This window comes from Amia ocellicauda, chromosome 5, assembly GCF_036373705.1.
Source record: "Amia ocellicauda isolate fAmiCal2 chromosome 5, fAmiCal2.hap1, whole genome shotgun sequence".
In the NCBI taxonomy this organism is placed as follows: domain Eukaryota; kingdom Metazoa; phylum Chordata; class Actinopteri; order Amiiformes; family Amiidae; genus Amia; species Amia ocellicauda.
In genome coordinates this window covers 47938647-48413526 of record NC_089854.1, presented here as the reverse complement: position 1 = coordinate 48413526, position 474880 = coordinate 47938647, and the positions used below count along the sequence as shown (strand labels likewise).

Here is a 474880-nt window from a genome sequence, read left to right as displayed (position 1 = left end):
CTTTTCGAGGATAGGAATAAACACGAAGACCATTGTGTATATAGATGTGTGTGCATCTATATATGCGGTGGGGGGTATAATTATATATATATATATATATATATATATATATTACTGTGCAAAAGTTTTAGGCAGGTGTGAAAAAATGTTGTAAAGTAAGAATGCTTTCAAAAATAGACATGTTAATAGATTTTATCTAATATATATATATATATATATATATATATATATATATAGACTCACCTAAAGGATTATTAGGAACACCATACTAATACTGTGTTTGACCCCCTTTCGCCTTCAGAACTGCCTTAATTCTACGTGGCATTGATTCAACAAGGTGCTGAAAGCATTCTTTAGAAATGTTGGCCCATATCGATAGGATAGCATCTTGCAGTTGATGGAGATTTGTGGGATGCACATCCAGGGCACGAAGCTCCCATTCCACCACATCCCAAAGATGCTCTATTGGGTTGAGATCTGGTGACTGTGGGGGCCAGTTTAGTACAGTGAACTCATTGTCATGTTCAAGAAACCAATTTGAAATGATTCGACCTTTGTGACATGGTGCATTATCCTGCTGGAAGTAGCCATCAGAGGATGGGTACATGGTGGTCATAAAGGGATGGACATGGTCAGAAACAATGCTCAGGTAGGCTGTGGCATTTAAACGATGCCCAATTGGCACTAAGGGGCCTAAAGTGTGCCAAGAAAACATCCCCCACACCATTACACCACCACCACCAGCCTGCACAGTGGTAACAAGGCATGATGGATCCATGTTCTCATTCTGTTTACGCCAAATTCTGACTCTACCATCTGAATGTCTCGACAGAAATCGAGACTCATCAGACCAGGCAACATTTTTCCAGTCTTCAACTGTCCAATTTTGGTGAGCTTGTGCAAATTGTAGCCTCTTTTTCCTATTTGTAGTGGAGATGAGTGGTACCCGGTGGGGTCTTCTGCTGTTGTAGCCCATCCGCCTCAAGGTTGTACGTGTTGTGGCTCCACAAATGCTTTGCTGCATACCTCGATTGTAACGAGTGGTTATTTCAGTCAAAGTTGCTCTTCTATCAGCTTGAATCAGTCGGCCCATTCTCCTCTGACCTCTAGCATCAACAAGGCATTTTCGCCCACAGGACTGCCGCATACTGGATGTTTTTCCCTTTTCACACCATTCTTTGTAAACCCTAGAAATGGTTGTGTGTGAAAATCCCAGTAACTGAGCAGATTGTGAAATACTCAGACCAGCCCGTCTGGCACCAACAACCATGCCACGCTCAAAATTGCTTAAATCACCTTTCTTTCCCATTCAGACATTCAGTTTGGAGTTCAGGAGATTGTCTTGACCAGGACCACACCCCTAAATGCATTGAAGCAACTGCCATGTGATTGGTTGGTTAGATAATTGCATTAATGAGAAATTGAACAGGTGTTCCTAATAATCCTTTAGGTGAGTGTATATATATATATATATATATATATATATATATATATATATATATATATATATATATATATATAATCAATTAACTAAATGCAAAGTGAGTGAACAGAAGAAAAATCTAAATCAATTCCATATTTGGTGTGACCACCCTTCAAAACAGCATCAATTCTTCTAGGTACACTTGCACAAAGTCAGGGATTTTGTAGGCATATGATTAAACAATTATACCAAACGGGTGCTAATGATCATCAATTCAATATGTAGGTTGAAACACAATCATGAACCGAAACAGAAACAGCTGTGTAGGAGGAATAAAACTGGGTGAGGAACAGCCAAACTCTGCTAACAAGGTGAGGTTGCTGAGGACAGTTTATTGTCAAAAGTCATACATAATGGCAAGACTGAGCACAGCAACAAGATGCAAGGTAGATATTCTGCATCAGCAAGGTCTCTCCCAGGCAGAAATTTTAAGGGAGAATGGGGTTTCTAGATGTGTTGTCCAAGCTCTATTGAAAAAGCACAAAGAAATGGGCAACGTTGAGGACCGTAGACACCGTGGTCGGCCAAGGAAACTTAATGCAGCAGATGAAAGGCACATCGTGCTTAATTCCCTTTGCAATCGGAAGATGTCCAGCAGTGCCATCAGCTCAGAATTGTCAGAAAACAGTGGGACCCTGGTACACCCATCTACTGTCCGGAGAAGTCTGGTCAAAAGTGGCCTTTGTGGAAGACTTGCAGCCAAAAAGCCATACCTCCAACGTGGCAACAAGGCCAAGTGACTCAACTATCCACAAAAACACAGGAACTGGGGTCCAGAAAAATGGCAGCAGGTGCTCTGGACTGATGAGTCAAAAATTGAAATAATTGGCTGTAGCAGAAGGCAGTTTCTTTGCCAAAGGGCTGGAGAGCGGTACACGAATGAGTGTCTGCAGGCAACAGTGAAGCATGGTGGAGGTTCCTTGCAAGTTTGGGGCTGCATTTCTGCAAATTGAGTTGGGGGGATTTGGTCAGAATTAATGGTCTCCTCAATGCTGAGAAGTACAGGCAGATACTTATTCATCATGCAATACCATCAGGGAGGCATCTGATTGGCCCCACAGTTATTCTGCAGCATGACAACGACCCCAAACATACAGAGAAAGTCATTAAGAACTATCTTTAGTGTGAAGAAGAACAAGGAGTCCTGGAAGTGATGGTATGGCCCCCACAGAGCCCTGATCTCAACATCGAGTCTGTCTGGGATTACATGAAGAGAGAAGCAACTGAGGCTGCCTAAATTCACAGAAGAACTGTGGTTAGTTCTCCAAGATGTTTGGGTCAACCTGCCTGCTGAGTTCCTTCAAAAACTGTGTGTAAGTGTACCTAGAATAATTGATGCTGTTTTGAAGGCAAAGGGTGGTCACACCAAATACTGATTTGATGTAGATTTTCTTCTGTTCACTCACTTTGCATTTTGTCAATTGATAAATATAATCTATTAACATCTAGTGTGTGTGTGTGTGTGTGTGTGTGTGTGTGTGTGTGTGTGTGTGTGTGTGTGTGTGTGTGTGTGTGTGTGTGTGTGTGTGTGTGTGTGTGTGTGTGTGTGTGTGTGTGTGTGTGTGTGTGTGTGTGTGTGTGTGTGTGTGTGTGTGTGTGTGTGTGTGTGTGTGAGAAAGGAATATGGCTGCTTTATTAATCCATTTTCTCTGCCCCATGTCCCCCATGCACCTTCTTTCACCTTGGTACCAAGTACCAAACTGAGTTACAGCCTCCGGAGCAATACCCCCAATCCTTCTAGCTGACCAGAGCACATCCCCCAACAGATGTGAGGCAATGGATCCTGGACATCAGTTCTCTACATTAGCTGGATTAGGACATGAACCACAAGTCCTCACTCCTACATACAGTTTGACTCACCCAACCTCCCCTAAGGCTTCACATCTGCTTTAACCCCAGGAAAAACTCACTCATGACTTCTTTCACCATTAACTAACTGCCTCAAGGAGAGGCAAAGCATCAGTATTTGGACCCCAGAGGTGTATTCTTCTCCCAGGGAGTTTTTGTTTTCTATCCTTTGTCTTCTGTGGTTATAGTGACTTTTATGGTCATAGTGAGTTTAGAGAAACTGTCTCTGTTTTATCTTAAATTAGTGAAAGCCCTCTGTGGCAACTTGTTAGGGGTATTATACCAAATACATTATTTATTGATTGTAACAGCTGTTTTTATTCAATGTTATATATGGTAATATTGAGTATTTTTTTTCATTCTGCCTGGGTATGTGTACCTCTTTGGATTTTAAAATGGAAATCAGTGGCACACAGTCACTGCATAAACACCTTAATTCTTGAATTACCACTATTCTGTGAAACCGAAACATTTTCTTTTACTATAATATTTACTTCTCTGTGTCCAAGCACAGTATTTCTACAAAAGTCAAGGTTTCCTTAATGGTAAAACTTAAATGGAAACCAGTTGATTTATCAAACTGACCACTGGAATTCCTCTGAGGGGGTCCTCGAAGTGAGGCTCAGACTGATCCCAATATTTTGTATTTAGGATAGTTATGATGAACTATGATTAACCATATAATATAAGATTTCAGGTGTTTTTAGTTTCTGAGATCTGGGAGCCCCCCTACTGGCCATCCACAATATGCATTTCCAGGTCTTAAAATGGACTGATTACATACTACTATTGTGACAGTTCTAAAAAAAAAAAGGTATGATTTCAACCCCTGTAAAAAGCCCTTACTGTATTAATATCCCATTTATTTTAAGGCTTCTATTCAAAGAGGCAATATGCCTATATTCAAAATGTCCAAGTATTTTTCTTGGAGTTGCTCTGCTGCCGAGATTGTATCTGCTGAGCCACCTATTTTAGTATCATCTGCAAATTTGACAAGTTTGCTAACTATCCCAGAGTCCAGATCATTAATATAGATTAGAAAAAGCAAAGGCCCTAGTACTGATCCCTGTGGAACTCCATTAGCAACCTCACTCCAGTTAGAAGAGACTCCTCTAATCGACACCCTCTGTTTCCTAGACATCAACCAGTTCATAATCCATCTACTTACATTACCCTGAATGCCTACAGCTTCCAATTTGAGTCCAATTTCAGTCTTTGGTGTGGAACCTTTTCAAAAGCTTTCTGAAAATCTAAGTATATCATATCATATGCTTTCTCATGATCTACTGCTGCAGTTGCATGTTCAAAAAAGACATGATTTGCCTTGTCTAAACCCATGCTCCTATATTTTCTGTCTAATAATTTTTTCCAACATTTTACAAGTAATGCAGGTGAGACTGATTGGTCTGTAATTTCCTGGCTCAGTTTTGTCCCCTTTCTTGTGGATTGGTCTGACATTTGCCATCTTCCAGTCAGCTGGCACATCCCCTGTTCTAAGTGTCATTTGGAATATTTGCGTTAGCGGCCTATAAATAATTTCTGTACTGCTGGAAATATACCATCTGGCCCAGGTGATTTGTGTGTTTTTAATTCTGCTAGTCCCTTTAGATAATGCTGCTCCTTTAAACTCAGAACCAAGTGAGCAATGCAACACCCCCCCCCCCCCCCATTTAAAACTCTCACAGACACAAATCAGTATAATGAAAAACAGGCTAATCGTAATCTATTGTAAACTATTAACTACTGATCTTACATTTAAACATAAGGAGTGAAGATGTGAAGTGAGCAGGTGGAGAGGATGGAGGGAGAGTTGTGTGCTGGTGTGGAAGATAATGCCTGCCTGCAGTGAAAATCTCTGAAGATTGTATCACATAAATAATGTGATATATGTAACAATTGTAAGTACCGCTAATAATAATAATCTACAGTTCTCCTTTAAGAAATAAAAAAGTGTGACAAGATCTATTATTTTTTCCCTCTCAGACAAAGTAGGTCAGGTCAGAGCAGCTTCTTACAGTAAGATAACAAAAGGAAGAACAGATAGATATACACTAAAATGTTCAAAGAAAATCAATGAATAAAAAAAGGGGAAAATGGACAAAATGATCAAAGCAAGACAAGCACAGGAAAAGCATAGCCACCACAGGCCAGAGTCCCTGCCTTGAGTGATACTAGAGCCCTGCTAACACACAATGTTGCCACAATATTGTCGCAACGTAATTTATATTGTCGCAATGTTGTGTGTTAGCTGTGAGTAGAGAGAGTGATCAACAGCTCTTCCAACTAGTGCATATACACCAATCAGCCATAACATTGACCACTGACAGGTGAAGTGAATAACACTGATAATCTCATTATCATGGCACCTGTCAGTGGGTGGGATATATTAGGCAGCAAGTGAACATTTTGTCCTTAAAGTTGATGTGTTAGAAGCAGGAAAAATGGGCAAGCGTAAGGATCTGAGTGACTTTGACAAGGGCCAAATTGTGATGGCTAGACGACTGGGTCAGAGCATCTACAAAACTGCAGCTCTTGTGAGGTGTTCCCAGTCTGCAGTGGTCAGTACCAATCGAGCATCTGTGGGATGTGCTGGACAAACAAGTCCGATCCATGGAGGCCCCACCTCGCAACTTACAGGACTTAAAGGATCTGCTGCTAACGTCTTGGTGCCAGATACCACAGCACACCTTCAGAGGTCTAGTGGAGTCCATGCCTCAACGGGTCAGGGCTGTTTTGGCGGCAAAAGGGGGACCTACACAATATTAGGCAGGTGGTCATAATGTTATGGTTGATCGGTGTATGTAAAACTTTTGGTTGTCTTCACTGTCTCAATATGAGACAACAGAAAACCATTTAAACAGCTCCCTGCTGCCTTTTGTATTTTAAAATAAGTAAATATAGACTGCAACTAGGACATCAAAAAACAAATCAACCTGATTAAAAGTGAACCCTACGAAAAACGAATCTGAAATATATACTTTCATTTGAACAAGGAGGTTTATCTCTCCTCTGTTATTCCATTATTTAGTTTCAAGAACATCTTTCCTTTTTCTTTCTTTTATTTTGGGGGGGACTGTGCAAATGGCAATTTTGTAATTCTGACCTCTACATAAGGGTATCTGATAATCATAATATCTAGAAGTTGCATGCAACTTTTAAGGCTTCCATGTTGTATCAGTAGGTTTCAGATTTGAGCAGGCAATTGTAGTTTAAATGCATGTGTTATTAAATGTGTTATTTTCAATTTCAATCCACTGTAGTATAGAATTGCAGTTTTAATTTTTTTTTCATTTGAAGTATATATTCTAAGTCAGTGGACTTGAATTTCAATGTCCTCATTGCTTGCTTCAATGATGTAAGGTACCATTGTATTTTTCACTTATATGTGAAGTTTTCATTGTGTCATTCAAGATGCAGAATGCAATTCCCAAATTTGACCACATGATGGAGGTAGAGGTCTACATAAGGAATGTCATGATGTGGCTGACGTGAAGCTGTCATTTTGGTTGGTGTACAGCAGCCAGGTTTTGTGTCCTATCAACTTGGCTTCATCAACTTTGACAGATCTTTGTACAAGTCTAATCACTAACAATTTAAGTACATTAGGCTATAGTTCCGAAGATATTTGCTGTAATAAGTGACTTAATGTAACACAATTTGGTGAGTTTTGAATTTTGCTGATAGGTTTTTCTGGGGTCAATTTCATGCTTTTACGAATACGCGTATTTTGCATATGTGCACAGTAATTTTCTTGTGGCTGCCATGTTGTTGCACACAGTCACTTGTCTCTTGCAGACATGATAGATAGCAGTGTCTATGTAATACATGAAATGTTTCAGGGCACTGGGCTTTAGAGTTCCGGACTACTAGCTGTTTTCATTTTCGCACGCGGACACATGTTAAATCCAACATTGCGGCTTAACCGTGTACCTCAAAAACGTAATTATCAGGTTTTATGTTCAATGCACAGACATAGACTTAGGTGCTGAGTTTCATGTGTGTACTGCATTCCAGTGTAGAGGTAATGTGATACATGTCTGAAGCGACGCATACGTTTTTTTTCATTGGCCCACAGCACCCATGTTTTTCACTGGGGCAACTCGCCTTTAACACCCTTGGTAGGATTCTGTACTAGTGTCATGCATGCCAATTTGTGGCACAGTGGGTATAAGTGGCATGGAGTAGAAGGCACCAAAGCTGGAATCAGAGAATGCTACATGGCGGACAAAGCGTGCGCCCGGGGAACTTCTGATGAACGAGCCTAATAGTGGGGCATAAGGTATGTGTCCGTTGGTTTTGGAGAAGAAGATTTCTGTAACATTTCACAATTTAGACTCCTATCACAATATTTAGCAACACCATGACACCAGCATGTGAAGTTTTCACTGCGTTTGTAGGTATAAGTGGTTTCTACAACACTTGTAAGTTTCGTGAGTTTTCATGCATGTATAAGCGTTTTATGGACCTTTTAAAGTTTCAAGTTTTCTGCATTGAAGATACAGAATGCAATTTCCAAGTTTGTCCATATGATGGAGGTAGAGGTCTACATAACGAATGTCAGTATATGGTTGAGGCTGTCTTTTTCATTGGTGTATAGCAGCCATGTTTTTTGTCCAATCAACTTGGCTTTTTCAACTTTGACAGATGTTTGTACTAGTGTTAATCACTGAAAATGTAAGCACCTTAGGATTCACTGTTCTGTAGATATTCACTGCTGCATGTGACATGGCCTTCAGTATCGGTACCAGCGCGCCGTGTCACCTTTGGGGACAGAACTCACCACAATCAAGCATAACATTGTAATTTATTATTGTGCCAAGTTTGGTGAGTTTTTGAATATGGCTAGTGTTTTTTTTAGGTCAAAGTTCATGCTTTTATAAATACGCGTGTTTTGCATACATGCTCAGTCATTTGCTTGTGGCTTCCATGTTCTTGCACGCAGTCACTTGCCTTTTGATAGATTGCAGTATCTATGTAATACATGCACAGTTTCAGGGCACTGGGCTTTATCGTTCTGGAGTAGTAGCCGTTTTCATATTCGCACACGGATTCATGTTAAATCCAACATCACGGCTAAACCGTGTACCCCACAAACGTTTTCAGGTTTTCTCTTCAAGGCAGAGGCATACACACATGTGCAGAGTTTCATGTGTGTACTGCATTCCAGTGTGCAGGAAATGTGTAACTTGTCTAAAGCGGCGCATACGTTTTTTTTCATTGGCTCACAGCACCCATGTTTTTCACTGGGGCAACTTCGCCTTTAACAACCTTGGTAGTACTCTGTACTAGTGTCATGCATACCAATTTGTGGCACAGTGGGTATAAGTGATATGGAGTAGAAGGCACCAAAGCTTGAATCAGAAAACGCAGCCTGGCAGACAAAACGTGAGACCGAGCAACTTCTGAAGAACAGGCATAACAGTAGGGCATAAGGTATGCATGTGTATGAAGTGGCATATGGATGTGTCCGTTGGTTTTGGAGAAGAAGATTTTTGTAGCATTTCACAATTTCGACACTCATCGCAACATGGCGGCAGAACCATTTGACCGACACATGTAGTTTTCACTGCATTTGTAGGTATAAGTTGTGTCTACAACACTTGCGAGTTTCGTGAGTTTTCATGCATGTATGAGGGTTTTAGGGGCATTAGAAGTTTTGGCGGAAGGAAAAAAATTAAAATAAAATAATAATAATATTATTATTATTATTATTAATAATAATAATAAATAAAAATCCGTGCATGGAACTTCGTGCATAAAAGCCTAATAATAATAAAAATCCTAACAAAAACAATAGGCTTCCAGCACTTCATGCATGGAAGCCTAATAAATGAAAATCCTAACAGAAACAATAGGCTTTGTGCATGGAAGCCTAATAACTAGAAGTTGCAGGCAACTTTTGAGGCTTCCAGGTGCTTGCAGTCGAGAAATGTATGGTTTCAGACTCATACAAATATTAATCAGATTAAGACACATGTTGACAACATTTGTTGCTTAAACGTTTTGGTAAGCAGAGTATTCATGGTCAAGCTTCCCCTCTTGAGATCAAATATTTTAAAGAACAGTTACAATCTCAACAAACCAACTACACTTATTTGATTTAAATATATCAATTTTATTACATTAGTAATACCACCATTACCTCCAATATCATACTATAGTAGTAAACATTTTATGTACTTTAAAACACAATCTAAGTAGCTTTAGATTGCTGCTGCTCTTCATTTTGCAGTTTCATTCTCAAGCTTATTTAGTTGCATAACTGGTGTTTCATATAGTTATCACGTTGATTTCTGATGTGTGCGCTATATATATTTACAGCTGGAAAAGCAAAGTATATCACTAAAGAGCAAATAGCTCCAATTCGTTTCTACTATTGCTCCTGACCGAGTATGTCCTTTTTTTGGGGTTTAGCTCACACAGTACACATCCTATGTTCATCCTTTCAATTCTACTTTATAGAGCCAGCGATTCTGCACAGTTGAGTATATAACATGTTACCATAAGTTACGATTTCACTGAGAGAGAAGAGGACAAAGTCGTGCCCCCGTGTTGAATCGTTAACATGATATAAACAGGAAGTCACGCACTCGTTGTAGCAACGATAGCAACGCTATTGCTCTTGTACCACTGTCCATTTTCATGCATTTATTTTATAAAATGTGTATTCATGTTTCTTATGAATCACATTTAATCCTGTTTTAGTTTCACTTTCGTTTTCTCTTGCTTTTCTTCATGGTTTCTCTACATCTGAAATAATCCCTCACTAGTTTGTGTACTTGTTATAAAAAACAAACAAACAGCTGCAGCTTTTAAATTCGTAGTTACATTCTAAACCTTATTCAGTTGCTTACTTGACGTTTAATTTGGTTGTCACATTAATTACTGATGTGTATGTTATTTATAATTCAAGTTTGTAAAAGCTATGTTTTTCATTAAGGGGGAAATAGCTCCAATTATTAATATTAAGCCCCTGACCGAGTATGTACGTATTTTCGGGTGTAGCTCACACAGTACATGTCTTATGTTCACCCTTTAAACTCTACTTTATAGAGCTAGCGATTAAATTATCCATACACACATTATGCATTAGGAGAAGGCACATCAGGAGGTCTTATTCCTGATCAAGAAAAAAAACAGCAGGGTAGGTGCAATAGGAACAGTCTGGGCACTGTTTTAAGTTCCGAACGGAGCAGCAAAATAACAGTCCAGGACAAAACATGTCCAAGTCTCATTATAAAACAGCCAAAGAAATAAGCAACAACAACCCATAACATCAAATTTTCAGGCATGAGAAAACATCCTTGCTAATGCCCTATCACACCCTTTAATGTGCCCCACAACCAGAGGAAAATTCTGTAAGAAGAGACTCCACCGCAGCAGTCTTTGGTTGGTATGGCCAAGTCTTTGGAAAAACGTTAAAGGATTATGATCAGTATAAATCAAGATAGAACTACACCCACTCAAATAGATTTCAAAATGCTTAATAGCAAAAACCAGAGCGAGAGCTTCTTTTTCTATAACCTAGTAATTTCTCTGATGCTTATCAAACTTCTTAGAAAAGAAGCAGACAAGATGCTCAACCCCACACAGGTCATCTTGAAGCCAAACAGCTCCAGCACCAGCATCACTTGTGTCACTGTCAGTTTAAAAGGATTGGCCCCCTCAAAAGCCTGCCAACACCTTTGTGTCCAAACAAAACGGACCTTAGCACTTAAAAGATCAGTAAGAGGTGTTACAACAAAATCGGTGAAATTGTTACAAAAGGCCCTATAGTACCCTACCATCCCTAAAAATCTCCTTAAATCTTTACGACTGGTAGGGATGGGAAAATTGTCAATTGCCTCCACCTTAGCCCTTACTGGCCTCACTTGTCCTTGTCCCACCACTTTTCCAAGATAGATAACAGTAGCTTTCCCAACCTCACATTTTGCCAAATTCACAGTAAGATTTGCATTGATCAAGCGTTCTAAAAGTTCAGTTAGTTGAACAACATGCTCACTTGAAAACACCTTTTTCTCAACCAATGCAGAGACAATTGCAGCTTTAACATCAGCCTTTCGGGTGCCCTTAATAACTTCAGTTTCATAGTAAGTAGCAAGTTCCAAAAGATCCGCCTTGGTGCAGCGATCTAACTGCTCCACCGTCGGTGCTTCAGAAAACTGCCCTACATTAACCTCAATAACGGCAATATATACACAATACACAAATTATATATCTAAATATATATACACATACACACACACCAAATAAACAACAACAACAACAACAAGAAAAACGCAAATAAAGCAGAAAGAAAACTCCAAAACAAACAAAACAAAACAAAAACAAACAAACCAAGCGTTTTAGAGGGAGATTCTCTTGAAATTTTATAGGTCCGGTGACATCTCTTCCATCAAACGTAGTGCACCAGAACCTCCACCCACACCAATCATCTTAAAGCAATAATGAGCGGGGCATAACATATGTTACTGTAAATTACGATTTCTCAGAGAGAAGAGCTCAAAGTCGTGCCCACCCTGTTGCGTTGTTATTATAACATTATATAAACAGCATGCACTCGTTATGATATCAGTTTGAAATTACGTTCAAATGAAAGCAATAACCCACCACTACAGATCCAGCAACGCCATTGCTCTTGTACCACTGTCCATTTTCATGTATTTATTTTATAAGATGTGTATTCATGTTCTTGAGAATCACATTTAATCCTATATTTTAGTTTCACTTTCGTTTTCTCTTGCTTTTCTTCACGGATTCTCTACAGCTGAAATAATCCCTCACTAGTTTGTGTACTTGTTATAAAAACAATCAAACGAAAAAGGAAACAAAAACAAGCTTTAAGCAGCTTAAAACTGCTGCAGCTTTTAAAATCGTAGTTACCATCTCAACCTTATTTAGTTGCTTACTTGATGTTTCATTTGGTTGTCACATTAACTACCGATGTGTTGTGTTATTTATAATCCCAGTTTGTAAAAGTTATGTTTTTCATTAAGGCTCCAAATAGCTCCAATTATTAATCTGAAGCCCCTGAGCGAGTATGTCCGTTTTTTCGGGTCTAGCTCACACAGTACACGTATTATGTTCACCCTTTCAACTCTATTGAATAGACCAAGCGATTCTGCACAGTTTGGTATATAACACGTCACCATAAATTACGATTTCACTGAGAGAGAAGAGGACAAAGTCGTGCCCCCGTGTTGCATCGGTAACATTAAACACGAAGTCATGCACTCGCGGTGGCACTCGGTCTGTTTGAAATGACTTTGAAATTAAAGCAATAACCCACCGCTACAGATTCAGCAATGTCATTGCTGTTGTACCACTGTTCACAGTCATGTATTTATTTTAATAACTTGTATAATCGTGTTTTGTGAATCACATTTAATTGTATGTTTTAGTTTCACTTTCGGTTTGTCTCGCTTTTCTCCACGGCTTCTCTATTGGTGGAACAATCCCTTACTATAACAAATCTCAGTTTACACTATTTGTATTTGCTTGCAGAAGTGTCTCTGTCTTTAAACAGATACTTTCCATTGTAATACTGTTGCAAGTGACTGATAGTTGTTAGTTTCCACGACGTACATGCCAAAGATGGCGCCTGAATCTTGTTTTCTCAGTGAAAAATATGATATATGCTGCCACAAGTGGTGACAGTGCGTCATTACAGTCAGAAAATTTGACAAAATTGACTTTTTGTCTAAAACATTTGTTCATTGCTCCCATATTTCTTCATGTAGGAACTTTTGTTATAGTATATTTGTAGAGAACAGTCCACAGATGCTGTATACCAAAGCACACATCAGCCAGTCAAATGGTCTATGAGGAGTTGAGGCTGAAGTGTTTTCAGCATAATCGAACATTGTGGGCACACCATGTGACTTATCAATTTTCTGTTATATCCAAACCAAGTATTAACATAAGCGCACTTTGTAAAAAAGTTTAATAACTCAACTCTTTACCATTCCTGAGAAAACGATGTTTGAAAACAGTCCATTTTTTGGACTACAGTCAAGATGGCTGCCAAACCATGTGACTTTAGGCCACCATATTGTATTCGAGTGACCATACCATAGACCCCTACACTCATACCAAGTTTGGTGAGTTTTCACCAAGCGGTTCAACAATTATAGGCATTTGAAAATATTCTGTCAGAAGAAAAGAATAATAATAATAAAAATCCTTACAACAACAATAGGCTTCCAGGCATCCTGGACCTGGAAGACTAATAAAAATCCTAACAGAAACAATAGGCAATCCTAACAGAAACAATAGGCTTCCAGCACTTTGTGCATGGAAGCCTAATAATAACTAGAAGTTGCATGCAAATTTTAAGGCTTCCATGTTATATCAGTAGGTTTCAGATTTTAGCAGGCATTTGTAGCTTAAATGTGTTATGTGTTATTAAATGTGTAATTTTCAATTTCAATCCATTGTAGTATACATTTGAGGTTTTCAATCTTGTCATTTGTAGTGCATATTTCACTGTCACTGGACTGCAATATTAATTTCTTTCATGCATCAATTATGTAAGGTACTATTGTATTTTTCGCTTAATTCCAGCTTATATGTGAAGTTTTCATTCTTGTATTCAAGATGCAGAATGCAATTTCTACATTTGTCCACATGATGGAGGCAGAGGTGTACATAAGGAATGTCATGATGTGGGTAAAATGTGAAGCTGTCATTTTGATTGGTGTACAGCAGCCGTGTTTTATTTCCTATCAACCTGGCTTCATCAACGTTGATAGATCTTTGTACTAGTGTTACCCACTGAAAACTTAAGAACATTAGGCTCTATAGTTATAAGTGACATCTTGTAACGCAATTTGCCACTATGCTGTATAACCACTGGTGACGATACTGATCACAATCAAGCATAACAATGTAATGTATTATTGTACAATGTTTTGTGAGTTTGTGAATTTGGCATACATATTGTTTCTGGGGTCAAATGTCATATGTTTGAAAATACACATATTTAATGTTAAGGTACAAAGCTTCAGTTGAAGCAACCCTTCGGGTCCCTGTGAATCAGGCACCCCAGTGAGTGCTTCCAGTAACAGTGTAGACTTTCAGCAGGAGACAGGCCCGGGAAGTAAAGTCACTGACATAAAGTCTGTTAGTTTATCTTAATTTATTGAACGTTTCACACAGCCTTTTATACATCTACAAGCAATATTTCAAAGGAGGTCCGGGGCCGTCCCGAACCTGGATGATATTTTCTTGGCATATGTCCCGGGGCAGTTAAGAGACACAGGAAGCAATAATTCATGAGGTATTCTTTATAATTGGCGAAACAATATTTCATCCAGACATGGAAGCACTGGTACCAAGGACAGAGCACACAATAACCTCCGTGAAGTTGGCACCCCATATAATTAAATAATCACCAAAACTATTCCATTAATTTGCACTGTGTTTGTGCTGATTTGTGCCGCAAAAATGAACATTTGTGCTGGTTTGGTCTTTGTGATATTAAGCATTCTTTTTTGGGCTGTGTGATGTCACTCTCCACCCCATGTTGTCCAAATCGCTCCGAACCGGTGTCATTCATTTGTGCTCGATTTGTGCCGGTTTGTGCCGTTAAAATGAACACTTTATCTATTTCCATTCCTTAGAAATAACAAATAGAGTAGGACTCTGTACTAGTGTCATGCATGCCAATTTGTGTCACAGTGGGTATAAGTGGCATGGATTAGAAGGCACCAAAGCTTGAATCAGAGAATGCTACATGGCGCACAGAGTGTGACTTCTGATGAACAAGCGTAATAGTGGGGCATAAGGTATGCATGTGTGTGAAGTGGCATATGCATGTACCATTTGGTTTTGGAGAAGAAGATTTCTGTAACATTTCACAATTTCACCTCCTATCGCAATATTTGGAAGCACCATGACACCTGCAAGTGCAGTTTTCAATGCATTTGTAGGTATAAGTGGTGTCTACAACACTTGTGAGTTTCGTGAGTTTTCATGCATATATGAGCATTTTAGGGACATTTGAAAGTTTCAAGTCTAGCGCATTGAAGATCCAGAATGCAATTTCCAAGTTTGTCCACATGATGGAGGTAGAGGTCTACATAACAAATGTCAGTATAATACTGAAGCATTATGTGCAGACTTTCATGCGTGTACTGCATTCCAGTATGCAGGAAATGTGTAATGAGTACGTTTTTTTTCATTGGCCCACAGCACCCATGTTTTTCACTGGGGCATCTCGCCTGTAACAACCTTGGTAGTAGTAGCATACAGTGAGGGAAAAAATTATTTGATCCCCTGCTGATTTTGTATGTTTGCCCACTGACAAAGAAATGATCAGTCTATCATTTTAATGGTAGGTGTATTTTAACCGTGAGAGACAAAAAAATCCAGAAAAACACATTTCAAAAAAGTTATAAATTGATTTGCATGTTAATGAGGGAAATAAGTATTTGACCCCTTCGACTTAGTACTTGGTGGCAAAACCCTAGGCCACTCCAGGACCTTGGCTGTGTGTTTTGGGTCATTGTCATGCTGGAATACCCATCCACGACCCATTTTCAATGCCCTGGCTGAGAGAAGGAGGTTCTCACCCAAGATTTGACGGTACATGGCCCCGTCCATCGTCCCTTTGATGCTGTGCAGTTGTCCTGTCCCCTTAGCAGAAAAACACCCCCAAAGCATAATGTTTCCACCTCCATGTTTGACAGTGGGGATGGTGTTCTTGGGGTCATTCCTCCTCCTCCAAACACGGGGAGTTGAGTTGATGCCAAAGAGCTCGATTTTGGTCTCATCTGACCACAACACTTTCACCCAGTTCTCCTCTGAATCATTCAGATGTTCACTGGCAAACTTCAGATGGGCCTGTACATTTGCTTTCTTGAGCAGGGGGACCTTGCGGGCGCTGCAGGATTTCAGTCCTTCACGGCGTAGTGTGTTACTAATTGTTTTCTTGGTGACTATGGTCCCAGCTGCCTTGAGATCATTAACAAGATCCTCCCGTGTAGTTCTGGGCTGATTCCTCACCGTTCTCATGATCATTGAAACTCCACGAGGTGAGATCTTGCATGGAGCCCCAGAGCGAGGGAGACTGACAGTTATTTTGTGTTTCTTCCATCTGCGAATAATCGCACCAACTGTTGTCACCTTCTCACCAAGCTGTTTGGCGATGGTCTTGTAACCCATTCCAGCCTTGTGTAGGTCTACAATCTTGTCCCTGACATCCTTGGACAACTGTTTGGTCTTGGCCATGGTGGAGAGTTTGGAATCTGATTGATTGATTGCTTCTGTGGACAGGTGTCTTTTATGCAGGTAATGAGCTGAGATTAGGAGCACTCCCTTTAAGAGAGTGCTCCTAATCTCAGCTCGTTACCTGTATAAAAGACACCTGGGAACCAGAAATCTTGCTGATTGATAGGGGATCAAATACTTATTTCCCTCATTAATATGCAAATCAATTTATAACTTTTTGAAATGCGTTTTTCTGGATTTTTTGGTTGTTATTCTGTCTCTCACTGTTAAAATACACCTACCATTAAAATTATAGACTGATCATTTCTTTGTCAGTGGGCAAACATACAAAATCAGCAGGGGATCAAATACTTTTTTCGCTCACTGTATATATTTATCTTCCAGTTGGTCAAATTAATCTGTAAAGATTGACTGATGGGATGTTTTGAAAGTAGAAAAACAATACAATAGCATGCTTTTATTGATAGATAGATAGATAGATAGATAGATAGATAGATAGATAGATATTCAAGATATCTGAGATGACAAAGAGCATGAGCTGATGCCTGACCCACAGTCTGTAAAGCTGCGTATTTTCTGTGATCAGATTGAATTGCTGCCAGTGTTCAGCCATCTGCTGTGTTCTATTTATAATATATCTCCCTCAGCGAGGCTGTGCAGTACAGTGACATAGCGCTTAAATAGCGTCTTTCACACCAACCCTCTGCTCACATCCCACAGACTCTTCAGTGGTGTGCAAAGACAGTCAGTGTGACATGAATACTATTATTTAATCTGCAAGTTGCTGTTGCTGTTAATACTAGAATAAATATTATCTTAATATTTGGGCGAATAGAAAGCACTTTCAAATGCTCAATAATAAATATATAATAATAGAAAATATATTTTAATGTTACAAAAGACAAGGTAGTTTTTTGTTCATAATTTCACATTTTATTATTTTTTATAGTGCAATAAAATAATAATAATAATAATAATAATATTAATAATAATAATAATAATAATACATTATATATATAACTCCGCTGTTTGTATGCTCTTTATACTTTTTATAGAGGATCATTATTACTGTTGCTTCAGACTGAATAAATAATTCAATTTCATATCATTAGGCTGTTTTAGTCTGGTTACGTTTCCTACTTGACAGTCAAAATACGAAATGATACACCTCTTTATCAGTTCCAGAGACAAATTATTTCAAATACGAATATGATACCTGATAGAAGAAATAATTACTGATGACTAATTAATTTTGTTTTTAGAAATTTCAATATATACACCAGTGGTATAAACAGCCCGCATATGCTTTCAGAATGGCCCGCCAGTTGACATAACATAATATGTATTAATAATTTAAAGAAGCGATGATAATTACTCAATTCGTCAAGGAAACACAAATTACTATTTCTAACCTGTCACAAGCTCTCTGACATCTGATTGGTTGCCTTATTGAGTCTGATTGGGTACTTTACTTATTGAAGGCGGGACTAAGCACAGTCATGCTGCTATTAGTGATGGGCAGTTCGATTCTTTTTAGAGACTCAATTCATTTGATTCAGTTCAGTTTGGTGAATCGATTCATTTCGTTCATGTCGTTCACTGATTCAGTGACTCGCACCAATGCAGCCCGAATCAGGACGGGTTAGATAGACTTGAACCAGAAAGAACGAGTCGTTCACTGCACACCACAAAAGCTAGGAAAAGTCTATATTTGACTGGGTTAAATTAAATACAGTTGTGACAAATATATATTTAAAATCCCGGAGATAACAACAGTTTGAAGCATTAACACTATATATTCAACACGATTAATCTAATTAAATGTAATACATTGTTTGGACAAGGGCGTCTGCTAAGAAATAATAATAATATCGTTACATAAATATCTTACGCATAGGTATATCTCAATTATTTTTAACATTAAACATTAATCATTTTTATTATTTATCGTTTTGTTGATTTTACCTCAAGATGACTTGCAAGTATTAATAATAATTTGTGCAAAATGTTTTATGTGTATAAAACATTACAAAAACAGACCTCATAGCGATTTATTATATGTTTGTTTTGTTTGGCAGACGTACTCAATGAATACGGACTGTAATACACACACACACACATTATGTACAGTATATAATTTTGCATAAACGTCTAATCTCATTTTCTGACAGTAGTCTATACTCGGTCTGGATTATGTAACTGACGCCATTTTGGCTCATACATATTTATTTTTTGTGCACTAAACAAGAGGGAATTTGGAACCAGCATGGCACATACGGTCTTCAGTTTCATAGCACTCAAGGACTCGTCAGGACGAACGAATCCGCCAGACTGAGAGTCAGTGAGTCATTGAACGAGAGTCGATAGGCGGGTCTCCGGCTCCAGAGAGACGCTGCTGTTCTCAGTGAATCAAAAGAGCCGATTCAATGCGTCATTGATCCGATTCCCATCGGTCACCAAAATGATTCGTTTGAAAAGAATTACGGACTCTTCTTTTAATTGCTATATGATTGAGATGTATGGACACGTAAAATAGTCTATCTAAATATGTGAAAACAATTAGGATAATTCAATTATAGCCTACACATGGGCTACATCTCTGAAATTGACCCGTTACTCACTATTAATGAATTAAGATCTACTCCCTAAAGCACTTAGGCTGTAGGGCTACCTGTATGAATTTAATGCTATTGTGTTAAGAATAACTTCATTCTAACAATCATTTCAGCTGCAACCCCAGTGGAAAGCACACCTGGCAAAAAGTCAGGATGAAATATAAAAAGTGGTGTGTATTAATAGTTCTCATCATTAATACACAATACACATGTGGTGTGTAGCCTACACTTACAATAGCCTATTCATGTGTTCACAGCAAACAGAAAAAAGGCAGAGATAGTGAAAACTGGAGGAGGGCCACCTTTCACAGGCAGAGGATTTGGCACAGTCGAACAATAGAGGAAGGCCCATAATAGAGGGGGTCGAGGGGGCAGTCAGTTCTGACCCTGGTGGCAGCTCGATGTCCACCCTTTATGTACAGGGTAACAAAAAGGTTTTGCTATACATTGACCATCCTTTGATCAATATTTTCTTTTAATTTTTAGGAAAGGGAGAAGGCCAATAAATAAATACACAAATAAAAAAATAATAATTTAATGTGTCTTTTCTTATTGGTGGAAAAAATGATTTGTGATGGCCCCTATGACGTCTCTTTATTTTGGGTGATCCAACGTTACTGGATCCACTAGCCACCTAGCCTCCAGACTGGTCACCATTAAATGGTGATCACATGTCATCTGACAAAGGATTTCAGGCCATTTTAACATACTACCATTGTAAGAAAATCACCACCTAATGTGTCTTTAATTGTCTTGAATATAAGTAGAAGTTTTAAGGACAAAATAATGTAGGCTAGCCTACATGTCAGATCAAATACGATATGATCAAATACCTGAACATTGATGCTGTGAAACGACTTCCTATTCACAGATTTGAACCCCTCGGCGGCGTGCCTGCTGAGAAGGTGCTCATTATTGCAGACTCCATAGTTAGAAATTTAAAGATTGTGTCACCAGCAGTAGAAGTAAAATGCGGCCCGGGAGCCAGAGTCTCTGACATCAAAGGTAAATTGGACGAATTGCCAGGCGGCAAAGTTTCTACTCTGGTTATTCACGCTGGCACTAATGGTATTAGACATTTACAATCAGAGATTTTAAAAATAAATTTTACATTGCTATGCAAAACAGCGAAAAAACGATTTCAGAATATAATTGTCTCTGGCCCGCTACCAACATTGGGGGGGATGAGGCCTTCAGCAGGCTGTCCTCTAAATAGCTGGTTGACAAGCTGGTGTGCATCAAATAATTTAGTTTTTGTGAACAATTGGGATTGTTTTTGGGAAAGGCCTGGCTTAAACAGAAGAGATGGGCTCCATCCGAGCTGGAGAGGAGCGCTAATGTTATCTGATAATATTGGTAGTTGTTTAAAAACGTGACTCCTCAGAGCACCGGTCAGGCTGCAGGCTCGCAGTCCTACACTGCAGTCTGCCTGTAACTCCCAGCATAGCCTGACCCCAATCCTAGATCCCTGCCTGGGGGTATCCAATTAAGTACATAGTCCTGAGATTAAATCTTATACAAACAAAATGAATAGTTATCCTATTAAAACAGTAATTTGTCATAGGCTTGGATGTATTCTTTCCTCTCGGGGCTCTCATTTCAACAATCTAAGACAGAAATTACCTGCTCACATTACTTCTCCCATGTATCAGCTTGCTTTCTTAAACATCCGCTCACTACCTAGCAAAGCAGCCTTAATAAATTACACCATAACTGACACACACATAGATGTGCTCACCTTGACTTAGACCTGGTTAAGACCAGACGACACTATTCCATTAGTAGAAGCCTCCCCTAATGACTACTCTTACTGCCAGAAGGCCCGTGCAACAGGCCGCGGCGGGGGGGGGGCTGGCCACCATCTACCGCACAGACCTGCGCCTGTCTACTAAGCCATTAGACAGCTTCACATCTTTTGAAATTCACCAGGTAGAACTTAGGCTTAATCCACCTCTTCAGCTTATAGCTATTTATAGGCCACCAGGCCCCTATTCCTTTTTTATGACCGAATTTAGCAATCTCTTATCTGACTTAGCCATACATTATGATAAACTCATTATTTTGGGGGACTTTAACATAAATATTGACATTAAAGACGACCCCCCACTGTTAGTTTCTTGTCCCTATTGGAGTCTGTAGGCTTCACTCAGCATGTGTATGGACCCACACATCGTCACAATCACACACTAGATCTAGTTATTACCCGTGGGGTACAGATTCACAACCTAATAATATCACCCCAAAACCAAACGATTTCCGACCACTGCCTTATTACATTTGAGCTGCCTGGAGTAGAATTATACACACAGGAGAGGAATATAGAAACTCGCTGCCCAAATCCCACTGCTATTCATAAATTCACTACCCTGTTGCCAAATGCTAGCTTTATCAAAACAGGATCTGCAGATTAATTATTAAATAATTTCAACAATACACTAAGCACTGCTTTAGATACAGTAGCCCCATTAAGGACACGACAAATTAAACCAACAAAACACTCACCATGGTTTGACAAACACACTCACTCACTTAAAACAGATTGCCGTAGATGTGAGCGTAAATGGAGAGAAACAAATGCCATATGGCATGGAATGACAGTATAATAAGATACAAGCAGGCCCTGTCCTCTGCTAGGTCTGCCTACTACTCCAATTTAATAGAGACACATAAGAATAACCCGTGTTTTCTTTTTAATACAATAGCAACACTTACTAACCAGCAGGTAAAGCCTTCAGAGGTTATCCCCCCAATTTCACCTGTAGTGACTTCATGGATCATTTCAATAGCAAAGTTAATGGCATTAGAAAACAGATAGAACAGGAAACATACACAGATACTATAGCCAACACATGCAGTCCTTCACAGCCCCGGCCTACCTTGGACTCGTTTAACGTAGTAAATCACCAGGAATTGGTCTCCTTAATTACTAAAATGAAAACAACAACCTGCGCACTAGACCCTATACCCACTAAACAGCTAAAACAATCTCTGCCATTAATTATTCACAGAATACACAATATTATTAATGTCTCTTTATCCTCAGGATCTGTTCCTGAATCATTTAAAATAGCTGTAACTAAACCACTTCTTAAGAAATCCAGTGCTGACCCTAACCGACTTAAACACTATCGACCTATCTCAAACCTTCCCTTCCTTTCTAAGGTTCTAGAGAAAGTATTTGCAAACCAACTGCAAGCTTTTTTAACTGATAATCATCTTTATGGAAAATTCCCATCAGGCTTCTGTTCCGGCCATAGTACAGAAACGGCCCTGTTAAAAGTATTGAATGACGTGTTTCAGTCCTCCGACGTAGGGCACGCCAGTGTTATTATTTTATTAGACTTAAGTGCGGCTTTTGACACAATCGACCACAAAATCTTGATACACTGCTTAGAAAACCGTATTGGCCTAACTCGCATTTGGCCTGATACACGCATTTGTTACATCTAGATTGGATTACTGTAATGCCATTCTGTCAGGCAGCACAAACAGAGCTATTTCTGCACTTCAGTTAGTCCAAAATGCTGCTGCAAGAATCCTAACAAAAACAAAAAAACATGAACACATCACTCCAGTATTGGCTTCTCTTCGCTGGCTGCCCGTGCACTACAGGATAGACTTTAAAGTTCTCTTATTAACAATTAAAGCACTAAAGGGACTGGCACCTCCCTACCTAAAAGATCTCCTTATCGAATACACTCCAGGTTGACCATAGAGATCACAGGAAGCCGGTTACTTAGCGCTCCCTAAAATACACAAGAAAACCGCAGGTGGTAGAGCATTCAGTTATAGGGCCCTGAAGCTGTGGAACGATCTTCCAGCCAGTGTAAGAGATGCCCCCTCTGTCTTAGCCTTTAAATCACGGCTGAAGACTCATCTGTTTAGTCTCTGTTTTTCTAGCCCATAGTGCCGCTGGTGTGCCATGGACATGCAATTGCACAACTGTCTTTGGAAATGTCCTGCACTACATGACCAGTATCTGAGCACGAATGCCTTCTTGTCTTCCAGCAACAGCCCCCTCCGAGGGTCCAACGAGGCACCTCATCCCCCACCATGGAAGTCTGATGAGGCACAACCCACCCCAGAGGCACCTCACCACGGAGGGTCAACGGGGCATCCACACCCAAGGTCTGACGAGCCATCGCAACCCAAAGTCTGTTGATGGTCCAACCCCCCCCACCCCCGATGGCCAGCGAGAGGCCCCCTCCAGAGGGAAGACCACAGCCAGCAGCACCGATAAAGAGCTTTCTGATCTCCTTGCTGCTGTAATAACTATACTGAGCTGGATAGAAATAACTATTTCTAAGCTGGAGGAAGGAAGATGTCCCCCACGATGCCAGCACACACAGTATGGATAACTCCAGTGCTGCTTATCCGGTTAACCCTTTCACCACCAGCCTACCTGATCCTACTGTTGCTGTGATCTGGAATCGTGGACACCCCGACTGTCAGCACCGTGACAACATCCCAAACATTGGGCCCAGCCGTCAATACAGACAGCCAGCCTTCAGTACATGTGCGTCTTCCAAGGGAGTGACAAATTCCACGCCACCTTTCTGATTTCCATTTGGAGTACCCCCTCTCACGAGATCTGCAACTCCCCATCGCTCAGCCAGCAGTGCCCCAGAGTGAAGCACACCCCCATGCCAGATCATGCAGGAGCAGAAGCCATGCTCATACATCTCAGCCAAGCAGCCGTAGCTCACAGCACAGCTCACAGCGCAGCTCACACAGCTCACACACAGCACGCAGCTATTCATCGAACGCATCGCTCAGCGAATCACAAGCAGCCATTCTAAGGGCAGAGCAGAAGCGTGCAGAGCTACAAGAACTCAAACACCAGATGGCAGAAGAGAGCAGAGCTGATGATCACTGCCGACAGCTGGACTTCCAAGCCCGCAAAGCCCTCAGGCAGAGAGAGATGATTACACAGCAACTTTCAAGGCAGCGGCACCTCCGGCAGGCAGAAAGAGAACTCCAAGAAGCTGAGATGATTTCATCATTTATTAGAGCAAATGAACAACGTGATGGCATGATGACTCCTACTGGTAACCCAGTTGTAATGCTCTCTACAGGTAACATACACAATGTGCTCAACACCAAGGCCGCACCGTACACACAAGCTGTTCAACAGCATGCTGCAGGCTCAACACTGCCATTGGGACAGTGCTGCGGATGTAACTGCAGCCACACAAGCCTTCCCGCCTCTTCCAGTGATTTCAACACCCACCATAGAGACTGACTTGTGTCACAATGCACACCCTGTAGGACCTGCCCCACCAGTTCAAGCAGGAATCTCTACTGTAGCGTATGGTACACTTATAAATTTCAATTAAAGAAGTGAATTTATAGTATCACCTTATCACGAATCCTGGAATCTTGTAGAACTCAATTTCTGTAATAATTGGACGCAGACACCAATTCCAAAGATATAAATTGTCAAATTTATTCAAAACAAAGACTAAATGTAGGACTACACTAATTATACAAAAGGGAAAAACTAATTAAAATTCAACTCTAGATCAACAAATCAAAGACAAATCACTTCCGTGACCAAATCAAAGACCATGGGATCGCATATGATAACACAAATCGTTAAACAAAAAAGGTTATAAACACATTGACTACAATACCGGTTAGTAAGACGAAGGTGAGTCTCTCGTTAGTATTATTAGTCAGACATTAAATAACTACGCAGGTTAGTATTTATGTCAGGTAACTTCTCATTATATATATATCAGTCTCATTTACGTTTAGGTGCCAAGAAAGATCCTATCATTACTTGTTACCACAATTTCCCTTAACTGATTATTATTCAATGATTAAGGATAGGCAGGGCCACCAATAATCTAATGTCTATTAACTTGTGTCAATTTCAGACTAAACAGTTAAACAGGAATGAGAAGATATTTCTCGTCGTTGACAGATTTTATTTCTAAAATTATCAACAAAACAGTTTAATGCAACACACATTTATATTTAAGAAAACTAAATGATATTACACATTCTAGAGTTATGAATCACAGATTAACATTTCTAATTGATTTCTCAAATGTCATGAATCATGAACTCCAAACTGTTAAACTTATCTGAACTTCGTCCCAGAGAGGCCTCTCTGGCTTCGGGCTCAGATAACAGCACACGGCACGAGGTCTGTGTGGTTTGGAACAAAGGCAGTCCGGTTCGGCTTTGTCCAAGAACTTCCACTCAGTCGATGCACCTGGAAGTTGGGGTTTCGCGAAAGTAGAGTCGTTTCCAAACAGATTTTCCACTGGTTTGAAGGCTCCAAGGTTGTGCACAAAATCTTCTTGGCAAGCAGGGTCTCTCACCGTAGTTACTTGAAGACAAAGTCTTTGATGAAAGCAGGGCCCTGTTTGTTCCAAGGGTCAAGTTTCTTAAGACTCAAATAGCTATTTAAATGACTGACACCTTCGTATTCAGTTGATCAATTGTCCAGCTGTAAAACTCCACTGATCAGGTGGGCACAGGCGGGCATGCGCAGTCTGTAAAGTTCTTTATTTAATAAAGTCCTTTAAAAGAATTCTTCGTACGGCTCAATCTCCTTCTCCCAGTTTAACTCTTCTGTTGCCGGCAAAGACTTGGTTGGTTTCTGGTTCCGGTTCTGGCAACAGAGCTACAGGTTGAGCTGTGGCAGCGAGTTACTGGTTCAGGTGAGAGAGAGAGAGAGAGAGAAAGGCTGTCCGCTGTTCCTTATAGTCTGTCAGATCAATAGGTGATTGGTCCCTGAGTTCTTGAGATTGGATTTCGGTTTCAGCCCCCAGTGTCCTATTGGAGGGGGGCTTGATTTATGACTGATGTCAATCCATGCCATCTTTTGGAAATGCCAGTTGGCCTGGGTTCGTAGCTCTATGTCGGGATTTCGGCTCTCATCCACTTCAAAGAGTTTTTATCACCTAAAGGCACCTTTCTCCAGACATCTCATAGCAGAATTCCAAACTATTTGGCCTCTTCTCGGTGCCATCCTCCCCAAAACTGTCACTTTGATGCAAACCAGTTCCAAGCTGATGAGCTAAGGAAATCTGATAACTTTGGGGGGGGGGGAGGTCTTCTTTAGATCAGTGCTTCAGCTCAGAGCCCAAATGCTCTTATCCAAATACACCCAACATTATGCTACACTACTAACACTACGGGTATGAGCACTGCCTCCCATGGGGTGGCTGGGTCTATTCCTGCTTACCAGAGCATGCAGGCTCATGTTGGCAACTCAACACCTGCTGCCTCCCACACAGCCACACAGCCTTTGCTTGGAGCAGCCAGCCTCCAACCCCTCTTACCCAAGTAACGCACTCTTTCACCCTCCAGTAGGTGCAGCACCCTATCCACCAGCAGCCTTTCAGGCATCCCCAGCAGCAACACCTTTCATGCAACCTGGGATACTTCCAACACCCAATATGATGGACCTGCTGATTGCCTCCACCCATGGCATACTGAAGCCTGCACTGCCCTACTTTGAGAATGGCAAAGAGAGTGACTTTGCCCTCCTCAAGATGGCACAAGACAGCCTTATGAATAATCAGTCACCTCACTGAACAGTACAAGTATCAAGTTCTATTAGGCCGTCTTAAACTGCCCAGCGCACACAAATTAGCCAAGGCTTATATGCATGACCCTAGGCCATACACTGCTGCACTCCAGGCTTTGAAGGATAAGTATGGACAGCCACGGCAACTTGTTCAGTGTGAGATAGGCACCATTATGAATGCTCCTCCCATCAAGTTTGGGGACCCTGAAGCCTTTGATGACTTTGCTCTGTCTGTGCACTCCCTGGTCGGTATGCTGCAATCTCTCGAAGGAGAAAACGGTTACGAACTTAAGTGCGGCTCACATGTTGATCGGCTTATCAGTAAGCTACCGCCAAGCTATTGTGATGGATTTGTGGAGTACTGCAACAACCGCGGCATTCTGAAAGCTGATGCAGACCAGACCTATACACTCCATGACCTGTCAACCTGGCTGCAAACCAAGTCACGTGCCAAACGGATCTCTAACCGCGCAGCAGTCCTGTACAAGGGAGAAACCCTGAAGTCAGATAGAATGGAGCAACGTTTTACATCTAGGAGGAAGGAGCCACCAACCTCTGTCTACTATAATGCAGAGTCATCTTCAACCAACACAGGGTCACGTCCCACCAGTCGACTAACACCTACAAAGGCGAAAGACAAACTGAAGCCATACTGTCCTCACTGCAATAATAGCGAGCACTATCTTAATGTGTGCACTGAATTCAAGAAGCTTTCTACAGAACAGATTACCAAGTGGCTCAAAGAGACAGAGCACTGTTGGAGATGTGGATGATCACATGCACCAGAATCTTGCACACTTAAGAAGCCTTGCAACACATGTAAGGAGCAGCATCTCACCATCCTACACAATGCTGTACAAACAGAATGCAAGAGTGTTCTCATGACCACTGTTGAGCTTGAAACCATCTACTTGGACAGACCAAACCGCCCTCACAAGGTAATGCTGAAGGTGGTGAAAGGACTTCTACATAGTGCAGGTCACACTGTTGAAACCTATGAAGTTCAGGATGATGGATCGGACAGGATGGTCATCTTGACTCCAACAGTTCAGCAACTGAAGTTGCAGAAACAACCTAAAATGATGACGCTTCGGACAGTGAGACAAGACATTGTACAAGTTCATGGTGCTTCTGTCAGGTTTGAAGTATCCCCTGCTGACAATCCCAATGTGAGGTACCAAATTGAACATGCTTTCACTACCGATACTCTCGCCCTCTCAGAGTATTCTTATCTCATTAAGGCCTTGCAGAAGCGCTATCCTCATCTATGTGGGCTCACACTCCCTCAAGTGGAGAAGGCTCACCCATTGATTCTGATCGGTTCAGACATCCCACACCTGGTGATTCCTATAAAACCTGTGAATATAGGCCCATTGGGAGCTCCAGTTGCAGTCTGCACAAACTTAGGCTGGGTGTTGCAGGGTTCATCCAGCTTCCTCATGCCGCAAACCAACCAGCAGCAATGCTTGCTGACCACCATTGTGCCTCTAACATCTGACTTATTGAAGAATGTTGAGAGACTGTGGCAGGTGGACACCTTGCCATACCTTAATGAGAAATATGTGACCCGGTCAAAGCAAGTTCAGAGAGCTGTAGAGCTGCTAGAAGCAAAGACCATCAGAGTGGATATAGGCGGGATACAGTGCTATGCTACACCACTGCTTCGAACCCAGGGCAGCCCTCACTTCCAAGCGACCAAGGAGGCAGTACCTAACCTGAGAAGCACAGAACGATGTATTTCTAAGAACCCTGAACTTACTGAAGTTCACAACCAGCAGATTCAGAAGTTAGTGGATGTAGGTAATGTCAAAATACTAAATCCAGGAGAAGCTGAATCTACTGAACAATCCTGGTATTTCCCACATCACGTTGTGAAGCACAATGGTAAGACTCGACTGCTCATTCCAACATGACGGCTTAGTTCTGAATAACCATCTACTCCCAGGGCCTACCCTTGGTCCATCCCTGTTTGGAGTACTGCTCAGATTCAGACAACACACTGTTGCTATCTGTGGTGACATAAAGGCTATGTTTCACCAAGTGCATTTACTGCCTGAAGACAAGCAGCTCCTCTGTTTCATCTGGAGAAATATGGAACGGGACTGACACCCAGATGTTTACGAATGGCAAGTCTTGCCCTTTGGCACCACATGCAGCCCCTGCTGTGCTACTTTTGCCTTACGCAAGCATGTGCAGGACAACAGAGAAGGAAACGAAGAAGTCCTGAACTCCATAGACAAGGCCTTCTATGTGGACAACTGCCTACAGAGCTTGGCTACAGCAGCGGATGCTAAACAGCTTATTCACAAGATGTGTGAGCAGCTGTCATCTGGTGGCTTTGAAATCAGACAATGGGCCAGCAATCTACCTTCAGTAATTGAACACTTACCTCCTGAAGCAAGATCTGAAAACTCAGAACTGTGGCTCTCTCAGAGTAGTGGGGACACTCAAGAACCTACCCTTGGATTACGCTGGAATTGCAGTACAGATGAAATAGGATATAAGCACTGATCAACCAGAACCAACTACAGTGAGGGGAAAAAGTATTTTATCCCCTGCTGATTTTGTACGTTTGCCCACTGACAAAGAAATGATCAGTCTATAATTTTAATGGTAGGTGTACAGTGAGAGACAGAATAACACCTGTGATTGACAACAAGGGTTTTGCCACCAAGTACTAAGTTGAAGGGGTCAAATACTTATTTCCCTCATTAACATGTAAATCAATTTATAACTTTTTTGAAATGCGTTTTTCTGGATTTTTTTGTTGTTATTCTGTCTCTCACTGTTAAAATACACCTACCATTAAAATTATAGACTGATCATTTCTTTGTCAGTGGGCAAACAGGCTTAGATGATCCTATCAAACCTGGGAGCCTGCTAGAGCGTTGGCTTGCTTGGGAGAGTGAGCTCTGTGACCTACCTAGAGTTATGATACCGAGGTGTTACACCCCACCCTGTGCTGATGTGTCAACCTCCAAGAGAGACCTCCACATCTTCTGCAACGCTTCTGAATGCATATACGGCTCAGTCTTAGCACAGAGGACGAGCATGACCATATCCACACCAGCTTTGTCATGGCTAGATCCCATGTAGCTCCCAAACATCAGCTCTCCATGCCACGCCTGGAACTCTGTGCAGCCCTCACTGGAGCCCAGCTCGTCCAAGTGCTATGCACAGAACTTACGCTGCCTATCAGAAAGGTAATTCTATGGAGCGACTCCACCACAGTACTCACCTGGCTGAAATCTGACTCCTGCAGATACAAGGTCTTTGTAGGCACAAGAGTTTCTGAGATTCAGAACCTCACAGATATCCAGAATTGGCCAGAACAACCCTGCAGATGACATTACGCGAGGCAAGTCCCTGCAAGAATTAAGCCAGCACAACCGCTGGAGACATGGTCCTCCCTTCCTGTCTCAGTCAAAGGAGACATGGCCATCAATGCCATCAGCTGAGCAGGGAGAGGACTCTGCTGAATTGAAGAAAACTGTGTTCTGTGGGAACATCTCCATAGAACAGTCCATCTGCATTCCAGACCCTGGTCAGTTCAACACATGGCACAACATCATCGTAGCCACCCATCAGTCCCTTGATGGGGCGGCCAACAGTGATGCCAGCTCCAGATGGACAGCTGAACACCAGACAGAGCTGGAGAACCTCCTTCTACAGAGAGCCCAATTGGATAGCTTTACAGAAGAAGTAAAGGCACTTGGAGCAGGTAAAGACATACCAGCAAACAGCCACCTGCTAGTTCTTAGTTCAGAGTATGACCCAAGTCTCAAACTCATTAGAGTGGGAGGGAGGTTGTGCCGAGCTGAAGATTTGGACCTAGGTAACATCCACCCCATTGTGTTGGACCCGAATCATCCCATAACCAAGCTCTTCATCCAAGATTTTGATGAGAGGCTACTCCACCTTGGACCAGAGTGAGTCCTTGCAGAACTCAAACGTAAGTACTGGATACTGCGTGGCCGAGAGGCCATCCATCGACACCAATACACCTGCCCACAGTGCCGTAAATGGCGTGCCAACCCTGAAGTACCAAAGATGGCCGATTTACCTCCTTCATGTTTATGCCTGTACAAGCCTCCTTTCTGGTCTACAGGAGTAGACTGCTTTGGCCCGTTTACTATCAAGATTGGCCAGCGGTCAGAGAAACGCTGGGGCATTATATTCAAATGTTTAACAACCCGTTGTGTGCACCTTGACCTGCTAGGGAGTCTGGACACAGATGCCTTCCTGATGGCATTCCGACGTTTCACCTTCCGTTGGGGCAAGCCCTCTGAGATCCTCTCCGATAGGGGCACCAACTTCTGTGGTGGAGATGCTGAATTACAAGCTAGTATTGCTGCTATGGAGCCTTCACTGATGCAGCAACTTGCCGACCAGAAAGTAACCTTCCAGTTCAACCCACCAAATGCTCCACACTTCTGTGGAACTTGGGAGCAGGAGATAAAGTCTGTGAAGAATGCTCTGCGTGTGGTGCTGGGCGATCGCACTGTGACCGAGCCTGTGCTGCGCACTGTTCTCATTGAAGTGGAGGGGATGCTGAACTCTAAACCCCTTGGCTACGTTTCATCAGATGTAGCTGATCCTGATCCAGTCACACCCAACGTGCTTCTAATGGGACATAGGGATGCTTCTCTTCCTCAAGTAGTATATCCTTCTCGCTGATCACTTCTGGACCAACTTCATCAGACGCTATCTTCCTGAACTGCAGCTTCGTCAGAAATGGCACAAGGACTGCAAAGACCTGACGATCGACCAAGTCGTTATGATTGTTGATCCCCAACTACCCCGTGCTTTGTGGCCAACCGGAAGTGTTACAGAGACTTACCAAGGACCAGATGGTCGCATCCGAATGGCCAAAGTCCAGTTGTGCGACTGATCCGGCTTCCAGCCCTCAAAGACGAGGATGAGGGTACTCAGAAAGACTGAATGACCAGAGACTTTCTTCCTGTGTTACAAATTTGCTTCACGAATTTGGGGGCGGCTGTGTCAGAAAGTCTTTAATTTGTGGCTAAATGCTGCCACCTTGTGTACAGAATTCGTTAGTGTTCGGTTTGTACATGTCATCTCGGTGAGACGCTTTCCTTATGACTCATCATAGTTAGACGTTCCTTTGTATTAGCCCAGTCAGCAGAGAACAAGGTCGCTGTGTTTATGTTGAATATTGTAAACATAGCAAAGTAACCTTATTCAGTCCAATCGTCATATTCTGTTTGTTTACTGAAGTTCTTGTGATCAGCACAGTAAGCTTAAAATTATTGTTATTTCTTTGTTTATTTACAGACCACAGATAAACACAGATAAATCAACCTTTCATTAATAAGGATATAAATACTATTATTTAAACACTTTCGAGCTGCTTTCGATACATTACTATTATTATTTGGATTATCTGCTGGCTGAACCTGAATAAATTCACCCCTTCTGGAATTCTTCTGTCTCTCGCCTCCAGTCATCTGATCGTGACTCCTATCCTTGGTCATCTGTTTAACTTCAAACAAATGAGCTAGCTTAGCCTAACAAGGTCCCTGCCCTCTCTTACACTGTTTCAAATTTTAATTATCATTAAAACCATGTTTGATTACCACGGTTTGAAAAACTCACAGTAAATACTGTCCAGCATCAACCAAAGTTATTAATTAAATAAGCTTGGCTGTTCACTACGTTTCTCAATGCATGTCAATGTCAGTGTGCTTATCGTTGCCACTGGATCCGACGCGATCATTTGTAGTCTGTCATCCGAAAGTTGTCTGAGGATAGGGCACATTGTATCCGGTTAAACCTCACAAAGTACACAACCTTTCTTGCTCTGGTGTGTGTTTCTTTAACTCCTGAAATACAAAAATAATATATTAATAATAATGATCCAATAATACATTGTATTTATTACACGCTTTTCTCATACCCAATAACGCTAACAATCAGTCAAAACAGACAAGTAGCAACTCAAGAGTATTTAAAAAAAAGTGCAACTAAAAAGAGATCCTAAAAGCTTAAAAAAGGTGAGTTTCAAGAAATCTCTTAAGGGCGCTTCTCAAAGCATTGCACAGCTGTGGAGCTGCTACAGTCGGCTCTGTTACCCGTCATCCTGAGATTGCAATCTGGGTGCTTGAGAACTAAGAGCTTTTACATGATTATTTACAATAATGAAAATAAATAAAAACACAACAATATTGCACACAAACTACACCTCACCATAAAGACACAAAAGCAGAATGCATTGGTTCATCATTATCTGATCGACCTGAGCTTGTCCCATCCTCTTCCAGATCTGCTCTACCACCTGAGGATTCAGTCTCCACTCTGAGCTGTATGGACCTCCCCTGGAAAGAACGTCTGCCACTGTATTACCTGTATGGAGCGGAGACTGTCTTGTGCCCACAGCAGAAGTCTGCACGCGACACGATGTAGTCTGGGGAAGTGTAGGCCTCCCTGGTGGTAGATGTAGGCCACCACTGACGTGTTCGAACCGGGACATGTCTGTCTGTCAGACCATGGTGAAAGTGGTGCAGCGCCAGTCGCCTGTGGTGATGACTTCCCGTTGTGTGGGCACTCGAGGGGGGAGCCTAGGCACAGATTGTTTCAATTTCTCCACCAGGACAGTGCCTGCCAGCACATTGAGGTTACTGTCAGTGTGTGGTGTTTGTGTCTCACTGGGTGTAGCCTGTGGGTGTTTACAATTGCAATGGGTGCATGTGCAGCAGGCCCAAGGGAAGGCCGCCATCAGCCCCAACAGAGTGATGCCCTTCTGAATGATGCCAGGCATTTCTCCAATGACTTGATTCTGTCTCTGGACAGGTAGGCAAGCATTTTTTGAGAGTCCAGCTTCATTCCCAAGAAGCTCACTGTCTGAGCGGGTTCAAGGGAGGTTTTCTCTATGTGAACTACGAGACCCAGTGCAGTCACGTGATGTATGATCTCCACTGTATGTTCCTCTGCCTGAAGCCTGGAGTCTGCGTACACCAGCCAGTCATCCAGGTAGTTCAGGATCCTTACCCCCTTTGTCCTGAGGGGGGCCAAGGCTGCGTCCATGCACTTCGAGAATGTGTCGAAAGCTAGTGAAAGGCCGAATGGCAGCACATTAAACTCATACGCCTGGTCCTGGAAGGCGAAGCGTAAATATTTCCTGTGCGCCGGGAGGATGAGGACGCGGAAGTAAGCGTCCCTGAGGTCTATTGATGTGAACCAGTCGCCTGGTCTAACGGACTGAAGGTCTATTCTTCAGAAACATGTTGAGGCCCTTCAGGTCGAGAATGGGCCTGAAGCCTCCGTCCTTCTTTGACACCAGGAAGTACCCTGAGTAGCCTGCTCGAGAGTCTTCGTTGGCCACTAGTCGTATCGCTAATTTCTCCCGCATCACAGCAATCTCCTGAGAGAGAGCTTGAGCCCTTTTGGGATATCCGATAGTAGTAGTCAGCACCCCTCTGAAGGGGAGGGGCAGAATGGAATTGGAGGGTATATCCGTGGGTCATCGTCATTCACACCCAGGAGTCCTGGGTGCAGGCTTGCCATTGATCAAGTCCGGTCGGTCTGTTGTGGGGGGAGGGGTTGGTGATGGCGGCCACGTCCCTTCAGGGATGATCCTGTGGCTTCACAGGGGCTGTTGGGCTGTTGCCCTTAGGCTTCCAGCTGGAGAGTCTGTTTTTCCCCCTCGCGTGCAGCTGGCTTCTGCGGCGTTGTTCAGGCTGCGAGCCACTAGGCTGTTGTGGCCTGGGTTGAGGCCTTCCCTGCCTCGGCCTGTTGGGTTGCTGGGATTCCTATAGGCGCTGCTGTGGCTGCCGTCTAGGATGTTGGAGATCAGCATATTTGGACACTGTCTCCTTTGCCTTCACCGATTGTTTGATAGAGAGTTACACCATCTCTCCAAACGTCTGAGTCGGGGTGATGGGAGCATCGAGGAGGACGGACTTCTCCTTGTCCTGGAGCTTCGCCTGCATCAGCCACAGATGACATGTGGCTGCAACCTTAGCTGCGAGAGATCTCCCCATGGCCTTCGCCCCTTCTCACAGCAAGTCAGTCATTTAGGTGTTGACTAGCTCCATCTCCTCCACATCTGCCATAGACTGGGACTCCCTCAGGCATCCTATCAGGTAACCCATGTACAGGATTAGGATGGCCTGTGCATTATTGGCCCAGACCACTGAGGTTTCTGCGGAATACACTTTCTTTAGCATGGTGTCCATTGTTCGGAATTGTTTATTAGGGCAAAGCGGTTCTTTGCCTAATATGGCGTTCGCCTGAACCAGCCTGGACACCAAGTCTCCTATCAGTGGGAAAGATCCCAGTCCCTTCTTTTTCACCCCCACCATTGCGTACATGGCCTCTGCCTGCCTACAAGTTGTAGGAGCAGACGCCGGCTGGTTTCACGTGGATTGTACTATGTCCACATAGTCATCAAGGAGGGGAAGGATCTCTGCAGGCTTAGCGGTCTTCTCCCTCACAAGCAGATTTTTCTGAACCTCTTCCTGGGTGCACCAGGGAATGTCCACTGTCATAGCGGCACGTCTCATCAGGGCTTTAAACTCCATACTCGGCCCTTGAAAGTACTCTGACACGGATCTTGCCACCTCGGTCTCCTCTGTAAAAGATGGAGGATCCGATATGTATGTGCACAACGCCACGTGGGACAGCGCTTCTTCTGCTGGGGGTGGCAGCAGTGGTGGCAGCTGAGGGAGACGGTGAACATCTTCTTCCACCGGAATTCACACCGCCATAGAGTGCAGCATCTGTTGCTGGGAGTCCAGCCTGTGCAACAGTTCCCCAACTGTTTTAATGAGAGATGCGATCCCGTCCGCTTTCCCATCTGGCAGACCTGGAGCGGGAGCGCCTCGCTCTCGGGGACCTTCGCCTGTGAGGAGGCAGAGGGGGAGACAGACTGCACCCTCGCCAGTGAGGATCGAGAGGAAGACTAGCACGGTCTTCTTGGAGAGACACTTGCCGGGGTCCACGGGGAGCCAAGCCCACAGAAGAGTGGCGGGCAGAGCTTCCGCTGCAGCGGCTGGCTAATCAGGAGTTCCTGGCCCTCTTACGGCACATAGCCTCCGTAAGTGAATGCAAAGTGCCGCAAAGTGAATGCAACCTCCTTGTCCCATCAGTGCATTCTGGGCATGCTCCTCACCCAGACAGCGCATGCATAAGTCATGTCTATTGTCTGAGGGCAGCTTGCCCTGGCACCCGCAACAACAATGGAAAGCCCCCTTTGGCTTCATCCCGGTTAAGAGATCCGTGTCTAGGTCTCTGGTCACACTCTCTAAATAGGTCGACAGCTCTTGTGGCAGATGGACTTCGCCAAACTCCTCAGCTCTGATGCAGTCCCCCTCGATGTTTAAGTTGAGGTTGTCGATGTCGAGGTCCGAGAGGTCGACTTGAGCGTCCAGAGGAGGAATTCCACAGTCGATATCGACAGAAAGGTCGAGGGATCGACAGGGTAGGTCGATATCGACAGAAGAGTTGAGGGATCGACAGTTGGTCGAGGTCAATGAGATTGAGGTTGACAGGATTTGTAGTGTTGCTCTGGACGTATCGAGTGGTTTAAAATCCGCTGAAAGAGGTCGAGAGAATCCGGAGGATAGAGTGGGGCGGTCACCGACCAGCCACGGGGAGGCTACTCCATTGGAGTAGTCTCCCTCTCTGTCCTCTCCTACACCACTTGAATCTGTAAGAAAGAAATAATGGTACAAGAAAGTAAAATCCATGCAATAGATCTCCGTGGAAGGACCAAGGCTGGCTCTGATCGAGAGTCCTACTACACACTTACCTCAGAAGAGAAGCAAATAATAATAATAATAAAGGAAGACCATAGTCCAAACTCGGAAGAGACAAGAAACCACACTACAAAGAGCAGGAGAGCACACTTCTCAAAGCTTTAATGCAATCGCAAGTGAATATCAGTAAAGCACATTCACAGACAGGTGAAAGAAGAAATAACAGGGAGCTGCATTCAGGAGGAGAATTTTCACAGATGCTGGGGACAGGTCTTCCTCCTACCAGCAGGGCCCCTATTGGGCAGCTTTGGTACATGCTTTCAATGATTGACAGGTCAGAAGGCTCTTCCCATTAGGTAATGGCTGTCTTTCGATTTGAAAGGGAACCTCAAACACAATACCAAATTCCAAACAATTCACCTTAAAAACAAACAAAACAAAATAGTAAGAACAGTAAGAAAAAACAAAATGCACACATCTAATAAATACAATATCCAAGTACACCAGATATTAGTTATAGTTTCTCCTCCCAATGTACCAAATATGAAATAGGTTCCCTTTCCTAAGAAATATAAATATTTCAGATCTAAAATACATTCATAGAAAGATAAAAACAATATAAAAGATCGAGTAAAGTTAGTGTCAATGTCTTGATATACGTTTGGCAATGTTCTTTTCCATGTCCTGACAAAGCATGTCAAGGAATAAAGGTGCAGCAGCTCACCACTTGTAATCAAATGTTGATTTGTTTTTTATTGTGTTGTTTTTCCATTATTTTTTTGTTAATTTAATCAACACCTTGTGGTGTCAGGTCCACATGATAATTCATCAAATCACCACCAGCCACCCCGGGCCCCCCCTTGGCGGCACCCTTGCAGTCAGTCCTGTTTTCACTCATGGAAGTTTGACATATTCATTCTATACATCATTGGAAAGTCCCGGATGATGGAGATATAATATTCTAACCCAGTAACATGTCCATTATAATATCCATTGAGTGGGCCGGCCCTGGGGCAAATTTGTCTCTTTTCGTTCACATAAAGTCAGAAAAAAACCCCACATATGAATCCAAATTAACATATATTTATACTAAAGTAATACAAAAATGACTTTAAAAGATTTAAAAGTGAGTAGTTTTTCAAGATTTACGATTGTACTATATTTACAAAAGACACAAATTCGCCCGTTTTGTCATTGGAAATAGGTAAATTTCAAAATATCACTGTCCTGGTCACAAAAGCAAAGTTTGTGGGGAATAATAGCCATTTTCTATGCTTTTGAGGCATAAGCAATTAGGAAATAACACTTACTACCCAGTAACAAAAAAAAGTGTTACACGGTGTAATAGTTATTAAGCAAAAGCTGAGATTATAGGTATGGATATCAGAAAGTGGTTTCGCCAGGGCACAACAGCAGCATCAGACCAAAGTGACGGGACAGACTCTCCTGTAATCTGTCCACTGCCTGCTCTCTCCTTGATCGCGGTGCTCTCTCAGCTTGAGGTATCGGGCACAAAGGGCAGAGACATGCACCTCGAAGGGGACCCCTCCCTGCCATTCCTAGACTCCCGAGCCGGTGGGATTCCCGAGCCTGGGCTGCCTGTCTTCCGCTCACCATGCTGCCACAGGCAATGGCACAGCCAGTCAGGGCAAACACCCACCCCTGCTCTCCCTACCTTCCACCCGCTCAGCCCAGGACAGAGAGCCACGCCAAACATCCCTCCTCCAGCTACATCCTTTCTGCCAAACCCTCACTCTGTCCACCGCCTGACCCCTCTCCTGCCCAAAGAGATCCACCGCCTGCTTTCACTTCTCAGTCAACGCCTGTCTCCTTTCCAACCGGAATAATTCGTTCTTAACCCCTCACATGAGTTGGGTGCAGCTGTAGAATATCAGACAAAAGCATGCGGTGGTTCCAGGGAACACGGGATTGGCTCATTGTGAAAGTAAATTAAACACACGTGAGAATAATAAATCAAACCATAAAATAATGCAATAGTGAATACAACAACCCAACAAAGTAATTAAGATATCAATAGTGCAAATGAATAAACACATTCAAAAGATAAATAAGTGACGTTATTAAGTTAATAATGAGTTGACATACTGTCTGTGGCACAAGCACTAGCAGCAGCACCGCCAAGGTACAAACACTTACTCCGTTACCCCTGCAAGTACCTGCCAACCTCGTGATGATGAGCCAGTGCAGGCTTGTCTGGGGAAATACCCAACATGCCTGTACTGTGTGGGAAAACGGGCATTTTGTAGTACGTGGTTCAAAGGCAGAGAACGGCCAGAATATTCCTGCAAGGCAGATGCAGATTTCTGCTATCCTAGTTGAAAATTTAACATATAATATTGTAAACAAAAAAAATAGTTGAGAAAAAATGTATGTTGAGATAAAACAATCAAAAGCAAAATGTATAGAATTGTAAACAAAAATAATTACATCAAAAGCAAAAAAAAAAAAAAAATAAAGGAAATAATGTTAAAGCGACAGCACTGGAGTCCCTACCTGTGGTTGTGTTGCTGCAATCTTTGCTTTCGCTGCCAGTTTCTTTGCTTTCGTTTTTTTGTTTTTGTTTTTGAGTTTTGGCACTGTTTTGTCATGAGGGCGGAACATAGAGGGATGCGTAGGTCATGGTTCTCCATTGGTCCACTACGTTTGAGTGACAGTTCTTTCTAACCCAATCAGTGATCAGGGTGGGCTGGACAGGGTGGACAGTCAGCACTATGCAACAAATTTTGGAATTTACCACTGATTCTACCCATAGACTGAGTGTGTGCAACTACATGGCTTCGGAATTTAATTATAAACAAAGCATGTTTTTAATGAAAGTTATAGACAATCGCTTTCTATATATTACATGTGTTTATTTTATACAGCCTTTATTCTCATCTTTATCAATGGTGCCAGTGATTTTGTAGGTGACTGCATATGTGTATATACACCGATCAGCCATAACATGACCACTGACAGGTGAAATGAATAACACTGATAATCTCGTTATCATGGCACCTGTCAGTGGGTGGGATATATTAGGCAGCAAGTGAACATTTTGTCCTCAAAGTTGATGTGTTAAAAGCAGGAAAAATGGGCAAGCGTAAGGATCTGAGCGACTTTGACAAGGGCCAAATTGTGATGGCTAAACTGCAACTCTTGTGGAGTGTTCCCAAGGAAGGAAAAGCAGTGAACCTGCGACAGGGTCATGGGCAGCCAAGGCTCATTGATGCATGTGGGGAGCGAAGGCTGGCCCGTGTGGTCTGATCCAACAGACGAGCTACTGTAGCTCAAATTGCTGAAAAAATGAATGCTGGTTCTGATAGAAAGATGTCAGAACACACAGTGCATAGCAGTTTGTTGTGTATGGGGCTGCGTAGCCGCAGACCAGTCACGGTGCCCATGCTGACCCCTGTCCACTGCCGAAAGCACCTACAATGGGCACGTGAGCATCGGAACTGGACCACAGAGCAATAGAAGAAGGTGGCCTGGTCTGATGAATCACGAGTTTAAGGTGTTGACTTGGCCTCCAAATTCCCCAGATCTCAATCCAATCGAGCATCTGTGGGATGTGCTGGACAAACAAGTCCGATCCATGGAGGCCCCACCTCGCAACTTTCAAGACTTAAAGGATCTGCTGCTAACGTCTTGGTGCCAGATACCACAGCACACCTTCAGAGGTCTAGTGGAGTCCATGCCTTGACGGGTCAGGGCTGTTTTGGCGGCAAAAGGGGGACCTACACAATATTAGGCAGGTGGTCATAATGTTATGGCTGATCAGTGTATATACAGTGAGGGAAAAAAGTATTTGATCCCCTGCTGATTTTGTACGGTTGCCCATTGACAACGAAATGATCAGTCTATAATTTTAATGGTAGGTGTATTTTAACAGTGAGAGACAGAATAACAACAAAATCCAGAAAAATGCATTTCAAAAAAGTTATAAATTGATTTGCATGTTAATGAGGGAAATAAGTATTTGATGCCCTATCAATCAGCAAGATTTCTGGCTCCCAGGTGTCTTTTATACAGGTAACAAGCTCCTAATCTCAGCTCGTTACCTGTATAAAAGACACGTGTCCACAGAAGCAATCAATCAATCAATCAGATTCCAAACTCTCCACCATGGCCAAGACCAAAGAGCTGTCCAAGGATGTCAGGGACAAGATTGTAGACCTACACAAGGCTGGAATGGGCTACAAGACCATCGCCAAGCAGCTTGGTGAGAAGGTGACAACAGTTGGTGTGATTATTCGCAAATGGAAGATACACAAAATAACTGTCAGTCTCCCTCAGTCTGGGGTTCCATGCAAGATCTCACCTCGTGGAGTTTCAATGATCATGAGAACGGTGAGGAATCAGCCCAGAACTACACGGGAGGATCTTGTTAATGATCTCAAGGCAGCTGGGACCATAGTCACCAAGATAACAATTGGTAACACACTACGCCGTGAAGGACTGAAATCCTGCAGTGTCCGCAAGGTCCCCCTGCGCAAGAAAGCACATGTACAGGCCTGTCTGAAGTTTGCCAATGAACATCTGAATGATTCAGAGGAGAACTGGGTGAAAGTGTTGTGGTCAGATAAGACCATAATTGAGCTCTTTGTATCAACTCAACTTGCCGTGTTTGGAGGAGGAGGAATGCTGCCTATGACCCCAAGAACACCATCCCCACCGTCAAAAATGGAGGTGGAAACATTATGCTTTGGGGGTGTTTTTCTGCTAAGGGGACAGGACAACTGCACCGCATCAAAGGGACCATGGACGGGGCCATGTACCGTCAAATCTTGGGTGAGAACCTCCTTCTCTCAGCCAGGGCATTGAAAATGGGTCATGGATGGGTATTCCAGCATGACAATGACTCAAAACACACAGCCAAGGCAACAAAGGAGTGGCTCAAGAAGAAGCACATTAAGGTCCTGGAGTGGCCTAGCCAGTCTCCAGACCTTAATCCCATAGAAAATGTGTGGAGGGAGCTGAAGGTTTGAGTTGCCAAACGTCAGCCTCGAAACCTTAATGACTTGGAGAGGATCTGCAAAGAGGAGTGGGACAAAATCCCTCCTGAGATGTGTGCAAACCTGGTGGCCAACTACAGGAAACGTCTGACCTCTGTGATTGACAACAAGGGTTTTGCCAGTCGAAGGGGTCAAATACTTATTTCCCTATGCAAATCAATGTATAACTTTTTTGAAATGCGTTTTTTTGCATTTTTTGTTATTCTGTCTCTAACTGTTAAAATACACCTACCATTAAAATTATAGACTGATAATTTCTTTGTTAGTGGGCAAAAGTACAAAATCAGCAGGGGATCAAATACTTTTTTCCCTCACTGTATTATATATATATTGTGACAAAGCAGTTCTTTAAGACTGTGCAGGAGACCAGTCTTTAAAGAAAATACTTTTAATAATTATCCAAACAAACAAAGAAACACGGCTAAAGGGCCACAAAACTCCCAAACTCAAGTAAACCTCATGGAAATAACTCTACAGCTCAACTCAGCTATTCACTCGCTGCTGGCTTTTTCAATTCTGCCCTCTTCCCCCAGATTCTTCCCTTTTTATACCTGGTGGTAGATTATCACCAGGTGGACTCATTAAGGGGGGAAATGGCTGGCTGAGGGTTCTGGGACATGTAGTCTTTCTGTGGGTTTCCATTTTGTTTTCTGTAGTTCCCTTGTTTTTAAGCAGCCACCTTTCCACAGGACACATTCCCATTAACACCTCTGCCCTCACATATCTCCCATTGAGCACCCTGCCCCTTGCATTATCACTATATATATATATATATATATATATATTGTGATAATCCAATATATATATATATATATGTTCTTGTTTTTTTAATTTCCATATTACAAGATTTCCAAATCTCTCTATCTCTAACATGATAATGAGAAGGGCAGTATCTAAAATGCCTGAGCAGTATCTGGCATGTCATTGGCTAATCATTGTGTAAATTGAGTGTTCGACTACAACAGTCTGGGAATATTGCTTTACCATATAAAACCATGTTTGGCTTAGACTATGAACTTTAATGCAATTACAGGCTATTTTAATTCAGACAGTACGTTGTACCTCAAAAATTTAACAAATAGTTGCTGTATTAGATTGATAGTGCAAACTGTGGCCACCAGGTAGATTAGTCATAAAGGCATTTTCATATTATTTACACTATGTAATACAATATTTTCAATTAAAACACAAGTTTCTAATAGCCCAGAATAAGTATTTTTCTGATTTGGATGTCTTTGTAAATATTTCCACTGTTCCGGCATTTACCCAGTCCACAGAGATGCAGTGGAAAAGGTAAGACAAAACTTCACAAATAAGTGTAAAAATTGAGGTTTATACTAAAGGAAAGGGAGAGGTAATTAGGGACAGATGGGAGTGAACTGATAAGGACTTGGTCAATAATTCAATAATGAGGTACGGGTAAAGCATAGATCCTGAAAGGATTAGAGATAGAAACTGGATTGTAGGCAACCTCTGGTGGTGAATTGAGGAACAGTCACAGTGTGGGTCAATACTGTGTCAGTGTGTTTGTGTGTGGTGATACTTATGGTTTTGGATATTCTGAAAGAATGTAATTTTTACAATAATCCTATAATATAGTCTTCAGAATTCACCATTCCCACAAAATACCACAGTATTTTCATACATTCTCTAACATAAATAAATGAACACAAAAAATAAATAAACAATACTTACACAAAACAAAATACTGATTCAAAACTATATTGTCTTTATTGTTACTGGTTCTGTTAGAAAATAAAGTTAACACAAGTAAGAGACTGAAGCTAGTGAAAACAATATCTCAAACCATTAATTTAGATACCAAAATAAAGAAAATTTCAATACAATTTAAGCATTGTTTACCTGCTTTCACAAACATTTCAGATTAATTGCTAAACCCAACACACAGTTCTCTTAACAAAGCACAATCTTTATCAGTGACACCTCATGTGTTCATGGAGAAAGCATTGCAATTCAATATACCAAACTCCAATTACTAAAACTCAATAGTATTAACACATTGTTCTCAAGGTGCAACCACCATTAATCTTATTTGTTCAACGAGCAATCAGACAGGCCACAGGTGAGCTCACCTGTCTTTTGCAAACATCACTCTGTGCAGCCATTGGGCACCATGGTGTCCTCGACCACCATGCCACCCATATAACACAGGCCATGTGCTCGCATTCCTTGATGGTCCACGGGATGCTCTGGTCCGACAGGGGCAAAGGGAGCCAGGGCGGCCAGAGTAGCCCCAATACATTGTCATTTGGGACAATGTGTTTCTATGCTGCTCTGGTCTGTAACTGGTTCAATGACAACTCATTGTCTCTAATCTGTTTCTTCCATCCTACAAACCATTCCTCGACCGCATAGAGGAGTTTTTCTCAGCATGGCAGTGGAAGGTCTATCATGGGAAAACCTTCTCCAGGCTTTGGAGGAGGCCTGTGGGGACACATTTATGGAGTCCTGCCAGAAGTGGATAAGGCATATCAGGGGGTATTTCCCACGCTGCCTGCTCAAGGAAAACATTGCCTGTGATGTAGACAAAAACCTCTAGCCTGACCCAGCCAGAGACAGTTTGGCCAGTATGGTGTCGGTTTTTTGTTTTGTGTTATAGTTTTGAGAAAACGGCAGTATAATTTCAGTAAACCTGTGTACATTGTTTTGAAAAACTAAAATTTGAAGTGTAAGTGCTGACCCAGTTATGCAACATAGCCCATACTGCCTGCCCACTCCCTGGATTGACTTCCAGTTGGGCTCTCAATTAATCCATCAATTATTTAATTTATAAAGCACCTTTCTTGTCAACTCCCTTAATTTGCTTAATTTGGCCTATTTATTCTCAACTGTTGAAAGAGTTGGATATACTTTGGTTAAAAACTATACTAAAAGACACTGGAGACTCCAGGACAGGGTTGCGAAACAATAGTGTAAATGTCTGCAGGCACTGAGGGTGTTCAGTCCTCTATTAACCCTCCACAGGGAAGTGCCTGAAAACATTTGGAAATACAAAAATATTTAAATTTGTGGGGTTTTTTTAAGGCACAGAAACAAGTACACAGGAATCAGTGATCGAGCGATGGTTCCTCTTTGTCATTTTACACTTTCCCCTGAAACAGAGAGCCAGGTCATCACAAGAGAGTGACAAACAGAGTGAGTCTGGGAATAGTAAATAAATGAGCAGAGATGTGAGACAGAAAGAAAAAGAGACAGGAAAGGTATCGATCTGTGTTTTTAACTGTTTGTGTTATCAGTCATTTAATGTTTTAATGACAAATTTTGTCGTCAGTAATAAGTACTTTTTGAATCTGCATACAAAAAGGAATTTTAAAAGCAAGCAAAGGGGGGAGTGAAAGAGACTGAAACACTGCAACACATTGGAGACAGAGTGAGAGAGAGACAGCACCCATCACTGTATGAGCTCCACGTAGGAGGCGGGGAAGAGGCCATGCCGGCCCCTGCAGTGACCGCGCCACCACGACTCGTCCACCATGTCGATCCCCGTGATGATGTCATCTGGCTCGAATGAGATCTCATCGTCACCTTCTGCATTGATTGGGGGGGGAGGTGAAGGGGAGAATAAAGAGTGAAAGGATGAGGGATGGGGAGATATAGGGTAAGAACAAGTGGGAGAGGGACAGAGAGAAAATGGATTGAATGTGTATGTAAGAAGGTGAAGGAGAGATGAGAGGAAATGAGAGAGAGATGAAGAGTAACAGTGAAATAAGAAGGCAGGTGAGAGGGAGTGATGTGGGGGGAGAGGGTGCGATGTTAGGACAGAGGGACAGCGAAGGAGAAAGCAGAAGTGAAGAGAGCAGGAATAGAATGGATGGATGTACACTGAAAGACAGTAAAGAAGTGAAGAAAGAAAGATGAAAGTGAGAAAGAAAAAGAGGAAGAGGAGGAGAAAAAAAAGAGATCGATATACAGAGAGTAGACAGGTGCAGTGCAGCTGCATGTGATTCTTACCTCCCTGGTAGTCATACAGTGCCTTTGCTGACAACCCCCCTGGCATCTCCTCGTAATCGCCGTCAGCTGGAGAGGGATAAGGGAAGAGGACAGTCACACCTGCACTGATCAGAACCACCCCCACCCAATCAGACTCAGACACACAACTAGTGTTTCCAGCCCGGGGACCAAAAACCTGGGCAACTGGGACGATTTCTCAACCCCGCAAGCCCGGGGTTGATGGGGGGGAAAAAAAAAAAAACATACTTATGTGCACAGCGCAACAGTGCACTCTTGTATACTTTGGTATATTTTTTCATTTGGTGAGAAGACTGATGTTCATTCAGTAACCTGTCGGCGAAACCTACAATATAATTGAGCACTGTTGCAAAATACAAGGAGTTCAAAAGAAATGCTCCGATCCAAGCTCGGTAAGGTTCTACTTCCTACAAGAGGTACTCGGCCAATCAGCCGAATGCAAAAAGTATGCAAACAAGGTATTGCAAATAGCTGGGGGCTCTAAAAGGTCACTTCAGTTTATACAAATGATCAATACATAATAACTATGTGAATTAATAAATAATAATAATAATAATAAAATAATAATAATAATAATAATAATAATAATAATAATAATAATAATAATGCAGAATAACTGAGATTGTGTTTAATTTCAACTCCACATAAAATACAGACACAAAAATTGTGTTTATTCTTTTATTTAGTATTACCTTGTTGATATGGCAAGGGGTTCTAGTTTAATTAATAAAATAAGGGGGAAAAATAAGATTTGAGGAGTTCAGACATACGTTTGACATGTATAACAGTATGTGACAAGGTGAGGCGTTCGCCTGCAAGGTGCCGTTTTGCACACGCTGTGCTGAAATAGTTGTATAATGACATTTGACAGAGAGAGAGGCACAACTGGAAAAGTTTTCATATTGCTTATTTTTTCCAAAAGTATTTGATCCCCTGCTGATTTTGTACGTTTGCCCACTGACAAAGAAATGATAATCTATAATAGTGATAGTCTATAATTTTAATGGTAGGTGAATTTTAACAGTGAGAGACAGATTAACAACAAACAAATCCAGAAAAACGCATTTCAAAAAAATTATAAATTGATTTGCATGTTAATGAGGGAAATAAATATTTGACCCCTTCGACTTAGTACTTGGTGGCAAAACCCTTGTTGGCAATCACAGAGGTCAGACGTTTCTTGTAGTTGGCCACCAGGTTTGCACACATCTCAGGAGGGTCCCTCTCCTCTTTGCAGATCCTCTCCAAGTCATTAAGGTTTCGAGGCTGACGTTTGGCAACTCGAACCTTCAGCTCCCTCCACACATTTTCTATGGGATTAAGGTCTGGAGACTGGCTAGGCCACTCCAGGACCTTAATGTGCTTCTTCTTGAGCCACTCCTTTGTTGCCTTGGCTGTGTGTTTTGGGTCATTGTCATGCTGGAATACCCATCCACGAACCATTTTCAATGCCCTGGCTGAGGGAAGGAGGTTCTCACCCAAGATTTGACGGTACATGGCCCCGTCCATCGTCCCTTTGATGCGGTGCAGTTGTCCTGTCCCCTTAGCAGAAAAACACCCCCAAAGCATAATGTTTCCACCTCCATGTTTGACGGTGGGGATGGTGTTCTTGGGGTCATTCCTCCTCCTCCAAACACGGCGAGTTGAGTTGATGCAAAAGAGCTTGATTTTGGCCTCATCTGACCACAACACTTTCACCCAGTTCTCCTCTGAATCATTCAGATGTTCATTGGCAAACTTCAGACGGGCCTGTACATGTGCTTTCTTGAGCAGGGTGGCCTTTCGGGCGCTGCAGGATTTCAGTCCTTCACGGCGTAGTGTGTTACCAATTGTTTTCTTGGTGACTATGGTCCCAGCTGCCTTGAGATCATTAACAAGATCCTCCCGTGTAGTTCTGGGCTGATTCCTCACCGTTCTCATGATCATTGAAACTCCACGAGGTGAGATCTTGCATGGAGCCCCAGACCGAGGGAGACTGACAGTTATTTTGTGTTTCTTCCATTTGCGAATAATCGCACCAACTGTTGTCACCTTCTCACCAAGCTGCTTGGCGATGGTCTTGTAGCCCATTCCAGCCTTGTGTAGGTCTACAATCTTGTCCCTGACATCCTTGGACAGCTCTTTGGTCTTGGCCATGGTGGAGAGTTTGGAATCTGATTGATTGATTGCTTCTGTGGACAGGTGTCTTTTATACAGGTAACGAGCTGAGATTAGGAGCACTCCCTTTAAGAGACTGCTCCTAATCTCAGCTCGTGACCTGTATAAAAGACACCTGGGAGCCAGAAATCTTGCAGATTGATAGGGGATCAAATACTTATTTCCCTCATTAACATGCAAATCAATTTATAACTTTTTTGAAATGCGTTTTTCTGGATTCTGTCTCTCACTGTTAAAATACACCTACCATTAAAATTATAGACTGATCATTTCTTTGTCAGTGGGCAAACGTACAAAATCAGCAGGGGATCAAATACTTTTTTCCCCCACTGTATATGCCTATGAAATAATTTGGCTTCAAGCCCGGGTACCCCGGGTTTATGAATTTTAAACTCCAAAAACCCAGGCATGGAATTTTCACCCAGTTTTGGAAAGCCTACACACTACCCCACTTAAACCCCGACACACAACCATAACCCATCAGCCACCCAATTAAACCCAATATCACCCATGATGCCTGATCCAATCAAACCCTCACTGGACCTGACCAAGACAACCCCAACAAAGGCCACAGCTACAGGTCTAATATGTCCTTCTGCAATCTGCTTCTCCAGGCTTCCTCTCTTTTTTGGCTTCTTGGTACCCCAGTGAGGGTTCCACTCCAGTGGGTCACTGACCTGTCAGTGGGGTGGTCTGTGGGAAGAGGTGTGGAGGAGTCTCAGGCTCCCCTAGGTTTTCATAATCTGCATCTCCCTCTTCCTCCTCCAGCAGGTCATCTGAACGCGGGGGGAGACTGGGGGGCTCATCGTACTCTGGCTCATCCTCTGCCTCCCCATGCTCCTTCAGGGATAGCACATACTCAGTACACCACCCTCCCCTTTTGTGTGTATTTGCCTTTGTCAATCTGTGTGTGATGTTTGTGTGGAACTCTGTGTGTAGCCTGTGTTTGAGTGTGGTGTTTGGTGTGTAGTGCTGTCAGGTTATGACAATCCTGACATGTTCAGTACCTGCTCCTCCCGCTGCCTGTTCCCACTAGGCTCACACTCCTCTCTGGGGATCTTGGGCAGCTCTCTGTGCACTTGTGTGGTCCTCAGCTCAGGAATGGGAGGGTCTTGATGAACAGGTGGCTCCTCCTCTCTGCTTCTCTCCTTCACCTCCTGAAGGAAAGAGAATAAGAATTAAGAGATCAATTTGTTTTATGTCTTATGTTTTATGTTTTATGTCCAGACCTACCAAGTGACATGGCGAGGTTCCTCATCCACCTCCCAAACTCTCCTCACAAGTGTACCCCAAGGCTCTGTCCTGGGCCCCCTCCTTTTCTCTCCCTACACTCACTCTCTGGGCCCCCTCATTGCATCCCATGGTTTCTCCTACCACTTCTATGCTGATGATGCCCAGATCTTCCTGTCTTTTCCCTCTTCTGAGCCTCTCATCCCCTCTCGCATCTCTTCCTGCTTGTCTGCTATCTTCGCCTGGATGCACTCGCACCACCTCAAGCTCTGCCTTCCAAATCGTATCTCCTCTTTTTCCCCCACTCTTCCTCACCTTCTGCTGACCTCTCCATCTCGATTCCCTTGGAATCCACCACACTCTCTCCTTCTTCCGCTAAGAACCTAGGAGTCAACCTCGATCCTGCGCTCTCCTACACCCAGCACATCACCACGCTGACACGCACCTGCAGATTCTTCTTGAGCAACATACGCCGAATCCATCCCTTCCTCACCAACTACTCGACTCAGCTAATCGTCCAGTCACAGGTCCTCTCCCGCCTGGACTACTGCAACTCCCTCCTGGCCTGCCTGCCTGCAACTACTACCCACCCGCTCCACCTCATCCAGAACTCTGCGGCTCGTCTGGTATTCTCTCTGCCCTGATTCGCAAACGCTACTTCACTGCTCTGCTCCCTCCATTGGCTCCCGATACCGTCACACATTCAGTTCAAGACACTGACCCTCATCTACCTCTGTCTCGACCACACCAAGCTACCTTCAGTCCCTCGTCTCCCCATACATCCCCTCCAGACCACTGCGGTCTTCCGGTGCCAGAATCACTCCGTTATTAATAGACACCAAACGAGCATGATGAGTCAAATGGCCTCCACCCGTTTGTAAACTTTCTTATGTTCTTATGTTCAGAAGTCTAACTCTGCCTCCTCTCCACTCCCCTTTCTCCAGAACCCGCTCCTTCTCATCCCTGGCCCCTAAATGGTGGAACGAACTTCCCACCAAAGTCAAAACAGAAGAGTCCTTGACCTCCTTCCGGCGCTTACTCAAGACACATCTTTTCAGACAGTACTTGTAATATTAGTCCTTTCATTCCCTGGAAGATAGCACTTCACAGCATTTTATCATGCTTCTTGTGTTATTAATACTTGTATTATTGATTGATTTCCCCCTTGCTCCCTTTCCCGTAGCCCTTGACTGTGACCTTACATCTTTACAGCTGTCACAGTTCCCTAGCCCTGACCCTCTTCCCCCACTAGAGGCCGCCAATGTTCCCTTGCCTTTTCCTGCTCCCTTCACTGCTTTCCTTTTTTTTCATTCTATCAATTAACATTCCTCCTCACCCTTGTGCACTTCTGCTCCTGTCCTTTGTTCTCATTGGTCCTGCTCTTGTCTTCCTAGTTTCTGCTCTCCTTTATAAACCCCTCACTGCCCTCACTCTTGGCAAAGTGTTGTCAGCTCTACCTGCTTCAACTATCCTTGTTCGCCTGGTTCCTTGTTCGCCTGGTTCCTTGTTCGCCTGGTTCCTTGTTCGCCTGGTTCCTTGTTCGCCTGGTTCCTTGTTCGCCTGGTTCCTTGTTCGCCTGGTTCCTTGTTCGCCTGGTTCCTTGTTCGCCTGGTTCCTTGTTCGCCTGGTTCCTTGTTCGCCTGGTTCCTTGTTCGCCTGGTTCCTTGTTCGCCTGGTTCCTTGTTCGCCTTAGCTCCTTGTCCTGTAACCTTGTGTCTCTCTCTCGCTTTGTGTTCTGTACCTGTTTCTCTTGACCTCCTGGATTTCGACCTTTTCAACGGCTTCGCCCATCAAGACTCCCCTGGCTTCCACGGCACTGCCTTCTGTGGCTTTCACAGTTCCTGCAATTATACTGTCCACGGTTCCTGCAACTCTGCCTCCTGAGGTCCCTTTGGTTCCACCTTCCCAGGCTCCGCCCCCAGAGACATTTACAGCCCCACATTCTATGGCTCCGCCTACTGAGGATTTCATGCCTCCCGAGGTATCTTCCGTATCGCCTCATGAGACTGTACCTCCCTCGGCTCTGCCTTATGAAATTTCTATGGTTCTGCCTCCCTTAGCGCCGCCGCCTCCCGAGACTTCTAAGGCTTCAACAGTTTAGCCTCCTACGGTGCCATCTTCCGAGACCTTCACAGCGCTGCCTTCCACTGTTTCACCATCTCCATCTTCCAAGACTCCACCTCTGACGGCTCCGCTTCCCACTACGCAGTCGGCTTCGCCTCCCAAGGCACCTCTTTCAGAGTCTCCTAAAGCTTACGTGGCTTCGCCTTCCCAGGTCCCGGCTTCTGAGGCCTCATCGGTTCCGTCCACCGAACCTCCAGCACCTCCTCTGCCCGACCCGGACCCTACCTCTTTCTGGAGATCGCCTTCAGGTTCTCCAGACTCTGCATCTGTCCGGAAACTACCTTCCGGCTCATTGGATCTCACCTCTGTCCTGCAAATGTCTTTCAGACCTCCAGACCCTGTCTTTGTCTTGTGGCCGTCTCCTAGACCTCCTGAACGTGTTTCTGTCCTGAGGCCATCTCCTAGACCTCCTGAACCCGTTTCTGTCCTGTGGCTGTTCCTCAGACCTCCTGAACCTGTTCCTGTCCTGAGATCGCCTCCCAGACCTCCTGATCCCGTTCCTTACCTGTGGCCACCTCCAAGACCTCCAGAACCCGATCCTATCCCATGGCCGTCTTTCAGATCTTTTGACCCTGACTTGTGGCCACCTCCCAGGCCTCCCGATCTTGCCTTATGGCCACTCTCTAGAACTCTTGCCCTTTCCCTCCTTCTTGTCTTCTGTTTCCCCACTACCTTTTGGTCCTGATTTTCTGTCCCATGGCTTTCCCCGCTGTGTCCAGTCCCATTCGGCTGCACCGAGCGTGGAGGGGGGGTACTGTCACAGTTCCCGAGCCCTGACCCTCTTCCCCCACTAGAGGCCGCCAATGTTCCCTTGCCTTTTCCTGCTCCCTTCACTGCTTTCCTTTTTTTTCATTCTATCAATTAACATTCCTCCTCACCCTTGTGCACTTCTGCTCCTGTCCTTTGTTCTCATTTGGTCCTGCTCTTGTCTTCCTAGTTTCTGCTCTCCTTTATAAACCCCTCACTGCCCTCACTCTTGGCAAAGTGTTGTCAGCTCTACCTGCTTCACCTAGCCTTGTTCTCCTGGTTCCTTGGTCTCCTGGTTCCCTGTTCTCCTTAGCTCCTTGTCCTGTAACCTTGTGTCTCTCGCTTTGTGTTCTGTATCTGTTTCTCTTGACCTCCTGGATTTCGACCTTTTGTCTGTGACCTCGACCTCGCCTTTGGATTCTCCTTGGTTTCTGTCTGCTCATTGCAGTAGCTCTGCACTTGGGTCCTTTCTCTATCAGCTTAACGGTCCTCTCGCGAGGTAACCGTGACAACAGCACTGAGTGACCTCACTTACTGTACTTACCTGTGTAAGTAATGTATTATATTTTGAATTGCTTTGTATAATGTAAATTTGAATTTGTAATATTTGATGCCTTGTACTTAACTGTATTCTTGCACTTTGTATTGCATTTATATTGTAAGTTGCCCTGAATAAGGGCGTCTGCAAAGAAATAAAAATAATAATAATGTCTTTCTCTTTGTGTACCATTGTCTGCCTTTATAACCTTCTGTCACTGTGAGTCTATCTGTCTACCAGAAATTTAGTCAGCCCTATCTCTACCTGTCTCAGGAGAGTCAGAGAGGCGAGGTCAGTGCTATAGCTCCATGTGACAGGCCATTGTCGGTCACGGCACAGCTGCTGCTGACGTCCGCTGATTAGGTGCCCATGTGCCGCAGCTGTGTTGTCCGCTCCCTCGCTAACAGGCTGCGGACTCACGGCTGCGGGCAATGAGCACCGAGGTGATTGTGACGTCAGCAGCAGCTGTGCCTTGTCTATTTAATTCCTCTCCCTCCCCGACGCGACAGCTAACCGGCAAAAAGGAGGACTGAGACTTATAGCCATAACTGCCCCGGAGCCCCTGTTTTGTGTGGATGTTTTGTTTTGCTTTGCTTGTCTTATCCCCTTTTGTTTTGTCCCCTGTGAACCCCAATAATACCCGGACACCACCGGAACCCGAGACTCTCTCCCTTGTTGTGTCCGGCTTTTACACTCCAGTCTCAGGTTAGGGGGGTGGTGTACCTTTCTCAGGTAAAAGCTGTTCTGTACCTGCTGTCTACGACGTGCCTCCTCCTGCTCCCTCTGCTCCCGGGCCTGCCTCCTGGCCCGCTCCTCTTCTGTGCGGCGCTGGTTCTCCTCATCCGACGCTTTGGCCAGGTTCTCGAAGCGTGCCTTCAGACTGCCCGCACCCACGCTTGCTGGGGGGACAATATCAATCACACAGTCCCACGTATTGAATGAATCACTGACTGACTCACTCATTGACTGTCTGTAGCGTCACTCACTGACTGACTGACTGGTTGACAAGCACATGGTGCTCCACATGATTTTCAGCAACGGGTCAGTCAGACTGAAAATCAGGTGAAGTAATTTGGTATAATGAGCCCATTACAAGTTACTTAACCCCTCAGAAAAATCAGTACAGTGTTAAGCCTCTTGCGTCGGGAGACTCTGTCTTTTGGTGTACCAGGCTGCGGTGTGGAGCACACAGAGGGGCACCTGTGGTGTGCAGTTTCGGGGAGCTCCGACCGCACTGGCTTCACTTAGAAAGACAGAGAAAGTATGGAGAGAATATGGGAGAAATGTGCAGGGTGTGACTGAAGACAAGGCAAATGAGAGAGACAGAGACAGGGGGAGAGGGAAAGAGAGAGGGAGTGGATAGGGGACAAGTGTGTAGGGTGCAAGCTGCAGATTGTAGCTGCTAAGACCTGCCCAGATCCCCCTGCTGACCCTAGTTCAGCTGATAAATGGAGTCCCCGTACTCACAGGCCTCCACCGGCCGGGTCTTCTGGTAAGACGAAGTGGGTGCTTGCATATCGGTAAAGGATGCAGCACTCTGTAATGACAGAGAGAGAGAGAGAGTTAGAGAGAGATATAGTCTTAATACCACACTATCCCTGATGGGTACATGACACCTTCTCCACCTGTTAGACACATTTAAACACATACTGGACTGAGCTGAGAAGGCAGCAGAAACGCAACAGCTAACAGAATGTTATGGACAGGAAATACAAAGATAGTACACATGTAGAAGATGTGTGATTAACATTTAATAGACATGTAACGGGGTTAGAGACAGTGTAACTGTCAGTCAACAAGGAAAAGACAAACGTCTATCAAGCTGGACTAAACAATGAGCTGAGGACGTGGTTACCCTGACAGTAGATGGCACTGCTTCCCAGTTCAATTCTGAAATTCTCTCAGCCCACTATATGTCACTACATACCACACACAAATGTAAACACACATAAAGACAGGAGAACACTCACCTTGTCCACTCGATCGGTCTGGACTCCATAGCGCCCCCCAAAGCCTGTGGCATAATCTGCAATACAGAACAACAGTGAAGAGAGAGAGAGCAAAAGAAAGACAAAATTTGATTTAAGAATGGAAATTGATTTGAAAGGGGGGGCAGTATTTAATCAAGAGCAATAAGAATAATTTTTGGGTTGAGTTGGGTTGAAGTTGATTCTCTTCACATCTGTGTAGGGGGTAAAAGAGCATGGTAAGTTTGTTGCAGCAAGCAGGGGGGACGACTACCTTTCTGAGACTGGTGCTTCTCTGTCTCTCCCTTGTAGTCGTAGCCCAGGGCTGCTTTGTCCACCTTCTCCTTCTCCACTCCGTATTTCCCACCAAAACCATGAGAATAATCTGACAGAAACAGAAAGGGGGGCGGGGGAACAGCAGTATAAGAAGATAGAGAGATGGAAGAAAACGTATTGTTGGAAAACTGCATTTATTTTAATTAATTTTAGGAACACTTTTCCCTTTAATTCTTACAAAGTCCATAAACACTACTCCACCACACAGAGATTAATTGCATTCTTCCACAGAAACACACAATACAGCACACTTTTCCAGCCTCATTAAACCTGTGACACCACTTTATATAAAATATTGTATGGCACACCAATCCCTCCTGTCTGCCCACCCATTATAAACTTTAAAAAAAACATACTTTCAGTGAGAAACCTGAGCTTGTTCTGGTGTTCAAAGTTGTGTAATTTTGTTATGAATTATGAATTAAATATTTTATTTTTTTAATGTGTCTTTTCAAAATTACATGGCACACCAGGTATTACAAAACTGACAAAGGTAAGTTTTAAAACTGTATAGGTAACCTATTGATGTAGTGCAATGTTTAGGGGCTCTCCTTTTGACACTGTTGTGCAGCATTACAGTTTTAAATAATGAGTGAGTATTATTTCGGTGGTGGGCAACTTAATTGCCATATGTTATTAATTTATATTTTACAAAATGCTCAAAACAAATATTTAGTGATCAAATTAGGGTCCCCAGTAAAGCTAGTCATTTATTAAAGTTAGGGTTGCTTTTCTTGATTTAACTGAATTGGGTGAAGATTTGTATGCGTTCAGGCTGTTCAGGTCTTGATATGTGGCAGGAAAACTAATATGTACAGTGCACACTACAGGATACAGTACAGTACACAATACAGTACATTATAAATCACATAGGAGAAACCAGCCAATAACAGATAAGGAGATGACAACTTTTATACAATAAGAGACACCCTTCACATGGCTTTTTAACTTACACAGAGTATGTAGCACAGAACACACTACAGTATCATAGTTCACACTAGTCAGTCACATAGTCAGAGCCCAGCCATCAGGTGGCACTCCCACCTTTCTGAGACTGGTGCTTCTCCGTCTCTCCCTTGTAGTCATAGCCCAGGGCAGTCTTGTCAACCTTCTCCTTCTCTACTCCGTACTTACCACCGAAACCACGAGAGTAATCTGACAGAGCAAATGGGGGGAGGGGGAGGGAGATGTGTAGAGAAAATTAGGAATAAAATGGTAGAGACAGAGGAGAGAGGAAAACATGGTGATTTGAATTCCCAAGCTTGCCAGTATTTGTGCTCTTTCGGTTGAGCATCAGAGGACAGAATACTGTACAACTATAAAAGTTAAATATTCCCTCTCGCCGGCACCGCACACAGACACACTCACACTTTCCACCCTTACATCAACACCCCACTTGACAGGGAGCTACCTTTCTGAGAGGCGTGCTGTTCCACTGCACCCTTGTACTCGAATCCAACCGCAGACTGTCGAGTAAGAGAGAGAGAGAGAGAGAGAGAGAGAGAGAGAGAGAGAGAGATGTATGTTTAATACCAGGTTGAGCCTTACTGGTGGGGTCGAGACACAGGTAAGAGACAGGTAAGCAACAGCTCAGAGATTGGTAAGCTGACCTTGTCAACACGCTCCTTCTGCACTCCATACTTCCCCCCGAAGCCCCGCGCAGCATCAGTCTGGGATGAGTGCTTCTCCACCTCTGCAACATAACTGTGCCCCAAAGCCACCTGAAGGCAACACACACACATAAACAAACAATGATTTACTACACCCTGTGAAATGAGAGATATATTTAGATTTGTAATGTGCTATATATTTGGAACTCCAGTTGAGGTTAAAGACCATGTTTTCAGCTGTATGCTGCAACACTGATAAAACACCAAACACAATGGTTACCCCACAGTACAATCAATACAAATTGATTATGTGTATATATAACATATTTTATATGTTTTGTCTATGGGTATTGTTGACTTGAAAAACAAGCTGAATATCCATATCCAAGTCAGGCTGGACCACAGGGCTTCAACCTTGTCCCTCACCTTGTCCATGCGGTCCTTCTCCACCCCAAACTTGCCCCCATATCCATATGCAGCACGTGGTCCTTCTTCCAACTCCTTCTGTTTGACAACCTCATGCTCCTGAGATACACGAGAGCGCAGCTCTGCCACACTGCAGAAACATAGACAGATAAAGAGAGAGAGACTTATATACTGATGCACTGATACACTACAAAAAGAGAGAGAGAATGGCAGAGTTAACCTTACTTGAGACAATATGCTTGAGTCACAATTTAAATGACCCTCTCCCTCTTGGGGTTTAAATAGTTTGAGTTTATTGCACTAGGGACAAGCAGATGTTCACTCGATGTTAGGGATGCACCGATCTGATACTGGCATTGGACATTTAGCTGATACTGCCCACAAATACGGGATCGGGTATTGGCATTTGTAATAAATCAATACCATGATTAGCATCCTTTTTTTTTCCTAACACTGTTATGCCAAAACTATGAACATTTTCTGCTAGGGGTTCTAGAGTAATACTTCCGTGTCATTGGTCAACAGCTTCAGAGCACTGATTGGATAGATTCGGAGAGCCTCACTTGAAAACAAAGGTTAGAGCCAGCCTGAGACTCACAGTTACAGGTTCTAGTGTTTTACACGTTTGCAACATTAGTGTTCCAGTTTCTCTATACCTTACTGCGCTCTGTGCTTGTCATGTGATGAACGGACTTCAGCCAGCCAGCCTTGTTTAAAAACGCTGTTAATATGTGTGTGTTTAGAGGTCCTTTATATAAATCTTACATCTTGTTACACCAATCTAATGAGATTCTCGTACAGTTATTGCTGATGGATCTTTAGTATTTGAACTTCACATAACCTTTCCTTTCCTTATAAGCTCAATACAGACGTGTAAACGTTAGACATTCTCCAATTAAAATGCAGGTATTTACCTTATGTTTTGGTATGAAATGAAACAATCTTTGTGGGTTAAACTTTTGAATAAAAGATCCTGAGGATTAGTGGTAGGACTGTGTTACAGGCCACCCAACTCAGATATTCAGAAAGATGTTGCATTGTACAGTGTAATCAGGACTGCATGTAGCAAGGATGTGGCTGTTATAATGGGGGATTTCAATTTCCCAAACATATACTGGGAAAGCCCAGTTGGGACTACAGCAGAAATTGAAATGGCTGAGATGGTAAATGACTGCTTTCTAACTCAATTTGTAAGGGAACCAACCAGGGAGAGTGCATACATTGACTTTATATTTTAAAATGACCAAGATAGAGTCAGAGGGACACTAGTTAGTGAACCAATGCCAAACTGTGATCACAATATAGTTAGTTTTGAGGCATTCTTTCAAAAAACAAGGACCAAGTCTAAATGAATGGTCTACAATTTTAGAAAAGCAAACCTTGAAGGTATGAAATGGCACTTAGAAGAGGTAGACTGGAACAATGAAGACTGTATAGGAAGTTGAAGAAAGTGTTTTGTGATAATTATATTATGTTTTATATTAATACTAGCATTAGAAGTAGCTTGTATACAGGCTAAGCAAAAGGTCAACAAGGTTGATTTGTTAGAAACTCCTGTCAGTAATAAAAGATCACACAGTGCCAAAATAGCCTACAGCTGTTTGTTGAAAATTTGTTTATGACTTAATCGTTTCTCCAGATAGGCAGGAATTGTTTCTGTTAATGAGCGATTGACACTAGGTAAATGACGACCGTGGGATCGCATCTTCCTAGTGCACATCAAAGACGGACATCTGCTTTTTGTATCCATCACCTCTTCACGGGAGGACAGATCGTAAAACGGACCCGGACCTGTATCTTCTGATTGGATGAACGGCCATAAGATGTTACGTCATTTTCCTATAAAGTTGTACTCATGTTTGTAAACATAAAGTCCTCACTGAAGAAAGTATTCCTGACATGGAGCTTCCGAGCCGGCTTGATTAAAGTTCTATTTGCTTTATCTCCACGACTTCTCCACTTATTTCAGTGACGGTTCTACAACACTGGATACAGATTCAGTTGAAAATGGATGGTTATATTTTAAGAATATACTACTTGAGGCTCAGGAGAAATTTGTACCAAATCTTAGCAAATTGAGGACCAAAATACATTGGCCAAAATGGTTTAATAGAGGTATGCAAAAAAATATCAAAAGGAAGAAAATGCTGTATAGCGCATACAAAAGGGATAGAGATTAAACTAAATACAAAGAATATGCTGAACTGCAAAGAGATCTTAAGAAAGGGATCAGGAAAGCAAAGAGGGAAATAGAAAGAAACATAGCTCTTGGAGCTAAAACTAATGCAGAGAGCTTTTTTCAATACTATAACAGCAATAGGTCAATAAAGGAGGAAGTGAAACAGCTAAAGGACAAAAACTTAAGTATCTTGGAAAATGAAGATTTGGCAAATGTTCTAAATGAGTATTTCACAAAAGAAAAAATGGAAACATGCCACAGGTTAACAACCAGTCCAGTCAAATCCTGAGATAAGGATAAATAAGGAGGAGGTACTAAAGGGACTAGCAGAATTAAAAACAAACAAATCACCTGGGCCAGATGGGATCTTTCCAACAGTACTTAAAGAAATTAGGGAAATTATGTATAGGCCGCTAACTCAAATATTCCAAATGACAGAACAGGGGATATGCCAACTGACTGGAAGACAGCAAATGTCATACCAATCCACAAGAAAGGGGACAAAACTGAGCCAGGAAATTACAGACCAATCAGACTCACCTGCATTACTTGTAAAATGTTGGAAAAAGTGATTAGACAGAAAATAGAGGAGCATCTTAATGAAAACCATATTCTTGGTAATAGTCAACAGGGGTTTAGACGAAGCAGATCATGTCTTACTAATTTATTAGAATTTTTTGAACATGCAACTGCAGCTGTGGATCATGTGAAAACATATGATATGATATACTTAGATTTTTAAAAAGCTTTTGGTAGTTGTTAGTGGAGTTCCACAGGGATCAGTACTAGGGCCCATGCCCATTTATAATGTATATTAATGATTTTGACTCTGGGATAGTTAGCAAACTTGTCAAATTTGCAGATGATAGTAAAATAGGTGGCTCAGCAGATACAAAGATACAATTGGCAGCACAGGCTATTCAAAGGGACTTAGATAATATTCAGATGTGGCCTGACACCTGGCAGATGAAATTCAATGTGGATAAGTGCAAGGTATTACATGCAGGTAACAAAAATGTCCACTATAATTAAACTATGAATATAACTAGATGACGTAACGCATGAGAAAGACCATCCAAACAATGTGGGGAAGCAAAAAAAAAGGCAAACAGAATGATAGGGTATATTGTCAAAAGTGTAGACTTTAAAACAAGGGAAGTAATGTTAAGACATGCAATGCACTAGTTAGACCTCATCTGGAATACTGTAGCGTTATGTTGGGTGTATTTTGATAAGAGCATTTTAGCTCTGAGCTGAAGCACTGATCTAAAGAAGACCTCTCCCCCCCAAAGTTATCAGATTTCCTTAACTCATCAGCTTGGAACTGGTTTACATCAAAGTGACAGTTTTGGGGAGGATGGCACCGAGAAGAGGCCAAAAAGGTTGGAATCCTGCTATGAAATGTCTGGAGAAAGGGGCCTGTAGGTGATAAAAACTCCTTGAAGTGGACGAGAGCCGAAATCCCGACATAGAGCTACAAACCCGGGCCAACCGGCATTTCCAAAAGATGGCATGGATTGACATCAGTCATAAATCAAGCCCCCCTCCAATAGGACACTGGGGGCTGAAACCGAAATCCAATCTCAAAAATTCAAGAACCAATCACCTATTGATCTGACAGACTATAAAGAACAGTGCACGGTGTCTCTCTCTCTCTCTCTCTCTCTCACCTGAACCAGAAACTCGCTGCCACAGCTCAACCTGTAGCTCTGTTGCCCGAACCGGAACCAGAAACCAACCAAGTCTTTGCCGGCAACAGAAGAGTTAAACTGGGAGAAGGAGATTGAGCCGTACGAAGAATTCTTTAAAGGACTTTATTAAATAAATGAAGCGTTATGTTGGGTGTATTTTGATAAGAGCATTTGGGCTCTGAGCTGAAGCACTGATCTAAAGAAGACCTCTCCCCCCCCAAAGTTATCAGATTCCCTTAGCTCATCAGCTTGGAACTGGTTTGCATCAAAGTGACAGTTTTGGGGAGGATGGCACCGAGAAGAGGCCAAAAAGGTTGGAATCCTGCTATGAAATGTCTGGAGAAAGGGGCCTGTAGGTGATAAAAACTCCTTGAAGTGGACGAGAGCCGAAATCCCGACATAGAGCTACAAACCCGGGCCAACCGGCATTTCCAAAAGATGGCATGGATTGACATCAGTCATAAATCAAGCCCCCCTCCAATAGGACACTGGGGGCTGAAACCGAAATCCAATCTCACAAATTCAAGAACCAATCACCTATTGATCTGACAGACTATAAAGAACAGCGCACAGTCAGTCTCTCTCTCTCACCTGAACCAGTAACTCGCTGCCACAGCTCAACCTGTAGCTCTGTTGCCAGAACCGGAACCAGAAACCAACTAAGTCTTTGCCGGCAACAAAAGAGTTAAACTGGGAGGAGATTGAGCCGTACGAAGAATTCTTTTAAAGGACTTTATTAAATAAAGAACTTTACAGACTGCGGTGCCCGCCTGTGCCCACCTGATCAGTGGAGTTTTACAGCTGGACAATTGACTAAGTCGACTGAATACGAAAGTGTCAGTCATTTAAATAACTATTTGAGTCTTAAGAAACTTGACCCTTGGAACCAAACAGGGCCCTGCTTTCCTCAAAGACTTTGTCTTCAAGTAACTACGGTGGAAACCCTGCTTTGCCAAGAAGATTTTGTGCACAACCTTGGAGCCTTCAAACCAGTGGAAAATCTGTTTGGAAAAGACTCTACTTTTGCAAAACCCCAACTTCCAGGTGCATCGACTGAGTGGAAGTTCTTGGACAAAGCCGAACCGGACTGCCTTTGTTCCTCGTGCCGTGTGCTGTTATCTGAGCCCGAAGCCAGAGAGGCCTCTCTGCGACGAAGTTCAGATGAGTTTAACAGTTTGGAATTTGTGATTCATGAAATTTGAGAAATCAATTAGAAATGTTAATCTGTGATTCATAACTCTAGAATGTGTAATATCATTTAGTTTTCTTAAATATAAATGAGTGTTGCATTAAACTGTTTTGTTGATAATTTTAGAAATAAAATCTGTCAACGCCGAGAAATATCTTCTCATTCCTGTTTAACTGTTTAGTCTGAAATTGACACAAGTTAATAGACACCAGATTATAGGTGGCCCTGCCTATCCTTAATCATTGAATAATAATCAGTTAAGGGAAATTGTGGTAACAAGCAATGATAGGATCTTTCTCAGCACCTAAACGTAAATGAGATTGATATATATATAATGAGAAGTTACCTGACATAAATACTAACCTGCGTAGTTATTTAATGTCCGACTAACAATACTAATGAGAGACTCACCTTCGTCTTACTAACCGGTATTGTAGTCAATGTGTTTATAACCTTTTTTGTTTAACGATTTGTGTGTTATCATATGCGATCCCATGGTCTTTGATTTAGTCACGGAAGTGATTTGTCTTCGATTTGTTGATCTAGAGTTGAATTTTAATTAGTTTTTCCCTTTTGTATAATTAGTGTAGTGCTACATTTAGTCTTTGTTTTTGAATACATTTTGACAATGTATATCTTTGGAATTGGTGTCTGCGTCCAATTATTACAGAAATTGAGTTCTACAAGATTCCAGGATTCATTCATGATAAATTCACTTCTTTAATTGAAATGTATAAGTGTACCTTACGCTACATTACTGTGTACAGTTCTGGGCTCCACACTTCAAGAAAGATATTGCTGCTCTAGAGGCAGTTCAGAGAACAGCAACCAGACTTATTCCAGGTCTGAAGGGAATGTCCTACTCAGAGAGACCGAGAGAACTGAAACTTTTCACCCTGGAACAGACGAAACTACGTGGGGACTTGATTCAAGTCTTCAAAACCATGAAGGGCATCGACCACATCAAACCAGAGGAGCTTTTCCAGATCAGCAGGGACACACGCACCCAGGGACACACATGAAAATTGGGCTTCAAGGCATTCAAAACGGAAAACAGGAGACACTTCTTCAAACAGATTGTCACAATCTGGCACAAACTCCCCAGCGATGTGGTTGAATCTGAAAATTTGGGAAGGTGTTTTATTAAGGATCGAGCCGTACATGTTGCAGGTGTGACAGCTGTATTTAGCCAGAAATCTCGGGGGTTCTAGTGGAACATGATTACATTTTATTATTATTATATATTACTATTTTTTATTTATTAGCAGACGCCCTTATCCAAGGCAACTTACAACACATAAGAGCATACAGTACAGTATACACTCACCTAAAGGATTATTAGGAACACCATACTAATACTGTGTTTGACCCCCTTTCGCCTTCAGAACTGCCTTAACTCTACGTGGCATTGATTCAACAAGGTGCTGAAAGCATTCTTTAGAAATATTGGTCCATATTGATAGGATAGCATCTTGCAGTTGATGGAGATTTGTGGGATGCACATCCAGGGCATGAAGCTCCCGTTCCACCACATCCCAAAGATGCTCTATTGGGTTGAGATCTGGTGACTGTGGGGGCCAGTTTAGTACAGTGAACTCATTGTCATGTTCAAGAAACCAATTTGAAATGATTCGACCTTTGTGACATGGTGCATTATCCTGCTGGAAGTAGCCATCAGAGGATGGGTACATGGTGGTCATAAAGGAATGGACATGGTCAGAAACAATGCTCAGGTAGGCCGTGGCATTTAAACGATGCCCAATTGGCACTAAGGGGCCTAAAGTGTGCCAAGAAAACATCCCCCACACCATTACACCACCACCACCACCAGCCTGCACAGTGGTAACAAGGCATGATGGATCCATGTTCTCATTCTGTTTACGCCAAATTCTGACTCTACCATCTGAATGTCTCAACAGAAATCGAGACTCATCAGACCAGGCAACATTTTTCCAGTCTTCAACTGTCCAATTTTGGTGAGCTTGTGCAAATTGTAGCCTCTTTTTCCTATTTTTAGTGGAGATGAGTGGTACCCGGTGGGGTCTTCTGCTGTTGTAGCCCATCCGTCTCAAGGTTGTACGTGTTGTGGCTTCACAAATGCTTTGCTGCATACCTCGGTTGTAACGAGTGGTTATTTCAGTCAAAGTTGCTCTTCTATCAGCTTGAATCAGTCGGCCCATTCTCCTCTGACCTCTAGCATCAACAAGGCATTTTCGCCCACAGGACTGCCGCATACTGGATGTTTTTTCCTTTTCACACCATTCTTTGTAAACCCTAGAAATGGTTGTGCGTGAAAATCCCAGTAACTGAGCAGATTGTGAAATACTCAGACCGGCCCGTCTGGCACCAACAACCATGCCGCGCTCAAAATTGCTTAAATCACCTTTCTTTCCCATTCAGACATTCAGTTTGGAGTTCAGGAGATTGTCTTGACCAGGACCACACCCCTAAATGCATTGAAGCAACTGCCATGTGATTGGTTGGTTAGATAATTGCATTAATGAGAAACTGAACAGGTGTTCCTAATAATCCTTTAGGTGAGTGTATAGTTACAGATCAAAACATAGTACAAATTACAAGTAAAAAAAATACAGTTACAGGTCCCACATCCTTATGAGCTAATCATTGCAGACAAGATGTGAAGTCATAGAGCTCAGGGGAAGGGGACATAGGGGCGATCAAGATATATATGACCGATCTCACTGTATGCGGAAGTCAAATCTCAGCGTAAACTAGTGATGTGCAGTTCGCGAACGATTCGTTCTTTTCAAACGAATCATTTTGGTGACCGATGGGAATCGGATCAATGACGCATTGAATCGGCTCTTTTGATTCACTAAGAACAGCAGCGTCTCTCTGGAGCCGGAGACCCGCCTATCGACTCTCGTTCAATGACTCATTGACTCTCAGTCTGGCGGATTCGTTCGTCCTGACGAGTCCTTGAGTGCTATGAAACTGAAGACCGTATGTGCCATGCTGGTTCCAAATTCCCTCTTGTTTAGTGCACAAAAAATAAATATGTATGAGCCAAAATGGCGTCAGTTACATAATCCAGACCGAGTATAGACTACTGTCAGAAAATGAGATTAAACGTTTATGCAATATTATATATTGTACATAATGTGTGTGTGTGTGTGTATTACAGTCCGTATTCATTGAGTACGTCTGCCAAACAAAAGAAACATATAATAAATCGCTATGAGGTCTGTTTTTGTAATGTTTTATACACATAAAACATTTTGCACAAATTATTATTAATACTTGCAAGTCATCTTGAGGTAAAATCAACAAAACGATGTATAATAAAAATGATTAATGTTAAAAAATAACTGAGATACACCTATGCGTAAGACATTTATGTAACGATATTATTATTCTTTCTTAGCAGACGCCCTTGTCCAAACAATATATTAAATTTAATTAGATTAATCGAGTTGAATATATAGTGTTAATGCTTCAAACTGTTATCTCCGGGATTTTAAATATATATTTGTCACAACTGTATTTAATTTAACCCAGTCAAATATAGACTTTTCCTAGCTTTTGTGGTGTGCAGTGAACGACTCGTTCTTTCTGGTTCAAGTCTATCTAACCCGTCCTGATTCGGGCTGCATTGGTGCGAGTCACTGAATCAGTGAACGACATGAACGAAATGAATCGATTCACCAAACTGAACTGAATCAAATTAATTGAGTCTCTAAAAAGAATCGAACTGCCAATCACTAGTGTAAACGGATGTGAACTCTCACTGTATTTCAGTATGTAGTGTATGCGTCTCAGTATTTAGTGTATGCATTTCAGTATTGTATGGTGGGTGATCAGTGCCAAAATTAAGATGAACGTGATTATGAACATGAAGATGAAGATGAACATGAAGATGAACATGAACATGAAGATGATTATTAACATTAACATGAAGATGATTATGACGATGAACATGAAGATGATTATGTGCATTGGATTAGCCAATAAGCGCACTGGCTACCGCCCACTAGCTCTGATTGACAGAGTTCAATGTTTTGTCACATTGAAACAAAAAAAAGAAATACAAGAGACACTACGAAATGTAGAAGCGCACTGAGAAATGTAAATAGCAAAGAGACAAACAGGAAATAAATATATGCATGTTGAAACTAATGAATGAATACATCTATTTTGACATATGTAAACAAATAAATAGATGAATAAATAAATAGATAGGGCTAAATGTCCATGAAATTAAATACAATTGTAAAAATATATATATACCTAAAAAACATCATCCATACATCATAATGATTATTCCCCATTTCCATGTCACACCTACTAAGGAAATACTTCGCTTTCAGATGTGTCCTTGACTTGTAAACAGACAGGGAAGAGATCAGCTACATTATGTCAGAAGATATAATCTCAAATGAGATCACGAATAAATTACAGTTTTAATATTAGCAGCATCCACATACAGAAACAGAAACAATGAAATGTTTTACTGCGTACAGTTAATATCTGAGTGTATTAAAAACTTGGATTTCACAGGACCCTGGTGCAGTGCTGTGACTAGTAAAAAACAAACTGAAGGATAATAATTGGATTGGTAGCAGCTGATTTTATTAATATTTTATGAACAACTGGACGGTGTTTCAGGCTGTCGTTCTGTGAATGGTGTGCAGGGACAATCCACAGAGACAGTCAATAGGAAGGTGAACACGATTTAGTTAACGTGTGCCCATTTACAAGTTTAATTAATTAATAAATAAATACAGCAGATCTAGGTTTCCCTCTAAAACATGAATGATTGGTTTAATAAATGCGTCCATAAGTCCATAAACGCCATGACTGAAGTGTGCACACTTTAGTTAAATTACACTGCATCCGGAAAGTATTCACAGTGCTTCACTTTTTCCACATTTTGTTATGTTACAGCCTTATTCCAAAATTGATTAAATTAATTATTTTCCTCAAAATTCTACTAACAATACCCCATAATGACAATGTGAAAGAAGTTTGTTTGAAATCTTTGCAAATGTATTAAAAAATAAAAAACAAAAAAAGCACATGTACATAAGTATTCACAGCCTTTGCTCAATACTTTGTTGAAGCACCTTTGGCACCAATTACAGCCTCAAGTCTTTTTGAGTATGATGCTACAAGCTTGGCACACCTATTTTTGGGCAGTTTCTCCCATTCTTCTTTGCAGGACCTCTCAAGCTCCATCAGGTTGAATGGGGAGTGTCGGTGCACTGCCATTTTCAGATCTCTCCGGAGATGTTCAATTGGGTTCAAGGCTGGGCTCTGGCTGGGCCACTCAAGGACATTCACAGAGTTGTCCTGTAGCCACTCCATTGTTATCTTGGCTGTGTGCTTAGGGTCATTGTCCTGTTGGAAGATGAACCTTTGCCTCAGTCTGAGGTCTAGAGCGCTCTGGAGCAGGTTTTCATCAAGGATGTCTCTGTACATTGCTGCATTCATCTTTCCCTCAATCCTGACTAGTCTCCCAGTTCCTGCCGCTGAAAAACATGCCCACAGCATGATGCTGCCACCACCATGCTTCACTGTAGGGATGGTATTGGCCAGGTGATGAGCGGTGCCTGGTTTACTCCAGACATGACGCTTGCCATTCAGGCCAAAGAGTTCAATCTTTGTTTCATCAGACCAGAGAATTTTGTTTCTCATGGTCTGAGAGTCTTTCAGGTGCCTTTTGGCAAACTGCAGGCGGGCGGTCATGTGCCTTTTACTGAGGAGTGGCTTCCGTCTGGCCACTCTACCATACAGGCCTGATTGGTGGAGTGCTGCAGAGATGGTTGTTCTTCTGGAAGGTTCTCCTCTCTCCACAGAGACACGCTGGAGCTCTGTCAGAGCGACCATCAGGTTCTTGGTCACCTCCCTGTCTAAGGCCCTTCTCCCCCGATCGCTCAGTTTGGTCGGGCGGCCAGCTCTAGGAAGAGTCCTGGTGGTTCCAAACTTCTTCCATTTACAGATGACGGAGGCCACTGTGCTCATTGGGACCTTCAATGCTGCAGAAATGTTTCAGTGTCATGGCAAAGGCTGTGAATACTTATGTACATGTGCTTTTCTTGTTTGTTTATTTTTAATAAATTTGTAAAGATTTCAAACAAACTTCTTTCACATTGTCATTATGGGGTATTGTTTGTAGAATTTTGAGGAAAATAATGAATTTAATTCATTTTGGAATAAGGCTGTAACATAACAAAATGTGGAAAAAGTGAAGAGCTGTGAATACTTTCCAGATGCACTGTATAACCTGCTATTTAAACTGTGTTTATTGTTTCAACTGTAACTTGCCTGGTTAAGGGCGTCTGCTAAGTAAATTAAAAATAATACGACACAAAGTGTCGTTTGCAGTTACAAATCTGTTGTAAGAGTAATAAGTACGGGAGTCAAGTTTTGACAGTAATAATAAATAGCAAATTTATTTTATTGTTGCACATGGAAACGTTTTCTTATGGTAATGTAATGCTTGTCTGAATATAATGTTGTCTATACAGGTTTGGCTCTTCTTAATATCTCTTAACAGAAACGTGTATTTATTACGCTGTCTCCAAATCATGTAAAGCATAAAGAATAAAATAGACATAGTTTAACCTACTCAGATTTAACTCGGGGTTATCAAGGAAAGTCAGGGTTGACAAACTCTGATTGCCTAAACTGGTGTTAAATAGTACTACGATGGTGGTTAAGATGTTGGTTAGTTGACTCAGTGTTAACTTACCTGGAGTTTGTGCACGTTCACGTAAAAGGGGCGCATCTGGCAGCACAGGCTGAGTTTTTGCCAGTGGCTGTGTGCCGTATTGTCCCCGGAGCAATGCAGCTGCTAATGTCAGGATATGAGGGGTTTAAAGAAAGGTTAGCGACTAAATGTAACACCGTGGCGGCCAACAAAGCCAGGGAGGCTTGTTGGCAGCTCATTGCCGATAGAGTAAATTCGTAAGAACAGTATTCTTGTCATATGTTCTCTATTTTGTCTTACGGATTCTTTTTTTATTTGTAATATGATTGAGATGTAAGGACATGTTAAATGGTCTATCTAAATATGTGAAAACAATTAGGGTAATTCAATTATAGCCTACACATGGGCTACATCTCTGAAATTATCCAGTTACTCACTGTTAATTAATTAAGCTCTACTCCCTAAAGCACCTAGGATGTATGGCTACCTGTATGAATTTAATGCTGTTGTGTTCAGAATAACTTCATTCTAACAATCATTTCAGCTGCAACCCCAGTGGAAAGCGCACCTGCAATATGAAATATAAAAATATTCTATCAAGTGGTGTGTATTAATAATACTCATCATTAATACACAGTACAGATGTGGTGTGTATCCTACTCTTATAATAGCCTATTCATGTGTTCACAGCAAACAGAAAAAAGGCAGAGATAGTGAAAACTGGAGGAGGGCATGATTCACGCATATTTCAGGAATCCACTCTTGGTCGTGGCTCACCACCTCATGTGTCTTTAATTGTTTGACTATAAGTAGAAGTTTTAAGGACAAAATAATGTAGGCTAGCCTACATGTCAGATCAAATACGATATGATCAAATACCTGAACACTGATGCTGTGAAATGACTTCCTATTCACAAAATCCCCCTCATGTTCTCCCAGGGGTGCTCTAATGGTGATATGCGTACAGCTAATCGCACCAATCAACCTCGGGATTCCTATGAAAAAAGGTGTTCTGTATATAGGCCTTGCCTATGCATATTAAAAAATAGACCAAGTATTTTTATAAGGCGAATTACCTGCGATCGCATAAAAAGCCTCTTTGATCTTTAGAAGGCTTAAACGGCCAGGGGACACAACAAATGCATCCAGCAGTTCAGTTAGAGTAAGTGCCACCTTACGAGCTGCACGGCAGACAGTATTCCTGCTCAGATGTGCAGCATCACCGATGGGATACATGAAGTGTCCGCTGGCAAAATACCGCACAGCAAGATACACTGTCTGTTCAACAGTGAGGGCATCACTCCGGCGAGTGGCATTGAGACGTCTGGCCCTAGAAGCCGGCAAAGACACTGAATTCCTTCAGATGAGAATCGATATCTTTCATAGAGAGCATCATCAGGGATTTGCACGGTCTCTAAACACCCTCGCCCTGCGGAGTGAGCCTCTCACAACCCGTGCCCAATGTCGATTGGGTCCCGTCAAGATTGTGGGCGGAGAGGCGGTGCTTACATAGGGTAACATCGAGTTAAGCATGCAGATACCCTCCTCGGAGCAGTGTAGAGATGCCGCGTATATTGCCATGACAGCATACCTCGGGTAAAACTTATCCACCTTTCGTAGGACAGGTTAACCGGGAAATTACTCCTGAACTTACCTGGATAAGCCAGTTACCAGTTAAGATGTGTAGCGTGTAGTGTTGTTTTCGGTCTTTTTTTTTTAAACGAAACACAAACCAAACCCACAATCACTCTGCTCCTCCCACAACAGGGGATGGACAGTCCCGCGTCAGTTTTGCAATCGAGCAGCTCCCGCCCCACGCGCCTTTGCCAGCCCTCCTTTCGCTGACGTCACTGAAATTTGAACGTCCCAGCAAGCGGGAAACTCCAGAGACAGCAGCAGCAGAATTCCCCACGCAGAAGGCATGAAAACGAAACAAATCTAAAATGAATTATAATAATCAGAAAATATAGACAAACGAGGCAGTGACTGAATATAACAAAAAAGAAGAAATAATAATAATGATAATTATCAGAAAATATTGGAACCGAAGCATTACATCACAGAATACATGGATGTCATGTGACAACCTGTTAAAATTACAGTGCAACTGTGGCTTGTGCCTCGCGTGTAGTTATTTAATACTTTGTTTTACTGATGTTGTTTTACACGTTACTAATAGAGCTAGCAAGCCGTGAAGTTCAACTAATTTATCTCCCATTCAATTAAATTTAATACACAGGTACACAATTAACTCGGAGGTAAGCTATGTAACAAAACAGCCCAACACAGGCAAGGGGTAATATCAAATTAGGATTACACCACGATGCAAAATACTGAACAGTAAATAAGAAAATCCAAATTACACTGTACTGGTGTAAAACCAAATAATTTACCATACCCACAATGCATTGTGGTAGTTTCCTGAATAACTTGTTTTATGGTTTTATTTTTTTCTTAATAATTGTATAAATGTTAATTATTGTACAATCATTATTGTTTGAGGGTAAAATGTATCTTTACCCACCAATGTATTTATATTTGTGTTGTCAGATTTTTCTACCCTAACTTCGAACTCACGTCTTTGAGTCAACCCCAAACCAGAATGATTGGCTATTTATCAGTTTGTGGTGGTGCTTGTAAGCATTACCTGTATGTCTGACCAGTTGTTTGGTTTTAATTTTAAATGAATTGGACTGTTTTTTCTTGTTTTATTTTATTTTTTTGATTTGTCCGATTCATTTTCAGTTATTTTCAATGTATTTGACATTTTTTGTTGGTTAGCAGGTTTGCTTTTAGCACATTTGTTTTTCTTTTTATGCACATGTTCAGTTATTTTGAATTTAATCACTTTGAGATTTTAATTTTTTTAAGTGATTTTAGTAATTGATTTTAAAAAATGTTTAATCACAAGTATTAAAATTTTGAATGTTTTTATTTGTAAAATGTAAAATACTTTCACTTAATAAACAGTCTGTGTGTTTGATTGGGTCTAGGTATTTATTTACTGAAAAGTAAACTGTAAACCAATATATATATAACTCTGAGGCAGTGTGAAAATGCTAACTCTGTTGAAAGTGTTAATTTTACTCTGGTAACTCGTTTGTTACATTGGATTGATTTTTTGATTAATTTACATCTATTTAATTAAATGTTAATAATTTCGAGTAGGTGGTTTAATAATGTATTTGAGAGAACGAAACACAGGCTCAAAGATGAGTGAACAGGGCTGTGAACAGGCATGTCTCAGTTCTGACTGAGTGAGGCTGACTGCTGTCTTTCTCTCAGCTCCTTATTTGGAATAAATAGAGCACCAGTGCTCAGGCAAGCTCTTCCTGTTTAACAGCCAGCGTCTGCATGGTGCATGTTTGCAGTAGCAGTTACCTGTGAGAGGCCCCCGTACCAAAGACCACAGAGCAGAGTTGACAGGTGACGTAGCAGAAGAATGCTCTCATCCTCCTTCCCTATTTTACCTGAAGTGCTCCCCTCGTCCTGACCCCTCAATGGTCTTTGCCCCCCATCGCTGCTCCTGCTCCGAGACATCATTCTGCAAACAGAGAAACAGAGGAACTCTGACACAGAGACCCACACACTAACATCTTTCCCCTTACTCCCCTCCCCTCCTTACCATCCACTTGCCCCTCTAGTTCCCACCTTCTCCCCCTCCCACTCACCACAAAATCAGGGTCTGTGTCCCAGTCATCTCCATCGCTGCTCACTTTCACATTGACATTATGTCCCACCACTGACTTCCACATCTGTGTCAGGGGAGCAAGGAGAGGAAGCACAGACAGTCTTACAGTATTGCTTCAAGACATGTCTCCAACTCTGTTGGAGGTCCAGGCTAATGTGACAGTTATGAGCTAGGCCCTGAAGTGTGTGTGAAGTGACCAGCTAATAAATCATGCATGCAATCTTGCTTATTCAACACCACTCTAACTAAGCATAAGAGTATTTATACGTTTTTTATCTTTATAACTATAAAGTTAGTGGATGAAAATGCAGGCAGCTCTACCCCTCACTTCCTATATCAAAGTTGTATCTTCCATTTCAAACATCATGTTTTGTGTTTAGTCTAGTGTGCGGTCTCGGTTGTGGTTGTGTAAAAAAGCGCACACACAATGTAACAAAACTGTGTCCAGCTTCGGGGCAGTCGCAGTCAAGTCTGTAGCGGGCGGTTCTAAAACTTAGCTACAAGCAGCTGTCATGAGGTGCAGAATCTCCAGCTCATTCGCACCATATTGTCACTTCCTTAAATGCACTAGGCTGCAGCATCCGCACTTTAAATTATACTTCCTCAGCTGAATGAACAGACCTGTGTGCAGCACCGAGACTCAGGCAGAAACGATCATTGATTGAACATGGGCTGGGAGAAAGGGTTTTTTTTTTATTTAATTAATCGGTTTCGCACATTTTACTTATTTTTGTATTATAATATGTATGTTAAAAGTCGTCAAATTAAATATGCAAGTAATGCAATACAATAACTGATTCTTAGGTTTGTAATATGGAAATAAAATGCAAATTAAACTAAACGTGCACTTAACCAGCCAGGCAAATCTGTAAGTAATATTCTTACATAGCAGGAATACATCTTAAATTGTGTAAATATATTACATTTCTTCTAAAGTTCTAAAGTTTCTGTAACTTCCTGATTTGTGTTAATTTAATTTTTACAGCAGGCTTTTATAACGAAGTTTTACAGATACCACATACACCAAGATTAGGTGAAAGTCAAACAAAGTTTCCTTACCTTTGTCGTCCGTCGGAATAATGTTTATCAAAGTTTAAATTGTTCTAGCGCTCCAGAAACCGCTGCAACTGTTTGCTGTCGGAAGCGCGCAGGATAAGGGCATAGGAAATACTGTTTTGCGCGTCCCCTTGTCTGACCTGGGTGAGGAACGAGCACGTTCAGTTGAGAATGCATTTCTGCATTTCCTAATTCGAGCGCAGTGCGTCACCGTGCGGTCTGACATACAGCCGATACAAATGTGGAAATGCGCAAATGTAAAATGATATGAAATGAAGGACTTTACTAATCAAACTGCTTTGTAAGATAAACAAATTAAAAAGTCAAATTAAGCAAAATATATTAATTCATATAAAGTTTCAAATACGTTTTAGCTCCGGACAGTGTGTCCCCAAGACCTGGGTTGAAAACCGCTGTGTACTGGTCTTGTTTGAAATGGACTAGAACAAAATATACATATTTAAATATAAGATTGCCGACTTTCTTAAAACAAAACAAAAAACTACAAAGATTTTAATGTTAAAATATTAAGGTTTCAATATTAGTCTGGAAGTTAAATTCATGTAAGACATTCCATTATTCAAAATCTGATCTCACACATTGGTTTAAATTAGTACTAATTACTAATGGTTCTTCGGGGGTTCAATTTAGAACCTTAAGGTTCTTCGTGAGTTTTCATTTAACTCAAGGGTTCTTTTTTGAACCTCAAGGTTCGTCAGACACACACAGGTTCATGTAAGAACCTTTTATATTATGCTTATTACCAGGGCGTCGCCAGCCTCTTGCCAGTGGGGGCCTTATGTGGGCTTGACATTATATTGAGGGGCTGCTCTTTACACCTTGCTGCCGCACATTTATTTATTTAACAATACGCACTAAAACGTGTGTGTTTGTCTGTTTTATCCTCAAAAGGAGAAAAAAACATACAGACGGATTTTGGTTTTAAACCTTACCAATTGCAATTTATTGATGCAACACAACTAAACTAATAATTCTGTTACAAATGGTGACTCCATGTTACCATTCAAAAATATTGGTCAACACAACACTTTGCACTGTCCACAATAATACAACTACTAATAAAATACCAAATTTGTATATATATAGCCTCCGCGAAAAGCCCCCCCCCCGCCATCAACGCCACCACTTCTTCAATTACAAATATTTAGCTTACACCTTTAAACAAGGGGACTTGTAGATTATGAAACTAGAAGGTTATGTTTAGCATTAGGGTAGGGCAGGTTGGTATTTGACAGGTAACAGTGATGAACACATGGCCAGGAATCATATGATGTGGATGTCCCTGCATGTTGCATAGCAACAGACGCTGACCCTTCACCTGCCACGTAGAGCTGCAGCAGCTCCTGCAAAAAGCGGCCAAGACGCGGTAAGGCTGGTGTATGTCTGTATGTACAGTGAGGGAAAAAAATATTTGATCCCCTGCTGATTTTGTACATTTGCCCACTGACAAAGAAATGATCAGTCTATAATTTTAATGGTAGGTGTATTTTAACAGTGAGAGACAGAATAACAACAACAAAATCTAGAAAAATGCATTTCAAAAAAGTTATAAATTGATTTGCATGTTAATGAGGGAAATAAGTATTTGATCCCCTATCAATCAGCAAGATTTCTGGCTCTCAGGTGTCTTTTATACAGGTAACGAGCTGAGATTTGGAGCACTCTCTTAAAGGGAGTGCTCCTAATCTCAGCTCGTTACCTGTATAAAAGACACCTGTCCACAGAAGCAATCAATCAATCAGATTCCAAACTCTCCACCATGGCCAAGACCAAAGAGCTGTCCAAGGATATCAGGGACAAGATTGTAGACCTACACAAGGCTAGAATGGGCTACAAGACCATCGCCAAGCAGCTTGGTGAGAAGGTGACAACAGTTGGTGCGATTATTCGCAAATGGAAGAAACACAAAATAACTGTCAGTCTCCCTTGGTCTGGGTTTCCATGCAAGATCTCACCTCGTGGAGTTTCAATGATCATGAGAACGGTGAGGAATCAGCCCAGAACTACACGGGAGGATCTTGTTAATGATCTCAAGGCAGCTGGGACCATAGTCACCAAGAAAACAATTGGTAACACACTACGCCGCGAAGGACTGAAATCCTGCAGCGCCCGCAAGGTCCCCCTGCTCAAGAAAGCACATGTACAGGCCCATCTGAAGTTTGCCAATGAACATCTGAATGATTCAGAGGAGAACTGGGTGAAAGTGTTGTGGTCAGATGAAACCAAAATCGAGCTTTTTGGCATCAACTCAACTCGCCGTGTTTGGAGGAGGAGGAATGACCCCAAGAACACCATCCCCACCGTCAAACATGGAGGTGGAAACATTATGCTTTGGGGGTGTTTTTCTGCTAAGGGGACAGGACAACTGCACCGCATCAAAGGGACGATGGACGGGGCCATGTACCGTCAAATCTTGGGTGAGAACCTCCTTCCCTCAGCCAGGGCATTGAAAATGGGTCGTGGATGGGTATTCCAGCATGACAATGACCCAAAACACACAGCCAAGGCAACAAAGGAGTGGCTCAAGAAGAAGCACATTATGGTCCTGGAGTGGCCTAGCCAGTCTCCAGACCTTAATCCCATAGAAAATGTGTGGAGGGAGCAGAAGGTTCGAGTTGCCAAACGTCAGCTTTGAAACCTTAATAACTTGGAGAGGATGTGCAAAGAGGAGTGGGACAAAATCCCTCCTGAGACGTGTGCAAACCTGGTGGCCAACTACAAGAAACGTCTGACCTCTGTGATTGCCAACAAGGGTTTTGCCACCAAGTACTAAGTCGAAGGGGTCAAATACTTATTTCCCTCATTAACATGCAAATCAATTTATAACTTTTTTGAAATGCGTTTTTCTGGATTTTTTTGTTGTTATTCTGTCTCTCACTGTTAAAATACACCTACCATTAAAATTATAGACTGATAATTTCTTTGTCAGTGGGCAAACGTACAAAATCAGAGAGAGAGAGAGAGAGAGAGAGAGAGAGAGAGAGAGAGAGAGAGAGAGAGAGGTTCTAGGGCACATTTGGATTTGATCTGGATCACCACACAATGGCCCAAGGACCACTGCAAACTTGAATTTCAATGTATTTCTGTAATCCATGTTGCAATAGCACCTACCATGTTCCTTTGTGGTGAGCTGGTTAATTCTGTTCTGGGAAAACCAAAATCCTGCAGGTTTAATAAGTCTCTCTACACATCAGTCCCTGAGTACCTTCAACCAATGGTAATTTTGACCAATTAAGCCCAAGAATTGAGTCAATTAAGTTGTCAAGGACTACCCAGTGAAGACGTGAACTCACGACTAGGTCACACTGTGAGCTCACCAGAGTAGACATTACACTGAGCTCACTGTGAGCTCACTTAGTGCTTTTTTATTATAATTATTATTTTTGTCATTTCGCTGACGCTCTTATCCAGGGCGACTTACATTTGTTCCCATTTATACAGCTGGGTATTTTACTGAAGCAATCTAAGTGAAGCACCTTGCCGGGATTTGAACCGCCCGCCTTTCCACCGGTTTTGGAACCGTGACGTCACTGAATATGGGCGTTCCCAAGCGTAGAGTAGAAGTGGAGAAACACAGCAATAATAATCAGCACCGAGGCGACTGTATTTTTAAACCCTATTTAACATCACAATCAAGCTCATTCCATGTCTACACACAGCACAGGTAATAAACCAATAAACCAGTAAAAACCAAACAAAAAACACAAAATCACATGTAGACAAGCAACTATACAACTATACGAATATGCTAAGATCAGCCTTTTATTTGTATTTATTTATATTGATGCATTAAGGGATTTACACCGATTTGCTATGTCAGACACTTTTACTGTATTGAATAAAGTACAAGATGAGTTAACATGCATTCGTCACCATGCACACAGTTCACATTTTCATTCATTTTGTGGCGTATTTTTACTTTTATTCTTGTTTAAAAAACAATAGCTAGCCTATTGATTATGTATGCGGCTGTTTTGGGGGTATTTGCGGCGCAGTCGTGGGCAGATCAATAAACTGTTGGACGATCTCATGTGATGTTAATGGTTTGATGGGAAATTGTGCTTATTGATGAAGTCTGTGATGATGCTCCAAAATCACTGTTGCATTGTCCCTGTTGCCAGACACGCAGCAATGCTCTTATGTTTTGAAAGTCGCCCTTGATAAGAGCGTCTGCTAACAAATACATAATAATAATAATAATAATAATAATAATAATAATAATAAATATAGCTGCAAGCAGCAATGCAGGGGGGCAAGTACAGATCTACACAGTACGGTCTAACAGATTCGAATGTACTTCAAATCTGCTCTTTATGACACTTTATGCAATTTAATCATTGCTGAAATTTGATTGGCTCACAGCAACCATCTCGTTTCATCAATCATATTGCCTTTAACAAATCTGATGGAGGATCTAGCCAAGGGCACGTGTACAAAATTCCACATCAATCGTAGCTGTGTTTTCAGAGAAGACGACGTTTGAAAATCGTCCAAAATGTGTCACTTAAACCAATCTGGCCACCAGCCCATGTGACATATGGCTTCCATATTACATATCGCATCGCTCCTCACAGCGGTGTATCACTGTATTTTATTATAAATTTTTTTTTTATTTCTTTGCAGACGCCCTTATCCAGGGCGACTTACAACATAAGTGTAACACACAGTGCAAAAATACAGTTGAGTAACAGCATCAATCATTACAAATTCAATTAAACTAAACATAGCAATTGAAAATACATTTTACAAATACCAATTTACAATTTAAACAAGCAAGTACAGTAAGTGAGGTTCTACATCCTGGACGGTAGAAGCTAAGTGTTGTCAAGATGTAGGGTCTCAGTCAAGGGCTACGGGAAAGGGAGCAAGGAGGAAAACAAAATATAAAACACAAGAATCATAATAAAAATGAGAAATGCTATCTAGCAGGGATAGAGGACTAATATTACAAGTATTGTTGGAAAAGATGTGTCTTGAGTAAGCGCCGGAATGAGGTCAAGGACTCTACTGTTTTGACTTCGGTGGGCAGGTCGTTCCACCATTTAGGGGCCAGGGATGAGAAGGAGCGGGCTCTGGAGGAAGGAGAGTGGAGAGGAGGCAGAGTTAGCCTTCTGGCACTGGAGGAACGCAGTGGTCTGGAGGGGATGTATGGAGAGACGAGTGTCTGAAGGTAGCTTGGTGCAGTGTGGTCGAGACAGCAGTAGGTGAGGGTCAGTGTCTTGAACTGAATGCCTGCTGGTATCGGGAGCCAGTGGAGGGTAGCTCAGCAGTGGAGTAGCGTGTGCGAATCGGGGCAGAGAGACACCAGAGAGCCGCATGTGCTGGGTGTAGGAGAGCGCAGGATCGAGGGTGAATAATGGCAGAACAATTATCATAATAATACTAATGAAATCTATTTGTTGCAGGCAATTATTGAGGCTTCCAGGTGATTCCAGTCAATAAATGTATGGTTTCAGACTCCTAATAATATAAATCAGATGAAGGCAAATTGTGACAAAATCGGCAGAGTTTTCATGGTCAAGTTCCCCCTCTTGTGGTCAAATATGTTAAAGTACAAGCCAGTATTAATCTAAAAAAAACTACCCTGATTTGATTTCAATGTATCATTTTTAATTAAATTAGTAATAATATAAATTTCTCTGGTATCATAATAAATGTGTAAACACTTTATTCTACAAGTCTATACATCAATCTAAAAACTTGTATAGTTTAGAACTGCTGCAGCTTTTCAATTCGCAGTTACCTTCCAAACCTCATTTAGTTGCTTACTTTGTTTAATTGTATTGTCGCATTGATTACCGATGAGCACATTATATATAATTTCAGCTTGTAAATGCATTTTTTTTCATAAAGGGGCAAATATCTCAAATTATTAATATTAACCGCCTCAATTAGTAGGTCCGTTTTGTCGGGTATAGTTCGCACAGTAAACGTCGTATGTTCGCCCTTTCAACTCTTGTTGTGACGTCACCTTCGATGGCTCTCGGCTGTCTTCGCAAGCAGTGAGGCATAATGGGAAATGTTCGCCAGAAAAGTCCGTATAGTCTCTCCCATCTGTGCACAATCGCCGCAACCCAGCGCAGCTCTGAGCTGTGGCTGTGAGACAAAGAGATCATGCAGAGATCAAGAGCGACATTTAAAGCTGATTGAAAACTAATGCTGCCCCCTTGTTAGAGTAGGTGAACATCAACTTATCATTAAACAATGAAGCTGTGAACAGCTTTGAGAAATATAGATATATAATTGTAGATCGACGTTTTAGCATTATCAGTGCTTTATGAAATAATTAAATACATTATTTTAACAAATATAATGTAAAGCTATGATGCACAATACAGCTGTAACTTAAAGAAAAACGTTAAAATAATATAAAAAAATCGAAAAATCTAGTTTTCCAATCACATCGATTTCTGCAGGGTCTTTGATTAAATGCGTGTGACGTCAGACAGTGCGCATGCAAGTGCAGCCGATGCAGCAGGCTGCAGGAGGCACGCGACCATACTCTACCCCGGCTATGCGTAAAGGATGCTGGTATATAGACAGACCTGGAGCGAGGTTTGCACACAGTAAGTGAATGAGACAATGGTGAAGTTAGCACGTTGTAGTAGTAGTAATAATGATATCAGCCAGAGTACAAACATTTGTAATTTAATACTTCGTCTTTTATTATTTTTAGGAGCTGCTATTACTACTAAAGCAGTTGCCACTACTGCTGCTACTATTACACACAAAAAAAGACACAGCAAGACGTCAGAATTCCCAATAAATATTAAACTTTATTTATAAAAGGGTGGGAACGAGAGACTAGCGCTTTTCCACCGACATGGTGCCCGTGCTGGTTCGGAGCTGGTGCCTAACCTGAAACCGTTCCGCGCTTTTCCACTGCAAGAAAAATGGTTCTCGGCCGGCATGGAGCCACTTTTGAGGGCACCAAAAACCTGCTGGTCTGGAACCAAGGAATACGGGACTTCAGGGGCCGGGGGGCGTGGTAAAGTTGTCTCCCCAAAAAGTTATTTGCTGGAGTTCAATCGCCATTTTTAAAATGCCAGCAGAGACGCGAGCAATGAGAAGAGTTTTGATTAAAAATGAACGAAATCAGCAGCAAACAGCAGTCTGTCGAGGAGAGACACTTTAGTAACAATATGGTCTCACCAGGTCAACTAACTAGTTAGGAGTTGTCAAATGGCAGCAATGAGAGATGACTGAGCGCAGCTTCCGTGAAAGGAAAGACGTGTTACAGCGATATTATTATGATGGAGAATAACTGCGACGATATAGATTGGATAGAAATATAGTTTGTTAATAAACTGGTCATTAACTGCTCCTGTTACGCCGAATTCAGTGCCCCCTACGACCCATGTGTCATGGTTGGTTTGCGCATGATTAATAATTTATCAATAAATTCATTTTTGTTAGCACAGGGCGAATTACACAAAACATACATATTTTACAGTAAGAGAAGATCAAATACACAATAAGCGCTGTTCACAGCGAAGTGCTTTGCGCAGCGAGCGAGCGATCACAGCCAGCAGAGTGGTGACAATTTATTATTAATATTATGTATTTCTTAGCAGACGCACTTCTCCAGTATGACTTAAAACATAAGAGCATTGTTGCGCTGTCTGGCAACAAGGACAGTGCAACCATGATTGGGGACCGTCATCACAGACTTCATCAATAAGCAGAATTTCCCATCAAACCATGATGACAGTTTATTGATTTGCCCGCAAATACCACCAAAACAAGCCGCATTCATAACCAATAGGCTAGCCTATAGTCTTTGTTTTTTTTTTAAACAAGAATAAAAGTAAAAATACGCCACAAAATGAATGAAAATGTATCCACTCATACAATGTATATTCATAATAAACTGTATGCGCGGTGACTAATGCATGTTAACTATCTTGTATTTTATTCAATACAGTAAAAGTACAGCGAATCGGTGTAAATCCCTTAATGCATAAACCTCAGTGTTTCCACCTGTGGACAATTTACTATGCACAAGGGAAGGATAAATAGTGTTCAATTTAATGTTTTAGGCTGTATTTTATGATTGTGATTATGAATGTGAAATTAATCTAGCATTTGAATTCCATGTAGCATCTTAACATCCTCGTAATGAAGGAATGAGGGGGGAAAACATTATTTTGTGTCAACTTTCAAACAAATAAAAGGCTGTTATCTTAGCATATTCGTAAAGTTGTCTTCGTTTCTGCTTGTCTAGATGTGATCTCGCGTTTTTTTGTTTTGTTTTTTACAATGTATTTGTGCTGTGTGTAGATGCTGAATGAGTTTAATTTTGATGGTTAAATAGTGTTTCAAAGACAGTAGTAAAGCTTACAAATTAAGGACTTAGTCCACCATGGTGGTGATTATTACTGCCGTGTGTTTCTCGACTTCTACCTCGTGCTTGGGAACGCCCACATCCAGTGACGTAAGTGTTCGGTTCCCAAACCAATGGAAATGCAGGCCGGTTCGCAAAAAGTTTAGCTGGTTCCCAGGCCAAGCACCAGCACCGGCACCATGTAGGTGGAAAAGCGCTAGGTTGGTGTGTGGGGGGGTGCTGGCTTTGGGGACTCTACTGTTCATGTGCATGGCTTGGGTTCAAGCCAGTACTTCTCACAGCACCTTACTGGGGCAGCCCACCTTATAAATCTGAGCTTTATCAGCTCTGAAGCGGTCCATGGAAGATGAAGAGCAAAAACAAACTCAATTGCATGGTCTTCCCTGCTTTTTAATTCAGAATAGAGTCTTGTCAAAGAATATGATATGCACATATGAGGCTCCAGCTCAGGTCAGAGTCACAGTTGTACCCCACACACTGCATACATCCCTTCTCCCCCAAACAGCCCATCTTCCACAAAGAACAAACAGCTTCCCTTCCAAAACACAAAACTGATATATAACCATTACAATAATAACAACAAATAAGAACAAACTTTTTTTTAAATAATAATAATCATAATAATAATCATTATTATGATTACTATTATACTAAAACAGCAGCTAAATCTCCTGGAATGTAGCTGAATAAACATTGTGTCCATACCAACCCCACTACCCCAACCATGCCCACACCCAAAATTCACAGAATTCTACACCTGTATTCCCAAATTACTTCTGGAATAGATTAAACATGATCCAATACCACCAATGATGCCCCCTTCTACTCTACCACACAGACAAAAAGAGAGAGAAAGACCCAGAGAAAACAAAAGAGATATACATATACATTTGGAGTATAAGTTGTCTCAGCCCTATATACAGATTTCCAACCCCAGTCTTAAGGCACCAAACAGCACTGTGTATGGCTTACTTTAAAGCTCACAAATGGAACCCTTCACTAACTGTTATTTGCATGGGGGTAATCTGGGATCTGACAGATTCTCTGGGGGAGGGGATCAGGCAGGTCTGTGCGTCTGTCCATCCATCCATTCATCTCTCTCATGCCATATACCACTGTCAATCAGTCCGTCCGCTGCGTCTGTCCATGCATCTCATTTAATCACAGTGTGTGTGTGTCTGTCAGTGTGCGTGTAAGTTATTGTGTCAGTATTGTCTGTCAGTACTGGTGTGTCGGTCCGTCATTACGTCAATGTCAGTGTCATTGTGTCTATTTCAGTGTCCATATGTCAGTCAGTGTGTCAGTCAGGGTTTCCTTTAGCATGTCTATGCATCAGTCAGTGTATTAGAGGTAGCCCCCCATACAGAGCAGCAGCAGCAGGTGCACAGTGAGCAGGTACAGGGAGGCCACCAGAGGGGTGCGCTGTCGAGAGCAGAACAGAGCACGCAGCTTCCGACACAGTCCAGGATTGACACTGCGAGTCTGAAACAGAGAAGGACAGAGAGAGAGAGAGAGAGAGAGAGAGAGAGAGAGAGGGGAAGAGAGAGGAAAGAGGGAGAGGGTAATGGGAGAGAGGGAATGGTGGAGTGGAGAGAAGAGAAGAGGGGGAAAGAGAAGAATCAAATCAACCAATTAGTCAAATGCTGCTGGTACTACTATTATGCACAGGAATCGATGATTAAATGGCCTGAAAAATGGCTAGCACTGCTTTTGAAGGTTGTGAGTTTTACAAGCAGTGTCCAGCAAAATAGATTTGATTTTGTTTGCTTTTCAAATCAGTGATGAATACATATGCATCTGCACACTCACCCTGGTGACAGCACCCTCTGGTGGCTCAATGAGGACCACATGCTCCTGGGACTCTCCATCCTGCAATGACATCCACTCACCCAGCGTGTACCTGCAAGAGGGGGGTGTTTAGGGATCCAAGTTAGTAAGGTCGCAAAGACAAGGACAGAGGCAAAGATGGACACAGCAGAACAGAGGAAAAGCAGGAATGCCACACATAGACCAAGTGAGACAGACTGATGTAGAGAGGTACCGTCTGAGCTGCTCCTCCACTGCACACAGCTGCTCCTCCACTGCCTGTCGCTGCTCCTGCTCCTCCACCAGCCTACAGGGAGGGAGAGAGGCAGAAGAAAGAGGGAGAGGGATGGAGAAAGAGAAATAGAGAGAGGAACAATCACTGGTTATACAACATAGATCCCAGTTGTGAACTGGGGAGTATGTATAAAATACTGTTGTAACTTAATCTATTAATCAGAGATATGGCTGTTTAAAGCTGTCTAGTCTGGCATTGTTTGATTGCAGTGCTATCACTGGCTGACTATACATCTTTACTGAGTTTTGTAAATAGAAAGGGAATTCCATACTTTCTGTTGACACTAGGTATATGTCTCTGTATCTGTTTCTGTGCATCTCTGTGGAACTGTGTTGTGTCATTATGTGACACAACATATATGTATATATATATATACATATATGTATGTATGTGTTAAAGGACAGCTATCACAGTATCCAAATGTATTTATTTGCCTGTGTTGTTATGGGTGTTAGTAAAGTATGTGAGATTTTTCTGTCTTATTAGAAACTTCTAACACTTAAAAGTGTGAAAAATTGGAAGAGCACACACCCAAACATGGTAGAAGTGCAAGCTAACAGAATGTAGTCCCAAACAAAGATATCAATTAATTTAATTAGGCAAAAACACACCAACGTTTCAGCCAAAAGGTCTTAATAAATTAATCTTGAGACCATGCAACATGCAACAGATACATCTTATGGCAGGTGAATTGAAGTGATCACAATGTTATTAAATAAGCTTACAATACTTAATGCATAGAATCAATTTTAAGGAAACAAGTGGAGAGTACTGTTACAGTATACAATGCAGTACATAGTATTTAATTCAACCAAAATTAAATAAAATATTCTAGTTCTTAAACATTATTATTAATTTCAATGTTATTGATCATTAATTAATGAAAATGTGGAATGTTAAATGAAGTTAAAGAAATTAGACTAATGCTAATTTAATTGTATAATAACAACCTCAATAACAAATTGATTCAATGGGAAAAAGCGCACCACACAGTCAACCCCACAGTCAACTACAATCAGTTCAGAGACAGTGCAGACCAATGCCACCAACCACCAATAATTATTGGGAATCAAAGCACCACTATACACAGTCCCCAAACCGATGACTTCCTGCTTTTATGCAGGAAGCCAGCCAATCAGGGGCATCCTGTGCGTCAGGTGCTTCTTTAGCATGATTCATCCTCCCAGGGCTTCTTGGAGGTGTAGTGTTGGCATGCCAGCCAATTTCAGTTCTTAAATTTAACAATTAGGTTCTGTAACATATAGGCCTGGGCTTTGTGTTCAAAAGTAATTGTCAGGCATAGTTAATCATTGTCACCATGTTTTGGGAGAGGGTTACACTAATATTAAAAGTTAATATGATGGAACTGAACAGAGAACTTACAGATACTTTACTGTAGAATGGTGGTTTGAAAAAAACTTGGAAAATAAGTGTGCTAATGTTGCATAATGTTTTGATGATGTCACATTAGCTACTAGTGTATAGATGAAAATCCTACTTTTTTTTTTTACAGGTAATCCATATAAACAAGATAAAACATCCCCTTGTAGTTTAAAATAAGTTATTTCGAACAGTAATCATGTTTTTATTGTTCAGTTGCAGCTTACATTAATCTTTTTGGGGGTTTTGTGTGCATTCAGCAAAACATTCCAAACAGAACATGTTTTTTTAAACATCTGTTTAATGTCTCCATTATATTGCACAATTTGCTGTAAAGACGGCAGATAAAGAAACAATAAAGCAGAATAACACAGGCATGCTGGCAAATGGGGGATACTGCTCTTTCAGAAGAAAAAATAAATACATTATCAGTGTAAATGTAGATTTTCAAAATATATTGTTTAAATGTAATCTTGACTTGAAAATAATTGTGGGGATTTTATGATGGTTTTGAGCTTTGTTATAGCCCACAACTTGTATTTAAGTAATGGGCAGTAGGCTATACAAATAAAATGTTTTAATTTAGATAGGCTATGTGGGGCAACTGAAGTGTGGCTTAGAATTGTAATGCTTGTGGTGGTTTCCAAGGAGTAGACCCAACTCATTATTGCGGGTGTAACAACAAATCGATATATTTATTATTACTGCAGCACACACAGGTATCAGGGACTGAACACACTGACTCATTTTTATGCCTCCCTTCAATTTTATCCCCTCTCCCTACACTCCTCCCCACAGAACTGCCTTTACCCCATTAACCATTTATTGAGTGCAATGGCATGCTACGGTATTCAAACACTGTCAATTTGTACTAAAAAAAAATTTATATGTGATTGTCACGTGATATTTCATAAAAAAAAAAAAAAAAAAGAAATACAGTGGATCCGCGGAAAATTCTCATCCGTGACTCAACATAGGAGGACATATAAACTGATAATTTTGTGTATCTCGATTACTCTGTGTGTGATGTGTACCTGTGCTCCAGCTCTTTGATGCAGGCCCTGTCTCCCTCTCCTGGGGTGGGGCTATGCTCCTGTGGTGCTCCGGGGGCGCTGTCAATCTCTGGGCAGCCCTGCGGCATCAAAGCAAGGGTCAGGGGTATACAGGAGGGGGAAACATGTAATTTAAATTCAACTGCATGTGGGCCAGAAAGAAGTGCTCATAGTACACCATGATGTGTACTTTGCTACACTTTACTACGTAAGTGTACTATGACAAGCTGTACTATACTAGTCTTTACTATACTAAGCTGTACTCAGGTGCTGACCTTATTCTTGTCATCCTGCAGTTCTTGGAGTTGCCTCTGGAGAGCGCCGCAGCGGCTCTGTGCCTCATTCAGTCTCTGAGCACTGCCCCTGAGCTGGGCTGACACAGACCGCTTTTCTTCAAACACCTGGGACAGCTGGATTAGGAGGGAGATGGAGAGGATGTGTTAAATATCAACACACGGTTTAAAGAGACATGGAAGCAGGAGAGATGGTGAAAGAGGGAGACTGTACCATGCTGTTCAGCTGCTGAATCTTCAGCTCTTTCATGTGAAGCTCCTTCAGGGAGTTATCCAGCTGGTCCTTAAGCTGCCCACTCTCTGCCTGCAGAATACAGAGCTCTGAGGCAAGGGCCTCACCACACAGGTCTGCCCCAGGAGATGCCTGTGCAGAAACAGATGAAGAGAGGACATATAGCAGGAAACGCCACTTTTAACAGCTATTTTTCAGAGATGAGGTGATGTAATCACAACTGGTAACCATCAGTTGGTGCTATGAATGTTATCTACTGGTCACCCCTGTCAATCAGTTGTGCTTAAGTAATGTATTACTGAAATCTGTCAATTAGGTGTGAGTAAATGCATGCATAAGTCCTGTCAATCAGTTGTAATGATGGAATGTTACATACTACACTCATCAGTCCGTAATGATGAAATAATGATTGCTGACACCTGCCAATCAGCCATGGTGTAGACACCTATGAGTGCAAGGTCCAGTTCTGTGCTGGTCATTGTCAGAGTAAGGATGGTATAAAGCAGTTGGTTAAGGTGAATCACCTCTCGCTGGTAATGCTCCTGTGAGACTTTGGCAGGGCGACGGGCCTCCTGCAGAAGGGTGGCAAGGTCGTGAAGCTGCTGCTCTTTGTCAGTCAGCGCGGACAGGAACTGCTGCTGCCGTAGTTCTGCCTGTGACTGCCAGTGGACGCTCTCCTCCCTGCCACAGGCACATCAACACTGAACACTGTCCACTGCACACACATCAACACTGACTACTGCACACACAAACAATGAGTGCTGATCAAAACACACATCAACACAGTCCACTCATTGACCCCTGTACCACACATGCATTAAACTGACTACTGCATATACATGAACACTGACCACTTCACAGCTCACTGTGTTACCTGAGTTTCTTCAGCTCCTGTTGCTCTGCCTGTCTGTCCCTCTCCAGGTGTTCTTCCTTCTCCATCCTCCCTCTCTCAGTTCTCTTCTCCAGCTCCTGCCGCTCTCTCTCAGGCCTCTCCTCCAGCTCCTGCCTCTCTCTCTCAGGCCTCTCCTCCAGCTCCTGCCTCTCTCTCTCAGGCCTCTCCTCCAGCTCCTGCCTCTCTCTCTCCATTCTGTCTTCCCTCTCACGGCTCTCCTCTGCCCTCCGCCTCTCCTCCTCCTGCAGCTCTTGGTTAACCCTAGCCAGCTCCCCTGCCTCCTCAGCAAAGCGGGCACATTCTGCACGCCACTGCTGCAGCTCCTCCAGCTGAGAAAGAGATAGAGGTGGAAAGGGAGATTAAAAGAGAGAGAGGAGGGAGGTAAGGGGCAGAAGGAGAGAGGGGACAGAGGGAGTGATAGAGGGAGAGAGGATGGAGTGAGTACGAAAGGGAGGAAAGACAAAGGGAGTGAGGAGAGGAAGAAGAAAGAAAAGAGAGGCAGGTAATGAATTAGAAAATGAGAGGGAGAGAGAGAATGGGAATAAAAAGAGAGAAGAGGGAAAATAAAGTTAGTTTTTTGATATGCCAGAAACCTACACAAGCTTACAAAAGAATATCTATCTGCTGTCCCTATTAAGTTCTCAATTTCACAGCCTGTCAGTCTCACTGATAAATAAGCACTAGAAATCTTCTTAGATGAGCCTGGGTTTATGAAGCAAATAGCAATATGACACAAATATAGACAGACATAACTAATATTTGCATTAACCTGGTTGGGTCTTCTATCAAGTAATTTATGCTTATATTCATTTGAAAATGTTAAGCATTACATCAAAAGTACCACAACAACACACTTTCTCAAGTAACCAAAACAATGCATGTAACTTGCATTTTGCCATGTGTATGTTTGTTTCTTACTAGTTCAATACAGGGGGGGGAATTAAATACCCAGAGAAAACTAAACCCAACACCTCTAAGACAATGTCCTCACCATCCTTTCCCGGTCACTCTGTAGGGCAGCCAGTGCATTCCTCAGGCTCTGCACTTCCCCCGAGGCTCTACCAGGGGGCGATGATGGCAAGGTGGGGCTATGGTGCTGCTCCAGTTCCTTCAGTCGTCTCTGCAGTGCCTGCGTCTCCTCCAGCGCCTGGTCTCGGGTGGTCTGCAGTGATGCCATGGCACCAGCAAAGCTGTGGTTCTGCTCACGTAGCTTAGCAGCCTCCTCACGTGCCACCAGTAGGCTCTGCTCCAGCTGCACCAGGTCACGTGACAGCTCCGCAACGCGCTCCTGTGCAGTCTCTGCTTCAGTCCGCAACACACCTGCACCCAACCCTAACTCCCGTTCCAGGTACTCCGCCCTCCCCTGGGCCTGGCACAGCTCCTCACGCAGTCGCCAGATCTCTCCCTCCCTCTCACTCTCTCCACTACCCAGCCTTGTGCTCCCTGTCTGACTCAGGGTCTTTCTCTTAATCCAGTTATCTGTCTCAGTCTCTTTCCTCTCCAACCCATCACTCTTCCCCCTTGCTTGCTCAAGCTCTTGAACACTGCCTTCCGCCTCCTGCTTCCCCTGCTCTAGGGTTGTGATCGTGCCCTCCATCTCCTCCTTCTCTCTCTCTAGTTCTTCTATCCTGCTCTCCAGGTCCCTCAATTGACATTCCATCTCCTCCCTCTCCCTCACCCTCTCCTCCATCTCCTGCCTCCCCCTCTCCCTCCCCTCCATTTCCTCCCTCTCCCTCTCTAGCTCCTTCACCCTCACCACCATCTCCTCCCTCTCCTCATTCAGCCTTTTCACCTTCCCCTCCATTTCCTCCCTCTCCCTCTCCAGCTCCTTCACCCTCACAATCATCTCCTCTAAGTCCCTCTCCATTGCTCGAATACGTTCAAGCTGGGCGCTGAGCAGCTGTTTGCTCTGGGAGTCCTTCATGCTGAGGACCTGTGTGAGCTCATCTCTGTAGCCATGCAGCTCTGCACTCAGCTTGGCCTTCTCTGCGTTCAAGTCATCACGCTGGGACAGTAGGCTCCGCAGCTCCCCCTTCAGGCTGTTATTTTCAGTTGCAGCCTCCTGGATCACCGAATCCTTTTCCACCATAACCTGGGATGGCGGAAAGACCAAGGGCAGAGGGGAAAGTGAGACAAGACGAGAGACGGAGGGAGGGGTGGGGCAAGGCAAAGGTGGTAGAGAGACAGAGGGTAGGCAGGGGAGTAGAGGGGGGGAAGAGAAAGATGAGAAGGGAGAGGGGACAGAGAGATGTGAGGGATTATTAAGGTACTTGCATTCACCTCATTGAAGTTCTATGACACAGTTATTGACAGTGTATGTGGAACGTCTGAGACCTTGTGCAGAACTCCAGTAACATTCCACACAAGGTGGAATCCAAGATATGAATTGCGAGGAACCCTGGCAAAATGTATAGTGGCAACCAAAGGGGAAAGCCATGCAAAAAGATTGTGTAAATTCATTGTTGTACGGAAACTTTTAGAATTGTGATCCGTACCTGTATGCATAAAACACCTCAGAATTACTCCTAAGAATCACACTAAAAGTTAGTTTAGGAGTAAAATTGTACTACTTTTGTAATGATTTTGGCTGCTGTTAACACTATTATGGTTTGATGGGAAATTCTGCTAATTGAAGGCTGTGATGATGGTCCCAAATCATCACTGCTACATTGTTGCATTTTCCCAGAGGCCAGACACCGCAATATTGTCACCACCTGTATCTCTGCTGTCTCTGGCGAAAGAAACTACATTTCTGACTTGTACAGTAACCAAGAATATTCAATTTCTGTCCAATCTAACTTCATCATCACACCACTGCAACACCTTTCCTTTCATGGAAGGTGCTCTTGACACCTTCTTCTTATTGCTACCATATCCCAACTCCGAACTAGTTAGGGGACCTCATGAGGTCTCGTAAAAACTTTGATCAAATTAGGAGTACTTTAATTCTAAAGAATCTTTATGAATAGTTTAAAAGACCAAATTGACATCACTCTCAGATATTTCTGGCACTTAGGACCACTCAGACGCTTTATGAATATGGGTACAGAACGTTTCTTTTGCTTCCAAAGTGCTGCACCCCCTTACCTGAAGATGACGCTCCTCCAGCTGCTTGTACTCGCCGAGTACACGGTCCCGGTCATCCTGCAGCGAGCCCATGGCCTTGGTGAAGGCCTCCAGTTGGGCCTTACTGAGGCTGCAGTCCTCCTCTGCTTTCCTTGCTTTCTCCTCCAATCTGCGAGCCTCATCCCTCCACACTGCCACTTCCCTCTCTGCCTCATGGGCCCTGGCCTCAGCCTCCTGCCTGGCCTCCTCGGTGGCCTGGCTCACAGCTTGCTCCTTTTCCTCCAGCAGCTCCACCTCCCGTTTCTCCTTCTCAGCCAGTTCTACCTGCAGTTGTTCTGTCAGCGCCTTGGACACTCGCAGATCAGCCTCCAGCTGCTCTATATTAAGCCCCAGGCTGCGCTCACCTGCCTCATGCTCCCTCAGCTCAACCCGCAAGGCATCAGCCTCGTGCTGCAAATCACTCACTGCATCCTCCAGTGCCTGGGTCCGCTGCCTCAGCCCCTCCTCCTCTACTCTGACAGAGGCCAGCTCCTCACGTGCCTCAACTAGGGCACCCTCCATTTGGACCAATGACTTCTTCAGCTCTGCTATCTCTCCCTCCAGCCTCGCTGCTGCCTCCATGTGTCTTGCCTCTGTCTCCTCCAGGTGATGCTGCAGCTCTGCCTCACTCTGCTGCAGCCTGTCACAGACACAAGACAGACATATGCAGTAACAGAAACACACAGACTGACCAACAAATTATAATAAGCATTTGGTGCCCCGTTGCCACTGGTGGTTATATGAATTAATGAAACTATTGGACATGGTCGGACACGTATCTTATCACTAACATGATTTTATGGATATGTAGGCCTATTTATTTAAGTCCGCAGTGCAACATTAGCTTGAGCTTAAAAAGCAACCAAGATGGGGTTGTTTGTTAAATAAAAACTAAAGGCGTAAATTACTTGCCATTTACTGATGTGATAAATAAATAAATAAATAACACATAATTGGAGAAAAGCATTCAAAATTCAGGACCTCTGAATGGGAAGTGTATTCTTTGGATAGAAACAGGGTTACCTGTAACTACTGTCAAGCAGAATTCCAGTATGATCAAATTATATCAAATTGCAGTAACAACCTAAGTGCTACAGTGAGGGAAAAAAGTATTTGATCCCCTGCTGATTTTGTACGTTTGCCCACTGACAAAGAAATTATCAGTCTATAATTTTAATGGTAGGTGTATTTTAACAGTGAGAGGCAGAATAACAACAAAAAAATCCAGAAAAACGCATTTCAAAAAAGTTATAAATTGATTTGCATATTAATGAGGGAAATAAGTATTTGACCCCTTCGACTTAGTACTTGGTGGCAAAACCCTTGTTGACAATCACAGAGGTCAGACGTTTCTTGTAGTTGGCCACCAGGTTTGCACACATCTCAGGAGGGATTTTGTCCCACTCCTCTTTGCAGATGCTCTCCAAGTCATTAATGTTTCGAGGCTTACGTTTGGCAACTCGAACCTTCAGCTCCCTCCACAGATTTTCTATGGGATTAAGGTCACCGTTCTCATGATCATTGAAACTCCATGAGGTGAGATCTTGCATGGAGCCCCAGACTGAGGGAGACTGACAGTTATTTTGTGTTTCTTCCATTTGCGAATAATTGCACCAACTGTTGTCACCTTCTCACCAAGCTGCTAGGCGATGGTCTTGTAGCCCATTCCAGCCTTGTGTAGGTCTACAATCTTGTCCCTGACATCCTTGTACAGCTCTTTGGTCTAGGCCATGGTGGAGAGTTTGGAATCTGATTGATTGATTGCTTCTGTGGACAGGAGTCTTTTATACAGTTAACGAGTGGAGATTAGGAGCACTCCTAATCTCAGCTCATTACCTGTATAAAAGACACCTGGGAACCAGAAATCTTGCTGATTGATAGGGGATCAAATACTTATTTCCCTGATTAACATGCAAATCAATTTATAACTTTTTTGAAATGCGTTTTTCTGGATTTTTTGTTGTTATTCTGTCTCTCACTGTTAAAATACACCTACCATTAAAATTATAGACTGATCATTTCTCTGTCAGTGGGCAAACGTACAAAATCAGCAGGGGACCAAATACTTTTTTCCCTCACTGTAAGCATGCTTTTACTGCTGAAAATAATTGTGCCAGCAGTTGTTCTATAATAAATAAAAGTGCATCAGTTTCATACTGTTTTAGAATGTCAGGATCTCTGCAAACCCAATCCAATAAAAGTAATTGGGTGGAAAAAACTAAACACTTTAGTAATATAAAGTATACTGCCTTTGTATTCGAGATCATTACTGAAACCAATATATTGGAAGAGGTGAAAATATGCAAATTAAGTTAAAGTATTTTTGGAAGATGGAAGATAACATGATTTTGAATATTGTGTCTCATTTTGTCTGAGACCTCTGAGCCACTATGGAGTGAGTTTTTTGTTTTAGTTTTGATAAAATAGAGTATAATTTCTGGAAACGTATGTTGTGGAAAAACTAATATATTGAAATATAAGAAATACATTGATAAACATTAACAACACATTGCAAGTTACACATGGGTAATATATTAGGGCTGTCAAATTATTAATTTCAAAATCATGATTAATGAAACGTTTTCACTAATTAATGGCATGTTAAAACTAGTGAATAAAGTTCAGAGAAATTCAGAAAAAATTCTGCACTGCATCTTATAGAATTATAAAGGCATAGGCTCAATATCTTCTCACTGAGCCAGTTGCTCAGACAAAGTAGTCTGTTAACATTTTCAGAAGATAATGCTGCTCTCTTTTTGGAGAGGAATTCCCGACCTTTGATGATAAAAGATGATGGTAATGTTAAGCAATGTTAATTATATCTGTTATCTATGCATGTTGTCCTTTAAAGTGTAAACATTTCATTGTTAAGACACGAAAACATACTTCCGTATGGAAGTATTACTATTTTATTTATTTTTTTAATCGAGTAAATATTGAGGCTTAGCTTCTCCACATAGAAGTATTTTGTCTTGGAGCTAATTTAACTTGAATAAAAATGTCTTAATGTTGAGCTCATGCATTATATGAACACAAATTAATACATAGGCCTAGATACAAAAATAAAATAAAATTGATATCACATAGAATTTAGAGCCGTTTCCATTCAATGCTTTTAAAATAGAATCCTTCTGGGACCTTCTACAGCAGGTGAGGTACTTCTGACAGTAGCCTCAGCGTCTCTCCACAGTGAGTCCTGGAATAGAGAGTATCACAGCCTCACCTGTCAACAGAGCCCTGCAGCTCCTGTTTCTGTGCCATCTCACTCTGCAGTTGCTCCACTAGCTCCTTCACCCTCGCTTCTGCCCCCTGCACTTCTGCCTCTTTCCCTTGGAGGGTGCTGTGAAAGCGGCTCTCCCACAGCTTGGCCTCATCTAACACACGATCACGGTCGTCCTGCAGGGAGGACATAGAGTGCGAGAAGGCGGCTAGCCCGGACAGGGCCTCGTCCAGCCTGCCCTGCAGCTGCCGGACCTGACCCTCCTTGCCCTCCACCTCTGTCCTGGCCTTCTTCACTGCCACCTTCTCCCTCTCCAGCTCTCTCAGCACCTCCTCCAGCCCTTGTTGCGTCTTCCTCAACTCCATCTGAAGCTGCTGCCTCTCTGTCTCTAGCCTCTTCTCCGCCTCAGCCTTGGCCTCATCCTCTTGATGCCTAACCCGCTCCTCGAATGCCCGCTTCTCTGCCAGTGCACGCCCCGCCTCACTCTGGGCATCATCCAGCCGCACCTTGTAAGTGGACAATTCTGCCTCCACTCGTGTTCTCTCTTCGCTTGCCTTCTTCACCTCCCTGTGGGCTGCCTCTAGCTGCTGTCTTGCCTCATCTCCGCTGAGCTGCAGTGCCTTGGTCTCCTTCTCTAGGCTACTGATCCTCTCCTGGTACTGGATGCTGTCCCTCTGTAGCTGCCTGACCTCCATCTGCTTCTCACGCAGCAGCTCCTGCAGCTGTTTGGCATGGCTCTGGCTGCCCTCCCTGCCTCGTTGAGCTGATCTCAGCTTCTCCTGCAGCTCCCGCTTGCTCCCTATCTCCGCTTCGGCCTCCGCCCTCTCTCTCTGGGCCTGCCTCCTGTCCTCTTCCAGACGAATGGCCCTCTCAGTCTCCCTCTCAGCTTGAGCCTGCCACTCCTTACTCTCCCTTCCTAGCCTCTCAGTCTCCCTTTCCAGCTCTGCCAAGCGCTCCGCACTCTCCGCTGCCTCCTGCTGGTAGGCTGCAATGCTGCCATTGAGCTGAGCCAGCTGATCCATCAGCTGCTCCTCCAGGTCATCCTTTTCAGCCTCTAGGGCCTGAAGCTGGGCTTTGGCCTTGCGTAGCTCTGACTCCCACTGCTCAGCCTCCATCTGTTGCCTCTCCACCTGCTTCTGGCTCTCATGCAGTTGCTGCTCCAAGAACACCAGCTGATCAGCTAGTGCTACCCCCTGCTTCAGCCTCACTGCTTCCTCAGACTCTTCCTTCAGACCATCTCTGGTATCTTTCTGCCTCTCTGATGTTTCTCCCTCTTTGTCATCCATCTTTGGTTGCTGCCCCGTGCTGTCTGGCAGAGGACGTTCCATACTGTCTGTTTGGTCTGTGTGCTCCCTGCTATCTGGTGGTCCCTGCCTATCTGGGCTTGGGGTTAGGGTTGAAACAGTACGGTTTTGCTGGGCTGCAGTGATGAAGGTCCCATCCTGAGAGGGCAGCTCACCTTGTTCATGCTCCTCTGCAAGCTTCTGTCGCAGCTCTGCTGCCTCCTGCTCTTGCAAGTCTCGTTGGGTTTTGACATGCTCTAATTCTGCAGCCAGAGACTCCAGTTCCTCCCTGGCCCTCTCCAATGCTCTACTCTCCTCTTCCATGTCTTCCTGCCTCTCTCCTTTCTGTACTTTCACAGCTCTCTCCTTGGCTCTCTCCTCCCTCTCCCTCAGCTGGTGATTTTCCTCCTCCAGCTCCAGGATCTTCTGCTGTTTGGACTTGGCAAACTTCCTCATCTTGTCCTTCACAGTCTCCACCTCCTGTCTTGCCTCCTCAGTTCGCTCCTCTGCCTCCCGCCTCGCCACTTCCTGGCTCCGAACCCTAGCCACCAGCTCTTGCCTCTCCTGCCTGGCCGCCTCCAGCACACGCCGCACTCTCTCAGCCTCGTCGCTTACATTCTCATAGGAGCGTAGTAAGGTCTCATACTCCTCTTGCAGTCCGCGCAGCTTCTCAACAGAGTCTGCAATCTCCTGGTTGGCTCTTTCCCTCACAGAGGTGGCTTCCTTCTCTAATGAATTCTTCTCTGCCAGGACTCCATCCATGGCCAGCTTCAGGCTCTCACAGGAATCTCCTAGGCTCTGGTTCTCCAGCAGGGTACGATCCACCTCCTGGATCAGTTTCTCCCTCTCCTCCCTTAGCTTTCGCAGTTCAGTCTCACATGCCTCCAGCCTCCCTCTCTGATCCAACCTGTCCCTCTCAGCAGCAGCCACTTGCTCCTTCAGTGCCTTGTTCTCCTTCAGGGCTTCCTTCCGGGAGAAAAGGGCAGCCTGCAGTTTGCGCTGCAGCTGCTGCAACCGCTCTGCGCTCTCAGCTGCCTCCTCCTCCTGCTGCTTAAGTGGGATCTCAGCCTCCAGTTTCTGCCTGTTCTCCTCCTCAGCCATCAGGCTCTGTTGCAGGGAGGCAATCAGCTGATCCTTCTCAGACACAGTCTCTTGCATCAACTGGAGGACAGTGTTCTGCTCACACAGATGCCTGCCAAGATCCGAGATCTCTTCATTTTTCCGGTTCAGAAACAGTTTGAACTCCTCTACCTCAGCCTGCAGGCCAACAATGGAGGGCTCGAATCCAGGGCCACTGCCGCCCCCGCTACCACCCCTGGCTTCCATCTCCACTCTCAGTGCCTCAGCATGTGCCTCTGCCTGCTGACACTGCTTCCTCAGCACCTCAATCTCCCCAGACAATGCATCTATCTGCCGCTCGTTGTCCCGCAGACTCTGCATCTCCTTGTGCAGCTCCTGCAGCTCTGCCTCCCTGAGAGTCAGGCACTTCTCCAGCTCCATCCTGGCCTCCTGCTCTGCCCTCACTTCCCCTTTTAGCACCTGACGGGCTTCCTCTGTCTCCTCCTCCACAGTTACTGCTGCTGTTGCAGTCTCAGGTTTGAGGAATGGCTTGTCCGTGCTGGACATCTGCTGCTTTGCCTGCTGCTCCATCTCTGGTCCAGCAAAGTCCACCCAGCTCTCCTGGCCCCAGTCTCCCCCAGCTCTTTCTGGCTCCTCCCTCATGTGGTCACCCCGCCTCCCCTGCTGCCCTGCCTGCATCTCCTCTAGCTCCCGTAGCTGGAGCAGAAGCCCCTGCTTCTCGCGGCCCTGCTCCTTGCAGCGCTCCAGCAGTTCACTGTACTCTTCCTTCTGCTGCTTCAGCTGCTCACGATGGTGCCGGTCCTTCTCCTGGGCCTTGCGGATGGTGTCCTTTCGAGATGTCAGCGCCTCCTGCAGTTTCTTCTGTAAGGTCTCGCGCTCAGACTCCAGGGAGGCTAGCCGGATGTCCAACTCTGTCTTCTCCATCTCCTCCTCAGGGTTCCCAGGGGGTTTAGGATCTTCTGTCTGGATGCCTGCATCTTGGTTCTGGTTTGCTGAAGTTGTGTGGGCCAGGACCCGGTCCTGTTCATTGACCCGCACCTGCAGAGAGTCTAGCAGGGCATCCCTCACTCTCAGCGCTTGCCTGGCCTCTTCCAGTGCAGCCTCTAGTATCAACATCTTCTCCTCCCTCTCCTTTTCATGCTCTCTCTTTCTCTCTCTGGCCAGGCTCTGCAGCTCATCCTCTTTCTCCTTCTTCTCTTTCTCTGTCTTACCACCTCCTCCTCCTTCCTTACTCCTCTCCCTCTCTCCCTCCATCCCCTCAATCTTCTTCAGGAGCTCCTTGCGGTGCACCAGTGCTGCCTGGAGCTTCCTCTTCAACTGCTCCCCCTCCTTCCTCATTGCCTCCACCTGGGTGCCCAGGACTTCCCTATCCTTACGCAGTTCCTGTAGCTCCTGCTGTCTCTCTTCTTTCTTGCCCTCTTTCTCTGTCTCCCTCTCAACACAAGCCTTCTCCATCTCTTCCAGCTGCTTCTTCAACCTTTTCACTTCAGCTAGTGCAAACCTCTCCTCCCCAGCCTCCACAAGCTTGCAAGACATTCCCTCTCCTAGCTCCTGGATCTCCTGCTCCTTCTGCTGTAGTTGCTGCCGCAGCTCCTCCACCTCATCACTACTCTTGGTCAGGGAGGCATCATTTGAGCTGATCTCCAGTGACAGCTCCTGCACTCTGGCCTCTGCCTCACTCAGCCTCCGCTCTACCTCCAAGATGGCCCTCTTCTTCTCCTCCAGCTGGGCCAATAGAACATGGCCCTGGCCCTCCTGCTCAGCCAGACAATGCTGAGCATGGTCCAGATCAGTCTGCAGTGCCTGGATCTTCAGGTCCTTGGAGCGAGACTCTGTGTGGAGGCTGTGTAGCTGCTCCTCCAACACCCCGCTCTCCAGCTGCTGACTCTCTAGCGCCGAGTTCCTGCACTGGGCTGTGTGGCTCAGTTCAGCTCTGGCTGTGTCCAGTTGCAACTCCACCTCATGCGCCCGCCGCTGGGACTCCATGGCCACCTCCCTCAGGCTCTGCAGCTCCTCTTCCCGCTGCTGCAGCACCACACGCAGCTCCTCGCACCTGACCTTCAGCTCCCCCATAAGCTCCTGTGAGTCTGATGCCTGCAGAAGCGCCCCCTGGTGGTCCCAAGCCTTCGTGCTCCTCTCCTGCAAAACCGTGACAACAGAGGAGGAAGAGAAGGAGGAGGAGGAGACAGTTCGGCTCTCCGTCAAGCAAGTCTTGGAGTCACCTCCTTCCCAGGACTTGGAACGTTCAAGGAGGACCATACTGACAGCCATCTCCCCCTTCGCTTGGGCCACAGACTCTTCCATGGAACAAATTTTATCCAGCCCACTGCTCGATCTTTGTACTGTCACTTCCAGCTGCAAATCAGTGGTCTGCAGAACCTCTGTGTTGGCAGACAAAACCTCACTGCCGCTGACAGTGTCCTCCTCCTCCTTCACTCTCTTGGACTGCAGATTAGCAGACACTATGCTGCTCTCCTTATTCTGTGCTGCAGAGTCTTGTCTTTCTGTGCTGGCATCCCTCTGATCTGTACTGCCCTCTGCTGTGTTCTCTGTGCCCCCTGTGCCTTCCACCTCTCCCTTCTTATACTCCTTCTTCCATCCAGTGTTTAACCCCTTGGCCACTGCCAGCTGGGAGCGAAGCGAGACCAACTCCTCTTCCTGCTCCACCAGTCGCCGTTCCAGCACAGATACTATAGAGATATCAGCCAAGTCCTAAAGCAGAGTGAGAAAGAGAGATTAGGACAGAGATTGAATTATTAAGTCATTCACTTCTGCTCCCATTGTTTATCTGTTTAACATTCCATTTAATTTGCCAATAACTTTTAACAAAGTTCCCTTGACCTGTTTTTTCTTGTCACAAAACACAGCTAATAAAGACTCCCCACACATGCACTGTCCTTCATTTTCTTAAATTTTATTTGTGAATTGTATTGTCCCCCTTTTATTCTATTGTGAAGTGCCTTTATTCAATAAATAATAATAAATAATAATAATTATTATTTCTTTTTTAAGTAATAACAAGATTAAAAATATGTACTGCCTCACTCATTAGTAAATCCATTATCAACTCAGGAAAATCAGGCCCACACTATACATATACCGCTCATTTTCCTGTTTACTGCGTTGATCTGTACCTGCACAGTGTGGGAAGGTGCGTCTGTCTGCAGGGCCATCTGTCCATCTGACACATCCTCACTCGGCTCTCCATCTTCCTTAATTTCTAAAGAGGGAAAAAAGTCAAAGTCATAAGTCAAAGACAAGAACTGGAGACTCAATGATAGTAACTGTGTAAAAGAGACAGGCTGGAACAGACTCAAACTAGTTTGTGGAAAGGTTAGTCTACATCATTATAGCAAACCACATATTTAAGGTCGAACAACAAAAACAGTAATATGTACAAAATCTGTAGACTTAAATATGTATTTACAAAATTCTGGTGTCAGCAGAAATAATAATACAAAATAATCATAATAATAATCTGTTCCCTGATGATATCTATGGAGCTAAGCATTGTTTGGGCTTAAGGGTTGGACAGGAACATGGATAAGTTAGAATTGATTTAGGAATACAGGTGAAGAAAGGAATGTTCTTACAGTTACAGATTGTAGAGATAGCATTATTCTGATAAAATGTAGCTAAATTATGTACAGGAAACTATATTTTGGTTCAGACTAGGACTTGGTTTGTAGTCCCCACTAAATCTAGAACATTCTGTTTAGGTTAGGATTAGGTTTCTGCTGACCTATCTAAAACACATTTGGTGTTGATTCAAATGTTGGTGTTGGCTAGATTTGTGTATTGTTAGGTTATTGTAAGGTATATTACTGGTGTTATTCAGTGGTGTACAGTGCTGCTAATAATAATAATAATAATAATAATAATAATACTACAGTGTTAATCTTTCTATTTGGCACTATAGTGCGGTATCACAGATCACAATAAAGGCTGGGACAATTATTTAATTGTCTGATATGGGTTGAGGTTCCTGCTAATGCATGCTAATGCATGCTAATGCATTATGGTGATGCATAATGAATGCTAATGGTGTCTCTGCACTTGGCACTGCAAATGCAGCATTGCAGAACAGAATAAAAATAGATAACAATTTAGATACAAGTTCATTTTTATCTCTGCATTAATTTCAGACTTCAATGTGTAAAACATACCAAGGAAAAAAATGAAGATGGAGAGAGACTGCTGTATAAATAGAACAGCTAATCTCCAATCTCAATTGGTTTACACAGGGATGGATCAGGTCACTGTGTACCAAACAATTAGTAGGTATTCTAGGCAACAACAGAGATGGAGGAGGAGGTGCCACCATTACTGCTGTACTGACCCACTTTGTAGAAGCGGCTTTCTTAGGTTTAGCTTGGGCTGATGGTTGACATGCATCACCCTGTCGTTATCCACACAGACTCCATATTAAATCATGCAAATAAACATTTATTCCACTGGTTCCACAGGTCAAATATTTACGGCTATTTACACGATTTCATTGTAATCATTATACATATTTACAAGTTGATTTCATGAATTAACACAGGTGTTATGACACGGTCAGAAAACCGTGACGCTCCATAGCTAAACTAACTGAATCTATGACAGTTGATTTCAAATATATTTATATATATATAAGCGCACGAGCCATGGAACATACATAAAGCTCGGTTTCTTAAAGAAACAAAGTACAATTAATCCAAATGCATAAACTGACAAATACAGAATAAATATATATATTCTAAATAATAACGCGTTAAATAATCTAATTGGCTCCTACACACTTCCATTACAATACTAGAGCAGTTACCAAATACCTCTGTTCACACTGATACAGATGGAGACAGTGCGGGCTAGTATTTAGAGACAATGCTCCAATTGAAGGCGAACGAGGGTGGGGAAAACAGGGTTGCCATCTGTCCAGGTATTGCCAGGATTGTTCTCCTTTTTAGGCAGCTGTCCCGGCATATCCAAAATATTTTCTGGCATATTACATTTCCAGTTTTTTGTCTGCTCCCTAATATTAAGTTCAGCATCCCTCTTAACATTAAGTTGATACATGTTCTTCCCTCCTCGTAAATTGTGAGCTATTCTGCATGAGGTGATGCATGCCCAATTAACAAAAACACAGGTGATTTACCATACAAGTCAGTTCTTGCATTTTATTGGTTAGAGCTACACAGCAGAAACAATACATTTTTCAAGACATTGTTGTTATACGTAAGGCATCTCCTGACTAATATCATGGTACTTTGCAGAGCTGCTGACGTTGAGGATTTGTAAAATTTTGTTGTTGTTGTTAATATAGCAGAGGAAAATAGGTGCATTTACACTGCCATCCAGATCAAAAGCATCGGTAGCACCTCAAATGCACCTCTCAGGGAGATGGTACAGATCCAGATCAAATGCATCGGTAGCATTTGAACCTGGCAGTGTAAACGCTCGATTGGCTCAATTTCCAGCATGCACTGCAGCGATGTTTGTTTTAGAGACAGGGGGGCAGACAAACAGCCTTCACATCAGTGGAGCAAATAGGAGAACACTTCCATACTTCCCATATTAAAAATAAAATAGTTAAAACTAACACTAAATGGCTCATTATTTTATGTTAGCAAAAATATATAATTGTATTTTTATTTTCATTGCTTTGGTTGTGAAAAAATAAGTGTGTTGGTTTTACTTGTTAGAATAATTCACAGAGATAAAACAACAGTTTTTGATATAGCTGTGTTATAAAGGACTCATTTAATATATGCATATAATGAAGTTTGGACACAGTTGATACTGATTAAATGGCAGTGTAAATGTGCCTAATGTGTCAGGAGAGTGTGTTTCACTTATAGTTAAACCTGTCTATCAGGTTCTACACAGACAGAGTGGAAAAAATTCAGTAGAGCAAGCCATAAGAATTGATTCACTGACTTGGCTTTATCTATGTAACTGTACAGATCCTTGTATGTTTAAAATGCAGTTGTGATATTTAATGTGGGTTGCCCTGCAATACATGTGTCAGGAAAATAAATAATTTGCTAAAATAAAAATTATATTTATCTGCTACTACTACTACTAATAATATATATACAGCTCTGTAAAAAATGAAGAGACCACTTAATTTCTTAATTTTTTCCAGAACTGTAGACACATACTGTAGACAGGTGACAAATAAAAAGACAAACCTGAATAAATGAGTGAAAACAATTAACTATAATGCTCTGCGGCATGTATGAAAATTCTGAGGAGGCCCAGTTGACCTCGATTTTCTATCAAGATGGCAAGAGGAAAGCATCTAAGTCACTTATAGTCAAGAGGGGTCATTATTGGGGCATGAATGGCAGGCGCTTCAGTCACAAAGACTACTCAATTGGCTAGTGTTTCAATAGGAACAGTGACTAAAGTTACACCTGCATTTAGATCTATGGGAAAGACATCAGTAAATAGGGTTGGAAATTGTGGTCGAAAGCGCACATTTGATGACTGTGATGCTTGTGCATTATTGTGATATGTAAGGAAAAAACAGAAGACCAACTCTTTCCCAGGTGACTGAGAATGTCAATGCAGGAAGTGATCAGACTGTCAGCAAGAACAGTCCATCGAGAACTACACAGAGAGGGATATTATAGTAGGGTTGCAGTGCATAAACCACTCATTACAAAAACAAATGAACATTTGAGAGTTCAGTGGTGCAAATACCATAGGCACTGGTCTACAGAGATGTGGAAAAAAGTTATATGGTCTTGACAATTGGGCGAGTGCATGTGTGGCATACACCAAGAGAACGGTACAGGTCTGACTGCTTGACCCCTACACTGAGGGGGCTCGGAGGCTCGGTTATGCTGTGGTGGCCATTTTCCTGGGATGGTTTGAGTCCACTTGTCCCCTTAGAGGGAAGGCTACAAATCATTACAAAGTTATTCTGAGTGATCACCTTTATCCTATGGTGAAACATTTCTATCCTGATGGGAGTGGTCTCTTCCAGGATGACAATGCCCCCATCCACAGGGCATGAGGGGTCACTGAATGGTTTGAGGAGTATGAAAATTATGTGAATCACATGCTATGTCCTTCGCAGTCTCAACCCAATTGAACATCTATGGGAGATTTTGGACCAACGTGTTAGACAGCGCTCTCCACCACCACCATCAAAACACCAAATGAGGAAATATATTTTTGAAGAATGGTTTTCCATCCCTCCAGTAGAGTTCCAGAGACTCACAGAATCTATGCCATGGTGCATTGAAGCTGTTCTGGTGGCTTGTGTTGGCCCAACACTTATGTTGGTTTGTCCTTTAATTTGTCACCCGTCTGTATGTATGTATGTATGTATGTATGTATGTATGTATGTATGTATGTATGTATATATATATATATATATATATATATATATATATATATATATAATAAAGCAGTGCACTGTGCCTTTAAGAGCACAGAATGCTGAGGAAATATCACAGAGCTCTTACAATCAGAGGTGTGTCTTTATTGCACACTGTGGTCAAAGTTCCCCCTGTCTGTTTGCAGTGAAGGCTGTGACTGTCATTCTTTACACACCGACTTACAACATCCTGTCCCTCAGCTGTCACTGCCCTATTCCAAGTGAAAGGCGCACACTGCTGCACATAGGCAGTATATTGAGTGTATTGAGGGCATTGAAGTGCCTATTCCATCTTTTGGTGCACTGTGATATTCGACAGGGGAAAGGCACCACACTCTTCACTGCACCTTTGAGTCAAAAGAATCTTTGATTTATCAGTTATTTAATTGATTCTGCATACCTCCATCTGCCATCTGCCTTTCCTGGGGTGTGTCAGGCTCACCCAATGTCATGTTGGGAACCTGAAAAAGGCAAGATTCTCATTGGCTGGGACACAGGCAACACAGTTACTGCCAATACCTTCTATTACTATTATATTTCTTTGAATTACAATTGTTACATTATTTTTACATACAATTACCCATTTATACAGCTGAGTTTGTACTGGAGCAATCTAGGTAAAGTAACTTGCTCAAGAATACAACAGCAGTGTCCCACCTGGAACCCACGTCGCTCTGCTCAAGAGTCCAGCGTTCTAACCACTAATCCACACTGCTGCCCATATTACCATCACTTCTATTCTGTGTACATATCCTAGGAGAAAGGCATGTGCAAAATAATAACAAATATTGCTTTACAACATAATAATGATGATTATGTTATGGCTGAGCATCATTAAACAGTGCACTGTGTCAAATGTGACTGGGACATGTGATAGGTGAGAGGATTTGTAGTGCTGATTCAAGACAGGCTGGAAGACTGTCTGTGTGTGTGTGTGTCACTGTGTATGTGGTCACTATAATCTGCCCTTGGTCTGGAAGCCTAAACTGAGCTAGACTGTCTGACACTTGGGCTGCTGTGTCTGCAATCTGTAACTAAGCACATTATAGTGGAGCACTACACAGTACAGTGCAGCACCGTTTAGCACAGTACAGCACAGCATAGTGTAGAACTGGTATAGGAAACAACAAAAATGTAGGTAAACAATGTATTACTGAGCAGGAGGATTCCAACTGAATGCTGATTCATGCATTTTGTTAGAGACTATAGAAATGTGTGTGCTGTGTATTCTGTAAGAAACAGCAAGGTGAATGGCAAAACAATGCGTAAATAAATAAGCTTGACAGTCAGATCACATGACAATAAAGATTGCCTTGTCTATGCACTGCATATTTACTGTTTGTGAAGCAATATAAACCTCAGAGAAGGTATTGGTATTGATCTGATCCTTCTCTCCCAGAAGAAAACCTTTTTTTGAAGTCTGGCTTTTTAAATCTTCTTTTACAATAGCAGACCTCTGCATATTACAGTATATAACAGAAAATTAGAGCACTACACAGTGTTGTGCAGTGCAGTACAGTATAGCACAGTACAGCTCAGTACACAGGGGTGGACAAATCACTTCTGACACAGATTTTGGTAGCCCACATTTTTCATTTCCATTTAACGCTCCAATAGATAAATTGTAGACAGATCTAATTTCAAGGTGGTAAAAGGTTCATAACAGAAAACCACAAACACTATCAAGTACATAAACTATAAATATGTTTCTGTTTTGTTGAAACATTCCACATTTAAATTGTCATATAAACTTGACAACAACATACCCCATAAATTAATGAAAGTGAAGTGAAAGTAATATGTTATGCCTAGATAGAAAGGCCTGTGTATCGCTTGGTCTGTCCTACATACATTTTATAAAAAAAAATAAAAAAAATATATATTATATTGTTTTGTAAGTTTAATTGTAAAATAAAATAAGTGTGTTCATTCTTTATTTTCAATTAGACAGAGGTCCATGCAGGGTTCACCATAAAACTGCATAGGCTTGGCATAGGCATAGTCTGCGTCAATGTCAAATTTGTTGCGAAGGAGAGCCAGGGGGAGTGGCAAGACCAAGGGTCTTTTAATTTCTTTCAATGTTGACCAATTTCTTTTGCTAATCAATTGAATATAGAAACTCTGGGTCCATGTTCCATGTTGCTCTGTTCCCAGTAATGGAACAGAATATTTGTGGGAGAAACTATTGAACAAGAGATCTGGAGGATTAGTGGTAGGAGTATGTTACAGACCACCCAACTCAGATATTCAGAAAGAAGTTGCATTGTACAGTGTAATCAGGACTGCAAGTAGCAAGGAAGTGAAACTCAATTTGAAACTCAATTTGTCAGGGAACCAACCAGGGAGAGTGTATGTATTGACTTGATCTTTTCAAATGACCAAGATAGAGTCAGAGGGACACTAGTCAGAGAACCAAAGACAAACTGTGCTCACAATATGGTTAGATTTTAGGCATACTTTCAAAAAACAAGAACCAAGTCTAAAACAATGGTCTACAATTTTAGAAAAGCAACCCTTGAAGGCAGCACTTAGAAGAGTTAAACTGGAGCACACTGGATACAGATTCAGTTGCATACAGTACATACAAAAAGGATAGAGATTAAACAAAATACAAAGAATTTGTCTCACCTGCATCACTTGTAAAATGTTGTATTAGACAGAAAATAGAGGAGCATCTTAATAAAAAACATATTTTTGGAGATAGTCAACATGGGTTTAGACAAGGCAGATCATGTCTTACTAATTTATTAGAATTTTTTGAACATGCAACTGCAGCTGTAGAGCACGTGAAAGCATATATGATATGATATACTTAGATTTCCAAAAAGCTTTTGATAAGGTTCCACACCAAAGACTGATCCTCAAATTGGAAGCTGTAGTCATTCAGGGTAATGTAAGTAGATGGATTATGAACTGGTTGATGTATAGGAAACAGAGGGTGTCGATTAGAGGAGTTGCTTCTAACTGGAGTGAGGTTGTTAGTGGAGTTCCACAGGGATCAATACTAGGGCCTTTGCTTATTCTAATCTATATTAATGATCTGGACTCGGGGATAGTTAGCAAACTTGTCAAATTTGCAGATGATACTAAAATAGGTGGCTCAGCAGATACAATCTTCGCAGCACAGGTTATTCAAAGGGACTTAGATAATATTCAGTTGTGGGCCAACACCTGGCAGATGAAATTCAATGTGGACAAGTGCAAGGTATTACATGCAGGTAACACAAATGTCCACGATAATTACACTATGGGAGGAATTTGAATTAGATGAAGTATCGCATGAGAGAGATCAAGGAGTCTAAGTGGACTCCTCACTTTCTCCATCCAAACAATGTGGGGAAGCAATAAAAAAGGCAAACCGAATGTTAGGGTATATTGTCAAAAGTGTGTAATTTTAAACAAGTAATGTGAAGACTGTACAATGCACTAGTTAGACCTCATCTGGAATACTGTGTACAGTTCTGGTTACCACACTTCAAGAAGGATATTGCTGCTCTAGAGGAAGATCAGAGGAGAGCAACCAGACTTATTCCAGGTCTGAAGGGAATGTCCTACTCGGAGAGACTGAGGGAACTGAACCTTTTCACCCTGGAACAGAGGAGACTACGTGGGGACTTGATCCAAGTCTTCAAAATCATGAAGGGCATCGACCACATCAAACCAGAGGAGCTTTATCAGATCAGCAGGGATACATGCACCCGGGGACACAAATGGAAATTGGTCTTCAAGGCATTCAAATTGGAAAACAGGAGACACTACTTCACACAGAGAGTAGTCACAATTTCGAACAAACTCCCCAACAATGTGGTAGATGCTGAAAGATTGGGAACATTTAAAAACATACTGGATAGGATCCTCGGATCACTCAGTTATTAATGGACACCAAAACGAGCACGATGGGTCGAATGGGCTCCTCTCGTTTGTAAAGTTTTTTTTTAGTAGCTGCACCCCAGGTAGACCCAACCAATTGACGATGAATTACATTTTAAGATTTTAATAATCAACGTTGTCGATTAGTTGATGCAGCCCTACTGTCACTGAGTATTATTAGATCTGTAAGTGTAATGACGGCTAACGCCAGCTAGTAGGTGATTGGATATCAAGCCAAATGAACCGCTGCAACACTGTATCATTAACGTAATTCATGGGACTTGTAGTTTTAATTGCCTTCTCGGTTAATTGGGATAATCCACAACCGAACTACATTTCCTACATTTAATACCGTAATAATAATTTGTATATAATGTCATTATTATCATAATTATTTAAATGTAGTATTTCCTTATAGAGTTCAAACATTGTATTCGCACTGTGCGCCAAAAATGTATTTCACACACTCACATCGCAAATGCGAGTAAAATCCTCGCACTGCACTGTTTGCCGTTTCAAAATTTAAAAACTAAATTAAATAATATATATATATATATATATATATATATATATATATATATATATATATATATATATATATATATATATATATTTAAAATACTTGCACAGAGTTTTGCTCAGATTCACAGAAACTGCAGGGGCCAGTTCAGGTCAGGTTAAAGGTTTATCTCCCCACTTTATCTCTACCAAGCGGATTTTATTTTCAGTAACCTTAAAGTCACTGTGAGATAATGGCTTAACTAGCTCTGTTCTCTGTCAGGGTGTGTGTGTGGCCTATTATTGTCTTTTCCAGGATTGGGGCGGGGGTTTGCGGATTACAATGCCATACAATGTGCCGTGACGAAATATTCCTTTTTTTTTTTTTGTTATAAATATACGCAAAAATGAAATATTCGTCCTGGATTTAAATTAAATATCCGATGTCTTGTAAATTCTGTCAAAATTAATGGTACTTTTTTTTTTTAGCTTCCCCCTGTTTACACTAACTTAAAACTATTAAAATGTTTAAAACAGGCTAATTTTTATGTGATCAATCGCATGAATAATCGTATATTTTAATTATATTTGTAACCCCTCATTATCGCTATAACTATATGTTAATGGTAATCCAAGTATTTATAATCCAAGACGCTTTACCGACTGCAGAAATACAAACCTTACAACCTTACAAAACACCGATTAATACAAAAAAGGTATTTTTTAAAGGAATCTCATTCAAAATAAAAGCGGATGCCACGCGCGATGTTATTGATATGTCATTCCTTTATTTTGCGACATTGATATAGCTGCAGGTATACAGAGAAAACATGCTAACACTGAATTTGTGGAAAAACTGTTCCGAGTAAATTATGGATCCCTGAGTGTTGTAGCCGTATTTATATATACATGTATGAGTTTTGCTTACGAAACTGGCTGTGACTGTCATATTGTATATTTCATGATATAGATATGTAGTGGCTACAGGACAGATTTAAACCCAGGCGCACTGTATTTAATAATGCAACGCAGTTCATTCTCCCACATATAAATAATAAGGGAGAATATTTAGGACACTTAAATTAAGCTATATTGTCAATGTTAATCGGATCATGATACAGGGAGTAGTAACAAGGTTATTTACGATGCGCTGGTAAACAAAATAAACTAGATCAAATTTTAAAAGTGATGTTGTTTGTTTTATATATTGTTTCAATGTGTGCCGGTTTGTACTTTTGAATATCTGGTATAACTTATACTACAAGACTGTGTTAGATAAAAACATTTCAGCCCAAAGTTTATTGCACTTTAATGTTAGAGGTAGTTCAGACTCCAATTTAAAACACTAAATCCCAGAATGCCGAGTGTACCGGGATAAGTTTTGACCTTTCGTGTCTCACAGTCACTTCCTAGGGTAGCTGTACCTCATGGCTATGAATGGAAACGCTGCTGGGCATAGTTTAGCTGTACAGTTACAGCACGGCGATGCGGAAGTGCACCTGAACGTGGGTAGTCGAAACGGGGTATTAAACCTTACATCTCTAAAGCCCTTAAAGTCCCCAGCCAGATTATAAAGTGTACGTTGGCCTGCTTCCCCCCCCCAAAGAAAACCTCAGAGCCCTGCTGCCTGAGTGTCCGATTCAGGCCCTGCACTACTCACAGGTCAAGGCCATTAGGCACAGGCCATTACTAATCCCAGCTGGGCTGGAGCCAAAGGTGGGGTCTGTTTAATATTTTTTTCACACTGTGGTTGTGGGAGGGGGGAGCAGGGACTGAGCAGGGTGAGACAGGGTGAGAAGTGAGGGGATATAGAGCTGGTGCAGAGAGAGAGAGAGAGAGAGAGAGAGAGAGAGATTCCCTCTAACAGGACATCCTCGCCGTGTTGCTGGGGGATTAGTTGGAGGGGGTTGGCAATGACCTCGTTTAGCTTAAAAGAACTGAACTGTTATATACAGTGGATCTCAGAAGTATTCACCCCCTTGGCCTTTTCCACATTTCATTGTGTTACAACATGAAATCAGAATGGATTTAAATCGGGAGTTTTTGCCACTGATCAACACTCAAAAATGTTAAAGTGATAAATATAATCTGCAAATTGTTCTAAATTAAATTACAAATACAAAACAGGAAATCATTGAATGCATAAGTAATCACCCCCTTCAGTCAATATTTGCCAAATTATTATAATTTTTTTAATTATTATTTTTTAGCAGACGCCCTTGTCCAGCTACATACTGGACATGTAAACCACAACAGTGGAATAGCAAAACATGCACAATACAGCACAATGCAGTACAAGATCCAGGAAATAGAGAATAATAAGGATTAGGACTATAAAATAGAGTAGAACAGTGTGCATGTCAAGGTAAGAATTAAACAGCGGGTGGTTGTTTCTTTTGCAGTTGGCAATGTGATGCAGTACTGTACTGAGATGTTGAGGGGAGTATGTAGTATAATTGAGAGATCATTGGGGTCTGTGTGAGAAGGGGAGGGTGAGGAGGTACAGAGGGGAAAGGGGATGTGACAGGGCTATTTTGAGGACTGGGTCATCGTAACATGTGCTCAGAATTCTCCAAATCTAATTTCCCCAGCTCAGAGGGGTGGGGCGGGTTTCCAGAACAGTAAATATAGAAAGCAGAGGGCACACAACTGGCCTATTACACTTCCTCGTATATTAGTCCGAGGCTAGCCCCTAGGTTTTCCACACAGAGCTCCCACCTCTCCATGTCTCCATCTCTGTTTGCTAGGCATCTGTGACTCTAATCCAAAATCTGAGGATTAAGATCTAATTAAGATGTTAAAGCACTGAAAACAAACTGAAGCCAGGAGGGATCTGACTGACTTGAGATTATTGTTGCTAAAACAGAATAGCAGTTCCCTGGTTACTGAAAAATTTAGAACAATTTATTCCCTGCTGCACAGCTTTGGGGTGTCCTCAGGACAGTTTGTGAAAGATCTGGACCTCCTGTCAAGGAGTGTTGAGTAACTGTGCCTCACCACACTAGATATTTTCAGATTTTGTTAAAAATCAAGCCGGGCACATGTTTACAATTTTTGGTGGGAGAGTAGAAAGGGGTTGTTTATACATTCTATAAGGGGTTGTATACTTTATATATATATTACAATTATTATTATGTGAATTGACCTTTAAAAGGAGAGAACTTACAGCTAAGAGTGGTTTGATCATCTCACTTTGATCCACTTCCTGTTCAACCTGCTCCTACCACTCAGGGAGTCCTAGGCTGGAATTGACTTAGAGCATTTAACAAATGTGTAGGTGGAGCCATGATTTAGTCTATTGACTAACCAACCAACTGTCCAATCATTAATACCACCCCCACAAACAATGTCCCAACCCTCTTTTACCTGCTGTGTTGCAATTTGCTGTTCAAGTTGTCGAATCCTAGTGACCGCTTCTTCTACTTCTGCAGTACTCTTGCATAACTCCCCTGAAAGAAAAAACTGCCATTTGTCAGAACAGGACCTTAAAGATCTTGTGTGTTTTACATAGTAGAAGACAAGTGCAATTACTCACCCTGCACAGCCTCCAGTGTGAATGAGAGCTGGAAGCAGCGTGCTTCACTCTCCTGCCTTTCTTCTCTCATCATTGCCAGTCTTGACTCCAGGGCTCGGAGTGCCCCTTGCAGTGCAGACACACACAGAGCAGGGTCAGTGGGCAGGGATGCCTCCTCTCCTTCCTCTCCTTCATCCCTCTCTCTCTGAGGCAGGCCCATCAGAGTGCTCAATCCCCTCCACACATCAGCCAGTGCTTCTGCCCTCTGTTCCGCCTTTTCTCTCTCCCCCTCTGCCTCCTCCAGTCTTTCTCGTAATGTGGACAGCTCCTCCTCTCTCTCCCTCTCTGGCATTAAAAAGGAGAGTGACGTAGCATTCTCATCTCTCTCTCTTTCCATCTCCTCCATCCTCTCTCTCAGGCCTCTTAGCTCTTCTTCTCGTCTGGTAGCCTCTTCCCTCTCCCTGGTCTTGGCCTCATCTCGCTCCCTCTCTGCCATCTCCAGGTGTTCTTTCAGGGCTGCTATCTCTGCCTCCCATCCACTGTCCTCCTCCTTTCTCTCTCTCTCCTCTGCTTCACCCTCAGCTCCCAATCTCTCCGCTGCCTCCAGTCTCTCTTTCGGGGCGTTCAGTTCTCCATCCATCCTTGCAATTTCTTCTCTCTCCCTCATCACAGCCTCATCTCTTTCTCTCTCCGCTGTCTCCAGTCTCTCCTTCAGAGAGGAGAGCTCTTCCTCTTTATTTGGCTCTCTCACAACTGACTTGTTGCTCTCTCTCTCTGTCGCCTCAAGCTTGTCCCTGAGGGACAACAGCTCTGCCTGCATTCTGGCAGCCTCCTCTCCCTCTCTTGATACAGTCTCGTCTCTCTCTCTTTCTGCTGACTCCAGCCTCTCCTTTAGAAAACACAGCTCTGCCACGTGCTTAGCTGCCACCTCTCTCTCTCTCGTCACCTCCTCGTCTCTCTCTCTCTCTGCTGCCTCCAGCCTATCTCTCATAGCAGTGAGCTCTGCCTTGGTCCTCTCTGCCTCCATGGCCCAATGCTGCCTTTCCTCCTCCTGCTGCCTGCCAGCCTCTGCCAGCTGTGCCTCCATCTGTCTGAACTGAGCTGTAAGGATCTGGAGGGGGGGTAGCAGGAGAAAATTGTAAGAAAGCTTCCTGCCTGTATGTCACCCTGACCGTCTCTTTGTCTGTCATGGTCTTTGTGACTTTCATGGTTTCAGCCAGTCAGCTAGTACTTTTCAATAGTTATTCAATAGGTCCTCCTAATTAGTATTTTTAAGCTAGGGTCAATCCATCTCTGAGTCCTTCAGTCCCTTTCTCTCTCAATGTCAGTCAGTCAAATCTCTTTCAATCAGTCTCCCCTCTCACTCTTGTGTTGTTGAAGGATAATTTGACAGACTCAGCAACATTCTTAGATCATCAACTTCCTTTTGCTGCACAATCACAGCCCAATTGTCTCCATAATCTCTCAGCATACCTGTTTTTGCTGGTCTGCACTGAGAATCTCCTCCTGCAGCAGCTGCAGCTCCTGTGTGCGTGCGCGGAGGGCATCCTGGTGTTCCTTGGCCGCCTGCAGTGCTCTCTGCAGCTCTGGTTCTGGGGGAGGGCCTCGAGCTGCACCCAGCAGCTCCTCCTCATGCTTGCGCACCTGTTCCTCAAAACACACATCCTTCTCACACACCACGGACTGCAGAACACGCAGCTGGAGGGAGGGGTGCACAGGTGTTATATGCTTGGGACATGCTGCATAAAGGTTTTTTATGTGTTCATCTACATACAGTAATAGTGCATAACTGATCCTCAGTATACTGAGCACTGACAACACTAAGTAACAATTTTTGTTCCTGGGTAGTAAGTGTTATTCCTAATTGCTTAATTGCTTATGTATCAAAAGTATAGACAATGGCTATTATTCCCCACAAACTTTGCTTTTGTGACCAGGACAGTGATATTTTGAAATATACCTATTTCCAATGAGAAAATGGGTGAAAACAACATATGAATCCAAATTAACATGTATTCATACTACAGTAATACAAAAAATACTACAAAAGATTTAGAAGTGAGTAGTTTTTCCAGATTTACGATTATGTAAATCTTGAAAAACTACTCACTTCTAAATCTTTTGTAGTATGAAGGCGGGTACGTTCTTGCCCCAGCCTGGTTTCTTACAGCAGCTTAAACAGGTGTACCCACCGGGTACAATTATACTTCCCATCCTGTCCCACACAGTGTCACAACAACCATTACACAACTGATACACATACTCAACTTGCACAAAATGCTTAATTTTTCAAGGTTGTTCAGACCTGTGCCTGCCCCTACGCTCCTATACCTGCTCTGCGTGAGTCTCCTCCTTTTCTCGCAAGTGCTGCTCAGATTCCTTGAGCTGCTCCCGCAAAGCCCTCGTTGCTGACTCCTCCTCCTGCAGACGGAGCCTGAGCTGCTCCAGCTCCTCCTCCAACCCAGGGGCCACAGAGAGAGAGACATTAGTACTCTGTGAGAGCCAGTGACAATAGAAGGACAAAAAAAGTGATGGAGAGGAAGGACAGAGGAGAGAGAGACAGAGATTGCCAATCAATGTAAAGTTCCTAAAACTAGGTAAAAAGTGTTAATCATCCAGAACCTTTATATGGGTAATACACAACAATCTGCCTCTCTCAGTATGAGGAGAGGCTATAGCCATTGCACTGTGGGATCCTGCCCTCACTCTCTATACAGTAACCTCCCTGCCTCTCCCTAGCAACAAAACAGGTGACCTCATTCAACAGCAATTGTTAACTTTAAAGTGCAACAGTGTCTCTCTCAAAGGCATCTGTCAGTTGAAAACAATGCCTCAGCTCTCACTACCGCCACCCACAGAATGACATATTACAATAGCAGATTGTCAAGCTACGATTAATATTTAGAGGAGGATGCACACTCAAAAATAGCAGAGGTGCCAGCCAAGGAATAAATCCCAAAAGACAAGAAAATCTGCACATTAATTTAGCACTCCAAGATTAAAAAAAAATTTATTTGGCAAAAAATCAATCCGCCACCAATCAGGATGGATTGCTTTTTCTGCCAAATAAAATGTATTTATTTTCATTTTGTAGTGCTAAAGGAGTGTGCGGCTTTTATTTTATTTTGCGATTGTCAAGTTACAACATGTAGCTTTTAAGGATAACTGATCAAAAACAAGATTTTAACCAGCAAAAAATAAAAATTAAGCAACACAGCTGCTGCTAAATGCAAACAATACTATTACTGCTACAACACAGGAGACTACTACTACTGTTGTAAATACTATTAATACTACTAGCAATTAATATCATACAATTAACATTACTACAGTTACTGCAATTAATAAACAGTGTTTTGTTGCCCAGGTATCTGCAGCCTGTCAGTGGGGAATCCTGTGTTCCTCAATCCCATCGATGGGGACACTAAGTCAGGGGTAGTCAATTATTTTTTGTCAGGGTCCAAATTTCTTGGTCAAGGTACAGTCAAGGTCCAGACTCCAGAGGGAGGTGGGAAATCACAGCTCCAAATGCCCCTTTCCAACACACACACACAATTATGTGAATTAGTAATATACCCTGTTGCTTATATTTAGTACATTCATTTGACAAAGTAAACAAATAAAACATTTAAATAAATGTAAAAATAAGTATTAAAGCACTTTAAGACCACTTTTAGCATTTCGTATCTTATTAGATTCATGTCTTTATCACTTGCCTTTATCACTGTCCACCGTTCAAAATTAATTTAGCAAAATGAGGGCAAAGAGGATTGAGGAATTCAGGGTGGGGGTCTGGGGGTCCTCCCCCAGAAGATTTTGAAAATTGAATACCTGAAATGCACGATTTATTTCGAAATCGAAAAATTTAGCTCAAAATCTCCATGAAATCAGGCAGATTTGGAATCAAACATATCTTTGCTTCACAACCACATATCAACCGAGGTTATACATGCAAACTAGATGCAGTTTCTGGTGCTTCTCAATCACAGATCTATTTCGGTGGAGCTAGGTTCTGCTCTATTTGTGCACCTGCTAGAAATCTGCGTCTTCATTGGAAATCAGCTGTTTCCACCACTGATGTAGGAGTTTCTAGGTGAATACAAGCTATGGCATTGTGAGCCCCTCCCCAGTCATGTGTATGGACTCTTTATATTTTGGAGACGAGGTTGAAATATGTCCGTACGTCAAGCGATCCGCAGTTTAGCTGTTTATTTATAACTAATGGGAACACGAGCTCTATATAGGACATCCCATATTAATATGTATCGTCCTACTTGCTAATAACCAGGAAGAGCTGCTACTAGGTTCCACACAATAACAAGCACTGATTATAACAAACCTCCATAACCAATACATAAAAAAAGAAAATCATGATAATAAGTTAATTAAAATGATTCTCGCAGTCCATTCAAAAGCGTCTGGCGGTCCAGATTTGGCCTGCGGTGCGCCTATTGACTACCCCTGCTGTAAGTAGTGTCCCTCCCTGGCTCACCTGGCTGCTGTCCTGACCCCTCATCTGCTCCAGCTGCTTGGTTAGAGCTGCCACCTTGGCCTTGGCCTGCAGTTTCAGCTTGGACAGTCGGGCATCTGCTGCTGCACGCTCCTCCTGCAGTATACAGGGGAAATTATAGCCACTGCATTGTCACACAGTATAAACATTTGCCTCCCGGATCCACCTCCCTCACCCCTCCTCCCCTTCTCTCTCCCCTCTCCCCTACTTCCCTCCTCCACTCCTCACCTTCAGCAGTGTCTCAGTACTCTGCAGTTTGGTGTCTCTCTCTCTGATGATTTCCTTCAGCTGCACCACCAACTGCTCAGTGTGTGCCAGACGCTCCAGCACCTCCTCCTCCGCCCCCCAGCTCTCTGGTGGGAGGGTGACATCCTCAGTGGGGACTGAGGGGATCACCCCATCCTGAGAGTGACCAAAAAGGTATGGGGGGGGTACATTAATAAGGACAAATACATTGCAACACATTCATACACACAGCATTGTAGTGTGCAGAGCTAGTAGGGCACTGCTGTGTGTAACTTTAATCTCCACTGTAAGTACAAAATCAATGTAGGTATGCAGGTAGATACATAAGAGATGTGTTGACTGACAGACAGAAGAGTAATACTAGACAGAGAATAGATAGACGTATAATATATTACAGTACAGTTTTAATGGGGACCTAGCGCAGTTACTAACATTATGGGTTTATGCATCTTTACATGTTGGAATTAGTGTAACTAAGATGTATGGAATTTTTCAGTGTGATTTTATAATATAACTTACAGTTAAAATACTAACTTTGATCGTACTGCATTCCAGAATGTGCATAACTTGAATCATCCCAGTTGTTTGTGATGATTTTGTGTGATGAATAATGTACAGTAACATATGTTTTCAGAATCGAATGTGCTCGCATTAAAATTGAAATTGTAAATTTCTTATTCCAGTACCATCTGCATGAAGTAATTGTTTTGCCGTTTGTATTAACAGGGTTCATTTAAAAATAAATTCCATCCCAACATTGAGGTGACAAAGATACATTTTGTATGACTATAATTGTATTGCTTGTCAAAGAGATCTACACAGATCAGCCATTACATTATGACCAGTCAGTGGGTGGGATATATTAGGCAGCAAGTGAACATTTTGTCCTCAAAGTCGATGTGTTAGAAGCAGGAAAAATGGGCAAGAGTAAAGATCTGAGCGACTTTGACAAGGGCCAAATTGTGATGGCTAGACGACTGGGTCAGAGCATCTCCAGAACTGCAGTGGTCAGTACCTATCAAAAGTGGTCCAAGGAAGGAAAAGTGGTGAACCGGCAACAGGGTCATGGGCGGCCAAGGCTCATTGATGCACGTGGGGAGCAAAGGCTGGTCCGTGTGGTCCGATCCAACAGACGAGCTACTGTAGCTCAAATTGCTGAAAAAGTTAATGCTGGTTCTGATAGAAAGGTGTCAGAACACACAGTGCATCAGTTTGTTGCGTATGGGGCTGCGTAGCCACAGACCATTCAGGGTGCCCATGCTGACCTCTGTCCACTGCCGAAAGCGCCTACAATGGGCACGTGAGCATCAGGACTGGACCACGGAGCAATGGAAGAAGGTGGCCTGATCTGATGAATCACGAGTTCAAGGTGTTGACTTGGCCTCCAAATTCCCCAGATCTCAATACAATCGAGCATCTGTGGGATGTGCTGGACAAACAAGTCCGATCAATGGAGGCCCCACCTCGCAACTTACAGGAATTAAAGGATCTGCTGCTAACGTTTTGGTGCCAGATGGCACAGCACACCTTCAGAGGTCTAGTGGAGTCCATGCCTCAACGGGTCAGGGCTGTTTTGGCAGCAAAAGGCGGACCTACACAATATTAGGCAAGTGGTAATAATTTTATGGCTGATCAGTGCATATAGATATAGATAAGATATAGGCATGGCGTGGGGTGGTGGTCGTGCCAGTCTCAGGTTGTGGCTTTGGCTTGCTGTGGGGCATAATCTTTTTTGTGGATTATTTGGGGTCGTTGTTCGGTCCATAGTAATTTTCAGTGGGAGTTCGTCATCCAGAAGTGTCTTATACCGGGTGGTGAGTTATGTTCTCTTTTCTCTATTCTCATTTTTACCTATGTGCCCTCCTCACGTTTTCCCCTCCACTGCTGGCAGTGAGCTTCTATACATTAAAAAGAAGAGTCACACAACTCCACAGAACACGGAAAGGCATGGATGCACAAAAACAGTTTGTACTGACAGATGGTAAAAAGGTTAAAATAAATCTGTCCTTGTAAACAACAGGCTTCAGCAAATTAAAATATGTATATGTAAATTTGATGTTTGGTACATAGCATATAGCATGTTAATGGATTTGTAAATACTTTTTAATACTTAACTTGGAATATGTTTTTTTTTATCATATGTGGAATCTGAAAAGATTTGGGCAAACCTTTCAGATCAGTGTGACAGCAAATGAAACTGTGGAAAACAATCATTCATCACATATAGGCCTACTGAGCGACTCATACTTCTAATGGGCATGGAAATAATAGATAAATACCACGGTTTAATTAAATCACATGCAGAACGTGCATAGTGGCTACAGTATCTACTACAAAAATTTTGAGCATTCACTTGAGGAAACACCAAGTGAGAAACTGTCCCCAGCTGATGAAAGATATACAGAAGCTCGTGGCATGTCTGGAAATTTTCCATGTATTAATTGCTTTGCCCCCACAATATATCATTTATCTTTTTCTGGGAATGCAAACATGGTAAATCAACTACAATGTATGTAATTAATACAAATATATTGTTATTCCTAATGACATGCACTTTCACAAAGCAGCCTTTTTTTCTTGAAAATCTGAATTTTTAGTTTTTAAAGAATATGAATACATGGACACACACCAATATTATAATTGTTTAATTCTTAGTAAAAAGCTGGCAGTCATGCACTACAATGGAAATAGTGCCAACTCCATGTACAAACAGCCAAGGGAGAGCTGAAATATTCCAAAATATAAAAGGGTGACTATACTCTACGCAAAATCTCAGAAGCATCAACTTTCTCTAAGTATACAGACTCAGTGTTCCAGGAACTGTATGTGAATGGAGGCCGAATCTTTCATCCATGCCAACACACCATTCCTTCACTTTTGACAGACCAATTAAATAGGAGGCAGTAAGAAAGATGCACATTTCAGTGTGTAAAATTGCAAGAAAGATCACATTTCATTATGTAAAATGGTCAAGGACAGTGATGAATCTCATTCATATGATGTCTTGGGAAAACAATAACTATGAATTATAAGACAAATCTGATCAATGACAATCATATCAGTTATGGATTATGCAAACATATTACTGTACAATAAATAATTGTAAAGCTAAATTGATTAGTTCCCTTTCAAATTGATTAAATCCCTTTCAAAAAGACAGCCATTACCTAATGGGAAGAGCCTTCTGACCTGCCAGTCATTGAAAACATGTACCAAAGCTGTCCAATAGGGGCCCTGCTGTCAGGAGAGACCCGCCCCCAGTCTCCTCCTGACTGCAGCTCCCTGCCATTTCTTCTTTCACCTGCCAGTGAATGTGCTGATGGTTTCGCTTGTGACCCTGAAGCTTGAGAAGTGTGCTCCCCTACTCTTCGGAGTTAGTCTTTCTCCATCTCTATCTCTTGGAGCTCAGACTACGGTCTTTTCTCTATTATTATTTGCATTTCAGCCTCTCTTGGAGGTAAGTGTGCATTAGGAGTCTCGCTTGGAGCCGGCTTCGGTCCCTCCTCAGAGATCTACTGCACGATTTTACTTTCTGTACCATTTTTATTCCTTTTACATATTCGAGTGGCGATAGGAGAGGGTAGACTTGGGATCTTGACCTCTGTCGGCAGATTTTAACCATGCCGAAAACAGCTCTCGACACCGAGCTCGTCGATCCCTCGCCCCTGCTGCTCGACATCGATCAACCCCACCGATCCCTCGACCCTGCTGTCGACATCAATTGACCTCGGCGATCCCTTGACCCTGCTGCTCGACATCGACCTACCTCATCAATTCCTCGCCCATCGACCTCTCGACGAGCTCACGTCGACCCACTCTCGACCTCTGGACGCCCGTGTCGACTTCTTGGACCTTGAAGTTGACAACCTCGACTTCGAGGGGGACAGTCTCAGAGCGGAGGAGTTTGGTGAAGTGCTTCTACCACGAGAGCTGTCGATATACTTGGAGGGTCTGGACGTAGACGATCTAGAGAAGGACCTTCTCACAGGCATGAAGCCAAAAGGGGCTTTCCATCGCTGTTCCGGATGCCAGGGCAAACTGCCGGTGACGATGGACGATGGACACGACCTGTGCGTGTGTTGCCTAGGAAAGAAGAACGCCAGGAATGCGCTGACGGGAGAAGGCGGCTGTCTGCATTGTGCGGCTTTTACTGAGGCAACGCGCCGTAAGACGGCAGTGGCCGCCATAACCAACCCCACCTCCCGCAACAGACTGACCGGACTCGAGCAATGGCAAGCCTGCACCCAGGACTCCTGGGTGCGAACGACAATGACCCAGGGATACGCCCTCCAATTCCACTCTGCACTCTACTCTTTCAGGGGGGTGCTGCCCACTACTATCGGATGTCCCCAAAAGGGCTCAAGCTCTCTCTCAGGAGATTGCGGTGATGCGGGAGAAGCGAACGATACGGCTAGTGACCGACGAAGACAGGCTTCTACTCGGGGTACTTCCTGGTGGCAAAGAAGGATGGAGGCTTTAGGCCCATTCTCGATCTGAGGGGCCTCAACATGTTTCTGAAGAAAAGAAACTTCCGCATGTTGACTGTGCAGCGTATCCTCCAGTACGTCCGTCCGGGCGACTGGTTCACGTGAGTAGACCTCAGGGACGCCTACTTCCACGTCCCCATCCTCCCGGCGCACAGGAAATACCTGTGCTTCGCCTTCCAGGGCCAGGCGCACGAATGTGCTGCCGTTCGGCCTCTCTCTGGCTCCCCGCCCCTTTTCAAAGTGTATGGACGCAGCCTTGCCCCCCCTCAGGACAAAGGGGATAAGGATCCTGAACTACCTGGACGACTGGCTGGTGTGCACAGACTCCAGGCTTCAGGCGAAGGAACATACAGCGGAGGTTATACAACACGTGACTACACTGGGTCTCACAGTTCACACAGAGAAAAGCTCCCTCGAGCATACACAGAGGGCGACTTTCCTGGGAATAAGACTGGACTCTCAAAATATGCTTGCCTACCTGTCCAGAGACAGACTCGAGTCTTTGGAGAAGTGCCTGGCATCGACTCTCCAGCTGGTGAAATTTCAAAGACTGTTGGGGCTGATGGCGGCCGCCTCGAATATTCTCCCTCTAGGCCTGATGCACGTGCGCCCATTGCAACGCTGGGTAAACGCCCACAAGCTACACCCAGCGAGACACAAACACCGCTCACTGACAGTGACCACAGCGTGCTGGCAGGCACTGTCCTGGTGGAGAAACCGCAACAACCTGCGCCTCGGCTCCCCCCTCGGATGCCCGCACAGACGGGAAGTCATCACCATGGATGCCTCCGGAACAGGCTGGGGCGCTGTCTGGAATGGGAGGGGAGTCCAAGGAGTGTGGAGTGGCCACTGGTCAGCCACACACATCAATGTACAGGAGCTACAAGTGGTGTGGCTGGCGCTGCGCCACTTTCGCCACGGTCTGACAGACAAACACATCCTGGTCCGGATGGACAACACGTCAGTGGTGGCCTACATCAACCACCAGAGGGGTTTACGCTCCCCCAGATTACAGCGTGGCGTGCAGATTTCTCCTGTGGGCACAAGAAAATCTCTGCTCCATTCGGGCAATACACCTGCCGGGTGTGTCCAATACAGTGGCAGACATTCTCTCCAGGGGAGGTCTGGACAGCTCAGAGTCAAGAATGAATCCTCAGGTGGTGGAACAGATCTGGCAGAGGCTGGGACGAGCTCAGGTCGACCTTTTTGCTACACAGGCAACGACTCACTGTCCTCTGTGGTTTTCCCTGGAGACGGGAGGTGGCCCCCTGGGTGTGGACGCCTTTGCTCACCCATGGCCGCAGGAACTGCTGTATGCCTTCCCCCCACTGCCACTTCTTCCACTGACACTGGAGAGGATTCGCCAGGACGGAGCTCGAGTTCTCCTGATCGCCCCCTGGTGGCCGAGACAGTTGTGGTTCGCAACGCTGGCACAGATGATCAGCGTGGACCCATGGCAGCTCCTGCTTTGACAGGACTTACTGACTCAAGCAGAATGACTGTTGTGGCACTCCAACCCAGCACAGCTGCAGTTGTGGGTTTGGCCCCTGAAAGGCACCGTCTGATGTCTCTAGGGCTGCCTGCGATTGTCGTGGAAACGCTGCAATCGGGGCCCAATATACTTACAAGCGGTCAGTTTTTCAGAACTGGTGTCTAGAGAGACGTGTGGATCCCATGTCGTGCCCCATATCGACAATCCTGTGCTTCCTGCAACAGCTTATCTGGCTGCCATATCGGCATGTCACGATAAAATTGACAATGTCTCCCCAGGAATGCATGTCCTGGTGATCCAATTTCTGAAAGGTGCGAGATGCTTGAGACCACTGATAAAGGACAGAATTCCAGCCTGGGACTTGGAATTAGTGCTGAAAGGACTGAGCGGTGCTCCCTTTGAGCCTGTCTCCACAACGCTTCCGCTTCCTCTTGCTTAAGGTAGCTTTTCTTGTAGCGATAATGTCGGCAAGGAGAATTAGTGAAATTCATGCCTTGTCTGTGGATAAAGCCGGTCTAATCTTCTCGGGAAGCAATGACAGAGTCACTCTCAGGATGAACCCAGCCTTCCTGCCCAAGGTCGTGTCGTGTCGTTTCATATAAATCAACCTATTGTCCTGGAGTCTTTCCATCCCCCTCCACACGGATGAGACTACACACACTCTGCCCTGTCCAGGCTTTGAGGTGCTATATGCGGAGGAATGCGGAGTGCCAGAAATCCGACCAGCTGTTTGTCTGCTACGGTTCCACCACTAGAGGGAGGGCGGTTTCAAAACAGCTGGTGCACTGGGTGGCGGACGCGATCCGGCTCACCTATGAGACTGCTAATGTTCCCATGCCTGAACACATCTCAGTGCACTCAACGAGGTGACAAGCCACGTCGTGGGCTCTCTTTCACAATGCCACACTGTGCAATGCTGCAACCTGGTCCGGTCAACAGACCTTCACAAGGTTCTACCGCCTCAACGTGGCGGACCGGCTGCGCCCAGGCTTGGGCACCCAGGTACTTCAAACTGCTAGCCCTCAGGCCTCCTTGTCATTGTGGGTTAGACTTAGTCAGGTGTCAGGACTCACGACAGCTCTGGTATAGTCTTCCCATTAGGTAATGGCTGTCTTTCGATATGAAAGGGAACGATAGGTTATTATCATAACCCCGGTTCCCTGAAAAAGACGACCTTCCTGATGAAGAAATGGCAGGGAGCTACAGTCAGGGAGAGACTTTTCAGACACCGGGGGCAGGTCTCTCCTGACAGCAGGGCCCCTATTGGGCAGCTTTGGTACATGTTTTCAATGACTGACAGGTCAGAAGGCTCTTCCCATTCGGTAATGGCTGTCTTTCTTTTTCAGGGAACCGGGGTTATGATAATAACCTATCGTTTTTGTGACCTTATTGTTTTTATTTACATTCTTTTTTCACAGTGCTGAGTTTACTTAATTGTATGTTTCGAAGAAAGATTAAACACTATTATGAATATGTATATTAATATTAATAATAATCATAATAATGGTTAAGACATTAAAACTAATGCACCACTGAACGTAATTAATTGAGTTGTAAGACAAATCCCGTACTTCTGTAGTTTATTCGCTGTGTTTCCACTATCCAGGAATCCACTATTCAGAACTCCTAATAATGACGTCTGCCATTATTTGGACAGTTTTAAAGTATTAAAAGTAAATATGATACAATAATAATTGAAAAAATCCATACTTACCTTACTTATTCATTATTAAAGGACGCATAAACTTAAAATTTAAAGATGCATAAAAACATAATTTTAAGAACCACACTAGTTCCCCTTTAATGCTGTAAGTAGATAAGTTTAGGAAAATCATAGTAGAGTGCTAATAGGGTGAATGAATAATGAGATGTTAACAGGTTTTGTGTGCTTACTTGGGGCTCTCCCTCTGCAGCCTCCTCCCCCGACAGCTCCTGCAGGACAGAGTTCACCCCTTGTGCCAGCCGGCTCAGCATGGCCACCCTGCAAGGACACACAGGAAATGCATCACTGAGAAATGCACACTAACAGTTCTAATACAGTAACACTGCACCAAATGCAATTCAGCCACAGTTACACTAAATACCGATTAGTGGCCTTGGTTAAAACTTTTCAGCCAAGCCTTAATGTTGACAATAGGACTGTTGATTATTTCTAACTGGGCCCCATAGGTAGGTCTTTGTGAGTCACCAAAAAAACACTTAAAATTATGGTAGTATAACTTGTTGTATGTATGCTCATTGCAGTACAGCTGCTGTATTGTTCGACAGTTTGTTGTATAACCTGATTGCTTGGTGGCATATTCTGCCCTGCCTGTTACATGTTTACCTTGCCCTGCAATACATATCAGTTTTCAAAGCTCTCTGAGCTTCTGCTCACCAGGAAATATCCATGAAATTAGGAAATGACTGGCAGAAGCTCTGGGAATTATTTGATTATTTAAATGTATTCAAACAGCGACAGACTTTTTAAGGTTGAAGTTCCTGACAGAGAGGGAAAGTGTAGGAGAAACAGCAATAAAAAGATGAGATGGGGAAGGTGAGGAAGAGTGAGAGTCAGAGTCAGAGAAGGAAGGAATAAGTAAAGGATAACTTTTGTGCTGGGAAAGATGGAGAGAGATAAAATGAGTGAAATAAACTGATAGGCAGGCAGGCTGAATACCCCAAATCTCACAGTCAAATGAGTCCACGGAAAAAAGTTCAGGGCACCTGGCATTGCATTGTAAATTTGAATTTGTAATGTTTGATGCCTTGTACTGAACTGTATTCTTGCACTTTGTATTGTGCTAATATTTTGTAAGTCTGGAGGCTAATTATTATTATTATTATTATTATTATTATTGTTAAGGAGCCTGGTAACATCTTAACCCTGAAAAATGCCTGATAGTGTGCACATCCCAGACCAAAAGCCTATGCTAGAATTTAAAACAGGGGACAAGAGGAGCTCCATTCCAACCACCCTGCTTGCTAATGCTGCCTGGAACATAAAGACACAAGAATCCGAGCCAGTTCTCAGAAAGTCATCTAGATGTGACAAGTGATGTGCATGGGCAGGTCGAGCAGATCCCATGTGTGCTCAGTCATGTGACTGCATCAGCTAGGCCACATCAGAGCTGTGATTATTATAAGGTCACAGATACATACTACTATATGTGTAAATCTGTATGTGTAAATCATACTATTCTGTCTGTGCAAACATATGCCGTATCTGACACCCGTGGGAGAACATCAGCTTGACCGAGACCGTCCGACTGCGGCTGCGCCAGCCACCCACCCCCTTCACACACACGCGCAGAACTGGAGGTAAATTGCTGGAGCGACCATCACTCAGACGATCATCGGACGATGGACCGTCGGGCAGCAACACAGCGATCATCACAGTAATCACAATAGTATTAATAATATTAATAACACACCAAGTTGCAGGAGTCAATCAATAGCGAGCACTACGGATTGCAGAGCAAAGCTTCCAGACAAAACATGGAGATTTAAGGTCTGTGCACGTGGAAACATTATGTCATAGTTTCCTATAAATGAAACAGGCGATCTATAATAGAAAGGAAGAGAGAAGGAGAAAGCCTTTGTGACTGAAACGATATGTCCTCTCTGACGTTTTGTTTTTGTTTTGATCGACTCAAATCGGCTGATCTACTGATAACATCATTAAGGTGATATCTGCGAGTGACACATTTACAGTTGCCCACGGTCCGGAATTCCACGCGTGTGGCGGCGTGTCCGTGACTGACCTGTGTTCTGCTTAGACGGTTCCTCCTTGGGTTTGTGTTTGTTCGTTAGTTCAGTGCTCTGGTGTCGGCGACTGTGTAGCCACATCAGCAAAGATCCCGGAACCAAAACGCCACAAACACCGATTGGCTAATTCCAGTCTGTCAGCAGGAGGAAGGGGGAGTCGCTAAACTCCTAACTTTTCCTTTCTCTTTTTTTCTTCTCTAACGCACCGCTCTTAGGGATCGTCTACAAATCCATCCATTCGTGATATCCATGGAAACTGAATACATGAAGGGAAACGAGACACTTGTTTCTGAACTGCCAACAATATTGGTATATTTTATTAAGAGTGCAATGTCAATATAGCGCAAAGTTAAAGTGCAACAAAGTACAGACGTGTTAAATAGTCACTATACAGTATCGCCAGCATCATCTTTTATCGTTAGTGCTGCTCTAAAGAGACCAGTGTCACACAACTGCAACAACTTTAAAAGACTCCACTCTTAAAATTTAAATTCTACATTGTTCCTCTATCCCCTCTGACCCTTCATCTTTATGATAAGGACATATCTATAACAAAAACCCTTCAGCATCAAACCAAATCTCAACAACAACTATACAACTACAACAACACCTCCTGCCACTAGTGTGTGATGCATTATTAATTGTGGATTGCAATGCCTATGTTCGAGCCTGTGCTGACCATTAGTATTAGTATTATCATCCTTCCTTGTGTCCTGACCTATTCCTCAATATAATTCTGCTCCTATTACTTCTTCCCGTATGTTTAATAGTATTGTTATCCTTATTATAATAATTGTTGCGGTGCTAATGCGGCGGGCAAGTGTGGAGATGGAGCCAGGAACTGAGCAGTGCCGCATGAAGCTGGCTGTGCTCGTGGGCAGTGTGAAACTGCTGGGCAGGAACGTGCTCCTGCTCGCGCACTACGCGGGCGTCTTCGTGTCTTTCGTCCTGCGCCGTATCGCTCTGATCGCCGTGTTCCTGGTCTGGACGGAGCTGCTCGCCCCCTACACTGTGTCATTCTTTGGCGCTGTCTACAGATACCTGCGCTGGGGTGTAGGGCGGAGAGGAAGGCGGGGAATCGAAGCCTGCGCAGGCAAAGATCCTCACCCGCGCCGCGGATAAAAAAAACAACAGGAAGGGAAGGCCATGAATGTGAGGAACGGAGAGTTCCAGTTTATTAGAAGAACTCCTTGTAGGATCTCCCTCAACCGGTCATTTCTGGGATCTTCTCAACCTGTTTCCAGACCTAGGTGAATGTGTATGGAGCATTATAAGGGTCAAAATTAAATCGTCAATTCGTAAATTAATTAATCAATTCATTCATTTATTGCGCTGTTTACCAAGTGATCTTTCAACTTCATTTGCCAATTGATCGTTCAGTTTCACTTGGCAAATAATATTTTTCAATTTCCTATGGCAAACGAACTTCTTTTAAATGCTTGTCAATCACCCGAGGGGGCGGGTTTTGACCTTTACGAGGCACCAATCGCACGCAGGAGGCGGGTCCGATCGATGGTGATGTAATAGTGTAGCGGGGCTGTTGTGCTGCTGGGGAGAGACGACTAGTTTTGAGAATATTTCACCGAGTCCGTTTTGACCCGTGATAAGTCCAAAATGTCCAAATGTCCAAAAAAGCATATGTAATAGAGTGCTGTAACACCATACACACATATTTTTCTCAATTTAAACATTTATTTTAAATGAATTCCAATAATTAAGTCATATAGACTACACATAATTAGGACAGTTGACTGCGTTAGTAGGGTACTTTACGGTGTATTGGTTTAGAAACACTGCTATGAACTTGAGGTTGTGGGTTCGATACTACGTAGTGGAGGTATTATTACGTATGATTTTTTTAAATACAAATATTTTTAAAAAACAATACCTACATATGACATAATTTAATAAGCCTTGAACACATCATAATAATACTGATAATAATGTATTGTTATTGACTTCTAACATTTCAAATGATCCATTCTAACTGGTGATATGCAAGTTATATTACATTTCTTACCAATGGCGAAGGCAGGAATTCACGGGGGGACATGGCTCAGAACTTAGCTCAAAAATGTTATGAAATACATGAAATCAGGCAGATTTTGACTCAAATAGATCTTTGCTTCACAACCACATATCACTATGGGACACATCTGGCGAATAAACCTCACATCAACTTACATTATGCAGGCAAACTAGACGCGGTTTCGGTTGCTTGTCAATCACAAGATGTATTTCGATTTATCGCCGCTGATGTAGGAGTTTCTAGGTGAATGCAAGTCTCCTGTTGTGACGCCCGAATTCATCAATAACATCAACACACATTAGTTTGAGGTCCTTATGTACAGGTGAACGAGTCCATAAAGTTTTTCTTCTGTCATAGTGCAGTGAACATTTCTTAGTTTTAGCCACTGAATGATCGCTCCCGTGTTGCGCTCGTGACTGGTATAGTTTATGGCATCGTGGCACCCCCCTAAATGAGACACTGTTTGCTATTATCTGCGTTGCCTGAAGCGTTGTTCTTATTGAAACGCAATTCTAATTAAGAGGAGCTATGTAAAAGCCTTATCAATCGCCTTATAATTGTTCGTTCTATTTAACCCCAGGAAGAAAAACTATATATATATATCCAACACCTACATAATAAAGAAGTTCCCCACTATGTGGAATCGAACCCACAACCTCATAGCAGTGTTTCTAAAACACTAGAGCAGCACATACACTGTAAAGTACCCGACTAATGCAGTCAACTGTCCTAATTATGTGTAGTCTATATGACTGAATTATTGGAATTAATTTTAAATAAGTGTTTAAATTGAGAAAAAGGTGTGTATGGGGTTACATCACTATTACATATGCTTTTTGGACATTCATAATACAGCACTTACGAGACTTTTAAAATACTTACCACAGGTCAAAACGGACTGGTCCGCCCTCCCCAGCAGCACAGCAGCCCCGCTACACTATTACAGCACCATCGATCGGACCCGCCTCCTGCGTGCGATTGGTGCCTCGTAAAGGTCAAAATCCGCCCCCTCGAGTGATTGACAAGCATTTAAATTGATTTATTAATTATTTATGAATTAATTGACGATTTAATTTTGACCCTGATAATGCTCCGTAATAGTGACTCATACGATTAACTCAAGTAGCCACCCCACGCTCTCCAGGGAGGCCTGGGCTCAGGAAACATTCTGTAGCAGCATGTTTTGGACAGAACTACCTGCTGAATCACACTTTGGAAACTGACTGTGAGATGATCTGAGACAAAGCTGAGAAACCTCTGGGTTCCATGAGACATTTTGTTGCTATATTATATATGCATATTAAAGATAGGATATTTTATAGAAATCATACATTTGCACTGACAACAATTATTGACAATTATTGCATTTAGAGATAAAATGCATGTTCCAACTGCAGCTCTGTAGCAGGTAACACTTACTAAAAACCCCAATTGTCATGGTAACTCATAAAACAAAGATCATGGATAGTGTGAAAGTAAAAAAAAACGATTATGCAAATGAGTCCTGCCTATTTGGTATACATCAGCCTTCTCATAGCAGTGGTGGCATGGTATTGGAGTAAACTATAATCTTGAGTAAGGTTTTCGTGCATTTACTGGTTCATCCAGTTGTCTGTCTTTTCATGATGCGGTCAATTGATACAATTACCCACAATCCCACCAGCTCATTGGAAATTAAAAAACAACTCCATATAATCCTGGTCATCACTAGTCCACCGAACCAGTGGACTGGGTTGGTTGCACGGTTCATGCTTGTAATCAGATGTATTGCGGGATAGCAGAATTACGAATGGTCGTGCGATTAAGGCATAGTTTCATTTAAAATGCAACAAAATAAAACATGGACTTGTGAAGTTTCAACATGTTTTTAAATTTTTTCCAAAGTTAATTTAATAATAGAAAAATAAAAATATTGGACTCGCTTTAACTACACTTAGTTCACCACTAATTAGAGATCACCCGCAATATTTATTTAACAAACCCCAGAACACTTAGATTTACATTTAGCATTTAGATTTAGACTTAACATGTAGATTTAGCATCTACATTTAGATTTAAGGTAAACATTTATTTTGTGAGTAGGAGATTTCAGATTTATGTGAAACATTTATTTTCATTCCAGGAACTGTATTTAATATATTATTCCAGTAACAAAGCACATAGTGACAGCATTGAGCAAAGTCACTATTTGGCACAATACATAATCCAATAATAAATATATATATATATATATATATATATATTATTGGATTATATTATTATATATATATGTGTGTGAGCTAAAGATTTGCATTTCATGTTATTTTTATTAAAATATTAATAATACACTGCCTACTGGCTGAATAGGTCAATATGTAACTATGTGCATATGTATTGTGCTTATATTGATGACTGATAACTCATTGCCCTCCCATATGTCAATCTATTTGGCACCTTTGTTTACAAGCATGTACAGTGAGGGAAAAAAGTATTTGATCCCCTGCTGATTTTGTACGTTTGCCCACTGACAAAGAAATGATCAGTCTATAATTTTAATGGTAGGTGTATTTTAACAGTGAGAGACAGAATAACAACAAAAAAATCCAGAAAAACGCATTTCAAAAAAGTTATAAATTGATTTGCATGTTAATGAGGGAAATAAGTATTTGACCCCTTCGACTTAGTACTTGGTGGCAAAACCCTTGCTGGCAATCACAGAGGTCAGACATTTCTTGTAGTTGGCCACCAGGTTTGCACACATCTCAGGAGGGATTTTGTCCCACTCCTCTTTGCAGATCTCTCCAAGTCATTAAGATTTCGAGGCTGACGTTTGGCAACTCGAACCTTCAACTCCCTCCACAGATTTTCTATGGGATTAAGGTGTGGAGACTGGCTAGGCCACTCCTGGACCTTAATGTGCTTCTTCTTGAGCCACTCCTTTGTTGCCTTGGCTGTGTGTTTTGGGTCATTGTCATGCTGGAATACCCATCCACGATCCATTTTCAATGCCCTGGCTGAGGGAAGGAGGTTCTCACCCAAGATTTGACGGTACATGGCCCCGTCCATCATCCCTTTGATGCGGTGCAGTTGTCCTGTCCCCTTAGCAGAAAAACACCCCCAAAGCATAATGTTTCCACCTCCATGTTTGAAGGTGGGGATGGTGTTCTTGGGGTCATAGGCAGCATTCCTCCTCCTCCAAACACGGCGAGTTGAGTTGATGCCAAAAAGCTCGATTTTGGTCTCATCTGACCACAACGCTTTCACCCAATTCTCCTCTGAATCATTCAGATGTTCATTGGCAAACTTCAGACGGGCCTGTACATGTGCTTTCTTGAGCAGGGGGACCTTGCGGGCACTGCAGGATTTCAGTCCTTCACAGCGTAGTGTGTTACCAATTGTTTTCTTGGTGACTATGCTCCCAGCTGCCTTGAGATCATTAACAAGATCCTCCCGTGATTCCTCACCGTTCTCATGATCATTGAAACTCCACGAGGTGAGATCTTGCATGGAGCCCCAGACCGAGGGAGACTGACAGTTATTTTGTGTTTCTTCCCTTTAAGAGAGTGCTCCTAATCTCAGCTCGTTACCTGTATAAAAGACACCTGGGAGCCAGAAATCTTGCTGATTGATAGGGGATCACATACGTATTTCCCTCATTAACATGCAAATCAATTTATAACTTTTTTGAAATGCGTTTTTCTGGATTTTTTGTTATTATTCTGTCTCTCACTGTTAAAATACATCTAACATTCAAATTATAGACTGATCATTTCTTTGTCAGTGGGCAAACATACAAAATCAGCAGGGGATCAAATACTTTTTTCCCTCACTGTAGATTGTAGTATACTATGCATGTTTATAATTGTTATTGTTAGAGTGTTATGGTTATTTTATACATTCTGCTGATTTCATAGAGGGGGTTCAGCAAACTCGTACATAGTGAGCCCCATTACATGTGCAGTTAGTCCAAGGTTCTGTTGATTGTTCAATCACTAATTATTTTACAGAAACAAATCACAGGACTACATTACAGACTACATTAAGTCGATTAGTGGCAATTATACATTCTTGCTTTAAGTAGTTCAAATATTTCTTAATTATGATTTTATTTCCTCAACACATGCCTGTTTTCTTAAGAAAATATCCATTTTTGTTTCTTGTTTCCTGTTGTGGTCGAATCAGTGTCTGGCAGGCGTACAGTTGTAGAGGATATTTATTTATTTTCCAAATATTTTTAATATGCTAAAATCTAACTGAAATACAAATTATAAACTGAAAATAAAAATCTTTAAACCTTGAATCATGGAGGCCTGATTACTGTATACAGTACATTGTTACAACATTTTTTTTATTCTTTGCATGTACTGTAAAATAAAATTATTTAAAATTAGATTTTGTATTATTTTCATGTACAAGGTGTGTGGTACACTGACAACAAAGCTAGGATGAAGCATAGAAACTTCTTAGAGTCCAATTATTCTCTGCCCCCCCAAAGGAAGAACCTGTCTCTCACTTGCCCCCCATGAAACAAAGACTGGCACCGCCACAGCTTGCAAAGTGTTTTAGATAAAGTGAGGGATGGAGGAGAGATTCCCAGCCCTTCACAACATAGATACAATCCAACACAGGCTTTGGTGTTATCATTGTTATTATGATCATTAAAGTAACTACACTGGGTGTAGAAAACATTAGGAACACCATCCTAATATTGAGTTGCACCTCCTTCAGACCTCAGAACAGCCTCAGTTTGTCTCTCAAACAAATCCTCTTTCTTGGTGTTTAAATGTTTACACAGACTTTAAAATAAAACTGATCAATTTGTGCTGTCTGTGACTACAAATCAGGGTGTGTGTATGTGTACCTGTGAGCAGGTGTGTGTTTCTTTGCATTTCCCTTTATGGATGCACACGTTTGTGCATCTGTGCATCTTGGACTGTGCAAAGACATCTCAGACAGAATCAGATCCCTGACTGATCTTTTTTTAAACTTTCCCTGACATTCATTAGCAAAGCTCTTATTTATAAGTCACAATGGACACCTGCAGATTAGATTGGGATCTAACATGTTGAGAGGGGGTGGTGTAGTGTGGTGTATGTGTGTAGAGGGCGGTCCAGGAGTTGATTTATAAGATGGGGGTTGTCCCTCCTCCTGCATTAAACCCTAGTCTGCCAGTAGCACCTGAGTTGTGTGACTGTGAGGAGAGAAGCTTGAGCTACCGATCAGGATCCTTCACACAGTAGACCAATCAGGCTTTCACTCAAGCTCACCGTACCATTGCATAGGCTGAACTGTGCTGGACAGCATCTTACAATTGCAAACCACACCGCAGGACATCTCCACACCTGCTTTTTAGCTGATTTCTCTCCACCACCCATCTCTTTATCTTTGTCTTTTAATCCCTCTCTCCATCTGGGAAATGGGTAATGCAAATGGACCGACGTTGGATGACATGCAGGCTGTGGAGATCCACCACTGGTACAAGAAGTTCATGACAGAGTGTCCCTCGGGCCAGCTCACTCTGCACGAGTTCAAGCAGTTCTTTGGACTCCGTGGGCTTGACCCTGAAGCCAACGCCTACATCGAGCAGATGTTCCGGACCTTCGACATGAACAAGGTAGGAAGTATGGGGGAGGCAGTTTGAGGTTACAGTTTGGGGTTGGGGTTACATTGGCTGCACATTGAGATACACTGAGATATTGACATACAGTGAGTTTGTGGTTGCATTAGATTCAGGGCTAGGGCTAATGTCAGGGTTAAGAGTACTGTTCAGTGCAGTTCATTGTAGTATAGTGCATCACTCATTTAGGGGGCTATGAGGTTCAGGCTTTGGTGACACCTGCTGCAGTTGAACTAGCAGGAACTCCGGACAGGATAGAACGGTGTCCAACTCCTACAGTGATACTGCTATCACCTCCTAATGGGTCACTTTTGTTTTTAAGTGGGCATTTGAGTACACACAGTTACAGGGTATCTGGTGAGCTAGACAAACTCAGCTGGTGTTAGACGGAGAGACGGAGAAAGAGAGATTGGGGACAAGCCACAATAGAAACATTATGGTTCTGTAAGCTTCTATTAGTGTTCCATGACAATCAAATATACAAAAATAGCACACAGTTCCATGTTTCTGGTATTTACACTTGATGCTATCCATGGCAGGGCTTTTAATTTCCAGGTACGAGATCTCCTGCCACTAATTGACTTAAACTGCAGATATTAAGGATTAACTAGGCCTGTGGCCAGAGCACACCGACCCAACATCCCCCAGTCCCCCCACACTAGCAAGACTGCAGTCACTGTGCATCGCCTGATCTATTCTGAATATGTATTTATTTAATATTCAATTCATAACTAACAGTACACATCTAAAATCATTACAATCTACTTCCAATTCCAAGTTCCACATTAAAGATCTTAGATTTCACAATCTACATTTCAATGACAATTTCCTGTCAAATAATTATAATTATTTCTGCAATTTCAGTGAAGGGCACTTGCTTTGTTGAGAAAAACGTAAAAATTAAAGAAGTTAAATTGGGGAAAATGCATAGAATTTCTCTCTCTCTCTTTCTCTCTTTTGAGCACTGGGTGGAAAATGAGACTTCCAGCAGTATCTACACAGTTCAGGGAAGATCAGATCAGTGCAGCTGGCAGCATTGGGGCTATTAGCTTGCTGTACAGTGTCAAAGTTCAACTTACTTGTCAGATCCTTCAATTATTTCCCCCAACTGCCCCCAAGAACGCTGCACAACACAGGGTCTAAAAGTACCACAGAAATGTCTGTCAGCACCGCAGATAGAACTTAAAATGCCAGGTGGTAGACAGATGCTAGCCGGGGCAAACGTGGTACCACCACCCAAACAGTTGTGGATATATTGAATATACTATTGTACATAGGCAGAAGAGATAGGTACACAGAGACACAGGAAGGTAGCTACCAGTATAAATGTTTACCCTGGGAAATTTACCACAGGATATTTACATTTTTAACACTATTACTGTGGTTGTACCATACTGTTTCATGCCTTCACTCAATCAATTTGTATTTGGTTGCCAAAGTGCCTTTACAAATATAATAATTCACAAATTGAAGACTAGAACTTGTCTACACTATCCTGATTAAACCATGCTACCTAAAAATGCCTTTATCATTGCATATTGTGGTGGTCCTGTGTAGTAAAACACAATGAAGGCTTATTGAATCCATAGGGCACCACTGTTAAGTGATTGTAAAACCATCATGGAAGAAGAATCATATGGTAAATTTATCAGGGTAAACTTTCATCAGTGAAATGGGAGGGGGCTGTGCCGGTACTGGAAGCTCCTCTCAGAAAGGTACATGGATGTTTGGGTGAAATAGGAGGGGGGTGGGATTTGAGCTTATGGGCACCAGACAATTGCAGCCCACCTTCACAGAAATACTGGGGCAGACAGATTGGAAGAGATCTGGGAGGGTAGAAGGCAAAGGGGAGGCAATGGAACAGATAGAGGACAGACATAGGATAGATTGGAGGGGTGGGGGGGGGTGTTGTACACAGAGCAAGGAGATGGGTGGCAGCAGACAGGCATCATCCAATTTGCTGGAAGTAGAGAGAAAAAGAGATGAGGGTCAGGTAAGAGCGAGACAGACCGAGAAAAAGGGAGAAATGGAGGAGAAATAGGGTTAGGGATGGTCAGTGTCAGAGAAAGATGGACATACATGATGGTATTAGTATTGGAGGGAGTATGTGCTGTACTTTGTTTTATTAATGGCTTAATAGGCACAAACTTGAATAACCATGAGATAACCCAACACTCCACCATGTCAGTGTACAGTGCAGGTGAACAATGATATTCGATATGCAATAGGTTGTGGAGAGCGGTTTCATATAATGTCAATCCACTTCACTCATCAGTACAGTTTGACAGCCTGGGCAAGTTCTGAGCATGTTGCCCATTGCATCCCTGGGCTGTGCAGGGGGCAGTCTGACCAGAGGCAGAGATATGGACGTTCAGGTTGCAGTCCCTGTAATACGAGTCCTGCTCCTTGGACAACCAGACAATATTTTTTCATTTGTAACCTTTGTCATGTTCTTACTACCATTATGAATAATCATCATTATAACCAGAATCTTTACTGCCTGTAGCACCTTTAACAAACCAGTATCCCACAGTGCCACACACTGAACATTGTTGAAGATGTTCCCAGTAGGTGAATTATGTATATAGAATAGTGCCAATCAACAAGAAAAATATCAGATTCAAAGAGTAAATACAAAGTGTGTCTAACCCTGTGTGTGTGTGTGTGTGTGTGTGTGTGTGTGTGTGTGTGTCTGCTTGCAGGACGGATACATCGACTTCATGGAGTACGTAGCAGCGCTCAGCCTGGTGCTGCGGGGCAAGATGGAGCAGAAGCTGCGCTGGTACTTCAAACTGTACGATGTTGATGGCAATGGCTGCATTGACCGGCACGAGCTTCTCAATATTATCCGAGTAAGCACAATATACAAGCTGTACTACAGTTTACATACTGCTCAATATACAACTGTGCTGTACACTGAAAATACAGGGGCTTCATTCTGCACAAACATATATTGCAGATCAGGGGGAGAGGGAAGGATTTGTTGTAGTTTTCTGTACTGTACTGCACAGTACCGGGCCAATAATTAAACAAGAGGAGAAAAATTAGGTAGGCTAATCTGAGACGGCCTGGTTAGGATATTCAGGACAGCAGCCAACTCTCCTGCTGCTGTGAATAGAAGCACAGGATCTTTACTGAGCTCCTGAAGTCAGGACCTGGGATTATAACCTGGTTGAGAGATGGAGCCTCCTGGCCTGCTCTGTGCTGGACTGGGGGATGGGGCATAGGGTACAGGAGGACTAGGTTAGCAGACAGAGGGATAGGGGGACAGAGGCCATGTCCGTCTCTCACCTGAGTGAGGGGTGAAGTATATCTGTATATAGCTCTCTGGTGTGCGAAGTCCTAATCGGCTGTGTTGAGGCCTGGGGAGATTACCTCTCTAATGCCTGTGCATATTTATAGCTGTTCCCGATCCCCCTAAATACTATATTGACCTGCAGATATTTTTTTATATAAAGCTTAACTCCATTACAGGTAGCCTCTGTGTCTTTCAGTGGACACAGCAGCTAATGGGCTTAAGGGACTGCAGCTGAAATGGGCTGCCCCCCCGATTCTAGATACTTTAAGAGTCATGCTATAAGATTCCATTTAAGGATTCCAGTGCAGAATTTTATTTAAGACATAACCATGAGCAAAATTCATCATACATATCTAATACCGGGACTTTTAGAATCAGTAAGAAAACTACTCAATGGAAACACACAGAAACATCATCTCCCAAAAGCTTACAGTGAGAGGTTTTGAACTATATTCTGGCAAGTTGCATTATGGTTCCAATTTTCTGATAAGGTTATGAGGGAACAGATTCCACCAAGACCTTTGAAAAGTCTCTCTCCTTCCTCTTTCGCTCAGGCTATCAGGGCTATTAATGGCTGTAATCAGGATATCTCAGTGGAGGACTTCACTAACAGGGTGTTTGACAAGATCGACGTCAATGGAGATGGTGAGTGTTCATGTGTCCCTCCTTCTTTCAGTATTAAAAGTTTATACAGTATGTGTCAGTGCGTGGGGTGTTGTACATATGACAATCTACCATGGAATGTCATTATACATTTACATGTGCTGGTATTTTTACAGGTGTGCACTGTATATGAAGCGTGTGCTGTGCATTGGCAGGTGTATTGTGTATAATGTATTATGAGTCAGCAATGTACTGTGCTGTGCATATTGATCCTGACCTCCCTCCAGGTGAGCTGTCACTGGAGGAGTTCGTAGAGGGTGCGCGCAAGGATGAGGAGTTCATGGAGGTGATGATGAAGAGTCTGGACCTCACACATATCGTGGCTATGATCCACAGCCGAAGACACAGCGTCTAGATACACACCCAGGCCATTCCTCTGTTCCTATCCCGAGATCTCTCTGGGGATACTAAATTAGCTCCCCTCTCCTTGCATCTTCCCGTATATCTCTTGCTCTCTCTCGCTTGGTTTCTTCAAGGCTCCAATTCACATTCCTGCATTCACAGTAAACAGTAAATCACACAAGGGAGTGACCCTGCTCAGGTGCACGTAAAGAAAAGTTCACCCCACGAACACAGTCACTTTCAATGGGGAACTATACTGTGATGCAGTGAAAGTATCTACAGGGAGAGGAAGTGTACGTAGCCCTGCAGCCTTGGCCCTGCTCAGGGCTGACCAGACATATCCTGCTTTGTTCCCTGCACTGGTATTGCCTAATTGTGCACAGGTTAAGAGGGCTATTTACACAGCAAGCCGCTAAAGACATTGAGCCAATTGGGATCTAATGTAAATCCCCAGTGTCACTGTTAGCTGCAGGGATTCAGGAGAGCTGGAAATAGGGAGCAGAGCTGACAGCATGGGAGGGAGGAGAGAGAGAAGCAAGAGGGAATGGAGAGGAGGGAGGAATCCCCTCCCCAGCTTCCTAAGCTATACACACATTTGTCTGTGTGGTATAGTAAACTTATTCTGGATGCTCTAGGATGTTTTGTGTTAGAGATGTATTCATAGTTTACTTTCTCAATGTAAATCTGCTACATCCTCTCTCAAACACACAAACTCACTGCGGCATATTTAGCAATCTTTACCCACAGCCACTGTGACCAAATGTGAATCTCACTTTGCACTTTTATTTCCTCCTGCAAATCGCTGTGCGGTTTGTTTCCAGAGCCCTGTCGACATGCCCTCCCAAACTCCCTCTCTACTCTACCTCCCCACATTTCAATGACCCCTGTGTAAAAGTCTGTACATAGTGTAAATAAGCCTGCATGTGTATCTGAGCAGTGCTGAGCGCAGGGTAGACCACCGCACAGTCCTGCCTGTAGAGTGTAGCAAGTGTAACCGCAGTATGTGCCTTCTGTAGGAAGACTGAAGAAATATTTTTTTTAACATTTGCTCCTGCTTCTGTTTGTACAATAAATATATCAATACTAGAGCTGGAGTTCTGTGTTTTTTGTTTTTGATTGTTTCATGAAATTATGATTTGTATGTAGTAACTATCAGTGAAAACTGTAATACTCAGAATGCAGCCCAGATACTTCCCGATTGCCAGGAAGTATATAGAACCCTTTTTAACAACAACACCAATAATATTATTATTATTGTTAATAATAATAATAATAATAATAATAATAATAATAATAATATTATTAATACATTGTTAAAGAGCCCAGTTGTGTATCAAACCCACATATTGACCCACCTGTACAGGGGGGATGCCAGCCTTTCTTCTCAGTCCCTCTCCCTCTGTACCCACCCCTATAGAGGACACTGCGATCTGCCAGGCTAGGGGTGGTGCCTTTGATTGAAGGTTTACTCAGTTTAGGCCCTTGTTCAGAGGCAGGGCAGGTCAGATCAGATCATTTTGAGAGATCAAAACCAAATGTAGATCTCCATTACTTGAAGTGATATATTTATGAAAGAAAAAGAAAAAGTTAACCCCCCCTCCCCTTTCATCACTTAATCAGTATAAATAAGTGTCAGGGAGGTGGACCAATCAGAAGTGTACATTTCACGGCATGCTCATGCCCACCAGAAAAGCAGAAAGTCAATTATCCAATCAGCTGGCTGAACTGAGATGGATGCTGGTGGCTTGAAGCAACATGCAGAACACAAATGACACTTTCTCTGCAGGAAATTGAGCTTAATGCTGGACAGTTAGAGAAAGCTACTGGAATGGACAATACACAGCTGAGCTACCTGACCTAAAACAGTATGTACTATTTATTCTCACCATCTCCTAATATTATGCCCTTGATCACAACAGTTTTTTGGAACCTCTAAACTAGTCTTGTCCACTCTTTGAGGGCTGCAATGCAACTGACTCCTGATTACATACATGGTTACATTGTAAGTGTATTTGTCTTTTTAACTTAATTACTTACTAAATTGATCATGGTCTCACCCTTTTCTGGGTGTTCAGTAAGTTTATTAATTAAACCCTGTTCCTAGGATTTATTTTTAATTTGGTGAAAGAAACCATTTGACTATCTCTTCAGGTCCAGCAGTGCAGACCCTTGGGTTATAGAGACTTATTATCCCTGCAGGACTAGACTTTGTGCTCCTCTGTTGTAATTCTAACCCCCCCGCAGCGGCTGTGTGTTTCTTAGGATGTCTCCAGTACTGGCTATGTGTCCAGGGGCTGCCCGGCAGTATGCAATGTTGTTAATGCTGGGATGGCTGCCTGTGCTGCCCTGCACTATCCTGCTCTGTTACTTCTGCCCAGTACAGCGGCTGGAGGAGCCATGCAAGGCAGGAGACACGGAGTGCACATCACAGGAGTTCTGCTATAACAGCACAGGGAGCTACGCTGGCCTGCCACAACTCTCCTCCCACGGTTGCCTGAGCAAGGAGCTCTGTGCTTCAAAGCAACCATTTTCCTTCAGGGGAGTCAACTACACAATGAACTACACCTGCTGCTCCTATGATTTCTGTAACTGGACCACACTCAAGAAATCCACACTGAAGAGACTGCTGAGGATTCCCAGTGTCTGGAAATGAGAGATGCTCCCTCACATTGCACCAAACCCCCAGGATGCCATTTAACAGACTGAATTTACAGCCTATGAACTGTAAATACTATTTATGAAATGGTTAGGTCTTTGACACCCCCCTGCACCCATTCAGCATCCAATACCAAATTGGAGGGGTTTTTGAATAACTGCTGAACATCTGATGTATATTTACTGACATTTGCAACTTCTGAATTGTAAATTCTAAATAGTTTAATCTAGTCTGCAGTGCTCATTACCTGACAAGTAAAGCAATGGTTCTGTGCCCCCCTCCCCTGCATCTGTTCCAACTGAGATCTTGGATATTGAGGCTAATTGCATAAAATTACTTAAATGAAGGTTCCCCTTTGTGTCCCCCTTAAGTGCTTACTGAGTTTAAGGGTATCGTGCAAAGTACCACAACACATTGAAGTCAAAATACAACATAAGGGAAAGGCTGCTGTCTTTAATACTTAAAATATATAATCTAATACTTTTGAGTACTTTATGCAATTAGCCTGTAATCATTAATTGGTAATGACCAGCTGACTGTAATCTGAAAAGGTCCAATTAAGTAAGTTTAGTTGAATGAAGTACTTTAGAACTGAGCTGAAAGTAATTTAGACCATCCATCCAGTCCCACATGAGCTATTGATGCCTCACCTTCAAGCACTGTCCTGCTTTTACACTCCAATTTCTCATCTAGCTGTGGTCAAGTCCTTCATTGAGCTAGACTAGACCAGAATTACTTCTGAGCCTTTCTGAAAGGGTTCCTGAGCAGAGATTCCAGATTTGATGAGGGTGCTTTTGTTGGGCAGGCAGTAGCACCTTCTCCTCTCCACTCAAATCTTATTTCTGTCTAATCTGAACTGTGTACATTATTTTCAGCATTTGGGGTCAATTTAAGCCATTTTTAATTGAGAATTTGTTACATCAATGTAATACCACAAGAAGTACCAATATAATTTATTTTCCTGGATTTATGCACACAATCATGCCAGCACAGGAAGACAGGGAGAGAAAGTACCTGATCAGTGCTTCGAGCATTCACTCATTCACCTACTTCAGAGGTGGCAAACCCTGTTCCTGGAGAGCTGCAATCCTGCAGATTTTCCAGGTCTTTCTAAGTTACCAATCAATGGATATTTTGAACACAGGGACATTTTGCCTAATCAAGACCCACAATTGGTTCAATTAAGCAGTTAATGATCTGGATAGAACAAAAACCTGTAGACCCTGCAGCTCTCCAGGACCAGAGTTAGCCACCCCTGACCCATTACCTTGAGGGGACAGACCTCAGCTGTCTCTCTTTACAGAAAACACAGAGCACCTGCAGCCCCTAATTAGAGTGCTGTGAAGTAACTGGGTTCAACTCCTCTCATCCCAGCAGAGAGAGACTTCCAGGCCAAGGGCTTAATTGCAGTGTAGTAATCTTGCTCTCTCCTGTCTTTTCTGTGCTCATCTCAAGATGTTTCCAGTTCTAGCCATCTGTTCAGGGGTTGTTTGGCAGTATGCAGTGTTGTATGTGCTGGTGTTGCTGCCTGCACTGCCCTGCACAATGCTGCGCTGTCAGTTCTGCCCGGTGCAGCGGCTGGAGGAGCCATGTGAGGCAGATGAGACTGAGTGCACCTTGCAGGAGCTCTGCTATACCGGCACAGGGAGCTATGCTGGCCTGCCACAGCTCTCTGCCCAGGGCTGCTTGAACAAGGAACTCTGTGGCTCTGAGCAGCCCCTCCTCTTCAGGGGGACAAACTTCACAATGAGCTACACCTGCTGCTCCTTCGACATCTGCAACCAGGCTTCCTCCCCACTTGCTCTTCCCCTCCTCCCCCTTTTCCTGGGCTCAGTGGTCAGCCTGCTATGGGACATAGGGGTACGGTAGGGTCCCTGTTGGGTCCAGTTAACACCCTACTGGATTTGCACCTCATTGGGGACACTCTGTTACTCAATGCGAAAAAGAATACAGGCTCGGCAAAGCACTTTTCAGCAGAGCAGGGAAATTCTGCTCCTTATTTTAATTGTATTCTTGTGCTACATGTTAATGAATCATTAATTAATTGATTTGCTAAACTGGCCCAGCACAGCATTCACTTTCAGGTTGTGAGCAAATGGGGTTTCAAGAGACTTGCATACCTTACAGCACTGCAGCAATCCAGGATGAGGAGACGTCAAGAGCACCCCCTTTGCTTGCATTTACAGCAGACACTGTAAGTGTTTTGGTGCCTCTGGAAGTTAGGCCTGTATGAAGTGAGCAAATGCCATGCTGGACCCGTTTGGAGCTGCAACACAAGCCCTGCACAGCACACTGACCTGACCTGTTCCAGGGATTGACTGAACTGCTGGGAGGATCTATGCAAACCATTCTCTGTGCCCATCCTTGCTGTCCTGTTTCAGTCTGTAGAGTGACTCCCCTGGGTTCCTGCAGGTCAGAAGGCCACCCCCGGGAAACACAGGATCTCAATGCCTTGGTTCTGCCACTGGTCCAGGTCAGAACGGGCACCTTCAACCTCTCTCTCTGCCCTGAGAGACCTGCAGCTCCAAGACTAAGACCTGCTTTTTGGTGATTTATATAAGTGTAATACAAAATATTAAATGGGTCACTTTTTACAACAGTGTGTACATCTTTATTTAGTATCTTTCTCTCCTCTCAGATGAGGATCAGGGTATGTAGTGGAGGAGCAAATGTACTTAAAACAATACAGGAAATATCAAGCCTGTATTGTTACAGGAAATTACTTTGCCTGTTTAAACAACGTGGTGAAAACTGTGCAATGTGGAGCTATGAATAGATAAGAAAGGAATCTTCAACAGGAAGAGTTGCAATGACACACTGAGACAAGAAAGCTGAGGTTTGGACAGTACTTTATTTCCCTTTATAAGGCTGCTGGGTATCCCCATAGTGGATATACATTTATATACAGGAGACTGCTATACTGGGTGTACACTGAAAGGGTGGGAGGAAGGAGAGGTTCCATAATACACAGACTGCAAAAAACAACATTGACAGGGTACACCTCACCTCCAGAAGCAGAAAAAACTGAGATCGAGAGGGGAAGAAGGAAAAAGGAATAGAGCAAGTTGCAGCCAGAGATCACAACTCTACTGCCTAATAGCAACACCAGAAAAGAACACGCATATTTCACACACAGTGCATTTTAAATAGGTCACATGGAGAACATTACCATAAATATCTGTTTTCTGGGAACCAACATATATATATAAAATTATAATTATAAACAAAAACAAAAAATACAAATGCAAAATTATTACTTAGTCTCTGTTTTTTCTTTTTGTATGATTTCAGTTTTTATGATTTTTCTTCTATATATTTTTTTGTCTTTTTCTGTCTGCTGTGCAGGCCTCTCTATGCTCAAACCACCATACAGAATGAACAAAAAAAGAAGGACAAACAGAGCGAGAGGGAGAGATAAGAGAAACCGAACAAAAGTATAAACATACGACTGGACAAACTAAACACCACAGCAACGCTTCACAAAAACAACCCCACACACACAACAGCAAGATACAGTTGTCCAACCACAGCGTCTTCGTCATCTACATCGTCTTCATCTTCATCCTCATGCACATAGGATCTGTCATAATCTTCCGCTGACTCTCCCTCACATATTGATCCATTTATATGTTATTTATATTTCACAGTGCAGTAAAGGAAGGTGTGAAGTGCAAGGGGGTAGGGTGGGGGCTGGCAGTGGGCGGTAATACTTTTAATAACTATAATTTTAATAACAAGAACACTAATTATTAAAATACAAAACAATTATAAACAGAAAATGCATGAAAAAAAAACATTTAAAAATCTAAAATTATTGGCATATTTTGAGAAATCCCTTTAATTGTTTTTCTTCACTCATACCCAGAAATGCAGATTGGCAGCAGCTCACTTTTTCCAGGTGGTGTCTGATTGGCTGGCCAGTGCATCAGTCAAAAATGAATGGGATGTTCAAAGGCTGATTGGGACTTGCTGGTTGGGGCTTGTGTCATCATGTTGTGGAGGTGGGAGAGTGAGAGGGGTTTTATGTGTGATTAGCAGGACTTTGGATGAACCCTGACTCTTGCCTCTAGGTGTGCTGTCTCAGCGCCCGCCTCTTCCTGCTGTAGTAGTGACGCAGGCCGGTCTGCCGAGAAAAGTTCATCATGTAGTTTTGTTTGCGGGTGCTGCAGAGGAGAGAGAGAGGTAGAGAGAGGGAGAAGTGGAGACAGGATTAAAACACTGTTTAAACCCTCAGTCTTTTCTAGCATAACGATAGAAGGATGTGGACAGCTGTCAGGTGAGTCCTTGTAACCTCAAACACTCACGCACTCTCTGCCTCTGTCTTGCTGTACCTTGATTGCTCTAATTATACCAGAAGCTGAAATGATATATATATATATATATATATATATATATATATACACACACACACACAGTTAGGTCCATAAATATTTGGACAGTGACACAATTGTCATCATTTTGGCTCTGTATGCCACCACAATGGATTTGAAAGGAAACAATCAATATGTTATTGTCTTCAAGTGTAGACTTTCATCTGCTTCACAGATGAGGTGGTATGCTTCGGATAATGAGCAGTTGCTTCTCTTCTCCATACTCTTCTCTTCCCATCATGCTGGTAAAAGTTGATCTTTGTCTCATCTGTCCATAGGGTTTTGTTCCAGAACTGTACAGGGTTCTTTAGATGGTTTTTGGCAAACTCTAATCTGGTCTTCCTGTTTCCTGTTTACATGTTGTGGTAAACCCTCTGTATTTACTCTGGTGAAATCTTCTCTTGATTGTTGACTTTTGCCTCATTTCCACTGGCTTAAGCGTCCGTGCCGTGTTGTGTTTCGTTTAACTGAGAACAACACTACGAGCGATACAGCCTGACGTGGAAAGGACTTTTGTGTCTATTTTATTCTTACTGCTTTACATGATAAATACACATTTCTGTTAAGAGATATTAGGAAGAGCTAAACGTGTATAGACAACATTATATTCAGACAAGCACGTTCCCATAAGAATACGTTTCCATGTGCAACAATAACAATACATATTTGTTTTTTAATATTATTATCATCATTTGTGCTAATATTTTAAATGGTATGACGTGACTCCCTTAACTTATTACTCTTTCTGCCGATTTGTAACTGCAAATGACACTTTTTGCTGTATTATTTATGATTTACTTGGCAGACGTCCCTAACCAGGGTAAGTTTCAGTTCAACAAAATACACACGTTTCATGATTAATCATTCAGCTACAATATAGCAGCTTATTTAACTAAAGTGTGCAGGTTTCAGTCATGGCGTTTATGGACGCATTTATTAAACCAGTCCTGAGGGAAACACAGATCTGCTGTATTTATTTATTCATTAATTTAACTTGTAAATGGGCACACATTAACTAAATCGTGTTCACCTTCCTACTGATCGTCTCTGTGGATTGTCCCTGCACACCATTCATAAAAAAGACTGAAACACTGTCCAGTTATTCATAAAATATTAATAAAATCCGATTATTATCCTTCAGTTTATTTTTAACTAGTCAGGGCACTGTACCAGGTCCTGTGAAATACAAGTTTTTAATACACTCGGATATTAACTGTAAGCAGTCATTGTGTCTGTACATGGATTTCACTACATGCAGCTAATAAAACTGTAATTTCTTCGTGATCCCACACAACACTTGAGATTATATCTTCCGACATAATGTAGCTGATCTCTTCCCTCTCTGTCTGCAAGTCAAGCACACATCTCCGCTTCTGAAAGCGAAGTATTTCCTTGGTGGGCGTAATGGACAATTAAGCCAGTGGAAACACCTGTTGAAGCATCCGGGGCCGGAGGTGTCCGGACGCGTCCGCCAGTGGAAACGGGGCATTTGACACAGATATGCCCACCTCCTGGAGGGTGTTCTTTATCTGGCCAACTGCTGTGAAGGGGGTCATCCACCACAGTTGTTTTCCATGGTCTTCTGGGCCTTTTGGTCTTCCTGAGCTCACCAGTGCATTCTTCCTTTTTAAGAATGTACCAAATAGTTGATTTGGCCTCACCTAATGTTTTTGCTATTTCTCTGATTGGTTTGTTATCTTTCAAGTTGGAAGCACTGCCCAAGGGGGAGGGGTTTCTGCGCACTTCTGTAGGAACCCGATCTAAATGTCACTCTACCAAAGCTGCCATTGGCCCCTGCACCCATAACTCAGAACAGGTCCCTTCCCACTTCCTGTTCTATAAAATGTGACATCAGCGCAGGTTTGTCCTCTTTTGCCATGTTGCCTGGACTTGAGAACATGAGCTCTCTGTGTCTTGTCTGTGCATTAGACCCTTATTGTTATTTAACAATTATTATTTGGTTGGTTGGCTTCACGGCTGTGTTGTTCACCATTTATTATTGTCTGTATCTATTTGTATTGTATTAGTTATTATTGATAGCTAATCCAACTCTGTTCCATCCGTGCTTCGGGGCTCCGGTTGCGCTTTTAGTTTCAGTTTTGGTTACAAATAGTTAAATAATTTAAAAATAATAGTCGTGTTTATATAGTGCCTTATACACCGATCAGCCATAACATTATGCCCACTGACAGGTGAAGTGAATAACACTGATAAACTCGTTATCATGGCACCTGTCAGTGGGTGGGATATATTAGGCAGCAAGTGAACATTTTGTCCTCAAATTTGATGTGTTAGAAGCAGGAAAAATGGGCAAGCATAAGGATCTGAGCGACTTTGACACGGGTCAAATTGTGATGGTTAGATGACTGGGTCAGAGCATCTCCAAAACTGCAGCTCTTGTTGGGTGTTCACAGTCTGCAGTGGTCAGTACCTATCAAAAGTGGTCCAACGAAGGAAAAGCTGTGAACTGGCAACAGGGTCATGGGCGGCCAAGGCTCATTGATGCACGTGGGGAGCGAAAGCTGGCCCGTGTGGTCCGATCCAACAGACGAGGTACTCAAATGCTGAAAAAGTTCATGCTGGTTCTGATAGAAAGGTGTCAGAACACACAGTGCATTGCAGTTTGTTGCGTATGGGGTTGCGTAGCCGCAGACCAGGCAGGGTGCCCATGCTGACCCCTGTCCACTGCCGAAAGCGCCTACAATGGGCACGTGAGCATCAGAACTGGACCACGGAGCAATGGAAGAAGGTGGCTTGGTCTGATGAATCATGGGTTCAAGGTGTTGACTTGGCCTCCAAATTCCCCAGATCTCAATCCAATCGAGCATCTGTGGGATGTGCTGGACAAACAAGTCCGATCCATGGAGGCCCCACCTTGCAACTTATAGGACTTAAAGGATCTGCTGCTAACGTCTTGGTGCCAGATACCACAGCACACCTTCTAGTGGAGTCCATGCCTCGACGGGTCAGGGCTGTTTTGGCGGCAAAAGGGGGACCTACACAATATTAGGCAGGTGGTCATAATGTTATGGCTGATCGGTGTATATTCCAACTGCTTGCTGTGTTGGTTTTTTGTCCACAGGTCTTTTTCCTCCACAGCAGGAGCGCTAGCAGCGGCTGCCCGGCCTGAGCCGCGGTGTGTCGTAAGAGATCTTGCCTGCGTGAGGTGCTCCTCCACCAGCCTGTGCCCACAATACAGCCTGTGGCTACGGCTGTAGGAGATCTTGCTCTCTCAGTTCACTAAGAACGAGCTCTGCTTAGTCTCCTTGTCCGTGTGTGCAGGCCTCGGTTTGAGATCCTGCTTCGGCTGGTGGTCTACTACCCTCGGACCCCGGACTCCGCGTCACCCGGTGTCCCCAGAAACCCCAGCACAAAAATGTATGGTTAAGCCTACAGGCCTACACAGTGCTTGCATCCAGTACCTGGTGCTTGGCATACACAGTGTTCAGTCTAGGAACAGCAAGGTTGCGTTTGGTTGGTGTTGCAGTGCCCTCATGTACATAAACGTTGCCGGGTGGAGACGCACTTGCTAGACGCTCCACTTGTCCGCTGCACCTTTCCCTGTCAACGCGCGTGTGCGGTTGGTGAAGAGCTCCTCTCGCCCCCGCCACTGTGCCGCCAACACACTGTGCTTGCCCGCATGTGGACTCAGAGCTTGAGGCGGAGTTCATGGAGGAGGAGTTGGTCTCACCCACTCCTCCTCCTCCTTTGAGCATGGACATCCTTCCTGCTCCTACGGGACAGTACTGGGAGTTCTGGGCGGTGATCCAGAGGGCTGTGGAGTCTCTTCAGCTCCCCTGGCCCTCTGATCCTGCCCCGCCGTGCTCCAGGTTCGAGAGGGGTCAGCATTTGCAGCGGCGCACATGGACCCTCCCGATGCTGCCTGACATCCTCGAGGAACTTAGGGCCACCTGGGACCATCCGGCAACAGCCCCCACCCTAGCCAGGAGAGGGGAGGCTTATGCTGGGACCCAGGGCGTTGCAGAAGCGGGCTTGCTGAATTTTCCTCAGGTAAATTCCATCATAGCCTTGCAGGTCTCCCTACCTCTGCTGTCCGCGGAGCCACGCGACCTGGCAGTGTCGCATGATGGAGCGGCCCGCCTCAGAAACACAGAGAGCCTGCTGGCCCTGTATTTGGAGCACAATGGCACATCATCAACTCCGCCTCCTATCTCTGAGATAGTAAAAGCGGCTGACCAGCTCCTCCCAGGTGATGGGTGACTGGGTGACTGGGAGATGCCTGGGACAGCCATTGTGGTGGCGTGCCGACAGTTCTGGCTCTCCCAGGCATGACGGGTTCCTGAGGCGGACAACACCCGCCTCATGGACGCCCCTATCTTGCCGGGCTTCACCTTTGACCCCTCTGTGGAGGAGATGCTGTCATGCACCCTCCAAAAGAGGGAGCAGTCCCTGCAGCTGGCCCGGGTTTACCCCTTTACACCTCCAGTAGCGCAGGCAGCCTGCAGCAGCTTGGTGGCGGGGAGGCCCCCTGACCGCGGCTCCCAGGCCACAGCCCAGGCCACAGCCCCGCCCACCTGCTGATCTCCGCCAGCATCTCACTGGCAGGCAGGCACCCTCCCAGGCTCGCCGCCCTGGCCCCCAGCAGCCCACGGCAGCTCATGGTAGGAGGGCCTGGCCTGACCCCACCACCCGAGCCCCATCCCTGAAGTGTTCCAGCAGCCTCTGGCCCACCCTTACACCCCCAGCAACAGATTGGCAACTCCACACCCAAGACTCTTGGGTGCTCCAAATATCAGTTGGTCACTCCCTGCAGTTTCAAACACATCTACCTCCCTTCTGAGGTGTGGTGTGGACGCAAGTGAGGGACCCGTTGCAGTGTGCGGTACTCCTCCACTTCATATCCCCATTGTGCAGGCACACAGCAAGTTTCTCTGCTTCGCCTTCGAGGGCCAAGTGTTCAAGTTTGCTGTTCTCCCCTTCGGCCTGTCGCTAGCCCCATGCACTTTTTCCAAGTGCATGAACGTTGTTTCAGGGGGTCCGCATCCTCAGTTATCTAGACGACTGGCTGGTTGTTCTCACTCAAAGGAGCAGGTTCAGAGCTACACGAACCTGATTTTAGGCTGCCTCTCCGAATTGGGCCTCTGGGTCAATCGAGAGAAGAGCCGCCCAATGCCAACTCAGCAGGCAAAGTTCCTCGGACTGCGCCTCGATTCTGTTGCCATGCTCACCACACTGGTGCCAGAGAGAGTTGCCTCAATAAACACATGTCTCTCCCTCTTCCGACTGAGAGCTTGTGTCAGGTTGTCCCTTTGCCAGAGGCTGCTGGGGCCTCCTAGCAGCTGCATCACAGACCCTCCCCCTCGGCCTCCTCCAATTGAGGCCGCTGCAGTGGTGGTTCAGGTCTCTCAGGATCCACCCTCGCTGCGATCGAGCGGGCCCTCAGGTGCTATTTGCAACGAACTAAGGACATTCGGTGCTCAGACCAATTGTATGTGTCTTGTGGAGCACGGACACCGGGCCAGGCACTTTCAAAGCAACGCCTCTCGCATTGGATTGTAGATACCATTACCATGGCCTTTTTCAAGACGCCCCCTTGGCAGACATTTGTGCGGCTGCAGCTTGGGCCTTGTTGCTTACATTTGCCCGGTTCTACAGGTTGGACGTGACGGGACCGGTCCCTTCCATTGGGAACCCGGTGTTGGCTGCAGTCGAGCCCCAGTAACCTATGGGCTCTGGCTCCTACCTTTCCTCTCTCAGTCTGCCCCTGTTAAGTGCATCCTGATGGAACTATTTGAACCATGTCTTCCCTTCCACCTGACTATGCCTTCCAGTCGAGCACCCTTGCGAGCTGCTCCTGGACTTGCTCACAGCCCTGTCGATATGTTCCCAGGGTCTGTCATGCAGCCTCCAGGTACGTTGCCTTACGAGGCCACCCTGTATATAGTTCGTTCATTATGCATTGTGTTGCGGTGTTGCATGTGTCTGGCCTGTACCCCGCTCTGTATATATATAATATGTGTTGGACAGCAGGTCTGTGTCCCACTCTGGTTGTGTGCCATAGAGCAAGAGTCTGCTGTCACTGCCCTCAGCGGTAAGCACTTGAGCAGGTACTCGTGTTCCGCTTTGTATATAGTTAATTTGTCAACACAGTAGAGCTCATGTTGCTCTGCGTTAGCTGGTCTAACCAGCAGGCATCAACTGCTCCTGTGTTCCATGGGTGGCGCATGAGTTCATTCATGCACCCCATGGTGTATATAGTTAGTTTGTACAAAAACTAAATTGTCAGCACAGTGGAGTTCTTCCACTCTGTACTATTCAGTTGAGTTGGATGCTGCGCGCTGCGCTTGCTGTCGCGCGATATGTATATATTGTATATTGTTGTTCAGCTCAGCTACTCTGTTGACTAGCCGGCTATGAATTATGTTGTTTTTCATTGGGTCTGTGGCCCTGTTCCTATGGGATCAGGGGTCCACTGCCTTGATAATGCGTGGAAGCCGCACAAGTTGATTGATTGCCCACGCCAGATATAGTGCAAGTAGATACGGCCTTGCTCCTAGCTGCACTAGTAGAGCAGCCGGCCTTGCTATTGTTCGCAGAGGGCAGAAGAGTTGACACTCTGTAGCCCACTTTGTATATGACTACGGTCCTCGCTCCTGGGTGGCTCAGGTGCCCTATGGGGCCCGAGGTTACTGTATGGAGTTGTGTTGCCGAGACCCTAGCGGTACACCTCGGGGCAGGCTCCCTTATCAGCTTGCTGCCTCCTCCCTGGCGACGGTTTTGTCATACAGTAACCCCTTCCCCTTGGGCAGTGCTTCCAACTTGAAAGATAACAATTGGTTGCGAATGCAACCCCGGTTATCTGAAAAAGAAAGCACTGCCCATGGGTTGCGAGGCCGAGTGGGAGTCCTGCTCCCGGAAAAAGAGGATGAACCTGCGCTGATGTCACATTTTATAGAACAGGAAGTGGGAATGGACCTGTTCTGAGTGACGGGCGCAGGGGCCAATGGCAGCTTTAATAGAGTGATGTTTCGATTGTGTTCCTACAGAAGTGCACAGAAACCCCTCCCCTTTGGGCAGTGCTTCCTTTTTCAGATAACCGGGGTTGCATTCACAACCTATCATTTTCATTTCTAAAGCAAAACTGAAGCCAATACAATTCAAAAGTTCCTTCCAGGATTCAAGACTAGGAAGCTCAGTGGAGAGGAGAGACAGCTTCTGAGACTAACTACTGACTGTTGTTGCTGCTCAGGATTGACTGTGGCTGTGTGTTTGAAGTTACAGTTGAACAAAGTCTGTGATAGGGGCAAGAAGGGAGAGAGAGACAGATAGACAGACAAGACAGACAGAAAGAGAGAAATGGAGAGACAGAGAAATTGAAACAAAAAGAAAAACAACTCCCAGAAAGACATCTCTCATTGCTGCTCAGCCTGTCAATGCTTCCTCCATTCAGGAGGGTGGTGCCAGTGAGCCAGGTGCATAGCCAGAGCAGCCAGTGCACAGGGATGGGGGGCCCCTGTGCAAAGTGGGGTGATGGGACCGGGGGGGGGGGGGGATTGGGAGGAAGGGAGGAATGTGTATCTACAGTGCAGGATCAGGGGAAAGGAAGAGGATGAGGGGGGGGGTCAGTGGTCTTCCACTGGTCTTGCTGGAGTCTCCTCAGTCTCTCTACACAGACAGCTAAAGTGTGTGCCTGACAGTCACTGACAGTCACACAGACCTACACAACACAGGGGAAACAACACTCCCCACAACAAACACACTGCCACTAAACACTGTCACTACCAATGGACCTGGCTAGGAGCACATAAGCACAAGCAAAACATACTTAAATTCCATAACACAGAAAGCTACTAACACAGGGCCAACTGAGCAAATATATCTGAGATATATATATATATATATATATCTCATAATATATATTTACAGTGTTTCATACTGTGTATAAACATTTTTGGTCTTTTAAGTGAAGCCTCATTTGCATTGATTTAAAATGCACAACAAAAAAAATGTATGTATATGTCAGATATATTTATTATCATAATCTATACAGATTATTCCTTTTATAAAGAGATGTCCAGACTGACACCCACTGTCTTCTGGGAATCTCTTTGACAAGATCAATCCTCACAGAAACCCAGACATCAAACGGGGGAGGGAAGAAGGCGGGAAATGAGAAGAGGAGGGGTGTCAAGTTGGTATGGATACAAGCATGCACAGGGTTACTTAATCTCCTCACAGACAGCACAGGAAGCAAGTGACATCAGAAGCTAGACACTTTTGGTCTCAGAAGGTTAACTTTTTCACTGCCAGTTTAGCCTAGAAGACACTGATCTCTCTGTGTCCTCTTCTCTTCCCCTCCCTTCTGCCCCTGTCTCCCATTCCTTTCCTTTTCTTTCCTTAATTTTCTTCTGAACCCTTTTTAATTAAAAACATATGAAATCCAGTCAGATGTTTGTATTTTGCTTTATCATTATGGATATTGTTCAGCACTTTGTGGCTTTTCAAGAACAGTAACTTATGGTAACAGGTGACACAATTTGAGTGGTAATGGGTCTATGTTCTGTACTTTCACTCCATATATTTTTATTAAAATAAATACATACAACAATCAATACATACTGTACATACATAAAAAAAAAAAAAAACATATTATTTAACTTCACTGTATGTTGTCAGAAAGCCTCAGAGTTAAACTGGCCTTGTCAGGCAATGCATAGACAGCATCCAAGAAAAGCACAGAGGGCTGGTAGACAGAAGCCCAAGCCTGGCCCGGAGCCCATCCTTTCCAATTTCTTAATTGCTTAATGGGCCATTAATTAATTCGTTAATTGACCCTCCTGCTGTGGATCAGTTACAGGTTTAAAGATAAGGAACAAGCTAGAACAAAGACTTGAAGCTGAAGTTGCCTACCCCTGAGTAATGCTGGTGTTCACAAAGGTCTATACTGAGACTGAATTGCTGGATTTTAAAACACATTTGCAGGGGAGAGAGGCAGGTGATTGTACCAAGCACCATGTACCTGGCCCGTGCCTGATCTCCATGTTGCTGATGCAGAAAGAATTCTGTGCTGGATGTGCTTGTGTGCTACTGACTGACAGGGGTCTAATCCAGTTAAAGATTGCCAGTGCAGGCACAGTTCTCCCTATATAAGAGGATGTACACTGCTGGTGTGGGGAATTAATAGGAGCCAGGCTTTAGAGAGCTCTGAGTCACCTCTTTTACCTAACAGTTACTCAGTGCCTAAACAGACAGAGCACGAGGCTCTCCCTGCAGAAATAAGTTAGCACCAAGAAATGGCAAATACACACTAGGAGGCACATTTACTGCAGAAACATATGTTATAGGGGTCATAGTGTATTAAATGATGTCATCCCTTCTGACCTTGGTGATCTCATGTTGGGAGACTGTTCTGTTGGAATAGCATTTCATAGTGCTTGAAACAGTGATGCGAATCTGAGCAAGGTATCTGACTGCACATGCTAAACATGCATTACAGTAAAATAACAGTCATTGAACCACCATAGCAGGTTTTGTCCAGCCTGTCAGCTCTATGTTCAGCTGAACAGGTATAATTTAATAAAAAAAAAGAGCTGGAAAAGCCCTCACCCTGATTCGAACTGTCCTAGACCTACTATCCCCAGTAAACCCACCCATCCCCATGACAGGAAGCAGCAGCCCCCTCTGTCCCTAGCTTCTGACGGTGACCTCACTGTGGCTCTGAGGGAGAAAGCTTTGGGTGGGGGTGTTCAGCCATTAGTGTCTCTCAGACTTCAGAGCAATGATTGGCTAAGCTTGAGTTGATTAGTAATGACTGGATGATATGATGTCTGTTTAGAGTTGTAAGTATAATAATATTTCTGTTGGTCCTCTATGGCCCTGTGAGTGACACCTTGAGTGACATCCAGGTTAATCAATACCTGCTTTGGGACACCAAGATCAAGCAATCATGGATTGAGTAACATCAAGATTAACCAATTATTGCATGGGGGACATCCAAATCAAGCAATAATTTATTGGATGATGTTTAGGTACTAATGGCGTCCAGGTTAGGGTAGGGGGGTGGATGGGGGCAGGGAGGGGAGGAGAGGTTGAAGGGAAGTGGTGGAAAGAAGGAGGAGGACTTACCTGACTCTATTGCCATGCCAGAGGGAGCAGATAACAGAACAGAGCACAGGTTAGTGTGCGAGAGGGGGAAAGCACGGGGCCGCCACCACGCAGAAAGGTCTGGGGGGGCAGGAAGCCCGGCCTGGGGGGGTGGGCAGGGGTGTTCAGAGTGACAGGGAAAGATAGAGAGGGGGTAGAGGGAGACACAGTCCAGGGCAGCAAAGCAACAGAATGAGGGGAGGAGAGAGAGTGCAAGGGACAGGGATGAAGGTTAAGATACATGCACAGGGATAGGGAGAGGGGAGAAAGAGAGAGAAAAACAGAAAGAGAGAGAATGAGATAAAACATGGGGGTAGAAAGTGATGCAGAGAAGAGAGGATTGGAAAATAGAAAGTGTGGGAGAAGGGGCAAAGGAGAGAAGGAGAGAGGTGAAGAACAAGTAAAGAGAGTAGGAAAGAGACAGAGAGAGAGAGCAGATAAATGCAAAACCAACACATAGGATAGAAGTCCAGAGTGGAGAATAAAACAGGAAGAAACAGAGAGAGGGAGGTAGAGAGAGTTGTATGAGGCTCATTGGTCCATTCTTGTTCACAGACACACTGTGATAGGGGAGGAGAAAGGGAGGGCATGCAGACACCAGGACAGCCCAGTAATGACAGACATCATAACTCTCACTGTATATCTGCCTCTCTGTCTTTAACTTCTTTCTTGAAGCTTTCCAACTCGCAATCTTCAGCTTAACTTGTGGGCAACATTGTAATGCAACACTCCCCAAGAAGGCGATTTTTAAAATTTTGTATTGATTTATTCACAACCTTTGGGTAAAACGACTGATTTCTGCTCTATACACATATACACCGATCAGCCATAACATTATGACCACCTGCCTAATATTGTGTAGGTCCCCCTTTTGCCGCCAAAACAGCCCTGACCCGTCACGGCATGGACTCCACTAGACCTCTGAAGGTGAGCTGTGGTATCTGGCACCAAGACGTTAGCAGCAGATCCTTTAAGTCCTGTAAGTTGCGAGGTGGGGCCTCCATGGATCGGACTTGTTTGTCCAGCACATCCCACAGATGCTCGATTGGATTGAGATCTGGGGAATTTCAACACCTTGAGCTTGTGATTCATCAGACCAGGCCACCTTCTTCCATTGCTCCGTGGTCCAGTTCTGATGCTCACGTGCCCATTGTAGGCGCTTTCGGCAGTGGACAGGGGTCAGCATGGGCACCCTGACTGGTCTGTGGCTACACAGCCCCATAAGCAACAAACTGTGATGCACTGTGTGTTCTGACGCCTTTGTATCGGAACCAGCATTCACTGTTGGATCGGACCACAGGGGCCAGCCTTCGCTCCCCACGTGCATCAATGAGCCTTGACCGCCCATGATCCTGTCGCCAGTTCACCGCTTTTCCTTCCTTGGACCACTTTTGATAGGTACTGACCACTGCAGACCGGGAACACCCCACAAGAGCTGCAGTTCTGGAGATGCTCTGTCCCAGTCATCTAGCCATCATAATTTGGCCCTTGTCAAAGTCGCTCAGATCCTTACTCTTGCCCATTTTTCCTGCTTCTAATACATCAACTTTGAGGACAAAATGTTCACTTGCTGCCTGATATATCCCACCCACTGACAGGTGCCATGATAATGAGATTATCAGTGTTATTCACTTCACCTGTCAGTGGTCATAATGTTATGGCTGATCGGTGTATATAAGGCCTCTCGGAGAGATGGACACTGTGAGTCTGTAGAAAGATCTCCCATGCTGCTACTATGTTCGTCATCTTTTGCATGAGTCTATATTTCTATTTGTCTGTGTCTTTGTCTTTCTGTCCATCTGTCTCATGTAAGGCTGCATTGCTGGTATACACAGCAGCAAGGTTCAGAGTTCACAATTCATGAACATTATTCATCTTCCCACTGCCTACACTCACACACACCCTCACACAGATTCACACTTTAAATTTAAAGAGAGAGAGAGAGAGAGAGAGGAAAAGAGAGACAGACAGGGAGAAACACTATTGTGTACCATTGAACAGCATCTAACCAACCACTGCTGAGACAGATAGACATAGACACAGACAAAATGTATAACTAATACCATCCATCAACATGAAGACACAGACAGACAGACAGACAAACAGACATAGATAGTGCCTGCCCCTGATTGGTGTTTATATGCAGGCAGACAGACAAGGGAAGTGGAGGTGATATTCTCGCCCTGGACAAGGGCGTCTGCTAAGAAATTAATAATAATAATAATAATATCAGTCCACATTGCTGGGGAGTAGGACAGTGTACAGATGTGTTAATGGACAGTGAGCCATGTAGGAGGTGTGTTAATGGACAGTGGGCAGTTTAAATGAATACTGGAGGCAGGGGACACCAGAAATACTCACAGGACAACCTCCACGTGGTCCAGAGCCCACTGGTCATGCCCTGCACCATCATGCCGCGGCTGCCACCATCTCAGTTCCACCCCCTTCACCCGTGCCTCACTGGAAAGAGAATGAGAGAAACAGAAAGCGGAGGCAAGTCAATCAAGTACTGCTTTAAACACACTGAGTGCTCGGAGTCTCAGTGCTGTAGAGTGTGGGATGGAGTGGATTAAAGGGTACCTGTTGTCAAAATGAACAAAGGTATACAATTATAAAATAAACCCTGCAAGTCGTACAGATGTCAACGGTCATGCTAATGTACAGTAATTTTAGGATTCTATGAAATGGGGCTGAAAAGGGGGCATCATATTTATATAGAGCATTTTCTATATTGTTGATTGTTCAGTAGCCAATTCAATCTACTAGACTATATTAATTGGCATTTAATAAATATTTATTGATTCTTTAATCCCATATATGTTTTTTTTCTTTGTTCCATTTCAAGGTTTTAACCCATAAATGACCACACCTATTTTTCTCAGGGTTCTGAGTCCTTTGCTGAGTCCAGGGATCCTTTGTAACCGTCACCTGTTTATCTTTATTATTTCATTGCCAAATAAACATCTCATTGATTCATTGTCATCCTGTGGATTCCTTACACTGACAGTGTAAGTACATAGTGCTATACAATGCTGTACAGTTTGTTACAGTGTCTTAACGAGTGAGTCTCTTTGTTGTACAGTATGATAGTGTCTCGGTTCCATACAGTGTGTCACTGTATTTATGTGTTGTACAGTGTGTCTCAATCTCAAGACCTGCCAGGAGACTGTAGGAAAAATACCAGACCCCTTGTTCTTTGCCATGCAAGCCACAGGCCTTGAGTCCATGCCTGCAGCCTTATCAGTTCTTTATAGGGTGGCCAATCTTCTAGGAATCCCTGATAAGCATCTGCACATTCAATATCTGTTGCCTATGAACTTGAAATTTGAAATTGCAGTACGGTTATACGGTTATATTTAGTTTTAGAATTTACCTATATATTGCTGTATTATTTACAGTAAAATACCTGATATTTTTGCGATATGTTACTGAAATATGCCTAGATGTCTAGAACACCCATTGGTAAGAAAGCGATCATTTAGCAGCATTGAAAATAAATAAATAATGGAAAGCGAGTTGTTTTCCTTGTAGAAACAGCTGGTGGGTAGTGTCAAAATGTTGTACTGATATAATTACTGGACTTGCTGACCTGCATTTTAATAATTTTAGTATCATAAGAGTATATTTTCCCAAGTCAAGTTTGAAAACAATGAAGTCAGGTCTATCATTGAAAGCTTGGTGACCATTGTGGCAATTGTTTAGACTTGTGTACTGGTTTTAAGTTTTTTCATTTTTAGCTTGAGTTCTGGGACTGAACTTGTTTTGTAAGCACTACAGCCAATATAAGCATGCAAATGGTTTGTTCTGTTTGTTTTGAAATATCAAGTCATATTTCCTAACATGGTGGAATTGAGCTCTTCGACTTCAAATTGGAAGTTAAATAAAAATCATGAATGTAGCACACATTAGACGGAAATATACAAAAATACCAAATGCGGAAACTTGTCAACCTTAAATCATTGAAATAGGATACAATATAAAAAAAATATCTGAACTCTGGCACAGGTCAAGGGGAGAAGGAGTCAGAAATATGTGTATGATTTGAAAACAGAGAACTGGAGAGTCTGTTTATACAGCACTAAGATTCTTACCATACCATAACTCTTACCAGACTTTAAAGTGTAACTATAAACTGAGTTTTTCCACAGGTTGAATGATCTGTACATGTGTGTGACAGGCCGCTGTCTGTCACGGCACGGCTGCTGCTGACGCCCGCTGATTAGGTGCTCATGTGCCGCAGCTGTCTTGTCTGCTCCCTCGCAAACAGGCTGCGGACTCACGGCTGTGGGCAATGAGCACCGTGGCGATTGTAACATCAACTGCAGCTGTGCCTTGTCGATTTAATCCCTCTCCCTCCCCGACGGGAGCAGCTAACTGACAAGAAGGAGGACTGAGACTTCCAACCCTAACTGCCCGGAGCCCCCTATTTCATGTGGATGTTTTTGTTTTTGCTTTGCTTGTTTTACCCCCTTTGTTTTTTGTCCCCCGTGAACCCCAATAAAGCCCGGACACCACTGGAACCCGAGACTCTCTCCCTTCTTGTGTCTGGCTTCTACAATGTGATTTGTGCTTTTCAAGTTTCATGAGAAATATAAACATTTCTGCCATCAGTGATTTAATGAAACCTAATCAATATCAGCTATTAATAAATTGTATAAGATGTTGTCTATACTGTCAATTTCTAATTCATAGGCTCCCTATCAGCATACTTGTGGATGGCATCATGAGCATCTCAAACTGAAAAAAACTGAAATTAGCATATAGCTAACCACTGTAAATAGTACAACTAGAACAACTAGAGTATCTTTCCTCTAAATAACAAGTGTTGTGACCATTCTGGTCATTATTAGTATGACCTCATGCCACACGGTCAGGGCACATCTCAATCTATACATTTCCTTCACCATCCTATCTCTTGTACTACAAGAATTGTGGAATTATTGTACTAAAACAGTGTTTATAATGAAGAACTTGTGTGTGTGAGTCTGATTTATTCAAATCAACCGAGCTCTACAAGTCAACAAACCTAACAGAGTTTGTCAATTATAATAAATGGAACAACAGAGTTCTACTTACCCTACACCATGGGCACCCAACATGCAGCCCATGGGCCAAATGCAGCCCCTCTGATTCAGGGTGCAACCCACCTGAGATATTTAGCAACCATCGTGTAGCTGACTGCTACCAGGTGTCATGCTAGCAGGCTTGGATCAATTAGTAATTGTAGAATCCCAGAACTATCCTGAAAGTTCTAGCTTTGTGGTCAAACTCTGGGAAATGTTTGGGTCCACCTGGCTCTGTGATACATTCTCTTTCATGAAACTGTTGAAATCAAAGCTGAGAGCCACCATCATTAGGTTATACTGGAGTCAGAATTGAGATGTGCCCTGACTAAATACACCCCACAGAATATTGAGAATATTTCAGTCTGTTAAATACCAGTATTCTCACTGACTGGATGTATCAATGACTAGCACTAGGCAAATATTATACGAATAAAGTTGTTTTTTTGACTGCTTTTGTAAATATATTGTTAATAGTTAACGGGCTAATCTTCACCATTGCTATCAATAAAAACATAATATGGCCCACAAATATGGATTTCTGATCGCAGGGCCCAATATTGAAAAAAACTGAATGCCCCTGCCCTACACACTACAAATGTAATTCTGGATGCTGTACAGACTGTTACAGTGTGTCTCAATGCTATACACTGCATGTCAGTGGGTCTTGGTGCAGTACAGTGTGTGCAGACTCACAGAGGAATGTTGTAAGAGACTCTCTGAGCCTGGGTGAAGTCCTTGGGCTGATGCTGGGCAATGACGTGCCAGGTGATGCCGCTGTTGACGCTGTACTGCAGCAGCACTGCCCGGTCCACCGTATCAGGCTGGGCCAGGTCTGTGTTGCAGCTCTCCGTCTGAGACACACTGCCTATCTGCAGCACGAACATGATCTTACTGCAGAGAGAAGGAGGGAGGGAAGATAGAGGTGGAGAATTTTTTTTACACTTCTTCAAGAGAAAAAGAAAGATGGCAAGCACAGAGAAAGACAGAGAAAGGGAGCTCCAAAGACAGTGAAATAGTCAATCAGACAAATGGCCAAACAGACATAGAGACAGACAGAGAGTGTCCACTGCCAGAGTGCCCACCTGGCTCTGGTGAGGTCCAGTGTCTTGGTGACAGCCTGCCTCATCTTGCAGCCGTTGAAGTATAGCGAGTCCCCATGGGCATGGGGAGCCAGTTGGCCGCAGCCACTGCCAATACCGCCTCCCTGGATGCGCTGCCAGTTCTCTGATGTCACACCCTCTGACTCAAAATTGTCCTTGATGAAGCTGGGCAGGTCCCTGCTGGACAGGGAGCAGTCATCCCCTGGAGAGAGAGAAAGACAGTCCATTTTTTTTCCATTCATTATGGTGCATCACACTACCCAGGTACTAATGTGTTGAAGCCTTGAAGGAGTAGCATGTAGTAAGTTACCAGAGATGTAGAAAGCTCTAGGCAGTAAGTTTAGAGATAGACAATAAGGAGGCAACATTTTAAAACACTGAATTCTGGCAGACAACACATGACTCAGTGTTTTTCACAGTTGAAAGAAATCAGGTAAGGATCCTCTCAGTGCCCACCATGGTGCCCCTCGTCGCAGATGCACACCGCCCCGCTGGCGCAGTATCCATGTCCACTGCATAGCCGAGGGCATGCCTCCCCGATGTACACATGATCCACCCCCCAGCCCTGCTGCTCCCCACCGCCCTTTTCCTGCACCCAACGGAACTGCGTAGCACTGCGGGGGGGAATCGGAGAGAGATACTATGAGATACACTAAAATGCACACAGACACAGACAGACAGATGATTGGTTCATTGGTCAGTCAGTAGTGAAGGACATAGACAGACAATCAAATAGTCAGTCAGACATAGAGATGGATGTCAGTCAATCAATGTATCCCTCAGTGAGTCATTGCCTCAATCAGTTACTAAGGTGGTCAACTGTCAGTCAGACAGCAAGACAAATGGTCAGATGGTCAGCAATCCAGTGGGCCTGCGCACCCTGAGGAGACATAGTCGGGCAGCTGCACAGTGACACGGGTCCAGGAAGAGGAGTTGATCGGGCTGTAGATTGTTGCCTCATGAAACTGGAAGGGTGAACAGCCCACATTGGTTACTGATGAGGGCAGGCACTCAGACTGCACCAGCTGCCACGATTCAGACCTGGACAGGGGGAGAGTGGGGAGGGAGAGGGAGAGGAAGGGATAGATAGTAAGGTGGGGAGAGAAGGCCGAAGTAGGGGAGGGAAGGAGAAGGGAGCAGTAGGGGGTTTAGGGGAAGAGTGGGAGGATAGGAAGGAGAAGGAGAGAGAAGGGGAAAGAGAAGAAAGGGAGAATGAAGGGAGGACAGAGGATAGGAGAAATGGAGAGACAAGGGGAAAGGCAGAGGTTAAGGGGGGGGAGAGAGTGACAGAGTGGACAAGTAGGGGTGTTAAGGGTATGGAGAAGGTGGGGATATGGAGAAGTAGAGGCATTAGAATTAAGTTTAAGGTTTAGAAGTGTAAGGATTTATGTTGGAATATGGTTATGGTAAGATTACCTTGTTAACAGATGTCCATTGGTGTTAACGTTGCCATTCTATTGTAAACTAAACTAGTGTGGGACTAGACAAAGCATCACATTTTGGTGTCTGGGGCTGGTGTTCTGGCTATTATAGGATTAATAACCCTATCCCTAAGCCTTGAAAAGGCAGGAGGTGGGGCTTCACTCTCTCACCTGGCATCCTTCCTGTACTCCAACATCACAGAATGACGATCCTCACAGCAGTCTGCCTCACACCCCACCACAATCTGGAGAGAGGGAGGGAGTGGGAGGGGGGAAGAGGAAGAGGGAGGAGATGGGACGAGGGACAGGGAATGAGAAGGGTTGGGAGGTGAGGTGAGGGGAGGTAAGGAGAGAGAGAGAGAGAGAGAGAGAGAGAGAGAGAGATAGAAAGAGTGGAAGATAAGGGAGAGAGAGGGAAGGGGAGGGCAGTGATTAGCGCTGCTGCCTCAGATATTAGGTGCCAGGGTTGATTCCAGTCTTGGGTGTCTGCCTCTGTGGTGTCTGCATTTTCTTCACATACCCATTTTCAGTGGTTATTGAAAATGGATGGATGGAGGACTTATAATAGAGTGAAATTGTAGACAAAAATCTTTCACAATGGAGGCTGGAGAAGCATGTTTCTAAAGAGCCAGAGAACCCTTGATGGATCTGGAGGTGTGACTATGTGTAGACTCTGTAGGGCACTGACCTTGAACTGCACGATGTAGCCAGGCTGAACAATAAGCTCGCGTGTGGCCAAGATGTTGTGCGTTCCGTCCTGTTTTTTGTTGGGCCAATACAGGTGGAAGGAGGGATTGCCACAGAAACCAGCTGTACGCACAGCATTGGGATAGAAACTCCAGCTCTCCTCGTGGGACACACCCTCTGAGAAAGAGAGAGAGAGCGAGAGAGCAAGGGTATGGAAAGGAAGGACAAGGAGGAAGGAGATCTAGTGAGATTTTACTGTAAAAAGTCGAAGTACTCCATACTGCCGAGAAACATCTTAAATACCCTCTCCCTTCATACTGTGTACGTATCAGTGCAGTAAATCTGGGAAAGATGGAGAGAGTAACAGAAAGCAGGGCAGTGCAGGGCATCAATGTAGCAGTGTATCAGTATATTAAGAGTAACAATCAGCAGTGTACAAGTGTACCAGTGTATCAGTGTATAGACAGCAGCCCCTCACCATCATCAAAAGTGTCAAGCAGGCTGCTGGGGTTGATGTCAGAGCCACCAATTAGGATGTTGTCGAGCGCCCACTGAGCGCGCTCCAGGCTGGGCATGGCCAAGCCGGTCAACATTGTGAATGGCTGCCACCAGCGCAGGCGTGTGACATTAGAGAGAGCTCCCGGTGGAAGCTCGATGTAGTCACGCCGCACCGCTACGTACTTCAGGTAGTCCATCTCATGCAGCAGTGTCCAGGACACACCTGAAATATGCAGTCAACAGGTTTACTCACATACACAGGGTGAATATCTGAGAGTTCCAGTGTATTCCTCAGTGTTTCTGAGTATCTATATATGTCTCCGAGAGTTCAGGTGTGTTCCTGGGAAATGTTTAGTGTTCCAGTGAGTTTGGGAATAGCCGGGAGTGTTGCAGTGTGGTCTAGAGTGTCAGTGAGTGCCCTTTGTGTCCCCGTGTCCACTTTTGTAATGTTTGGCTGTGTGTGGTACTGTGTGGCATTTTTTTTTTCAATGCATTGTGCATCATACCCCCATCAGTGGAGTAGTCCAGCAGCACACCCTCCTTGCGGCAGGCTGGCCGGTGGCAGGTGGTCATGTTGTCCTCACTGCCGATCCGAGCCCAGTACTCCACAAACCTGACACACAGATACACATATAGGCAGATAAACACACACACACACACACACACACACACACACACAGATCCAGACAAACCAAAGAGCGGAACTATTTGTCATAAGAAAGATGAAAAGTTAACAGTAATATACACCCTCCCTGATTTTCACCCAAAGATCTGAGAGAGAGAGAGAGAGAGAGAGAGAGAGAGAGAGAGAGGAGTAAGAAATTAAAAATATAGCACTGACTTGGCTCCACGCAGGTCAAGGTCTTTGGTGACAGCCTGTCGGGCAGTGGCTCCCCCAAAATACAATGCTGTCCCCTCAGCCAGCACCCCACAGTCCACACAGGGGTGCCCTCCCTCCACACGCTGCCACTGTGGCCCCTCTGTGCCCTCCCAGTCAAAACGCTCCTTCAGGGAGGTCTGCAGGGATTGGGGGAGAGAGAGATAAAGAGAGGTAAAATATAAATTAATTTAGCAGATTCAATAATTACCATAAAATTGCTCTGATACAGTGAGGGAAAAAAGTATTTGATCCCCTGCTGATTTTGTACGTTTGCCCACTGACAAAGAAATGATCAGTCTATAATTTTAATGGTAGGTGTATTTTAACAGTGAGAGACAGAATAACAACAAAAAAATCCAGAAAAACACATTTCAAAGAAGTTATACATTGATTTGCATGTTAATGAGGGAAATAAGTATTTGACCCCTTCGACTTAATACTTGGTGGCAAAACCCTTGTTGGCAATCACAGAGGTCAGACATTTCTTGTAGTTGGCTACCAGGTTTGCACACATCTCAGGAGGGATTTTGTCCCACTCCTTTTTGCAGATCTCTCCAAGTCATTAAGGTTTCGAGGCTGACGTTTGGCAACTGGAACCTTCAGCTCCCTCCACAGATTTTCTATGGGATTAAGGTCTGGAGACTGGCTAGGCCACTCCAGGACCTTAATGTGCTTCTTCTTGAGCCACTCCTTTGTTGCCTTGGCTGTGTGTTTTGGGTTATTGTCATGCTGGAATACCCATCCACGACCCATTTTCAATGCCCTGGCTGAGGGAAGGAGGTTCTCACCCAAGATTTGACGGTACATGGCCTCATCCATCGTCCCTTTGATGCTGTGCGGTTGTCCTGTCCCCTTAGCAGAAAAACACCCCCAAAGCATAATGTTTCCACCTCCATGTTTGACGGTGGGGACGGTGTTCTTGGGGTCATTCCTCCTCCTCCAAACGCGGCGAGTTGAGTTGATGCCAAAGAGCTCGATTTTGGTCTCATCTGACCACAACACTTTCACCCAGTTCTCCTCTGAATTATTCAGATGTTCATTGGCAAACTTCAGGCATGTACATGTGCTTCCTTGAGCAGGGGGACCTTGTGGGCGCTGCAGGATTTCAGTCCTTCATGGCGTAGTGTGTTACCAATTGTTTTCTTGGTGACTATGGTCCCAGCTGCCTTGAGATCATTAACAAGATCCTCCTGTGTAGTTCTGGGCTGATTCCTCACCGTTCTCATGATCATTGAAACTCCACGAGGTGAGATCTTGCATGGAGCCCCAGACTGAGGGAGACTGACAGTTGTTTTGTGTTTCTTCCATTTGCGAATAATCGCACCAACTGTAGTCACCTTCTCACCAAGCTGCTTGGCAATGGTCTTTTAGCCCATTCCAGCCTTGTATAGGTCTACAATCTTGTCCCTGACATCCTTGGACAGCTCTTTGGTCTTGGCCATGGTGGAGAGTTTGGAATCTGATTGATTGATTGCTTCTGTGGACAGCTGTCTTTTATACAGGTAACGAGCTGAGATTAGGAGCACTCCCTTTAAGATCCCAGCTCGTTACCTGTATAAAAGATACCTGGGAGCCAGAAATCTTGCTGATTGATAGGGGATCAAATACTTATTTCCCTCATTAACATGCAAATCAATTTATAACTTTTTTGAAATGGGTTTTTCTGGATTTTTTTGTTGTTATTCTGTCTCTCACTGTTAAAATACACCTACCATTAAAATTATAGACTGATCATTTCTTTGTCAGTGGGTAAACGTACAAAATCAACAGGGGATCAAATACTTTTTTCCCCCACTGTATGTCCTTCAAACGTTTTAAAATTCTACATTATTATTATTATTATTATTATTATTATTATTATTATTATTATTATTATTATTATTAGTAGTAGTAGTAGTATTTTTATTTACAGTCCTTATTAAAGTCTTGGAAGACAGTAAGGCACTGAGACAGAGTAAGAATAAGTTAGTTATACATAGAGTGTAATAGTGAGTGAATGAATGAATCACTAAATAAGTGAACCAGTCAGGGTGGAGTGTGTGTGTGGGCTGTACCCGCAGTGCAGAGCTGAGGTAGCACTGAGGGCCGGAGTATCCAGGGTCGCAAAGGCAGCGCTGGTCCAGACAGTCCCCGTGGCCACTGCAGTGCGTAGGGCAGGCCGGCCCGATGTAGAAATTGTCGATGGCCCACTGGGTGTCAGAGTGCTGCTGGTAGAAGCGGAACCGCACCGGGCTGCAGGTAGAACACATACAAACACACAAGCATGCAAACATACACAAGCCAAAAAAACAAAGAGTAACACACACAAGTGTACACAAATAAAGACAAACATGTTAAAAACGTGAGATATGGGCTTTTAATCATACAGAATATTTTGACTGTGCATATAGTGTCTCAGAGCATCTCAGTGTACAATGGGTTTCAGTGCACATTGTGTGTAATGTGTGTATAGAGTGTTGCAGTGCATCTCAGCGTTTCAGTGTATATAGTGTGTGTGTCTCAGTATACAGCCTCTCTGTGTGTCTTAGTATCTCTAACTGCACAGTACATAATGTTCAATTCCCATAGTCTCAGTGTGGGTTAAATACATCTCTCTCTGTTTATAACATCTCAGTGTGTGTATAATGTGTCTCTCTGCCTGTACAGTGCATCTCAGTGTCCTGCACACATTGCCTCAGTGTGTGTGTGGTCAGTGGTTCAGAGGAAATGCAGTGACTTACGTGTCGGTCAGGGCGTCAGGCAGAGGGTAGACAGCACGCTTCCAGCCAGAGGAAGGGAAGAACACAGAGGGCTGGGACACCTGGCCAGCACACTGTGGGTCAGCAGGGAGACACTGCGGCACCAGGTAGCGCCATGACACCCCAAAATCCACAGAGTACTGAATATGCACCTGTCGAGCTGTCTGCCGCTCTGGGGTCCCACAACCAACTGCCACCTGGGCACAGGGTTAAAAATACACATACACAAATTACTCACTAAGTCAATCTGTCCAGACCATTACACTATGTCTGTGTGAGAGTCACACTGTCATTACATCAGTGTGAGTGGAGGGGGCATGGTCACGGCTCGGGCTCACCTTGAACTGCATGATCCAGTCATCACTGGGGATGATGTCCTGAGTGACAGCATACACCTCCCGCCCATCCACACTGCCACACACCATCACTCCATCCTCAGAGTCACAGAAGCGCTGCACTGCACACTCTTCATAGAACAGCCAGTGTTCACTCACTGAGGGGAAGAGAGGGAGACAGAGAACAGGGAGAGATTGAAAAAAGGAAGAGAGAAAGCAAGAGGTGGGAGAAAAGTACAGAAGTATAAAGATGGTGAGTATCAATGAATCTTCATACCCTCATTCATACCCATCTCCCTCTCTCCATGATCTCCATCTCCTGCATTCCATAAATTCAAATTTAAAGGTGCTTTACAGCCCCCATTAAATGTAAGTGATCAGTGATTTGTAGTAGATTATAAATATTTAAAAGCGATTCTAATTGTGCTACATCATTAACATTGTGAAATTAAGGGTAAATATTTTATGCTTCATTAACGGTCTTAATTTATTTGGTATATTTCACATTGACATTTATTGCTCTAAGTAATTAACTGCTTTGTAACACACTCTAAAATATAGTTTATGGGAGAACATAATTATAGACAGAAACCCATTAGTGGAACAACATTATAGTACAGGGATGGCGAACCTGTGGCACGCGTGCCCAAAATGGCACGCAGAGCCGTATAGCTTGGCACGCCAAGTGAGCGACTATCTGCATTTTTTTTTTTTGTCACCTCCACCTCAAATGTCTAAACTGATTGGCACTTTAGAAAACCAGTCAGTATATTTTGCAGTGACGGCACCGCCCCCAAGTAATTGAGCAGCGCTCACGTTATTTTCTGAATATTCATGGTTTAGTTCGGGTTCTTGTGCGCATATTTTCGCAGTTATGCGTAGAACTGCAGAATCCTCCGCTCACATTGGTGTAGCTGCGCAGATCCACGCCGAACTGGGAATATCTGCACTTCATGAACAAGATGTTAATGTTTATGGTGCTGTGCTGCACTCTGAGAGCAAGAGGAAAATGACAAATACTAAGTCTGTCCTGTTGTGATTAATTGTGGTCAGCAATGGACGTGTTTGTTGAACACGCGGGGGGAAAGCATTTTGTTTACCGTTATCTCCTGTATCAAATGGAATAAATCATATTTAAATCTCCGACAATTTAAAAACTTAAAGTTGGCAAAAGATTATGCCTTTGATTTGTAGAGTACATTTGTGCACACTCACGGTAGATTGATACCACTGCATTATATTTGTCTAAAAAAGTGCCGCACAATGTATATTAATCTAGCAGCTTTAGTTATTTTACAAAATGTAAAAGCAGTAGATATTAAGTAAATATACGTTGAAAAAATTTGCATTTGTAATGACCTAGTGCAAGTGCAAACAAAACACAAAACAATATGGAAGTGTTATAAATACAGCCAAATTAACAAACTTCTACTTCTTGTATGCAACGACAGGGCAGTGGGAGAATCTGTGGGACTTTTTAAATGTACTTTAGCATTATAATCCTTGAAGAGACAATATTAATGTTTTATATAAGAGCTTCCCTCCAGGCCTGGCATGTTAAATAAATACATGTTATCATCTGTGCATCAAGACTGGGTTCTTCAATCCTCAAACTTAATGCATGATGAAATGGGATTCATGCTTTTTACAGCACTGTAGCAATACCTGCAACATTTAAATGATGTATTCATTGTATGATGCACTTATTTATTCTTTATTGGTGTGATATGTTTTGGCATGGTGTTCCACTATATACAATTAAGATTGTTTGATTTAATTTAATTTGAATGAGGAGTAAAGATTCTCATTGTCCAAAATAAAAAGGGACATATTCCAAAAATGATCGAGCTAGTGAAGTGCTATTACTATTGCTTTTTATATTTGTAAATTGACAATCTGTGAGCAAAAATGGAACCTACATATTTATATATTTTTTTGGGAAGAATATGTGCCTCACTTCATTCTGCTTCATATTCTGCAGTATACGTCCCATTAGCAGACTGGAGCTGCACGTGCTCTCCAGACTACAGAGAGATAAAGGGGTGGCTTCAAGGTGGGGGGAGGTTGGCAGTAGATGCAGGTGGGTGGGTGGGATGTTCTATCTGTCCATAGTTTTAAGATTTTTCTGTATTGCGGTTTGTTTTGTTGGCATGTTTGCTTAATAACTTCATTACAACAAGAAATGTACATAAATATTGGTAAAAAAAAAATGCCGTTTAGCCCCTGTATAAAAACTTTTATATCCCTAATTTATCATTGGCACCCTTTGGCATTTGGCAAAGTATACAAACCAGACTTTGGGCACTTGGGCATTCAAAAAAGGTTTGCCATCCCTGTTATAGTGTATAGGCAGATAATTATTGTCAATACACTAAAGTTATAATGAATAACCTTCAAGTGTAGGGACAAACAACTCCAGTACTGTCTATACATTATAAAAATATTGTGTAGAAGCAGGTACACACAGCTAACACTGTGCTTGACTCAAAGGTTTCCTTGGTAACCATTTGTTTGTTGGGGGCAAGCAAAGTATAGGGGCCATCAATAAATCATAAAGATACTTACAGTAAAACACATTCCAAGCAATTGCACTGCACTTCATGAACATGTTTCCAATAGAAGCCTCTCTTTTCAAGAACAGTGTTGCTGCTCCTATGCAGTCTCCTACACACTGCATTAATTAATTTCTACATTAATTAATTCTACATTCATGGGGTCAATACAGCTCAGTGATAGATATACACAGTGCAATTCTGTCGTCCCCCACCACTAACTATCCTCTCCATTCCATCCTCCTCACACCATCCCACACAATCCCACCTGTGCCCATCTCTTCCTCCTCTTCCTGCTCCTCCTCCATGTGTGTCTGTAGGACGATGCGGCCCAGGGGCGTACCATCAGCCACCGCTCTCTCATGATTAGGTAGTACCACACCACTGAAGGTGTCCAGGATTGCTGAGTGGGGGTCTGAGCCACCAATCAGCACATTGTCCAGCGCCCAGTCGCTCTGCTCTGCCCCCTCATGCTGTGGCTGCCACCAGCGCACCCGCACTCCCTCTGTCCGCACAGCAGGGGGTAGCAGAACATTCACAAAGCTGAAGAGGAAGAGAGAGCGACAGAGACATTTTAATATAGTTTGTCACTGTGTATTACAGAATATGTATTTTACAGCATACAGCCTTTATTACATAGTATTACAATACTATTATGTCAGTACTTAGTAACAGATTTTTACAGCACGTCATCATATTACAGCATATTGTGGTGTGACAGTAATAAAACTATACAGTGTGCCTCAGTACACTACTGTGTATTACATTGTAACAGTAAGCAGCAATGTATAGGAATATGTGCATTTACACAGTATCGTATCGGCAAGTGGCTGTGTTACCCCGGCTTGCTGTACTGGTCGTAGAAGATCTCGGTCAGCAGGGTCCAGCTGATGCCCCCATTGAGGCTGTAGTCCAGCAACACACCCTGGTTACGGTTGCTGGGTGCAATCAGGCAGCCATACATAAAGTAGAACTGGATGAAGTCGGCCCGGGTCAGGTTCAGGTCCACTGTCACCAGTTGGCGACTGCAACCCTGAATCACAGAGACACCAGATACAGCAGAAGGGAGCATGAGGAAGAGGAGCAGGAGAAAGAGGTAGGGGAGGAGAAAGAGGAGGAGGAGGATATAAATAAGTATAAGAAGATAAGAGATACACACAAATGGAGACATGGAGACACACAGACAGGCAGAGTGCATTGCAGAGGTAGAGACAGAAGAGGGATGAGAGAGACAAAGAGATGGAGTGAGGAACAGGAACAGAGAGACAGAGGTCAAAAAAGAGTATGTCAGACAGAGAAACAGAAATGTGGAGGGAACTAGCAGTGTTTGACAAAAGGAGACAGACAGAGAGGGGATGAAGAGACAGATAGAGCTAGTGAGAGACAAGGAGAAGTGTTTGGCAGACAGGCAGTAACACACAGATAGACAGACAGCTAAACACACAACACAGACTGGCAGAAAGGCAAACATACTGGCATAGGCAGGCAGGCAGGCAAGCAAGCAAGCAGACAGACAAACAAGAAATGTTGTTCTTGCTCTCACCCCACTGAAGTGCAGTGCGGCCCCCGAAGCCACAGCCCCGCACACCGAGCTCACCCGCCCACCTGTCAACACCACCCAGCTCTGCGGGGAGGGGGGGCGGCTGAAGCTGTCCTTCAGCTGGGAGGGTAGGGCAACCTGGGGCTCATCACAGTACACCCCCCCCCACTCTGCATCACAGCTGTGGTGGGGGGCATGAGGGGGAGAGGGACATTGTCAGTATTGTGACTCTCTCTCTCTTATACACTCACACAGCTGTAGAAACACACACTAGCTTAGTTACTTCCCTGTGCACCTGATATTGCATTTATTTCCTCATTTTATTTCTATTGTTTTCTGGCTCCATTTTTCTAGTGTCTTTATGGCCCTAATTTGTCCCTCTGTCCCTCTATCCCAGGTCTCAATATCTCTATCCACCTGTGTTCCACTCCTCTTGTGTCTGTATACCCAGATATCAGTGATTAACTGAATGACAACCACTGCAGTCAAACCATAAGAGAGATCAGGATAAATGAGGAGGAGGTACTTAAGGGACTAGCAGAATTAAAAACAAACAAATCACCTGGGCCAGATGGTATATTTCCAACGGTACTTAAAGAAATGAGGGAAATTATGTATAGGCCGCTAACTCAAATATTCCAAAAGACACTTAGAACAGGGGATGTACTAACTGACTGGAAGACAGCAAATGTCATACCAATCCACAAGAAAGGGGACAAAACTGAGCCGGGAAATTACAGACCAAGCAGTCTCACCTGCATTATATACTTTAATAGAAAATAGAGGAGCATCTTAATGAAAACCATATTATTGGAGATAGTCAACATGGGCTTAGACGATGCAGATCAAGTCTTACTAATTTACTGGAGTTTTTTTAACATGCAACTGCAGCTGTAGATCATGTGAACGCATATTATATGATATATACGATTTTCAAAAAGCTTTTGACAAGGTTCCACACCAAAGACTGATCCTCAAATTGGAAGTTGTAGGTATTCAGGGTAATGTAGGTTGATGGATTATGAACTGGTTGATGTATATGAAACAGAGGGTGTATAAGAGGAGTTGCTTCTAACTGGAGTGAGGTTGTTAGTGGAGTTCCACAAGGATCAGTACTAGGGCCTTTGCTGTTTCTAATCTATATTAATGATCTGAACTCTGGGATAGTTAGCAAACTTGTCAAATTTGCAGATGATAATAAAATAGGTGGTTCACCAGATACAATCTCAGCAGCACAGGTTTCTTCAAAGGGGCTTAGATATTATTCAGTTGTGGGCCAACACCTGGCAGATGAAATTCAATGTGGACAAGTGCAAGGTATTACATGCAGGTAACAAAAATGTCCACTATAATTACACTATGGGAGGAATAGAACTAGATGAAGTATCGCATGAGAAAGACCAAACAATGTGGGGAAGCAATAAAAAAGACAAACCGAATGTTAGGGTATATTGTCAAAAGTGTCTAATTTTAAACAAGGGAAGTAATGTGAAGACTGTACAATGCACTAGTTAGACCTCATCTGGAATACTGTGTACAGTTCTGGGCTCCACACTTCAAGAAAGATATCACTGCTCTAGAGGCAGTTCAGAGGAGAGCAACCAGACTTATTCCAGGTTTGAAGGGAATGTCCTACTCGGAGAGACTGAGGGAACTGAACCTTTTCACCCTGGAACAGAGGAGACTATGTGGGGACTTGATTCAAGTCTTCAAAATCATGAAAGGCATCGACCACATCATACCAGAGGAACTTTTCCAGATCAGCAGGGACACACGCAACCGGGGACACAAATGGAAATTGGGCTTCAAGGCATTCAAGATGGAAAACAAGAGACACTTCACACAAAGAATTCTTATAATCTGGAACAAACTCCTGGTTGAAGCTGAAAATTTGGGAACATTTAAAAATAGACTGGATAGAATCCTTGGATCACTTAGTTATTAATGGACACCAAACGAGCACGATGGGTCGAATGGCCTCCCCTCGTTTGTAAGCTTTCTTATGTTCTGCCACAATAGTTTTTTTCCTTTGTCTGTCCAAGTTTGACATTGATTGATAGTTAAATTAATTAGTTTCACAGAATTCTGCCTGAACGACTTCAGTCAGTCAGATTTACTATGGTGACTGTGGGGTTTGTGTGTCTGTATGTCTTTGTGCTCCTGTGTCCTAATGTCCATATTTTATTCCCTGTGCTGCCATCTCTGTGTCTTTATGTCCAAGTTCTATTGTCCGAATTTCTTCATGTGAATGTGTCACCATGTCTATATCACTTTGCCCATATCCCCTCCATGTACCCACACTCCAGCACCACTACCCTGCTGTACCCATGCCCTTCTGTCCTCTTATTTCCATACCCCCATATCCCAGACACTCACAGACAGGTGCCCTGCTGGCAGCGCCCATGTCCGCTACACATGTCCGGGCAGCCATCCCCGATGTAGAGGTTGTCCAGAGCCCATGTCTGCTGCTTGTCGAAAGGGGCAGGCTGGTACCAGCGGAACCGTGTGGCAGGAGACCTGTGGGCACAACCACCATTTTAACACACAGTGACAGAGACATTAAGAGACACCTTGATGGATAGGAAGACACATAAACAGTGCAACACAAAGACACACGGAGAAACACATAGACAGACAACAGAAACACACAGAGACACAAAGATGCACACAGAGACAGACAGACACACAAAGAAATGTTTGCACACACAAAGATACAGAGATACAAAGACACACAAAGAAACACATGGTCACCTACACAGGTAGACACAGATATACAGACACAAAAACAGACCAATAAAAAATTGTAACACATATACAAAAATCTGAATATATCTGTAGCCTCTGTAATTGATTTGGGTTCCTGTGGTAAAGTATAACTAAAGTATTTAATTGAGTAGCAGAGATCCAGAGCTGCACTGTGAAGAGGGGCAGGGGGTGCAGGGATCACTGACCTGGCATAAGGGGGGATAGGCAGGGTGACACGCCCCCATTTGTTGTAGATGTCAGACACCAGTGCCCTTTGCAGACTGTAGGAGATGCAGTCCAGGCTGGTAGGCAAACAATCTCTCAGTAGGGGCTGCCAGGAAAGGCCTAGGTCCAAGGAGAACTCCAGCTCTATAGCTGCAGGTACACATGGATTATACTCGGGTTTAAACATGGAGGGATTAGAAATACACACAGGAACATACACATAGAGATATAAACATTAAAGTTCACACACACACACACACACACATATATATACACATAAAATCACACAGGTATGCACACATACACATAGATACATTCTTCTTATTCATGCCCCTCTCCCTTCCCTTCTCTCACCATAGCAGGAGTTGGTGACTGAGCAGGAGGCGGAGAAGTCAAATTGTACAAAGGCATCGGAGCCCAGGCTGACGTCAGTGCTGATGGCGTAGCGTGCACTGGCCTTCTCGATGAACGCAAACGCGTCGCCCTCTGAGCCACACACGGGCATGCGCGTGCCACCGGGGTGCAGCAGCCAGGAGCGCCCATCCAGGGTTGAGAAATCATCCTCCAAGGGCCCCCACCCACTGGCACTGCCACCCACCACCACCTGCAGGCGCAGAGACATGCAGACAAAGAGGCACACAAGTGCACACAGACACACACATACATAGAAACAGAAATGGGAACCGACAACAGATGTACATAGTGTTAGTTTACCAAGAAAACTAGTTTGAGGGCTGACTTTGTCCTGGCTGAACAAAGGATGAGTGAGATTGAGTGTCACTTCACACAAGGAAGATTTGAAATCAAGGACCAGATTCTGCTGAAGCAAGGAGGAATGTATTGATTTGGGTGCCAATTACGGCATAATAATGGCAGTGGTTCCCAACCCTGGGCCTGGTGGAACTCTTGTCTGTAAGTATTCATTCCAGCTGAGCTCTTATTTGAACAAATAATCAATGGTCCTTGTCAGTTGTTAAACAAGTGGAAACTTCAGGTTCAGGTTTAGCCACTAACAACAACAACTGGAGCTAGAATCCAGGGTTGGGATGATTGTGGAGTGGAGATTCATGCTGGCAAAGTCAAACTCAATAGACTTTTGCCCCAGCTCACCTGGTCAATGACCCAAGGGCTGTAGAAATGCCCATTTTCTGAGGGCTGCCACCATCTGAGGCGCGTGGCAGGGGAGTGGGCTCTTAGGGGCAGCTCCAGGGCCACCAGGCGGCCCTGATTACTGCTGTTGCTGAACAGGAACTCTTGCAGCAGGACCCAGGACAGACCACCATCCAGAGAGAACTGAAGCAGTACAGGTTGGGAGCGTGGGTCTGGGGGGGACTTGCCACAGCCTAACCGCAGGAAAAACTGAACAAACCTGCAGAGAGAGAGAGAGAGAGAGAGAGAGAGAGAGAGAGACAGAGAGAGAGAGATTGAGAGAGAGAAAGAGAGAGAGAGGGGGATATATTGTAAAGGAGAGGATCTGTGTTCATATGTGACAGTGTCCGGGTACGAGTGTGTCCAGGTGAGCATCTAAATATGCAGGTTTTCAATTTGTCCCTGTGTCCCTAACGTGGGAGTGAACCTGGGTCCAGCTATATAAGTGACCCTGTATGGAGATGCGAGAGTGTGTCTATGTCTCTGCACAGGTATCACAATGTCTCAGTGCCCAGGTCAGTGTACCCGTGTCCAGGTGTGTGAGTGAACCTGTCTGTAGGTGTGAGGCTGTACCTGGCATTGGACAAGTCGAGGTCGGCAGTGACCAGCATGCGGATTCCTTCCTCACTAAAGAACAGGTTGTTCCCACTGGACAAGATTCCGCACTTCCGTGATGGCTTTCCTCCGCTCACCAGCACGAAGTGCTCCGTCTCCACCGAGCTGCCTGCACAGACAGGGGGCGCTGTCACTGCACAGGCACACAGCACACTGCTCTATACACACTGCACTACACACTGCATTATAAACACACTGCACTACAGACTGTACATTACACAAAATGCATGCTGCAGATACAGTACAATGTACACTTCATATTTTAAACCTACCTTTACACTGTACAATATATAACACACTATTAACCTAACTGTACATTGTGCATTGCAGAGTATTGTACTCCTAACCTATACAGTATGCATTATCACAGCGAGCAGAGATTATCACACACTTTGCCTTACTATGCACCTGCACTTAAACACAGGAGGTGGTGCATACTTATATGTAGGTATAAGTACATATGTGAGGGCGTCGGTGTGTGAGTGTGCTTGTGTGTGTGTGTGTGTGTGTGTGTGTGAACTCCACTCAGCACCTTCAAAATCCTCTTTCAAGAAGTCTAGGTTGGGTTGTGTCCGCGTCCTACAGGTAGGTCCAGAGTAGCCTGGGTCACAGGCGCAGTGCGTCCCGCCCATACAGGCCCCGTGGCCACTACAGCTGTCCTGGCACTGCGGGCCAATATACACTTTGTCCAGTGCCCATTGCGGGGGGGACAACCCACTAGGAAAGAAGCCCTGGTACCACCGGAATCGCACAGACCTGGGGCAGAGAAGGAGAGAGAGGAAGGAAGAGGGTAAGGAAAAAGAGAGAGGGAGAGGGATGTAGAAGGAGGTAGAGAAAAGCAGACAGGTGAGACAGTGGTAGTAAAAGAGAGAGGGAGAGAGAGGGCATGACTCTTACTGGAGAAAACACCGTCATCCCCCCCCCCTGCTCTTACTGGAGAAAACACCGTAATATTATATGCTAATTATGTTCTGGCCCACAAACTATTAGCTCAGAAACAAATTGGCCCAAGGCCAAACCTACTTGCCGAACCCTGATCTATACAATCTTCCTTTTCCACTTTCCAAAAGTAATACAATTAAATAAATTAAGCATTAGAAAATGATTGAGTGCTCTATTGTAATAAAGATTTCTATTTTGGGGCTTGGAGAACTCCTTCACAAAGTCCTCCATGTTTAGGCTCCTAGTAATGGCTTTTTCATGAGCCAAAATAATAAATTTTCTCTTTCTTTCAACAAAAAGGAGTAAGTACTGTTGGAGAAGGAATTCTCATATGAAGCTGCAACCCCAGTGGAAAGCACACCTGGCAACAAGTCCGAATGAAATATAAAAATATTCTATCAAGTGGTGTGTAAATATTAATACTTCTCATCATTAAGACACAGTACATATGTGGTGTGTAGCCTACACTTATAATAGCCTATTCATGTGTTCACAGCAAACAGAAAAAGGCAGAGATAGTGAAAACTGGAGGAGGGCATGATTCACGCAATATTTCAGGAATCCACTCTTGGTCGTGGCTCACCACCTAATGTGTCTTTAATTGTCTTGAATATAAGGCGATCGCATAAAAAGCCTATTTGATCTTTAGAAGGCTTAAATGGCCAGGGGACACAACAAATGCATCCAGCAGTTTACTGAGAGCAAGTGCCACCTTACGAGCTGCACAGCAGACAGTATTCCTGCTCAGATGTGCAGCATCACCGATGGGATACATGAAGTGTCCGCTGGCAAAATACCGCACAGCAAGACACACTGTCTGTTCAACAGTGAGGGCATCACTCCGGCAAGTGGCATTGAGACGTCTGGCCCTAGAAGCCGGCAAATATACTGAATTCCTTCAGATAAGAATCTATATATTTCATGTAGAACATCATCAGGGTAAGAGGAGTTGCACGGTCTCTAAACACCCTCGCCCTGTGGAGTGAGCCTCTCACAACCCATGCGACAATGTCGATTGGGTCCTGAAAAGATTGTGGGTGGAGGTGCGGTGCTTATATACACTCACCTAAAGGATTATTAGGAACACCTGTTCAATTTCTCATTCATGCAATTATCTAACTAACCAATCACATGGCAGTTGCTTCAATGCATTTAGGGGTGTGGTCCTGGTCAAGACAATCTCCTGAACTCCAAACTGAATGTCTGAATGGGAAAGAAAGGTGATTTAAGCAATTTTGAGCGTGGCATGGTTGTTGGTGCCAGACGGGCCGGTCTGAGTATTTCACAATCTGCTCAGTTACTGGGATTTTCACGCACAACCAGGAGAATGGGCCGACTGATTCAAGCTGATAGAAGAGCAACTTTGACTGAAATAACCACTCGTTACAACCGAGGTATGCAGCAAAGCATTTGTGAAGCCACAACACGTACAACCTTAAGGCGGATGGGCTACAACAGCAGAAGACCCCACCGGGTACCACTCATCTCCACTACAAATAGGAAAAAGAGGCTACAATTTGCACAAGCTCACCAAAATTGGACAGTTGAAGACTGGAAAAATGTTGCCTGGTCTGATGAGTCTCGATTTCTGTTGAGACATTCAGATGGTAGAGTCAGAATTTGGCGTAAACAGAATGAGAACATGGATCCATCGTGCCTTGTTACCACTGTGCAGGCTTGTGGTGGTGGTGTAATGGTGTGGGGGATGTTTTCTTGGCACACTTTAGGCCCCTTAGTGCCAATTGGGCATCGTTTAAATGCCATGGCCTACCTGAGCATTGTTTCTGACCATGTCCATCCCTTTATGACCACCATGTACCCATCCTCTGATGACTACTTCCAGCAGGATAATGCACCATGTCACAAAGGTTGAATCATTTCAAATTGGTTTTTTGAACATGACAATGTTCACTGTACTAAACTGGCCCCCACAGTCACCAGATCTCAACCCAATAGAGCATCTTTGGGATGTGGTGGAACGGGAGCTTCGTGCCCTGGATGTGCATCCCACAAATCTCCATCAACTGCAAGATGCTATCCTATCAATATGGGCCAACATTTCTAAAGAATGCTTTCAGCACCTTGTTGAATCAATGCCACGTAGAATTAAGGCAGTTCTGAAGGCGAAAGGGGGTCAAACACAGTATTAGTATGGTGTTCCTAATGATCCTTTAGGTGAGTGTATAACACCGAGTTAACACGAAGATACCCGATGGGGGCTGTACTACGAAGCGAGGTAACTGGCTTATCCAGGTAAGTTCAGGAGTAACTTCCCGGTTAACCTGTACTACGAAAGGTGGATACGTTTTACCCGAGGTATGCTGTCATGGCTATATACGCGGCATCTCTACACTGCTCCGAGCAGGGTATCTCGATGTTACCCTATGTAAGCACCGCCTCTCCGCCCACAATCTTGACGGGACCCAATCGACATTGGGCACGGGTTGTGAGAAGCTCACTCCGCAGGGCGAGGGTGTTTAGAGACCGTGCAACTCCTCTATCTTACCCTGATGATGCTCTCTATGAAAGTTTTCGATTCTCATCTGTGTCCACTGGCCGTTTAAGCCTTCTAAAGATCAAAGAGGCTTTTTATGCGATCGCAGGTAATTCGCAATATAAAAATACTTGGTCTAATTTAATATGCATAGGCTGGGCCTATATACAGAACACCTTTTTTCATAGGAATCCTGAGGTTGATTGGTGCGATTGGCTGTACGCATATACCCATTAGAGCACCCCTGTGAGAACATGAGGGGGATTATGTGAATATGAAGTCATTTCACAGCATCAGTGTTAAGGTATTTGATCATATCTTATTTGATCTGACATGTAGGCTAGTCTACATTATTTTGTCCTTAAAACTTCTACTTATATTCAAGACAATTAAAGACACATTAGGTGGTGAGCCACGACCAAGAGTGGATTCCCGAAATATGCGTGAATCATGCCCTCATCCAGTTTTCACTATCTCTGCCTTTTTTCTGTTTGCTGTGAACACATAAATAGGCTAGTATAAGTGTAGGATACACACCACATCTGTACTGTGTATTAATGATGAGAAGTATGAAGTATTAATATACACCACTTGATAGAATATTTTTATATTTCATTCGGACTTGTTGCAGGTGCACTTTCCACTGGGGTTGCAGCTGAAATGATTGTAAGAATAAAATTATTTTTAACACAATAGCATTAAATTCATACAGGCAGCCATACATCCTAGTTGCTTTAGTGAGTAGATATTAATTAATTAACAGTGAGTAACGGGTCAATTTCAGAGATGTAGCCCATGTGTAGGCTATAATTGAAGTATCCTACTTGTTTTCACATACTTAGATTACGTGTCCTTACATCTCAATGATATTACAAATAAAAGAAGAATCCGCAAGACAAAATAGAGAATATATGACAAGAACACTGTTCTTACGAATTTACTCCCTGGCTTTGTTGGCCGCCACGGTGTTACATTTAGTCGCTAACCTTTCTTTAAACCCCTCATATCCTGACATTATGAGCTGCATTGCTCCGGGGACAGTCCGGCGAAAAGACACTGCGCACAAACTCCAGTTAAGTTACACCTAGTCACTATGCTAGGGTCACACTACACGATTTCTACAATCCGACCCGATTTTGTGAACAGTGGGCAGCTCACACTACACAACTATTTTGCACCGAATTTGTGTCTTTTGCGTTGTGAAGGAGCACACACTACCCCTTCGCTTAAGTACAGGGGAACACACACTACACCACTCATCTGACTGAAATCCTTGTCGTGGAACTGCATCACAGCCTCTGAATCTCGCAGAAACACGCGTGATGCACACAGCGAAAAGGTCAACAAACACGGACATGCACATGTACAGGTCACTTTTGTGTAGCGCAGATCTGCGCTGCTCCACCAATGGGATCAGTGGATTTCTGCAAATCTGTGCAAAACTGCGGAAACAACGCGACCACAAGCCGCTGCTGCTGTTTGTGTTCGTCTGTGCGGACAAACACAAAAAGCGTATAGTATTTTAAAATAACGTTCCCCGAAACAACAATTTGTATTTGAAGTATTTTAATAAATACGTATGCAAATCTTATTTTCCTGTTATGTTTATTCTTGCTGTTTCTTTTCTCTTCTTCAGCAGCTTAGCTCTCATTGGCTGCTGATCACGTCACTCTACAGGATCGGCGCCGATCGCGTCGAAAATATTAAACATGTTTAATAAAATCGTAGGGGCTACGACAAGCATACGATCAGATCGGAGGGCAAGCGATCGCATAGCAGCCCGTCTATCACTGCACGACCATCGGTGGCGGGGACGCGCCCCGACCAGGCTGCTTGTCGTTACGATCAGTGCCGATCTGTCATGAGGGCCAAATCGGGCTCAAATCGGGCTTAAAATCGTGTATTGTGACCCCGGCCGACATCTTAACCACCGTCGTAGTACCGGTTAACACCAGTTTAGGCAATCAGAGTTTGTCAACCCTGAATTTCCTTGATAACCCCGAGTTATGTAAATTACCATACCTGTCAGCCACAATTCACCTGTTCACCACTAGAGGTCATCTTCCCCGGAATACTAACCCTGCAATCATTCAATTAACATTCCTTCATTCCATGTGCACTTGACATTATAACCCTCTACTCTCATTGGTTCTACCTCTCCCCACCAGATTCACTGTCTCCACTCTGCTCTGTACTTAAACCCCTGTTTGGCATTTAGTCACTGCTAAATCTTCTCTCATTCATTGTAGCATTTCTAAGCACTACCTCTGGCTATTGACGTCGTACTAACTCTCATTAATTAAAGCTTTGATTGTGTTGACCAAACACCCCACGACACAGATAAGTTTTAAAAACAGGCTGGTGTAGGAGTATCTCTATTAAGATCATCAATGGTTTCACTACTAGAATTAGCAGCAATTTGCAGATTGCATCTTACTATCCCCGACTTTGATTAGTGTTAGTAATAGTGATACTACTGCTAGTAGTATGAGGCATGGGTTGCATTCCTTTATTTTTTCAAATACAACACATTTTTAAGGTAATCTATAAATGCAGCAGAACTAAGGGGGGCTAGCAGTAAATAAAACTAACAAAATGAACACAAATGAAAATTAAAAAAATGAATGGATAACAAAAACTATTTCATTAAACTAAATTCACTACCTAGTAATCTTTTCTTTACTGTCTCTGCACTGTACTTCCCTATCACTCTCACACACTCTTTATTGTCTAAAATGGATGTCAGTTTAACCCAAGTGGCCGTGTCTATGTTAAACAGTGTGACATTCTCTGCAAGTGCTGTATCTCTTCTATACTGAAACGTGCCAGTCAAATAGAAAACGTAAAACTGATATGGATGCAAAATTAAATGGAAGACATAATTTGATTCATCCCAGTCTCACTCAGCTGTGTTCTTATGATATATATATATATATATATATATATATATATATATATATATATATATATACATACATAATTTTTTTTAACCGCCAATTATGAAAGTGACAGAAAGCACCCCTAAGCCCCCCACCCCAAGAGCCGGCCCTGTATCGAAGTCTTTTTTGCTTTACACTGCAATGCAAACAAACACACTCACTTCTTAAGCTGAGTCAGCTATGTGGATAATTAGTAGAATACAAAAATAGTGATTGGAAGAAAAAGAAGAGATGATGATCGGTCAACATCTCTCTCTCACTCACCCACAAAGCCGCAGCTTCCCAAGCTGCACAGCCTCTCTGCGCCAGCCCTGTGTGGTACCAGGGTAGTAGACGCTGGCAGGGTGCAGCTCTGTGGAGCACAGTGAGCTCAGTGGGGGGCCGCCTTGGCACAGGGGTACCAAGAGGTGCCAGGTCACACCAAAGTCCCGAGAGAACTCCAGACGGACTGGGTTCAATGCCGAACTGTCAGACGTGCAACCAACGTTAATCTGAGAATGGAGAATTGAGAAAGAAAGGTGTGGGGGGAAAGTGGAGAAAGGAGGAAAGGAGAAAGTGGCCAAGGAGTGTAGGGATGTGAGGGGAGTGGGGAAAAGAGTGAAAGGGGTGGGGAGGGGAAGAGGGAGGAAAAGAATGAGGAGGCAGAGGCAGAGGGGAATTGAGAGAGGGATAAAGAGGAAGGGATAGGGGATGGAGAACAGATGACAGGAAGAAGGAATTTGAAGGAAGCAATAGAGCGGGAAAGAACAAAACGCATGCAAGAGGGAGAGAGAGTTTAACACACAGCTTCCACTCTTCTTCCCCTCTGTCTCTCTTACTTTTAAGATACAATTAGAAATATGACCATTCTTCCCTTTCTCTCATTCTCCGTGCTGTTCCTTTCTCCCTTGCATTCCCCCTCTCCCTCCCTCCCTCTCTGTCCATACCTCGAACTGGATGACAGTGTTCTCATTGATGTCAATGTCTCTGGTGGTGATGGAGTGCTCCCCCACCTCACTGGAAATAAACACCATGGCTGAGTTGTCCTGCCTGAAAAAACACCAACAACAAAATGACAACTTGCTTAGTTTTGTGATTTTCCTCCCAGTTGTAAGGAACTTTGGGATCCCTTGGGACAAAAGGTCCTATATAAATATATAAATAAGATGATGATGTTTAATTATCATTATCATTATTATAAATTAAATAAGACAATGTTAGTTCAATTATGGGTCAAGTTCACAGACTGGGGTTTCTCTGAGACCAGGGTTGGGAACCACTGCCATATAGCATAACTGTGCTTGAGTTATGTAAACATATAAAGTGATGCTTTATGATTCTTATCAAACATGAAAGTCTTGTACATTTTATCAAAAATATTAAAGCAGATACAGGGCACGCAAATAAGGAAAGATCATGTATGTCTGCACTGAGCCTTCTGACTGACACCAGTATGTGTTTGTGGCTGTGTTAATGTGTGTGTGTGTCTGTATGAGGGCAGACACTCACAGCGTCTCCTTCTGGTTAGAACAATAGATGCCAATGTTGCCCCCTGGGTAGAAGAGCCAGCTGTCCTCAAGGGGTCCACCCTCAAAGCTCTCAGACAGTATCGGGGAGGTGAGCAGTGCAACCCCGTCGATTATGAGGTCGTCAATAACCCACACCTCCTCCTTCTTACCTGCAAATAATCATGCAAATGATCAGTCAATCATTCACTCACTTAATCAATTAGTCAACAGGTTATACTTCAGAGCAAAACATTCTACAAACGCTGTATGAATATGAGCATGGGAGTATGTTCTCACCACTGTTGTAGGGCTGCCACAGGCAGAAGCGAGTGGCGTTGGTCTGAGCACTGGGCGGCAGGGGCAGGTGCAGGAACAGTGTTTCAGTGGATTGTGGAAAGTAGAACTCTTCTAGCAACAGCCAGCTGATACCCCCGTTCACAGAAAACTGCAGCAGCACAGAGTGAGAGCGCTCTGGTACCCCTGCAGGGACACATAGGAACTGTAGCTCAGACACACACACACACACACACACACACACATGCACACACACAATGAAACAGACTGTAGCTAGATACAGAACACTCACTCCCCTGCATACACACACTTTTTTGTGCACTTTCACATTCTCACACAATCATACCCTGAAAACTCACACACACAGAGGGAAATGCTGTAACTCACATAGTACACATAAAGTAAATAAGACTGGGAAAACACAGAACAACAGGCATACCCTTGGTGATGAACTTGAAGGAAAATTGGATGTACAGGGTGTTGGTGCAATCCAGGTCCTGGGACACCAGCATTCGCAGGCCCTCCTGAAGGTTCAGGTCAAACAGGGCCAAAGAGGTCCAAACATGATGACCCCCACATAGCAGGAAAATACAGAAGAGAGATATAGAAAAGGTGGGGAATACAGAGAAAACAAATTAGAAAGACATGAACAAGAAAGATAAAATTAGCTGAGGTAAATTCTAAACTGAAATCATTACCCTCCTAACCCTAACCCTACAACTACCTCCTGCCACTCAGCCAGAGAACCTCACCCTTGCTACATGTCCAAACACTAGACACTCCACTCAGCAACGCCCCCCCACCCCCACCCCAGCCTGGGACGTACCCCCTTAAAGATGAGTGCTGTGCCGGATTTGAGAGTCTCCCCATTCAGTGTCCCCAGCTCAGCACCGTACAGCTCCGGCCACTGTTCTGCCCGTGGGCTCTCATTAAAGTCATCACGCAGAGTGGAGGGCAAGGGGGTCAGCGGCACACAGTGAGGACCCCCAAATCCACTGTCACATCTGGGGCAGAGAGGGAGTGGGGAGAGAGGGGGGAAAGACAGAGAGGGTGAAGGCGGGGCACAGCGAGAAGGAAAGGGGCAGTAGCGGAAGAGGATATAATGCTCTGTGTCTCAGTGTACCGTGAGAGTGTCAGTCTCTCAATATCTCAGTGTGCAGTGTGGTGTGAAATGGCACTCACAGGCAATGTCCATTGTCACAGGTCCCATGGCCAGAACACAGCCAGGGGCAGCCAGGAGATAGGAGCACGTTGTCCAGTGCCCAGCCATCTCCCCCGGGGGTGAAATGTGGCTGCATCCAGCGGAAACGTGTGCGGGGGGAGCTGTGGAAGGAGGACAGTCAGAGTTGTGTTGTATTCTACATCATTCACTAAACAATCACAGTGTATTATTTTTGTAACTTGTAAGTTTATAGAGCTGGAGATTATTCAAGTTTTCTAATGCAAGTCACCTTGGATAAGAGCATGAATAATTAATAATAACAGAAATCATTCAAATAATATTAACAACACTAATACTACTAATGCTAGACATACAGCCAAACACATACACACACAGATACACTCGGCGTACTTGGCAGCACTGGGCAGGTAGACAGTCACCCGTTTCCACCGTGTGAAGCGTTGGGCAGTGTACACAGAGCTCTGGGTGTATCCTGCACAACTGATGGCGGGGGGCACACACTCTGGGGTGACCAGCTGCCAGCGTCGCCCACTATCCACTGAGAATTCCAGCTGCACCCGAGCTGCCCCCAGCCCGCCTGGTTTGCTGCAGCCCATACTGAGCTCAAATTGCAGAAAGGAGGATCCGGTCACTTCGAAGTCCCAGGTCTCAGCATAGCGAAACTTTCCTGTGGAGATGGGCAGGGCAGCACTTAGGAATGCTGCCCTACACAGCAGACACACACCATGCAGATACATTACCTGCACACCTCCCTCTCTCTCTCTCCCCAGTTAAGTCCCCCCTTTCTCAATCTCTCTCCCCCCTCCTTTTCCTATATCACTGTCTTTATCTCATTCCCTCTTCCCTCTCTGCCTCTCAGTCCCACTATTTAGCGATTACTCCCCCTGCACCTCTCCTTCATTCCCTCACCATCTCTCAGCATGCACTCCCTCTCCATCTCTCCTTCACTCCCTTCTCAATTTCTCTCTGCCCCAGGTTCCTCTCCCCTCTCTCTCACCAGATTCAGAGTTGAAGATGAGTGCAGTGTCCATTGACTGGCAGTCAACGGTGACCCCCCCGCCCTGCACCCGGTACCAATTGCTCTTGCTCGGCGCTGACCCATCAAAACCGTCCTGGAAGCCGGTCCTGGAGCTGTCGTTCATCCCCACCAGAACATCATCTAAGGCCCAATGTGCTGAATGCTTCCCTGCAAAGAACCAGACACAGAGAGAGATTGAGAGAGAAAGAGGGAGAGGGAAAGAAGGTGACAGAAACCAGGGATAAGGGTGGAGAAGGGGATAGAGAAAGCGAGAGTGGGTGGGATGTGGAATTTTAATAGGAGAGAAATGGAGATGGGAAGAGAGGGGAAGGGATAGGATGAAAGGGAAAGGAAGTAAAAAAGACAGAAGGACTTACACAATATATAGTGATACAGACCCATGTGGAACATATAATATGGGTAGATTATTTATGATCCTTTAATATTTCATATATTATATGCATGCGATATATTTTAAATGTATTTTAGTCCATGATATATATTTTCTACCATATATTTTCAAAATAAAATATAAAAGATGGATTACAAACTAAAATATATTATAAATATATACCATGTATTTAAAATGTACGAGAAGGGGGTAATATTTGTATATGAAAAATATAAGAATCATAAATCAACAAAAATGTATATAAAACATTTTAAAAAGTAAATAAAAAATTGCTCCATAAGGTGAGTGATACCATACATGGTGGTAGAGGGTAACAGCTTGATACAAAGTGCGGTGAAGAGCTGAGGGTGAAATGGACTGTATAATATGACTTAGGGAAAGTCATTGTTTGTATAATATTGAGTCATACAGAGTGATAGGGAGTTTGTCAGGGTGATATGGAGTGATACATGGAGCATTTTGAAGCGTGTGCAGTACCATGTTGTGGCTGCCACCAGCGGAAAGCTGTCTGAGGTGTCTTGGCTTGGGGAGGCAGCTCGATGGTCACAACCTGTGGCTCCAGGAACGAACTGAAGTCAAGCTCTCTCAGGAATTGCCACTGCACACCACTATCAAGGGAGAACTGCACCACAACGCCTAGAGAGAAAGAATGTATCCTCACTTGAGAAGTGCTACAATTCTGCATCAGGTCCTGCAGTTATTACTCACTGCCAGTAGATGGCATCAGAGCACCTCTAAACAGGGGAACATCAGTGTGTATGAGTGAGTGAGAGGTTTTCCCTCTAGATTTTGAGTTTTTTAATCCTCTATCAGGTATTTCCAGAGTTAAGTTCATCATCAAGTTTTTAAAGGTATACATTTTATAAGGGTTTTTTCCCTGCCCAGACTGGACTGCCCCAACCCAGACTGGTATGAATAGAATTCCATTAATATTTATTTTGAATAATTTTAGATTAAGGCAGAACAGTTGTCACCAATTCATTCAATGCTTGAAATTACAAATCTAAAAAACTATTTTGTTGAAGAGATATGTATGTGTTCCTGATAACTTATAATATACTGCATCATCATGGTTGGGTGATCAAGTTAATGTTAAGAAACAACTTGAAGAAACTTTAAATATGTAAAAACATATCTTAGAAAATAGTAATTATATCTAATGTGTTACATTGTGCTTCAATCATTGGCTCTATAGTGTGTGTGTGTTGTGAGTTTATATGTATTTGTGTCAATAAGTGTGTTGATAAGTGTATGTGCACATGTGTGAGTGTGTGTGTGTGCAAGTGTGAATCAGTGTGAGTTGGTGAGTGTGTCAGTGTGTTCACCTTCATTGCGTGAGTGAGGTCTGCTACAAGAGGAGCCCAGAGTCTTACTGCCAATCCTGATATAGAACTGAAGCAGTCTGGAGAGAAACAGGGTGGAAGAGAGAGGTTAATAATGAATGGACACCTCCATTGTCAGCTAAACTGTCTGTGTGTGTACTATACATCAAATGCATACATGTGTGAGATACTCCCCATGTCAATGTCAATATCTTCGTCTGTTAAGTGTCTCAGCATATTAGGGTCTCAATGAGTCTCTCACTGTATGGTTAGATTACTGACCGTGTGTGGGTGGTGTCCAATGGGACAGTCCTGGCCTCCCTCCTCCCGGCACTGCTGAAATAAAGCGCCTTGCCCTCGCTGATTGTTCCGCAGCCTGCGCCCACCTGCCCCCCAACCACGCTCCGCCACAGCGGGCTCAGCTTCCCCTCGAACCCCTCCCACATTTCTGTGTGGCTGGGTGTGGTGGGCACGCAGCTCCCCTCCTCCACTGCAACACAGACACACAGCACAAGCAGCCCATGTGACAAAAAGTACTACTCCCAGATATGGACTAGCTATTATATCTTCCCTTCTTTCAATCTCAATATCCCACTTCATTTTCCATCCTTCCTCCATGTCTGTGTCCCTCTGTTTCCCCCTTTCTCTTGTTCCACTCCATCTTTCCTCTCTCTATTTCGCATTGCTGCTCTCCTAATTCAGTTCAATTCAATGTACTTAATTGGCATGACAAAAGTGTATTGGAATTGCCAAAGCTTTACATAAATGATACAAGAAATAATATTTAAGTAAATAAACAATATCTATGATACAGAAAATACATACATACAGTTAGGTCCATAAATATTTGGACAGTGACACAATTGTCATAATTTTGGTTCTGTACGCCACCACAATGGATTTGAAAGGAAACTATCAAGATGTGCTTTAATCTTAAATTTGAGGGTAGTTACATCCAAATTGGGTGAATGGTGTAGGAATTACACTCATTTTTATATGTGGTGCCCCCAATTTTAGTGGCTCAAAAGTAATTGGACAAACTAACATAATTATGAATTAAATTGTTTCAATACTTGGTTGCAAATCCTTTGCAGTCAATGACTGCCTGAAGTCTGGAACCCATAAACATCACCAGATGTTGGGTTTCTTCCCTGGTGATGCTCTGCCAGGCCTGTACTGCAGCTGTCTTTAGTTCCTGCTTGTTCCTGGGGCATTTTGCAAATGAAATGCATGCTCAATTGGAATCAGGTCAGGTGATTGACTTGGCCATTGCAGAACATTCCACTTCTTCACCTTAAAAAAGTATTGGGTTGCTTTCATAGTATGCTTTGGGTCATTGACCAGCTGCACTGTGAACTGCTATGCAATGAGTTTTGAAGCATTTGGCTGAATCTAAGCAGAAAATATAGTCCTAAATACTTCAGAATTCATCCTGCTGCTTTTGTCAGTAGTCACATCATCAATAAATACAAGGGAACCAGTTCCCATTGCAGCCATACATGCCCATCCCATAACATTACCTCCACCAAGCTTCACAGATGAGGTGGTAGGCTTTGGATCATGAGTTCTTTCCTTTCTCCATACTCTTCTTTTCCCATCATTCTCAGTTAATATTTTTCTCATCTGTCCATAGGATGTTGTTCCAGAACTGTACAGGGTTCTTTAACCCAGACTCTAATCTGGTCTTCCTGTTTTTGTGTCTTACTAATGGTTTACATCTTGTGGTAAACCCTCTGTATTTACTCTGGTGAAGTCTTCTCTTGATTGTTGACTTTGACACAGATACACCTACCTCCTGGAAGGTGTTCTTGATCTGGCCAGCTGTTGTAAAGGGGTTTTTCTTCACCTCACAATTTAATTAATGATTATGTTAGTCTGTCCAATTACTTTTGAGCCCCTAAAATTGGGGGGAACACATGGTTGTAAAAATGGGTGTAATTCCTACACTGTTCAGCCAATTTGTAACTACCCTCAAATTAAAGATGAATGTCTACACATAAAGCACATCTTGATTGTTTCCTTCCAAATCCAGTCCGGTGGCGTACAGACCCAAAAAGATGACAGTTGTGTCACTGTCCAAATACTTATGGATATAACTCTATGTCTTCCACCCCTAACATTCTACAAGTGAAATATAAACAGAACAGGTCCCCTCCCTCCCTATCTCCCTCTATCAAGCATGCATGGTGTCTACACACTGTCCCTCAGGCTGTGACAGGTGGACACATATTGGGCAGCCAGTGGGGCTGTATCCCCCTCTCCCATCACGACTGACTCTGCCCCTGTCAATTCTGGGAATTGTAGGATGTAGATAAATAAAATTATCCCTTGTTTGGGAATATTTATCACAGTTTAGAAGTAAACCTCTCCTGTCTCACAGTGATCACAGAGCCTGTTTTCACTCTCTGTCTCTCCCTAAGCCCATCTCTCGCTCTCCCTCTAGTCTCTTCCTGCCTATTCTTATTCCCCACACCCTCTGCTTCTCTCTCCCTCCCTCTTATGTTTCCCCTCTTGTACCTGTGTAGTCGATGTCACAAAAGCAGACGCCGGAGATGCAGTCCCCATTGCCGCCGCAGTGCTTGGGGCAGGGCTCCGAGATGTATACGCCATCCAGGGCAAAGGGCACGGCCTCCCGGTGCACACTGCTCTCCTGGAACCAGCGGAACCGTGTCTTACTGGCAGATGGAGGAAGGAGAGGGGCAGGGGAAGGAAGAGATGGCAGAGGAGAAGACAGAGGAGATAAGTAAGTATGACTGGAGTGAGGGTGATTTACAAAGCTTTTGAACAGTGTACCTGACCTGTTGTGCCAGGAGTGGAGTGTTTGCTTACCTGGCGGATAGACTTCGTGGCAGGACAACGGTGACACGTGTCCAGTGATCATAGTCTCCAGTGTTGTAGCTGGTGGGCTCACGTAGCTCGCGCCCACTTCCCTGGCACCCCCCTATGCCGGGTGAGGCTGGGTAGCAGCCCTCATGCACCAGAGCCCAGCTCCGCCCTGCATCCTGGGAGAACTGCAGCAGCACTGGGGATGCAGGGCTGAACTGGGACTCACAGCCAATATTCAACTGTGTGGAAGGAGAGGGAGGGAGGGAGGGAAGGAGGGAGAGCAGAAGAGGATGGAAAGATGGAGGGATAAAGGGAGGATGGAAGAGAAAGAAATGGGAGGGGGAACAAAAGGAGAAAAGGGTGAAATAGAAGAAGAAAGGGAGGTAGGAAGTGAGGAGACAGGTGATGGAGGAGAGATGGGGGAAGGGTGGAAAGAATGGGAGAAGGGGAAGTAGAAATTAAGGGGCAGAGAGGAGTGTATATAGTGAGGTAGAAGAGTTAAATCAGAGAGGGAAGGGAGCGCATTTATTAGAGCGAACATTAGCAAGTCTGTTTATATCTTTGTACACACCTGTGCTAAAGTATTAACATTTGTCCTCATTGGCCTGTACAACACCCTGAGTATAAGGTCAGACGTCCTGTGCATGAGGAATATTGCATCCCTACTTGTGAGACTGAATCAAACACAGACATTAGATGGTTGGCTGGCTGTCTGCTACCTGACCTAATGAACTGTGTTGGTGTGGGTTTGTGTGCTTGTGTTGATTCTTTGTGGTGAGTACCTTAAACTGTAGCATGTAACCAGGCCGCAGAGCGAGGTCACGGGTCATGGCTACACGGTCCCCCTCAGAACGGCCAAACACCATGGCGGAGGGTGTGGAGGCACAGAAGCTCTCATTCTTCTCCATACCCTCGTTCCCTAGCATCAACCATACGCTCAGCTGGTTGAGAGGGTAGTCAAATGCAGGCTTCTCATAGAAATTCTAACATGGAGGGAGAGGAGAGAAAGAGAGGGGAGGGGTGCAGACAGGACAGAAAGAGTTAGAACAACATTACCCTGCCAAATGCCCTTGTAAAACTGTTTAATTGTATTTTAATCACCGACTACTTCCCTGAAACATGAAACACAGGACTAATAACTCCAATCTATGTGAGTAGCTGCCTGGGGAAGCTGTACTGTAATATCCTTCAAAGTTGACTACATACGGGAACAGAGAGTTCAGCAGAAGCCAAATCAGATTCCTCCCCAATCACTGAACCTCTGACATAGACTCTTTGCACTCCCTGATCTAACCAATACAGTAACCACAAATAAAGGAAAACATATTGACTGCTTTAAAGATATTAAAAAAGCCTCTCTCTAAGGGGCATTTCATACCTATGGTTTGATGCGGATTAAAGTGTCTTGTCACCTCATTGAAGCCTTACAAACTAATCATAATCACATGATTAATTGTCTGATGTTGAAATACAAGCTTAAGGTATGGTAAAGGGCATGCCTCTGTTGTAGCTGCCTGCCTGTTTCATAGTTTGAAACTCTCAGATTCTTTAGAGATCACTGACGAATCTCCTCCAAAAGGAATGTTTTCAGCCGAAATACGCAATAATCTTTCTCCCGCCTGTTCAAGAAGCATGCAAAAGAGCCTAATTCTGTGCACTTCCAATCACTAAAAGCTATCATTGATAGTTTTCCCAGTTAAAATTCTCTGAATCAATTGTGAAATGTGTCGATTATATGAGCTTTAATTTGCAGAGTTCAACTTTTCAATGATTGACATTGACATTCAGATTTTTTCAAGCAACTTCACAGTCAATACTGATCAAACACCTGACAACTTGCAATTGGAACTCATTGAACTGCTGTGCAATGCCATCAAGAGCTCCCTTTGACAGAATTGTACAAATATCTGGACAAGACTCGCTTCCTTCAACAACAACAAAAAATATTTGTGTGGCTCAAAATGTATACAGTTTGTTCCATAAATATTTGGACAGTGACACAATTGTCATAATTTTGGCTCTGTATGCCACCACATTGGATTTTAAAGGATACAAGTGTAGACTTTCATCTTAAATTTGAGGGTAGTTACATCCAAATTGCATGAACAGTGTAGGAATTACACCCATTTTTATATGTGGTCCCCCCAATTTTAGGGGCTCAAAAGTATTTGGACAAACTAACATAATCCTGAATTAAATTGTGAGTTTCAATAGTTGGTTGCAAATCCTTTGCAGTCAATGACTGCCTGAAGTCTGGAACCCATAAACATCACCAGATGCTGGGTTTCTTCCCTGGTGATGCTCTGCCAGGCCTGTACTGCAGCTGTCTTTAGTTCCTGCTTGTTCTTGAGGCATTTTGCCTTCAGTTTTGCCTTAGAAATCAAAACAAACCAGTCAGAGAGATAGCAAAAACATTAGGTGTGGCCAAATCAAGTATTTGGTATATTCTTAAAATAAGGAAAGCACTGGTGAGCTCAGGAACACCAAAACGCCTGGAAGACCATGGAAACAACTGAGCAACAGAGCCACAATGATGACAATTAATCAGCTCTGACTTTCACTTAGCTCACTTAGCTCACTTAAGTGGGATGGATGTAGCCTGAACACAGCATCCTTGGAATGTGTACTTTTATGCCACCCGGATCTCTCCACACTGCCAGTCCCACTGCACAAACAGCAGAGTTGGAGCAGAGGGGACTGATGCAGCTCTCTTTAAAAATGCAGCAGAACTCAAAGGCACCTGGGCAGAAACAGGAGGGGACTGATGTGAAACAAGCTGATCAAAACCCCTGTGGACTCAACAAAAACCCTGGCAATGCTTGGACATTTGTTTTGTTGGAATTGGTTATGACAGAGAACAGACTGGAGCCAGTGATGTTGCTACTTGCTCTTTAACCTTCAATCCACCACCCAACTCCAAACCTCCACACCTGACTGTCAGTATTGGGAAAAAGTTGGAGAGTCTTGCCTGATAATGTAGCTTTTAGAGTCACCTTTCAATTGGAAAACTAATCAGATCTGGGACAGACAGACAGCTGATGTGATGTCATATTCACATAATTATAAATTGAATTAAGAGCGGAGATCAAATGAAAACCAAAAACAAATGGGGATGTCCAAGACCAAGCTACTGCACACCTCTGGGGTCCAGCCTGGTTTCAAATCATTTTCATTTGTTTAAAAAAAAAAATCCAACTAAAATTGGGGGGACCACATATAAAAATGGGTGTAATTCCTACACTGTTCACCCAATTTGGATGTAACTACAAACCTCAAATTAAAGATAAAAGTCTACACTTAAAGCGCATTGTTTCCTTTCAAATCCATTGTGGTGGTGTACAGAGCCAAAATTATGACAATTGTGTCACTGTCCAAATATTTATGGACCTAACTGTATGTGAGCAGACGTTTTCTACAATTATTTTAAACAAGGATCTTCTGAGATCAAGTCTAACCGATACTCATCTCCGTGACATTCTGTGACTTGCAGGTACAAATCTCACACTAGAAATCAAGCAGATCTCCAAATCTTAGCCATATAGCTCACATTAAATCATTACATCCAGACACTTCATAGTGAGTAAAATGTGCAGTTTCAATAACTAAGCTTGTTAACAATATTTATGTATATTTATGAGTCAGACTATATTATACAAGGATTTATTTATTTATTTATTAATTAATGTTGGCAAGTATTGTGTGTACATTGTGTAATATACTATGTTGTGTTTATATCTGCATCCCCTCATTTATTGCCTGATCTGGTCCAAGGCAAAAAGTATAGACATCCTTGGTATATATGATCTATCCATCCATTCACACAGGCAACAAAATCAGCATCAGAACACACAGTAAAAATTGAATCCTTCCCATAAGTTCAGGGAGTGGGACAGGGCTGAATCCCATCCTTTTCAACATATACATCAACCAACTGGCCACAGAACTGTAGCAGACACCCAGGCCTTGGTTAACCCTCAAAGACACACAAATCAAGTGCTTCCTTTATGCTGAAGACCTGGCATTCCTATCAGTCACAGAATAGATGTTTCTACACCAAGGGCCACACTGACATCACAGTGTTGCAGAACAGCAGCACTGCATTCCAGCTACATTGAGCACTGGACTGAACAAAATCACACCACAAAACAAGCTGGAGTGCTACAGGACTCAATAGAGAATATGCCCTGCCGAATTGTCTGACACAGGTTAAAGACCACAAGCTGAGACAAACTTTGACCAGGTTCATACCCAACTAACACACAACGTTGTCACAACGTTGTAGCAATGTAATTTACAACATTGTGGCAACATTGTGTGTCAGATGAGTACTCAACAAGCACAGCCTAGAAACCGAGACATAGGCAGACCTGGACCCCAAGAGACAGATTTCCATGCAGGCAGTATCGCACTGGGGAGGTAGAGACAGAGGTGCACTTTGCTCTGACCTGTGCCAATAACATGCAGGCCAGAGATGCCTTCTTCCCCAGATTCTTCCCCCAGCTCAGCACAGAGGCAAGGCTCAGAGAGGTGCTGGGGGAAGACAGAGACACCGCTATGCTCTCAGCACAATACCTCATGTCTCCAGATGAGAAAAAACAAACAACAACAACAAAATGTACATTAGGCAGCCATGACGATCTCTCCAATTCCAGTCCTGCTTTCTCCTTCCACTCGACGTGCACCTGCACGCTATTGCTTCCCTGATCCCTCTAACCTCATCTCCCTGCCACTCCCCTCATCCTCCTTCCCCTCTACTCCACTCTCCGGAGGCCTGTGGAACTGCCACTCAGCTTCTGACAAGGCCGACTTCATCTTCGCTTTTGCCTCCCTCCTCTCTCTGGATTTCCTCGTTCTCACCGAGAGACATGGATCTCCCCTGAAAATTCAACCACCCCTGCTTGAGGCCCTATCCTCTCTGTTTGTCCTGTCCCACTCCCCCCGTCTTACCAGGCGGGAAGGAGGAACAGGTCTCCTGCTCTCCCCTTCTCTCCTCTTCTCTGTCCCCCCCTTTCTCTGCTCTATCACGACTAACAGCTTTGAATTCCATGTAGTGGAACTCACCTCTCCCTCTCACCTCTTCCTTCTAGTTCTCTACCATCCTCCCGGTCCACTCACCTCCTTCCTGGATGAACTCAACTTTCTTCTCTCCTCCCTCCCCTTGCTGTCCTCACCTGCCATCCTCCTGGGAGACTTCAACATCCACCTCTTCAACCCCTCCCACTATGCCAGATTTCTTCCTCTCCTTCACTCCTTCAACTTCTCTCTCTCCCCATCTCCCCCAACTCACAGAGCAGGCCACCAGCTAGACCTCATCTTCTCTAGAGGCTGCTCCCCTTCAACACTCTCCATGACACCCATGGATATCTCAGACTACCTGCTTCCACTACTCTCACTCTCTTACCTTCCATTCACTGTTTTTCCCATCTATCTGTCAACTGCGCTACCACCTCTTTGTTCTCCTCCCTTACCTCTCCTCCTTTGAATTCTCTCTGTCCTCTCATGTCCCCCGCAAACTCTACTCCACCTTCTCCTCCCTCTTCGCCCCCCCTCTTTCTCCTTCCTCTCTCACTGCAGATTTTGCCTCCTTCTTCTACTCCAAGATCACAGACATCCGCAAGCTCTTCAACAGTCCCCCCTCCTCTCCCATCACACCCAAGCCTCTAACCGACCAAGCTTCCTTTTCTTCATTCTCACCTCTCTGGGACTCTGAACTTTCCTCTCTCCTCATACGTCACAAACCTACAACATGTGCCCTGGACCCTCTCCTACTCGCCTCCTCCAAGCAACTGCTCCTGATGTCCTCCCCTTCATCTCCTCCCTCCTCAATTCCTCAGTCCTCTCTGGCCGCTTCCCCTCTACTTTTAAACAAGCTGCTATGATCCCACTCCTCAAGAAACCTACCCTTGACCCTACCTCTCCTCAGAACTACCGCCCTGTCTCCCTACTCCCCTTCCTCTCAAAGACTCTTGAGCGGGCGGTCCACCGTCAGCTCTCTGACTTTCTGTCCCAACATTCACTCCTTGACCCTCTGCAATCCGGCTTCTGCACAGCTCACTCCACTGAGACTGCTCTCCTGGCAGTCACTGACTCCCTCAGCTGTGCTCGAGCGGCCTCCCTCTCCTCAGTCCTCATCCTCCTTGATCTTTCTGCAGCATTTGACACCGTCGATCACTCCATCCTCCTCTCCTGCCTCACTGACCTTGGAATCTCTGGACCTGCTCTCACCTGGTTCTCCTCCTACCTCAATGACCAGACTTATTAAGTGACATGGCAAGGTTCCTCATCCACCCCCAACCTCTCCTCACAGGCGTACCCCAAGGCTCCGTCCTGGGCCCCCTCCTGTTCTCTCTCTACACTCCCCCTCATTGCATCCCATGGTTTCTCCTACTACATATGATGCCCAGATCTTCCTGTCTTTTCCCTCTTCTGACCCTCTCATCCCCTCTTGCATCTCTTCCTGCTTGTCTGCTATCTCCACCTGGATGCACTCGTACCACCTCAAGCTCAACCTCTCCAAATCGTATCTCCTCTTTTTTCCCCACTCTTCCTCACCTTCTGCTGATCTCTCCATCTCAATCCCCTTGGAATTCAAGACACTCTCTCCCTCTTCTCCTCTAAAAACCTAGGAGTCACCCTCAATCCTGTGCTCTCCTACACTTAGCACATCACCACTATGAAACACACCTGCATATTCTTCCTGAGCATCATACGCTGAATCCAACCCCTCCTTACCAACTACTCGACTCAGCTGCTCGTCCAGTCACTGGTCCTCTCCTGCCTGGACTACTGCAACTCCCTCCTGGACAACCTGCCTGCAACTACTACCCGCACACTCCAGCTCATCCAGAACTCTGCGGCTCGTCTGGTATTCTTTCTCCCCCGATTCGCACATGCTACTCCACTGTTCTGCTCCCTCCACTGGCTCCCGATACCAGCAGGCATTCAATTCAAGACACTGACCCTCACCTACTGCTGTCTCGACCACTCTGCACCAAGCTACCTTCAGTCCCTCGTCTCCCAATTCATTCCCTCCAGACCACTGTGGTCTTCCGGTGCCAGAAAACTAACTCTGCCTCCCCTCCACTCCCCTTCCTCCAGAGGGGCTCCTTCTCATCCCTGGCCCCTAAATGGTGGAACGACCTTGCCACCGAAGTCAAAACAGCAGAGTCCTTAACCTACTTCCTTAATCAAAACACATCTTTTCAGACAGTACTTGTAATATTAGTCCTTTACTCTCCTGTAGGATAGCACTTTATGTTTTAACATTCTTCTTGCATTACTTGTACTCATATTATTTTGTTTTTCCCTTTGCTCCCTTCCCCGTAGCCCTTGACTGGGACCTTTTATCTTGTCCGCACTTAGCTTTTACTACCCAGGATGTAAGACCTAATTTATTGTATTTACTTGTGTAATGTATTTATGCTTTGAATTGCTTTGTATTATGAAAATCTGAATTTGTAATGTTTGATGCCTTGTACTGAACTGTATTTTTGCACTTTGTACTGCACTTTTGTACGTCGCCCTGGATAAGGGTGTCTGCCAATAAATAAATAATAATAATAATAATAGTTCTGTAAATGTCTGTACATTTATACACTACCGGTCAAAAGTTTTAGAACACCTACATTTTTCCAGTTTTTATTGAAATGTATGCAGTTTAATGTCTCAATGTATTCTTACTACAATGGAAATCAAATATTGTTCGGAAAGTTCTTCCCAACACTGTTGCAGAAGTTCCCACAAATGTGTTGCACTTTTTCTGGTTGCTTTTTCTTTCACCCTTCTGTCCAGTTCATTCCCTTTTTTGTGGGCATTATCTTACTGTAGGATGAACCCAGACCTCTTCCTGTGAGAGTTTCCTCCAGTTTCCAAGTGCCTTTGGTTGTTTAGGAAACTGTACTTAAAAATTGTGCTTAAATTTAAATAAAAACTGGAAAAATGGGGGTGTTCTAAAACTTTTAACTGGTAGTGTATAAAATATCTGTATAATTGTAAGGTCTGTATATTTTATGTAACAATAATGCATATTTTATTTGTGTCTTTTTAATTTTATGTTCAATACTTTTATAAACTCATGCCAATAAATATATTTTTGAATTAGAATTTTAGAGGAGACAAATGGACAGGTATGTCAGTGTTAGATTTACCTAGAGCAGGTGAGGGGCAGTGTTACCTGGTGCAGGTTTAAAAGTGTTACCTGGGGCAGGGTGGGGTTAGCCACAGGGATTATGTGTTTCTCCCTCTCGGACAGGATGATTATGTCATCGATGGCCCACTGGTCATACCCCTCGCCTGAGTGTAGCGGCTGCCACCAGCGGAAGCGGGTGCAGGGTGTCTTCGCTTGACTGGGCAGCTCGTAATGAACAAACCTGGGTGATGTGGGGTTCACAGCATTATAACAGTGGCACTGAATACTGATTCAGCAGATGTCAAAACAACTCATAGGCAGTACTGTACTACTGTTGCAAAGCCACAGAACACAGGGGTTTCTATGTACATTGTCCTATCTCTCCATCCCTCCCCCTAACTCCTACCCCCCTATCTTCTCTACCTCTCTCCTAACCCTCCTCCTCTGCATCCCTCCCTCTCCACTTCACTCTTTCTCTTTCCCCTAATCCCCCTCTCCCTGTCTCTTCTCCTTGCTCCTCACTCCCTCTCTCACTGTGGCTAGGTGAGGTCGGTGAAATACATCACAGAATTGATCTCCCTCTCTTCCTCTGCCACCCTCCCTCTAATCTACTTGTCTCTCATCCCTAATCCTCTATACCCTTCCAACTCCCTCTCTCCCCACCAGTCTCTCACCTGGGTTTGGTGAAGTCAGTGAAGTACATCTCAGCAATGAGCCCCCAGCTGATCCCACCATCATTGCTGTACTGCAGCAGAACGCCCTCCTCTCGACTGTCAGCATGGTTACACTCTGCCCAGTCCCCGCCCACTCGTAGGTAAAACTGCACAAACTCTACCCACTCCGTGTCCAGGTCCCAGCTCACAAGCTGCCTGCGCCCAGCCTGAAAAAAACAGGAGAGGGAGAGATAGGCAGTAGCAGAGGGGGAAAAGGGAGAAGAAGAGGGGGGTGGAAAGGTAGGGCAAAAATTACACTCAGCAACAACAGACTTAGAGGTGATCTGACAGAGAAAGGGGGGAAGGGAGGTGAAAAGGAGTGTCTGTGACTCAGAGATGTTGTACAGAGCTTTGAGATGGTGTTGACATATAAAATTAGCTAAATAATACACCTACAGAAGTACAAACAGACAGATATTCTATTACTGTAATGTTACTGTTTGCCATTTAGGGCAACTTTTAGTGCTTTACTAAAACATTAAACAATTTCTTCAATTACATTTTATCACTAATAAAGTCCATTTAATATCTGAATTTGAATTAAACACACAGACACAGTAAGAGCCTTTCAGGAAGTGATGAGGACACCTTGCTGAAGTAGAGCGAGGACCCGGCAGAGACAACCCCACAGCCCTGCTCTGGAGTCACCACCTCTCCACCAATCACTTCCTGCCATGCGCTAAGAGATGCACTCTGGGACTCAAAGTCTGACATGACACTGGAGGAGAGGGGGATGGAGGGCTGGCAATCTGGTCCTGAGAAACCCTCATCACACCTGAGAGAGAGGATGTGGAGAGAGGGAGGGTGAGACAAAGAGGGAGTGAGATAAAGGGAGAGAGAGTTGGGGGTGGGGGAGGAGAGAGAGATCATTGTTATACCTGAGACAGACTGAGATTTGAAATTTGACTAAATAAATGGAGAAGAAGAAGAATAACAGGTAGCAGTAAAAGAAGCAGAAACAGAAATCTGAGGATCTTATATTTCAGTTGCAGTTATGCCACTGACCTGCAGGTGCCATGGTTGCACCAGCCATGGCCATGACACATGGCCGGACATTGCTGCCCGATGTAGATGTCGTCAAGTGCCCACTCGTCCACTAAGGCATAGTAACTTTGGATCCAACGGAACCGGGTTGCACTAGACCTGAGAGGGTGGTAGAAATATCAATTAATATAGAAATCTTCTCAAAGTATTTGTAAATGTCCTTGAGTTTTATAACTCATATTTATTTTGTGATACTGGTTTTACACAATGTACATTGTTCCCACTACTAGAGTGGGTTTACCAATAAAATTGCAAAACTTTTCCATTTTCTTACTTCTTACCAAATTTCCATTACTATATATGTGCAATTAAATGAGTCACAACCACTATAATGTAAACTTCAGATGTTTGTGGGCTAGGTGGAATAGTGTGCACTACAACTTGAAAAATTAAAAATATATCTGATCAATAGTAAAATCAATCATGAACACACTCAAAACAATTACAGTTCTTTAAAAATGATGTTTGATTTGATTACAAAGGCGATTGTCGGCATTAAATATTTTCAATATATCATAATGCAGATACTGCTGGTCCGGCAGTTAAAGAAGAAAGTATTTATAACATATTAAACTTGATGAGTTTACAGCTGAAACTAAACATTCACATACACAGAGATATTTACATTTGAATTGCATAAGCGCCTCAAAATGCGACTATAGTGCTAGTGTTGTTGAAGACAAGATTTATTTTCAACAAGTGAAGCGCATCTGGCAATGTACGAGAGATGTACAAAGTAGTCCCCTTAATATTAGCAAAGGAAGTTGATCCCCATGGACTATATTAATATATCTGTTTACAGGAACCATCTATCGGTCAGAACCAATCTTCCAACCCTTTGGAGTTTATACCTTATATAGCCTAAAAATAAACTGTATAATCCCTGATCGGCTGGGAGACTTGTTTTAACAGGGAGATGGGCCCAGTCCTAAACAGGACATAAAGCACATGCATACAAAAATATACACAAGCATGCACACACAAACCAAAAATGCACGTATCTATGTTTCAGCACACACATTACAAATTATTATTAAAGGTAAATATTCATTATTTTTAAAACACTAAGTATTTTATTATTATTATTATTATTATTATTATTATTATTATTATTATTATTATTATTATTATTTTCAAATCCAAGAAAGACGCTTTCTTATTTTTTCACACGGTATGCAGTGAAGTGCATTTGTTCAGTACAAATAATAATAATAAAAAAATTGAATGAGCACTGGTACGCTAGTATATTCGGTATTTAATTCAACAATGCCTTTTATCACTGTGCTACTCTACCATGGAAAAGATCCTACAGGGCTGAAGCATGTTTTATCGTAAACCAACTGCAAATGCATTTCCTCTATGATTAGACAAGAGATCCCCCGACTTCATTAACAAAATCTCTTCTTCCTGCACCCCTCCTCTTCTGTTGATTCAGTGGAGTTTTCCCAAAACATTGACATTTATTTTTATTTTTATTTTGAAATAAATATATTAACCGTAATATATAGTTCTGTAATTGGATAGTTTTTTTTGGGGGGGAAATGGGATCCCTGTAATTTTTCTCGGGAAAGGGACATATTGCTTTCTACAGCGCGCCAAATTAGAAGTGAAGCGACGTGGCACGCTAGTGTGTCACTTAAGCTTGTACACAGAAGCAGAAAAAACATTTGTGGGCACATCCGGCTGTTTTAGGGTTAATTTAGATTTTAAAATGTACATGAATGATAAGCTTACACACAAAATTAATACGATCATGATCATTTCAGGTCAATTTAAAATTTCCATTACTTTTCCAAATCTGTATGGATGATATTTGTTGATATTTCAAAACATTTCCAGGCCTGGAAAATTAAATTTCAAATTCATGGCTACCGTGAATGTAAATAGTTTGTGAAAACTGGAGTAAACATATGTCTCTAGCTAGCAAAGTTATTATTGACTTTTATTAAAAATTTTAGAGAGAGAAAAAGACAGTCCAGTCCAGTACAGCAGTGTGTATTACAGGTCTCTCTGAATCACCAGAACCTTAAGAATTGGGGAGTATTTTTACACTGGGCTAATGGATATGATAATGAGCTGAATTATGCAGCTCAGAGCTTAGAGCTCAAGGGGAATGAAAAATGAAGCCCTCCAGGTTCACAGTTGCCCCACTGCCTGCAAATAATTGCTGGTGGCGTGTCAGGGAAAGTTTGATGGATGAAGGGAAAGGGGATGGACGAAAGGAGGATGGGGGATCCTAAGTGGGGGTTGGGGAGGCCAGGAATACTTTCACGCTTCAGTGACCCACAGCAATATTTCACCCTGACCTTTCACCTGTGTCAGTTGGCAAGCATTCACTGAGGGGCCAAGGGCTTTAATCTCCATTTTAACTCCCCTGACCCCTCACCTTTTGACTCCTCCCCCCTTTCAATACTGTGGAAATGGGTTTAGGATGCTTTCATTTACTGGAGAGGAAGGGTGGTGGGTGGAGGTGGAATGGAGGAGAGGACTTGAAAATTACAGATTATGGGGAGAGTGTGTATCTGTGTGTCGGTTTGAGTGTATCAGTGTGAAAATGTCTCAGTGTCTGTGTATCAGTTTGTGTGTGAGTATCTCAGTGTGTTACCCACCAGGTCTTGTGTGGCAGAGGCAGGGTGACTCTGCGCCAGCGTGTAAACTCTGAGGGGTGGTAAATGCTGGGTGCCATGAGCTCTGGGCAACTGGGCATCCCAGGCAGACAGGCCTGCAAAAGAAATGACAGGTCTTCAACAGCTCACCTCAGTACAGAGCAGCAAAATTCAGAAGGACAGAAGATAGCACAGGAAATCATAGTATAAGACAGCACTGAACAGCACAGCACAGCGCAATACAGTATAGAACAACACTGCATTGTTGGGGGAATGGGGGAAGTCACTACACATTTCAACTAGTCAGCAGGGCAGAACAGCAATAGTGCAGTTTACAGTGTCTTCAGCAGGGCAGCGCTTTCTCTCACCTCCTGTACCAGGTGCCAGGTGAGTCCATGGTTGGTGGAGAACTCCAGGCTGACCTGGGTGTCGACGTGGGGTGAGGGGGCACGGCCGCAACCCAGAACCAGGGTAACCTGTAGCATGTAGGATGCCCCAATCTGCATGGACTGAGTCTCCACGTAGCGGATACTGGAGCCAGGACTGGGCTCCCCTGTGAAACTGAGAGAGAGGCAGAGAGGGGAGAGGAGGAGGGGTGAGTAAAGAGTTACAGAGAGGGGAGGGTGAAGAAATAAACCCAGCATGTCTCTGCATTGGTTGGAAAGTGCACCAGTTAGTGTTAATGCATCAGCTAGTTTGTTGGATTTTAGGTCGGTCAGTACTGACTGACTATAACTGTAGGGCTGGAGTTGCCCAAGGTAGAAGCCCAATCTTAGAGTGTGCTGAACAGTTTGTTTGTCATTGCATCAGTCAGTGTGTTGGTGCTTCATTCACTGTGACAATGTGTCGATCGGTCAGTACCTGAGTGTCCAGTCATGCTGGCAGTAGGGCTGCACATGGCCCAGATAGAAGCCCAGGCTTTGTGTGACATCCAGTACATTGCTGAAGTCTAGGCTGATGCTGTTGAAGAGCACTGACGTCATGGTAATCTCATCCAGAGCCCACACATCACGCCCACGGCCAGAGTGGTATGGCTGCCACCAGCGGAACTGCACCCCGAATCGCCGGGCACCCTGTGGAAGCTCCACTGACACAATCCTGATACACAGAGAGGGATACATGAGGGGATGGGGGAGGGCAGGTGTAGGGAGATGTTGCGAAGAGAAGGGGGAGGGGAAAGAACACGGATTGGTAGCAGAGAGGGATAAGGGAAGATGGAAAAAAGAGGGAAGAAGAGGGACACAGGGAGGAGAGGGAAGAGGGAGAGAAGATGGGGACAGTGGAGTTGGGGGTGTAGAGATGGAGTAAGGGGTGTTGGGGAGGAATGGAATGGAGAATAGGGAAAAGAAAGTTTGAGAAACAGAAACCGATAATTAATATGGTAAAACTGATTGTGTACATTACTCTGACTTACTGTTACAGCTGCAGCAATCTCAATGTGAAGTCAGTGTTTGGTTTTGTGCATATGTTATTGAATTTGTCAATGTGTATGTGAGTTTGTGTGTCTGGGTGTATATATATATATGTGTGTGTGTGAGCGCTATTGTGTTTTCATTGTGTGCCAGTATGTACGAGTGTGTGTGTGTGTGTGTGTGTGTGTGTGTGTGTGTGTGTACATCTGTGTCTTGGTATGAAAGAGAGTGTGTGTGTCCATATATGTCTGGGACTGAGAACATTTTTGTGTCTGTGTGGCTGTGGCTCAGTGCCAGTTCTCAGTACCCACACATCAGTCAGGACAGCTGGTATTAATCACAGCCAGACAGTGTGCTGAGCCATTATTGGGGCAGGTCTGAACCACAGAGCGGCAGACTGCTCTACAATAACACCATCCCCACCACCACAATACAGCACAGCACAGAAAGCAACCCCTCCATCAGTCCCCCGGCACTGTGGTTCAGGGCTGTTTGTCTTCATTAGACAACAAGATGGCAGCAGCTGAGTAAATGAATCCCAGCAGATTACAGCTCCATCATTGAGGAAAAACTAGTGAAGAGCACCCCGAGTACAGCCAAGAGACATTGCTTGCCAACACAGCACAGCTTTCACACTGAGATACATACTCACATATTGAGACACAACTTCACCCCCTGGGCCACAAGCTCACACACTGAGCCACATACCCATACACTCACTTGTACTTAAATCAACACCCTCAGTCACACATCAAACCACTCTCCATCACACTGAACCACACACTCACATTTTCATTCACACACACCACTCACAGTAACACACATTCATTCTCACACACACACACAACAACCGTCTCTCCCCAATCTAAACTTTAAAAGAACAATTACTTTTTAGTAAAGAGTAATTTAATTCTGTCAGGAACTTCTATAATTTAAATAAATTAGACATGTTTTCTTTTTTATGTACTATTTTTTAATTCTCATGTGTGAGTAATTAATGAGGTATTAAAAATGGGTTTAGTGAGCAAATTATGGTTACATTTTGGTCTGGGATAGGGTTAGGGTTAAGAGTTCCCAAGTAAACCTAGACTTTCATTAAGGTTAAGGTTGAGTTTACTCAGCTATGTGTACATTTCTATGGGCCTAGCTTCAAATCTTGGTGTTGGTTCTTGGGGCGTATGTTGGCATACAATGTGGTGCATATAGGACCAAAGTGGGGGCATATATTTGGGTGTATATTGGGGTACAGAGTGATGTATATAATAGTAACATCAAGCTGTGTATAGCATTCAATATAGGGGTACAACAGGCTTACCTGGGCTCGTGGAAGCCCTGATATGGGTAGTGCTGCAGCAGGGTCCAGGTGATGCCATTATCGGAGGAGTAGTGCAGCAGGACACCCTCACCTGGCTGGTCAGGGGCACTACAGGAGCTCAGAGTACTGCGACTGCCCAGCCGGAGAGTGAACTGCAGGTACCTGAAAGAGAGAGACAGAGAATAAGATGGGAGAAGATAAGAGAGTGCAAAAGATGGAGGGAGATGAAAGGGAAAAATTAGAGAGAGCAAGGGAGAGGGAGAGAAAGAGAGGACACATTTCACACATTGACAGACTAATTAAGTTACACACTAACACTCTAATACAGATTACACTATTAGACACTGACACTCTGGAACTAACCCACTAATAAAGTTACACTGACACACTGACACACAGGAAATGGAATTGGAGAGGGAGCTCTGTCTCTTTACAACACGAAAGTCTATCTCCATCCTTCCAGCCACCGCCGAAACTGCAATAAAATAAAAAATCTTATTCTTCACCTTTTCTTAATCATAATTTGAGTTCTGTATCCTCAGCAGGTGTTCATTCAATCAAGCAGTGAAAAAAATTAAAAACCTGCGTCAGAGTTCACACAAGCCCGAGGAATGATTGCGTTCATCAATCTACCACAGACACGTTTTGCTCTCTTGCTCCCTCACTCTCTCTCTCTCTCCTCATCCCTTCATCACTCCTCATCAAAAAAAACATCCTGTAGCCCTCATCCATCTCCTCCTCAGAGGACAGCAAGATCCCCCCCCCAAAAAAAAAAAACAGCAGATATGCAGATTGGAGAGGGGTAGAGGAATGGAGGAGAGGAGCTCCTGGAGAGAACTGCTTGAATTAAAGACCAAAAGCATCCATCAAAGAGCTTAGACTCACAGGACACTGACTGAGACATAGCACTAATACACACAGCACAGTGACATACAGAGCACAGCAAGTGATTTGTTTATTTCTTTCAGCCTTTGAAGCTCACTGAGAGATGAATACCCAGCAGAGAGATGTCCAAGTGTACAGATATGTGAAGTCTATAGCTTTGTGTGGTATGTATACCTGGCTGGGACTATAAATGTACAGGTGATGGTTGTGTGTTTTACCTAGCTGTGAGTACAATGTGTGTGCATGGTCATGATCTGTACAAAGGTACACAGTGTACACCTGGCTTAAAAGTACACATTTACAGGTGTTAATGCCATGTATCATACCTGGCTTGGAGTACAGGTGTACAGACATATGTGAGTGTGGTGCGGGTACCTGGTCTGCAGTCCCTACAGGTGTGCCAGTGTGGGTATAGGGGGCATGTCTGTTACCTGGCCTGTGAGCTGTCGAGGGGTGCGGTCACCAAGTGTCTCCGGCTGTCGCGGTTGAAGACAAGTGCCTTGCCGCTGGCCAATACCCCGCAGCCAAAGCTGACCTCTGCGCCCCGCAGGGACTGGAAGCTGTGGTAGGAGGAAAGGCGGGGGCTGGAGAACCCCTCTGACAAAAATGCCGGGAATGTCTGGGATGACAGCTCACATGCTGGCCCAGAGAAACCAGGGTCACATCTGGGAGAGAGAGGGAGAGAGGGAGGGGGAAGAGATGAGAGTGGAGAAGAAGATGTGGGAGTTATGGAATGCAGAGTCAAAGATAGTGGGAGGGAGTAGAAGGAGGGGAGAGGATGAGGAGGGAAAGAGTGGGAGAGGGGGGAAGAGGAAGGTGGTGGTGGAATAGAGAGTTGCACAAGGAGTGATGGAGGGGAAAAGAGAGGGAAAGGTGGGGGAAAGGGGAACAGGAGGGGAAGAGTGGGAAAGATAGAGAGAGGGGAGGGATGTATAAGTAGGATAAAGAGAAGACAGGGGGAGGGGGAAGGAAGAAGAGAAGGATGTCACTGATGAATGATGAGTTAACTGATCACTTTTTCAATTTAATTGATTAAATTTAATGACTACTGATTGATACATTGATTGATTAATTGCCAAATTGCTGAACATACTTGCAGCCGCTGCGGGTGCACTGTCCTCTCCCAGAGCAGAATCGCAGACAGGATGGACCGATGTACACTGTGAGACAGATGGACAAACAGAGTCAGAGAAAGGTAGGGTGGTCATGGATGGACAAAATGACAAGCAAGACTCCAGTGGCCGTCTCCCCCAACCCCTTAATTGCAATACCCAGTAACCCACAAATACAAACCACAACCCCCTCCAGTACCCTCATCCTATACATCAAACATTTCTGCCTAGCCTTCCAGTAACCCCTCCCCTTTCCACCTCCCATCATGTATAGGGCGTCTTCCTCTTCCCCTAATCCTACTCCCCACCGTTGTCAATTGCCCACATGTTCCCAGTGCCTGGCCCGGTCTGTCTCCAGCGGAAACGCGTGCTCTCTGTCAGTGCGGAGTTGGGCAGCGGGATTGCAATCCTGCTCCACCTGCAGGGGGTGATGCACATACAAAACACTGAGAACACACACTCACACATACACACATGAACTCACATTGATAGACTGCACACATGCACACCCTGTGACTATCTCCCTACTGTCTCTAAAAAATATTTCTCTCTTCACTCTACATCCCACTGCTCCTCCCTTCTGCTCCATCTCCCTGCCCCCTCCTTTTTCCCATCTCTCCATACCCGCTGTAGTTGTCAGAGGAGTACACGGTGCTGTGGGGCAGGTGAGGGCCAGTGCACAGCTCCGGGAGACACTCTGTGTGCAGAAGGGACCAGGAGCGTCCATGGTTGGTGGAGAACTCCAGATTAACACTAAGAGAAAGAAAGAAGGGGTGGGGGAACAGAGAGATAGAGGAAGGTAGAGGAAGAAATGGGAACAGAGGGAGATGGAAAAAGAGAGGGATAGAGAAGGAGAGAGTGGAACGGAACAAAGAAGAGGGAGTGACAGAGACAGAGAGGAAGGGAGCATTAATCAGCAATGTAGTTACATTGTAGTCTGCTCCCCACATGTTACGTGGATTGTCTTAGAGAAAGGCCTTGTGGTTACCTGTTAGCGGGCTGGAAGGAGCCACAACCCAGGTTGATGGAGAACTGTACCACATGTGTCTGTGCACTGGGCAGGACCGGCAGCAGCTGCAGGAAGTCCAGAGCCCAGACGTGACGCCCTGGGCCACCATGAGAGCGCTGTTCAATACAGAACTGGGAGGCCGGCGTCTGCAGCTCTGGGGGAACAGCCACTGACACCACTGAGGGGCTCTGGCAAGGATAGGAGAAAGAAATGATAATTGTAAATTTGATTTATATACTGTAAAAAGGGATTGAGTGTGCATAGAAAAGAAAATATTTTCTACCTTATTGTATGCATTGTAATGTAATGTTCAATGTTGTGTCTAGGGTCCAGTTCATTGCAAAACTGTGTTCACTACAGCATTAAGGTGCAGTGCAATGGTCAGTACCCTGTAGGAGGAGTATGGCAGTGTGCAGTGTAGTGTTCTGTACGGCACAGTGTTCAGTATCACATAGGAGGTGTAGGGCAGTGTGCAGTTTTCTGTGCAGCACAGTGCTCAGTACCCTATAGGAGGAGTAGGGCAGTGTGTCCAGCAGCAGGTGCTCTCTCCGCCCCTCAGCCCGGCCATACAGGATGACATCATTCTCGTGGGACTCGCCAGGGTCACACAGCCCCCCACCTGCCAATCAGCACAGGGCACATAGACCATTACACATTGCCCAGCACAGCCCTGTCACAGAAATCACACCGAAGACACACACTGGGAGATAAAGATATAGACACCATGGAGAGCTTACACTGTCACACTGAGACACAGATAATTATGCACACACACACACACAGTGAAGGACACACAGAGACTGGCAGGCTGACCCATGGTACTGTGGATGTGAAAGGGACAGACATAGGAAAAACAGAGACACAGAGAAAGACCAAGAATTATGGATACACAGAGAAATAGAAATGGATACAGTGACAGACTCATAAGAATCATAGAGACACAATTAGACACAAAACCACTGTCTGCCTTATAGACACAGAGACACATAAACAAAGACTTAGACAGACATAGAAACATAGGGAATAAGACATGGAAAGATGTAGAGACACTGATACACTGTCAGGTGCCTTCACATAGACACACAGAGAAAGTGAGACACAGAAACAAGTACACAGAGATAGAAAGACAGACAGCCATACCCATGGTGTAGACAAAACGTAGGTTGCCATAACTGGTGGTGTCCAAGTAAGGGGTGCACATCTTCCTCTCCCCATCCCGCTGAAACACCAGAGCTGAGCCTGACTCCACATCCCCACACTGTGTCCCAAACACTGCACCCTGGATATCCCAGCTGCAGAGAGAGAAAGAGAGAGAGAGAGAGAGAGAGAGAGAGAGAGAGAGAGAGAGAGAGAGAGAGAGGGGAAGAGAAAAAGGGAGGGAGAGGGAAAGAGGAGGAGAAAGAAAGGGATGGCATGAGCATGGAAGAGAGATGGGAAGAGAGAGAGACAGAAAAATACATACAGTAGGATTAATCTCACAGTGTCTCAAACACCACCATTTTATCCCAACAACAGGAGAGAGAGATGGAGAGAAAGACATACACACACACACACACACACAGACATATACTCACACAGCACATATAATCACCTAGAAACAACACACTGCCTCAACCACACAGCCCTCCTGGATAACCACAACACTTAGCAGGGGTAAACAATGCTTGATCCTGGTTACAAGCTGATGGTTTCAGTAAACTCCCCACTGCATTGCTTTGCTTTGTGCAAAGCTGTATACTTAAGCACCACGGAGAGCTCCACAGGTGGCCAAGATAAAGATTTAAGGTGTTCCCTTGTTAACACAGTGACAGAACTGACGGGATGCAACTCACAGACCCAGGCTGCATAATGAAGGCCTCTCTCATTACTGCAGCCCTGGTGAGAGCGGGAACAGCTGCCATGGTCTCCACTTCTCACACAGCAGCGCAGCATGTCTCCCATCAGCTCAACTTCTAACAGGCAGCATCTCAATGGAACTGCGACAGCATCCTTCACACACCCACTCACACACACGCAGCATTATCACTGCTCTGCTCTCCGGCTGTGCCTCTGATTGCCCCCTTACCATTCAAGCACTACTCTGACACAGCGGCAAAGAGTCTGCTCTGTGCTGGCTCCCTCATTAACTAGCAGGAGCGGCTTTTTGGTTCTTGAAAAGCTAATGTTGAGTACCCTGACACTGAGCTGCACTGTTCTGTACTGTACTGCCACAGACAGCTGCCTAAGCCTACTCCAGCTGCTGTATCAGGAAGTATGAGCAAGGGTGGGCTTGCGGTGGGTAAATAAACAGGGTTCACAAACATGCTTTGAACAGCATTTACTATTAGACATAGCAAGAAAATTCTACTGCACGATTTGCTGGACATCATGATGGTATTCATGTATATGACTAACTAACACCTATGGCATGTCAAGTAGTGTGGTGTAATGCAGTGTAGTACATTGTGAATTGGAAGATAATTTGACATCACTTGATTGGAACTTTGAGACTCTGGAAGCTCAGAGGTGTATCTGTGGTGGGGTGCGAACATGAGTCTGACTGCACGAACGCGCACACTATTTGAAACACCAGCACCACGCAGAGCTGAAGACATCAAGCTGCACTGGCAATGCAGAACAACACACGTGGCAGGCCGCTCCTTGAATGGTGTATTCTGAAACACATCCTCCCTGGCACATCTCCGGACTCACCTGGATTATTTCTTATTTCTTTGGGAACCTGCGAGTCTGCTACCCACACAAGAAATACACCTTGTGGAGTGGTTGTATGACAGGCTTCCTTAAACTATGCACTAGAGGGAAACAGCATTGGCACACAAAGATGGATCTGTACAGAGCTGACGAAACACAGAGACACTCTCGGTGACAGACATTTCCCAGTCCATTAAGAGTATGCCTGTGTTTTACTTATTTTGTATTGAAGAGGTGAATGACACTAATAAGCCAAATACAAAATAAAAAAAAGTGTTTCAAGTCAAGAACACTACCTAAAGGGGGATGGGACATTGCACATTATTATTATTATTATTATTATTATTATTATTAATTTCTTAGCAGACGCCATTATCCAGGGTGACTTATAAAACTCATTCATGCTTTTTCTAACAAAGCTGCCTATAGATTGCTGTGCACTGTCAGTTATCCGGGCATCCGGACTCTTTTTGCCATTAAAAAAATTGATACAAAGCAGTGAATTCCTAGTGCAGCAAGTAACCTAGTTGTGCAAACACCTCCCGTGAACCACACTTTACATTCTGGTGAGGTGTTGGTGTGCCACAGGCCATCCTAATGCAGTACGCCAGAGAGCTTGGCCAACAGTGCAGTCTCTGCTATTTTTATAATTATATCACTAATGCTGTTTATATATATATTCCATATATACACCGATCAGCCATAACATTATGACCACTGACAGGTGAAGTGAATAACACTGATAATCTCGTTATCATGGCACCTGTCAGTGGGTGGGATATTTTAGGCAGCAAGTGAACATTTTGTCCTCAAAGTTGATGTGTTAGATGCAGGAAAAACGGGCAAGCGTACAGATCTGAGTGACTTTGACAAGTGCCAAATTATGATGGCTAGACGACTGGGTCAGAGCATCTCCAAAACTGCAGCTCCTGTGGGGTGTTCCCGGTCTGCAGTGGTCAGTACCTATCAAAAGTGGTTCAAGGAAGGAAAAGCGGTGAACCGGCGACAGGGTCATGGGCGGCCAAGGCTCATTGATGGACGTGGGGAGCGAAGGCTGGCCAGTGTGGTCCGATCCAACAGACGAGCTACTGTAACTCAAACTGCTGAAAAAGTTAATGCTGGTTCTGATAGAAAAATGTCAGAACACACAGTGCATTGCAGTTTGTTGCGTATGGGGCTGTGTAGCCAAAGACCAGTCAGGGTGCCCATGCTGACCCCTGTCCACTGCCAAAAGCGCCTACAATGGGCACGTGAGCATCAGAACTAGACCACGGAGCAATGGAAGAAGGTGGCCTGGTCTGATGAATCACAAGTTTAAGGTGTTGACTTGGCCTCCAAATTCCCCAGATTTCAATCCAATCGAGCATCTGTGGGATGTGCTGGACAAACAAGTCCGGTCCATGGTGGCCCCACCTCGCAACTTACAGGACTGAAAGGATCTGCTGCTAACGTCTTGGTGCCAGATACCACAGCACACCTTCAGAGGTCTAGTGGAGTCCATGCCACGACGGGTCAGGGCTGTTTTGGCGGCAAAAGGGGGACCTACACAATATTATGCAGGTAGTCATAATGTTATGGCTGATCGGTGTATATAACTATTAATTTATTATATCTCTTCTATAGCGTGCCTCCTTCACTGCCTTGATGGAGCATACAAGCTCTCTGTCTTCCTCCTTCCTTCCTTCATGTGCGTGGAGAACACGCTCCCACTGACGGATGGACATTGCATTGTAGGTGGCCTGTCTAGGACCCGACCATGCATGACAAACACTGGTTAACCATGATGTTTGTGCCATTAGCATGTGCTTCAGTATCTGCTTGGTCTTCGGTTTATTTCAATGCACTTAAGGCTCTCCTTAAGCCCTTCATCACTTAAAGGGGAAATCCATATTTTCCATACGGTAAAAAAAAAAAATGTAACAGTGCAAACCAATAGTTCTTTTGGAAATAGGGTGATGGGGCCATCGAATGTGCATAAAATTTTATATTTCTATGATCTGAGTTATTTCTGATTTCCCCCCTTGACTTCCAGAAAAGCAGCTCCAGAGTTAGCACCCAAGTTAGAGTTAGACTGTGACATCATGGAATATTTTTCAGTCTCTGATTTCTGGCACATAGAATGAGCTGGACATGAATACTTAATCCACAGAATATGTTTCTATTTATAGAATAACCTAAAAGAAGGGGTGGAGTTCCCCTTTAATTCTCAGCCAACCCTCTCTGTATAGCTGCTCTGATGGGATTGTGTGCATGAGCAGACATGTCTTTTCTTTGTCTGGCTCGAGATCTCTGCCCAGCCGCAGACATCGGCATCAGAACCCGTACTGCACTGAGTGGTCAACTGACCTCCGTTCCCAGCCTGGGTGGACCAGATGCTGCAACTGTTGCAATCACAGTTTTCAGATCCACCCGTGCTGTCCTTGTTTGCAAAAACATACCTTGTCTCACCTTGCTTATTTTTGTGGAATTTTTCTTTTGGGTGAACGTGTACTTTATAACATGTTCACTGTGCATACATAGATAGTCACTATTTTTTGTACATAGACCTGAACTGGGACACCATAAATATATACATCTTCTTTTATCATACTGGTGGACTCAGGACTCACCTGGATTATTTCCTATTTCTATGAATAACTGTCAGTCTACTACCCACTAAATAAATATAAGTTGTGTGACAGGCTTCCTTAAGCTTTGATGAGTGCCTTCTTCACAACAGCTTGGGTATTCCATCACCTTTTGGGATGTATTCTCAACTTGAAAGATAAACCATCTGAAAAAGAGAACACTACCCAAAGGCTGCAAGTTTCTGCATGCACCTGTTGGCTCCGGCAAAAAGAAGAAGGATGTCTGTGCACTGTATGAGTTGGGGGATATGGGGGGTCTGATTGAGTGACAGCACACAGTGAACTATAGGCAGTTTTGTTGGCAAAATTGTTCATGAGTTTCCCATGGTAATATTCAATGTCCCATCCCCCCTTGGGTAGTGTCCTCTTTTTCAGATACAGTCTATAATGGATATTTAGGAGTTCCAGAAGAGTTTTTCTCCTGCTAGGGCTTGTGACATTATGCATTTGTTTGTCCGTTTATAGGAGAGGGACGTATTATTATCATGTCTGGCAATGCTTTTTAACAGTGCACAGTCAGAGCAGTGTGACTAACAAGCATAATTCTACAAAAAAGGAAAAGTCCAGCATTTGCATTGTCCCTCACTGGTGCACACAGTGCCCTGCCGTGCAGTGCTTCATTGATTCAGACAGAGGGAGTCTGTGCTGAGCAGCCTTTCAGCACCACAGACAGCAGCCCACATTGTCCAGCCCCATAATGCAGGACTCCCCCCAGAGAAGAACACAGTGTAGGGCAATGAAAGAAAAGGAAACATTCACACACACTTACAAACATACATAGAGACACACTGGCATGCACAGACCCACTCATTTTTAGGTCCAGGCTTAATATGGTTAATAGCTATTAATAATAAGTTAGGTGCTCTTATGCAATTCATCATTATTATGCTATTTGTTTATTTAAACACACAATAATTAATTGCACTTGTTAAATATATCATCAATAGATGAAAAATAAACTTGTTCTAATAAATGCAACAAATTAATAAATCAATTAATGTTTAGAACAAATTATCAAGACAATAAGACTACAAATGAAAGAATTAAAATTTTTGAGATTCATCACTGTGACATTAGTGCAACTTAACTGTGACCTCGCTATGACCTCACTATAAAGTTGCCATCACCCACCCCATTGGTAGGCTCTCAAACTCCTCCCCCCAGTAGATGCGTCCTTCTTGACGATGCAAGTTGATGTCACGTGTCGAGGCAAAGCTCATCCCAGCCCCCTCAGTGCCATGGAAATAAAACGTGTTCCCCTCTGACTGACATGCATGCTTGGAGAGGTGAAAGAGAGGAAGAAGTGAAAAGAGAGAGAGTGAGAGAGAGAGAGGGACACAAAGAGGGGGGTGAGAGGAGGAATTGGAAACAGAAAGAGAGAGAGAGGTGTGAGAATGGGAAAAGAAAAAGAGGAAGATGGTTAGAGAGGGGAGATAAATTAATTGAATTGGGTTTTATATATATGGTTGAAAATCACTTTTTTTTCTGTTTCTATTCTTCTACTTTGAATTTTCATTGTGTCCCTGATCTTAAATCAGTGGTTCAGTTTTATAAAATGTTTTTACAAGAACCTGTTGTTTATGAAGTCAATCATTCCACTGTGCAGTCCAAGTGTTACATGGACCATGTCTACAGGTCAGGAGTGCTCTATTCCTAGCAGTTTCACCCTCAGAAGCCTTCCAGTACCAGAGTTACCCCCATCCAATTAATAACCCTTTTCCATCCACTTAATGTCCCCCTGCCTCACTGCCCTCCACTACCTTAACAGTAGCTCCAGGGAAAAACAGCCAGTTGGCCGTGTCAGGGGGATCCAGGTTGTCTTCCAGCAGGGGAGGCTGGTGAGCAGCATTCAGCAACAACACATTGTCAATCCCCCAGCACGACTCATACCCCTCCAGCCCCCCCGCAGGCTCCTGCGCCCATCGCAACCGCACCCCCTCAGCCCGGCAACGCCACGGCAACGTCAAGATGTGCACCACTGTACTGCTGTTGGATGGGGCCCTGAGAGACCGAAAGAAAGCAAGAGAGATTTGATTATAATGATGTTAGGAGGGGGTCCTGAGAAAATGAAAGAGAGAACGAGAGCATGGTTTTATGGAGAGGCAATGGGAGGGGGAAAGAGAAGGAGAATGTATTGCTGCTAGGGAGGTGAACTGTGAGAAAAAGAAAGAGAAAGAAAGAAGAGATCTACGTGAGAAAAATGGGAAGACAGACTGTGAGATGTGTTAAAGGGATGTAGGAAGTGTGTGTGAGAGGAGGCGCAGAAGGGTGAAAGTATATGTGTGTTAGAGAGAGAGGAGAGTTGAGGAAAGTGTGAAACGGGGAATGAGATAAGATAGGAGGGAGGGGTGTGAAGAAAAGAGAGATGGGCAATAAAATAGTACGATGTGTTGATGACAGATGGGCAATGTCAATGGAGATGGCAGACAGAGGGAGATATTAAAGAAATAGAAAGGGAATGTAAGAGAGAGAGATTAAAGTAGTGTAGTGTGGGAGAAAAAGAGAAAAAGGAAAGGAACTACAAGAGATATAATCACGAGGTGATTTCTGATGTCATCACAACAACAAAGCATCTTTGAATAGCACTAAAACAGACAGGTGACAGAATAGAGACACAGAATGATGCAGGATAAAGAGGAAGGGTGCAGACCTGATCCTCTCCAGGGAAATCCAGTCATCAGAGCCATTCAGGCTGAAGGACACTACGACGCTGGGGTCTGAGTAACTGAACCGACATGAACCTGAACCTGAGAGGGAGGGAGAGAGGGAGAGAAACAGAAACCGAGAAAGAGAATGTCGGGGGACAGAGAAAGCAAGGAAGGAACAAGGAGAGAAGGAAAGGGAGAGAGAAAGGAAAGTGAGAGAGATCACGAGAGAGGGAAATTAATTGATAATAAAACTAATGTAGACATGGCATGGCATGAAGGCAAAGTAGCAAAGTGCCTTCTCCTTCCTTGTGTTACACACTCTGTGTCTTTATCTCCACCACCATGCTGGTATCCTACAAGACAAAGTGATGGTATAGGGAGGTGGGGGGGTCCAGATAAATTTAGGCAGTAAAGCAAGATCCCCTGTTGGCGGGAGGGGGACATGGGGTTAAAAGGGGTCACTAATTGACCCAGCTGGGGGGCTGTATTCTGGCCAAGCCACATCTGCAGAGCTAGGCTGCATCAGTATTTACCTGCAGTCTGTAATAATAAAGGTTGTTAACTTGTTTTTTTGCATGATCAGTGGGTCACATGGTTGCATGTTACATAGTCATGGCATTGAATGAACAGTGTTATACACCAGCAGTGTAAAAAAATACATAACATTTAATACAATGTAGTCCACTATAGTGTCACAGTGTTACCATACACATTCTTTCCTGCATTACATGGGTGTATATGTCACAGACGTGACAGAGGCTAATTTATTATGAGTTTAAATTACTATCACTAATTAATTGATTTGCCACTAATGATCTTTTATATCGGTTTATTGGTTTGTGTTATTATGGGTTCTTTTGTTTTTATGTATTTTCTTTACATTTCACTTATTTAATATGGTTGTTGTGAGGAGCACGTTTTTTTCTTTATTATTATTATGAGCTTCTAAACCGAAGGACATCCACGTGGACAATGAGGTATGTCACCTGCGCTGAACTACCAATTACCTGTTTCCACCTGCTCCCTAGTGCTAATTGTTTTCCCCTGAGTGTTTTAAATGGGGCGTGTGTTGCAGAGAGGGAAGAGCTTCATTACCATCGAGACGCGCACAAGAGAGGAGTACTGTGAGTCAGTCGGGCGCAGGGAGTTGGCTGGGAAGAGAGACGCCGAATTAGGGCAACTGTAAGACCGTGCGAGCAGAGACTGAGCAGTGCACGTCTAGTCGTGAGAGAGACCGAGAGACGTGCCTTAGTCAGGAGGCCAGTGTTTGCATTGCCTTGCAATAGTAGCGACAGACCGTGATGCGAGAGTCTCTACTGCAGGAAGTGTGATGGAAAACTTTATTGTACTGACGTCTGGGTTACAACACCCCCTCTGCCCGCCGAGGAAATCTAAGTATGTCCGAAGATAGACTCTAGCCCATTATATCATTTTGCCCAGTAATGCTGCTTTCCCGATTGGATGCCTTTCCATCCGTTGCTCCTGTCTCTGCGTCGCCACTGAAGAGAATAAAGACGAGCCCGCAGAGGCCGGTGGCGAATGGACTGAGATCTTAAAGACTGGGGATATTACGGGAGCTTGCGACGGCGCCTGAGAACTGGGTTTTGGAGTTGGGTTCCTGAGAGCTTGGACTAGCTTTTTTTTTATTTTATTTTTTTCTTGTCATAATTGGGTAGGAGCTCCTTGTGGCATAGGCACAGATAGTTAGATTTAGTTGTATTAGTTTGGGGATATTTTTAGCCCTGGTTATTAAATAACTTTTTAGTAGTTTAGTTTTTTTTTTTTTTTTTTTTTTTTTTAACTGGTTGAGTTTATGCTTCCAAGTTGTTGTACAAATCGTGTATAATGTATCTGCTTCCCTCCAGTGCTGTTATAATTACGTGTCTGCCTGTGCGGGGAAAAGTGGGTGGTTGAGGTCCCCCCGCCTCGGGTAAAGTTGGAGGGTGGCGTGGTCTATTTGGGTTTCATTTGTAGTGCCACCACCACCCGTGACATTCTAATCCACTGTCACAGTGTGGTCAATTCTCTGTAAGAAAACCATGATCCAGTGTAACCGTTTGTGCTCTCCTGTGTAAAAATAATTAATAAAAATCTATATATATTTCTCTCCATTTGATTCATTTACTTAATTTGATTTTCTTATTTTACTGTTGTCATGTGCAACATTTTTGAACATTTCTGTGGCATACCTATTCATGCCTGATGGCCACTGCATACTGCTTTGGAAATGCTGGTCTAGTGTTACAGTGATAATGTATTTCCTCTCCAGTGTTACAGTAGCAATATATTAGTGTATATTTTCTTCTGTACTCACCCAGTGCGAACTGTAGTACTGAAGCTGTGCTGGTGTTCAAAGGGACAGTGGTCTGCAATGATAAGGAGCACTCAGCATTCCCACCTTTAATATCCCCATTACCTACCTACTCAACTATCTGTTGGTTGTGATCTATTCTATGGCAGCAGTAGCTTACCTGCCCAGCTATTAGAGAGGTACATTAACACAGTTAAGGTAGACTTAAATAAGAATAACATTTTGTTTTCATTTACTTCCTATACTGTAGATTAAAAAAATCTCACCTTTGATTGCGTGGTATCCTTGCCTTAGTGTGGATCCCCCCCCATAGTGTCACACTACCTATAGATCTGTCACTCTGCATATCTTGTCCAACTAAACATCCATTAACCCATAGTGAATGTGTCTGAGGTTCTCCAAGAGCTGTTCTGTACTTCAATATTAAATCGCAGGAAGACTGGTCTGCTACAATGGCCTATATTTACCATCTCTCTCTGGCCAAATGGCTCACAGAAGGTTACTGCCCGGCCATGCATCAGGACCCCACACTGCTGCCCCACCTCACAGCTACTGCACTCTGACCTGCAGGGATAGAGAGAAGGGGGACAGAGAAGGAGTTAAAGGGAGATGGGAGAGAGAGAAGGAATGAGGAGGGAAAGACATTGGGGGCAAAAGGGAGAAAGTTGGAGTGAGTTATGAAAAGGGGGTAGAGAGAGTAAGAGGGAATGGGAGACATAGATTGAAGGGGTTGGAAGAGAGAGGAGAAGAAGAGAGAAGGCAGAAAGTGAAAGAAACAGGTCAGTGGTTAGGCAAATCCCTATTTGTAGTGTAGGCAGAAAGATCTTCCTGGCAACACAGAGGGTAAGATTAATAAAATACTACACTTGATCTCCGATAACACAAAGATCAATGAAATATACAAAAGCTTCATATCTAAACTATAGGCACATTGTCCCTTCTAGTTCTTCAGATGTAACTACTAGCCTACTACAAAGCTCTAATCAATAGCCCAGACTGCTTTCCTCCCTCCCATTGTCTTTCTCTCTCCGTCTCTCAGCTTTAAGTACCTGCACACAATGCATGCTTGCCTGTTTCCCTGCCTCCCTTTATCCCTCCTTTCCTCCCACATACCTCAGCTATAATAATTAGGCTCTCTCGATAATAATTCCCTCTCGATAGCTCAGCTGTATTCTCTACCAACCCCATACATATTGTCTGTTGGTCAGTGTGGTTCCCATGCTTACCAACAGGGTGGCTCCACTTACCAGAGGCTGGTGTCCAGCTCCCCCTGGAGGTTTGAGTCAAAATCATCTCGGAAGATGACATGATCTCCATGGATCTCCGCTGTGAGGAAGAGAGAGACAGTGAGGTAGAGAAGGGGAGAAAAGACAGAAAAGAGAGAATGGGAGAGAGAAAGTGAAGAAGAGTGAAAAGAAAGAGAAGGGGCAGAGAGTGGGAGAGATGTCATGAAATGTTTTTTCACAATTTATCACATATTGCCAGTTCAGAAACAGAAACAGGAAATAATTAAATGTGACCACAAAACAAGTACTTACAATATATAGACTAAAAGAACAACATTTTGGACTAATGTTGTGTTATCAACATTGTGATAATCCATCTAACCAAAGATTAAACAAAATTATTGAATTATAAATTGTTTCATCATAGTGTTGTGGAACTGTTTTGTGCATTCAATCTTAAGCTCATTAGATTTTCTATGAATAATAGAGTTAATTCTGCATGTATGTGTAACTGTGTGTCTCTGTGTGTGTTTGTATATGTGTGTGAGAGGGAGACAGTGTATGTTGTGTGTTAATATTTGTGTGAGAGAAAGTTTATGTCTGTGAGTGCACAGATGTGTAGCCACACAGGGTGTTTTCTGTGTTTGCACAGTTGAGTTGGCACTGTGACTTGACTCACCCAAGCTTGGCCTCAGGGGTGACTCTGTGGGAGCTGTAAGACAAAGACAGAACAGAGGTTACATCACTGACAGTGGATAGTGTTGAGGGTCTTTGACAGGTGGGGCAGGACTGGAGAGGAGAGGGATATCAGTCAGAAGAACCACAGAGCTGCAGTGGTGTTAGTGAACCTGTATGTGTCTCTCTCACTTTCTATATCTCCCTCTCTCTGGACCATGAGGAGCCTAGAGCTTAACATCAACATTCCCATCCTGTTAGACCTGTTGACAACGGCATTGTAATAGGACTGGAAGAGCAATATAGTAGCGTAGCACAGTATTACAATAATACATTAGAAAAACAGCACAGTAACCCAGTAATACATTAGTACAATAGCACAGAAGTTGCCAAAAGCAGAGCTGATGTTGAAATACTGTATCTCGAGTGTGAATGACAGTAATGAGAAGAACACACACTGGGGAAACTAACAGAGTTGATCTGACTGTGCAGCTATACTGCCACTCTTGACACTAATAGTGCCTGTGCTATCCCTCAGCTTCTGTAACAACATAAATTAACTGCAGGTGAGCGAGTCAGTCAGTAAGTATGTGTCTCAGTGAATTCATGAGAATGATTGGTTAGCTTGATGAATTTCAGAAAGGAAAAACTATCCTCCATGAATCAAATTCTCTCTCTTTCTCTCTCTCTCCCTAATAGCTGATAATGGCTGTTCATGTTCTTTTGATGCCCAAGGTATCGGCAGTAATTCTTCTTTTTAATAGCCCTCTGCTCTTCCCTGATTAATAGATAGCCGACAATTAACCATGGTCGCCACCACTCACCCTCCCGCGCTTGTCTGCTCATTAAGGCCGCTCATTAACTCCTCTCCTTAATCTCTGTCTGCACTCCCCTTTCCTGCTTAAGCCCTTATCTCTGACTCCTTTATTCTGACATTAATTTGCTCAGCAGTAGCTGGGGTCAGGTGCACACACACACTAACAAAGGCACACTCATACATAGACAAACACACACAACCAGACTGTGATGGGCAAAACACAACAGCAACCACACAGACACAACAACACAAACTATCTTCAGAGGAATTGTACACAGAGTGGAGTGCAGGCTGGGGTCAATGAGTTCTATACAATCATTTGTTGTATTATTTATTATATATTATCAAGGAACTTTTTTCTGGTTCTCTGGTGGCTGGAGGGGTTATCCACCTATGCGCTAATCCACCCACTCAAGATCTGGCTCTTACAGGAAGTTATGTGCTGAGGCAGGAAGACAGGAAGAAGTGACACATTATAAATAACTCTGCACTAGCTCTGGTCCTGGACATCCCCATTTGTTTCTGGTCTTCATTTGACATCATGACATCAGCTGTCTATCTGTCCTAGGTCTGACTACTTTTCCAATTGAAAGGTGATTCTAAAAGATACATTATCAGGCAAGACTCTCTAACTTTTTCCCAATTCTGACAGACAGGTATGGAGGTTTATTGAGTTGGGTGGTAGATTGAAGGTTAAAGAGCAAATCACTGGCTCCAGTCTGTACTCTGTCATAACCAATTCCCCATAGGGGCAACAAAACAATTGTCGCCAAAAGAACAAGCAGGAACTAAATACAGCTGCAGTACAGGCCTGGCAGAGCATCACCAGGGAAGAAGCCCAGCATCTGGTGATGTCTATGGGTTCCAGACTTCAGGCAGTCATTGACTGCAAAGGATTTTCTACCAACTATTGAAACTCACAATTTAATTCATGATTATGTTAGTTTGTCCAAATACTTTTGAGACCCTAAAACCGGGGGGAACACATATAAAATTGGATGTAATTCCTAAGCCGTTTACCCAAATTGGATGTAACTATGCTCAAATTAAAGATGAAAGTCTACATCTTGATTGTTTCCTTTCAAATCCATTGTGGTAGCGTATAGAGCCAAAATGATAACAATTGTGTCACTGTCCAAGTATTTATGGACCGAACTGTAGTATGGGGTTTAAACATTACAAATAAAATTGTCATTATTATTTGTATTATTACCTTGCAACACTTAAAGTTGTCACAAAATATACAGTGCCTAAAGGAAGTCTTCACCCTCCTTGAACCTTTTCACATTCTATTGTGTTACAAACTGAAATTTGTATGCATTTTAATAAGCTCAGGTGCAACCATTTCCCTATTTCAATAAATTAGTTGAATGGAGTACATTAAGTACTGGAATGGAGTAGATTAAATACACCTGTCCCTGTTATGTCCCACAGCTGGGTAGAGCAATACAAAGCAAAGATATTACCATGAAGACCAAGGTGTTTTCAAAATAACTCCAGGATAAAGTTATAGAAAGGCACAGATCTGGGAAGGGGTATAACATTTTTCCAAAGGAATTACAAATCCCTTCGAGCACAGTCAAGTCACAGTCTGCTTAGAGCAGACCATCCTCCCAAACTGAGCTCTACAGTGTTCCATGGCTGAGGTGGGAGAAACTGTCCATGTGTCAACAATAGCTCAGGTACTCCAAAAATATGCCCAGTATGGAAGAGTGGCAAGAAGGAAGCCATTTCTGAAAAAAGCACACATAAACCCCCACTTGGACATTCCAATAAGGCAGGTGGAACACTCTGAAAATATGTGGTAAAAGATTATGTGGTTTGATGTAACACAAAATGTAACTCTTTGGTCTAAATGGAATCATATCTGGAGCAAACCCAACACAACACATCATCCAGGTAACACCATCCCTACTGTGTAGCATGGCGGTGGTAGCATCATGATATGGGGATGCTTTGCATCCGCAGGGACTAAGAACCTTGTCAGGGTAGAGGACAAAATAGAAGGAGCTAAATATAGAAAAATCATTGAGGAAAACCTGCTTCAGTCTGCAAAACACCTAAAACTAGGAAGGAGATTTACCTTTTAGAAAAACAATGACCCCAGACACACAGCCAAAGCGACACTGGAGTGGCTTAAAAACAAGAAGGTGAATATCCTAGAGTGGCCCAGTCAAAGTCTGGACTTGAATCCGATTGAAAATCTGTGGCAAGACTTGACAATTGCTGTCCACCAACGATCCAACTTGACAGAGCTTGAACAATTTTGCCAAGAAGAATGGGCAAATATTGGACAAACCAGATGTGCAACCTTGATAGAGACATACCCTAAAAGTTGTAATTGCTGCCAAAGGTGTTACTACATAGTATTGACTTAGGGAGGTGAATATTTGGCCAAAGGGAATTAGATCAAGTCTCTTCTCTTCTTCCTGTGAGCTCTGCCATAGCTTTGTGGATTTACTGGCTACATTAAAATGGAATAAGAACATTGAAAAAGTAGACTAATCTGCAGATGCATTATTTCCCATAGGAGACTGAGCACCTGGGAGATTTAGCTGCACGGGCTTTGAGAAAAATAAGCCATCAGTACCTTGTGAAGCTTTAAAAATAATATCGAGAGAAGTGCTTTCTCATCCAAAGAGCTTTTGAAGCTCAAAGTTTTAAGATCTTCTCTGCCTTTGAGTTTGAAAGTACAGAATGATTTTCTGACTGAACACCCTCCCTCTGAGCTCTGATTCTGCTCACAGGCGTAAGCCCCAGCTAACATGAGCCCTCAACAGCCCCCACTGACACTAGCCCTAACTCTTATAGAACCACATCATATAATTTTGTCTGTTGCTCTTTTGTGGCTGTGCAGCATGGGTAGTTCCAGCCTCGAGATGATTGTTCAAAATCATGCAGTGTTATTATTAAGACATTCTTCTTTCCATCTGTCCTTCTCTGTTTCTCTGTGACCCCTCTTCCTGTCCCTTTCCCTCTCTCTATGTTTGTCTTTCTCTCTCCCTCTTTCCATATCCTCTCATTTTACTTTCTTTCAGCTTCTCCATTCTTCTGCATCCTGATTATATTCCCTTTCCCCCCTCTCTCCCTTGTGCAGAGAGTGCAACTCATTGGAGTTCATTAATCCCTATCACTTTCTTAAACACTTCAATTACTGCTCCCCTATTACATCTCCGCCACCCCCCTACATCGTTTCTCTGAGTGGAGACAGTGAGCCTCATTGGAGTTTGTTAATCCCTTTCACTTTCTTAAACACTTAAATTACTGCTCCCCTATTAGAGCATAAAGCTGTTTTAATTCCTCTATCTCTCAGCCCCCAGCTCAGGCTGTCGTCCTCAGCTTTGGATTCCTTCTAAAACCTCCATCATTCCTTCTAGAGCAGGGGGAGAGGTTAGGGAGGGGCTGGGGTTTAGGACTAAGGGTGATGGTTTGGGCTATGCAGGGGGGCTGGGGGCTGGGGAGTGGGTGGAGGGAGATAGGAAAGGTTAGGGGCTTGGGAACTGGATTGAAGCCAGGGGGCATGGGTGGAAATGATTATTTTTTAGCAAAATCTCTGTATTGTCAGTTGTGACAGATCCCTAACTGTGGCAGTCTGGTCTCCATGATTGTCTTGTTTTATCCTCCACAGATACAGATGGCCTATCAAACCCAATGCATGTTACTCCACAATGCGCAGGACTGAATTATACCTGCCCTGCGAGCAAATATACACTACACAGCTCCCCACTGGAAATAAACCAGCCTCTGTGTGTATCTGTGCTTGTCTGTGTGTCAGTGTATCAGTGTGTGTCAGTGCAGTTGGTGCACTGATGTACAGAGCAGCACAGGCCAGGCCAGGCCAATATATATATATATATATATATATATATTCTCTACAAAGAAACAATAATAAAAAATAATATATACACACTCATATACAGGCTTCTTCCATGAGTTATATGTGGATTTAATATCCATCCCCATAGCAGTGGACTCTGCAGAGGCTGTAAACCTCTGATTTATCTCCTCAGTTTAAATGAGCAGCACTGGAGACTCGTTACAGTGAAACACATCAGGATTGGGCTGTCATCGGCTCTGCAGCTGTGATATAGTGTGCGCCCCTATGTACAGAACACAACCCCCACCTCTCGTGTGTTTCCAGACTAAATACTGTTATCTCACCTGAGCTGGAATCCAATGCAAATATGCAGTTCAGCAGCCATCCGTATTAAAACATCATATGTATCAAATGACTTCAGTAGTTAATACAGCTGCTTTTCCCTTAACTAGCATATTGCATTGTATTACATTGTATTGAATTCAGTATGCTGAGGATTTCTTCATGCAGCCATTCTATGTATTACACAGACAGGCAGCTCCTCCAAGCTCAAATACAGCACTGCATAGTGCATTTACTCCACTACAGGGGGGGCTGCCTGGGAGGGGTGTACAGTGACACTGCACTGACACTGACTGAAGAGATCAACACTAAAAATTGCATCTGTAACCCTTTTTATTGATCAGCCATCTCTCTCTCTCTCTCTCTCTCTCTCTCTCTCTCTCTTTCCCTTTATTTAGTTACGTGGACTGTCCTGGGGAATGATGGGGAAAGGAATGTAAATGTGAAGGATGGGGGGCAGCAAAGGGGAGGTCAGATAGAGTTTGTATTTGTTTGGACTGGTATTGTATTTATTTGTAATTTACTTTGCTTTGCCCAAATAGCCAATATAGTTCTTCTGATGCCTCATTTGTCTTTCATTCATTCTCCATTCCCCACTCTCCCTCTTTCTCTCTCCAAATTCAACTGCAGAACTATATTGGCTATTTGGGCAAAGCAAAGTAAATTACAAATAAATACAATACCAGTCCAAACAAATACAAACTCTATCTGACCTCCCCTTTGCTGCCCCCCATCCTTCACATTTACATTCCTTTCCCCATCATTCCCCAGGACAGTCCACCTAACCACCACAGCTCTAGAACTCTCTACCAGTTCTTCTAAATTCAACCTGCCTTGCCCGCCCACCCTCCTCTTCACTCTCCTTGTTCAAACTCGCTCTGCAGTCACAGCTGTTTTCTCTGGCTCATCCCTAATCTGCTCGTGTGTTCTCATATAGCTGATTAGGACTGATTTTCCTCCTTTAGAAACGCCATCCTTTATTTGTTTTGCATTTTATCCCAGCCAAAAAATTTGCTTTGAATTTTTTGATTCTGTCTGAAGTTTTAATCTCGTTTCCAGAGCTTCTGCCCCATCACAGTGTGGTGAGTCCCCAAGGGCCATTTACCTGGGAGTTTGTGATCAAATTTCCACATTCTTCTTCTCTTGTACTTTTAATGTTACTTTTACTACCTCTGGTCATTTATATGGCCATGCCAGTAAAGCCTGTGAATTACAATCTGCCCATGAGAGAGAGAGAGAGAGAGAGAGAGAGAGAGAAGGAGCAAAAGAAGGAAAGGAGAGAGACTGGTTTCTACTTCACTCAAGCTTTTAACAACCTATTCGAAATTTGTTTATCTGCTTAATTGGACTAATTAATTAACTAATTTATTAAGTAATCAATTTGCATTAAGTACGGGGGCAACAGAGGTCTTCAGTGTGGACCAATAGGTCTGGATACATCTTTAATAGCAAGAAAACAATCTTGGACCACAGTAAAGGTAAAGCAGGTAGAGATATCCGAAAAGGTTTCGACCTGTGAGGAGCTCCTCACCTCCCTGCTCACACAGCTGTTGGGCCAGAGCATCCTTGAAAATGATGTGCCCTCGATGAGTTGCTGTAGCCCTGATAACGCAAGAGAGAGAGAGAGAGAGAGAGAGAGAGAGGAAAGTGTTAGGTTTAAATTCACATACACCAAAAATGACATTTAATTTATCTAGTGCCTCTCATGACAGGCATTACAAAATATTCAGAAATAATCAATTTCCAACAATTACAACATTAACTAAAAGTTAATTATGCAACACTGCAATCAGCAGAGAGGCCGAACAGAGAGTAACTGCCGCTGCCTCCTCGATGCCCTATTAGTAGGTACATGACTCAGGGTCACAGTAGATACAGGGCACAGTTTGTCAGTAGCAATGAAGGTATCAGATAAGATTGGTGGAGGTTAGAGGACTGGCAGGGGGCAGATTTAATGTTTTTTTTTTTACAAAGTAAGTAAACCAGACTGAGTTGAGCTGTACTGTGAGAGAGAATGTACCTATAGGTGGAAGCTGTAGTGGGTGCACTTACGATCCCCCCGAATCCTCCCCCCCACCCGCTGTCACTGGCTTTTATGGATGTCAAGGCATTTAAACATTCATCTCGCTTCATGAATAATTAAAGTGGCAGTCATCAATTAGTAAGGAGCTTGTGTGCGGCGGGCAAAGTTAAATAAATAAATAAATAAATAATTACATTCATATTTCAGCACTGGTTAAAGACTAATTTGAGTTTGGTATTTATGAATAAAACATGCAGCGTAATGAACAGCAGGAGGGCATGTAGGAACAAGACGCTTAAATATTTACTAAACAGGACTCGCTAATGAACCATCGTGCGCGCGCACACACATACTCACACGTGCACGCACTCGGACACAAACATGCACACAGAAGCACTCACACATACATGCTCCAATAAACACACATATACACAAATGCACACTCTCTCACACAGACACCCTCAAACAATCTGCCTCCCACTTCCACTCAGTAACACAACCAAGATCTACAGTCCCCTCTGTGGAAGGGCAGTCAGCTTTCAGCCATGCAACTCTGACTGAGCAGGATGGTTCAGATGGCCCCCACTGAATCATAGTCTCCAGCACACCTCAGAGCGCCTGATGCACACAGTGACAAACCGTCTACACTACACTACACTGCATCAAAATACCAGTCCCCTAATGTGAGTAAGGTCAATGTGACCGGCACATGTACACAAAAAAGCCCCGTTACAACACAATTGCTTTGTTTTAGTTTGGGACACGGCTGTCAGGGTGTTGAGGGTGTCCAGTTATGAGCACTCCACACTCTATGAAGGATATCTTATTATTCTGGTGTAGGAAGGAAAACACAGTAATGTTAAACTGGGCAGTTCACTGTAGTACTGACTGACACATAGACTGTAGCATTATAGTATGAAGAAGAAATACACTGTACAGTATACTGTAGTACAGAGCAATACAGTATAAAGTGAATAATAATATGTATATGTGTGTGTCTCAGAGTTGCCGTGATCCTGTTTTATTCTTGCTCTGCCTCTGATAGTAATTAAAAAACAATTAGGCTTGTGTTTAAAAAAATAATAAAATCTCCTACCAAAGTGAGTGTCAGCATCTCCCCTGTCATAACAATGTAGTGCAGAGAGGAGAGCTGCTGTGTGTATGTGGGGTGGCGTGGGGCTAACCATGCTCCCCTCTCTCACTGCACAGAGAGAGAGAGAGAGAGAGAGAGAGAGAGAGAGAGAGAATAACTGTGTCCAGAAAAAGTCCAGAAGCACAGATACTCACACCCTGTCCTTCCTACAGTACATAAGGACACAAACACACCCATTTCTTTCCCTCAGACTTTTTCCCTTCCTAGCCTGTCACACAGCCCCCCTTTCCTTTTAGAGAGCAGTAATTTGTGACAATAGCTGGCGTGTTTGATTACATGTTCAAGATCATGGTAGGCTGTATCACCCCCCCTCGGCCTCTGGCATATTCTGACAGCTCCCTGTAACCCAAACGTCCTCTCATCCTCTCTAATTGACTGTCCACCAGCCTTCCCTCCCCCCATCACCTTGCCCCAAACCATCAAAGATTTAGTGTTGGTGGGGGCTCATTTATACAGCACCACCCAGCTCAGGGCAAACACACAATGGCTTACTCAGGGCTGCATCTCTGCATTGGGGGGGGGGGGGGGGGCATTTGGGAGATTGTAGCAATTTTCACAACATGGACTTAAAGGCTGCTGTTTGACAAGCAAAGCGGAAAAGTGTTTTCTATTTTGGTGTGTGTGAGTGTGTGTGTGTTCATAAGTATACACAGAGGCGTACTTGGTTGGCTCACTGCAGCACAAACCCTGTAATCAACATGCCTGCAAATGCGCTCCGCCAAAGTCACTGAAGCATCTTCTCCAAATCACTCCTCTTCAATTAATACCCCCATCCCCATAACCCCCCCCCCCACAGAGAGGAGCCACTCATCCAAATGTCAACAAACAACAGCAGGGGGGTGGGGAGTAGTGGCGATTGAGCTAGTGCTGGATGCAGCTCCCCTTATCCTTGTTGAAGTGTGCTTGGGTGCAGCATAAGAGTGCAGGACAGTGTACTACAGCACAATGCAAACACCAGGCAGGGAGGGAGGGGCTAGTTTCAGCTCCTCTGCATCGAGGGCTCACAAGTGTTACAGCATGCACATGCACACGCACATGCACACACACACACACACACGCATATATGCACCCACACTTGAACACCTAATTCGCACATGCACACAGGCACAGTGCAGGCAGGCTGGAGATGTCCTTTCTGAAAGACTTCCCTGTTACAGACTCATGTACACTATGAGCCTTGATATGGGATAATGCCATTTTATCTAACAAATTGGTAATGTAAGTGAATGTCCAGGACAGGGGCCAGCTGCATAAGACATGTTAATTTTTAAATACAGCAGCTTTGTCCTTAGGTAGAGCATTGTTGGTGTGTTAATATACTTTGTGTAACACCTTTAAACTCAAGGAACACCTAAGGGAAAACAAAGGGGAATCTTCCTTTTAAGTTGTGTTATGCAGCTGGCCACAGGTCTGCAATGGATGGAGTAAGTGGCAGAGATGGAATGGAGGATGTTGCACAGGCTGGCAAGGTCTTGGATGGCACAATCATATTCCAAACAGATGGCACTGAAATCAGGAGCTGGTGATTACAGCACAGCCTCCTTTTCTTTTCAATTACTGCTAAAAAGGCTGACTGCCCATGTGCTTAGATTTAAAGTTGTTTCTTGTGTGTTTGTCTGTGTTGCTGTTATTCTCATTTTAATTCCGTTTCCTCTCTTCTTCTTTAGTTTACAAGCATGTCTGGTCGGTGTTGAACAGAGAGAAAAAGGCTGCAGGTTGCTTTACCACCTCCCCCCCCTCCAATTACCCTCCCTCTCTCTATCCCTCCTCTCCTCCCAAGGGAGCACTTTAGGAGACGGACAAGCAGGCGGTAATTAAAGCAATCTCCATCGCAGCAGATGCTCGAGCCCAGCTCGGGGGGTAATGGGAACGATGACAACAGAACAAAAAAAGCAAAAAGAAACACTGGGGACAAAAAACAGAGAGAAAAGGGAGGATGGGATGAAAACAAAAGGAGTAATGTGTTTAGAGAAAAAAACAACAACAACAACAACAACAACAACAAAAAGCAGAAAGAAAGAGAAAGAGACGAAGCAGCAAATGCACATATTAGATTCAGCTTGTCCCCAGGCTGCTGTGGCACAGCTTGAAAGCAGGGGCACATCAAGGCGGTAAAGAAGAACGGGAAAAGGAGAGTTGCTATTACAGCCTCCCCACCTCCACAGGCTGCCTATTGCACTACAGCCTAAAATGGGCCTAGGACTAAGACAATGAAAACTGTTCTCCTCAGGCACTGCAGCTGCTCAGCTTGGAGACACCATGTGTATTTGCAGGTATTTATCTTATCCTGGAGGGATGTGGAGGGTTGAGGGGCGTCTTTCAATGCTGTTATGCCTGTTAGACGAATATTTACCAGAGTTTCCTTTAGCCTGTAGCGGTGCACAGTAATTGCAATCACACACACACACACACAGGCAAGGAGGAGAGGAGCAGCAGAGACAGGACTGCCTAGGATTCAAGAGTGCAGAAACTGCACATTTTCTCAATGGGGCTTAAGTATGGACTAGGCCATTCCAAAACTTTCAATTTATTTTTCTTCAACCATTCTGATGTAGACTTGCTTGTGTGTTTTGGATCATTGTCTTGCTGATCATTGTCTTTGCTTCAGGATCAGCTCACAGACGGATTGCCTGATATTTTCCTGTAGAATTCTCTGATCAGAGCAGAATTCATGGTTCTTTCAAATGATGGCAAGGTTTCAAGGTCATGATGCAGCAAAGCATGCTTGACTGTTGGTGTGAGTTTCTGACTGTGGAATGCAGTGTTTGGTTTAGGCATTTGGCAATACATAATGTATTGGCCCATGTCGGCCAATAAGTTGCACTAATCTGTCCACAGAACACTGTTCCAGAACCCTTGAGGATCATCCAGTTGCTTTTATATATATATATATATATATATATATATATATATACAGATGTGCTCAAATTTGTTGGTACCCCTCCACAAAAAACGAAGAATGCACAATTTCCTCTGAAATAACTTGAAACTGACAAAAGTAATTGGCATCCACCATTGTTTATTCCATATTTAATAGAAATCAGACTTTGCTTTTGATTTTGTTTTTCAACATAATATTGTTAAATAATAAAACAAATAAAAATGGCATGGACAAAAATGATGGGACCCTCAACCTAATATTTTGTTGCACAACCTTTAGAGGCAATCACTGCAATCAAATGTTTTCTGTAGCTCTCAATGAGACTTCTGCACCTGTTAACAGGTAGTTTGGCCCACTCTTCCTGAGCAAACTGCTCCAGCTGTCTCAAGTTTGATGGGTGCCTTCTCCAGACTGCTAGTTTCATCTCTTTCCATAGATGTTCTGATCAGGACTCATAGAAAGCCACTTCAGAACAGTTCAATGTTTTGTTCTTATCCATTCTTGGGTGCTTTTAGCTGTGTGTTTTGGGTCATTATCCTGTTGGAGGACCCATGACCTGCGACTGAGACAGAGCTTTCTGACACTGGGCAGTACATTTCGCTCCAGAATGCCTTGATAGTCTTGAGATTTCATTGTGCCCTTCACAGATTCAAGGCACCCTGTGCCACGTGCAGCAAAGTAAAGCAACCCCAAAACATAACATTATGTTTTTCTTTCACAAGTGGAGTCCTCCTGGGTCTTCTTCCATGGAGGCCACTTTCACTCAAAAAGCGATGGATGGTGCGATCAGGAACTGACATACCTTCACCTTGGAGTTCAGTTTGTATCTCTTTGGCAGTTATCGCACTATCCTTCTGTTCAATCTGGGGTCAATTTTCCTCTTGCGGCCGCACCCAGGGAGGTTGGCTACAGTTCCATGGACCTTGAACTTCTTAATAATATTTGCAATTGTTGTCACAGGAACATCAAGCTGCTTGGAGATGGTCTTGTAGCCTTTACCTTTACCATGCTTGTCTATTATTGTATTTCTGATCTCCTCAGACAACTCTCTCCTTTGCTTTCTCTGGTCCATGTTCAGTGTGGTGCACACAATGATACCAAATGGAACAGTGACTAATTTCCTCCATTTAAATGGGCTGAATTACTGATTACAAGATTTAATTTAATTACATCACTTTTCAGTAGGAATTAAGCATTATTTAAATGAGCTGTAAGGGTACCAACAAATTTCAGCATGTCTGTATATTGTGATGCAGTGACAGAGTGCAATGAGAGACTTCCCTGTGAAGCTCTCGCACTCCCCAGACCCAGGTAGGTGCGATTTATTGGGAGCTAAATTACTGGCTCCCCTCCTCAATAAAACAGGAAGCAGATGGCTTCCTGGTGTGGAGAGGCAGTGAGGAGAGCCTGGGAATAGGAGCATGGAGTGAGAAAGAAGAGCATAGAGAAGAAGGATTGTGTTTGGTTAACAGGACTTTGCTTATGACTACAACAGCGATTACGGATTACAAACTGGCTTGTTTGCTCTACTGTCGCATTTGTCTTATTATTAGTTGCATGTGTAAGGTAGGGACCTCTTTTACTGTGTTTAGTTTAGGCTTGAGACATGCTACGGTTTTATTTGACGTTTTTGGTCTTTGATTTGAGCACGACACCGTAAAACTGCCTGTGTGTTTCTTAAGCCCCCACCTGAGATCCCTGGCAACGGGTCCAACCCACCACAGTGCCTCTCTCTCTCTCTCTCTCTCTCTATCTATATATATATATATATATCTATATATATATTAAAAAACTAAAGTGCAGGTGTTTAAACTAGTAAAACAGATATCATAGATATAACATAGATCTATGTTATCCTTTAAATTCTTCCTATAGATTCTCCTGCAAACCAGTTTACTCCAGTGTAGTATGCACCAATTCCCGCTTTAATATTACAATGTGAATTAACTTTTTTTATTTATGAAATGAATTTTGAACATTAATTTTGGGCTGAGCAGCTCGCTGTTTTGCAAAGCAGCAGTAACCCACACATTAGCTGTCGCCAGACTCCAGTTACCAAAACTGTCAAGGTACCTCTTTAAGCACTGCAACCTGGGCTAACACTAGGGTACCACTGCACTGTACTGTTCTAGGCCTGCACTGGATTTTCAAAGCATTTGTGTACACTAAATTATTATATTCCTGCAGGAGATTCTCACTTGGAACTGTTGGATTTATAAAGATAAAGTATTGGGCTTCAGCCTGTACAGCACTATGTGCTGCTATAGCTTTTTCAAGAATGGCAAGGTGGCCTGTGCAAAGCATCCTGACACAGTGTTACACATGTAAACCAACAGATTAGATGTAATGCAGTAGATGGTTTTGTCCTCAAATCCCCATTTATTCAATTACAATATTTCTGGTTTTGTTTAGAAAAATCTGCTCAGATAGAACATGGAAAACCTGTTAAAGGCTCAGCCCATGATATTTACAGTATTGGGCTGAGTAATCTTCTGTGTGTATATCTGTATGCACATGCTTTTGCAAGCATTTCTGTGTATATGTGCATATATGCCTTTGTGAGTGAGAGTATGTGTGTGCGTGCATATTTGTGAGCCCTTCTGAAGTGTACCTCTCTGGCAGTGTTTTCTCTCTCAACCTTGGGCTGATGTTGTAATTGCATTCTGTCAAACAGGCCTTGAACAGCTTGCCTCTCCCTGTACATCCAGCCACACTTTCAAAGTGACAAAGAGCACCAGGCGCCCAGCCAAGCCCCACGCCTGCACCTCTCCCAGCATAAATTCTCCTCCGGATGATAAGAATGACAAAAACAGCCTGATTATGCAGCATAATTGCCTTGATGAGACAGCTCCAGCTCAGGCCAGTCAGTGGGGCTCCAGTGTTGTCGCGGTCATCTCTCTCTCTTTCTCTATATTACCCTCAGTCCCTTCTTTTTAACCTTTCCTTCCTTCCCACAATAGTTAACAAATACAAAATAAAATTAATATTTTCTGTTATGTAAATGTAGCACACATTTATAATAAGTATTCTGATTGCGCAATTTTCACTTTTCACTAAGACATGGATTTGTCTCTTATTGGAATAGTGCAGGGCTCTGGCATGGACCCACCATCCCCATCGCACCATGGCTGTGGTGCAGAGGGTTCTGTATCTGAGTCCTGGCTAGGGATGATTGATAACAAGCTCACAGGAATAGTAATTGTTTGGAATTCACTTAACAAGCCTGGATCAGCTCCATAAGCTGGGGGCTGCAGGTTTTGAATCCAGGCTGTGCCACACACCCACCTGTGGCTGGGGTTACATGGGGCTCCTTTGCCTGGGAGGTGGGGTGTGGTATTGGGATTCACTGCTGGGAGGAACTGAGCCCCAGTAGCACAGGGCAGCATCACAGACAGCTGCATTTGTAAACCTTCTGGCATTCATGCTCCTGCAAACTCACAGGGAACAGAGAAACAGCTGCTCTGACTGGCAAATGCCTGGGAGGATATGTGTGTGTGTGTGTGTGTGTGTGTGTGTGCGTGAATGTGTCTTTAGTCTTCTATAGGTCAGTCAACACTATAATTCTCACTCAGGTTAAAAAACAGATGGAAAAATTGGAAACTGTGACATAAACTAGATAACTGCTGTTAACAGACTGACAGGCAGGCAGACAGACAAGCAGATTGACAGACAGACAGACAAACAGCAATGTCCTTATCTGCATACGTCTAAGCGTGCATGGTGCTCCCATGAGTTGCAACCCACCCATTTTCCCCTCTGTGGCCATGCTGTGACAGCGGGCTCCTGGGGTAGTGGTGCAAGGGGTCAACTCAGGGTCGGGAAAATAATCAGGAAGCAGTGACGCTCCCAGAGTGATGTTGGGGAAGGACACAGTGTTCCTGCTTGGTTGATTAAAATTCTCAGCCACCGCAACCCCATCATGACAGATAGATCATTCCAATGGACCCATAAAACATCAACTGGCATCAATAACCCACAACCAGATGCCCCAAAGCCCATCAGCCTGGGCTGCCAGACCTGCCAACACAGACAGCCAAGGCAAAAATTAAACACTTTCCTTGTGCCAGCAAGCCATGGGCTCAGAATGCTGGGTTCAAGAGTGCCAGTCACAAACCCCACACACACTGGCAGGAGAGACATAGCCACACAAATACAGCCTGCCTGCTGCTGCTGTTTAATAATAACAACAGCACTGCCTGTATCCAGTGGAGTACAAATGAAGAGGCCAATGTCTACAGACTAACATAGCACCATGGACCACCCTATTGCCCCAGGACTCTAGATACTCATCTACACCCACACCCCTATAAACTATCCACACCCTTACTGCCATAGAGGAACTCAAACCAGCCACCCTCCACTGCACCCTTGTACCCTATTGATCCTTCAGGGAATAAATGCAATGATAAGAGAGTTTTTCAGTCAATAACATTTTTGTTTAAGGTTTGTTTTACGTTTTTGCTATTTTTCAGTTATATCTTTAAAGTGAGCACTCGTCAGTACTGTATTTCGCTGCTGGCAAAGCTTATTGTGTTTGTCATGTGTTCTGTGTGCTGTGTAATGTATTATGTGCTGTGTGTGCTTGTGTGGCCATGACTCACAGGAAGTTGACGCAGCCAGTGCCAGGGGGGGGAGCAATCCAGACGAAGCTCAGGCTGGTGGAAGGGAGCGGGCTGACATGGGACGCCACCACACTGCACACGAACTGTGTCCCAAACTGACGCTCTGACATCACACCTGAGACAGAGGGAGGGGGAGAGAGAGACAGTGGGTTAATACACTGACAGAAAGAGAGAGGAGGGGGGTTGATACAGTGACACACACACACAAGGAGAAAGTATGCAACAGAGAGAGAAGTAGACATGGGATTAATACAGAGATACAGGGACAGAAACAGGGGGAGGCAGTGTTAATACAGTGGAGAATGAGAAGAAGGAAGAGTAGGAGAAGATGATGAAGATGCTCTCCTGGACTCAGCCCCCAGAGGCAGTGTGTATCATACAGACAGAGACAGACAGCTGTGACCCAGTGATACTGTGCCCTGCTCCCTGTATGGTGCTAATGACTTTCTCCCAGCTTTTCCCCTCCTTATCCCTCCTCTGCACATCCCTCCATCTCTCACTCTCTCCAATACCACCGCCATCACTGCCACCGCAGAGAAATAACACCGTGTAACAGCACTTTTATTAATGGCTTGTAATGTAGCGAGATGATTCTATCTCCGTAATTACATCATGCATCTCCAGGCCTGTCAGGGAATCTGTTTTTTTCATTAAGCAGTAATAATGTCAAAGCCTAATGCCCAATTTAAACATTCAGCGCACACAAAATATTAATGCCCGACCTCTCACTCCTGAGCCTTTCTAATCTGCCACTGGTCCCCTAGATATGTTTCCTTTTATTAAACGCACAAGAAAAATCTTTTCCTACAGCTCTCACAGAGAGAGAGGGCGTTTGATAAATCTTACTGAGTGCTTCCCCTTCTGAACAGCCCTTCACTCTCACACTGCAGCAAACTGCTCCCTGTAGCCCTGCCAAATTAATACAGAGGACTGAGAGGCTCTCCACATCGATAGCGAGTCACTCCACTATCTTAACACTGACACAGATAAAGTCTGCTCTCTATATCTTAAAAATGCTATGTTTACCATTTACCAATGAAGAAACTCATTAAATTGAGTGGGTGTTGATTTCTGCATGTAATCATTGCAGGTAGACGCTGATAAGCAACAGAAAAAAACACTAGCTATTGAATGACCTGTTCACCCTTCTAACCCTGTGCGTTTTGTTAATAGGGCCAGGGGGGGTCTTTAAGAACACATTATGAACTCTGCTAAGGGAAGCAGAGAAGCATAGTTAAATTACATAATTGCCTGTTGTCCTAAAGACACACAAATTAAGTAAACAGTCTTCACTGACATTTATCTGTAGCTGATGTAAAGCAGGGCCATTGCTTAGTATAGATAGAGTCTTTGTGGACAGGGGACTCTTCACTGCAGCTCTCCACAAGCTCAATGTCCGATTGCCTTAATTGTTTCCTGGATGTTTATTTAACCTAAGAACTTTTGCAAATTTTAATTAGGTAGGCTGTGTTACAATAATACAGGCACAGCTGAATCTGCCTGGACCTCATCTTTCACCCCCCAGTGAATGCAAACATGCCACATGTGACCCACACAAAACTTTGGAAAATGGGGGAGAGAAAAGGGGGAAAACACTGCACCAAAAAACAAAGTTTGCTGGCATGACAAAAGGACAGTGAACAGCTCTGACATCTTCACTCCTCCTCCTAACAAAAAAGCAGTGCAAACATCTGGTCATGTGTGTGAGAGCAATCTCAAGGGAGAGAGAGGAATGAAGAGCTGACAGAAGACTAAAGGACTTAATAGAGTGTTTAATAGTGCTGGAGTGAAGTACTGTTCTGTCACCCAGTGCTCCCACCTCCCTGGGTGCCCTATCCTTCTCCCTCTTCATCTCCCTCTCCCCCTCTCCTTCTTGAATTCTCTCTCTCCCTCTCCAGCTCCTTCTCTCCTTCTCAGTCTCACTGGCTCTGTTAAGCCAGCAGGGAGTTGCACTCAGTAGCACAGCCCCACCACCCTGAGCACCACCCACTCTGTCACTAATGAGTCTTGTTAAGCAATTACACACTCACGGAGCTGCTCGGGGCGTAATTGGGTCGATTTAATAATTAAAGGCTCAGGCTGCAACACACACTTCAAAAGCAACAAGTGTCTGGGCACTCTCTGCCTCTCTCTCAATCACTATCCTCTGCCTACCTCTCCCACTTTCTCTTCTGCTCACACTTTCCCTCTTTCCTCTCCCTCATATTTCTCTCTCTCTGCCACAGTCACTTTCCCCTCATCCCAACCTGGTCTCCTTTCTACTCATACATTTTCCTCTGTCTCTCTCTCTCCTTATCTCTCTCTATCTCTCTCTTCGGTAAAAGAAAGTGCCTCCCGTGGTCCTCCCAGGGCTAGAAAGTGTGGCAGTTGGGTGAGAGCAATTCCAGAGCTTTGCCTATACCATGCAGAGCATCTCTCCCCTTCAACAGATCCTGTCAGGCTGTGAGGAAAGGCAAAGAGGAGGAGGGAGGGTTTTTGATCTGGGGTCGAGTGAAGAAGTGCGCAGTGGATTAAAGGGCATTTAGTCGTATCTTGTTGAGCAGCTGTCCCCACAACACCCCCCATCCCCCTAAGGATTGTGTGTGTTGCAGGGGGTGTGCCTGATTTACGAGGTGTCAACCACAAAGCCTGTTACCACTGGGGGGATGGGGTGTAATAACAGCAACAGCACCCAGATGTAATCACCCAGTAATGGCATTCCAGCTCCCAAATCACTGCTCTGGCGTCCTGCTTTTGTTAACAGAAATGATTTATTTGCACAGAGGGAAGTAAGAGCTATTAATATGAATGACTGATTAATACATGTTTTCCTCTCTCCCTCTCCCTTTTGCTCTCTCACTTTCATTCTCTCTCTTAAAAGGCAATAGAGCTCTGCCACACTCTCACTTTCACACACACACAAAGACAGGCACCTGCTGACCCATTTCCCTGCAATTCCCATGCTCTGTCATTTGCAAGGTAATTATGTCCCATTCAGCCGCAGCTCCGGATTACTCAAAGTGCCCTGCCTGTGCTGTGCCATGTAGTGCAATGCATTTGTGCTGTATTTATTTATTTTTGTTGTTTTGTATTTTTCAGGGTAAACTCACTGGAGCAATTTCAAGCCCCCTTACAGACTTGCATAATTCAGGCTGAGCTTCGACACTATGAGAAAGAAATGTCTGACACCCGGATACAATGGGAATACAGCATGGTATAACAGGGCTGGGCTGAGTGACCCAAGGCAGTGCAGCAGGATCTCAGGGGGGCACAAAGGGTAACTGCAATTCTCTCTCACACACATGTATTTGCACACCAATCTCTCTGCCCTCTGTGTGTTTGTGGGCTGAGAGCAGAACTGCTTTTAATCTGTGTGACACCATTGAACTGTGAATACTGAGTTAAATGGTATCAGTGCACGAGACATGGTGCCCATAGCCAGGATTAGCCAGTCTCTGAGCAAAGGCGGGAAGGCTATAGAATTCATACAACACAGTGGAGATCAACATTCATACAACATATACTCACACACACACACACTCGCTCACATTTACTCACACACAATCATTCACATTCACACCCATGCACATGCACACACATGTGATGTATATATACATATATGGGTATTTCTATTACCCATTACTGTTTATTTTTGAAATTGGAATATGGTAATGGTATGCATATAGATCAGATTCCCTTTTCTGATAACTGCCTGTAAACAAAAGAGCTGTGGATACTTCTGGTTTGATTCAGACTGATCCAGAGTGGTTCAAATTGGTTCAAGTTGGTTCAAGTTGGTTCCAAGTGGTTCAGAATGGATCAGACTGGTCCAGATTGGATATATCCTAATGCACATAGCTATGCTTAAATACTAAAAAACATAGCAGTAGACAGCTGTTGTCACATAGTAGCCTGAAAAATACATCAATAACCAGTCAATTGAAGATCCCACAGAAGGATACAGTCTAGTGTGGAACTGGGGCCTGAAACTCCCCTTAAAGGAACACATGCAAAGGTGTAACTCATAACCAGACATGACTGGGATTGGTGAGACGTTGATTCCACACATGTGACACAAAGTGTCTACTACTGCCATGGATCTTATTGGACACCATCCAAGAGTGTTTCCTCCAGGCAGCAATTAAAACAACATAAAACAAGAAACAAGCACCTCCAGGAAGACACAATTTACTAGGTCAAGGCAGTATATGTTTCCATTCTTTATTTAACTGAAACTGAAGATTTTGATCTACCCCTGCAGTTTCCATAACACAGACAGAGTGGGTCTGCTCTGTGCCGCGGACCATCAAGGAAAGCTATCTGTCCCCTCTCTCATGGCCAGCGGCCTCCCAGTTTTTTGTTTCTTGGGATTTTTTCCTAATTCCCTTCCCCCTTTCCCTCCCCTGCTCTCCCAGGGATAGCTGCTGTGATTAATAACACAGTAAAGTGACCTGACTCCCCCAAAACATTCACCCCCCAACATAATTTCCCTGCGCAATGCTCCCCAGCCATTCAGTTGGACAGGAAGGAGATGGGGTGGGTTTCACACATTTCTCTTTCTCTCTCTCTTATCCTTCACATCCTTTCCTGCTCCCTCACACTTGCTCTTCTCTTCTTCTCCCCACTCTCTCTCTCTACATGTCAATCTCTCCTTCATCTTGAGGGAGAGTTTCACAGTTCAGAGTGAGAAGATGAGCAAGAACCACCCAGTTTCCTCACAGGAACAGATGGAACATAAGAAGCCTGGCACACACAGCCTGGCATACACAGGAAATAAAAAAGCTGAACATTCAACCTCTTCCTGCCACTCTGTTTCAAGGTGGCACCTCCACTACCCAGCATTGCCAACCCTGCCCTGGACCAACATGCCCACGAGTTCTGCCAGCAAACACAGTAACACTCACAGGCTTATAGGTCTATAGTGAGGTGATATGCCAATGACAGCAGCACTGTACTAAAAAGGTGAAACACAGGCATGAATTTGTCTAGCTCAGTTTACACACAGGAACTTGTTAAAATAATTAAAACAACAGGAAACATCTCTCAGTGCTACCAGTCCCTGCTCTGACCGGCACTGCAAATCTCAGTGGTCTGGGCTATGTTTGTAGCCTGGTCTAGGAGTCAGGGAATATTCTATGGGAATCTAAGCAATGGCCATGGGCTATTCTGACAGCTGTATGACTTCTATAATTGGGATAGTGAGTCACTGAACTGAAAACAACAGGGAAGGTGACAAATCTGTAGCGAGACAAGCAGTAGGGGAAAAATGTTGGTTTGGAGAATCTTCTTGTCAAGCACAGGGCATAAGAATGATTGTTCACAAGTGCTCCTCTGGGTTTTCTGAGGTAACAAGACACTGACAGGAGTTGTCACAGAGGTATAACAGACGTACAAAATTGTCATGTTCGTTAGCCAAAACTGAGCTGAGCCTCAGGGTGGACATAGAGTGGGGGTGGGGTGGGGGGCAGCTTTCCCTGCAAACTAATTTACAATATTGGAGCACACACAGAGAGAGAGAGAGGGATAGGGAGAGAGAGAAAGAAATATATAGAGAGAAAGAGAGGTTGAGAGCAGTAGAGAGAGAGAGTGAAAGAGAGAAAAGGTAGATTCCTGAAAGTTATTAAATGCACTGGAAGAGAATACAATATCAGTTTTTGCGATGTAAGGGTTATTTGATTTTCCAACAGGGAGCATAATTCCATATTGGAATTAATATTAATCTCAGCAGATGAGGGTTTTTTTAATTAAGCGTACAGCACCGTGGCTTATGTGAACCCGGGGAATCAGTGTAAATAATGTTAATATTGATTTATTTCTGGTCGGGGGGATGTATTATAATTTTAGAGCTTGTTGGAAGTGCAAGGCTCCCTGAGCTGTATCTGCACTAGGTTGTGCAGTTGGAACAGGAGGCAGACAGGGAATGGGGAGCTGAACAGCAGTCAGCCTACCTCCTGCCCTCCACAGATCAGGGTCTCTGTGGAGAACTGTAGCAATACGCTAGTAATAAAGAACATCCCCGAACACTCTCACGCAAAAGTCTTCATATTTGTGTGTGAGAGTATACATACATATATCATGGTAGTATATATACACTCACCTAAAGGATTATTAGGAACACCATACTAATACTATGTTTGACCCCCTTTCGCCTTCAGAACTGCCTTAATTCTATGTGGCATTGATTCAACAAGGTGCTGAAAGCATTCTTTAGAAATGTTGGCCCATATTGATAGGATAGCATCTTGCAGTTGATGGAGATTTGTGGGATGCACATCCAGGGCACGAAGCTCCCGTTCCACCACATCCCAAAGATGCTCTATTGGGTTGAGATCTGGTGACTGTGTGGGCCAGTTTAGTACAGTGAACTCATTGTCATGTTCAAGAAACCAATTTGAAATGATTCGACCTTTGTGACATGGTGCATTATCCTGCTGGAAGTAGCCATCAGAGGATGGGTACATGGTGGTCATAAAGGGATGGACATGGTCAGAAACAATGCTCAGGTAGGCCGTGGCATTTAAACGATGCCCAATTGGCACTAAGGGGCCTAAAGTGTGCCAAGAAAACATCCCCCACACCATTACACCACCACCACCAGCCTGCACAGTGGTAACAAGGCATGATGGATCCATGTTCTCATTCTGTTTACGCCAAATTCTGACTGAATGTCTCAACAGAAATCGAGACTCATCAGACCAGGCAACATTTTTCCAGTCTTCAACTGTCCAATTTTGGTGAGCTTGTGCAAATTGTAGCCTCTTTTTCCTATTTGTAGTGGAGATGAGTGGTACCCGGTGGGGTCTTCTGCTGTTGTAGCCCATCCGCCTCAAGGTTGTATGTGTTGTGGCTTCACAAATGCTTTGCTGCATACCTCGGTTGTAACGAGTGGTTATTTCAGTCAAAGTTGCTCTTCTATCAGCTTGAATCAGTCGGCCCATTCTCCTCTGACCTCTAGCATCAACAAGGCATTTTCGCCCACAGGACTGCCGCATACTGGATGTTTTTCCCTTTTCACACCATTCTTTGTAAACCCTAGAAATGGTTGTGCGTGAAAATCCCAGTAACTGAGCAGATTGTGAAATACTCAGACCGGCCCGTCTGGCACCAACAACCATGCCACGCTCAAAATTGCTTAAATCACCTTTCTTTCCCATTCAGACATTCAGTTTGGAGTTCAGGAGATTGTCTTGACCAGGACCACACCCCTAAATGCATTGAATGCATACACACATACAGAGGGGTCATTATTGGAGCAGGAATGGCAGGAGCTTCAGTCACAAAGACTGCTCAACTGGCTAGTGGTCTCGACAAGTGGGTGAGTGCTTGTGTGGTGTACACCAAGAGAATGGTGCAGGCCTGACTGCTTGACCCCTACAATGAGGGGGTCCGGAAGCTCTGTTATGCTGTGGTGGGCATTTTACTGGCATGGTTTGGGTCCACTTGTCCCCTTAGAGGGAAGGGTCACTGCTATCCAGCAAAACGCCCAAAGTACAAGCAGGAACTAAAGACAGCTGCAGTACAGGCCTGGCAGAGCATCACCAGCATCTGGTGATGTCTATGGGTTCCAGACATCAGGCAACCATTGACTGCAAAGGATTTGAAACTCATGATTATGTTAGTTTGTCCAAATACTTTTGAGACCCTAAAACTGGGGGGGCCACATATAAAATTGGGTGTAATTCCTACACGTTCACCCAATGTTGATGTATCTACCCTCAAATTAAAGATGAAAGTCTACACTTAAAGATCATCTTGATTGTTTTCTTTCAAATTCATTGTGGTGGCGTACAGAGCCAAAATGATGACAATTGTGTCACTGTCCAAATATTTATGGACCTAACTATATGTAAGTGTGTTTGTAAATATCAGTGTGTGTGTAAGAAAAAGTGTCTGTATCAGTGTTTGTGTGCATCCGTATGTGAGTGTGTATGTATGTATCACTGTGTGTCCCCAGTGAAGAGATCCCCCCTGACAACAAACCCCTGCAGTCCTGATCCAATCCGACGGACGCTGATGGACTGATCGGTACTGCTGGCATCAGGAGTATTCACACTGCTCTCTGTGGGGCGGCAGGGGAGAGGGCATGGGGGGAGGGTGCTGTCACCAGAGACAAGGAGTCACTGAGGGGCGGGTTGTCAGGCTGGGATACATCACAAACATTAAACATCCCCTGTCCTGCTCCTCTCCACTTAATCTGCCTGGGATAATGAGCTGCCCGAGACAGGCAGGGGCCTAACGAAGGGTTGAGGGGATGGAAGGTTGGAGGAATCGGAGGCATTTATAAATATTTATACAGCCACACAGCTACTGTCCTGCCCCCACTCCCTTCCAACCTTCCATCCCCCCAGCCAGCCACTCCACTCACTGTTCTGTGGAATTTGGTGGCACTGTAAGCACTCTCCTGTTAGGACACTTTGGACAGTCAGCCCACAAAGCACACCAAAGCAACCTCTCTCTCTATGTACATTTACACTGCCAGTTCTGATCCAGATCAAATGCATCAGTAAGCATTTGATCCTGGCAGTGTGGATGCTCGACTGGCTCAAGTGGAGCACATAAGAGAATACTTCCCTACTTCCCGTATAATAAATAAAATAGTTAAAATTAACCGTAAATGGGTTGTTGTTTTATGTTAGCAAAAAATATATATATATATTTTTAAATGCTTTGGTTGAACTTGATGGAATAATTTGTAATGACATGCAAACAACAGTTTTTGAAATAGCTTTGTGTTTTAAATTACTAATTTAGTATAAATTTGGATTTCCGTGCTTGTGGGCATGCAAAGACCCCTTGGGCAGCTGACAGCTGATCCTGATCAAATGGCAATGTAGCAATGACTCCACTGATCCTGATTAAATGTACTGACTCACTCACACATTCAAACTTTCACTCACCGACAAACTTTTCACTAACTCTCTTACACACTCAAAACCTTTTCTATTGCAGTGTTTCTTAGACCTATCCTGAATTGCACCCCCTTCACTTTTCCCTTCTCCTCCCCTGTCCCTTCTTCCTTTCTTTTGTCTTCTGGTTTCTGTTGCAGCTGAGCTCTCACCTCAGTAACTTAATAGTTCAATGAAAGAGTGCCATCTCCAACTGTTTCCATTATACACATGAAACAAAATGTCCAATTAAACATTTTTTAGTGCAATTAAGTAATTTAGAGCTCAGCTAGAGCTAAACAAAAAACAAAAAAAAGCTACACAGTTGAGAATGCCACTATGTAACGAGATAATGTTTAATCGAAGACCGACTGTAATAAAACTGCAAAACAAAATGTTAGTATTTTAGAGTTTCAGTCAGTTTTTCCACTCTGATTTCACAATGTCAGTTTGGAGCAGGTTCTCTAAGCCACTGCTCCACTGTTGACTTTGACTGAAGAAGTTCTGGAACTTTAGGACTCTCAATCTCAGTCTCTTGAAAATGTAAATTAATATATATTTTTTTTAAAGACACAGCTGTTGTTGCAATTCTCTTACTGAGACAGCTCCTTGGGGTGACTTAGCACAAAAGACACTTTAGAGAAATCAACACTGTACAGCATTGCACTATAGTGAATGGTATTGTAATGTATTGTATGGTATAGTACTATATGGCATTGTTCTGTGGTGAATGCTACTACAGTAAGTTCCAGCCTGGCTGCTTGGCCTTGGTTTTGGTGTCTGCTCTCTCCTGGTGGGGTACAGCACCATGTTCCTGTGTGGCATTAGCGCCTGGGCTCAATCCGAGAGGCCATACAATCCCAGGGTGGGCAAATTCACAGTGCAGCACCTCGCCAATCATCTCCCATGGCAACAGAGTGGCATCACCATGGTGACACATTGGCACAGAACTGTGCAGCCAGGATGATGCTGTGTGGTAATGGCCTTGGTGAGAAGTGCCAGGGCCAGAGTGTATGTGTGTGTGTGGGGGGGGGTTAACACTGTGGGAACTGAGCTGTAGAATTTGCCACATGAAAAGAGCACAGTCCAGCTGGCACTAATAGGACCTGTGGGGCAGGGTGGCAAGGGCAGTGTGTGTTAGAGCAAAGTGCCAGCCGTTCATTATAAATGGAATAATTTAGCTTTCATAATAGACATTTTTGAATGTGATTTACGATACTCACAGCCTCCAAAGACTCCATCAGTAAACACAGGGGGAAACATTAAGGAGGCCCTACTCTGTGGGAGTGGTCCCAATCCAGGCAGACACTTGGATGTTGTTTGTGCTACTGGCAGATTTGAAGGAGATCCCAACAACATGCCAATCCACCAGACCATGACTCTATTAACTAACTATATTACCAACCAATAACTGACAAGCTCACCAATAAACACAACCCAACAAACTAATGAACCAGCTAATCACCCATGCAACTTAGAAAACCTCTTTACAAATCTCACCAATCAAAGCACCAGCCCAAATCTAACCAGCCAATAACTGCCCAAACTGTTGATCAACACACTAACCCAGCAAAAAGTCAATCAAAACTCCAGCTGAACAGTCAAAGAAGCAACAAACCAACAAGTCACCTCTATCTCTCATTCTGTCTCTCTCACTCTCCCTGTCTAATAGCTGCCTGTGTCTGGCCAGATAATGTAAGGAAAGCAGAAAGAGTTTAACTGCCCAGGAGGATTAAAGCCTGTCTGGGCTTGTCTGCCAGTTCTGATATGTTGTCAGTGCAACACTCAGAACACAGTGCTGGCAGTCTGTCTGTCCTTTAGGACTGTGCCTGTCAGTCATTCTGTCTGTTTGTCCTGCAGCGCTGTGTGTTAGTGTCTCAGGATTGGGAGTAGGAGTCAATGCCATAGTGCCAGCAACTCCCCCTGGGAGATGACAGCTAATTTGATTTTTAATTTAACTCGACTCCTTACTAATTATTGAGGTCTTGATTAATTAATCTGATTTGACTTGTGCTAATTTAGCCCAGAATGGGACCAAGCTTCAAAGTGCAATTAAATGACACAGACAGGAAGACTTGAAAGAAGATTTGCAAACAGACAAAGGAGAGAGCAGGGCTGCTCTTCAGTCTGGTATTCAACTGAGTGTTTGTGGGACACACGGAGAGGCTTTTGCAGAGCAGACATACAAACAATCGCTATTTGCTCTGGACTGTCAGAGAGACACACAGAATAGAGACAATTTCTACCCTATATTCACTAGCAGGGTGAATAGCTCCTCAACAGCTTAATATAGGAGCTGCATTCAGAGCACTGAGAAAAGAAACAGTAACCACAATTGAATAGCAGTGAGTGTCTGGTTTGTACTTCCAATAGAATCCCAGTTAAACCTTTATAACTCACTATATACTGCTGAGTGGGGCAGGGTGTGTAAGCACAGGGAAGAACCATACAAATACCACATACGTACAAACTCACATACAGATTGATTTAAAGAAGTTAAAATTAGTCCGTTTCTCACAGAGAGAGAGTGAGAGAGACAGAGTGAGATGGATGGGATGGGATGAGAAGGTAGAGTATTTACTTGTTCGTGTTGATGTGCTTGGTGAAAAACAAAACAATAATTCTGCTATTACAATAAGGCCAATTTTGAAATTAAATTTGTGAGAGACGCACTGAAAGAGAAAGGGAGATATGTACAGAGAGAGACAAAGAGTGAGATTGTGAAAGAGTGAGAGACAGCAAATGCTAGAGAGAAGGGGACAAACAGACTGAGTGAGGCAGTGATGGAGGGAGAAAGACGAAACAGAAAGAAGAACAGGAAGGCAGAGATGCAGATGGAGAGAGCGAGCGAGTGAGTGAGTGAGTGAGCAGGCGATGGGGGAGCAGCCAGAGCTGGTGGCGGTTGACAGCTCTCAGCCAGAGTGCTGGGACCTGTTCACACCGCAGGGATATTTAAAGACACGCGTTTACTGTGCTTACCAACTGACTTTTTTATTTAGGTTCACACTTGAGATTGGGCCGGCATAACTCATATGTGAACGGGGTCATAGATTTAGGACGGCCCTGGGCCGGGTCAAAACTAGTCCTGCATTTCGACCCGGCCTAATGCCTGCCTAAATGTAAATGTCAATGCTCCGGGCCCTGGGCCGGGTGGAAAGCGTCAGCGTGTGACGCAACTCAAGCCCCGCCCCCAGAGACTGCGTGTCTGAGAGACGCGGAATAAACCGAAAAAACAGGGGCACCAAGACAGTTCACACCACTGCGGGACACACAGTATTGTCTCTGTATTGTTTGAATGTCATATCGATCTATAGCCTTAAATGTACTGTTACATTTCGCTAGCTCGCATCTTTATATATATTATAAAAGTCTAGGCTAAGTAATGAGTTATAATGATGTAAACAAACAAACTACTCGGTCGATTAAAATAAAAGTGTGTGTAGCTGGTAAACTTGCTATTGCTTTTTCTTGTACTAAGTATGATTGAAGTTTGTAATTTAACAGTATGCATTTTACACATGGAAATTGCATTGTGAAATTGTGAACGGGACCATAACTTTATGAATTATCCGAATTTTGCATTAAAACGATATAAATTTAACCGAAGCAGGTTTCCATTCAAATCAGTTCATTTTAAAACGAGACCAGCGATTTACTATCCAATCCGAAATGCAGTTATATTGAGCTGAGCAGTACAATCACAAATGCCGACGTTAGAGGTAAAAACTGGGACGATGCAGAAATGAAAGCGCTGTTTACAATGTGGATGGAAGATAAAGTTAAAAAACAAACCGCAGGAAGTGCGCAGCGCTGCTGCCTGATATCACTAGACGCATCACAGAGGCTGCTTTCGATGCAGACGATTGCATACTAATGCACACGATTTCTTGTGATTTAATGTGGATGTCCTAATAAATGTGCTTCGTTTTCGGGTGAATTGTATAACAGCACTTTTAGACTTGCATAACCGAAGATAGACATTTGAAAAGGGAAATATATGAATTAGATTCCCCATTGAACCTTCGGCTGCAAAGGGTTAAGATTACTTTCAAATAAAATATAGAACCGAACAATAGCCAATCAATATTAATAAGTTGTGATTATAAATACATCGCATACACCTGTAAGCAGACCTAATGTCCTGTGTCACTGGTTTGTTTGAGCAGATTTATTTACTTCCCGGCATGCATTTAGTTTAGGCCGCCTTTTCGCTGGCATATGTGAACGCACTTAGGCCTCCTAAAACTGTGCACAGGTCGTAACCTGTGGGTGGCGCCTGGGAAGAGTCCTCAGCCTCAGAAATCATGTCTGACAGTATCCCAGGGATTGGGGAGCCATATGGTGACCTGAACACTGGGCCTCAACCTGCACTTTCAGTTTGCAAAGAAGGGAAACCTGGGCTTTAAAATACTCTCTGCCTATCTGATTAGGACTTGATTAGCAGACAGGATCCTTCAAGCAGCAGCTGGATTAAACTGGGTTCAATGAACTACTGGGCAACCAGGCAAGCAGGACTGGCTGTCAGAGTGACTGTCCATCACTATCTCTGGTTAATGGAGAGGAGGGGTGTCACTGACACAGGGGTAATGGGGCCAGTCTTCAAACACAAAGACAGAGAGAATGGGAGGCAAGGATGGGATACTAAGAGACAGAGAGAGAGATGGGATAGAGAGAGGGAGAGAAAGGTAGGAGAAAGACAGAGATGGGAGAGTGAAAATAAGAAATGGGGGACAGAGGGAGATAAATTAAAAGGGGGGGGGAGACAGAGATACTGAGAGATAGAGACTGGAGAGAGAGAGAGGGAGAGCGAGAGACAGTGGGAAAGGGAGATGTAAACATAAACCACCTCTTTCCTAGGCTCAACTCTTCCTGCAAAAGCTCTGGCAAAGGAATGGGTGAAGGAGGGTGTCTGCATATCCATTTACACGTGTGCATGTACTATATCTCTGAGCCTTTGTGTTTTTGTGAGTGATTGTGCTATGCACTGGGGGCAGGGTGAGATGGAGAGTTTCTACACCTACCACCCTACTGTCACGTCTGTCTGTGCAAAAAGCCATAGAAGTGGTAGACTCAAGTGCGGGAAGAAGCAGGTGTTTAACCATCCAGGTCAAAGAGCCAGCAAACAAGGCAATAGGGGCAGTGGTAGGGGTCACAGGCAGTAGGTCGATCGATCAGGCGTACAAACCATCAGAGGGCAATCCAGGAGTCAAAAACACAGGGTGTAAACAAAGGTTATTTATTTATATATATATATATATATATATATATATATATATATATATATATATATAAAAAAATTAAAAAAAAAATGCCATCAGACAACAGGCACACTTAGACATACAGGAAAACTGACAAGAATGAAATGAAATTAAACTAATAGAGGGTTTAAATACAGAACAGAAGGAAGCAGGGGACAGGGATGTGTGGTGCTGGACCAATGGGAGTTGATGGTGAATGTGCACATGGTGCCGAGGAATGTTAATTGGGTGATTGATCATTACACTGGGGAATGAGAGAGACAGGGTTAGAATTCTGGTGATGATGACCTGTAGGCAAACTGGGGAAGTGTGGAGAGCAGATGTAACAACTGGCTCCTTCCTTACAGTGACATGATATACAAGAGAGGTGGGGGAGATAGTAGAGTCAGTTTCTATTTTTCACATTTTAACTCCATAGACACCATGTCTCTCAGACTGACCATTAAGGAAGGGCAATTATGATTTTATTTATGTTTCTGTAACTCAGATGTCATGGCATATTTATTATTTGAGCTGTGGCGCTGATTGCACAGGATGAGAAATGTCTGGCTGATTGTGTGCGTCCTTGTTCTTTCGTTTCAGCGGCGAGACTGATCTGATGGAGAGCTCACAAGGCATTCCCAGCCTGGGCCAGTACAACACTGCCAAGCCAACAGACAGGAGGGAGACAGGGCAGCAAAGAAAATAATTAAAAAGAAACAAAATTGCAAGCTTCTGCCAATACACTACTCTTTACTAACTGGCTCTCTAAGCTCTCTATCAGTCTCTTTATCAGTCAAGGTGAAGGAAGAAAGAAAGAGGAGGAGGAGGAGGAGATGGAGATGGGAAAGGACAAGGAGAACAAGAATGAGAAGAATCATATGTGGTATGAAGGTCCTCTGACTAAAGTACATTGCTCTGCACACCCACATTTTTCCCAGTTTCAGACCAGTCAGTGTCAGTGTTCTCTAATATAGCAAGGTCCCAGAGCAGGACAGTCTCCTATACTACCAGAGCTACTAAGCTGTTTACCCTATCTTTATCTCCTGCTCACAGAAATAGGATGAGAGGAGGCTCTCTCTGTCTCAGCCTCTGTCTCTCCACCCTCTGGCCTGATTCTGCTGTCAGGAATTCAATCACAAGATGCTCCCACTCATAGCTAGCGCACCCCAGCAGACCCAGCAAATTATTATAATATTACAATAATAATAATAATGTACTGTGGAAAATAAATCTGCAGGACAATAATGGTACCCTCTAAAAGTAATAAATACTTACTACAACCCAGATAAAACAAAAAGAAAATATGTTTAATTCAACCAGTTCGCCTAAACAAGTTTGTAGTTTAGATCTGAAAACCCTCCAGTCAGATTACAAGGAGTGTGTATGTGAGTTATAGGCTATGAGTGTGTTTCTGAGTCTGTGAGTGTGTTATAGGCTGTGTGTGTGTGTGAGAGAGAGGGAGTTTGCTTTAGGTTGTGAGAGTGAGTGTTGTAGCTTTTGTGTGCGAGTGTGTGGGTGTACAATACAGACTGTGTGCGAGCAAGCTGTAGGGAGCTGTGATAGCTGTCAGCAGTGTGTCAAGGAGCATGCTGATCAGAGGGACGCTATTCATTTGAAGTCTCAGCGGGACTGACAGCCCCCCATCGCACCCTCAGGAGCTCTCCTTCTCCGTCTCTTCCACTCTTTCTCCCTGTCTCTCCTTTTCTCTGGCTCCAGCCCGCTCCCCTCCTCATTCCTCTTTCTACCCTTTTCTTCCTAATTCCCTCCATCCTTCTTTCTCTTTCACTCAGTCTCTTTCTCTCTATTTTACAAAGCTTGCTGTTGGACCACAACATTTTTAGACAATTCCCCAACACCACCACACCCATGTCTCCCCTTACACAAATTTACATTTCCATACAGTCAGTAGCACAATACGTCTCGCATTGCTACAGAATGCAGCAATCATCCTTTACAGCACAATCCGTCTCCCTCGCATACAACGATAACTACAAATATGTAAATAACTACAGAAATAAACACATCAGCAACATCCCACAGCAATCTGTCATCAGTCTATATCCTCCGACTCAGCATCTAGAGCCACACCAATTACACACCGTCACTTTGAGTAATAGAGCTCTCCTCTCATTTCCCCTGTCCCCTGCTCTCTTCCTCTCTTTTGACTGTCTTCCTCTCTTCTCCTCTCCTCTATCTCCTCACTCTCCTATTTCCAGTCATACTGTCTCTCTCTCCTCAGCTCTCCTCTGTCTCCCTGTCCTATTCTCTCTTTCTCCTACTCTACTCATTTTCTCCAATCTCCTTACACTGTCTCCCTCTCATCTTGCCATCACTCTGTCCATCTCTCCCAATTCCTTTCACACTTGCTATCTCATTATTTTCCCTCTGTTTGCCTCTACAGAATGACAGTTGTTCAAAAGCTGCCTGGGTTGGGTGGGCTTCAGTCAGCCAGAGTTTCCTTCAGCACCTCCTGTGGTAGCCCAGCTGTGTTATCAAGGAGAGCTTGCTTTTTCCTGCTTTCTGAACATCTCTTATCTCTCTCACTCTAAACATCTTTGTCTCTCACTTCCCTTTTTCTCTCTCTCTGTCATTTTTCTGTCTGTCAACCAAGGCTTGCTGAGCTGTAATGTAATATAATTAATTAATAAAATTAATTACATATTCCAAGGATGATATGTTCAGGCTACATCCTTCCCACTTAAGTGAGCTAAGTGAGTTAAGTGAAAGACAGAACTGATTAAACAATTATAGATTCCAAAGAATGAGGTGAGGGGCAGTGGTGCTTGACATACAGTTACGTCCATACATATTTGGACAGTGACACAATTGTCATCTTTATGGCTCTATACACCTCCACAACGGATTTGAAAGGAAACAAACAAGATGTGCTTTAAGTGTAGACTGTCATCTTTAATTTGAGGGTCGTTACATCCAAATTGGGTGAGCAGTGTAGGAATTACACCCATTTTTATATGGAGTTCCCCCCAATTTTAGGGGAGTAGTATAGTACAACTTTTATTGCACTGACAGCTGTAAGTCCCGCCCCCCTGTGCCCATGGACTGGAAGTCCCGTCTTACCTTCCGATTGCCCCTTGAACTGGAACCTCCCCCAGGGTTAGCCTTTGAACTGGAACTCTCTCTTTCCCAGCCTCCCCCTGGGTTACCCTTTGACCCTCCTCAGTCAGCCAGCTTGGTAAGGTGGTAGCCATTTTGTTAGGATGACAGCCATCTTAGTAAGGGAACAAGGTCATCTTGATAACAGCTCTCCAGTACCCCACCCTGTTGGTGTGGGGGTGTAATCTTTAATAGGTTAAACTGTGTTTTTTAGGTTATATGTTTTATGAATAGGCTTAGGATGATACTGTGTTAGCAAAATTAAAATATAATAATCAATTAATTAAGAAATGTATAGACTTACTTATTATATATATATATATATATATATATATATATATATATATATATATATATATATACTCACCTACAGGATTATTAGGAACACCATACTAATACTGTGTTTGACCCCCTTTCGCCTTCAGAACTGCCTTAATTCTACGTGGCATTGATTCAACAAGGTGCTGAAAGCATTCTTTAGAAATGTTGGCCCATATTGATAGGATAGCATCTTGCAGTTGATGGAGATTTGTGGGATGCACATCCAGGGCACGAAGCTCCCGTTCCACCACATCCCAAAGATGCTCTATTGGGTTGAGATCTGGTGACTGTGGGGGCCAGTTTAGTACAGTGAACTCATTGTCATGTTCAAGAAACCAATTTGAAATGATTCGACCTTTGTGACATGGTGCATTATCCTGCTGGAAGTAGCCATCAGAGGATGGGTACATGGTGGTCATAAAGGGATGGACATGGTCAGAAACAATGCTCAGGTAGGCCGTGGCATTTAAACGATGCCCAATTGGCACTAAGGGGCCTAAAGTGTGCCAAGAAAACATCCCCCACACCATTACACCACCACCACCAGCCTGCACAGTGGTAACAAGGCATGATGGATCCATGTTCTCATTCTGTTTACGCCAAATTCTGACTGAATGTCTCAACAGAAATCGAGACTCATCAGACCAGGCAACATTTTTCCAGTCTTCAACTGTCCAATTTTGGTGAGCTTGTGCAAATTGTAGCCTCTTTTTCCTATTTGTAGTGGAGATGAGTGGTACCCGGTGGGGTCTTCTGCTGTTGTAGCCCATCCGCCTCAAGGTTGTACGTGTTGTGGCTTCACAAATGCTTTGCTGCATACCTCGGTTGTAACGAGTGGTTATTTCGGTCAAAGTTGCTCTTCTATCAGCTTGAATCAGTCGGCCCATTCTCCTCTGACCTCTAGCATCAACAAGGTATTTTCGCCCACAGGACTGCCGCATACTGGATGTTTTTCCCTTTTCACACCATTCTTTGTAAACCCTAGAAATGGTTGTGCGTGAAAATCCCAGTAACTGAGCAGATTGTGAAATACTCAGACCGGCCCGTCTGGCACCAACAACCATGCCACGCTCAAAATTGCTTAAATCACCTTTCTTTCCCATTCAGACATTCAGTTTGGAGTTCAGGAGATTTTCTTGACCAGGACCACACCCCTAAATGCATTGAAGCAACTGCCATGTGATTGGTTGGTTAGATAATTGCATTAATGAGAAATTGAACAGGTGTTCCTAATAATCCTTTAGGTGTGTGTATACTGAACCAAAATAAAAATGCAACATGAAATTAATGATCCCACTAATTTGTTCATATCCCTGTTAATGAGCATTTCTGCCAAGATAATGCATCTACATAACAGGTGTGGCTGTTTAAGAAGCTGATTAAATAGCGTGATCATTACACAAGTGCACCGTGTGCTGGGGACAATAAAAGGCCTGGAATGTTCAGTTGTCACACAACACAATGCCACAAAACAACACAAGCAATTGGAATGCAGACTGTAGGAATATCCACCAGAGCTGTTGCCATAGAATCTAATTTGCATTTCTCTAAGCCGCCTCTAATGTTGTTTTTAAGAATTTAGTCACAAACCTTCTCAGGCAAACTCATCTGAGGCCATTCAACCCATTGTGCTCGTTTGGTGTCCATTAATAACTATGTGATCCAAGTACACTATCCAGTCTATTTTTAAGTTCTCCCAAATTTTCAGCTTCCCAGCTGGTAGTTCGTTCCAGATTGTGACAACTCTCTGTGTGAAGAAGTGTTTCCTGTTTTCCGTCTTGAATGCCTTGAAGCCCAATTTCCATTTGTGTCCCCGGGTGCATGTGTCCCTGCTGATCTGGAAAAGCTCCTCTGGTTTGATGTGGTTGATGCCTTTCATGATTCTGAAGACTTTAATCAAGTCCCCACATAGCCTTTTTTGTTGCTTCCCCACATTGTTTGAATGGAGAAAGTGAGGAGTCCACATAGACTCCTGGGTCTTTCTCATATGTTACTTCATCTAGTTCTATTCCTCCCATAGTGTAATTATAGTGGACATTTTTGTTACCTGCATGTAATACTTTGCACTAGTCCACATTGAATTTCATCTGCCAGGTGTCGGCCCACAACTGAATATTATCTAAGTCCCTTTGAATAACCTGTGCTGCCGAGATTGTTTTTTGGTCCTCAATTTGCTAAGTCTTGGTACAAATTTCTCCTGAGCCTCAAGTAATATATTCTTAAAATACAGTGCATCCGGAAAGTATTCACAGCGCTTCACTTTTTCCACATTTTGTTATGTTACAACCTTATTCCAAAATGGATTAAATTCATTATTTTCCTCAAAATTCTACAAACAATACCCCATAATGACAACGTGAAAGACGTTTGTTTGAAATCTTTGCAAATTTATTAAAAATAAAAAACAAAAAAAGCACATGTACATAAGTAAAAATTTTCTTGGCTCAGGTTGTTTTTTAGCGCTTATAAAGGCCTGAAATATTCTTAGTGGTTGTTGACTATAGGTCTAGATGCTTAAAAATCTTTTTTTGAGAGACCAAAAGGTTCTAATAAAAGTTTAGAGTAGAGAGGAGAGAGATCGTCTCCATCTTGGTTTCTATTTGAAATTTGATGCAGTGTCATTTTATTGGTTGGTTTTGATATGTTAATTGGTAACAGGGCGGCACAAAGGCCAGACCAGAACAATGCCTTACAAGCAGATCCGGCATGTGGCCATCAGTATAAGTATGAAGGTCTGGTCTTCAGCTCGACAGACTCATACTGACCTTTCGATTTAAGACTAAAGATCAACAATGTCCGGAAACAACATCAGCGACTTCGATTTAAACGAGTTTTTAGGTAAGTCTTCAGATTATTTTCATTGACTCAGAGTGTGTTGTGTGCATGTATTGTAAATAAGGCTATAGCATCTGTTTTAAGTTCTGTAAAATTATTTTTCAGCCAGTCAACAGGAGTTAATTCCCAACGCTGAGGAGATCATCTGGAACAACGACGGTAAGCTTTTTGTGTTTGCGCTCATGGGTTCTTATGTATGGGTGTGTGTGGTTTTGAAGCGGCTCATTAGAGTTATGAAAACGTTTTAATATATATTAATGCCGGTCTCTTTAATTACACAGAAACTATCGAAAGGCCTGTGATTAATGTCTCCGAGGATCGACCAAGAGAAGTGGTTGTCCCTAGACAGGCTGTCTGCCGACCGGGTAAGAACTAAACCCCCGTTTGTATAACGTTTCTGTAAGATGTTTGAGTCCAGTTTTGTTAATTTTAAAAAATTATCCTTTCTAACAGTATTAAGAAAAGTGGTTCGAGACAACGAAAGGCCTTCCACATCGAGGGCTTGTTTCGTTTTACCTTCGAGAACCGTAACCTTTCAAGAATTTGAAAGGCCGTCAGCCCCAGTATCTGATAGCTGTGAGTATATATCTGCAGTCTGTAAATAAGAGGTTAAAGCTTTTTATAAAGCGGTGTGGTTAAAGGTTAAACATGTCTCTTACCTTCACAGCGGTGCAAAAAGCTAAACCAGCCGAAAAACATAAGAAACCATTATTCTGTGGAGGTAAGTAAGATCTTGCAAACTTTAATGTTTTTAAAAGGGCTTTGTTTGTCTGTTGAGGGCTAATATTTAAGTGATGTGTGCCTGTTTCCTGTAGGGCGGGGGGTTCTGGGAAAGATCTTTAGAAGTCCGGACAGGTCTAGGCTTGTTTCTGGGAAACGTGTTTAGAAATGACCGATTGCCGTACTGTCTGGTTAGGAAGTTAAGCCGTCCGAAAGGGTTTAGTAAGTTGTTTGGCTTATCTCCCGCTATTATACTTCTGTTTTAAAGTGGTTGTAGGAAAAGGCTTGAAGGTGTTCATTGTATTTAATATTTAAACAGATCGTGAAAACGTTTGTGAAACAGGAAGTCTCGGGATCAGGAAGCGTTTACACTTGGAAGGTTCGTTTAAAAATGAAATGTTGTTGTGTGTGTGTGTATAAAAGTTTTTTATTAACATTATCACAGTTTTTAAAGAAACATTTAAGAAACAGTTTATTTACAGCTCTGTTTTACATTTATTATAAGGTTTTAGATTTTATCAAGTCCTAATAAATATATTGTCTGTAAATAATAAGGCATTGTAGTGAATGTCTAAGGCTATTTTCAAAGGTCTAAAAAAGCTAAAGGTTTTGAATGTCCTGGACATGTTGTTTTAAGTTTGATTACTATCGCCGTTTAAAGATGTAAATGTAATGTATATTTTTATTCTTCCCAAGACTCTTGGGATAGTCATTCTGTGGATGAGCTATTGAGGACAATTACCCCATCTAAGTGGGATCAAACATCTTCCCCGGTGAGATCACCGAGAGGATCCCCCACGGTGGTCTTGGAGACCCCCCAACATCTACTCAGGCCACAGCCTTCTGGGGGTAATTCAACACCCCAGATTCAGCCCGCCGCATTGTCGGGCGGAACAAATACAGCCATCCAACAACCTCAGGGGTCGCCGTCAGTCAGGGCTGACACACCACCCAACGACGGCCTGGTTTCAACATCGTCCCCCCAGACCCGTTTCTTGGCTACAGAAACGCGGAACAGTACCCCGCGCTTGGCCAGGGTGTCACCGCAAAGGCCTTCTTGGTCTCCGTCCGTGAGTATACGCTCGCTCCCTGCCTCCTTCGACCGAGATTTACCGGAGCGACCATCCTTTGAAGCTGAGCCAGGCCACCAGCCCCCGGAGCTACATCCTGAAGGTCGGCATGAGTTGCTACATACTTTGTTACAAAATCAAAGACTTGTGTTAGTGGGGCAAAACCTGGTGATAGAGAGCCAAAACACCCTTATTAATACTCTTACTAACGAATTGTACTGTATTTAATGTTTTAATAGACACAAAACGCCTTACTATTGTGGGTTGTTGGAAAAATAAAAAATAAATAAAAAAATGTCCGGACTTGGTAAAAGAACTCACGAACTAAAGGATTATGAACAAGCTAGGGCCCCAAAAAGACCTTCCTGAGAGAACATCCCCAACTTTTACAGGCTTTAAATGAGCCTCCTCAAAAAGGGGGTTTTGTAGATGTCAGCAGTGGGGGTGTTCTGAATGTGGAGGGTTCTGAGACTGATAAGGCTGTGGAGGACATGCTCTGTGAGAATGTAGGGGGTGAAGGCTTTGTTCAAAATGATGATGTGTCCAAGAGTTCCAGTGATCCCGTGATTATAGATAGACCGGCCTATAACAATTTTGAAATGATTCAGCGTTTTAATTTTGCAGAACTTTTAAATTGTGACAATTATGCAGAAATATTTGTCAACATACACGAGGCCTTGCAAAACATGCTTGAACAGGTTGCTGAAAGGGTCAGACCTCGAGATGTTGTACAGTTAGATCTCAGAGGGGATGATTTGTTTAGCAACCTATCTGTAATGCTGAGTGGAGATAATTTAGATGTTGATGAATTTCTGGCTAAAATCGAAGCGTTGTTGCAAAGTAACGCAGCCATCTTAGCTGATGAAAGTCTGTCTCTGGTAATGAATGTGGTTCGTAACCCTGAGGGTGGGGCGCTTAGAAGACTGTCGAAATGCTTGAAGAACGACATAATTAGGACCAAGCTCAGGCAATTAGTGGTGAGTTCCTGTGGGGACAATAAGCTCTGTTTTGCTTACAGTTTAATAAAACTACTCACCCCCGACATGCCTGAACCCCAAGCTCTGCAAGAGGCTTTAATGCTTCATCAGAGGGCCGGCTTAAACTCTCAACAGATGGTTGCCTTTTCAGACATTACCAAGTTTGAGGAGTTGTTGTCTTTAAAAATTGTTGTGTGGTACCGTTGTGAGGTAAAGGAAGTATTTGTGAAATTTCAGACACATCCTGAAACCCATACACAGACACTGTTTCTCTTCCTAAGTGATAGTCATTACTTTGGAATAAAGAGTTTGACGGCTTTTTTGGGTTGTTTGTATGTTTGTCATTGGTGTTATAAGGCCTTCAATGATAAGCTTAAGCATCGCTGTGATGGTTACTGTAACGTCTGTTTCAATCCGCAATGTCGTAAGGGTTTGGCCCCTACCATCCGATGTAAAGATTGCTTAAGGATTTGTCTCTCAGCGTTCTGTTTTTCCGAGCATAAGGTACAGAGGGCCGCTGCTGAGGGGGTTAAAAAACGGAGTTATTGTGATCAAACTAAATATTGCCCGCAGTGTTGCCTCCAGTACCGTTTTCATGAGGTTAAACCACACAAATGTCTGGAGCCGAGATGCAGGATCTGTAATGCTGATTTAACCCCGGGGTCTGAACACCAGTGCTTTATTCAGCCGGTTAAAAAGGAGCCGCCGCACAACCGGTATGTCTTTTTTGATTTTGAATGTCGGCAAGAAAACGGGGTCCACGTTGCTAATTATATACACTGTATTGACATGTTGGATCGTGAGTGGTCAGCTAGCGGTGAGAGTTGTGTCAGGGATTTCTTTACGCGGTATCACGGTCCAAAATACCTCAATTACACATTTATTGCCCACAATGCTAAGGGTTATGGTTCTTACATTTTGATGAAGTATCTGGTGGAAAATGGGGTGACCCCAAAAATAATAGCTCATGTGTTTCACCGACGAAGCTTTCAACCAACGTTACATAGACTCGTTAAATTTCCTCCCCATGAAATTGAGCGCTTTGCCTAAAGCTCTGGGTTTTGAGGCTCAGAAGAAAGGTTGGTTCTGCCATTTTTTTAATACTAAGGACACTCAAAATTATCGAGGGTCCTACCCGCCCGCCTCTTATTATGGGGTTGATACTATGATGTCTCATGAGAGGGAGGAATTCTTTAAATGGTACAATACGGTTAAGGGAGGTGTTTTTGATTTCCGAGAAGAGATGGCCGCTTATTGTAAAAATGATGTGGTGATCCTTAAAGAAGCCTGTGTGCGTTTCCGCGCTGAGGTTATCAACACCTCGGGTCTCGACCCTTTGCAAAGTGTGACCATAGCGTCTCTCTGCATGAAAATGTATCGGTCCAATTTCTTGCAGAAAAACACTATAGCGGTCCCCACTTCTGACAACTATCGTGCTAGACAAAATAACTTTTCGACTGTCTCCATACAGTGGCTGGAATACCTGAGTGCCCGGGATAACATCTTCATCAGACATGCTTTAAATCAAGGGGAAGTCAAAATGGGGCCTTACTACTTAGACGGTTTTAGCGACGTGTCCGGGCGGCGTACCGCTTATGAGTTTGCTGGTTGTATTTACCATGGCTGTCCTCAGTGCTTCAACCCAAACACCTTTAACCCCGTAACACAAGAACTCTGAGGTGATATGTACTATGATTTCCAGGAACGAATTGAAACTTTAAAAAACACCTATGGTTTGAACGTGCTGGTGATTTGGGAACACGAGTGGACGACCCTGAAGCAACAGGATGCGGGGGTACAACGGTTTATGGAAACCTTGGACTTTCCTGAACGTCTAGAGCCCCGGGATGCGTTATTTGGGGGTCGTACCAACGCCCTCTGTTTACATTATGAGGTAAAGGAGGGTGAGAGAGTAGATTACTATGATTTCACCAGTCTGTACCCTTATGTCAACAAGACCAAAATGTACCCGGTGGGGCATCCAACCATTGTTTATCGTGACTTTCTCGAACTCGGTCATTGCTTTGGTTTGATCAAGGTCACCATGTACCCTCCTCGCGAGCTGTTCTTACCCGTGTTGCCTTACAGGTGTTCGGGAAAATTGATGTTCCCTCTGTGTAGAACGTGTGTGGAAACTGAAAAACAGACTACCTCTTGTCTGCACAGTGATGAAGAGAGAGCGCTGACGGGTGTCTGGTGTAGCATTGAGCTTGACAAGGCGGTGGAGAAAGGTTACAGTCGGTAAGGTGTATGAGGTTTGGCATTTTTCTGAAAAATCTGATACTCTTTTTGCTGATTACATTATGACCCATCTGAAAGGGAAACAGGAGGCATCGGGCTATCCCTCATGGTGTGTTGACGCCGCGGCCAAAGAGCGATACGTTCAGCAATATTTTGAAAAGGAAGGGATCCGTCTAGAGCCGGGGAACATAACTGTAAACCCCGCCAAGAGACAAATGTCCAAACTGATTTTAAACAGTCTGTGGGGTAAGTTTGGGGAAAGAAATAACCGTCTAAACACAACCTTGATTAAAACCCCTGAACAGTTTATAGAATTTATGTTTTCCAAACAACATGCAGTATCACACTTTCAATTCTTAAATGACCACGTGGCACAGGTCCAGTGGAGGGCCCCTAAAGATTTCCCCACCAAACAGGGGAACGTTAATGTTTTCATAGCGGTTTTTACCACGGCTTACGCCCGGCTTGAACTGTACAACTTAATGGATCAGTTGCAGGAACGCACGCTCTATCATGATACTGACTCTGTAATCTTTGTCACCAGGCCAGGGGATTGGGTCCCTCCCCTCGGGGACTACCTTGGGGAGTTAACGAGCGAACTAGATCCTCAGGAACACATAGTGGAGTTTGTTTCAGGGGGTCCTAAGACTTACGCATACAGAACGGCTGCGGGTAAGACCTGTATGAAAGTTAAGGGTTTCACTCTGAACCATTGTAACAATAAGCTCATTAACATCAAGTCTCTGACGACCCTGGTACAAAGTTTTGTAACCGAGAAAGACGCGCCTCCTCGTGAGATTATTACAGCCGGAAATCAGATCTATCGCAATAAAAAGGGGTACACGTTGGAAAATAGATCACTAAACAAACGGTTCAGGGTGGTGTACAATAAAAGAGTGTTGAAGACTGATTATACCACTCTGCCTTATGGATATTAGCGGTGGTTTTGATAACAGACTTCAACACCCTTTCTCCTGTATTATAGCCGGTCCCTCCAATTCGGGTAAGAGCTATCTTATAAAGAACATCATAGAAGATGTGGACGCAACTGTGTCCCAAGCTCTTGACAACATAGTGTGGTGTTACTCTTGCTGGCAACCTCTCTACGATGATTTGGCTTCGAACAAAAATAATCTGAAATTTGTGCAAGGTCTCCCCGCCTCGTTGTGCCAATTATATAATTCTTTTTAAAAACCCCAGAGATAAACTACAGGTCACCTTCTTGGCTCGTCAAATGTACCCTAACCAGACCAAGTTCTTTTTGGAGGCATTTGAGGATGCCACCAAAAAACCCTACAGGTACTTGATTGCGGACTTAAAAGCACAAACCCCAGAAGACTTTCGCCTCAGAACAGGTTTGTGCCCGCCCGATTGGCCGGCAGTGTATGTGCTAAAGAAAAGGAAATAAATAAGAATGTCTGTTCGGATTAAAAGAAATCTGCCGCTTTTGCAAATGTTATTTGAGGGGAGCCCGCGCCATAGGAAAGCTGTGCTGGCAGGGGCCCCCTCGGATTTGATAGCTTTTAACATCTTACGTGGTAATATACCCCTAACCCCTTCTCAACATTCTAAACTCAAAAAACAAAAAGCGGTTATCAAGATCATCGCTAATAAGAAGTATTCTATTAAAAGAAAAAGAAAGAAGATTAATCAAACCGGGGGTTTTATTGGCCCACTGTTGAGCATAGCCGTGCCTTTCCTAACCAGTCTTCTAGCTTCCAGAGTGGGTTAATAATGGAATATGCTCAGAAAATGTTTTTGATCCCTCAGGAGCAGCTTGAGAAACTGAGAAAAAATGTTGTCGGGCCAGAGCCCATTAGACAAACGGCCGAAAACAACCTGGACTCTGAAATGAAAGCTATACTGGCCAGGGCCGATTTAAATCAGTATTCCAAAGCCCAGTTGTATAGCAACACGTTACAGCGCTACCTCCGTCTGGTTAGACAGGGTGAAAAAGATCAAAACATTTTAACTTTAACCATGGCCTCTCAAGAAAATGGTTCTGGGGCTGATGCGGGGGGTACGGTTGATAAAGATGTTGCGGTGACCGAACCTGTTGAGAGTTCAGAGGGAGATGTTGTAACGGATGTTTTGAGAAACATGCCGGCCAGAAGCAAAAGACATGCAGAATATATCCTGCACAAAATGGTTCAGAAACCGCGGGTAACGGCTTGGAATGAACAGGGTGAATTTGTTTTTAAAGGACAACTGATCAAAGGTTCACACATGTTTGATTTGTTGAAGAGTGTCACTAGCACTAATAAGGTACCCGATAGTCGCTGACCTGTAGGCTGGAATGCTTTCCTACAGGCGATGGCCTGTCTGAACATGCCCCAATCAACAGTTCCTAACCAGGAAACGCGACAAAAAATCCGTCTGTGTAAAGAGGTGGAGACTGATCTGACTCCGATATCTCATTACTCTGACCGTGCTGAGCGACCATCCTCAGGATCTATCCATCATTGGGAAGCTTATTAATCTCATGTTTTTATTTGTCTCCCCTGTAAATAATGACCCGACAAACAATTTTTTATTTTATTTTTTTTATTTTCAAATGTTGTACATTTATTTATAACATAACCCCTGCTTTGTATAAGAATTGTGTTGAATAAAAACAAAACTAATGATTCAAAGGCTGTTTTCATTATTTTTTCACCTTAACACGCATGACATCTTTTAAAATCCTCACAAGAACACCCCATCTGTATACATGGCTGGCTAGGGTCGTAAGTCATTGTGTTATAAGGGGGGGTCCACAGTGTCCTGACAAACTCTGCCACTTTTTTATCATTTTAGCCTAAATCCTCACTGTACAAGGCCATAATATCGGGGTATGACCTTCCTTTAGATCTATGATATAAGAAAAACACACAGTGTTGACCACAAGTGAAGGTCTGAAGACTTTGTACTTGACGACCGCTGTAAATGGTTTCTTGACAGTTGTTGAGCAGAAAGTTATTGATCTTCCGAGGGAAAGGTCTGAAATCCGGGGGGTTTCCATAGGAATCAAAAAATTCACCACAGTGGTCCTCCCTTAGATAAATAGCCAGCCAATGTTCTCCGGGCATATTTTTAGGGTGTGTGTTGATTATGTACATTGCAGGTAAATTCTTGATCTTAAATTTAGGCAGCTGGTCGCAGGCGTAGACTCCTTGAAACAGTTTCCGTGAGCCGGCCAGGGCATTCATGATGTGGTTGAGCTCTCTGGTGTTCATTTTAATAATAATCATACAGAACGTTTCTCCTCTGATTCACCTCAATAATGTTGTCAAACACAGCATACACGACCATATTTACAGTGCGTGGTAGAGGCTGCTTGAAACGCATCTCCAAACGCATATTGCCCGTCTTCATCAGTGAAAAATGTTGTCCACACTCTTCGTCAGGGTTCAGGTTGAAACCGTACAGGGTGTAACCGCTGCAGTATTCCCGGCGATCGATCAGCAGAGGTTGATCCTTGAGATGGCGACCCGTAGCCAGTACTAGACTGCAATATTCACAAACCGCATTGCCGTTTTCAAAGTCAGGTTGAAAAGGTCTGGATGGAACCTGCACACCATCGACGTACAACGCTATAAATTCCGCGTTATAATGTTTAAAGTTAAAGGGGTTCTTGTTGTAAACCCCGGTAAATGCATCATTATCCACGAGACCTATAATAACCTGTTTTGGGAGCTGTCCTAGAAACAGATTTTCCTGGTTCATCACCCGTGTCCCTGCGGGGATACTGTGGACTTTCATATAGACTCTTTCGATCGGGTACTTGGCGTTTGCCGTCATTAACCGCCGGGGAGACGGACACTTTTTTCACAAACAGCGAGGCCGATAATATGGTCAGTTTATATTTTTCAGTATCAGTATTTACTACGGATCGTTTTAATTTTAATGTCTACCCCGTTGAGCATGAGTTTTTCTTGGAAAAATATGTCTGCATGGATATGTCCCATTAGCTCAAAGGTCCGCCCTTCTGTTGAAAAGGCCGTTCTTTTTTGCAAACCCAGAGTCCCTCTGGATCCTTGTCGTCCATAGCTTCCGGGGTGTCTTTGAAGAAAAGGCCGGGGCTGAACTGTTTGCTTAGGGTCTCCTCACTATAATTAAGGATACACTCCATCATGGCTCTATAGGGGTAAGTATTGCTGCTTTGACTAATGAGCCGATCTCCCAGGGTCACATCCACCTGTGAAAACATGGTGGCCACCGGGTAATTGATGACCCCAGCGTTGGCCGTCTTCTCGATTGCATCGCCATCCTCATCAGTCACTTTACAGTTCATTAAAATAAATGTGTTATTCAAATCAATATAATCCTCGCCATTGCCAGCTATAAAAAACTCCAGAGGGGCCGTGTCTGAAATTGCGGAAAGAGGGGGAATCTCTACATATATGCTCTTATCTATACTCGTTTGAGTGTATGGAACTGTAAACAGATCCAGTTCTGATTTGACGCATTCTTCCGATAGACTGTGGACAAAAGACATGTTTAAAAGATGTATCCTAAGGCTCTATTTGTCTTTCTTTGAGACTTTCTTTTTGCAGGTTTTTTCTTGTGCTGCTTCCTTCTCCGAGTGTTTCCACGATATGTTGGAGAATGAGCGATTCTTCGTTTTTTGTTAGCCACGGATCTTCGTCGCCCTGGTGGACACATGCTGTTTCTTCTTTTACCCCCCCTCCTCGCAATTACCATGAGACCCGAACCCTCCTGATGCTCATGGCTAGCTGCCCGGTTCATAACATTGGTGAACACGTCACTAACAATATTTTTAGCCGCTGATTTCAAGTGGGGTCTGGCTATAGCAAAGCCTCTCTTAAGCAGGGGTACGGCCATTCTAAAGAGACCACGAAAGAGTCCTCCTAGACCGGCACCATACATTGTGGGGGCTCCTACAAAACCGGGCAAGCCGTTCCCGGCTTGCGTCTTGTAATAATCCACATAGGCGCTAGGATCTACATAACCCCTCGAGGTAGCCATTTTAATAATGTACACACTGTTTCAGGGGTCGAAAATGTAGTTTGACAATAACTTTACCGAAGCGGAAGGGTACGTTGATATTCTGATCCGATTTTACTTCGATCGTGATGTTGTCAAAGTGGGTCTTTGAGACTGGTACGTAGTGTGGCTTGTCATAAGTAATTGTGACCATGTCATTGCTTTTACCTTTAATAAGTACATTTCTCAAAAGGGGGACATAACTATCCCCGACCCTCTGGTGGGTTATGATATCCGTATACACATAAAGAGTGTAAAAGCCGCCCCTGATGTCAGCCGGGAAGGGGGCCACCACTTCTGAGAACCTGCTCTCTGTGTCAGAATAGAACCCTAATATACGCCCCAGTTGGCCGCTGGTTTGAATGCTAATACCTGGTTTTGACACCTTGTACACTCTGTTTTTAATAGGGTTGTAATATAGCTTGATGTTGGGGGTGCCTTCTGAGAACTGTTTATGCATCTCATCTAATATTTTATCCACATTGTCATAATAACCTCCTTGTATCGTGAATGTCCATTGACTCTTTTTAACATCATCAAAAATGGCGAAGGTGGCATCCTTATCTTGTAAAACAGCCCAAGTGTAAGGATACTGTATTTCCGCCAACCCCACTTCCCACGACCCCCTTAGATCTATAGATTTTCCAAATTGTACCGTGTAACTGGATATTTCATTTTTAGGATATATATCGAGAGAGGCGTTACTGGGTAGAGTCACGTAGAAGCCTCCTGATTCCATCTTGAGTATCGAAAGTAATGCCACCAACACACCCGCGGGCATGTTGTTATAAGGATTGAATATCGCAAACCTGTTGTTCCGGGACCCAACTATTGAACTTTTCAGGCCATCCAAGCCATTTCACCAACACATATTTTTTCCGGTTCTGGGTTTTTTCAGCTAATATCTTTTCAACTCTGTATACACTGTCTTTACCCACAATAATTTTTTGTAACTGGGCTTCGTAAAACGTTCCTTCTATATCCTCCCCGTCATAGTCTTTTAACCGGTACACGGGGGGGTCTCTAGCCAACTGTTCGGTAACTGTAAAATATTCGTCAGAAAATGTTTGTTCATAACCTTTGGCAAAAGTACTCCTTAGCTTTGAAACGCGAACCACATCACCGATGTTGAACTTATAAGTAGTTTTTCCCTTCTTAATAAATGGTCCGTATAAATTTTTATAGACCTTAAAAGAATTACTTTGATCAACATCTATAGGCTTCATTTTAATACTGGTGTGATACCCTTGGTTGTAAGCATCGATAAAATCCTGAACTTTATCAAAATACTTGAACGTGTTGACCACTGTAAAATATCTCCACATTTTGGTTTTATGGTGCGGTTAAACCTCTCCACTACCGATGCCTTAAGCTCATTACCGGTGGTGAAATGATGTATTTTGTGTCTCTTCAGTAGATTCTGAAATTCTCTGTTGAGAAACTCTTTTCCTTTATCAGTCTGCAGTTTTTTAGGACATCGACCCTGGGACAATATATCCTCAAAGGCCCTTGTCACCGCCCGACCTGTTTTATTATGTAGAATGCGAGCCCAGGCATATTTTGATAACACATCGATACACATCAACATAAATTTGTGACCATTGTTATGTTTTGATAAATTTGACATATCGACTAGATCCATTTGCCATTGTGAGTCTATGTCAGTTGCATATACACGGTTTCTTTTAAAGTTAACCCTGAGAGGTTTATGTAAGGTATAGGCGTCTTGTTCCCGTAACCATTCTGAAACAACCACATCATTAGCCTTCACTCTGGCCTCCGCGAGTCTTCTTTGAAAACCCTTCTTACCCGCCAAACCCCCAATCTTGGCTGGGTTGTAGTATAGTTCATGCATTTGGGGAGCTTGCCGAGTCATTCTGTCAAATAACAACACAGACCCACATTATGCGCAAAGTTTTTATACAAGGTTTTTTATTCAACTTCAGGAGAGCAGATACCCCTTTTAGACATTTGAGAAAAGTATAACATACACAACAATTGTTTCTACGGTCCAGACAAAAAGAAATCAGATGATTGGTTACTTGATCTATATCAACAAATACCTGTTTCTTTATCTTGTAGGCACACACCTCAGTTACATATGTAAATAAAACAACAATATGGCCTATTTTAAAAGTAAACAGAGGTGTATTAAACATGCTCAGTAAAAGGTCATACAGATGTTGATGAAATGGCCTAATATCATTCTTGGCCCCCTTGAGCGCTTCATCCCAGTGTTCGTACCCCCCGGTCTTTGTTACAGCAGCCATTAACTTTTCCAGGTTTGAAAGTTGATCCTCATCGATGGTTAAATCTGTAGAGAAAAGGCTCGCATTGGCTACTTTTCTGTCAAGCACATGGTGTAATAGCGCTCTCAGGTTAGCTGCAGAGTGTTGATGACAGAACCAGTTGCAGAAGCAGTCCAGAACATTCCCCATGTTCAAAGTCCCTTAGTTCAGGTCAGAGTCTGAATCAGTGGCGTAGATGTCGAATTCTTCGTCGCTGCCCCCAGCTTTAACTTCTTTACGGAAGAAATAAGCTTTTAGCTTGCCAGCGGTTTTTCTACTCGGCTCATCCAGGTCATTGAGCAGCTGACCAAGTTTCTCTATTATAAACGGCTCCATTTTCAGCTCCAGCAAAATCTCATCTATGATTTTCTGGACTTGTCCCGCAGTGACATGTATGTGGGAGTAAGACAGCGCCTTGATTAGTGCCGGTTTCAGCCACAGTTTGTTCAGTCTTCTGTAAAACACGTTGAAATAGAACAGGAAATAGTAATGGTCTGGTTCAAACAAACAACTGTGTCTCAACTGACTGGGGTGATTCACTTCACACCCCCGACAGACTTCTTTCAGAGCTCGGTCGATGAGAGCACTCAGAATATACACCAGGGTGCTTTTAACCACTTTTAACCTGCTTACTTGGTCACATACCCCGGGCATAAATCCTGCGTCTTCATCACGCCCCCGGGACAGTCCGATGCTCATTGGGTCGCCTGTTGGTTTGTGGGGTGTTTCTACATCCATTGGACTGACCCCCTCCTGAGACGCACAGACGGTAGACAGTTCGGCAAAATCGAGGCCCTCCATGAGCTCCAGAGGCTGGGGATCCCCGAGACTCATTTGGACATCCATCGCACCGCATGTTGTTTCGTCCTGAGGGACCGGGGTCTGAGGTCTTGGAGGGTAACCGCAGTCAGAGGGTTCCGGAGTGTATACAAAATCTGGGGAATAGAACCAGGGGTGATCCCGGGTTTGAAGAGGCCTGTAGAGCCTGTCGACGTCCGCAGCTTTCGGGTAAGACATTCTCTTTAATTTTAAACCATGAATGAATTGTTGTGCCTTTTATCCTATCTCTTCACTACGTCACGACACACCGCCCTCTTAGAAGAGAGTAGCCCCTGAGCCGTCAGACCCCCCTCCAAAACCCCACACGTCGTCTGTTTTATCATCGTCGTCGTCCTTCAAGGGGGATATATAATCCATAATCCAGCATATTCTCCTTCTAACCGAATCCAGTTGCGAACATTTGGTCAAGATGTCAAAACCGTCATTTATACAGGTTATGACCTCTTTCAAGAACGGCCAGTCCACGGCGTCAAACATAATTTCAGTAACCTGTTTTTCTGGATCCTCCACACCCCCTTCAATAGGGTTTGAAATCAGGGTACTGCTAAACAAAACCTTACGATCTGTAGTTAGAGATAGACTCTTCACCACTCTACCGTAGTTCTGCAAGCTTTCCCATTCACACCTTTCAAAACCCTGAGTCGGAGACTCCGTTTCGCATTCTCTTGGACCCTCTTGCAAGCCTTCTAGAGTCTTATCCACAAGCCCCAGATCTCTCCAGGCCATCACCTTCAACCAGTCCTCATAAGAGTATTCAATTACCATCTCAAAAGGTTCCAACGTACCCTCCTTCTCTCCCAAAGCAAAAAGCTCCACTCCAACATAGCTGGGGTCCCTTTTAAAGCGGTAACCCCGTCGAGCCCCCCAGAACAACACCCAGGAGCGTTCAATCTTCAAATTGGTGAGTACAGGAACCCTTGCCCGGGATTGTTTCTTGCGGGGTTTCATGTTGATGTCGCTGGACATGTTGAAGAAGCGGGATGTTTCAGATGCTGAGAATTAAAGAGGTATTGCCTAAAAGCAGCGCGGGTTCTTAAATAGAGAGGAGAGTTTCGGGGCGTTGCCTTCAGAGGGGTGGGGGTATTTATGGGTGGCCTTGTTGTTCAGGGTTTTATGGGTGTACACTTTCTGACGGATATGACGTAGGAATAATTAAGGAAATAACTCTACCTAAAATCACGCCCCCCAATTAGGAATATTAATAAGCTTAGGGCATACGTCATAACAAAATAGGCCGCGCCCAAAAAACCCTACTATCTACTCATGCGCTCTCTCTGGTTGGTTCCCTAATTGAGTTAGAAAGCAGTCATTCACCATCTCAACCATTTCTATTTCTGCTTCTGTAGTCCCAACCGGGCTTTCCCAGTCTATGTTTGGGAAATTAAAATCCCCTTATAACAGCCACATCCTTGCTACATGCAGTCCTGATTACATTGTACAATTAATCATCTTGCTGAATATCTGAGTTGGGTGGTCTGTAACACACTCCTACCACTAATCCTCCAGATCTTTTATTCAAAAGTTTAACCCACAAAGATTCTGTCTCATTACTAGGATCTAATATGATTTCTTCTGCCTCAATGTCATTTCTGACATATAATATTACCCCACCACCTCTTTGATTTTGCCTGTCTGTCCTAAACTGTGTGTATCCTTTCAACTTGTATGCATCCCCATCATTTTCTCCAAGCCATGTTTCTGTCACTCATGTTTCTGTTTCTGTCAACACCTGCTGTACTGTGGCTTCTAGGTCTAACATCTTATTCCTTATACTCCTGGCATTGAGGTACAAACATTTCAGGACTTTCCTACTAGCAGTTTACCTTTGTATTCTTTCCTTAGTGGTACCTCTCCCATTGTCAGAGCTCCCTGCCCCCCTGGTCCCTAGTTTAAAAGATTCTCAACTACTCTGCATATACGCCCTCCCATTCACTTTGTATTGGATTTATTTTTCCATATTAAAATCTGTTAAACCCAGACTGGAGTGTGTACTTTATACTCTTGTAACAGGCAGTTACTAGCACTGTGGTAGCTTATTTATTTTATTTTAAATTTTGTATATATTTTTTAATCATATCCTTCTATTGTCTAGAGCAGTGGTGGGGAGCCCTGGTCCTGAACCAAGTAAGCACCGTTTCCAGGCTGTTAGCCCGAGGTAATGTAAAGAGAGCTACATAAGACTGACTACAGCCCTCAAGGAGGAGGGTTGCCAACCACATGTCTAAGCAAAGACAATGACAAATCATCATAAACACCTCAATCCAAACCATATAAAATGTTCAGCACCACACATTTGGTATGTATTACATACATTCCTACTACTTGTATATCACATCTTATCCAATCTGCCTACATGAAATTTTACTTGGCAGATATCTGCCAAGGCCAGATTAGTCATGATTGATGGAACTAATAGGGTGGCTGGGCCTTTCAAAACACCATACTATGTATCAATGGTTATAAACAAGTTAATAAAAAAACTTTACAATTAAGTGGTATAATTTAACATAAATAGCCTTTATGAATTGTAGGAAGCAAGCTGTACTGTGTTCCGAACTCTTCCATAGTCAGTGAAATTATTAAAGATTGTATAGCGATCGAATGCAACACACCACCATGAAGGTCTGTACAGAACTGAAATGTCTGGTCACACTGAAGCGAAGTGTGAATCATGTCATGTCAGATTGTGTTTCAAGTGATCCTACAGCTGGCAAAGTCTTATTGTATGATTCTGAATATCACAGTGCAGTGTAGAGTTTTGCCATTGGCTGTGAAGCTGTTTTAAACTTTGTGACTGTACTATAGTGAACTCCTGGACTACTTCAGTCTATGTGACAAAAGTTAAAGACCCCTGTTATTAAGGTTGTTCTTTGCCACCACATTATCTACATTTGGAGCCCTGCAGTACACTCCTTTAAATAGGCTCTCTCTTGTTTTTCTTGTTCTTAACGTCTTTCATTCTCTCACAATCATCCATGTCTCTTTGCCCGTGACTCTCTCTGTAATTCTCATTCTCTTTCTCCCTTTCTCACTCTCGTATTCTTGTATTTTCTCTTCATCTGTGACTCACTTCCCCCCCATTTATTTTTCTATGTCAGCCTCTGTCTACTGTTTTTAATAGTTTTCCATCTCTGTGGTGCAGTGCAGTGTAGTGTGTGTAGCAGTGTGGTGATGGGCTCAGTCTTGGTTTCCTGTCTGCAGTGGCTCTCAGCCCATAATCACAGTCCCCGTCTGCCTGCCCCTGTGCTGACTGACAGCTCCCTCTCTGACACAATTACCACTGTTACTGGTGGGGGATGTATGGCAAATACACCAGAGAGAACCCAGAAACCACGCACATACATCAACTACAGAAACATTAGGTTTCCCTACAGTTGTGTGCATCTATCTGCACAATATCAAACTAAGTATAGCTTTCATTTAATGGAAGGCCAAGTGGTATAGTTTTTTTTTTTTTGTCTTAACTCCCTAAGGACTTGCAGGGGGGATTTCCAGAGGAAAAACGGCATCAAGTTTACTGCTATAGGCTGATGATCGTTGTATTGATATTGGAGTAAACAGTTAAAGAATATTAAGAGATTAATTTACAGCACTATAGCAGAAAGAGTAGCACAATATATGTATTTGTTTAAGAAATTATGTGGATTAAAATACTATTCTCAAATAATGTAACAGCGTATCAATAGCACGTACACACTGTCTGTAACCTTGGAATATATTCCTTAACTACAGCACCCTCACCCAGTAAATGTGTATAGTGGTGTTGTACTGTATCACAATATGCCACAAGTGGGCCACCCAGTGAGACTGTAAAGCCAGGAATTCCTGACATTCTAGATCTGCTGCGTGTCTAGCCCACCACAGCTGCAGATCTGCCCTCCAGATGTTCCCCTCACTTGCTCTGCGTTATTCCAACTGTCGAAATATGGACAGCCGGACAAGAGCTGCTGGAGTCAGTGTTAGAATAGTGTGAAAAGTTGCATGTGACCTCACAGAGGCTCCTGCAAACCACAGGATCAGCCAGAGGAGGAATGATACACATTTATTTTTAGCAGTATTGTAAATTTAGGAGCGTTTTTTATCTAGAGAATTTTGACACAGATTAGGGGATGAACTACAGCTTCAACAACTCTACTACTGCTGCCAAGTCACGGTCAGTACTGCACTGTATTGCGGCAGAGTCACTGATTGTTCCATTTAAAGGTCAGAGCACAAGGAGACTCTGTAAAATACAGTACAGCTAGTGGCTCAGAAAGACACTATACCACGACAAAACCAAATACCAAGATAGGGGTGAAACCTCTGCATGCCCTATTACTGTGCAGATAATTACAACACCTCTATATCACTGAGCTGATTATTAGCATTTCCCATAATTGGAAATTATGTCACCTTGTTGTTAACCATATAGTTCAGACAAAGGTCCAGACACCCAGCATCTCCCTTCTTCTCTTTCAGATTTGAGAAGCTATCCTTTGCTTTTGGTTTGATTTTCACCTTTGCGAGTTAGACAAGTTACACATAGGGAGATGTCAGTGTGTATCTGGGTCAGAGAGCAGCCTCAGGTAGGGCTGGTCCCCTTCACTGGGCTCAGCGTGCACTCTCTGGCCTGGCTTTCCTGCTGGGGGGAACAGAGGAAGTGGGTGGATGGGGGAATTGTTTGAGTGTTGCGCACAGGCATTCTGCAGCATGGTGTTCATTTCTGTTGCCAAGTACTGCGGGGGGAAATAAACACACAACCAATGTCTTGCAACTGACTGGTTAAACCCCCAGCACACAGTTAAAGACTCAAGCACTGTTCAGAAGGCTCCTATAAAAGCAGTGTGAAACAATTACATTTGCTACCTGGCAGCTCCCCAGCCAGCAGTGAAATCATTGGAACAAACCTGGCAGAGAACTGCAGAAAAATAAATAATGCCACTGAAATGCTTCAGCAATGAAAGCAGTAAACTTTGTGAAAGCAGGACAACTCTAGCACACTGGCTTCACTTCATACAGCCTTTTCACTATCAGTACACTCATTCACAACTATTTAAAATGATCTGCCCTTGTCCTGCACAGCACTGCACTGTATAGCCTGCCCATATTATCAAGTACTTTCAATTGTATCCAACCATGTACATGTTGTCGAGCCCTGCCCAGTCCTGCCATCTCCATACTGTCAGCACATCCCAGCACTGCTCACTCTTGTCTGCACTGAAGATACTTATGTCTTGGTGTTTTAAAATACTTGTCTGACTGCATCAACCTGACTTTGTTCACATGCTTTCACATCATTAATAAAGATGTTATCCTTATGGTTAGCCCTGCCATGTGTGTGAAGTCTGTAGCTGATGCTCAGACACACACAGAATCGCATGCAGTGTCTGTGTGGTGCAGAGAAAAAATAATAATAAAAAAAAATAACACATCAGTACTGCAAGTTTTCCGCAAGGGCAGAGCTGTGATATTCTCTTTAATGCTCACAAGCTGTTCATATGTAAAAGCTGGACATTACCTCATGCAGTTATTAATTACTGCTCCTTTTGAGTTTTTAGTTGTCTTTTTTTTATTTTATTTTTTACATGACATCAAAGTCAGTTTGTTTTCTCCTTTTAAAAATTACAATGATGTCCCACAGTGGCTGGGTAGCCCCGATGTCAGTAATAATTTAAACCCTAACCAACTACCACATGAAAAGCCTTCAAGTACAGTAAGTTTGACACACCACTCAAACCCCTCCCCCAAGGCAAACATGCATGTGGGGACACTCTAGGCACAGGGACACAAACACACTTACGTCCTTCTCCTTAGTCACATATCCAGACACTGCACAGACAAATCATATAAACAAATAATATATAAAACCTGTCAATTTCTTTTTATCTATATGTTACATTGTTTTTAGAGGGTTAAACATTCTACCCTTCAGCTCAGGACACTTAACCATAGCAGCTGTCATCTACAAGTCAATTAACCAGGTCATTAAAAGTGAAATAAGTCAATGGGACTTTGAGTCAAGGTCTATAATGGACTATGGTATGGAATTCCACTGAATCACTGCCTCGCCTGTCCTAAACCATATCTGGAACGAGGGCAGCTGTGAGGTACAATATTCCAAACTCACCAAATCCAAAGGCAGCAGGGGCGGGCATAGGAGCCGATTGGACGGTGGTGGAGGTGTAGAGTCCTGTGATGAGCAATCCATCGAAGTAGGTGCTGGTGGAGATTGTCACTGTGTGTGTGTGTGTGTGTGTGAGAGAGAGAGAGAGAGAGAGAGAAAAGGGGAGTGAATTGGTTTTCTGAGAAAAAAGATTGAGATGTTTAGTATATTAAGAGAAAGAGAGAGTGTACTGTATGCACTTAGACAGAGAAAGAGAGAGACATTGAGTGTACTAAGAGAGAGCGAGATGGGGAGATAAAACAATTGGAATATTGTACAGAAAGAAAGAATATACACCGTAAGAAAGAGAGACTACAGATAAACCTGACACACAGGCAAACTGAATGCAAGCTTTACAATAGCCATACAAACAACTCTACAAACACAGAGACTACCACAAATGTAAGTCGCCCTGGATAAGAGCATCAGCTAAATGACAAAAATAATAATAATAATAAAAATGAGCCATTGCATCTCCCAAGTACACACATGCACAGTACTTGCTACTGCTACAATACTTATTCAATAGCACTGAACAATTAGAGGCATAGCTTTTATACAGAGGGTAATGGGGGACCTAAAACAAGTTGCCTCAGCTCTGTAGTTAGTGCTGACTGACTGATACACTAAGTGGCTTAAGCTGACTGACTGATATACTGACTAACTGACACACTGACTGACTGACTGATCCACTCATTGACTGTCTGACTCTCTGGGATCCTTGAATAGGAAATGTCTGGATGAGATTTTGGGATGGAAGATTTAGCAAGCCGACTCCAGAGGTCAAGGTGATGCCAGCACACAGATCATCTCCGCTTCAACTGCTCTGCTGTTCTGTTGTTCTGAATGAGGGAGGCTAACTGTGTAAGCATGCTCTGCTCAGTGTAGCAACAATACTCTTCCCAATCCCCCCATTCATCATGCATCACCTACCCCTCTGGGGAGGTGTATCTTAGAAGCAGTGTTTATCTTGATTATGTAATTTATGTAGCCTGCTGGTAATGAGCGCAGTGGGCAGGTGCTAACAAGACAGCATCGTGCTGTGATTAAATTCCAGCAACAGGCCATCCAATCCCCTGGGGCTCAGAAACAGGTGTGTGAACAGATGTTGGGCTGCACAGGGTGGGCAGGCAGTTGCAGACTATGCCAGCATACAAGTGCCATCCAAATAAGAATGAGGAATCCACCCAGAGAAGCAGAGAAGTTTCCCTTGCTGCTGTCGCACAGTATGGCTTGGCTGTGATTACAGGTGAGCAACACAGCCAGAGGATCTCAAGGCCACAGAAGAGCTCGCGGTCAAGCAGAGCAGGTCTAATCACTGAACAATGATGATTCTGACTGTGTTGACTTACCAGGGTGCAATTATGGTCACAGGGAACTTGAGTCATAGATAGACAGACAGACAGGAAGATAGTGGTAAAGGAGGTGAACATGAACATGAAATTCAGTGTCAGAAATTCACATATTATAATCAATTCAGCCTATGAAGGTGTTCATATGATGTGCAAGAATGTTAAGTAGCGGTGACTTGATTTCCTTTTTTGTTTCTGTGTGCATAAGCATATGTGTTCAGATCATCTTTAAAGTGCAATCCGCTGGAGTCGAGGTGGAGGGTCAAATGGACAGAGAGATAAATAGACATACATATATAGGGAAACAGAAATACAAAAACACACAAAATTAGACTTAATGAGATTGCAGTAGAGAATCATTGCCTGTAAAGTGCATGTCGTGTGGATAGGCATTTATGCCCTGTTTCCACTGGCGGACGCGTCCGTATTTTGTGGACGGTTAAATACCTGGTGCTAGACGTGTCCGTAAGCGTCCGTCACGCCCATTAAGGAAATGATTCGCTTTCAGAAGCAGAGATGTGTGCTAGACTTGTAGACAGACAGAGAAGAGATCAGCTACATTGTGTCGGAAGATATAATCTCAAGTGCCGTGTGCGATCACGAAGAAATTGCAGTTTTATTAGCAGCATGGAGTGAAATCCACGTACAGAAACAATGACTGCTTACAGTTAATATCCGAGTGCATTAAACACTTGGATTTCACAGGACCGGTGCAGTGCCGTGACTAGTTAAAATAAACTGAAGGATAATAATCGGATCGTAGCAGCCGATTTTATTAATATTTTATGAATAAATGGACGGTGTTTCAGGTCTTTTTTCTGAATAGTGTGCAGGGACAATCCGCAGAGACAATCAGTATGAAGGCGAACACGATTCAGTTAACGTGTCCCCATTTACAAGTTAAATTAATTAATAAATAAATACAGCAGATCTGGGTTTCCCTCTAAAACATTACGGACTGGTTTAATAAATGCGTCCATGAGTCCATTGTATCTGGATGATTAATGATGAAACGTGTGTATTTTGTTTCAACTGTAACTTACCCTGGTTAAGGACGTCTGTTAAGTAAATTATAAATAATTCAGCAAAAAGTATTGTTTGCAGTCACAAATCTGCATAAAGAGTAACAAGTTAAGGGAGTAACGCTGTGCAGTTTAAAATACATATATACTAGCACAAATGATGACGATAATAATAACAAAACATATTTGCGATTTATTATTATTGTTGCACATGGAAAAGTTTTCTTACAGTAACGTAATACTTGTCTGAATATAATGTTGTCTACACGTTTAGCTCTTCCTAATATCTATTAACAGAAACGTGTATTTATTACGCTGTTTACAATCACGTAAAGCAGAAAAAATAAAATAGACACAAAAGTCCTCTCCACGTCAGGCTGTGTGGCTCGTAGTGTTGTTCTCTGTCTCTGTTTTTAAAACGAAACACAAACCAAACCCACAGTCGCTGCTCCTCCCATCAGAGGGACGGACTTCACAGCGGCCTGGTTTTACAGAAAAAGCTCTGGGACGCGTCCAGCACGACATGGCACGACACGGACGCTTTAACCAGTGGAACCGAGGCATTGGTGTGTTTGCTGTGTCAGTGTGTTGTACTCCACATGGACTGTAAGTACAGCTGTAGCAGCAGTAGTGATCTCCAGGGATTCCTTCTGTACTCAGCTTTAACCTTTTCCAACCCACCCCACCCTGCCAGTCAGATGGTACAGTGTGGCCCCACTTCACTGCCTGTCTACTGCTGACTGACTTTAACTGACAAACAATAGCTGCAACCAACACTCACTACTGATGAACAGTGTTTGGCATTGAGTCAGTGAGACGCACCACACAGCTCAGCACAGAAAAGCACAGAGCAGACAGAAATCAACGGAGAAATGTAACATTCCCACCATCAGAAGCACATTTACACATTGCATATATACAGGGATGGGCATTTTAAGTGTGAATATTTGAAAAAACTATTCCAGTTCTGGTGCGGAGCAAGGGGGGGTTGATGTGCTAGCGGTACCATGTGACAGCTTGGCGGAAGGGGGTTACCAGCTAGGTTGACCAGATTTTCAAAAGTAGAAAACATATTAAATTTCTTACAAATATGGTATTTGTTAAAAAAATATATAAAAAGTGTTAATTTCCAGATATGTACTGCTGTTTCATCTAGTTTCATTTCTTTTTTGAACAGCATTTTACAAAAATAACATATCTCCCTGTATCATGATCCTGATTAACATTTACCATAAGTTAAGTATCCTAGATATTTTCTATTATTATTTCACATGTAATAAAACTGTATTACAAGTGCATGTTTGTGTTGCTCAAATCTTTCCTTTGTATAGGCCTATATAGCCATGTATTGTAGCATATCAGTATGAAATATACAGTCCCAGCCTAGCTAACTGATTGCAACTAACTTGGCAGAACATATTCTTAAGAACAACTAATACATATACTATTAAATACTATTAAGAATATGTTCTGCCAAGCTAGTTGCAATCAGTTAGCTAGGCAAATTTTGAATATGCCAACGACACTCTGAGATCCATAACTTACTAAACCAATTCAGTGTTATTTTTTCCTGGATACCCTCCTCATTAACTTAATCTAGTACAACAAGTGTTTGCTAAATAAATTAATCACACATCTGTAACATCGTGTGCAGCATCAACTTTTTTTTGTATGGGATGCCTTTAAAAATATACCTTGTCCTGACACCGTTGTCAATGGATCAGGTTGTGGTTGTATGAACCACACATTTTTTATTTATTTTTGAAGTCGATAAATTTAAGAAACATCTGCCTATCATTTGTCGAATTCGCATTGATTTCGCGGGAAACTGGAAGTCCCTGTGGACACACAAAGTGCCTTTTGTTTATCTTGTCACCCAGAAAACCATCTATAATAGCATTACCGTATTACATATTACTACCGTTTGTAGTTACCTGTAATGGGGGTTTACCAATATTATACAAATAATCACTTCTTGATGCATTTTTAGATTTAATTTAGACAAAGGTTTTTCATGTTTTTAAATACACATACACTTTTTTTTAATCTCGCTGAATTCTATTACTCTGAGAAATATTCGAATACTTACGTCCCTTCAAATATTTGAATATTTTAATACTCATGCCTATCCCTAATATATATTATATATATACAGCTCTGGAAAAAATTAAGAGACCACTTAACATTGATTTCTGAACTTGGAGTGGAGCTGTATATATATATATATATACACTACCGGTCAAAATTTTTAGAACACCCCCATTGAAATAGTATAAAGGTAAGTGGTAAACGACAGTGGCTCATTGAGGACATGAAAAAAAAATTGGTTATTTTGTGATCACGACATAAGGAGTTGTTACACCGATCAGCCATAACATTATGACCACCTGCTTAATATTGTGTAGGTCCCCCTTTTGCCGCCAAAACAGCCCTGACCCATCGAGGCATGGACTCCACTAGATCTCTGAAGGTGTGCTGTGGTATCTGGCACCAAGACGTTAGCAGCAGATCCTTTCAGTCCTGTAAGTTGCGAGGTGGTGCCTCCATGGATCGGACTTGTTTGTCCAGCACATCCCACAGATGCTCGATTGGATTGAGATCTGGGGAATTTGGAGGCCAAGTCAACACCTTGAACTCGTCGTTGTGTTCCTCAAACCATTCCTGAACCATTTTTGCTTTGTGGCAGGGCACATTATCCTGCTGAAAGAGGCCAGTGCCATCAGGGAATACCGTTTCCATGAAAGGGTGTTCATGGTCTGCAACAATGCTTAGGTAGGTGGTACGTGTCAAAGTAACATCCACATGAATGGCAGGACCTAAGGTTTCCCAGCAGAACATTGCCCAAAGCATCACACTGCCTCCACCGACTTGCCTTCTTCCCATAGTGCATCCTGGTGCCATGTGTTCTCCAGGTAAGCGACTCACACGCACTCAGCCATCCACGTGATGTAAAAGAAAGTGTGATTCATCAGACCAGGCCACCTTCTTCCATTGCTCCGTGGTCCAGTTCTAATGCTCACGTGCCCATTGTAGGTGCTTTCGGCAGGGGACAGGGGTCAGCATAGGCACCCTGACTGGTCTGCAGCTATGTAGCCCCATATGCAACAAACTGTGATGCACTGTGTGTTCTGACACCTTTCTATCAGAACCAGTATTAACTTTTTCAGCATTTTGAGCTATAGTAGCTCGTCTGTTGGATCACACCACACGGGCCAGCCTTCGTTCCCCACATGCAACATTGAGCCTTGGCCGCCCATGACCCTGTCGCCGGTTCACCATCTTCCTTCCTTGGACCACTTTTGATAGGTACTGACCCCTGCAGACCGAGAACACCCCACAAGAGCTGCAGTTTTGGAGATGCTCTGACCCAGTACTCTAGCCATCACAATTTGGCCCTTGTCAAAGTTGCTCAGATCCTTACGCTTGCCCATTTTTCCTGCTTCTAACACATCAACTTTGAGGACAAAATGTTCACTTGCTGCCTTATATATCCCACCCACTGACACATGCCATGATAACGAGATTATCAGTGTTATTCACTTCACCTTCAGTGGTCATAATGTTATGGCTGATCGGTGTGTGTGTATATATATATATATATATATATATATATATACATATATATACACACACATATACGTATATATATATATATATATATATATATACACTCACCTAAAGGATTATTAGGAACACCTGTTCAATTTCTCATTAATGCAATTATCTAACCAACCAATCACATGGCAGTTGCTTCAATGCATTTAGGGGTGTGGTCCTGGTCAAGACAATCTCCTGAACTCCAAACTGAATGTCTGAATGGGAAAGAAAGGTGATTTAAGCAATTTTGAGCATGGCATGGTTGTTGGTGCCAGACGGGCCGGTCTGAGTATTTCACAATCTGCTCAGTTACTGGGATTTTCACGCACAACCATTTCTAGGGTTTACAAAGAATGGTGTGAAAAGGGAAAAACATCCAGTATGCGGCAGTCCTGTGGGCGAAAATCCCTTGTTGATGCTAGAGGTCAGAGGAGAATGGGCCGACTGATTCAAGCTGATAGAAGAGCAACTTTGACTGAAATAACCACTCGTTACAACCGAGGTATGCAGCAAAGCATCTGTGAAGCCACAACACGTACAACCTTGAGGCGGATGGGCTACAACAGCAGAAGACCCCACCGGGTACCACTCATCTCCACTACAAATAGGAAAAAGAGGCTACAATTTGCACAAGCTCACCAAAATTGGACAGTTGAAGACTGGAAAAATGTTGCCTGGTCTGATGAGTCTCGATTTCTGTTGAGACATTCAGATGGTAGAGTCAGAATTTGGCGTAAACAGAATGAGAACATGGATCCATCATGCCTCGTTACCACTGTGCAGGCTGGTGGTGGTGGTGTAATGGTGTGGGGGATGTTTTCTTGGCACACTTTAGGCCCCTTAGTGCCAATTGGGCATCGTTTAAATGCCACGGCCTACCTGAGCATTGTTTCTGACCATGTCCATCCCTTTATGACCACCATGTACCCATCCTCTGATGGCTACTTCCAGCAGGATAATGCACAATGTCACAAAGGTCGAATCATTTCAAATTGGTTTCTTGAACATGACAATGAGTTCACTGTACTAAACTGGCCCCCACAGTCACCAGATCTCAACCCAATAGAGCATCTTTGGGATGTGGTGGAACGGGAGCTTCGTGCCCTGGATGTGCATCCCACAAATCTCCATCAACTGCAAGATGCTATCCTATCAATATGGGCCAACATTTCTAAAGAATGCTTTCAGCACCTTGTTGAATCAATGCCACGTAGAATTAAGGCAGTTCTGAAGGCGAAAGGGGGTCAAACACAGTATTAGTATGGTGTTCCTAATAATCCTTTAGGTGAGTGTATATACACACACATATATACATGAGAGAGAGATGATGTATTTACATATGTATGCATTGAATTAAATAGTGTTATTATCCACCCACTCTTGGTAAAAAATACAGAGACAGAATGCATGAGACCTTTGGAGAGTATAGGGGAAACCAAATGTGTCTCTGGTGGGAGTAAGTGCTGTGTTTGGTATGAGTGTGAATTTGTGAGGGAGTGGAAGTGCATCTTTGAGTGAAAGTGTTTGAGTGTACATGTGCTGTGTTTTCATGAACAGGAAGGCAAGGGGTTCCCTTGGCATTGTTTCTGGAGTCTGAAGATGGGTGTTGCTGACAGCTACTATGGACAGGCTCTGAACTGTCTGTCTGTCTTTGAGGGTGTGGGAGGGTAATGTTGGTAAAGTCTACCCGAGTGTCTATGTGTGCATGTGAGTGTGAGTGTGTATGACTGTGAGTATGAGTATATCTGAGACTATGAATGTGTGAGTGTGTGTGTTTGGTGTGAGTGTGAATGATAGTGAACCATTTGTATTCTCCTCTGTCTCTCTCTCTCTCTCTCTCTCTCTCTCTCTCAATCACTCACTCACTCCATTCTCTCCCCTGCACTGAGCGCGCAGCCCTGTCTCCTGTAAGGACTTTTAAATCACTGGGTAAATAATTCAGCACTTCAGTTTAAGCTTAAAGTGAAAATTAACTCTCCGCTCTGGTATGTTCATGTTTTTCTTTCTTTTTTTTTTCACCAAATTAATCCATTCAGCTACTAGATCTGTAACTGTGCAAGTGTACACATGAAAAGCACAGCACAGGCAGTGGGATGTCTCTCTCAATCCACATCTGTCTATCAACAAAGTACACAATGTCAATGTCTCTCCATCTATCTATCTTTCTATCCAAGCATCACAAGGAACAGAACTTGGAGAACCCCAAACACACTCTCCATCTCTGCCTCTGTCACTCTGCCTTTACATCTATGTCATACAAACACATTTTCACTCCCTCCCTCTCCCTCTCTCGCACATGCACTCGGCTTCAAAGGTCTGCATGGTTTGGCTCAGTGTGAAGTAATTTCTAGTTGCAAACTATTTTGAGAGAGATGACATACTGTTCTGTGGAGTTCTGGGACCCCCCTCTCCTCTCCTCTCACTTTTGTGCCCTACTGTATTAGTTTACTCCAGTTAACAGTCCCATCCTCCTCTCCACTCCCCTGTTCTAATAGTTGGGGAGGTCTGTGCATCTGTGAGTGTGTGAATGTTTTTATGGCAGTATAACGTTTAGCAGCGATTTACAATTAAAACACCCGCCACCAATGAAACAGAGATGGAGTTAGCTTTCCTCCCTTTCTCTCCCTCTCTTCAATGTTACATTCCACATGACCTGCCTTAGTGAGGTTAACTTATCCCCCTGCTCTAACCATATCTCTCTCTCTCTCTCTCTCTCTCTCTCTCTCTCTCTCTCTCTCTCTCTCTCTCTCTCTCTCTCTCTCTCTCTCCTCTCTGAGAGGAAGGGGGGGAGGGGTACACACTGCCAAAAGACTGGAGGTGGGGGAGGAGGGTGGATAGGGGGGTAGTGGGGGGTTATCCATGGAGAAAACCCCCTGATCAATACAAATGCAAGATCTAAATTATTAACAGAGTAGTGATGTACTGGGAAGAACTAACACAGCTGTACAGCTCAATAATACACATAACTAATGGTATTTACACTGAGTAGCCCTCCGCAGTCAGGGATAAGCAATCTGCACAAGAGTGAGAGTGATGGAGGAGATGTGTTTTGAATGGATTTTTCTTTTTTTAATGTTATGTGAAACATGTATATTCTGTGATAATCATAATAATGTAAGCTATAATTCCAATGCAATGTGATGTGAATCATAGCTGATGGAGAAATGTTTCTCCCCCAAAACAGTCAGATAGGCAGGCAGGCTAGCAGACATCATTAACGCACTGAATTATACTTGACATTGTTCTGTCCTCTCATTGCTTTGCAGATAAGATACATCTGATGACTGCCTGTGAGTGTGTGTATGTGTGCAGCTCCCTCCCTCCCTCCCTCCCTCCCTCCACCCACTCCACACTACTACCCCCCAGCCCTCGCTATCTACCTCTCAGCCCCACCCCCCCACCCCCCAGGAGGCCTTACTTGCTGTTATGCTTCACAGCCGACCACCCCACCCCCCACCCCCTCCTCCTGCAATATTGATGGTGTGATTTGGTACAGCTCATTACCAACACACACAACCTTCTTTCCTGCTCAACTATTGATGAGCACAAACACACACACACACACGGCCTGCTAACCTATACCTTCAAACACTACATTGCAATTCTATGAAAAAATGAAGAAAAAAAAAACAGAAAAGCAAGATAACATATTTGCTCTCCTCTGCATGGTAGGTTCAGACAACCTTACTAGAGCAGGGAATTTAGGAAGACAGTTTAGAGAATGAGACCAAAATTATTTGTGCACTCAATAGATAAGTATGTCCTAAAGAGAACCCAATCTCTTTAGTCCAGAACAGAGGTGATCACAAAATACACGCTCTCAGAACCCTCAAAAATATCAAACCCAGAGAACAATTTCAAGATAAACCAGGAAACAAGGACTCTGGGAAATTAAAAGCGGGTTCAGAAAACTGAAGGCTCTACGGAGGTCTGGAACACACTGCCCCAGTCACTCTACTGCAGCAGATTTCCTGGGATCCTTTAGTAAGAAATGGATCACTGGATTCAGTGGATCACACACTAATTGATTGTTTAAGGAGCGGTTTGCACTTCCACTCTGCAGCCTTTTCCGTTGTGTTATTGTTCTGATGTATGAGCTACAAAGACACCAAACAAGAGAGTGAACAAGCCTTAATGGCAAATTGTTCACCTTCTTACATGGTTCTAATTTACATTACACTAATAATTGGGGGGGACAAAAAGGACAGAACACTCAACACAACAGAAAATATATTCATGAGTTTGGCTTCAGCTTCTGTCTGGGATTAAAACCAGTGCAGACTTCACAGACACGCCCAATGAAGCAAGCTCTGATTAGGGCTTAGAGAACACACTCAAATACACTAATTTGTGCAACACATGCACACACTATGAATACAACAAATCTAGCTTCAATTTGGGGAAGGGGGGCGAGGGTATTAATTCAACATGTAGGCTAAAGCTTAAGAAATAAACTAGTCTTGCTTCAGTAATTCAAAATCTGCTGAATAAGCATTGCTGGTCCTCTGCATAACCAGAGCAGCATCTCATACATGTAACACCCCAAGCTTCACAAGCAGTCCTGCAGGCCAGATTTGGGCACAATGAGAGAAGGAGAGACAGAACTCTTAAGCCAGAAACCCTGTACCCACACTACCAACAAGTACACTGCCTGTACTTAATTTATAATTAATATGTACAGCAATATATAACCTTCCATCATAACCATATTTTAATGTATTTATTTAATTAAAAAAAAAAATGTTTTTCTCACTCTTACTAGGGGGACAATGTGAAATGTGTATAACGTACACACACACACACACACACAGTTTATATATATTATACATCTGTATATATATATTATACATCTGTCAAAAGTGTCGGTGTCTTTTGTACTATTTTCCGAGATGCAGTTTGATATACAGTACTGTGCAAAAGTTTTAGGCAGGTGTGAAAATGCTGTAAAGTAAGAATGCTTTCAAAAATAGGCATGTTAATAGATTATATTTATCAATTAACTAAATGCAAAATGAGTGAACATAAGAAAAATCTACATAAAAACTATATAATTGGTGTGACCACCCTTTGCCAAAACAGCATAAATTCTTCTAGGTACACTTTCACAAAGTCAGGGATTTTGTAGACATAGTCAGGTGTATGATTAAACAATTATACCAAACAGGTTCTAATTATCATCAATTCAATATGTAGGTTGAAACACAATCATTAACTGAAACAGAAACAGCGGTGTAGGAGGAATAAAACTGGGTGAGGAACAGCCAAACTCAGCTAACAAGTTGAAGTTGCTGAAGACAGTTTACTGTCAAAAGTCATACACCACGGCAAGACTGAGCACAACAACAAGACAGAAGGTAGTTATACTGCATCAGCAAGGTCTCTACCAGGTAGAAATTTCAAGGCAGACAGGGGTTTCCAGATGTGCTGTACAAGTTCTTTTGAAGAAGCACAAAGAAACGGGCAACGTTGAGGACCGTAGAAGCAGTGGTCAGCTAAAGAAACTTACTGCAGCAGATGAAAGATTAATCATGTTTCCTTCCCTTCGCAATCGGAAGATGTCCAGCAGTGCCATCAGCTCAGAATTGTCAGAAAACAGTGGGACCCTGGTACACCCATCTACTGTCCAGAGAAGTCTGTTCATGGAATACTTATGGCCAAAAAGCCATACCTCCGACATGGAAACAAAGCCAAGCAACTCAACTATGCACATAAACACAGGAACTGGGGTGCAGAAAAATGGCAGCAGGTGCTCTGGACTGATGAGTCAAAATTTGAAATATTTGGCTGCAGCAGGAGGTAGTTTGTTTGCCAAAGGGCTGGAGAGCGGTACATGAATGAGTGTCTGCAGACAACAGTGGAGCATGGTGGAGGTTCCTTGCAAGCTTGGGGCTGCATTTCTGCAAATGGAGTTGGGGATTTGGACAGAATTCATGGTCTCCTCAATGCTGAGAAGTACAGGCAGATATTTATCCATCATGCAATACCATCAGGGAAGCATCTCATTGGCCACAAATTTATTCAGCAGCATGACAACAACCCCAGACATACAGAAAAAGTAATTAAGAACTATCTTCAGTGTAAAGAAGAACAAGGAGTCCTGGAAGTGATGGTATGGCCCCCACAGAGCCCTGATCTCAACATTATCAAGTTTGTGTGGGATTACATGAAGAGAGAGAAGCAACTGAGGCTGCCTAAATCCACAGAAGAACTGTGGTTAGTTCTCCAAGATGTTTGGGCCAACCTACCTGCTGTGTTCCTTCAAAAACTGTGTGCAAGTGTACCTAGAAGAATTGATGCTGTTTTGAAGGAAAAGGGTGGTCACACCAAATATGGATTTGATGTAGATTTTCTTCTGTTCACTCACTTTGCATTTAGTTAATTGATAAATATAATCTTTTAACATGTCTATTTTTTAAAGCATTCTTACTTTACAGCATTTTTTCACATCTGCCTAAAACTTTTGCACAGTACTGTATATCCCATGCAATCCAACAGGATTTATCTCTGCTGCTCAGTATTTTTTTTCAGAGTTCCTCGGAATAAATTGTACGCTTTTCTCTGGACTTGTGGTCCAAGTCTGATCTTAGCATTTTCATTTTAACTTGGTAGGGTGAGCGATTGATACCCATAGAAACAAGCCGCCCACATATATCCTAATACTATAGAGTGTGTATACTTCCTTCCAATTCTTTAACTTTATTTTCCATCCAAATTGTAATCTGCTTTTATTTCTGTATTGTCGACATTTTTACTACAGTCGACTCATTATAATTGCATATTGGATTGCATGGCAAACAGCTGGTCCCGTTTTAAAATGCATTGTTTTTAATGGAAACATGCTTTGGTTAAATTCATAATTCAGATTGCTGCATACATTTACGTGGTCCCATTCACAATTTCACAATGCACTTTACACTTGATTATTGCATAGTGCTGTACAGTAAACCTCAGTATAGTTCAGGCTTTAATCATGGACATTTTTCATACTTGGAAGAAAAATCAGTAACAATTTTACCAGCTGCACAATTTACTTTCATTGACCACACAGTAGTTTGAAGCTGTGTTTTCTTTGAAACAGTACAGTTTGACACTCTAGTCTAGGGGCATGGTTTGAGTTGTGTCACATACTGACATGTTTCGGTCGGCCCAGGGCCCTCTGGGTTCTCATATCGCTTTTCCACTGGTATATTCGACCCGCCCTGGAACCCGACTGGCGTGGTGCAGCTCATACCCACAGTTAATTTTGCTGAGCCAACCCCGAACTAGGAGCCAACCCTGAACAGGAAAAATCTAAGAGGTGGTGGGGTAACATTATGTGTCAGAAATGACATTGAGGCAGAGGAACTCAAATTAGATCCTGCTAACAAAACTGAATCATGGTGTTTTAAACTTTTGAATAAAATATATGGAGGATTAGTGTTAGGAATGTGTTACAGACCACCCAATTCAAATATTCAGAAAGATGTGTCATTGTACAATGTAATCGTAAAGGACTGCATGTAGCAAGGATGTGGCTGTTATAATGGAGGATTTCAATTTCCCAAACATAGACTAGGAAAGCCCAATCGGGACTACAGAAGCAGAAATAGAAATGGTTGAGATGATAAATGATTGCTTTCTAACTCAATTTGTCTGGGAACCAACCAGGGAGAGTGAATACATTGACTTGATCTTTTCAAATGACCAAGATAGAGTCAGAGGGACACTAGTTAGATCAGGAAAGCAAAGAGGGAAATAGAAAGAAACATAGCTCTTGGAGCTAAAACTAATGCAAAGAGCTTTTTTCAATACAAAAGTAAGAGGTAAATAAAGGAGGAAATGAAACAGATAAAGGGCAAAAATTGAGGTATCTTGGAAAACGAACAAGAAAAATGTTCTAAATGAGTATTTACAAAAGAAAAAACAGATATACCACAGGTTAACAACCAGTCCAGTCAAACCCTAAGAGTGATCAGGATAAATGAGGAGGAGGTACTACAGGGACTAGCAGAATTAAAAACAAACAAACCACCTGGGCCAAAAGGTATATTTCCAACAGTACTTAAAGAAATTAGGAAAATGATGTAAAGGCTGCTAAATCAAATATTCCAAAAGACACTTGGAACAGGGGATGTGCCAACTGACTGGAAGATGGCAAATGTCATACTAATCCACAAGAAAGGGGACAAAACTGAGCCAGGAAATTACAGACCAATCAGTCTCACCTGCATCACTTGTAAAATGATGGAAAAAATGATTAGACAGAATAGAGGAACATCTTAATGAAAACTATATTCTTGGAGATAGTCAACACGGGTTTAGACAATGTTTAGATCATGTGAAAGCATATGATATGATATTCAGGGTAATGTAAGTAGATGGATTACAAACTGGTTAATGTGTTGGAAACTATAATTACACTAGGGGAGGAGTAGAAATAGATAAAGTAACGCATGAGAAAGACCTAGGAGTCTACATGGACTCCTCACTTTCTCCATCCAAGCAATGTGGGGAAGCAATAAAAAAGGCAAACAGAATATTACGGTATATTGTAAAAAGTGTAGAATTTAAAACAAGGGAAGTAATGTTAAGACTGTACAATGCACTAGTTAGACCTCATCTGGAATACTGTGGACAGTTCTGGGCTCCACACTTCAAGAAAGATATCACTGCTCTAGAGGCAGTTCAGAGGAGTGCAACCAGACATATTCCAGGTTTTAAGGGAATGTCCTACTCGGAGAGAGTGAGGGAACTGAACCTTTTTACCCTGGAACAGAGGAGACTACGTGGGGACTTGATCCAAGTCTTCAAAATCATGAAATGCATCGACCACATCAAACCAGAGGAACTTTTCCAGATCAGCTGGGACACACGCACCCGGGGACACAAATGGAAATTGAGCTTCAAGGCATCAAGATGGAAAACAGGAGACATTTCTTCACACAGAGAGTCATCACAATCTGTAACAAACTCCCCAGTGATGTGGTTGAAGCTGAACATTTGGGAACATTTAAAAAGAGACTGGATAGGATTCTTGGATCACTTAGTTATTAATGGACACCAAACGAGCACGATGGGTCAAATGGCCTCCTCTCATTTGTAAACTTTCTTATGTTCTGATGTTCATCTCTCAGTTAGGTCTTCAACCACCGTCGTCTGGTAACTTTTTTTTTAACCTCTTTTCTTGCCTCTCGATAGATACGTTTGTCTATTTATGTATAACAGTAAAAGCTGAAAGCTTTTTAATTACAAATTAAACCATGGCAACAATAATTAATCTAAACATTTGCAAGTTGCACAACACAGCTTTTGAACAGTGTTGGAATTGGGTTAGAATTTATGGGGGGGGGGTCCCCTAAACCAGGGGGGGAGTTTTATCTTCTTCATAATGACATTATCCTTCAAGAAAAGACTATGGGCATAAATATATAAATAAATCTCTTATAATCTCTCTTTAAAATAACAACCATTACAATGATAACCATACATAAACAAAACAACCTATGTTTTTGTTTTTAATGTTCCTAGATCTCACAGTGATAAAATAAGGAAGATATGGTTTAGGCGACAATAACAAAAAAAAAAGTTGGTAAAACATTTCTTTGCAGAGCGCAAACAGATGAGATGCAAATAGGCTGACATTAAATGAAAGATTAGTGTCTAACTGTCTCAGCATTCTTTTCTCTTCAATCATAATGAGGAGAAATTAATAACTTGAATAATTTCATTCAGAATGACGAAGTTGGCTCCATGTTACCGCATTTTTCAGAGTAATGTTAGCATAGCTACCTACAATGGTCTGATAGATACAAAAATCAGATAGTGGCTACGTTACAAACTACACCGATCAGCCATAACATTATAACCACCTGCCTAATAATGTGTAGGTCCCCCTTTTGTTGTCAAAACAGCCCTGACCCATCGAGGCATGGACTCCACTAGACCTCTGAAGGTGTGCTGTGGTATCTGGCACCAAGACATTAGCAGCAGACCCTTTAAGTCCTGTAAGTTGCGAGGTGGGCCTCCATGGATCGGACTTTGTCCAGCACATCCCACAGATGCTCGATTGAGGTCTGGGGAATTTGGAGGCCAAATTCCTTGAACTCGTGATTCATCAGACCAGGCCACCTTCTGCCATTGCTCCGTGGTCCAGTTCTGATGCTCACGTGCCCATTGTAGGCATTTTCGGCAGTGGACAGGGGTCAGCATGGGCATCCTGACTGGTCTGTGGCTACGCAGCCCCATACGCAACAAACTGATGCACTGTGTGTTCTGACACCTTTCTATCAGAACCAGCATTAACTTTTTCAGCAATTTGAGCTACAGTAGCTCGTCTGTTGGATCGGACCACACAGGCCAGCCTTCGCTCCCCACGTGTATCAATGAGCCTTGGCCGCCCATTACCCTGTCGCTAGTTCAACTCTTTTCCTTCCTTGGACCACTCTGACCCAGTTGTCTAGCCATCACAATTTGGTCCTTGTCAAAGTCACTCAGATCCTAACGCTTGCCCATTTTTCCTGCTTCTAACACATCAACTTTGAGGACAAAATGTTCACTTGCTGCCTAATATATCCCACCCACTGACAGGTGCCATGATAACAAGATTATCAGCGTTATTCACTTCACCTGTCAGTGGTCATAATGTTATGGCTGATCAGTGTACATTTCACATGGTACAGTATACTTGCTGGGAGCTATAGTGTTTGGAGGTTACTTTGAAAAAGTATTCAGTTACAGAATGCAAATTACTTTGTTTTGAAAATAATCTGTAACATAATCCAATACATCATTGCAGTACTATATTCAGATAATGTTTATATTACTTTCAGAATCCTTTATTAAAAAAACCAGAAGTGGAGTTAGGAGAAGTAAAACCAAATGTACATATATTCTATAACCCTGTTCCGTAAGGGCCACAATCCTGCAGGTTTTATGGGTCTCTCCAAATCATAAATCACTAGATACCTTGAAAACATGGAATGTTTGACAAATTAATATCTACAATTGGCTCAATTAAGCGATCTAAATTAAAAAAAAAATCAGAAGACACTGTGGCCCTGTGGGACGAGGATTGGTCAGCTCTGCTCTATATACAATATCTTCTATGCAATATCTGTATATTTAATGTACAATCTACTATAATGTGGAAGACTGATTGAAGTTTATTTTCATTGTAGGTGATCTGTTTAAAATCTAATCAAAGGAAGGTTTGTGATGGTTTTCATGTAAAAGTCATGCAGTTTTGCATTAATCAGAGTATGCTGATTATCACATATCCTCATGTAAGCTATTCTCTATAACTGCGGTAACATGGCCACTAATATTCCACTCATATTCAGAATACTGAATATTCCGAATACATAACAGCATATTTGGAATATGAAACTGATTGGGTGGGATAGTTCTCTAGAATACTAAATGAATTCTGAGCTGTAAATGAGATATCCTGAATATGTGGCTGAACCCACAAAAAGTGAGATTAATGTAAGAACTGATACTTTTTCAGCTAACAAAACTTGTCTCAAGTCACCTATGTTCATGCAATCATCAACTTGTCTGTCTCCCTCATTGCATCTCATTGAAACACCCACACATACCAACACAATCTCAAAATATTGTTAAATATAAAGCTACACCATCTCATCACCAAATTACGAGTTAATTTTAAACACTTTCACTCCTCTCAGGTTTATAGTGGGAAGCAATCAGTGCATCCTTACTAGCATAAACAGAGTATTGTACTTGCCTTGTAAACATGACAATATCATAACTTCCAATAGTGTAACTAATAGTAATCTGAACTGATGCATGCATGCAGAGTTAACTGGCTGGTTAATTGGTGGGCAAGGTATAGCTGATATAGCTTAGCCGATTGTGGGTGCCTAGCTGACGAAGAGGGTTCTGCTGATGCTGCAGGGTTCCCAGACTGGGGGGAAATCTTGCACTGTATTCATCAGATACCCATTTAAAAGGTCTTATAACATCCGTTTTACAATGCACATTAATTGAAATCTAAATCTAGTTATATATCAGACCTACTTCAAATATATTGTACATATAATATTGCATTGAAATTTCAGCTGGGTAATATTTTCATATACAGCTTTCAATATATTCTCAGATTTTTCATAGTATATAATAAAACCTTTCAACCGACCATGTATACACTGGTCATTATTTAAAATGTTAGCTGTGATATTAATTTGATCCATGTACAACAGAGAATTTGCAGCTGTTCATAATTAATTACAAGAAATGTGTTGTCAATGTCAAAAAGAACGTAAATGTATTTTATAAAACAAATGTGTTTATGAATAGTTTAGTAAAAACAAATGGTCAATATATTTTGTTCGACTTGGTACTATCCAAACTTAGTCCACAGCAGGAGTAAGATTAAGTTGGCCCCGTAGTTAGTCTCCTCTTGAGGGCATCAGCAGTGATTTTGGGGTTCATTGCAATGGACACCCTTTTTAGTCCACAACTGGGGACTAACCCTGTATTCACGGCCTGTGGGAATTGCGGTAGAAGCCCCTTAATTGGGCTGCGTCCAAACCCGCATACTATATACTACACAATAAAGTTACACTGAATTATGTACTGCGGAAGTGTCTATCGTAAGCTTGTAGATTAAAAGAACACATTAATTTGGATGCACTAATTATTTAATCAATTTGCACCATGTTGAACTTTCCCTTTGCAGTTTAATGACAACTTCCTGTAAACAAAATATGTGGTAAATTTTAAATTTCTGATGACTATTTACACTCATAAATCATTTTTGACATAGCTAGCCTATCTGTACAGGTTTTGCTACATACAATTGAAAACGGAGTTGTCCACCATTTGCTCAGATGTGAAATGACCACATCATATGCCATATGGCTTTTTGGGATTGAAAAATGTCCATTGCTCCCATACTTCATTTTTTGAAACAGAAGCAGTAGGTTATCCTGATACTTTTAGCATACTATTATATTCATACTGTGTATTTGGACATACTACTAATGGTGGCATACTGTTTTGACATACTATTTAGTATGCTAGTATGCAGTTTTGGTCGCAGCTCTGGTCAGAGTAACTTGTGAGTGTTCATATAATGACCTTGACTGAACCCGTTCAGATGCCAAGATGGAGGATTTCTATAGACTTTGTTTTGTGCTTATAATAATTATCTTCAGATTTTTCACAGTTACAACATACATAAAACATTGTAATACAGAAATAATAAAAAACTTACCAAAATGTGTGGTCTTTAATGTCATAAAATTAGTGGTATTGTGGCGGCTGAGTAGGTGAAATAAGCACTTGAAAAACATATGAACGTGCATGGGACTAAAGTAGATAAAAATGATTGAATACATAAATTAGTTGCGTTTTATTACACTTTACAATGAAATTGGATGCCATGTGTTGTGTTGTTTGCTTAAATTTCCGCATTTGTGATGTTAGAATTCTTGAAGTGGGAGAAATCGGGATATATCCATAGATACATCTCTGGAAAAAATTAAGAGACCACTGCAAATTTTTCTTAAATCAACATCTCTACATGTATGGCAGCCATCCCATTCCAGTGTCTGTTGAATTCCAACACAGACACACCTCATTCTACTGAATGAGGTACTGATTAGGTGATGACCTGAACCAAATTGTATTTAACAAGTATAAAAAAGTATAAAAAAACACTGCTGTGGTCATCCTCTTGCAATAGGACCAACTGGATGGCAAAAACAGTGCTAGTAGTACCTCAAAAGTAATTGGAATAAAAAATAACTATTGACCATGGCAAAAGAGTTGAAAAGGAAAGTTTTGAGTGAGGAAAAGAAGGGTTCAATTCTGGCTTTACTGGCAGAGGGATATAGTGAGCTTTGGGTTTCTTCCATCCTTAAAATTTCAAAGATGGCGGTTCATAAGAACAAGGTCAAGCAGCAGACATTGGGGACAACAAAACTACAGACCGGCAGAGGGCGAAAACGACTCTCCACTGACCGGGATGACCGCCAACTCATTCGAATGTCACTCAGCAACTGTAGGATGACATCAAGTGACCTACAAAAAGAATAGCAAATGGCAGCTGGGGTGAAGTGCATGGCGAGGACGGTTCGAAACAGGCTCCTAGGGGCAGGGCTAAAGTTGTGCAAAGCTAGAAAAAAGCCCTTCATCAGTGAAAGCAAAGAAAAGCAAGGCTGAGGTTTGCAAAAGACCATAAGGATTGGACCGTAGAGGACTGGAGTAGGTCATCTTCTCTGATGAGTCAAATTTTCAGCTTTACCCAACACCTGGTCGTCTAATGGTTAGACGTAGACCTGGAGAGGCCAACAAGCCCCAGTGTGTCGCACCCACTGTGAAATTTGATAGAGGACTGGTGATGATCTGGGTGTGCTTCAGCAAGGCTGGAATTGGGCAGATTTGTCTTTGTGAAGGATGCATGAATCAAGCCATGTATAAGGTTGTCCTGGAAGAAAACTTGCTTTCTTCTGCTCTGACAATGTTCCCCAACTCTGAGGATTGGTTTCCAGCAGGACAATGCTCCATGTCATACAGCCAGGTCAATTAAGGTGTGGATAGAGAACCACCAGATCTAGACCCTGTCATGGCCAGCCCAATCTCCAGACCTGAACCCCATTGAAAACCTCTGGAATGTGATCAAGAGGAAGATGGATGGTCCCAAGCCAGCCATCCAAGACTGGTGGAGAGCATGCCAAGATGCATGAAAGCTGTTGATTTCTGAACTTTTCCTCATTTAAAACATTAGTATTGTGTTCTTTAAAAATGAATATGAACTTATTTTCTTTCCATTATTCGAGGTCTGACAACACTGCATCTTTCTTGTTATTTTTTGACCAGTTGTCATTTTCTGCAAATAAATGCTCTAAATGACAATATGTATTTATTTATTTATTTATTTGGGATTTGGGAGAAATGTTGTCAGTAGTTTATAGAATATAACAAAAATGTTAATTTTACCCAAACTCATACTGATTAAAAATGGTTCCTTTAAAATCTTTTTGTCTCGAAAAGTCACGTCTAATTGCATATATTTAATGTGAACGTATAGAAAGTTAGATTTCAGTCATCCAATTCTCCTGCATAATTCTCCAAGCATCGGAAGAGTAGCTTAATGTACATAATTCGGAGGTAGGCTATATCTTAATTTTTACAACAATTTTTTTTCTAAAAATAGGGACAGTTGGATATTAATATAAAAGTATAAAAATACAGTTTTATTGAAGCTACATTAATCATGCCCCGTTTCCACTGTCCGGCCCCGGACACTTAAATGGGTGTTTCCACTAGCTTAAAGCGTCTGGAGGTTTTGTGGACGGTTAACTATCTGCTGCCAGGCGGCCGTAAGTGTCTGTCACGCCCACTAAGGAAATACTTAACTTTCAGAAGCAGAGATGTGTGCTTGACTTGTAGACAGAGAGATCAGCTGTGCCATGTGGGATCACAAAGAAATTAGTTTTATTAGCAGCATGGAGTGAAATCCACGTACAGAAACAATTACTGCTTACAGGTAATATCCGAGTATATTAAAAACTTGCCGAACACAGATTTCACAGGACCCCGGTGCAGTGCAGTTGTTTCGACGAATTCAGTGACCACTAGGATTCTTGTGACCTGGTGGATGTGCGCATGCTCAAGCTGATTATACAGCATGATCATTACATAGGTGCACCTTGTACTGGGGACAATAAAAGGCCACTCTAAATGTTCAGTTGTCACTCAACACAGTGCCACAGATGTCTCAAGAGGGAGCATGCAACTGGCATTCTGACTGTACAAATGTCCACCAAAGCTGTTGTGAGGGAATTTTGTCTACCATAACCCATCTCCAACGTAGTTTTTGAGAATTTGACAGTACATCCAACTGGCCTCACAACTGCAGACCACAGGATTTTCTGAGACAAGCCACCCTGAATCCATAAATTATGGCCTAATTTATTTAAATTGACTGATTTCCTTAAATGACCTGTAACCCAGTAAAATCTTTTAAATGTTTGCATGTTGTGTTTTTATTTTTGTTCTGTATACATCTAAAATGCTTCACTGTATTGGTTTTCTGATTCAAGTATTTTTGTCAGTAGCCATAATGTACATCACTCTGTTAACCTATGTAAGAATTTGTAGTGTAAATGAACTCGGGAGGATGCAAGAGTTGCAACAAATTTAAGTTTTACTCCTTTTCTAAATCAGAAAAATCAGCAATAGTCAAGATAATACAAAATATGGACGGTTAATACAGATAGTTGACTTTCTTCCTCTCTGCCGCATCTGGTCTCACTCTGTTTGTCTATAACTTTATTGTTCACCAGTCTAGTATGACAAACAATTGTTGAAAAACAACAAAGCTCAAACTTAAGAGGGGCAGAACTCCAAACATTAAACCATGAACATAACATTTCAACACCGTTTCAACAGTAGTAATAAAATTACTAACCAAGATTTTTAAATGTACCACTATGTGATGATTTTTCAGTAAATGGCTTTAAGATCAGCTTGGTTCTGTAGGACTGAAATACAAAGGTTACAAAGTCAAGTACAGAAAAACGCAGTGCCCTATTAACTACATTTGCTAGCATCATTTTGATACTTAACATAAAAGGCACAGATTATTTCATATTTGAAATGTCAAAATGATTGATTTAGCCTGTATGACTTCCTGGTATACATTTACATTCATTTTAAGAAGTCTAAAGACACTCAACATTTTCTTTAAAAAGACTTAAGTGTGTGTATGTGTATAGTATATCAAGCTTGGATATAAATGATTATGAGTGCAATACCCAAAGCCAAGCGATAGCCTCCTGGTTTGCTGAATTTATCACACCCTCTGTATGTTGATAGAGAGGACACTCTTTCTCTGCCAATGCACATGGGGTTTGCACTAAAGCCCCATTGGTGTAGATTGTTTATATAGAGGCCTTTTCTGTCCTGAATCTTTTAAACATAGACCACCCACTCAAAACATGCAGGTTGGCAAGAGGGGTTTGCCACAAGGAATTTGTTTTAGACTTTCTGTTGCATTCCTTCAGCCAAAGGGTGGCAAGAAGAAACTTCCCATGCAGGAAGGTTGTATCATATGGGGTACCATGATCTACATGGCACGTCAGCATGGAGTGATAAGTGTAGTGTAGCACAAATTTATTTAAACCAGCTTGTCATTGGCAGATGCTGGATGGGTGGAGGAGTGATATTTGTCAAGAGAAGAAGCCAGGGAGGGGTGTTGAAAGGAGGGCTCCTATTATGACATTCATGGTTAGATCCAGGTTGATGTCCATAAGTTGAGTTTGTAATTTTTGATTAACTTTTGCAAGGTGCAAAATACTTGGCTATAGGGTATGATAAGTGCTGAGGTCAGGTGTTATATGACAGGAGCATACTACATCGATCCAGAAAGCTTGTCTAGCTGTTTGCTCCCCGATTTAATCTTTGCTGTTATTTTTCTTCAGATGTTTCCTGAAGGTAAAGTTCTAGAGTCACTACCAAACATGTTGAGTTGGTATTGTGCTTTAATCTAGTACCATCCATGTAGATTTTTAGTTATTTATTGGTACTATCATTGAGAAGATGGAATACACTAGATACTATTTGGCAGTACTTGGTCTGGGCCACCATACATTGCATTGATCTGCCAGCTTTGTCAGGTCTTCAACCAGGGTCTGATCCAGAGTACTAAAGGATGGAGCTCAGGTGGCAAGGCAGAAAACAGCAGCATAGATGAATTTATGAGATTAGATTTGTGTATATGTTGAACAGGGTTCAGACCAACATTGAGCCTTATGAGAGACCATAATTAGTAATAATAATAACAAAAACTCTCATAGCATGCCTTTCATAAACATATATCAAGAAGCACAATATTTAAAAACAGATACAACAACAGAAAAACAGAGTTTCAAGTATCAAAGTTTCATTCTAATCTGTGAAATGGTACTACAAACTGACTGTATATCCCCCACCCCTCAGTCTAGTCAGGGTATAAGTTTTCCACCCATACAGACAGTGAGGACAAGGTCACATTTATAGTGCAGGAAGTTTATACTTAATGATTCAAGAAAATAACAGGTATTCACAGAGTCATATACACACTGAGACACACACACAATCTTAAAATTGATGCAACAAACTAATATCAAATAGCAATATATATTAATCCACACTAATATACCTATAGTAGTATTAACCTGAAGTGTTCAGATTATATTCGCAGTACATTGGTAAGAGTTTTTTAATGTGTGTGATTGGAGGCATTTATTGCATACATGTGTATGCCTGTCTTATTATGCAAGTGCGTCAGTGTGCGCGTTTGAAAATATCAGTGCAAGTGTGAATGTGTGAACTTGTGTTAGTGTTAGATGGTGATTGTGAGTGTGCTCTGCTATCAGCCCTGCCATTCCATTACACAACCACCTGGCACAGGCCCTGCCCTGCTGCCTCAGCCATCTGCCACTGGCGACACAGTGCCCACGCCAACCAGGGACCAGATCAATGCTCACAGGGCCCACAAGAGAGGGAGAGAGAGAGCAAGATCAACCCAGGAATACAAATATTGAACCCCAGAACGGTGTACCTTGTATGTCCACTGTCTCTGAGCATTGGAACTTCATCAGTTCATGGGCAGTGAACATTTATGGAAGGAAAAAAGAGTCAGGCCAGGGCACATTGCCACTCTGCTCAGGGTGAGGTTACACAGTGATGTATCCTGCATTTTTTGGGAAGCCCCACAGCAACATAGCTTGTATGACACCCCTCACTTTTGGGATGGTTCTATAACACATGCTTGGGTCAAAAATTACCCACAATAAACTAGTCTGCTTCAGATTTTCTTCACCTTCCTCCGTCTCTGCCTCTCAGACTAAAATTGCAGTTATAACCATCTTAACTAGCTTTATGTCTCAAACTAAGATTTTTGTGCCTAAACAACACTGTGATGCAGTGTTGGGCGGCACAGTGAAAGACCATCCCGTGAGGCTGTGGCACACCCCAGACCCAGTTGGGGGAGATTCACTGACAGCAGAAGTTGACTTGGTGCTGCTCGATTACTGGCTCCCTCACTCAATAAAACAGGGACGTGTCTGACTTCCTGTTGTGGAGAGTGGAGAGTATTGAGAGAGAGAATAGCTTGGAGTCAACGGATTGATTATGGTACTGGACTTTTGGCTTTCAACATTACAATGATTACAGACATTTATGGTAGCTGTTTTGATATTAGTTATGTGTGTAGAAAAGGGACCTGCTCACCTGTTTAGTTAAGCTCCATGAAGGGCTAGGGGTTTGTTTTACATTTGTGTGTCTTTTTGGTTTGCCAACTGTATAATAAATCACCCTTATTATACCATAACTCAGCCTCTCTGTTCCCTGTGTCTGTATAAAAGAGATACATCTCCTCCATCTCTGTCTCTGTGCCTCTCTCTCACTCCTTATTCACACACAAAATACAAAACTATTAAATACAATTCATTTAAATTGGACAATCAGCTCTCCATTTGACAAACAAATTAAAGTAGACCAGACTTCCAATTACACACATTTGTATGTGAGTGTAGGTCAGTGCAATACTGAGAGCGTCTCTCTGCTTCTCTGTTTCCCACCCTGCCCCCCTCTGCCCAGCTGGGACGTTCCACACAGAGTCGCCTGACCAGGGCAGATGCCTTGCCCACAGCAAAACAAACAGCTGCTCTATTTCCTTTTCCCCTCTCTCTTCATGGCTCTCTCTCTCCTCTTCACACTGGGCATCTCTCCTTCTCAATCTCTCACCGATTTTCTCAGAGTGGGAGACAGGTATAAAGAGCAAGAAAGAGAGAGTGAGAGAGACTTAATAACTAGTGAAATATCCAAACCACCAATCACACCTCCTCTTCCCTCCCTCCCTCACTCTCTCTGTGGTGAGCTGGACTGTTGGGCTATGTGAGGGGTACTCTCTCTTTCTCTCTCACACAGTAATAGACGGGTGGTTTGGCTGGGAGCGTGAGATACCAGAGCCCGCAACCTCCCCCTTCATTCCTCTCCTAACTCCCGTCTTGCTCTGTCTCGTCTCTTGGTTCTCTCACTATTTCTCTCTCTTCCCTTCTCCTGTTTCTTCCTCGATTCATTTGAAGGCATCAAGCCTACATACACAAAGATGTCAGAGGGACTTGTAGGGGAGGTTGAAACTAAGTGAGAGAGGGGAAGAGAATGTTTTATGAAAGAGATAGTTAAAAGTAAAAGATCATGAAAACAAAAGGAGAGGAAGAGAGAGGAGAGAAAAGAGATATCTACTTCAGATACACATTATAACTGCTTGCAATGCCACAATGCTAATACAGTGAAATATAGAGGCATATACAGATAGGGATAGCAGAGACAAAAAACAACAGAACATGAGAGACAAAGAAAGTGAGGGGAGTAGTGAGAGATGAGGGACAGGAGTAGCAAGGTGGATGAGTTGTTAGGATAGTTAATGTATTTTTTATCAGTGGCTCCCGCATTAGGTCTGTGATGCTTGTTCTTTCTCTACACCCCAGGTCCCACAGTTAACAGTGCATGTCAGAGCACAAACCAAGCCATGAAGTCCAAGGAATTGTCTGTAGACCTCCGAGACAGGATTGTATCGAGGCACAGATCTGGGGAAGGGTACAGAAAAATTACAGTAGTACAGACTCTTCCTAGAGTTGGCCACCCGGCCAAACTGAGCGATATGGGGAGAAGGGCCTTAGTCAGGGAGGTGACCAAGAACCCGATGGTCACTCTGACAGAGCTCCAGCGTGTCTCTGTGGAGAGAGGAGAACCTTCCAGAAGAACAACCATCTCTGCAGCACTCCATCAATCAAACCAATCACTCCTCCGTAAAAGGCACATGACAGCCCGTCTGGAGTTTGCCAAAAGGCACCTGAAGGATTCTCTGGTCTGATGAAACAAAGATTTAACTCTTTGGCCTGAATGGCAAGCGTCACATCTGGAGGAAACCAGGCACCGCTCATCACCTGGCCAATACCATCCCTACAATGAAGCATTGTGGTGGCAGCATCATGCTGTGGGGATGTTTTTCAGCGGCAGGAACTGGGAGACTAGTCAGGATCGAGGGAAAGATGAATGCACAGAGACATCCTTGATGAAAACCTGCTCCTGAGCGCTCTGGACCTCAGACTGGGGCGAAGGTTCATCTTCCAACAGGACAACGACCCTAAGCACACAGCCAAGATAACAAAGGAGTGGCTACAGGACAACTCTGTGAATGTCCTTGAGTGGCCCAGCCAGAGCCCAGACTTGACCCCAATTGAACATCTCTGGAGAGATCTGAAAATGGCTGTGCACTGATGCTCCCCATCCAACCTGATGGAGCTTGAGAGGTCCTGCAAAGAAGAATGGGAGAAACTGCCCAAAAATAGGTGTGCCAAGCTTGTAGCATCATACTCAAAAAGACTTGAGGCTATAATTGGTGCCAAAGGTGCCAAAGTATTGAGTAAAGGCTGTGAATACTTATGTACATGTGCTTTTTTTGTTTTTTATTTTTAATACATTTGCAAAAATTTCAAACAAACTTCTTTCACGTTGTCATTATGGGGTATTGTTAGTAGAATTTTGAGGAAAATAATGAATTTAATCCATTTTGGAATAAGGCTGTAACATAAAAAAATGTGGAAAAAGTGAAGCGCTGTGAGTACTTTCCGGATGCACTGTACATACACGTATATATATATATATATATATATATATATATATATATATATATACACACTCACCTAAAGGATTATTAGGAACACCTGTTCAATTTCTCATTAATGCAATTATCTAACCAACCAATCACATGGCAGTTGCTTCAATGCATTTAGGGGTGTGGTCCTGGTCAAGACAATCTCCTGAACTCCAAACTGAATGTCTGAATGGGAAAGAAAGGTGATTTAAGCAATTTTGAGCGTGGCATGGTTGTTGGTGCCAGACGGGCCGGTCTGAGTATTTCACAATCTGCTCAGTTACTGGGATTTTCACACACAACCATTTCTAGGGTTTACAAAGAATGGTGTGAAAAGGGAAAAACATCCAGTATGCGGCAGTCCTGTGGGCGAAAATGCCTTGTTGATGCTAGAGGTCAGAGGAGAATGGGCCGACTGATTCAAGCCGATAGAAGAGCAACTTTGACTGAAATAACCACTCGTTACAACCGAGGTATGCAGCAAAGCATTTGTGAAGCCACAACACGTACAACCTTGAGGCGGATGGGCTACAACAGCAGAAGACCCCACCGGGTACCACTCATCTCCACTACAAATAGGAAAAAGAGGCTGCAATTTGCACAAGCTCACCAAAATTGGACAGTTGAAGACTGGAAAAATGTTGCCTGGTCTGATGAGTCTCGATTTCTGTTGAGACATTCAGATGGTAGAGTCAGAATTTGGCGTAAACAGAATGAGAACATGGATCCATCATGCCTTGTTACCACTGTGCAGGCTGGTGGTGGTGGTGTAATGGTGTGGGGGATGTTTTCTTGGCACACTTTAGGCCCCTTAGTGCCAATTGGGCATCGTTTAAATGCCACGGCCTACCTGAGCATTGTTTCTGACCATGTCCATCCCTTTATGACCACCATGTACCCATCCTCTGATGGCTACTTCCAGCAGGATAATGCACCATGTCACAAAGGTCGAATCATTTCAAATTGGTTTCTTGAACATGACAATGAGTTCACTGTACTAAACTGGCCCCCACAGTCACCAGATCTCAACCCAATAGAGCATCTTTGGGATGTGGTGGAATGGGAGCTTCGTGCCCTGGATGTGCATCCCACAAATCTCCATCAACTGCAAGATGCTATCCTATCAATATGGGCCAACATTTCTAAAGAATGCTTTCAGCACCTTGTTGAATCAATGCCACGTAGAATTAAGGCAGTTCTGAAGGCGAAAGGGGGTCAAACACAGTATTAGTATGGTGTTCCTAATAATCCTTTAGGTGAGTGTATATATATGTCATTTAACCCTGTGTACTAATTAAACAACACTATCAATGGAAACCAAGTGACTCAGGATTGTAAAGCTAGGAATTGTTTTGACATTTCGGAAGAGTTAATTATGTCAGCAGATGTGCTTTAGCTTGCGCAGAACACAGATGGCTGCTAGTCAGAATCATCACTAAATTACACAGGGACGTGCTGAATAATTTAACCATTGACTTTTAAAAATACATTAAAATTGTAGGTGGCTTGGAAGGAGGGGGCTTTTTGGGCAGGTTGTTCATCATTTGAAAACACTTGTACTTGGTCTTAGAATAAAGAAAACTATCAATAATTTACAAAATATAAAATTATCAAATGAATTGCAATGGGTAAAAAAAATAGGTTTTACCCATTACCATTTTGCATTAGTCACTTCTAGATGCTGTCTCTTTCATGGCATGGGGCAGTAAATATGGGAATTATGTTGTGTCTCAGACTGGTGTTGCTCTTACTGCCTTGATTACCACTTGTCTTGGACTACTATACCTAAAATAACATTGGATAGCCCAAGACTAGTGGTAATCTGAGTCTGAGGTAAAGCGATTAGTCTGTGTAGTCTGTGTGGGACTCCTGATGTTGACTAGAAATGCATTGCAGTCTGGCCAGTGTGACTAAGTGAGGTAGGGAGGGCTGTAGAAAGGGTAGATGCCATTGTGCTCAGCCCAATCTGGTTCTGACCCAAGTGGTCCTGCTTATATACACCTGAATCAGACCACCAACCCCACCCCCACCCCAAACCAACCAACCCCTCAGCTCTCAAACCACTGGCCCAAGACAGTTGGCGAGGTGGAAAAATAGGAGCAAACCACAGTGTGCTGATCAGGTCCCTATCGTCCATGAGATTCATCTATCAGACAGTGACACACACATTACACATGCTTGCAGATGGAGGCCCATACATACTACTCTCAAAGCTTTACCCACAGTAACATAGGTCCTCCACACACAGCCATGAATAAGGAAACCTGCATGGCACTCTGCCAGAGAGAGAGAGGGGAATTGATTTCTAATTAAAAACTGATTGCAGTAATGAAAGAGGTGCAGGGCTGTGGAGACCAATCAATCTGCAGCCATTCCCAGGAGGGGTTGGGCTTAATCTCACAATCAGGTCTTAATGTGATTTTTGTAATTACAGCCCGCCCTGCCCCCTGGACTCACAGAGTCCCAAGGGGCCCCAGCTGTGGAGTTGAGTATCCTGAGTAGCCACTGATACACTTACCAACTGAAGAGATTACTTTACATGCTGATAAACTCATACACTGGTTGATAAATTAATGGAATTATGGACTGATACATTGACTGACTATTGAAGTAAGCAAGATGGGCTGAATGCAGCTGCAATTATATATATGTATAAGAACATTAGAACTGATGCTCACCACTATCAGGAATTCAGCACTGCTCCTGGTCATCTGCCAAGATTGTTGTATTATGAAACGTGTTCAAGTACAAGATGAAGTAAGATTAATAAACTGGCGTGACGGGTGAAGACTTTGTTACAGTGACTTAATTTCCTATGAACTTGGTAGAGTGTGGAAGCACTCTGGTCATGTTGTTTGGGTCAGGCACTCTGAGGTATGCCTGAGACAACGGTTCAAACCCAATGAGGGGTCTAACTGCACACTCTACAAACCATTCAGCTGGGGATGGGCCAGAGATGATTCTGCTGCCACCAGTTATCAGTAACTACTGACTTCACAGCCTGAGTGAGGGGTGGGGGGAGGTAACTGAGGTGGAACGAAGTGAGAGCCAGCATAATTACACACCCTCCTCCTCAAATAAGCTACCAAGATAGGAGGAGGGGGAGGTTGGTGTTGAAGCAATGCAGAACTGCAGACCAAGAAAGACCAGCAGGCCAAGTCAGATTAGCTTGCTCAAAGAACACACTCACCTGATCGATCGATCATGAAAGTCATGTGCGTTTCAGGAGTGTTCTCTGCTCCACTGGGTGCAGAGCACAGCAAGAACAGCACCCCTCATCATTTTGTTTGTAGAAATATAGATATACTGTGCATAAAATAATCTGTTCCTGTAACAAGGTATGGTATATCATTTTATATAGTGCCTTTTCAGAATGTGTATCACGTTCAAGTGACAGTTTACGCACAGCACAGAATGGTCAGAATCCGTACTTTGTCTTGTCTGAATACATGCATTTCTCCCCATGAGCAGCTATGGATATCTCTCCCCGAAAGCACAGAAACACTCGATAGGAAGGAGAATCCGGATCGGGATGTAATCTGTGAAACCCAGGCTGAATTTGTGCTGTCTCTCTCTGTGTTTGTTTGAGGGCTGGGAGAAGAGCTGACATTAATCCTTTTGTGACACAATAGAGGAGCTTATGTCATGAGCATGTTGAACTGTAACACACAGTGCTGAATGCTATCACCACACGAGACACGGCGCCTACAGCCAGGATTACACAGTCTCGGAACAGAGGAGTGAGGACTATGGGAATCGTAAAGCACAGTGCAGAGAAATTTACACACGCACACACACTTACACAAAATCTTTCACACAGTCAGTTTCATACACATCCAAAGACATCTTACACACATACACACACATGAATTGCTCTACCCCCTATACTGAAATCCTACTGTGTCTACCAACACAGAAACATATGCTCAAACAGAGAGGTGCAAAGAAAGCAAGGGATGAAATGCATTTTCTATGGATTGAAGAATAAAAAAGTTACACTTCTGTCTAGTTCTGTCACTCAGTCCCTCAATCTTAGCTTTACTTTCCAGGATGTATGTCCGCACTGTACTTAACTGTATAAATTGGAAGTTGTAAAATGTATTATATCTTGAATTGCTTTGTTTAATGTAAATTTTAATTTGTAATGTTTGATGCCTTGTACTTAACTGTATTCTTGCACTTTGTATTGCACTTATGTTGTAAGTCGCCCTGGATAAGGGTGTCTGCCAAGAAATAAAAATAATAATAATGTGAGCTGCTGCCTCTGCACCTTTCATTCAGTAGACTCTTCTCTGGTTTCACTAACTTCAAGGATACATCGCCATATGGAATTAGATGTAAAGATAAATATATTGTGTATTCAGCATTCATTATGATGCAAAATACAAAGTGTGGGGGAGGGAGGCTACATACACCATATTTAGCCCCCCACCCTCCTTCCAGCACCCCCCACCTCCATGTTATCAACAGAGCAGGGTGATCAAATCAGTCAAACACACACACACACCTTCTACTTCTATTCATACACAACACCTCTCTAAGAATTTCTCACTCATCACATACATACACACAGACTATGGTTCCCAATTTATTGCAATTGGAAAAATGTTAAGAAAATGATTTCGTATAGATCTTTGCATTGTGTGCGAGTCCCTCAGACAAGTGTGGCATAGACAGCTGGGTGTAATCTGTACAGAGACTGGCACCACCTCCAGTGGTGGTTCTACAGCATTTCAGCTGGAGGGGCCTGGCTGGGGCCAGTTATAATATTAGGGGGGCCATACATTTCTCTGTGGTGCTACCGGGTGGGGATAGGGGTGCTGATAGTGTTTCGTCCATGGTGCAAGCAGAGGGGGGGGGTTGTGCGGGGTGCTGACGGTGTTTTGTCCGTGTGGTCGCGAGGGGGGGGCCAGCGATTGTATCAGGATGGCCGTGGCGTCCCCTGGCCACCCCTTGGCGGCACCAGTAACCACCTCCTCCAGCACTGTGCCCACATTGGCCTAGCTGACATCAGTCTACAAGTTTCACATTTCAGATTGCAATTTTGAATTGTATAACATATATTGAACTGATGATTCCTGACTAAGTACAACACTGTTTTTTGTTGTTTGTTTGTTTTTGGGGTTTCTGGTGTATGAATACAGAGTGTGTGTCTGTGAGTGGGTGGGTGTGTATGAGTGCAAGCGTGTGTTGTCTGTGTCTAACTGTGACTGTGTCTGTATGTGTGGGAGTGCACAATTCACAGATCAGTGTTTATGTGTCTGAGAGAGAGGGTAATGGCTTTTGCATTAGCATGTGAGGCCTAGACTGGAGCGTCAGCCTAACAAAAATATAACAACAACACAACCTAAACTTGAATTTTGCACCACCTGCCCAATCCATGTAATTTAAACAAGAAACCCAAGGTAGCTTTAAATATATGTGTGGTTCTATTTAGTTATTCTTTTTCTGTAGTTTGTTTTTTATGATAAACTATTATTCAATGTTCATGCTTGCTCCACTGCACAAACAAACTATTGACACACCCCAGTATACTCACACAGTTCGTGCATGGACACACAACATTATATACACACAATTTACTAAAAGTAGAATCACACAGACCCTCACACCCACCCCAGGCAGACTCAGTCCCCTTCCTCTTTTCTCCATCCCTGTGCAGTATCTGAGAGTTTTCAGTATTGACAGAGCACTATATCAAAATAAAAAACACACTGATTTGAGAGTCAGTCTCTCTCTCTCAGTCAAGTTCAATTTCACAGCGAGTCTTCATGCTAAAGCACACTGAAGGACAAATACCAACTCAACATAAACTGGTAAACACCCATTTCCCCCTCCCCTCACAATTACCTTCCCTTTCTCTTGTTACCTCACTTCTCCCCCTTTTCCTTCAACCTATACACCTCCAACAATTCTCTCGCTCAAATTCAAATTCAAACAAAGCTGAGTGGCAAGATTAAGTTACATCAGTATTGACAAAACATTGACAAACATGTTCAGTGCTCAGTAATACTGCAATATGGAAGAACAAATACAATACATATACATTTAGGAACTTTACCGATTTTAACAAATATTTATTTAGATAGTTGTATATATATTGTTTTCTCTCTCTCTCAAATTCACAGTGTATAATTGTCCTGACTAATTACAGTACTGCCAAAGCACATGACAAAAGACAAATAATAAGAGTGAGGCACCCATTAATTAAGAACGGAATAAGGAATAAATCCAGATGTGCTCACAACTCTACCTCAGTTAAAAGACAAACACACTTATAGTAAATAAACATGTAAATACTTGAATATACAAATAACCCTTTCACCATCAGTAATTACAGACAGATACGCAGAGAGATAGTGTGTGCGTGTGGGGGGGAAGTAAATGCCTTTTAAAAGCAGTGGCAGGACAGAGGGATGGATAGGACTACATACTGCCCCACTGTAGGCACATGCACACTACCTAAACTAAATGCTGAGAGACAGAGTAGACAAAACAAAAGGATAGAGGAGAAATGCAACACCAGCCGACAGAGAAACGTATAGGCAGGAAAGACGTGAAGGAGAACATAAAAAGCTGAAGAGGTGGGTAGAGAGATTTTACACTCTGGATCCAAAATACAATGTATATTGTCTGTACAATACTAAAATCTCCATATAATATTTGTAAACTTCTCTGTTAATACCTGTATAGTTTCAAAATGTATATTGTACTTATTTTGCCTCATTACACTGTTCACACCAGATCTGTATGTAAATGTTTTGGCAAGACTGGTGTATGCCAATTATCTTTTTCTTAATTTGAATTTGAGACTGTGGAGAGGCATAAGGCAGAACATAAACAGGAAATGTCATTACCTGCTTCACTTAAGGGGCTATGATGCCCTGAGTGCCAGAACTCTGGGGCTCTGCCTGTAGCCCACAATACTCTTGGACAACCAGTGAAACAGGATAGCAAGCACTACAGCTGCACGATCCCATTAATCAAATCATTAGTTATGGTGATATCAGGAACAGCTACACACTTGCTATCCCTGTGCATTAGCTGTCAGGTTATTCCAACTATAGAATTAGCAGACAATTGTTTGTTCTAATTAGACACAAATTAACACAGCTTGGCATCTGATAAGAACCAGCAAGAGAGAGACCTGAGAACAATCAGAGCAGCTCCCTTCCGGCCCTCCTCCCCTCTTCTCCTCTAATCCTGCCAGGTGAACCAATGACTCTCAAATCCCTCCTAGCCCTCCTACTCTATCCCAGTTCAGTGCTGATCAATCAGTATAGAGCCTGGCAGCTGTTCCTGTAACCTCCCTCCCAGAAATCAGCAGTCCAATAGCAGTGATTTAGTGTCATTCCAGTGAACAATGCCACCCCTTTATATATATATATATATATATATTTATATATATATATATATATATATATATATATTTTTTTTTTTTTTTTTTTCCCCAATTAACATTGCCTTAGGTAAGGACGTCAGCCAAATACATACACAAAACAAACAAAAAAATCAGTTACATAATCTATTCTGTATCAGTAGTAATTTCTTGACATTCTTTGAAAAACAAACTGCAATTTAAGTGAAAAGAAAAAAGTGCAACATGCAAAAATGCAACTTAATGCAACAAGTTAAGTTACTAGCAGTTATAGTAACAGTAATAACAGTAGACTTGCAATACCAGGAGAATTACTGGTTAATTGCGGTTATATTATTTCATTTTTGTATGTGTAACATCAGGTGACTGGCAGTTAAACTAAACTGTCTTAAAGGGGAGGCAAGTTTGTGTCCCTGAGAGGTGAACACAGCCTTCTTTCTCTCCCTCTCCCTCTCCCTCGTCCTCTCGCTGCTGCTGCCCAGCTGCCTGAATTATTAAACACAGCTGGGATATGAACCCCTTTGAAGTCATCCTGGATTCTGAAAATGTATACAGATTTTGTATTTTATATACATTTCTGTTGCTTTGTATGAGTTGCATACAACCTCATATAAATTCAATGTGCAGGATAGATGGAGTATGTGCAGAGAAGTAGGGGAGTCACATCAGACTGCCTAACCCAGACTTGAGCAGAGCTAAACACAGACGAGTCCCAGACACAGGCAAGAACCTGCACAGCTGCTCAGCACCACACCACCTGTGTGCAAACCTATAATTGTGTAGGTCTTTGGGGGGGTGGGAGTCCAGTCCAGTCTAATCCAATCTAGCCCAGTCCAGGATTACTACCATAATACCATAACTGGAAGTGGTGTTGTTATATTCATCCAGTAAATAAATGCTATACTATTTTTCAATCTACTGTACAATACTATGTTGTACTATATTGCACTGTAACCTGTACATGACCACAGTTGCTCCTCTTTCAGTATGCATCAGTGTGTGTGTGTGTGTCTGCACGTTTCTATCATATTTCTGTCGGTCTTCGCAGGGGTTGGTCTTGGTTGCTGGAGAGCCAACATAGTGAACAGGGTTGAAAGGGTTGTTAGATCTTCCTCAGTCACTGTACTTCTGGAACAGGGAGACATTGTCCCCCAACCCCAAAGCAGGTTGGCATGGGACATAAAACCGTCTCTTGCCGTCTCAAGACCTGGAAAAAGTGAACAGTTAAAGAGAAGGGGAGTGTGTGATTGATTCAATTACTGTCATTAAGGTGGGATGGGAAACGGAGGAGCCTGCCCGTGTTTGTGAGGGTATATCTGCATACTGAGTGTGAGTGTGTCAGTGTTTGTGTGTTTATCACACAGCGTATTCAGGAGACAATGATTTGGTCTCGTAACAGCTGAGGAACATAGCACATCACACTGACGACTGCTCCTCTTGGTTTCTCTCTATCTCCATCTCCCTATTGCCATCACTGCACCCCCCTTCTCTCTTCCCCTATGTATCTCCCTCTCCATTTGAAATTCAAAATCAAAGACTCTTTATGGAAAGGACAATTTGACAAGTATTGCCAAAGCACAATTAATCTCTCTCGCGCTCTCTCCCCCTTCTCCGTCTCACTCACTCAAATTCACATTATTATTATTTTTTATATCAGAAGCTGATATCACCACTATTTCAACAGAGACAACAGATTGCCAACATCCAGTATAAATATTTACACTGAAAAAAATCTCTCCCTCTCTTCCACCAGTCTCCCTCTTTTTCTTTCCATCTCTACCTCTCCCTCCCTTTCTGTATCTTTCTCTACCTCCTTCTCACTCTCCATCTCTTTCCAGTTCAGGTGGTTAATAGGATTAGCTGGATCAGACAAGATACAAGCATTGTCCAATAGACACGTTAAGCACAAAAGTCTCCCTTCTCTATCCTTCCCTCAAATTCAAATGTGCTACCACATCCAGCATGCAGTGCACACATTAACAATTAAACAACCTCTCCATAGCTCTAATTATTTTCTCTCAATCTTTTGTTTTCCCCCTCTACTTATTTCTCCTCTCGATCTTCTCAAATTCACACTCGAAAGGCATTTCACAGCAGTGCATGAAAAAATGTCCAAAATACGCACACAAAACACACACTATTTAACCCTTCCCTCCCTCCCTCTCCCCATCACTCATTTTCTTTGCAATACAGATTATACCACACTGTGTACATTGCTTAAGAGGAGACAACAGAGACCAAACAGAAAGTGCAGATATTTACAAATGAAAATCTCTCTCACCCTGTCCCTGCAGTGAGTACACTGCCTGTTGACAGTGAGTGTGCCCTTTACACAGCTCACTTTGTCCAGGTAGTGCTACCCCTTTCACCCTCCCTCCAGCCCAGTGTCATGCCCACACAGCTCCCACTTCCTCCCATCCTCTTCTCGTCTCTATTTTTTTCTCTCCGCTCCAGTGCAGAACTTGCGAGTATGTTCAGTTTTTGATCTCTTGTGTTTTCTGTTTCGCCTGAGGACTGAACTCCTACACACAGCAACTACAGTTACTGCCACTACAACTACTGTACTGTACTGTACTAGTAATAATATTTATACAGGAACAATAAAATGTCTTCAGCATATGGACCCTTTTTCATTGCTGGTTTCAGAGACATTTTAAAATACCCAGGGCTTTTTGACCAGCAATACAGTGCAGTTGGCAGTCATGGCATCTCTCATGCATTGTATTCTATGAAAAACTTGCAGTCTGATCTTTTTAGGTGTTTCGTTAGAATACAGTGGAGGGTCACGTTTGTGCTGCTGTTGCTGTCCACAGGGGCTGCAAAGGGCAAAGGCTAGGTTTCCTACCTATAGTTTACAAAAGGCACTCAACTCAAGCCACACTAACATCAAACATCCACTCCACCAGAACTATTACAGTCTCCCCAAATCTTACAGTAACACACATGCCACGATACGATACGATACATCACCTCTGTTCTTAAGTAGCTCAGCACTAACCAAACTGGATCACACACTCACACTGCACTAAAACAACTGCCTAAATCACAGGAAAAAAAAACTTAAAGAAAAAACTAAAATCAAGATATTCCATCTCAGTTATCATATACCCCAGTGCCCTAAATAAGCCTTAAACATACCACATCCCTCTCTCCCAGTTACAGCCTGCACCAGTCACAAAAAAACACAGAAAATAATTACACTGAAGAGAACCACTGCAGTTTATATATATATATATATATAAAAAATAAAACAAATGTGTGCACCCCCTGCACTCCTCTCCCTCTCTCCATGTGATTCTGAGGTACTCACCTTGGTACTCATGTCCTGGAACATAGGCAGTGGGGCTCCCCGCGATCTGCAGGGTGATCAGGACCTCTCCTTGCTCTGTGCCACCACCCCCTAGCTCCCCATGGTGAGTGCATAGGAAGAAGAATGGATTGAATCGGGGGTAGTACCCTACTGGAGGGGTCCCCAAATCTGCAGCGCTGCCTGCTTCACCTCCTGCCAGTGCCAGGGTAAGGAGGGCACAGAATAGTATGCCCCCCAGGACTGACCACGCCATACCCCTCTAGACACACGCGCTCACACACGCACACACACACACACGTGTCCAGGTACGTGTTGGGGTGTAGTGCAGGTGGAAAGGAGCTGGAGTGTGGGAGCCTGGCTGGCTTACAGAGTTTGTCCAACAGGCTGCTTCTTATTCTTGTTCTGCCTGCTGCTGAGGATGACTGACTGCCTGGCACTAGGCTGCCTCCGTCTCTTCACTCATAAGCCGGTTCACTCACTGACTGACTGACTGACCGACTGACTGAAAGAGTGAGAGGCTGCTGGCTGCTGGCTGCTGGCTGGCTGGCTGGCTGGCTGGCTGGCTGGCTGGCTGGCTGTTTCTTTCCTCCCTCCCTCCAGTAGCTGGGAGTAAGAGCCTGTCTGAGCTGTCCTGCTCTGCTCTTAAATACCCGGGCCCCCTCCCTCCCTCCCTCCCTCCCTCCTTCTCCGGAAAGACCAGCCCAACATGTGCATCACAGAGAGAAAGAGAGAACCTCCCCTCTTCTCATCCCTCCCTTTTCACTGTCAGTCTGTCATTCTCTCCCTGCCTTTTTATCCTTATCGCTTTCCTTTTTTCTTCCAAATTCCTGCCACCTCCTCTGTCAATTTTTCAATCCTTCCCTCACTTTCTCTCCTGTCAGATTTTCTACCTTTTCATTATCACTCTTTGTCCTCTATCTCACTCTTTTCTTCCCCCCAGGCTGTGCTCTCTCTCCACTCCCTGGTGTCACACCTCCTCCCCCCTTTCATCTTTCCCTCCTCTCACTTCAATCTGCCTTCACTTTGCTTTCACTCCTCTTTTCCCTGCCACTCAGTCTAGTTCCAAATTTGTATTTCCTAATTTTTTCCCTATAGTTTCCATCTGAAATTCCAACTTTGCTTGCCCCGATCCAACTACCACCTCCCCTCATTTTCTCCCCTCTGTTCTGAATTAACTCCACATTTTCGCTGCAGTCTTAAGCTGATAATAGTGCTTTACTGTCTCCATCTCTTAATATTCCTCTCCTTCTCTCTTTCCAGAATGCACACTGCTCTGTACACCCCTTAACATACTCACTCTTCCCTCCCTCTCACCCTCTTCCCTCTCTTGTTCACCCCCCTCTCCATTATGCCCCCACCCCACCTTACCCTACATCCATCCGTCTAATTATTGATATAAAATTGGACTAATTCAACAACTTTTCCCCAGATCTTAAAGTATTAGTGATTGAAGAGATTCTGCTGGACTACGTCGTGAGCGGTTTGTGTTTTTGTGTTTGGCTAGTTGTGTGTGGTGTGAGCTGTTTTTTTCGTCAGGCATTGAGTGAGGTGTATTGTGAACCCTGTTTGGCTAGCTGTTAGTCCCTAAGTCTGTGTTAAACTGTTCCGGTAGTCTCAGCACTTTTGCCAGAGCACTCCCCTTCTGCCCACATCAGTGGGGGAAAAACAGCAAGGGTAATCTCACGACAGGAACTGTTAGGTGCTGACACTGCTCCCTAATTCTGCCCCAGCCTCTCCCCATAGTCCCTGTTGTTCTGTCAGTTCCCACACTGAAGACACCCACAGGGGAGTGGGTTTCAGTGAGGCCCTTCCAGCTCTTCACACACCTCTCATCACTACTCCCTTTAGACCACCAAGATGTGATGTGCTATGTTCTAGTACAGAGACAAAAAACACAAGACTGACTACAGGTTTTTAACTTTTTTTATTTTCAGGGAGGGATAAGTCAGACAATATAGAAAGTGAGGGAAGAAGGCAGGGAAGGAAAGAAGGGGAAAGTGGTACAGCAGTTAAGTCACTCCAGCCACTGTTACAACACCCCCCCTTTCTTGCTTTCTCCATATCTCTTCAAGTATGCCCTTTTTTCTCTACACCCCCACTTAGCCAGCACCATCCAGGATCAAATCATCAGAGATGGGGTCACAGGAAGTCATACAGGTACCTAATAATGTCGAAGCCCACTGTCCTGCAGGGAAAGGAAAACGGGAGAGAAGGATGAAGTAGAATAAGTAGAAAATAGAGTATTAAAATACACTGAGGTATAATATATAAATAGTGCCAGTGTGTCTTTGTGCGTGTGTGTCAGTGTCCTTGTCCACATCATCACCTTGCCTGCTCACCTCTCCTCCTCTACCCTCAATCCCCCACCCAGCTAAAGAAACATGGGTCGTGTTCCGTGACCAGAAAACAGCAGTGTTGGCGGCAGCCCCAACCACACACACATCTATCAGGCCACACTGCACCTAGGGCTCCTGTCCCCCCCACTGCCCCAGAGCTAGGCACCACAGGCCCCTGCCTATGCCACACAGACACCAGCTGAACAAACTCAGCCTGGCACCAAAAACGGTAACCCCTTCTCTACTAAAATAATATCAGCAGACTCTATTCTCCTACTCCTGATACACACATAGATCCAGACTCCCAATCACCTGCACAAGATGGTTTAAGGTATAGTAGTTCCCAGAATACAAAACTACCCGTGCACACTTTACAGTTACACTTACATTTTATTCTACAGTTTTAAATCAAAACAGGCCTTGTTATACATGTTTGCTGCATGAATACAGCTTCAATTTAATACAATTTCTTTATGAAGCGTGGTAAAAGTGTTTGAATTAGTCTAAAGGTGTTATCTTCTGTCCGTCTTTTTTGACTTTCTGGGTAAGGTGCTTGTTTATTACAACACTTTTGCACTTGTGTGAAAGTTACATTTATAAATGAATTGTATTATTAACAGTTTTATATAATATTATACAGATATGTTCAGGTTTCATCTTGTTAGAGGAAATGTCAAATATGAGAAATAATGCTTTCTTTGAATATTCTCCACTGGGAACGTCTTAATCCTACCGCAATTGGGGAGTGAGATCAATAAAATCTAAAATCGAGCGATTGACTGTGTGTAATGCCGACTTGGTATTGAACTAGAGAGCTGTACAAAAAAAAAAAAAAAGATGCTTTAAGTCTAAGCCTGACTTGACTGACTGTTCTGATAATTGGACTGGATTGATTGACTGTGTGACTAACTGAAAACTAAGTGCTTATACAATCTGATAAGCACACTGTCTGCCCCTTTAATACAAACAAATAAACTCAAACAAAACACTAAATGATATACACACAAACAAGCACACTTACACATGGCCACGCAGACTGCTGTGCATCTCTCGCACTTTCCTTCTCTTCCCCTCTCTCTCTACCCCCACAGTGAGGGCATGGTCATGCCGTCTGTTCCACTAGGCCTCCCACTGAACACACCTGCTCTCACTGCTGCCAGCCAGGCTGTGTACAGGTACAAAACTGACACTTCACACTAACACTGAAACTGTACACACATTCACATTATACACAATGGCACTACACACTTAATAACACACACTGACACTGTAGACACACCATATATAGATGTCGTTGTCTATCTCAGCGTGTCCCTGTGTGCCCATCTGTATACGTGTCTCTGTGTGTCAGTGTGTGTGTTACCTGGCCACAGCACAGATGAAGTCCAGAGACACGGCACACTTGAACTTGGGAGAGTCCAGTTGGTCATCATGGCCGACTTGACACAGCAATTGCAGAGTCACCAGGGATGAGATCTGGCAGAGGTAGAACGAAAGAGTAAGAAATGGAGATAAATGGAAATAACTTTATTTTGTAGTTATTGTTCCTCATAATAATGGTAAATGCATTGGAAATAGTGTGTGTGTGTGTATATATATATAATTTTTTGTAACTGCACTTGTACCAGGTGTGAGGACAGAGCTGGAAATGCAGAACATTAACATTCAATGCACATCAATTACATATATACACATACACACACATATAAAATATACATACACACACACATATATAATATATAACAGAGAATGAGAAGAAAGAACTGCTTTGACTAATGGGATTTTGGTTTGGAATTGGAACTATGGATATCGGACATCGTACGGTTTCTGTACATCTTTTTCAAAGACCTAGTAGATGACCACATAAAAGATGGCAAGCTGAAATCATAAATTTTGCAGGCTTGACATGGAAGAGAGAAGCAGTGAAAGTGGAAACATCCAGCAGTGGATCAATATTGGCTGATGATATACATATACATATACACACACACTTTTATTTAAAGGTATACGTTTGGGTAAAATGAACATTTTGGTTTTATTCTATAAACTGCTGAAAACATTTCTCCCAAATTCCAAAAAAAAATATGAATGGAATGGAATGGCTGCCATACACACAGAGATGATGATTTAAAAAAAATGTGCAGTGGTCTCAATTTTTTCCAGAGCTGTATATATACACATGTACACACACAGTGGCTTTCAAATATATTCATACCAACACTAACAGTCAAGGTTTTAGAACATTTTCATTTTTCCATTTTTTATTGAAATGTATGCAGTTTTATGTCTCGCGGTAAATTAAAGCATAGAACAAATTAACAATTGGAGATAAAAGAAATAATGGAATCATTTTAACAAAATGTAACCCCTTAAGCTGACAAACCCCTGTGGTACCCTTAAAAGGGCACCAAATCCGTGTGCTTCTCTTTAATCCCATGTGTACTCTTGACTGTTCTGTTTGCCAATTATTTGGTGTCCCATGGAAGCTGAGGCTCTCAGCTTTCTGACGATATGAAGCATTCTCTGATGTGATTTTTTTATTTTTTATACCCCCCACCGGCATTTACTCCCATTTTTGTTTTAACATCTGGCAGTTTACCGCTTACCTTTGTAACATTTCAGGTTAAAAACTGCTTAAAATTTCAATAAAACCTGGGAAAATTGTGGAGTTATTAAACTTTTGACCAGTAGTGTATATAAACAAAGATTTAACAGAAGAAATGCAAGTTTGCAAACTTTTTTCCCCTCAATTAAAATATGCTAACAATGCACAGAATGACATCATGTGTTTCACAAATAATGGCATGATCACATCTGTAAATATCTCAAATTAAAACCCTGCAAAAACAATCCCACATCAACTTTCTGTTGTCTAGAAGTTAATAGGAGGCTTCTAGAACTTTTATAGAAACTTCCAAAGGTTACTCATTTCCACAAGGTATAAAAGGATATTGCACACAGATGCAATCCATTAGTGGCATTCATGGTAAAGGTCTGATTACAGACAAAGGGTCAAGTAGGGTGATAACCAAAAATAAATAAATAAATAACAAACTCTACCCAATTTAGGGTGCATAGGGTCAATAACTAAGAAGTGTAAGACTATTGGAACAGTCACAATCTTGCCACAAAGAGGATTCAAGAAAAGATGAATATAACGTCCTATGAGAAAAGTGGTTGTAACACATTTTTAGGAACATTGAATACATTACAATGTTTAGAATTGCCGAACATCTTACTTAAAAAAAAAAAAGAAAGAAAGAAAAGGGGGTCAAAGTACATAAAAGTAACTGACAATTTGGTAAAATACCATCCGGGTTGCAACAATAGACAGGGGGCGTAATATTTTAATCTCTACTTCTTGTGTTGTGTATGATACAATTTTGTATGCAATTGCACAATTTTCCCCCCTGCAGTAGGCTCACACACCACCTGGCCATGAGAATGACAGGAGAAACACTGAATACTTAAAGTTTCTATCTTCTGAATTTACATACAATGTTAAAGTGTACTTGAAATCATAAATATGGTTTACATTCATTTAATTACCCTTAATTTATTATTTTTAACTTTATTTGATATATTTACCAGATACCATACCTACATTAGCATAACACATTTTTAAATAAACGAAACCGAGCACTTTATGAATCATGTCTCGCTGGTGTTAAACATATAAACATTGTCTTACTATATAAATAGTGTAAATCCTGCATTAAATCATTCACCAGCATGATGTAACTTTCACAAAACAAAATCTGAATATGCATATTTGCCTGTTTTACATTTTTGAGTCCTGGTGCCCTTCTCTGAATCAGGGAAAATAATGATTCAAGCATGTACAAGGACATTTTGGCCAGAAACCTGATGCCCTCTGCTAAGAAACTCAAGCTTGGTCAAAAACGGTCATTCCAGCATGATCAAAAGTATGTATCCAAGTCTAAACAGTTAGATTTAATTGCAAAAAGCCGATTAAAAGCAAAAAACAATAAAGGAAATTCTGCCAGGAGTGTTGAAAAATCACTCCCAAAATACACCAGAATATTATAAAATATGACATTGAGAAGTCGCTTCCTGTAGTAAGTCAAAATACTGATTTGGGGGGATGTTAATAAAACATTTTAGATATTTAAATGTATTTGATAAAAAATCATTGCACTCTTGTACTTCATCTTTTTGTTACAATTGATACAGCATGTAAGTAAGAATTAATGTGGAGACCACTGTGTGCGTGTGTGATTATTATAGCCATTATATCTATATATTTACATACAATTTAAACAATGCACTCTGTACACATGCCCACATTACAGCATACACAGGTTACAGAAACCAAATATAAAAGTGCACTACGCTGGCTGCCCATTGATCAGCAGCATGCGCAGTGTGCATACCTATAGATTAAAACACTTATTTTCTCTATGTGCCTCTCTGGTAAAACTGCCCACTTTATCCACCCCTCATTAGAGCTACGCACTAGGCACCGTGTTTTCTGCAAATGAAAATGGTGCACTGTGCCCTGCCATTAGTACCTTGCTCACTAAACAAGCCCCATTAAAATCAGGCAGCCAGCGCTCTGAAGAAGTGCGACTGGGGGCTCTCTTTCTATTGTGGAAAGTAGGTCGGGGTTGGAAGGGAAAGAGTAAGAGAGGAGAGGGGAATGGTGGGGGGCAGAGGGGGGTCGGTGCAGTAATTATTTTTATCGTTATTAATTTCCACCTGAAGGTTCAGCTCTTTGCGCACATCAGGCTATCTGTTTTGGCGCCGTATGCCAAGCAGTGGCACAACACAGTGCGCGCACACAAAGACAGGCCTGCGAGGGATGGGGAGAGGAGAGGTGCCTGGAAGGGGAGGGCCAGAATAGATAATGGAGAGAGGGATGGAGGGATGGGGGATGGGGGGGACTGTCGGCTCATCACTCACTGGATCCTAATTTGGGCTTGCAGGTGGTTTAAAAGCGGTGGTTAATAATAATAAAATGGAGGGAGGAGGGGGTGGAGGGGCTGGGGGCCTCAGGGGAGCACTTTAAGAACTGTCAGCTCACACTCCAATTAGTAAAATGAAAAGACCAGTAAAATCACACAATCACTTACACACTAACAGTTCCATATACACACTCGCTTACTCAAACACATACACACACATTTACAAACCCACACACACATATATACACACACTGGTACACACATGCTGTACAAAAAGCATGTGAGTGTGTGTATACACACACACAGTATTGTATTGCAACCCATATCATTGCATTTGAAGAGGTCTCTGATTTCAGAATCCTCTCTCTCTCCTCCTTTCCCTCAAAATCTTTTCCTCTCCTCCTTTCCTCATCTCGCTGTCCCCCTCTCCTCCTTTCTAGGGCATGGCAACTAGTTCCTGGAGTAACAGTGTCAAACTAAACACTATGACAAAAGCAATCTGTACTCCCCATGGTCAGGGCTGGCTGGGGCACAGGGAGGTGAAGGTTGGGGGGGAGGGTGCTGTGGGAATCAATCTGATGCACATCTGTTTCCAGTCTCCTGCGAGAGACCACTGGAGGAGAGGAAACAGACACAGACATGGAGCGAATGAGCGTGTCGCCTGGGTCACCCCCAAATTACAGGAGGTTGTTGGTGAGGATCTGATTCAGGTGTTCACAAAAATACACAAACTAAATAAATTCTGGACAGGAACCGATTCCTTTTGGACAGAATGTAAGAATGCATTGACTGACTTGCAAATCAGTCCAAACATGCATCAAAGCTGTCCAATAGGGGCCATGCTGGCAGGAGGGAAACCGACCAGCGGTGTGTGTGAAAAGTCTCCTGCTGACTGCAGCTCGCTGCCATTTCTGCCCGGACGCTTAAACGGGCGTTTCCACTGGCTTAGCGTCTGGACATGTCCACCACTGTCAACCTCTCGCCCACCGCCGTTGACCTTCTATCAACCTTCCGACGCTATTGTCGACATCTCGACAACTTTGACATTTCAGTTCGACAACGTGGAGGGAGATAGTATTTCCTGTGAGGGGTTTGGTGAAGTCCTCCTATGCAGGAAATGTCCATGTATATTGAAGGTCTGGACGATGAAGACATCAGGACAGACCTCTTACTGTCTGTGATGAAGCCTAAAGACGCATTTCACCGGTGCTCCGGGTGCCAGAGCAAACTGCCCTCTTACGATGGGCATACGATGTGTCCAACATCTGGGCGCTTAACACACAACAACAAGCACTGATGGGAGAAGGGGACTGCGAGCATTGTTCAGCCTTCACAGAGGCTATGCGCCACAAGAGGGGCCAGGAACACCCCGCCGTCGTCAAGAGCGAGCCGCCGAAGTGGAAGCTCTGCCCACCGCTCTTCTGCTGGCTCAGCCCTGCACAGACCCTCACCAAGGGTGTCTCCTGTGCCGTCAAGCTAAATGGCGATCCTCTTCATCCAGGGCTTCACCGGCAAGGGTGCAGTCCGCTTCCCCCTCCTTGCAGGCATTCTCCAGAAAGGAGGGCACGTTCCCCCAGAAGGAGATCCCCGAGGAGCATACGGTCCCGTTCCATATGCCGATCATCTTGGCGCTCTACTCCGCAGTGAGTTTCATCATGCTGCTCCCCTCTGCCTAGATGACAAGGGGCACCTTCCTCCTGGAGACAGGAGGAAGGGGACAGAGGAGGGGTTTAAGAGCACAATGCTCCGGCGATTCGGGGAAGTCACGGAGACCTTGGCCACTCAACAGCATATGCTGAACAGCATGTAGGCGCGGCTATCATCAGCATAGGACGCCCCACACCCCCCCCAGCTATTGCTGCCACCTGAGGAGACACTGTCCCACGTGGCATCTCACTCTAACATCTCGGATTCCCCAATCCTATACTGGGGAGACCGAGGTGGCATCAATGTCGAGCACTTCACGGGCCCGAGTTCAAGGCACTGATGAGGCATGCAGCAGAGGCAGTGGAGATTCTATGGTCCCCTCAGGAAGAGGTGCCGAAAAATAGGCTCATGAGAGAAACAGAATCTAGACCTTCGGAAACCTTGCCCCTCTTCGAGGACTATGTGAACATTGTCCAGTCCCCCTGGAACCTGCCAGCATCTGCAGGCAGATGCTATGTACGCAACGGCGGGGGCGGACCAGAAGGGCCTGGGTGACCAGACTGGTGCAGGCTAATAATCCCCTTTGTCCTAACAAACAGTGCAGGACCACCGATGCTATGCTCAAAAAAGCAAACTCCGCCAAGACTCCAGTGGTCCGGGCAGCCAATGCACAGACCATCCTAGTCCTCTACATGGGACACCTGGTGGGACGTACGAGAGAGTGACACTATGTGGGAGACACGGAGGAGCTGGAGCTTGTGTCCGCATACATGACGGACTTGCTACACAAGGAAGGATGTGGGAGAAATGAGCGAAATGAGCGGCCGGGCGACTGGTTCACATCAATAGACCTCTGGGACACCTAATTGCATGTCCCCATCCTCCCAGTGCACAGGAAATACACGTGCTTCTACTTCCAAGGCCAGGCGTACGAGTTCAGCGTGCTGCCATTCGGCCTCTCACTGGCTCCCCGTACATTCTCAAAGTGCATGGACGCAGCCTTGGCCCCCCTCAGAACAAAGGGGATAAGGATCCTGAATTACCTGGACGACTGGCTGGTGTGCATAGACTCCAGGCAGAGGAACATACAGCTGAGGTCATACGTCACGTGACGGCACTGGGTCTCACAGTTCACACTGAGAAAAGCTCCCTTGAACCCACGCAGATGGTGGGCTTCTTGGGAATGAGGCTAGACTCTCAGGACATGCTTGCCTACCTATCCAAAGACAGAATCGTGTCATTGGAGAAGTGCCTCAAAAACGGTTGGGGCTGATGGCTGCCGCCACGAATATTCTCCCCCTGGAGAATACATGCACATGTGCCCATTACAATGCTGGGTAAACCCCCACAAGCTATACCCAGCGAGAGACAAACACCACCCACTGACAGTGATCGCAACATGTTGGCAGGCACTGTCCTGGTGGAGAAATCAAAACAATCTGCCCCTCGGCTCCCCTTTTGGATGCCTGCACAGACAGGAAGTCATCACCACAGACGTCTCGTCAAGTACAGGATGGAGCACGGCCTGGAACGGGATGGGAGTCAAAGGGATGCGGAGCGGTCTCTGGTCATCCGCTCACATCAACGTACAGGAGCTGCAAGCAGTGCAGCTTGCGCTGCACCACTTTCACCATGGTCTGACAGACAGGCACGTCCTGGTCCGGACAGACAACACGTTGGTGGTGGCCTACATCAACCACCAGGGAGGCCTACGCACCCCCAGACTACATCATGTGGTGTGCAGACATCTCCTGTGGGTGCAAGACAATCTCCAGATGTGTCCAATACAGCAGCAGACTCCGGGGGAGGTCCGGATGCCTTGGAGTGGAGACTGAATCCTCAGGTGGTGGAGCAGATCTGGGAAAGGCAATGACCCACTGCCCTCTGTGGTTCTCCCTGGAAACAGGAGGTAGTCCCCTGGGTGTGGATGCCTTTGCTCAACGCAGGAACTGCTGTACATTTTCCCCCACTACCACTTCTTCCACTGACACTGGAGAGGATTTGCCAGGATGGAGCCCAAGTCCTCCTGATCGCGCCCCGGGGGCCGAGACAATTGTGGTTTGTGACGCTAGCGCAGATGATCAGCGCAGATCCATGGCAGCTTCTGCTTTGACAGGATATGCTGAGCCAAGCAGAGGGATTGCTATGGCACCCCAACCCAGCACAGTTGCAGTTGTGGGTTTGGCCCCTGAAAGGCACCGCCTAATGTCTATGGGGCTGCCTGTTAATGTTGTGGAAACGCTGCAGTCAGTCAGGGTCCCCTCCACCAGGGCCCAATATACTTATAAGTGGTCAGCCTTCCAGAACTGGTGTCTGGCCAGACATGTGGATCCGGTGTTGTGCCCTATATCGACCATCCTGTGTTTCATGCAACAGCTGCTAGAAGATGGGAAATCTGCATCCACGTTGAAGGTATATCTGGCTGCCATCTCAGCATGCCATAATAAGATTGACAATGTCTCCCCAGGAGTCCATTTCCTGGAAATCCAGTTTCTAAATGGTGCGATACCACCAATAAAAGACAATTCCAGCCTGGGACTTGGAATTAGTTCTGCAAGGACTTAGCGGAGCCACCTTTGAGCCCATTTCCACAATGGAGCTCTGCTTTCTGTCACTCAAGGCAGCCTTCCTTGTAGCAATAACACAGGGAAGGAGAATTAGTGAAATCCATGCCTTGTCTGTGGATAAAGCCCGTCTGATCTTCTCAGGAAACAACGACAGAGTCGACAAAAAAATTACTACAAAAGAGTAGTTTTTCGAGATTTACGATTATACTTATATCTTAAATCTTTTGTAGTCATTTTTGTATTATTTTAGTATAAATACATGTTAATTTGGATTAATATGTTGTTTTTTTCTATGTGAACGAAAATACACAAATTCGCCCATTTTCTCATTGGAAATAGTTACATTTCAAAATATCACTGTCCTGGTCAGAAAAGCAAAGTGTGTGGGGAATAATAGCCATTGTCTATACTTTTGAGGTATAAGCAATTAGGAAATAACACTTACTACCCAGGAACAAAAAAATAGTGTAATCAGCAACCATCAGTCCTGTGTTCCAATGGCACCTTGTTTGCTAATCCAAGTTTATCATTTTAAAGGGTTATTGATCATTAGAAAACCCTTTTGCAATTATGTTAGCACAACTGAAAACTGTTGTGCTGGTTAAAGAAGCAATAAAACTGGCCTTCTTTAGACTAGTTGAGTATCTGGAGCATCAGCAATCGTAGGTTTGATTACAGGCTCAAAATGGCCAGAAACAAAGAACTTTCTTCTGAAACTCATCAGTCTATTCTTGTTCTGAGAAATGAAGGCTGTTCCATGCGAGAAATTGCCAAGAAACTGAAGATCTCGTACAACGCTATGTACTACTCCCTTCACAAAACAGCACAAACTGGCTCTAACCAGAATAGAAAGAAGAGTGGGAGGTCCCAGTGCACAACTGAGCAAGAGGACAAATACATTAGAGTATCTAGTTTGAGAAACAGACGCCTCACAGGTCCTCTACTGGCAGCTTCATTAAATAGTACCCACAAAACACCAGTCTCAATGTCAACAGTGAAGAGGCAGAGTTCTGAGTTGCAAAGGAAAAGCCATATCACAGACTGGCCAATAAAAAGAAAAGATTAAGATGGGCAAGAGAACACAGACACTGGACAGAGCAGAGGAAGATTGAAAAAAGTGTTATGGACAGAAAAATGTAAGTTTGGGGTGTTCGGATCACAAAGAACATTCATGAGATGCATACCAAATGAAAAGATGCTGGAGGAGTGCTTGATGCCATCTGTCAAGCATGGTGGAGGCAATGTGATAGTCTGGGGGTGCTTTGATGGAGGTTAATTGGGAGATTTGTACAGGGTAAAAGGGATCTTGAAGAAGGAAGGCTATCAATCCATTTTGCAACGCCATGCCATACCCTGTGGACAGCGTTAGACTGGAGCCAATTGCGTCCTACAACAGGACAATGACCCAAAGCACAGCTCCAAACTATGCAAGAACTATTTAGGGAAGAAGCAGTCAGCTGGTATTCTGTCTATAATTGAGTGGCCAGCACAGTCAACGGATCTCAACCCTATTGAGCTGTTGTGGGAGCAGCTTGACCGTATGGTACGTAAGAAGTGCCCATCACTTGTGAGAGGTGCTTCAGGAAGCATGGGGTGAAATCTCTTCAGATTACCTCAACAAATTGACAACTAGAATGCCTAAGGTCTGCAAGGCTGTAATTACTGCAAATGGAGGATTCTTTGACGAAAGCAAAGGACAATTCATATTTCAATTAAAAATCATTATTTTTAACCTTGTCAATGACTAGATTTCCTATTCAAACTCATTTAATGTATGTTTTCATTGAAAACAAGGACATTTCTAAGTGACCCCAAACTTTTGAATGGTGGTGTACATCAGATGAGGACCGCAGACTACACGCACTCTGCCCTGTCCAGGCTTTGAGGTGCTATATGCGAAGGACTGCGCACAGCCGCAAATCTGATCAACTATTTGTCTGCTACGGTTCCAACACCAGAGGGAGGGCGGTTTCAAAACAACGACTGGCACACTAGGTGGTGGACGCGACCCGGCTCACCTATGAGACGTTCCCTGTGCAGTCAACATACAGAAGTTTATTTTCTTCAGAAACATGCTGAAGCCTCTCAGGTCGAGAATGGGCCCGAAGCCTCCGACCTTCTTTGGCACTAGGAAGTATCCCGAGTAGAACCCTGCTCGAGAGTCCTCCGTGGCCACTAGTCATATTGCTCGTTTCTCCCGCATCCTCCCTCGCGTAGCAATCCTGTCATGTATGTCGACACAAGCTCCAGCTCCTCCGTGTCTCCCACATAGTGTCGCTCCCTCATACGTCCCACCAGGTGTCCCATGTAGAGGACTAGGATGGTCTGTGCGTTGGCTGCTAACGTTCCCATGCCTGAACACATCTCAGTGTACTCAACAAGGGAACAGGCCATATCATGGGCTCTCTTTTTCACGGTGTCATACTTAAGAAAGTTTACAAACTAAAGTTTACAAACGAGAGGAGGCCATTCGACCCATCGTGCTCGTTTGGTGTCCATTAATATCTAAGTGATCCAAGGATCCTATCCAGTCTATTTTTAAATGTTCCCAAACTTTCAGCTTCTACCACATCGCTGGGTAGTTTATTCCAGATTGTGACTACTCTCTGTGTAAAGAAGTGTCTCCTGTTTTCCATTTTGAATGCCTTGAAGCCCAATTTCCATTTGTGTCCCCGGGTGTATGTGTCCCTGCTGATCTGGAAAAGCTCCTCTGGTTTGATGTGGTCGATGCCCTTCATGATTTTGAAGACTTGGATCAAGTCCCCACGTAGTCTCCTCTGTTCCAGGGTGAAAAGGTTCAGTTCTCTCAGTCTCTCCGAGTAGGACATTCCCTTCAAACCTGGAATAAGTCTGGTTGCTCTCCTCTGAACTGCCTCTAGAGCAGTGATATCTTTCTTGAAGTGTGGAGCCCAGAACCGTACACAGTATTCCAGATGAGGTCTAACTAGTGCATTGTACAGTCTTAACATTACTTCCCTTGTTTAAAATTAGACACTTTTGACAATATACCCTAACATTCGGTTTGTCTTTTTTATTGCTTCCCCACATTGTTTGGATGGAGAAATTGAGGAGTCCATGTAGACTCCTAGGTGTTTCTCATGTATTACTTCATCTAGTTCTATTCCTCCCATAGTGTAATTATAGTGGACATTTTTGTTACCTGCATGTAATACCTTGCACTTGTCCACATTGAATTTCATCTGCCAGGTGTTGGCCCACAACTGAATAATATCTAAGCCCCTTTGAAGAAACCTGTGCTGCTGAGATTGTATCTGCTGAACCACCTATTTTAGTATAATCTGCAAATTTGACAAGTTTGCTAACTATCCCAGAGTCCAGATCATTAATATAGATTAGAAAAAGCAAAGACCCTAGTACTGATCCTTGTGGAACTCCACTAACAACCTCACTCCAGTTGGAAAGCAGTTAAAATCCTACACAAAGATGCAGAATGTTTTCAGCTGCTATTATCTCTCCTGTACAAAAAAAAAGACAAATTAATGACACATTGTACCAGTCACCTTCCCCACCACACACACACACACACACACACACACACACATCATGCTCTTTCAATAACAGTAAAGCCAACCACTTAAAAAGTTTAAATTAGAACAGATGCATCTACGACTGAGAACAGGATGCACTGCATTACACAGAGTGGAAAGGGTGGAACAATATGTTCCAGTCATGTGTTGCAATTGAAGATAACTGACAGACTGACATACGTACAAACACACACACACACACATAAAAACACGCACTAAACATAGATAAGCACTGATTCAATCGGAGACCCATATAAAAGCACTCTCATACACACCACTATCACCCCAACACAGAGTCAAGGTCACCTCAGCAAATTAGCACAGCCTGCAGATGAGTTTAATTAGGCAAGCGCTAACCACGGGCTGCTAATGACTGAGGATCCCAGACGGCCTGTTCATTAGACACTGGGGGGGTGGCTCTCCCCACAGTGGCTGTCGCTGCGCAGATGTGTGTGCGTGTGTACGTGCGTGCGTGCCCGTTTCATGCAGCTCCGTTTCTGCATATTTTTGTGTGTGTGTTTATTTGTGCCATTGAATGTCAATGTTAATTTGATTGAGGTTGTAGAAACCCCAAAAGGGATTAATAAAGTCAAACCTCACAGCCCTACAGAGCATACCAGCAACTAGACAAAGCGCATGCACACACATACTGCCCTAAGAGAGGGAGGGAAGGAAAGTGTGTGAGAGGGACAAAGACACAGAAAGAGACCGAGCAACAGAGATGGAAAGAGACAGGAACTGAGAGAGTGAGAGATAGAGGGAGACTGAGATGGAAAGAAACAGACTGTCCTCTCAGTGCTGAATCAGTATGTCCATGCTGTTCTTAGGGAAAATTGCTCGTCTCTTCAATATCCGGTAATCTGATCAGCCACAAACGAGCTGCATAATTAGACGAATAACAAGCATTAATGAATTAACCTGTTTTACAAGCTGTTCACTCTGCAGTCATCAGCACAGAGGAAAAAGTGTTTAGTGCCCTGCCGTGGAGAGACACAAACACTGTAGACATGTTCAATATTCACGTTTGATGTTACATCCGTTTCTTATTTGCATATGTACATGTATATATACACAGTATAATACAGTACAGTATAGTGCAATGCAATAAAGGACAATACAAGATATTACAGAATAGTACAGAACAGTGCAAGACAAAGCCTAATGTACTCGAAACATCTGATTAATAACCCTTAAAACCTGCACTGGGCCTTCTGTGGAGCCCTATTAAATCACTCACACAGGCAGGGAGTGGAGGAGAAGGAGAATTACAGGAGAGCTGGGGAGAGAATGAGTAGGAGTGTGAGTGGTAGAGTGAGGGCAGGTGCTGCAAGAGGAACACTTCAGCTAGGCTTTGTACTTTTGTACTGTGCACCACTACAGGTAGGGAAATAGTCCCCCAGCCCACCTCCCATATGTGCAGCCCTGACCTGGCCCTGCCCTGGCAGAGACCCCAGAGACCTCCCGCCACCAGCCTTTGCGACTGATTGATGGCTGGTTGTCCACAGTGATGCAGAGAGACCAGCCAAGCCTGAACTTCCACACATCTGCGTTCCCCCAGTTATACACACGGATAGAGATCTACACTTTAATGCAGACAGACCTAATGCACACCTGGAATCTCAAAAGATCTGAAACTCTCACTGAATATAGGCATGTGAACTTGATTAAAATGCAGATACCTGACACCGTTAACAAAAACCTGGATAAATATTAAATTTATCAAATGATTTCTGAAAATCATTCAGCCGAATCTGAAAAAAGAAATCACCTGAAAATCAGAACCCCTAACAGTTATGCAGTGTTGTGTACAATCATATTGTACTGCACTGTACTACAATGTATTGCATACAGTTGTAATACATTGCACTACACTGTATTATATTGCATTGTGCTCTATCACACTCTTGCCAAGCCCCTGAAACACAAACATAAATAACTGAGCAAATTAATATGAGACTCTTCAGCTTCAGAGAGTCCCCCGCCACCCGTCTCCCAAATCTCCCAGCAGATCCAAGGTAATTGGACTTCATCAGGGTTAGCTCGGCACTACGGTAATGGCGGTGGGGGGGGATATATTTTATTGCCATAAGATGAGCAGTATGATAAAGTTAGTCACATTACAGCAGTGTGACCCTCAGCAACTTCCCCTCTGTTCACACACACATATATACAGGCACACACAGTCTACACATATATGTCAATACAAAATGAACACATGCTCAGTCAATCACTAAAAACACACACAACTATACAAATACACACGCAGATATTCAGTAAAAAAAGATAGGTAGGAAAGGGACAGAATCAAGCTCTATGGCATCAACTCAACTCGCCGTGTTTGGAGGAGGAGGAATGCTGCCTATGACCCCAAGAACACCATCCCCACCGTCAAACAGGTGGAAACATGCTTTGGGGGTGTTTTTCTGCTAAGGGGACAGGACAACTGCACCGCATCAAAGGGACGATGGATGGGGCCATGTACTGTCAAATCTTGGGTAAGAACCTCCTTCCCTCAGCCAGGGCATTGAAAATGGGTCGTGGATAGGTATTCCAGCATGACAATGACTCAAAATACACAGCCAAGGCAACAAAGGAGTGGCTCAAGAAGAAGCACATTAAGGTCCTGGAGTGGCTTAGCCAGTCTCCATACCTTAATCCCATAGAAAATCTGTGGAGGGAGCTGAAGGTTCGAGTTGCCAAACGTCAGCCTCGAAACCTTAATGACTTGGAGAGGATCTGCAAAGAGGAGTGGGACAAAATCCCTCCTGAGATGTGTGCAAACCTGGTGGCCAACTACAAGAAACATCTGACCTCTGTGATTGCCAACAAGGGTTTTGCCACCAAGTACTAAGGGGTCAAATACTTACTTCCCTCATTAACATGCAAATCAATTCATAACTTCTTTGAAATGCGTTTTTCTGTATTTTTTTGTTGTTATTCTGTCTCTCACCGTTAAAATACACCTACCATTAAAATTATAGACTGATCATTGCCCACTGACAAAGAAAACGTACAAAATCAGCAGGGGATCAAATATTTTTTTCCCCTCATTGTATATATCACTCTATCTGCAGCTCTTCTGCTCCCATGTCTTCGTTCCAATAATGTTCAGTGGGTGTGCAGTGTGATTGCTATGGGTTTCCTGTGTTGTGTGTGCCTTGAGTTCAGTGTGAGTGCTTACTGTCAAGTGTCTCATGTACGTTGTATCTTGGGTACGCTGTGTTTTCAGTGTATCCTATGTTCAGTGCGTTGTGTGACTGTGTTCTCCAACATATGTGGGAAAAAGGGCAGTATGTCCTGCTGAAGTTTAGCACTTCCATGCACCAGGATGACTGCAGATGTATATTTCATGCAGAATATAAAAAATTTAAGGGCTCTGTTCTCTTTCCTTACTCTGAAAGTTAAAAAAAAAAAAAAAAAAACATCACTCAATAATGTATGAGGAGAGCATCAGTCTGACAGGAGAGGCAGAGACTGAATTGTGATGAGAGACTATGGGAGAGAGTGAGGGAAAGAGAGGAGAGAGGGAGAGTGGTCATGTTTGGCTAAAAGACTGGGAGTGTAGGAGATTGAAGGAGTGAGCATGAGAGGGAGAGCAGCAGAAAGTAAGCGGTATGGACTAGTGCTTATAACTGATGGACTGGTAAGGAGAGAGTGGAGGAGGGAAGCAGTGTGCACAGTTGTGGTCAGAACTGTAGCACCAGTGCACTGTAGTCCACATTATGGGACTCCAGAGTGCTTGTGAAGCTGTGACTATGCCTCCCTGACTAATGTAGCAGGAACTGGAACAAGTAGGAGGCATTTCAATCACTCTGTCTCTCTCTGTGTCAGGAGCTGGTTTGTATGTGGGTTACAAGTGTACACACAGCTGGTGGGCAAAGTGGCTCAGTGTCCTGTGGACACAGACAGTCACGCACTGCACACACAGAGCAGGAATGCAGTGAAGTTATCTCCTTATACAAGGGCCTGATCCACACAGAGACACATTCCACTGCACTGCTGCACGGACAACCCCCTGGGTGTGTGTGACTCTCTATATGTGTATAAGTGTTCAGGACACTTGCACTACAGAACAAAAGCCAAGTTGCACACAGTGTTTAATAGGGTAGGAAAGACTATATGTATGGTATACAGTACAGTAAAGTATAACACAGTAGAGAATGAATATTGTATGATATTAGTATAGTACATTCCAGTATAGTAGTACACATTCAATATGTATGAATCTAAAAACATACATATGCCTACAGACCATTACCAAACCATTTTTGCTATTCCAACAGTATACAGGAGCAGGCAATCTCTGCCTATAGCCTGGAGCACACTGCCACCTAGTGCCCAATCCTCATCCAAAACCCACCCAAGACACAGATTGTAAAGTAAATGCACTTATTTCAATTTTGGTTTCAACCAAAAGGCTGTACCCCCTCTTCGCCACTCTAATGCTGTATATTGCTACTCCCTTCCTGGGCTGTTTGGTTGTGGACACCCTTGTGCCTGGAAAGCCACAGTCCTTCCTGCAGGTTATATAAGCATCTCCAAATCATCAGTCACCGACTACCTTAAAACAAGATAGGTAATCGTGACTAATTATGCCCAATAAGTTAAGCAAGTAAATAATGGTTTGGTCAGCAGGGTAAGTGTAAAGCAGTAATGGGCAAACCTGGTCCTGCAGGCGTCAGTTTTTACTTTACCTTTACCTTCCCACACGACTGTGATCATAACCTCAGCAGGTTCAATTTAGCAAATAAATAAATGGTTCAATTAAGTGAATGAGAGCTGAGGTGTGAGAAAAGAAAACAAAACCAGGGCTCCCCAGCATTGCTGTAATGTAACTGTACGCCCTCTTGCTGTCTGAGGCCTCCCCAGTGGGATTGTTTACTTGCACAAAAATCCTGTTGTAGAAAAGAGTAATGGTGTCTTCAGAGTTTATCCTGCAGCGTGGACACTAACACTTCATGTTGCCTATGGAAACCAATTACTATCAAGGAGTAAGACCATGAAACGCTAACATTCGTGGACTTTAATGACCAGTCGAGTTGCCGTGGAGATTTTTAGTTTTTCTGCTAACCAGGAAGTCATGACAATAGATCCTGAAAAACTGAAGGAGCATAAATAACTGGGTTTTGACATCAGCCATTATTTGTTAAGTTAAAGTTAATTATATGAAAGCATCTTACTTATAAACTACAGCAACATAAAAACACATACAATGATTTTAGAAATGAAAATACTTTTCAAGTTATCACAGTACATGTTTTAAGATTAAGTAGCTAGCGAGCCTTGTGTGGTGTAACATGCATTTCTTTACATGACTAGTGACTTAAAATAAATAAATAAAAACAATGTTGCAAAAACACTACATGTGGGCCCCTTCATAATCGGGCAATTCCCTTACACTTGTACAATTTCATGTAAATTATCCAGAAGTATTCAGTAATCTCTAACTCTTTTAAAAAAAGTATTGGTAATCGAAATACTCATCCAACAGGAGTAACTGTAACCAAAATACCGTTATCAACATTCTGTAATCTGACTACATAAAGCTGTTACCTGTATACCGTTACTACTCAACCCTGCTTATTCATGCCTGTGACTAATTGAATTAACTTGTTACAAGGTATATTTATTGCATGTCTCAGGTCCATTACACCCTGATGAAGGCTTCTTAGCCAAAACATTGGGATTCGTCTTTTTTTGCCAAATAAAATGTATTTTAATCTTGAAGCGCTTGAAGAGTGTGCGTCTTTTTTTCCCTTTTCCATTGAGATTCAGTTGTGTTAGCTGTCACCTTTGCTACTCTTGGGTGTGCATCCTCTTCCAAATGTTCATAAGGGGTGACTAACCACCTTTTCCATTCTACTAAATGTATAACTATTCAGTTAGAAATACAGATAACTTCAAACAAAAGGTGTGTGTCTTAATTAGACAGGATGAGAAACCATCAGCCTACAATTATAAATTGTTTCAAAATACAGTTCTTTGAAGAGATTAATAGTTTTTTTCATTTTTTAATCAACTGCCTCCAAGAGCACATCCCCCAACCCCATTACATATCTAAAATAACAGACACATCATGAACACCACCAACCTTCCTGCCACTGCCAGCCCCTGTCCTATGTCTAGAGAGCATAGCATTCCCTCTCAGAAACCTCCCCTCATACAGACAATCACAATAGGCAGAGTTCAGGCTGGGTTTTATGCTATGTAAATATGTCTGTGTATAACTAATTCTATGGCTTTGTGCAAGCTTCAAGTGTGCCACACCATAACTATAAACCAGAGAGTGCGTGTTTGTGTGCATCTATGCTCTCCCAAATGTAGTATCTACTCTCTCCCTAGAAAGATGCATCTGCCACAGGCCTGCACTGACACAATGTGGAAAGATAGCTCAACTGCAACTGGCATTCCACACTGCTAGATTAAAGTCATTATTTCACCCGTTTAACAGCTGACAAGGTAGAAATAAAACAATTAGCTCAATTAATAGCTGGAAAGAAAACTAGCAGACACAGTGGTCCTCATGGACTAGTATTGGGAACACATACAGTGGCTCTCAAAAGTATTCGCCCCCCTTGGACTTTTCCACATTTCATTGTGTTACAACATGAAATCAGAATGGATTTAATCAGGAGTTTTTGCCACTGATCAACACAGAAAATGTCCAATAATGCGCAAATTGTTCTAAATTAATTACAAATACAAAACAGAACTTGAATGCATAAGTAATCACCCCCTTTGCTATGATGCACCCGATTGAGCTGTAGTGAAACCAATTGTCTTTAGAAGTCATGTAATTTGTTGAATGGAGTCCTCCTCCAATTGCAATTCAGGTGTTTTCACATTATTTCAGGTTAAATACATCTCTGGGAGGTCCCACAGTTGATTAATACAATTCCTAACAAAAACTACATCATGAAGACGAAGGAACATTCAACACAAATCCAGAATAAGGTTCTTCAAAAGCACCAATCAGGGGTAGATTATAAGAACATTTCCAAGGCATTGAATATCCCCTGGAGCACAGTAAAGTCCATTATTAAGAAATTGAGGGAATATGGCACAACTGTGAATCTGCCTAGATCAAGCTGTCCTCAAAAACTGAGTATCCGGGCAAGAAGGGCACTAGTCAGGGAGGCCACCAAGAGGCCTATGACAACTCTAAAGGAGTTACAGTCTTCCACGGCTGAGCTGGAAGACAATGTGCAAACTGCAACAATAGCCCGGGTACTTCAAAAAAAGTGGCCTTTATGGGAGAGAAAAAAACTCTAGCCGAAATTTGATGTGAGTTTGCCAGAAGGCCTGTGGGTAGACTCAGAGAACAAGTGGAGGAAGATTCTATGGTCTGATGAGAACACCCTATTGTGAAGCATAGTGTTGGCAGCATCATGCTATGAGAATGCATCTCTGCATCAGGGCCTGAAAACCTTGTAACGATAGAGGGCAAAATGGATGCAGCAAAGCACAGAGAAATCCTTGAATAAAACCTGCTGAAGTCTGCAAGAGACCTGGGACAATGACCCCAAACATATAGCCAAAGTCACACTGGAGTGGCTTAAAAACAAAAAAGTAAATGTCCTGGAGTGGCCCAGTCAAAGCCCAGATCTCGATCCAATTTAGAATATATGGAAAGAGTTGAAAATTGCTGTTCACCAAAGGTCCCCATACAACTTGATGGAGCTTGAGCAATTTTGCAAAGAAGAATGGGCAAAAATTGCTGTGTCCAGAGCTGGTAGCTTTTAGAGACTTATCCACATAGACTCATGGCTGTACTTTCTGCCAAAGGTGCCTCTAGCAAATATTGACTGAAGGAGGTGATTACTTATGCATTCAAGTATTTCCTGTTTTGTATTTGTAATTAATTTAGAACAATTTGCACATTATGTACATTTTCTGTGTTGATCAGTGGCAAAAACTCCTGATTAAATTCATTCTGATTTAATGTTGCAACACAATGAAATGTTGAAAAGTCCAAAGGGGGTGAATACTTTTGAGAGCCACTGTACTTTACTTAACTATCAATACACAAAAAAAAGCAAAGAAAAAAAAAAAAGAAGCAGAGATGAGGGGTCAAGGAATGTTAGGGGGAGCGAGCTGTTTTTTTGGGGGGGTGAGAGGGGTCCAGACTGACCTGTGAATAGACATTGGCGCTGGGGGCAACTCGGCTGTCCACTATGCTGTAGAAGATAGCTAGCAGGCGATCCAGAGGAAATGGCTTTGGACCCAAGAGGTGGTTACTAGTCTGACAGAGACAGATAAAAATACAGTGAGAGAGCAGATAGAACAGAGGCATGTGAATGGACAGAGAGAGACAAATAGACAAACATCACGAGCCTGACAGCCAGAGTGCAAGTGTATCTCAGTGTGTCAGTGTCTCAGAATGTCAGTCTCTCTCACTACACTGGTGTGTCTATGGAACTAGAGGATCAAGTAGTCTACTGCGGTTTTCACTCACCTTCTCGTGTTTCTTAAGGAAGTTGGTCTTTATTTTCCCATGGTGCTGCAGAGTAGAAAATAAAAAATACTAATAGTTCATAAGATAATAGCAAATGTGTGTCTTCACAGTAACATAGCGGAGGTCCAGGCTGGTTTGGACAGTCCCTTTCCTGCCTCCCCTACCCCCCTTACCTTGAGGAAGAAGCGGCGGTCAGTGCGTGCAGGGTTAAAGGAGGATAGATAGGCTGCAATTAGCAGGAACTTTGAGTAATAGGGCAGCTCCACATGAGCATGGGCTGACATGGCTAATACAGAGGAGAAAGAAGAAGAATTGTCATTTATTTCTCAACACAGCACCTTAAGACATACAACAGAACACAACCTGGACATTAAAACATAAATACAAAAAAATCTATAAAAAAATTACAGGATTACGAGCTAGGGTATAAAAGTATTTAAAATATATATTCTCTCCAGGGAAGGTCCGGACAGCTTCGAGTGGAGATTGAATCCTCGGGTGGTAGAGCAGAAGAGGCTGGGCCCACTCTACCAGGGCCCAATATACTTACAAGTGGTCAGTTTTTCAGCAAGACAAGGAGCAAAGAGAATTAGTGAAATTCACTCCTCGTCTGTGGATAAAACCTGGTTGATCTTCTCGGGAAGCAACAACAGAGTCACACTCATGACGAACCCGGCCTTCCTGCCCAAGGTTGTGTCGGCATTCCACATAAACCAACCTATTGTCCTGGAGTCTTTCCATCCCCCTCCACACTGCCCTGGAGGACTGCGCAGATCCGCAAATCCGACCAGCTGTTTGTCTGCTATGGTTCCACCACCAGAGGGCGGGTGGTTTCAAAACAGTGACTGGTGCACTGGGTGGAAGACGTGATCCAGCTCACCTATGAGACTGCTAATGTTCCCATGCCTGAACACATCTCAGTGCACTCAACTAGGGGACAAGCCACGTCATGGACTCTTTTTCACAATGCCACACTGTGCAATGCTGCGACCTGGTCCGGTCAACAGACCTTCACAAGGTTCTACCACCTCAACATGGTGGACCGGCTGAGCCCAAGCTTGGGCTCCCAGGTACTTCAACTGCTAGCTCTCAGGCGCCGTGAGGCTCTGCAATCCCCGTCCTTGTGGGTTTAGGCTTAGTCAGGTGTCAGGACTCTCAACAGCTCTGGTATAGTCTTCTCATTAGGTAATGGCTGTTTTTCTTTTTCAGGGAACTGGGGTTATGATAATAACCTATTGTTTTCTGTTAGAAATCACTACTTAAAGTAAGTCCACAATATATCATAAGCCGTGCTAAAAATAGTGCTATAATTAATAACAGATACTGTTCATATTCACTTACAAATTACATAAAGGCCCAATAGAGCTATTTTTAAATGATAAATAACAGATACAGTATTTATTCAGTTGAGCAGCTAAATAAAACATTATCACTTACGGTCTCTTTAATTTAAATCAAATACTTACCTATGGCAGTTTTAGTCTTTTCAACTCTTTTAATCTCACCCTTTATATAGATAATTCCATCTACATGCCTGTAAGCAGACTTTCTACAAAAAACTACCACTAAACAATCTAAAATGCCACCAAGGGAGGAATTGTAAGACATAATAAAGCCCTCAAAACTAGCTAGCCAAGGGCCACTGACTGTAAAACTCTAAATAAATGACGTAAACAGAGCTGAATCAATAGACCTAATGTTGTGAAATGTAATCTTATGCTTAGGTTTACGAGTACCTACTGGAACCTCCAGGTCAAAGCTAATGTCTACATGATCCAAAATGCCCAGTTCAAGGGCATGCAGGTCAATAACCGATTGACAAAAAAAAAAAAAAAAGTTTCTCTACCTGACATAAGGGATTTCTCTAAGGAAAGATACCCAGGAGGAGGAACCTGGTTCAGCCATTTGATGAAGCCAAGCTTAATTTCAACATTAAAAAAAATCTAAACCTCCCTCAGTAAATAATTAATAATCCAAAATTATGGTTCAGCCCACTGTAACTGCAGTATGCAAAGCACAAGCATGGAGATGAATAGTGAACTCAGCCAGTCAGGGTAGTTAACTAAAATCAGAAAAACAGGTACACAGAGGCAAGAGCAGCAGTAAAAAGGGCCAGGATGGAGAAAATTGATCCCTGCTGACTGGAATAGTCACCCTGAGCTTGGTAGCGAATAGCATACAAATATAAAAATCAAAGTGTGAAGGTAATTCAGTTCCTAATTCCTAATTTCATAGGTCACTAATGGGCTGGGCTGCAGTGATTATGCACAGAGTTCTGCGTTTGGAGCTTAGTGATGTCACACAGAAACACTCCAAGAATGTGCACCTCTGAATTTCAGTGCAGAACTGTGCATAACAGCGCACAACAGCACTTCATGAATGTGAACATGCATCTCTGAACTTCAGTGTATAACTGCGCTTCACGAATGTGACCATGCATGTCTGAATTTCTGTGCAGAACTGTGCTTCATGAACGCGACCACTTTACTCTTTCTGCGTGGCTCATATTACACCAAGTCTGCACTGTTTACACACCAATAGTCTTACGTCACCACTGTCAGCATTCTTCTTAAAGAGACAGATGCCTGTTAGTGAAATCAAATCGTCATTCACATTTTTTTTTTTTTTTTTATGCTGGTATAGTACCCCTTTTCAAAACTCTAGTACAGCAGTGCTTTTTCAGTATACTCCAAGATATTTGTGTTTAAAATCTGGTGCGAGTGAGTGAGTAGCTTTGATTGAGAGTGTATTAGAGAGTTGTGTGAGTAGATGTGTGTTGGTCTATACCTCTTGGGGTTTCTGCCTCTCCTTTCTCAACCTGCTGCTGCAGTTTCTCCCACTGTACACTGTGGGGAGACAGAGAAATGCATACAATATACACCGAGCAGTACTCTCAAATCACATAAAACACACCAGCAATACAAGCAGACATGCTTAAGGCAGTTATACGTATAGGGAATGATACATGAGAGATGGGAGACATAGGATCCTGACCTGGACACCTCCCTCAGGTATACAGACTGCATTGCTCTCTTAAGGTGGGGCTCAATATTCTTCCACAGCTTGTGAGTGTCACTCTCCTTTGCTGATATGGGCAGACAGTAACACACAGACAAATACAGAGAGAAACTGGTCAATCACATTCCCCGTCACTGAAAGAGAGACAGAAAGAGAGACTAATACTTACTTACCTTCCCCCTTCTCCAGAGGCTCAATGAACTTGGGAAAATTCAGCACTGCCTGTTTCTCAACAGACGGAAAAGGTAGAGAAAGAGAATCCATCAACAAAGTTGGCAGGCAGAGAAACAATGAAATACAGTCTTACCCAAATGAGAGAGTAACTGAGCTATTGGGGAAATGGATAAGACCAGGGTCCAGTTGCATAAAACTATATTAGACTAGTCTAATGCAAGTTAGTCAGTTGTATACAAATTAAGACTGACTGAGACATGGTCTATCTCCATTGAAACTGATGGCCTGAGTCTAGAGCGACACTTACTGTTAATAGTTAATTAGGTGAAGCCTCCCATTGGCTCTCCCATTGGCATTCCCGCCCACCGGCAATCCCCCAAAACATCGAGACCCGCCCCAAAGAGTTAAATAACCAACTTTACATTTTATCTATGTACTTCTGTAACTTCTAAACTGTAATAATGTTTTATGCCTGTTGTTAAATGTTGTACTGTATTTTTGCACTTTTGTTGTATCCTGTAAGTCGCCCTCGATAAAGGCACCTGCCAACAAATAATCATAATAAAATAACTAAGTTTTATGGAGCTCTTCCTGAAGTATGTGAATGTTTCCTCTTAAATTAGCATATTCTTCCATTGTTTCTGCCCGTCTTTTACAGAGCGCACACAAAGCCTGTTAATGCAGTTTACTCTTGTCTGCTTGTATTGCAAGTTTCAGAACATATACCCCAAATGATACATTCTAATGCATTATATTTCAATAACTAACCATAGCTTTTCAGTTAACTGGGATTGTGGCTGTATAAGAGAAGCGTATGCCATTTTTTTTTTTTTTTTTTTAGCGTCTTAATTCACAGAATGTGTCGCATGATTGACTAAGTAAGACGAGGCTGTTGTTTTATGAAATCGTTTTAACTGAGTTTCTATTGTTAGTATAATTATAATTAAGACAAAGGCTTTGTTTATGCAACCAGCCCCAAAACAAGAAGCTTGTGCAGCCATGCAGTGTCTCACCAGGTGACTCAGCTCACGCAAGTCCCTGCACACAGCGAAGAAGACTCCCAGCAGGACATTGATGTATGTACTATAGAGTTCAGGAGGATGGCTGGAAGGGGCAGCCTGCGACAGGATGTGTTGGAGTTCCGCTAGAAAATTGATAATTCACACTCTGAAAATCAGCAATGTTAAATTTTATAGATGAAGGGAGAAACCATCTTACGGTTACATTTAGGTTGTATTGCTTTGAGTAAATTATCAACATTTTGATTAGGTTAAGTGATTACATTAGGGTCACAAATGGGTATAGATTAGGGTCACAGCAGGTGCACAACAGTTGGACAGGAAATGACTAGGGCATACCCTTGTTGTAGTCTGGGAAGTGCAGGAGGAGTGGCTCAAAGCATCCAGTACTGGGTCTAAACTTCTCCCACACGATCTCACTGAGCAGTATCACTGTCACATTGTCCTCTACCTGAGAGGAACAGAGACACAGAGATGAACAAGAAAAGCAGATGCACAGAGACGCGTAGAGGGACACCAGTCAGAGATGTCTGTACCTCCTGCAGAGAACCTGGCACAGGATTGAATCTGCTACATTAATCTCGCAATAACTGCTCAACATTTTTGATTAATTTACAATTCATACAGCTTGAATGAATACTTGTTAGTAGGGATGCTCATTCTTTTTACAGCCGATCACTGATTTTCTGTCATTAGAATCGGCCGATACCAATGCCGATACTTATTTTTTTGTTCTGCAAGTCTTAACACTAAGCTCCTTTGTAACCAGTTATGTGCTATGCATAATGTTAGTGCTACCTTAGTTATTTTGAACTGTGGACCACAGGTGTCATTTAATTTTTTTATTGACAAAATTAAATGCAGTGGGTTTATGGATCATATGTAATCATTTTAAATTATGATTTTTACTAATAAAACAAAAGGTCCACATAAGGCTACATTACACATTAAATCAACAGTTGTAATTAAATTAAAGGTATAACAGAAATATTAAATTCAAATAAAAATAGCAAAGACATTAGCCCACAAAGAACATAAGCAATATGCAAGGTTACAACATGTACGCTAATCAATGAAGATTTACTAAACTTGTAGGCCTACACTAAATGTTTTCCCTATAGGGCTACATATCATGGCATAGAAGGCCTCTTCATCACACATTCAACCCACAACCCACAACCCACAACAGTAACTAAATTAAAGGTAGCCTATAATGGACTGTTCAAATTCAAAAAGCAAATTCAATGAACAGAAATACATCAGCCAACAAAGAACATAAGCAATATTGGGCAAGGTTAAATAGTGAATTTTGCAAGATGAAAGCTAATCAAGCTTAATAAATTAAGATTAATAAAAGGTGTAGGCCTACACTAAACCCTTTTCATGTAAGGCTACATATGATGGCACTGGGTATGTCGTTATCAGCAATTCAAACCACGTTTGTAATTAAATTAAACGTTGCCTACAACAGAAATGTGCATTCAAATTCAACAATTCAAAAGACAGCAGCCCACAAAGAAAACGCATTATTGGGTAAGTTAGGCTAGAGATTGGCCATCTATTTTTAACTTAGCATCAATGGCAGGTTCTTCTTAATGAATATGAGCATCTCTGCATGTTTTGAGGACAATGTGTTCCTTTTCTCATCCAGAATGTGTGCCGCTGTACTGAATAGACGTTCGCTGTCTACACTTGTACAAGGAGCGCAAAGGTAGATCCGATCTGCAGAGAAATGGCGTTTATTCATCCTACAAAAGACCAACGGCTCTGCAGTTCTGAGTTGCTCATTCAGATGGACATTTAGTTCCGACATCACATCATTTCATTCGCATTTTTTGCCGTTCTTTTCGCTCACAATTTGCTTGTGCATTGCCTGCAGAATACTTGTGCGTTGTGCTTTCGGCAAAGGCTTGGTTGCTTGCGATCTCATCAACCGTCGACCCCCCACGAGCAATGTCTTAGCACATGCCTTACAAACTGAATTTTTCATCTTTATCAGAAACATGATAAAACTGCCAGACCAGCGAGGAAATGCTGCAGTGTTATTGTAGGCTAGTATATTTGTCTCACTTTTTTTGCATAAAAAAAAAAAAAAGGTTGTTTTGATCCGTCACTGGAGCAACCACCGATAGTCATTTTAAATAGAAATCAATATATCGATATCAATCATCCCTAATTAGTGTGCATGTGAAAACATGCAGTCTTGTTCTCTTACAAAAGCTTTATTATTATTATTATTCCGTTCGTCCGGACTGCTACTCCTCATACAATTCTTAACGTACAGACAACAAACTTCACACAGAGGTTCATTATGATGCCGTTCAGGTTGCTTGTGCTTTTTGTGCGGCTGGGATCGATATTTATTGAGATATGATCGATTAAAAACCCCAAAAATCCCATTGGCTTGAATGGTGGAACGGATTCTCGCGAGATTTGTGGGATGCACATCCAGGGCACGAAGCTCCCGTTCCACCACATCCCAAAGATGCTCTATTGGGTTGAGATCTGGTGACTGTGGGGGCCAGTTTAGTACAGTGAACTCATTGTCATGTTCAAGAAACCAATTTGAAATGATTCGACCTTTGTGACATGGTGCATTATCCTGCTGGAAGTAGCCATCAGAGGATGGGTACATGGTGGTCATAAAGGGATGGACATGGTCAGAAACAATGCTCAGGTAGGCCGTGGCATTTAAACGATGCCCAATTGGCACTAAGGGGCCTAAAGTGTGCCAAGAAAACATCCCCCACACCATTACACCACCACCACCAGCCTGCACAGTGGTAACAAGGCATGATGGATCCATGTTCTCATTCTGTTTACGCCAAATTCTGACTCTACCATCTGAATGTCTCAACAGAAATCGAGACTCATCAGACCAGGCAACATTTTTCCAGTCTTCAACTGTCCAATTTTGGTGAGCTTGTGCAAATTGTAGCCTCTTTTTCCTATTTGTAGTGGAGATGAGTGGTACCCGGTGGGGTCTTCTGCTGTTGTAGCCCATCCGCCTCAAGGTTGTACGTGTTGTGGCTTCACAAATGCTTTGCTGCATACCTCGGTTGTAACGAGTGGTTATTTCAGTCAAAGTTGCTCTTCTATCAGCTTGAATCAGTCGGCCCATTCTCCTCTGACCTCTAGCATCAACAAGGCATTTTCGCCCACAGGACTGCCGCATACTGGATGTTTTTCCCTTTTCACACCATTCTTTGTAAACCCTAGAAATGGTTGTGCGTGAAAATCCCAGTAACTGAGCAGATTGTGAAATACTCAGACCGGCCCGTCTGGCACCAATAACCATGCCACGCTCAAAATTGCTTAAATCACCTTTCTTTCCCATTCAGACATTCAGTTTGGAGTTCAGGAGATTGTCTTGACCAGGACCACACCCCTAAATGCATTGAAGCAACTGCCATGTGATTGGTTGGTTAGATAATTGCATTAATGAGAAATTGAACAGGTGTTCCTAATAATCCTTTAGGTGAGTGTATAATACTTACACCAGTGCTACTACTAATAATAATTATACTACATTCAATGTGTGCATACGGGGCTTTAATACGGATTATTTGTCATGTTATTATTCCATATTATTCAGTCTTTTCACAACACTGCGCTACGAGCCGACATATCTCAGTTCCTTCCCTATAATACAGCATGTTCTCTGTGACTTTCCCAGTCTGCACTGCCTTGAAGTGCCAGTAATAGTAATGGTATTTTAAAGCACATTAAACGTGTTCTACATAGAGCACGTCTCCTCTGACAATTTCCACTCTATAAGTACCGACACTACGTGTTAATACATTTAAAACCAGTTTTACATACGTTTTTGTCATACTGACAAAGGCCCACTTATTATTATTATTATTATTATTAATAATAATAATAATAAATCATACTTTATATAGTGCCCCATAACATGTCACAATATCATTTTTTCATTGTCAATAATAATAAATGCAATCTAAACATATGACTGATAGTATACTGTAGTACAAATACTACAGTACTACAACAAATACTATGATAGTGTCTTATACTATAGTATACTGTATTACCTTGTGTATTACCTGCCTGGACTACTGCAACTCCCTCCTGGCCGGCCTGCCTGCATCTACTACCCACCCACTCCAGCTCATCCAGAACTCTGCGGCTCGTCTGGTATTCTCTCTGCCACGTTTTGCACACGCTACTCCACTGCTGCGCTCCCTCCACTGGCTCCCGATAGCGGCACACATTCAGTTCAAGACTTTGACCCTCACCTACCGCTGCCTTGACCACACTGCACCAAGCTACCTTCAGTCACTTGTCTCTCCATACATCCCCTCTAGACCACTGCGTTCCTCTAGTGCCAGAAGGCTAACTCTGCCTCCTCTCCACTCTCCTTCCTCCAGAGCCCGCTCCTTCTCATCCCTGGCCCCTAAATGGTGGAACTACCTTACCACCGAAGTCTAAGTCGAAGTACTAATACTAATACTTATATTAGTCCTCTATCCCTGCTAGATAGCACTTCATAGTTTTTATTATGCTTCTCATGTTCTTGATTGTTTTCCTCCTTGCTCCCTTTCCCGTAGCCCTTGTCTGTGACCCTACATCTTGACAGCACTTAGCTTTCATCGTCCAGGATGTAGGAAGTCACTTACTGTACTTGTGTAAATTGTAAATTGGAATTTGTAAAATGTATTTTGAATTGCTGTTTTACCCAAATTGAATTTACGCTTATGTTGTAAGTAGCCCTGGATACGGGCATCTGCCAAGAAATAAAAATAATAACAATAATAATAATAATAATATTATAGTAATAACTAAAGCAATACAACTCATACTGCATTATACTTTTTATACCATAAAACACTTATACTACAGTATACTATAGTAGCTTGTGATATACTATAGTACACTGTTATACTGTAGTATACTGAGACATACTATAGTGCACAATTGAGTACTGTAGTACCTTGTAATATACTACAGTTCTACAACACATACTATAGTACAGTGTTGTATACTATAGTATACTGAATTACTTTGTGATGTATTATCAATGTTACTAAAGTACAAAAAATACTATAATACATTGTTTTATACCATATTACACTTTTATACTATTCTATACTGTAGTATCTTGTACTTACTACACAACTTCATGTACAGTGAAACATACTGGCTGCTTATTATACAGAGACATACTTTCACATGCAGACAAAGTTTCTCCAGGAACTTTAGCATTCTAGTTGTTAGACTGAATTTGAACTAGTCACTCTTTTAGAATTTGTTTGGTATACATAGCGTGAAAATGGGTCTTACATTTTCAAAACATAGTCTTAAAAAGGTCTTTAATGTCCTCGTCCGAGACTTGCAACAACCATCACAAGCCAAGGTTTTAAATTTAGCAGTACTGTTCATGGGCTTACATCTAAAACCTGTGTAATGGTTATTGATTAACGTATGTTTAATACACTGTATGTGAGGTCTATTGTATATTTTGTTTGTGTAGATATTTGATAAAGTTTTGTGTACGTTTGGTTATCTGGTGTCTATAGGTGTACATGAACCCATACAAGATTTCACTATTTCAAACTAAGTTTTTTTTCCGACATCTGACCCTTCGCACTAGTACGTTTTCCAAAAAGCATGTGTAACCCAGGTTATTTTTACACTTTGTAGATAGTCCCTTATTAAGAATCCCTTAACACTTTTCGAGGGCAGTTACAATTTATTGGCGACCCTCTGAACCCGCAGCGTCGTTTTTTTTTTTTTTTTTTTTTTTTATCAGCCAGTTTAGTTTTTCCCTCTTCTTAACTTGAGTGGTGAATACATGACTGTCGCTGATTGTCTGAAAATAAATTATTAATAGATTTATTGTAACTAGCTACTAAAGCTTCCACAGTTAATTATCTGTGAAAAAGTGGTATTTTATTTTCGCTAGAAATATATATTTTTACCCTTTGTTTTCTACCATTAATAAGTTATACACTTAAGAATCTCGGTAAGTTTTGCTTTCCACTATTATCTGGTTATTGTTCGATGTAGACTATTTGATGTACTGTGAGTTAATTCATATGTTAAAACCAGTCGAGGTGTTTTTATATACATTATGAAACTTGAGTTGTAGTGTTATTTTTTTATTGAATTGAAAGTGAAGTAAGAAACAAACGGCGCTTTACTAGCTGATTTAAGGCGCTAGTCTGTGCATATACAGTAGGCGTCTTGTTTAAAGCAGCTCTAGCTCTTTGCATTAAGTTATACGTTTGGAGTTATTAATTAATAAAGGTGGATACTGATATTTGAATGTGGTATATATATAACACAGAGCAGGTAAAGCCATATATATTTATATAGAGAGAAAACCGTGTTTGTTTACATATTTATTTGTTTAGTGTGACTGATTTAGTGTAAGTAGTTAAAAGAAAAGCTGTTATAGTTGTGAAATTAAATGAATTGTACATTTTGTGCAGACTGGTTTTTTTGAGTACCCCTTCCTACTGGAACTATACAGCGATGCCTCTAGTCGTGTTGTCCACTACGTGCTGACCACCTACAGTCATTCTCTCACCGCTGGATGGACGATTGCCTGGTTGACCATCACCTGGTACATCTTTCAGGGACAATTCAAAGAGATTTTTGTTGCTACTTTATTTATTTTTTAAATGAGATCCATTATTATTATTATTATTATCATCATCATCATCATTATTATTGTTGTTGTTATTATTTTACATACTGGCCCGTAGGTTTATCTGTATATATGTGTTGAGCAATGAAATGTGATGAATCTTTTGTGAAATGTGGGTTTTAGAAATAGGAAAAGGAAATAATGAAATGAGAATTTATTTATTTGATGAACTGATCTAATGAAATGAGAATTTATTTATTTGATTAAATTATCTCTTTACATAAAGCAACCTGCAAAAATATATTGTATTAGTCTTCCTTGGGGTGGATGTAGTTTATCTCTGTTGATTGAGCCTACCAGTCTCTTTCGGACCCAGACCTAGACAAGTACCTCACCTTGCAGCCTTAAAGCAGTGGTGGGTTACACATGGTTAACTACATAACTCACCGGAGTTATTCCTCAAAACATGTTTCCAAAACAAAAATATATCCAGGGTAACTCTGCTAAGTAACTACTGCTAAGTAAAATAGTTAACTGATATTTATGTATATCGAAATATGACGTTTTTAAAGGCTTTCAAACACTTCACTCGTATCTTGCCTCAAGAGCAAAGAATCTGTGCCGACCACCACCAGTTTTTTTCTGAGAGCCTCCTCGCGGAGTCATGCGCCCCCCGGAGGAATCCACGAGAACTACAACTCTCCCGCTCTCAACACCCCAACATGAACTCCATCAAACCCATGTGGGTTACACAGTATTAAACAACAAGTCGCAAGGCACAAGACAATCCTTTGCCCTTGTTTGTGTTGTGTATATGTACTCGTATGTTACAGTATTGCTGGGTATAGGAAAATCTAAACGCTAAACAGCACAAAAAACTAATAAATATGAAACATGCAGAAATGTATAATTGGTACAGTCCACAGAAATTAAACATAAAAAACGAACAACTCTATGAACACTGACCGAAATTAAATGGAGAGGCTTGTGGTGTTAGGGCGAGTTGGGGAGCAAGGGAGTGAAACAGGGAGTCACTCGACATCCCCATGAGGGGAAGGAGGAGGTGAGCAAGCTGAGCGTCATGCCTGAGGTGATGATGCAACAAGGGACGGCAAAGGTGATGAGCTGCTGGACCTTTGCAATGCAGTTTTTGTTTTTGTGGACATGAAACTACAGAAGTGGATGGCTGGGATGAACTGTGTTGTTATTTTTTCCACAAACACTGGTGGACAATGCATACTAGAGGAGCAGGATATTGCTGGGTGCGAGTCTTTCTTTCGCTTGTGGCGAGAGTAGAATACAGGAAGGATAGAATCTCATTGGTGATTTTTGTTTCGTTGCGGAATTGTAAGTTTGTAAAATACCGTCTTCACTGTATCAAATTTTCATATATTGATTATTCGCATAAGGAGCAAAACCGGTCTGCATAACAATATGTTATTATCATAACCCCGGTTCCCTGAAAAAGAAAGATAGCCATTACTGAATAGGAAGAGTCTTCTGACCTGCTAATCGTTGAAAAATGTACCAAAGCTGCCCTGCTGGTAGGAGGAAGACCTGTCCCCGGCGTCTGTGAAAAGTCTCCTCCTGACTGCAGCTGCCTGCCATTTCTTCATCAGGAAGGTCGTCTGGCCGAGGAAACCCTGAAGGGTAATGGCTGTCTTTCTTTTTCAGGTTATTATCATAACCCCGGTTCCCTATCATTCCCTTTCAAATCGAAAGACAGCCATTACCAAATGGGAAGACGATACCAGAGCTGTCGCGAGTCCTGACACCATGGCACCAATCCCATCATGTCAAGCATAGGCATCATGGCACCTGAGGGCTAACTGTTTGAAGTACCTGGGTGCCCAAGTTTGGGTGCAGCCAGTCCGCCACATTGAGGCTGTAGAACCTGTTGAAGGTCTGTTGACCAAACCAGGTGGCAGCATTACACAAGTCTTCAAGTGTGGCACCGTGAAAGAGAGAGCGCACGACGTTGCTAGTCCCCTTGTTGAATGCGCTGATATGTGTTCAGGCATGGGAACTTCAGGCAATCTCATAGGTGAGCCGGATCGCTTCCACCACCCAGTGCACCAGTCGTTGTTTTGAAACCGCCCTCCCTCTGGTGGTGGAACCATAGCAGACAAAGAGCTGGCAGGGTTTGTGGCTGTGCGCAGTCCTCTGCATATAACACTACAAAACCAGTAGTGCCCATAGAACAGTGTGTGTGTAGTCTACGGTCCTTATCCGATATACACTCACCTAAAGGATTATTAGGAACACCTGTTCAATTTCTCATTAATGCAATTATCTAACCAACCAATCACATGGCAGTTGCTTCAATGCATTTAGGGGTGTGGTCCTGGTCAAGACAATCTCCTGAACTCCAAACTGAATGTCTGAATGGGAAAGAAAGGTGATTTAAGCAATTTTGAGCGTGGCATGGTTGTTGGTGCCAGACAGGCCGGTCTGAATATTTCACAATCTGCTCAGTTACTGGGATTTTCACGCACAACCATTTCTAGGGTTTACAAAGAATGGTGTGAAAAGGGAAAAACATCCAGTATGCGGCAGTCCTGTGGGCGAAAATGCCTTGTTGATGCTAGAGGTCAGAGGAGAATGGGCTGACTGATTCAAGCTGATAGAAGAGCAACTTTGACTGAAATAACCACTCGTTACAACCAAGGTATGCAGCAAAGCATTTGTGAAGCCACAACACGTACAACCTTGAGGCGGATGGGCTACAACAGCAGAAGACCCCACCGGGTACCACTCATCTCCACTACAAATAGGAAAAAGAGGCTACAATTTGCACAAGCTCACCAAAATTGGACAGTTGAAGACTGGAAAAATGTTGCCTGGTCTGATGAGTCTCGATTTCTGTTGAGACATTCAGATGGTAGAGTCAGAATTTGGCATAAACAGAATGAGAACATGGATCCATCATGCCTTGTTACCACTGTGCAGGCTGGTGGTGGTGGTGTAATGGTGTGGGGGATGTTTTCTTGGCACACTTTAGGCCCCTTAGTGCCAATTGGGCATCGTTTAAATGCCACGGCCTACCTGAGCATTGTTTCTGACCATGTCCATCCCTTTATGACCACCATGTACCCATCCTCTGATGGCTACTTCCAGCAGGATAATGCACCATGTCACAAAGGTCGAATAATTTCAAATTGGTTTCTTGAACATGACAATGAGTTCACTGTACTAAACTGGCCCCAGCAGTCACCAGATCTCAACCCAATAGAGCATCTTTGGGATGTGGTGGAACGGGAGCTTCGTGCCCTGGATGTGCATCCCACAAATCTCCATCAACTGCAAGATGCTATCCTATCAATATGGGCCAACATTTCTAAAGAATGCTTTCAGCACCTTGTTGAATCAATGCCACGTAGAATTAAGGCAGTTCTGAAGGCGAAAGGGGGTCAAACACAGTATTAGTATGGTGTTCCTAATAATCCTTTAGGCGAGTGTATGTTGAGGGGGATGGAAAGACTCCAGGACAAATCGATTGATTAATGTTGAATGCCGACAACCTTAGGTAGGAAGGCTGGGTTCATCCTCAGCTTGACTCTATCATTGCATCCTGAGAAGATCAGACAGGCTTTATCTACGGACAAAGCGTGAATTTCACTAATTCTCCTTGCCGACGTTATCGCTATAAGGAAAGCTGCCTTGAGCGAGAGAAAGCAGATCTCAGTTGTGGAAATGAGCTCAAAGGGAGCACCGCTAAGCCCTTGCAGAACTAATTCCAAGTCCCAGGCTGGAATTGTGTCCTTTACTGGTGGTCTCAAACGTCTTGCACCCTTCAGAAATTGGGTTGCCAGGAAATGGGCTACTGGGGAGACACTGTCAATCTTATCATGGCATGCTGAGATGGCAGCCAGATGTACCTTCAGTGAGGATGCAGATTTCCCATCTTCTAGCAGATGTTGCAGGACATGGGGCATGACACCGAATCCACATGTCTGGCTAGGCTTCACTGGTTTCAGCCACTGTCTGTTGGGTTGCTGGTAACTCCACTGGCGCTGTTGTGGCTGCCTTCTAGCATTCTGGAGATCCGCATATTTTGAAGCGGTCTCCTTTGCCTTAGCCGACCACTCAATCGAGAGGTCCACCGTCTCACCAAATGTCTGTTCGGGGGTGATAGGAGCATCGAGAAGCACCGCCTTCTCCATGTCCTGGAGCTTGGCCTGCATGAGCCAGAGATGGCGTCGGGCTGCTACCATGGCTGTGAGGGATTTCCCCATGGCTTTCTCTCCCTTATGCAGCAAATTCGTCATATATGCTGACACAAGCTTCTGCTCCTCCGCATCTCCCACAGAGTGTCGCTTCCTCATTCGTCCCACCAGGTGTCCCATGTAGAGGACTAGGATGGTCTGTGCATCGGCTGCCCGGATCTCTGAAGTTTCGGTGGAGTATGCTTTTTTGAGAATAGCGTTGATGGTCCTGCACTGTTGGTTAGAACAAAGAGGTTATTTGCCTAACAACGCATTAGCCTGTACTAGTCTAGCCACCGAGTTCTCCTTATTGGTGGGAAGAATCCCAGGAACATTTCATCTGCCTGCCTGGAAGTCGCAGAAGCAGATGCTGGCCGGTCCCAGGTGGACTGGACAATATCCACATAATCCTCAAAGAGGAGCAAGGCATCTGGAGCACCGACGAAATGCCCCTTTAAACTTCATCCTGGACAGCAAGAGGTCTGTCCTGATGTCCTCCTCATCCAGACCTTCAATATAGACAGACAGGGGTCGGAGGACTTCACCGAACCCCTTGCAGGAAATACTGTCTACCTCAATGCTTGACCTCAATGTACCGAACGGTTTAGACTCCTGCCAGCAGAGTTCTAGTCAATGTGGGGATTTCCCCAACCACGAGAAGCGGGTGGGATGGCCAGCCGACCGAAACCGCAGGAGACCGCTCCAGCCAGAGTAGCGTCGCTTTCTCACTACTTCTCCTTCCTTCACTCGAATCTGTAGGAAAAAATGGTATGGAAAGTAATGACCGCACAGCAGATTTGAATGGAGGGACCGAAGTCTGCTCCGAGCGAGACACCTGCTGTACACTAAACTCCAGAGAGACACTAAGCTCCAAGAGTAGTAGTTGATAAACCTCCGAAGACCACAAGTGGATAGTTATCCAGATAATAATAACAACTCCGAAGAGCAGGAGATCAAACGTCTCCAAATTTTAGTACGCACACAAGCGAAACGAAACTAAAAGCAGTATCACTGGCAAGGTGAAAGAAGAAATGGCAGGCAGCTGCAGTCAAGAGGAGACTTTTCACAGACGCCGGGGGCGGGTCTTCCTCCTGCCAGCAGGGCCCTTATAGGGCAGCTTTGGTACGTTTTCACAGATTGGCAGGTCAGAAGGCTCTTCCGATTTGGTAATGGTTGCCTTTCGATTTGAAAGTGAACTACATTTTGCAGTTTATTCAAAGCAATATAATACAATTTAAATTACAGTTTGTAAATGGTTTCATATTAAATTCCACCAGATTTGAAATTATAACTGACAAGTTGTTGCTGTGTAGTTGTGTGTTCACTGCAACATGGAACAAACTATTTATCAAAGATAAAAGGCTTACAGATTCCCCAATGATACTTCAAGGAGAGAATTGTGGATTGCCACTGTTAAACGGAAAGTTTGGGTGCCGACAGAAATTCAAGAATATGTAGCTTGCACTTCCTCACAGGTACAGAGCATCTGGAAAGTATTCACAGCGCTTCACTTTTTCCACATTTTGTTATGTTACAGCCTTATTCCAAAATGGATTAAATTCATTATTTTTCTCAAAATTCTACAAACAATACCCCACAATGACAACGTGAAAGAAGTTTGTTTGAAATCTTTGCAAATTTATTAAAAATAAAATACAAAAAAAGCACATATACATAAGTATTCACAGTCTTTGCTCAATACTTTGTTGAAGCACCTTTGGCACCAATTACAGCCTCAAGTGTTTTTGAGTATGATGCTACAGGCTTTGCACACCTATTTTTGGGCAGTTTCTCCCATTCCTCTTTGCAGTTTGGATGGGGAGCGTCGGTGCACAGCCATTTTCAGATCTCTCCAGAGATGTTCAATCGGGTTCAAGTCTGGGCTCTGGCTGGGCCACTCAAGGACATTCATAGAGTTGTCCTGTAGCCACTCCTTTGTTATCTTGGCTGTGTGCTTAGGGTCGTTGTCCGGTTGGAAGATGAACCTTCGCCCCAGTCTGAGGTCCAGAGCGCTCTGGAGCAGGTTTTCATCAAGGATGTCTCTGTACATTGCTGCATTCATCTTTCCCTCGATCCTGACTAGTCTCCCAGTTCCTGCCGCTGAAAAACATCCCCACAGCATGATGCTGCCACCACCATGCTTCACTGTAGGGATGGTATTGGCCAGGTGATGAGCAGTGCCTGGTTTCCTCCAGACATGAGTTCAATCTTTGTTTCATCAGGCCAGAGGATTTTGTTTCTCATGGTCTGAGAGTCCTTCAGGTGCCTTTTGTCAAACTCCAGGTTGGCTGTCATGTGCCTACTGAGGAGTGGCTTCCGTCTGGCCACTCTACCATACAGGCCTGATTGGTGGAGTGCTGCAGAGATGGTTGTTCTTCTGGAAGGTTCTCCTCTATCCACAGAGACACGCTGGAGCTCTGCCAGTGTGACTATCGGGTTCTTGGTCACCTCCCTGACTAAGGCCCTTCTCCCCATATCGCTCAGTTTGGCCGGGCGGCCAGCTCTAGGAAGAGTCCTGGTGGTTACAAACTTCTTCCATTTACGGATGATGGAGGCCACTGTGCTCATTGGGACCTTCAATGCTGCAGACATTTTTCTGTACCCTTCCCCAGATCTGTGCCTCGATACAATCCTGTCTCGGCGGTCTACAGACAATTCCTTGGACTTCATGGCTTGGTTTGTGCTCTGACATGCACTGTTAACTGTGGGACCTTATATAGACAGGTGTGTGCCTTTCCAAATCATGTCCAATCCACTGAATTTACCACAGGTGGAATCCAATCAAGTTGTAGAAACATCTCAAGGATGATCAGTGGAAACAGGATGTACCTGACCTCAATTTTGAGTGTCATGGCAAAGGCTGTAAATACTTATGTACATGTGCTTTTTTGTTTTTTATTTCTAATACATTTGCAAAGATTTCAAACAAACTTCTTTCACGTTGTCATTATGGGGTATTGTTTGTAGAATTTTGAGGAAAATAATTAATTTAATCCATTTTGGAATAAGGCTGTAACATATCAAAATGTGGAAAAAGTGAAGCGCTGTGAATACTTTCCGGATGCACTGTACTCTACCGGTCAAAAGTTTTGGAACACTTCAATTTTGTATTTAAATGTACGCAGTTTAATGTCTAAAATTGTAGATAAAGAAATCATGGAATCATTTTGTTTAACAAAATGTAATCTACATTTTTGACTCATCAAAAAGTAGCCACCTTTTGCAGATATAAGAGCCAAACACACTCGTGGCATTCTTTCTACAATAGAAATCAAATATTGTTCAGAAAGTTCCCAAAAATGTGTTGCATTTGTAGCTTGCTTTGCTTTCACCCTTCTGTCCAGTTCATCCCAAACCAGCTCGATGGGGTTTAAGTCTGGAGACTATGCTGGCCATTCCATGATTTGAACTATGAACTTGTTCTTTGATTCTAAGGTAGTTCTGACATAGCCTGGAGGTATGTTTTGGGTCACTATCTGGCTATAGGATGAACCCCAGGCCAACTAGGAGTATACCAGAGGGTATTGCACAGCTCTGCAAAATGCTGTGGTAGCCGTTTTGGTTCAGGGTGCCACTCACTCTGTTAGCACTTTTATTGTTATACTCGTTATACAATACTTTTATTCTTGTTTAAAAATCAGTTGAATATAGAATTGGTATAATGTAAAACCCAGGACTATAGGCTAGCCTACTGATTATGAATGTGGCTTGTTTTGGGGATTTTTGAACGCAGTGTTGTGGAAATCAAACTGTTGGGCGATCTCAGGTGCTGTTAATACCATTATGGTTTGATGGGAAATTCTGCTTATTGATGAAGGCTGTGATGATGGTCCCAAATCATTGTTGCATTTTCCTTGTTGCCAGACACCGCAACAATGCTCTTATGGTTTTGGAAGTCTGCTAAGAAATTAATAATAATAAAAATACATTGTCACCACCTGCGTCTCTGTTGGCGTGCGATCACTCGCTCATGGCGCAAAGTGCATAGCTGTCAAAAGAGCACCACTCTGCTGTAAACAAGGCAAGTTTAATGCTTCTGCACGGCAGTGATTGTGTTTGTTCGATGCTACGTGCTGAATAGATTGTTCAAATATAGCAGCAACAACAATGTAAATTGTGTTTCTTCATGTGTTTAAATTAGTTACACTAAGTATTCCATGTAATCTTACTTATGGTTATGGAGATGTAGCCTATATGCATATGTAGTTAAAGTTGTATGCTAATGAGTACAAGTTAGTGTATTTTATATTCTCTTACTGTAAAATATGTATATTTTGTGTAAGTCGCCCTGGGAAAGGCTGTCTGCTAAGAAAATGTATGTATGAATCATGTGCAAACCAAACAGGGACACAAGATTCGTAGGGGGCCAATCTATATCGCCGCAATAACTCTTCAGCATCATAGAGCTGTAACACGTCTTTCCTTTCATAGAAGGTGCGCTGTCTTCTTATAGCTACCAACTCCTAACTAGTTAGTTGACATTGTGAGACTATATTGTTACTAAAGTGTCGCTCTATTCGACAGACCACTATTTGCTGCCGATTTAGCTAATTTTTAAACAAAACTCTCCTTACTGCTTGTGTCCCTTCTGGCTTTTTAAAAATGGCGGTTGAACTTCAGCAAATAACTTATTTTGGAGACGACTTTACCCTGCCCCGCTTCCCCTGGCATCACTGTTGTGTTTAAAGTGGTGTTAAATGTTGTGTAAGGAGTGACAACTCCAAGTCAGCTATTTCCGGAAAAACATGTAATGATTTTTATCTCGAGCCGAAGTTTTCGCACTGTACACAGTAATCAATTACGTATCATAACAGTATTGTACATCCAACATAACTACTTAATACCCACACTGTAGAACTGTGTTACTGTATCTCACTGTAACTCAGTGTGCAGACATAACAGTCATGGGTTCCTTTGTTCCAGACCAGCAAGTTTTTGGTGCTTGCAAAAGCAGCTCTGTGCCAGCCGAGAACCAGTTTAATTGCGGTGGAAAAGCATGGAACGGTTCCAAATTAGGCACCAGCTCCAAACCACCACGGGCACCATGTCGGTAGAAAAGTGCTATGTGCAAGTCACCTATTCTGGATCAAGCAAAAGAGCCCCAGACCATCACATTTCCTCCACCATGTTTGACAGTTGGTGTCACACACTGAGGAACCATCCTTTCGCCTACTCAATTGCGTACAAAAACCCTGCATGATGAACCAAAGATTTCAAATTTTGATTCATTGGTCCGTAAGACCTTCTTCCAATCTTCTGTAGTCCACTGGCAGTGCTTCATTGCCCAGGCAAGCTACTTTTTCTTATTTTGCCATCTTAGCAATGGCTTTCTTACTGCCACTTGACCTGTCAAGCCTGCAGCACGAGGTCTTCTCTTCACAGTTGAAACGGAGACATGCTTACTTCGACCAGTGTTAAGTTGTACTTGAAGCTGTTGTCCCGTGAGCCGCCTATCATGCAAGGGCTCTCAGAAACGCGTCTTCTGATTCTGTTGTGGCTTTGGGTCTGCCAGACCTCTTCCTGTCAGAGTTTCCTCCAGTTTCCAAGCACCTTGGCTTTCTTTGCAATTTCTCTAAAGGAAAGACCTACACTTTTAAGGGTTATAATGGTCTGTGTCTCCTTTGTTAATTGCCTTTTTCTCACCATTATGTTAGCAATATACTACTTCCTGCAGTACAATACTGTCCAACTAAATGCAAAGTGAGTGAACAGAAGAAAAATCTACATTAAATCCATATTTGGTGTGACCACCCTTTGCCTTCAAAACAGCATCAATTCTTCTAGGTACACTTGCACAAAGTCAGGGATTTCGTAGGCATATAGTCAGGTGTATGATTAAACAATTATACCAAACAGGTGCTAATGATCATCAATCCAATATGTAGGGTGAAACACTGAAAACAGCTGTGTAGGAGAAATAAAACTGGGTGAGGAACAGCCAAACTCAGCTAACAAGGAAACAAGCTAACAGAAAGCAGTTTTTTCGCCGAGAGCGGTACTCCAATGATTGTCTGCAGGCAACAGTGAAGCGTGGTGGAGGTTCCTTGCAAGCTTGGGGATGCATTTCTGCAAATGGAGTTGGGGATTTGGTCAGAATTAATGGTCTCCTCAATGCTGAGAAGTACAGGCAGATATTTATCCATCATGCAATACCATCAGGGAGGCATCTCATTGGCCCCAGATTTATTCTGCAGCATGACAACGACCCCAAACATACAGTGAAAGTCATTAAGAACTATCTTCAGCGTAAAGAACAAGGAGTCCTGGAAGTGATGGTATGGCCCCCACAGAGCCCTGATCTCAACATCGGGAATATATGAAGAGAGACAAGCAACTGAGGCTGCCTAAATCCACAGAAGAACTGTGGATAGTTCTCCAAGATGTTTGGGCCAACCTACCTACCGAGTTCCTTCAAAAACTGTGTGCAAGCGTACCTAGAAGAATTGATGCTGTTTTGAAGGCAAAGGGTGGTCACCCCAAATATCGTTTTGATGTAGATTTTTCTTCTGTTCACTCACTTTGCATTTAGTTAATTGATAGATATAATCTATTAACATGTCTATTTTAGAAAGTATTCCTACTTTACAGCATTTTTTCACACCTAAAACCATTCACACAGTACTGTATATTTTTTAATTAACTATTATAGGCAACTGGAAGTCTCTCAGAGCACACGACTCATGTGCACTAATGCATTACTGTTTGTTTATGTTGTCATCCATAAACTTTGTTTGGGAGAAGCCTTAAACATACATCAAGCAACACACTACATGATTATAAATGTGTATATATATATTTTTTATAAATACAGTTTGTCATTTATTTGTATTCCTCCCTTGTGAAGGAACCACTGGACAGAGGGAGTAGTGAGAGATTGTGTAGCAACAGCATTGTAAATTCTGGGACCCAGTCACAGTCGATACCCATCCCATCCTCATAACTCCCAATATGCCGCTCAACTCACAAATTCTTGCAGTCGTAGGAATCCAGAGAGCAGGTTGGCGTCCATATCCCTGAGCAGTTCCGCCCGGTCGAGCACCTACACACACACACATTAGCATTAACACTGCACTGCACACAAACACTACAATAACACTATACTGCAGTCACACTCTTCATTAACACCACTAACAAACACACTGTGCCATAATACTGTGTGTGCAAACACTGCTTATAAACTATGCACGTGCACATACCACATTAACACTGTGCGCAAATGTATTTAATTACAGAACTGCATTCTTTATTGATATTCTTCTACACTGCTTAGGGGATTTGAGTGATATGGTTCTTGATTTGGAGAATGTGTGATCAGTGCAGGGAGTGGGGTGAGAGTCGAAGCAGGTGAGGCGGCACTCACGACGTAGAGAGTCTGATGGGGCTGGGCGCTGCTGGCATTCAACCGATGGAACAGACGGACAAAGTCAGAGAATCCGCTGTGGCGAAGGAGAGGGGGGGCAGCAAGTCCAAACAGAGAGACCAGCACCCGTTCAAAAAGTAACCCTGCAGAAAAACACTCCACACAGCTCACTACTACATGAGGAAGCTGCAGAGTGAGAGGAAAAAACAGAAAATGGGGAGAGGTATACTGAATGAAGGGAGAGGAAAAAGGAAGGTAACTGACCAATGAGCAAGTGCAGAGTGACATGGACAGAGAGACACATAAAAAACAAGTTTTGTACCTGCAGCTCCTGGAGTAAAGTGAGGGTGACATGGCTCTTCCCTGTTGACTGGTGACCATAGATGAAGATGGAGGGATAGCTGTACTGCTCAGGCTGGAGTGAGGGAGGAAGAGGGTGAGAAAAGCAAAGAAGGAGTGAAAAGAGTCATCCCCCAGAGACATACCTCAATCTCAGACTGAATGACAAGAGAGACACAAAAATCCCTACAGAAACACACATTTACATCCCTACAAGCACACCCTTACTGAGACAACACAAAACACAGACGTACATTTTCTTGCCTTATAGGCTTGAATTCAAATGCATTCAAATACATTTCCATTTACCTACAGATCCTACCACACAACTTCCAATTTTAATTAAAAATAAAAAGTGAAATAACTTGGTTGGATAATTGTCCATCCACTGTAACAACAATCATAAATTAGCCCAAGTGTTAGCAATCACCTTCAAAATAACACACCAAGTTAAGTGGCTTCCACCAGAATTACATTTTAGTGATTAACATGATTTCAGGATAAATGTAGCAGTTGCTGCAGGTTCTCTATGCTGGGTAGTGCCATTCAAAGCAAAGACTCAACCAAGACCACCAAGGAGCTTTCAAAACAACTCAGGGATAAAGTTGTTGAAAGGCACAGATCAGCGGATAGGAATAATAAAACAAAAATATCAAAGACCTTGAATATCGTTTGGTGCATGGTCAAGATGATCATCAAGAAGTTGAAGCTGTATGGCACCAACAAGACCCTATCTAGATCAGGCTGTCCCTCCAAGCAAGAAGGAGACGCATCAGAGAGGCTACCAATAAGCCAATTGCAACTTTGCAATAGCTACAGGTTCTTATGACTAAGATTGGTCAAAGTGTGCATATGACAACAATATCCCAAGCACTTCACAAATCTGGCCAGTATGGTACTCGAGAAAGCCCACCATCAATCCTATTTGAAAGTATGTCAAAAAACACTAGACCAGAAGATTCTGTAGCCATGTGGAAAACGTTTTATGTTCTGACAAAAGTAAAATGGATCTTTTTGACCTAAATGCAAACTGTTATGTTTGGCACAAACCCAATGCAGTGCATAACACAAAGAACACTATCCATAGGTAAAATCTGAGAAGCTCAAAGACGATTTCTTATTGCTTTTGGATAATGCTCGGAATTTGGCAAAAAATATAGTTGTCTTGGGCCCAATTCCATCACCTCGCTGTTGTGGGACTGAACATTTTAGTCGTCTTTGGTCTCTTCACATTTTCTACACGGCATATACTTTGTGGACAATTTCAATTTCTTTTGGAATAAGCCAGGCTACTTTGTTGAAGATGGAATTCATCTAGGTGAAAATAGGGCCCGGTTGCTTGTCATCAAACATTGGAAAGGTACTTGGTCAATTAAATTGATATAAGGGCAACATTAGCCCCAACCAATGTAAATTAGTTTATACTATTTCTTCATTGGTTACTGTAAGAGCTCATCATATTGTTTCTAAGAATGGTGAGAGGCTTATTGGTGCAAACTGGAGAAATAGAATTGCTATTTCTACTCAGTCTGCTTTTTTAATTTGGGATAATTTAAACAATGCTTTTCCTGTGACTTTGAAATCTATGATTTTAAAAGCAGAAAAGGGTTGAAACATTCGTAGTTTATTACCTAAAATTGATTATGTCAAGATATGGTCCTCTCAGGCAGACCTTGATATTTTTATTTTATCTGAACCCTGGTTAAATGATCAAATTTTGGATTCTGAGGTTGCTATTGATGGTTATAGTGTTTTAAGGGCTGATAGGAAGGGTAAAGGGGGGGTGTTGCTATTTACCCCCAAAAAATATCTTTGCATCTCTTTTAAAAGCAGTCTCCAGTCCTAAACAAGTTTAAGCTGTACTTAAACACAGAAAACACTGCTATGGGAATCTACCGTCCACCCTCTACTAAGAAATGTTCTAAATGAACTCACTGATCTAACTGCATTTTTTTCCAACATCTGAGGTATTGATAGCTGGAGATTTTAATATTGCTTGGGGGACACAGGACTCAGACTGCTTAAAGGATTTTTGTATTAGTATAAACTTGATCCAGTTGCTAACAAAGCCCACTGGTCCGAATTCTAAGGACTCCAGGAAATCTACTTTGATTGATCTTATATTTACTAATCCACCAGAGAAATATGTTTCTAATGGGGTACTCTCATTAGATATTACTGATCCTTACCCTATTGTTTGTATCAGGGATGTGTGAATGCCTAGATCAAAACCCTGTTTTTTTACTAAGAGGATATGTAATGTTTTTACCGAGCAGGTATCATGATCTTTATTTTAATAATAATTTAATAATAATAATTTAATAATCTTTGATACCTGATCCAGACTTGGCTCTGGACCCATTTTTCAAATATTTTTAATATCATTGTTAATAAGCATGTGCCTTTCAAATGATTGAGAATTAAAATTCTCAGATTTAGGTCCAGATTGGCAGTTGTTCAGGCAATTGAGAAATCTATGTGGAAAATTTGTAAGAAAAGCAAAATCTGAATTTTATGATAATACACTATCTGAATGTAGTGGGAATTCTGCTAAGTTTGAGAAAACTTTCAAATCCTTAAAAGGGGGCTAGGTCTGCTTCATTACCCCAACAAATCAATTCAGATACTGGTATAATTTCTGAAAAAGTTGAGATCATGAATTTATTCAATCAACATTTTATCTCAGCTGGCTAAACATTTGAACGAAATAAGCCAACGCATGTTACACAGGATCCAGATAGCATCTTATAAATCAATTCAAAATGATATAGGAATTGATTATAAAGGTTTTTCCTTAGGGCTTTCACTGAATCTGAAGTTCTTGCTGCATTGCTTTCTGTTGATGGAAAGAAGGCTGTAGGGGCTGATAATCTGGACCCATACATTATGAAATGTGCTGCACCTTTGTTTCATTACTTGTTTTGTAATTCATTTATTTAATATTAATCTCGGGGTTGATTCCCAAAGTATGGAAGGCTGCCCTTGTGCTACCCTTGCATAAAGGAGGGGATAGTGACAATCTAAATAACTACAGACCCATTTCAAGACTTCCATGCCTTGCAAAAATGTTAGAATCTTTAGTGAAAATGCAACTGTACTTTTCTATCTGTTAAAGGTATTTTAAATATGAATCAGTCTGGTTTTAGACCTGGTCATAGCACCACCACAGCAACGATGCTCATCATAAATGATATTACTAATGCCTTAAATGATAGAAAACATTGTGCTGCCATGTTTGTGGATCTGTCTAAAGCATTTGATAAAGTAGATCATACAATTCTGTTAAGTAGATTGTCATCTCTTGGGTTGGGGTCTGATGCTTGCAGATGGTTTTATAATTATCTCCAGGATAGAACTGAGGCTATCATGGTTGATGGGGTCAAATCTGAGTTCCTTGAGTTACATAAAGGGGTCCCTCAATAGTTGGCCCTTTACAGTTTTCTCTTTATAGAAATAACATTGATGATGCTGTAAACTACTGTAAGATTTACAGGGGGGGGCTGAGTTAGTAACCTTACATGTGTGTAAGAGCAGGGGGGTGGGGATGGGTTTGGGGTTTGATGACGGTGTTTCTCCTGTAAGAGCGCACTATACAGTTCTATGCGGGGCAATTTATCAACGCAACTAATGGGGACTTACTGCAGTGTAAAACAATCTAATTGGATTCACATTTTTTGTTTTATTATCTTCCTTAAATGATTAAGTAACTCATCAAAATTCCAGGGGGGGCTGAGCCCCCCTTTTTACTGTTCGGTGGGGGCTGAAGCCCTTGAGCCCCTGCGTAGTCGGTGCCTATGTGACACTGTGTTGTACTCCATTGCTGCAACTGTTGCCCAAGCCATCATCACCATTGTATTCTGTATGAAGAAGTGAGATGGACATCTTTGTATTTTAGAAGGAAGCTGCATGCTCTAGTATATATTTATAAAGCATTAATGCAAAAACTCCCATCATATGTATACATTAATTAAGTTTAGATCCAATACTTATAAAATGATCACCTGAATGGATTACACTAGTGGTTACCTTGGTTTCCTCTGAGTTGGGCAAAGTTGCTTTTGGTTTCTTTGCAGCTTCATATTACGGGGATGCATCTCATCAGCAGTATAGAAAACTCCTTGAGAAAAACCTGCTGTCAAAGCTGAAACGGGGACGGAAGTTCATCTTTCAACATGGTAACAATCTGAAGCACACAGCCAAAACTACACTGGAGTAGCTAAGGAACAAAAAAGTAAATGTCAGTCAAAGACCTTACCTAAATCCAATCGGAAACATGTGGCATGACTTAAAGATTGTTGTCCATCAGTGCTCTCCAAGGAACATGAGTTTTATACAAGAGGAATGTCAAATATTGCCAAATCTAGGTGTCCAAAGTTGGTATAGACATATCCCAACAAACAAACAGCTGAAATTGCAGTCAATAGTGCTTCCAGAAAGGGTTGATACTTGAAAAAAAAAAATGTTTTATCCAATTATGATATTTCAGTTATATATTTTTAGATTGCATAAAACTGAGGCACTTACACCGATCAGCCATAACATTATGACCACCTGCCTAATATTGTGTAGGTCCCCCTTTTGCCGCCAAAACAGCCCTGACCCGTCGAGACATGGACTCCACTAGACCTCTGAAGGTGTGCTGTGGTATCTGGCACCAAGACGTTAGCAGCAGATCCTTTAAGTCCTGTAAGTTGCAAGGTGGGGCCTCCATGGATCAGACTTGTTTGTCCAGCACATCCCACAGATGCTCAACTGGATTGAGATCTGGGGAATTTGGAGGCCAAGTCAACACCTTGAACTTGTGATTCATCAGACCAGGCCACCTTCTTCCATTGCTCTGTGGTCCAGTTCTGATGCTCACTTGCCCATTGTAGGCGTTTTCGGCAGTGGACAGGGGTCAGCATGGGCACCTGACTAGTCTGCGGCTACGCAGCCCCATACGCAACAAACTGCGATGCACTGTGTGTTCTGACACCTTTCTATCAGAACCAGCATTAACTTTTTCAGCAATCTGAACTACAGTAGCTCGTCTGTTGGATTAGACCACAAGGGCCAGCCTTCGCTCCCCACGTCCATCAATGAGCCTTGGCCGCCCATGACCCTGTCGCCGGTTCACCGCTTTTCCTTCCTTGGACCACATTTGATGGGTACTGACCACTGCAGACCGGGAACACCCCACAAGAGCTGCAGTTTTGGAGATGCTCTGACCCAGTCGACTAGCCATCACAATTTGGCCCTTGTCAAAGTCACTAAGATCCGTACGCTTGCCCATTTTTCCTGCTTCTAACACATCAACTTTGAGGAAAAAATGTTCACTTGCTGCCTAATATATCCCACCCACTGACAGGTGCCATGATAACGAGATTATCAGTGCTATTCACTTCACCTGTCAGTGGTCATAATGTTATGGCAGATGTGAAATGTGAATGTGAAAAAGTTCAAGATGTAGACTTTCTATAGGCACTATAGATATAGGTATATATTTTAAAATAACATTTCAAATTTTGTATCGAGATATGCATATATTTTATTTCATAGATTTTAAATAAATTCAAATATTTGTTTTTGTGCAGTGAGTATTTGAAAATGTAAATAACTTCACTAATAAATTCTCAAATACAACTTTGTAGTTTCAGGACTGAAAGACACAAACATCCCTGCACATACTGAAGGGTTAATATGAACAATCCATGTTCTTCTTTAATATGCTTTTTAATATGAAATATCAATGCATCTGAATAACTATAATCACTGCTTTTATTCTGTGAATAAGATTAATTCTATTTACGTGCAAGGAGCACACTACTTTTGTTCATTGTCTTGTGAGCAGTTGTTACTGCAAAGTTTAACTAAGAACCCATCGTGTTCATTGGGAATAAGATCTTGATACCAGGTTCTGAGCAGCTCCAATTTCTTGGGAGAAGACAAAAGTTTCTAGATTAAGACAAAAAAAATTCTACAATATGCTTACAAGTTGTCACTTACAGCTCTGGAACAAATTAAGAGACCACTGCAAACTTATCAGTTTCTCTGGTTTTACTATTTGTAGGTCTGTGTTTGGGTAAAATGAACATTTTTGTTTAATTCTATAAACTACTGACAACATTTCTCCCAAATCCCAAATAGAAATATTGCTATTTAGAACAGGGGTAGTCAATTATTTTGTGTCCAGATTTTTACAATTGGAGACCTGAAATACACAATTCGAAGTCATTTCGAAGTCAAAAAACATACCTCAAAATCTCCATGAAATCAGGCAGATTTGGACTTAAACATATATTTGCCTCACAACCACATATCACCAGCGAAAAATCACACATCAACCAACATTATACATGTAAACTAAATGTGGTTTCTGTTGCTTGTCAATCACAGATCTATGGTGATCTCTGAAATTGAACGGGTGAGGATGCACAACTCTCTATTTGCTAGAAATGTGTGTCTTCATTGGAAATCATCCGTTTCCGCCACTGATATAGGAGTTTCTAGGTGAATACAAGCAATGGCACCGTGACCCCTCCCCGACCCCCCCCCCCCCCGTGTGTGTATGCACTTTAATATTTTGGAGGAGAGGTTGAAATATGTCCAGACGACAAACGACCTGCAGTTTAGCGGTTCATTTATAGAAATCAGGAAAACAAAGCGAATAGCTGTGTTTCTAGCGAGTACAAAGTGCTGCTTTGCCCCAGTCCAGAATGTGTACAGAGACGCCGAACAGGGAATCTGCACGCAATCAATAACTAACAGGAACACGAGCTCTATATAGGACATCAAATATTAATACATCACATCCTACTGGCTAATAAACAGGAAGGGCTACTACTGGGTTCCACACAATAATAAACACTGAGTGCAACACACCTCCATAACATTACATACAAAAAAAATAATGATAATAAGTTAATTAAAATTATTCTCGCAGTCCAGTCAAAAGCATCTGGCGGTCCGGATTTGGCTCGCAGGCCGCCTATTGACTGCCCCTGATGTAGAGCATTTATTTGCAGAAAATGACAACTGGTCAAAATTACAAAAATTAAAAATTACAAAAAAAAGTTCATATTCATTTTTAAACAACACAATACTAATGTTTTAATTGAGGAAGACTTCAGAAATCAACAGCTTTCACTCGTATTGGCATGCTCACCACCAGTCTTTTCACATTGATGCTGGGTGACTTTATGCCACTCCTGGCACACAAATTCAAGCAGCTCGGCTTTGTTTGATGACTTGTGACCATCCATCTTCCTCTTGAACACATTCCAGAGGTTTTCAATGGGGTTCAGGTCTGGAGATTGGGCTGGCAATGACAGGGTCCTGATCTGGTGGTCCTCCATCCACACCTTGATTGACCTGGCTGTGTGGCATGGAGCATTGTCCTGCTGTACTGTCAGAGCAGAAAGAAGCAAGTTTTCTTCCAGGACAACCTTTGTTCGTGGCTTGATTCATGTGTCCATCACAAAGGCAAATCTTAGTCCTTTTACTCTCCTGTAAGTTAGAACTTCACAACATTTTATCATGATTCTTGTGTTAATAATACTTGTATTCTTGATTTCCCCCTTGCTCCCTTTCCCGTAGCCCTTGACTGTGACCTAACATCTTGACAGCACTCAGCTTTGACTTTCCAGGATGTATAATCTCACTTATTGTATTCACTTCTTTAAATTGGAATTTGTAAAATGTATTATGCTTTGAATTGCTTAGTATAATGTAAATTTGAATTTGTAATGTTTGATGCCTTGTACTGAAGTGTATTCTTGCACTTTGTATTGCGCTGATATTTTGTAAGTCGTCCTGGATAAGGGCGTCTGCCAAGAAAAAAATATTATTAATAAAATCTGCCTGATTCCAGCCTTACTGAAGCACCCCAGATCATCACCGATCCTCCACCAAATTTCACAGTGGGTGCGGCACACTGTGGCTTGTAGGCCTCTTCAGGTCTCCGTCTAACCATTAGACGACCAAGTGTTGGGCAGAGCTGAAAACTGGACTCATCTGAGATGACGACCTTACTCCAGTCCTCTACAGTCCAATACTTATTGTCTTTTGCAAACCTTAGCCTGGCTCTTCTTTGCTTCTCATTGATGAAGGGCTTTTTTCTAGCTAGACTTCAGCCCTGCCCCTAGGAGCCTGTTTTGAACCGTCCTCGCCATGCACTTCACCCCAGCTGCCGTTTGCCATTCTTTTTGTAGGTCACCCGATGTCATCCTATGGTTGTTGAGTGACAGTGGAATGAGTTGGCGGTCATCCCGGTCAGTGGAGAGTCGTTTTCACCCTCTCCTGGTCTGTAGCTTTGTTGTCCCCAATCTCTGCTGCTTGACCTTGTTCTTATGAACCGCCGTCTTTGAAATTTTAAGGATGGAAGCAACCCAATGCTCACTGTATCCCTCTGCCAGTAAAGACAGAATTGAACCCTTCTTTTCCTCTCTCAAAACTTTCCTTTTCAACTCTTTTGCCATGGTCAATAGTTATTTTTTTATTCCAATTACTTTTGAGGTACTACTAGCTAGTGCTGGGCGGTATTACCAAACATTTATATCACGGTATTTTTCAAAATTATACCAGTTTCACGGTATATGATGGTATATATTTTTTCATGCATGACTGGGTGTTAACCACATTTTCTACTGATTGAGAGTAGAATTGACTTAGAATGCCCTATTTTACTGTCATGATGATTGAAAATTGTAGAAAAATTCCACACTAATTACTATTAATACAGGTTTGCAATGCCCCACAAAATGATGCTGTTTACAAAGAGGTGGCGCTCATGATTCTAATGAAGTGAAGGAATCAGAATGCATGACCTTTTTATTGTGCAAATTTCACAAACAACTTAAAAAAACATATTTTGTAAACCAACTGGCAACTATACAATGTAAACAATCCCCTTCCCCTATAACTAAAAAAAAGTCTGGACTTCTTTAATAACTGAACAGCATGCAAAGGCAACTTGCATAAATATTTAAACAAATAAATATCCTCCTGAAGCTGTCTCTCTCAACAGTAGCACTTTTCTAAACACTTTAGCCTGACAACATTTGCAGAAAATAGTTGTTTGGTCGTCGTCGGATTTTTTAAAACCAAAGAACCTCCAAACCTCCTCTTTTTGGCATAAGTTCTTCCATGTCGTCACGTTCTACTTGTTCTACAGCTTCAGTTTCTTATCCATCTTCGCCGTCACGCTTAGTAACACATACAGCCTGTGCCCTCACCACAGTGCAACAGTGAAAAGGGACCCCTCTCAAACAGTGTGCGCCCTAACCCTAACCACCCAGCACTACTACTAGCACTGTTTTTGACATCCAGCTGGTCCTATTGCAAAAGGATAGTTGTCAGGCCTGCAGTATGATCTTTGCCACTAGATGTCTCCCGTACTCCAGTTTTTCAAAACAATCTTCCCCTGATTTCTCTCTTAATTGTTTCAATTGTCTCACCTGCTCCTCGTATTCCCCTTCATTAACCCCGCTTTATATATCCCACTTCTCCCAGAACTCTTCGCAAAGTCTTGCCAGTGTCTACACAGCATTTCTGAGCCTTTCATCTTCTTTACCTTTACCGTGTTCCTGACCTTGCTTTGTTGTCTTGTTCCCGATTCCGGATTCTACCCAGTGACCCAATTTGCCTGATCAATTGACCTCTCACTACCTTTTGACTACGATTCCTGGATTGCTCCGTCTAACTTGATTGCCTTTGTGTCACCTTCCTCTTGTTCTCTCAGCCGCGCACCTGGATTCACCATTTGGATTATGACGAACCCAACAATACTGATAAACACAGCAGTGGTTTTTATACTTTTCCTCATTAAATAAGATTTGGTTCAGGTGATCACCTAATCAGTACCTCATTCACTAGAATGAGGTGTGCCTGTTTTGGAATTCAACAGATACTGGAATGGAATGGCTGCCATACATTTAGAGATGCTGATTTATTACAAATTTGCAGTGGTGTCTTAATTTTTTTCCAGGGCTGTATTATGCAAAACTGTATAATTGTATTATTGGCTGTTTTCCTTCTGTATCACTGCCTAATCCATTTGGAAGGCAGAGGACTGTCCTCTCCATTTGTGAAACACCTCTTTGGTGGGTAATATATAACTGCTTGTAACCAGGAAATCAACAGGCCTTGCAGTCCCAACCAGTCGCAGGGTCCGTTTGTGAATACATTCATAAGAACATAAGAAGTTTACAAACGAGAGGAGGCCATGCTCATTCGGTGTCCATTAATAACTTGTGCCCCGTTTCCACTGGCGGACGCATCCGCTTAGACGGGCGTTTCCACTGGCTTAATCGTCTGGACGCCTTGTGGAGGTTTTGTGGACAGTTAACTGCTACCAGACGTGGCTGTAAGCATCCGTCATGGCCACTAAGCAAATCCTTCGCTTTCAGAAGCAGAGATGTGTGCTTGACTTGTAGACAGACAGGGAAGAGATCAGATACATTATGTCGTGCCATGTGGGATCACGAAGAAATTAGTTTTATTAGCAGCATGGAATGAAATCCACATACAGAAACAATAACTGCTTACAGTTAATATCCGAGTGTATTTAAAACTTGCCGAACATGGATTTCACAGGACCCCGGTGCAGTGCCGTGACTTGTAAAAAATAAACTGAAGGATAATAATCGTATTAGTAGCAGCCAATTTTATTAATATTTTATGAACAACTAGACACTGGTTCAGGCTGTTGTTTTGTGAGTGGTGTGCAGATCTGTTGTATAACAGCCCCGCAGAGACAATCAGTATGAAGGCGAACATGATTTAGTTAACGTATGCCCATTTACAAGTTAAACGAATGAATAAACATTAAGGACTGGTTTCATAAATGCATCCAGAAGTCCATAAATGCCATGACTGAAATGTGCACACTTCAGTTAAATTAACCTGCTATATTCTAGCTGGATGGTTAAATCATGAAATGTGTGTATTTTATTTCAACTGTAACTTGCCCTGGTGAAGGACGTCTGCTAAGTAAATTAAAAATAGTATGGCAAAAAGTGTTTGCAGTTACAAATCCGCAGTAAGAGTAATAAGTTAAGGGAGTCAAATTGTGCCATTTAAAATACATATCTAGAGGGGCGCTGTTGAGCTATGAGCAAGTAGCACGCACTTTCTGTTAGCTCCCGCAAATATCAATTTTATTTCTCTCTTTTATTTTTCTGTATTGGAAACTGGTTTCAGAACACCAACTATCAAGGTAAACGACTACAATGCCTATTACGAGGGGAAAGAAGGAGGCAGCAGATGAAGGCCCCACTAGTCCTGCGCCCTATCTTTACATTATCGTCACTTAGCAGACGCTCTTATCCAGGGCGACTTCCAGTTATGAGTCCAGAGCCCTAACTACTACTCCACAGTGCTGCTCTTGAAGAGGAAACCGCTGCTGTGCACCTGTCTGGAAGTGCTGACTCTGCTGTGTTGGTAGCTATATCCGGTCTTTGTTGTTTCTTTAAAAGCAGAGATATGTTCGACATTGGATGCCAAGATTGATGCAGTTACATGGTCAATTAGGGAGGAGATTTCAGCCGTACGTGAAGAACTGTTTTCTTCTGTGGTAGCTTTGCAGGTCCTTAACGATTCACATGGCAAAAAGCTGGAGGACTTGGAACAAACTGCCACACAGTGGTCTGATAATGAGTCAACAACTTCCTTGCAATTTGACGTACATAGATTGTCGGCTACTGTAAAGTCTCTGACAGAGAAGTGTGAGGATTTGGAGGGGAGATCAAGGAGGAATAACCTTAGGGTGATCGGGATTGAAGAGGGCATCGAGGGACCCCATCCTACAGAATTCGTGGCGCAGCTTCTGAAAGACACTCTTTCGTTGGAGGAAAAGCCCCTACTTGACCGGGCACACATGTCTTCAACTGCGTCCTGATCCGGGTCAGAAACCTCATCCCTATATCGTAAGAATTCTCTATTTCCACATTCGAGAAAAATTTCTGCATCGGGCCAGGGAAAGCGGCTCTTTGATGTTTCGAGGACAGAAACTCTTCATTTTCCCTGATTATGCCCCTTCTGTTGCTAAAAAAAGGGCGAGGTGAAGCGGCTCCTGTTCAATCAACCCGGTGTGTATTGATGGTGCACATGCACTGGTTTTTGTGTATCATTAGATCTAACAGAGATTGAAACACCTGTTTTTCTGTTTGTACTACAGAATGGAATGCAATACTTCTTATATGTATCCTGTTTTGTTTTTTTATCTCCTATTCTTATTACATTTCTTAAATGATAGTTGTGGTGTTCCTCTATTTGCTACTTGGGGCTTACTCTTATCCATCCTGTTTTTATTATTTACTATTATTATTTTTATTATTTTCTCTCCTCTGTTCCGTTAGAAACTCCTCTTAGTACGTCATACTTTTAATCTTATTTTGGCTACTACAGTATATATTCATGTTTCTTGGTGATGTTCCTATTGTTGCATCAGCCTGTATGTTCTCAGACTGCGGGGCTACGGGTTCAGAGTGTATTTATGATTTGTTCTCATAGAATGCACTTTGTGCACGGATGGTGTGTTTTGTGGTTAAGCTTACACCTCGTTTGGGGTGGGGGGGGATATCAAGTGGAAGGGCGGGTTTATATTCTATTTCTAATCCCCCCTTTTTTTTTCCCCCCCTCTCTTTTGTTTACTGTGAATTCTACTTGGCCAGGTGCTGGGGTGAGAATATTGATGTGATATACTGTTCTCTATTTATTTGTTTTATTTTATATTACATGGCACATACAAACCTAGTTAAACCTGATGAGAGGTTGTCTGTAAATGTTATAAAGCTGGAATGTCAAGGGGCTTAAATCACCCAGTAAAACTTAAGAAAGTTTTATCACCTTCAACTTCTTAAAGTAAATATCGCTTTCCACCAAGAGACGCATCTTTGTACTTCAGACCACTTTTGGATACGTAGGGATTGGGTTGGACAGGTGTTTCACTCTGAATTACATAGTAAAGTCAGGGGTGCTGCCATCCTGTTTCACAAATCAACACCCTTTGTTGCTTCCCGAGCTATAGCAGACCCTCATGGTCGTTTTGTTATTGTCACTGGCAGATAATACCCCTTATAATACTCCTTTGATATTATGTTTATGCTCCTAATTGGGATGACACTCAGTTTCTTTCTAGTTTTATTTCTTCTTTACCAGACCTAGATTTTCATTTCCTATCCTGGGAGGAGACTTTAATTTTATGCTATCACCCTCCTTAGACCGTTCAACGCAGGCTTCTAAAAACCCTTCTAAATGTGCCAATATTCTTAGGTCTTTTTTAGATCGATATGCAGTATCAGACCCTTAGTGTTTCTTGTATCCTAAGCTAGGCAATATTCTTTTTTTCCCCCATGTTCATAAAACATATTCTCATATAGATTTATTTCTGGACAATAAATTATCACAAATCAGCTCTTGTTCTTATCATGGTTTAGTGATCTCCGACCATGCTCCTTTAGTTTTGGAACTTTCCCAGACCATACTTCATCTCGTTCCCTGTGGCGATTTAATACATTGTTACTTTCTGACAATAACTTCATTACATGTATCACCTCCCAAATTAGGTTTTTTTTTTATTTTTTTAGAGACTAATACTATTCCTGATGTTTCTTCCTCCACCTTGTGGGAAACAATTAAGGCTTTTATACATGGACAGATCATCTCATACACTGCCCAAGCTAACAAACGTTATTTAGGAAGGTTATCTTAGCTTTCTAAGCTAATTTTGGAGACCGATAGACTTTTTGCTAACTCTCCTTCTCCTGATTTGTATAAACAACAACTTGTGCTTCAAACTGTATTTACTCTTCTTTCAACCAAACAGGCAGAGCAGTTGCTATCTAAGTCACTCATGCAGTGTATGAGAATGATGACAAAGCTAGCAAGATTCTTGCTCATCAGATTCGCCAGTCTGAAGTGTCCCATTTAATCCCTCAAATCAAATCTAAATTAGGCACAATACTGACTGATCAACTACTAACTAAAAAATCTGATTCTCCCACTGACCCCTGTTTAATTACATATTTTTTTGACAATCTAGATATTCCAGCTGTTAATTCTGACGCTAAGGCAAAATTGGAAGAACCTTTTACAAGGGATGAGATTTTACATGCAAACTGGTAAATCTCCTGGCCCAGATGGGTTTCCAATTGACTTTTACAAAACGTTTGCTCACTCACTCTGTCCTTTATTGAGTTCAATGTTTTCAGTCTTTTTCTTCACTGTCATTGCCTACTACTCTAACTCAAGCCTCCATTACTTTACTATTGAAAAAGAATAAGAACCCTTTAGATTGCAGCTCATATTGTCCGATCTCCCTTCTAAATTCAGATTTTAAAGTTCTTTCAAAAATATTGGCTCGCCGTCTTGAAACTGTGCTTCCTTCCAATTTCCTCTGACCAAATTGGCTTTATAAAAAACGGGCACTCCTTTTCAGACTACTTATTTGAAACCCTGAACAAATCTGGCTTTGGCCCTAATTTTATTTCCTGGGTTAAAGTGGTATACTCTTCCCCTGTTGCCTCAGTGTGTAGAAATAATGTGCAAATAAATAATGTGTTATCACTACATTTGCATAAGAGTGAACCATTTCCTTTTAATCAACCTGCACTAAATCACTCTTCTGTACTTCTTCCTTTTAACATTGTTACAGATAAGTTCTCGTATTTAGGCATTTCTGTTACAAGGAAATACACTGGCCTCTTTAAAGCAACTTTTGCTTGTTGGACCTCTCTACCTCTTTCTACCTTTGGACGCATTAATTTAATAAAAATGAATACCGTCCCTAAATTCCTATATCTTTTTCAGAGTTTAACTATTTTTCTTACAAAATATTTTTTTGATCAATTGGATCAATTTTGGAATAAAAAGCTCCCCCGTATCGTAAAGCCTTTTTGCAGAGGTCCAAAGTATTGGGTGGCCTTGCTTTACCTAATTTTAGATTTTATTATTGGTCAGCCAATATACGTAACACTTTATTCTTGATGTCATTCCCTTCACATGCGGACGCTCTACATTTTTTTAGATATCTACAAATTTGCAACTTCGTTCGCACTCAGTTTACAACATTTCCCTATAAACCTCCTTCGTCAGCTTTGGATTCTTTGTTACAACTAAACCCTCAGCTAATGGATCTATTTCTAAAATGTATTTAATAATTTCTTCCTTAAATACTCCTTCTTTATCAAGATTAAAAAGCTTATGGGAACGAGATCTTGGTTCGCAGTTTTCGGATGAGGAATGCGAGTCTGTTCTGTTACGAGTACACTCTTCCTCTGTCTGTACCAGACATGCTCTTATACAGTTTAAAGTTGTACATCATGTACACTGGTGTAAGGAGAGGTTATCAAAGATCTATCCTGATCTAGACCCGACTTGTGATAGGTGTAAACGGGCCCCGGCCTCTTTGATCCACGTTTTGGTCTTGCCCTAAATTAGCTTCTTTTTGGAGTTTTATATTTGAATGTTTTTCCCAAATATTTGAACACCATATTGAACTATCACCACTTATTGCTCTGTTTGGGGTGGTGCCTGATAATATCTCCCTGTTCAAAACTCAATCCGACTCACTTGCTTTTGCTACACTTTTGGCTAGACGTTTGATTTTGTTGAAATGGAAACAGACTACCCCACCCTCTCATGTTCATTGGGTTAAGGACGTTATGCAATTCTTGAAATTGGGAAATATCTAATTCACTCTGCGTGGATCTACCAACAAGTTTTATGCTAGGTGGCAGGGCTTTCTTTCTTTTGATTTACAAATCAATTCACTGCCATAAGTCCTTTTAATGACAACCTCATAAATGTCCCCCTGGTGCCCATGAGTCTCCCTTTAACAATCTTTTTTATTTTTTTTGTGTGCTTTTAATGTATATCTTTACATGCACTGTGCTTTTGGATATGTGCTTCGTTGTATTATATGTATGTGTGTGCAGTACTATACATGTTTATAGCTGTGTATGTACAGTATGGTATGTTTGGGTATTGATTTGGGAAATTAGGTAGCTTTATGTTAAACATACATTTGTGTGCCTTTTTTTATTGCATGGGAAAGGATGGGTGGGAAAGGGATAACAACCTCTGAATATCCTAATGTTCCTCATTTGTACATAGTAGTTTTATTGCAATAATGATTATTGCTGTGTATTGCTATTGCATTAAAATCAATAAAAATATTTGAAATAAAATACATATCTACTAGCACATATCTTGATGATAATAAAATAACAAGAATAATAAATAGCAAATATTTATTTTTATTGCACATGGAAAAGTTTTCTTACGGTAACGTAATGCTTGTCTAAATATAAAAAACGTCTATACACGTTTAGCTCTTCCTAATCTCTCTTAACATAAACGTGTATTTATTACGCTGTCTCCAGTCATGTAAAGCATAAAGAATAAAAGACACAAAAGTCCTTTCCACATCAGGCTCTGTCGCTCGTAGTGTTGTTTTCTGTTTGTTAATAAAGCTAAACAAACCAAATCCACAATCACTCTGCTCCTCCCACAACAGGGTACGGCTTTGCTACAATGGCCTGCTTTTACAAAAAGCTCTGTGACGCATCCAAGGACGGACACATCCGGCACGGCACAGCATGGCACGGACGCTTAAGCCAGTGGAACCGAGGCATTAGTGATCCAAGGACCACATCGTCGAACAACAATATAAATACACCGATCAGCCATAACATTATGACCAGTGACAGGTGAAGTGAATAACACTGATCATCTTGTTATCATGGCACCTGTCAGTGGGTGGGATATATTAGGCAGCAAGTGAACATTTTGTCCTCAAAGTTGATGTGTTAGAAGCAGGAAAAATGGGCAAGCGTAAGGATCTGAGCGACTTTGACAAGTGCCAAATTGTGATGGCTAGATGACTGAGTCAGAGCATCTCCAAAACTGCAGCTCTTGTGGGGTGTTCCCAGTCTGCAGTGGTCAAAAGTGGTCCAAGGAAGGAAAAGCGGTGAACTGGTGACAGGGTCATGGGTGGCCAAGGTTCACTGATGCACATGGGGAGCGAAGGCTGGCCTGTGTGGTCCGATCCAACAAACGAGCTACTGTAAACTCAAATTGCTGAAAAAGTTAATGCTGGTTCTGATAGAATGGTGTCAGAACACACAGTGCATCGCAGTTTGTTGTGTATGGGGCTGCGTAGCCGCAGACCAGTCAGGGGCCCATGCTGACCCGTCCACTGCCGAAAGCGCCTACAATGGGCACGTGAGCATCAGAACTGGACCACGGAGCAATGGAAGAAGGTGGCCTGGTCTGATGAATCACAAGTTCAAGGTGTTGACTTGGCCTCCAAATTCCCCAGATCTCAATCCAATCGAGCATCTGTGGGATGTGCTGGACAAACAAGTCCGATCCAGAGAGTCCCCACCTCACAACTTACAGGACTTAAAGGATCTGCTGCTAACGTCTTGGTGCCAGATACCACAGCTCACCTTCAGAGGTCTAGTGGAGTCCATGCCACAACGGGTCAGGGCTGTTTTGGCGGCAAAAGGGGAACCTACACAATATTAGACAGGTGGTCATAATGTTATGACTGATCGGTGTACATATATACAGTGAATGAAAAACCCCACCCGACTGGCCACATGTTGGAGCAAGTGCTCTAATAAACTACTTCCTAATTAAACCACGGTTCCCTTCCCAGTCTGCACTGCCTTAAAGTGGCAGTCCGGTAACAATAGTAATGGTATTTTATAGCACATTAAACATGTTCTACATAAAGCGTGTCCCCTTTGACAATTTCCACTCTATAAGTACTGACACTACGTGTTAATACATTTAAACTGGCCTCTATTCAATCTCTTTCTAACGTTGCGATTAATATTATTTACAACAGCTACTGCTACTTCTTCTATTACTACTACTAATACCACTATTAATACTAATAACAGGGTTCCCACACAAATCAGATTTTTTTTTTCTCATGACTTTTCCATGATAATTTTCTGATTTTCCATGACAAAATTATTTGTTTACAACAAAAATTATGGAAAGTTGGAAATGCACACAGAAAATACTGTGGATTTTGATAAACACAATAGGAAAGAACTACATAATCAGATTTGTCATGAGGGCTTCCTCCTCCCCTTACAGGCATCCAATCCAATTTATAATTAATCACTTAATTTGTTCAATTATAGGTTTGCTTAAATAACTGAGAGCTGAAAGCACAGGTGAGCAAACATTAGAAGAGACAGTGGTTTGTTTGTCAGGACCTGGGTTGATAAACACTGATTTTTGTTTTTGTTTTTTTCTTCCCATCTTATTAAACCCGGTTTTAGTGTTTTTTGTTTTTTTTCCCCAAAACAAAAACCAAAAACACGGAACGCTACGGGTATGATAATGAGAAAACAACAATTAAAACAGCATTTCAACTTTATTTTAAAAAAATAACATTTCAATCTACAAGAGATCATCAGGATGAAGATCTCGTGTACATCAAAACGTTTTTGCTAAAAACCTGTGAAGCATGGGTTACATAAATACTTTTAATTTGTGCATTGGAGCTGTGGGATACCATGCACCTACTAAGTAAGTTGGATGTGCATGTGATTAAATTTTACTATTAACTTTATTTCACATAAATGGGCGATCATCATTCTGACAGATCCTGACCAATTTAGTCACGATCGCATACACGGATTTACTGGCTAAATGTTCAGATACTGTTCAGAATTAGTAAATTAGTAGTACAAGAACGCAACCATTTATCTTGAGAATCTGTGCAGAATGACGAAAGGCTGCGTGTTGTGAACACACCAAGCTTCTTTGTGTTGCTATATGGTTATAGGAGTTGTGCTTAGCGTATATGTGCTTCACAGACTCTGCCAAGACTTGGAAATCCCTGTGTACATAATATCTGGCACAGACCAAAGCGTTTTTTCCTGAAGCCAGCATATTTTTCAATTGTTTGCAATGGGAGCGCTGCGTATTTAAAAAGCCAGAGTTGAAGGAAAAAAAAGAGTTTAAAAATTTTCAACTTTGGGTAAAATGCAGCACTGGTTACTGTCACTTTTTACCCAGCCATCCAATCACAGCGGAGGAAGGGCGGGACAAATACCACACCGACCGTCCGTCCGTCTTCTCTCTACGTGCTTCAGCCTTCCCTTCATCCAGAGCAAGTGCCAGATCAATTACTCTATCTTGTGCCGACATCTTACATTCAGTATTTGTTAGCAACACAAACCATCTGCGACAGTAGGTACTTCAACACATTACTTCTGCGGATATTCCGTATCATAGCAACCAAAGCGTCTCAGCTGAAACAGCGCTGCGCCTCCAAAGCGCTGAGTCAGCTGCAGAAAATGCTAACCACCAGACAGATTATTTTTGGTGCAAGCGCCAGCTTGCCCTGCTACAATATAAAATATAGTCCTACATCTACAATTATTGTAATACACCAATAACATTTGATTTGACTGACAAAAAAAAGACTGCTCGACTTGAAGAATCTCAGTCAACTGAGGGGTCTCCAACTGATGATTTGACTCGTCGACTTTCAGGGGTCAGCCCTAACATACACATCGGTAATCAATGTGACAACCAAATGAAACAAAGTCAGCAACTAAATGAGGTTTAGAAGGTAACTGCGAATTGAAAAGCTGCATCAGTTTTTAGTTTTATGTTTTTTTAAAGCAGTACACAAACTAAACTTAGAGAACAAAGTGTTTATTCATTTATGATACTAGAGCTATTTATAACTAATTTAATTAAAAATATATATATTTAAATCAAAAAAGGGTAGTTTAATACTGGCTTGTACTTTATTTGACCACAAGAGGGGGAACTTGACCATGAAAACTCTGCCGATTTTGTCAAAACTTGCCTTCATCTGATTTATATTTTTAGGTGTCTGAAACCATACATTTATTGACTGTAAACACCTGGAAGCCTCAAAAGTTGCCTGCATGTCTGTATAGTTTTTTATTATCATCATTATTTCTCTGCCGTTATTTTCAAAAGCTTATAAAAACAATACACTCGATTAAGGCCGGAACGATGATTACGTAAATACACCGATTTGTGTGGACTGCGTCGATGCGTCGCACTGTTTATGTTCATCCCCAATGATGGCGGCTCCAGCTCCCAGCATGCTGAAAATGAGACTTTATCGCAAAAAGCTCGAACCCAAATCTTCAAAAGTGGGGGAATTCTTTAAACATAGACTTAATAAAATGGTGCTCTGCAACAAACTACACATCACCATAAAGACACAAAAGCAGAGTGCATGTTTCAACGTTAAGCTATTTATTTAAAATTGTAAATCTTTGTAAATAATGTAAGTCACATTGTTGGTGTTTATGTGTGCTTAACCACACTGTAGAATTCTAGCTACATCAGACAGTAGGTACCTTATATATATATATATATATATATATATATATATATATATATATATATATATATATATATATATATATATTGTCGGTCTATATTTATTTGCTCTGTTGTATAGTTTTCCGTGGTTAGACATGCAGATCATAAGTTTTTCCAATCCACGTCTTCCTCTCGTGTTTCATTGTCCGATGTCATTTTTAACGCACACAAAATCAGATTGAATCGAACTTGTTTCACAGTCAGTGTGCGAGGTGGAAAAGGGAATATGAAGACACTCATGTTTTTCTCGTTTCACGCACGTTATGATCGTATGCCTCATCCAGTGTGCATGTAAATCTAAATATTGTGCTACTATACATACTCGTATTCTCTCTCATTTCGGGAATTAAAAAATCTACCTCCATAGTCGTGGAAGCTATTTGATATAGAAAAGCCTGTAAACACTGAATTTAATGTTTACTTTATTTTTCATTATTTATCAAAAGATTTTTGCAGGTTTATAACTGCCATCTCAAGTTGTTTTAAAGAGAGCATTACGCAAGATGAGAAAAACTCAAAACTTTAATAAAACACTTGCATTTAATGCTGGAATTATTTTTATCCAAGTAATCGACAGATTAAATCGATTATCAAAACTGTCGTTTGTTGCAGCCCTACACTTCATACAGTGATAGACGGCTGTGTGGAGCGTTACCATATCAGGGCTCTACAGTGTGAGCGTTTTACTTGCATTTGCGAATAAAAATAATGCGAATGTGAAATACAATTTGGGTGCACAGTGCGAATATAATATTTGAACTCTATAAGGAAATACTACATTGACATGATTATGATAACGATATTTTATCATCATGTGTAAATGTGGGAAATGTAGTTCGGTTGTGGATTGTCGCAATTAACCGAGAAGGCAACGAAAACTACAAGTCCAGAGAATGGGTCATAAACGTAAGTGTTGCAGTGTTGCACGATATCTAATCACCTACTAGCTGGCGTTAGCCGCCTCGTCATTAAAACACACTTACAGATACAACAGTACTCAGCGACAGCTGGGCTGCAACAACGTAGCGATAACGTCGATTATTAAAATATACTAAAATCTTAAAATGTAATAAATCGTTAATTAGTTGGGTCAACCTGGGGACCAGCTACAAAAAAAAATTATAATAACTTGTAGATGGTGGAGGCAGCCGCTACACCCGTGGAAAGTATAGGAGCACTTCACATTGAATACACTGAAGACAGTTTGCTGCAACATGAGCAAAGCTGAACTCATATGGCGCAAGCACAACAATGACGCTGAGCACTGAAGAGAGACGCACTGGAGACGATGACAGGATGGAGAGGCTCAGCTGGTGCAGGCCGCTGCCTCTGGATCCGAAAAGCTGTCTGTCAAGGACCGAACATTGGATCCGTTTAAACCGCACAAAGTACTCAGCCTTTACCGTTACTTGAGCTACACCTGTATCTTTACCTCCTAAACTACATTATTAACATTGTATTTATTATACCCACGTGCTACACTCAGACAACAGTCAAAACAGACACAGTACACAGATGCAATACAGCAGTACAGTACACAAAGACAGAAAAACAAGTAGAGAAAACAAGCAGCTAGGTTAGCCAATAAAGGAGCGCAAACAATAAAAAGTCTGAAAAGATTATTTTAAAACGTGTAACTAACAGAGATCCTTACATTACATTTATTTAAATGTGTAGTGCGCTCCTCATAGCCTCTGGAAGTGCGTTGCACAGCCATGGCGCATTATACTATATGATCAAACTAGTGCCATACATATTGAATTCAAAATTTTCAACCCTGTCATAAATTAAATAAAAATGTTGCCTCTGATGAGACTTCTAATTTCAGCTCATTTTAATTGTACAAGTTATTTTTCCACATATTTGAATAAGAAAAGACTTATACCCCATTCAGACATAGGATAAAAGGCCACCAATTTTTAGAAATGAAAGGTACGCAAAGGGAAACCAGTCTACAAAGCCCATACATTTCCTTCATGCAACGGAGGTAGTCTATGACCCCGTTCACACTTATTAGGCCGGCCCTGGGCCACCTCAAATTTAGTCCAGCTTTTTTCAGACACCCCGTTCACACTTGCGGTTTTAGGAGGCCTACGTGCGTTCACATATGTGGGCGAAAAGGTGGCCTAAACGAAATGCGTGCCAGGAAGTAAACAAGTCTGCTCAAACAAACCAGTGACGCATGACATTAGGTCTGCTTACAGGTGTATGCGATGTATTTATAATCATAACTTATTAATATCGATTGGCTATTGTTCGGTTCTATATTTTATTTGAAAGTAATCTTAACCCTTTGCAGCTGAAGCTTTCTAAAATAATAAAAAATGTGCTGGTTCAATGGGGAATCTAATTCATATATTTCCCTTTTCAAATGTCTATCTTCGGTTCTGCAAGTCTAAAAGTGCTGTTATACAACCTTTATTAGGACTTCTGCATTAAATCACACGAAATCATGTGCATTAGTATGCAATCGTATGCATCGAAAGCAGCCTCTGTGATGCATCTATAGTTATATCCTCAGACAGCAGCGCTGGACAATTCCTGCGGTTTGTTTTTTAACTTTAAAAATGTTAACTTTATCTTCCATCCACATTGTAAACAGCGCTTTCATTTCTGCATCGTCCCAGTTTTTACCTCTAACGCTGGCATTTGTGATTGTACTGCTCAGCTCAATTGCATTTCGGATTCAATAGTAAACAGCTGGTCGCGTATTAAAATGCACTAATTTGAATGGAAACCTGCTTCGGTTAAATGTATATCGTTTTAATGCAAAATTCGGATAATTCATAAAGTTATGGTTCCGTTCGCAATTTCACAATGCAATTTCCACATGTAAAATGCATACGGTTAAATTTCAGACTTCAATCATACTTAGTACAAGAACAAACAATAGCAAGTTTACCAGCTACACACACTTTTATTGTAATCGACCGAGTAGTTTGAACTGTTTACATCATTATAACTCATTACTTAGCCTAGACTTTTATAATATATATAAAGATGCGAGCTAGCGAAATGTAACAGTACATTTAAGGCTATAGAGCGATATGACATTCAAACAATACAGAGACAATACTGTGAGTCCCGCAGTGGTGTGAACTGTCTTGGTGCCCCTGTTTTTTCGGTTTATTCCGCGTCTCTCAGACACGCAGTCTCTGGGGGCGGGGCTTGAGTTGCGTCACACGCTGACACTTTCCACCCGGCCCAGGGCCCGGAGCATTGACATTTACATTTAGGCCGGCATTAGGCCGGGTCTAAAGATTTAGGCCGGGTCAAAAAGCGGGACTAGTTTTGACCCATCCCGGGGCCGGCCTAAATCTATGACCCCGTTCAAATATGAGTTAGGCTGGCCCAATCTCAAGTGTGAACGGGGTCTATTTTACCTTGGATTTAAATGAATGGGGTACAAACGTTGGTGGCATTTTTGTACTTAATACTGTGGTAATAGTTTCAATGAGAACACATTATCTGTGATTTCTTTACAGATTAGTGTATTTAATAAAGTACAATATAGGCTAATGCAGTAGGCTAATTAAATATGCACGTAAGTGCACATCTTATTCAAATTCTTCTTAAGATTATTATTCACTACTATAGTAGCAGGCTTCATAGATTATGCATATGTTATCTGAAATGAGCGGGGAAGGAACATTTTTATATATACAGCTCTGGAAAAAATTAAGAGACTACTTATCATTGATTTCTGAACTTGGAGTGGTCTCAATTTTTTCCAGAGCTGTATATTTCAGACAGACGAGTTCATAATGTAGTTTATTACAGTAAGTTGCAAAAAGAACAAACTTTAAAACATTTACTTTTAAACATCCATTTATTAACAGCGTCAATGGAAGAACTGTGTTTCGAGCGATAGAGCCTGATGTGGAAAGGACTTTTGTGTATTTTATTCTTTATGCTTTACGTGATTGGAAACCGCGTAATAAATGCACATTTCTATTAAGAGATATTAAGAGCTAAACATGTACATTATATTCAGACAAGCATTACATAACCGTAAGAAAAGATTTCCATGTGCAACAATATTAATAAATAGAAAATATATATTATTGTTATTGCAATCATCATCAAGATATGTGCTAGTAGATATGCATTTTAAATGGCACAATTTGACTCCCTTAACTTACAGTGAGGGAAAAAAAGTATTTGATCCCCTGCTGATTTTGTACATTTGCCCACTGACAAAGAAATGATCAGTCTATAATTTTAATGGTAGGTATATTTTAACAGTGAGAGACAGAACAACAACAAAAAAATCCAGAAAAACACATTTCAAAAAAGTTATAAATTGATTTGCATGTTAATGATGGAAATAAGTATTTGACCCCTTTGACTTAGTACTTGGTGGCAAAACCCTTGTTGGCAATCACAGAGGTCAGACGTTTCTTGTAGTTGGCCACGAGGTTTGCACACATCTCAGGAGGGATTTTGTCCCACTCCTCTTTGCAGATCCTCTCCAAGTCATTAAGGTTTCGAGGCTGACGTTTGGCAACTCGAACCTTCAGCTCCCTCACAGATTATCTATGGGATTAAGGTCTGGAGACTGGCTAGGCCACTTCAGGACCTTAATGTGTTTCTTCTTGAGCCACTCCTTTGTTGCCTTGGCTGTGTGTTTTGGGTCATTGTCATGCTGGAATACCCATCCACGACCCATTTTCAATGCCCTGGCTGAGGGAAGGAGGTTCTCACCCAAGATTTGACGGTACATGGCCCCGTCCATGGTCCCTTTGATGCGGTGCAGTTGTCCTGTCCCCTTAGCAGAAAAACACCCCCAAAGCATAAAGTTTCCACCTCCATGTTTGACGATGGGGATGGTGTTCTTGGGGTCATTCCTCCTCCTCCAAACACGGCGAGTTGAGTTGATGCCAAAGAGCTCGATTTTGGTCTCATCTGACCACAACACTTTCACCCAGTTCTCCTCTGAATCATTCAGATGTTCATTGGCAAACTTCAGACGGGCCTGTACATGTGCTTTCTTGAGCAGGGTGGCCTTGCGGGCGCTGCAGGATTTCAGTCCTTCACGGCATAGTGTGTTACCAATTGTTTTCTTGGTGACTATGGTCCCAGCTGCTTTGAGATCATTAACAAGATCCTCCCGTGTAGTTCTGGGCTGATTCCTCACCGTTCTCATGATAATTGAAACTCCATGAGGTGAGATCTTGCATGGAGCCCCAGACCGAGGGAGACTGACAGTTATTTTGCGTTTCTTCCATTTGCGAATAATCGCACCAACTGTTGTCACCTTCTCACCAAGCTGCTTGGCGATGGTCTTGTAGCCCATTCCAGCCTTGTGTAGGTCTACAATCTTGTCCCTGACATCCTTGGACAGCTCTTTGGTCTTGGCCATGGTGGAGAGTTTGGAATCTGATTGATTGATTGCTTCTGTGGACAGGTGTCTTTTGTAGCGTAAGGTACACTTATACATTTCAATTAAAGAAGTGAATTTATAGTATCACCTTATCACGAATCCTGGAATCTTGTAGAACTCAATTTCTGTAATAATTGGACGCAGACACCAATTCCAAAGATATAAATTGTCAAATTTATTCAAAAACAAAGACTAAATGTAGCACTACACTAATTATACAAAAGGGAAAAACTAAATTAAAATTCAACTCTAGATCAACAAATCAAAGACAAATCACTTCCGTGACCAAATCAAAGACCGTGGGATCGCATATGATAACACACAAATCGTTAAACAAAAAAGGTTATAAACACATTGACTACAATACCGGTTAGTAAGACGAAGGTGAGTCTCTCATTAGTATTGTTAGTCGGACATTAAATAACTACGCAGGTTAGTATTTATGTCAGGTAACTTCTCATTATATATATATTAGTCTCATTTACGTTTAGGTGCCGAGAAAGATCCTATCATTACTTGTTACCACAATTTCCCTTAACTGATTATTATTCAATGATTAAGGATAGGCAGGGCCACCTATAATCTGGTGTCTATTAACTTTAAGGAAATCTGATAACTTTGGGGGGAGAGGTCTTCTTTGGATCAGTGCTTCAGCTCAGAGCTAAAATGCTCTTATCAAAATAACCCATCATAACGCTATACTTTTATACAGGTAACGAGCTGTGATTAGGAGCACTCCCTTTAAGAGAGTGCTCCTAATCTCAGCTCGTTACCTGTATAAAAGACACCTGGGAGCCAGAAATCTTGCTGATTGATAGGGGATCAAATACTTGTTTCCCTCATTAACATGCAAATCAATGTATAACTTTTTTGAAATGCGTTTTCCTGGATTTCTTCGTTGTTATTCTGTCTCTCACTGTTAAAATACACCTACCATTAAAATTATAGACTGATACTTTTTTCCCTCACTGTATGTCAGTGGCTGTATTCGAAACAGTATACTACACGTACTACATAACAACACTTCAGTAATGTTGAAATGCTTGTATGTAGTATATGTATTATGCGGTTTTGAATACAGCCAGTGTCTCAAGTATTGTTCTCGCACATGTAAACCACCTTTTTTGTGATGTTCCTGCTAAAATAGCACAAGAGCTGTATGTAGAGCTAATTTACATATTAATTCACTCCTTCACTATGAATTTGCATGACGGGTAAACAGCAGCTTGTCTCATGTGCAATAAACTCAAACCATGTAAACCCCAAGAGTGAGTCCCAACCCCAATCTGTGACTCGAGCACATGTCTCGAGTAATGTCAAAACACAGGTAAACCATTGTATCTGTTTTTTGAAGATCACTTGATGTCTTTGTATTGTGGAAGGGAAAGTTTGCAGTAACGTGATGTATTTTATTAACTGTAGGGTAACTGTATGTAGTCTATCTATGTAGGGATGAGTGCCGACATTGAGAAGGAGAGCATTTCTCTTTCCGGATCAGAGTCCTTAACTTATAAACACCAACGTGAGTCCAATGCTATGATAGCCTCATAATTGCTGAAATGACATTGCTACTTTTTGAATATACATGAACCCAGAGCTTCCATATTGAATAGGTTGGCAAAACACATGAATTCTGAAAGAAATTAAAAAACAAACAAAGCAAACTAAATTTGACACTGACACTGACTATGGCTATGCCAAGCCTATGCAATTTGATGGTGAACCCTGCATGGACCTCTGTCTAACTTAAAATAAAGATTTAAAGCACTGATTTTTTTTTACAATTAAACTTACAAAACAATAAAATTTGTATTGAAAAATATGTATTTTAATTTTTGCAAAATGTATGTAGGACAGACCAAGCAATACACAGGCCTTCCTATCTAGGCATAACATATTACTTTCACTTGATTTTAATTATTATTTATTTATTTATTTATTCTGTCAGGGGTATGTTGTTGTCAAGTTTATATGACAATTTAAATGTGGAATGTTTCAATAAAACAAATAACATGTATAGTTTACGTACTTGGGAGTGTTTGTGTTTTTCTGTTGTGAACCTTTTACCACCTTAAAATTAGATCTGTATCTGTCTACAAATGATTTATTGGACCGTTAAATGGAAATGAAAAATGTGGGCTACCAAAATCTGTGGCAGGCTACCATAGTTCACCTTTTGGTAGCCCACTGGACTACCACACATAAAAGTGATTTGTCCACCACTGGTCATGTCACCCTTAGCTTAGAACTTAGAACTGTACTGTGCTTATATTTTGTAAGTCGCCCTGGATAAGAGTGTCTGCCAAGAAATAAATAATAATAGTAATAATAATAATAATAATAATAAATCATCAGAAGTGTTTCACATTTAAAGTACAAGCTGAGCATTTATTTACTATAGTTTAGCTCATGTCAAAGTAATCAGTTTTATTTATTACTAATAGTACATGCTAAACAGCTATGATATCCCTCCATGTACACCTATACTCACACAACACACACACACACATTTACAATGACAAGCTAACTAAAATAGACACACACATTCCTACAGCACATCCATACTCTGCTACCTTTCATCTCCCCTGCTCACTCACCTCCCCCAGTAGTGCCAACACTGTAGCGGCCTGTGTCTCCCGACATGGCACGATCTCGCCCAGCTTCAAGCCTCGTCCAGCCAGCCCAGCCTGCACCTCCACCGGCATCTTGTAGGACACAGACCCGAGACACACTGATACAAAAGGAAACGTTTTGAGACACACATCAAGTCACGATAACACACAACAAATATGTTTTTATTATTAAGTTGTAGTTTTAATTATATATTTGGCAGACGTCTTTCAGCAAGGCAGGTTTAGAAGAACACAATATTCATCAATTAGGCTACATTTACAAGTGCGCATGGAAGGAAGCAAGTTAAACTGAATGACAATACAGTGTGCAAAGCTAAACATGCTGTTGTTGGTATCCATGTACTCTCTGACAGTACTTCAACAGTAGATAGCTTCCTTACAGCACAGTGAAACTTCTAAAGGTCAATCTGGAACAACAACAACAACAACAACAAAAAAAAACAATAATAATAATAATAATAATAATAATAATAATAATAATAATAATAACGCCTTGCAGACCGGCTGCATGTTGTGCTCCGGTATCATATAGTAATCATGTGTCGGTCGTGCTGCACTGCAGAATCATGAAACCCTAAATTACTTAACATATTACTGTGTATCAGTGTCCCTTTTGGACCGCCGATCTCTAATGCTAAGATGGACCCACCCTACTGATTCAATAAAAAATAGCGAACGCATACGATACCTGCTCATGCAGTATATATAGTACTTTGTCCGCCTCTCCCCTGTCTCGATCGGGTTTCGCGCCACGCCAGGAATTTAGCACCAGTTCCTTCCTATCACGTGATGACTGGTGATACCTAATCATGGCGCTGAGTGAGTCCTGGATTGTGGTAGCTGTAGTCTTTTAGATATACTGTATGTACTACCGATATAATTTGTGATCTCCTGTTTCTATAGGACAACTTGACAATATCCAATTCACCTGCCAAAGTGGCGATCTCTACCTGTCTACAGTCTTTCATGTGCTTGAAAAACACACGCATTGTACAGCATTACATGTGTTTTCTTACAGCTGTAGACAGATTGACTGAATACAGTGATTACCCGCAAATAAACATGGATTGGAAACGGAGATTGAAGAGAGCGCGTTTTGGACATACCGTGTATATGAACATGACTGATTCAGGGCATCAGTGATACTGGATGGCAGATCATTCGTGGGTTTGTGCCAGTGCTGTGAAAACACTGCGAGTGAAACGCCAGGTCCAAATCGCACCGAGTGCTTTTACGCTGCTGATCAACACGTGACTGCTACTGCACAGTACAGACAGCGTTGTCAGATTTGATTGACAGTATACTGACGAATCACAACATAAATCCCGCCGACTCCACTAAAACCCGCCCAAATTCAATTGTTGATAGAAAACCATATCTATAGGCTAGCGCAATGAAAACAGTACAACAAACGACTACAGATAACATGGGAAATATTGCAACTCACAGACCATGTCACGCTAAAATATATTATTAACGCTAGATTATGTATTAAATTAAAACCAATTATCTAATGTGCAATGTAATTTAACTTGTCTGTTTATTTGGGTTAATACACTAATTCCCTTTAGTATCTTTATGGAGGAGAAATAGTAAACAATTCAGTTATGGTATAAAACGTAAATAATAACAATAAAACGTAGACAATAAAAACGTGATGAATGATGAATCAACTGGTCTTTTGAACATGATTTTTAAAACTTGAACAAACTTGAACTATGTACAGTCATGAAGTATATTTATTTAATGTACTATAATATAGTTAATATCATAAATAAAATAGTTAATATCATACATAATTGTATTATGTATTATGCCCACTGCACTGCTCTGTATTTGCACTGGAGCCCTTGTAATTGCTCTGGCAAAACGAGTGTAACCATGTCATGCCTAGAAAGCTCTTTTCGAATTTTGAATTTGAATTTGATGAGTGGACTTGCAACGTAAGCAAAATACAGTTATACAAATATGTTCTTAAAATACGTTCCTTGAGTATCTGGTGGGGTTTCTTACTGTGAAATTAGTATTAAATTATTATTACATCCCCTTTTCATACTCAGCTGTTGTGTGTGGATTGTAAGTGTTATAATAACAACATAAATGGTGAGGTTTGTTTATTCTTAAATATGTTATGAAGTCCGAAGCTGACTTTCAATGTCTGTTGGTCGACGATTAACCGACAGTCGACTTGCTTGTGGAGTCTGCTTCACACAAAACTCTCCCGAATCTGTCCCATCTACGTCTGCGCAGACGGTGATGTCAGAGGCAGAATCCCGCAGGCGACGCAGAGTTTTGTGGAGTTACTAGAATACAGCCAGTATTTAGCTTCAATAAATATGTGATTGACACACATTCTATCCAATCAGAGGCAAAATGTTGACTGTCAGGGGGACGACCTGTCATGTAATTTGAGAAATATTTGATTGACACACATTCTATTCAATTAGCTGTGATGCATACATATCCTTTCAAGTCCTCTCAAAGGGATCCAATCAAGCCCTTGTGATACGTGAAAAGTTGGAAGATCATACTCACAACCTTGAAGATATAAATGAAAAGAAAGTAAATGCTATTGATCCCTCCCTCTTGATCCTTTTGGAAATATGTTTTTCATTAAATATTACAAACACTGAGATTGCTCTGAAGGCTATTGAATGGCCAGAAATGCATGGGAAACATGATGTGGCTGATCGACGCTACTATTTAAAACCAGATGACATTAGTTCTCAAAGGCAATGCTGGAAGTGTCAGCAAGCTTCTTCAGACTGCTTTGAAAGATGATGTTATGTATTACCAGCCTCTTTCAAGGATACATGGAGATCCTCTTATTCTTTGCCTGCAATCTGAATGGCAAAGAGAGCAGTTAGAAAAAATTGGAAAGAATCTAGTGTTTTTTGATGCCACATATTCAGGAATAACAAACTATGGCTATGCTCTCTACACTCTCCTCATCAAGAATGAGCATGGACATGGAGTCCCCGTGGCTTTCTTTGTAACTACCAGTGAAAAACAGGAACATCTTCAAATTCTTTTGGAAGTTATTAAAAGAAGAAATCCAGGGTTTTTACCAAGGTAAAATATATTTCAAAGTAGTATTTTTATTTTCAAAGAAAGTATACTAATGCAAATCATGAATCAAATTCATACCAAATTGTTCTATTTATATTTTTGGTTTAGGATATGATTGCACAAGGTTTCTTATGATTCATTGTGTAATACATTTTCCACCATTTAATATGTATGTCTATTGCAGTATGGCTTTATTTCTCTTGTACTAAGTATATATCTATTTGTTGACAATATTATTTATTTATAGAGGCTGGATGGTTGACAAGGACATCAAGTTAATTAAATCAATACAACATGTTTTTCCAAACACATCTGTGCTTCTCTGTTGGTTCCATGTTTTACAGGCATGGCTTTCCTTTTCTCAGTTTAAGAAGGTAGATTGTCATATAATTTTATTATATACATGTACAAGACATGTTTTAACTATCCTCTTTATGTCTCATCACAATAATTACAGTTTGGACTGTGATGATTAATAAATAGTTATGCCTAACCAGGATCTTTTCAACTTTCAACCATACCAAATAAAACTCTTTTATCATGTAAACTCAGGCAGTTCACAGATGGCTGAAGAAAAAAGAATCCACCTTAAGTGGGCCTCAAGACAGTGGATTTCGAAAGGATGTAATCTAAACCATGTTCAAACTTAAGAACTGCAATACTGTAAGTATTCTATAACCACATCCATCCTGATTGATCTACAGCTCTCTGAGCAATTCTCTCCTCTTCATGCTGCTCTCTCAACTTTAGGTGGACAGCTTTAAATAGCTTTAAATAACATTTACCTCACCTGTCCAAAATGAGAATATGCGATGTTAAGGTTTAAAGCTTTATACATACTGTACAGCATGCTGTCCACACAGTACAGGTATAATTTCTGGACAAATGTGGATCACGTGATTACATAAATTACAGAACACATCGGTTAGTCACTCTACCTCTTACATTGTATCTTTAGTGATTTATTCAGTAATCTTTACTGTTCTTTTTAACTTCTCAATTACTCCTTTTTAATTTATCAGCAACTTACATTCCTCTCTACTTTCTGCATTCTCCTCCTCACTCACCTCAGCTATGAAGTCTTACTTCCAATCACTCTTTGAATCCTTGGTCAATAACCCCCCGCAAACTCTACTCCATTTTCTCCTCCCTCTTCACCCCCCCCCTTCCTCCCCCCTTCTCTCTCCTGCTGATGATTTTGCCTTCTTCTTCTCCTATAAGAGATCAGACATCCGCAAGCTCTTCAACAGTCTCCCCTCCTCTCCAATCATAGGAGTCACACTCGATTCTGCACTCTCCTACACTCAACACATCACCACCCTGACACGCACCTGCTGATTCTTCCTAAGCAACAAACGCCAAATCGGACCTTTCCTCAACGACTACTCGACTCGTCCAGTCCCTGGTTCTCTCCTGCCTGGACTACAACTCCCTCCTGGCCGACCTGCCTGCAACTGCTACCCACCTGCTCCAGCTCATCCAGAACTCTGTGGCTCGTCTGGTGTTCTCTCTGCCCTGATTTGCACATGCTACTCCACTACTCCACTCCCTCCATTGGCTCCCGATCTCAGCTCGCATTCAGTTCAAGACATTGACCCTCACCTACCGTTGTCTCAACCAGACTGCACCGAGCTTCCTTCGGATCCTCATCTCTCGGTACATTCCCTCCAGACCTCTCCGGTCTTCCTGCGCCAAAAGACTAACTTTGCCTCCTTTCCACTCCCCTTCCTCCGGAGCCCATTCATTTTCTTCCCTGGACTCTAAGTGGTGGAATGACTTTCCTACTGAAATCAAGCTCACTGCAGTTCAGTGATAAGCCCTCTATGCCAGAAGACTGGGTCTCCAGATGCTGCGTGATTAACACTGTACTGATTTAGAGGGGTTACGTCACTTGTAACATGCTCATTAATTTTGTTGAATGAGCCCCATTACATATACATGTTTAAACATTACAAAAAGTGTATTGCAGTGTGCTAACTTCCGCATTATGTAATTCTATTACTGTATGCAAATCTCACTTTCTCTCTCTCTCTCTCTCTCTCTCTCTCTCTCTCTGTACCATGATTCGTTGCGCACAGCATGATGGGAATTGAGTGGAGTATCTTCTTACTATAGAAGATCTTTGACTGACATGACACTCACCCACTATCAATACAACAGATTCCAACGAAAGGCGAAATCGGTTCACCAATCCCTTTGTAAGAAAATCCTGGCAAATCCACAGAGAGTGGCCACTCCAACCCCTTAGATATTACAATATTGGATTCACACAAGCGATGATTGGAGTGATGATGTGTGTGCGAGAGAGAGCGAGAATGCTGAGTTATACTGTGTCCTTATCAGCATGTAATGGCAATAAATAATAATAATAATAATAATAATAATAATAATAATAATACAAAATAAATCAAATATAGACCAGCAGCCCATGCAGGTCCAAACAGACTGGCCCACCGAAGTTTCTACCGCACTTCACAGTCCACCCCGAACTGTAACTGTTATTTAGTAGTTTATTCCCCTATGTGACTCGGCTCTCGTGTTAAACTGCACTTATATATATGTTTTCATCATACTTCTTGCTTTTACATTGCAGGTAGGGCTACTCGTGTTGTTTATTTTGATTTCCCCTATGCCCCCATGCCCTTAGCTCTTTACTATGACTTTACACCTTGTCTGCACTCATTAGCTATTACAATCTAGGATGTAAGACTTGTATTTTGTATGAACTTTATATTTTCCTGTGCACTTGTGTAATTTTGAACTGGTAATTGTTTTAGGTTTTGAACTACACTATATTATTGCACTTTTGTAATGCTCTTATATTTTGTAAGTCGTCCTGGATAAGGGTGTCTTCTAAGAAATAATTCTGCTGAAGAAGGCAAATTCTGCAGCAAATTCCGCGAGTGCAGATTTCTGGAGGGACTACATGAGAACATTTAATAAAATGTTTTGTATCACAATGAAGCAATTGAATAATATGATTGTTATCCCCCAACAAAAAATGTGCATACCCGCACTTTTATTGAACCAGTTTAAATGCTGTACTATAGCATAACCATACCATACTAATACTGTGTTTGACCCCCTTTCGCCTTCAGAACTGCCTTAATTCTACGTGGCATTGATTCAACAAGGTGCTGAAAGCATTCTTTAGAAATGTTGGCCCATATTGATAGGATAGCATCTTGCAGTTGATGGAGATTTGTGGGATGCACATCCAGGGCACGAAGTTCCCGTTCCACCACATCCCAAAGATGCTCTATTGGGTTGAGATCTGGTGACTGTCGGGGCCAGTTTAGTACAGTGAACTCATTGTCATGTTCAAGAAACCAATTTGAAATGATTCGACCTTTGTGACATGGTGCATTATCCTGCTGGAAGTAGCCATCAGAGGATGGGTACATGGTGGTCATAAAGGGATGGACATGGTCAGAAACAATGCTCAGGTAGGCCGTGGCATTTAAACGATGCCCAATTGGCACTAAGGGGCCTAAAGTGTGCCAAGAAAACATCCCCCACACCATTACACCACCACCACCAGCCTGCACAGTGGTAACAAGGCATGATGGATCCATGTTCTCATTCTGTTTACGCCAAATTCTGACTCTACCATCTGAATGTCTCAACAGAAATCGAGACTCATCAGACCAGGCAACATTTTTCCTGTCTTCAACTGTCCAATTTTGGTGAGCTTGTGCAAATTGTAGCCTCTTTTTCCTATTTGTAGTGGAGATGAGTGGTACCCGGTGGGGTCTTCTGCTGTTGTAGCCCATCCACCTCAAGGTTGTAAGTGTTGTGGCTTCACAAATGCTTTGCTGCATACCTCGGTTGTAACGAGTGGTTATTTCAGTCAAAGTTGCTCTTCTATCAGCTTGAATCAGTCGGCCCATTCTCCTCTGACCTCTAGCATCAACAAGGCATTTTTGCCCACAGGACTGCTGCATACTGGATGTTTTTCCCTTTTCACACCATTCTTTGTAAACCCTAGAAATGGTTGTGCGTGAAAATCCCAGTAACTGAGCAGATTGTGAAATACTCAGACCGGCCCGTCTGGCACCAACAACCATGCCACGCTCAAAATTGTTTAAATCACCTTTCTTTCCCATTCAGACATTCAGTTTGGAGTTCAGGAGATTGTCTTGACCAGGACCACACCCCTAAATGCATTAAAGCAACTGCCATGTGATTGGTTGGTTAGATAATTGCATTAATGAGAAATTGAACAGGTGTTCCTAATAATCCTTTAGGTGAGTGTATATATATATATATATATATATATATATATATATATATATATATATACAGCTCTGGAAAAAATAAAGAGACCACTAAACATTGATTTCTGAACTTGGAGTGGTCTCTTAATTTTTCCCAGAGCTGTATATATCTGTATATTCTACAATTAGCTTCTACTAGCTTCCCACATGAAATTATATATATACACCGATCAGCCATAACATTATGACCACCTGCCTAATATTGTGTAGGTCCCCCTTTTGCCGCCAAAACAGCCCTGACCCTTCGAGGGATGGACTCCACTAGACCTCTGAAGGTGTGCTGTGGTATCTGGCACCAAGACGTTGGCAGCAGATCCTTTAAGTCCTGTTAGCTGTGAGGTGGGGCCTCCATAGATCAGACTTGTTTGTCCAGCACATCCCACAGATGCTCGATTGGATTGAGATCTGGGGAATTTGGAGGCCAAGTCAACACCTTGAACTCGTGATTCATCAGACCAGGCCACCTTCTTCCATTGCTCCGTGGTCCAGTTCTGATACTCACGTGCCCATTGTAGGTGCTTTCGGCAGTGGACAGGGGTCAGCATGGGCCCCTGACTGGTCTGCCGCTACACAGCCCCATACGCAACAAACTGTGATGCACTGTGTGTTCTGTCACCTTTCTATCAGAACCAGTATTAACTTTTTCAGCAATTTGAGCTACAGTAGCTTGTCTGTTGGATCGGACCACACGGGCCAGCCTTCGCTCCCCACGTGCATCAATGAGCCTTGGCCGCCCATGACCCTGTCGCCGGTTCACCGCTTTTCCTTCCTTGGACCACTTTTGATAGGTAATGACCACTGCAGACCGGGAACACCCCACAAGAGCTGCAGTTTTAGAGATGCTCTGACCCAGTCATCTAGCCATCACAATTTGGCCCTTGTCAAAGTCGCTCAGATACCTATGCTTGCCCATTTTTCCTGCTTCTAACACATCAACTTTGAGGACAAAATGTTTACTTGCTGCCTGTTGAACTGCATTTCTTTCCCTATGTGTCTGTGTGAGCAAGGTCACTGTCTCACTGTCTTACTGTGCTATAGTTCAACCCTGATACCTAGAAGAACAGAGTCTGATAAGAACCAGTTTTCACCAGCAATTTGGGCTTGATACATCATACAAACCCCCCTTATATTAAACATTACATTTTCCCCGGTTTAACCATATATGGGTTTTCCTGAGCAGTTGCCAGGCAGGGACCGAGCTTGCGCTCATCACGGGACAGACATGTGGTCCATGTTATCTTTCTCTCCTGTCTGATCTGTATAAATGTGCCTGTTTGAAACTGTATCTTTGGAGAGAAACCTCGCGGAGACCGACTCCGTGTGTCTTTCTTCCCCAAGCTGCTTGTACGAATAAACTTTCTGATCAACACTCAACACTCTCTCAGCCGGTTTTATTAAGAGGAAAATATCCACAAAGAAGTTGGATTCAACACTGCCTAATATATCCCACCCACTGACAGGTGCCATGATAACGAGATTATCAGTGTTATTCACTTCACCTGTCAGTGGTCATAATGTTATGGCTGATAGACAGTTGTAGAAATTGTTAAGTTATGTATCAAGGAAATAATACATAGATAGATAATATAAAGATATTATGTAATCATAATTTAAATATACAATTAGAAAGTTCAGCTAAAAAACGTTTCGGCACCTATCTATTAATTAATTACTGAAGTAGTATCCTATAACACTAGGAGGTGATATAAACGAACAATGTATTTCAGAATTATTATTATTATTATTTTAATTAAATACAGAGACAGATGACAAGAAAAGACTGCGTAGGTACTTTTTCGGTCAAAGGTAAAGGCACTGAATGCTGATGCTGAAGTGTGTCCCATTGAACGCTTTTAGCTTCACCCTACACCCTACAACCTCGCTCACTCAAATGCACACTCTGTGACATCAGCACAACATCACGCGAAGTGTACACTTGTCGAAGGGTGTAGGAGGCAAGTGTGTGATTTGGGATGCAGCCCTAGATCTGTTTGTTTACTTCAGGCTTACTAAATGTGTGAAAAACATAGAATTAAGAATATGACTTGTAATCTACACATTCTGTTATTATTATGTTTGAATTTCTCTAAATATTTCATATACAAATTGTATTAATATATGTATATAAAACATTGTACATTACATTATTTGTCATTTAGGAGATGCTCTTATCCAGAGCAACTTACATTTGTATCCATTTATACAGCTGGGCATTTTCCTGGAGCAATCTAAGTGAAGCACCTTGCTCAAGGGTATTTTAGAGTGTAAATTACTACTTGAAATAAATGGAAAAAATAGCTTGCATGTGATTAAATTAAGCATATGAGTGTTGTCTTATTTATTTTTTTCTGTAGAATTTTGTCAAGTGCAAAGTTTCTTGGACCTATCAAATAAACCCCAAAGATATTGTCCTGTCCTCCTTATACATATCTGAGTACAATTTGACAGGCAGATTAACACCTTCCCACATCAATGCGCTGGAGACAGATTTTGGTTTGACTGAGAAAGGGTGAAACTAAAAATAAAGCACAATAATCACTCAGATTATTTTATTACATAATCTTGCTCATAACAACACACAAAGAAACAGCTTAGAAATTAGCTGAGGCACATGGTAACTAAAGTGTAGATAGTGTTGTAGCGTTAAGGGGGGGGGGTGTATTTTGATAGAGCATTTTAGCTCTGAACTGAAGCTCTGATCTAAAGAAGACCTCTCCCCCAAAGTTATCAGATTTCCTGAGCTCATCGGCACGTGAACTGTTCTATATGAAAGTGGCAGTCTTGGGAGGATGGCACCAAGAATGGGCCAAATGGCTTGGAATCCCTGCTGTGAAATGTCTGGGGAATAGGGCCTGTAGGTAATAAAACACTTTGAAGTGGACGAGATCCCGGGCCAACCGGCATTTCCAAAAGATGGCATGGATTTACATTAGTCATGAATCAAGCCTCCTCCAATAGGACACTGGGGGCTGAAACCGAAATCCAATCTCACAAACTCAAGAACCAATCATCTATTGATCTGACAGGCGTATAAAGGGTAGCGCACGGCATCTATCACTCTCTCTCACCTGAACCAGTAACTTGCTGCCACAGCTCAACCTGTAGCTCTGATGCCAGAACGGAAACCAGAAACCAACTAAGTCTTTGCCGGCAACAGAAGAGTTAAACTGGGAGAAGGACATTGAGCCGTACGAAGAATTCTTTTAAAGGACTTTATTAAATAAAGAACTTTACAGACTGCGCTGCCCGCCTGTGCCCACCTGATCAGTGGAGTTTTACAGCTGGACAATTGACTAAGTCGACTGCAATACGAAAGTGTTCAGTCATTTAAATAGCTATTGAGTCTTAAGAAACTTGACACTTAGAAACGAACAGGGCCCTGCTTTCCTCAAAGACTTTGTCTTCAAGTAACTACGGTGGAAACCCTGCTTACAAAGAAGATTTTGTGCACAACCGCCTTCAAACCAGTGGAAAATCTGTTTGGAAAAGACTCTACTTTCACGAAACCCCAACTTCCAGGTGCATCGACTGAGTGGAAGTTATTGGACAAAGCCAAACCGGACTGCCTTTGTTCCAAACCACACGGACCTCGTGCCATGTGTTTATATTTGAGCCCGAAGACAGAGAGGCCTCTCTGCGACAAAGTTCAGATAAGTTTAAAAGTTTGGAGTTTATTATTCATGACATTTGAGAAATCAATTAGAAATGTTATTCTGTGAGTCATAAACTTTAGAATGTGTAATATAATTTAGTATTTTCTTAAATATAAATGAGTGCTGTATTAAACTGTTTTGTTTGACAATTTTAGAAAAAAAACGCAGAGAAATATCTTCTCATTCCTGTTTAACTGTTTAGTCTGAAATTGACACATGTTAATAGACACCAGATTATAGGTGGCTCTGCCTATCCTTAATCATTGAACAGTAATCAATTAGGGAGAATTGTGGTAACAAGAAATGATAGGATCTTTCTCGACACCCAAACGTAAATGAGACTGATATATGTATAACGAGAAGTTATTTGATTTAAATACTAACTTGCATTAGTTATTTAATGTCCGACTAACAATACTAATGAGAGACTCACTTTCGTCTCACTAACTGGTATTGTAGTCAATGTGTTTGTAATTTTGTGTAACATTTTGTGTGTTATCATATGTGATTCCATGGTCGTTGATTTGGTCACGGAAGTGATTTGTCTTTGATTTGTTGATCTTGAGTGAATTTTTATTAGTTTTTCCCTTTTTGTATAACTAGTGTAGTGCTACATTGTATCTTTGTTTTTAATAAATTTGAGAATTTATATCTTTGGAATTGGTGTCTGCGTCCAGTTATTACAGAAATTGAGTTCTACAAGATTCTAAGATTCTTGATAAGGTGATACTTAAATTCACTTCTTTAACTGAAATGTATAAGTGTACCTTACGCTACAGTGTTGTGAATGGCCTAGAACAGCAATAAATGAAACTAAAGTAATATACGTAACATATGTAATATGTAACATACAGAGTTAATTACTTCATAATATGTTTAAAATATACTTAACAGAAATATAATAAAGAATACTAACTTAAAACTGAACCTACTGCAGTACTAACATATTATCACTAAAATGCTTAGCAATTAAAGTTGTACTTCAGAAATAATCATTGATACAGTATGTTAAACAATCAAAGAATGCAGATACATATCAACGATGCTACCAAAGGCATAAACGTTCGAAGGATTGAAATGGATAAAGTACTGTACTGTAAAGCTAATGAAAACAACATGTACAATCTTCCATGAGGCACTGAACCTTGACCCTTGACACATGACAGTGAAGATCACATGACATGAGCAGATCGCATACTTAGAATGAACAACAGGGGGAGACAAAAAACACCAGAAAATAAAATAATATGCATAACAGAACATATATACAGTGACAGTTGCTTGGGATGTCACTGCTGATGTTGGATGTTGGGATGCAGCACTGATGGAGTAGTGGAGAGGGTTCTGGACTCATGACGGCAAGGTTGTGGGTTCAAGCCCTGTTGCTTTACCCTTTATGTAGATTGCTCCAGTGAAATGCCCAGCTGTATAAATGGGTACAAATGTAAGTCACCCTGGATAAGTGTGTCAGCTAAATGACAAAAATAATAATAATGTCTGAGAAGATAAAAACAATTCTTTGGAGTTTTGACACAAATTGTGGCATTCAGTTTAAAACCTCGAAGGCCAAGAAGTCCAGGATAACAAGATTATGTGAAGGTATTTTATTAAGTGTTTGTATATTGGTATTGTGACCACACCTTTTCATTTTTATGTGTACGTTTCATTTAAATACACTAGTGTACTGCAGTTTACTGTTCAATTGTCTTACCCCCCAACCAATAAAGACTCAAACATTGAGAAATTCTAAGACTGGTGCAATTTTAATATTGTACAGCAAGGATTATCAACATTTCAGTCAAAAACACCTTTCACACCACTTTACTTAGCAATTAATCTGGAAGTTCATATTGAAACAAAAGCACTAGAATAATACAGATGCTTTGTCACACTTTGTATAATCTCATAATTAGAGGGTTGAGTGTATGTGTTATGTAGTTCGTAAAAAAAAAAAAAAAAGTTTTACATAAGATTAGGCACGGAACCTTTTTGTGTTTTTTACTGTGAAGGGAATAATAGCAATGTGAGGGGTATAATATGTTGCTTTCAAAATTATTACCTTTAGCAAAACAGTTTGTCATTGGATTCTGTTGATACATTGCTTTAATAACATCATTGTCACGTTTCGCGGACCGGGACCGGGTCCGTGATCGGGACATATGGTTCGGCGGCGGCCGGGGCCCGGATCAGGACCGGGACATCTGATTCTACGGCGGCGGCGGCCGTAATCTGGACATCTGGTTCGGTCGCTGCGGCGGCCGGGATCGGGGCCGGGATGGGGACCGGGATCGGGACCTCTGGTTCGGCGGCGGCAGCCGGAGCCCGGGATCGGGACCGGGACCTCTGGATCGGCGGACGGGAGAGCGGGCTGCTGTACGGGAAGGCGCTCAAGCACCTGGTTCACTTTGGCCATAAGCCCCTGGCCAGGGGTTGCTGTTGAAACTGACAAAACGTCGCCACGACTGCGGGAAATGAGGGGATATGGGAACAGAAAACCAGGCTTGGGAGGTGCAGGGCGAATAGGAACAGAGGGTGGAAGCAAGAGTGCACATGGTTGACCGGAATGTTAATAGACTTATTGCTGGTAGAGTGCTAAGAAAGGCAGGGAATTGGCGAATTGACAATCATAGTATTCTTATTCTCAATGAGAAACCCATGACATGTGCAAGACCATGCAAGAAGATGCCACCATTTATTTCCTGTGTTCAGGAATTTGCTGAACATCTTCAGAGAAAGGTGACATGCAATGTCAAAGAAGAGCTGTTCAGAGTAAAGAGTTCACAGTAAATTCTATAATAACTCTAGCTTGTGTTATGAGGCTTTCATTCTGCAAGCACAGTAAAAAAAACACCATGTATTAAATTTTTAAACATAAGCTTTTATACTTTATTACATAGTATTTCTAACTTTGTACTCATTTTATGTATATTGTTCTATTTTACAGAAGCCTGATTGAAGATATACTAGAACTGATTGAGCACCAGAAACTGCTAGCAGGATACAACCTCTTCACCCGTCCACCACCTTAACCTGATTGATATTAAAGGAAGAAGAGGCAATTGTTCAAAAACGAATTTAGTGCAGGAACCTGAAATGAAAAGTTAATTTACGTTTTGAGGCTGGTCTTTTCTTTGATAAACATCTTGCTGCAATATAACACTGATTGATATTTTGAGATTTTGTGAAAGGACCTGGCCCCTTATTATGTTCTAAAACATAGTTGTGCTCAGAGCTTCTGTTTAATGTAGAACATGCTCTTTGTATTGCTTATCTGTACGGATGTAATGGTGTAATCCTCCTTTTATTCCCCTTAGAAATAAAGGAACGGAAAGCAATTGTGAGAGCTTTACAGAGTGCTGAATGTAATTCTCTACTTGCATGGAATTCAGAAGATTTACTCCATTGGTAAAGGTCCTCAAGCATACTGATGCATTTTCCACTGAGGTCAGTTTCTGTGGAAGCTCGGTAATCACTGTTTTCACTGATAACTGATTTCACACTCTCTGTATCATTAATATCTGGTAATGGTTTGGGTTTGTTTTTCAAAATATTTACCAACTGAAGACAGCTACATGGCATTTCAAAACTGCTGGCATTACACGTGCATTGTCTTGATCTTACATCAACCACACCGTGTAGTCCACTAAAATGGCTCTTAACAGTGAGGTGAGTATCATCCATCATATCATTTTCATTTTCTAAAATAATATGTGCTGCACGATCACAAAGCTCAAGCATTGACTGAGACCCTGGTGCTCCTTCATCACATAGCAGTCTGAGCAGATGCAGATGTTTGCATTGTCATCCTAGTCCAGAATGAGCACAGCTACAGATCTGTTAATGAAGTATCACAGTGTACATTACATCAGGCTTCGAATAACTGGGAACTTCAGCCTCAAATTCTGAAACCCATTTCACTTTATCTTGCCACTTTTCATTTAACTTTCCTGTAGCCTCAATTACACTTTAATATAATTTAATTTCCCTGTCATTCCTCACCCTCCCTGACTGTTGGAGCATGTCCAGGTATCCAAAGTAACTCAGGACCTTGTTGCAAAGCAGGTACAGAAGATCATCCAAGCATCTGTTTCTGCATCCATGAAGGAACTGGTATTTTACAGTCAAAAAGAACCTAAAGCCAGAGTATAGAGTCAATTGCAACAGTGAATGATGATCCTGTGGTTACATCTTGGTTATACTAGTGTAGTGCTTTAGTACAGTCTTCAGGATCTTCCACAGCTCTCTGTTTCATTTGATCTGATATAAAGGTTGGTTTTACAAAAATAAACAAAATGGACAAAGAGAAAACAGGCCCTCTCCAACCCCACCCCTGAACTACACCTAAAGGCTCACATCAAAGGTATATTACTTTAAATAAAGGTGATTCAGTATGGATTTTAATGGATTATTAATGTTTGATTGTTTAATGGCTAGATGTATTTTACAGGGAACTACTTCATTTCAAACTACTTAAAGACACCTGTCCACAGAAGCAATCAATCAATCAATCAGATTCCAAACTCTCCACCATGGCCAAGACCAAAGAGCTGTCCAAGGATGTCAGGGACAAGATTGTAGACCTACACAAGGCTGGAATGGGCTACAAGACCATCGCCAAGCAGCTTGGTGAGAAGGTGACAACAGTTGGTGCGATTATTCGCAAATGGAAGAAACACAAAATAACTGTCAGTCTCCCTCGGTCTGGGGCTCCATGCAAGATCTCACCTTGTGGAGTTTCAATGATCATGAGAACGGTGAGGAATCAGCCCAGAACTACACGGGAGGATCTTGTTAATGATCTCAAGGCAGCTGGGACCACAGTCTATAATTTTAATGGTAGGTGTATTTTAACAGTGAGAGATGGAATAACAACAAAATCCAGGAAAACGCATTTCAAAAAAGTTATAAATTGATTTGCATGTTAATGAGTAAAATAAGTATTTGACCCCTTCGACTTAGTACTCAGTGGCAAAACCCTTGTTGGCAATCACAGAGGTCAGACGTTTCTTGTAGTTGGCCACCAGGTTTGCACACATCTCAGGAGGGATTTTGTCACACTCCTCTTTGCAGATCCTCTCCAAGTCATTAAGGTTTCGAGGCTGACGTTTGGCAACTCGAACCTTCAGCTCCCTCTACAGATTTTCTATGGGATTAAGGTCTGGAGACTGGCTAGGCCACTCCAGGACCTTAATGTGCTTCTTCTTGAGCCACTCCTTTGTTGCCTTTGGCTGTGTGTTTTGGGTCATTGTCATGCTGGAATACCCATCCACGATGCCCTGGCTGAGGGAAGGAGGTTCTCACCCAAGATTTGACGGTACATGGCCCCGTCCATCGTCCGTTTGATGCGGTGCAGTTGTCCTGTCCCCTTAGCAGAAAAACACCCCCAAAGCATAATGTTTCCACCTCCATGTTTGACGGTGGGGATGGTGTTCTTGGGGTCATTCCTCCTCCTCCAAACACAGAGTTGAGTTGATGCCAAAGAGCTTGATTTTGGTCTCATCTGACCACAACACTTTCACCCAGTTCTCCTCTGAATCATTCAGATGTTCATTGGCAAACTTCAGACGGGCCTGTACATGTGCTTTCTTGAGCAGGGGGACCTTGCGGGCGCTGCAGGATTTCAGTCCTTCACGGCGTAGTGTGTTACCAATTGTTTTCTTGGTGACTATGGTCCCAGCTGCTTTGAGATCATTAACAAGATCCTCCCGTGTAGTTCTGGGCTGATTCCTCACCGTTCTCATGATCATTGAAACTCCACAAGGTGAGATCTTGCATGGAGCCCCAGACCGAGGGAGACTGACAGTTATTTTGTGTTTCTTCCATTTGCGAATAATCGCACCAGCTGTTGTCACCTTCTCACCAAGCTGCTTGGCGATGGTCTTGTAGCCCATTCCAGCCTTGTGTAGGTCTACAATCTTGTCCCTGACATCCTTGGACAGCTCTTTGGTCTTGGCCATGGTGGAGAGTTTGGAATCTGATTGATTGATTGCTTCTGTGGACGGGTGTCTTTTATACAGGTAACAAGCTGAGATTAGGAGCACTCTCTCAGCTCGTTACCTGTATAAAAGACACCTGGGAGCCAGAAATCTTGCTGATTGATAGGGGATCAAATACTTATTTCCCTCAGTACCATGCAAATCAATTTTTAACTTTTTTTAAATGCGTTTTTCTGGATTTTTTTGTTGTTATTCTGTCTCTCACTGTTATAATACACCTACCATTAAAATTATAGACTGATCATTTCTTTGTCAGTGGGCAAATGTACAAAATCAGCAGGGGATCAAATATTTTTTTCCCTCACTGTGCATAACTTTATGTTTAGATGAGCTACAGATTATACAAGTTGAGTTCCGTGAACAGATTCACTTTCATAGAGAGGATGGAGCAGTGGGATGGAGCATGAGAATGTGTAACTGAAATTCCCAGATATGTGAAATTATCATGGGCAATTTTAAAGGGTAAAGTGTGACGCGGATATTGGGCGGCAGCTTAATTAATGGGAAAAAGTTCACTTTTATCAAGGTTCAATTTGTATCCTGAGAACTTCCCTAACTGTTCCAAAATGGATATTGCGTGTGGAAGAGAAGTAGCCGGTTCAGAAATATAAAGTAATAGGTCATCATCATACAGGGAAACCTTCTGTCCCCGTTCTATGCCCTGCACCTGCTGATTATCACAAAGTGCAATGGCAAGGGGCTCAATAGCTAAGGCAAAGAGGAGAGGGGAAAGTGGACACCCTTGTCTGGTTCCACGCTGAAGAGGAAAATATTTAGACTGGGTACTATTAGTTCGGACAGAAGCAAGAGGGGAAGAGTACAGCAATTTAATCCAAGAAATGAATGTAGGGCCAAAGCCAAACCATTGTAACATATCAAAAAGGTAGTCCCATTCGACCCGATCAAAAGCTTTCTCAGCATCAAGAGAAACAAGCACCTCAGGCAGAGGTGTTACTGAGGGAGTGTAAATAATATTAAAAAGCCGTTTAAAAAAGGAATGTCTGTTTCGAATAAATCCAGTTTGATCTGGAGAAATTATTGATGCCAAGTGTGTCATCCTCACTCACCCATTCCCCTGTTCGCCACCAGAGGTCGTCATCTCCCGAGTTTTAAACCATTCTCTCCATTTTCACTTGCATCAATCACTTCAGTTACATTCCACAGAACCATGTGCACATGCTAGCTTCTCCCTTCAACACTATTGACCCCGCACCTCACATCCCTGTCCTCTGCTTCACCTAGGTCTCTATTTAAACCTCTGCATCTCCACAAGTCAATGCTCAGTTTTGTTCTTCCTCGTGTAGTCAGTCCTAAGTATTCTCTTTTTTGCTTCTTGTTTTCGACTCTTGTTTGTTTCCTGGACCACCGCCTCTCGGATTTTCCCCACAGACTTGTTTGCTCAATGCCTGACTCTTCGCCTGCCTCTTGACTACTCTCTTGCCTGTCTCTTCGGATCCTGTTTACCTGCCCTAGACCCTGCCTGTCTTGACACTTCTCCTTCTCTCTACACCTGGGTTCTCCAGTCCGGTGTACTGGTCAACTGTGACAGCAAGACAGACTCAAGGCTAAAATTTTAGCAAGGATTTTAACATCCACATTTAAAAGTGATATGGGACGATATGAGCTGCAGTTGATGGAGTGTTTATTTTTCTTAAGCAATAAGGATATTGAGGCTTTCAAAAAGTAGGGGGTAGGGTTGAGGAATTAAAAGCATACAAAAACATAGAAGTTAGAATAGGTGATAACTGTTTGCTAAACTTTTTGTAGAATTCTGCAGGGAAGCCATCAGGTCCAGGGGATTTGCCGGTCTGCAAGGATTTGATTGCCCTAGTTATCTCATCAGGGGAAACAGGGTTTTCTACAGAAGACTTCATATCAGAATCAATAGGAATGCTGAGGTCATGAAAAAAATAGTCTAGAGAGGAAGGGTCTGAAGGTGATTCGGATGTGTAAAGAGATGAGTAGAAATTATAGAACTGATTGTTTATTTCCTTTTGATCATTTACCAGGCCAGACTGGGACTGAATTTGTGAAATTAAATGGGGAGCAGCTGACTGCTGAAGAAAATGGGCGAGTGCTTTATTGGCCTTGTCGCCATACTCATCAGTTGTATGGCGGGCTTTGTACAGCAGATGTTCTGTCTGTTTGGTAGACAAAAGATCAAATTCAGTCTGATAAGCTAGATGCTCCTTGTAAAGTTCTGGTGTAGGGGAGTTGGCATAAACTTGATCTATTTGAGAGATGAGATTAACCAGTTCTGAAAGTCTCCCTGATCTGCGTTTATTATTTTGAACAGTAAATTAAATTATTTGACCTCGTATATAAGCCTTAAATGTCTCCCAAAAAGTGGAGGGAGAAATATCTGGTGTGGTATTTGTTTCTAAAAAAAACTGAGCAGTTAGAATCAGACAGTAACAGCGGATTGAATCTCCAGGGATGATGTGTAGCAGATTGGTTAGGAAAACTTAATTCTAAGGTTATAGGAGCGTGATCTGAAATTACAATACTGTTGTTTGTGCATGAACAGATAAATGGGAGTAATTTATTGTCTAAAAAGAAATAATCAATCCGGGAGTAAGTGTGATGGACATGGGAGAAGAAAGAATATTGTCTTGAAGATGGAAAAAGGAACCGCCATGGGTCAGAGATTGCATAAGAATCAATGAAAGATTTAAAAGCTAAAGCGGTTTTAGAAACAGATGCAGACTTATTAGAAGAGCGGTCAAGAGCTGGATTGAGAGAACAATTAAAGTCCCCACCAAGAATCAGCTGGTGGGAATCCAGGGAAGGCAGGGAGGAAAAAAAGTTAGTAATGAAAATTACCAAAATTACAGAAACATTGGAAAGTTTGCCAGTGACCACAATGAATCTACCATTCAAATCAGAGGTAACCTCGGATGCTAAAAAAGGGATTGTTTTGCACCCTAAAATGCCACTCCTCGAGCCTTTCTATGGAAATTTTAGTGAAACTGCCCCATCCAGCCCCTTCGAATCCTGAAATGGTCCAATGTGTGAAAGTGGGTTTCCTGTAAAAATGCAATGTATGTCTTAAGTTGTTGTAGATGAGTTAAGACTCTATTACGTTTCACAGGGTGATTAAGGCCCTTCACATTCCAACTGTTGAAGTTTACAGAGCACCCATCAACACAGGACCTCCGTCTGGGATTAGTCATAGTAAAAAGATTTTATAAGATTGGACTGATTGATCACAGGGTGGCATAAAAATATAGGAGAGTGTTACCAATCACATGCTGCTTGGCTGAGCACACAACAGCCACAAAGATGAAAAGTGAAGAAAAAAAAGAAAAACAAAGCAAAGATAAGATAAGAATAAAAATAAAATTCCCACCCTCCACCCAAAAACACGTCCCGAAACAAAGTGTGACGTACTAATAATCCTAAATATATATATACAATAAATCAGCAAGCAGTACTCCGTAATTGTGCAAATAGAAACAAACTGTAAATAATAAGCCTCAATATAACTGCAGGGTCACCATCATTATATAGTAATTACTTTAAAATACCAATGTATGTGAAAATATCTACTGTATTACCGTGTAGGCATGTCAAAAGCTTGCATTGAAAACAATAAAAGTACTCATCTAAAACTCATCTAAACTTGTAACAGTGGAACACCTAAACATGTTTTTTGTATTTATTATAATTATTATGTAAAGTCTTATAAAAGAGGTGTAATAAACAGCAAATGAGTAGTAGTAAAGCACTACAATTTAATGATGTCATAGTTCTTGCCAACCATTACTATGTAAGCAAATTAAGCCAGATTAAGATGAAACACAGAAGGCTATTACAGCCCTACAGTTCCTCGCCAGACAGAGCACTCACACAGGGAGGGAACCCGCTGCAGGCAGGACACTCCGCTTGACAAAAGTCATCACATCCTCAGGGTTTTCAAAGATGTGCTGGGTTCCCCCAAACAAAATCTTGAAACGAGAAGGAAAAAGCAAGCCATACCTTACATCAGGGAGATTGAATGCGCTTAACCTCCCCATAGACAGATCGCTTCCTTGCAATCTCAGGTGCAAAATCAGGGAAGACAAACACCCTCACCCCCCGAAATCGGAGTTGGTTCTGTCTGGCAAGACGGGGAATCTTCTCTTTCACATCAATTCGATGGACCCGTAATAATAAAGGGATGTTGCCTCTCTCCCTCTTGGGGTTTGGGTTGCAGGGAGCGGTGTGCTCTGTCCAGCAGCAGTGTCCCCTCCAGGCCAAGGATTTCCACCAGAGCTTTAGCGATGAATTCGCTGGGAGTCGGTAGTAACAGAGGGCGAGGGTGCATGGGCCTCTGCATGAGAGTCTTTTTTGCTTTGGGGTCCTGGCATTGCAATGGATTAAATATAATCACTAATGGCAGAAATCAACTCCCAAAATAAACGTAAAACTAATTGAAATGGGGTAGTATAAAAAAATGGTTTTCAATAAATAATAAATAAAAGGATGATGTTTGCCGAGCTCGAGAAAATTGCGTCCTCACATACCTGTGCTCAACAGCGCCCCCCGTAATCAGTATTCTGTAACGGAATACTTTTTAAAAGTAACCCACCCAACCCTGATGACACACATGTGTTTTTGTATTAAATGTGAATTTGTTTGGTTAAGAGAAGATGCTTTTGGCATTTTAACAGACTGTCAGATTGTATTTTTATGATGTTTAATTGTATATAAATTGATATACCTGTTCGATTGGCTAGGGCAAGGAGATTATTGTTAGTGTGTTTATTTGGCTTTAGTATGTATTGTGTAGTTTATTTTTGTGTGCACATATTTAAAAAAATACAGTACATTATCTGACTTAAAGTAATTAGTTAATATTGCAATGATTTGCAATCGGTAAAGTTTAAAAACAAAATATTTCTGTATAAACACATGTAGTGCGTAGAGTTAAATAAATAAATACATATGTGTGCCAACAATGCGTAAAGAAAAGCCCCCAATATAATGTCAAGCCCATCTCACCCCCCCACTGAGAGGAGGCTGTCGCAGCCCCACAACCCCACCATCAAGGATCCAATCTATTTTGAAATAAATATAATCCATTGTTGCTTGTCCTTCTGTCTCACGGAGTATAGACTACTAGTGCGATTTTATAGCCTGATGGATTTCTGATGAGTGATTTGGATTCATAGCGCAGATATTCTAATGAGTGGAAAAAAACGCGGATTGAGGTGACAGACAGAGAAACGCCCTTTCTAATAAATTGCACCATTATTGGCTGAAGCCGTTTTATGTGAGCCTGGAGTTGTATTGGTAGGCATGTCTGCTCCTATTGACTAGAAAGATTCAAATGGGTTTGGCACAGTGCATGATTGACAGTTGGTCTGTTTGTCTGGAAGTTAGTCTGGTTGTCTGGAAGTTCATCGGTCCGTCTGGAAGTTCATTGATTTGTCTATAAGTTTGTTTGGAAGTTGGTCTGGTTGTCTGGAAGTTTGTCTGTTTATCTTAATTAATAGCCACATTAATTAATTTGATCAGTGTAATTACGGATTATTTGACATACGAATCAGACAAATTATCAAATTGACAGTTTGGCCATATAGTAGTAAATTCATCCATTTACAACTATATGGCCAAACTGCCAGCTGAATTACCAAATTGACGAATTTCCCAATGAACTACCAAATTGATGGACGAACACTTTTGGCACAAATGGCGCTCCATAATTTTCGTCTGACAAGAACCGAAGAGATTTGCAACAGTTGGGGCAAAACGATTTCTCAGTGCAGGTCATGCCCTTTTGGAAGTCGAGCCGACCTGGACAAAACATGACCTGCGTTGAGAAACGTGACTTAATGTATTCTCTGTCATTGTTTCCAAATAAAAGCATGATGGCGCATTAATAAAACACTATTATACATATAATGTAAATAAATACATTAATACTGTAATACATGAATTTTTTCTAACACTAGGTTGCTACCTGCTCTACAGCATGTGTCAATTAACATGTTACAATAATAAGCACATTTATGATTAAAAACAAACACTCCTTATCGATTTCCAACCGTTTCTCTTCAGCTTCCTCCTGCTTCAGACTGCCTTCTCATGAGTGATGTAATTTCCGTTGTGAGGGTTGTTGTGTGTTGTGGTATTTTTTTGTGTGTTCTCAAAATATTTTTTGTGTTCTCAAATTGTTTGTGTTTGTATTCTTCTTGTGTTTTTTTTTTTTTGGGGGGGGGGTCACGAGGCAAAGGAGAGTTATTATAAATTAAATGCTTATTTCAAACGAGCGCAAAAACAGCAGTGCATTTATTAATACAGTGCAGCCCCTTTCTTCGCATCTCCATCTATGTAGACTGGATAGGATCCTTGGATCACTTAGATATTAATGGACACCAAACGAGCACGATGGGTCGAATGGCCTCCTCTCGTATGTTCTTATGTAACGAGAAGGGAGCCGAATGTCGCTGGAGCCGAATCTCTTCCTTGGCGTTGACGTCACTTCGTAGCGGCAGTAGTGGTGTGCAGTGTGTGTGACACATACATGTGTTGTAAGGTTCTGTACATTCGCTATTGCATGAGAGAGAGAGAGAGAGAGAGAGAGAGAGAGAGAGAGAGAGTGAGAGAGAGAGAGAGAGATGCCGAAATATTTCAGTCAAATGCTGTGTGGACTACACTGACTGTGGGAAGGGGGTGAGAAACTGGCGCCTGGATTGACCCATTCATGTATTGAGTTTTTTGCTATTTCTTCCTATATTGTCTGTTTAGCCGCTGCACTCCACTCCCTTCCTTCCTCTGTGCTATTCTGGAGTTATAAGGAGAATGTTCGGGTCTGGTTCTCCGCTACAGCAGAGAGAGAGAGAGAGAGAGAGAGAGAGAGAGAGAGAGAGAGAGAGAGAGAGAGAGAGAGAGAGAGAGAGAGAGTTGTGGAGATCATTGCGCTGCTGAGACAGAACTCAACTAGGACACGCGCATCGTCTCGCGGAGGTTATACGCTACTGAAAGAGGGATTTAATTTTAAAAAAGGGAAAAAATAGGAGAAGAGCCCTTCCGTGCCTTCTCGACCAGCTCTCTGCGTTATCGCTTCGGATCGCCTCTCTCTCTCCTCTGTCTGTCATATGGTAACACTGTTCACGGTTGTTGTTTTTTTATATTTTATTGATGTATTTATTATTCTGTGAGAGGAAGCTGAAGGTTGGTCGCAATAATAATCTCCGTAGCAACCAAGCTACTGCGGCTCACCGTCTGATCTCGATTTCTGTCGCAGAGGCAGCTCGACTCACACAGGCAGGCAGTTATTATTAGTAATAATATTGTATTATTGTTAACAATAATAATGATGATTATTATTATTATATAACTATATAATACAATACGAGATTCTGAAGAGATTTCTACTCAATCGTTAGATTTTAGATTATCCTGTGTTGATATTATTATTATTATTATTATTATTATTATTATTATTATTATTATTATTCAATTGTATGTGATGTATTAGTCTGGGAATGGAAAGATAAAGAGGTCGCAGTGTCTCTCTCCCTGTGTCAGAGGCGGCGGGAGAGAGCGGATTACAGTCCGTTACGGAGAGAGAGAGAGATCCGATTCGATCCGAGTCGAGTCCATTTGTCTGGAGCACCAAACCGAACTGAACCGCAGCCTAGACTTGTTCTTCTGGGCTTGATCCCGGGGACGCAGTCGCCGTACGGCAGGATCAGGTGGAGTGAGATGCGGGCTAGGAGCACTTTTCTCCGGGAGCAGCCCAGAGAGACACCAGGATCACATTAATACCCAGTAGCAACCCGGGACAACTCTACTTCTCTGGGGGAGAGAATAGCAGAGAAACATAAGGGAAGACAACAGCAGCGTCGGTATTGTTCCAATTGTCACCCCTTCTATTACAATAAAAACAGTTTATGTCTTCCGATTGGTAATAGAAAAACAACATTCTCGCTTCGATTTATTTGGGTGGTTGGTTGGGAGAGAAGGGATTAGTTAATAAGTATGGTTCCGGGGACTCCTGCGGCGATGTTGCCGGCCCAGGAAGCAGCGAAAATCTATCAGACCAACTACGTGCGAAACTCGCGGGCCATTGGAGTGCTGTGGGCCATTTTCACCATCCTTTTCGCCATCGTAAACGTGGTGTGCTTTATCCAGCCCTACTGGATAGGCGACGGCGTGGACACCCCGAAGGCCGGTTACTTCGGCCTGTTTCACTACTGCATCAGCGAGGGCACATCGCGGGATCTAGTATGTGAAGGCAGCTTCACCGAATTCAGCTCCATCCCCTCCAGCGCCTTCAAGGCCGCCTCCTTCTTCATTGGTCTGTCCATGGTGCTGGTGATCACCTGTATAGTGTGCTTCGCCCTCTTCTTCTTCTGCAGCACAGCTACCGTGTACAAGATCTGCGGGTGGATGCAGTTGGCCTCTGGTGAGTGTGCGTGTGTTTGTGAGTGTGTTGGTTGGTGGAGGTCGGAAGTTCGATGGCACAAATGTCAAAAACAATTAATCTACATAAGCATGCTAGAATGTGAGCAGCTATGTTACAGACCCTTGGTCCTGTTGTAGTGTAGCTTGTTCATATGTGTGTCTGTAATATTATTATTATTGTTGTTGTAATTTTAGGACTGTAAGTTTACCTTAAAGGTAAACAGGGACAGTACTCTTGTCACCGTCACTGTCATGCCTTCTTATAGTGTTGCACTCTGTGTGTACTCCCCCTCACCCCTCACAGATATTATTCACACATACCTGACCAACACCCAAGCCAGTGTGACGCCCTGCTGTCAGAAAGTAATAAATCAGGTCTCTCAAACTTAGTTCCTGCTGAGCAACAGTCTTCTGACTTTTGTTCCACTAAGTTACCAGTTATTTATAAACTGGTCTGAATAACTGCTTACCTAGAGGAGTAGTTAGAGGTAGGGGAACCTTAAACCAATAGAATATGTTTTAGCTAAAGCAGTGTTATACAGTGGCCTCCAAAATTGTAAACAAAAAATATATTTAGCAGAAGAAATGCTTTTTGCTCAGAGAAATGAAAATATGAATGATTGTTATACTAATAACTGCACAGAACAACATATGTTTCACAAATACTGGCATTTTTTTTTTTAAACACAATGATCAGTTTTATTATATTCTGTAAGTATTGCAAAATTAAACCCTTCAAAAATAATCCTGCATCAGTTTCCTGGAAGTTAATAGGATATTTCAGGAGTTTTATAGAAGCTTCCAAAGGAAATCTGTTTCCATGGGTTATAAAAGGAAGTTTCACACTGAAACAACCCATAATTGGCATGTATCATGGTCTAAGTCAGAGTGCTATACGAAGATAACAGGCAAAGGGCCTTTGAGTTGGGTGACGTCTATAAAGAAACCTACCAGTTTCTACTAGTATAGCATCTATTATCAAGATGTTCAAGGCTACTGAAACAGTTGATACCTTACCATGAAGAGGATAAAAGAAAATATATAAAAAAGTGGTTTGGGTGGAAACTCAATGGCAGTGGTTGGAGATCTGCAAGAGAGTGTGACATCATCACACCATGTCTCAAAAAGTACCAGTCAAATACAGCTGCATGAATCTGGTGTTAATAATGAAGAAGGCTCTTCTGACAGTGCAACACAAAAATAAGTGTTATGCATTTTCCAGACTGCATCTTAATGACATTTGGGACCATATTTGATGGTCAGATGAATGAAAATTGCACTTTTTGGACATGCTCAGCAGTTATATTTTTGATGTAAAAAAGGTTTAGCTCATGTTGATATGGACATCCTCCCCTGTGAAATGTGGTGGTGGATCTGTTTTGCCTTGATGCCCTTGTTAGAATCGATGGAAAGATGGATTCAAGTATATATCAGGGCTTTTATGCCGAAAAACCTGGTTCCCTCTACTGCTAAACTCATCAAAGCCAAAGGAGGATGCACAAACCACTAATTGTTTGATCTGTGTGGTTAAAAAAATAAACAAAATCATAACATATGATGTTGCTCTGTGAAATGTCATTAGTTTAAAAAACTTTTTTTATTTGAGCAAAAAAATATTGCAATTCTCTTGTTAAATCAACTTACTGTTACAATTTATCATGTGTATGAACTTGGAGGCCACTGTATATCTAATTGATAAAATAACCATGTTGAATATTGTTTCTGTTGATCTTTTTAGCACAGTTTTCTTGATGTAAGAGTGCAGCTCCAGTGTCCTTCAGAGGGAGTGTGTGCATATGTGTGTGTGTTTGCCTGGAGTGAAACAGGATAGAATGAAGCACACCGGAATGGGAATGGAGTAGAATAGAAGAGGAGAAAATGTGATTAAACAGAAGGCAGCAGTTGGAATTCAGTTCCACATAGATGGGATTGCATGAACACAGAAGGTCAGAAGAGGGAGATGACTGGAGTTGAGAGGGGGGTGGGGGGGTTGCAATGAGGCTCTATGCTCAGTTTAGAATTCAGGGACCCTAAGCATGTAGTTGAAACACTATAGATGCCAGGCCGCTGGGAGCTGGGAGTCAGTTACCCGTGGTTGTATAACAGGGAGACAGGTTTGATTTCCTGACTGTCCTGCCAGCCTCTGCGTAGGCCTTAGCCAGACTCCAGCTCTCAAAATAGAACCTATAGGAGCTGAGAATTATGATGTGTGCTGTCAGACTGGTGGACCACTTTGTGTAAGAATATACACACAGAGCATCACAATAGCACTGGAAAAACATTATGTTATATCGTTGCTACTGATTTTCAGACTCAATATATGTTGTGGTTTTTTTGTTTAAAACACAAGTTCTAGTTTAGGATTTTTGATTTGTTTCTGTTAAAGAGTTTGAAAGTTTTGATAATCTTTTGAATAAAGTGTTTTTGTGTAACTATAAGGGAGACTGCACTGGTTCTCTGGACTGTCCAGTCAATCTGACATCTTAAGCCCCAGTCTGTGTGTGTTAAATGTGTGTGCAAGTGCTGCAGTGGTGCTTTAAAATTATCTATTTACACACACACACACACACACACACACACACACACACACACACACACACACACACACACACATATTTTAGTGAGAGGAAAGACCTCATATTAGGTATACCTTTATTATAAATGTCAGTACATTATATGTAGACTTCATTCATTTTAATGTAAAACCCTCTCAATCTCTCAGTAGTGTCCTCGAGAGACCATCAGCAGCAGTCAGTGCACATTCCCTCACTGTGTGTTCAAATCACCCTAGCCTCACCCTCTCTTGCCTTCTCTACCTGTCTCTACCTTTCACTATTTCTGTCTTGGCTTCTCTACCTGTCTCAGCCTTTCTCTAGCTCTCTATCTAGCTCTCTCTACTTCACTCTCTATAACTCTCTCTCTACCACACCCCTTTATGTCTCTGTCTCCCTCTACTTCTGTGTCTCTATACCAGTTTTCCTTAGTTTCTGTTTCTCTATGTGTGTGTGTTTTTGTGTGGCTGTGTTTGCATATGTCTCTGTCTGATTGTCTATGTTCATTTGTGGATGTCTGTCTGACTGTGTGATTGTTTCTGTGTGTACATGTGTCTCTCTATATGTGTGCTCTGGTCACAGCCCAGTAGGGAGAGTGCCTATAAATACACAGACAGTAGTATGATGAAACTCTCCCTTCTCAAAATGGAGGCAGACAGTTTAGGGAGAGACTCCCATCACATGGATTACTGATATGTCTGAGAGAGAGAGAGAGAGAGAGAGAGAGAGAGAGAGAGAGAGAGAGAGAGAGATGGAGGGATGAAAGGAGGGGGATGGAAAGTGAAGGAGGATGCCAGCAAGAGAGAGGATGGAAGGCAAGGAAAGAGAGTAAGAGAGATTCAGAAAATACATTTTAAGAAGAAAGAGAGAGCTGAGTTTGTGGACCTAGACCTAGAAGGATAGAGAAAGACAGAGTGATGCAGTGCTAGCGAGGGGAGAGAGAAAAAGGGAGGTTTGGGGGAGGGGAATCTTTCTGTATTTCTGTGTAAAGATATAATTGTACCCATTTCAAATGTAATTGACATTTTTGCTAATGGTAGCTAACAGAAATATTCCCCTTGCTTGGAGAAGCTCAGATGCTGAAGCCATTGAAACCTGAACAAACTGTAAAGGCAGACATATTCTCTGTCCTGAAACAGCTCCTGCCAGTAATGGACTTTGTCACACAGTGCTGACCTCCACTGTATAGGTTAATCCACATTCAGACTTTTTGTGTGTGCTGTGTTTGCATGTGTTTGTTGAATGACAATTGTGGCACTGAGACTGAATTCTCCTTCACAGCAGCTCCAGTTCTAACCCACAGTTAGCAACAACTGTACTCCCCAGACTTTTCACCACACACAGCACCTGCACTCACTGTGGTCAGTCATGTAAACACAACCAGTACATAGTGGCACACCGCTGTTTCTGATTGCCCTTATAAAAGCTTACCACACTCAATTATCATGGTGATTTGCCAGCTTCCACAATAAGTATGGCACTGCATGGGCTTTTCTGTTTGTTTTTTTCCATGGTTTACTATACCGTACTTCTTCCTCTTCATGTTTTACCATGACTTCACTTTGCTTTACCACTCTGTTTTCTGTAGTTTCATTAGGGATATGCTGCAGTCAGCTTTTACAAATTGGGGTGAGACGAACGCTACTGTAAATCATACAACCTTATTTTGGCAAGTATATACATACATTTATATACTCTCCTAATTGAAAATTTAGGATTGTGGTCTATGACAGGAGACAGACTTCCATGCTGGTCTTCACAAAACCAGACTCCGTCACTGACAAATGGGTGCGCAGCAGGAATCAGCCAGAGAGCTGCAATGATTTCAAAGAGAATTCACTAATTTTAAAGTGATGTCAGCGCTGCAAGATTTTGTGAAACACAGATATTCTAAATACATTATATATTCAATAAAGTAGGACAGCATACCCCAATAAAAACTACAAACTACATGCTGATAACATAAACTTTAACTAGCTTCTTCCTCAGTAACAAACAAGAAACAGTGACTTAAAACCAAATTAATGACACTTCAGTAATTCTACCTGAACACCAAAACAAGCACAGGCCATGTTTGGTCATTAAAGGAAAGAGCATTAGCTAAAACAAGCCGATGCAATGCAACATTAACATTTGGTGAGGGAATTATTCAAGCATCCTGAACTATCCTCCACTAACAATTCCAATGGAAGCTCCAGCCAGTTGCAGAATCAAGCTGCTAGCAGGCTTGGTGAGTATCTCCAGAACTAAAGAGACAAATTATTGCAACTGAACCCTTACCTTAAAAACAAAACAAAAAACTGTCATTCCACCATCTAGATTCTAATTGTATAACAGAAATTGACCCATTAAGAATATCAAATACAAGATACTTTTGACTGACGAATTTCTAATTTAACATTACCGTAAAAGAACACTTGTCTTGTTTGTCAAATTTAAGGTCATGCTTTAAAATATAATTGAAAAATAAAACTTGAAAATCTAGAGTATGTAAAATCTAACATTTGCACCAGTTTCACATTCGTCAAAACCATCACACTTCCAATATACACTCACCTAAAGGATTATTAGGAACACCTGTTCAATTTCTCATTAATGCAATTATCTAACCAACCAATCACATGGCAGTTGCTTCAATGCATTTAGGGGTGTGGTCCTGGTCAAGACAATCTCCTGAACTCCAAACTGAATGTCTGAATGGGAAAGAAAGGTGATTTAAGCAATTTTGAGCGTGGCATGGTTGTTGGTGCCAGACGGGCCGGTCTGAGTATTTCACAATCTGCTCAGTTACTGGGATTTTCACGCACAACCATTTCTAGGGTTTACAAAGAATGGTGTGAAAAGGGAAAAACATCCAGTATGCGGCAGTCCTGTGGGCAAAAATGCCTTGTTGATGCTAGAGGTCAGAGGAGAATGGGCCGACTGATTCAAGCTGATAGAAGAGCAACTTTGACTGAAATAACCACTCGTTACAACCGAGGTATGCAGCAAAGCATTTGTGAAGTCACAACACGTACAACCTTGAGGCGGATGGGCTACAACAGCAGAAGACCCCACCGGGTACCACTCATCTCCACTACAAATAGGAAAAAGAGGCTACAATTTGCACAAGCTCACCAAAATTGGACAGTTGAAGACTGGAAAAATGTTGCCTGGTCTGATGAGTCTCGATTTCTGTTGAGACATTCAGATGGTAGAGTCAGAATTTGGCGTAAACAGAATGAGAACATGGATCCATCATGCCTTGTTACCACTGTGCAGGCTGGTGGTGGTGGTGTAATGGTGTGGGGGATGTTTTCTTGGCACACTTTAGGCCCCTTAGTGCCAATTGGGCATCGTTTAAATGCCACGGCCTACCTGAGCATTGTTTCTGACCATGTCCATCCCTTTATGACCACCATGTACCCATCCTCTGATGGCTACTTCCAGCAGGATAATGCACCATGTCACAAAGGTCGAATCATTTCAAATTGGTTTCTTGAACATGACAATGAGTTCACTGTACTAAACTGGCCCCCACAGTCACCAGATCTCAACCCAATAGAGCATCTTTGGGATGTGGTGGAACGGGAGCTTCGTGCCCTGGATGTGCATCCCACAAATCTCCATCAACTGCAAGATGCTATCCTATCAATATGGGCCAACATTTCTAAAGAATGCTTTCAGCACCTTGTTGAATCAATGCCACGTAGAATTAAGGCAGTTCTGAAGGCGAAAAGGGGGTCAAACACAGTATTAGTATGGTGTTCCTAATAATCCTTTAGGTGAGTGTACATGCTGCAGGAAGCAAAGGAGAGGAATGTGTCTAAAATGTATAAAAACAGTAAATTAAAACTAGCAATTTGGAGTGGAACAACCTGGGAGTGGAAAACTCTATAAATAGAAATCCAGGAAGATTAGAGTACATAAAATGAATTGGGACCAGAACTTCTCCACCAAAAACCTGAAAGTCCTCAAGTCGATAAACTAACATATATCTTTTATATAATGAAACAGCCTCAAGATTAATTCATGCAGATCAACCTCACCTCTAATCTGAGTATGTATTAGAAAGATATTGTGGTAAATTGCATATCAACCCGGTCTTGTTTTCAGAGGACAGCAGGACATTTTTCCAGCAAGTATTATTTCCTCTGATATTGATACAAAGCCACACTCCAGTTTAAAGTCCTAATCCAATCAACAGAACTTAATAATAAAAACAGTAACTGCAATAATACATTAAAGGCAATTTGTCCATTTCAACTTTTTGCTGTTTTTTAGCAACAGTATCCTCCCACTCATTCTATACCTTACCCTGGTACATGCCTAGTCATCGGTAAAAAAAAAAACTAGAAGCCTGAATGGGAATTAATAGTTCTGGCCTGGTGTGGACAAGGACTGTCTGAGCCCTGGATTTTCTCCTTGGAAACCCATTTGTGATCTGTGTGTACATATCCCAGACAGGGTGGATGGTGAGCAGTTGTCTGTGTGTTTGTGTGTGTCTGTGTAACTGGATCCCGAGTCTGCCGTGATAATGACGTTATAAAGCTTTTATCTTGTCTGGTGAGATCGGTTAATAGGCCGGGGTGTGTAAGGTGGGCATTGTATTTCAGCATTACAGTATGAGTGAGGATTGGAGAGATTTCAGAGTGGTCAGAAAGAGATTCTGGGAAGCACAGTTACACCCTGATTACCCCAGGTGCAGGGAAAGGAACCCAGTGGTGATGGGGGGGGGGGGGGGGTGCAGGAGATGCAGGCTGCCTCTGATCAATTCATGAGCTAGTAACCATGCTCACTCCTCCACAGTACGAAACATCTGTGCCAGCCGGTTAACTTGCATCAGTCTCTAATCTCTCTCACTCGCTCTCTTAGTTTTTCACCCTCTTTGCACACACAGCAATTTCTATTTCTCTATTAGAAACTATTTATCTGCTTGTGAGTGTTACCTGTATATGCATTACCAGTTTGCTTTCCTTACTGGGTCTGGGTCTGGGTATTTATTTACTTAAAAGTTAATTGTAAAACCAATTAAATTACAAGATGTTTTTAAATTTTTATAAAGGACTCCTGTTGGGAACCCAACAATGCATGAGTGTTAATTTAAAACTGTTTTGGATGGTTGTGCATGTACACTTTAAAAAGGTTGATTTTAAAACTACAGTGTTCAATTTGCTAATTATGTTTTGCTGTGTAGTGTTGTTTACACTGGTACAGAGTACATTTTTGACTGTACCTAGTGTTGGCAAAATGCTGTTTCAATACTGAGCACAGTGCTATTAGCACTGATGTGCTGTTTATGTTGAACACTCAAAGTGTTAGAAAATTAATTCTGAGACAGTGTTAGAATTTCAACACTTTTAAAAGTATTAATTTAACTCTTTTGTGGTGTTAAATTCTAACATTTAAATTTGCAGTGTAGTGTGAATGATGTTACACTGGCAACAGCCTGCAAGATACTCCCACGCTCTTACCCGCCAACCTCCCTACAGCCCCATACACACCCATGTTACTGCAGTGTTTGTCTCTTGATGTGCTATCTCCTCACCTTCTGGGTGCTACTCTCCTTTGAGTGGGGCTGGGCTCTGGCTCTGCTGCACATACTTAAAGTTGTTTTCCATAATTATTATTATACATCCATTATCAATAACCCTGTCACAGTACACAGTGCAAAATTTTATTGAGATCAGTTGACATTTAGGGTGTGCTCAAGCATACAGAAATATTCAATTGTTTCGCGAAAACGTGATTTTTAGGTAACAGACTGTAAATTAAAATATAGCCAGTAGCCACTACATGACTGCTCATTTTATAATGTCGCAGATATCCTGCTCACAAAATTGCAAATTGTCATAACCATTAGTTTAAGTTAAACAACAAATTAAATAAATCAGAGTTTTTAGCTAATAACTAACTATACTAGTGCGCTCGACGCTTGCAAACACGATACCAGTCATTCTGCTGATGGTAGGCTTGTAGATGCAGAAAGCCCATGAAGTACAGTCATCTTGTTACTGTCTGGAAAAAGCTTTCGATGCTCAGCAACAACTTGTAGAAGAAACTGTGTTTGTTCTTCACTTTTAGTCAGTAGACCACTGTAGTCCTGTATCATGGCAACACCTCTCTCTACAGTGTCATTTGTTACCCACAGAGCGCGTACAATTTCCTCAGCCTTCAAATAGTCCGGGCTGGTTATCCATTTGTCTGGATCAGTTTGCAGAAATGAATCAGGGATTGACAACAAGTGAAAGAACTTCTTTGAAGTCATCGTCATGAAATCATGCAACTGCATTTCATGGATTTTGGTGATGTCAACTGTTATTCGCTTTGGTGGATCTTCGGATGCTGACTTTTGAAGTACTGAAACCATCAACTTTTTCACCTGAGCAGAAACATCTCTGTCAAAGAATGATAATGCAATTAGCTCTTCACTCAAGTACCACAGGTGGCCACAGAGCTTCTTTAGTGCACCTTTTGCTGCTTGTGAATCGAGCGAAACCAGTGTTTGCAGAAGCCTCAGATCATTAGCTGGAGCGATGGTTGGCAGCCGAGACAAGAACCACGATTTCAGGTAGACCTGAACACCGAATATGCAGATTTCTGCCAAGCCTTTTTGTTCACGGTTGGTCAGCTTGAAGTCAGAATGTCGAAACAAGAATATCTTGTAAGTGTATATCAGCTTGGCCATGAAGCGGGCTCGATGCAGTGCACCAGGTTTGATTATATGAACACCACGTGGAAGCTCAGCACCCAGAAACAGAATGGCTACCTCAAGTAGTTCTCTGTAGTCATCACGGGGCTGAGTAGTTTCCAATTGAGAAACTAAGAAAAATATAGCTTCTGATTTGATGTCGTGCACTGCGGCTGCTACTTGTGGGTCATCAGTTCCTGCCTTGTAGTCACTGATAATTATGTGAGGCCAAAATGACTTAAACCGTTTGAAAAGTCAGATGTCTGGACCACTTGATGTACCCATAGCCCCTGCAAACACTTCTTCTAGCATTATTTCATGTACATGATGACGGCAAGCCAAATATAACAGGTGTGAATTCAGCTTGCCTTCCAGTAACACGCAGGCACCATTTTTTCGTCCAGTATTGCTCGACGTGGTGTCAAAACTAACTGCTTTTATCTGATCCTTGATTCCCCATGATTCAACAGCTTCAAGCATGGCACTTGCCATGGCTTCACCGGTGCCTGCACTCAGTTTGGGAATGCAGAGAAGCTGATCAACTCCAGACCCTGACACAAGGATTGGAAGACGGTCAACTTTTTCATCACCAGTTAAATCCATCATCAGCTTGCCATCAAAATGAAGGGTTAATGGCTTCTTTGGATCAAACCTTGCCTTCAGATCACTTGCGATGAGTAAACGATGATTCTGGCGTGCACGCTGGATTGAAGAGCGGTTGATATTGAATTCCTCAACTTTCTGCCCAGAAGCATGAACACTAGCAGAAAGTGTGTGCACGGCACTGCGGGAGCTCGTTTTGGTGCGGTCAAGTGATGCCATGACATCAGCAGTTAATATATTTTTTCTTCCTCTCTTTCTGGTTAATTTGTTTCCTACAATCGAACTTCTAGATTCTTTCTCTGTTGAAAATGGTTCAGAATCAGTATCATCATCACTTGATGACAGTGCAATGCTTTGGTTGAAAAGATCTAGTTCTGCTTTCTGTTTTTCTTCCCACTTGCAGCGTTTATCCAGTTTTTGCCTCAGTTCTGCTTCTTTCTTCACCAGTTTTGTATCCACGCCTGCCATTGCACCTTTCCTACCTTTTTCTCATTGTGCTAGCTGGAACGCTCTGTCTTCTTCAACCGTGATTAATACTAACGCATCCTGGTGAGCAATGTCAAATAAATCGGAGAATGTATCGGTTAAGCTTTCTTCGTTTGATATCTGTGTTTTAATTCGACGTCCTTTGTTTTTCTTAAGCCTTTCCCACCTGGAAATTAACTGTTCCAACTGTTCAATAGCATGATGACGAGGTCTTATTGGTATCCTTGCCTTGTGCCAGAATGGTTCCACTTCATGTATTGTCTGAGATGCAGCCTCATGTTTGGTTTTAGCACTACTCATAAGTTTATGCAGATAAAGGCGCATTACATCACCAACTGATGGCAGCTTAGCTCCAACCAGACTGTCCTTCATATGACCCAGAAGATAAATAACATCTTTGCTACGAGTTACTAGAGCCATAATTAACACTAGCAGAAATTTAATCTACAATTCACTTTCATAATTAACGTAGTTTTTGTTTATGTTTATTACAAAATGGCAGGAAGTGACCTCATGATGACATCACTGAGGACAGCATACAAAATAAATAATAAATAAGTAAGCTGTGAGAGTGGCAGTGAACAAATACCAAAAATAAGCAATTGCAGTTGCAAACGAGATTTTCGAACAATATAAAAATGAAAACGACTTGAGCACACCCTAAATATTACCCAAATGCAAAAATATTTCGTTGGGACGTTTCTTTTATAGTGTAGCAACAGTCTGGAGGGTGAGAGTCAACATTTTCAAAAGTTCAAATATTTTCCATATTTAAGGGTCACCCTAATTTTGACGCTTTGGAGAGAAGGGCTTGTGAAATAAAGATGAATTAATCACACAATTATACTTTACAAGGGACAAAGGGAGAAAGGGAGTAATGGGAAAGGAGGGGGTGAAGGCCCATAGAATGCCCAGAAGACACTAAGGCACCACCCAGGGACTTCAAGGATTTCAAGCTATGGGTCGAATATGGGATAAATAAAGTGTACAATGGCAAAGAGTGAAGAATGGAGTTTGAGCTTGGAACTTGATGAATCTGTATAACCGATATTTATACTCCAAACATATATTCTACTTTATAATATAGAGATTGTATGTCAATAAGTAATATCAACTGAAAACCACACTACTGCATTAGCACATGATACTGGAATATATAGATTCTTCCTATATTAAGGTACTGAATTTGTAAAATGTATTATGCTTGGAATTGCTTTGTATTATGTAAATCTGAATTTGTAATGTTTGATGCCTTGTACTGAACTGTATTTTTGCACTTTGTATCGCGCTTATGTTTTGTAAGTCGTCTGCCAAGAAATAAATAATAATTGCCATGACGTTATATAACGTTGTGGCAACGTAAATTATGTTGCTACAACGTTGTGTATTAGCAGGGTTAACATTGTAGATTTGTGGTAGTTTAATTACACTGGACATATTATACACTTAACAGTGTTTTAATTTACTTTGTCAAAGTATTTCCATGCAGCACTTCTCAGTCAGGAAGACATTGATTGCGCTTGTGTAACACAGATTTCCACAGTTCTGCGCAGATCTGCAGAATTCCACGGATCCAATTGGTGAATTAGCGCACATCTGCGCAAATACGCGCTACACGAACGCGGTCATTGTTAGCTAGAGTATGTTCTAGTTTAGCCAATCACAGACAATACATAACAAATCCCACCCTCCCAATCTTCATTACAGCTACACAGAGAGCCGATCAACAGTACTAGCTTTAAAATAAGATCAATATATACTATCGATTGTTAGATTCACTTGTTGATGGTGGCCATCTTTAACTAACAGAATTTGCAATTATTCGGTATGAAGAAACCATTTTAAAGGACGAAACTGGCAGCGCAGGAGTTGTGTTGCAAATGGAAAAGAAGTCTTTATTGCAGGCCGGATGTGAATGTGGACTGGCTCAGCCCCAGGGTTGCCAGACACTTCTCTCAAAATTCCCCTACTAGTGGAAAACAATCCCCCATTTTCAACTGTTTTCAGAAATTTTCCCCCATAAGTAAATGTGAATAAACAATACAATTTTTTTGTTGAGACTATTATTAGGTATACCTTGCACAGATACAATGTGAGAATAAATGCAGTTGCCAATGAAAAATGATTAAATAGATGTAAATCTTAACAAACTAATGCTGGGGTAACACTACACGATTTTAAGGCCAATTTGAGCCCGATTTGGCCCTCACGACAGATTGGCACTGATCGTCACGACAGGCAGCTGGTCGGGCGCGTCGCTGCCGATGGTTGTGCAGTGAGAGACTGGCTGATGCGTCGCTGCCTCCGATCTGATCATAAGCTGGTCGGAGCCGCTACGACCTTATTAAACATGTTTCATATTTACTACTTGATCTGCGCCGATCGTGGAGAGTGACGTCATCAGCAAGCAATGAGATCCAAGCTGACTGAAGAAGAGAAAAGAAACAGAAAAATAAACATGACAGGAGAATAAGACTGTAATATGTATTTATTAAAATACTTCAAATACCAATGATTGTTTCGGGGCACGTTATTTTAAAATACTATACGCTTTTTGTGTTTGTCTGCACAGACGAACACAAACAACAACAGTACCACTGTTGTTCAGTTCCTCCTATGTCTTGGCATGCATACCACCTGGAATTCGTTCGCAATAGCTGTGATGGGTCTCTTGATTTTTGATAATGCCTCTTTTGGGTGCAGCATGTCCAGTTTTTCCAGTATGTTGAAGTTGGGTGGCAGTCGAGCCTTCAGTTGATGTGTCATCTGCACCAGAATCCCCTTGCACTTCTCCTTCACTGACTCTATAGCCACTTTAAGCCTGTCTGCATAGGAAGTGAAATCACAACCCTAATCATAACATAATCATAACTAGTAGAAAGAATGAAAAATATGAATAAAATATTACAGAAATCCCCCATTTCAATCTGAATCCCCCCCATCTGAAAAATATTTTCTCCCATACAATCCCCCATGAAACCTTTCCCCCTATTTTTTCTCCCATGGCTTTGATTTTCCCCCACAAATGGGGGATTTTCCCCCAATCTGGCAACCCTACTCAGCCCTCACTTCTCTACTTCCTCTTCCTCCTTTGGAGGGTGGGGTTACCAAGCAGCGGGGTGACGTCACCGCTTCCTCTGCAAAGCATTCTGGGATGCACAAGTGACTGTAGGGGGAAGAGAGTTGTCCCAAGCACGTGGAATCAGACAAAGAGAGAAAAGTGGCTGTGCAGGGGGAGGGGAGACAGACAGACGGACAAAACTATACAACACAATATTTTACATATTCCATTCAAAGAAATATATATACATATTCATAAACATTTGAATATTTATGCAGAGCTGATATGTCTTTTATTGTATTTACATTTCTGACAAGACCTCTGGTCTTTCAGTCCCTCCTGTCGGTCCGCCAAGAGCAAGCGGTACAGGAACTGCAGAAAAGGAATAGGAAAATATGACCCTATGCAAGAAGTTAGAATCTAATTTGTGCGGATGGCTGTATGTGTGCATTCATCCCCTACACGAACACCACCTTTTGCTCTGAGGCAGGGTGATATTGTACTCAGTGCTGTCATTCTATTGATGACCCAAGATGCGCTGTGGCATTCCACTTGTATTGAGTGCCGCTAGGGGAATATATATATATATATTTTTGTTAGTATAATGTTAAAGGCAGTTGATGCCCTCCTCATGCAGACTTCTCGAATTGAGGGTGACAGATTGGGAGGCAGAGACAGTGGAGGTAGACTGGGAAGTGAGGGACTTTGTAGCACAAATTAATACGCATTTCAGGCATATCAGAATAGCATACATTACTATTATTAAAACTGACAAAATCCCTTGAAACAGCACATATCCCCAATGTCCTATTATCGCTTTCAACCACCCAAACACCCCTCAATCCCCCCCATGGTTCTGAAGTTTTGTGGCTTCACTGCGGATGTGAGCTGCTAGGTCTAGGATGTGCTCCGAGTTGTCTATAGGTGCAGCATTCTTTGCCTATGAGAGCACATGTCTCTCCTTGCCCAGCCAGAAGATAATCCAGAGCCATTCAGTTCTGGAGGGTTACAGTTCAGATGGTGATCATTTCAGTGGTGAAATTGGACAAGGCCTCGGCAGTGTAGTTTGCCATGGCTTCTAGAATGGATGCGATTGTTCTGATTTCTTGAGTGTAAATAGTTTAGTGAAATGAAAGGATGCTGATCTGATAAGATACAGCCAAAATGTTGCAATGGACAAATTGTTTCAATTTATCATTACAGTTATTGTTTTATTAGTAAGTACTTTCGATTGTCTTAGGACTTTAAACTAGAGTTTCCATTTTATCTGGTACAAATATCCGAATAAATAATAATTGCTGAATAAAGTTATTTTATCTAGTGACCCCCACACATACAACCCACAGCGGTCAAGTTCTCTGAAAACAAGACCGGGTTGATATGCAAGTTACCACAATACTTTACTAATACGAATTCAGATAAGCGGTGAGGTTGTGGTGATTCAGATTAGCGGTGTGGTGATCCGCGTCGACTTGGACTTGGTTGCCAAGCTTCCAGGTTGTTGGTAGAGAAGTTCTGGTCCAGATTCCTTCATGGGTTTCCACTTCGGTGTCTTCCAGTCTTCCTGAGTTCTTCTTCAAATTGCTAGTTCTTAACCATGTTTTTTATGTTTTAGACAAAGAGATTCTAATCTTTGTCCCCCCAATTTCTGGTTGGTTGGTTCGTGTTTTGTAAAATTCAGATGTCCTGTTGCCGGGCTGTCTGCTCCCCCTTTTGCTAAAATGTGTATTGGAAAGTTACAGCCTTCATGAGTTTTAGATATTGTCCCTAAATATTTTTTTTTTATGGATAATTTTCTGAGTATAAGTATGGTGGGGTTAGTTTTCACATTTTTGAGATCCTTAAGTTATCCTCTTTAATTTAATATTAAACAAGATGGCATGTTTTGACATCATAAAGGTTTAGCTTATAGTTTCCAGCCGCTGTAGTTGTTTTAGATTGTGTTATCTTTTAGAATCCTCCTTTTGGACCTCAGACATATATGTGCTAGGCAGGGTTTCGATCTTAGCAAATTGTAATTGGTGAATTTAAAAATTTGTGTCCATTTAAGGGCTGTGTCCTTCTCTTGGGCACTAGGAATCCTCTTGTCCTCTTAAGAGGGAGAGCCTCTGTTACATTGTGGCAGCGATGGTGATTAGGGTTTGTTTAGTCCATTATTTAAGAGATAGATGGAAGTAAAAATGTAAGAGCTAGTCTTCGTTTACTTAGTCATTCGTTTAGTTGAATGCCTTTTCAATCGAGACCAAACATGACGTATGTGGAGGTGTTTGAATATTGTTTTACTTTTGTTGTCACTGTTACTTTAGTTTTGAATGGAGTTGGTCTGAGTGCCATGGTCCCTTGTCCTGTTTGATATTGGAAGCCTGCATTAAACTGGTAATTTTTTTGATTTGCTACTAAATATGAAATCATCCATTCTTTGTTGCTAAGGCTTTAGTTGGTATGCTTGCAGATGGGACAGGGTTGTGCTGGGTGTCAAATGGCTTGTCTGGTGAGCTTCATCTTACTCTTTGTCACCTTGATGGCTGTCCTTCTTGCATTTCAAAGGAGAGGGATGTTTTGTTGTTTAACCATCTGTCCGGTGGAGATCCTCTTTGATCTGATAGGGCAGGCACCTGCTGAGATGTGATGGTCCTGGTCTGCCTGCCTGTAACCTCTTTGATCTGTGGCAGAGGGGTGAACTCTTTTGTAGTTTTTGGGTTGCTGGGAATCGAGATTTCTCCAGAAAAATGTTAGAATTTTATATGATTTACAACTCCAAAATTAGGAAACATAATCATAAAGAATGGAGTGGTCTTGGATATTTCTCTCATGTGTAGGTGTGATGTAGGTTTCCCAGGCAGTTTTAAAGAATGTCTAATGGCAGGAATGAGATATCCCATAAGAAGATAAGAAAGTATACAAATGAGAGGAGGCGATTCGACCCATCATGCTTGTTTAGTGTCCATTAATAACTAAGTGATCCAAGGATCCTATCCAGTCTATTTTTAAATGTTCCTAAATTTTCAGCTTCAACCACATCGCTTTGTAGTTTGTTCCAGATTGTGACAACTCTCTGTGTGAAGAAGTGTCTCCTGTTTTCCATCTTGAATGCCTTGAAACCCAATTTCCATTTGTGTCCCCGGGTCCATGTGTCTCTGCTCATCCTCAAAAGCTCCTCTGGTTTGATGTGTTCGATGCATTTCATGATTTTGAATACTTGAATCAAGTCCCCACGTAGTCTCCTCTGTTCCAGGGTGAAAAGGTTCAGTTACCTCAGTCTCTCCAAATAGGACATTCATTTCAAACCTGGAATAAGTCTGGTTGCTCTCCTCTGAACTGCCTCTAGAGCAGTGATATCTTTCTTGAAGTGTGGAGCCCAAACTGTACACAGTATTCCAGATGAGATCTTACTAGTGTACTGTCTTAACATTACTTCCCTTGTTCACAATTCTATACTAACATTCTGTTTGTCTTTTTTACTGCTTCCGTACATTGTTTGGCTGGAGAAAATGAGTCCACGTAGACTCCTATATCTTTCTCATGAGTTAATTAATCTAGTTCTATTCCTTCCATAGTGTAATTATAGTCAACATTTTTGTTACCTGCATGTAATACCTTACCAAGTTTTCTAACTATCCCAGAGTCCAGATCATTAATATAGATTAGAAAAAGCAAAGGCCCTAGTACTGATCCCTGTGGAACTCCACTAACAACCTCACTCCAGTTAGAAGCAACTCCTCTAATCGACACCCTCTGTTTCCTATATATCAACTAGTTCATAATCCATCTACTTACATTACCCTGAATACCTACAGTTTGTAATTTTAGGATCAGTCTTTGGTGCAGAACCTTATCAAAAGCTTTTTGAAAATCTGAGTATATCATAACATATGCTTTCACATGATCCACAGCTGCAGTTGCATGTTCAAAAAACTCCAATAAATTAGTAAGACATCTAAAACCATGTTGACTATCTCCAAGAATATGGTTTTCATTAAGATGCTCCTCTATTTTCTGTCTAATAATTTTTTCCAACATTTTACAAAGTGATGCAGGTGAGACTGATTGGTCTGTAATTCCCTGGCTCAGTTTTGTACCCTTTCTTGTGCATTGGTATGTCATTTGCTGTCTTCCAGTCAGTTGGCACATCCCCTTCTAGGGATTCTAAGTGTCATTTGGAATATTTGAGTTAGCGACCTAAAAATAATTACCCTAATTTCTTTAAGTACTGTTGGAAATATACCATCTGGCCCAGGTGATTTATTTGTTTTTAATTCTGCTAGTCCCTGTAGTACCTCCTCCTCATTGATCCTGATCTCTCTTCGGGTTTGACTGGACTGATTGTTAATCTGTGGCATGTTATCCATTTTTTCTTTTGTAAAAACCTCTGTGAAATACTCATTTAGAACACTTGCCTCATTGTTCGTTTTCCAAGATAATTCCATTTTTGCCCTTTATCTGTTTCACTTCCTCCTTTATTGACCTCTTGCTGTTGTAGTACTGAAAAAAGCTCTTTGCATTAGTTTTAGCTCCAAGAGCTATGTTTCTTTCTATTTCCCCTTTGCTTTCCTGATCCCTTTCTTAACATCTCTTTGCAGTTCAACATATTCTTTGTATTTTGTTTAATCTCCCTTTTGTATGTGCTATACAACATTTTCTTTCTCGATATTTTTTTAAATATTTCTATTAAACCATTTTGGCCAATGTTTGTTTGTCCTCAATTTGCTAAGTTTTGGTACAAATTTCTCCTGAGCCTCAAGTAGTATATTCTTAAAATATAACCATCCATTTTCAACTCAATCTGTATCCAGTGTGCTCTAGTCTACCTCTTGTGCCGCCTCATACCTTCAAGGTTTGCTTTTCTAAAATTGTAGACCATTGTTTTAGACTTGGTCCTTGTTTTTTGAAAGAATGCTTCAAAGCTAACACAGTGATCATAGTTTGCCATTGGTTCTCTGACTAGTGTCCCTCTGACTCTATCTTGGTCATTTGAAAATATCAAGTCAATGTATGCACTCTCCCTGGTTGGTTCCCTGACAAATTGAGTTAGAAAGCAGTCATTTACCATCTCAGCCATTTCTATTTCTGCTTCTGTAGTCCCAAGTGGGCTTTCCCAGTCTATGTTTGGGAAATTGAAGTCCCCCTTTATAACACCCACAATCCTTGCTACATGCAGTCCTGGTTACATTGTACAATGCAACATCTTGCTGAATATCTGAGTTGGGTGGTCTGTACACACTCCTACCACTAATCCTCTGGATCTTTTATTCAAAAGATTCTGTTCCATTACTGGGATCTAATTTTAGTTATTCTGCCTCAATGTCATTTTTCACATATAATGCTACCCCACCCCCTCTTCGATTTTGCCTGTCTCTCCTAAACTGTGTGTATCCTTTCATGTTGTATTCATCCCCATCATTTTCTGTATGCCATGTTTCCGTCACTCCTACAAAATCATAGTCACATGCCAGCACTGTGGCTTCTAGGTCTAACATCTTGTTCCTTATACTCCTGGCATTGAGGTACAAACATTTCAGGACTTTCCTACTAGCAGTTTCCCTTTGTTTTCTTTCCTTAATGGAACATCTCCCATTGTCAGAGGTCCCTGCCCCCCTGGTCCCTAGTTTAAAAGATTCTCGATTACTCTGCACATATGCTCTCCCAATGCATTAGCCCCCCTTCTGTTTAGATGTAGACCGTCTGGTTTGTACAGGTCCCATCTATCCCAGAAGAAAGACCAATGCTCCATAAACCTAAAACCCTCTTCCCTACACCATGATTTCAACCACGTGTTAAACTTTCTAATCTCAGCCTGTCTCCCTGACCTGGCACGTGGTACCGGAAGTATTTCAGAAAAAATTACCATGGAGGTTCTGCTCTTTAATTTTGTTCCTAACTCTTTAAATTTGTCTTGCAGAACCTTTGTCCTCCCTATGTCATTGGTTCCAATGTGGACCATGACCAGTGGATTCCCCCTGGCTTTGGCCAGTAGCCCATCTACTAGTTTGGGGAGATCTGCAACCTGAGCACCAGGCAGGCAAGATACCATGCGGGTCTCCTTATCACTAGAACACACTGTGTGATCTGTGCCTCTAATGATTGAATCTCCTACTATAACTACTCTCCTAGGTTTTGGTGTGCACACCATCTCTCTCGTGGGCTGATTGACCAATTATTCTATATTCCTAATACAGCGCAGATCAACAAGCTGAACCTTGATTTCTAGGATTTCAACCTGCCATCAACGTTCACAAATGAAACCTTTTTGGATGAGTTCATCCAGGAAGGCAATCTGTTAAGGTACAACTTGACTGCTAGTCAAAACCCTTCAGGTACATGAGGATCGCTTCCCAAGTGTATCACAGCAACAGTAGAAACCCTTCAGTGCAACACGAGCCCAGGAAGTAAAGTCACCGACACAATGCCAGATCGTTTGTCTTCAGTTTATTTTTGCAACAACACACACTTTTATACATGTTAGACATCTGATTGCCAAGAGTTCTGGGGCAGGTACATACAGATATTACAAACATATTACAGATCTAGTTGCTAGGCAGACATGAAATATGTTCGATATCATAATTCTTAACGCACTTGAGAGTTTCGGTTGACATATCTGCATGGTTTGCCTTGCAGTAGATGACGTGGGACTCTATCTTATTTCTGGTTTGTCTGAAGAGCAGCATGTATATTGTTTATATTATCAGCTCTGAGCTGATATAATATAAATATAGGGAGTTTGTGGTTTGACATTTCAAAATAGAGGTGAGGGGAAGGCCGTGAGTTCAAGTGTCTAGACTTTCACAGAAACAGTTATGCGCGAGTATGTTATTTATGTTATTTCTGTAATAATGACAAATTTCAGCCCCCCCCTGCCACGGCAACATTTCCAGTGAGATATGTCTTTATCAGTCCTGGGCCCTGGCAGTAAACATGAAGAAGACAAAGATCATGATTTTCCAAAAAAAGGCCAGACCTCAGGGAAACAAATACCACTTCACGCTAGATAACACTACCCTAGAACACACCTCACACTACACTTACCTGGGCCTGACTATTAGTGCGTCAGGGGGCTTTAACCTGGCAGTGAAGACGCTCAAAGACAAAGCAAGAAGAGCATTCTATGCAATCAGAAGAAGATTCTATAAAATTACTATTCCAGTCCAGCCCATTGCACTGTACGGTAGTGAAGTATGGGGTCCACTCAATCAACAGGACTACACTAGGTGGGACAAACATCCAATAGAGACCCTGCATGCTGAACTCTATAAAAACATACTGCAGGTGCACAGGAACACACCACACCACGCATGCAGGGCAGAATTAGGCCACTTCCCAACCCTCATTAATATAAAGAAAAGAGCACTGAAATTCTGGATGCACCTGAAGAAAAGTGAGTCAGACTCACTCCAGTACAAGGCCCTCCAAACCCAAGAGCTCAGCCCTGAAAAGAGTCCCCTGAGTCAGCTGGCCCTGAAGCTCACGGCACTGACCCCCGCTAATACTGCAAACAGAGACCAGCTTCAGGTCAGCACTGCTTACCTGCCCCCAATTAGAGTCAACCAAATCATAAAGATAACCAAAACCTCCTATCTGGAACATTGGAACAATGAAACCAAATCCCAAAGTAAACTGGATTGCTATCGGGCCCTAAACAGAGAATACACCCTGGCAGAGTATCTCTTCACTGTCAGAGATACGAAGCAGAGACGGATCCTGACCAAGTACAGGCTCAGTGACCACAGCCTGGCCGTAGAGACGGGCCGACACAGGCAGAGCTGGCTGCTCAGAGAGGAGCGGCGCTGTGGTCACTGCGAGACAGGAGAGGTCGAGACAGAGATGCACTTCCTCCTCCACTGCAATAAATATGCCAAATTAAGGGACACATTCTTTAATAAATTGATAAATATAACAAAATCATTCTCTGAATTGATAAATGAAAAAAAAATAGCTATCCTCCTGGGGGAGGGACATACAGCCCCCCTGGCCGCCCAATATGTAGCCGCCTGCCACAGCCTGAGGGGCTCACTGTGAAAACATACATGAGCACCAGCTGTAACCTGATAACTATAAATTAAGTAAATGTTTATGTCTATTAAGATTGTATTTATAAATTATAATGTTACTGTTTCATTTTTTTTTCTTTTCTTACCTTTTATTATTTTTCAATGTATGTATATAATATCAACTGCTTTGGCAACACTACGAAACTGTTTGTCATGCCAATAAAGCACCCTTGAATTGAATTGAATTGAATATGTCAATGTCAACTCTGCAACTTCTGTTTAATAAGAATACAATACAATGAGTTACATGGTTACAGTAGGTTAAATAATCAGTATGCCTACCAAACTTAATTATCCCCAACAGTTAGTATATGAATATGTTATATAAAAATCCTTACACAATCATTCTGCAAACCTGACACTGTAGTGGCCACATGCTTCTAAATGTTAGTGTTTTTTTAGTTTTTTAGTTCCCCCCCCAAGTCTCTTGGTTTCAGATCCCTAGTCAACTGCTTAACTTTTTGTGACCGAGAATCAGCGCAGCTCGTTCTCAACAGCTGCTTTAAGTAGCTTTTATCTACCTGCCCCCAATTCACACCTAACTGGCCCCACCTTGCTCCTCCTGCAACAGAATTCTTGACTAAATCTCCTTTCTACAACCTATTTACTTTCACCAACTCAGCAGCTGAACTGAATTGACTTCAATTTAGGCAAACTACAGACAATGCTAACTTCAATTAAGGCAAACTTAAAACAAAATTAGCAATGCTAAGACTGAGGGGTGTACTACGAAGGGAGTTTAACCTACTCAGATTTAACTCAGGGTTATCAAGGAAAGTCAGGGTTGACAAACTGATTAGTTGACTCTGTGTTAACTGGAGTTAGTCCGCGTTCACGTAAGTGGGTGCATATGCTCAGTGTGTGCGCAGTATCTGTGCGCTGGATAATGCAGCTGATAATGTCAGGATATGAGGAGTTTAAAGAAAGGTTAGCGGCTAAATGTAACACCGTGGCGGCCAACAAAGCCAGGGAGGCTTGTTGGCAGCGCATTGCGCATTGAGTAAATTCGTAAGAACAGTGTTCTTGTCATATGTTCTCTATTTTGTCTCACGGATTCTACTTTTATTTGTAATATGAATGAGATGTAAGGACACGTAAAATAGTCTATCTAAATATGTGACAACAATTAGGATAATTCAATTATAGCCTACACATGGGCTACATCTCTGAAATTGACCCGTTACTCACTGTTAATGAATTAAGATCTACTAAAGCACCTAGGCTGTAGGGCTACCTGTATGAATTTAATGCTATTGTGTTCAGAATAACTTCATTCTAACAATCATTTCAGCTGCAACCCCAGTGGAATGCGCACCTGGCAACAAGTGTGGATGAAATATAAAAATATTCTATCAAGTGGTGTGTATTAATAATACTCATCATTGATACACAGTACAGATGTGGTGTGTAGCCTATTCATGTGTTCACAGCAAACAAAAAAAAGGCATAGAGTGAAAACTGGAGGAGGGCATGATTCACGCATATTTCGGGAATCCACTCTTGGTCGTGGCTCACCACCTAATGTGTCTTTAATTGTCTTGAATATAAGTAGAAGTTTTAAGGACAAAATAATGTAGGCTAGCCTAGATGTCAGATCAAATATGATATGATCAAATACCTGAACACTGATGCTGTGAAATGACTTCCTATTCACTTAATCCCCATCATGTTCTCCCAGGGGTGCCCTAAATGGGGATATACATACAGTCAATCGCACCAATCTGTCACGGTTGTCTCGTGGGAGAACCGTAAAGCTGTTTGAGAAAGGACCCAAGTGCAAAGCTAGTACAATGAGCAGACAAAAGCCAAGGAGAGATCAAAGGCGTGGTCGAGGTCACTGGCAATGGTCGAAATCCAGGTCAAGAGAAACAGATACAGAACAAGGAACCGGGAGAACAAGGCTTGGTGATACCGGGAGAACAAGGCTTGGTGATACCGGGAGAACTGACAACCCTTCACCCAGAGTGAGAGCAGTGAGGGGTTTATAAAGGAGAGCAGAAACTAGGAAGGCAGGAGCAGAACCAATGAGAACAGAGGACAGGAGCAGAAGTGCACAAGGGTGTTAAGGAATGTTAATTGACAGAGTGAAAAAAGGAAAGCAGTGAAGGGAGCAGGAAAAGGCAAGGGAACATTGGTGGCCTCTCGTGGGGAAAGAGGGTCAGAGCTAGGGAACGGTGACACAATCGCCCTCGGGATTCCTATGGAAAACAGGTGTTCTGTATATAGGCCCAGCATATGCATATTAAAAATAGACCAAGTATTTTTATATTGCAAATTACTTGCGATCGCATAAAAAGCCTCTTTGATCTTTAGATGGCTAAAATGGCGAGGGAACACAACACATGCATCCAGCAGGTACCACCTTGCAAACTGCACGACACACGCTATTCCTGCTCAGAGGTTCAGCATCACCGATGGAATACAATAAGTGTCCGCTGGCAAAATACCGCACAGCAAAGCACACTGTCTGTTCAACAGTGGATGAGAATCAATGTCTTTCATAGAGAGCATCATCGGGGTGAGCTAGAGGAGTTGCACGGTCTCTAAACACCCTCGCCCTGCGGAGTGAGCCTCTCACAACCCGTGCCCAATGTCGATTGGGTCCCGACAAGACTGTGGGCGGAGAGGTGGTGCTTATATAGGGTTACGCCGAGTTAACCATGAACATAACCTGCTCAGAGCAGTTTAGAGATGCCGCGTATATTGCTATGACAACATACCTCGAGTAAAACTTATCCACCTTTCGTAGTACGGGTTAACTGGGAAGTTACACCCGACCTTGCAAAGTTACTCCTGAACTTACCTGGATAAGCCAGTTACCTCGCTTCGTAGTACACCCCTCTGGTCTGAAACTAGTCAAACAACAAGATGGCTGCCTCTCACCTGTATTCTGTCTCCGTCTGTGGCAACTTGTAAATACTGATTGAACTTTAAACGATTTCTATTCACTGTTTATATTCCAGTATAAACAAACATATACATTATTTTCAATCCACATTTGTAGGACACACAGCAACACCAAACTTATATAACGCACTCATATGTTTACAAAATGCAAGAGAGAGAGGTGGATAGGGTGGGAAAGAGAAAGGACAGGGAAGAAAGAGGAGAAAAAATTAGAAGAAAAAAGAGAGGAAGAGAGAAAATGAAGAGGAAGAGGGGAAGCCAGAGCAGCAGCACTAGCAATGCTGTATTATTAATTGGCTGCTCTGGAAGGGGATGTGCAGTCAGCATCTTCTCTGGTTTGATTCCCTGCACCACACCTGATTCACCTGAGTAGAGAAACACAGACTGATCTCTATCCCCTCTAGGTAGTTTCTGTGAATGCATACTGTGTACTTGGGGGAGGGGGTAAACACATCCAAATTACATAATGAGCTGAGGGTTCTTATGCATGTGTTCTTCATTTCCACTGAATGTGTAAAGCACGTCAAAACCCACTGTTTATGTAATGGCTGTTAAATGAGCAGCTTGATTCAACAGCTGAGAGCTCAGGTGTAACCAAAAACAGAAGACTATACTGTATGGTACTACACTAATACCGTACTATACTATACAATACTGTACGATACTAAATTATACTGCACTGTGCTATACTGTCCTGTACTGCTCTGCACTATACTGTACTATACTATATGGTTCTATATGGCTGTGCTGTATTCTATGCTGTACTGCAATTTATTATACTGGACTGTACTGCACTGTACAGTACTGCTCTTCACTTGCAAGGGTCTCAGCACCAATTAATCCAAGTTAGTCGTTTATAGGTTAAGCATCTGTAGCCACCTTTCCTGAGTACAAACGATGGCACCTCACAAGATCGCAACACACATCCTTCGCGTCTGGGGTTTCTGGCTTTATTTGTTGAAATATGTATTCTGTAGAGACATTCAAATTTGCAATTCAAGACACCGCTCCATCTCTCCATATCACAGGCTCTCAGTGTACTCTCGTGTACTGGCATGAACTGCACAAGCTCAAAACATGTGCAACATTTACATGTATATACACAGTGACTGTGTAGTGTTTTTTTATTGTTTTCTTTGAATATTATTATAACATACCTGTGGAGACATTGAAATGAGCAATTCAAGCAATGTCACAGGCTGCAAGGAGCGCATAACAAGTCAATTTACTAAAAAATACTCAAAATTCAAACATCTCAAATGGGATTAACACATTTTAAACAAACTACATACATCTAATACATTCCTCTTTTTAAATCAGCCAGGCATACTATATGTTCCTCAGGAAGAACTACAGTGGGTTTACAATATTAATACATTAAAAATAATAGAAAATAAATAGCAGGCTACATTTTTTTAAAACAACATTTACTTTATCTTGGATTTGAAACTAATACAATCTTATTCAAATAAATTAAAAATGTTTTTAGATTACCAAAAGAAACAAAAATATTTCTTTCCTTCCCACACATCACACAGCAAATGCACAACTCATTTCAAGAAAAATAATAACATGACCCCACAAAACAAACCTTTCCCAAACCCAGTTACACATCCAAATTAATTAAAAATAGAGACATTTTGACATCTATTTTACATTTTTTTTAATAGAAAAACAATACTGGGCTGTGTATTGTACTGTGCTGGGCCAGGTCCTGAGGTGGAGAATTCCTGGTGTCGATATGCCCGCTAAGACCCTTTCACACAGACTTTGCTGAAACAAAATTCCACTACAAAGGCTACACACATTTCTTTTGGAATGGGGCTTTATTGTACTTTATTAATGATCATTTGTGCAAATGTTGCAATACATACATAACATCTCACATAACATAAGCTGCTTCAAATGTACATGAAGTGCAACTAATAATAAATAATTAAATACATTAGAAACAATAAAACAATAACAATTTGAAGTTGAGGAAAGGGATTTAAATCTTAGGAGTTCTGAAGCTGAATAGAAGCCAGTGCAAAGCTTGATATGGCCTCCAGAGGGTAAAAGGTTGTAGTGGGAATGGAGAGGGTGTATAATGTCAATGACAATTTATGAGCCTTTTTTCCTGGCCCGTCTAATGTGAATTCTGTTCAAGGGACCCAGATTCACACCACTCATGGCTCTATACCATGCTGAGATGTTAAATGTCAGTATGGATTCCACAAAGCACCTATGAAATGCCTGCAAGACCATTGGATGGACCTGAAGTTTTGGAGGTGTTGCTGACACTTTGAGTGTATGAGGTCTCCATTGGTTTTGAAAGTGAGATTGTGGTCGATGGTAGTACCATGGTATTTGTATTCTGCCACTCTCTCTGTGATCTGACTATTTAGCTGGAGTGCTGGAATAGTGAGTGGGTCCTTCGTGAAGTCTATTACCATGACCTTGGTCTTACTGGGGTTCATATCCAGGTAGTTACTTCCACACCAAAATCTGTTCACCTCCACCTGGACACGGCTATTGGAATTGGAGGTGTCCAAGATGACTGTCTCGTCAGCATACTTAATAAAAAGTATGTCTGGATCTAAGCTCCTTAATTCATCAGTGTATAAGGTGAATGCAACCATGAAATGTCTTGAGGTGCTCCAGTAGAGATGGTCTTAATTGAGATATAATAGCCTTTTAGTCTGACCAACTGACGCCTATCTGTCAGTAAGGTGAGGACTCAGAGAATCAGATGGGGGTTGATGTTCATTTGTAAAATATTATAGCCCATCCAATGAGGTTGTACTGTATTGAACACAATGGAGAAATCCACAAAAACCATCATTCTCCAGATGTGTATAGGTGTGGTGCAGCAAGGAGAGAATTGCATCATCCACACTCCTCTGCTGCTCATAAGGAAATGAGAGGAAACTCAGAAAGAATGAGCCTCTCAAAGTTCTTTATCACCAGATATGTTAAAGCTACAGGATAGTGATTGTTATTGCAAGTGGGGTTGCTTCTCAGATAATCAGATAATAGCAGATATCTATATAGATGGAATGAAGTGCTCTGACAGTGAGTAATTTGAAAAGTCTGACAGCAGCTTATAGCAGGTCTTTAGCATCAGTACACATTCCATATCCTGAGGTTGTAGTTAAATATTGGCAGTGGAGAGAGCCATGAACAGAAGGTTGTATGACAGGTCTCTCCTGTGTGAAGTTATGCTGGTCAAATCTGCAGTAGAAGTTATTCAAATTTTCTACAAAGTCCACACATTCCCCTACCCTTGAGAAAGGTAGAGATGAGTTATTCAAGGGAGGCATCTCTGACTTTGCCCTCCTGGAAGAGCCTCTCCACCTTCTCCTTGTAGGCTCTTTTAGCATGTTTTATCTCTTTATTCAGACTTAATTCTTCTGATTAAGTGTGCTTTTTATCCATCCATTTTTGAAACCACTTATCCTGGTGAGGGTCACAGGGAAACCAGAGCCAATTCCAGCAGGCATAGGGTGCAGGACAGGAATACACCCAGGATGGGATGCCAGGCCATCGCTGGGCAACACACACACACCTACAGGGCAATTTAGAGAAGCCAATTAACCTAACCTGTATGTCTTTGTACAGTGGGAGGAAACCCACACAGACACAGGGAGAAAATGCAAATTCCACACAGACAGGCACCCCAAGCCAGGACTCAAACCCAGGACCCCTAGAGCTGTGAGGCAGCAGCACTACCCACCACACTACCATGCCACCTATGTGCTTTTCTAGTCCCTTATAATCCAGGATTTATTATTTCACAAAACTTTCACATTTTATAAGGAACAACCATATCCTCACAAAAGATGATGGAGTCAGTGACACCATCTGTAGCCTCTTCAAGAATAGCCCCCTGGGTCTGTGCAGTCAATAAACTCTCTAAGGGTCTCACAATCATCCTTATCCCACTGTTTAACCTGCTTTTTGGCTACCCCCTCATGCTGTAATCTGGTGTGGTAGACTGGAATAAGGTGTATGGTGTTGTGATCTGCAGTGCTCAATGCTGGTTTCTTAAATACTTTGTATACATTATACGACCATAACAGAGGTCGATTGTCTTGTCTCCTCTGGTGGTGCATGTGACATATTGCTGATATATTGTTCTTTTTCAATTGGAGTTTTATTCAATCAGCAACCATTAAAATCATTAAGAATCAGAACAGGGGAGTCAGGAGCATAATTCCCTATGCAATGGGCACATGCAGCCACAGTTGTGGTCTTGCACCAGCAGTCTAGTTATTAAATCCAGACACCCATCCAGTCTCTGTAATGAATAGACCCAATTTTGCAGAAGTAATAATTTATTTGGGTGTACCGGGTAAAACCGATTCCATTTGGGTCCAAGGGTATAGCAAGGTCCAGTATGAAAGTCAATAGATAAGTAACATAAACCGTTTAGACATAGCTGTATATGGCTTTAGTCCAGTCAATGTGTGGCTATAATAGATTCAAGCCTGGAGACTGAGATGGCCATTGCAAAATTTATTTTGTGATCAATTAACCATTTCTTTGTGGATTTAGATTTTTGTCTTGCTGGAAGATTCACTTGCAACCAAGTTTCAGCCTCCTAGCAGAGGCAGACAGCTTTTTGGCTAAAATGTTCTGGTACCTCATAGAGTTCATGATGCCACTGACCTTAACATGGGACCCAGGACCAGTGGAAGCAAAACATCTCCATAATGTCAAAGATTCACTACCATATTTTACAGTTTATTGAGGTTCTTTTCTGCAAACCCAAGCAACCACTGGTGTGCATTGCAAAAGATCTTTACTTTTATCTCATCTGAGCATAGCTCCCGGTTCCAATCCCAATGGCAATGTCGTTTAGCAAACTGCAGGTGCTTAAATTTGTTGGTTGCTCGCAACACTTTCAAATAGGCTTTTGGCATGGAGGTGGCATCTAATTGTAGTTTTGGAAATTTGCTGACCCCAAGATTCAAACCAAGTTCAATAATTATGTAACTGTGGCCCTTGGATTCTTCTTTGCTTCCTGAGCTTCCTCACTATGTGGGGGCAAGATACACTTGCGTCCTCTACCAGGTAGGTTTACCACTGTCCTAATAATTATAAATGGTATTCATGTTTTTAGGTATTATTTTTTACCCATTGCCTGATTTATGAAGGTCAACCACCATTGGTCTCTTTTAATTTGCGAGTTCTTTGCCTTTCGTCATGGTGATGGATGACAAATGGGTTTTAGGCCTACACGTTTGTTACCTAATTTGTATACCCCAGTGAAACAGGAAGCCATGGAAGACCACAATATAGTTCCATAAAACTGAAATGTACTTTACAAAAGTAGAATGTTAACGCAGAATTAATTGTATTTGATTTTATTTATAAGAATCTTTAGGGGTGCCAATGATATTGACACCTATCTTTTTGAGAGAAAAATACATGTATTAGTATAAAATAGTTATTTTTCCATATTTTTTAGTATAAAATATAGCTTATTCTTTGTGTTTATTTTATACAGTCTTTTATGTTAATCTTTTTGAAGGGTGCCTATAATTTTGGAGGTATCTATGTTATTTCTGTATTTCACTGGCAGAGGGAGGCCATTTGTCTGATAACACAGTGTTTGTTAAAGAGGCTGTTAGAGTGTGTGAATTGCCTTTGTGTAGACTCTGCTTGGGCATTCTGGCTGCAAGGGTCCAGTTGCCAGAGGGTCCTGTTCAAGTCATCCTGAGCCTGGCTAGAATTAGTAAACAAGACTACTGCGAGATCTGGTTCACCTCTCTGTCTCATCTTTCTATCTCTTATGTTTCTTCCATTCTCTCCATCTGCTTCTATATTCCTCTCCTTCTCTGTCTCTCTCCCTCTCACTGTGATGCAGTGCCTGGGTTGGGTTTTCATTTCTGTAGACTATCTGAAGAGAAAGTCAGACAGAGAATAGATCCACTCCTGTTTCCACTGCCACTGACTTGACTGTTACTGTTACTGTTACTCTTACCGTTATTGTTAACGTTACTGCTGTTGCTGTTTTTGCTGTAGTTGTATCTGAGGTTCTTTTCAGGATGAAAAGCAAAGAATATCCCTTGGGAGACAGCTGTGGAAAGACTATAGTTCAGAGAGAGAGAGAGCGAGAGAGAAGGGACACTCTCTCTCTTTTGGGCTCATTGTAATTGTTTACAGAGGTATGGTGTACTACATGCATATTAACACCACTCTCTCCTTTTTCCCTCTCCTCTTTTTCTCTCCCCTCTCTTTCTCTCTCTCCTTCTCCCTCTCCCTCCATCCCTTTCTCCCTGTTTCTCAGCCACTTGTTTGGTGCTGGGCTGCCTGATTTTCCCAGATGGCTGGAACTCTGATGAGGTGCAGCGCTTGTGTGGGGATCAGACAGACAAGTATAGCCTGGGCGCATGCTCCGTGCGCTGGGCCTATATCCTGGCCATCATGGGCATCCTGGACGCACTCATCCTGTCCTTCCTTGCATTCGTCCTGGGCAACCGGCAGGATGGGCTGATGGCCGAGGAGCTGCTGGCAGACAGCAAGGGTAGCCCTCACAGATAGACTATGTCTGTGTGTCTTTAGTGTCTGTACACCTGTCTGTGTTTCTCTGCAGTCTGTGTGTGTTTCTGTGCTGTCAATGTTTTGGTGTCAGTGCAATGCTTTGTCTGTGTGTTGGAATCAGTGTGTCAATGCAATGCAGTGTAGGGTTTTAATGTTAGTGCAGTGTGTCAGTGTCATGCACCCCTGCTCACTCTCACACTGGGCTCTGTGCCACTGTGTTGCTCCATCACACAGACTGGGAGCTGATTGTGGACACACGCTAATTGCAGCCTGGGGCTTCAGGACTCAACAATGAATTACTAATGGATGTTTACACAGCTTACAGGCCGCCTGTCTGAATTAATCAAACAATGGGCATCAGTTTGGTGAGCTATTCAGGGCACTGAGACAGAGAGAGGGAGATTGGGAGGCAGAGAAAGAGAATGATAGAGAGATAGGGAGAGACAGAGAGAGGGAGGGATGTGTGGAAGAAACTCAGCCTTCAATGAGGTTAGTGTGTTCATTGCAATGCCTTTATTGATGAGAGGAACAGTGAATCAAGTAGATTACAAAGTTGCTCTGACTCCATACAAAAAGTCAGAGGCTTATATACACAAATAAGTCAACAAAGATCTGGTAATAATTAAGAAGTCGTTTATATCTTATCTTTAAAAGCTAGCTAAGCAGAAGACATATCATTATAGGTAACAGTTCACAGGCCAATATATAGATTAGGGAGCAGACACTTAAATCACACTATTTGACATCATCTCCTAGATGCACATTATAAATTTAAACTAGTGGATGAAGCTTTCTTTCCCTTCTCATCTTCTTGCCTACCCCTTCCCTTATCCTCCTATTTTCCTCTACCTCCTTAATCCCCAATACCAAAGTTCTCCCCCTTATCCCCTCCCTCCCCTTTTCCTATGCATTCTTCATCTCATCCCTGTCTCCTACTCCATAAACCTATTGTTCCTTTGAAATATGCTTTAGTTCACTGTGAGTCTCCTATACCCCATTTCCACTGGCCACGTTTAGGTGCACCTTGGTATGACTGGGATATAACTGTACACTTAAATATTGGTGCCTGTGTTTCCATTTCATTATGTACAGCTCATGGGTGGAGTTTTGACGGAGGCACAGGATAAGTTGATTAATTTATTTTCAGTAATTTACAATTTAGATTCAAATTATTCAATTTTGTGCACTAATAATTCCTAATATGAGGGGCAAAGCCAACCAGAACCCAACTGTGCTTGTAACAAAGGACTGCCGTGGTGGGGAACTCACGTGTGGAGTGAGAGGTGGTCAAGAACAGGCTGGGGTCAATGCTGGTAAACAGTAATGTCCAGGGTAATCCAGAAGTTGTGCTCAATAAGGCAAACAGGCTGGTAGGTAGAATCTGGGAATCAGTGGTCAAGGTACACATAGAGGTCATAAACAGGCAATCAAAAACAAAGGGAATACTGAGAAATACAACAGGAACAAGCACACAGAGGGGGTTATATGTGTAGCAGAGGGGAGCAGAGGGCAGTGAAGGAGAGTGCTGGTCCAATGGGAGTTTGAGGATGATAGAACAAATGCACATGGTGCCTACTGCCGAGGAATGTTAAGTGGCTGATTGCTGGGGAATGTGAGGGTTTAGTATTCCGGTGATGATGACCTCTGGTGGTGAGCTTGTAAATTGCGGGATGTGTGGGATACAACAGTGACAGCGCTTCCAACCCTCAGTCCCAACATGTTTCACGGTATTTTCATATAGTGACGCAGCATCTCTTAAATCAAAAGCGGCTGCCATTATTGTAGTAACAATTTCAAAATGGAGTGACTTTGCATCTAGCTCCATAAGGGGACGTAATAGTAATCCTACATCCTTTAGACCAGGAATGGCGAACCTGTGGCACATGTCCCCAGAGTGGCACGCAGAGCTGTACATGTCGGCACGCCAAGTGAGTAACTATCTGCGTTTTTTTTTTTTTTGCCAGCCTGCCCCTCAAATGTCTAAAATGATTGGCAATTTAGAAAATCAGTAATTAGTAGCGCTCACGTTATTTTCTGAATATTCATGGTTTAGGTTCTGCAGAACTGCAGAATCCTCCGCTCTCATTCGTGTAGCTGCGCAAGATCCGTGCAGAACTGCGAATATCTGCACTTCACGAACGAGATGTTAATGTTATGATGACTGTTCATGCTGCTGTGGGAGTAGGAGGAAGATGACAAAAACTGTAAGTCTGTCCTGTTGTGATTAATTGTGGTCAGCAATGGATGTGTTTGTTGAGCACGCGGGAGGAAAGCATTTTGTTGAACGTTTTCTCTTGTATCAAATGGAAATGGCCACAATCATTCATATTTAACACTCCGACAATTTAAAAACTTAATAAAGTTTGCAAAAGAAATCTGTAAATTCTCAAAAATAAATAAATGCCTTTGATTTGTAGAGTACATTTGTGCACACTCAAACTCACAGTAGATTGATACCACTGCATTATTTTTGTCTTGAAACATAAGTGCCACATAATGTATATTAATCTACCAGTTTTACTTATTTTGCAAAATGTAAATGCAGTAGATATTAAGTAAATATACGTTGAAAAAAGGTGCATTGGTAATGATTGAGTGCAAGTGTAAACAAAACACAAAACAAAACATGTTACTAATAATGCAGCCAAATTAACAAACTTCTACTTCTTGTATGTAACGGCAGGGCAATGGGAGAATCTGTGGGACTTTTTTTGGGGGGTAGATTTTGATTTTAATGGGGTTTTTAAAATGTATTTTAGCATTATAATCTTCAAACTTAATGCGTGATGAAATGTGATTCATGCATTTTACTGCACTGTAGCAATACTGCAATATTGAAATTATGTATTAATTGTATGATGCACTTATTCTTTATTCTTTACTTGTGACATGCTTTGCCATGGTGTTCCACTATATACAATTAAGATTGAATGAGGATTACAGATTCTCATTGTCCAAAATAAAAAGGGACATATTCCAAAAATGATCAAGCTAGTGAAGTGCTATTACTATTGCTTTTTTATATTTGTAAATTGACAATAATCTGAGCAAAAATGGAACCTGCATATTTATAATATTTTTTGGGAGCAATATATGCCTTGCTTCATTCAGCTTCAAATTCTGCAGCAGAGGTCCCATTTGCAGACTGGAGCTGCACTTGCTCTATCTGTCCATAGTTTTTAGACTTTTCTGTATTGTGGTTTGTTTTATTGGCATGTTTGCATAGTAACTTAATTACAACAACAACAAAAAAAAATATATATATATATAAAAATTTGTTAAAAAACTTGCTGATTTTGTACGTTTGCCTACTGACAAAGAAATGATCAGTATATAATTTTAATGGTAGGTGTATTTTAACAGTGAGAGACAACAAAAAATCCAGAAAAATGCATTTCAAAAAAGTTATAAATTGATTTGCATGTTAATGAGGGAAATAAGTATTTGATCCCCTATCAATCAGCAAGATTTCTGGCTCCCAGGTGTCTTTTATACAGGTAACAGCTTGTTACCTGTATAAAAGACACCTGTCCACAGAAGCAATCAATCAATCAGATTCCAAACTATCCACCATGGCCAAGACCAAAGAGCTGTCCAAGGATGTCAGGGACAAGATTGTAGACCTACACAAGGCTGGAATGGGCTACAAGACCATCGCCAAGCAGCTTGGTGAGAAGGTGACAACAGTTGGTGCGATTATTTGCAAATGGAAGAAACACAAAATAACTGTCAGTCTCCCTCGGTCTGGGGCTCCATGCAAGATCTCACCTCGTGGAGTTTCAATGATCATGAGAACGGTGAGGAATCAGCCCAGAACTACGATCTATGATCTCAAGGCAGCTGGGACCACAGTCACCAAGAAGAAGAAGAAGCACATTAAGGTCCTGGAGTGGCCTAGCCAGTCTCCAGACCTTAATCCCATAGAAAATCTGTGGAGGGAGCTGAAGGTTCGAGTTGCCAAATGTCAGCCTCGAAACCTTAATGACTTGGAGAGGATCTGCAAAGAGGAGTGGGACAAAATCCCTCCTGAGATGTGTGCAAACCTGGTGGCCAACTACAAGAAACATCTGACCTCTGTGATTGCCATAAAGGGTTTTGCCACCAAGTACTAAGTCGAAGGGGTCAAATACTTATTTCCCTCATTAACATGCAAATCAATTTATAACTTTTTTGAAATGCGTTTTTCTGGATTTTTTTGTTGTCTCACTGTTAAAATACACCTACCATTAAAATTATAGACTGATCATTTCTTTGTCAGTGGGCAAATGCACAAAATCAGCAGGGGATCAAATACTTTTTTCCCTCACTGTGTATCCATAATTTATCATTGGCACCCTTTGTCACTTAGCAAATTATACAAACCAAGTTCGCCATCCCTGCCCTAGACTATTTTGGGACTCAGCGATGTCCCAAAACAATGCTTCCTGAAACTCATTTGGGCACTGGCAGAGGTGCACCTGAACCAAAGTGGAAATGCCCTGGACTCAAAGGCCACAAAGAGGTGCACCTAAATGTGGCCAGTGGAAATGGGGCACTAGTCAGTCAAGCAGGTTGTCCTGTCCTGTACTAACTCCTACACCTATACAGAGGTAGTGCTTGTCCATAAATTCTCTCTCTCTCTCTCTCTCTCTCTCTCTCTCTCTCTCTCTCCCTCCACAGACAATGGGAATGCCTAACACATAGATACACACACAGAGGTGAGTACAGGCTGGTTGAGCTGTCTCTCAGACACACAGAGCTCTACACTGCTTGTAGAAGAGACCCACATAACCATTCACCATGGGACCAGCCGTGTCCTGGAGAGCCACACAAATTTATGTAAATCACCAGTCACTTAATAACCTTGAACATATAGGCAATTGTGACCAGTTAAGACAATTAAGAGACAATTAATAAGATAAAACAAAAACTAGAAGACATTATGGTTCAACAAGAGTAGGGTTGGCCAGCCCTGTTCTATACGGCGGCTTGCATATATCTCCTTTTATCACCAGAAATCCTGTGGACAATACACACATTAGACTGAAAGGCTTACCTGATCTTAGTGAATTGAATGTTTAGGGTAGTGTCACTGTTTACACTGAGACTATGTCACTGCAGGGAGAGAGAGGGAGAGAGAGAGACTTTTCCTGATTACTGATGCATTCAATGATTTTCTTTGAATTTGTAATTAATTTAGAACAATTTGCAGATTATATTTTTCACTTTGACATTATGGACATTTTCTGTGTTGATCAGTGGCAAAAACTCCTGATTAAATCCATTCTGATTTCATGTTGTAACACAATTAAATGTGGAAAAGTCCAGGGGGGGTGAATGCTGTTAAGAGCCACTGCATGTACTCAGCACCATGTGGACAGAACCCCCCCATAGAGTAATCACTATTCATGTCAGCTCAAGGTCAGAGACTCAGTGTCTGAGTCTGACATGGCTAGAAGAACGCAGTTTTGGTTCCCAACTCTCTCCCCGAGGCACTTCAGCTTTTCCATGTATTTGTTGAATTCCACCACCAGCACACCTGATTCAACTTTGAATGAGAGGTTTGAGAACCAAACTTGTGTTCTTCTAGCCTTCTCACAATATATACATTGGTTTGGAAGAGGCTAAGCTAACAGAATTTGATATAAAATCATAGTTTTGTATAAACAAGGCAATTCTCCTTGAGCAATTGCTTGTCTAACCAAATTTTCAAGATTTTCAATTTTAAGAAACTGGGCAAATTGAACACTGAACACCGTCTGCATCTGATGAATAGTATTTAAAGGTCACTTCTTTGAGGGACAGAAGGAAATACAGTGAAGCATCAGCATCTGGCAGAGTCATCGGGAACCAAAGTACATGCTTTGATTATGAGAAGAAGTCTTACAAGACTTGCAGCTAAGAAACCATTCTTGCAGAAAGGCAACATGCAGAAGAAATTGCAGAACAATCACAGGCAGAAAGTCTTATGGATGAGTCCAAATTTGAAATTTCTGATTCACAAAGACACCAGTATGCCAGAAGAAGAGTTGGTGAGAAGTACATATACATATATGTACATACAGTTAGGTACATAGATATTTGGACTTTCACCTTTAATTTGATGGTAGTTACATCCCAATTCGGTGGACCGTGTAGGAATTGCACTAAATTGTATATGTATATTTAGAGGCTCAAAAGTATTTGGACAAACTAACATCATCATTAATAAAATTGTGAGTTTCAATACTTGGTTGCAAATAATTTGCAGTCAATGATTGCCTGAAGTCTGGAACCCATATACATCACCAGATGCTATACCAGGACTGTACTGCAGCTGTCTTTAGTTCCTGCTTGTTCTTTGGGCGTTTTGCCTTCAGTTTTGTCTTAGAAATGAAAACAAACCAATCAGTGAGATAGCAAAAACATTAGCTCTGACCAAATCAACTATTTGGTACATTCTTAAAAAGAAACAATGCACCGGTGAGCTCAGGAACACCAAAAGGCCCAGAAGACCACGGAAAACAACTGATGACAGAACAATTATTTCCCCGGTGAAGAAAAACCCCTTCGCAACAATTGACCAGATCAAGAACACCCTCCAGGAGGTAGGCGTATCTGTGTCAACAATCAAGAGAAGACTTCTCCAGAGTAAATACAGTTCTAGAACAACATTCTATTGACAGATGAGACATAGATCAACAGAATTATGGGAAGAGAAGAGTATGGAGAAGGGAAGGAACTGCTCATGATCCAATGAATACCACCTCATCTGTGAAGCATGTTATGGCATGGGCATGTATGGCTGCCAAGGGAACTAGTTGCCTTGTATTTATTGATGATGTGACTGCTGACAAAAGCAGCAGGATGAATTCTGAAGTGTTAGGGGTATATTATCTACTCAACTTCAGCTAAATGCTTCAAAACTCATTGGACAGCACTTCACAGTGCAGATGGACAATGACCCAAAGCATACTGCGAAAGCAACCCAATACTTTTTTAAGGTGAAGAAGTGGAATTTTCTGCAATGGCCAAGTCAATCACCTGTCCTGAATCCAATTGAGCATGCATTTCACTTGCTGAAGGCAAAACTGAGGGCAAAACACCCCAAGAACATGCAGAAACTAAAGACAGCTGCAGTACAGGCCTGGCAGAGCATCACCAGGGAAGAAACCCAGCATCTGGTGATGTCTATGGGTTCCACACTTCAGGCAGTCATTGACTGCAAAGGATTTGCAACCAAGTATTGAAACTCACAATTTAATTCATCATTATGTTAGTTTGTCCAAATACTTTTGAGCCCCTAAAAATGGGGGGACCACATGTAAAAATGGGAGTAATTCCTACACCGTTCACCCAATTTGGATGTAACTACCCTCAAATTAAAGATGAAAGTCTACACTTAAAGGACATTTTGTTTCCTTTCAGATCCATTGTGGTGGCATACAGAGCCACAATGATGACAATTGTGTCACTGTCCAAATATTTATGGACCTAACTGCAGGGCCGTGCACAGAAATTGTGAGGGGCAGTGGCCCAAACCAAAAAAAGGGACACTAAGAGGGTGGGTTGGGGGTGGGTGCTTGTTAATACAAATTATATAGTTGTTACAAATATACAATTAAAAGTGAAGACAGTACACACTCTAATACATTTCAGACTTTATTGTAGATGTTTTGATAGAACATCACAATTACACATTGCTGATAATAACAGAAACTATTTACTGTTTTACATTTTGATATTTACCTGTTCCTTTTATTGCAAAACCTTGATAACCTCATCTGTTATGATTGGGATGTCCTTTTCAATGGCCAGAAGCAGAAGATCAGAGAGTCATTCTTGTCCACACACATTATGAAGTTTAGTTTTGACCAGCTTCAACTTTGAGAATGAGCGTTCAACAGTGACTGTTGAGACTGGTAGTGTTGCAAAGATTTTCAGCAGCTTAAAAAGTGTTGGAAACACAGCATGAGCATCAAACTCCTTGAATGTTTCCAAAATTGCATGGGCACTTTTTTGTGAGCATGTGAATGAAGAGTGGAAAACTCTAAGCTCAGTTCGCATCTGTTCCTCCTCCTCTTGAAATCCGTAAAACTCACAGAGAGTATGGGCAGCATTAAGTGCTTCAGCATCTGCAGTGTCTTTCCACTTTGATGGCTCAATCAAGCAATGCAGTGACATCACAATTTTGTCAGTGTCCCTTTTTCCTTGAAATCGCCCGTGGAGTTCCTGAATCAGGGAATCCAAAAAAGTGAAATACATCCTTCCTCTGTAGTACTCCTCTAAAGTCTGTGGCTGGTGGTCCTCTGTTGCTGATGTGGAGCAGTACTTAAACTTTGTTGGTACTTTTCGCCGTCTTGCTTGTCCTGGAATCTCTTCAGGCAGATTGATCCCTCTTGTCTCTGCTTGAATGGTAGCATTGTGATATATTTCTTTGAATTGCTCTTCAGTCCTCAGTGTGTTCATTCTGCTAATGACACCATTTACAACAGTGTATGCTGCTGCCAAGTCCAGGTCTTGCCGCTGAAGAGCATTTGAAGCAACTGCTGTTTCCATGAACATTGGAGTTGGAATAAATTCAAAGTTAATGCTGTGCAACAGCATGTTTGCTTCCCCTGCAGGGATCAGGTGGCTCAGACTTTGTCAGATCTTCCAGGAATTGCACAACTGCAGGGAGGCTTTTTCTGAGAGTCCTGAGGCTGTTTCCCTGCAGCTCCATCAGGTGTCTGAGAGCTTCTGTAGCTCAAGGGCATGCTGGCCAGGATTCATGGCTTGCTGTGTTTGAACAAAAGCTGCATGTCGTTTTGTGGAGTTGGCAATAAAGGTGTAAAGTTTTTCAACTACTGTAAAAAAAACTGACAAAGTGTATGCTTGACTTTGCACTCCCCACTAATACAAGATTCAAGCAATGAGCATGGCAATGAACATATAATGCCTTTTCATTTTGCTTTTGTATTCTGGACTGTAGTCCTTTTTAAGGCCCGCTCATGTTGGCTGATCCATAATAACCCTGGCCAAGGATGTCCTCAACTTTCAGCTGGTTCTCCTTCAGCAAGTTCATTACTAGGATTTCAAGCTGTTCTCCTGTTGTTGACTGAACATCACAGAGCTGAATGAAGCGCTCCTTTATGGTCATGTTATGTACATAACGCACCACAAAGCACACCTGTTTGATGTGTGATACATCAGTGGTCTGATAAAGTAAAATTGAAAATATTGATGCTTCCCTCACTTCCTTCAGTATGACCCATTTCACATAAATAGCAATTGCTCTAATTAGGTCATTTTGTATTCGGTTTGAGAGGAGAGACACCTGAAGTTTTTGACGTGATGCTTGTTTTTCCTTGATGTTGTCAAGATGAAGCTTAAGGACACTGTCATATTGGCCAACTCCACAAGCTCTAAGAAATTTCCTTTGTTTGAACTTCAGAGGCTTTCATTGTCACCTCTGAATGCCATGCCTTGTTTCGCCACTATTGTTTTGCCTTTCTCTTTCTTTGGCTGCTTGCATTTCAAAGTCAGCCTTTTCCAAAGCTGTATCCAATGCCTTTCTTTTAAAGGCATTCCACCGAATCATCCCTAGCATGTGTGACTCTGTCCTGCTATGCTCCTTTATTTTCCCTTTAGCCTGCTGCCACAGACTTACCCCCACTGACTTCCAACCTGTCCTGCTCTTATACTTTTCATCATTCATGAAAAGCCTGCAGCTGAAACAGTACATTGCATCATTCTCAGGAGAATACTCTAACCAGGGGTATTTTTCATACCACTGTCCCTGAAACGAACGTCCTTGTTCGTTTTTAGGGAACAGCAAAATTGGACGACTGGATCCTACTGAATTTGAACATTTTGTGAAGGCCACATTTTACGTTATATTGTATTTCTTTACATGGGCAGGATCTGATGGATTTTGTAACTGAACAAAAACTCGAAGTCTTCTGGCTCTTTCTCCCTTGTGTACACGGCTGTGGCTGCCTCACTCTCCATTTCTTCCTGTTCTGCCTCTGTCTCTTCCCTCTCTGTCTCATTGTATTGCCTTTCTTTCTCAATCTGAACATTTTCTGTCTCTGGCTCAGTTCCAGGAGCGAGCGGGAAAACCTGGAGCGGATTAGCGGAATCAGTGGATCTTTAACGGAGTGACAACACAATGTTTTGAGCTGGGGGTGCGAGAGGGGCACCTCAGTCGATGAGGGCAGAGGGGCAGTGGCTCTAGCCACCGGGCCACCCCCCTGTGCACGGCCCTGCCTAACTGTATATATATATATATATATATACATACACATATATTCACCGATCAGCCATAACATTATGACCACTAACAGGTAAAGTGAATAACACTGATAATCTCGTTATCATGGCACCTGTCAGTGGGTGGGATATATTAGGCAGCAAGTGAACATTTTGTCCTCAAAGTTGATGTGTTAGAAGCAGGAAAAATGGGCAAGCGTAAGGATATGAGCGACTTTGACAACGGCCAAATTGTGATGGCTAGACGACTGGGTCAGAGCATCTCCAAAACTGCAGCTCTTGTTGGGTGTTCACAGTCTGCAGTGGTCAGTACCTATCAAAAGTGGTCCAAGGAAGGAAAAGCGGTGAACCGGCAACAGGGTCATGGGCGGCCAAGGCTCATTGATGCTCGTGGGGAGCGAAGGCTGGCCCGTGTGGTCCGATCCAACAGACGAGCTACTATAGCTCAAATTGCTGAAAAAGTGAATGCTGGTTCTGATAGAAAGGTGTCAGAACACAGAGCAGTTTGTTGTGTATGGGGCTGCGTAGCCACAGACCAGTCAGGGTGCCCATGCTGACCCCTGTCCACTGCTGAAAGCGCCTACAATGGGCACATGAACCTCAGTGAACTGGACCATGGAGCAATGGAAGAAGGTGGCCTGGTCTGATGAATCACGAGTTCAAGGTGTTGACTTGGCCTCCAAATTCCCCAGATCTCAATCCAATCGAGCATCTGTGGGATGTGCTGGACAAACAAGTCCAATCCATGGAGGCCCCACCTCGCAATTTACAGGACTTAAAGGATCTGCTGCTAACATCTTGGTGCCAGATACCACAGCACACCTTCAGAGGGCTAGTGGAGGCCATGCCACGATGGGTCAGGGCTGTTTTGGTGGCAAAAGGGGGTCAGGGCTGATCGGTGTATATAGGAATGAAACCGGCAAGAAGAAAATAACACTTCCATTTTACACTTCTGAGAAGAGTTACAAATTTAAATACATTCGCTACATAATGACTTATGTATCTATATTGTAATTGAAATTAACTTTAAACCATTCCATGATACAGTAAAGCCTATCATTTGATATTTTAAAACTGATATTTTGAAAACAACCACAGTCATACTGTCACGGGGAGACTGACAGGGAAGAGGAACCCAAGTGCGGATGTAAGCAAAACCTGGAAACAGGCAGGGGTCGAAGCCGGCAAACAGGAGTGTCCAAGGAAATTCGAGAGTCGTAGTCGATGATCAGGCAAACAACACAGAGAAGGCAATCCAGGAGGCGATGGTCGATGAAGCAGGCAAGGGTCATAGATCAGGGACACGTAAACAGGCAATCGGGCGCACAAGGAATTGCTATAGAAGATAGACAAGACTGAGCATTGAATGGAAGTAACAGGGGGGTTATATGCAGTGGAGAGGGAAGCAGGATACCAGTGGTGGGGGTTCTGAACGAATGGGAAAGAAGACAGGCGAAACAAGTGCACATGGTGTTTTGGAATGTTAATTGAATAATAGGACAAGAAGCTGAGGATGGGTGAAAGCAATTAGAATTCCGGGGATGTAGGTCTTTGGTAGCTGACTGAGGAAGTGTGGGGTGTACATGTGACACATACATACAACCTGGTACTTCAGACAATGAAATATTCTACTCTTCAGTACATTTAAACAGTAAATGTAAACATTTTAATAAGTCGTGAAGGTGAATTACCTTCCAGCGGCTCTCCAGTCTGACGTCACCTGAACATTGTTGACAGTGTCAAACATAGTTATAATGATTATTATCCATAGGTATTTTATTTTAAAGTTGTATAGGTCCATTTAGTAAAACAAGTTGCTCTGATATTGCATCTGTCGGCATTTAGTCGGACATCATCCATCTCAACGACCGTAATTGCTGTCCAACCATGCCAACCGTATGCCGACGTCAATCATCCTCCACCTCCCTGACCTACTGCTGTCCTACCATGCCAACCATAATCCAACGTCAGCTTTATGTCACCCCCCGACCATACTGGTGTCCGACCATGCCAACAATATGCCGACGTTGGCTATACGTCACCCCCCCAACCGCAACTGTTGTCCAACCATGCCAACCATATGCCGATGTCGGGCCAACACCCTGCGCTACCTGGGGTGCTAGCTGGGTCCGGTACTAAGGATTAAGGTTGTTGTTATGCTACCAAATAGGAAGTGAAGTCAATGAAGAGGCCGGGCCTCTATCAAACCTGAGCAGAGCGCCAGTGGTGACATGCTAATACTGCTGTGCTTTGGCAATGCTAATCGTGTTAAAATGTGAATGCCATATAACACGATACATTTATTTGAAAAGCATAATCAAAAATACAATTTCTGGATAATATATATATATATATGTGATTTATTTAATCATTTCATAATTTAAACTCAAGACGTATGGCACAAAAATATTATAGCTAAAGCTAAATTGCATTTCCCGTTGCACTGTATTTCCCCAAACGAGACCCCAAAACAATATCTAGACTAAGCATTTAATACTTTGAAAATAATGGGTGTAATGCACAGGCAGAGGTTTGGAGATGGCGCCTCTGCAGCCCAACACCGCTCCTGTACAGAGCTGCGGTCCCGAGTTCTCAGCGCTGAATCACAGCCCTGGTCGGGAACGGTATACTAATATACTATATTGGCTTATACTGATATACTATATTGGCATATACTAATATACAAAGTTGGCTATAGGCTGCATACAGCGCAACTGTATTATAACTCCATATTATTAATATAATATTAATATAATATTGCATTGCAATTCCAGAAGAGTTTTCAATATATTCTCAATTATTTCATAGTTTTTAATAAAACATTTCAACTGACAATTTGTACACTGGTTCTTATTTTAATTATGTTTTTTGTTAGATGTGGTGTCAATTTCACCAGTGTACACCAGAGCATTATTAATAAATTAGGCCTATATATTGTCAATGTTAAAAACATAACTATTTGATATGTAAAACAAAATGATTTGTGCTTATGAATTGAGTTATGTGTAGTTAAGTTACAAAAGTAGTCAATACATTGTGATTTGGCACATTTTGTTCTCCTTAGTATGGTACTATCCATAGTTAGTCCGTTGCTGTAGTTGGTCTAATTTAGTCCAATACTTAGTCTCCTCTAGAGGGCAGCAGCAGTGATTTTGGGGTTCGTTGCAATGGAGACATTTTTTAGTCCCCAGCTAGAGACTAACTTCAGCCACCAAGTTTGTTGCAATGGGTATTTAACTTGCCGACTAGTTTAGTATGGAGTTGCATACTAACCACGGGATCATCTCCAGTTAGTACGCAGATTTCAGTTCGTTTGCAATTGAATCAATGTCATCAAGGTTAGTAGTTGCATACTAACCACGGGATTATCCCCACCATCCCAGTTCATCGTCTGTGAGTTTGTTTTTGGTAAAGTAATACCAGCTACCTCTTGGTCTGACACTAACCCTTTCCCCTTCTTTCTTAATCTCCCTTTCTCTCTTTCTCTCTCCTTCATCCTGCCCCTGACTCTCTCTCTCCCTCTCTCTGTCTCTGTCTCTGTGTCTCTCTCTTTCTGTTTGTCCTGCAGATCTCATCGGTGCCCCTTAGGTGGCAATTTCACCAATTTCACGCTCCAGCTTTTTTCCCCGTCACCCAGAGGGTGGGAGGCAGGCTGCAACTCTAGGAAGATATGGAGGGAGGGTTTGAAGAGAGAGAGAGAGAGAGAGAGAGAGAGAGAGAGAGACTCTCCCAGTCTTTAACCAAGGAGCCCCCCTAAAGTGCACCTGTTGTCGAGCCCCCTGCTCCCTTCCTCCTTTTCCACCCATCGCCGCTCCCCTCTTTTCTCACAGGGGGGCCATCTCAACTGGAGATGACATTCTTTAAGGACAAAGCATGAGACACAACTGCAGCTCAGGCACCCTGACACAATGACACACAGGGACTGATTGACAGACACTAACAGGTTTACACACTAATAAGGATTGATGCACTGACATGGCTTTGCATTCACATACAGGCATTTACACACTGACACAGTGGCATTTATTCACTGGCACACTACCTCATGGACATAACACCCAGGCAGCAACAGCCACTAACATACTGATACACTGCCACACGGACAGGCATATATAGACAGACAGGAACAGACTGACACACACAGCCAGACCCAAACAGACACCACATTCATACAGAGACAGACTGTATTGATCAGAGACAAAGATATAGCTGCATCAGAAACCTACCAAACAATTGCATCTCCCCCATGTCCCCCTCATCAAGACATCCAGCTCACAGATCTTTACATTTTGTAAAATAAACTTACAATGAAAAAACATAAACAACAATAACAATATTAGTAATAAGTTTATAATACAGAGAGGAGTCATGTTTTAGTTTAGTGATATTTATCCCATCCTCAATGAGCCTACAGTGCACCCGGACCGAACCAAGGCCAGCAACTGGCAGGCTGAAAAACATCCCCCATAGCTGTACTGGGTTTACTGTGCTGGACTGGGTGTACTGTTTTAGTGAGCTGGGAATAGCCCAGTGCAGCCAGTCTGCTGATTTGGATCCCTCTGCTCCTTCTGCTTCCAGCACACAGATTGCTGAACTGAGTGGGATTTGACTGGTTTTGGCAAGCTCCACTGGGCTGGGCTGGGCTGGACTGGACTTTATTATACTGGGTCTGTATGGGCTTTAATTAGAATGAACCATATTGACCTGGACTGGGGTGGACCATATTTGATTGCACTGTACTGGCCTGGGCTTGACTGGACTGGACTGTTCTTCTTTATGGACAGTGCAGTGCTTGGCTGTATTGAATGTTTTGCCTCTGAGATGGACTGCGCAGACATCTGTCCACCTGGAACTCTACTAATGCTCTCTGGCCCTCTACTGGCTGGGACTGCTGCATTCCTGCTGAATGTATAGAGTGCACCAGACACTGACCTCCTCTTGAATCTGAAGCCCTGGTCCCCAGCCCAACAGCCCCTACACTGTGCCCCTCACTGACCTCTCTGTAGAGCACATTGCCCACCAGCTCTTAAGTTATCTATTGTGAATGTGGTATAACACTTCTGTAAGTATTAGTATCTGTTTGTATGTGTATGACAGGATCTATATATGTGTATGTACTGCAATGGGAAACAGAGAGTTCTATAATGTTGTGTTGTGGTTTTGTGTGTGTGTGTAGGGGGGAGGAGGAGAGGTCAAAAACAAAAGAAAGATTGAGAACTGCCCTTAGTCTTCAATCAATAAAGGCAGGCAGAGAGTGTTGAGTGTATGGTGGGTAACAGCTCTTGTCAGTTTGTCAGTGTTAAGTCCCCCTGGGTTTAACCACAGGTGTCTTAAGCTGTTAGTATTGGATAGATGGCTGTCATTTGAATAAGACTGGCACTGTGTGTGTGTGTGTGTGTGTGTGTGTGTGTGTAATGGTGGTGGGGTGGAGGGGAGCTGTGGTCGATCAAAGTCCCTGGCGGTCAGGAAACACACTTTATTTGGATGGAAGTTGCTTCAATCTTAAGGCAGGAAGAGAGACTCCTCTAAGCTCCTCAGGAAGTTTAGTCCAGAGCATTGACAAATACTACATCTAACCATCATCTTGGAGGATGACACAGACATTGAGAAGGGAGAGAGGCTGGGAGAAGACAGAGAGAGGGAAGACATGACTGACACTGAGAGCTGTCTGATTGGGGCAAGGAAGGCCAAGCCTCTCCTTCCCCCTGTTCTTTCACTTTCTCCTCTTCTCTCCCCCTCAGCACTGCTGTGTCACCAGTGTGTATTGCTGTGGTCAGGTGTGTGTAACTGACTGAGTGTCCATTTGCTCTACCCATGGTGCTGGATGAGGGGAGGGCAGCCAGCCAGCAATTGTAAAACAACATGTCCATATGAAGTCAGAGCATGTACTGAGCATCAGATATACTGTATATATGCATTTGTTTATTTAAATAGTACAAATAAGTTTCCCAAATTATATAAATAATATTAACCATTATTATTATTATTATTATTATTATTATTATTATTATTATTATAATTGCTATTGGTATTGTATGACAGACTCAGTGCTGAGTAGTAGAGTTTGTCCCCTGCTCTGATCTTAGCCTTAGGGATCCATCCAGATAGATCCTTGCAAGACCAGTTAAAGACATACCCAGTCCATCTCCCTCCTGCTTGGGTCTACTGGAGTAGCTGGTTTTGTAGAACTGTGGACCCAAAGTCCAATCCTGGTGAATTCTGCCAAGTCTATAATTCTAATCCACCACATGCTAAATACAATTATAATACTGCATAGTACAACACAATAAAATACAAAACACTGCATTACAATACTGTGTAGTACAATCCAATGCAGTACAGTATATTACAATATAATATAACAATATAGTAAATATAATAAAGACAATACTGTAAAATGTAGATATGCAAAGCAGAATACAGGGAGACCACTTGACAGGGCTCTGAGAGGTGGTGTAGCAGCCAGAGAAAATTGCTCAGCTAAAGGAGAATTTTGGAGATATGTATTTTATATATTGTGAGTATACGTGAGCAAGGAAGTCCAATATAAGATGGTATTCATCAGCAACTATGTGGATAATTAATGTAGTGAAGCATCTACAAGAACCAAGTAGTTAGGGCCAGTGTTAGAGTGGGGTTAGAGTTCAGGGAATACTTAAGGTTAGTATCAGGAGCAGGTTGGGGATCTGTCACATGAAGACTTTTTTCATGGAACACAGATTTTAATATCTCTCCAGGACCAGATCTCCTTATAGTTTATTGGCAACTGTTATGTAATGTACTCACTTAAATAATCAATAGCTAATACAGTCTTTCCAAATTGGTGATTTTATAGGAGCAAGCTAGCTGGGGCCCTCCAGGACCAGGGCTGATGCTCTCCCACTCTCCTCCCACACCCTCCTAGGAAACAGACTTCAGGTTTCTGAACACTAATTAATTTTCCTCTATTGCATCCAACACTGCATCCTGTCACTGGGGAGGACAGCCATTCTGAGCCCTGCCCAAAGAGAGAGAGAGGGTCTCCCACAGCACCACAGTGAGGGAATGGCAGAGGGTTTGTGTGGGGCAGAGATGGATCCCTGTTGTTTATGTGTGGATCATAGCTGGAGGTCCAGATCAGGGCAGCAAAGGGATGACAGTGCAGGGGCCAACTAAAGCTCCAATCTGTGTCTGTGTGTATCTGTGTCTCTGTTGACACCTCTGCCTAAGCCCTAACCCTAGCCTGTCCTAACCCAAATGTTAAACCTGGATACAGAACACTGTAAATACATCATCCCAGCCATGATTCTTCATTTCTGAACCCAAAACAAAGTATGATCCTTCTACATAATAAAGGTTTTCACTGTATAGATACCTTGGCTCTGCGTGTCCACAGTCTCTGTCTGTGTTTGGGTGAATGTGTCGGTCTTTGTTTGCATGTGTTGCTATGTTGGTGTATCTATCACTCTGTCTGTGTAACTCTGTCTGTGTGTGTCTCACTATCTCTGTGCATCCTTAGCTCTGTGTGTGTATCTGCATATGTGTCTGTTGCCTCACTCATCTGGTCCCACTTAGACAGTGTGGGAGAAGCATACTCACCCTGCAGCTCTACACTTGCTGCTAAGCATTAAGGACAAAGCTGATGAAGACTAAGAAGGAAACATCTGCTGTCTGGATTAAGTAATCCAAGAGGGTTGTATTGCTTCAGACAAAACTTTACTAAACTAAACTTGGAATAAAAATACAATTACAGAAAATAACTCTGTAGATAATATCCACAGATAATCATAATGCAATGCCTAACAGAATATGCAGCAAGATAAGAATTTAACATTTATATATTCTCGAAGGAAACCCAAACAGACAAAATAGGTCAGTAATTATTTAGTTGCTGCAGTAGTATTAGTTGTAGTAACTAGTATTATGTTTTCTGCAGGTGTTTATTGAAGAGGATTTCAATGCTAATATATAAACAACTTTTACAATTTAATATAAAATAACTGATGCGTTTAATATTTAAAAAGGTCAACATGTTGTATTGCAATATATGTATATTCATTGACAGATTGTAGTTTTTAGCAGTAAGTGCTACACACACATACACTTTAAAAGCTAAGTACAAAATCATTAACAGTTTTATTTTAATGTAGCAAGATGACACAAATTTTGCCAAAGCTTACTGTAACGCCCGGGGAAAACAACTGACAGGGCTAGGGGATCCAAGCGCAAGTTATAAGCCAGGAACCCGATACGAGGTACAAAGGGTTAGGCAAGAGGCATAATGAGGTCACGGTCAGGAGGTCAGGCGATTGAGCGAACAAAACTAGATGGGAAATCTGAAAGGCATAAATACAGGAGAAAGCAGGGGTCGAAACACTAGAAAGGCAGTTGACGTTTAGGAGTAAGAGGCTTGGGAATTGCAGCAATTATGCGAACAAGACTTAGCGTCGAAGTAGTGTGGTAATGGAGATTAAATACAAAATACTCATGAGCCAATAAACAATATACAGGTGGGAAAGGTGATTGGAAATCCAGGAGCAGGGAAAGAAGACAGTTGAAAGCTAAGACAAGGGAGGCCCTGGCGGCAGAACTGGGAATTACCAGGCCGTGGATATCACACTTACATAGCATCACAGTGCTGTGAAGTGAAGTGTAGAGAATCCAGGTGCATCTCATAATTAATTGGAATGCAACTGATAAGTAATTGGATTACTGACATATTTTTTAGTTTAGACATCCATGAATTGTCTAATGTTTATTAGGAAAATCACAGCAATCATTAGCCAATTTAACACTGTAGGTGCTACAATCAACCACTTTACAGTGTATATGCGTGACCATCCTAAAAAGCGTTACATTTACACTTTGAAAAATGTTAACGAATTAACACTCATGCATTGTTGGGTTGCCAATGATAGGGAGAAATTTTACTCCCTCACTAGACTGGTGTACAAGGAATATGCAGGGCCCGATTTAACTGAAATAATACCAAAAGAGTTTATTCAGCTACAACGAAGCACTCTGGAGATGGTCAGTCGGCAAGAAACATCTAAAGTTTTCCTAAAGAATATATTATCATATACAAGGTGACTCCCTTTGGTTGCTGGGCAACTAGATGACGTCAATGAGGTACCCCAAACTTTATCACACACTTTTCCTTTGTCTTCTGTTCTCTCTATGGCCTTGGTTGAAAATGTTTTTTATAAAAATCAGCTACACAGACTACTGCACCTGTCCTCTCCGGAGCAATACTCAAAGCTTAAATTCATACATGGGTTACACAATCTTGCTGCAACAATGGTGTGAATATAATATATTTGGCATTCAGACAGCGCACTGTCCCGCATCACCAGCACTTCCGGTATTTGCTTCTGTTACACTTTGGATCAGAAATGTGTGTGCGTAGCACGAGCTAGTGAAACATTGTTAAAAAAAAACAGTATTGGTTTCAAAATGAACATTTCAGTAAATACACTTCAGGTAGATTCAGTCAGTGTTCAGTTTTTATTTACAATGCAATTTTCCAGGAAGGGCCTGACAGACATGGTATAAGCAACAAAAAAAAACATCTGTACAGACAACAAGGCCAACATGGTATTCAACCCCAGAGCATTTAACCCATATTGTGTGTCTGACTTTAGTGTGTGCATTGATCTGAAGGTTTTCAGAAATATATTCAAAATATAGCACCCCCCCACCCCCACTGCTTTTACCAGAAAAAAAATCTTCAGTACCACCCCCACTCTTACTGGAGAAGAAATCGTCAGCACCAACCCCCACTCTTGCCAGAGAAAACACCAAATCAAACTAAGTTTTGAGTAGCATTTAGTCCAATTCCATTTCTTTCATGGTCCAAGCTTATTTTTGTTGACCTATTGTTTTTGTTCAAATAGCCATAGTTAAAGACATACACCATATTGAGAAGGCTTTCCTTTGAGGTAAATTTTTTGATCAAGTATTCATAGAGCAGTTTGACTTTGTATTGACCCTCTAAAATGTTGTGCATAATGTCAAAAATGTAATTGTCTGATACTTTGAAATAAGACAACATATTAAGTATAGTGTTGCACTTGATTCCAAAAGAAGATGTTGCCATAGGATATTCCAACAGATTCAACATTTGTGGTTAGGGCTATGGACTCATAACTGGAAGTTTGTGGGTTCAAATCCTGGGTGGGGCAGTGCTGTTGTACCCTTGAGCAAGGTACTTCACTTAGATTGCTCCAGTAAAATACCCAGCTGTATAAATGGATACAAATGTAAGTTGCCCTGGATAAGAGCGTCTGCTAAATGACAAATAATGTAATAGATCATTCTCAGAAAGAATTGATTGTGCTGAATCCGATCAAGTATAGCCTGCAGAAATACTTTGCACTAAAGGACTTGACAAAACTAAGAATAATGTACATGCCCAAGTTCTCACAGTAATTTGAGTAACTTGTACCATGTATAGCTACTTCTGAGAAATGAACTTTTATCCCAATAGTCTCCAAGATTCTCAGATCTTCCATTAATGGTTTCTATATGGCATCGATTCCATACTTTTTTGCATCTTGTGAATGAAACAATGAAATTAAATGTATATTCATCAGACTGGAATTCACGTTTGAAGGAAGGTTTCAAAGGATGAAATACAGACAACCGATTTTGTGTATACCCTTCTTGGAGCCCAGTGGATTGGCAGTTTCAAATTCATCAAAATACAACTGAATGTGTAAGGCAAACTTGTGAATGGAAACAACAGGTGGCTTTAAAAAAAATCCATCACAGAAATCCTCAAGCTTGTCACTGCACAGAATTGCATAAAATTACATATATATGCATTTATTTAAATTAACTGTAGAGTCTTCAATATGGGAACATGAATGAATTTATAATTAACTGGGACTTGCTCATATGTTTCCATGCATCTATTCCTCTTTGTGTCAAACCTTCTAAATATAACTCAATTGGCTGTACTACATTCCATTTGTTACTAAAATATGTCTTAAATTTAGTATCAGAATTCAAACTGCAAAATGATTTTCTACATTTTCAAACATGTCCTCTAAAGATTATCTGCTTGGATTGTTGGAGGGAACTAAGCTCAATACTTGGTCCTTTATGTTTGATTGCAAATCACTGTCATATTCTTCCAGATGTTTTACCATGGAGAGAACAACAGTATTTGGTACACCACTTGCCATTAATTTGTCAATAGATGCAATGTAACCTTCAATATATGATATACCACTAGCCTCATTATTTTGAATATTATGTAGATATCTTCTAAAACCAGAATAGGTGCAAAACTGTAAACCACATCCCTCTTGAGCACAATTTAATGTTATTTTTTTTCCTGGATACATCCCATGACTTAATGTGCTTAAACAATTCTGTACTTGTTTGATGTAATGACTTACAAATGAGACATGTAAAGATTGTTATGTTTAACCTTAGTTCAACAGCTTTGCTCTCAATTCCCTGACCTTGGAACTTTCCTTGGTTCTACCTATGTCAATATTGTATACTGTTGTCTGAACAAATGTGAACATACTACAAAGAGATTCGTCATGTTTCACACCAAACACAAAATGAGCATCAAAGAACTTGAAGACTGCAAATGTTGTGCTTATCTGACAAGGTATGAGGTTTCTGTCCATAACAATGTAAAAACATTGCACATCAGCATTTGTCATCCCAGTAGCCAGTAGGTATAGTTGATGATTTCCTTCCAACTTGGCAAGGTGGTCGTCCAAACTTCAGCATGACTAGAAAACACAGTTGACAGCCAATCAAAATTGTCAACCACATTCTTATCAGCATAACAAGCTATTTATCTTCATAAATAACTATTTGTAAAACAATATGGGACCAAGAACAATCCTTATGAAATTTCACCAAACGATCCACTGTGTCACGAACACTGATTTTCAAGGCCCTCTTTCTTCCATCTGGTTGGGGTGCAAGATGACAAAGCAAATGTAGCAGGGAGGCCATATCACTGTCCCACTCTGCAAAAACAAAACTTATAAACTACTACTCCTGTTGTGCTCTATCAATCTCCCTGATGATTTCATAAATTCTGTATATTATGGTCAGCTTTTAATATTTAATTCAGACAGGTATAATATGAACAGACTGTTTCAGGAATACCTGGATCTTTATCGAAACTGCCATCTTCCCTGGCAACAGATTTTAGTAGCTCCAGCAGAAAAGGTGGCACTTTAAGGGTCCTCACCTCCTTGATAACTTTGTCTTTGAAGCTATAACTAAATTTTTCCAGAATCTTCGATGCCGTCTCAGAGCCGAAGAGCAAGGAAAAGTCATGAAGGGTCTAAGTGTATATAACACAATCTACAAAGCTAAATTTTAAATTATCTATTTGCCCCAGGGAGAATACCTCAATAAAAGCACATGGTTGAACAACCATCAAGCCTACTGCAGCCAATATAAGCACTTACCAGTAATTTGGTGTCAAGGGATCGAGAGAAGACATTCAGAACACTGGGACACTTCATGGTCATGGACGATGCACTGCTGGTAGTCAATGGTTTCTCTTGAGCAGAATTATCTCAACATTGGAGTGATTCATGAGCGATATGGCCTCCACAAAACCATCGGCTTTTAGTTGATCATGTAGATGGCTGATTTCCTTTGAAGTTGTGGGACCACCACTTATTAACCAATTGTCTTCTTGAGGAATCTGTAAGACCACCCATGTCTACCTACTCATGAATCCCCTGCTAAAAAAAACAGCTTAGACCATCTAGGAATTTAAGCTGTCTAAGCTGTTTTTTTCAGCAGGGTCACTGCCACACCTCCAGGATTTAAGAACATATTTGAGCAATAAGATATACACACATATCTGGCCTTTGCACAATCCAAGTTTGCGGTTTAATTCAGCTTGCTTCTTTTCGGGGTGCTGTAACTCTCATAGTCACTATTATGGTTGCTTGAAGAAGTCTGTCAGGATTGGGAAGGAACAGAAGTGGAGAATCTGAAATGTAATGCAATATCATAGAAAAACAACATTTCACTGGAAAACTGTCCTGCATCTCTCTTGACAGCAATTTTAATTTGTGAAATACAGTTACTATCATCTGTTTGTACAACAAAACAGATGTCTTTAAGGTCTGGAAGACATCATCTATTTCTGTGCCAGTGTTGTCTGTAATTTCAATGTCTAACTCGGTATTGAGAACTTTTACTTCACTAAAATTAGTATGGCAAAACAGACATACAAACACATTATATACATATAGACACATAGAAGAAAAAAAAAAAAAATAAAAAAAATAAAAAAAAAAAATATATATATATATATATATATATATATATATATATATATACATATATAAACAGATGTTAAAATGCTTCATCGTGTGTAAACTTAGGTATTACAAACTAATTACATATATTTGCATGAATGCATACTTAGGAGTAATTAACTTTTTCTATAAAGTAAAAATTTTGGTTAGGCACTATTATTATTATTTGTTTTTTATTTTTTTTATTTTTTTTTCTTGGCAGACACCCTTATCCAGGGCAACTTACAACATAAGTGCAAAACAAAGTGCAAAAATACAGTTCAATTAAGGCATCAATCATTACAAATTCAATTTACATTCAAAATTCAAAATATAATACATTTTACAACTTCCAATTTAAAATTTACACAGGCAAGTACAGTAAATTAGGTCCTACATCCTGGACGGCAAAAGCTAAGTGTTGTCAAGATGTAGGGTCACAGTCAAGGGCTACGGGAAAGGGAGCAAGGAGGAAAACAATCAAGAACGCGAGAAGCATAATAACAATCTGTGAAGTGCTATCTAGCAGGGATAGAGGACTAATATTACAAGTACTGTCTGAAAAGATGTGTCTTGAGTAAGCGTCGGAATGAGGTCAAGGACTCCGCTGTTTTGACTTCGGTGGGAACGTCGTATGTATTCTTATATTGATATTATCCATAACGTGTCGTTAAGGACAAAAGAGATGTTCGGGCACCAGGCCAGGCCGTACCCTGCCCAGAATTAAGTTTAGAGTATAATTTCAGAATATAGACAGTGAAATGATCTGACCAGGAAAATAATAAAGGCAACACTACCAGAATACATGTGCCAAGAGCACAGAGAGGCCCAAGACCTGTACCCTGTCTGAAAATCTGAGGGCAGTCAAATTGAAGAAGAGGAAGATAAGACTGAAATAAATAAATTAACAGTTCAACTTTGTAACAGCACAGTATACATGTATTGCACAGTGTATATGGTATATAACCAAACCACAAATAAACTAGGCTTTATCCCTTGGCTGATTGTCCCAACTCAGTGTCCCAAATGAGGTATAAAGCCAAAACACAAATGCATCCAGATTGCCTCTGCATGATACACTTCAAACAGGTTAAAGCAGATTTCAATGAACATCCCAGGTCCTTAATACATGGCATGTACACAGCCTTACCAAATGTATGTTTTATAACCATTACAAACAAACATAGCAACATAACACAACTGTAAATCACGTAAAACTAGAAATAAAAAATAAAAACAATTAACAGAACACAAACACTATAGATGGCAGGTGAATGGCTGAAAAAGGATGTCCACAACAGATTATAATGGTAAGATAGCATAACAATTAAATACACCAGAATTGTAACAGTTCGAAGGACATCCTAACATGTTATGGTTAAGTCAAGAATTCGAGAGCCTTGGTTTTAAGGAAAGGAGAAAAAAAAACGTGGAAAGAAAGCTTTTAACTATGTAATCCAGTATCTCTGTGATCGTCTCTTTGCCTTACATCCACCAGACTCCCAGCTAATCGCGCAGTGTACACTCACCTAAAGGATTATTAGGAACACCTGTTCAATTTCTCATTAATGCAATTATCTAACCAACCAATCACATGGCAGTTGCTTCAATGCATTTAGGGGTGTGGTCCTGGTCAAGACAATCTCCTGAACTCCAAACTGAATGTCTGAATGGGAAAGAAAGGTGATTTAAGCAATTTTGAGCGTGGCATGGTTGTTGGTGCCAGACGGGCCGGTCTGAGTATTTCACAATCTGCCCAGTTACTGGGATTTTCACGCACAACCATTTCTAGGGTTTACAAAGAATGGTGTGAAAAGGGAAAAACATCCAGTATGCGGCAGTCCTGTGGGCGAAAATGCCTTGTTGATGCTAGAGGTCAGAGGAGAATGGGCCGACTGATTCAAGCTGATAGAAGAGCAACTTTGACTGAAATAACCACTCGTTACAACCCAGGTATGCAGCAAAGCATTTGTGAAGCCACAACACGTACAACCTTGAGGCGGATGGGCTACAACAGCAGAAGACCCCACCGGGTACCACTCATCTCCACTACAAATAGGAAAAAGAGGCTACAATTTGCACAAGCTCACCAAAATTGGACAGTTGAAGACTGGAAAAATGTTGCCTGGTCTGATGAGTCTCGATTTCTGTTGAGACATTCAGATGGTACAGTCAGAATTTGGCGTAAACAGAATGAGAACATGGATCCATCATGCCTTGTTACCACTGTGCAGGCTGGTGGTGGTGGTGTAATGGTGTGGGGGATGTTTTCTTGGCACACTTTAGGCCCCTTAGTGCCAATTGGGCATCGTTTAAATGCCACGGCCTACCTGAGCATTGTTTCTGACCATGTCCATCCCTTTATGACCACCATGTACCCATCCTCTGATGGCTACTTCCAGCAGGATAATGCACCATGTCACAAAGGTCGAATCATTTCAAATTGGTTTCTTGAACATGACAATGAGTTCACTGTACTAAACTGGCCCCCACAGTCAACAGATCTCAACCCAATAGAGCATCTTTGGGATGTGGTGAAACGGGAGCTTCGTGCCCTGGATGTGCATCCAACAAATCTCCATCAACTGCAAGATGCTATCCTATCAATATGGGCCAACATTTCTAAAGAATGCTTTCAGCACCTTGTTGAATCAATGCCACGTAGAATTAAGGCAGTTCTGAAGGCGAAAGGGGGTCAAACACAGTATTAGTATGGTGTTCCTAATAATCCTTTAGGTGAGTGTATGTAATAAGTAATGTGGTATAAAACAGTGTATCATAGTATTTGTTATACTGTGGTAGGGGTGTCAGGTTAACCTGAAAACGTAAATCGATAATTGAGCCCACTATAGCAAATCCATCGATAAAAAAGAATATTTAGAGTTACTTTTGTTTGACATACAATACAAAATAAGGACCCTCTGTATTATACTCAAAGAATTATGTTTTGTTCAAAAGCATGAATGTTGATCGTCGTTTTTCTTTTTTGTTGTCCCTCAGACTCAGATCACTGTAGAATTTGTTTTTCATCTCTTTCATTACTGGAAATTCAGATGATGTAAAGTTTTTAACTTGATTGATCAGGGTATGCTGAAATGGTAAAACAGCTGAAGCTGTGGGGTATTTGTTGATAATGCAGCGGTTGCCGTTTTGAATGGCTTCAGAGTGTCATGGATATTTTCAATAATCATCCATTCATTAGTGGTTAACTCCAGATGCAAGAGCTTTTTTTTTCAGAGCCTGTTGTTCTGATGCTCAGCAAATCATGTTGTATGTGCTGTTCCAACGTGTAACAAAGTCATTCATTAAATTGTCATTTTTTAAGCCGAGCAACTTTTGCTTATCCTCCAGAAGACATTTCATTTCGGTAAGTGTTGTTTTTCGATTAGTCTAGTCAGTCCTTCCGTACAGCAAAGTTAATTGAACCTTTCGCAAAAGCCCCGCCCACTTAGTTACTGTTGCTACGCCCGTCAAGCTGCGCTGCTTTAAGCGGGAACTACTGTAACAGCCAAGCATGGAGGGGAAAGCAGCACATTACCGGTCAGTGTACCGGTCAGTTCTGTTTATATAGCTATCATTTATCAGTCGCCATCATCCTATCAACCTCAGCAGAAAGTCACCTGTACAAATTTAAGCCTACGAGTGCCCCGATATAACAAGCTAATATTAGTGGCTCGCTATCTAGCTAACGTTAGTAGTAGCAAGTTAGTCGTATTAATGGTTACGTGAGCACAAATAACTATAATTATTAACGCGGTAATTAGCTGGGAATGGGGCCTCCCACACAGTCTTATCCACTGCCAGCATCTTTCCTCTTCTTTGGGTTTAGGGCTTTGGAAAAGGGAAAAAGATTACTCCCCCCTCTAAACTTTTGGGGTACCTGCTGTTGGATTTGCAGGGGCCATAGGCACAGCGTTTCACCATTTTGAGCCTTAATGACGAAAGCTTGATGGACCTTCTTCAAGTAGTGACAAGTTGCTAAGGTAGGATTGGACAAGGACCATTTGGGGGTGGGGCTTTGCAAAAGGTCAATTGTGTGAGCCACACGCAGGATGTTGACCAAATTGCGATGTCTTTCTACTGTGTTAACGTATATTCAAATCATCTAGAATTTCTGAAATACACTCTGCAACATTTTCTGCTGTGTGACTTCCTCGAATCTTTGGTTTGCAGAACAAAATCTCGCAGTTACCAACAATCAGTGATGCAGTGTGCTGTTATGGTAACATAAGCATCGGTGGCTAAGGAGGTCCAACCATCTGTAGTTAAAGCAATGTCCTTACAATCATGCAGCATTTGTTTTACATTTGCACGAGTGGTATCATACAGTTTAACTATGTTCCTTGAAATTGTTGTGCGAATCTAGTATCTTGACTCCATTTCACTGCAAAATTCCCTGAAACCATCACCCTCGACAATGCTGATGGGTCTCATATTTTTGCAGATGAATTTTACTAGAGATTTCGTAATTGCTTCACTCCGTTGACTGGCTAATGTAGCTGCAGAAGTGTGTTGAAAAAACGTTGTAATTCGTGGCTGTTTATTACATGAAGGCCCCAATGTTTCTGATCCCTCTTCCTTACCATGTACGTCGCTGCACTTGAGGGGGTGGTGTTTTTCCAACTGGCTTCTCATGTTCATTGTTATGTGAATGGTAGGCGAGTTTGCATTTGCATAATTTACATATAACTTTGTTTATTTTCAGTCTGTCCTCCAATCGTCTGAAATCCAAAATAAAGCCAGTATTTGCTTTTCATACTGGGTGGTGTAACAATTGACCGCTCAGGAGCAGTACCCGCTCCATAAACCATAAACATGAAACTTGAGCTGGATATTTCAGTCCAGTCATGAGTCCAGAGCCCTAACCACTAGTTCACAGTGCTGCCTTTATAAATACAAAAAAATCGAGGATCCACTTTTATTATCAAAGTAAATCGTTAAAAATATTGATATTCAATTTGATCGTTACACCCCTATACTGTAGTAATAATTACAATACTTCTCAAAGTAATACAGTATACTAGTATACAACACTGTGCCATAGTATTTGCTGTAGTACTGTAGTACATTACAAGGTACTACAGTATTCAACAGTGTACTATAGTATATCACGTTACTACAGTATACTACAGTATAAAAATGTACGAGAGTAAATAAAAAGTTACTACAGTATACTGTAGTACAGCGGTCCCCAACGTTTTCTGCCCCATGGGCATATATTAAAAAAATGTAACGTGCTGCT

The 474880-nt window shown here is 42.5% G+C and overlaps 6 protein-coding genes, 1 long non-coding RNA gene and 1 pseudogene across 15 annotated transcripts; 4 read left to right on the top strand and 4 right to left on the bottom strand.

The window, feature by feature from the left end:
• Positions 1 to 43156: 43156 nt before the first annotated feature.
• hcls1 (hematopoietic cell-specific Lyn substrate 1) lies at positions 43157 to 73195 on the bottom strand. 2 transcript variants are annotated; one of them, XM_066705555.1, is made up of 15 exons: positions 73055 to 73195; positions 71976 to 72059; positions 71775 to 71848; positions 56576 to 56705; positions 56150 to 56260; positions 55951 to 56005; positions 55584 to 55694; positions 54478 to 54588; positions 54207 to 54262; positions 53704 to 53773; positions 52987 to 53135; positions 48605 to 48754; positions 48275 to 48434; positions 45423 to 45488; positions 43157 to 44999 (listed from the first exon to the last, which is right to left on the bottom strand). In XM_066705555.1, exons 2-15 carry the CDS (start codon positions 72057 to 72059, stop codon positions 44863 to 44865), a joined length of 1464 nt encoding a protein of 487 aa, XP_066561652.1. In that variant the 5' UTR covers positions 73055 to 73195; the 3' UTR covers positions 43157 to 44862. The 2 variants fall into 2 exon arrangements, with proteins under 2 accessions (XP_066561652.1, XP_066561651.1); XM_066705554.1 differs by having other exon boundaries at positions 48275 to 48437; positions 73055 to 73194.
• An 8590-nt stretch (positions 73196 to 81785) lies between these two features.
• On the bottom strand, positions 81786 to 126866 carry golgb1 (golgin B1). Of its 4 annotated transcripts, none has more exons than XM_066705550.1 (21): positions 125787 to 126866; positions 123937 to 124024; positions 116047 to 116220; positions 115801 to 115914; positions 113640 to 113801; positions 112782 to 113006; positions 111330 to 112419; positions 111161 to 111243; positions 103827 to 103887; positions 99189 to 99274; positions 93695 to 98766; positions 90454 to 91111; positions 88358 to 89458; positions 87349 to 87695; positions 86999 to 87155; positions 86457 to 86606; positions 86225 to 86359; positions 85932 to 86029; positions 83458 to 83529; positions 83226 to 83316; positions 81786 to 82898 (listed from the first exon to the last, which is right to left on the bottom strand). In XM_066705550.1, exons 2-21 carry the CDS (start codon positions 124015 to 124017, stop codon positions 82761 to 82763), a joined length of 10095 nt encoding a protein of 3364 aa, XP_066561647.1. In that variant the 5' UTR covers positions 124018 to 124024; positions 125787 to 126866; the 3' UTR covers positions 81786 to 82760. The 4 variants fall into 4 exon arrangements, with proteins under 4 accessions (XP_066561647.1, XP_066561650.1, XP_066561648.1 ...); XM_066705553.1 differs by having other exon boundaries at positions 112782 to 112952; XM_066705551.1 differs by having other exon boundaries at positions 113640 to 113762.
• LOC136750487 (uncharacterized) lies at positions 119384 to 122116 on the top strand (annotated as a pseudogene).
• Positions 126867 to 132962: 6096 nt separating the features above from the next.
• guca1aa (guanylate cyclase activator 1Aa) lies at positions 132963 to 138804 on the top strand. Its single transcript, XM_066705549.1, has 4 exons — positions 132963 to 133412; positions 136118 to 136267; positions 137268 to 137358; positions 137604 to 138804. Exons 1-4 carry the CDS (start codon positions 133215 to 133217, stop codon positions 137729 to 137731), a joined length of 567 nt encoding a protein of 188 aa, XP_066561646.1. The 5' UTR covers positions 132963 to 133214; the 3' UTR covers positions 137732 to 138804.
• Positions 138805 to 139472: 668 nt separating this feature from the next.
• On the top strand, positions 139473 to 141489 carry LOC136750445 (uncharacterized). Of its 2 annotated transcripts, none has more exons than XR_010816870.1 (2): positions 139473 to 139583; positions 139963 to 141489. It is a non-coding gene; the product is annotated as an uncharacterized LOC136750445 (long non-coding RNA). The 2 variants fall into 2 exon arrangements; XR_010816871.1 differs by lacking the exon at positions 139473 to 139583 and adding an exon at positions 139594 to 139720.
• Positions 141490 to 143206: 1717 nt separating this feature from the next.
• Positions 143207 to 315901, bottom strand: reln (reelin). The gene is made up of 64 exons (XM_066705548.1): positions 315323 to 315901; positions 276976 to 277083; positions 237353 to 237488; positions 228226 to 228296; positions 221723 to 221755; positions 221065 to 221143; positions 220285 to 220381; positions 219821 to 219872; positions 217509 to 217605; positions 216619 to 216859; positions 215990 to 216135; positions 210681 to 210832; positions 210044 to 210159; positions 209520 to 209728; positions 209156 to 209284; positions 208840 to 208949; positions 208513 to 208579; positions 207851 to 208084; positions 206535 to 206696; positions 204669 to 204905; positions 204176 to 204368; positions 203811 to 203923; positions 201163 to 201300; positions 200746 to 200932; positions 200119 to 200324; positions 199514 to 199685; positions 192099 to 192299; positions 191320 to 191555; positions 191008 to 191165; positions 188773 to 188980; positions 188494 to 188570; positions 187646 to 187804; positions 186736 to 186924; positions 186129 to 186405; positions 185738 to 185878; positions 185382 to 185559; positions 184995 to 185079; positions 184559 to 184741; positions 184263 to 184431; positions 183701 to 183803; positions 183039 to 183265; positions 176932 to 177155; positions 176358 to 176508; positions 175746 to 176004; positions 174990 to 175239; positions 174617 to 174785; positions 174042 to 174182; positions 171669 to 171846; positions 170965 to 171158; positions 170394 to 170668; positions 167577 to 167731; positions 167221 to 167435; positions 166555 to 166732; positions 164462 to 164637; positions 164127 to 164233; positions 163601 to 163843; positions 163124 to 163299; positions 162607 to 162680; positions 161894 to 162055; positions 161471 to 161628; positions 160997 to 161216; positions 160608 to 160805; positions 157210 to 157308; positions 143207 to 144537 (listed from the first exon to the last, which is right to left on the bottom strand). The coding sequence occupies exons 1-64, from the start codon at positions 315573 to 315575 to the stop codon at positions 144441 to 144443; spliced, it is 10428 nt and encodes a 3475-aa protein (XP_066561645.1). The 5' UTR covers positions 315576 to 315901; the 3' UTR covers positions 143207 to 144440.
• Positions 315902 to 317227: 1326 nt separating this feature from the next.
• orc5 (origin recognition complex, subunit 5) lies at positions 317228 to 391163 on the bottom strand. Of its 3 annotated transcripts, none has more exons than XM_066705546.1 (15): positions 391024 to 391163; positions 389882 to 390015; positions 361512 to 361604; positions 361190 to 361375; positions 360794 to 360868; positions 343351 to 343462; positions 343006 to 343136; positions 341992 to 342040; positions 341795 to 341885; positions 341588 to 341646; positions 338974 to 339086; positions 338801 to 338845; positions 338477 to 338587; positions 319022 to 319134; positions 317228 to 317507 (listed from the first exon to the last, which is right to left on the bottom strand). In XM_066705546.1, exons 2-15 carry the CDS (start codon positions 389987 to 389989, stop codon positions 317462 to 317464), a joined length of 1332 nt encoding a protein of 443 aa, XP_066561643.1. In that variant the 5' UTR covers positions 389990 to 390015; positions 391024 to 391163; the 3' UTR covers positions 317228 to 317461. The 3 variants fall into 3 exon arrangements, with proteins under 3 accessions (XP_066561643.1, XP_066561642.1, XP_066561644.1); XM_066705545.1 differs by lacking the exon at positions 391024 to 391163 and adding an exon at positions 390606 to 390753; XM_066705547.1 differs by lacking the exons at positions 338477 to 338587; positions 391024 to 391163 and adding an exon at positions 390606 to 390753.
• A 22331-nt stretch (positions 391164 to 413494) lies between these two features.
• On the top strand, positions 413495 to 463728 carry lhfpl3 (LHFPL tetraspan subfamily member 3). Of its 2 annotated transcripts, XM_066705543.1 has the most exons (4): positions 413495 to 415307; positions 445908 to 446144; positions 450821 to 450858; positions 459939 to 463728. In XM_066705543.1, exons 1-3 carry the CDS (start codon positions 414881 to 414883, stop codon positions 450835 to 450837), a joined length of 681 nt encoding a protein of 226 aa, XP_066561640.1. In that variant the 5' UTR covers positions 413495 to 414880; the 3' UTR covers positions 450838 to 450858; positions 459939 to 463728. The 2 variants fall into 2 exon arrangements, with proteins under 2 accessions (XP_066561640.1, XP_066561639.1); XM_066705542.1 differs by lacking the exon at positions 450821 to 450858.
• Positions 463729 to 474880: the final 11152 nt, after the last annotated feature.

What these genes read in the sequence shown, in the direction of transcription:
- guca1aa (XM_066705549.1), top strand. Translation starts at nt 133,215, where the DNA reads ATGGGTAATGCAAATGGACCGACGTTGGATGACATGCAGGCTGTGGAG. An exon ending in AGCTTCTCAATATTATCCGA is followed by an intron (nt 136,268 to 137,267) that starts GTAAGCACAATA and finishes TCTTTCGCTCAG; the next exon opens with GCTATCAGGGCTATTAATGG. An exon ending in GATCGACGTCAATGGAGATG is followed by an intron (nt 137,359 to 137,603) that starts GTGAGTGTTCAT and finishes ACCTCCCTCCAG; the next exon opens with GTGAGCTGTCACTGGAGGAG.
- golgb1 (XM_066705550.1), bottom strand. Translation starts at nt 124,017, where the DNA reads ATGCTGAGCCGGCTGGCACAAGGGGTGAACTCTGTCCTGCAGGAGCTG. An exon ending in CACACTGGAGGCTGTGCAGG is followed by an intron (nt 111,244 to 111,329) that starts GTGAGTAATTGC and finishes TTTTTCTTTCAG; the next exon opens with GGGAGTTATGCAAGAGTACT. An exon ending in CACCTTCCCACACTGTGCAG is followed by an intron (nt 98,767 to 99,188) that starts GTACAGATCAAC and finishes ACTCTGCTTTAG; the next exon opens with GACTTGGCTGATATCTCTAT.
- orc5 (XM_066705546.1), bottom strand. Translation starts at nt 389,989, where the DNA reads ATGCCGGTGGAGGTGCAGGCTGGGCTGGCTGGACGAGGCTTGAAGCTG. An exon ending in TGCGTGAGCTGAGTCACCTG is followed by an intron (nt 342,041 to 343,005) that starts GTGAGACACTGC and finishes GTTGAGAAACAG; the next exon opens with GCAGTGCTGAATTTTCCCAA. An exon ending in TCCTTAAGAAACACGAGAAG is followed by an intron (nt 338,588 to 338,800) that starts GTGAGTGAAAAC and finishes TGTCTCTGTCAG; the next exon opens with ACTAGTAACCACCTCTTGGG.
- lhfpl3 (XM_066705542.1), top strand. Translation starts at nt 414,881, where the DNA reads ATGGTTCCGGGGACTCCTGCGGCGATGTTGCCGGCCCAGGAAGCAGCG. An exon ending in GTGGATGCAGTTGGCCTCTG is followed by an intron (nt 415,308 to 445,907) that starts GTGAGTGTGCGT and finishes CCTGTTTCTCAG; the next exon opens with CCACTTGTTTGGTGCTGGGC. An exon ending in GCTGCTGGCAGACAGCAAGG is followed by an intron (nt 446,145 to 459,938) that starts GTAGCCCTCACA and finishes TTTGTCCTGCAG; the next exon opens with ATCTCATCGGTGCCCCTTAG.
- reln (XM_066705548.1), bottom strand. Translation starts at nt 315,575, where the DNA reads ATGGCGTGGTCAGTCCTGGGGGGCATACTATTCTGTGCCCTCCTTACC. An exon ending in CTCGACAGCTCACAGGCCAG is followed by an intron (nt 206,697 to 207,850) that starts GTAACAGACATG and finishes TCTCTCTTTCAG; the next exon opens with GTACCTGCAGTTCACTCTCC. An exon ending in GGACTACTCCACTGATGGGG is followed by an intron (nt 163,844 to 164,126) that starts GTATGATGCACA and finishes TGCATATTTCAG; the next exon opens with GTGTGTCCTGGACACTGCTG.
- hcls1 (XM_066705554.1), bottom strand. Translation starts at nt 72,059, where the DNA reads ATGTGGAAGTCAGTGGTGGGACATAATGTCAATGTGAAAGTGAGCAGC. An exon ending in GAAGCACCAGTCTCAGAAAG is followed by an intron (nt 54,589 to 55,583) that starts GTGGGAGTGCCA and finishes TGTTTCTGTCAG; the next exon opens with ATTATTCTCATGGTTTTGGT. An exon ending in ACAGGCAGCGGGAGGAGCAG is followed by an intron (nt 48,438 to 48,604) that starts GTACTGAACATG and finishes CTATCCCTGAAG; the next exon opens with GAGCATGGGGAGGCAGAGGA.